Below are 550,453 nucleotides of genomic sequence, written 5' to 3'. Positions count from 1 at the left end.
TTCAAATAAGCAACCAGGGACACTGAGAAATTATTTGCTGTGTCCACCCAAGTAAATTGAAAGGCTGGCTGTTCATTTTAATAATGTTTACAGTTCCTTTTATAATGATCATAAAATGGGCTGAAATTACAGAGCTGAGGGATGGCATCCTCTGATTATCCACAGAACATAATCTGCATAGAGCACTTCAGGGCGAGCTTTTCTGCAGCCCAAGAAAGCAAACTTTTGCTGAGCTCTTGAGGGGACCACCCTCATACAAGGGTAGCTCTTTGCAGAATCTGAAAGGAACAAGGAAGTCAGCATTGCCACTGATATTGTAATAATCAATGCCCTTGTCATTATTTAGCCACTGTCATGCTCTGTAAAGACTATTTTGGGCATGAATGAGGAACCTGTGTCCCTTCAAAAGGAGTTGGCCTATCATTACTATTGGCCATGTTGGCTGGGGCTAATGGGATTTAAAGTCCAACCACACCCAGGGGGCGTAAGACCATAAGAGTAGCCTCCTGCATCAGGCCAATGACCCATCTAGTCTAGCATGCTGGTTTGAGAGTGGCCAACCGGATGCCTATGAGAAACCAGGGAGCACAACAGGGAGCACTCTCCCCTCCTGTGGTTTCCAGCAACTGGTAACTGTTAGGTGGATTTGTAGCTGGTTGACTAACCAAACCCAAAGAGTGCTCACTAATGGTTCCTTATCATCCTGGAGAAAAGTGACAAGTGGGGTGCCATGGGGTTCTGTCCTGGGCCCACTGTTCTTTAGCATCTACCAACTGCAGTTACATTTTATGCCCAGATAGAAAACTGTGTTCTTTGGACCAGCTTGTGCTCCTCTTAAATAAAAGTCAAAGGCTCATGTCCACTGCCCTTGTAAGCATCTACCTTGGACTCAGGGCTGCCTTTTTTCCACCATCACTCAGCTGGTCCTCTTATACCCCCAGACTCACATGGATGTGATACGTAAGCCATGAAGCACAGGTGCACACAGACTCAGCTTGAATTCAGGATACACAAAAGCTTGAAAGAGCAAAGCACTATCCTTCAGTCTGCTGTCCCAGGTACGGTACATAAAATTCCTAATGGTATGGGGATTGCTGATTAAGAGAACAAATTTGAGTATATAGGAATCAAAGCAGTTATGTATTTTAAAGACTGCATATTATAATTAACTGGCATTGATTAGATACCGATTCTGTCTTGGGGGAAGGGAATAACAAGATCCACTGTTTTATGTGGTTTCAAGCATATATTTGAAAGTAAAGTTGTTAAAATGTAAACGTTCTCATCCTTCCTGTTACTTTAAAATGGCATCCTTTCATCTTCAGTCAACTCACACTTGATATCTACCATTATATCTGAGATAAGAAGCAGACATACATGCACTTAAATATAATTGTGGAGTAGCTGGAAAGCAGCATTACCTGAGCTAGCCTGAGACACAGCAGGCCCTCCAATTTTCTAAGGAATTGCATTGCTGAGACAATAGTGGTAATGTGTTCCATGTGTGAGGAAATCAGATGGAATTTCTGGTAACACATCCAGGTCTTCTGTGGAGCCAACCAGTCAGAATGCCAGGCAACACTGGAATTCTTTTTGAAGTGGGATAACCTCAAGCGCAGCTGAGGATGAAAATATTGACACCTCAGAAGAAACTGGAAAGCATTTATTGTATGATATAAAAGGTGGGGAAAGAGAACTAATACGATTTCAGTTCAGTTCTTGCAAAAACCGAACTGTTTGTTTGATGTTTACATTGAATCAATCTTACGGAGAATGCCTGCTGTTTTTCCACAGCGGCATCTAGAAGTAATTGAGAATCAGTCATTGAAACCTTTAACCTTTGGTCTTAGGGTACATAGAGGGACTGACACATTTTTATGTGAATTTAGATAGACACTTCACTATATTCCTGTGGTTCAGTACATATACTATTCATTATGAGTTTTTAAATTAATTATTATACTGGTATAACGAAATTATTATTACACACACACACACACACATTTTAATAGTTCCAGTACCCTGGTGGTTGTACCAGGCCTCTGGCTGATTAACATTCTGTATGGTCTTATAAATTTGTTTGTGGGAGTGAGTGGGGGGAGTATTATTGGTTTGTTCTTGTTCTTGTTTTTATTATGTATTTTGTATTCTCATTTTGTATTTTTATGTTGTGAACTGCCCTGTGATCTTCAGACAAAGGGAAGTATACTACTACTACTACTACTACTACTACTACTACTACTACTAATAATAATGATAATACATGGCAGCCTTGCATTTAACTCTCAGATCAGAGCATCCTCTCATGGGTATTTCTGTTGCTATTATTTTTTCCAATACTCTGTTGAATGGTGCTTCTACTTCCTTCCCAAGTATTTATCTGTTGTTAGCTTCAACTGTTATCCAGTCATTAAATCCCCATGACTATGCCTGTTAAATGAACAACAACAGGAAACCTACTATAACTCATTAAGAGATTCCACTCTTGACACACCTGCTCATACAGCTAATTAAAGGCATGGCTGCAGTGTAGCTCTCTTACTTTCAATGGGTGCAGTGTTGAATCCCTTTGTTACATGCACCTTGCCTTGCCATCCCATCCTTTCACTGCTACTTTAATTATGCATGCATTTAAGATCTCCTCAAATGCTCATGTTGTTCTGGGTCACCTAAGCTTTCCTAAGAGATATGTGGCCATGGTTTTGTTTCTATAGCATTGCCAGCCTGGACTCTGGATGGCCACACATTTCCTTTAAATTAATCAATGAAGCCGGGGACAAAAGTTGCTTCAACTTCTACTTTGTCTGTTAATTTAAACATATAGCATGAATCTCCAACTAGCAATCTAGCAGCCTTATGTATGACTCCTACTGGCAACACTGTATTCTTAAACTTCTTGTAGTAACTATAGGTATAGGCAAAAAACATTTTTTCTGTTCCACTGGGGCTTGAGGCTCACTTTTTTGAGGAAACCACAGACAACTGTGCTTCGTGTCATATCACTGCAGGCAAAGGAAAGTTCAAAGCTGCTTGCAAAGGAAGGATTGGGATTGCGCTCCAAGTGTGTGCCCAGTTCTTTCCGTGAAGCTAAAAGTCTTCATTTTTTTTAAAAAAGGGGGGGGGTAACTTTTTCTGCTACCCTGTACAGTGACAGAAGTAGCTGTCACAATAATAATAATAATAATAATAATAATAATAATAATAATAATAATAAAACAACGCCAGCTATAAATACTCTCGTAATTCTCTGCAGCCTCAGATTGAATTCTAGCCGGGGCTGCAAAACGAAGAAACAATTTGCTGCAGTTGTGGCTTGAATGGAAGCAAGCTTGAACCTTCAATTACCTGATGTAATAGGACATAAGATGATTGATGCCCCTCCTGTCAAAGTGGCCCATGGAGAGTTGGCAGCTTCTGGAGATTATTAAACTGACTTCCAGGGCAATTGATCTCACAAGATAAGTGTACAAAGTAATCTCATTCAATACAAAACCATCAAATTACAATTCACACCCCCTTTAAAAATGAGCAAAGATATGAGAATTAATAAAAGGTAGATTGAAACAAAAATGTGTGTCTCATAGCAGCTGTTCAACCTCCCTGTTTTCACCAGCAGAGCAACTCTGGAGTGTTCTGACATCTGAGGTGTTCCAACAGCATAGTAGGGCTTCTTCTGCCAAATCCTATAACCCAAGGATAGCCAGTGTGTTGCCCTCCAGGTGTTGTTGGACTACAACACCCATTAGCCACAGCCAGCATAGCCAATGGTCAGGGATGATGGGAACTGTAGTCCAGCAACAGCTAGAAGGTACCACGTTGGCTACCCCTGCAATAACTTCTCAGTATTCGATTGGATCCTTAATGTCACAGTATATATGTGACCTCTGTTTACTTCAATAAGCTTTCTGTCAAGTTTACATTTTTCATCTTTTGTTGATTTTGCTGCCATCATAGGAAATATTTTTCTATGTCTCTGCAGAGCCAAGTACTTGAGGCGCAACACTCTGTTTAACTTTAACCTAATAAAAACTTGACTGGTTTTGTATTAGCATTCCAACCTTGTATTGGAATGTGGTCAATTTGTTTTCCATTTGGTTCACCCCTCCCTCATCTAATAACGTTATAGTAAAATGCTTTTCTACCTGAATGAAGAAAAATGCTCCATAGAAGAATCTGTTTCCTCATTTGTTTAAAGCCCAGTCCTTTATTTTTGGAGTGCATGTTAAATTTTGCATCCTAAGCACTGCAGCACTTTTAACATGCAAAAAAAATAATAAAAATAAAAAATAAAAAAAGGAAAAGGAAAAGGGACAAAATGGATAAAAGATTACTTGTTGTACAACATTCACGCAGTTCAGAGGGTTAGGGCACTTCTGGGTGGGGATGATTATCACCTGTGCTGAATCACTGTGACTGACACAATGTTCAATAAGGGCTTTCATGTCAGGGGTTTGTGACAAATGTGTTGTGTCTTTGTGACTAGGGTTGGCAATCTGTCTGCCTGTTAGGATCTGGCTTCAGGTAGCCTCAAAGTGAGACCCTGGTGATGGGAGGGCAGCGAGGGAGTGTGAAGGGCTCAGGGGCAGTGATGTCTCCTCTTTCTGTTCCATCAGGCTTTCTGAACTGTGAGGGTGCACAGGTGGGATGGGTGCTGCCGCCAAGGTACATGAAGTAGTCAATAAGGAGTGAAGGGAAAGGAATGATGATGGAGGGACATTACAATGACTCCTGCTGAGGTGCTTCCTAGTAAGATTGATCTATCAGGGAACATTGGGTGTGGATTGCAGGCGGGGGATGGGAACTGTTTGCCTTATGTCAGGCTATTGGTCCACTCAGATGCTCCTGCAGATTGGCTCAGGTGTGCCTGGGCACCTCCATTCCTAGGGTAGAGCTGTCCTAGGTATTTGGACCAGGGACCTCCAACATGTAAAACGTAATCTCTTCCACCAGCCTATCCCTCCTCTTGTAGGTGGTGTGCTCCTGGCATCTACTGTTGGTTATGAGGGTGACACACACAAGTGGTCCCCTAATATGTCTAATTCCTGTGGCTTGGTGAACAGGGCACTGCAGTGTTTGCACTATGGGTTCAAGTCCTGGGATAGCTCTCTTTTTGGCCACTTGACATGACTGTTGCCCCACCAGGCATTCCAAGTGTGAATGTTGCCTCCTTCCCATCACTGGGGCTTGAACACCCATCTCCTGCTTCCCAGCTCTGTGCCCCATGCAGTGATCACTGGAGGTTGCTGCTGTTGGTCAAGGTGTGTCCTGGCCACTCTCTTTGAGGAAAGGATCTTTTTCTTCCTGAATAGGTCTTGGACGCTTATCACAGGAGAGTTGTGTGTGTGTTCTCGACTGCCTGCCTGCTGCAGGAGTTGTATAGTTCAGTGTTTCCCAACCTTGTGCCTCCAGCTGTTTTTGGCCTACAATTCCCATCATCCCTTGCCACTGGTCTTGCTAGTCAGGGATGATGGGAGTTGTAGTTCAAAAACAGCTGGAGGCACAAGGTTGGGAAACACTGGAGTTGCTGCTTTGTGAGGCCACTCCTTTCCCTTTGTGTATTGTGTCCCACAACTCTGGTTGAGGACAACACAAGAGGATTTGAACCAGTGTTGATATGGATAGGTTGTAGGGACAGGAATAGAATCTGCCTTATACTGATAAAGACTTGCTGACCCATCTTGCACAGCAGTTGTCTACACTGATCGGCAGCCACTCTCTGGGGTTTCAGGCAGGAGCCAGCCCTACCTGGAGGTGCTGAAAAGTTAACCTGGAACCTTCTGCATGCATAAAAAAATAAAAAAAATAAAAAATCTGCTCTACTACTGAGCGTTGGCCCTTAGGATTTCTCTGTCCATTTTCCTTACACAGTTCTAAAATACGGAATAATGAATTGCTCTGCGACAGCACAGCAGGGTTTTCATTTGTCTCAGTTTGGCTTGCTTTAGCTTTTCACTGTCCAAAAACTTCATTTGCATTCTGGACCGTGGGCCAAGTTTATACTTGATGCTGCCTGATTTCACTAGGGATGCTCTTGGCTAGAGTTACTGCAGAAATGTAATGTGAACCATAAAACTGCATAAAAGCATCAGAAGAGCAAATATCCAACTGAAACCACAAAATATCTATCTATATTTCTTCTCCCTCCACCTCTAAAATCACTAACAGCCTGATCCCTATGCTCAGTTACACAGGGACAGAGGGGAACTGACTTCTACTGAGTCAGACCATTGATCTATTCAGATCCAGTACTGTCTATATACATCAGGGTGGGAAATTTTATTTGCCTGGAGACCCAGTCCTTCATGGCTAACCTGGGTTCTGGGGTTGAATGCCGGCTGTGAGTGGGACCACCCCATTCTCTCTCTCTCTCCTTCTCTCTCCCTCTGATATATATGTGCGTGAATGTATATATACATGCAGGGGTGGCCTGTCCCATTTCGCCACCTGAGGCAAAACTAGGAGGTGCCGTTCTCACTGCCCCTTTTGCTGCTGCCCCTCTGTTGAAGCACCACTTACTAGGGTTGCATGACAGAACTCTAGCAAGATCTCACCAGAAGTTGATGCTGCCTCTCTGGCAGTAGCAGAGGGGGCAGCCAGGGCACTCACAGGGGCACCACCCTGCAGCATTCTGCTGCCTGAGGACACCTTATGGGTGAGCCGGCCCTATATACACAGGTATCTGCTTCTCTCACACACATAGCCTGATTCACACCCCCACCCAAATTAATTTATATCCAGCCCTTCTTCACAAAGAAGCCTGAGGATGGCATATCCACCCACCCATTCATATACATCAACGCCTCCATTCTCACACTTTAATGCACCAATTTATGCATACAGTATACATGAATACAACCATCTTTCAATTCTCCCTCCCTTTCACACAATCCTGCAGTTAGGCTTGAATTCACCATTTCAGCTATTTTGAAACCTAGCTGATGGAGGTGGGGGGGAGGGAGCTGATCTTCATGGAGATTGCAGCTGAAAAGAGGATTCACTTTTCTCTTCCCAGCTGCATCTTCTATGAAAATTACACCCATGCAGAAAGCAGACTTAAAAACAACCTTCCATTGCCTTCAGTGGGAGGCTTCATTCAAGCCTAATGGTCGCACAGAGGTAATTTTGTGGAGTGGGTGGATTGCAGCACATGGGTATGGGATGGTGAATTTTTGCTTCCCCAGCTGACCCCTGTAAAATGCTCTCTGCACAGAGAAATTAGGGTTGGAAACAGCTTTCCACTGGTGTCCGGAACTGCTGGCCACTGTCCTATGTGGTCAGTTGCATAACTGCAGGCTCTTAAAGAAGATCTGACCTGGTTTCACCTACCTCAGCTGGCCATTGGCTCCTTCTTGATGAGAAGGTCTATAAAGGTCTTCCTTTTCCAAGTCTTCCTTGAGCAACAAGATCTACCTCAGCAATAGTGTACCTTGCATTGTGTGTGTGTGTGTGTGTGTGTGTGTGAGAGAGAGAGAGAGAGAGAGAGAGAGAGAGAGAGAGAGGCTCGTTGATTCTAACTCTTGGTTGTCTTAGATTCTGATGGTTCTTCAGCTCCCCTGATCGCTTTTAAAGTCCCGCCCTGACAATTGGCTCCAATGGATGGCAGTGCATGTGTATGTGGGGTGGAACTTGCAATGCACTGGGAGTCTTAAACCTTCGTTCACAGCATGTGACATACACACACCCTCGAATGCTCCCCACACACAGGGCAATTGGGTTTGAAAACAGCCTTCCACTAGAGCTAATGGGAAGGTGGTTTCAAGACTTACTTAGCTGCCTGGTGAGACTGAGGGCTGAATGGGGAGGCCTCATAGGAGAGGCAGATTTAGGACAGTGTGACCGTTTCGGTCTCACTGGGTATGGAGCCTCAGGAGTGTTGCTGGGGACACCACAACTATTATTTAGAAAGAAGCATGAAAGGTGAGAGGGCACCCAATTTTGGTGTCACACAGGGCACCACTGAAATTTGAGAATCCAAGGTCCGAAATTGCTTATAGGCTGCATTTGGGCTGTGGTCTGATGTTTCCCCACCTCTAGTTTACGCAGAGTGGCTCTCCAGGATTTCGGACAAGGATATTTCCCAGCCTAATCTGGAGATGTCTGGGATTGGATTTTCAGGCTTTTTGCATGCAAAGCATCTGATCTACTATTGAACTACATACAGATCCTCCCCCTAGTTAAGCAAGTAAAAGCAAGTTGAAAATCAAGAGTCCAGTTTTCATTCATTTTGAATATATAATTCCTACAAGGTAAATAAACAGCAAAACAAATTCTGATTAATAAAATACTTCTTAAAACAAAAGCAAATATTGGCAGATAGCAGTGCAAGTACAATCAACAATGGAAACAGGAAAAAAATAGCCTAACAATTAATTAAAAGCATTGGTGAATAAAACAGTCTTAATTTGGAGACTATTCACATCTTTTTGCATTGATTAGAAAGGTTTTTTTTTAAATAAAAAAATTAGTAAGTTCTCACAATGGCCAGCCTTTGTGTTGCCCACAAGGAGAGCATAAATTCCCATTCAGGACTTAGCCCTCCTTTAAATATAAAGCTCTTCTCTAAATGACGCTAACCACACTCGTGTTCTCATTTTCAGTGTGCATTGTAAAATGTTGTGCACTGCAGAGTTATCTGCAATTTATACAATAAGAATGCCAGTGATTCTTTACATAAGTGGGACAGGAGCCAGAAACTGGTATTCAGAAACATAACTTAATATGGTGTCTTAACAGCCTTATCCTCCATGAATTTGTTTAATCCTCTTTTAAATTCATCATCCAAGTTGGTGGTGGCCAGTAGCAAACTCCATAGTTTAGTGCAAAAAAGTACTTCTGTCTTGTCCTGAATCTCCCAACATTCAGGTTCAGTGGACGACCCACAAGAACAATCTAACTTCCCTCGCCAGGTTCTTGTGAGGATAAAAGTGGCGATCATGTTCACCACCCCAGACTCCTTGCAGAGAGAGTTAAAATATAACAGGAACATTCTTTTATAAGGATTCTGCCTGCAGGCTTCCCATAGGCATTTGGTTGGCTCTTGTGAGAACAGGATATTGGACTAGATGGGCTACTGGCCTGATCCAACAGGCTTTAAAAAATGTTCTTAGGATAAGTGAAGCTCATGATTTTGGGAAAATGCAGTAAAAGCCTGGTTTTGTTCTACCAGCTTTCTGTAGGCTTTACTTCAACTGAAAGCATAAACAGGTTAATAGAACCTGGCAATACAGTCCCAGCTAAATTCCTAAGCATTTTCTGTGTTGGATACTGCTGCTGTTATGCTCCAAGCTCAGTAGATCACAGAATGGTTTAGGTTTCCTAATATGAAATGCCATCTTGGTGGGAAATTTAGCAGATGACAAGGAAAGCATAAGAAACATTTTAACTAAGTGGCATCAAATTTTTAATGCCAATCAGCTCTTCCAGGCAATCAAGAAATATAGCCAGATGGGCATTTTCCATTAAAGCAAGACCAGAAAAGAGGAAGAGAGGAAAGGTGCTCCCCACAAAATTCACATGGGGGCAGGGAGGGAAGAAAAGTGAATAATCAAGATTAAATAAATGCACAAACAATGTGGTTTTGGGAAAGACAGGTTTGGTTTTGGATTATAATATGATGGGCCTTGCCAAGTGCTCCAGTTGATTTCAAGAGAAGTGCAAACAGGTTTCATATGTTCTGTAATATCAGCAGAGGAATGGCCTGTTCCTGCACTGTCTTTTTGAAAAAGAGTAATATTTTTTTTTAAAAAAAATATGGAATCCGTATGCTACAAGAGGCCATTGTTTGCTTGCACATCTAATGTAAGACAGCCGTTGAAATGTTGCATTAAACACACACACACACACACACACACACCCCTTCAAGAACACCCCAGTACATTTATTTTCATTTTGCAAAACAAGAAAATCAAAAGATGCACCATTAGATAACCTCAAATAAAGAACACAGTTTCATTTTGCTGTCAGAGGTGCAGAAAAGCTAGTATTGATTTACTTGCACAGAACTGTAATAATCAAACCAAGACTTTGCTTAAAATGCTTTTAATATGTACGATGATGGAGGTTACATTAAAGCAGAAAAGTATTTGCGAAAGGAAGTGTTTTTAAAGGAAAAAGTTCACTCTGTGGGATTCAGACCAGAAGCAGTTACTGGGGTGGAGTGGGGAGAGGTTCTGTAATTACTACTTGGACTGATAAACGATGCTTCCAGATGGGTGTTTATTGTGGGGTGGGGGTTTCGATGCAATTGCTTTTGCAGGTTCTACAGAATGTCATTGACATAAAAACGACAGGTCATATTTCTCCTCTGTTTAATCTGCATTTACCCTTTCCAAGAAACATCAAGTTTAAAAGGCTGTTGCCAAGAACCCATTTGTGGTAACTGAAAAAAATCAATTTACAAATATTAAGCTCCCATTAAGAAGCAGCATTAAGGAACTTACTCTTCCTCCAGTATCGGAGGAAAGGAACCTTTGGATCCAATGTATCAAATTTGTTTTTCCTTCTACATAAATCAACTGGAATTGTTACATGGCTGAAGCCAAACAATCCTTGAGATCTGTATCTAAAAAGGTACTTGACTTGCCAAGCATAATATACTGCTTTGTCTGTGGTTGCACAAACTAAAGATGGCTATTATAAGCTCTGCTGTGTTTGTAGTTAGATTCTCACCATTTAAGGGTATAATTGTGGGGGAGTGGGGGCAAGATTTACCAGATTGAGCAGATGTGTGGCTGAAATGACTGATTCATAGTTTAGCTAGTGTTAAGTCCTCAACCCCAGCTCTACTGAAGATACACTGAAGATTCATGATGACCTTAACAGATTGAAGAACTGACCGAAACTAACAAACTGAATTTCAATAGGGACAAATTGCAAGGTTCTGCACTTAGGCAGGAATAACTAGCTGCAAAAATATAAGATGGGGCTTGCAAGTAGTACATGTGAAAATGATCTAGGGGTCTTAGCAGACCACAAGTTTATCATGAGTCAACAGTGTGATGCAGCAGCAAAAAGAACTAATGCTATTCTAGGCTATAGCAACAGAAGTATTGTGTCCTAATCAGGGGGAGTAATAATACCACTCTAGTCTGCTTTGGTTAGAACACACCTGGAGTACTGTGTCCAGGTCTCGGCACCACAAATTTAAGGTGTGCAGAGGAGGGCAACCAAGGTGATCAGGGATCTGGAAGCCAAGCCTTATGAAGAATGGTTGAGGGAGCTGAGTATGTTTAGCCTGGAAAAGAGGAGACTGAGATAGCCATCTTCAAATAGCTAAAGGACTATTTAGGAGGATGGAGAAAGCTTGTTTTCTACTGTTCTGGAGCGTAGGACCCAAACCAGCGCCTTCAAGTTACAAGAAAGGAGATGCCAACTAAACATCAGGAAGAACTTTCTGACAGTAAGAGGTGTTCAACAGTGGAGCAGGCTCCCTTGAGAGGCTCCCTTGAGACTCCAAGGTGGAGTCTCCGTCCTTGGAGGTTTTTAAGCAGAGGTTGGATGGCCATCTGTCATGAATGATCGAGTTGAGGAGGTTGGAATAGATGATCCTTGCATCCAACGCTGGATCGGAAACCCATTCAGCTTGGTCACATTACCTGGCAACCTAGCATGGAGCACTATTTTAAATACTTGTTTTCTCTCTGCCAGGCTGAGGCACATCAGCTGCTGAATGGGGTTTGGATCTGGTACAACTTTAAATCATCTTAACTTACACCAGTGTGCTTGACACCAGTTTCTTGTGCATAGCATTGCTCCCTATGTTACCAAGATATTAATTCAAATATCCTTTGACCAGTACAGTGGTACCTCTGGTTGCAAACGGGATCTGTTCCGGAGGCCCGTTTGCAACCTGAGAAGAACGCGACCCACGTCTGTGCATCTGCACGTGCTACGATTCACTGCTTCTGCTTCTGCGCATGCACGTGACGTCATTTTGCGCGTCTGTGCATGCGCAAGCGGCGAAACCCAGAAGTAACCCTTTCCGGTACTTCCGGGTTGCTGCGGGATGCAACCTGAAAACGCTCAACCTGAAGCAAACCTAACATGAGGTATGGCTGTACTTTCCCTATTTTGACCCTCCCTCTGTTGGGTTTTTTTGTTTTTTGTTTTGGCGATCTATGCTTTTTAAAAGCTTGGCTCAAAAAAAAATTTTTTTTTTTTAAAGAAAAAAACAGGAACTGGATGGGCCTCCAACTTGGATCTGGAGCATGTTTCCAGATTAGGGTCCACAGCCTTTTATCCAAAACAAAATTGTCCAGATTAAGTGCTTTTAAAAAAAAGCATGAATAACCTGCCTAACATGTAGTTTGGCCCCGAGACTCTGGCAACCAGCTAGAGCCAAGACTCTTTGATCTTTGGAAGCCCTCTTGGTATAGCTTGCTGTTGCCATTTTCAGTGTCATAAAGTACATTGCTCATTTACATGATTGGCTGATTCTGCATTTGTTTGTTTGTTTGTTTGTTTGTTTGTTTGTTTGTTTGTTTGTTTGTGTAGTGCTGGAACTATGCTGTACAGTGGTACCTCGGGTTAAGAACTTAATTCGTTCCGGAGGTCTGTTCTTAACCTGAAACTGTTCTTAACCTGAAGCACCACTTTAGCTAATGGGGCCTCTTGCTGCCGCTGCACGATTTCTGTTCTCATCCTGAAGCAAAGTTCTTAACCCGAGGTACTATTTCTGGGTTATCGGAGTCTGTAACCTGAAGTGTATGTAACCTGAAGCGTATGTAACCCGAGGTACCACTGTATTCCCATCCACTGCTGCCCACTTTTACCACTGGGTATGTTCGTAATCCCTACCTCTGCAAAGGCAGATTGCCTTTGATGAATGAGTTTAAACGAGTTTTGCCCTATACAGAATCCTTCCTACGTGTGGACAGAAGGACAGCTTTTTAGTTAGCTATATTTACTTAGCTATATATATAAACTAAACTCCTTGTTGCTCTGGATGGTGATGAAAGATGTAATATTAGAGAATAGATGTCGGGGTGTGTGTGGAATTCAAGCAGCTGGGGAGTAATCTTCAAACAGCAAGGTATGACAGAAGGCAGAGAGAGACAAAGGATTTCCCTCAAAAGTAAACAGAAAAGGCTTTCTATAGGGATGGACTGGTGAGGTTTCCACCTTTTCTCTTGCTACATTTTCCAGGTTGATTGCCTATATGGTACTTAGTAGATACTGAAAGCAGATATTGAGCCTGGGAGTCCTCCCTCAGAGACCTTCCCTCTCTGCTCATTTTCTTTTAGATGTGCGCTGAAAGCTTTTCCCCACAGCTTATCTCCAGTGATCTTTTCCTTTTTTTTATCAGCCATGCCTTCTCTTCCTCCCTCCCCCTGCCCAAATCGCTCTCCCTAGCCAGGATTCTCCCTCTTCTGCGCCTCAGTCTGGTTAAAACTGCCTTGAAGTAATGCAGACCCCAGAGTATTTGCACTTGAAGAAAATGGACAAGATATAGGGAAACTACAACTCAGTGAAATCAACCAAACTAAATCTGCTAAACAGCATCAACTCATCTCATTCAAATCTCATTTTAAATAAGGACACTTCTCTTAACGACCAGAAGAATGGGGTTGGGTTGCACAATCATTTCGTGTTTTAAGAATATGCTGAGAAAACGTCCCAAGATAATAAATATTTTTATGAAGTAAATTGCACTTGTAAATGTCCAAAGTAATAAAAATAAGGAATAGCACCATTCAAAGTTGATTGTAATGGAATGGAATTTTTTTAATGTGCTGCCTGGGATTAAATAAATTTAAGCAGTGGTCTATTTGGAGTAATGAAGGGTACAATACTATATCTGAGATCTACTAGTTGTGGGGATACAGATTTCAGAAGAGGCATTGCTATGCCAACAGATATGCTTGCCACACACACACACACACACACACACACACACGAACATGCTGGTGGGATACCTTAGATGTGCTGGATAATAATACTGTACTTTTTTAAAAAAACACACGACCTGCTAGTACTCTTTTCCAAAGCTGGATTGCGAGGGGTCAAGCTTCTCCAGGCACACACGTAGGATGGATTCTGCTGCCAGGGTTGTGGGGAAGGGGCACTGAGTCTGGCTGGAATGCAACATGGCAGGGCTGTCAATAATGGGGGTGGGGCGGAGTTGGTCTGCCATATGGATTGCCAAGAAGACAGGGTGGGCCATGAGGGCTGGCTGGCTGATGCAGATTGGTGCAAATAATTTTTCAAGGGGTGTGTGCTTGTTCTAGCTCAAGCACAGGCAAACTCAGCCCTCCAGATGTTTTGGGACTACAACTCCCATCATCCCTAGCTAACAGGACCAGCGGTCAGGGATGATGGGAATTGTAGTCTCAAATCATCTGGAGGGGCGAGTTTGCCTGTGCTTGTTCTAGCTGCTCTGTTCAACTGCACACCTGCTGACTGGCTCAGTGACTGCCTTTCTTGACGTTGCCCAGCCTTTTGATTCAGAGCTGAGCAGCTTTCTGCTTGTTAAGCTCAAACACAGTGGTTGATCTGGCCTACCATCCCTGACAACCTCAGGGGCATTTTGTAACACACAAACATGCTCCAAATTATGTACCACTTCTAAAGCAACATCACTTCCTGTATTAATCCCTAATCTAAACTAATATTACCTGCCTGCTTGGGTGTAGTGTTGACTTGTGTGCCCATCTATCGGATGTCCAGTATAAAACCCAATGGAAAATACTTTATATTGGAGCCAACCTTTATCACATGAATAATATGCACAATTCCTTTGCAAGAGGAATTATGTTTGAAGGGGAAGAAATAGAACCGGATGCTCTTCTTGGATAGGACAAAGGAAGTTCTCTGTTACAAGCCTCTGTTTTGAACCTCAGACCATTTTATCTTAGTGTGTTTGCATTGGTAAAATTTCTTTTCCCACACTGTCCTGTAACAGCATGTGCTGTTAGAATAGGGACAGTCCAAAGATGCAAAGAGCTGCAGAAATCACTTGCCACTAGTACCCCCCCCCTTAAAAGGCTTAGACGCAAGTAGATTATTTGGATAATGGCTGCAGCCTACCCTCCACTTGCAAGGAAAGGATGTTACAAAAAGCAGCAGCCCTACTCCTTGGAATTGATGTCGTCCAGCCCCCTGAGCTACATTTTGAAGTCTTGTAAAAACAGGAGGAATGCTGTTTGCTCTTGGGACTTGGTCTGCATTGACCATACCTGTTCTGCGTCTCTGATGTGGGGGGAAAGACTGACAGTTTGAAATAATACACTGGCTTAGGGCTCCAGGTCAGGAACAGCAGCTTTTCTGGATGGGATTTTGGGATTCCAGCCATAATGAACTGCAAGAGGTTATGTATTTACAACCTTGGAGAAGGTGGGTCAGCACTGCCAAACAGCAGACTAACCAGTGTGTTTATTTTCTACTGCTTCCATTCTTGTGCTTATACTTTTTTCTTCCTTAAATAACATTTTGATTTAAAGCAGCGTTTTCTTGTTTTACAGTGGTACCTCAGGTTAAGAACTTAATTCGTTCTGGAGGTCCATTCTTAACCTGAAACTGTTCTTAACCTGAGGTACCACTTTAGCTAAAGGGGCCTACCGCTGCCGTCGCACGATTTCTGTTCTCATCCTGAAGCAAAGTTCTTAACCTGAGGTACTATTTCTGGGTTAGTGGAGTCTGTAACCTGAAGTGCCTGTAACCTGAAGTCTCTGTAACCCGAGGTACCACTCTACTTGGGATTTTTTTTTTAATCCTCCCCCCTCCCGTTTTCCTAATCATTAGAGATGATAAACTGAAAAAAAATACCTGGGTGTAAATAGAAGTGGGCCAATCACTTTGGTTCCACTCCCCCCACCCCACCCCACATCCAAGGCATTTTATTTTAGAATCAATGGAGACCACCCAAATATTAATTCTAAAAATTGCTCATTACTAAATGCCCCACTATTTTGAATCTCACTTACCTTTCCAGAACAGGCTAGCCAGGAAGGTACGCCTCTGAGACAAAGCTTTGCCCAAGGTTATTCAGAAACCTCCATGGCTAAGCAAGTGTTAACGCAACACAGGATCAAAGGAAATACTGTAGGAATGCAAATGTGGGGACTCTCCCTTAGGTACAAAAGGAAAGCTTAGGAGCAATGGGGTTAGGACTAGAGTGATGCAATCAGGAACCAGAGAGGCTGCAGAGGAGGGATGTTGATACTGTGGAATAATCTGGCATGTTTTGGGGGTGCTGCTGCTGTGAGCCCCTCCACTGAAAGCTCCAGGTTGTTTACCAGTGTAAATAAACCATATATCATAAAGTCACACAGCCCCTGTTGTTCTCCATTCCCAAAGGAAACACAAACCCTGCATAGCACGCCTGCAACCCTTGGAATCCTGTGCAGCCGCTTGGCGGAGACTGGGAAGGCGTGTAACATTATTATTAAAAAGCTGCTTTTAACGTGCCTATAACGTGATGACTCACAAACACCCACAACAGCATTTTCAGCTTCAGAGAACTCAAAAGTCACTGTAAGATCCCCTTTGTATTAGCTCCAGTGCTATATTTTTAGGTTTTTAAATTTAGAACGCTCCACTGCAGAGCTCTCATTCCCAGCCCACAGTTTCACCTTATAGTGGTCCTTCATAGTTATAATTTTGTTTGCCCGGTTTTCTTTACTGTGGTTGCAATGCTAGCTAGGCAGACTTCTTCGGCAATAAAAGTCCCATTGAAAGCAATGGGCTTTCACTCCTAAAGCAAAGCACACACACACTTCGCACTGGTGCAGATCATCTTGTTTACATGGAAAAAGCATCAGATCAATTAGTTTTAAATGAGACATGTGGGGTTGCTTTGGCTGATTACACACTGCAGCTGCTGGTGCTTCACACCCAATTTTTCTTTTCAGTCACCCAAGCTGAAGTTCCTCCCTTTCCCAAACACTTTTTCGTTTTCATTTATCACCAACTGTGATGAAATCAAAACAGCTGTTCTGACAGATACTCTTCCTCAGTCAAACTCCCATCGTACTGTTTCATTTCGGTTCCCACCCTTTTCATGGTCCCCAGGGAAATCCTGTGTTGCTCTTAAAGCAAATGGCTCGGGCGGCAACCCAGCAAAGGACTTGGGTTTGACCTCACAACAGAGAGATCACTTCTCCCTGAGTGCAGCTGCACATTTCACTGTTTAGCAGCGTTATCCCCTTAAGAAAAAACACATTCAGGAGTCTGGATGCCTTTGCTACAAGTAGCTCCATTTCTTGACTGGGCTCTAAGCAGCAAAGCAAGCATTGACCTTGAGAAACCTGGGAGCAGGAACGCAGCCAAGGAACGCCTTGCAAAGCCCAATTTCTTGACCTCCCTGGACAGCTTACAATTGACTGCACTGAGTGGCCCTCTTGCTCCCCCTTGTGGTCAATTTAAAACACCTCCTACCACTCCCTGCAGGATCAAGCCAATGGCCCATTTATTCTGGCTCCCTGTTTTCACAGTGGCCAAGCAGATGCTTGTGGGATGCTCAAAAGTAGGCCATGGGCTCCTCTTCCGGACCAGGCCCTCCTTTTAATATAAAGCAACAAGCAACCCATTAATTTTTACATTTTGGGCAAAGAAATAACAGCATACTACGGTATCACAGGCACCAACACCTCTGTGGTGTTGCTGGGGAATACAAGAAGAGATGTACTCAGCTGGTCCCTGTGGGAACAGTTGAGTTAGACTTTGGGCCTGATCCAGCAGGGCTCTTAAAAAAGCTTTTAAAAAAATTGATTCGTGGGGGGGAAATGTGCAAATATAACAAAAAGAAAACAAAAAATGTAAATCATAAAGCACAACAGAGCTCTTCTTATGTACCTCATATCTCTGCATTATGTAAGTTCTGTACTCTCAATCTCAGGTTTCTTTTAGCTTCAGCGGAGCCAGACTTTTACGTACACTCTGTTCCCCTGCTCTGCCTCTTGCTAGGCATTGCCTAACTAATCATCACCCCCTTTGGAATGCATTTCTGATCCAAGCACTCATGACAATGTGTCGGATATATTTAGGTTTCCTTCCTTGGGACTCTTGGTGGCCCCTAATGCCTTAATCACTGTGCTACTGTTGTTTACACTTCTACCAGACAAACTGCTACTGGGAGGAACACATGTTGGTGTTTGCATTATCTACTTTGCATAAATTTTGCAAACTTCTTTGTCAATAGGAAGCGGGGAAGAAAGCATAATGCTTTGTGCAGCTTACCTGGTAACTGGCAGGTGCTCAGATCTTCCTGGAATCTGTCCAGTCTTTTTACTTAAAACCCAGCCATACTACTGTACTTGCCTTTTCCATTTTGAAGATGGAAAGTTCCAGTGGTCGACTGCATATGTGTGTGGTAGGGTTATGTTATACAGGTACAAGCAGATGGAAGTTTGACAATTAACTGCAACAACCTTTTTTAAGAAAATTGATTAATGAACCAAGGAAAATGATTGGTTGCAGAGAAAAACTTCACATGCAACTAACAATTGGTTTAATAATACTGATTAATTGAGGTTTGGGGGGCTTAGTCTGGGATATTAGCAATCTCTTACAACTAAGTTTAATATATGAAATATCTCCAATAAATATTTTTCCTTTACCAGCATTGTATATTGTAAGCATGGATCTTGTACTACTCTTTTAGTACACTCTGCATGTGCTCATATTTATTATGTAATTCTAAATATCGGTCAATTTTTATGTGATATAATACCAGATATAATACCAAATATACTTTGAAAAAGTTAAATTACAGATGTTGACCTGGATACTCTGATAAGATAACTTAAGAACATTACCAGAAGGAAAGAATCCCTTCCTTCCCTGCTCTGATGCTGAACAGTTCTTTGGAAATAACTAGCATTATATTTAAATTTTTAAAGTAAAAATGTTAAAAATGAGCATCTGTAGCCATGTGCAAGTCCAGTTAACAGTCCCCTGGTTATAAAATGTTTCTGAAGATAAGAAGAAAGGATACTGCTATGATCTGTGCTCAGCCAGGTGGGTCCCTGGCATACACAGATTGATCCTTGTGCTTTTGTGCCTCTTTGGTGCTGCCCCCATCACCTGCAGGTCCCTGGGCTTTAGCCTTGTAGTCCAGCCCCAGCAGCAGTACTGTCCCCCAGCAGCCCTATTCCCTTTCCCACGTTGTTCTGGGCCCCCCAACCCTACAGAGAAGCTTTGTAGAAGGGTGCAGGTGGTTGCAGAAAGGAGGGGTGGGAAACTCTTCTGTGAACTTCCTTAAGTCAATAGTGGACGGCAGGATGGAGTGTTCACCTAACTTCCCAACATGGAAGTCACTGCCAGTAACCAAGAGCGGGAGAGGTAAGGCAGTAGGGAGGTTGGTGCAGTGCGGGCGCAGCAGCAAAGACAATCTGATGCTCCTGTCGCTGCACCCACACCATGGTTACCAACAGCAACCTCCGCATTGGAAAGCCAAGGAAGCAATTCTGTCTCACCCCACTCAACCAACCACTGTGGACTTACCGTATTTTTCACTCTATAGGATGCACCTGACCATAGGACGCACCTTGCTTTAGAGGGGGAGAACAAGAAAAGAAAATTCTCCCCTCTCTGTGCAGCGCCCCTTCAGCGCTTCAGTGCCCCTCTAAAACAAGGTGCGTTCAGTGCGTTCAAAATGCGTTCAGTCGCCTTCAGTGAAGGAAACCCGAAGCCTCCGGAGCGCAGCAGGAGTTCCTGCCGCACTCTGGAGGCTTCAGGCAGCAACCTTGGAGGCATGGAGAGAGAGAGGGGTCGGTGCGCACCGACCCCTCTCGCTCTCCAGGCTTCAGTGAAGGCAACCCGAAGCCTTTGGAGCGCGGCGGGAGTTCCCACTGCGCTCCAGAGGCTTCAGGTTCCCTTTGACCTGCTCTTTGGGGCTGGCGGGGGGAAGCCCAGCTTTCCCCCACCAGCCCCAAAGAGCAGGTCGGGCTGGCGGGGGAAGCCCGGGTAGTCTCCCCCAGCCCCAGGGACCACACATTCGCTCCATAAGACGCACAGACATTTTCCCTTAGATTTTAAGAGGAAAAAAGTGCGTCTTATGGAGCTAAAAATACGGTAAGTTGCCTTAGTATTCCAGCCTGTTCTCTTAAAACAAGCACTTTAAAAGTTGAGAGAAACATACCACATATGGCTGGTGTATATATCATAAGCTACAATTAATATTGAATCACAGAGCTTTGCTTTTTTTTTTTGGTATTGCTTTGCACTAAAAAAACTCACAACCCTAAGTTCTTTCAATGCAAAACTTTAATGCTTTCCTGGTGCATTAAATCTTAAAGGGTGCCCATAGGAAACCCAGTAAAAGCATGAATGTTTAATTCTGATCAGATTAAATTGTGAGTGGAAACTGTATCTGCAGACCTGCTTCGTCGGTTCAATTTGACTCCAAGATATACAGTGCATATTAAGTCACACCGGGTGTAATGGAAACCCTTTCTGCTTATTCTGTGAGGAAGTTCCTCTTCTATTCTTCAACCTTTGCAATGTTTATGGCTAGCCTTCCCCAACCTGGTCCCCTCCAGATGCTGCTGGACTCCAAGTCCCATCAGCCACAGTCAGCATAGCTAATGCATAGGGATGCTGGGAGTTGTAGTTCAAAAAAATGGATAAAAGGATCAGCAGGAATAGCAAAGCAAGGATAGCACAAGAACCTTGGTACCATTGTCCCAGTTGATACCATAGTTTAGGAGGCACATGCCTCACACCCATGCACTTGTTTTTTTTTGCAACCATTACTAAAGAAAGGGACGTGGGTGGCGCTGTGTGTTAAACCACAGAGCCTAGGACTTGCTGATCAGAAGGTCTGCGGTTCGAATCCCCACGATGGGGTGAGCTCCAGTTGTTCGGTCCCTGCTCCTGCCAACCTAGCAGTTCAAAAGCAGGTCAAAGTGCAAGTAGATAAATAGGTACCGCTCCAGCGGGAAGGTAAATGGTGTTTCCATGCGCTGCTCTGGTTCGCCAGAAGCGGCTTAGTCATGCTGGCCACATGACCCAGAAGCTGTACACCGGCTCCCTCGGCCAGTAAAGTGAGATGAGCGCCGCAACCCTAGAGTCGGTCACGACTGGACCTAATTGTCAGGGGTCCCTTTATCTTTACTTTACTAAAGAAAAATATTGCCTGAATGCAAACTTACAGCCCAATTCCATACCTGTTTACTTGAAAATTAAGGCCCCCAGCATTCAGTAGTGCTTTAACACAATTCAGCATACTTGGGATTGCAGACTCAATTTCTAAGATGTGCAACAATCCTGTATGGAGGTTATATTATTAGGAACCTCCTCTTGGTGGACAAAATGGATGGTAAAACTAACTCAACAGTATGGATGGAGAACAAATCATCATCGTTGTCATCCCAGTTCAGTTCATATCTAAAAGCAAACCTACCTAATTTGAACTTCCCAAAACAGTTCACTTTCTGAAGCGTAGTCATCCTTCAAAACGAATTTTGCAGTACAACTCTGTTAGGAGATTTTCAGTTAAACACTGATAACTTTCCATGAAGATTTCTCTTTCTTTTCTTCTTTTTAACTGACATGGAAACATGAAGAGCTGAACTTTTGGTTGTTTTGAACTGAAGACTGGAATAAATGAAAAACTGAGAGCATCCAAAATTTGGCAGATTTGCCCATTCATACTCATGACACACTTTTTGAATTATGTCTTCAACCTGTCCCTCACGCCAAGATAATTACTATACTACAATTTTGCTCTTGGTGTACAAGAAGTAATTGCGTGGTGCGCTCTATACTGGCCCATCCCTCAATCTAGGCACACAATCAGGAACTACCGTATTTTTCCGTCTATGAGATGCCCCCATGTATAAGACACCCCCTATTTGGGGGGACTCTGATTTAAGAAAATGGGGGGAGATCTATCCGTCTATAGGATGCCCCAAATTTTGGACATTATTTTTTAGGGAAAAAACCTAGTCTTATACACGGAAAAATATGGTACTTCCTACCCAAGGCATAATTTTTTTGCAGAATAGGACCCAGACTAATCTTCCTTAATACATAGCAATCCAGAAGCAGCTGGATAGTGTTTCAGAGTTAAAAACGCCTGCAAACCAGGAAGTATTTATGGGCAATGCAGAGGAAACTAAGCAAGCAGCAACATGGATGTATAAACCTCCCATTTTGCTTTGCAAAACAGAGGGGAACCAATCCTCTCCAGAGTGCTATGTAATACAAGGCTGAAGATTTTGCTTACTTTCTGGTACTGCTGCACATGGAGACCAAGGCGAGCAAGTCGTTATTGATGTCCTTAGTAAGAAATTCAATTATTCCCGGGAAATACCATTCTTTTTTTATTGTGCTTTCTAGTGTGGAATGCAATCCCCTTTCCTTGCCTTTTGCAAGTCACTACTGTGACAAATGTCATGTCAGGAGAATGACCACAACTGAGACTGGTGTGCTGACAACTCAGGAGCAACGCAGCACAACATGGCAAATACCTAATTTACCACAGCAGGAGCTTGCAGATACATACCAGTGAATAAAAACTATGATGCACTACAGTGGTACCTCGGGTTAAGAACTTAATTCGTTCTGGAGGTCCGTTCTTAACCTGAAACTGTTCTTAACCTGAAGTACCACTTTAGCTAATGGTGCTGCTGCGCCGCCGCCACACAATTTGTGTTCTCATCCTGAAGCAAAGTTCTTAACCCGAGGTACTATTTCTGGGTTAGCAGAGTCTGTAACCTGAAGCGTATGTAACCTGAGGTAGCACTCTATTTGGTTAGCTCTCATCTGTCTTAGTGTGGGTCCCAACGATAACAAGTGTTTAATCTTTCCAGACTTAAACAAATGGCTGTCACTTACAAAGATGGTGGTTTCTCTGACATACTAGTGCTTTTCTATAGAATAGTAATTAGATTAACAGCAAATTTACTGCTATTAATCTCACCCACATGATATATGGCAAGGTGGAGACCCTGTGCCCCACCCACCCCGATATTGTTGGACTGTAGTTTCATCATCCTTGACCATTAGCAATGTGGCTGGGGCTGATGGGAGATAGAGTCCAGCAACATATGGAGAGTCGCAGGTTCCCCATCCCGGAAGTATGCACCAGACCTTGTGTGTCTCAACATTCCCAAAAGTATGCTTAATTGGGACTGGGGACAGGCTGTTTTCAGTGGCCATACTGAGGCTCTGGAACAGCCTCCTGAGAGAGGCTCATTTTGCTCTCCTTAATGTGGACAGCTAAAATCTCTTATACCGTAAATGATTTATATATCCCACCTACACGTATATCCCAATTTTCTTTCAAGAATCTTAAGATGTGCATAGTCTTTCCTACTTTACATTCACAACAACCCTGCAATGTAGGTTAGGCTGAGAGAGAGCAACTGGCCAAGGTTACCTGGTGAGCTTCATGGCTGAGTGGCGATTTCTCTCACACCTGAGTCCAATACTGGCTCTCCTGCCCTGATCTATTTTAAACTTGCAATTCTGTATTGGTTTTTACTCCATGAGGATGCCAATTGTCTTAACAGCTGCCTCGTACTTGGTTGTGTTCTTCTGCTTTTAATAATTCTGTTTTACTGTATTTGCTTCAGCTTGTTGTTGGCCTCCTTGCTCTTCTTAAAAGAAAGGTGGAATATGTGCGCTTTAATGAAGGAATAGATTTAGACACACAAGGCCAAACCTACTTATTCTTACACTTGCTTTCATCTCCTGCACACATCCGAGGTGGAGAGCCACTAAAAGTGAACAATGATTAATTGTGTCACTTAAGATGGCGATCGGTGTTTTTTGTTTTAATGCAACATCAACTTTACCGTGTGTCAAGAGAGGAAGTGAATTAGTGTTGCATTAACAAAACAGGTCACCACCTCAAGTGACATAATTACACTGCCATCTGTACTCAATAGGGCTCACTCCCAAAGCAGTGGGTAAAGGATAATAACTTTGGTGCATGTCTCAATTTTTTAAAAAGAGCTTTGTACATAGCAGCCAGAAGAATGATGCCACATTCAGCACACCTTCGCCTCTCCTTCCTGTAGAGTTTATATCTAGAGACAATCATGTTCAACAGGTTCACAGTCAGTTTTCTGCAATTCTATAATTCTAGCAATAGCTATCTCTTCTCTGATGCCAAGCACTCCAGCTTGCCTGTCTTGGCTTGCAGGTTTGTAGAATTAGCATATCTAGAAAGATACTACCTGTATCTTTTGTGACTGGAACAGACACGTACCCAGTATATGTGAGGGCAATTGAAGCCACCTGTTACTACAGCACTTCCCTTTTAGGATAGGATGCCTCCTTGATTTCATTCTCCAGTTCAAGACCAGCCTGAACATTTTGATCAGAGGGACGATAGCACACCCCAAAGCCAAAAGGAGGAGCTGGAAAGACAGGTGCAAACATAAAACGGAATATATGGCAGGCTCCCTTCCAACTAGGTGAGAACTCACCTGCTGATTACATGCGCTTTGCAAGTAGGAACACCAATGGAGATTGCAAGGAGATGTGGAGAAGCTCCTGACACAGACTTCTGGCAAGCCTGTGGCACTGATATACAGCCTAGGAGGGCATCTTCTGACTCCAGTGTTTAGTCAATTGGGCACAATGACTGTCAATAATAGGTACAAATCAAAACAAGCTCCTTATCACTCCTTAAAAAGGAGGTTGGATCCTTCCTAAGAAACAACTGGCAACAAAACAATGAAACTGGCAACAAAACAATGAAAAGAGACATCTCTGCACAACAAGACAAATGATACTGTACGGAATTTTGCAAAATGTTATGCTTTACCAGTGACCTTCTGGTGTAAACTAAGCCTCTTGGGTTTGTCGATTGGAAGGTTGATGGTTCGAATCCGTGCGATAGTGGTGAGCTCCCGTTGCTCTGTCCCAGCTTCTGCCAACCTAGCAGTTCGAAAGCATGCCCGTGCAAGTAGATAAATAGGTATTGCTGTGGCGGGAAGGTACACGGCTTTTCTGTGCGCTCTGGCTTCTGCCGTGGTGTTCCACTGTGCCAGAAGCGGTTTAGTCACGTTGCCCACATGACCCAGAAAGCTGTCTGTGGACAAACACCAGCTCCCTTGGCCTGAAGCGAGATGAGTGCTGCACCCCATAGTCGGCTTTGACTGGACTTAACTGTCCAGGGGTCCTTTACCTTACCTTTTTACCTAAAGCAACCAAGCCCTGATGACATGATCGTCGGGATTTTGCTATCTTCCTGAGCCACGGTAGCTAAAGAGAACGTTTCTGAATATAGTCATGTCGTAAGGACTTATTATTAAGAATATGGTGCCCAGTGTTGTGCTGACACTGAAGAAATGATAGGGCCCTAACTTTGTCTTGTAATATAACCACCGTAGGACCAGCTAGGCTGATTCTACTGAAATGAAACCACTGACAAAGCGCTCAAGGCTCATCTGTACCACAATGTAGCCTTCTTGAAACTTAACACGTTTCAAAATGGTTCAATTCAATGATGTATGGTTTTCCTTTTTATTTGTTCATATTGGCTAGATCCAGAGAGAGCCATGCTTAAAGTGAGCACAATGAAATCAAAGGGATTTAAATCAGCTAAGACTGATTTGTCCCACTCATTTCAATGGGTCTGCAATGAGCATGAGTAACACCCATTACATCTTCCAGATTGCATCACAGTCTGAGTCTAAGTGACAGTAAAAATGCAAGTGAGAACACTTATGTACACATTGCATGGAATCGCTACAGCTGCGAAGGCCATCATTTACATGTAACATGGGAGACAATGGGAACTGTGGTCCAGCAGATCTAATGTTCATAAGCAAACTTCACAAGTTGATCTAAAAGCTGATTTCAGAAACAGTTTTATTTGGATTTCTTTACTTCCCCCCTTTCTGCCAAAAAATGTACAGTACCTTGATTTGACAATATAATTAGCAACCAAGACTTTTAAGAACAAATCATTTAAAAAGCAAACAAGCAAACACAGAAGATTAAAATAGACACTTGCACTTTGCTATCTTCGTTTTCACAGGCATCATCTTAACAAAGCCTTGTGGCAAGAACAAGTGCTCAACACACCAGCAGGTACAAGGATATCCCTAACAAATTCCATTCAATAAACTCTTAAATACAGCAGCAAACTCAGAAATATGAACTCATAGTGGGATGTACAATATAGGCCCTTTAACCATGGAGTTCCTTCACTGGTAGCCCAGGGGAAATTGTTGCCCATTGGATCAGACAAGAACCCCCCAGAAATGAACAGACATTGACACGGTACACATATCTTCTCCTCCTTCCTGTAATAGAAAAGGGATGGAAGGAGAAGGGAGGAGAGCTGCAAGGTTGATAAAGAGAGGCTGGAAAGTGACTGGAGAAGGATCCCCCCCCCCATTGCAGCCATCAACCAGGGAGACTATAAGTAGTTTCCACGGCACCTGATTTAAGGCTCCTGAAGGTGGCTGAATGAAGGTCTCTTATTTCAGCTTCCCAGCCTCAAAAACACAGTGCAACTTTATTTGGCCCAGTTCTGGGGACACGCCTCCCCTCCTCTTTTTTGCCACCCTGCAAGGAGGCAGAGGGAAAGAATGCATGCAAGGAAAAGGTGCATAGCCCCAAATCCATGGCAGGCCACCAAGGAAGCAGTTGTTCAATGGCTGCTCTTGTTCCCCCTGAACACGCTACTTGGAAGTGGTATTAGACAGCATAACAGCAAGCTGCACATCCTCCGTCCCTGCTTATGTGAACAGAGGGCCCACCACATCTCTCCTGGGTGTGCGCATGTCTGTGAGCTGTACCTGTATTAGCAGCACATCAACCTCTTTTTAAGCGAGATACACATAGTCCCCCACTGTGCCTGATATTCCGAACTATGTTGCACCAGGTCTCCACAAATTCGACAATGAATAGCTCAAGCCTACCCCAGGGCAGGGCAATAGGCACCCTGTTCAAATATGCTGTTTCTACTTTAACATTTCCACTGAAGGGAGAGTTTCTACTTCCAGGGAGATGCTGACATATGAGTGCTTCCAAACATGTGAGCTATATTTACCTGGGCTCACCTCTTTTACCCCCCCCCCCGAAATTGGGTTCATCGGGTGACAACAGAAGAAAACAGCTATTTTTGCAGTTTGCATCCTGGCTATGGAATGGTCTCCCCAGAAAGACTTGCCTAGTGCCCACTTTGTGGTCCTTTTGGGACAAGACCCTTTTATTTTCCTAGTCCTTCGACTCTTACATTTTAAAATCTAAAATTTATTTCTTGGTGAGGATGTGTTATACTGATTTTGTTCTCCTGGTTTATATTTTATTGTTTGCATTTTACTGTTATTAAAAGCCATCCAGAAAACTCTGTTACTGGGCAGCATATAAATATTGTGAACGAACGAATGAGTAAGTAAACACATTCAGCTACACTTCTGAATTGACTCTAAAAACCAAAATCCCATTCTGCAGCAAGTGTGATTGCAGTTTATGCCTCTATTAGCAATCTTTCCAGGGAGATACACATACCACAACTTCTGAAAATAAAATTGGCCTTAAAGAATACATAGGTGCTGGAGTTATCTCTCTTACTCTGTGCAAGTTATGTTGGGCAGCTCCCAAAAGAAGGACAGAGAAGGAAAAATTCTCAGTAGGCTGTTATCAACAAGCAACACATGGGAGAGAAAGAGATCTGCATTATAATAAGATCAAGTACTTACAGGCACACCCCAGCTCTTTAAAAACCAAAGGCAGCAAAAATAAATTAAATAATACCCAAGTACAAAATAATATAAATATCCAGTGGAAGCCACTGAGAATTAACTGGCTTTAATCCAAACCCTTCTCTTTAAACTGGCTGAAGCACAGACTGCCCTTCAAATTTATCCAGATCTGATTACCACCACTCATCGAGTAAGTCCCTAGATATATTTTGTCTGTCTCACCTACTCAGATGTACCATTCAGAAAAGTAGTTTCAAAAAGAGGACCACGAGGGTTGGGAAAGGGATAGAGTCTTTGAAGCTACAATTTTGTGGGGAGTCAGCCCCACTGGACTGTGAATAATTTTCTCTGAAGTAACATTATTACATCTGGGGAACACTGCAGTCATTTCAGTGTGTAACTGTACCTTATGTTTCACTCTGAAAGGTGAAACAACACTGTACCAGCGTTGTACCAAAACAAATACAACAATATAAAACCAACAAGAATTTCCCCTATTTATTTTCACTGGCAGGACAGACAGTGACTTGTTTCTAAGCATGTACTAAAGTTAAATTCCGGGCAAAGCAATAAATATTTTCAAAAGAAACATGTTTGCCTTACCCCTCTCTTGCAATTCTGTATTCTGTTGTAAAGACACTTTGCTGTTCACACCATACCTGGGTAAGGCATTTTGGTAAAGACAATGAGAATTTGCAGTGCAATCCTAACCCTGTCTACTCAGAACTATGTCCCATTGAATTCAATAAGGTTTACTCCCAAGATCATTACTGCATTTTTGAAACAGAAACTGAACCACAAGTGGAAGGGTTTGCAATTGTTTGTTTGTTTGTTTGTTTGTTTGTTTAAATCTTACAGGCATAAATGCTTCTTCTACAGATGAGAAAATGAACCACCAGAAGTAAACAACACTCTTAGTGTCAAACACTCCATTAGTTCTTTCTGCATTGCTTTCAAAGTGTTTCGAAGACACTTACTCATAAACATTTCTGATGAGGTAGTTAAGCAAATAATCCCCATTTTATAGGTGGAGTAACTGAGGATGACTGAATACATGTCTGGCATAATCCTGTTGACTAAATGGTTCATTCCTATGCACAATCAATGGAACTTAATTTGGGTAGGGGGATCTTAATTCCCCAGTGAGGACAACAAAACTGCATTTCAAAAATGTGAGCAATCTAGACAAAGCTAAGCACTACAACATACTGTTTATTTCTCTGAGTGTTAATCAAGCATGTGCTTGAAATCGGCGGCACTTTAAAAAGTGCCAAAGCTTTGCTGGATTGCACCACAAAGCCACGACCACGGTGCCCCAACATGGCATCAGCACCTGGAAGATACCCAAGACTCAAATAAGCCCTGTTTCCCCCTCCCCACATTCATACGCACATTATGCAGCGATGTAAGTTGCAATGAATGGAGCTGGATGAGTAGCAATATAGAAAACGCCATAGACCTCTTATTGTCTGTAATAACTTTCAGTCTGCTACCTGAAATATAGGCAAGGACGGGGACTTACAAGGCTCTACACCAAGAATGAGGAACCTGTGGCCTTCCTGACCTTGTTGGACGACAACTCCCATCATCTCTGACCATTAGCCATGCTGGCAGAAGCGGATGGGTGTTGCATCCTAACAACACCTGAAGGGCTCCAGGCTCTTTGTTCTGCTTTCTGCCCATGGTTGAACCAGATTGTGTCCCAAGTGTTTATGGCGAAGTTCTTAATTACATTTTCTTCTTAGGAAAAACTTGTGAATGACTATACTGACTGCTGGCAACCAAACTGGAATTAGAATCTTTAACTTTAATTCTCAGCTCTGTGCTCCAACAACTTAAGCAGGAAACTGTAATGTGCATAATTGGGCAATTACTGTGTGCATGATGCCTTGCTTGTAAGGCAGGGGTGTGCAGCCTGTGATCCTCCAGATATTGTTGGACTACAATTCCCATCGACCCTGACCACTAGCCACATTGGCTGGGGCTGATGGGAGTTGGAGTCACCCAACAACATCCTGCTGTAAGGCATGTGGACAACAACCAAATGATTTTAGCTAGTTTCAAAGTACAACATCCCCGTACAATTTTGCGAGGAGGAATACAGAAGATGGCTTCTACTGATTCAAACACAGAAAATAGTCAAGTTACAGTTCTGTTGGAATGGCTAACTAGGTGGGAGTCTGAACATGAGAAAATAAGCTCAAAAGAAGCTCAGAATGAGTAAGGCAGAATGGTAACGTTTTTGTCTGCCTGCTCCGTTTCTACATATTAAACATGGAGAATTGTGGATTCACAACCTTTTCTGTGGCCTCTCAACTTGAAAATGTTAGCCTCAGAAAGGGATGAATATTTTGATGCCAGTCCTAAGGATACCATTTTTGAAAAAGTGCAGCTGATGAAATGGACCGTGGTCCTTGAAAATTTATGCCGTAATAAATTTGTTAGTCTTTAAGGTGCCACAATAATCCTTGATGTTCTCACTCAGAAGCAAATCCCATTGATTTCAAGGAATCTAATTCTGAATAAATGTGTTGTGAACCGCCCTGAGACCCACGGGTATACGGCGGTATACAAATTTAATGAATAATAATGATGGTGAACAAATGCTTTGAAGTGCACTTTTAGCTGCACTCTTAGGTAGGTACAACTGACATACAAATGAATGTACTCCAGGCCCCACTTTCAGACATTCTATAATATCTAGTATGGTCAACTTGGGACAAAAAAAATAAACAAACTGAGAACCAGAACATGTTCTGCAGCAACTGGAAACATTATGTTCTCTGTAGAAATCACTATTTTTGGTGGCATATATATCACATAAACTCTCAAACAAAATGTTTTGCCAAAGCCAGCAGGTTTCCCTTGGTATGCACAGCACCTGCCCTTTGTAAGTGTGTATAAAGATGCTTTCAGGATAACATCCACTGGTGCATTATTTTACGAAACACAGTTGTAAGCCTTGTATGGCTCGAGGGCCACATTCTGTTCTGGGAAACCTTCCAGGGGCCTCATGCCAGCCCAGAGGCAAAAGTGGGCAGGGCAGCAACTGTAAGCTTGAAGTTTATGCGGTACGCTAGTTTCCGCACTCATACACCTTTCTATCTTCCATCCAGACAAAAAAGGGGTCATAATCAGAGTTCAAGATCACATTCCAGCAAAACCACCTGAGGCTGGTGTGAAGCAGGGCTAGTAAGGGGTGTGGCCTGGGAAGAGGAGGCGTGTCAGGGGAGGGTGTGTCGCCTGGGGGCGGAGCCCTGAGGGCTAAATAGGCTTGTAGGGCTGGTTCCTGGATCTGAGAATTCCTACCCCTGGTCTGTTAGGGAATCTTCCATAAAGGGGGTCCATTGCTCAAATACCAATTGTCAGGGGCTCAGGAGCAGAGGCACAGGAAAGGGAGGAAATAGAGAGCGAGGGGGAGGAATCCGAAGGAAATGTTAGTGATGACAGCGGTCCGAGGTCTCTGAGTCTTTCCAGCGAATCGGAAGATTCACAGAAAGGGGCTCCCATGGTGAGAGCAAGGGGGGTGCCTAGGGGGACACCCCAGGAAGAAGGGGCCAGAGGGGACTCAGAGAGCAGCAGTTGGAAATCAGGACCAGCTTCCCCACCAGAGCGCAGTAGGGGGGAGGAGTCCCAGGTATCGGGATCAGGAGGCTCACCGCCAGCGGGAGGAGAGGAGTCAGGATTGGCCACGCCTCCATCGGAGAGCGAGGAAACGGTCAAGAGGAAGGTTGGAGGCTGGGCGCGCGCGCCAAGTTCAAATGTACAGGAGGGCGGCGCAGTTGGCAGCCCGGATAGGGAGCCAGGTCCCAAAGCCCGCCGAAAGGAGGGGGAGGAGTCAGGGGGGTCAGCGTCAGCGTCAGAAGAGTCCAGAAAGGAGGAGACCCCGGGGGGCAGAAGGACCCAGAGGAGAAAGGAGAGACGGAAGAGGTGGAGTAAGGTTAGAGTCTTAAGCTGGTGTACAGGGGGTGGAGACTCAGATGGAGCTTCGCCGGTCTAAGGACTCAGACGTAGCGCTGATGTCAAACCAACAATGAACCGCAATAAAGACTTTTGTTTATAAAGAGCAACTGGCGTTGGTCTTTTGTGAGCTGGGACCTGAGGCAGCCGCTGACACCAATGAACAATGGCCATCCCATTCCCCTACAATGTTTTAGAGAAAGGCTTTGAATCCAGACACATTACAGAAAGGAAGAAATATTCAATGCTTTGTACAAATCTCTTCCCTAAACAGCCCTCAGTGGCAGAGTTGGTGTCTGGACATAGAATATGTCTACGGATATAATGAATGGCGTCATGCCCTCATACCTATCTGGAGTTGCCTCTTGCTCACAAATAACGTAGCATAGCTTTTGCCACTGACTTAAAACCAAAAAGAAAATGATGGACCTTCATATTATAGAAGCTTTCTCTCCATATTTACGGACGATAAATCAACAATTAGCAAACTATGCCGCCTTTGCTATAGGTGTGCCATTCAACGGGGCTAAAACATTCAAATACTTGCACCCTAGGTATCCTGCATAGAAATGTGGCAATCGATATCTGAAGCACAGATAGCCTTAGCAATGATTTTCAATTAAAAAATGGTGATCTAACGTGATCTATTTTATTGGCTGTCTTATTATTTCTTGTTATGACATAAATTGGGTTTACACCGCCCTGAAATTCAAATGGGGTGAAGGGCAGTATATAAAGATTTCTAAACAAATATTTGCCCTCTGATAGATCCAGTAAAACACATGTAAGCAACCACAAGTAACAACTGACTCCTTAGGTGGACTTGGGAGTTAGCATGCTTCATATCCATGGATCATGAAACTACTCCCGACTAGGAGAAAGGCTGTTAGGTCTCTAGGTGGAAAGAGTAGTAAAGTAAGTAGCTGTAAGAACAGCTAACACCATATCAGCACCATAAGCTTTTATCTGTAATTGAGATATATATAGAAGCCATCACATGGTCTAAATATCAAATGTATTTTTACCATTCGCCACGGCCTTTCTGACATTGCTTTGCAGGATGCCCCTGACGATGTAACTACTAAGCACAAAAAGCAAAACAAAAAACCCACCCGCCACTCATTATACTGTATAAACCTCTTTTCAGATTTAAATTGGACTCTGAGGTTTCTCATAGCAGTGAGAGTGTTAACTCCTTGACTTTTCCATTTTCCAGTGCATTTCTTAATTGCCGAACTCGATGCTCTAATGGCCTCTCCTGGAGAAATGCTTCGGATAAATTATTTATTTTGAAGGCTGGGTGAGTCATTTTGGGGGCAAATCATTAAAACAATTATGTTGTTCTGGATGAATTTCACCCAAACAACAACATTTATTTTTAGCAAGCCCATGTCAGATTCACTGTGCCGTATACGCGGAATATGTGCAGAATACGGTAAAAGGTTAAAACCTGCAGCTGCTCCTCATTTGGAGAAGAGAAGCGTATGAAACTATACAAAGTCACAGGCTGGGCAGATTTGGCTAAAGAGAAACAAAATGTTGATATACTGCATATTGTGAAATAAACATCTATTTCCCCAGCCAGGACCTTTTTTCTTTTTACATAATGTTTAGCCATAACTGAGACTAATGAAGGTTAAGGCCACAAAATGTGTATCAAACTGTGGTTTCACATTCTAGATTGTGGCCGATACTTAATTTATAATTGTACTGATACCTGTTATCTTACTGGGCTTGGTGTTTTAAATTGGTTTTAACACCTGTCATTTGACTCATGGCCTGCTATTTGTTGTTTTAATGTGATGACTCTAATTTTCAATAGTTGGTGGTACTCTCTGTTAGCTGCTCTAGAAACTTCATTAAGAGTTGAACAGTGGGATATATATATTTATGCACATTTAATTTTTTATATAAAAAAAATCCTAATGTATTAAAATGTAACAGTTAGCCATGGTTAAGGAAAACATAACCATGGTTAAGCATTAATCCGGTGCTGATAATCATTCAGTCACCAGGCGAAAATGTTTCTTTATAAATAGGCCTTTGGCTGATTAAACATTCTATGGCCTTTTAAATGTGTTTATGGGAGAAAGGTTATTGCTTTGATTTCTGTGTTCTTGTTTTATTATGTATTTGTGTTCTCATTTTGTATTTTTATTTTGTGAACCACCCTGTGATCTTCAGATGAAGGGCAGTATACAATTTAATAAACAAATATAAATTATAATAAATACATCTCAGCTCAGTTATCCACAATATGAATGGTCCTTTCCCCTCCCCTCACACAGCCCCTCTGCTCCTAGCTTTTCATGACACACAACTAAACCAGGAGCCCTGTAATTATTCATAGTTTCCCATTTTGCCCAAACCTGAAAACAATGATTATTCACTGCAGAACAAGTCAGGATATTAAACCAACTTCAAATTATGGTTTAATATCCTGGAAGCTGGCAACCATAGCTTCCCAGTTTGGATTAAATGGGAAACTATGGTTGGCTGAAGGGTTCCTGGCTTGTTTGCTTGCTCTGCTGCAGGCGTAGGCAAAAAACGTGTTCATCTTGGCTTATTAAGCAGAACCCAACCATTCTACCTGCACGGGAGGGCCTCAGTGTTCTGGTCTTATCTGTGATTTGATGACCTAAGAGAAGAGTACCTATGTTTCAAATCAAACCAGGAACAATCCACTAACAAATGATACCATTTATTTCCAATGGAGAAAACCAATGGTTTGCCACCTAAACTTCATAGTATAATATCCTTGCATTATATAGTACCATACCACTATGTCATGACAATTATTGTCACGATTTGCTCGGATTATGTTATCTCCCCCTCTGGAAAAAATACTGCCTTGCTTACAGCCTTAAAATGATATGAGTACTGACAGAATGTCTGCTCAAGAATAAAAGCAACTGTTCATCACAGAACAACTTTTGAACCTGAACTGCTCTAGAATTTCTTCATTAAGGGGGTGGGGGTGCTCTTTATCCACACATCTAACAGGAAACTGAAAAAACAGAGTCACCTAAAAAAACACACCTTCGGATTATCCTGAAATTAGGTGACTCTTAATGCCCATCTATGACTGCACAATGTTGAATTAGGAAATAGCAGAGGAACAGAGAAAGAGTATGGAACAGAGAAAGAGGAACAGAGAATGACAATTTTACTTCACCTAAGTTCCTTACATTTCACCTAAGTTCCTTACATTTTAAAGTATCCCATTTAGGCCAATCCACAATACATGTTTCTGCTATCGAAATTCAAGGCCACCGCTACATGATAAGGTTACTTATCAGTGCCTACTAACCAAAATGGCTATGTTGTCAATATGGGAGTCTGAATATGAGTTGGTGGAAATTACAAGAGGGGAGAGAGTGTTGTTGTGCGTCCCATAGGGATCTAGTTGACCATTGAGAGAACGGGATAGTGGACTAGATGGGCCTTTGGCCTGATCCAGCAGGGCTTTTTTTACATTCTTATGTAGGATTATGGATCAACAGAGGGGTAGCTGTGCTAGTTCATTATAGTAAAAAATAAAAATCATTTAGTATTGTGGCATCAAAAAGACTAACAGGTATATTGTAGCATAAGGTTTTGTGAACTGGAACCCACCATCACACACACAAAGAGGTATCTTCAGTTGGTAGATTTTCTACAGTCATACCCGGAGGTATAGAGGGTGCAAAATAGTACAGTGGTGCCCCGCAAGACGAATGCCTCGCAAGACGAAAAACCCGCAAGACGAAAGGGTTTTCCGTCGCGGAGGTGCTTCGCAAGACGAAGTTCCCTATGGGCTTGCTTCGCAAGACGAAAACGTCTTGCGGGTCTCGCCATTTCCCCCCCGCTTTCCCCCCCTTTTTCAAAGCCGCTAAGCTGTTAATAGCCTTTTAACAGCTTAGCCGCTAAGCCTGCTAAGCGGCTAATAGCGCTAAATCGCTAATAGTGCTAATCCGCTTAGCCGCCAATGGGGTTGCTTCGCAAGACGAAAAAACCGCTAGAAGAAAAGAATCGCGGAACGGATTCTTTTCGTCTTGCGAGGCACCACTGTAAACAGTGGAGCCCAAAGGCCATGAAATTCAACAGTTAGTGATGTTTCCATGGAAAGCTCAGGTGTGTGCAAAATAAGCACGGTGACCACTCCCAACTGCAGTAATGCTCTGTGCTTTGCTATGCTAATTCAAAGCCCCGAGTGGAAGAGAAAGATTTGTTTCCAATTTGACTCTTAAAATAATTGATTCAAACTGCTTATATGTACATTCAAATTTGGCATTTCCGTGCTGGAACCTCCCTTAGAAAACTCCCTTTGGTTTTGGAGTGCAGTGATTTTCCTGTAAGCAGCAGTGCGTTCTGGGAGAGTGAAATGTTCTGCTGTTTTCTTTTTAATGTTCTGATGTACACAGACTTTGGGCAAAGACTGACCTGTTTGTGTTAGGCAAGACAGCAAAAAGGGTGTTTGTTTGTAAGCAAGGAGAGGCCTCTACCCAAAAGCCTGCAAGATGATGGATGACCACGTCGGACAATGATATTCCTTTTCATAGGTCCTGTGGCTGGCTTGATCTCTAAGAGTTCCCTTACCAGCAACAGGACAACTAGTGAGACACACACCTGAGGAACCAGGCTCTGCAACAAACCTAGACTATATCAATTTAAGGTAACAACATTACACAATCTAACATTACCCAACAACAAGGTAACAACATTACACAAGGCCACTCTGTCAGGGACTCATTCACCTGCTCCTCTCCAAACTGGATATATGCAGTGACCTGCAAGCAATGTCTTTTTGCTGTCTACCTGGGACAAACTGGTACAGACACAAATCTGACACAAAAAAATGGGGAAGCTCACAAACCAGGGAGAGAACATTCCAGGCAATTAGGACCTTCCTCTTTAGACAAGTGTTTTGTTATTTGTTCGGCTTAGTTGTTTAATTGTTCCTCGCTTTTATGATTGTAGTTGTGCTGTTAATGTTTTAAAACTGTATCCGTTCTTTGAGAATCACAATGATCAAAAGCATAAATAAACAAATAAATAAATCACCCAGGACACCGCTGTTGATGAAGAGACAGCCGATGAACAGAACAACTTCAATAGGAGCCCCTGGTGTAAAACTGCCAAACTATAATTGCTTGTAGGAGTCTGGTTTTATTCATTTAGGGCTTGACTGTACCCAAGGTTCTCTCCCACACTATGGGTATTCAAATTAGCACAGGAAAGCTAAGATTATAATCAATTACTGGCATTGTGAGTGGTCACTGTGCTGAGTTTGCACAGAAATGGCACAGCATGTCTTGCCCACAATTCAGGTTGTTCTTTGCTGTGCTGCTTATGATCCCATCACTGCCCCCAGTTTGTGTGTGTGTGTGTGTGTGTGTGTGTGTGTGTGTGTGTGTGTGTGTTATTCCAACTGAGGAAACACTTCATGCACCTGATGAAATGGGTTCTAGTCCATAAAAGCTTATTATTGTAGGTTTCTAAATGCTGGTTTTTCTTCTTGGAATAGGAATCATGGACCAGTGCTTTGTTTACTTCCACAACTCTCCTGAAACAGTACAGTTGCGGATTTTCTCTCTGTGCCTCTGAGCTTTTATTTTCATAAGTTTTACCGATGATTTGTTTACACAATCAAAATTCAGAAGTAGTCAGTCCCTCCCCCCGAGTTATAGTCCTGAGATAACAGTTGCTTTCAACGTGAACATAAAATTTTCAGCATCTTTCATGAACACTTCCTTGTCATCTATCCTGGGACATCCACATATTTTTCTATGAAACTGTAAACTTGACCAAGAGGTGTAACAACCCTGCCACTATCATATAGCACAGGAGGTGATAAAAGAAGTTGCCATTGGATTGTTGTAAAGCTCTCTTTCAGCTCAAATCTGCCATACCCCCCCTGGGTATGTATGTATGTATGTATGTATGTAAGCAAATCAGAAAGTTTGTTCTGTGGCTGTTATGCCAGGATAACTAATAGTGCAATCATACTCTGACACATTAATAAACTCACTGGTGATTTGGTCCTGTATTTAGTGCTACTTTTTCTAGGATGTTCTGAAACTATGTTAGTTCTAAAGTGAACAACTCCTTCAGCTATACTTTCAGCTTACGTGCCATTTATATAAATGTGCACCCTTCACAACTGTCAAGACATGCATATTTTGTAAATGGGCACCAGAACCAGAGTACAGTCGTACCTTGGAAGTCAAATGGAATCCGTTCCGGAAGTCTGTTCGACTTCCAAAACATTCGAAAACCGAAGTGCGGCTTCTGATTGGCTGCAGGAAGCTCTTGCAGCCAATCGGAAGCCAGGGAAGCCCCGTCGGATTTTCGGCTTCCAAAAGAACGTTTGAAAACCGGAACAGTCACTTCCGAGTTTCGATCGTTCGGGAGCCAAAACATTCGACTCACAAGGCATTCTGTATAAAGGTACGACTGTATAAAGCATTTGCAAGAGGCGGGTTTTATGTGTAGAGGTTGGGCTGGCTATGTTCCCTGCTCACCTTTTGTTTCTCACAGTTTAACCAACAGCTTCTGATCAAATTATAACCCAGTTCCACTATAGTTCACAGTTACTTAAAGGTATTTCTATACAGAAGTTTTAAGTACTGCATTTGCCTTGGGGCCAAGGCAAGTTAATGCAAAAAGAAACAGAACTCAATCTGCTTGTGTTGAAAACCAAGTTCCAGTGCATATGACTTCAAAATACTTTAACAGAAAATGCACACACACATCCTTGAGTGAATCATGTGCATTATCTGATTTTAAATCTCAACAGTTTGTCAGTGCAGGCCTAGCATATATTGCTAATTGAAATAACATCTCATAGACAGTCTGAAATCAATAGATAGCATTCATATGGTCCATGCATATTGTTCCCCTGAAACCTTGATCCTAGGCACATTAGTTGAAAGTAAGACGGTGCGGCTTGCTTTCAAAAAATTTACTGAGGATCAAATTGTAGGAGAGTTCAGGAAAGGGTCCTAAATGGCTTTTCTTTGTATCCTAAGCAGCAATAAATAAGAGTAAGTTGTATACAGTGATGCGGCTCGAGCGCCTTTTTCTAAAATCTAAATTTGTTTCCAGAGAAACAGAAGTGTTCATTTTCCCCTAAGGAGTTCAGTGCTTGATTTGGACGAATTCAGTGCTCTTCTTAGCACCTTTCTCTGAAAGGTACCAGGGCTTAGTTCTTAGAGAGTCAACCTCCTTGAGTTTTTTCTGCGGCAAGCAGGCAAAATAAAATAATTTTTTTTAAAAATACCCTCTGGGCGATTTAAAACGAGACCTGCAACAGAAACCGTAAGGGGAGGCTACCTCAATCCTGTTTGCAGGCTTCCGGGACGTTGAGAAACCTCTTGATGACCAGGCCCAGGCACAGTATCAAGAGCAGCATGTAGCCCACCGTGCCCGCGAAGGTGGGCGAGGCGGGCGCGTGCCCTTGCAGGAACTGCTGCAGGCCCTCCTCGACGTAGAAGAGCTGGTCGTAGATGCTGAGGAAGGTGAAGATGTGGAAGAGCTGGTGGCTGTGGCCGATGATGTCGAAGAGGCCCGGCTGGATGCGCTCGGGGATCTTGCTGACGTTGAAGAAGGCGGCCACCAGCAGCCAGAAGTAGCGGCGGTAGAAGTGGACGAAGAGCGTGGGGTTGTGGCCCTGCAGGTCGAAGAGGAGGCTCTCCAGCATGATGGGGCAGGCCATGCTGAGCGGCATGACGAAGACGAAGGTGCGGATGGCGAAGGGGTAGGCGCAAAACTCGGAGCGGCTCTTGCAGCAGGCCACGGTGCAGGCCACGGCCAGCGCGAAGGCCACGGGCAGCACCAGCGCGCTGTAGGCGGCCAGCGGCGCGCTGCAGTCCACGTGCCAGCCCAGGCGCTGCTGCAGGTAGCGGCTGAGCGCGCGGGGCTCCAGCAGGCTGAGGCCCGGCAGCAGGTAGTAGTAGTAGGCCACGGTGCTGGCGAAGCCGTAGTAGCTGATGGAGGCGTAGTCCAAGTAGAAGAAGGCGGCGCGCAGGCGCAGCGAGAGGCAGCTGAACACATGGGCCGTGCAGCTCATGGCGAAGGTGAGCAGCACGCCCGACGCGTAGCACCAGAGCGGCAGCAGCGCCGGGTGGTGGAAGGGCACGTCGCCGGCGCCGCGCAGCAGCAGCAGGCGGCAGAACTTGGCGGCGAAGAGCAGCAGCGGCACGAAGTGCGTCCAGAAGTTGAGCGTCTCGTTGGTGGGCTGCAGCACCGACGCCAGGCACTCCTGCGCCGTGCAGTGCAGGCGCCGGTAGCCCGACAGGATGAAGCACTCCACGAAGTCGTCGGGGACCTCGTCCCAGCGCAGCAGCGGGCCGGGGCCGCCTTCCCGACGAGACGGCGGACGGCCCGAGGAGCGGGCAGGCTTGGGCGACGGCGCGGCTCCAGGGGGCGCCTGGCCCTCGTCGGATCCGCCGACCGCGGGCATCCTGGCGCCCTCCTCCCTCGACGGCTCCCCGGCGTGGGGCTGGAGGAGAGGCCGGCCGCCGGCTGCTGCGTGCCGCTTAGAGAAACAGCAGCCCGAGCCGGGATTGTGATGTAAGCTCACCAAGGCAAAGCCGCTTTCCTTGCTGCTGCTGCTGCTGCTGCTACTGGAGGAGTTGCGGTGGATTTGTGCTTCGCCCGAGCAGCGCCGGCGGCCACCGCCTCCTCCTCCTCCTCTTCCCGCATCATTCATTGCAGCAAGGGCAGGAGGCAGGCAGCAGTAGCAGCAGCCTCGCTCGCCCCCAGCCAGCGCGCAGCAGCAGCTCCTGCAGGGAGAAACGGCAGGCGCATCGCCGCGGTAATTCAAGCCCGGCCAGGCACGCCTGGGTCAATTTCTATAGCTCAGCCAGACTCCCCACCCGCTTGCGCCGCGGCTTCGGTTTCTTAAATCATCTGCGGGGAAAGTTTCCCCTTTCCCAACTGCGCCCTCGGTGCCGCGCGCCGGTTGAATGATTGATGCCCCCGACGCGAGGCATAGACTGCAGTGCCTTTCAGCTCTCCGGGAGCACCGATTAATTGCTAAAGCCGGGGATGCCCCGCCCCCGCCCCCGCCGCCGCGTGAGCCCTCCCTCCCTCCTTCCCTCCCCCCCCCCCCACTTGCCTGCCTGCCTTCCCATCTGTCACTTTCTCTGAATACTAGGCGAAACCCTGGCCAAGAAAAGGGATCCCTTCTGCTCTCTCCGCGGTGCTGTCCTCCTCTCACTGGCAATTCGATCTCCTTAGGCTTACCTTGGAGGTCTCTCGATGTCAGCTCCTGTGCTTGAACGTTGACGGGGGAGAAGGCAAGAGGCTGATGTTATAGAGGCGTGCACAAAAGCCATAGATTTAGGCGCAGTGAAAATTGATTTAAAGCAACATGTCGCGATGTGTTCATTAACAGACACAAAGATCTGTAGCCTCATTTGTGGGCAGCCCATTCAATACAGCAGGACTTGGTTCTTCTTTTCCTGTAACTGGGCTGTAACTTCTGACAACAGTAAACAAAAAGGACCCAAGGGGACAACACACACTTCAGTACTAGAGCATAGAGATTTTTTTTAAACAAACAAGTTAGTGTGAGCCCTTAAAGATACATCAACTAAACAATTTACTTAAAAAACCCCCCAAAAATATTGCTTGTTCTATGATAATTAACCCATATAATGGCATTGTGTTGTACATTTTAATGCAAATTAATATGTACAGCACAATATCATTCTGTGGATTATTAAACTGACTGGTATATGCTTGACCTTTGTGAGATAAAGGGCCTGCTTTTTCCATGCCAGATGGTGTGGAATGATGGTGTGGCCATGATTTTTAGAGCACTTCCAGACTGCCATTACTTTGGGGTGGGATCCAGACCCATCCTGGAAAATTCAGGCTGCACAATTAAAGCTGATTTTGAGCCCTTTTGCAACAAAGCCTCTTTCCCAAAAGATAAGACTTTTTGTGACAAGTGAGTATGCACTGGAAAGTGTGGGATAATGCCTGATGCAACATTGTCTAATCTCACAAATTATGATGAATGCTCATTAAATCACTCATGTAAGCTTCTCTTGCCCTTGATAAACAGATACACCAAAAAGCTGAATGAAACAGGCTTGTTATCTGTGACTGGCAGTATGGAGCAATTCTTTTGGTTTATCTAGAGTTTCTCTTCCCTCCCTGCCTAAAAGCCTCCTTCAAAACATATTACTGTATTTAAAAATCAGTTGAACAGGGTTTTCGATAGTCATTGCGTATTACAGAAATGTAGGTATTCTTATTGTACTGGGGCATGATGGCTGACCATAACTGACGATCCATTTCAAAAGATGAAATGAAGCAGCCACTTTAAATTTCCCACCAGTTTTAGGTGACCAATAAATAATAAAACAGGGAGATGTAATGTATATGCAACAAATTAATAATTGAAAAGAAAAGACAAAGGAGTGTTATACTGTAAACAATGGGACTTTCCATGTGATTAGATGTGCCCATCAGTGTATCCTGGCTGGCCAGAAGCCTATTAAGTTGCCACTGTGCTTAAGTCCCATGAGTGCAACAATGCCAGCCCCCACCCATGGTTCTCAGCACCTTATATTCAAAGGCATTCTCTGCCTCCAATACCTGGAGGCAGTAGCCACCTTGTCTAGAAGCTTTATCCCCCACGAGTGTCTAATCCCCTTTTAGAGCCATCTGGTGGCACTGAATTCCACAGCTTAATTATTTGCTCTTTGAAGAAGTTACTTTTGTCATGGCTCCTGAATCCAGCAGTAATCCACACATATAACTGGAGGCTGCAGAGGCACCAGCTGAGGAGTCGGATGAAGTTCAGGGTTCTAAGCTGGCTGCCAGATACCAAGAGACCATTGTAACTGAGGCTGTTGGACAGGGGCCTCCAGAAGAACCTCTGGACCACTAGGGACTTTCGTGGGCATCTTCCCCTGAAGAATCAGATGCCTCCCACTACACTTCACCAGTCTAGCAGCACAGGGAGTGCTATGGAATGGAGAAGGAGTAGCAGTCCTGAGGCCAGAGGATTTGCCCTTTAAAGTTCTGAAGTTCTCCGCAAGCGGGTGGAGCCCAGAGGAAGTCGACAGAGGGCTCCTCCACACTTCCATGGAGAAAGCATGGGTCCGAGCAACTTTTGGAGCAAACGTCAATCTGTGGAAAACCCAGTGGTAAAGATCAGGTTTCCCTGGGGGGAAGCGGTGCAAGTGGAAGTCTGGATGAGCCCAGAAGCTTAAAGGATATCAGTCTGCTCCCAACTTTTGCCAGGGCAAGTCATTCACTTGGAGCTATCCGTGGTCCTGTAACTTGTGAACAGCCTGGCCTCCATGAGATCAGGCATCAGATTAGAACATGACAATTTGGTTCTTTGTTCTGACACACTCTTCCCTCTTTCCCTCCTTTTCCTGTTTGGCTCCAGGCCAACCAGTCAGTGTGACGCAATGCTTAGCATAATGGATGATGAACAGGGAGGCAAACCGGCAGTCAGCCACGAAACTTGCTGGGTGAACTCAATTGCTTATGATCTTTTGGTCTAATGTATCTCGCGAGTTGTTTTCAGGATGTGGGGTGGCATCTATTTCCTTGGAGGAAGGGTGGAATAAAAATGCAGTTACTCAGATCAAGTCAGAATAAGAGGCAATGAACATTTGGAGAAAGAAAAGAGAACAAGTGCAGTTAAACAAGCCATATTTAGCTTTCATACTAGAACAACAGATCCTACACACAAGAAGATACTGCACACCCAACAAATTTATAATAAAATACATATGGCAAAGGAAAATAGTATTTAATAAATATACAGAGTCATTCTGTATTCCAGCAGGGAAGTGGAAAAATATTAGGGAAAAAACTCTTTTCAGTATGTAGCAAGAGAAGTTTAGGATCTTTGACCATACCAATTATATTGCTTTATCTGCAGGCTTAGTATCTATGAAGAATGATGTTTCTCTTTAACTTCATATAATTTGACATTGAGGAATAATGCTTTTCTTAAGAGCCAGCTAGTGCTGGAGTCTATTTTGTGTCCTCTTTCGCCATCTATGAGAATTTGAAATGGCATCAGTGGTTATTCTGGCAGCTTTAAGGAACCTTTCTTTCATTTGGCTCCAACTTGTATGCAGTATTTGTAAACAAAGACAACACAAGTTTTCAGTGCTCTTCTTAATTACAGGAAACCACTGCTCAGGGAAGTGGGGAGCATTTAATGATACTGTTTAGGGTGCTGCAATAAAAACAACTTGCAAAAGCATAGGCAGCTCCCATAATTCCCCTCCCATTTCCTCCCCTCTTAACAACCATGGGAAGCGGTGTAAACTAAGAGATAGTAACTGGCCCAAAGTCACTCAGCCCTATGGCTAGTGTAAATTTGAACATGGACCTCTCAAGTTCATGTCTTGATACTTGAACAACTCTACCCCAATGGCTCTCATATGGTCAGACTTCCCTCTGAAACCAAATGACTGGTTAAATAAAGTAAAGGATGTTGCCTGTATCGTCAAATTAACTAATATGATTTGTGTGAGAGAAGGCAGACAGGATGACAGTCGTACCTTGGTTCTCGAACAGAATTCATTCCGGAAGTCTGTTCGACTTCCAAAAACATTCGAAAACCAAGGCGCAGCTTCTGATTGGCTGCAGGAGCTTCCTGCACTCAATTGGAAGCCGCAGAAGCTGAGTCGGACGTTCGGGTTACAAAGAACGTTAGCCAACCAGAACACTCACTTCTGGGTTTGTGGTGTTCGGGATCCAAAACGTACAAGTACCAAGGCGTTCGACAACCAAGGTACAACTGTATGATCCTTTTGTCAAGAAATATATATATGTTTAATTATATACTGGGTTACAAGGTACAGTACAATAAAACACAACCCCACACTCCTTGTTAGGAGTGGTCTAATGCTGTATATTCAGTTGAATTTATTTAAGTGTAAAAGAATCAAAGTAGTTCTGGTAATGTTAAAAAGTCCCGGATTTTTCTTTTGTATCGTTCAGCGTTAATGAGAGTGGTGTTTATTTTCTCCTTTTTATTATTTTTTTTCTGATTTATTTTATTTTATTGTAAAATGCTTTTGTATTAACATTGTAAAACCTTTGAGATATCAAGCAAAACATAAAAGGTCAAAAAAGGAGAAAGGAAATAGCTGTGCATCTGGATTTGGAAGTTACTTGCAGGGTGAATCTGATCAAACCTCTCCCTCTCCCCTTGTTATGAAAGATTGTGCTTCTTGTGGTAAGGTAAAAAAAATTTGCTTCTTTTGGTACTCTACACTGAAAATCTCATTTAAATAGGAAGCATAAATTATGCAAAAGAAAATGTGCAGGCATTTGTTTTTCCTAGTTGATTTAGGAAAGCTTCACATGGTATCTTGAGCAATAAATTTCACTTGGTTGGCAAATGGTTGCAAAACCTATGTATGCAATTGTTTGGCAACTGTTGGTGGGAGAGAACACATTGAATAATCTGTGTTTGTGGGAGTACTCTTTGTGTATAGGATTACTTATAGCACGATCCTCTGCATGTCTTCCTGGAAACAAATTCTTCTGGGATGTATAGGACTTAAGCAGAGGTACATGTGTTTAGGGTTGCAGCCTAAGGCAGCATTCAAGCTGGAGTAGTTTTATTACTTTTGCCAAGCTGCCATTGTAGACAAATCCATTGTTGGCCTAGTAGCCAAACTTTGTCGAGAATCCAGCTCGACATCAGTAGGAAGATCAGTAAGAAATCAGTCTCACACCAAGATGACTTGAAGAAAAAGCTTTGGCTTCAGCCGTGCAATGTTTATTGTGTGCAGTAAAAAGAAAATCATCCTCCCTCCTCCAGCACTGCGCTTGTTCTGCCTGGTACTCAAAAGTAACAAATCAAAGGAATGTAACCTTGCTTTTGCCCACAGACAAAGAGAGTGTTATGCTACGTGAGCCAATCATTAGTCTAGCATGAGGTGTTCACGTGCTCATCATGCTCTTAGCAATATCTCGTGCTGTAAAATCACTCTGCAATAATAAGAACTCTGCTCATGCTCTTATGTACAAGCAATCATTTTCCCACATGCCCTCTTTTCTTGTTTATATTATAAGAGGAAATCTTAATCAGAATCATATATGTCATTACCTAAGCGTTTATATTTTGCAACATAAATTCCCCTTGTAACCCCTGTGGTGGGCCTTGGGTGGTACCACCACGCAGTACATTGGGAAATCAAAGAAAGCAAGCATTGAATACATAATAAAACCAACAATACATGCAATTACAATCAATAATAAATTTCTTAACCATAATCCATTAGGTAACCAAGAAAATAACCAGTCCCATGGATCAAAACCTTCAGGTGGATTCAAAGGATTATGGGCTATCATTTGTTCCATATAATCAATAATAGCAGAAATATTGGTTGATTGATCAGTTATATACATACAACAATGAGAATGAATTAAGGCATAAATTCCACCTTTAGAGGCAAGGATTACATTTAAAGCATAAAAAGTTTATAAAGCAACTTCTCTCATTTCTGACTTTTTTTTGTTTTTTTGTTTTGTTTTTTTTGTTAATTATTTTTAAAACAAAGATGATAGAATTAAAAACAAAGCTTCGGTCCAATTTGCCACAGAATAACCATAAATCAGATTGAAGCAAATATGTAGATTTACTGCTCTTTCTCATCCAGTTGAACCAAACATAAAAATCTCTACACGCAGCCTGTTGGTCATAAGTCATGTAAGTTGGGACATTATTAACTGAAACTTTTGGCCTACCACTCATAGTGGTAACATTAAGAAAACAAGAAGATCCATTAACATACTCATATGTCCAATTACAATATGGATAATGACCTAAAAATTTATTGCTACTACGATTGAAACGAAAACAATGAGGCGCTATTTCAACAAGCGATAAAGACACAGGAGGTGAACTTGTACGATTGTCCTTCATATTATTGCTAATCTTGTATGAAGCATTTACAGGAATACCATGTAATAAAATGCCAGAACTTTTCGATTGAGGAGGAATATGCGTACACACCCAACAATCAGAAAGATTAAGCAGGGAAGCAAAATGATTTATGTCTCTAACATAAGTGTTATTATTCCAAATCTGATGATATGGTTCAGGCCTCCGGGCCTTCTGTAAAAGAGCAGCACGACGAAAGCGGCGCTTTATAATGTCCACAGAAGAACTCCACCCGTGTGACATAGAATTGTTGGGCCAATCAGGACGATGCCATACTGGTTGCTTGGGGGGGCAATAAGGATGAGAATGGTAAATTATTCCAATGGCCACTTCCGAGCAACCTGTGTGATATTTCGTGGCTCGATTATTGGCATGTAAAAACCACAATCCAGAAGAAGTCACACAACCATTTCTGCAGATACAGGAGCCCATTTGCTGTAAATAAGTCTGATGTATTGCTCCTTGTACTGCTGAGTCAAAAGTCCAAGCCCAATGAAGCGTGATGACACAGATGGGATGGTCGCTATTAGGAGGCAGCAAAACTGTAATGATGTTTGGTGGTTGAAGTGGCTTCCCAGGGAAAAGGGGGGCCAATGCAGTAGGGATGAAGATGGCCTTTCAGCGTGCCAGGAAACACTGGAACAGCTGTGGAAGAGCCTCTTCCATTGCAGAGGTGATTGTGATCTTGTCTGCTGGATCCTTATGTCCTTTAAGGGCAGAAAATAGTGGAGACAAAGTGGAGGTGGGCAGGTCCAAATAACTCTATCCAATTCAGCTGTCCAAGAATTTGTTGTAAATCCACCAGTTTAAGATGATGAGGAAACTGTAGTTGAGGCGTAACTGGAATGGCAGCAGATGCTGTCAGCTTGTGTCCCAGGTACATAATGGGTAAAGTCCGCTGGATTTTTTCCTTAGCCACTGTCAATCCAACAGGTTTTATCCTTTGCAGGATTTTGGGACATGGCGGAGGACAGAGCCGTGGCTAGCAAGCGAGCTTTATGCATCTCAGTGCCCACTGACTGGCAGGCTTTAAGCATGTCTGCAATGGCTATATTTGATGTTGCCATCAAAGGGCGCAGCACTTGCTTACAGTCCTCATGTGCATGATAAAACGCAAGCTGGCAAACAATCGCTTCTTGTGCTGCCAGGTCCTGAACTTGCCACTTGAAGGTATTGTACAAGCGATCAACAAATTGTCCATAGGGCTTTGCAGGGCCCTGTCTGATGCTGCCCCATCGGCCATTGCGCTCATTCCTGTCATCAGGGACAGAGGCCAGAGCCTCTTGGGCTGAGGCTGTGGTGGCTGCCCAGTACATAGGATCAAGGGCCAACTGTTGGGCAATGGTAAGAAAATTGCCTCCTCCCGTCAGCCCATCAAGAACATCAGTTTGGGTCAGCATGACGGGGGCTGGGGGTGCAGGAGCAATCACAGGAAAGAGATTTGGAGTATCAGAATCAAAAGGCAGCAACGGAGCAGTGGTACAAAGAGTCTCTTCTTGGAGAGGAATGGTAGAAGCGGTGCCAGGTGCCTTGGGCGGAGGAGGTGGAAGAGCGGGGGGTGCTGAATGCGAAGATTCTTGGAGAGGAGTAGTAACGGGAGGCGCAGGAAGCGAAGAATGCAGAGGAGGGACGACAGGAGCCGAAGGAGAAAAAATGTCTGCCTGTTTAGGAGGCTGATAAGACGGTGCTTCTGAAAACAGCATGAGGACTGGGAGGGGGGGCAAAGGAGCTGAAGCAGCGGCCAGGAGGAGATTTGTAGGAGTTAGGCTTGAGATAGCCTTATAAACCTTACAGCAGGCATGCAAAACTTTGACATCAATCTGAGGGTGGTTTTGGAAAAATTGTCCTATTTTTCCCCAGTCTTTTAAACTATAATTCCCATGCTGAGGAAACCAGGGACAGTGAGTATCCAAGGCTTCTATAAGCGACTTGATGTCAGCATCTGAGACGAGAAGGCTGTTGCTGGCCAAAAGAAATTTAAGGTCTTCAAAAAACTTTTTCTGTGGTGGAGAGAGAGACTGCCCCATAATGGCAAAAGAAAGGGGGGGGAGCAACTCACCGGGATCCACTAGGTGGATGAACGACGTCTGGAACCCTTGCAGGGCGAGGCGAGAGCTGAACGTTGCAAAACAGCGTGGTGTCCGAGATAAATCACACGGGGCACCAAATGTCGAGAATCCAGCTCGACATCAGTAGGAAGATCAGTAAGAAATCAGTCTCACACCAAGATGACTTGAAGAAAAAGCTTTGGCTTCAGCCGTGCAATGTTTATTGTGTGCAGTAAAAAGAAAATCATCCTCCCTCCTCCAGCACTGCGCTTGTTCTGCCTGGTACTCAAAAGTAACAAATCAAAGGAATGTAACCTTGCTTTTGCCCACAGACAAAGAGAGTGTTATGCTACGTGAGCCAATCATTAGTCTAGCATGAGGTGTTCACGTGCTCATCATGCTCTTAGCAATATCTCGTGCTGTAAAATCACTCTGCAATAATAAGAACTCTGCTCATGCTCTTATGTACAAGCAATCATTTTCCCACAAAACTTCTTCTGTGCTACAAGACAAGAGTCACGACTGGGAGAGGTATTCTGCTTAGGCATTGTGCAGATCATTATTCACCATTGCTAGTTTGGCGTGAGGAGAATGTTGGTCACAATGATAATTAAGAAATAAGAGGCCTTTGCACAACAGGCCAAACCCTGTACATTAAGTGAACCACAAGAGGTTCTTTGAGATTTTATCTCTTCTAATACCTCAATCCAGCCTACGCATATTAGGCAAGCCAGGTCAAACCACGTGTATATGCAACACATTCACCTGCTTCAGGTGAAGAAGAAGAAGAAGAGTTTGGATTTGATATCCCGCCTTTCACTCCCTTTAAGGAGTCTCAAAGCGGCTAACATTCTCCTTTCCCTTCCTCCCCCACAACAAACACTCTGTGAGGTGAGTGAGGCTGAGAGACTTCAAAGAAGTGTGACTGGCCCAAGGTCACCCAGCAGCTGCAAGTGGAGGAGCGGAGACGCGAACCCGGTTCCCCAGATTAGGAGACTACCACTCTTAACCACTACACCACACTGGCGTGAATCCTCTCCAGGGCTAACCTGCAGTTCCCTTTGCCCCACAATTTATTCTGTATGGTCCATGACATGGGTCCAAGATGTTTTTCTTTTGTGCCACCGCTTTCCCTGGGAAAATCTGCTATTTAACGCTGAATCAGAGCAAACATCAATTCGCAGGAAACCCAATGGACATTTGCTCCAATTCAGCAGTAAACAGCGGGTTTCCCCAGGGAAAGCAGCAGGGAAATCCATGCCTAGAAGGACCAAACAGAAGTGTGGGTGAAGCCTTGTTTGGGGTTACCACTTATCTATCACTATAGAAGAGGAAACACATCTCTGGAAAATATGATGTGTTTGCATTAAAGCTGCATGTACCACTGATGGTAGAGATGCACACTTAGAAATACAGAGCACTCCAAACTGTAGGAATGCTCTATGCCAGTGTAACTTACCCTTATTCCAAACTCTGTTCAGGAGCAGCGCTACTGCTGCCTGAGCTGACTAGGACCTAGCAGAGGGAAAACAAGCCTTTTAAACAGTTTGATTTATGCCACCCTTTTTTGTCAGTATACCTTCTGCTGGATTGCTAGATCCGGTGCGAGATTTACAAGCTAAAAAGGCTATAGCTTAGGGCCACACTCTCTTGGGGCCCCCCCAAAAAATGTAAAGGAAAAAACACACCTGGATGTACATTTCCAAAATATAAGATAAAAAACAAATAAAATAAAACCTGCATACAGCAACAGTGTTTTGTATTGTGTAGGCTCCTATGATGTACGTAATGGGCCCCACCTGCTAGCCTGCTCCCATATCCATATCTATCTATCTATCTATCTATCTATCTATCTATCTATCTATCTATCTAATATTCAACACAAAAAACTGTGACAATTTGTTGTTGACAAAGGACAGCTGGACATATAAAGGGCCCCATTACCTTCAATAGCTTAGGGCCTCATCACACCTAAATCTGGCCCTGGCTAGATCACATGAGCAAGCTAAAGGGAATTTGGAATAAGGGTCAGTCTCCCCTTGCCCTGCTTCTGCCCTATGTTGCCTTGCCTGTTTTTCAGGATTTGCTCCAGCTGAGCCAGAATGGAAGACTTACACAGGTACATCCAGCTCAGCTGGAAAACTGCCTATCCAAATTCCATTAATCCAGGCGGAACTTGGGCTCTGGATGCTCCCATAATTACTTTAAATATAAATACCATTCATCTCACAATACTGGGGAAACCTGTAAGCAGGTGGCCTTTGTGCTTGCTCAGTTGGGAACATAGGAATCTGCCTTTGTGCTGTATCAAACCATTGGTCCTCCTAGCTCAGTACTGTTTACATTGACTTACACCAGCTGTCCAGGGTTCCAGATGGGAGTCTTTTCCAGCCATATTTGGAGATGCCAGCGGTCTTCTGTATGCAAAGCAGGTGCTCTGCTACTGAGCTACAGTCTTCCCCCATTTGCTGTCCAGGTATTGATGGGCAACATCAAGGTCTCTGTTCTCCCATTTTTATCTTTAAGCCAGATTTGAATACTGGACAAACCTTCAAATAGAGGACAGCTCTCTGTAAGGAAAGACACATGGCCACCCTACTCTCTGGGGTTGTCAGCATTCACTTGTGGACAGCTGCATTTCTGGGCATTCATTGTAACATGGATCTAGAAAAGCTACGTTGCTTTCCATACTGTGATGGTTCTAGCAACTGTGAAGACATAAATGCATTCTAATGAAATTCTAATGAAATGCATTCTAAGAGCCAGTGTGGTGTAGTGGTTAAAAGCAGTAGATTCGTAATCTGGGGAACTGGGTTCGCGTCTCTGCTCCTCCACATGCAGCTGCTGGGTGACCTTGGGCTAGTCACACTTCTCTGAAGTCTCTCAGCCCCACTCACCTCACAGAGTGTTTGTTGTGGGGGAGGAAGGGAAAGGAGAATGTTAGCCGCTTTGAGACTCCTTCGGGTAGTTATAAAGCGGGATATCAAATCCAAACTCTTCTTCTTCTTCTAAAAGCTTCTGACCTACCTCTGATCTTGCCTATGTGTACATTTTGGGGCAATAATAGCCTGTTAATGTCTGAACAGCTAGAAGAAACACATTGCAGAAATGCTTGTGGATGTGTGATGTCACCGCCATATGCAAGAAGGTGGAAGGAATTGTGATCACGCAAGTAAGCAAGTTCATGTCGACTGTGGAAAAGTTCTTAGACAACCACACCAAGCAAGAACGGAATCCTAAACAGTGGACAGGGATGACATTTCAATAGGGGAGGGTCATATCCACCAGCCACATGATGTGCAGGACACAGAAATGGACAGTTTCCAAAATATGGTCTAAAGCAGGCATCCCCAAACTCGGCCCTCCAGATGTTTTGGGACTACAACACCCAATATCCCTAGCTAACAGGACCAGTGGTCAGGGATGATGGGAAATGTAGTCCCAAAACATCTGGAAGGCCGAGTTTGGGGGTGCCTGGTCTAAAGTACATGGTGTCCTGGTTGAATTGCATCCCTGACTGGGCCCTACCCTTCCGGAAGCTAAATTAAAGTACTCATTTAAAAAAAACAAACCTGCAAAGAGTGTAATTTTCCTACCTCTAATCACCACTATGTATCAAGCAAAATAAGTGGGGGTGTCCTGTAGCCTTTGACCTAATTTCACATGGGGCGGGGCAGAGAGAGAAATGGTGGGTAGTAGGTGGAAAACATAAGAGATATCAAATCAAATCAACCCCCTCCACCCCTTCCCCCCTCCTAATGTCTCAACAAATGAAACTAATTTGTAAAAATGTTACATGGAAAAAATACAAGAGACATTACATAAACTTCTGTAAAACAAGAAAATCTTTAATAAAAAAACCAAAACAACAAAACAGTAAAACCTTGTTTTCTGGATTAAGGAAGAGCTCGGCTTTGTGAGGCGTAGAATGCAGAACAGAATCTCCTTTTTACACAGAAAGTCAATAAAACTTCTTACCAAAAAGGACAATAATATCCTGCTTTTCTTAGTTCATTCCGGAAGAGGCCACATTGACAAACTTGGGGCCACTTCTAAATGGTGATGCTGTAATAAACAAAAATGATTCTCGTGTAAAAAAACAACAACAAAAACTGGAGTGGGGAATGGTCTGCAAGCAAACAATTCAGACCTTTGGAAGGGTGATGTGCCCCTCACCCAGCAGTCCAATGGACAAGAAGAAGTGGGTGGCAGGAAGGCAGAGAAGCAGAAATGTATGGCAGAGTGTGAGTGGGGAAAGTGGGTGGCTCACCCACTGTCAGCTCTGGCCCTGCCCACTACCAACATGTGGCCCCTGACAGATGATCTTGTGAGAATGCAGACTTCAGATAAAAAGGTTAATCACCCCTGATTTAGAAAATGAGGTACTGCTCAGAATGGGGGAGTGCAGTTTTTGATTTTTCACTACAGGTGCAGAAGTGTTTTCCCATCAATGATTAAGGCTGCAGTTCAAAGCACGTTGACTAGACAGTCCCACTGAACGTTGTGGGATTTCCTTCTGAATAAACACACTTAGGATTGTGCTGCATGAGTAGCTTCTCTTAGGATTTTGGCATTTTCCATCAACTATTTTTGACATATGCATGCTGGTCTAGTGCATGGTCAGCATGTTACATGCTGCTAGAGCTAGTTAAATATTGAATAGTAGTAGTAAAATAAATGATTCATAGTGTAAGGCATCACATATTTAGAAGTCTGAACAGTTACATCTTTCGACCTTGTAACCTTGAGCTTGTGGTGGACCAGCTGAAAAAAAGAATGTCCACCCCAAAAATGTTTATTCAGGTATAACATGACGGTGAGGTTTTGTGGGGGTTTTTTTTGTATACTATGCAGTTTTTTAATAATAATAATAAAATGATGCTGTTACACATCACTTATTACTTGCTAAATAATCTTTTCTGCCTTTTATAAGACTTGGGATAATTACAGGCAAGTTCATTTTCCAAATGAAAGTGGCCCATTTCCAAGAGTTCTATGACAGTTTTATTTCTGATGAAATACCACTAATAATTCTCTTTAAAAAGATAAATTAATTTATGCATACCTGATACATAAATGTGGATAAACAGGCATATTTGTGTGACACACCCATAGCGAAATTTTCAAAACTTAGTTGCCCTCAACTTGTATGTAATTAAACAGCCTAATTAAAAGCCAATCCCATATGTGGATTAAGTACATTTATTCCCGATGTCTTGCAACTGCAATATTATCTCTGGTCTCTATCTAGGGTGTAGAAACCTTCATATTATTTAGTGGAGGAAAGGCCACATCTCAACATGCATTGGCTATCTACTTCTTTTCTCCTAGCCTTCTAAAGCATTGTGGGTGTTATGTACTGAGTTGAATAGGATCCAAACTGCAGCAGTCTGATTGGTCCTAGAACAATAGGATCCAAAAGGCAGCAGTCTGATTGGTCCTAGAACAATAGGATTCAGAATGCAGCAGTCTGATTGGTTGGCAGGAACCACCCAATCATGCTCCAGATAGAAGTGAATCCACAACCTGATTGGCTTACAGTAGAATTCCGGAATTAGCCAATCATGTGCAGCCCATTGTGTAAATAATGTATATAAAGCAGATACTTTGAGGGGACATTCATTCATTCCTCCTCACCACTATGAGCTGAATAAAGAGCATGAAATCACTTTGCGACTCTGAGTATATTTCAGTGGGATTTTCACGTTTCCTGGGTCCAAGTATCCTCCAGACCAGGCTTCCTCAACCTTGGCCCTCCAGATATTTTGAGACTACAATTCCCATCAACCCTGACCACTCGCCATTCTAGCTAAGGATCATGGGAATTGTAGGCCAAAAACATCTGGAGGGCCAAGGTTGAGGAAGCCTGCTCCAGACAGTTCCAAAAGCAGTCACAAGGTGGCCACCTGTAATGGGCCACCAGAACTAACCTCCAAAGAATGTGTCACCTGTGGCTTGTTCCTCTGAGGCTGGATCTGCCATCATCTTGGCACCCCCATGCCACTTCCACAGCAGCCTATTGGTGAATAGGGGACACTGCTGGTCTCCTCTCACCCGTAGGGAAGAAATGGTGGGGGCTGCCTTTGTTAGGATTTTTATCTACCTGAGCTGCTCCGGCGAGTGGTACTATGATTGTATACATCATGTGTGTGTCTGAGACAGCGTGAGAAAGGAAGTCTGTATTATCTCTTCCTTTGAGTACTATTGGAAGTTAGTTTCACTTCTGTGTGTGTCGCAGGTTTCTGTACTGGTGTTCAGAGAGCACAGACGTACTGATGGAGTCTCTGTATATGACTGTAAATAAAGTAGTTTTAGAACTACGATTGAGTCTTTCTTCTGCTATGATATGCTAGAAGACTGGCGTGCTCTTTTCAGGAGAGGAGGGTCGCCTATTACCGGTCTCTCTGGACTGAGGGAGATTTATAGCCAGAGAGGACCACCGGAGAGACGTCTCGAAGACTTGGGAAGTTGGCAGCCAATCCCAGGGCGTTTTTCCAACAGCCTTCAGGGGTCTCCTGAGCTCTGTACCCACTGGGCATGATTCAGAGTAGACCCATTTCTCCCTGTGAAGGCCTTAGATTACCAGTTCAGCTGCTGGGTAAGGTTGACTCGATTTCCTTCTTTGTTCCCGATGTCAATCTTTACTCTCCCTTGTTGATCATTATTCCCCCCTTTCAAATTTTTCTTCACACCCCTTTCTTTCCTGAAGAAGGCCCATGTTGTAATTTGCCTCAAGTGCCAAAATGTCATGGGCCAGCTCTGTTTCTTTCCATTCTGTTGTAGCCGGCTATTCAGCACAGCCCACTGAGTGGCTGAGATTCCCTCTCTGGGAGAGAGACTGGGGCTGGGAGCAGGGGGCAGGAAAACACCAAAAATAATAACTATACCAATCAACCGCAGGGAATTAGGGTTGCAAAGAGAGTTGTGAAGGGACATAGCAAAGGGAAAGTTATGAAGCACAGGAGGAAAGACATAACTGGATTTAGAGAAATCTGTGGAGTGGTGAAGGATAGACAAAATGTGGGGGTTATTGAGATAGGGTGAGTGTGATGGGTAGGGCAACAGGAAATGAGCAAAACAACAGATGGAGGTACAGAGTTTGATGCTGTTGCCTGGCAACCAGCAACTGCCAGTAAGGGAAGACTGTTTCCATCATGGGATGAGCCAGGTCCAGCTACTTGGCCTCACAGGATTTTTTGTGAGAACTGTTGCCTGGTTTGACACTAGGGAAGGGACAAGGAAATGAATAGGAAATGCTGCCTTTACTGTGAATTTTCCGTTCTTCTGCCAGATTTCTACTAGATCTGAGTGTGACTTTATTGTGAGAATCTTTTGCAAGCTGCTACGAAAACCTTGTGGGGCTATAAAGTGGTGTGGAACTATTTTTTATATAAATATATAAATCTGCATCATAACCTGCCCTATGGGGTGCAGAAGGAAGATGGAGCACTATAAAGCAGAGAAAGAAAAGGAGAGAATGGACAGAGTGCATTTTGGGGTGCTGAGGAAAGTGGAATTGGATTTTAAAAAATAACCATACCGTTAAGACGTTAGCAATTTCCCCACTTGCTGGCCCTCATAGTGTCTTGAGAGGTTCATCCCTGGTTTTCAGAATAAGCTTAATGTATTGAAATCACCAAAGCAGAGACATCACCTTGCCAGCAAAGGTCCGTATAGTTAAAGCTATGGTTTTTCCCATAGTGATGTATGGAAGTGAGAGCTGGACCATATAGAAGGCTGATTGCCAAAGAATTGATGCTTTTGAATTATGGTGCTGGAGGAGACTCATGAGAGTCCCATGGACTGCAAGAAGAGCAAACCAATCCATTCTTAAGGAAATCAGCCCTGAGTGCTCACTGGAAGGACAGATCGTGAAGCTGAGGCTCCAATACTTTGGCCACCTCATGAGAAGAGAAGACTCCCTGGAAAAGACCCTGATATTCGGAAAGATGGAGGGCACAAGGAGAAGGGGACGACAGAGGACGAGATGGCTGGACAGTGTTCTCGAAGCTATGAACATGAGTTTGACATGAGTTGAGGCAGTGGAAGACAGGTGTGCCTGGCGTGCTCTGGTCCATGGGGTCACGAAGAGTTGGACACGACTAAAAGACTAAACAACAACAACAACATTGAAATCACCATTCACTGGAGTGACAGCTATACATTATGTTTACCATTGAAAACAGTTTGTGGGGTTTCTTTCAGTTGTGCAAGACAACAAAGATAAGCATGAGCCTGCTGCTAAATGCCATCCTTTCAAGTGTCAAGATCAAAGAAAGGTGTGCCATATTTTCACTATTTATTTATTTATTTCATTTATATGCAACTTGATTAACAAAAGCTCTAATTGATCCTAAAATGTATCAATTAAAACAGTTACAAAATTAAGAGCATTTTAAAATTTAGTCTCTTTCACCCCACTGTCAACACTGAGGTACCGTCATAAGCATCTCTGAAAGATCTCCCGTGCAAAAGACCTGGCATACTGAATGATATCATTCAGTGGCTGCTAATGTGTACTGGAAAACAGCTGTGCCACATTGTGTTATAAATAGCACAAATTCAGGGATATACTTCCATATGGAATCAATTGTTAGAGGGATGACCTTTCAGATTCCAGCTAAATCTCTGCCATGCTTTCCCTTTTCACAGAATTCCCTGATACCACCCTGCTTGTAATTTGGCAAAGATTATTCATTATGAAAGCGCACAGAAGCTGAAATCATGTGTGCGCGCGCACACACACACACACACCAGTTGGTTTTAGTTAATGAGGTGGATAATTAAAAAGGATTAATGAAGTGGAGTAAAATGAATGGGTTATGACCGAAGATAACAGCGGAAAGCACTACAGACTCTGAACCATTCCTGCTTTCACACGGACACTGTCATTTTCTCATTCTTCTCCCCAAACCAAACATCTTACCTTAAATGCTTCCTATTCACCTCACTAGCAGAACTCCAGGCTCCCCACTCCTGTTGTTTGGCCTTTTACTTCTCTGCATGCATCCACTATGGACCAGATTAGTTCATGGTGCTTTGCTTCTAAAGTATGGCCTCTGTCTGGGCCCCCTTTGGCTCAGAACCAGATCAAAAATAAAGAAGCAAGGCCGAGGATGAGACTGTGTGTCAGTTCTGCTGTGAAAGATGGAGGGGCCGCCTAGACGTTAGCAGGAATCCAGTGGGAAGCAAGTGCCCTATTCCCTGGCAGGTCAGCTGTGTTATTGCTGAAGACAAAAATGCTGCAATAATCACATTTTAAAAGAATGGATTAACACAGATTACTCTCTGTCCCAATAAAAGAGGACTGGATTAACCATAGACCCAACAGTCAGTGTGGCATTACTGTTAGACTAGGTTGGACATGGGAGTTCAGTTCCCCAATTAACCATGAAGCTCACTGAGTAACCTTGGACCAGTCACTGTCCCCCAGCCTAACCTACCTCACAGGGATGTTGTGAGGAACAAATGGGGAGGGGAAGAATCATGTACACAATCTTGAGCTTGGAGGAAAGGCGGAATAGAAATTGAATGAAAATGCATCAGTAGTGGAACCAAGGACAGGTTTTAAAAGTCTAGGGCTGGTTTTTCCACACTATTAAGTTCCTTAAGGGTGTTGAGAGTTGTTAAGAGACACCCCTCCATTCCCCTCACAGAGCTCCAATTCCCAGAGTGGATTAACAACCAGACCTTCTTTCCCAGGGAACTCTGGGAACTGGAGCTCTGTGAAGGGAAGAAAGCGGAATCTCCTTACCAATGTAAATGGTCAAATTATCCTTGTCCAGAAAGGGCACAGTTGATGCACCTGCTGAACCTGGTGATAAATGCTCTTTAAAGGTGCCCGGGCCTCCATGGACAACGACTGCTCCGAGAGCACCCCTAAACTGCATACAAGTTCTTTCACAGGGAGTGCAACCTCATCTAGAACAGGCAGACCCCCAATTCATGGACTTGGGAACCACTTGCCCACAGTGATCCTGTCTTAGTAAAGGTAAAAGGTAAAGGACCCCTGGACAGTGAAGTCCAGTCAAAGACGACTATGGAGTGCAGCGCTCATCTTGCTTTTGAGGCCAAGGGAGCTGGCGTTTGTCCACAGACATCTTTCCGGGTCGTGTGGCCAGTATGACTAAACTGCTTCTGGCGCAACGGGACACTGTGATGAGTGCCAGAGCACACGGGAATGCCGTTTACCTTCCTACCAGAGCGGTACCTATTTGTCTACTTGCACTGGTATGCTTTCAAACTGTTTTAGTAAGATTGAGCTTCAGTCTGTTGACCATTATTCACTCCACTGCATCCAGGCATTGGTTCAGTTTATCCTCTCCTGACTCCTATTTAATAGAAAAGTAGAGCCGAGTATCATTAGCATGCTAAGGACACTGTGCCCTGAACCTCCTCATGAATTGTTCCCAAGGGCTTCTTAAATAGGACTGGGGACAAAATAGTGCTTTGCGGCACCCCACAGCTGTGCTGCCAAGATGTAAACACACGTAGTTCTCCAATGCTTCTCCCTGCTACCATCATACTGTACATGTAGAAGCGGAACCACCATAAAACCATGCCTCCAACTCCCAACCCATAGAGGTGGTCCAAGAGGATATTCTGCTCAATGGTATCTAAAGCTGCTGAAGGAACCAGTAGCAGGCTTGCACTCCCCTGGCTGCTCCATCAAAGGTTCTCTGTCAAGGCGATCAGGGCCAATTCCATTCCAAAACCCAGGCCTGAATCATAGGAGCCAAATCCTACAGCTCCCCCGTAAAATATTTGAGGGGTCACCCCCACAAAGTTAATAGGCATTGCCATTCAAAAGGTGTGTGTGCGCACCATGTCGTGTAATTGATTATTGAGAGTGGCGCTAACCTGCTCCTACTCCCCCCCCCAATATTTTATTCTAGTTGGCACCCCTAGCCTGAAACCAGAGTGAAACAAGTAATCTGTTTCCTCCAAATGTGTCTGCAGCCAAACTGATATTACTCAAAGCATCTTACCCCAAAAGGGGGTATTAAAGACTGGGTGGTAGTTGTGAAACCCCTCTGGGTGCAGGAAGGGTATTTTCAGGAGCAGACGTACCACCTTCTGCTTTAAGGCAGTCAGAACAACACCCCCCACCCCCCCTACCCCAACTATACTGTTTGTCAGTGCTGATCACCGTCGGGATGAGGAACTGCCTTCCTCCCACTAAAAAAAGGTCAGCCTGTGATTCATTTTAGGCAGACAAAAGCATATGATAAACAAACAAATCAGTGTAAGAGTGAGCCAGTGTTTCAGAGTACAGTGGTACCTCGGGTTAAGAACTTAATTCGTTCTGGAGGTCCGTTCTTAACCTGAAGCTGTTCTTAACCTGAGGTACCACTTTAGCTAATGGGGCCTCCCGCTGCTGCCATGCAGTCATGCGATTTCTGTTCTCATCCTGAAGCAAAGTTCTTAACCCGAGGTACTATTTCTGGGTTATGTCTGTAATCTGAAGCGTCTGTAACCTGAAGTGTCTGTAACCCGATGTACCACTGTATATGCTGCCTTGAGGTGTATATGACACATTGTTAGCGTCTATGAATAGATTTCAGTATTGTTCATCTTTTCCTTTAGAAAAATGTGTTGACTGCACCCCCTAGTGGTGAGGGACCCAACAGAACAGTCTTTAAAGACTTTTTAAAAGTGTTCATGCAAAAATGTGGCGTGGGTGAGCACAATCTTTTACTAGACCATGCCACTGAAAATGTGGCAGCTGACTTATCTTTATATGATGTACATACATCTATATACACAGTTGTTTCAAAAGCTCAAGACTTTTAGGGTTCTGGAGATTTCTTCCATTCCTTTGATACGACAGCTGCATCACCACTATGAACCAAATATGATGTAGGCTTTTTTCTTCTTCCATATATTGCCTATTTGTTGTTGTTGGGTTTTTATGTTTTTTGCAGGTTTCAGCACTTGAATGTATTTTTATCCCACCTTTCCAGGCTGGAAAGCCCTCCCAATGCAGCTCACAGAAATAAGGTAACACTCAATACAAATAAAAATAAAGCTGACATAAAAAATATGAAAACGAAAACAGCAGCATAGAACAACTTAAACTCAGGTCAGCAATACACAGAAAACATAATACACAATCATAAGCGGTGGTGGCTTAAAAATCCATCCCCACATTAATAAAAAATGAATGAGAACAAAAAGCTTTTTAAAGTCCATTCTGAAATGGCTAAAGTGGTGGTCAAATGTACTTTGGTGGAGGAAGAAAGTTCTACAAAGATGGGGCCACCAGTGAAAATGCTCTTTGCACCTTTTTCATTTGGGCCCACTGAACTGATTGGCCTTAATGTAAGTAGTACGATCTGCGTGATTGCTCTTAAGAGTATGCCAGATGGAGGAGCCGTATGGGCAAGTTCATGTAAGTGTGCTGGTACAGACTAGGTATTATATACTCTTACCACTTTACTCCTCAAGCAGCTGAGCAGCTGTGCTTTATGGTAGGTGAAGTTTTTGAACAGCCTTTAAAGGCCTGTAGAGCACATTACAGTAGCATGTCTTCCAACATTTCTCCGATGAAAATAGGGACATACCATTCCATAATGATAATTTTACTATTTATACCCCACCCATCTTACTGGGTTGTCTCAGCCACTCAGAGCAGCTTCCAACATGTGTCAAAAGGTAAAGGGAGCCAGCGTTTGTCCACAAACAGTTTCTCCGGGTCATGTGGCCAGAATGACTAAGCCGCTTCTTGCGCAATGGAACACCAAAACGAGAGCAGCGCACAGAAACACTGTTTACCTTCCCGTCTGAGTGGTACCTATTTATCTACTTGCACTTACTGGCGTGCTTTCGAACTGCTAGGTTGGCAGGAGCTGGGACTGAGCAACGGGAGCTCACCCCGTCGCGGGGATTCAAACCACTGACCTTCCGATTGGCAAGCCCAAGAGGTTCAGTGGTTTAGACCACAGTGCCACCCGCTTCCCCCAACATATGTAAAAACATAATAAAACATTAAACATTTTAAAAAACCCTTGCCTATACAGTAGTACCTCAGGTTACATACACTTCAGGTTACAGACTCCACTAACCCAGAAATAGTACCTCGGGTTAAGAACTTTGCTTCAGGATGAGAACAGAAATTGTGCTCCGGCGGCGCAGCAGCAGGCCCCATTAGCTAAAGTGGTGCTTCAGGTTAAGAACAGTTTCAGGTTAAGAATGGACCTCCGGAACAAATTAAGTACGTAACCAGAGGTACCACTGTACACTACATGATTGCCTTCAGACGGCTTGAGGGTTGGATAATTCCATACCCTCCAACATTTCTCCAATGAAAATAAGGACGTCCTAAAGAAAAGCAGGACATTCCAGGATCAAATCAGAAAATGGGGCAGCTTCTCTAAATCAGGGACATCCCTGGAAAATAGGGACACTTGGTGGATCTGCAGTAGTCTATTGATTGTAACTTGTTTGTTTTCTCTTTCTGAATCTAGGATGACTCTTTGGGTCCCATCCAACCCTACAATTCTATGACTAATACATGATTGTACCAAGTCTTCATACACAACCCTGGACAATGCACAACTTCCTGAGCCTTTTGATTACGTAGCTGACATCCCAAGTGGCTTGCAATAATTAATGTATGGAATTTTCTGCCACAAGATGTGGTGTTTGTTAGCTTCATGTTTCCCCCCCTTAATATTTCTGGGTTGCTTTTCCAGGTTGTTGTTGTTTAGTCATTTAGTCGTGTCCAACTCTTCGTGACCCCATGGACCACAGCACGCCAGGCACCCCTGTCCTCCACCGCCTCCTGCAGCTTGACCAAACTCATGCTGGTAGCCTTGAGAACACTGTCCAACCATCTCGTCCTCTGTCGTCCCTTCTCCTTGTGCCCTCCATCTTTCCCAACATCAGGGTCTTTTCCAGGGAGTCTTCTCTTCTCATGAGGTGGCCAAAGTCTTGGAGCCTCAGCTTCAGGATCTGCTTTTCCAGGTAGTGCCCATTTAAAGTGGCTAACAACAATGTAGTACATGAAGCACACAAGTAAGAGATAAAACCACCTAGTCTTCTCAAAGATAAAAAAGACCAACAAAACAAAAAGGAAATAGCCACAGTCCACCCAACTTCATTACGCAGGCAGGATAGCGTAGGTGAAGCCAGCTTCAGTCCAAAACATTTAGAGCTTTAAACATTAAAAACAGCACTTTAAATTGCGCCTATAAATGCACTGAAGCTTCCCCCCAACAGGACTCTGGACCACCTCAAGTTTTCAAACCATCTTCAAGTACATCTGCAGTGTGTATTGCAGTAGTCGAATCTTTCCAAACAGCGCTGCAATTCGCATACCAGCCGAAAGCTGGAAAAACGCACTCCTGGCTACCAAAGCCACGTGGTATTTCCCAGCCAGGGATGAGTTCAGGAGGCCCTCCAAACGGCACACGTGGTCTTTCAAGGCGAGTGCCGTCCCATCTAGGACAAGCTGCAAGCCTCCTTCTACAGCTGGGCATCTTGGAACCTGCAGGACCTCCAGTTTTCTCAGATTTAATCTGTTTGCCCTCATCCCAGAACTGTCTCCAAGGCGCCAGTTTAGGATTTCAACAGCTCTTCTCTGACTCACATTATCCCTGAAATAAAATCTGTCCGAAAGCTCTGTCCCGTAACGCTATTTATTATTATACATATTACGAGTGGAGCTACTCAGCGCTATAGGAAATGCATATAATTTACTTATAGCCAGGATTCTATATACTGTATGTATGTATGTATGTGTGTGTGTATATATATATATACATATATATATATATATATATATATATATATATATATATATATATATATATATAGAAAGAGAGAGATAAAATGAATATATTCCTGCATAATGAATACACACACACACACGTGTGTGTGTATATATGAATATGTGTGTATATATGTGTATAATGAATATATATACTCATTATGCATTACTTAATTAGCCTCAGTTGAGCTCATGGGTCGGCGGGCTTTGGGCGACTTGCTTGAGTGTCCGGATCAGCGTTTGCTGCACATGCCAAGCTGACAATACGTCAATAGGATTTAAGAAATCTGCATCGCATTCGAAGCAAGCCCTTTCACCGCGCATGCGCGCTAACGCCCCCCCCCGCCTTATGCCCTGCGGGCGAGGCGGAGCTAGGCTTCCTCCTTTGCCCAACCTTTTTTTTTTTGCCTTCCGAAATCTCGCGCTCGGCTATCGGCTCGCCTTGCCTTGCCCTTTCTCCTCGCCGCCGCCGTTCCTTCCGCCTAGAATCCCTCTCTCTTCCAATCCGTGGAGTCGGCGCTCGATTTCCCGCCGCTGAGGCTCGAGCTGGGGAACAGAATCAAGATGGCGGACAAGACGCCAGGCGGTTCGCAGAAGGCCAGTGCGAAGGTGAGGCCGCTCTTGGGGCCGAGTCGGCGGCTCCGCCTGGTCCGAGGGGGCAGGCGGGCAAGTGCCGGTGGGGGGACGCGGACGGTTGGCGCGGGGAGCCGGCCTGGAGACGCGCGTGCCGCCGCTGCGGGACGTGGTGCGCAGGCGGGCGAGGAAGCGAGCTCGGTTGGCTTCGCGGCCTAGTCTCTCTCCCGCCTCCCAGCTCAGCCGGTGGCGGTGCGAGGGCGACGGATAGGGGGGAATTATAGCGGGGAGGAAGCGGAGCGGCCGCGTCGCCTCCGTTTCCTTACACATTTTTTTAAAAAAGACTCTCCCTTACTCTCCGGGAAAGAGCTGCTTCTCTATTTTCGTTCTCCCGCTCCTCCGATGCACCGTCTCTTCGGGGTTTCTTCGGAAAAGGCTGCAAAAACGTGGGGTGTAGATGGGTCACGATTCCATTCTGCATTGATTATTATTGGGAGTTTATCTCGGTGTGGACTTTTAACCTCCCCTCCCCATTTTTAAGCCCTCGTGTGCTTGGAGAGAGAGGTCTGGTGTGTGTGATCCATGCTTGTGAGCAATCCCCTCCGCCTCCGAGCCGCATAAACATTCAGTTTAATGCATCCTGGCGATCATTTTACTTAGGTAATATTGGCACATATTTGCGACGCGGGGCCATTTAAGATAGCTAACAGTGTAGCAGTTTACAGTATTTTGAATGTATTGTCCTGCATTGTCACGAAGGAGATGCAATACTTACAAATGACAGAAATGATTAAACTGTAGATCATTGCTATCAAGGCTGCACAATTCTCATGACTGGCTTTTCATTGAATTTACACACCACAAAATACGTTATGATGTACAAGGCCTTTTGTTACATGGGGGGGAAATATGGATATAGACTTGAGTGAAATGGCCCTTCCTTATTTAACACGTTAAAGCTGTTCTAGAGCAGTTTCTTCCTCCTTACATGAGTTATGTTTCAGAATTTTGTTGACTGATTTTGTTCCCAAAAAGTTTCTTGTTTTCAGGTATAGATTGAAAATACTTCCCTTGGTTTTGTGCTGCCACCTTAACTGGGTTTCTGGAATTAAATTATGTTTATTACAAAGGAGGGTACAGAGGTTATAGCTTATGCATCTTTTAACTTGGGACCAATTAATCATTTTATTTGTATACTGCCTTTCCAAAGTTAAAACCATGCTCAAGGCAGTCTGCAACATATATATTAAAAAATCACATAATTACAAACATAACAAAACTAAAAGTAGTCATAAACAATAAATTAAACATCAAAAGTACACAACCACATTGAATAATGTGTCTTCAGCTGGTTGTTTCCTTAGTCTTTTTATACATGAATTGTTTGACATATATTCTTATTCATATATTCATGTAGGTATTTTTGTTTTGCTAGTATTTTTGAGGATTATGTGTGCATTATTGGAGATCAAGAACCATCTAAATAATGGTAGCCAGTAGACTTCTCTAGATGTTGAACTCCCATCAGCCTCAGCCAGCTTGGCCAGTAGTGGGGTTGACAGAAATTGTAGTCCAACAATGTATTAACTTGAGGCGATCACATTGGCTATCCTTGTTCTAAATCAAGTAATAAAATAATCAGCAGTACTGGGAAACTCTGGTGTTGTGGCTTTACCTTTTTTTAAAAAAAATATATAGAGCACCTACTGGTATATTTTTTCTAGATGCTGTACAAATATTTAAGAAACATATTGTCCATACCTACACTCTTACAGTTTAACACACATGATACAAAAAAAGAAAAGGAACAGAAAGCAAAGCAAATTCAGGCACTAGTTTTTTAATGTTTAATGAGCAGGTGGAATGGCCTTCTGAGAGGAGTGTTGCCAGCTCTGCTCCAAGCTCTTATTACATTTGCAGGTTAAAAGTTTAATATACAAAAAAAGGACTTGGTTCATTAGGTGCTGCTGGGCTACAGTTCTAATCAACCTTGACTGTTGGTCATAATGACTCGGGCAGAGGGAAACTGTACTTCCAACATCTGAAGGGCACCAAGTTGGCTACCCCCACGCTACAATTTGGTAGTGGTGGTGAGAATCACCAGTGACTTCATAAAACAATCATTTATGAAGCAGGGATTATTATGTCTAAACTGACCAAATGTTGCACAGCATCCACCTTCTTTCAAGTGATTTTAGTTGATGTACTTTCTATGGGAAAGCAAGTTTTCCTAACATATTGGGACAATTTGAAGAACTATAGAGCAGTGGTGATTTAAGCAGACTGCACAGTGCGGAATTGCGTAAAGTTAAGCTTATTCGCCCCAATTCAATAACTGTGAAGCTGAAACCCAAGTTTTTTTGGTTAACACTCTTTTCTCCCCACCCTGTAACCTACCCTGCCACATCATCTGGCAAACTGCCTTTGAAACTGAACAGTTTCAAAAGTACTGTGTGGCTCAGCTCTTTCAACAGGGGAGAGGATAATGAATCACTTACCTAGCGCAAGCCCGTTGTGTGTGTTTGAGCAGCTTTTGGAATCTCAGCCATTGCCTGGAATACGGTCTTCAACTGGATTATTTCTGTAGAAAACACTGGCAAGCGCCCCCCCCCCCCCTCATTCTATCTATCCAAATATTACTTGTACAGTAAAGGAAATGCAATATTCTTGCCTTTATTTTAAGAGGGAAAGGCTTCCACTTGCATTGTATGCAGATGCGTTGAGAGATCTGTTCTTAAGTCCCACAAACAACAAAATTTAGGCTGTAGTAAAATCAGTGAAATTTAACCTGTTAAAATCAATGAGAAATTGTTACTGATTGCCATTTTAGTTGTATGGGAACGGAACAATAGTAATAATGATGCATGGTCTCTGAAACCTGCTTCTTTTCTAGATACTAATAAAATCCATTTTCTACCAGTGCTTGGCTTTCAATAAAGTTGGATAGTTTTTTGTATTAGAAAATAAATTACCAGGTTGTGATTCAGTTTCAGTTATAACTTTATTTCCAGTGTTCACATATTTATTGAAGAAGGAAGTTAGACTGAGGTTCACAAATGGTTTTCTTCATAACATGGCAGAATAGACTTGTTTAGAGAATTTGAGGCAAGGATCCAATGAACCATAAAACTCATTCTGTCTCAAATAGCAGGTACCTTAATAAACAGTATAGAGCTCAGTTGATCAAAACAAATAGACTAAAATTGAACCTAGGCAGGTGTTTGGATCATAACTTTATTGCTTTGTTTTGTTGCTTTTTGACCTTTGTGAATTAATTTCGTTTTTGAATACTAATTTGAGAGAAACCACATAATTTCATTGCATAATTTAATCAACTCCTTTCAAATCAGTATTCAAAAGCTAAATCAATCACGAAGGTCAAAAACAAACAAACAAAGCAATAAAGTTACCGATTAAATTCTGCAATGAAATTATGTGGTTTCTTTCCAGGGTCTGAATAGCAGATTGGATTTTGGTCAATAAAAATAGGAAGAATATAAAATTTTACTAAAATGTTGTGTCCTTTATAGCAAGTGGATTACTTATGAGGTAGATAAAGGAATTTCTGGATCAGCAGCTGGAAATAAGATAAAACAAAAAAAATTCCTTCCAGTAGCACCTTAAAGACCAACTAAGTTAGTTCTTGGTATGAGCTTTCGTGTGCATGCACACTTCTTCAGATACACTTCAGATGCATGCACACGAAAGCTCATACCAAGAACTAACTTAGTTGGTCTTTAAGGTGCTACTGGAAGGAATTTTTTTTGTTTTGACTATGGCAGACCAACCTATCTGTAACTGGAAATAAGATAGTCACATTGGACTACCTGGAGTAGACAACTTCAGGATCATTGCTGAAAAGCCTTACAAAGTGAAGGAAAGTGTGATATCAAAGATCCTCTTAGATCGTGACCGCTTTGTGCAGTTAAAAATAAGCCAGGTTATTTTGAAGAATATTACCCCTCCTTTTAAAAGTATATTGACCTTTACTTATTTTGAGTTGAGTTTTGAGTTGATGGTGAAGGTAGTTAGTTCAAAAGAAAATTGATCATTTATGGGTGTAAAATGTGTTGACAACCAATTAAAAGCCTCCAGAATGTAATTCTTGTATATCCTTCATTTTTAGGCCAGGGTGCCGGACACAACACGTGTAACTGGATCTCCAGAGAATCATGTAAGTCTCAAGGTGGATGAGCAAAAATCTTAACAAAACTGTTCCTGTTGTCCTCACCAATTGATATGTATGAGCTGTTGTCTCTTTAAAAATGATTATTGTTACTTTGGTTCATTCCTTTCCCAAAGTGGGCTTTTTGCCAGTTGTACTACATGTTGGATATAGTACAATGGCCTGCAGTTTCTTTAATATCATTGTATACTGTTGGTGTGAGTGAGTTTTAATGTGGCTGAGCATTTCAAGAAGTGTTCTGTAAAACGTATTTTAAAGACCATGCTCATTGATATAGATCCTGCTTTGAGATATGGATCTTCTCAAAATCACAAAGTACTTTGTTGTTGTTGTTAATTAAATTTGTATGCCACCCTACATCCAATCTCTTAATATAAACTTAAATTCACCTAATCTTTGAACCCTTTCCCCATCCCTTCTATAACCTATGATTTTTCTACTGTTCTGCCTCCCAGATCACCATGTCTTGTTCCCTTGTCTCTTCCCTCTTCTAAAACTTTATTTGGCCTGTCAACCCCCAGCCCTTCCCTACCCAAACATATTCTTCTGTTTATTCTCTCTATATCTTCCTGATATCTGTCTTGTGCCTTTGACTAACAGGTTTCTCTACCTGTAAGAATCCTAGTTTTCAGCATCTCAAAGTTGCCTAGCTTGGTTGCTGATTTCCAGTGGTGCAAATAACTTTCCAGTCTTTTCATATCCACCCCATCCCAGGAAAATGTGGAGTTTTGGGGCAGTGTCACAGGCACAAGCTCTCTGTCTTCCTGGTGCCAGAGGTGTGTGTCCCCTAAGTCCAGGTTCCCCACCTATAAGATCCTTCCAACTGTGAGGAGGACTTCTTACTCTGCCAAAGACCTTGGAGAAGAGAAATGTTTTTACCTGTGCCTAAAGATACATAACAAAGGTGTCAAGTGAGCCTCCCTGGGGAGTGCATTCCACAAGTGGGGAGCCTCCACAGCACTTTGAATTGTCAGTGAATGCAGTCAGGCCAGGATTGACATTATATGCTCAAAACTCTCTTTCCCCGTTGAGCAACCTGGCTGCTGAAGTTTCTGAACTGTCTTCAGAGGCAGCCCCACATATAATGTGTTGCAGTAATCTAACCCACAGGCTACCAGAGCACAGATGGCAGAAGTTAGGCTATCCCTATCCAGATGGGGACTACATTTCCTGTGTCTCTCCCGACAGATGTCATCGTACAGGGCAAACAAAACCGTTTCCGTGCCAAAACAGAACCTAAACCCTGATTGAAATGGATCTAGAAATTCAGTTTCCTCCCAGAGCACTTCAGGTGTTACTGGATAAATGAATGCATCTAAAATCCCAGACTTATGATCGAATTAATATTTTTTTCCCTCTTGCAGCCACTTTTAGAAAGCAAACTTAAAGCATTTAGTATTGGCAAGATGAGTGCTGCCAAGAGAACTTTAAGCAAGAAAGAACAGGAAGAATTGAAAAAGAAGGTAATAATTCGGAACTATTTTATCATTTAATCAGATGGATATGTTCTACTTATTGCTGCTACCCACAGATTGTTGCTGATAAAACCAGAAGCTTTTATTTGGATAATACTGACTTAGTTTAGTGTTGTTTTTCCTGTTGTACTCTTAAAATTGTATCTTGTTAACATTTGCTGCCAAATCTAAATTGTGCACGCAGCTGTTTCTCTAAACCAATGGACAGATTTCAGACAGAAAAGTTTAGCCCAGTAAGATGCAAGTTCTAACCAAGAGTAGGTTGGGCTACAGGCTCACACTTTGCATTTTGCATGCAAATTTCTTCTCAACGCAGTTTGGCTATTGTGTGTGGTGTTTATTGTTTTTAATCCTGGTTATAATGAACCTAGGTGGTCCCTTTTTTCTAACTCAGTCTTAAAGAAAGTTCAAGAGAAGCAAATTAACTAATTGGGGCTGAACGCCCCAGTATGTCTGCCATCAGGGACAGGCACAGCAGTAGGCTATACCATGTCCTGGTTTTGTAGTCTCAGTTCTTTGTAGCCGTTATGTTTCTAATTAGTCCCAGATTCTATCTTGAGATTGGAGTCTTCCCTTTGAAAATGAAGATTGTATCCTTCATACTCATAGTTTTATTTGTAGTCGGTGATGTAGGTTTTAGAGAAAGTTTTCCAGTGTCATCACCAATTTGGATCTGACATGTTTCACTTAGTAACAAGGTGTCCCTTTTTAGTTATGTTTACTATTGTGTCCTGGATGAATCAAAAGTGTTTCCAGTGGCCAAAGGGAGTAGAAGAAAAAATATTTAAATAGTGGAGAAAAAAAGTAAGCTCATTTAATGACAATTATTTTTACTGGAATACTTTTAAGACAAAGCATCTCAATAGTGCAGACTTCTTACATTTAAATGGAAAAAATGAAAGCATTGTTAAATGACAATTCCTAACAATTGCAACCTGAAAAAAGTTAATTGCAACTTTGAAGCTATCCAATCTGGCCAGTATTATATTATCTCTATTTTGCTATAGATTTTCCCATTTCTCAAAGTCTGCTTATGAATGCTGAGTATGGGCATGGTATGGGATATGTTGTTGGAGGTTGCAAATGGAGGAAGGACTTAATGGAAATCCCCTTCCTTAAATTAAAGGAAGAGCAGTTTAGGATCCAAGCCAGTAATGCTAACTTAAATCTATGAGTTTCCTCTTCATGTGGGGATAAAGTATAGTGGCAAGAGAATTTGCATCCTACACCTTTGTTGGTAGTTCAGGTTAGCATGGGTACAAAAATGAATATAAACAATATGAAAATCTCTCAGAATTAGTAACTGGCATAACATTTTGGTGGGTGTAGGAGGATGAGAAGGCAGCTGCAGAAATTTATGAAGAATTCCTTGCTGCCTTTGAAGGAAGTGATGGTAATAAAGTGAAGACATTTGTCAGAGGAGGTATTGTTAATGCATCTAAAGGTAAGATATGCCACTATACTACATAGAATTATTTATCAGGAATATTTTGATTACTTTTTTTTTTATCCTACTTAAAATGTTTGGGTTTCAGATTAAGAAATATTTCTGACATGTTTCCTTCTAATGATGAAATACCATGAAGCACAATAGTTATGCCCCGCCCAAAAGCATGCATCTCATTTTGAGAGCCCAGTGGGGTTTTAGACTTGAGATTTTTGAACAGCAACACCCTGCTTCCCATGTAATCTGGCAGAGGAAGAAAAAAAAAACACCTTTGGAAAGGTGTGCATTTCTCAGTTTGTGATATTGCGGGTTGGGAAACTCTGTTTAAAAGAGGAGAAAGTTAAAAGGCACATTGCTAGTGTGTTCAAATAGAATCTTTCAGTAACTATTAGCCTGTCTTTCAGAAGAACACGAAACTGATGAGAAACGAGGAAAAATCTACAAACCTTCATCAAGATTTGCAGATCAAAAAACCCAGAGCCAGAGCCAGTCATCATCTTCTAATGAGAGGCCTCCATCCCTTCTAATAATAGAAACCAAAAAGCCAGTAAGTTTAGATTTTGCAGGTTTTTTGTTTCCCTATATCTTGTTTTGAAAATACTTTATTTATTTGTTTGTTTGTTATTTATGCTTTTCAAGTGAATCTTATAAAGTGATGTAGATGAAAATTATGGAATAAAGCAGAAAAGACAAACAGGAAATTCCTGTAGTGCCAAACCATGTTTCGGTGTTATTTACGAAAAGTGAAAAAATCAATATTATTATTATTATTTATTGCATTTATTTGTTGTTTACCATATGAAATATCTCAAAGTGACTTACAGTTGTGAAAGCATAAACAGTGCAGAATTTAAAATAACATCAATTCTGGTGGTATTTGATTTAAGAAACATTTCTAGAAGAGTGTGCTGTTTTCTAATTATATTAGTTTCAGTAAATAAATTAGTAAGAGGGAAAAGGTTGTAAAATCCTAGCTAAAGACTAGTGAGTCTTCTCCCCATTTTGTCCAAACAAAAGGAAAGGCATCTTGTTTGTCATGAGCCAGCACAGGATAGGGCTGTTATTAGAAGCTCAGGGATTATACCATGGCTTTCTGCAGGTCTTGGGATGGGGTGCAAGTGATTTGTGGCTCTCTTCTTCAACTGAAATACCCCTAGACATAATGCTGTTGTAGGCGTTGCAGCTTCTCAGTGTTGAATTGCAGGCCATTTTAGTGTTGACATGTGATATTGATGAAGCGTGAATAGGTTTTGAGCTTGAATCCTGACAGGATGGAGGTTACATAGGTGTTTTCCTGTGTCCTTGAAACTGAGCAATTCTGTAGCCTGGATGGGGTTGCATCCCCTTGAAGGAGCAGGTTTGCGGTCCAGAGGTACTTCTGGATACAGCTTTGTCACTGGGGGTCCAGGTAGCCTCAGCCCTTTTAGCCATTTATCAGCTATGACTGGTAAGACAGCTACAGTGGTGCCTCGCAAGACGAAAAGAATCCGTTCCGCGATTCTCTTTGTCTAGCGGTTTTTTTCGTCTTGCGAAGCAACCCCATTAGCGGCTAAGCGGATTAGCGCTATTAGCGGCTTAGCGGCTAAGCTGTTAAAAGGTTATTAACGGCTTAGCGGCTTTGAAAAAGGGGGAAAACGGGGGGAAAGTGGCGAGACTCGCAAGACGTTTTCGCCTTGCGAAGCAAGCCCATAGGGAAATTCGTCTTGCGAAGCGCCTCCGCAACGGAAAACCCTTTCGTCTTGCGGGTTTTTCGTCTTGCGAGGCATTCGTCTTGCGGGGCACCACTGTATAACTGTTCTGGACTGGAGAAGCTTAGCCACAGTAGTTGATGCATTGGTTACTTCAAGACTGGAATACTGCACTTCGCTATATGTGGGGCTACCCTTGTGCTCCCATATGGAAGCTGCAGTTAGTGCAGAATGCTGTGTATGGTTGCTGACAGAAGTGAGACCCTTCCAGCATATAACACCTCTGCTCCCAGACCTCCACTGGTTTAATCTGGTTTTTAGCTTATTGTTGATTATAATTATTTGTTGAATGTTTTAAACAATTGCTTTTAACTGGTTTTTTTTTTTACTGATAATGTTTTATTCTTTCTGTAAACTGCTTTGAGATGTTGATAAAATGGTCATTGTGTGTTCCTGAATATTATTCAACTTGTGTTATTAGCCTTTGAAGAAGGGGGAGAAAGAAAAGAAAAAGAGCAATTTGGAGCTTTTTAAAGAAGAATTAAAACAGTAAGTATTTGCCTTCATGTTGTTTCAGATAATCAGATTTTCAGAATTTGATTTCTGTTAAAACGTAAATATAGGACAGATTGGTGATGAATAAATAGCCTAAGTCCTGTTAGTATATTGCATGAATTTTAGATGGTGTCTTCTAATATTAGCAAAAATATTAATGCCCAGGAATTTTTGTAGTCCTATAATCCCTTCTGTAAAGATTTGGAAGATTGCACAAAATATAGAATCAATAGAATATATATGAATTAGGGAAGATAAAAAAACATCTGAGTGTTCTGAAAAATACTGGCTCCTCTTATTTTAGCCAAGTAATAAATATGGATCTACATAATTGTTCTGTTTTCTGGTGTTTATATGTGTTTTTCTTACAAATGTAGACTATTTTCATTTGCTTTAATAAAATATGAACAAAATGCCAGTGGAGGTGTTCTTTACCTGCTATGCCATGCATGGAATGCAGAATAGCTAATATAACGGGCCTACGGTTAAGTTACATTTTTGAGTTTTAAAATACATTTTTTGTGTTAAAAACTAGCATAACTACAGTACAATAGACTGTCAGAACTGCTGTCATTCACTTGCTCTGAAATGTTGAAGTATACAGTATTGTAAACTACAACATGAAAATGAAAGTTACATTTTGAAAGTAAAGACTATAATGGCTGGGCCCATGGGAGTTGTAGTCCAGAGCTCTGGAGGGCACCTGGTTGAAGAAGGCTGCTCTACATCAATGAGACGAAAGTATCACCTGTGTAATTTTGAATTGTGCATGCAGTTTTTATTGGGTTGGATCCAGACTCTTGAATTTAGTCCCTATTGAAATCAGAGTTATAACTAATCTCATTGATTGCGGTGGGATTTAAATAAACTTAGTCTTGATCCAGCCCATTGTAGATTTGGAGAAATGAGGAAAGTTGCTCTTGTTTGAAGTGGAATTTCCTTGGGGCTAAACATGATGACTTGACACAAGGATAATTGAACAGTCATCCTGTGGGACATTTATTTTAAAGTATTTAAAAATGCTTCAGGCTGTTCTCTGTGTTGGATTTTTTAAAATAAAAAACCCATTTAACTATAGCCATTAGGATTCCAACCAGTTACCACTTTCATAAAATATCTTCTGTAGAATTCAAGAAGAGCGTGATGAAAGACATAAAACCAAAGGTAGATTAAGTCGTTTTGAGCCGCCTCAATCGGATTCAGATGGCCAACGCCGTTCCAGTAAGTAGTTATTACAATTTTATTGTAGTTATTTAAGTCTACAAAAGCTGTGGAATTAATAGGCATATTTTGCTTCCCTTAGTGGATACGCCTTCAAGAAGAAACAGATCTTCGGGTGGTAATAAAGTTTCATAACTATTGAATTAAAATATTTTGTTAATGTAAAACTTACACTTTAGATTACATCTTGTTTTCTTTTTCTTTTTAGTATTGGATGACTATGCTCCAGGTTCACATGATGTAGGAGATCCAAGTACGACAAATTTGTACCTGGGAAACATTAATCCCCAGGTAATGATTGCAGTAATTGATGTTTGGACCAATCCTTCCTCTGTTAACTTTATATATATTCCCACGTCTGCAGTATACAAATATTATTGTACATATTTCGGATAGCACTTAGGTGTATTAAAACCATTTTTGCTGAACAATCATGAAATGTCAATTCTCATTTTACAGCTAGGGAATTGATAGAATCTCTTTGCATGAAATTATCAGTAGCTGAGTAGAGATTTGAATTTCGGCCTCTGAGTTCCAGCTTTATCTGCTGTACTTGGCGACCATTTATTTGTTTACAGTGGTACCTCGGGTTACAGATGCTTCAGGTTACAGACTCTACTAACCCAGAAATAGTACCTCGGGTTAAGAACAGAACAGAAATCGCATGGCAGCAGCTGGAGGCCCCATTAGCTAAAGTGGTACCTCAGGTTAATAATAATAATAATAATAATAATAATAATAATAATAATAATAATAATAAATTATTATTTATACCCCGCCCACCATCTGGCTGGGCCTCCCCAGCCACTCTGGGCGGCTTCCATAGAAACCAAAAATACAGTAAAATATCACACGTTAAAAACTTCCCTGAAGATGTCTTCTGAATGTCAGGTAGTTGTTTATCACCTTGACATCTGATGGGAGGGCGTTCCACAGGGCGGGCGCCACTACCGAGAAGGCCCTCTGCCTGGTTCCCTGTAGCTTTGCTTCTCGCAATGAGGGAACCCCCAGAAGGCCCTCGGCGCTGGACCTCAGCGTCCGGGCAGAACGATGGGGGTGGAGACGCTACTTCAGGTATACTGGGCCGAGGCCGTTTAGGGCTTTAAAGGTCAGCACCAACAGTTTCAGGTTAAGAACGGACCTCCAGAATGAATTAAGTTCTTAACCTGAGGTTACCACTGTACTTTTTGCAGAAAGCTGTTCCAAAAGTGGCCTATATTCTCCTGTTTAAATATAGTGGAAAGTATGGTTCAAGCTCTAACAACATGAGTGAAGATGCTTCACTATAACTTTGTTGTGCACCCTCCTGCTTAAAAAAAGATTGATGGAATGAGATACCAACATTCTCATGCCAGGCATAAAAGCCACAGAAAAGAAAAAAATCTCTGCTTGCCCACTTGCACTTCCCATTATCTTTTTTGTTAGTCTTTCTGCTTTATGTCTAACCTTTCCCCCATTGATTTACTGTATTCTCCCCTTCACCTTCCTGCTGTGTCTGGGGAGGAGTGGCCAATTGTTTCTCCTCACACAGCCTAGGCTTTTGGACCAGCATATATTTGGCAGGTTTTTCACCATTCCCATACCTTGGAATTAATTGCAGGATAAGTGGCCACATGCTATGTCAGTGAGCAAGGAACTAAATCTGTATTGCAAGTTAAAGATACAGCAGATTAGTATGTTTTAGAACTAGTTCCAAACCATGATTTGGTGCTATGACAGTGAGCCTTCAATCTGTGTCTGCCTTATTCATGGCCTTCTCTTAACACTTTTACAATGCCTGGTTCCTTAGCTGCTTTCTTCTTGTGTTCAGTTGAAAGGAAACCGTTGAATCACATTCTGGTTTCTTCCTATTTGCTATAGATGAATGAAGAGATGCTGTGTCAAGAATTTGGACGCTTTGGGCCTCTGGCAAGTGTCAAAATTATGTGGCCAAGAACTGATGAAGAAAGAGCGAGAGAGAGGAATTGTGGATTTGTTGCTTTCATGAATAGGAGGGATGCTGAACGTGCGCTAAAGAACTTAAACGGTAAAGAGAGGGTTTCAAAAAAACCTTTGAAATATGACATTTGAGGAAAAGCATTAGGAGAAGCAATGTAATTTTTAGTGGAAATTAATGGAGGGTAGAGGTATATTTTCTCTTTCAGTTGTGCTCCATTTATTTTTTCCATTGTGGGGTGCTCTAAATTTTAGAAAAACCCTTCTGAGCCAACTCAAGCGGAACTAAGACAAAAAAGAGGCATCTTTGCTTACATTAATCATTCCCTCGTGGGGCACAAATTAATAAAAGGTGAAGACTAGGAGGTAGAATTGGAATTTCTTTAAAGATTCCAGAGTGAAAGAATCCAGGAAAGGGGGAGAAACCCCCCCCCCCACGTTTGTACACCCTATGCAAGTATTTGGCACTTCACAAAAACATCTTTTGTTCCTATCAAAAAGGACTTGCAATCTAAAAGGCTGCCTGAGTTGTCTTCCAGTGTAGAAGATTGCGTAGGCAGTTAGTAAAAGTTGAAGGTGCATGAGTGAGTATTTCGCTACTTGAACTAGAACTCCTTTATATATAATAAAGTTTTACTATGCTTGCTGGTCTTCAGGGTCAGCAATGCTTAGTTGCTATAGGCGCAGTATGTCCAGCCAGATTCTTACTCTTCTCCTTCTTAAGGATTGGAAGCATACATTTCTCCTAAATAAAACTGAGAGTGCAGGACTTAGCAGAGAGGGGAGAATTCACATTCTGGCAGCAGCAGGCAGCATTATTCTTTGATACATGACACAATAAGTGAGCTTTTATGTGGACACCACTTGTTATCATTGAAATACTGCTATTTCTTTCAACTTGCATATTTCTAAACCAATGCAATCTTTCATTTGGCAGGCAAGATGATCATGTCTTTTGAAATGAAACTAGGCTGGGGCAAAGCTGTTCCTATTCCTCCACATCCTATATATATTCCCCCCTCCATGATGGAGCATACTCTCCCGCCACCTCCTTCAGGCCTGCCATTTAATGCTCAGCCCAGAGAGAGGTTGAAGAACCCAAATGCTCCAATGTTGCCGCCGCCAAAAAACAAGGAGGATTTTGAGAAGGTAAAAAGTTAACCAGGGCCATACCTCATCTTTATAAATGCTAAATCTATGGTAGTCTTTAATATTGTCTTTATAGAATTGCACTGTCCAGGTCTTAGCTAAAACTGAGTTGTTCCCTGCCTTAGCTTAAGAAGCCTCATTTCAGAGGCATTGCCTTGGTATATTTATGCCACAGAATTGGGCCTTGTTTTTCATTGCACTTTTAAATCTGGCCATCTTGGGGTTTTTCCCCCCTCCACGCTCCCTGGTTTTTCCCCCTCCTATGTCCCCCTTTTTGTTAGCTGCCAGATTTGCATGATCTAAATTATTTCATTTTAAAAGGCTAAATTTTAAATCTAGGCAGATAAATTAACACTAAAACGAGCTCACAATTAGTTTTTTTTTTTTAAATGAAGAAAATTATTTCAGACATTGATTCAGTAGCTGAAGAGGGCAGGATATTTAAAAGGATATTAGTCTTTAGAACATGGTAAGTATATCTTAAAACCAAGTGTAAGGTCACAATGATATAATAAGTTGTAAAGTTCTTTAGAGTTGGAAGGGTTGGGAACTAGAGGCCAGTGCAAATGTAACACTCTTGTTTGAATTGAGAGCTGGCTGCTAGGTTGTGTGCCCCATCACTTTCTGAAGTGTAAATTGGCCATTATTGGCCTTAACCATGGCTAACAGTTGTGTTGGCAGTGTTGCTGGCTGTGAGCAAGGCTACCCAGGGATCGCTCCCCCAAGCAGGATCTGAAATCAAAGGTCCAAGCTTGGATTCTCATCCTGGTTAAGTGAGAGTCCTGATTAGCCTTAACTGTAGTCAGTATTGCTGCAGATGTAATGATTAACTGTGGTCAAAGCCAATGGTGCAGATTGGAAAAGTCAGTCTTCAGAAAGGAGGGGATGGGAAGGAGCACATAGTCTCACAGCCTGATTACTTAACCATGCTTAAGTAAATCATAAGCTATAGTTTGTGCAGGACCCAAGTAGCAAATGGAAGGGAAAGAAGATTTCTTTTTTTCTTTTTACATTGGTCTTTCATCTAGCAAGCCCCTTCATATGCATGCAGTGGACTTGCCAGGGCACAGTAAGGTTTTGATTTTTCCACTTCCTTTAAAGCTTTCCCCCTATTCTGTACTAAGAAACGGTTTCCTAAATGCAAGAGGCCTTTGGAAATGGCTACTGATGCAGTAGAGGGGAATCGCTGTTAGGAAAAAGAAAAGCCCTGCTGTGTGCATGGATCCTGCCTGCTCCTCTAGATTGCTGCCATTGCCAGTATAGTACCTATTCAGTGCATTGATGTGCATTCTCTCAGGAATGTTCTAGTGCTTTGAAATTCGTGAACCTTCAGTGGTTCGCTGCACACAGCCATTTGCTCTTTATGTAAATCCATAGTGTATAACTTCGCAGCAGTGATTGCCTGCAAAACTTGTGATAGATGTGTAGTATTTTCAATGCATATGTATTTTTTTGCTTGTTACTTGTTAACAATACTCACATATTCTATGTTTATTATCTGATGTGACTTCATATACAGACTCTGTCGCAAGCCATAGTCAAAGTGGTTATCCCAACAGAAAGGTACATTTTTTTCTTTATTATTACTGATCTAAATATAGCAAATATCCCCTTTTGGAATTTTACAGAAAAAGTGTCATGTTGAGGAAAGTTTTAGGCTTGGCTGAGCAATGGTTATACCACCCAGGTTGGCAGTGAGAATGTTGGGGTCTATATTAAAATTGAGGTTTCATTTATTTTAACTAGTATTTCAGTTCAGAATAATAATTTAAACGGATTAAATATGGGATTATTTTTGCAGGTGAATGAATGAAGACTGCTGTATTTCAGTAAAATTCTGAGTGGTATATATTTGCCGAATGACTGATGGCTTAATGGGGTATAGCAGTATAGTCTCTCTTATCCAGATAGTCTGAGAGTATCCCATGAGCATTTACTCAGCTAACCTGTGACCCTTTAGATGTTGCTGGATTATGAACACCCCATCGGCCCCAGCCACCATGGCAGGGGTAAGGAATTATAGCAGTTGTCCAACAACATCTGCAGAGCTGCAAGTTGGGCACTTACATTATGCTACTTACATTATGCTACTTACATTATCAGAAGGTTTAATGGAGGATATAAAATTGGGATCATTAGAAGAATTTGGTTACTAAAGTTAGGATAACTATATGTTCTTTTCTGTAATGTTTCCTTAAAGGCTGTTTTGTTGCACTTGGCCCAATTACGTTTTGCTTCCCCGAGTTAAGAGTGTATAAATATGGAAGATAGCTACATAGCCCAGAGATTTGACACCAAGGGTGCAACTCATGATTAGTGCAGTGTAAGTGCTAGGCATACCCTTGCTCAGCCAAGCATAAAATTATTCTCAAACATTGTAACACAAACACTTGCTTTAAAAAAAGAAAAGAAAAAGGAACACCAAAGAATTCAAATTCTCTTTGACATTGGCCTTGGTGAGCAACACCAGCTGAACTGTCTGCGGCAGCGGGGGACCAGGAAAACATCATGGGATGGATTGGGAAAGTATACAGTTTTTGACCAGACACTGGTACGATCGGCTCCAATTAATGTGGTTTTATTATAACTGAAAAGACTTTTTTGTTGGCCAACTTAATGTTTGAAATTTTTAAACTTATCATCCTTTCATGCTACACTGTTTTTTGTCATGAACATTCTCAGTACCTTTGTAGCAAGGCTGTAAGTTTTTGAGAGAGCAGTGAAGACATCTTTTCCATACATAAAACACACAGTATTAACGTAGAGGAGTTGCAGCTTCTGGTGTTGAGGAGTACTAGTGCAATGGGGGATAGTTGAGATGGGCCAATAGAACGTGGTTGCAAACATTTAGATAGATTTTTGTTGGCTAGCCTTTAAATTAATATCTTTTAGAAAAAGCAGTGCTCCTATTTTGCTCACTGCAGCATTTCAGTCTGTGCCATAGAAACTGTTCCTATGTACATCTATAACTGTATTTGAAAGTATTAATATGAAGCATTTTGAGCCTCCTACTAGAAATTCTATCGACATAATTTTGGTGAAACAGTTAATGAACATGCTTTGATCTACTCAGACTGCAACATTTCTAGTAAATTAGTTTTATCTGTGATGCTGTTCAGCGACCAAAATACTGTTCAAATGCTTTGAACAGTAAGAAGTGGTAAGATTGTAGCTCATCTTTAACAACTTTGCCATCCTGTCCTGTTGTTGCTCCTGAGTGTGATGCAAAGTTTTCAGAGATTGGATGCTGCAGACCTCTTATTCCTTGATAAAGGGTTTGGTTTAATTTTTAAAAAACTTCATTTGGAGCATATGCAGAATCAACATTATGGTGGGGGGGGACACACGTAATACTTTCAAATGTAATAAAGGAATGCAAAGAAGGGCAGGTTTGTGCTAGAGGAGAAGTGGCTTACCATCAGGGCTTACTGTGAAGCCTAGGCACCTCAGTTAATAGCTTTTTATAACTTGTGTGCCACTACTGAATATGCCCAATTATTGTAAGTAATGTGATCCCAAAGGCTCTTAAAGATCAAGACAAAAATGACTTCCTGGTATTGGTATTTTCAAATACAGTTTGTCCATACTCAGATTTTTTCCCCACTTGAGACTTCCAGAAAACTGCAGTGAGTAAAATGATTACTAAGTTATTTGGAATGTGTGTTGAGCAGCGGTTCTTGGATGATCCTAGAAAGTTTTTAGGATAAGACTTCTAGACTGCTTCTAGTAGTTAACAGCATGTTTTAATTGTAGTAAGAATAGTCCTAATATTCATGAAGGCAGGAACAGATTTCCCTTTTTAAGTTGTCAAACAGATGTGCATTACCTGTGAGTGATTAAGATTGGACAAAGTCCTAACGTGCAATGATATGCACATTGAAGATCTATGAAAAGCATTAAGCAGAGTATGACACTTAGAAATAATTGTAGTTTTAAAATACTGAGACATGCATCTCGTTCAGTAGTCACAAACACCTTTTGAATGTGGCAGGAAGCCAATACTGCTTTGATTTAATGCAAATAGCATCTGTAGTAGGATGAAATTGGGGCTGCTGGGGGGGAAATGTACTGCTTTTATTCTAATACCTATTACATATTGTGATATCTGTCTTGGTATACAACTGAGCAACCCAGGGAAGCCCTTTTCATGTGCAAATGAGCATGCATGCACCATGGGTTTTTCATTGATTTGATTGATTTCTTTTTAAACTCTGGAAAGCTTAAACTGCAGTTTATAGTGCAGCACAAACTACTGCTGTTCAGAAAAATACTTCTTTTTTTAAAAAAAACAATACCCTGCCCCATTGTGTATGGATCTCTTTGCTCTTCTCTGGATTGTGGTCAAAGGCTTGTATCTGAAGATAAATTAATTTAATGGAGTTTGATGGAAGAAAAGTTTTCAACTTTCTTCTACTGCAGCCACCTGTACCCCATGAAAAGCCTCTCTGGAGGGTTGGGGTGGGGGAACTCCTCAGCAATTTTGGATGTGGCCAAAGTTGGCCAGCTCAGTTTGGGCTGATTTCCCCCACCTCCTGTTTTGGCTAACTTCCCACCCCATCCCTCATTTTGGAGGAAGGCCCCTGGCTCTCCAGTCAAGCATTTGTGGAAGCTCAGGTGGTTACAGGCAGACGAAGGCTCAAGAAACTTTCTTTCCTTGACCTGTCTTAACTTAAGATGTAAGCAAATTGGATATATTCCAAAATTAAAAACTTTTCTTACCATATTGTAGTAGTTGATTTTTACATTTTTTTTATGAGTTGACTTAAATCCTTGAGTGCAGTTTGAAATGCCTAATGATTGAAAATCTTTAAATTATTGTTCATGGTAGAGAAGCGTTTAGAACTTGTGGCTCAATAATTATTATTACTAAGCGGTATGTTGTCACTGTTGACAGCTTCCTTTTCATGGCATAAATACTCGCCTGAAGAAAAGTGTTCTTCCTAGTGTCCTTGAAAGTAAAATGAAAATTGTATCCTGGTGGCTTCTCATCCAAGGAACCTGATTAAGATCAGGTTCTTAGGCACACAACTTTCAGCAGTACTGAAGCATAAGCTGCCATACCGTTTCCTTCCGCCTCTGTTGTATTTTGATGGTTAGCATTTGTGTGTGTATGCACAACATTTTAAATTTTAATTGAGCTTAAGCAAAAGTTTTTATCAAACAAAAAGTTTAATTTTGAGCAGAGTATACTCCTGCAGCACAATTCTATGCATGTCTAATCAGAAGGAGGCCCCAGTGAGTTCCAGTGGTCCTACTCCCTGATAAGTGTGCATAGAATTGCATTATTATATTTAGAAACACAGTTTTTATTGCATTAGTTCCGATTCAGGCAAAAGTGAACAACAAACTGGAAAATAATATTGCATTTCTCTTTCTAATATAATTCAATGAGCCACAGGACCTACTACTACTTTATACTAGTTTTATTTTTGCCCATCATGGTGTTCAGAACACTGCTCCAAATTCTTAATTTGTATAAATCTTCTTAACTGTGCAGCAAAAATAATCTTCTCCATTTATTAATACCTTAGGTGGAGTGTAGTTTGTTTAGTGTTAGGTCTGAATCAATTTTTCTTTAACTGTGTTGTTGTTGTAGGAATTTGCTTGCGCTGATACATCGAATGATAGAGTTTGTGGTGCGTGAAGGACCTATGTTTGAAGCCATGATTATGAACAGAGAAATCAACAATCCAATGTTCAGGTGCTTATTTTTCTATTTCTGTTCAGTGCTATCTTTGTCGCATGTACCGTCATTGTTGCTTCGGTACTGCTGTGTGCAGTTATTCATGGGCATTTATGCAAACCCGACTACTTTGTAGGCATAGTTCTCACAAGCAGAAAATGAGGTTTCAAGTATTTGTTTGTAGTGCACCTTTTCAGACACAATTGACTATATTTATTTAAAAAAATAAATGACAGCAGATAGGAAACTGACCTAACCTTTTCCTTGACATGTCAGTCTTGTGTCGTCATCCCCCCCCTCCTCCTCCTCCTTCTTCTTCTTATCATCATCATCATCATCATTGAATTTGTATACTGCCCCCATACCTGTAGAATCTCAGGGCAGTTCACAACATAAAATTCCAATTTAAGAATCACAAAATACATATATAAAAATCTCTCCCCCATTCTCTTATGATTGAATAGTGTTTCATGTGAATATTCACCTGCAGCTTAAAGTGGTACAGTGCAAATACTGGTATGCTACCAGATCTGCTGCTTGTAAGATCTAGGTCTTGATGATCTGAATGTTGCATCGATCAAAGAATGGTAGGGGTGTGGTATAGTGGTAGAAACTAGATTTTTTCTGGTGTTGAAATGCTGCTTTTCCTTTTGTTAGTGATCTCGATAGGGATATGCTCTGATTTCACAGCCTCTGCTTTTTATTTAGGTTTTTATTTGAGAACCAGACTCCAGCCCATGTATACTACAGGTGGAAGCTTTATTCAATTCTACAGGTAAAAATACTTTTAACTGCAACTTCTAATATTACCTGTGATCGGCATACTGGTTGCTTTGACCATGGTTGTGTGTGTGTGTGTTTTAGGGTGAATCACCAACCAAATGGAGGACTGAAGACTTCCGTATGTTTAAAAATGGGTCATTTTGGAGGCCACCTCCTTTAAATCCGTATCTCCATGGGATGTCAGAAGAACAAGAACCTGAAGCATTCGTAGAGGAACCTAGCAAGAAGGGTGCACTTAAGGAGGAGTAAGCATCTTTAAAGAACCTAATATGTCATCTTTTCACATAGACAAGTGATAGCTCATCTGCACTATTCCAATGTGTAGAGATAGGAGCCTACACAGAAATTCCAGTATGTGGAAGAGCTGGCCAACTTTTTTGAAAGCATCCTAACACAAAGTTTCTTAGAAGTAACTAATTTCTAAACATCCATGTTTCCCCTCCTGTTGAGTATGGGTGAAAATGATAAACTACTACTAAAATTCTCTCGTCTCAGTAAAAAAATGTATTGCAGATTGTTCTCAGTTACTTTGACTCTGAAATAGAATGTTCAATAAGGCTCATTTATAAATATACAGAAAAGGTGTTGCTAAGTTTTCTAAAAATTTGAAACTGGAATTTTAGACAGAGGGACAAGTTAGAGGAAATCCTGCGTGGGTTAACACCGCGTAAGAATGATATTGGAGATGCAATGGTTTTCTGTCTTAATAATGCTGAAGCTGCTGAAGAAATTGTAGACTGCATTGCTGAGTCACTATCCATCTTGAAGACTCCACTTCCTAAAAAGGTATGGTTGATTTCTCAACAGTTTTTATGTTTTATGTGTAAATTTGTGCATTGTTCATTGGCTGCAAAGCAATCAGTATCTATGTGTATAGTAGTAATCAACTATGAAAGATGCTTTTTGCTTAATTAAAATTGTCTTCTACCCTAGTTGTAAAGCTTTGTAATAGCCACATGTTCCTTTTGTGTTTTTCCTCTTTGATTAAAAATAAATTGCACAGGTATTTGCCTTTTGTCAGATTGTGCCAACTGTTCATGAATCCCCCCCTCCCCCCCCAAGTTGGACATTGAGTATTTTGGTGCTGAACTTTGAATAGTTTGGTCTTTTGTAGCAGCAGTTTATATCGTGCCCTTTTGAACAGGCTTTATTTATTTATTTTTTAGAAATTGGTATGCTATTCTCTTAAAATGACAATTTCAACTGGATTTTCAAAGTTATTTGTGGAACAGTAATATTGGTAACACTTCTATTATTATTTTTTTGCAGATTGCAAGATTATATTTGGTGTCGGATGTGTTGTACAATTCTTCCGCAAAGGTTGCCAATGCTTCATATTACAGAAAATTGTAAGTATCAACATTTTAAACTTTTAAGAAAAGTCAAAAACCTTTGTAGATTTTGAATTTTGCATGTGCTACCTTGTAGTACTGTCTGGCACCTTGACAAATCTATAGGAGTACCAATCCTTTAAAAAATGTTTACACTTGATCAATTTGGAGCCAACTTAAAATTGTGTAACTTTCCTCTGTAGCATGCACTCATTGTTAAACTAGGATAATTTCTCTCTGTATGTGTGAATACAGTCATACCTCATGTTACGGATGTTTCAGGTTACGTGTTTTCGGGTTACGGACTGTGGGAAACCCGGAAGTACCGGAACGGGTTACTTCTGGGTTTCGCCGCATGCACAGGAGCGCTAAATCACGCTTTACACATGCACAGAAGTGCTGAATCATGCCTGCGCAGATGCGGCGCTTCAGGATGTGAACGCTGTGGGTTTCAGATGTGCCTCCGTCTCGGATTACGTCTGCAATCTGAGCTTCCACTGTATATACATGTGCTAGGTGTCTTGAAAGGCTGGGTTGGCCTATAGCAATAATTTTTTACAAATTGTAGTAACTTTTCTAAAGGTTTTATTCGTGAAGCTAATTTTAGACCTATCCTAAATGGGTGTGTTTAGGGCCTCTTCTGTATAATTAGAAATTTGGACACACATTTTTGTAGCTTAGATGCAAGTTGAATGACTTTCGCTGTGGCTTACTCAGTAATGCAAACTGTAATATATGAAAATGTTGTTTCAGTTTTGAGACAAAACTTTGCCAGATATACTCTGATCTGAATGCTACATACCGAACAATACAAGGCCATTTACAGTCTGAAAACTTTAAGGTATGTGTATGATTATTTATTGAATTTGTTTACTTCCATGCAGTGAGCAGTTTCAGGGTGAAAACAGCCGTCTGTTGCAACTTAAAAGACTAACCAATTTATTATCATGCAAGCTTTTGTGGATCATAGACCACTTCAGCAGATGAATGAAATGTAGCTGTGAATTGGCAAGCATATATATCCATGATGGGGGCAGGGCAACAGAGAGAAGAGATGGGAAATGTAGAGAACTGATTCAGAGGGAAATGAGGAACGAAACCACCACTAGCAGACAGTGATATTTACGTATCTAAAAGCAGATTAGCTGCAGTGACCAATTTAACAAAGCCATAACACACACGTCTTGCTATTGGTAAGCTAGTTAATTCAAGTAGTGTGGAACAATAATATCAATTCTTGCCACAGGTGATACAATTTATCAAGTGTTTCAATTCAGTGGTATCCCATGGAACTTTCTCTTAGAAGTTTATTTTTTTATTTCTGATATTTATATACCACCTAACAACAAAAGTCCTCTGGGTGATTTACAAGTAAAAATTAAAAGCATAAAATATGATAGGAAACTAACATCTTGACACACAGTAAAACCAGCCACAGAGAATGACATCAGTACAACAAATAGAAAGTAAAAATAAATAAATACTTATGACTGAAAATGTCACCTGGCACCTTAAAAGACAGACCTCTCTGAGGGTGTCAACACTGGAAAGGCCCTCTCTAGTAGCCAACCTCATTTGTTCCTTTATTGACATAAAAAAATGAAATAATAAATATATAATGTAAATAATATAAAACAGTGAACAAAATAGTGTTGTAAAAATATAAGTATTAAATAAAAGCTGTTCTGCTTGGTGCCAAAAAATAATTAGTGCAAGCCTCTCTGGGCAGAAAATTGCATTAGGAACCTGCCCTTCAATAAATATACAACCTTTCATGTCAGAAAAAAATGACTTTGTTTTTCACCAAAGCAAAGTTTGTGTATAGTTTGCTGTGAAAATAAAATCCCAATTAAATATAAATAGTGCAGTCTACACTCTATTGCAGTCTGCACCAAATATATTGGTTTTTATTGGCTGTAGCCAAGTCATACTTGGAGTAGACCCATTGATATCAGTGGACTCAAGTTCGTCCTTAACAAGGATTTCCATGGGTCTGCATTGAGTATGACTTTGCTGGATGACCCCCAAGTTTACGAAACACATCAAAACCGATATGAACATTCTGTGACGGGTGCAGTGCTAATTAGATAGGTGGCGTTGTGCTTTGTGTAATGTTCTTAAAGTACTTCTCAATACAAATGACTAGCATTGTTTACTACTTTTAGCAACGGGTAATGACATGCTTCAGAGCATGGGAAGACTGGGCGATTTATCCAGAACCATTTTTGATCAAACTGCAGAATATTTTCTTGGGGCTTGTAAATATTATTGAAGAAAAGGAAGTGGAGGTAAGTGTGAGATAAGACCATTATTGGTACTATTCGTTTGGAAGCAAACAAGAGAATCTGAAGCCTTACAGGTAAGGAAATCATAGCAGAGGTTTGTAGCTGGACTCTAGGGCATGAAGGCTTCTCTTGGTTCCCAAATGAATCTTTCCTTTCATTTGAAGTTGCATAAACACAGTTTTCCCCTAATGTGAATGTTAACATTGTCCATACCTTTGCCTTTGAACTAGCTCATTTACCAGTTACGTATTGGAAATTACTTGGAACCTGAAGCACGTGCATTGCCTCTTTATCAGTATTCAGGTGTGTGTTTGTGAGTGAGAGAGAATTTTAAAATACCTGAATGCTTGAGACCAGCCTCCATCTCTTCCATATTATGTGGTTAGAGTTGGAATTAACGGATTAAAATACATGTTGTCTATTAGGGCATTTGTCTCAAGAAGCTGGAATGTGTCTAAAAAGTTGTTAGAGCCAAGAATTTCTAACCTGTGGCTAATTCCTCACAGGTGCAAGGAGAAGCAATTTTGAGAAACGTATAGTTGTTGAGAGTTGGTTGGTTTTGTAATTAGAGCAGAAGATACAAACAACTTAGGGCCTGGTTCACACGGAGGGTTGTTCTTGTCTTACGGCTCATGGTTTGTTTGGAGAGAAGCAAATGAGCCTAAGTTTGACAAGAAGTCACAGTACAGTTTGTCTCCTCCCCTGCACAGTAGCAGTGGGGAAGGAGCAAAATGCCCATAGTTTCATCAGCATGTGTAAAGCATAGTTTATTTTAAGTACTATTTCATGTGAAGTGCAGGCCAGGCCAGGCCAAAATTGTTGGGTTATCCAAACCATAAACATGTACTACTCATGCCAGATGTCTTTTGTGAAGTAATTCAACAAAGTAAGCAGGGGAGATTACATATTTTGTACGGAGACTTACTGCAGTGTTAACAATAAATGAACTACAGAAATATGGGAACTCAGCTATCTATTAACTGGTTTCTAAAGGAAAACATGGAAACTTGGAAAGTGTTTGCATGTGCTGAACTCCTTTATATTATTAAACACAAACATTGGTGTCCCCTTCCCCCCTCCCCCCACCCAAGAAATTGTGCATCTACTACATTTATGGACCCTGAGAAAAATGTATTATATCTGTAACCAGGGTCTTACTTCTGGCATCTTCATGTATTTTGTGAATGGTAAACTGCTTTGCATACTGGACAGAGGTGTTTAATGCGTCAAGTAAATCCAGAAACTTCCTATGTGTTCGGTTGTACAACAAACTGTGATGCTAGCATGCTAGTGGTGCTAGTAGCATCCAGATGTGGAAAACAGTATGCTGCAGGTTGAAAGACTGGGGGAATCAGACATATTGTGCAGATGCCCATGTCACATTGTATACCGGGTGCACACACTGGGCCACTTCAGCCCACAAGGAAAAGTGCTGGATTTGTGAATTGCCCCGTAATAGGAGGTGAACATAATAGCTCTGCACATTTTTGTGAACTAAATGCATAAAATGTATCTGAAATGAAGCTGTAACAACTTGAGGAAAACACTATGCATATAAAACTTACATTTGGTTTACAGGAAGTACCCGATGATCTCGATGGAGCTCCCATTGAGGAAGAGCTTGATGGTGCTCCTCTGGAAGATGTGGATGGAATTCCTATTGATGTTGCTCCAATTGATGATCTTGATGGAGTCCCTATTAAGACGCTTGATGATGACCTTGATGGTGTTCCCTGTAAGGAATACTAGATTTAGTGTACTTAGAAGCCTGCACTTTCTCACTGCAAAACGCACATTTAATTGAGGCCCCGTTTTTTCTGGTACTTTGGTGTTTAAAATGCAGTGTTGCTGAGATTTGAGAACAGGTGTTTTTATTAGAAATTTGGCTTCCATAGAATAATAGTAGAAAAATGGAAGATGTGAGGTGTGTTGGTTATTACTATTCTGTCCATATTCAATCATATATAAGCAAGATCTGTATTTTCATTACCTTGTTAGGCCATAAATCAACTTGGGGCAGAAACCCTTTTATTACAGGTTTATCTTGAATGCCTCCTAAAATTGATAGCTCCAGTGCAAAATGATAACACAGCAGAAAGACTACAGCGACTCCTTTGCACAGGCTAGCTCAAATGTTCCTAGATCCCACAGAGCTTTAGATCAGGCCTCTCCTAATTTGTGCATAATTTCTGGAATTTAGAGGGGCTTGAGTGCATGTCTCCCAGAATTATGATCTCTGTCTATGTCTTGGTCTTCTCCATGACATACAAGTCTCCATATGCAGTAGGCTTTTATGTGAAGTGAATCCTCTGCCTTTACTTTAAAATGGCATGGGCCTTAGAAGATTGCGTTATGGGCCCTTCCTGAATATTCAGGTCTGCCATTCTAAAAGCACAAGGTCATATCTATCCCATTGGTGGGATGCTTCTGAGTAAACATGCAGAGACTTGCTCTGCACGTAATCTTTTACTTGCAGCAGCGTATGCTGAAGCCTGCACCTTTTAAAATGGCTTATCTTTTTCAAGTGCCCTATATAAGAGAGAGCATACTAAGCAGGACTACTTTGGAACGTTGGTCATTGCTATAATCTTTTATTCAACAGTGGATGCTTCTGAAGAGTCTAAAAAAAATGAGCCAATTTTCAAAGTTGCCCCTTCAAAGTGGGAAGCAGTAGATGAAGCTGCACTTGAAGCTCAAGGTTAGTGTCGTATCTAGCTTCTGCCACTTTCGTTACGTACATTTCAGTTAAATGGGTTTTAGTTCAGCATTTCATGCTAAATATTAATGAAGCAATACTTTAAATTCACTAGCAGACATCACAAGTGCTGCTCTTATTCTGGAACAGTGCCATTAAATAAAAAAGTTAGAAATTAACTGCTAAGCAGCATAGCTACAAATACCTTTAAAAAAAATAAGATTTATATAATTTTATGTAACACTGGCCAATGTTTTTGCATTTCCCCCCCTTACTAGCGGTAACAACATCTAAATGGGAGCTTTTTGACCAGCATGAGGAATCTGAAGAAGAAGAAAATCAGAAGTAAGAATTAAGGTGTTCTGTATGTCTCTCCCCCTTTTGCCGTTGCCACTCTGATCCTAAACATATTACACAATAACAAGGATCATTTCAAACATGCTATGGGGTGTGTGAAATGTCTATGCTTCTGGAGTCCCATATTAGGGAAGAGATCAGCCTCCCATGGATAAATACAAAAGTTGTAACCTCATCCATTAATGCACATGTTTCCTTTAATTACTGGACTCTGGTAGCATGTTAGACCAAAGAACTGTCTATTCCTGCTTCCACGCCCAGTGAAATCTGTTCAATGTCCCATGTGAGTTAGGCTCTGTAGAGTTATTTTAGAAAGTAATGGTAAAATCTTTTCTCCATTAGTATCTCAGATATAAATGATGTGGGCACCAAAACAGCCTAGAGAAAAGGCAAGAGTGGATTCCTTGATATGTGGGAGATCCTTCAGGTTTTATGGGAAAACATTAAAAAAAGATATGTGGCTTCTATCCCAAACTGAATCTGACTGATTCAGGTCAATCTGAGATTTGCCTGAAGTGGGTTGAGGCAGCCCCGGGTTGGGTTCAACAAAGGGGAGGACAAAAGGAATGGGTTTTAAACCCTAATTAAATGTGTGGTTGGGTTGGGGCAGAAGTAGATGCAAGCAAAGACTCTTGCCTGTCGTCCTCCCTCCCATGGCTGCTGGCTGCATGTTTACTTAAGGTTTTAAAACCTACATATTACATAGGGCTATGCGAGGCCCCTATTTGGATTTGGGGTCAGATTGGGCCCAAATGATGCCCCAAACGGGCTCAGAGGGAGGTGAAGCGGCACTATCTCAGTAGTTGGATGCATGGAGCCAAATTGGGGCACATGGTCTTCTTGTTGAATCCAGACACATCCTGGCTCAAGGAGATGTGCTGCACTGGCTTTCCATAGATCTGGGCATCCTCATCAATGAAGCACTCCATGCATTGTTGGATCAGTCACTGTTGATTCATTGCTGGGTCAGTAACGGGGAAATCAGATGCACATTTGCACTGCTTTGGTTTCACGCTGAGATGTGTATCCCCTCCCATAGTTACTTTGAAACCAATCCAGCAATGATATACTGCAGCCACACTTCATTGTGCTCTATTATACCTGTGTTATATTTCCTGTTCCTGGTCAAGCAAGTGACATTTATATGGAAGGCTGCTTCTGCTTGTGAAAGCGTGAATGAAGGGTTGAGAGGAAGCGTAAACAGATATAACCCATCCTCCCTGTTTTCCCTGTGCTGTTCTTCTCCTCAATAATTTTCCTTTGCAGTCCACGCCTAGTATTTTAAATAAAAAGGATATTGTATAATAATAGTAAGAGGATGTTACAGAACAAAAATAGAAGCAAAGTATGCTGGCACATGTATCTGTGCTTGACTTTATGTAATGACAAAATGCTCTATTGGAAAATTATAAACATAGCAGATTTCCCCCAGAGAGAATTAATTCCTATACTTCTGTTTTTTAAAAAGCCAAGAGGAAGAAAGTGAAGATGAAGAGGACACCCAGAGTTCTAAATCAGAGGAGCATCACATGTACTCCAATCCAATCAGAGAAGAAATGTCAGATTCAAAATCTTCAAGCAAGTACTCAGAAATGAGTGAGGAAAAGCGTGCCAAACTCAGAGAAATTGAGGTGTGTGAGAAAAACATCGATAAAATTTATTTTTATACTCTGATATAATGGATCAAGCATAAAAATAATCAGTTTCCCTATTTTCAAAATTTTCTCTTGGATTTCAGGAGTGCTAATCAAATTTTGTCATATTTAAGAATTACTTGTATTATTATGTATATGTGAGGCTGGCACTGGGTCTTAATAGTTTTATTATTGAGAGATGTAACATAAGGGAAACATAGGTACAAGCTGGAGGACCCGCCTGGGCAAATTTTTGGGGAATGTGAGAGGAGAAGAGGAAAAGGTTAAATTGCACAAGCCAAAAAACTATTACACAGTCCGGTGGACATAATTATTCAATCATAGCAAGTGTTGGGAAATAGATAGGGGAGGGCAGAAGAGGCAACAATTGAGCCATACACACGAGAAGCCTTGAACATTTTGAACTTTGAAGCCCATGATGTACTGTGCAAGTATATTTCTAAGCTACTTATTTTGCATAATTATTGAAGTTAATGCCTATGCCCTTTATTCAATCTTGATTTAAGGATGATATTTTATCTCTTCTCAATTGTTAGAAGAGAGTGGTGCTTTTATTTTTGAATTTCTAAAGCACTTACTGCATTCCTAGAATGTAGGAAGAACTGTTGGGTAAAAGTGTATTCTAGTCATAACTACTTGGAAAGTCTAGGGTGCCCTCTGCTGGTACGAAGAGTATAACTGTATTGCAAAATGAGATTGGTCCTTTAGGATTAATGGATTCTTATTCATGGATGCTTATTTTAAGGATCCCTTTTCTAAATATGATCTCAAATATTTATTAGGAGTAGTAATGCCCAATGAAAGTCATTACATTGGGATATAATAATCTCTAAATTTATTGTATGATCTCCATTAAGGTTTTAAGCTGCATTCATACTTGAGAGTGAGGAACTCTGCATTAATTTTCATTTCATTTTTTGAGCAGTTGTGCTGAGATGTAATGCTTAACCATTGTTAAGCGTTATGTGAATGAGCCACTTTCTTTTTTTCTCCTCCTGTGTGGTTGCTTTCAATTAATCACAGTTCAGGTTTACCTGAGGTTTAGGGTTCAGGCATAATCTTAAATGAGACCCACTACCTGCCGGTGTAGACAGTACTAAGTTAGATGACCAGTGGACTGACTTGATATAAGGTCACTTCCTGTGTTCCTAATTTGGCTTGTTTCAGTGGTAAAAGCTAACAACAGTTTGTCCCAGGATAAGGCTAAATTGCAATTGGTTAAATGAAAGCAAGAATTTCAGATCTTGTCATGACTGTGGTGGAGAATTCCCAAACCCAAGGCTTATTCATGTAATGCCAAGTCATAATTTTCCTTTTATTGAACCTGATGAAGAGACTTCAGCCTCACTGATAATCTGAGGCATGGGGTGGGATTTTATTTATTTATTTATTAAACAGAATTTGTATACAGCTTAATGATAAATAAAACTTCTAAGTGATGTACAGTACAAGGAATGTAAAATATACATTAAAACGGTAAATAAAAGTCAAAGCTTTAAAGGATCAAAACATAAAGTCAATTTAAATTTCATTATAAACTAAAGGTACATATTAAAATACATGCCAGCTTTACATGTATTTTAATATTGTAATTCCACCAATTAATTGTTTTGAGAACTCGCCACTGAGGAGAAATTTATGTGAATGTACCCTAGGGCCAAAACGAAGTAAATAAAAAGCCTAATCCAAATGTGTATGTTGTAACTTTGTCAGACTTGCAGGTAACTCTAGTACTGTGTTTGCATGTGTGTTTTCACAGCTGAAGGTAATGAAGTTTCAAGATGAGTTGGAATCTGGAAAAAGACCCAAGAAGCCAGGCCAGAGTTTTTCAGAACAGGTCGAACACTACCGTGACAAACTGCTCCAAAGGGTAAGTAGTGCTACTGTTCTGGATTTTCAAATTTAGTTTAGATACGGATTTCTATTAATGTTACTGGAACCTGTTTTGACTATAATGCTAAGTAATTGTTTAGCATGATATGCACAAGCAGCAGCACGTCTCAGGCTCAAATCCACTTGCAGTCTGGATCCAACCCATTAAATGGTACTGGCCTCATGTTACATTTGGCAATGTGAAATAAAAATAGTTTTGGAGCAGTTAATAGTTTGCCTGTTTAGTATTTTAGACTTATCCAGATAGATTATTTGATCTGTATAAGTGCATGCTATCTAAAGTCATTTCTGTGGGCGATAGGTGCTTTGTGGAAGGGCTGCATTTAAAATTGAATATGAGCATACAGAAACTGACACAAGGCTTTATTACCTTTTTAAGCATATTAAAGTGATAGACTTGTGTAAACTAGACAAAATAATAAATAGCTTGGTATTTACTGTCCTGCAATAACTTCATGATATTTGTTGTTACTGTATCTATTTTTAAAGCGATTTAGCATCAAAACCTCAATTTTAAGGTTACTACGCTTAATGATCACATTGCCACATATAACGGGCACATTTAGCTCGATATATTTTTTTAGAGGTTAAGTGCCAAAGGTTTTGTAGCTTTGAGCTAAAGATGTTTGAGAATCTGAAAGAATGCGATTAAGAAGACAAAGATGTTTCCGAACTTGTTGTAAAAGTGGCTACTTGATTTTGTTCTTGTAAATATTTGACTGTACGGCAACGACTGTTGGTTAGTAGTAGAGCATGTACAGAAGATCCCAGGTTTGTTCTCTTATATATCTAGGTAGCGCTGGGAATGGCATTTCTCTGAAACACAGGTGAATCATTGCCAGTCAGGGTAGACAGACAGCATTCAGCTAAATGGATCAGTGATCTAATGTGGAGTCATAGGAAGCTGCTTTAGACTGTTTCTTGTTCCCTCAATGTCAAGCTTTGGCTCTGCTTTGTAGGGCATAAAATGAATTAACATATACATCTTGCTGTATGATAAATTCTGAATTCTCTGAAGTGCCCAATTACTTTTAATCTAGGAGAAAGAAAAGGAGCTGGAGAGGGAAAGGGAAAGAGACAAGAAGGACAAAGAGAAATCTGAATCCAGATCAAAAGAGAAGAAAGAGAAAGAAGAATGTACACCAACAAGAAAAGACAGGTATATAATTTAAGAAGACTAGATAGAATGCAGCCTGTGCAATGAGTTTTCTCCTTCTTCTTCCCCTGCATGCCCCCAAAATTTGCTCCAGGGGCTCCTCCAAAATTCAGAGCCAATTTTGAGGGGGTGGGCTGCAGGGGAAAGGAAGGGAAGTTACATTCCGCAAGCAGAGGTCTCTTGCACCAGCAGAGCAGAAACTTCGGGGGCCACTCTGTTTTTGAATTGCTTTTCTGGTCACCTAAATTTGAGTGTCTGAATTGGAAAATAATACTTTCAGTGGGATGTGAGTTCTCACGTTTGTTTGTGTGTGTGTATGAAGACAGTATTGCTTCTGCAACCTTGCCATTGTTTACCCTGCAATTTCACAATCAAGGATCTTGGCATTTAGAAGAAAATTATCATCCAGTCAACTGATAACAGTGATGATAAATGTGTACAGCCACTTTAAAAGGAACATTTAAAGCAACTGTTGCTTTTTTAAATGTTAAGCATGTCAGGATAAAACGGCAAACAAGGGTGCACACAAGTTACAATATCTGAAGAACAAGACTATAGCTTAAAGCATTGGTGGGGAATCAATAGGCTGTGGGCCTATTTTGGCCCGGCAGGTGGCCTAATTTAACCTGCAAGGTTGTTTCCCCACAAGCCATGCACACCCAACCTGTATGATGTCAGGTGTAGGGCAGCTAAAGGCGTGGCTGCAAAGGAATAATCAGGAAGGCTTTAAATGCTGTTTGGCACAGACTTCAGACCCTGCTGGATCAGCTACACCTTCGAGTTGCCAATCAGGAACACTAGAGTAAAGCTTATCCCTGCCAAAAGCAAATCTTGAATACAATGCCATTCAGTACTGGGAACTGGAGTGTATTCAATCCCAGCAGGGCTTGAAGTCACTGCTGATTAATTCAAATATTAATCATTACTGATAAGCATCTGAAAAAATTTTTACCATAGGTTTTCGGACAATCAGTTGCAGTTGTGTTTTTTTAAGGCGGTATAATTAAGTCCCAAGTTTTATTTAACCATGCAGTTTTGATGGGCAGCCTGATTGCCGCTGTAACTCCTATTGCTCTGGAAATGTGCATAAAGAGATTTTGAATATTTATGCATTTAATGTTCTGAAAGCAATGTCAAACTGCTTTAATATATTTGGTGAGGTGATGGGCATCTTTGTATAGGTGCTCATAATTTCTCTCTCTTTTTTTTTTTGAAAAAGGAAAAGGCGACACAGCACATCACCCAGTCCGTCCCGCAGCTGTGGGAGCAGGCGAGCAAAATCACCGTCGCCAAAATCGGAACGCTCGGAGCGATCTGAAAGATCCCACAAAGAAAGCTCACGCTCCAGGTCATCTCACAAGGATTCTCCCAGAGATGCCAGTAAAAAAGCTAAAAGGTAACGCTGTTCATTTCTGGAAATCCATTTTTGGTCAGTGTGACTCAGCAGCTAAGCCATCATTTGGCTTGGCCTGTTGTCTGAACCTGGAATCATCCTTTGAATCAATAAATAGGAACAGTTATCTTTGTGTAATATTGTGGCGTTACAAAATTCTTGGGTGACACATATGCAGTAAAAAGGTACAGGTAGTATTTTCTTGTCCACTTTTATACGTACATGTTACAGGATAGAATTAATCAGTTTGGGGAAGAGTGCATCAGATCCAGCATGGTTCTGAACTACTCTTAAGAATGGGGTTGATCCTGGCAGGCAGAAGCCAAATAAACAATTTATTGACATTAATACAATTTATTTTTAGGTCGCCGTCTGGCTCAAGGACACCCAAAAGATCAAGGAGGTCGCGATCCAGGTCACCTAAAAAGTCAGGAAAAAAATCCAGATCTCAATCCCGCTCTCCACACAGATCCCACAAGAAGTCAAAGAAGAGCAAACACTGACAAACTCTTAATTTTTATGATGCTGTCACTTACTGGAAATGCGGTTTTGTTTTTGTGCCTGAAGAGTCTGTTTAAAAAAAAAACCAACACAAAACAAAAAAAAGCATTCCTAATATTTTTTTTTTGTGAATGCACGTGTATACTCATGAGTAACTGCATCGGTAGACCTGTCATTGTTTTATATTGTACAAAATACCTTCATTGTGGCTACTTCCCAGAATGAGATTTTGTGTTTAGAAACTTCATCTGAAATGTGTGTAACTGATCTGCTGGCAGTAGTGATATTTTGTTTTAGAATGTTGTGAGTTAGGAAAAACCCCCACCCACATACAATTGTTTTACCCCCCCTTTTTTTGTAGCTTTGACAACTTGAATTAGATTTCAAATAAAATCTGAAAAGAAAATGTAAAAAAATAATAATGGTGTTTTCTTGCCCCTCTGAAACAAGAGTTCTCTCCCCCAACCCCAGCCATAGTTTCCCATCATACAGAGCTGCCAATGCAAGCTTCTAGCAGGAATCTTTCATACGATGGTCAGGTTATAGAACTCTTCCGGGTATGTTGGGATCTATAGCATGAATATTGTCACTTGGCAATACGTTTTACTTAATGCAGGAACATTTATGCAGTACAGATGTTCTTAAATGTTACGAGCTCTTGCTTGAATTTCCAAGCATAGCCTGCAGGCACTTTGAGAACACTTATTCTCTCTCATCTTACAGCCTAGCAGCCAGAATGAGTCTGTTGATAGTTCTTTCCAGGGACATCAGGTCTGCTTCTTCCATACCTACTAAGCAATGTGATTGTTTACTGGAGAGTGATTATCACTGTTGCAGCTACTTTATCTGTCTGGTGCTATAGATGCTTGAGCAGCAAAATACATAGGAAGGAAGGAAAGCAGGGCTTGTGGGTATTAGGAACCTCAAATGCAAACTTGGGCCTATGGTCTCTTCTGTTTGCTTGTAAACTCTTCCCTTTCGACATCATAAATCTCTCGAGTCATTCATAGTAGCAGGATCACATACTGTAATTGATTAGATTAGATTTAAACCAATGCACTAGGGCAGTTTTAGTACACATTTCTGGAAATGTGACTCTGGCAGACTTCCACTATTCAGTTTCTTCATGTATGCTCTTTTTCTCCCCTTTTACTCAGATGTGAAATTTGCTGTTTCCGTCTGAAACACACATATTTCATAGGAATGGTTTCAAGGCACATAGTTCTTCACTGAACATGAAATCCTTTCAGCTGGTATCTTCGGTGAAATGGTATTGAAGCCACAGTATTAAGTATTTTAATTACTTTCCATGAATAGTGAAAAGAGAACAAATTATATTTCTCCCTTACAACAAATACTGTCAGAATGATCAGAACTCTAAAATGCACATCATGAAGTGTCTTTATAAAGTGGATTTTATTCCAGAAGATGACCTTGTAAATGCATTTTTGTACTGAATTCCTCCTTTGGCTGTGAAAATTGTTGAAAGAGTAGCAGAAATTAGATTTTTTAAACTTGTATCTTTTTCTAATATACTTGTATTCCTTCCCCCTACTCCTTCCCCAGTTTTGGATGCCCTTTTGTTTTAAACCTGTTTTCCCCCCTCTTTTGGCATTGATATAACATAGCACCTCCTCTGGGTCACTTAACTTTTTTTCCATGAAAGAAAAGTCACAAAGGTTCACTGTTTGTTTCCTGGAGGAGTGGGCAGATTGTAATAAAAATGCAAAGTTTAAAGGGATCTGGACTCCGGTGAAGTGTTTTTTTAAAAAAAATCCATAATTATGTTTATAGGCAGCTACGTGCTCTTTTATGCTATATATGGGGTTTTTAAGTGTTTGAGAGACAAAATTTGTATTTGTTAGAGGAATATGATGCAAAAATACCTAAAATACACATTTGGAGGGTAGGATCCAGATTTCCTGTCTGCTTACCTGTATTGCTTGCACATTCTCATACAGGTGCTACTGATTTTTTCCATTCTTGCTACATCTTTTTATTCAAATATATAATTTTTTAAATTGTGTTTACATCCTGCCTTTTTTCCAAGGTGTATCCAAGCGGTTTACAATTCAAAATGATGAAAATAAAAAGGTATGAAACAGCCAAACCCTCTGAAGCTAATAGAGGTCTCCTTAGCAGTGGTAAATTTTGAAGTGCCGGATCTGATTATAACAGCCCCCATACCCATGCCAGCTGCATTGTTCTCTAAAGAGAAGCAAGGACATGGGTAGTCAAAGAATGGAGTTGGCAAAGGATGTTGCGCTGGCTGGTCTTTCGGAAGACTTGGGCTCATGTCCCTGATTACCCATGAAGTTCACCACATTATGTTGGGTCAGTTACCATCTGAGTTTACCCAAATAAAAGGGTTCATTAGATGCCTGATTAGACTTGCTTATGCTCCACCACATCACCGCTCTTCAGGAGCAGATGGATGGTATGAGATCACTGACCTGGGATTCTATTCAGCCTTCCGCTCAGTCTTTGTGGACCTCCGAGTAGTGCCAGCTAAAGTCTTGTTACACGCCACTTTCGTTCGAAAACGCAGAGACGATGAAAGCTTAGGAACAGTGTGGTGTGAGGCGACAGAAGGAAGCTGGGGAAACAGAGATACATGGCTTTTAGGCACGAGAAGAACAGAAACCTTGTGGAAAGTGATGGTGCAGAACCTCTCCATCTAGACTCAGGTTGTAGATATGTGTAAATAAACCATATATCATGAGGACACCACAGTCTGCTGTTTCCAAAAGAAAGCAGACCCTGGGCAAAGCACATCTTGCAACCCCTGGAATCTCACACTGCTAGGGAGATTGGGGTGGTGTGCGGTATTTTAGCAGAAGCTACTTCATTTCTGTTTCAAAGGTCTATTTTTGGCATGCTGCATTACAAATAGGAGTATGTGGAAGTACAGCTCAGACTCAACTTTTTACAAAAATAAGCCAACCACAACGTTCTGAGAGGTTAGCAAAGGTTAAAATGTGTGCAGCTGAACGGAAATTCAACAAGAGTGCTGTTATGCATGCATCTTTAGATACAGTTTTAATGTGTAAAATACTGAAAGCATAAAGTGCTGAAGAAGCTTCCAATACAAACACTGTCAGTGTTGGAAAAGGAAAAAGTCCTGGCTTCCTTTGTCTCCTCAGCCTGGTCCTCGGACCCTTGTCGGCCTAAAAAGAGTCCACGAGAAGAGCGTCCTTGCAGAGTATTTTCTGCTTTTATTCTTAAAAGTCTTTATCTGCAAAACGAACGACCAACTGTACACACATCAACACTACCAGCTTTCTCCAACCAACCCACCACCACACCAACATTGACCACTGTATATAGGTAAAGGGACCCCTGACCATTAGGTCCAGTCGTGGCTGACTGGGGTTGCGGCGCTCATCTTGCTTTATTGGCCGAGGGAGCCGGCATACAGCTTCCGGGTCATGTGGCCAGCATCACTAAGCCGCTTCTGGCGAACCAGAGCAGCGCACGGAAACGCCGTTTACCTTCCCGCCGGAGCGGTACCTACTTATCTACTTGCACTTTGTGCTTTCGAACTGCTAGGTTGGCAGGAGCAGGGACCGAGCAACGGGAGCTCACCCCGTCGCGGGGATTCGAACCGCCGACCTTTTGATCGGCAAGTCCTAGGCTCTGTGGTTTAACCCACAGCGCCACCCGCGTCCCACACTATCAGCTTTCTCCAACCAACCCACCACCACACCAACATTGACCACTCTATATATACAGGTACAATTAGGTGAAAGGTGGCATGAGTCATTGTAGGTCGCCGACTCATGCTGACTTAGTTCTTTTAGCATTAAAGAAACCGGCCAATTTTTAGCCGTGACAAACATGACCACCACCTGAATATGAGTGGGCAATTGAGTAGTGTCTTTATTGTTAATAGCTAAGCAAATTGCAAGGCGAAACTGATGGGCCTTATAACCAGGTGGTGGGCAAATCAGTTGGTTTTTATACTGACTCTTTACCTGCAAGCGTTGTTTGTCTTGGATTTGCCTCTTCTCTCCAACTTCTGATTTCTGCGAAGCTTATTAGTAATGATAGGCTTTCAAACAGTCGTCTACCCTTGGACAACAATTATGGTTTTGTAAAGAATGAAAAGAGTCTCCTTTGATAATGCTCGTCTTCTACATACACGAAGCTTGTCTTTTTTGTTAATGTGATAAAAGGGGGGGGGATTTGACATCTTTTTCATGCCTAGGATATGCATTTACTGTGGGGGAAGAGTGGTGTCTAAATTTAGGAGAAAACATCTGGAAACCTATTGCAAGGAGGGTGTTTGTATTTAAAAGCTTGGGGTGGTGAGAGAGAGGTGAGGGGAAAGGAACTTGGAAACATGGTAGCAGAGTGATTGGTTCTCACAATGTGCCAAATGATTCATAGTTTGGTATGCTGCTTCCACTGTGCTCTACCCAATTACAGTCATAGCTCGGGTCGAATGTGCTTTGGGATGAGCACGTTCAAGTTGCACTCTGCGACAACCCAGAAGTAACGGAGCGCGTTACTTCCGGGTTTCGCCGCTTGCGCATGCGCAGACGCTCAAAATGACGTCATGCGCAGAAGCGGCAAAAAGCAACTTGTGCGTGCGCAGATGTGCCATCGCTGGTTATGTTAATGATAATAATAATAATAATAATAATAATAATAATAATAATAATAATAATAATTTTATTTATATCCCGCCCTCCCCAGCCGAAGCCGGGCTCAGGGCGGCTAACAACAATCAAATAATCAAACAGTCAAATAATCAAACATTCTAAGAATATTTCATTATAAAAATTAATTAAAATCAAATTGATGGCAACCGATTAAGCAAAATTCTGTGGAGGTTGCCAGAGGAGGGAGTCAGGCTGCGCCCTGACCAAAGGCCTGGTGGAACAACTCTGTCTTGTAGGCCCTGCGGAAAGATGTCAGGTCCCACAGGGCCCTAGTCTCTTGTGACAGAGCGTTCCACCAGATTGGAGCCGCAGCTGAGAAGGCTCTGGCTCTAGTTGAGGCCAGCCTCACCTCTCTGAGGCCTGGGACCTTGAGGATGTTATTATTTGCAGACCGTAGGTTTCTCTGTGGGGCATACCAGGAGAGGCGGTCCCGTAGGTACGAGGGTCCGAGGCCGTATAGGGCTTTAAAGGTTTGCTTCTAGATGCGAACTGGGCTCCGGAACAGATCCCGTTCGCATCTAGAGGTACCACTGTACCGTACTTTATACCCCGTGTATAAGACGACACCTATTTTTTGGGGGAGGGGGGGATTGCCAAAAATCGCTCAACCACCTGACTGACTCTGCCAATTGCACGCGTCACGAAGCCTACATTCGTCTGCCCGCTCGCCGCCATCAGCCACCAATCACCTCCCAATTGCCACAGCAGCAGCCAATTGTCAGCAGTCCTTGCTGCACCTACCAATCACCCACCCAATCCAAGATGGCAATCTCCTGCTCGCGGCGGCAACCCATCGTCTTATACACGGTAAACTACGGTACTTCCTGGTTTAAAACCCCACACATACATTAAGTAAAATATAAACATCAACAACCGACTACACCCCAATCACCACGGCCCCCTCCACCTCTTTCCCGCTTTTCTTCCTAATGTAACACTATTGTCTCAACAAATGAAAGTGATCTGTAGAAAATGTACGGTAACTTGGAAAAATAGACATTGCACATACTTTTGTAAACCAAGAAATTTGTAATAAAAAATACGTTAAAAAAAACCAAAAACCTATGTTTTGATATTTTCCCAACACACCAGGATTGCACACCAAGCTCAACTCTTGATTTGCAGGACATAGATCACAGTTTTGGATATGTAATGAGATGGATCCAGAGACGCGGACAGAAGAGGATGGTAGAAGTGGACTTTTGTGCCTTTGATCCCCTTCGGGGGGGGGGGTTTGGTGGTGCGAGTCAATTTCAAAAGTAGGTGGATGTTCCTGGATACTTACCCTGGTTACCAAAAGGCATATGCACCTTTTGGCCTATTATACAATTTTCTGTGGCTTACCTACCTCATTCTTTTCAAAGTTCAAAGGACAGCATGGGGCACAATTTTGTTTTGCAGCCTTCCGCTAAAAGTGCAATACCGTGAAATATTGCACAAATTGATACGTTAACCATTAACTGTTGAACACAACTCCTTAAATTATCTAACAATCTGAGAAACACATTGGCTTTCCTTACTACATATATACCATTTAGCTAGGAAATGTAATTAGTTACCTCTCTGAGTGGAAGCAGGAGACCAGCTTTCAGGAGAAATTCCGTTGGTATTTGGTGTGGTAGAACCCCTCACCTGTGAAGGGAAACACATGTGTCTCTCAATGGGCAGTCAATACATTTCACGGAGAACCAATCAATGAGCAGTTTCCTAGCATATGCCTCTGGGTTGTTTGGGGGACAAACGCCCATGAGAAATATCTGGCTGCATTGTAAAGTGAGAAACAGTGTTAAATATGTAATAAGCAGATTAAGGGATGGAGTTTTTTGGGATGGGAAACATGCATGTGTCTGCACCCAGGGCTAGGCATTTTTTTTTTTAATTACTCATGCATCTCAGATGACAGCTCATTGCCAATATTAGTTATGCAAGCATGCCACTTCTACTTTAATTTCTTTTGTTGCTAGGGGGAAAATATATTTTTCTTTAACTCCATTGGGTCTTCCATAAGGATGCACTCATTATTCCAGAGGCCTTGATGCTCCCTGCACTTCCATATGCTGCTTTCTATTTAGGCTATATTGAACTGACCTAGTTTTATTTTATTTTTTTAAGACAACCCCTCTAGGGTTATACGGATATTGTATTGTCCCAATTATTATATATATATATATTTAATTAATAGCTAGTGTTTCTCCCCTGTAGCTTTCTCTTCTAAACATCAGTACCGCAGAATCTGGGTTGTTTGAAAATTATGTTTTATAAAGCCTATTCAGGTTACATTTCCCCTCCAACCAGTTTCACTGTTACAGCCTTCAGATGTGAAAGGACCAGGTTGAAAAATGTTTATTTTTGTCATTTTCAAAATATATACTGAAATACAATCTGGCTAGCCAACTGTTAAGTTGTGGGTGAACATATCAGACGACACAGCGATTCTTCAAACAGCTCTTGTTTATTCACAGGCCAGAACAGAACTGAACTGAAGGGTTCAGTCAGCCTGCTTATATAGAGCTCCAGTACAACGTAACTGTAACAATTTTCTAAAACTATCCAATCACTGAACATCACTTTCGATCCCTTATTTGCATAAGTATCTACAGTATCCCCCTGCTGGCCCAGGGTGAGAACTTCAGTACATAACACTAACAATGCTTTCAAGCAGGAGTGGGGAACTAACGGCCCTCCAGAGATGTTGGTGAGCTACAGCTGCAGCCATAGGCCAGGCTTTCTGGGGCTGATGGGAGTTGTAGTTTTGCAACATCGGGAGTGCCATCGGTTCTCCACGGTTGCTGTAAAGTTTGAGCTGTAAAAGTTAATTGAATGAGTATTCAGATTTATTCCCTTAAAAATTATTGCTCGTTTAAATGATCCATCTTATCTACTGAAGACTGATCAGAATTTTTAAAAAGTTCTTAGACCTGTAATCTATTTTCACTTTTAAACATTGTCCATTGTCAAGTCCATTGTGTCTGAGTAAGAATATAGTGGTACCTCAGGTTAAGTACTTAATTCGTTCCGGAGGTCAGTACTTCACCTGAAACTGTTCTTAACCTGAAGCACCACTTTAGCTAATGGGGCCTGCCACTGCGCCGCCACCGCGCGATTTCTGTTCTCATCCTGAAGCAAAGTTCTTAACCTGAAGCACTATTTCTGGGTTAGCGGAGTCTGTAACCTGAAGCGTATGTAACCTGAAGCACATGTAACCTGAGGTACCACTGTAATTGTTATTAGATGTTTGTGGTGAGAAACTTGTGTTTAATTTCAACTGGGGGTATTTCCACCGCCTTCAAAAGTTCGGGTAGCCTGGGAGACACCATTCTTTGTGGCAGCCTTTCATTTATAGAACCTGAGTCCCCATGGAGGTGCATCTGACAGCATCACTTTATAGTTTTCATTGGTACCAGAGCACAATATCCCAGTTTCAGTCCCAGACAACTGGAAAACACAGGTGATGCTTTAAACTATGTTAATGCCATTAGTTTTGCAGCTCATCAATAGTTGAAAAGGGCTCAGAAGCAAAACAACAGCAACAAAAATCCCATCATGTTTTTGGTTCAACAAGGACATTATCTTTCATCAAACATGAAGGTATTTTTTATTTATGATAGAGTAAATGGCCTTACGTAGACATCTGAAAGCAACCTTGTACAAAACAACAACAACAGATGTAGCCTAAGCTAGTTGATTTATGGGAGAAGCCCTAAATGTCTAACAGGTACATCTGTCATAATTCAGCATATCTGACACTGATCACCATGGAAAACACCCTACCTATGCAGATCTGCTGTGCTTGGAACCAAGAAATAAGATAACTCCAGGGACCAAACTGAGCCTTTTCTGTTGAGGTGGCCCAAAACTTTGAAGGAAAACTTTCCTAGTGGGAGCTATTAAGGCATGAATGTTCCATTTAAAAACAGGCTTAGACTAGTTTATTTGCTATAACTGGATGTAATGAGGAAGATGGCTATTTTTTTAAAAAACTGCCTCTTTCATTCAATTCCCCACAGGGATGGAGGAAGATGGCAAATGTGTATGTTAATTAATATACATTGCAATATACAGAGAGGCAAGTTAAACAGAACCCCACAACACTCCAACATAGGCACTTGCCACAAGGAACATACAATCTGAATTGAGATTCTGGGAGGAAGTTAAAAGGAAGCAAGGAAGAGGCCTCAGAAACCAAGGACAAATGCAAGTAAGTGTAGTTATGCACACTTATATTAAAATTAATTAGGGGAAGTTAATTAGGGTGGAGGGATGTGACAAAAGTTTTACTGGATTAATAAACCAAATAGAATACAGCTGGAAGGGGTAAGAAGTTTTCAATCACTTATGTTTAAAATATTTTTATATCCATTCTATACTGAAGTTTGTAATATTGAGCAGTATTATCTGACAGCTTGGAAGCATTCATACACAAACGCCAGGGACAGGGAGGGAGAAATCATGCTGTTGAAAAACGTTAAAGATATTGAATTGCCTTGAAGAATATTACACGGTTATGTAACCCTAGAAAGAATTGCTATTTCAGTGCAACTCTGAAAAATGGGCTTACTCATCCTCGTGTCCTGAGGACATTCATAAAACTCAAAGCATTTCTCAGGATGCAAAACACTGTCAAAGCAAAAGGCAAGTATTGCCCAATTGTGCTGCCTTGCCCAAATACAACAGATAATGACTTGATATTGATTTGGCTTCCTGATTATTCCATATTCACCATTGTGAAGCCTTCACTTTGATACCTGCCATTTTGCATTGTAGCATTTCACATTTTATTTACTTAACAGTAATAACTTGATATTGTTCATATCCCACCCTTCAATTAAAAACTCCTAGTGTGGCTGACGTAGAACAAGAAGACACAACAGAATAGAGTGCATTACTGCCAAACCAGCAATGTACAATAAAAATCTGTCAGACCTGATTTAACACCCCTGACCAACATCCATCAAAACTACTGCAGTAATTTGCTCAGTAATAAGGCCTGGCCAACTAAAAGGATTCTTTGCTTGCTGATTGTATGTGTCTCTGCGCGTGTGTTTATCACCTGCCAACTCATAAAACATGGCAGCGTATAACAATATAGACAAGTATGGCAAAGCACCGAACAACATAAAAGCAATACAAAATAGCCCTGTTGTCATAAAAAGTTCAAGAGATGCCTGAAAGTCAGTACTATCGAATCTCTGGTGGAACTGTATTCCACAGCACGGACTTGGCAACAAGCAATGGTCGACTTCTAGCTGAAGCCAATTGGACCTCTGTAACAAAGGAGAAAACAACAAACCACAGTTCTCTCATGGATATAAGGGATATAAGGACTCAGGTGATCTTCAAAGTATCATGCAGTCATGTTGTTCAGAGCTTTGTATAATAACACATGAGCCTTGAACCTGTTCCAGGAGACATCTGCCAGCACATATGTCTTAGCAAAGGTGTCACATACTGTCAACCGTCTGCTCCCATCAGCAGTGTAGCTGTTGCCTTCTACGCTAGTTGGAGTTTCCAGACTATGCCCGAGGGCAGCTCCACATCTAATAGGAAAGAACTCAGATTTAGTGCCAAGGGAACCACTCCATGTTTAATGTTTCACATTGCGAGAAGCAAAGCTACAGGGAACCAGGCAGAGGGCCTTCTCGGTAGTGGTGCTCGCCCTGTGGAACGCCATCCCATCAGATGTCAAAGAGATAAACAACTACCTGACATTTAGAAGACATCTGAAGGCAGCCCTGTTCAGGGAAGTTTTTAATGTGTGACATTTTAACGTATTTTTAATCTTTGTTGGAAGCCGCCCAGAGTGGCTGGGGAAACCCAGCCAGATGGGCGGGGTACAAATAAAAAAATATTATTATTATTATTATTATTATTATTAGGGCCATCACAATTGAGAGAACCTTTGTCCAATCACCCCCCGCCTAACTTCAGGAAGTGAGGTTTGCAGCAGAATGTGATTGGCCTCTGAGGATAATTAAACTATGGAGCTCGCTCCCACGGGAGGCAGTGATGACCACCAAGCTAGGTAAAGGGACCCCTGACCGTTAGGTCCAGTCGTGGCCGACTCTGGGGTTGCGGCGCTCATCTCGCTTTATTGGCTGAGGGAGCGGCGTACAGCTTCCAGGTCATGTGGCCAGCATGACTAAGCCGCTTCTGGCAAACCAGAGCAGTACACGGAAATGCCGTTGACCTTCCCGCCGGAGCGGTACCTATTTATCTACTTGCACTCTGACCTGCTGTCAAACTGCTAGGTTGGCAGGAGCAGGGACCGAGGAACAGGAGCTCACCCCGTCATGGGGATTCGAACCGCCGACCTTCTGATCAGCAAGCCGTAGGCTCTGTGGTTTAACCCACTGAGCCACCCACGTCCCTGACCAACAAGCTAGATGGCTTTAAAAGAGGATTGATCAAATTCACAGAGGAGAGGGCTATTGATGGCTACTAGCTATGATGCCTATGCTCTGCCTCTACAGTTGGAGGTAGTAATACTTCTGAATACTAGTTGCTGGAATCCACAAATCCTGCTTGTGGGTTTCCCACAGGCATCTGGTTGGCCACTGTGAGAGTAGGATGCTGGACTAGATGGGCCACTGGCCTGGTCCAGCCGGCTCTTCTTATGTTCTTATTTAAGAATATTGTAAAGATCAGATAACTCCGGCAGAAGAAGATTCCTCTTCAGGTACCCAGGCCCTGTATGTTCATTATAGGTCATCACCATCATGGCAACATAGTCTTGCTATCTGAGAGTCATTTCAGAAGTCTACCGAAGGGAGAACAGCAGAGAGATTGCTACATTAACACAATGTCTTAATATATACAGTGGTACCTTGGGTTACAGACGCTTCAGGTTACAGACTCCGCTAACCCAGAAATAGTACCTTGGGTTAAGAACTTTGCTTCAGGATGAGAACAGAAATTGTGCTCCGGCGGCCTGGCTCCAGCGGGAGGCCCCATTAGCTAAAGTGGTGCTTCAGGTTAAAAACAGTTTCAGGTTAAAAACAGACCTCCAGAACGAATTAAGTTCTTAACCCGAGGTACCACTGTATATCAATGACTCAAAGAAACAGTGAACAAGCTACAGTGGTACCTCAGGTTGCATACACTTCAGGTTACAGACTCTGCTAACCCAGAAATATTGCCTCGGGTTAAGAACTTTGCTTCAGGATGAGAACAGAAACCGTGCAGCAGCAGCAGCAGCAGCAGCAGCAGGCCCCATTAGCTAAAGTGGTGCTCCAGGTTAAGAACAGTTTCAGGTTAAGAACAGACCTCCAGAATGAATCAAGTTCTTAACTAGAGGTACCACTGTATTGGGATGTGGGTGGTGCTGTGGTCTAAACCACTGAGCCTCTTGGGCTTGCTGATCGGAAGGTCAGCAGTTCCGATGTGCTATTGCTATAGCTATAGCAGTGAGCTATAGCAGATAGGCAGTACTAAAAAGAATATTTATGCATTTCTCCTCACACACACACCCTTTTCTGAACAATCTTTTTCTGACAGTAAGAGCTGTTCGACAGTGGAATTTGCTGCCAAGGAGTGTGGTGGAGTCTCCTTCTTTGGAGGTCTTTAAGCAGAGGCTTGACAACCATATGTCAGGAGTGCTCTGATGGTGTTTCCTGCTTGGCAGGGGGTTGGACTCAATGGCCCTTGTGGTCTATTCCAACTCTATGATTCTAGTCTTTAAGAAATGTATAACTCTTCCATTGTAAGAAAATCGTCCGGCACGTATTCATTAGAGTACATAACTCATTCATTCTCTCCACTTTCAGTATGCACGATCCATACAGTTAGCACTCAAGTATTGTGTAAGTGCCTCTGTGTGGGGAACACTGGTTGAGTGAATGGAATGCAGATGCCAGGCTAGCTGCCTGGATTGGCTGGTGTCTTAATGGAACCCCAAATTTAAACAGCGTAGTGAAACTAACACTATTGATGACATTTGCTAACGCAAAGAGATTGCACGTCTACCGATTTCAACAATTTGTACACCACTTAAAACCGTAGCCTAAGCAGGTGTGCAGTAAGGTTCCCAAAAATAAAATCCGTTCAGATTAACCATAAAACATCCTTAAAATGCCCACCGAAATAAAAAGCTCTTTACTGAATGCCAGAAATCCTGCATGTTCCAAATGAAAGGTACCTCTGATATTTAAAATCCCGATTTTGATTTGACATGACAGCAGGCTCCCACATGTAGTAAAGAACCATTGCTTAAAACCTTGTTTATCCTCCAATTTTGAACCTAACTGGGCTGGAAGGAACATGTCAGGATTCCTAGAGACAGCCAGACGTGCTCAGAATCTCAGTTTGTTTCGTGTGTCTTTATTATGTCTTAGTCACTCTAGATAGACCACTTCTGAACTCATTAAGGGGGAAAAAAGGTGCCAGGCTCTTTGAGCGTTCCAGGACACCTCTGATGGGAAATCAATTGATACGTCTTAGTATCAGGAGTCATTGTTTTTATCTCTTGAACTTTTTTCTGTTCTTCCCACCACCCAGCTTCTCATACTAAACATATGGGGGGAGGGGGACATCTGCCACTGGGCTGCTTTTTAGATAAATCTGGCATTTCCCTCTTTCTTCTTCCAGGTGATTTAACTGTGTTTTGGAATTAAACTATCTGCAGAAAATGCTCCAAAGCACATGCCTATGTGGTTATAAAATTATTAAGTGCTTTGAAAAGGATTACGGTTGCAAAGAGGTTGGAAGTAAATAAATAACATGTTACTAAAATGTAGCTAATGTGAAGTGACAAGAAATTGACAATTGTTTCTCCACACCGATAAGACGAGAATAGACTTGAAAAGTACTTATTCAGTTACTTATTTGAAATATGTTTTCCCCATAGATATTACTTTTCCACATGCAGTGAGACTTTTGTACAATAAGAGAAATGAACTTAATTCCTTGGCTGAAATAATTCATTTTTATTCAATGGAACTTAATGGTTAGGGAGGAGGAGGAGAAGAAGAAGAAGAAGAAGAAGAAGAAGAAGAAGAAGAAGAGGAGGAGGAGGAGGAGGAGGAGGAGGAGGAGGAGGAGGAGGAGTTTGGATTTGATATCCCGCTTTATCACTACCCTAAGGAGTCTCAAAGCGGCTCACAATCTCCTTTCCCTTCCTCCCCCACAACAAACACTCTGTAAGGTGAGTGAGGCTGAAGAGACTTCAGAGAAGTGTGCATGGCCCAAGGTCACCCAGCAGCTGCATGTGGAGGAGCGGGGACGCGAACCCAGTTCACCAGATTACAAGACTACTGCTCTTAACCACTACACCACACTGGCTCTCAAGAATCCTAAAGAGAATCCTAAAGAAAGATCCACTGTGCTGAGTGAGGTTAGGAACCAGTAGTTCTGAACTGATAGAGCTGGAAGGTTCCCACCTCAGCTGGGCTATGCTGGCTTAATTCCCTCATCCTAGCTCAGCCAGAGATATGCTGGTGTATCTCCTGCACCTTGTCTCAGCCAGGATCCAGCAGCCTGAGCCAGACTTGGTGGATCTTACTTCAGTGCAAGTCCTGGGAAAAGGGATGTTTCAGAGGCATGGTGGCCATAGGACAGAGGGAGGGAGATTTGGGCTGGATCCTAAGCCTGTTCAGCATAGTCACAAAACCTGGGAACAAATTAGCTGGCCAAAGGATGGTGTCACTCAAGCTTTATTTAAAGGCTTGTTTTCCCTCTGCCAGGCTTAGGTTTGCTCAGCCAGCAGCATCCCTGCTCTTGAACCAAGTTTGGATCTGGCATACTTCACAATGGCTTAATTTATGCCGGCTTGGTTTATGCCAGCTCTTTGTATTTAGGATTGACCTCTTTGTGGATTAATGAGGTGTCTTTGGGTGAAGCAAAGCAGATACGGGATGTTTACTGTCATTTTATTATATTCCTTACCCACTCGTCATTCAGCGGTCCCAGGATGGGTTGCAACAACTGGAAACTGCAATATGAAAAGCAGTTAAAGCATATTACAGTCAAGAGGACACAGTGGCGCCTAAAATATATTTGTTGTTGTTGTTTAGTCGTTTAGTCGTGTCCGACTCTTCGTGACCCCATGGACCAGAGCATGCCAGTCACCTCTGTCCTCCACTACTTCCCGCAGTTTGGTCAAACTCATGCTGGTAGCTTCAAGAACACTGTCCAACCATCTCGTCTTCTGTTGTCCCCTTCTCCTTGTGCCCTCCATCTTTCCCAACATCAGGGTCTTTTCCAGGGAGTCTTCTCTTCTCATGAGGTGGCCAGAGTATTGGAGCCTCAGCTTTAGGATCTGTCCTTCCAGTGAGCACTCATTCCTTCAGAATGGATAAGTTTTATCTTCTTGCAGTCCATGGAACTCTCAAGAGTCTCCTCCAGCACCATAATTCAAAAGCATCAATTCTTCGGCGATCAGCCTTCTTTATGGTCCAGCTTTCACTTCCATACTTCACTACTGGGAAAACCATAGCTTTAACTATACGGGCCTTTATTGGCAAGGTGATGTCTCTGCTTTTTAAGATGCTGTCTAGGTTTGTCATTGCTTTTCTCCCAAGAAGCAGGCGTCTTTTAATTTCGTGGCTGCTGTCACCATCTTCCCCTTCAATTTGCCAGGAGGTGATGGGACCAGTGGCCATGATCTTCGTTTTTTTGATGTTGAGCTCCAGACCATATTTTGCGCTCTCCTCTTTCACTGTGTAAGGGTACTTACCAAGAAATACATCCACGAATAAATAAAATAAATAAAGTATTGAAATCAATATGATTTACATGCTTAATTCTGACCGCCTTACCACCAGAGACCTTAATCAAAAGGACGTAATAAAATAATGTACTATTTTTTCCCTCCATAATTTGCAAGTTTTATTCTGTTAGCAGAGCCCCCCCCCCCCGCCCTTGGGATGCCCTCGAACTGTGTTAACTAAGAAAATGGCCATATATCTACGACTGCCAAAACCTATTAGTGTCTGTCCTGCTGACGTCTGAGGCTATCTATGGCATGTATCAAATCAGGGGGAAACAATGACTTGTTTATTGCTTAAATGAACTATATTGCTTGGTGCTAGCTGACATTTATAATTGATGTCTCTCTTTTGCCAAGGCAAGATTATCAAGCATTTTTGGATATCAAGTTGCCTACAGCAATAGAAGGAAGGCCTGAATCTTAGATCCTGCACAAACAGGATATGCAGTGGGGTGAGGAGGAGAAAAGGCTTGTTATGTTATATTAAAAAATATCAATAATGCTGGGCTTGTTAAACAGCTCCAAGGAACTAGGGCTGCAATTCCACGCTCACTTACCTGGGAGTAAGTTCCATTGCACTCAGTGGGAATTACAGTGCAATCTTATACCTGCTAACTTAAAAATGAAACTAAGGCCGTTGTCCTATGTACACTTACCTAGGAGCTAGCCACACCAATATAGTAAGATCAAAAGTACATATACATAGGATCAGTGCTTTTTTTATGAGGGAACACAGGGGTACGCATACCCCTAAACATTTTGTGAATCTAAGTTTGGCCTCATTGAGGGGCAGTATTTCAATATGAGTAGGAAAATTAGAGCAGCCCTAAACATTTGTTATTTTTTTTTAAGAAAAAAAGCACTGCATAGGATCAAGGCTCATGGCTGCAATTCAGTGCACAGTTTAGATAAAGTTTGAGAAGGCATTATTAGCTATGATTCCTGCATTGCAGAGGGTTGGACTAGAGACTCTTTAGGCCCCTACCAGTTCTATGTTTCTATGTCATGGAACGCTCAGTTTTCTATTACAAAAAGCAGCTGGGCAGGTGCAGCAACATTGGTGGGTTATGCTGAATGATGGCTTTGATCCAAATATTTTCCTGAAACTGCTATTACCTATAAAGGTGAAAGGGACGCGGTGGCGCTGTGAGTTAAACCACAGAGCCTAGGACTTGCTGATCAGAAGGTCTGCGGTTCCAATCCCCGCGACGGGGTGAGCTCCCGTTGTTTCAGTCCCTGCTCCTGCTCACCTAGCAGTTCTAAAGCACGTCAAAGTGCAAGTAGATAAATAGGTACCGCTCCGGCGGGAAGGTAAACGGCGTTTCCGTGCGCTGCTCTGGTTCGCCAGAAGCGGCTTAGTCATGCTGGCCACATGACCCAGAAGCTGTACGCCGGCTCCCTCGGCCAATAAAGCGAGATGAGCGCCACAACCCCAGAGTCAGTCACAACTGGACCTAATGGTCAGGGGTCCTTTATAAAGGTGAAACTGTTGTATTTAAGAGCCTGTAAGTTTCCCTTCTGGTGGCAGCAGCCTTGGGAGAATATGCCATTTCATTCAGAGCCATGCTGCAGAGGCCACGGGACTTCCCCTCTCCACATACTGTGTCCTGCATCCAAATAACCCACCCACATGCACACCCAACCGCCCAAAACATTTTGCTGCCTGAGGAGGAGCAGCAAATCCCTCCAACACACACCAAATCAAGGTGCATAGTATCACCGAACATGCACAGATTTGGCTTTAAAGGAACGTTGTACAGTGGTACCTCTGGTTGCGAACAGGATCCATTCCGGAGGCCCGTACACAACCTGAAAAGAATGCAATCCACGTCTGCGCGGGTCGCGATTCACCACTTCTGCGCATGTGCGTGACATCATTTTCTGCGTCTGCGCATGTGCGAGTGGCGAAACTCGGAAATAACCCATTCCGGTACTTCCGGGTCGCCATGGGACGCAACCTGAAAACGCTCAACCTGAAGCAAACGTAACATGAGGTATGACTGTATTTCAAATAAGCAGATAGAGAATACAGTATGCAATCCTTACATCACTAGGCCTCCTGCCAGGGCTGGCCTAAGACATTTGGTTCCTGAGGTGATCCACAAAATGGTGGCCTCCCCATTCCTGCCAGGGAAAAGGCGTGAGTTGAGATCTCCATCACGTACAATGTTTTGGGGTGTGTGTGTGTCCTGCCACCCAAGGAGGATCTTCTCACTTTGCTGGCCCTGCCTCCTCTTCCAATGGAGCCAAAGATACAGGTTCTCCAAAACCAAAGAACCGAGATGAAGCCAGAGTTTAGTATTTTCTGTAAGGTGTAATTTGGTCTGTAATATGTTAGGTATATCTTCCTTTATTGTGTGTATGAGAGAGTGCACTGCATTTAGCCACCAAGAGCTACTTGCGCAGGCTGATTCTTTCTGCTTTGGATAGGCTCCGGAGGAAAACAGTCAGGATAAACTGCGGCCTGAGGCAGCTGCCACACTTTGCCTCACCTAATGGTAGGGCCGGACCTGACCAATAAGGATGTGCATGTGTGTTCCATTTCAAGTAGCATGCTTTCAGGATTTTTTGTAGACAAGTTGTTTCCAGTTCTGCTCCTGTCCCACCATGTCAATAACTATTTAATAGTTCCACGAAAAGGGTTTAAGTGGCACTGCTGTGTGGAGTTTGATAGCGGCATCTATTTCTAGCATGGTAGTAGCAACTACTTTCCAAATGAATGGCAACATAAATCCATAGGTTTGCAACCAAACCCCCACACTAAACGGTTGTTTGCTGGTACAGTAGTTCATAGACCAGGCTTTTTTTTTTTTTTTTTTAAAGCTATCAAATTAATAATAAAGCCTGAATAGGTTAAGCATACGGAATTAGAAGTCACAAGTAAACCCTTTAAATCATTTTGTCAAAGGTTTATGGCTCAATTATTTTAATTTGCATGGGGTTGAAACTATGCCTGTATGCTGTCAACATGCTGCAAATTATTTCCCTGGAATGTGGATTCAGATTCTTTGCTGACCGGCAGCAGCTGAAGCCTGCCTTAGTTGTGAAGATGTGAGGGCTTGCAAGCCAAGCTGGTACTTTGCTATGTTTCTTTACAGAAGCTTTACTAACAGATGTTGCCATTCATAACTGTTCAATGTTCTTTTCTTCCAGTATGGATTTCCCCAATGATGGAGAGCTCTTTGTGCCCGAGATGACAGACAAAAGATTCTCCATTTTATTAGACGGAACTGCTAAGGTTGCTAAATCTCAGTGGGTGGTAACCACAGATTCTCAAGGCATATTTTCCATTGCATTGCTCTGGACGGGCATCACATCTTTCCCCATTTTGTTCTTGCTCTTTGAAGAGTTATTTATTGTTGGTGCTGGCCTAGCATCTGGAAGCATTGAATGTCTTTTTCAAGGAAGCATCACTATATCACAAGTTCAACAGCTTGCATTGGCTTACATATCTAATTTGCTATCTAAATATGCCAATAAACCCTCCATAGTTTGCAAAGCGATATAAGAACAGACTAGAGATGTTTGGACTTGCAGATAGCTTACCATCTCCATTAGCCAAAATAGGGATTGCAAAGAGAGGTCAGGAATTGATAGTAAATACAAAGAGTATCCAACGGACTAAGCCATTAGTAGCAAGAGTAGAACCATTGAAATTAATGGACTTAGGTCAGTCATGTTCATTGTTTTTCAACAGGTCTGCTCTGAGTAGGTCTGTGTATACACCATACAATTAAAACATATTTCCTAGAACAGGCTTCCACAAACTCGGCCCACCAAATGTTTTGAGACTACAATATCCATCATCGCTGACCATTGGTCCTGCTAGCTAAGGGTCATGGGAGTTGCAGGCCAAAAACATCTGGAGGGCCGAATTTGAGGAAGTCTGACCCAGAAACTGTATTTTGTTAAGGGTGCTGGGAACTGCAGCTCTGAGAGGGGAAAACTACATTTCCCAGGATTCTTCAGTGGAAGTCACGTGCTTTCATTATACGGTATGTATGCAGCCTTTGAGCAACATTGGATACAACCCATATAAACTAACTATCTCTATCCATCAGTCCCAGTGATGTGCAAACAAACTCTAGGTTGTTTTCATTTCACCTCTTGGTGAGATCTTTTGAATACAGTGGTAGCTCGGGTTAAGAACTTAATTCGTTCTGGAGGTCTGTTCTTAACCTGAAGCACCACTTTAGCTAATGGGGCCTCCCACTGCTGCCACACTGCTGCTGCGTAATTTCTGTTCTCATCCTGAAGCAAAGTTCTCAACCCAAGGTACTATTTCTGGGTTAGCGGAGTCTGTAACCTGAAGCGTTTGTAACCTGAAGCATCTGTAACCCAAGGTACCACTGTACTTAAAAAAAAAAAGTATTGTATACAAACATGCACTACAGTTCTTCAAGCTTTAGTCCCTTCTCTAAACTCAAATCTTCATGGGAAAGCTAATATATCTTGTCTCTAGTTGATGCCCATGTAACAGGGCTAGTTCCAGGTTTTGGGGGGGACTTCAGCATAGTGCACTTTGGAGCATCCCCCTTCTATGTCTGCAGTCTCCTTTATGAGCTGTGGTGGCTCACCTGCAGGCAGGCAAACTGCTCCAATGAACACTGGGTGACTTGGAACCTCCATTTTGATTTCCCACAATGCCCTGGAGTGATGCCAATTCCTATTTCTCAGGGCATTGTGGGAAAATTAAATGGTAGTTCTCTAAACTACCCAACAGTACTTGGAGTGCAAGGAAAAGGGGACACCATCAGCAATGGGGCTCCAGGAGCAGCCTAAGCTTGTTGGGTGCTGACAGCAGCCCTGCATATAAACATGCTTGCTCATGGACACAAGAAAGAGTGTTCAATGAAGGTTTACTCAGAATAGATCCATTTAAATTAATGAACATGACTAAGTTAGGGTCATTAATTTCAATGGGTCTCCTCTGGGTAAAACTTATAAACGTAGAGCTGGAGGGGACCACAAGGGTCATCTAGTCCAACCCACAGGACTGCAGAAATCTTTTGTCCAACGTAGGGCTCAAACCCACGACCCTGAGATTAAGAGTCTCATGTTCTACCTACCCAGCAGGCACTCGGTAGAATATCACCCTTCCATCCCCTTCCCACCAAATATTGATGAACATGTTTGAATTGCAGTGATTCTATAATAAGTGATTCTATAATAAGTACAATCAGGTGAACACTTTCTGTGGGGCAGGCAGTCGCTGAGAGTAAACGAATACAACATGCAGCAGATAGGAAAGAGCCTTCAGACCTGTGTAATGGGGGTGGGGGAGATTCTCCGTGATTCTCGGTGTGCAAGCCTAGTGTTATTACAAGTGTGTCTCCGTCTTCATCTATGAAACACTGAAGGATGTGTGAATAGTGGCTATGGCACAGGGAAGTGACTAGGCCTTCAGCAGAACAAACAAGTTTAGAGTAACTCAGGGAAGGCTTTTCTGAAGAAGCAGGTTCAACAAAAGGCCTTGATTTTATTTTATTTTTTGTTCTACTGAGCATGGCCTTTAAATTCAAACAACACAACTCAGTCCTACTGTGACCGCAGCTGCTGAACTGCCACATCTTCATAGAGACTGAAAATAGATGCTGTTCCCTCTGGTGTCAAATTGGTAGTGCAGCTGTGAATCTGGTTCAGTGAAGGATAAACTATTCTCCTCTCGTCTGCATCCCCCGATATCTCAGTATGGGATATTTTAAAACTGACTAGTCTATGAAGGATGTTTATTAGAGATCATGAACTTTGCCTACTAGCAACAATCTTGCATAGGCACATGTGCAAAAGCATAAGGCAAAGTTGTTGAGATATTTTTGCAGAATTTTTTTTTTTTAAATGAAGTTTCTGAACTATTTTTAAGGAAATTCACCAGTTTCTGCCCGGACACTTTTTCCAATGGCTGAATACCAGCTATGTCAGGGATATTCCGGAAGTATGGCAACCATAGCATAAGGTAACTGTCCAAGACATCCAAATGTTTTGTTTCTAAAAGCAAAGCTGTTGGATTTGTGCTTTTTGCAAGCTGTTTGTGTCTCTTCTTTATTGCTAAAGTGCAAGTTCTTCCTTAACTAAAACCATCAATGAATACCATTCATAAATTAAGGCCCCTCCCCCGTGTTCTGAACCCCTGGCCTACCTGGCTGCAAATCAGTATGTTGAGTCCCCAGTCCAGGGTCAGTCCACAAGTCCAAAGTGAACCACAGTCTCACAACATCCAAGCAGAGGTCCCTCAACATGGGCAGCTGAGCAGACACAGCACCTCAGCTCTGCTACCCTTTGGAACTTTGCATGCTGATTGCAGCATCTGGGCTTGATGAGGCATATGACCCTCACCTGTTCCAAGCCTACTCCAGCCTAGGAATCTCACGCTTCCTCCCAAAGCTAGCCAGCCCCACCTGGCCAGCTAGGGAGCTGGGCTGTGGGCCCTTGCCTGCCTCAGTTTCCTGGAGCACCCCTCCCACTGCTCCCTAAGTCTCAGAGCCTGCCATGTTCATGATGGGTCCTGCTCATCTGGTTCCTGTGCACTGGCCTCCATCTCCTTGCCATCCCCCATCATCCTATGAGTACTTCCTACACCCATCTTTTATTCCCTTTCTCCAGCTTGCCCTGGTATGTCCCAGTCCCAGCTAAAGCCCTCGCTGGGATCCTCATCTCCCCATTGTCCTGCTAGTTCACGCCATTTAGCAAGGCCATAGCTGTGTGAAGTTCATCAATCTTTTCCAAAGAGACTTGAGTAAGTACCTATCATCTGAAGAAGAGGGGAGCGGGATCTGCCATATTTTGTTTTCCTCAGCTTCTCATTTTTGATATTTTAAGCTCAGACCTCCACATTAGTTTGTGATATCATTATCATTACCGTTATTTAAAAGAGTCACTGTGGCATCTGAATATAGACTGCATTTTTAATCAAGGCTTATATTGGCTTATATCTTGATCAGGTTCCTAAATTAAATGGGCTTAAATTCACAAATGTTTCATGCCAGGCAGAAGACCAGCTGCTTAGAGAACCTTGGCAATGTTTATCCTCCTGGACAAGGGGCCCCCCTGATTTATAGCAGAAAACAATTCTCAAAGTCGTAAAAAGGGAATTACAGGCTAAGAGCAAGGTTACAGACCCTACATAATTAAGAGTTGGTAAATAGTAAAATAAAACCATTAAACTTGAGCCATATCTTCCTAAGGTTAAAGGCCAAGAGCAAATGGAAAAGAAAGCAACAGGCTGGAGAAGGGGGGAGTGTAAACAGGGGAAGAGGCTTTTTTTCCTATTTTATTTTGAGGCTGTAAACTGTTCCTTCCTTTTACTTTGAGGAGGTTTATCCTTCTAAAAAGCTATCTATGATAATGTATGAAATATGCTGGCTTAAATGTAATTATGCAAAGGATCTAGAAAGAAAGAAATGTTAAATTCTTATTTCATAGAATCATATTGCTGTGAGACCAGAGGGGCAAAATGAGCCCAGCCCCCTGCTAGACAGGAGACGCCAATCGAGCACTCCTGACAAATGGTTGTCAGGCCTTTGTTTAAAGACCTCCAAAAAGGAGATCTTTCATTGATGATGCATGAGAATATGAACCCAAGATCCTTGACATATGTTTAAGATAAAAATTTAAGATTAACCATTTGTTTTAGAAGGCAATAGGGCAAGGAGGGCAAGAGGTGAGCTGGTAATTAAGATTCCTTGTTGAGACACATGTAAGATATATTACTACTTATTTGTCATTTATAGATGTAACAATATATAGCTCTTTGTGTTCCATATAAGGACAGGAGGATATGGGTGTATCTTTTAGGATTGGATATAGCAGGCAGCCAATAGGAATTTCAACCAGGCTGATTGGACAGAGGCAGCCAAAGGAGGAGCAAGGGAGCTGGGCTGAGGGAATATAAGTGCTGGCCATAATGGCAGGAGGCCAGGCCAGAGCTTGGTAACCATATACCACTGTGCCTCTCATTTATTTGTCTGACAAATAAATTATTATTTTAATTTCTCTGTTGCTGCGTTGAATATTTCATTCCAGCTAAGCGTTAACCACAAGCAGGGTGCTACATCACATGAAAATTAACCAGAATTTAGTGTGCATTTTCTCTAATACAGACTTTTTGGTATGCAATTGCACTTAATATATACATTTTTGCACTGCACATGTTCTCAAATATTTATATTTCCCCTGATGCATTTTTATATGTTATTGTCACTAAATGTGCATTTTTGTGCACACTTTACCTTGACATATGCATTTTGTGTGCACTTTAATTTGGTATATGTATTTGCAACTGGCTGCACTGCAAATAGGGACGCGGGTGGCGCTGTGGGTTAAAGCCTCAGCACCTAGGACTTGCTGATCGAAAGGTTGGCGGTTCAAATCCCCGCGGCGGGGTGCGCTCCCGTCACTCGGTCCCAGCGCCTGCCAACCTAGCAGTTCGAAAGCACCCCCAGGTGCAAGTAGATAAATAGGGACCGCTTACTAGCGGGAAGGTAAACGGCGTTCCGTGTGCTGCGCTGGCTCACCAGATGCAGCTTGTCACGCTGGCCACGTGACCCGGAAGTGTCTACGGACAGCGCTGGCCCCCGGCCTCTTGAGTGAGATGAGCACACAACCCTAGAGTCTGTCAAGACTGGCCCATACGGGCAGGGGTACCTTTACCTTTACCTTTTGCACTGCAAATGGAGAGAACTGTAAATTTTGAAGGATGGCTGTGTTGTGGCTTTCAGATTGTTTTGGAAAGTGTGATTTAAGGGAGGGACATTTGCCTTCACATGTGAACTGAATTAAATTTCTCCTTCATCCTCAATTCTAGGTCCTAAATTGAGTTTGGAGTGCATTTTCTTTGACTGGTGTGGAAAAACCCTTGTGAAAGGGTAGTTTACAATATAAAAATAAAAACAGAAAAAATATAAACTATAATAACAAACAAAAACAATACCCCCCAATTGTTTAAAAAGGCCATAGATAGTTTCATGAGCCAAAGGACTGGAAGAAGAGGGATGTTTTTGCCTAAAAGTAACAAAGGCTGTGTTGCTGAAATTTCTGGAAGAATTCTGTAGGCAAAATTCTTATGGAACGCTGTTTCATTAGAATTGCTTATTTGGCGGAATATGGATCCCCTATGACAAATAAAGAGAAGCCATTAGAATGCAGCCCAGATTTTATGGCCCCATTAATTTCAGCAAAGAAATCAAGGGTCATAGGTGCATTCTCTGTTATGCCAATGGATTTAGGGTTCCACCACAAATGACAGAGATTCTACCCATTCTGCATACTATTGCTTGCCTCTTATAAAGGATTTCTTTTCTCACTATACAGTGATATGGCAAACCATGAAGCTATTATTTATTATTATTTGCTTGAGTGTTTATGCCCCATTTTCTAGTGTAACCATGCCACTCAAGTTAGCTTGCAATGTATAAAAAATACAAAACAAAACAATTTCAAAAGAGATAGGGTTAGCAATTTTTTTAATCCTCAAGACAGTATCTGCTTCATAAAAACAGGTGCCTGCTTGAAGCTTCTAATTGCTTTTCTCTTTTATTAGAAAACCATTTATTTCCCCTAACAGCACCATCAAGGTTATGATGATCTAAAAGGTAAAGGTAAAGGTACCCCTGCCCGTACGGGCCAGTCTTGACAGACTCTAGGGTTGTGCGCCCATCTCACTCAAGAGGCCGGGGGCCAGCGCTGTCCGCAGACACTTCCGGGTCACGTGGCCAGCATGACAAGCTGCATCTGGCGAGCCAGCGCAGCACACGGAACGCCGTTTACCTTCCCGCTAGTAAGCGGTCCCTATTTATCTACTTGGACCCGAGGGTGCTTTCGAACTGCTAGGTTGGCAGGCGCTGGGACCGAGCGACGGGAGCGCACCCCGCCGTGGGGATTCGAACCGCCAACCTTTCGATCGGCAAGTCCTAGGCGCTGAGGCTTTAACCCACAGCGCCACCCGCGTCCCTTATGATGATCTAGGACAGCCTTATTTTGATGATCTAGGACAGCCTTATTTTGGACTACAAATCCCATAAGACCCAGGCCCCCCATCAACATTGCCAAGGTCGTGGAAAGCTTACTGAAATATACTCAGAGTCGAGAGGGGATTTCATGCTCTTTATTCAGCTCATAGTAGTAAGGAGGAATGAAAGTTCCCCTAAAGTATCTGCTTTATATACATTATTTACACAATGGGCTGAACGTGATTGGCTAATTCTGGAATTCTCCTGTAGGCCAATCAGGTTGTGGATTCACTTCCATCTGGAGCTGGATTGGGTGGCTCCTGCAGACCAATCATACTGCTGCATTGTTTTAGGACCAATCAGACTGCTGCATTCTGAATCCTATTGTTCTAGGATCAATCAGACTGCTGCATTTTGGATCCTATTCAACTCAGCACATAACATTTACCTAAGTATTATTCTTCACATGAGAAGGCAAATGGTTTCTTTGTTTCCACTGCTTAACGAATGTGTTAATCAGTGCCGTGCATCTCAAGAGGATTGAAAATGATCAGTTGAGAAGTACTGCTGGCTTTTTAAAATATAGATTAGAAGGAAAGATAACCAATTTCTGAACATTCCTTGGTTAATTAGAGTTATTTTCCAGCAACTTGGTGCTGCTACGAAAATCCCATTCTGAAGGAACCTGTTCTTTAGCTGTTCAAGCTCTAAATAAGCTGTGTGTGAAGGGTGCCCATCACAGAAAAATCAATATTTTTCGAAATCCTGACCCATGAGTCACCATGCTTCAGCCATCTATAATGGCAAAGATATTATTACAATAGAAGTCTAAGACATGAACTCCACACGTTGTCAGGAAACAAATATATGGAACAGTAGATTGCAGTGGTACCTAAAATAGCTCATCGTATCACAATACCTACGTCCCACAAAGGATACACAGAACTACACAGTTCCATTACAGATTAAAAAGTAGACCTGCCTGCTCACCTTGCAGCAGTTATTAGTTTGAAAATTCCCACATTCGCTGCTCTAATTTTTAGGCTAGGGGCTGTGTGTGAAGCACCTACAATAATTGGTCACCAATTTACTGACAGTTTTAAGCAACCTCTGGGTATATAGACTTAATTCAGTCGTACAGCAGAGTCCTAAAAACATGTGAAAGTGTGATCATGCGAATCAGTTCATTGATTTTATTTTATTTCAGGCATTTATAGCTCATTCTTTAGCCGAAAATCACTCTCAGAGTGGCTTACAAAAATCAGGAATAAGGCAGACCCTGGTCTGAGGTAACAATCTAAAAAGACACATGAGGGAAAAGTAATGAGAGGGAGAAGGGGAAAGCAATTTTAGGTGATTTATGATAATAATAATAAAAATAATAATTTTATCATTTATACCCCGCCCATCTAGCTGGGTTTCCCCAGCCACTCTGGGCAGCTTACAGCACATATAAAAAATTGTAAAACGTCAGACATTAAAAATTTCCCTATACAATGCATTTTCTGTCTCAAAAGAGATGCTCAAGACAGTTTATATGGAACAGTGAAAGTGAGGTGATCCCACCTGGGATATAGAGCTGAGCAACCTACTGGCCCCACTGGCCCCTAATGGGACTCACAAAGTCCTTTAGTTGCTTACGAGCATAGGAAGCTGATGTCGAGCATGTCAGGCTATCAGCCCATCTAGCTCCATATTGTCTACCCTGACTGGCAGCAGCACTCCAGGGTTTCAGACAGAGGACATTCCCAGCCCAACCTGGAGATGCTGAGGTAAAAGGTAAACGTAATGTCTAGTCAAAGGCGACTGTGGGGTGTGACGCTCAGGGGCGTCTTGCCCATAGAGGTAAGTGGCGAGGGGCACCAGGGAGCCATGTTCTGGAGGGCTCCAGGGAAGAGGTGGAGTTTGGGCGTGGTGCCTCCTGGCATCAGCTCGCCACCCTTGCCCGCCTTGCTGAAGCAGCACCGCGCCCGGAGCCTCCGCCTCTTCCCTGCCAGAGGAGCTGCCCTCCAGCCACTGCTCGCCTCCTCCAGCCCCGCAAAGCTGCCAGCAGCGCCGTAAGAAGTTGGCAACTCTGGGAAATGGGGGGGCGGGCGCTGGAGGGATCTTTGCACCACAGCTCCAGATATGCTTAAGTCGGCTCTGGTGACGCTCATCTTGCTTTTCAGGTTGAGGGAGCCGGCGTTTGTCCACAGACAGCTTTCTGGGTCATATGGCCAGCATGACTTCTGGCACAATGGGACACCATGACGGAAACCAGAGCACACAGAAACACCGTTAACCTTCCTGCCACAGCGATACCTATTTATCTACTTGCACTGGCGTGCTTTTGAAATGCTAGGTTGGCAGGAGCTGGGACAGAGCAACGGGAGCTCGCCCCGTCGCGGGGATTCGAACCGCCGACTCTCTGATCAGCAAGCCCAAGAGGATCAGTGGTTTAGACCACAGCACCAACCGCTCCCTTAGATGCTGGGAATTGACCCTGGGATCTTCTGTGGGCCAAGCAGATTCATTATCAGTGTGCTACTGCCCTTCCTACTTCATCGTCTTTTCTATAAAATGCAAGTGTAGATGGGAAGCTGACTCATGTGAAAAGGACTTGGGTCCTCTGGGGCCTGCCTTTTATAACTTCTTTCTGTGTAAGAAAAGTGCAGTTAATGTGTGGAGTGGCCCTTCACCTCTAGCAGTGGTGAGAGATGAAGGACAATGTAGCACAAATGTATTGGAGGAAGAATGAGACCCACAGTAGATAGTGAGGGATGTTCCTGTGATTTTAAAACCCCCACAAAATTCACGGACTACTTCCAATTAATGTGAATGTTTTGAAGAAACGTTATCTGCCCATAAATATTCAATAAGCAGAAAAATAGGTTGCGTTTGTTAGATAAATTATTAACTATTCCTTTTTTTTTTTTTGCCTTAGTATATGCTAAGATCTGGGAAGAGGATCAGAAGTGTTTAGCCCAGAACGTGGTCCTTCAGTAAGTGAAAGCAGAATGGCCACAGAAGGTTCTGCTCTTTTTATTGGGCTTTGCTGGAAAGCCGCATGGAAAATTCTCCCTGGAGCTTTTGAAGGCCTGAGCCTGTTCAAAACAAATGTGTAAAAGTTATCTGGCAAACTGTGTCTGCTAGTATAAACCAGCTGTGGACACATCTGTAGCTAAAGAAAAGAGGCTTCTCTGAGGGGTGTTTTACAAAGTCTTGGCCTGAGCAGCGCAGCAAGTGTTGCCACACAAAGAAGTGAAGACAAGTGTGATAAACAGAACTTAGATCCTATTTTTTTTCCTGAGCAGGTGGCCTACTAGTATAGTCTAGCAACACTGCCAAGTCCATTGTGTCTGAGTAAGAATACAGTGGTACCTCGGGTTAAGAACTTAATTCGTTCTGGAGGTCTGTTCTTAACCTGAAGCTAATGGGACCTCACACTGCTGGTGCACAATTTCTGTTCTCATCCTGAAGCAAAGTTCTTAACCCGAGGTACTATTTCTGGGTTAGCGAAGTCTGTAACCTGAAGCGTCTGTAACCCGAGGTACCACTGTAATAGAATCAGAGATTTGTAAAAGATAAAAGGTAAAGGACCCCTGGATGGTTAAATCCAGTTAAAGGCGACTATGGGGTTGCGGTGCTCATCTTGCTATCAGGCCGAGGGAGCTGGTGTTTGTCTGCAGACAGTTTTCCAGCTCATATGGCCAGCATGACTAAACCACTTCTGGTGCAACGGAACACCGTGATGGAAGCCAGAGCACATGGAAATGCTGTTTACCTTCCTGCCACAGTGGTACCTTTTTATCTACTTGCACTGGCATCCTTTTGCAATGCTAGGTTGGCAGGAGCTGGGGCACAGCAACGGGAGCTCACCCCGTCGCAGGGATTCGAACTGCCGACCTTCTGATCAGCAAGCCCAAGAGGCTCAGTGGTTTAGACCGCAGTGCCATCCACATGCCCATCATAGATTTGTAGAGTTGGAAGGGAACCCAAGGGGGCGCCTTCCTGCCTCCTTCCCAAAGCCTATTATCATCATCATCAACAACAACAACAACAACAACAACAACAACAACAACAACAACAACAACATCATTTAATTAAATTTATTTACCTCCCTTCATCATAAGATCTCAGGGATGTTCACAGAATAAAATACAAGATAAAAACACCCAGTAAGTGCTTGCTTTGTGAAGGTGTGAGGGATCCGACAGAGGCCTGATGTACTCCTGCCTCCTTCCCAAAGCTTTCTCAGCCTTGGGAAGGAAGCATGAGGGCTCTTGGACCCTGCCAGAGCACCGCACTCCTTCCCAAAGCCTGGTGTCCCCCTTACCAGACTTTTGGAAGGCACCACAAGGGCTGGGAGGGGGCAACTTTTTTGCATAGGGTGCTATATGACCCAGGTCCACCCCTGTCCCTGGCCATTGACTACGCTGGCCTAGACTGATGGGAGCATCTGCAGGGCAGCACATTGGCTACTCCTAGTATACAATGTGGAACAGTCACACCTAATGGATACATATCAAATGCGTGTTATGTTCGATGAATTTTATATTATGCTACTTTATATTATGCTCTCTGGTTTCATTTCTATTGAGTTTGTTTACGTACAGGAATGTTGTTTATGCATTTGTTCTGCTATTATGTTAATCACTTGACATACTTTTATTGTATTGTTTATATATGCTTTTTTAAATCTATGATAAACTGCTTTGAGATTTTCGGATAGTAAGTGGTCTATAATTGTAAATAATAAATTAACAACTATTAAATGATAATAACTCCCCTCTCAAGGTTAACAGTAAAAATGAATTGCTAACCCAACCCTAATTTTTCATGCTGGCTCTTGCTGCACTCCAAGGGGACACAGTGGCTTGGTTTAAATAGAAGCTACCAATCTTAGGGGCAGGGTCTTCATATGAAGGGAGATAGTTCAGAGCTGATTCCTAAATTTCTCCTCCAAGGAGCTACTGGTGGCGGTAAATGTAACATGGTGGATACCAAAGCAAGGCATAAATAGAATAAATTCATATTAAGAAACAAAAAAGAGAAAAGAAAGTTATAATGGACACATGGGAAATATAAGCTCCATGTTATTTAATTGAAATAGGAATGAAAAGGATGTTATTGATTAGTTCCTCCAACTTTCACGGGAGTTTGTTACATAATGATTTCTGTGACAAGGCACCCCCTAAGGCTGCAATCTTAAAATGCACACTAGAAGGTAAGTCCCTGCTGAAAACAGTGCTACTCCAGAGCAACATGCCTAGGTTTGCACTCTAGTGCAAAATCCTAGTGACATCTACTCAGAAGTAATTGCGTTCAGGGAAGGTTACTCCCAGGTAAACCTTAGGCTGCACTTTTGAACTCTCTTACTTCTGGGAAGTAAGCCCCAATGGGCTTATTTCATGAATGGGATTGTGTTCTGTCTATTTCCCTTTTTTTCATGGAGTTAAAAATGTTACAGTTAAAGGCAGTGGCTTGACAATGGACTGGTGTTTCTTTAAAACTGTCTGAATAAGGCACCAAATTCTTATTTTCTTACCAAGCAGGAACAATTTGGACACCAGAGGGGGCAGATGGCGAAAACAAGTGAATAATATAGTCTGCAATACAAATCTGAATTTTCCATTTAACCTTGCTGTTATGATCCACATATCCTTCTGCAGAATAGATAATACGATACAACACTGAAGACAAAACATATCCCAATATTCTAACAGAGAAGTCGCGTGTTAACAAAAGAAGACAGTTAAAATGCAAATACTGATACATCTACGAAAGCTAGATCAATCATATTTTGCAGCTTACTGTTAATTCAGTAGAAGGCAGAACTTCACATGAGCAAAAATGCATTTATGCAAGGAAAATGAGCCTGCTTCAGAAAGCTAATGAGGTTGCTGAGTCTGAGCCAGAACTGCATACAAAGCTAAGCAGGACGAAAGCCAAGGGATAAAGATTTGACACAGGACTTTGAAAGGGACCAGGGAAGACTCGCAGTAAGAGTGAAAAAGTGGGACTCTCTTAATAAAGGCAACTCTGTTACTGCAATTGCTGAAGTTTAGGATTAGGATATTACACTTCGGCGTACATATCTCAATCTGTGATTAACTGAACACAATGATTAACACACTGTAAGCTTCCTTAGTCTGGCTGTAGAAAGGGTGAGGCATCTGAAAATATCCCCTATGCAGGGAACAGCTGTTGGTCCATCTCTGGGGTCCCCAGTGTTGGCGTCTGCGGGTGTCATGGTGCTCTTGAGTACGGTACTTCCTTGGCTGCCCATGAAGCCTGTGAGTCCCCCTCTCCCACCCATTCACTGACCCCCTTCATCATGAAGTGGTGGTGGGGGCGTTATCCCAGAAACAGATAGAGGTGATAGAGAGGGAGACGTTTGGACTACTGGACCTTGCAATGCTGATCTGAGCCACGGTAAGCACATAAGGCTGAAACAGGAAGTGGGATGAGCATCGCTTTCCCTACTTCCTCTTTCAGCTCTGTGTGGTTTTCTCTTTCTCTTTTATTGCTTTTCTTTTGAAAATTGGATTTACAAACACTGAAGACCAAACTCTATGAGAAGAGAAATTCACAGGAAAACAAACCCACAGAAACAACTAGCTTTGTTCCCATCCTCCTCCCGTCTGATTGGGCTGCAAGTAAGGAGGCAGGTGGAGCCTGGCTGAGAGCACACTGAAGTTGGTGGGACAGTGTTCCCCTTGGCCTAATGGACTAGCCTCCATTGGATGGCAAAAAGCACAGATAAAAACTTATTTGGGCAAGAGATTCCTGCATTGCAGGGGGTTGGCCTAAATGATCCTTGTGGTCCCTTCCAACTCTACAGTTCTGTGATTTGATGGCAGGCTCGTTATGCAGGGGACGCGGGTGATGCTGTGGGTTAACCCACAGAGCCTAGGACTTGCTAATCAGAAGGTTGGTGGTTCGAATCCCTGCGACGGGGTGAGCTCCCATTGCTTGGTCCCTGCTCCTGCTAGCCTAGCAGTTTGAAAGCACATCAAAGTACAAGTAGATAAATAGGTACCGCTCTGGCGGGAAGGTAAACGGCGTTTCCGTGCGCTGCTCTGATTCATCAGAAGCGGATTAGTCATGCTGGCCACATGACCCAGAAGCTGTATGCCGGCTCCCTCGGCCAATAAAGCGAAATGAGCGCCGCAACCCCAGAGTCAGTCAAGACTGGACCTAATGGTCAGGGGTCCCTTTACCGTTACTTGTTATGTAGAGCTCCCCTTGCCCCCAGCATTGTGTTGTCTCCAGGAAGACTCCTGGATAAGAAATGCAGCACTGAACAGATAGACTCGCTTGACAAGACCAAATGTAACCAGAGGTAACTTTTCCCAACAGGAGGAAGTGGGGGTACCACTGGTTTGAGGATAATGCAACTAAAAGAGATATTAAATCAGAAGATTGGTGCCTGAAGTGAAGTGTAACCCTAGTTTAAATGCTATTTCTTTACAGAATAACATTTTAGTTCAGGATAATCCAGAAACAACCGGAATGCAAATGGTATGTTTGAAATATGTGTAAATGTGGCACCCGGATCTCTATGTTTACTGAGAATAAATATTTACTTCCTTAAACAATGAAGGTGAATGCATCAAAACCACAATGCATGCCATGTGAGACACAAAGGAAGCAATTTAAAATCTGTGTAAGCAAATGAGGAATAGTGAAAGCCTCTTTATACTCAGATTAAATAAGGAGTTGTAGGATAGCCTTGTAGTGATGAAGAGGAAAATTGCAAGCTGGAGGGCAGGTGAAATGTTGAGGGCCTTTGCAACTGGCAGAATATGTGAGTCTGAGTTACATTCTAAAATCCAATACCATAACTATATTATTCCTGGATGTGCTCATCAAAATCTAGGTTTTTATATGGTATAATGAATCCATACTGTTTTCCAGCAAGCATAGCCTGAATTAATAGTATAATCTTGCATACTTGTGTCAAGTGGTTTTCCTTTTTCAATATGGTAAAATTTATATTTGTATCCAGGCAGCACTGAAGTTCGAAGAGACAAAACAATGTAGTTTGGACCACAAAGGGTTCTCTTTCATTGGATTTGTGTGTATTTTGAAGATGCAACCCCCCCCCCCCAAGATGCAATTTTAGAGTGGGTGTATGCATGTAAAAAATGACGTTCTACATGAATAAGGGTTGGATCCAGACTTAAGCCAGACCCACTGAAATCAGTGGGACTTTAAGTTAGCCCAACCCTATTCACCCTCATCCCTTTATCACATACATACTACACAGACCTGATTGCATTGCATTCAGGGTTGGACACAGCTGCTGCATGAAAAACTTAAGAGATGCAATATTACAGCGTGGGAACATCTTCCCTTTGTTTCTTGTTTACTTCACTTAATGACTAAAATACTGCTTTTAGAATGTCTGCACTGACTTTTCAGTCTCATCTTTCAAAATGTCCACAACCACTGCCATCTCTGGAGCTAAGTATTTAGTTTCGTTGCGGCCAACTCAGTGCATCTTATGGAATGTCCTATAATCCACAATGCCTCAAAAGAGAGCCAGTGTGGTGTAGTGGTTAAGAGCAGTAGTCTCGTAATCTGGTGAACCAGGTTCGCGTCTCCGCTCCTCCACATGCAGAAGTCTCTCAGCCCCACTCACCTCACAGAGTGTTTGTTGTGGGGGAGGAAGGGAAATGAGAATGTTAGCCGCTTTGAGACTCCTTCGGGTAGTGATAAAGTGGGATATCAAATCCAAACTCTTCTTCAAATAACCTGTCAGCCTGTAAGGTGCCTCAAGATTCTTATCTGGGGGCAACAGGCAAAAAGCGCAATCTTAGGATAGATTTCTGGCCCATTTTAAATAGGAGAAGGGCTGAAGCCCAGGGATAGAGCATCTGCCCTGGATGCAGAAGGTCCCAGGTTCATTCCTGACATCTGCAGGTACAGCTGGATAAATCCCCTGCCTGAAACCCTGGAGAGCCACTGCCAGTCCGTGTAGACATTATGGGGCTAGATGGACTGATGATCTGGCTTGGCAGATGGCAGTTTCCTATACTCCTAAGCAGCAAAAGCATCTCAAGGATCATCTCACTCTCTGCAGTTTCTTACATGAACATACCACATCTTTCAGGCTGCAATTCTATGCACTCTTTCCAGAGATGAAATCCCACTCAACACAGTGGGACTTACTTCTGTGCAAGCACGCCCAGGAATGTGCCGATAGCAATCTTTTGCAGGTGTGCACGAAATTGTTCTGCGTTTTCAGCTTGCCTGTCTGCCTGACTCTACCGTATCCTGCATGAGTTTAACACGGTTGTTTAGAAACAGCAACGATTTTGTTGCTGGGGCTGTTTTTCACGAAATGTATATCCCGCTCGGCTGTAAGGAAACCCCAAAGCTGTTTATATAAAAAGAATGCAACAATGAAATTACCGCCCCTCCCCCAAATAAAAAGATTAAAAGCAACTATTTAAAGCATTCGAAAACAATTAAAACCAACGGTAAATTAAAAACCTGATTTAAACGCGTGTCAACATTCCACACGTCTACTGCTGTTCATGCCGGTATCTTGCGGGAGCAGCAGCAGCAATAGGAACAGAGGCGCAGGACGAAACTTTTCTAAAAAGAAAAGCGGAATCTGCTGAATGGATTCCTTACAGAACGGGACTGTCTGACGGGACTGTGCGAGCACGCTGGCCTCCGTTTCTTTGGAAAGAAGCAGCAGCGGAAGATTCCTTTCGGGACTAGCAGAGAAGCTCGGCTGGCTGCACTTTGGGAAAACTTTCCCCAGCGCCCATCTCCCAACGGAGGGGATTGTGTGGCGGGGCGGACTGGAGTGGGAGCACGCGCACGCGGGCGGGAGGGGGAGCCCTGTGGCGATGCGGGCAGCCAGCTGAGCAGAGCTGCCCTTCCTTGCCAGCCGGCCAGCCAGCCAGCCAGGCAGGCTCCGCGGCAGAGCCTTAAACACCCAGCAGCATCCCTGACCCGGGGAAGGGAGGGAGGGGTAGGGGAGTCAGCGGCAAGAGTGGCAGGCGCGGCATCCAATGAGGAGGCCCGGAGAGGGCCGCGGGGGCCGGGCGCGGGCGGCTGCGTTGGAGGCTGCAGCTCCTCGGCCATTCAGCAGAGGGGGAAGCGAGCCGGGCGGGCGTCGCTGCTGAAGCGCCGCTGCTATTGCCGCCTCCGCCGCTGCTGGTGCCTCTGGGCTCCGATTGCGTCGCGCTCTCTGCCTGGCGGGCAAAGAAGTGCTTCGCTCCCAAAGTCTCCATGGGCTGGCGATGGAGCGGCGCCGCCTGAGCATTGCAGAGACTTCGCCGCCGCCGGCTGCTGCTGCTGCTGCTGTAGGGAGGCCGGTTCTTCTTCCTCCTCCTTCTCCTCTTCTTCCTCCCCTCCGACTGGATCGAGTGCCTGGCGGGCGCTTGGGAGCGATGGGCAGCCGCGGCGGGAGCACGCAAGTCGGAGGGATCTTCTCCAGCGAGCCGTTCGCATCGCCCTAGCGGATCCCCGCATCCGGCCTCGTCTCTTTCCTCTTCCTCCGGCCAGAGCCTCCTGGACCAGCCCGCATCGGCGCAAGGCAGGCAGGCGGGTGGGGGACCCAGGCTGAGCCGGGCGCGCAGAAGGAGGGAGCCTCGGCTGCTTCGCTTGCGCCCGCCACCCACTCCTAGGAAAACGACCCGAAAAAACCAGACGCAATGCACTTTCCCGGAGATCGGCGGCTCGACGGGGGCCTCTGCAACTTTCCCCGCTCCCCTGGCTCTGCCTCCGCTCCCCGCCTGGCGCTTGGGCTGCAGAGCGGAAACTCCTCGGGCTGGCGGAGGAACTGACTGAGCACCATCCCTTTGCTGGGATGATGCGTTAACTTGGTGCAGAGCAGTCCCCTCCTCCTCCTCCTCTTCTGCCTCCTCTCTGCCCGCTTGTCTGGGCATCTGCTGGCGCTGGGGGTCTGCTCCCAAGTCCTGCGAAGAAAAGAGCTTGGGAAGGTAGCTAGGGAACAGCGGCTTCTGCTTCCACAAAGCCCTGGGGGGAGCTGCCCCATGCCCAGCAGGGTGCAGTGGGCACCCAGGAGAACAGCGGCGACCAGGGGCTGCCCCCAAGGACAGCCAGCTTCCCTGAGGGACGGGGACATGCCCTCTCTGCCTGGGAGAAAGCCCCTGGGCGTCCGGACCCACCTTGGCCCAAGCGCCTGCCTGTGATGTGCAACAGTTGGCAGGGCTGGTTCCCCCGCCCTGGCTCCAAATCGCCGCCGGCATGAAGGTGTTCCGCAGGAAGGCGCTGGTGCTGTGCTTGGGCTATGTGCTCCTCCTGCTCTTGACGATGCTCAACTTGCTGGACTATAAGTGGCACAAGGGGCCTCAGCAGTGCAGCGAGCCCTCGCCCGCCCGCCGCACCCCTTACCCTCAGCAGCTGCCTTATTACACCTACCAGTCCCGGTCGGACACTCGGGCCCTCTACGGGCCCCCCGTGCCCCTCGCCCGCAAGCGGCAGCTGGTCTACATCTTCACCACGTGGCGGTCGGGGTCCTCCTTCTTTGGGGAGCTCTTCAACCAGAACCCGGAGGTCTTCTTCCTCTACGAGCCGGTGTGGCACGTGTGGCAGAAGCTGTACCCCGGCGACGCCGTCTCCCTGCAAGGCGCGGCGCGGGACATGCTGAGTTCCCTGTACCGCTGCGACCTCTCCGTCTTCCAGCTCTACAGCACGGCCGGGGTGGGGAAGAACCTCACCACGCTGGGCATTTTCGGGGCGGCCACCAACAAAGTGATCTGCTCCTCGCCGCTTTGCCCAGCCTACCGCAAGGAAGTGGTGGGCATGGTGGATGACAAGCTGTGCAAGAAGTGCCCTCCGCAGCAGCTGCACCTCCTCCAGGATGAGTGCCTCAAGTATCACACTCTGGTCATCAAGGGCGTGAGGGTCTTCGATATCGGAGTGCTGGCGCCGCTCATGCAAGACCCTTCCTTGGCTCTCAAAGTCATCCACTTGGTCCGGGACCCCCGCGCAGTGGCCAGCTCCAGGATCAAGTCCCGCCACGGGCTGATCCGTGAGAGCCTGCAGGTGGTGAGGAGCAGGGACCCCCGGATCCATCGCATGCCCTTCCTGGATGCTGGCCACAAGCTGAACAGCAAGAAGGAAGGGGGAGGTGGCTCCGACTACCACGCCTTAGGGGCCATGGAGGTGATCTGCGGGAGCATGGCCAAGACCTTGCAAACTGCGTTGCGCCCGCCTGACTGGCTGAAGGGTAACTACATGGCTGTCCGCTATGAGGACCTGGTAGTGGACCCCATCAAGACTTTGCGGCAGGTGTACGGGTTTGTCAACCTGGCGGTGAGCCCGGAGATGGAGAAGTTTGCTCTCAACATGACCAGTGGGCCTGGATACTCTTCCAAGCCCTTTGTGGTTTCTGCCAGGAATGCTAGCCAGGCAGTGAATGCCTGGAGGACAGCGCTAAGCTTTCTGCAGATCAAGCAAGTTGAGGAGTATTGCCACCAGCCCATGGCCATTCTAGGCTATGAGAGAGTCAACGGCCCAGAAGAAGTCAAGGACCTCAGCAAAACCTTGCTCAGGAAGCCAAGGTTGTGAATGGGCTGCACGCCTTCTGCAGAAAAGGGGTTGGATTGGAGAGCGGGTTACAACTTTGCTGAGAATTATGTTTACCTGAGAGACAGAGAGCAAGCAAAACGTGGCTCTTTCATGAGGACATATCATTGAAGAAGACCACCACAATCCTCCAGGGACTATTGAGGATAACATACATCCATGTTTCTCCATTGCTGGGCTGTCAATAATTTAAAACACACACACACAAACACACCAGTGAGTATTTGTGAGGCCTCTTTTCTCTCCCAAAGTGTGCAAGGCACGTGATTCAGTATGTACCAGAACCTTTACATACATACCTCTTGTTGTGATGGTGATCATGAAGGACTTGCACAATTGCTGAAGCATTGTTTTGGGGTTTTTTTGTGGGGGGAGGGTTGGGGCGGCAAGGAGGAAGGTAAGGTGGGGGAATACTCCGTAAAACAGAATTCAGAGGACTGGACTTTTGTATAAATGTTTAAATGTGATATTAATAAAGAAATCAATAAAAGATGCTGATTTTACAATGACTTAACTGTTTGGGAGGTTGCACATATCGATTTCTGCTCATTTTGAATCTACAGGGCATTGCTACAGAAATGTTGCTTGCATTTTGTTGAGATAGCAGTTGGAAAAGCGTGGATTGCGTGTGGCTGTGTGTTTTACAATGCAACCATCCCTACGAAGGTTGGGGATGTTAAAAAGTACCCCTAACAGACTCTGTGCATGGTGGAGGTTTTAATGGCAGATAGACATATTTGCAGGAACTTTTTAGTAAATACTCCCAGGTTGAGGAAAAAAAGTAGAACTGAAGTAGTTTTAAACTTCCATAGCGATAACATTACAGCCTTTTGCCAATCTGGCAGTATTTGTATTTGCCTTGAAGTTTGGAGGTTGCTGTATGTACATAGTTTACAATGATACCTATTTCAGTTGCGAAATGAAAACAGCTTTTTATAGATATTTCTGCCATGGCATCATTAGACAAGTGTCAAAAGGAAGCAGTGACACAAGAGGCCATTTCTCTGTAGAAAGCTCAAATCACGTTGCAATGTTCTTCTCTTGCATGCACTGATAAGGTGTATTCTGTGAAGCGAAACGTATTGTTCTTACTATGAAGTGATGGGTAAATCCCAGAGTCATTACCATAGCAAGGTTTTGGAGAGACACCCATCCACTGTGATATTTGCAGCCTCTTATAATCATATCTGATAAAAGTAAGAGACTTTCAGCCTTACTAATTTGCCGGAGGAGCCTGGTTTTTTGCAAAAATCCTAAACAATGTCCTTTGATGTGCGGACTGTAGCTACCGTACTTTGTTTCAGTCTTGTTCATTGTTCTCCAAGTGCTTTCTTAAATGAAAATAATTTCTTACAAGGTCTGAGGCTTAAATGAAATCAAATTGTCTCCCTTCTATACTGTGTCAATTAATGAAAATGGAGCTTCCCAGGGACATTGCCTACTTAGATATTGTGCCGTGAGACAACAGAGATAATTTCTCCAGGGAATATAATGATGAGATCTAGGAAAGCTATTTCTAGGAGTAAGGTACTGAAGAGCGATTGTCTGTGAAAGCTGTGATAAAGTTTCTTATCCTAACAATGAATTTTAGGTTAAAGAAACAGATGATAGACAGACTGCTGAGCTAATATTTTCATAATAGTACAATTGCAGCTTGGGAAAAGAAGCAAATGCTATCTTAAGTCTGCAGCCCTATTCTTACTTGGGAGTAAGCTCCGTTCAGCCCAGTGGGACTTGATTTTCTTAATATTCAAGTTTGGGATTGGGCTGCAAATTAGCCAGTTTCATACAGTGAAGAAAGCAGCAAATGCTGCTGATTATTTTCTAATGATAGTCCTTCATAAGAACTGAAAGAATTACTATTGGCTCACCAACAGCGTGAGAAGAAATGCTATTGTGGCAGCTCTGCTTGTAAAACGGAGTTTTAAAAATAGTCCTAATGGAAAGCTTCTAGAGTTTGAACACATCTCTGGGGAAACTGAGTGGTGACTTCAAGAGTTAATTATCAACAACATGTATCTTAATTGAATTATCCTAACAGCAGAACTAAGTGCCTGTTACCACATCAGTATTCCAGGTATTAACAGGATCCCAGGCATTTTGTATGAGGCTGTTTGCCTCACTTCATTTCAATTCCACCTCCAGAGGTACCATTTGATTTCAGGCAATTAAGCCTGCAGTCCCATCTGCACTTATACTTGGGAGCAGGTCTCCCCAAATTTAATGGAATGTACAACTTAACTTCTGAGAGTAGACATGCCTAAGATTGTGCTGCTAAATAGTTTTTCCCCACCCTGGTCACCTACTGTTCCATTAAGTGCTTCTCTTCTTCCATTGTATACATCCAGTTCTACCTTTGCCAACCTGGTGCCTTCCTGATGCTATGGACCACTGCTCCCATCCGCTGTGGGAGTTGAAGTTCAAAACATCTGGAGGGCACCAGGTTGGCGAACACTGTGCTGATTCACGGCTGATGGATGCACTCTGTATCCATAAGCACTGAGATTAAGGAGGTGAGCTCCCTCTACTGGGATTGTGGTGCCTTTCTGCGCTCACTGCCATAAGGAGAGGATGCCGGCTACTCTTCTGAGGGCATTCCCTTGAAGAAAGAAGTCCTGCTGAGTCAAGTGCTAAGGGACTTGGAATATTGGTTTCTGGCTTCCTTCTGCCAGCGGTTCTGCCTCCCTAAGACCAAATCTCATTCACCTTTCTTCGCCAGGAACAGGTGCTGCATTGTTGGGAGAAATGAGTTTATTCTCGAGAGCACGATAAAAAGCATTCACACAGCATATTATGTCTGAAATGCCATTTCAACCTACCATTCAGAAATGTACTTCTGATCCTCAAATAGTTTCCTCCCCGCATCCTGTTCAAATGTGCTCCACCAGAGAGATTTTAGAAGTGATGCATTTGCTGTAGAAAGCTAAGATCATCTCTGGGGGAAAGGGGGGGGGCGGACAGGAAACAACAGCACCAGGTAGGACAGGTTTAACCAGGTGGCATTGGATTTTGAGTTTTATCACTGAAGTGTATTAGAAAAGGATATAGATAACATGGATAAGTGAAAGCATTTTGTGTATTTATTTATAACATACCTATCTTTCAGGCTCTTGTCAAGGCAGGTAGTAACTTTGCTTCCTTATTGCATGCAGCCTGGTGTAATTCCTGTTTGGCTGATGGGAATCTGGTGTGGAGAGATAGTAACTTGCCCAAGGCTTATTGGGACATAACTGTTATGAGTTGGTGGTGGGGTAGGCTGTATGTCTGAGACCCTTCTAATTCCTGGGTCCAGCATGGATTCAATTTCTGGAATAGCCAGGCTAGCTTCCTGGTGAAGTGATGGCCTTCAAAGTATGGACTATTATGGTAACAAAGGAAGTGGCTCTTTGCCCGACAGAAAATGAGTGGCCCGGTCCCTCAACTCACTGGTCAAGACAAAGGCCAGAGTGGAGAGTTGAGTTACGTGAGCTAAAAGCTGGAAGCAAAGGCAGCAGGCTGGGAAGACCAAGAGTCAGAGCCATGCCTGATATCTGCTGGAATTCAAGGCTGTGGCCATGGGAGAATCAAGACCTTATTGGGAAGCTAATGCTGTGAACCCCTCCATTGTAGGCTCAGGTGTCTATGTGTGTAAAGAAACCATATATCCTAAAGATACCACAGATTCCACTGTCCCTCATTCCAAGGAAACATGGACCCTGGGTAAGCGTCTGGAACCCCTGGAATCCCGCACCACTCAGGGATTGGGGTGTAACAATATGAGGGTGTCTTATACTCAGCCTACCCATTGGTTCTTGCTCAGTCATGTCTAGTGTGACTTCCAGCAGCTCCTTAATGTCTCAAGAAATAGACTTTCCCCATGCTTAAAGGGTAAAGGTAAAGGGACCCCTGACCATTAGATCCAGTCGTGACCGACTCTGGGGTTGTGGCGCTCATCTCGCTTTACTGGCCGAGGGAGCCAGCGTACAGCTTCCGGGTCATGTGGCCAGCATGACTAAGCCGCTTCTGGCGAACCAGAGCCGTGCACGGAAACGCCGTTTACCTTCCCGCCAGAGTGGTACCTATTTATCTACTTGCACTTTGACGTGCTTTTGAACTGCTAGGTTGGCAGGAGCAGGGACCGAGCAATGGGAGCTCACCCCGTCATGGGGATTTGAACCGCTGACCTTCTGGTCGGCAAGTCCTAGGCTCTGTGGTTTAACCCACAGCGCCACCCGCGTCCCTTTTCCCCCATGCTTACTGCTGGGGAAATCAGTAACTAGAGACCACAATCTCTTCTGCGTGCAAAGGATGGGCTCTGTGATAGATCTAGAAGTGCTCCTTCCTTGTCAACTAATGGACCTTTCCCATCCAGTAAGGAAAGCTTCCCAGTAATCTGTGGTTGCATGATGGTTATAGGTCCATTTCCACACTTTTATCCCCTGGGTGCTGTGTGCGCGCATGCATATATATATATGCATGCCCTGCTATCTGTCTGCTTTCCTCCAACTAACTAGACTAGAGAATAGTGTACATCATTTACTGTGTGCACCTGTGATAATGTTGCAATTATTTCAGGTGCTCCTGAAAGTGAGAGATAAATGCTATTGGCATAAGCCAGATGATGTATTATTTAGATCAAATTATCCTATATCTCTCTATATGACATTGTGGCATGCATGCACAACTATGCACAGATAGTAAACGGTAATAATGCCTCCGTTACTGCAGTGTGAGCATCTCCATAAGTGAAAAGCATAGCAGCATTTGCTTTTATTGTCTTTTTTTTTTTAAAAAAAACATGATACAAACTCATAAAGAGATGCTTTCTTTTACAAGGGATAGTCAGTGAAACTCTCATTAGGGCTTATCAGCAAACCAAAGCTGGTGACTGCCTCTTTCTTCTGCAGCAAGCATGATTTAAACAGCTGTCCTAATGACTGAAAAAGGAGGTATAAATTTAAATCAGGTGGGGAACCTGTGGCGCTCCAGATGTTGCTGGACTGCAACTCCCATTGTCTCTGAACATTGGCCATCTTGGCTGGGGCTGATGGGAGCTGGAATCCAATAACACCTGGAAGGCACAAGTTGCCCACCCCTGATTCAGATTGACCCATGTTGTAACCAGACGTCCCCAGACTTTCAGTATATCCACTGGACTCAGTCAGTCATGATTTCAGTGGGTCAGCTCTAAGCATCCAGATGCTGAACTCCAGCTCCCATCAGCTCCCATCAGCACCACCCTGCCCTTCCAACAGGGCTGATGGAGTTGTAGTCCAATAACATCTGGGAGGTTGCAGTCTTACATAATTTGCTTTCTCCCTGTTAGTTGGTATGAAGGCTGGGGGTTATCAAATGTGATTGGATATACGGTACTGCTCACATCTAATATTATTGACTACAAGAGGCCAGTAACTTCCACATTTTTATTAAGTGGGCTTACCATGACTGTTGCCTTTGTTCCAGCCCCCAAGACATGACTTCAGCCGTACAAGTATCCTTGTGTAGTATTGTCTTCCATATCTTGATTTATTTCCCAGCATATGATTTGTGAATTACTACTATGCTATGACACACAAGACATAACTGCTAGGCTGGATGGCTGGGGAGAAGCTCTTTTGTTCCAGACCTTGCTTTATTTTTTCCTGTATGTTCTATAATGTGAGAGATCTTTACCATGTGCTTAAACCTTTGTTGTTGCAAAATGCACATTTGCAAATTGAGGAGTAGCTCTGTAAACTTTTTGCAACGAAAAACAACAGAGCCTTGTGTGATGTTAAAGACAAACAATCTTAGGATGGAATAAAGTTTCATGGACTACAGTCCAGTTCATCGGATATAGGTGTATATATATCCATAGCTGGAGTGGGGCATTGTAAACAGTGAGATCAGGAAAACAATGAAATGCAGAAAACTATAAATGACATTAGAAAAAAATAGCCTTTCACGCACAAAAAACACAATTGTGTTGATAACACACACATCATGGCATTGGGAAGCCAATTAATACACGTAGCATGACAAAAACAAACAAACAAACAAACAAACAAACAAACAAACAAACCACCATCGTGCCAATACAATCCACAAGTGATAGAATTAAACATCTTGCAGTTCAGCGTTTTCACATTGTAATAGTCCATGAAAGCTTGTGCTAAATCTGTTAGATGTCATTAGGCACTTTATTGTTTTTAATGATTCGTTCAGGCTGTTGCTATTTGGTTGCATAATGTGGGAATGTGTGGGTGTCCTGATAATGAGTGCAAAGGAAATGGCTGCTTGGATCATAGGAAAAGTACAGGCCAGAAATCTTTCTATCCCTGGAGCTTAGGAGAAAGATCCCTCCAAGCGAACAATGGGCTTCTTTAATCTCTGCTTTGATCATCAAGGAAAAGGAAGGCTCTGGTTTGCCTGCAGCAATCTTCGAACTCAACAGTTCCATACTGAAGGGCTCTTATTTTCACTTCCTTGTAAGGAAAGGGGTGTATAGCTAGCCTAAAGCTATGCACTCCCCTCCCCCCCTTTTCTGAGCAGTGTGTGAAAATTCCCACACTGAAGTTACTGAATTTCTTTCCAAGTATTGGAACAGTAGAAGAAAGGCAGCTTTGAAGAATAAAGAACTTTGTTAGATAAATAAATGATAAATGAATTAAAGGCACACTGAATCTGGGATACTGCTTTTTGTTAAAGGAGAACAATAGCCCTACCCTTCTTGTGGTGAACGAATCTAGTTCCATTTGTGCATTGTGACACATTACCTAAGAAAGGTTGCACTTGGGGGAAATAGTTCATAGGCATTGTTGGCATCTGTCTGTCTCAATAGACAATGCAGTGCACATCTGGGGGTGAAGTCAAAGCATTAGCAGCACCAAAGTGACCTCCCTGGGGTGTAAGCTTGGGCAGGGTGTATGGAGGTCCTGGGCTGCCCAGATGACAATGCCCGACTCTTGGCCTTGCTGATGTGGTCCAAAGGAAAGGAGAGCAATACATTTGGCACCAGCTTGGCTGCAGGAGTTGCCAGAAGGTGTACAATGTGCCATCCAACTGTCTTAGGGACTCCACTCCAGATTTGTGTAGGGTTAGCCTTTTCTTCTCCCACAGATATCCTGCAAGGCAGTGGAGGTTTAGGACCAGAGTTTTCTTTCTCCTAGATGGGCTACCTTCCGAAGTTGGCGACCCCCATCTGCCACTCACTTCCTTCTACAGCACGTGCAGAAACCGCCTTCTTGACCATTGGACCCATAGTTGGTCTTGACTGAATCTGCTAGAGCCTATCTTTGTATGCAAGGGAAGTCACCAAGGTTTTGACACCCATTGACTACCCTCACCTGGTTTAGCCAGCCTGTCAAAGCAGTTCCCCAGGGTGTGGATGCTGTCGCATGCTGAAAGCTTCTAGGGGCCACAGGTGAGAGCTGAGCACAGAGTGGGGACCAAAGGTGAATGAAGTACCCAAGAAGGAGCATGGCGTGTCCCCCACAGAGGTACTACCCCATACAGCCCTCAGGGGTGGGTTACAACAATTAAAAACAACAACACATTATTACAATCAATTGGGTGAGTCTAGAAATCATAGAATCATAGAACTGTACAGTTCGAAGGGACTTCAAGGGCCACCTAGCTTAACCCCCTGCAATGCTGGAATCTCAGTGAAACCATCCATGCCAGATGGCCATCCAACCTCTGCTTAAAAACCTCAAATGAAATAAAAAAAACTTCAATAATGACTATGCTGTCAAGGGATACCCACCCAACAGGAGTTAAACACCAGATGTGCACACAGTGGCTTTCTTATACTTGGCTTGTATACGAGGTCTGGTTACTTTTTGCTTGATAAGTTCACTAATTACTGTATTTTTCGCTCTACAAAACGCACTTTTCCCTCCTAAAAAGTAAGGGGAAATGTGTGTGCGTCTGATGGAGCGAATGCAGGCGGGAGGCTCTGCTCAGCGCTCCCTTTAAAGAGCCGTGGGGAGTGTGTGTGCGGCTCTTGGGGGCTTTTCCCCGAGGAGGGAGAAGGGCTGCCCTTCTTCCTCCTTGTGGGAAAGCCCCCAAGAGCCACACACACACTCCATGCACTCTTTAAAGGGACCGCAGCTCTTGGGGGAGCCTTAGCCGTGAGCGGCCTCTCCCGGGCAGGGGATGAAGGCTCCCCTTGCCCAGGAGAGGCTGCGCGTGGCTATCCCATAAGCCAGGACAGCCAGCGGGATCTTCCAAAAACTAGGTGCGTCTTATGGTCTGGTGTGTCTTATAGAGCGAGAAATACAGTACTCCACACAGAAAGAGTTCAGGTGCCTAAGTGTGATGTGAAACTTAGTTTTAGAGTCTGTTCCTGTCATCACCGTTTTTAAACTTGTTTAAATAAAGTTTATACTGTACTTGTTTTTTAAAAAGGAAGAAAAATGGACCCTGGGGAATCGGCCACATAGAAGATGCCACATCTGATCTGGTGCCCTCATCTGGGTGATGCAAACACCACTCCCTGACCACAATTCCCATGTGTGAAATGGCTGAGGAAGTCATCATTTCCCCCCATACAGCTGCACCCCTCGAGCCATTTGGGTGGCTCCTTGTGGAAAAAATTACAAATATCTGAACCAACCCTATAAGCATGTGTTTATAGTGGGCGGTATTTTGTTATAGTTTCTGTCCACAAAATTATATTATATGTATATAATGAAAATTATAGCAGAACTTGTAAAAGGACTGGATGTTTGATGACTGCAGTGCTCAGAAAGGGAGGAATAGGTTCTGTTGACAGAGTATTTTAAGTAGTCCTAGCAAGCTCAGCAATGTAACAAGACAGTTTATCATAATTAAGAAGCAAGAACTCCTAGATGTACATTTTTTAAGGCTGGGAAAAATAAAAGAGACAGGGATACTACAGAGACAGAATTCAGTAACTACCCATAGAACATCTGCTGTAAAATAAAAATATAGATTCTGCCTTAAAAACAAGGTGATTTAGATGTCTTTCTTTCTTTCTTTCTTTCTTTCTTTCTTTCTTTCTTTCTTTCTTTCTTTTGGAGCAGATTCTGTAGATCAATCCTCGGATGAATGGCAAAATATAAATTTACTAAAGAAACAAAATTAATTATTGTTTTCCCTAGCACAATGAGCCATGTCACTAACCCAGAAATCTACCAAGTGGAAAACAATACTGTGCATTGTCTCCAGCTAATTGTTTAAGTAGGGCAAATATTTTTTCTCCCTCTCTCATAATACTAGAATGCCGGGTCATCCAATGAAGCGGAACGTTGGAAGATTCAGCAGAGACAATAGAAAAGTACTTCACATGGTATACTGTGGAATTTTCTCCCACGCGATGTACTGATGCCCACCCACCACCCTGGGTGGCTTGAAGAGACGATAAGACTATTGTAGACATGATGGCTATGTTCTTATCACCTTGTTGGAAGCAGAATGCCTCTGACTGCTGGCTGCTGGGAATCATATTTGGGTGAGTGCTGTTGCATTAAGGTCCAGCTTGCAGATTTTCCAAAGTCGGCCTCTGTGAGAAGAAGATTCTGGACTAGATGGGCTCTTGGCTTGATCCCGCAAAAGCTCTTCTTACATTCTTAATGTATTTTGTGCCTGAATTCCTGTCCCTTGATAAAATAATAATAATAATAATAATAATAATAATAATAATAATAATAATAATAAATTTATTTATACCCAGCCCATCTGGCTGGGTTTCCCTAGCCACTCTGGGCGGCTTCCAGCAAAATATTTAAATACAATAATTCATCAAATATTAAAAGCTTCCCTAAACAGGGCTGCCTTCAGATGTCCTCTAAAAGTCAGATAGTTGTTTATTTCCTTGACATCTGACGGCAGAACGTTCCACAGGGTGGGTGCCACTACCGAGAAGGCCCTCTGCCTGGTTCTCTGCAACTTCAATTCTTGCAGTGAGGGAACTGCCAGAAGGCCCTCGAAGCTGGACCTCAGGATCCAGGCAGAATGATGGGGGTGGAGACGCTCCTTCAGGTATACTTTGAACAACCATGTTAGGGAAAGCTTCATCTGCTGATTTCCTAGTCACCCAGCTATTAAGACATTCGAGCCTCAAAATGAACCTCCTCTTCTCCAGGTGCTGTAAAGGAGTAATCTATATGATGCAAAAGTGTGTCACGTGTGAAGCTTCACTAACTAGATCTGTATTGCAGAACTCATCGCCTCTGTATATTAAGCAGGCACTCTCTGTGTTTAGTTTTAGATGCCAGCTTAAAATGTTTATATTTCAGATGCTTACTGAACCCTCTCTCCCAGTTCCGTGTTCTTCTGCCCTTTGTCTTTTTAGGTTTTTTTTTACTTTTGTTTTCACACACACCACTTTGAGACGACTTGTTTCCTTGTTTGAGCAGTAGAGAGATAGGTGTAAATATACAAATAAAGCAAGCAGGGCCCCCTCCCCACAGCAAATTAAAGTTCCTTCCAGCCCTCATGGGATGAATCTTGTTTTTTAAAACCTGATGTCAAATGATGTTGCTAGCATTTTAGTTAATTTATGAATGCTTCTTTTTTAAATGTACTGTTTTTATTACAGAGTAAACAGCAGTTTGCTGTAATAAATATGTGTCCTGGCAACATAACAGTTTCTCACCCGAAGAGTAGATTCTGTGGATTAAATTCTTAGTCATGTTTCCTTTTATTTACAAATTGCATATACCCAGGCTTAAATTCTAGATTCCCACACCCACTTCTGCAGCCCAAACATGGGAAGACAACAAATGTTTGCTGTGCCATCCCTGAGAACCTTAGGAAAGTTCTTGGCACACTATGCCCATCAAATTAGGCGGATATCTAATTGTTTCAGCTTTAACAATGGCACTAGATTCACTCTCAAATATCCCAGTGAATCAGATGCTGCCATCACTGAGTTTAAGAACAGCAGGACTCTGAAGTATCATGGGGCAAGATCTAGTTGGCGGGCTGACTTACAATTCTGCCAGCTTCCAATCTCTGTCCCTCCAACTCCAAAAGTTAGAAAGTTAGCACACTTTCTAAGCGACTTAGCGGAGAATGAAAGCATTAATATGGGGTGAGATAAGCTTAGCCAGAATTCCGCCCACCCCCCAGCAAAAATCAGAACATGCTTAATTAACCAAACAGGCTTATTAACAAAATACACCAAACATACTTCTCAGTTATAATTTCTAATACTGGCCGTGCCTGATCTACTATGGGGGGTAAGTTACTGCTTACATGGTACCATAAGCACCATAGCAGAGGACAATACAGGGGTACCTCGGGTTACATATGCTTCAGGTTACATACACTTCAGGTTACAGACTCTGCCAACCCAGAAATATTACCTCGGGTTAAGAACTTTGCTTCAGGATGAGAACAGAAATCATGCTCTGGCGGCGCGGCAGCAGTGGGAGGCCCCATTAGCTAAAGTGGTGCTTCAGGGTAAGAACAGTTTCAGGTTAAGAACAGACCTCCAGAATGAATTAAATTCTTAACCCGAGGTACCACTGTATACGGAAACAGAAATGACTCTCTCTCTCTACCTTCCTGTCAGAAAATGTGGCATAGAATCCTGGGAACAAAGTTTGCTAATTCCAAACTGAAGACCATTAGCAAGAGGCTAATAATAATACATACATACCGGTATATACAGGAGCATGCAGAGGATTGCCTGAAAAATGAACCAAACAAGCCTGCTTTAGGATATAGAGCAGGAATGTGAAACAGAGCCTGTGTACACATGGCATTTTATTCTAGAGTCAATGGAGATTACTTGTTTTTTCTATGCTTTCACATAATCCAGATTTATTGCATATTTTTTTGCCCCCAAAAGGTGCTTCTCAAGGTCATTGCAGATTGACTCTGCATTATCCTGCAGTGTCGCCATTTGAAAACAGATGAAATCAGTTGTGGGTGGTCCCAGAAAGGGGGAGAGTATCCACACCCGTCTAATGACATCGTGGGTGAGCATGCGCCAACATTGCAATCACCACATCCTCCTTCATTTGCTTGGGCATGTCCAGGGAGGTAAAGGCATGGATCAAGGGCATATCAAACACATTGTCATATACATACCATAGCAGGAGGGCAGGAACTAGAATCAAACAAGATTGAAAACAGCTTGTGGAGTATGAGCATGAATGAGTATGACTGAGGAAAAACTACAGTTTTGTCTTACAAACAGGTTAGTGTGTATGCAGCCCAAGCTCATCCAAGACCCCCCATAGATAGGATGACTAGGATTGAAATAAAGATCAGATATAGAATTACCGATCATATGAAATTTCATTATTTTTACCTGTTGCATGTGGCATCTTTGCAAAAATTTGCTCACAACACCTCCCCTCCGGGAAGAGGAGAGGCTTTGTCATTAACCTTTCATAGTGATGTAGTCCACTGAATGGGACTGCATTGGTGCAGGTGAATAAAAATTGCCTGGCAGAGATGCCCACTTGCAATCCTATTCCCATTTACCAGGGACTAAGTCTCACTGGAACATTATCATCATGGCTATCGGTTCTACTGCCTGCTTCTATTCTTAATTATGAATTGGCAGTGAAGGGGCTTTTCCTCTGCAGCAGCAAGCAGGAGGGATCCAGCAGTGGCTAATTTTGAGGGAATAGTCCAAGATCACATGATGAAATTACACTTTGAAAGCAAAGAAGGCTCTTTCCCATAATGCTGGCATCCCATAATGCTGGCAGAATGGGAAAACCTTTGGAATACAGCTATGAATTTTACGGCTTGTTACAATATTAAAGAGAAAATGCTAAAGATGGAGTATAGATGGTATCTTACGCCGTCAAGACTTCCCAGGATGTATAAAAATATCACGAGTAACTGTTGGAGGTGTGGGGAAAGTCATGGAGACATGTACCACATGTGGTGGATGTGTAGGGAAATAAGAGAATTATGGGGCCTCGTCTATGATGAGCTGAAAAAAATCCTTGGAACAACATTTTTTTTAAAAAGCCATAAGCGTTTTGGTTAAGCATCGTTGGTAAAGATATCCTGAAAAACTTAAGAGAAATATTTCTATATGCTACGGCAGTGGCCGGAATACTAGTAGCAAAGAACTGGAAAGGGGAAAATGTTCTGACTATAATGGATTGGCAGAATAAGTTGCAAGAATATGTGGAAATGGTGCAATTGACCGACAGCGTAAGGGGCAGTTCAAGACAAGAATTTGCACAAAAATGGGATAAATGCAAGAGATATGTACAAAAATATACCAATGGTTTTTCGTCTATGGCAGCATTTGAATGACCTTGGATTAAGAAATATAGGAGAAATAAGATCAATGGTACAAATTGTTGTAAGAATGTATTAGAGAATATGTAAAGAATAGATTAATAATGGTAGCTACATTCACTATTAGAATAAAAGCATACAACGGGAATTGACAGGAAGTCCAAAGGTTTTATGATTTTTTTCGTTAATAATTTTTATTAATAAGTTTTGTTAATAACTGCATAAAAAGTAGCATAAACACAGCTGAAGCTTAAGGTTTATAACTATGTAAGAAAAGACAAGTATATTTGTGTGTGTGTGTGTGTGTGTGTGTGTATATGATTGAAATCTCAATTTACTCTACGAGATGTACTATATATATGTAATGTATTGTAAGACTATTAATAAAGCTTGTTACATTGCAAGAAAGCAAGAAAGCAAAGAAGGCTCTCACTAGCTGGTATAAACTAGTGAGCGGAATAAGGGCCACTTCACAAAATGGAACAGAATGTTTAATTACACCGATTCTACAATCTTAAGCATAGCCACTGGGGAACTAGGGCCATTGCAATAATTCAGGTGAGTTTTGTTGCAGTATAGCACTAAAACTGTGATGTCCCCAAGTACACAGTAGAAAAGTATCAATACATTAAATCAATTAAGGAGTATATGGGGTGTTAGGGGAGGGGTAGTTCCTACCTTGCACTCAGTTCTCACCTGCGGCTCCTAGACGCTGTCAGCACGCAACAGCAGCCATTCACTGTGAAATTGTTTCACCTGGTTGACTAAACCAGGTGAGGGTAGCTGATGGGCCTCAAACCCTTGGTGAGATAAGGACTTTGCCTATATGTGAAGACAGGCTTTAGTGGATTTAGTTGACAACACCAATAGTGTGTCAATAGTCAAGAATGCGGTTTCTGCATGTGCTGTAGAGTGAAGTGAGTGGCAGATGGGGTTTGTCAACCTAGGAAGGTAGCCAATCTAGGAGAAGGAAAACTCTGATCCTAAGCTTCTGCTGCCTTGTGGTAAAGAGGAGACTGAGATAGCCATCTTCAAGTATCTAATACGATATGATAGCCATCTTCAAATATCTCAAGATATGTCACATGGAGGATGGAGAAAGCTTGTTTTCTCCTGCTCTGGAGGCTAGGATCCAAACCAATGGATTCAAGTTCCAAGAAAGGAGATTCTCACTAAGCATCAAGAAAAACTTTCTGACAGTAAGAGCTGTTCGATAGTGGAGCAGACCCCCACCATAGGTAGTGGATTCTCCTTCGGGGAGGGGGGGAGGGGAGGTTAAAGCAGAGGTTGGATGACCACCTGTCATGTATGATCTAGTTGAGATTCTTGCATTGCACTGGCTTGGATTAGATGACCCCTGGGATCTCTTCCAGCTCTACAATTCCATGATTCTATGACATTTGGGGCATTAGGCACACTGATTCATTGTGCTTACAGGAACAATGGACAGTTCCTTTCTACCCTAAGAGTTGATGGTGATGTGATAGAAGCATTGTGGTGAACTCACTCACCCCAGAGATGGCAGTGAAACAAAAGAAATGAGTGAACCCTACAGAAAAAGGATGCCTCTTATACCATGTTGATCTTATACCATGCTGATCGTATGGTCGGTGGTTCGAATCCCCGCAACGGGGTGAGCTCCTGTTGTTCGGTCCCAGCTCCTGCCCACCTAGCAGTTCGAAAGCACTCGTAAGTGCAAGTAGATAAATAGGTACCACTTTATAGCGGGAAGGTAAATGGCGTTTCCGTGTGCTGTGCTGGTGCTGGCTCACCAGCTGCAGCTTCGTCACACTGGCCACGTGACCCGGAAGTGTCTTGGGACGGCGCCGGCTCACAGCCTATAGAGCGAGATGAGCACGCAACCCTAGAGTCGGACACGACTGGCTCGTATGGGCAGGGTTACCTTTACCTTTACCTTTTTTATACCATGTTCATCTCTCTTAAAAGCTTGTGTTGGTTTCCAGCTTGGTATTTGCAAGTCATGTGGGAACTGATGGTTCCGGCTCGACCAATGGACAGAGTGGGGCTGCCTAGCAATATCAGCTCAGGTGGCAGAGTCGTCTGATTGAATGACTTTTGCACACTAATTGGTATTACTTCCCTTTAGTTCTGGTGGCCCGCATTTCTGTTGAGGTGTAATCTAGCCATAGAAGGAAGTGTCTCCTGAAAGGCCCTGAGGGAGCTGTATGTGAACCATTCCTCAGCAACGGCAGTTTCACATTCAGCATAGATCAGTTTGCCCCATGTTGCACACATCTGGTGTGATGGAACTCCAATAAGAGAGACGGAAGTTGTTACAGAAATGCAAAGAAACATACAGTTAAGATTTCCCTTTTAGAGGAAAGTAATCAGTGATCAGAAATTATGTTCTAATTTAAACTATAGGAGAAAGCATTTCACAGTCCTTACTGTATCAGGATCCTCACAGCACTGGAGTTTCGGGTGGAACATTAATTTTCACACAAGACTTTTCACACTCTGAGTTGTTCTTGAATCAGCATATTCTCATTCATGTTATAGCTCTCAGCAACACTTACGTCACTGATGAATGTTCTGTGCATCAGTTGATGAATAATCTCTGTGATGAAGAGAGGAAAATGTGTGGGATAAAAGGTCTGTGATCTGTTTGAGACAATAGCTTAGTTTCTGCCAAAGAGGCAACCCATTGTCCTGTGTGATTAATATGCGAAAATAGAGATCCTCACTCAGTATGGATGTTAATATTAATGCCTGCCCTATTTGTGTGCCCCTTGTGCAACACATCCACCCCCACACCAGCCTTCATGCATAACAAAACTGAAAGACAATATTCCACACTGGAACAATTCACACTTCTCCTTCGATTTCATGTTTGCTCTAAAGGTCTCCGAAAGGCATCCAGGAAGAAGCTATAACCCAATTCTTGATGCTGTATTTCAAGCACAATCTTCTGCGAGAATCACCACTAATCATGTGCGATGTTAAGTTGTGGGGGAAGATATCAGACGACACAGTGATTCTCCAAACAGCTCTTGTTTATTCACAGGCCAGGACAGAACTGAACTGAAGGGTTCAATTCAGCCTGCTTATATAGAGCTCCAGTACAATGTAACTGTAACAATTTTCTAAAACTATCCAATCACTGAATGTCACTTTCGACCCCTTATTTGCACAACTATCTACAGTATCCCCCTGCTGGCCCAGGGTGAGAACTTCAGTACATAACATGCGAGATTAGAAGAAAGGTTAGGTTGTTGTTTTGTGTGTTTGTGTGTGGGGCTAACTGGATGGCTGGAATAAAGGTCCCCTCCTCAGCCGACCACTTTAACAGTCATGACTTTCCCCTGTAAGAACCCTGTGAACTAAGGGTGCTGGGGACTGTAGCTCTGTGAAAAGCAAACTACAATTCCCAGTGGGGAATCTGTGCACTGGGAGAAGGCATGACTGTTAAAGAGTGCTTAAATACAAATACAGTGTATGGCACCCAAGGCTGGCTGCTGTGTCAGCAAATGACTTTTGAGCCAAGTGAAACATCACCTCTTCTCTCCAAAGACCATTGATTATTTAATCTCTATACCATTAAAAATATCTCTAAGCAGTGTACAAAGGCAGCGACAATAGACAACTGAAGCAAAGTATTACAAAAATACACAGTTACATAGAAAAATGTTACATTAACACAAAGTTATTAGTACATAATAAATATAAATTGATATCAGTTCATTTTCCTTCTGACACGTCCTCCCTCTCAGACTCCAGGTTCTCACTCAGGGTCCAAACAAACTCTCAGCTCATCCACAAACATCTTTCAATGAGAAGAGTTTCTGCAAGCAGCAGACCTCACCCTAGTCTCTCACCCTAGACTTGCTTTTTATGGGCAGGCCCAGGGTGGATGGCACTTCCTCAGGCTTCCCACAGCTGTGCCCCATTCAGCTGTACTCTCCACACCCAGTTCCAGGTGCAGCAGGTTTGTTGAGTTTCCCAGGGGGTCCAAAGGATGGGTAAAGGGTCCCCCTCCACTCACAGCTCTTCTTCACCTTCTGCCCTCACCTCCTCCAGCAGCTAGTCACCTCGTCTCCCTGTGGGGGACAACAGTTTAAGGTTCCCCCCTCTCTTTGCATGGACCTCAGTAATCTGAAACTGAAGGATTACCTGCCCATGATTCTCCAAGCAGCTCTAGGTGAATTGTGAGAGAGACTGATAGTATTCATTCTGTAAACTTGTGTGTCAGTGACAAAGAATCTGCCGACATCTGGCTCCTGAATATGGGTGCCTGGGGACTCTTGAGTCACTGGAGTTGTGTCCCTGAGGCACTTAACTCTGCAATCTCCATGGTGATAAAGCTCACGACAGTGACTAGTTTTCCTCCAGTGGTGGGAAAGTTAGCATACCTTTCTAACAAAAAGGTGTTGAATGCATACAAGAGCAACCAAGCTTCCCAACACAAAATCTGAATTTAGGCTCTGTTTTAGGCCCTGTTGTGTGGGACTGCCATTTTCTAGTTTTCCCTTTCTACCTGTCTCGTATTTCTCCTCGTATTTCACTTGTTTGAGGGCAGGACCCACCTGGATGGGTGCTCATTCTTAGAGATTCATAGACCTAGAAAAACACAGAGATCTAGAGAACCATATGGCTTTAATTGTCAGAAGCAATAGCGAGATAGAATGTTTTGTTGGGACCCCAGTTAATATGACTTTGTGGGGGGGGGGAGCAGGGAGTTATTGACATCACACTTTAACTCGGGAAGGGAGAAAGTAACCCCAAATCACCCACGTAGAGCCTATGCATACTGCAAGTACTGTATATACACTGATATTCATTCCTGAAGTTAACAGAATTTAAGTGACCAGCTCTGTAATTCAGCCATCTTGGATAATATTTGTTACACCTTCTGAGATGCAGGTTTGGCAACAAATGCAGCAATTCATTTGCCTGTTCAAATACAGAGGATAGTGGTTAGGAACATAGGAAGCAGCCTTATAACAAGTCAGATCACTGGTATCTACCTGTAGCACCCTGCTTGTGGTTAACGCTTAGCTGGAATGAAATATTCAACGCAGCAATAGAGAAATTAAAATAATAATTTATTGTCAGACAAATAAATGATAGGCACAGTGGTATATGGTTACCAAAGCTCTGCCCCCTCCAGCCCTGATGGCCAGCACTTATATTTCCTCAGCCCAGCCCCCTTGCTCATCCTTTGGCTGCCTCTGTCCAATCAGCCTGGTTGAAATTCCTATTGGCTGTTTGCTAGAACCAATCATAAAAGATACACCCATTTCCTATTACCTTTTATGGGAGACAAAGAGCTATATTTCCTTCTATCCATAAATGGCAGACAAGTAGCCGTATATCTTACATTTGCCTCGACAAGGCACCTTAATTACCAGATCCCCTTTTGCCCCTGTTGCCCCTGCATTCCAAAACAAATGGCTAAAACAAATGGCTCATGGTATTAAATTCTATCTAAACAATAAATCTTACTATTTACCAACTCTTAATTAGTGTTTTTGCAGCTTGATTGTATTCTGTAATATGTAGGGTCAGTGTAACATTTGCTCCCAGCCTGTAATTTCCTTTTACAACTTTGAGAAACTTGTCTCCTGCTACTGCTATAAATCAGGGGGGCCCTTGTTCAGGAGAGCAGGAAGATAAACAACTGCCAAAGTACTTAGCCAGCTGGTTTCTGCCTGGCATGAAACATACAAACATTTGCAAATATATCTTTAAGCTCATTTAAAAATACAGGCCTTGATCAGATGCCGCATACCCATTTCAGTACTGCTTGCACTGACTATCAGCAGCTCTCCAGGGCTTCACATGGGGGTGGGGGAGTGGGCATTCCCAATCCTACCTGGAGATGCCAGGGATTGAATCTGGAACCTTGTGTATGCAAAGCAGATGCTCTATGACTGAGCCATGGCCCACCTGCATAGAAAGCAATTGAAAGTCTAACCCAGTGGTTGGAATATTCTTCCAAAAAAGCCAGATATAATGCAGTTTTGCACTTGGCTGAAGCAGTGTTTAAAATTATATTTCTTCCATTGTGAAAACCAGCGCTTGTCTACCAGTCATTTCCTTGGCTGGCTATAGAGTTGCTCGTTCATCCATTTAAATTAACGTGTCATGAAGTTGGGTACATTTCAGTATCCTGGTGATGTGTAAAGGCTGTGCCTGAACCTGCAGCTGGATGATCAGCCACATGGAGCTTTAAAAGTCTTGTTTACTTAGCTGCATCTTCACCATGATTTCAGCCAAGTGGCATAAAAGGTGTCAGAAAGTCAATAGAGGGAATTCAGTAGCTGTTCTCGAAGTGTTTGTGCTGGGCTCAGGGCCTGATTTATCAAGTTCGCTGTCTATTGTTTGATTTCAAAGAAATGTGACAAAGTGCAATGCATTGTCTTCTGTATGTTTCTTCAGTGGCACATCTTATTTGGGTTGAATTTACAAGAGCAAAGGGAAAATATAGGGCTGCATCATGTGTAAGGTGGTTGGGGCCCCTGATGCAATTCCAAAAAGAGTCCCTGCCCCATAAGAAGCATATGAAATAAAATATCACAAAGTAAGTCTTGCGGTATCTTAAAGACTTAAAACAACGATGATGGCATAAACGTTTAAGGTCCACAAAATACACAAGGAGCCTGTGGGGTTTCACAACTGTCAGCAAAGCACATGCCTGCACAATACATTTTGCCAGCCTTGATAAACAAAATAAAAATACTCCAAGCATGTTTTGTTTCACATTGTAAACACCTTTAACTTATCATTATTCTTTTTCTCACTTTCTGACTTGGGCCAGTCACCACCAGTCTAACCAACCACACATGGCTGTTGGGAAGATATAGGAGGCGTAATATGGCTGCAAATTGGGATTTACTGACCTACATTTTTAAAAAGAAAGGAAAGCTCAGGGTCTGGGCCCCTTTGCAGGCAGGGCACTGGTGCAATTGCTACAACTGCACCATTCCTAATTTGGTCTTGTTCATACATGATAGAAGCTATATCCCTTCTGAGGTATTTGAAAAGCAGCACATTCAATGAATGGGCTGGTGGAACACCTTGACCTACAAGTAGAATCATAGGATTTTAGCGTTTAATGGACTTTGGGGGTTCTGTAGCCCAACTTCAATGCAGGATCTACAGTGCAAAATGCAACTACAATGTGCCCGACAGCAAATGTGGCATTGTCCAAGCTCTGATTAAATACCTTCAATGAAAGAGGCTCCATCACTTTCCAAGGGAGCCTGTTCTGCTGTCAAGCCAGCTTTTACCACTAGGAAATTTCTCATAGTTTAGCCATCTTGCCTTCTGGAAAAACAGCAAACAACCCTGTTCCATCCTCTACTGGAAGATGGTTATTTGAACACATTCATTGAACACCTTCACAGCACTTTTGTGTATACAAAGAAGATTCCTATTACATACATGAATTGGGGTATAGTTTAGGGTTTTTTTGTTGGGAGGTTCTCATGCTGTTATTATTGCCCTAATTGTTTAAAATGTTTTTAGCTACATTTTAACTGGCGTATTTTTAAATTTGCGGGTTTTGTTGTTTTTCAAATTAAGGGATGTATGTTGTACCTGGGAAGAGAGGTGCCAGGGAGTGCAGGGGCAACTCCAATTGCAATGGCTCTGGGTAAGGGAAGGTTTGGTGTGGGAGGTTGGGTAGACTGGGTAAAGGGGACATGGCACAGACAATTAGTGACTGTGCTGTGTACCAGCCCCTCATCCAACCTGGGGAATTGCAGTTGTCCTCTCAACACGTCCATGGGTCTGCGGCTATTGTTGCTGGATGCCAGGCCAGCTCTGAGTAAGACCTTCCTCACCCATGATCTGAGGAAGCCAATGTGGTCTATATCACTGAGACCTGGGTGAGTGAGCAGGGCAGAGTTGGTCTCACCCAGCTGTGCCCACCTAGATACAGTGGTACCCCGCAAGACGAACGCCTCGCAAGATGGAAAACCCGCTAGACGAAAGGGTTTTCGATTTTGGAGGCGCTTCGCAAAACGAATTTCCCTATGGGCTTACTTCGCAAGACGACAGCCCATAGGGAAATCTCCGGGACAGCGGGGAAGCGCATCTTCCCCACTGTCCTCGGACCTCCTCCCGCCGCCAGGCTTCGGAAGGCTGCTCCGAAGCCTGGCAGGGGGGCGGAGAGGTTTTTAAAAAACCCCGGGACAGCGGGGGACTTCTCCGCTGTCCGGGGCGATTTTAAAACGCTGCCGTCCCGAGGGAGCAAACTCTTTTGCCCCTCGCCCGCCTTCAGAAGAGGTCCTGGACCTCTTCTGAAGGCGGGCGGGGGGCGAAAGACTTTGCTCCCGCCTGCCTGCCTTCCCGGGAGAGCGGAGAACGCAGCGCTTCTCCGCTCTCCCGACGGCTTTTGAAGGCAGGCGCGGGGGGGGGGGGGCAAAGACTTTCGCCCCCCGCCCGCCTTCAGAAGAGGTCCAGGACCTCTTCTGAAGGCGGGCGAGGGGCGAAAGACTTTGCTCCCCCGGGACGGCAGCGTTTTAAAATCGCCCCGGACAGCGGAGGACTTCTCCGCTGTCCGGGGCGATTTAAAAGCCCCTGGGAAGGCAGACAGGGGGGGACAAAGACTTTTGCCCCCCGCCAGCCTTCAGAAGAGGTCCCGGACCTCTTCTGAAGGCTGGTGGGGGGCAAAAATCTTTGTCCCCCCTGCCTGCCTGCCTGCCTTTAAAAGCCCTCCCGGGAGAGCGGAGAAGCGCGCTGCGTTTCTCCGCTCTCCCGGGAAGGCAGGCGGGGAGGAGGGGGAGCAAAGATTTTCGCCCCCCGCCAGCCTTCGGAAGAGGTCCAGGACCTCTTCTGAAGGCTGGCGTGGGGCAAAAGTCTTTGTCCCCCCTGCCTGCCTTCCCAGGGGCTTTTAAATCGCCCCGGACAGCGGAGAAGTCCTCCGCTGTCCGGGGCAATTTTAAAATGCTGCCGTGGGGGGGGGGAGCAAAGACTTTCGCCCCCCCCCAGCCTTCAGAAGAGGTCGGGGGACAGATTGTCCCCGGACCTGGTCTGAAGTCGGTTTCCCTAGGAACGCATTAATTGATTTTCAATGCATTCCTATGGGAAACCGTGCATCGCAAGACGAAAAACTCGCAAGAAGAAAAAACTTGCGGAACGAATTAATTTCGTCTTGCGAGGCACCACTGTACTTGGTGCAGCATCAGGGCAGGTTTGAGGGTCAGGGAGTAGGAGTTGCTGCAGTCTATAGAAATTCTATCGAAAAGCAGAGACATCACCTTGCCAGCAAAGGTCCGTATAGTTAAAGCTATGGTTTTCCCAGTAGTGATGTATGGAAGTGAGAGCTGGACAATAAAGAAGGCTGATCGCCGAAGAATTGATGCTTTTGAATTATGGTGCTGGAGGAGACTCTTGAGGAGGAGGAGACTCTTGCAGTCCCATGGACTGCAAGAAGATCAAACCGATCCATTCTGAAGGAAATCAGCCCTGAGTGCTCACGGGAAGGACAGATCCTGAAGCTGAGACTCCAATACTCTGGCCACCTCATGAGAAGAGAAGACTCCCTGGAAAAGACCCTGATGTTGGGAAAGATGGAGGGCACAAGGAGAAGGGGACGACAGAGGACGAGATGGTTGGACAGTGTTCTCGAAGCTACCAGCATGAGTTTGACCAAACTGCAGGAGGCAGTGGAAGACAGGAGTGCCTGACGTGCTCTGGTCCATGGGGTTACAAAGAGTCGGACACAACTGAACGACTAAACAACAACAATAGAAATTCTCTCATTTCCAGGCTTTCTGCCCAGTTGGGGGAAAATCTAGGCTATGTGTTCCTGGCATTGGGCAGTCGGGACAGATTAGGGATTCAGATGGTTTCCTGCCCACCGCAATGCTCTGGCACAAGAAACTCATCCCCCCTTGTCCTGGGTTCTGTCACTTGGTGCATTAAAAGAAAGGTTCCATTCTGTATGCACTGTCCCGTCCTTTGGCTGCCTTAGCCCTGAGCAGTCACAACTCCATAGCTTTCGCTCTTCAGCTTCATCTTGTAAAAGCTTGAACAGAAGCCTTAATATGCAGATTGATTTAGCACTGCTGCAGGATGATTGAAAAGTGGATATCTATTATAACTGTGAATCATTATTCGGGTCTGATTTGTGTATTATAGTCTTAAATGTGATTCAGGCAATGCTGCCTTAGATGCTGCTATATGAAGTGATAATGGGAAGGGCATTAGCTATAATGGGTCATGAGCCGACTCATTAGACAATACAACTGATTTTTACTGAGTGCATCAGTTTCAATAGCAAGTTTAGTTCTTTTGATGTGGAGCAGAACTGTTCAGTGGGTTATCTGTCAAAATCAAGATTCGGGTTACTTTAGGCGTCTGTCGAGTTGCTATTTTTTCACCTTTAAAGAGAAAGGTGATTTTCTAAGAATTTTCCATACATAAAATGAATTTTCTTCATGAAGCCCTTATAAAACCCATCATAAAGCTGGAGGCTTGATTTAACCAGTTTGGAAAGCCGCAATTCTCATTTCAAGCTTGTCAAAGATTCCAGCCAATTACTTTACTTCAAAGAAGAAATAAAGTGCATGTTTATAGCACACCTGTCTCCACCTTAGCTTTAGGAATGAAACACTCTGGTGCCGATGGTTTCTCTAAATCACTTATCGCCTTCTTCTTTACAACTTAATACGCACCTCGCTCTAGTCCAGCCACTTGCTGTATTCTCAGTCTTTGACTTGATTCACACTCACATTGATTTGTATGTGCAGTAACCCACAAGGCTGGCCATATATAGCCTCCAGAGAGGGACGGTCCAAGGTCCAATACCTGGTATCTGTCTGAAACCCTGGAGAGCTGCTTCCAGCCAGTGTAGACAATACTGAGCTTGATGGATGAATGGCCCGATTTCCTATAGGCGACTTTCTATAGTTTTGGTGCTGACCTTTACAGCCCTGAACGGCCTCGCTCCTGTATACCTGAAGGAGCGTCTCCACCCCCATCGTTCAGCCCGGACACAGATCCAGCGCCGAGGGCCTTCTGGCGGTTCCCTCATTGCGAGAAGTGAGGTTACAGGGAACCAGACAGAGGGCCTTCTTGGTAGTGGCGCCCACCCTGTGGAACACCCTCCCTTCAGATGTGAAGTAAATAAGTAGCTATCCTATTTTTAAAAGACACCCGAAGGCAGCCCTGTTCAGGGAAGTTTTTAATATTTAACGCTGTATTGTTTTTAATACTTGATTGGGAGCCGCTCAGAGTGGCTGGGGAAACTCAGCCAGATGGGCGGGGTATAAATAATAAATAATACATTATTATTATTATTATTATTATTATTATTATTATTATTATTATTATTAACTTTCTATTTGTTAAACTGTTTCTTTGAACTACTCCTTATCTGTTTCAGGAGGATATTTTCACTGTCCCTAAAGAGAGGATGAGTTGGCTTGGTGGACAGATCGTATATGAAAGGTGTGGAACATGATTTTGTTACATGCTTGCACTAAGAATGGCGATCCGTGATGTGTATTTGTCAGGCCCATGTTCAAGTTTCTACTGCAACTGCTTTGGGTTTAACAATACTGGACTGGTGAAGGAAGATGCTAGTTGATACCATGGGGCCCTAACAATCCAATACAAACAAATTCTATCATTTTATCCATGAAAAAATGTGTTGGCCGGCAGCTTCTCCTAATCAGTATGCAGGGGCACCCTTTTTAAGCTGGAATCTCTATGCAACACTCTGTCCACCTCTTGAAATCTCCCATGAGTACAATGCTCAATTATAAACATTTGAAAGATGGCTATACGGTACAAATGAAAGGGTGGATGTAACAGATCACACGAGTAATTTGTGTTTCACTTGCTTTCTTGGTTTTCCCCTAACTGCAGATAACATAAATTAAACCATGTCATTATCCTAGCTAAGATGCAGTAAATCAAAAGCACTGTATACACTTCAAAATAGACTAAGTCAAATTTCCTAGAATGGAGTTTGTGTTATTAGTTCCCATGTATTGCTTGCACAAAGCATTTTATGAAAGCACCTAACATGGGGATCAATAGACTCCAATTATGATTGTTATATATGTGTATCTTGTTTTCTTTTGTTCTTAAAGTATTGAACTTCTAAGTCCCAGTAATTGAAGGCTGGAAGATAAACCCATACGCTTATTTCTACTTTCCTCCAGCGATTCACCTAGTAATCTTGGATCCTTTGGTGAATTCTTTGGGGGTAAGTCATTTGTGTCTAGTTATAGTTTTTGCTATATACAACACCAAAGCTAAAATGAAAAGCAAAATGAAGCTAACAATTCCAGTTCTGAACAGTGCAATGCAAATATCAGGGGAAAAATATATCTCACAAATTAACCTTTGAAGATGAAAGCAGGGGCATGAAAGGGTCTGAAGAATGGGACACCAAATGGTGGCTACATGCGTGGGAGGAAGAGGACAAGGGTATGTGTGGCAGTTACAATGTGTAGGAGGAACAACATACAGGAGGTTACCATGCGTGGTTTGTATGCAAGGGGGGCGGGTTTGCACAAAAGGAGGGGCAGGCATGGAAATATGGGTGAAAGTGAAAACAGGGGTGCAAAACTGAGCTGCAGAACAGAAGAGTGTAGTGGCTTCAGAAATGGGATGCGGAAAAAAGCTCTCTAGAGTTAAGGTTGGGGGAATGGCAGTCAGTTGGTGAATGGGGTGAGCAGGAGTATAGCCTGTTGTCTTTATATATGAAAGGTTCAAAAATGGCCAGAAATAGATGCACAGTCATACCTTGGTTTTGAAACAGCTTAGTTCCCGAACGTTTTGGCTCCCAAACGCCGCAAACCTGGAAGTGACTGTTCAGGTTTGCGAACTATTTTTGGAAGCCAAATGTGTGATGGGGCTTCCGCAGCTTCTGACTGGGTGCAAGAGCTTCCTGCAGCCAATCAGAAACTGCGCTTTAGTTTCCAAACGTTTTGGAAGTTGAACGGACTTCCAGAACGGATTCTGTCCGACTTCCAAGGTACGACTGTACCTGTAAATTATATTTGTCTGCATTGCATCCCTGAGTGACTTGATGCAATCCAGGAGCATAACCATAGCAAATTAGATATTTTCCAATTTCAGAGAAACTAAACATATACACATTCCAATGAAAGATGTAAGTTAAATAAAACCGAGTGAATGGCCCTGGTGCAAGAGCGAGAACAGAATTTAACTTTCATGTTAGTTATTAAGGACACTCCGCTATGTTTGAGTGTATGGTTGAATGTTTCCTGTTCTGTCAATTCATTGTTACTGAGCAAAGCAGCTTCTGCTATTGTAACTAGATGTTATTAAACGTTGCTTGATTGTCTCTGCAGTCTTGCAAACTGATTACAGAGAGAGCTCTTCGCCCTGAAATGCCACACAGTGTTATCAATTGCTCTGATTTCCATGGGACTGTTTCCACAAGCAAATGTTTCAGGAGTTATTCTTGCGTTTGAAACAAAACTGTTGACTACGGGGGATAGTTTATTGTGCATTAGGAATGGGGCTTTCTAAAAGCCTGTTATCCCCCCCCCCTGCTGGTGATTCGGCCAGTTCAGTTCCCACCCAGATCTGTGCCAAATCTGTGCTCCCTCTGACGTCAGTGAGTTCAGGATCATAGACCTTCTAATAATGAAAGCAAAGGGGTGGGGTGGGGGAAACAGAGCATAAAGGGATGTGTTCAGGAATGGGGTTTAAACTAATAAATAAATACAGATCATGATGCCCATGACTCTTCAATCAGATAAAATCAGGTGCCTACTTTGAGGAATCTCCATTGAGCACAATGGGGAATAAGGGTCTTTGTGCACATTATTTGCTGGAGAGACAGAAAGAAAAGTACTTAAATTCCAGATGGTGGTTATGCAAATAATCCCTTAATGGGCAAGCAGGACTAGCTCCCTTTGCCCATATTTATTTTCTGAGATTAAGCTTCTGCTTGTGCAAACGGTGTCCACAGGCTGGTACACAACCATGGACATCTGTGCTTTTCCAAATCATTAACAGTAGATTAGTCATTTTGGCTATTAAAACCTGCAGCGCAAAGATCTTGGCTCACGTCTGCTTCTATCCACTTGCCCCCATTAATAACGTTTCTGTCTTATAACCACTCCAGTCGCAACAATGTTCTCTCGAGTCTAGAGCTGCCTGGAAGGTTAGTTTGTTTTACTGAAACTTCATCCCTCCAAGGACGCAAATGGGCCGCGATACAGCAGAAAAACAAGCCAGGACCAGTGTTAGCTTGGAAATGGTGAGGGATCATGTTGCGTCACAGCCCAGGCCTGCAAAATTTCGATATCGAGTTTATGTGGACAAGTTCTGGCAGAGGATTCTGATGGAGAAAAGCCTGCCTAGGCTTGATTGTAGAGGAACAGCATAGAGTCACAATCTGTCTTTCTGGGTAATCACTGAATGATGAATACAAGAGAGGCAGTGAATCAATATTTCTTACAGGGATAAATTCGGGGCATAGAAGCCTAACGAGGTTTTTTTAAAAGAATATATCGCACTAAAGAGACAGAACTTGTACTTGTACCCATTGCTGCAAATGATGGGATTGAAGCCTGCTGTAGAATGAGTAAAATACTCCCATTAGTAGAAAAGACTGTGTCTATTTGTTTCATGTGGATGCAGAATTAGGTGTTCAGTGAAAAATTAAGCATCTAGAGAACTAGACCTTAAGATTGTGAAGCTAGGCTTGTGTGGACACTTCAAAAATAGCCTTGTTCACAGATAACACCGAACGGTTGTTGCTGTCAAAATAGCTGTCATTGAAAGCTAAATAATGCCATCCAGCCATGGCTTGCTGTAAAGAGACCATGTAGCATATGTACAAGTGTTTGAGTGAAAGAGAGCTTGCTGATTTGTACAGCTCAGATATAGGGTACGCAGGCTGTAGACTCATTGAATGTCCTATGCACTTGTTGAATGCAATGTGTGAACATCCCTAAATGCTAAGAAGTGCCACTCTCAGTTTGGGTGTCACTCTTTGTCCTGTTATAAGTGCCAAAAGTGTTGCACCAACCCAGTAACTGCTCGAGACATTTTGCTTCATTATACACTCCCTGAGGTGGCCACCTCACTCTGTCTCAAACCAACCAAGATGACTGCACCAAAGGACAAAGGAAATTCTGGGCCTGTGTGTAAGAACTCCTGCTTAAAGCATTTCTTTTCCCAGCTCTCTTTGTCTTGGAGAGCTAGGACTCAGCTATACAGCTGCAAATAAAACGTTCTAAGTGTGTTTTAGGTGCAATATACAATGTGACACTAGATGACGATGGTGAGCCTTATGGAAAAGTCAATGTATTTTTTTAAAATGCTGAAAAAAAGCATTTTCTTTCTTTCTTTTTTTTTTTAAAGAATGGCAAACTGCCACATGCAGCGCCTTACTTGGATGTGTCTGGAGTCTTGGAAGCTTGACTACCCTACGTTCTCCTACAAATGGACCTTGAGCTTGTTTGGAGGTTCTAGCAGGGGAGCGCAGCTATCGTATACCCTTGACCGAAGAACGGTACACTCCTTCTATCTGGGATGGTCGTCCTCTTCCACCGAGCGCGCAGCTTCGGGAGGGACGCACATGGAGCGGTGAGGGAGGAAGGGGACACCCACCTAGCCAGCCAGATCAGCCGAATCAACCCTGGCGATCAATGGGGTGACAGATGTCGCAGCCAGATCGTCCTCACATCCAAAAAGCATTTTCAGAACGTTTTTTTATACGTATGTAAGTTCCACCCTAGTTTTGCTCCTGCTCTCCTACTCTTTTTTAATCTACCCTCATTGTTGCTCCACTTTCTGTTCAGGTGCCTGCCAGAGCCAGTAAGCCTTGAAAAGCACATAGAGATGAAAAAGGAAGTGGGAAATGATGTCCCTTTCCCAACTTCCTCCTTCAACTCTACCTGTATATGTTTTTCAAAAAGGGCCAATTTATCTACTGCGAGATCTCATGGCAAAGGGTGAAATAAATTGGTTGGGGGCTCAGAAACCTCATGGGCACCAGAGGAAATCCTCAAGGGCACCATTTCCCCCCTGGGTTCAGCATTTGCAGTCACAGAGTTAGATCAGCTGATATATGCACAAGCAAAGTTAGTGCTGGCTCCAGATTTTGCCATTCCTACCCCCCACCCAAAGGAAATGTGAGCAACTTACCCACAGAACTTTCATTGGCTCTCAAAGCTCTGGAATACACGAGAGACCCATGGCAAGAGTAAACAGCATCAGGGAAAGGATTCATAGGGTTGTGGGTAATCCCCAGATCCTAACCTTGGCTTTAGGACCACATCAAAACAATAGGAGTCCACAGTCAATTGCGCCCTGCTCAGTGCCCTGTTAAAGATTGATACCTATTAAGACAAGGCAAGAGAAACAAGTATGGAGGAATTAAAGCAAGTGGCTGCATGGGAACCTTTCCGCTTCTGTTAATATTCACGAAGAGTAAAATGCTCTTGACAAAAACACAAATTGGGTAATTAAATGAAGAGGCACAGAAATGACAGGGTGGGGAGGCAAGGGAGAGGAAGTACTCTTGTGCTTGGGTTTGCACATCATCCACCTACTTCATGAATGCTGTCTAGGGCCAAAAATTTACAAGAAGCAAATTGGAATCACAAAAGACACCTATCATTGCCTGCTATTTCCCACCTGATAGCACAATGTATTGCCTCCATTCATAGCAAAGTCTACCATCAGATCAAACTGTTGAATGCGGCTGTTGAAGAGGACTTTCACCCCCTCCTCCAAAACATGCCCTTAGGTCTTACCTTAGTCAATTCCATATACCCAAGAAAAAAAATAAATGTATCTTAATCTGATGCCTAAAAGCAGATAGAACGGTGGAGAACCAAATCTTATATCTAGTTTCATATCCAGGGTGCCATGGTGGTGTGCCACCACACTATGAACTACAGTTGTCAATGGAACTATGAGCAGGGTTGCAGATCTTAAAGGAATGGATTGGCTGGTAATAGGGGAGTACTCCAGTAGTGATGTATGGAAGTGAGAGCTGGACCATAAAGAAGGCTGATTGCCGAAGAATTGATGCTTTTGAATTATGGTGCTGGAGGAGACTCTTGAGGAGGAGGAGACTCTTGCAGTCCCATGGACTGCAAGAAGATCAAACCGATCCATTCTGAAGGAAATCAGCCCTGAATGCTCATGGGAAGGACAGATCCTGAAGCTGAGACTCCAATACTCTGGCCACCTCATGAGAAGAGAAGACTCTCTGGAAAATATGCTGATGTTGGGAAAGATGGAGGGCACAAGGAGAAGGGGACGACAGAGGACGAGATGGTTGGACAGTGTTCTCGAAGCTACCAGCATGAGTTTGACCAAACTATGGGGAGACAGGAGTGCCTGGCGTGCTCTGGTCCATTGGGTCACGAAGAGTCGGACATGATTAAATGACTAAACGACAACAACATATATGCACCTGACGCGGGTGGTGCTGTGGTCTAAACCACTGAGCCTTGGGCTTGCCGATTGGAAGGTTGGTGGTTCGAATCCCTGCGATGGTGTGAGCTTCCGTTGCTCGGTCCCTGCTCCAGCCAACCTAGCAGTTTGAAAGTACATCAAAATGCAAGTAGATAAATAGGTACCGCTCCGGTGGGAAGGTAAACAGCATTTCCGTGCGCGGCTCTGGTTTCACCAGAAGCGGCTTAGTCATGCTGGCCACATGACCCAGAAAAACTGTCTGTGAACAAATGCCGGCTCCCTCGGCCTGTAAAGCGAAATGAGCGCCGCAACCCCAGAGTCGTTTGCGACTGGACTTAACTGTCAAGGTCCTTTACCGTTACCTTTTATATATGCACCTAATGCTGTAGGCACAAGTCTGCCGTGTATGACAGACTAACTTAAAACTGGAAAGTGGCATAAAGTGAGTCTGGAAGAAACCAATATGCAGACGCTGCTGTACAAGAGAATCTTAAATTGCATATCTGAGAAACCTGCTGAGCTTGCCAAATTCTCTGAGCACTGACCTTATTGAGAATTAGTTGTTTTGGGCTTTGGCTTCATCAGATCTGAAATGGAATATTGAAGTTAGTTTGCAAAGCTCTGCTTGCTTCGGGGAGCGGGAGGGGAGGAATTCCGTTTTGTTTTCAAAAGCACCAGTGTTTACTGTCCTGATGCTAAATTTTGGTCTCTGTTTTGATGTCACCCTTCCCTGCTTTCTCTTTAGCTATATTGCTCTGCCACATATTCCCATCATCAGTTTTTCCTACCAGTAGCCAATGTGTTCTTTCTCTGCCAAATTCATTCCATGTTATTAATGGACTAAAGGCAGGTTTCCACTTTGAAATTGAATTCCATCTCTTGAATATGGGTGTGGGGAACAGATGAAACCAGAGGCATATCAAGAAGCACCAAACTTTGGGGAAGAGGCAAATAAGCAGAGTCAGCTCCCAATTTATAGGGCCCTTGGGCACGTCACCCTCCATAGGAACCCACACCCCCCAAATCTCAAGATCTCAAGCCTCTGTGAGAATGAAAACTAGCTCCTGGCCCTGGCCCTCCTCTCCTTCCCAGTGTACCTGCTAGCTAGTTGCAATCTTTTGTTTAATGGTGTGTCTCATTGAAACGCCAGTCATACACAAATAGACAAATAAACTGGCAAGAGTTGGTTTATTTGTATTGAGCCAGTTAATTGAATTACTGGGCTCCAATCCGTGACTAAGCAAATTGTTACCAAAGAAAACTGTCTCAAAGTGGTTCTTGCAAATGAAGCCCTGGTGTACTTGCAGTCCCACAAAATGCTTAATCTGCAATTGTATCCTGATTGGTTGGTTGCTATTTTGCTTTGTTCTATTTTGTTTTCTATTTTCTTTTGTTTGTGTATCCATTCAGGTCGCTCTGTGCGCCACAGCACCATGAACTACAGTTGTCAATGGAACTATGAGCTGGGTTTCCATTGCCCCCTTCTGCCACATGACGTCACATGCGCATGCTGGCCCCCCAAAAGTTGGGCAGAACCCAGCGCGTGTGCACAGTCATCTCTAAATAAAGGGTCCCCACCTCATCCATTGTATTGCCATGTCCCTTTTAAGCTCTAGGCTTTCTATGTTGAGGGAAGATAACTCTTTTTACATATACAGTGGTACCACGGGCTAAGTACTTAATTCGTTCCGGAGGTCCGTTCTTAACCTGAAACTGTTCTTAACCTGAAGCACCACTTTAGCTAATGGGGCCTCCCGCTGCTGCTGCGCCACCGGAGCACAATTTCTGTTCTCATCCTGAAGCAAAGTTCTTATCCCGAGGTACTATTTCTGGATTAGCGGAATCTGTAACCTGAAGCGTATGTAACCTGAAGCGTATGTAACCTGAAGTGTATGTAACCTGAAGTGTATGTAACCCGAGGTAGCACTGTACAGTCATACCTCATGTTACGTTTGCTTCATGATACGTTTTTTCAGGTTGCGTCCCAGGTGCCATCATGGAGGGTGTGTGTGACAAATTATCAAGGAACAATTACTGCCCCACTAGGGCAGTTCATTAAAAACTTTTTTTTTTTAAATGCCTGCTCCAAAGGTCTTATCTTACTTATCTTACCAGGGATTATATAGCTAAATATGAAAGTTCATGCATATCAGTTAATATCTTGACCCTCCTCCACAAAAATAGTTGTTTATTTGGCCATTTTCCTATGTCGTGAAGGATGAAATTTCAACAAAGCATGTGTCTTTGCTAGACATTTTTCGGGCACCTGCTAAAAGCATTCTTCTTTAGGCAAGCATACCTAGATTCTTAGGAAGTTGAAGTAATTTTAATCTTAATATTTTAGCTATTGTATGTTTTAAAGTAGGATTGTTAATTTTTTTTTATTTTACTGCTGTGGTGGTTTTTTGTTTTGGTAAAACCATTTTTGCAGGCAAAAAATAAAAAATAAAAAAATAAAAAATCAATGTGGTGGGGGGTGACAAGGAATTTCCCACACCGGGTACCACCTGACCTTCCTACGCCTCTGTCCACAATGGGGTGATTCATTATTTTTTTTGCCCGTGGGCTTAGAAAGAAAGCTGTCACAATTGTGCAAGAACTGTATCTCAGCAGAGACATTTTGGACCACGATTATTCTAGACTTTCATTTGAAGGGGGAAAAGCAGAATTCTTCCTTCCACCCATCTGCTGAAGATAATAGGTTGGCAGCCAGGGCTTGATCTGAGGGGAAGGGCTGTGGTAGGAAATAAGAAAAGAAACCCCAGACCCTCAGATATGCTTTGAAAACACGGCTATAACAGGAGAGATCCACTGTACTCAGTGCAATCCTGAACATGTCTATTCAGAAGTGAGCCCTATTGAGTTCAAGTAGGCTTTCTCTCTAGCAAAGCCCACATGGCCCTGACTTTTTTTCCCCAGTGCCAGGTTAAGGGATAGGATTCATTTGTACTGTCTTGTAGTAGTTTTTGTTTAATTCCCCGCCCCCCCAACAAACAGGCAGTGGCACCCTCTGGGTAAAGGGACCTGCATGAGATCACAGAGTCCAAAAGATGTGCTTTTGGGGGGGGGGCATGCTCTCATGGTGCCTAGAATGACATGTTTTGGGGTGTTGTGTGACACCGTGACCCAAAAAATGTGCCTTTCCACCCCCCCTGGAGCAAGATTGTGCTCAAAATCATGCGAGTTCACAGCATGCAAAATGGCCGCTGTGCTCTTGCGGGGGGAAACAGGATGTCCTGGTTTTTCTGGGACACTTGCTGGGTACAGTCTGGTTGAGGGCAGGCTGAGGTTGGTGGGGAGCTGCCTCATTCACCCTAATTGACCTGCCTTGATTGGCTTGTTCAGAACTTCTCCGTAGGTTGTATACCTGGGGTTTTCTGGACTCTTTCCACTGCCCAGGTGGCAGTACATCTGTTGCAATTCCCATACGACCAGCCCTATGCAGAATTCAAGATCAATGCAAGTCAGAGCTTGCCAATGAATCCTTGAACAATATACACCCCTCCCCTGCCTGTTTTGTTGTCTTTTTGTTCTGGCAACAAACAACACGTTAGAAATGCAAATGCAATGTAGGGGATATATGCTAGACCAGACATGAATGTACTTGAATGGAAGTTTGCACATTAGGTGGGTAAAAAACAAAAACAAAACCCCAGTGTGAGCAATATAATTACAAATTGTTGTGCTGTCGTGTTTTCAGTCTTTGGAGCATTCTTTTCCTTTTCCTTTTGTAACACTTTCATGGGTTTGGGGTTTTTCTTTGTTCTTTTTCCATTCTTCCTCCTTGGTGTGTAATTAAGTGCTTCCTCTAAAACACACGGTAAATTAGGATTTGGATGGAGCCATTCTGTTATAAAAGCAGGAATAAATCTCAATTTCTACAAACACAGTTAATTTATGTTATACCATCTTTGGAAGATACACAGCCTGAAGGAAGGCTCTGAATTCTTCACGACACATTTCTCAAACTACAACCTAAAGGGTTCAGACAGCAGCAATTGTAGCGACTAAATGAGTAGCAACAACGACAACAAAGAACTTCAAATAATAAACTCACACATGGTAGGGCTGATAATACAGTTTGCTCCAGTGAATCATAGGTTCTGCAGTGGAATGGCAATAAAGCTAATCTGGATGTATGCTGCAGCAATATGTGCAGCCAGCAGGGGGGTAGGAAGGAAGCCTTGCGGTAGAACCCAATTGTATTACTTCTACCTTTTGGGTGCCGTAATAAACATTCTATATGTAAATGATTCCAAGCCAATGTCCAAAAACATGACTAGTTCCTTCCGCTATATTTATTGCACAAAGAAAGTGCAAAACTTTTACAGTTTACATCTCTAAGCACTCTCCACTTTTAAACCATTGTTTTTTCCTGTCTCACATGCCTTTCTATCCCCGCCCCCAATTTTAAAAAAGTAGTGGCAATATAAATAGGCATTTTCAAAACTTCATTTTTGACTTTTTTTGTAGTTCTGTGTCTTGAACTTGCATTGTGGGCTTCTGTGGAACAGTCATCTGCCAATCTGAATTTTAACAGGTTCAAACCAAACTATGCATCAGGTCCTTCCTAATTACAAGTAAAGATCCTGCAGGGTTTTATTTGTTTTGTTGCACACCCAGAGGTTTTCCTGAGGGGAAGACCCTAAAAAGGAGCGTGGACAAAATCAAGATTGTGGGCTGGAAAGGTAGAGATAGTGGATTAAGGCCTTGCTCATATCTGACAAGGACTAGGGAAGACTTCTCCTGTGTTTATCTCCACAATGTGAGGTAAAATCCTATTCATTGACTTAAGTTTGTAAAGTAAAGGGAAAGATGAAAAGGGATTAATGGGGAATATGTAAACAACATTCTTTAACACAATATAAAAGGAATGGAAATCAATGGAAACTGAGCATGGGTGGAAGGAAGTCACAATGGTATAAAAATGGAAAATAGATAGATGTATCTAGATAAATATGTATAGTATATATTACAAGAATGATTAAAGATGTAAATTAATGTAATATTGCAAAATAAAAAGAAAAAATCCTATTTGCATTAGGATGTATATGCAAAATGCCCATTGGTTGTAAGACGCTAGGGTTGTTAGCTTGCAGGTTTGAATGTTAAATGATGATTGAACCCAGAGAGACATTATATTGAAAACTATCATGACCTGAATGTGTTGCACATCCAGGTATTCAACCACCATATTGAACCACACAGTCTGTATCTGTATTTCAGACGACAAAATATGCAAACACATTTAAATTGGAGATCCAAGGACTCGGCAGAATAGATTTTTTTATTTTATTAAGGGATTTGCTATTTATGTACAGTACCACAGAATTATTTGCCTAGCAATTGATTAAAACTCAGTGGTATAGCTAATTGTGGTAAAGCTGCCACTCTGTTGTGAAGAGGTCTGATGTTGAGACCATCATCTGTTGCTCTCTAATAATAATTTGTCCCTCAGACTCTCTTTTGTTCTCTTTCCTGCTGTGATATCTCTATTCCCTCTGTACCCAGCTCTCCTGTTTCTCTCCAGCTGTTGCATGCAAAAAAGAACAGAGATCAAATACAGGAGCTCTGTTTTCCCTTCACAGATATCCCACTAGCTGTTCCCTGGCCTTTTTCCTGCACAACCTGAAGGAATGCAACGACCGGAGTAAATGCCACCTTGTATTAGCAACCTTTGATCCCTGACTAACATCTGTTCCAGAAGGATTTATCCTGAGGTTTTAAAATTATTTATGTAATATAAAATTTTTTGAAAGTTAAAATTACCAAGCTTTACCTTGCACAGAAAAGGACCAAATGGACTTATAAGTCAATATACAGTGGTACCTCGGGTTACAGATGCTTCAGGTTACAGACGCTTCAGGTTACAGACTCTGCTAACCCAGAAATAGTACCTTGGGTTAAGAACTTTTCTTTAGGATGAGAACAGAAATCACACGGCAGCGGTGCAGTGGCAGTGGGAAGCCCCATTAGCTAAAGTGGTACCTCAGGTTAAGAACAGTTTCAAGTTAAGAACGGACCTCCAGAACGAATTAAGTTCTTAACCCGAGGTACCACTGTATATGAAATTGAAACAGGCCAAAAGTGTATGGATCTGTCCATTCCTAATTTGGACTTGAAGACCAGTGAAGGCCACAGTGAGGTTATTTTAAGACTGACAACATGTGATCCACCAGGGAACTTTTCTTCAGCCTGGCCAGGTCAGTAATCAGATGACTGGATTTGAACAAGTCTTATGTAGAGTGTATTATAGCAATCTTGACTGGATGCAACTAAAGGATGAGTGGCCATGATTAGGTACCGTAGTTTACACCCAGGAAACGGTGCAACTAAATGGTTGAAAAACACTCTTGGCTACCACCATCAATGCGACAACCAAAGGGAAAGACTTCTCATTCACAGGAATGGGATGAAACTCAAAAGACATTTCTTCTTGAAGGGCTTCTCATCGATGGTCACATTAACTTTGTGACATGGGATACTTTTCCCAGTACATTCCCGAGCACAATTCAAAGTGTTGGTGCTGACCTTTAAAGCCCTAAATGGCCTCAGCCCAGTATACCTGAAGGAGCATCTCCACCCCCATCATTCAGCCTGGACACTGAGATCCAGCTCCGAGGGCCTTCTGGTGTTTCCCTCGAAGCAACAGGGAACCAGGCAGAGAGCCTTCTTGGTAGTGGCACCCACCCTGTGGCATGCTCTCCCATCAGATGCCAAGGAGATAAGTATCTATATAACCTTCAGAAGACATCTGAAGGCAGCCCTGTAAAGGGAAGCTTTTTAATGTGTAATGTTTGATTATGTTTTATGTATGTTGGCTGCTGTCCAGAGTGGCTGGGCCAACCCAGTCGGATGGGCAGAGTACAAATAATAGAAAGGTGATGATAATGGGTAATGCTGCTGCTACTACAATGTTTTCCCAGAAAGTGGGGCAATATTGGCATGAGAATGAACCATAGTGCTATCAGAATGGAAGAAGAGCCCTGGTGGATCAGATCAAAGTCCTATCTAGTCCAGCAGCCTGTTTTCACAGTGGCCAACCGGCAGTGACCCACAGGCTGGACATGAGTGCAACCGCCTTATTCCCACAATTTCTCCCCAGAAACTAGTATGCAGACCAGTGTTGGTTCTACCCACAAGACCCAGAGCTTGCAAAACTACTTGAGCAGCAAGAGAACGATCCATGTTGCAGTGGTTCCCAGGCTGCAAAGGTGTATCTTCCAAGTTTCCCTATTTACCAGGAATAGTTTCGATTTACAGAACATAGGAAGTTGCCTTACACAAGGTTGTGGGGAACCTGTGTCCCTCCAGCTGTTGCTGAACCACACCAGCTCCAGCAAGAATGGCCAGTGGCCAGGGATGATGGGACTTGTAGCTGAGCAACATCTGGAGGCCCAAAGGTTTCCCACATCTGCTTTATACCAGTTGATACATCTAGCTTAGTGACCCTACACTAACTGTAAGTAGCTCTCCAAGGTTTCAGGGAGAAGTCTTTACCAACCCTACCTGGAGATGCTGAAGGGAAAATTCACATTAATAAAGTAAAAATAATTAAGGAAACACAATTAAACCCTTTTTATTGAGAACTACCCTCTTTGCTTGAATTGGGAATAAATAAAGCAATGATGGGAAAAGAATATGGGTTTTGTTACAGCATGAACTACCAGTGTAGAATGTCTAGCTTTGCAAGGGAAAGTATAAGCAAAGTGGGATTGAGTTATTGCTGGGAGATGCTTTCCTAAGTAAAGGAATGCTAGGTAAGGTATGATAAATGGGAAACTGTCCATGCGTTGATCATGCAGGCAGCATGCTGAAGACTGGCCAGTTCTAATATATATATGTCCAAAAGGAGGCTAATGTATGTAATCTGCCATAAAATGTTATTATGCTATGCAATGCTGCGGCTGGCTTTTTTGAATTCTTCTTTCCTTTTGAGAAAACTATAACTGCAGTCTCAGTTGTGGTAGTTCCTGTGTGGTGTAGTGTTATTTACAACAGGGCTCCCACCTTTTGTGATCACAAAAATAAAGTCTTTCTTGACTTGTCCTTCTCTCTCTGTGGTGACTGACTTTCCAGCCATGGACACTTGAGAAGGGAAAACCACTTTCCCTTCAATGCCTCAGATTGAACTTTGGACCTTTTGCAATGAAACCATGTGTGCTGCCACTGAGCTAAGGCCCTTCCCTGCCCCTAATAAACCACTTTTATTAACTTTTGAGGATGCTTTGCTATCAAATGTTATAACTGTGAACTGCTAGAGTTGTTGTTCTTCAGGGCTCAGCCCCCTTCCCAAGGCCTACAAAAGTTAAATCTCAAGACTTGGAGATCTTGATACATTTCAACACTTATGCAAGTGCATATAAAAACCCACCCATGGGCACTAAGGTACCAAGTAGTCTATAGTCTGATGAGGCTTATTTTGTTGATAGAACAGATGGTAGGACCATTTTTGTTCTTCTAGCACAGGGGGAAGGAACCTGGTGGTGGTCACCATGTCAATGGTGCAAATCCTACCATTCCTGACCATTAACCACACAGACTGGGACTGATTGGAGTCCAAGAACTTCTAGAAGTTCACAATTTCCCCACCCCAGTCCTGGAATATCTTTAACCAAAAGAGCAAATGCCTTCGTGATCTTAAAACTAATGTAAAAGAGGGAATTGACTACAGCAGAAGAGCAAGTGGAGTGGACTTTCAACAGTGTGAATTGGGGATTTGCAGAGCTTGAGCAGTGCTCCTTGGTACGAGAATTGGGGTGTTATAAGCATGCCTTTGTTAGCACCTGTGAAATGTTGGAGATCTGCAGAGGTAATGTGAAAAAGGAACTTTTATCCCTTCCTAGATCTGTGCAGAGGGAATGGTCATATGCAGCACAATCCTATGCATATCTACTCAGAGGTAAGCCCCACCGGTTTCAGTGGGGCTTACTCCCTTGCAAATAGGTTCAGGATAGTAACAGTAATAGCAATTTGACTTTAGTAAAATGTAGTTTTATATCACCAGTATTGAACCTACAGCAAGAAACGAATCCTGCAGCTGAATCACTGCTCATAATGTAAAAACCTTCTATAAAAAACACTCATGAAAATGACTTTATGAAACAGACTTTGATGTCTATTTGAACATTACCGATAAAGTTCTGCTTTTATATTTGAGTCATCTTGTCCATTTGTGCATGCTGTCCCCCCATTAAGCATGAGCCAAAGTGCATATTTTCGCAGAGTATGCCAAGTGAGGTGCATAGGATAAGCCAAATCTGTGCCATGTTCAGAATCTCTTCCCACCTGGGGTATTTATGGTGGTTGCCCTATCAGTCAGCCCTTGGGTTTCCAGATGCTGCTTTTGAATGCCTGGTTGGCTTCTAATAAAAATTTCTCATCCACAATTTAATCAAGAATGAGGTGGATGACTTGGCATGTATAACTAAGAACTGAGTAGGCAAGAATGTGTCCACCTGCATACTCCATTCAGCAGTAGCTGAGGTCCATCTCCTTCTCTAGGCTCCCTGTTTATTTGAGTGCTAATCTTGCATTGTGCCAGTGGGACAGACTGGAATGTGGTTGGTGTCCCAGTGTCCAGCAGTCCCCCTATGTGAGGTGACAGCGATGGTCTCAGATGTGGTGTTGAAGACCCACAGACTACTGCTGCAGACAAGGTGCCTCAGGACTTCATGGCCACCATGACAACCATGGGGCTGCTTCAATGTGCTATCAGCCCAACACGTGAACACCTGCAGCAGGGCTGGATTTGGTTTTTGTGGCTGGGCAGAGAGAAGGTGATCTGAAGGTGGTGGGTTTCACTGTTTCTTCTGTCATATTCACCACCTGGTGAGCTTTTGATTAACAGCCCCGCCCCCTGTTAAGACGGCGACTCCTGAAGGCTAAAAGTATCTAGGTGGCTTCCAGGTGGATTTGCATTGTGCTGGTTTCCAGCAGATATGATTGGCTCTTCTATTAAAGATCTGGTTGATGTGTAGAATGCAAAGATGGCCTTGGCAAATGGAAATAATCGCTCTTGAACACTTTCTTCCACTTAGCACAGTTTCTCCTTCACTTGTGTTCTCTCTGAGAGCCAATGTGGTGTAGTGGTTAAGAGCGGTAGTCTTGTAATCTGGGGAACCGGGTTCGCGTCTCCGCTCCTCCACATGCAGCTGCTGGGTGACCTTGGGCCAGTCACACTTCTCTGAAGTCTCTCAGCCCCACTCACCTCACAGAGTGTTTGTTGTGGGGGAGGAAGGGAAAGGAGATTGTGAGCCGCTTTGAGACTCCTGAAGGGGAGTGAAAGGCGGGATATCAAATCCAAACTCCTCTTCTTCTTCTTCTCTCTCTCTCTGCCACTCACTCACTCACTCACTCACTCACTCACTCACTCACACACAGCTCTACCTGCTTGGGGAGGGAAGAACCTCCTATGAATTGTGATCACAAAGAAAAATGTAAGCAAAAGTGGAGGAATACCAGAAGCTTTTGGGTGAGTGGGAAGAGACAAGAAGGAGACAAAAAGAAGGGAGAAAGCAAAATGAAGAAATAATGGAGGAGTGTGTGGGGGAAGACAGATATGAGAGACAGGAGGAAACTAAAGAGGTAAACAGGCAGAAAAGAAGAGAAAATGGGAAAGAGTCATAGCATAAGGTTTACATTGGGTACCTAAATGATCAAAAACAAAACTGAGCAACTGTTTCCTGCAATGTTCCGAATGATAGCCAGGGATTCCAGTGACTCAGTATAGCACTGCAAGAAAGGGCAGTGTGTGAGAATACTGGGTACAATCCAGAGCCCAGTTAAACACATGTCAAGTCCTGCTGATTTCAGAAGTACCCGGCAATATGTTGGATTGTGTACTGATTCAGATTTCAAAAGTTAAATTCAAAAATGTCTTGAAATAAGTCTATGATCTAAGATGGGGGATAAAAACCATTCAGTAAGATCATACTATTAAGTTTTTGATTTTTAATTTAATCGGTTCAAAATAAAAGACCTTTGGGTGTAAGATGGTATCTGAGGCATTTTGTGTTCTCTCCCCCTCCCGCTCCTTTACCAAATAGCTTCTTATTTTGCTTTCAAACTCTTTCATGCTTTTACAGCAGAAATGATAATGATGTGTGCTGCAGTTAATGTAGTTCTTCTGAAGCTGTCAGAAGAAAGCTACACTGTGAAGAATGCCTGGGGCAGATGGGTTATGACACACTTTGGAAGTGAGCTTAACAGCAACACCAAAAGGAGAAAAAGAAAAGGCAGGGGGGAAAAACGACCCTGATTAGGTTCAAATTAAACACATCCACATTCTGCCATCTCCCTGTTTGTCAAAATGAATTAGATTCTTGGCTATTTAACCTGTACACAGCGAGTAACGTCTTTAAAGGTCTGATTCATTATGCGCTAGAACACACACACCCTTGGCACCAATGTAATTGGCTGACTCTATTTTATAAACAGCGACAGGCATGTAAAAATATTAATTCTCATAGCTTGTTCTGGGCAAGCCTGTTTACAAGCTGTCTTATTAAAAACTTTTTTCAAGAAATAAAAAACTCCCGCAGTTCTTTGACTTTCCATCTCGCTGAAGTTTTCTAAAGTTGTAAATAAGGCCTCTCAGTGTTTCCTTATTGGCATTGGAAGAGGGACAGGGCAGATATTTTGATCGTCCTTGTGGTTTCTGACAAGTATAATAAAATCACAGAACTGTAGAGCTGGAAGGGAACCAAAGGGTCATCTACTCTGCCCCCTTGCAGTACACAAGATAACGTCATGGGTAGGGAACTTGAGGCCTGAGAATTGAAAGTGGCCCTCCAGATCTCTCTGTCTGGCCCTCAGAACTCTCCTTAGCCCATGCTCCCACCTCAGTGGGCCTGCTCCATGCTCTCCTAGAATGCTGTTGTCTAGGTGAAATGAGTCCTTGATTCATGATAATGCCTCTTGTTTGTCTGTATAGGGGATGGCGAGAAGGGTACATTGCGTTTGCGGACATTTGCATTATTGGAAGGTAGCTCACTGTACCATAGTAAGAGCCACATTGATCTTCTTACTTTTGCCTCAGGCCCCAACTACCCCAGACACACAGCCCCCTGAAGGCTACCTGAGAAACTGCAGTCCTTTGGCTGAAAAAGGTTCCCCACACCTGCATTACATGGTACAGTGGGAGAAATCACACTGTCAAAAAGAGTGGTGTAAATCAACCACTATTTAAAAGGCTTGTTTTGTCAGGCTTGGGCCAGCTCAGCTGGCAATAGCTGCACTCCTGAACAGAGTTTGGAACAGAAGTAACTTCAATAATTTAAGCCAACTTTCTACAGTTAGGATTGCTCAGTAAGCAATGTACATTATATTTATTAGTCCCCACAATCACACCTACTAGACTGGCTTTTCATCTCTCCATTTTCTTCCGCTTTCATACCACTGTCTTCAAGAGAATCGCAGGGAAACTCCACAAGAAGCCAAATGACAGTGAAACAAATGATGCAGCGAGAACAAAGGAAACAAAATGTTACCAAGGCTTATATCTGAATTGGACAGTGAGTGTCTTCTTCTTCTTCTTCTTCTTCTTCTTCTTCTTCTTCTTCTTCTTCTTCTTCTTCTTCTTCTTCTAATTTACCGTATATACCACCCTATACCTGGAGGTCTCAGGGCTGTTCACAGAAAAGATCAGGGTGGTTTACAGAAAAGAATTAGAAAGGGAAGGCTGTTCTCTAAACATGTTGCGAAACAAATGAAAGATCTGTTCCTAATGGGTGTTGTCCAGACTTGTGGAAGAGGCTGTTGCTAGGAGCTGAGGAGTGCAGAACACTCACACAGAAGAAATAAGCGACAAGATCCTTCTTATTAGCTTGCTGAGTGAGCGAGTTAACTATTAGTTGTTTAGTTCAAGAACACTTTATTGGCACTTCCAAGACTCTTCACTTGTGGACAGGTACTACCAACTTGAGTGAGGCTTCCACTCCAAACTTCTTGCACCTACCAGCTGTGCCTGCTTTATTTGCAACATACCCGTCTGTTTTTGGCATTGCTTGCAGGTTCCTGCTGTATCCAGTGCTAAAGCCTGTCCTCCAGATGTATCCATGTGCCTGTCAGTCTTTTTGAGCAGATACAAACATTAACAGGTATGTTGTGATATTACAAAAATGCTGTAAAGCATACATACCCTATGAATATGACATAAAAATCTCCATTATGCAGTCCTCAAAGCTCTCTTTTACAGTACAAAGTGCATGGCAGGATTTTTTAAAAATCCAAACATTAATTATTATTATTTTTTTAAAAATGTCAGTTTTGCAATTTAATTGACAGTGATTTAATATTGATTAGAGATCTGTAAGCTATATTACATATGCATAATGAAATGATGGCAGTCTTAGAATGGATTACTCCATCGTGCATGTGCGTGTTTTTAATGCTGTTGCCAGGATCCCAAGACGATTAAACTAATTCTAGGAGCCCAAAGGTTCTCAGATGTCGACAATCTCTCAGAATGGAAAGATGGTTTGTCTTTGGAAACTATTCTTGATGTCCTTAACCTCTCAGAAAACTATCCTCCCATCAGAAAATGACATCAGTCCCCTGAAAATGTCGCACTTCCACTCTCAGACTCCAAGCTGAAAGTCAAAGGTGCTTAAAGGAAACAGAGGTGCTTTAAGGGTGGAGGCCTCATTCATTGCAGGAATGGAGCTAACTGTCTAAGCTAAGGGAAGCCAATGTAGTGTAGTGGTTAGAATGTTGGACATTGATCTGGGAGATGTGGACTCGAATTTCCACTCAGCCATAAAGCTCCCTGGGTGACCTTGAGCCAGTTACTGTCTCTCAGCCTAACCTACTTCACAGGGTTGTTGTGAGGACAAAACGGGAAGTGGAGAACCTTGTGCTTCTTGGAGGAAAAGATGGTTTATAAATGTAATAAATATGGCTACTACAACATTCACCACTACTGGTAATAGTCAAGAGTTTGGTGTTTGTTGGAGTAACATTCAAGTTAAGCTTGCCTGATTGGCAGTCCCACTAGGTCAGGGGTCTGCAACCTTTAAGACAAAAAGAGCCACTTGGACCTGTTTCCGAAGGAAAAAAACAACTGGGAGCCACAAAACTCGTCATTATAAAAATAACTTTTTTGTCACTTTATTATTATTTCTTTGTTTGACCCCTCAGAATTACTCCTCCTCATGGAAATAAACGTTAAATTAACAAGTTACCTTTTTTTGTGTGTGTGTTCTTCACTCCCCTTCAAAACAGTGACCAGCGTACATGCCCCCTTTCAATGCAGTGACCAGCGTACATGCCCGTTACAATGTAGTGGGCGGGCGGGCGGGAAGGTGACATCGGGACGGTGCGTGACTAACGCACGCACCGCCCCCATGCGACGTCACAGCCAGTACAGCGCCTGCCACAGTGGGGAGTATCGGGGTGCACAATGCGCCTCCTCCCCTCGTTAGTATCTGCCCCGGAGCCACAGCAAAGGTGTAAAAGAGCCACATGCGGCTCCGGAGCCGCGGGTTGCAGACCCCTGCACTAGGTGCTCTCCATAGTACAGTGGTACCTTGGGTTACAGGCGCTTCAGGTTACAGACTCCGCTAACCCAGAAATAGTACCTCGGGTTAAGAACTTTGCTTCAGGATGAAAACAGAAATCACGCGGTGGTGGTGCGGCAGCAGCAGGAGCCCCATTAGCTAAAGTGGTACCTCAGGTTAAGAACAATTTCAGCTTAAGAACAGACCTCCAGAATGAATTAAGTTCGTAACCAGAGGTACCCCTGTACTTCAGCCTATCTTATTTCTGCTTATCTGAGACTTGACCTGTCCTTTGCCTGGCTATATATCTGGAACCTTCCGCTTGCAGCTAACCTGAGACCTGACCTTTTGCTACATCAGACCATGCATATTGGATCGGCTTCTGTTCATTGACCTGTTTTTCTGCAATCTGACCTGGCCTGTTCTCACAAGACCGTGAATGTGGACTTGATTGGGAATGTCCTTCCCTAGAACTAGGGTTCAGCTCTGCTACTTGTGCTAGACCCCTATTGCCAGGAGACACTGCTGTCTGAAACAGAACTCCTTGTGGACACGAGGTAAGTCCAAGAGGTCTCCAACACCCACATGACACTTGTGGGTGGCACGGAGGTGCTTCTTAGACTCCAATGTTAAAACATGGCACGGTTTTTCTGCACTTATCTCTGAATTGACCTCAAGCCCCTGTGGCAAAGCAGTAGGTGTACTGACTACAAACTGTGTCATTGCTTATGAATTAAGATATGCGTATCATGGGAATTAAATTAGGATGGTGGGATGCAAAGGAAGTCAGGGCTCCTGAACCTTTAAGAGTTGTGCAGAAGAGGAAAGTCTTTTACAACTGGCCAGCCTAATGAAATCAACGAAGAGCAGCATGGGATGGTGGTGAGAGATTAATAAAGCCAATTAATAAAACTCTAAGGACTTGGACTTCCAAGAGTGGCAGCTGCTAACCTAGATTAATATTGTTTTGCAATATTGAATAATACAGAGATGGTTCAGCCTTCTTCTTGCCAAGGTAACTAGAACACAGGACAAGTAGCTGTTATTTGGGCTAATAGGTTTCACAAAAATAAATTGCAGGCCTTCAGGGTGTAATCTGAAGTCTAAGATGATGACGAGCACTGGAAAAAAAGAGAACTCTTCAGGGTCAGAGCTGACAATTTAGTCTTATCTGGATGTAACTTATCATTCAGGCATGTGCATCAGAAAAGCAGTGATAAGAGGAATGCGAGATATTACACTGGCTGACTGATTCAGCCAAGGGTTGTTGGGATTCTGTTGACAGTTGGGGATATTAATACATATCCATCACCCTACAGAAGCAAAGCAAGACTGCCATTACCAGCATTTGCACATCAACATATAAACTGGATAGAAGTACTGATTTGAACTGTGGTTCTCCTGCCAATTTCACAGACATAGCATGACAAAGGACACATTGAAAGATAGATTACCAGAGAAAGTATTGTCACGTCGTTAGGACCCCAGAGACTGCTGAGCTTTGACAGACCACCTACCTAGTAATGGGATCTAGATGGGCAGCAGGTGACATTCTACCTATTCCTGGGTATGGGATTTCCAGGGGGTTAAATGGAAAGCTAAGTGAGTCTTGTAAGCAATCCTGAATGTCACTAGATGAGGAGGAAGATATATGCTGATTGCTTCCTTGCAAGTTTACAGGGCCCCATTCTTACTATTATTTTGCCCAAATGTTGGAGGTGAATTGTGGGGTGGTAAGGTCCCATATGAACTCGAAATTATTTCAAATGAATCATTCTGGGATCCCCTATGGCTAACCCCCCCAGGACACAATAGCTCTTTTAGTAGGGGGAGCTGCACACAAATAGGTCACTTTTTCCTGGCATAAAGCCCATTTTTTAAAATGCTGGTAGACTGCTGTGCCTCTATTTGCAGGAGCAACAAGGAAAGCACAATTTTCTTAAGAGCTCCGGGGTATTATGGACTAGTCTTCTAAGTACAACCTGTGCCCTCTCTCGAGGCAAGTTGCTAAAAACGAAAAGAAAAAAGAAGACACTTTTGGGGGAGAAACCTTTAAGTCAAGCTTGGTAGACATATTGGTAGAGGATGTGACTGTTGGCAGCTTTTAATTAGTTTTCTACCTGGTCCCACAAAAATAGGCATTAATAAAATTGCAGTAACCAATATTAATAATACTAAGTGTCAGGCTTGGATGAAATGGTAACGCTTTTTCTCAGCTCCATCTCTTTAGGCTGCTGGCAGTGGTGGAAAGGGGCAGCAGGGGTTCCATGTTTGATCTCCCAGAATACAAAGCACTCCCCCACTTCCCTGCATGTAGAAAACCAGCCCATCAAGGCAAATTTTAGATTGCACTTTCCTCTATGACCAACAAACAGTTCTGTATATACAGGGGGTTTAAGGTAGGGAACATTCCGATATATGACATCCAATCTGAAGCCTGTACAGTCCAAGAAAAGTTTTATCATTTGATTCTGTTGAATATAAAACTGGCCCCTTAGCAAGTTGACTAATTGAATACTGAGGCTCTTAGAACTGAGGCTATGCCTTCCACATTTTTTGGATGGGACTTATGCAAAAACTTGTTTGGAATGATGTCTTTACTTTTGTGGTGCAGGAGCAAATGTAGCCTCATTCCTAGATTCCTCTATTTATTCTGAACCAAGCTGTTGGCATCAATTTTGGACAAGAGATTCATATTCCTGCTCGATCGTGAACCTACCTAGCTGATCTGATTGTGTCTTAGAGTAAGGTTACCAGATTTTTTGAAAGACTCCAGGGACAGTTATTTTTAAAAAGTTGTGGTTTTTTTTAAAAAAAGAAGTAATATCTTATTTTCTGTGGTCTCCGTCGCGCCACCTTCCTCTAGTCCCTGGCCTGCTCTCTTGGAGCGCTAGCCACCGTGGAGTAGGGTTGGGTCGGGTCTGGGCTCAGCCATGTGTCCTTGCCCTTCCCGGTGCTCTCCTACCTCTCATCCTTAGCAGCAGCAGCGGCGCGGCAAGGTCAGCGCTCTCCTCTTTTTTCTCCTTCCTTTTTCTCTCTCTTCCTTCTCCTTCCCCTCTCCTCCTTCTCCCTGCATCAGTTCCGAGGTTTTCCTGGCCCTGGAGTGCCACTGGGCAGTCGGCTGAGTGGCTGGGCGCTCTCGCTCCCAGCTCACTTTGGGTTGCGGGTGTGTGTGTCAGCAGTTCCCCCAGTTGATGTGACTGGCATCCCTGGTTCCCCCTTGGCAGTGGCGGTGGCAGCGGCAGTCTCAGCAGGCTACAGCCAGCCTGGTAGCGCAGTTGGCTCTGGCTGGCTTCAGGAGCTGCTGCTGCCGTGGCACCCACCATTTTGCCTCGCCAGAAGTCCCCATATGATGTGTCTTGTGCCATTGAACCAATCACGCAACATTCATTCCCTACTAATAAATCTACAACACTTATAAATCTGGGGACATTAAATGAAATCCGGGGACATTCCGGGAACAGATTTTGTCTGGGGACAGACTTGTAAATCTGGGGACTGTCCCTGGGAAATGGGGATGTCTGGTAACCATATCTTAGAGTGTCTGGGTAAGTACCTCTAGGAATCTTACACACAGGACCTATATTTTAGGACAAGTCTCACTGATGGAGGAAGGTAGGTGGAAGGTGACTGACATGTGCTTAGCTTTGCTTGGATCATGCACACCCTATTGTAGATTCCCTAGAGTCAGCTAACAAAGCCTGTCATTGGAAGCCACGTGCAAAGACTTCTGAGCAATGGAGCTTTCCCCACTCTCCATGCATGGAGACAAAGCATGGAGCCCCTTCAAAATTGGCTCAGGGTGGTAGTAGAAAAAACCCCAGAACAGTACATGGGGGGACCAAAGGTGAGATTGTTGCATCTGGCAAGTTGATATTGTTGAGCAGATGGAACATTTGTAACAGGGTGATGTTGAATTCCACCCCTTGTAGACTGTGCATTGGTAGTAATGCAAGCAAATTCCTGTATTCTGCTCTGTGACATTTCCTGCAAAATCAGTAAAATATTTCAGGTTTTTTCTTCTTCTGGAGTGATTCTTTTTTGTCATGTTACATGTTTTGCCATGTAGGGCACCTCGTCATTCCACTTGCAAGTGAAATTAATTTCATTCTGACAAGCATTTGCTGTCTAGGCAGAACTATTTGTCTTATGTGATGTTACATGTTGAGGACTTTGCAAAGAGACTCTCATCTGCAGGTATATTAAAGAATCCCAGTTTCAGTGATGTAACCTCTTATTACCATTTGCCTACCCATGCATTATCAAATTCTTCTCAAACACAAATTCAGGTCCAAACCAGAGCACACAAACAGGCCAAACCTACACACAAGCAGCACATTTCCAAGGCCCCCTCCTGTTTGGAATATGCAATAATTTGCTTTGCAAAGCAATATTGTTTGTAATTTAAAATTGACTCAACCTTCAATTGAACTTTCATTGTTGCAGAATTAGGGGTTCCTTTGGTACAAAGCTGGAACAAGCCTATGAAAAAAGGGCTCATGTGAAATATGAGGGGCAGGTTTTGATTGCTAGTTTTTCATGGATACAGATGCAAAATCTTTATTGCTTGTGAATCTGTATCATTGACTATATTGCAATGGCAACTTGCATATTTCCTGCATCTTGACTTCTTCAGCCTAAGCAAGTTGTATGGTGCCTGTGTTGGTAATTCTACGTTGGGAAATGCCAATCGGTGTAGCTGTCTTTTTGTTTTGTTTTTTTTGTCTTCTTACCACTGTAAAGATTTATTTAAATAGTTGCCAGTAGAGCGTCCAGATGCAAAAGTAGGACAGGACACCTGCACCTTTGTTTGGAAGAGATTTCAGCAGGTATAGTTTGCATGACAAGCTATTAAAGGTGTATGAGCCCAATCCTTTTTTGCTTCTGGCCACCATAGGTATCAGCCTTGTGATTTTATAAAATAAACTGCATCAAGACTGCGGTAGGTTGTAGATTTTCCTTAGGTGGAAAAGGCCCTAGCAAAAGCTGGATGATACATTAACATTCACCCAAATTTCTCTGTGACCTAAGAGGAGTTAAGGGGGAAGAGGTCAGCAAGTCTGCCTTTATTCCACAGCATGCAATGGCTTGACTTTGTCCTTTCCTTCCACACCTTTATTTGAAGTTGCTCTGTGAACACACAAGCATGCCAGAAGTCAAAGTTAGACCCCCCTTCTAATGAGAGCCAGCGAAGACAAGGTGCATTTGTGCATCTCCTGCTGAAAAGCGTGCCTTTGAGGATTGTGCTTTCCTAATCTCGGATCTGATTTCAAATTGGCTGACCTGCCAAAAGGCCCTTTAAACCCTTGGATCTTGCTTCGAAGCTGCCATCGCCACCACTGCTGTCGAAGGGAAGAAAAGATAAATAAGAAACTCATCTAGATCTAACCGTGTCATTTTTGCAGCAGCCGCTGTATAGCTGGCTGTGTTATGACTGATGTGCCGCGGGCATCCAGTTGTGCAGAAAGGAGACACTTCCCTCTTCAAATACATGCACACCTGCTTTGTGCTTTGCCTGTCTTTGGTGAGGCATTGTTTGAACTGAAGCACACACTACATTCTTAAGGAAACATATGCATTTTGAAAGCTTCAGTAGCTCTGTCTGCCAGCTGTACAACTGGCTACCACACACATCACTTCCTGGAGCACAGCAACGACTGCCCCTCTATAAATATTAGTGTAAGAATTATGATGTATGGGACTTCAATGTCCTGACCTTGGGCCATACCTTCTGGAACTGATGGGAAGTAGAGTGCAATAACACCTGAAAGGCATCGAGTTGTGAAAGGTTGGAACAACTGAATCCAGGCATTCTGAAATTGTATCCATGGAGAATGATGTGTTGATTGGGAAGGTTTGAAGGGAGCTTGTAAGTGCATTTGGCTTACAGTTTTCCCCGTGGTTGAGAACTCTGTGCAATCGGAAGGAGGGATGTATTAACATTTAGCTTTACACACCTAAGACCCCTCTTCAGACGTTCCTGTTCAACGTGGGAAGGCCAGTGGAGGCGGCAGCAGCATGTGACCCTGCAACACCTCCATAGCAGAATGTCTGAGTAGGGCTAGGAATTAAAGGCTGGGAAACAAAACTGTGTGCCGAAGTCTCAACAAGGACCCTGTTGGTTTCTTGCTCCCAGGAATGGGGAAGAATTTTGATTCATTTTGCATTTTTTTTGAAACAATACAAAACCGAAACACAGGTGCCTTTTAAAAGTCACACTTTTTTGAATTTCACAGTGCGGTTCTCTGGCCAAGAAATGTACACCAATGGGCATCTGTTGGAATAAAGTGTGCACATATATGCCTGTATCAGTGAACATAAAACACAGAAATGCATTATTTTTATGTTTATGATTGGAAGTTGTTATAAACTTTTTAAAATATGGTGTTTTAATGCATTAACCCACCTTGGGTCCGGAGGGTGAAGGGTGGTCAATAAATAAATTAAAATGTGCGTGCTAACATGTGTGTATTAGGAGAAATTTGCATGAAAATATTGATGAACTTTTATGAGGACTTTTTTTTACAATTGCAAACTGGTGTGGAGAGCTGAATTTAAAGACTGGGAAAAGCAAGAAATCGAGAGATCTGAAATTGCCAAATTCACCTATGGTGGTTCCGTGTTGGCTAAGAGTCCAGGAGGGGTTAGAGTCCATTCTGGATTAGCTTGGGAGAATGAGGACAAGATGCTCTAGTATCCCTTCACCCTCCCCTGCTGATAAAGTTACACACGAAGTAGATCCATGGATCTGAATTAATAAGAGCTGCTTCCAGGGTTGACGGCGAGCACTGGAGCCCAAAGTGTATAGTCCGCTTGGCAAGCGTACACTGAGAGTGTAAATGATTTTTTAAGACATTCTGGATGGCTGCAGCTGACAGACCAGACAAACTGCTTCGGGACATGACATCCGTCTGCCGCACAATTGCCTGGGGAGGGGAAACAGAGTTGCTACAGCACTGAAGGAGAGTTGCAGACTGGGAAATCCTAAAATCAAATTGGAAGTCAGCCTGGGGATGCTCTTATAAAGAGCCAATATTGCCCAAAGGCATCCAGAGTCCCTATAGAACAAATTACAGCAAGAAGCAGAAGAAGATTCATCATTGTTGCTTGGGAGGCCAAAGAATGGATCATGTCTTGGGGCTGATCCTACGATTAATTCATGCACTGGTGGCAGTTATCGTATTGTTGCATGCCACCCCAATCTCTGAGCAAGGTGAGGTTCCAACCACTTACCTTATTCGGTTTCCTTAGAATGAGGGACTGTGGTGACTTTAGGATATATATTTATTTACAACCTTGCAGCATTAACACTCCCAGAAGTTCTTTCTTCTCCCATAGCCACAGCCTAGCATACCAGCAGAAATCAAGCACATCTCTCCCTCACTGGCTTCAGCCTGCTGCCTCTTTCTAGCTTCTTAGTTCCCACACACAACTCTACTCTTTTGTCCTTTTAACTACCAGCCAGGTGAGGGAAAGGGCTTTTGTTCTCTGGCACAGAGCCGCTTCCTTTGTTACCTTAATGACCCATACTTAAAGGTAAAGGTACCCCTGCCCGTACGGGCCAGTCTTGACAGACTCTAGGGTTGTGTGCCCATCTCACTCAAGAGGCCGGGGGCCAGCGCTGTCCGGAGACACTTCCGGGTCACGTGGCCAGCATGACATCGCTGCTCTGGCGAGCCAGAGCCGCACATGGAAACGCTGTTTACCTTCCCGCTAGTAAGCGGTCCCTATTTATCTACTTGCACCCGGGAGTGCTTTCGAACTGCTAGGTTGGCAGGTGCTGGGACCAAACAACGGGAGCGCACCCTGCCGTGGGGATTTGAACCGCCGACCTTTCGATCGGCAAGCCCTAGGCGCTGAGGCTTTTACCCACAGCGCCACCCGCGTCCCAATGACCCATACTTAGGGGGCCATTACCTCAGAAATTGGTCTGCCTTGTCCAACAATTGAATTCTTGCAGGATCCAGGAATTAAGTGCTGCCCACCAACAAAAGACCCCACCTTGCAACAATATTATAGCCTGAAGACGTCATCACACTGTGTGGAAGCTGGATCATTTTCACCTCGCGTGCAGCCACTGACGGGAAGAAAGCATTCAGAGAAGGAGCTAGGAGGATTATAGAACCTGTAGAAAGCAAGGCAAGGCATTTGAGGCAATAACCAGGGTGTGTTCAGCAAGAAGGAAACAACAGGAGTGGGACTGAAGCACAGAAATGCTTTTTCCAATCAGACCTGGACAAAAAGTGAAATTCTCTTGGTCTTTTCCAAGCGTCTACATTTTCTCAGGTGGCAGCAGCACCTGTGTGTACAACTCCCATATTATTCTGGACAAACTGCAAGCCCACCATCATGCAGAATGTGGCAGCTAGACTGGTGACTGGAAGCGGCCGCCGAGACCATATAACACCGGTCTTGAAAGACCTACATTGGCTCCCAGTACGTTTCCGAGCACAATTCAAAGTGTTGGTGCTGACCTTTAAAGCCCTAAACGGCCTCGGTCCAGTATACCTGAAGGAGCGTCTCCACCTCCATCGTTCTACCCGGACACTGAGGTCCAGCACCGAGCGCCTTCTGGCGGTTCCCTCGCTGCGAGAAGCCAAGTTACAGGGAACCAGGCAGAGGGCCTTCTCGGTAGTGGCGCCCGCCCTGTGGAACACCCTCCCACCATATGTCAAAGAGAAAAATAACTACCAAACTTTTAGAAGACATCTAAAGGCAGCCCTGTTTAGGGAAGCTTTTAATGTTTAATAGGTTATTGTATTTTAGTGTTTTGTTAGAAGCCGCCCAGAGTGGCTGGGGGGACCCAGCCAGATGGGCGTGGTATAAATAATAATAATAATAATAATAATAATAATAATAATAATAATAATAATTATTATTATTATTATTATTATTATTATTATTATTATTATTATTATCATGTTGCAGGAGAGGGAGTTGTGTGAATAAACTGAGATCTTTTGATTCAACCATGCATTTTATGTTTTATTATTTTAATTACTATTTTTATTTTTATTTTAAAAAAGAACCCATCCAAATGACTGCATTGGTTAAAATGTTTCACAGGTCCCGTGTAGATAACATTCCTGATTTCCTAACCATGTGAATGCTACACCCCATCTTTGCAATTAGAGTCTGAAGCAGGTTTGCAGAGTCTGGTTAAAGCTAACCAGGGTTGGTGCAGACTTAAAGCTCCACAGTCATTAGCTCTACAAAGGGAAGGAAGGGGGTGCCTGTGTGGAGAGGAGCAGCAAGAGGAGGAATCCACAGTGTGCCTCTAATCTCCTGAACATGATTTAAAACATTACAACTTCATTGGGTGTAAACACTACTGGCCCTGAGCCTCCTGATGTAGGAAAGGCTAAAATTCCAGCTAGATAAAATCCCAAGCTTTTAATGGGTGGATGCCAAACTTGTTATTCATCATGAACAATGACTCCAAACATACGACAGGATTAGCTGCTGGTCCCCCACTACACTGTCTTCATTTTCTAAGCAAATATCTAAGAGAAAAGTGAAGAACGCATCTTTTGTCTCCTGCCGGGCAATGCGAAAAACATCCTCGACTGATCTGTTACTGAAATACATTCCACAGTCACGAGAGCTGTATTAAGGAAAGATGTTGGATCCAGAGACATGGGCTGTTATCAGCCGAAGAGGAAGTTGAGTCTAAATCACCTTGCATAAGAAGGGATAAGGTAGCCAGCACAGCAAGGCACGATAAAAAATTCTGGGCTGAGTTCGCCTTTGTTGTGTAATCTACAATATGTGCTGGGGATTTACATCAGGAAGAAACGGAGCCCTACTCCGAGTTTCACAAAGGGACTTTATTGTAGCCAGGGAGCTCAATTGACAAGGTAGAGGATCTCTGGGGACAGTCTAGAGCAGTAAAAGCTGCTGCTGGCTCCCTCTAAGGCTATGATACTCTCACTTTTGGAACGGCTCTGGTGTTTATAGTCCTGAAAGGTGAAAAGATGTCTGTTCTAGTGTGAGCAAATGGTGGTGGTGGGAATGATAAACGGTATCTTAGTCAGCTATAGGAACCATGATTAAAACGGGAATAAGTGAATTGCTTGGCATTTTTAAAACTCACTGCTCCAAACTGCCCACCTGCACAAGTCAAACTAGTCAACCAGCTTGTTTTTCTTTCCTCTACTTTACAGAATAAAGTAATATGAATCTGCAGGAAGTCATCTGTCTCGCCAGACTGTTGCGCCATTCACAACTAGCTCCTTCACACATGGGGTCACGGCGCAAGGAACTGGCTTTCGTGTCTCCGTGAATGTGTGTGAAGGTACATTCCCCCTACCAACTGAATTAATAGCACTTGTGAGTATGATGGTACCAGCAGTGTTTATGGGCCTTAATTATTTTTTTGGTAAAAATGGCGGAACTTTTAAGCTCATTGGCTTGCATCTCTTGGCTTCCTTCTTCCACTGCCATCTCAGTGTCTTCTTCCATGTTGCCTCATGGACTTTTCTAAAGCTGTTTCCCACATATGCATTCCCCATTAGGGAGCCAGAATAATGGGCAAGTGCTGGAATGATCAGATACAATAAGACCACAGGAAGCCAACTCCTGGAAAATTGGCAAAAACAGGGAGAGGTTTGCTGTAAACCTGTCAAGTGTCTCAGCTGCTTTGGCACATTTATACTCTTAGCCACCATGCTGGAAACCACCAGATGCCAATGGTGGCTTTATCACATTATATGGTCATTAGGATCCATACTGAACACAACCCCCTCTGTCCTGAATGGCCAGCTTAAAAGCATTATAATAGAACAAGAGCCCATTATCAGTTCCACTGTGGTACTTGCACTGACTGTGAATTATTGGAACTGCATATGAAGGAAACTGTTCATGACATGTAATGTGCAACCTTTGGTTGGTAAGTCCCTGCAAATGGCTGGAAAATGCTGCTGAAGTCTTCAATTCGCATAGACTTTCGCTTCTGTCAATGGTCAACACACAATTGCTTCTAGTGTCTTGCAGAGAGCATACAAACATGAAGGATGTGCCATGCATACACTGGAGGCAAAGTGGAATAGAGGGCAGTGCCAAATAAGCAAAAGAAGAGGCATAGCTTCAATATGGTACTGAAAGATAAATCTCAATGAAATAAGAATCATCGTAGGAACATAGGAAAATGCCTTATATACCAATTCAGACTGTTGTGTTCATGTAGCTCAGAATGAAGCAAGATTTCACGCAGGAGTCCTTCCCAGTCGTACCTGGAGATGTTGGAAACATCTCTGGTTGTTTGACCAGAGATGATGGTAGAACAAAAGAAAAAAGAGTGTATACATTATAGTGACTGTTTAAAATTTTTCCATGTGGTCATTCACATATCATCCTCAGATTCCAACCTAGGTGAATTTTGTGAATGCCAGAAAATATAATGAAATGGCCAATTTTTTGGATGTACACTAGTGAAGGCCAACAGGTGGATATAGGTGACCATCAACATTTACTGATATGTCCTGGAGATTTTGGATAACCACAGAATTTTATCACGGACTGCCAGTATTCAAATGCTGAAGCCAACATTCACAGCATAGTCATTGTAATTGATATATGTCATACGTCATGATGGCACTGTCAATCTGCTCTCAGAAAAAACCCAGTCATCCCCAGCTAGAGAGTTCTCTCAGGGAAATGTGCTTCAGCTTGTTATTGTGAAACTCCCAGAGCCCAACATTTACCATGCCATTTGTTTTTCTTCCAAACAAGGAAGTCTAAAAGCAACATTTCTTATATGGCATTTGTAATTGGGTTCAGCTGAGGACAGACATCTTTAGCCTGCATTTGGATTCCTCTGCACAGTAGGCTGAGCTGGGTGAGCCGGAACTCTCTGCAGGGTTGAAGCAAACCTGTAATCCAAACTCCGCCAGGTTCCTATATACTCTTTTCCTCCCACCACAACTTCAGAGGGTGGTCAGCTCATTGATATCACTCCCTCCATATGAACTAGCAAGGCTCTCCTCAGAACCTTACTCCTTTTAAATGGAAATAAAACACATGCTGGCTATCATCAGAGATTTATTCATCTCCTCTGGAGATTTTTATTCATAATGTCTACTTAGTGAAATCTGTATACATCCCTCCAGAAAGAATAATTGTAGCAATACATTTAGGTATTGGCCCATAGGTATATCCCAGTGAACTCTCCAGGTTGCTGTAAAAACCCATGGTGACAGCATAGATTTAAGCTGCTAATTCAGAATAAGGCAGCCATTCCAGGGAGGGTGAACCATTGACAATATTTATTGTTGTTGTTGTTGTTGTTGTTGTTGTTATTATTATTATTATTATTATTATTATTATTATTATTATTATGCTCTTCAGGGCAGTTCACTACATAAAAATACTAAATCAGAAAACAAAATACATAATATAATGAAAACAAAAACAAACCAATAATCCCCCTTACCTATTTTAAAATCCATAGATTGTCCAATCAGCCAAAGGCATGGATATAGAAAAATGTTTTCATGTAGTTGTTGTTGTTGTTTAGTCGTTTAGTCGTGTCCGACTCTTCGTAACCCCATGGACCAGAGCACGCCAGGCACTTCTGTCTTCCACTGCCTCCCGCAGTTTGTTCAAACTCATGCTGGTAGCTTCGAGAACACTATCCAACCATCTCGGCCTCTGTCGTCCCCTTCTCCTTGTGCCCTCCATCTTTCCCAACATCAGGGTCTTTTCCAGGGAGTCTTCTCTTCTAATGAGGTGGCCAAAGTATTGTAGCCTCAGCTTCACGATCTGTCCTTCCAGTGAGCACTCAGGGCTGATTTCCTTCAGAATGGATCGGTTTGATCTTCTTGCAGTCCATGGGACTCTCAAGAGTCTCCTCCAGCACCATAATTCAAAAGCATCAATATAACAAACAAACATCCAGGACAAAGCTTCTTTTGTCCCCCCAGTGAAGAAGGGGGTTCAGCTTGGGGGTGTTTGTGACTCCCCAGTGGTGTAGCGTGGGGGGTGCAGGGGGGCCCGGCCGCACCGGGCGCAACATCTGGGGGGGGGCACAACATCACGGGTTAGGGGGCGCAAATTACTTGCCTTGCGCCGGGTGCTGACAGCCCACGCTACGCCACTGCGACTCCCAAAGCACCAGATGGACATGTGCCTATATTTATGGCCTACAATAGGGGTGTGGAGCCTGTGGCTTCCACATGTTGCTGGATTCCACTCCTGTCAGCCTGAGTCAGCATGGCCAATGGGCAGAACTGATGCGATTTGTACCCCAACACCACCTTGACCTAGATAGAGGTTATCTTTAGAATTGGTCTCCTAAATTGTGTAGGTTTCAATAAAGATGGTTTGGAACATAATGGGATGATGATATGGTGCCACCTCCACAATTTATGCTGCTTTTTTTAAATATAGCCTCAAGCTCTCATGGTTTCTGGACGCACTCCTGCATGTCATGGATACCCATACTTATTAGCTCCTTGGTCTCAGACTGTCCAGATTTTGCTGATTTGTTCAATCACTCTGAAAGAGATCACATTTTCACTGTACAACCATGCCTGAGGTAGCAGCTACTACAAGCAGGCTGGGTATGGGTCAACAAAGTGCAACTGGTTTCAGGGTTATTAAATCAGAAAAGAGAATGTCCAACCAACATCCTTACCAATTTGTTGCATTTTCACCTTTTTGCCTATTGCGGCATGCAAAAAAATCACCAGCATGGAGCTTTAAGAGAGAGGGAATAGGGCTGTGCATCAAACCCAATGACCAAGTTTTCTGAAATAAGACCTCTTAAACTCTCTTGATTTCCTACTACATAAAATACATATTACTGCCCACTGCACTGTGTACAGGGAGCATATGCATGCTCCTGAAAGCATGCAGCCTTCTTCAGAGTCTCTTTAGTTACATTCTCTTTCCACCTCCCGTTCTTCCTTTGAAGAAGTGAAACTAACTAATAGCAAAACCATGTAATCTGCCAAACCTTTCCACCAGGGTACAAGATTCGGTCTAGCAAGCATTACATTTCCAATTCCCAATTTGCGATGGAAAGCAAAGCCTAACAGACACCCTTCACTTTCATCCCCACACCGGCTCTCCAGCATGAATAATGTGGTTTTCTAGTTTTTGTAACTGTTTGTGCAATAGATTCCCTTCCTGTTTAGACAAGAGTCTGAAAGCACGGATGTCAAAGCCTCATTTCTAAATCAAGAGGAATTGGTGCCGAAGCCTCTTAGAGAGAAGTCATGCCTCTGGTCACAGAGGATGTCCTGCTAATCCACGATCAGGCTGCTGCTGGTAGTAACTACTGGTGAGAGAAGGGGCTCCACCAACACGTTCCGAGTTACTCGCTTCTCTGCTGTTATTTCTTGTGTTCCGGAACTGACATTGAAAATGGAGCTCCTTAAATGAACAAAGAAAAGGGAGCAAGGATTGGCACACAGCTTCTTGCCTCTGCTGCCCCCAGGCATAGTTTGTGCTTTTCCTGTGACAGTTGTCCTTTCATTTTGTTTGAGTTTTTTTCTTTTGTTCTTTGTGATGGCCTGGGAACCAGCTGAGCCAGGGCTGGGGCATGAGCCTGAAGGGTCCTCACCTGTGCTGGATCCTCAGGTGCAGGCATCAGCTGAGTCTGCTCTGGCTCCTGAGGTGATGGAGGGCCCATTGCCTGCAGGTGCTCCACTCTCAGCCCCGTCAGAGGAAGCTGTGGTTGCCTCTGGGTCTCATAACCCTCCAGCCTCTCCTGAGCTGCAGAGGCTCAGGGCAGAGAGGCGGAGGGAACTAAGTTCCTGCAGGAGGAGTGCTCGCCTCCAGGCCAGGAGAGACGAGTCACCAGAGGATCGGGGCCGCCCTATGCCTCGGGGCAGATAAAAGCTGGGCAGCCCCAGCCCCAAGCTGCGGGAGCAACAATGTTGGTTGCTAGTTCCTGCCTGAACCCTGTCCTGCTTACCTGCCTGAGCTCCTGCCCTGCCCTGGCTCGCCGTTCGCATGCCTGTCCCTGACTTTACCCGACTCCCTACCCTGCACCCAGCTTCATCTACTACGGACGGCTTCCATGTTGCACCTTTGACCATGGACTGGACTTGGACCTCACCTCTCGAGTAACCCATGGGACCAGCACATTCTTTTAGTTCAAGGCAGGGTACGTGATCCTGTGTGTTTATCCTCAAGAACCCTGTTGGTAGCTTCAGTTGAGAGCCTAAGGTCACCGTGTACATAAACACAATCTTGCTGCTGGATAGGACAAAGGTCTATCCAGTACAGCAGGGCTGGGCAACCTGTAGCCCTTGACCTCTGCTCACATGCCTTACATTTAAAGCACATTCAATGCATATGACTTCAACCCCAAGGATCCTGGGAATGGTGCATGCTCTACACAAAACCATTGACTGGCTGGCATGCCACAGTCTCACTGGCACTGGAGCAGAAGTCAACCACCAACCACTGGCACTGGAGCAGAAGTCTTGGCTTCCTGGTCTGACACACACAGGCCTGAGGGGAGAGAGAGAGAGAGAGACCTCTTGCACCTTCCCTCTTTTGGAGAACCAGAAGGAAGAGCAGGAGTCAGAAGAATGCTTGGCTCCACACCCAGAAGCTCTCAGCTGGAAAAGTCTCCAACTGACATGGCACTGCTGGGAATGGGGATGAGGATGGTCAGCGTGTGAGAAGGAAGAGCTGCCGTTATCTCCAGACCCTTCTGGAGAAACGACCCTGCGAAACTGCCCTCTTGGAGCTCTTAGCCAATGAGTGAAGGGACGGCTATGATTGGCATTTGGAGTGGGAAGGGGAGAAGTGCAAACACTCAAGAGAATAAACATGGCAGGACATGCTTGTTGTCTGCAGAAGGGACGTCCTGGTTAGTTACCCAGCTTGCAGACCAAATGTCGCTGCTGCAGTAGGGAAAGAGCAACTATGACATAGTGAATTGAGCAGAATGGAAGCTGAGAGGCGGGTGTGTCTGTGTGTATGTATGCCAAATTTTGGCCTTGTACAGGGCACTGCTGAAATTAGAAAGACCAAAGTCTGCTCCTGCACAGCTTTCCTGTTGTAGGCTGTGGAATGGCTGGTGCCTGCCTTAGCCAATCTTCACACTCCACAGCCAACTATAGGTCCCAGCTGCACACCCACCTTTCACACCCGGTGTCTGCATCAAAGGCAGTCAAGCACACAATGGTGCTTGGTGCTGGGACTAGCAGGAGCGAAGGGGGTCAGAGCCAACCACAGGCAGAGTTCACTAATTCCAGTTTTGTCCTCCTGCTCCTCCCTTCTGAGTCCCACAAGGGCAAGACTGAGACTAAGGAGGAGGAAGCAGACAGCCATGTCTGTCCTCTGGTCTGGTTGCAAAGTAGGAAGGGAGGCAGGCATGGCTGGCTGAGAGCTGGCCGGGGTTGTTGAGGAGATGCCTCAGTTGCCCGAATGGATCCGCCTGCACTGCAAATACAAAAGATGAGAAAAAGAAGACATGAAAGGAAAACCAGGAGAAAAGCAAGGCTATAAATTAACACGTCCCTTCGCTTTGTGCAATTTCTTGCAAAACTACACAAGCACTCAAAAAACCTGCCAGTGTATGGAACATGAAATGTTTCTTTAGTACCCAAAATTTCAAACCTTTTTCCGTGCTCAAGCTGACATTTTGAGAGACCTCAAGAGTCAGAAAGAGAAATAGAGGTTATCTGCTAAACACAGAGGTCAACATCTTCTGCTGCAGCAGCTTTGCTTACTCTTATTAAAGGTGGTTTTATAATAGCTTCCCCCCCACCCACCAGTACCTATTTGACAGGAACCTTTGAGACACCTCATGATAGACTCACAATAAAGCTAATTAAAATCTTTTACAAGATAAGAGCTCTGGGTTAAATCACCAGTTTGCAGAGAATGTGCTAACAATAGACTCTCAGAAATATGTTTCTTATACCAGGGTCCATGTGGGTGGAAAGAGCAGGAACTAGGAGTGCAGGATGTGTCTTTGTTCTCTTCTCAACCATCAGTCAGGAAAGCCTTACATCCACTTACCCAAATTCACTTTATACCAGGAACCTTCACTAGAAACTTTCTAACTTTTGAATGGAAAAAAAAAGTATTGGGAAAACTATATAGGACATTAGCAGGTTCCTATTTCTACTGGTCATGTTGTGCAGATGCCTGATGATCGTCTTCCAAAGCAACTACTCTATTCCGAACAGCTTCTTCTCCAGAGCGATCTCGGCCCTGAATGGGAAGCCTGGACTTTGAAAGTCATCTAATCTTCCTTGCTGTACTATACTGTATTGTTTTAATTAGTGTTTTTATGGAGCAGTCAAGTAATTTCGTTGTCCCCGAGAGGGGGTAATGACAATAAAGATATTATTATTATTATTATTATTATTATTATTATTATTATTATTATTATTATTAAAAATGGAAAGCGTAATGCTGGTGGTCAACAAAAGAGGTTTAAAGACCGTCTCAAGGCAAATCTAAAAAAAATGTAGTATAAACACAGACAACTGGGAAACACTGGCCTGCGAGCGCCCCAGTTGGAGAACAGCCTTTACCAAAGGTGTCATGGGCTTTGAAGACACTCAAACTCAAAACGCAAGGGAGAAACGTGCTAAGAGGAAGGCATGCTTGGCAAATCCACACCATGATCAACTCCCGCCCGGAAACCAATGTCCCCACTGTGGAAGGACGTGTGGGTCCAGAACTGGCCTCCATAGTCACTTACGGACTCATTGTTAATACCCTGTTTATGGAAGACAATCTTACTCAGCTATGAGTGATCGCCAAAGAAAAAGAAGATTTCTACTGAGACTGGCATTAAGAATTTGATGTTGTTGGGCGTTTGCTGATGCCCACAGACCTGCATGGATCCCATTGCTGACTTCCAGAGTCTCCTGGCCCTGCTCCTCTTCTTTGCTGTCACTACCTGCTCACCTGCCTTGTCCAAGCATGGAAGCAGTGACAAGAGAAAAGAGAGATGGAGCCACAATATCTAAGTGCCTTGCACTGTCCTGCTGGCCATTGGCATGGAATGAATGCTGCTTCTTTTGGGGAACTGTAAGAAGAATGGAAGGGAATGAGAATTTAGGCGGCAGTCTTCTGAATACTTACTTGGGGGAATAATGAATACTTCTGAATACTTATTTGGGGGAGTAAGGTAAAAGTAAAGAGCCCCTGGATTGTTAAGTCCAGTCAGAGGCAACTTTGGGGTTGCGGTGCTCATCTTGCTTTCAGGCCAAGGGATCTGGCATTTGTCCACAGACAGCTTTCTGGGTCATGTGGCCAGTATGACTAAACCACAAAAGAACCTTCCCACCGCAGTGGTACCTATTTATCTACTTGCACTGGTATGCTTTTGATATGCTAGGTTTGCAGGAGCTGGGACAGAGCAACGGGAGCTCACCCCATCACAGGGATTCAAGCTGCCGACCTTCTGATCGGCAAGCCCAAGAGACTCAGTGGTTTAGACCACAGCGCCACCCACATCACTTTTAACTCAGTGGTGTTTACAACCAAGTACAGACATATGGAGTCAGGCTTCAAAGGTAATCCACTGCCTCTCTTACCCTGACAATGTTGCTGGTGCTGGGACCCTGAATTAAATGAGCACCTTTTTGTAAGGTTCGTTGGTTGTGACAAGTGGCAGGCACTCATGTGGTTTGGGCCCATTTGAGTCACCCTGGATGATTTAACTAGTGTTTTCAGCCTGAAATCCTACCAAATAAAACGGGGATGACAATATTTATATAGCACACCCAGGGCATTTTCACATAAGCATAATGAAAGTATATTAAAACCCATGTTCAATCCGTCTTAGGAGCGGAAAGAGGAGTGGAAGTGATAAAGCACCCTAATGGGAATCAACAATGGAGCCTCTCTATATAAGGGAGCAGGGATGCTTTCAGGCAAAAGACGATGAAAGAAGAACAAATAAAAATATCTGGAGGGAGCCAGCTTGTCACTGACAGGCTCATTACAACAAAAGCACACATTGCAGACTTACACGGGAATCTCCAGACACATCTTAGTTGGAACTGCTTTCTGACTTCCTTTAGGATCATTCTCTCCTTTGGCATCCAAATTAATTCTCTCCCCTCCATCATCTTTCTTTATTCTCCTACTTGCTTCTCCCCCCTGCTCGCCTTGTGTGTTGAGTTCTAGTCTGCTCTGTATTCTGGGACATGGGGATAGTTTAGTATGTGCTCCAGTCAAATATAAGAAATCTCATTATTTCTTATATAGGAGAGCATTATTATCATCTTTAACTCACTGGTGTATTGCTTGTCTAAGGCATGTGTAATGCCTAGCAATAATACCTCCTCATGTGGACAGAATACATTATTTTAATACGTTTTTAGAGATGACACTGTCTCTCTTTTTTAAAGCTCTAATTGAAGGAAGTAACAGTAGTGTTTTATTTATACCCATCAGCTTTCCCTGTTGGGTACGTAGAGCTAAGCTGTTAAAAGTAAAAGCATTTTAGAACAATTGCCAAGACAGACCAACATACCCAGGGCAAAACCAGAGATCTATTTACTGATCTCCTAGATGCTAACAGCCCCCTACTGATTTGAATGATAGCAGAAGAGTAGAGTAAGTTTTTTTTTTACCCCTTCTTCATGCTATTTCCACAAGAAAACATGGGAGGGGATCTCTTTCTAAAGAAGATGGTAAAACCTGTAAGCCAAATTCACATGGATTCATCTAACATTGACTTTCCTTCAGGAAAAGAGAACAAAACTTGGTAACTGAACCATTCAAGAGTGGAATGAAGCAAAGCAAACTTCCAGATTCTGCTATAATGTTGTCTTTTTCTGGTAAAATTGTTGACAGGCAGTTTACAGTTGACTAGCCGGGATTCACGTCTGCCAGGATTACATTGCTGATGATAGGATTGCCTGGGTTACGTTACGTTATTTATTTATTAAAACACTCTGAAGTGGTTCATTGCAAGAAGTTCAAGAGAGCTGTTTTCCATCCACTCACAGGAAATGAGGAGGGGGCGGCGAGCAGCGGGGTGGAGAGACTCTCATGCAGAAAGCTGCCTTATAATAGACTATTAAAATATAAAATAAAATCCATGCACAAACAATGCAATTGAGAAATAAACATAAAAAATAAAAACAGAACAGAAATACAACGTTGCAGAGCATATATATCTCATATGGGAATCTCCCAACTTCATGACACATGTTTGTAACGTGTTTTACAAGGGTGTCCATTGATCCTTGTAACACAGTATTATCTGCATGCTGATGGGCAGTGACTTTCCAGGGTTTCAGACTAGGGAGCGTTTGTAGCTCAGCTCTACCTGAAAGTGCAGAGGATTGAACCTAGCACCTTTTGTATACAAAGCATGTGTCCTGTTACAGAATTATGATGGTGCTGATGGATTTTAGTTCTTAAATCCTAAATAAAGCATCCTAAATAATTTGTGGTTGTTTAGTCATTTAGTCGTGTCCGACTCTTCGTGTCCAGAGCACGCCAGTCACTCCTGTCTTCCACTGCCTCCCGCAGCTTGGTCAAACTCATGTTCGTAGCTTCAAGAACACTGTCCTAAATAATTAAATATTGCTTATTACTTGCCTTTTCCTTGTCTCTGCTGCTTAGCTATGCTGCTTCCCAGACTACTGCCAACGTTTTGGCCAGTTGGCTGATTGCAAGTCTTTAACTGTACTGCTTTTGTTCTCTCCAGAGTGATCCTGTGGATAAATTTATTTTTGTAGGATTTCTAATAATCATCTTTGCCTTCTTTGACACACAGGACAAAGCAGCCATCAATCTGGCCTTCTCTTCTACTGATTCATTTTATTCAGCGTGAACCGTATCCAACAATTTTCTCTGTTGCACCTGGTTTCTGAAATTTCCATTATATTTATATACTGTTAAGTCCCAGGCAAGTCTAATTTGCCCATCATTTCTATTCTATTGCTCTTCAAATGACTCGTTCATGTGTACTTTTTTTTTAACCTTTCAAACAATCAAAGAGTTTTGATTGGCTCTGTACTTTCGGTATGCTTGTTGCCTATTTCTGTGCTAACCACGCTTTGTGGATATAGAACATTTAAAACGGGTGGGGAAATTTGTTTCTCTGTAGATGTTCTTGGGATCCTTCTCCCATCATCTCTCACCATTGGCCATGTTGGCTGGGGATAATGGGAGCTGAACAACTTCTGGAGGGCCTTCTCTCGATTCAGAACTTATTCTATAAGGATGAATTGTTCTGATTGAGATGGTCACCTGTGTCTTGGGCAGGAGGTTGGACTAGATACAGGACCCTTCCAGCTCTCCAGTTCTGTGATTCTATTTGTCAGCTTTCCTCTAGAAATAAGTTTAAAAGCTGCTCTACAGTTTGTCTTCTTCAAACTGTCTGTTTCTGATGGGCAAGGCCAGCTGCCATCAACGTATACGTCTCCCTCCCTGCAATCCTTCCCTGTTTAGGATGCAATATTGTGGTAGTGCCCAGCCCCCCACCCCTGTTTTCTTGAAGTTCTGTATTTTGATTTCTTCTTCATATGGTCGAATGCTTTTGTATCCATGTACATCTGAAAAAGCAAGCAATTGTTTAAAGAAAAGTCAAAATGTTTCTCTTAGGGTTCCAAGTTAAGCTGTCTCCTCCTCGACCACAGAAAGTCTTTACTTTTTGTGAGGGAACACAGATGAGTGGAAGAGCACAAAGAATAATAGAATTGTAAAGTTGGACAGACCACGAAAGTCATCTAGTCCAACCCGCTGCAATGCAGAAATATTTTACCCAATCTGGGACTTGAACCCATGACCCTGAAATTAAGAGTCTCATGCTTTACCAACTGAGCTATCCCAGAAGACCAACATGGCCACCAGCCATGCTGGTTATGCTCTGCCTCCACTGTTGGAGACAGTATTCTTCTGAATACCAGTTGCTGGAAAACCAGGAAGGGAGAGTGCCCTCGTGAAGGCTTATCACAGGCATCTGATTGGTCACTGTGAGAACAGTTTGCTGGAGTAGATGGGTCTTTGGCCTGATCCAGCAGGGCTCGTCTTATGTTCTTATGCCTTCCACCGAGGTCTCAGAAGGCTCACTTCTTGTTAATTCCAGTTGGCAAGCCCTTGACAATCAGAGCAGACAGCACAAGGCTCAAAAGGACAAACTGCCTGATTTGTTTTTAAGACGTCTCCCCTTGTTTCTCTTTACTCAGATTGTTCCTGTGGGCTTCTAAACCCTTCCTCTGGATACCTCTTCCTCAGCCCTGCACCGAGAGCATTAAAAAATCCAGAGTTTGCTTTTACAGCATAACCCCCTCACAAGGGATGCGGGATCCCTTGAGGTCTGATGTCAGTCAGAGGAAACAAAGGTAAAGGTAAAGGGACCCCTGACCGTTAGGTCCAGTCACAGACTCCTCTGGGGTTGTGGCGCTCATCTCACTTTATTGGCCGAGGGAGCCGGCGTACAGCTTCCGGGTCATATAGCCAGCATGACTAAGCAGCTTCTGGCGAACCAGAGCAGCACACGGAAACACCATTTACCTTCCCGCTGGAGCGGTACCTATTTATCTACTTGCAGTTTGATGTGCTTTTGAACTGCTAGGTTGGCAGGAGCAGGGACCGAGCAACAGGAGCTCACCCCGTTGCAGGGATTCAAACCACCGACCTTCTGATCAGCAAGTCCTAGGCTCTGTGGTTTAACCCACAGCGCCACCCGCGTCCCTCAGAGGAAACAAAGGCGACATCAAATCAGGTGAAAAGAAAAGCAAGGCAAGCTGATAAGCTTGGTCTTTATTATGTTCTGTTGCAACAGGGTGTCCCTCTAACCAAAAGGAAAGGAGTGAGCTGGCCTGGACACAAGAATGTAACAACTTTTAAAACCTCAGAAAGTATCTGCCCAAAGACCACTCCAAAGCATACCATAAACATCACCAAAATGTCAGCAAAGGAGGTTGCCCAGCAAAACTGGTGTACATGACTGCAATCATGATGCTTTGTGTGAATTGCTCGTTTGGACCTGCCATTCATTTCCAGACATTTTTTGACCATGCATTTAGGAATTACAGTATAATTAACCTTTCTCCTGCTTCGCTAAGACCCGTTCTTCTTGCTCTTGCTCATGTCATCCCTCTTTGATGAGTGGAAAACCTCTGTTTGACAGGTCTCCTCTATTGTTGAACAGTCCCACTTCAATATTTCAGTTTACACACAGCCCGCAGAAGAGCTCCTGTGTTTTCTGCCTACATGATGTGGGGGTGGCTGTGGGGTCATACACTCGGTTTTCTGTAGTGGTTGACATAAATTTAATTCATATAAAAGAGGGCTTTCGATTCATAAAATATGGACCGAGAGCCATATATTGATTGTTTTCAGGAGATAAAAAGGTAAAGGGACCCCTGACCATTAGGTCCAGTCGTGACCGACTCTGGGGCTGCGGCACTCATCTTGCTTTATTGGCCGAGGGAGCCAGCATACAGCTTCCGGGTCATGTGGCCAGCCTGACTAAGCTGCTTCTGGCGAACCAGAGCAGCACACACAGAAACGCCGTTGACCTTCCCACCGGAGTGGTACCTATTAATCTACTCGCACTTTTTGACATGCTTTCGAACTGCTAGGTTGCCAGGAGCAGGGATCGAGCAGGGATCGCACCCTGTTGCGGGGATTCGAACCACCGACCTTCTGATCAGCAAGTCCTAGGCTCTGTGATTTAACCCACAGCGCCACCTTCAATTTAGAGCACCTGCCGCTAGGGCTCCCTCTATTGGCCAGTCTGTTTGTCAGCTAGGTTTTGATGGCTAGCAATAGCGATGGTGGTGAGTCAATTTAAAGGGCCGCTTTGGAAGTAACAGTGCATGTTTTGTGAATTTGTGTATGGATTTATATTTCTGTGTTTGTGCACTTATGTCTATGCATTTATCTCTAGTACACTTATGTTCATGCACTCCATTTACAGAACCCCTAATTCTTATACCTCTCTTTTAAATCAGAACCAGTGAAGGCGGTGAAGGTCCTGCGTGAGTGTCTGGAGGCGGTTGGAGGATGGATGGCAGCTAACAGATTGAGGTTGAATCCTGACAAGACAGAAGTACTGTTTTTGGGGGACAGGAGGCGGGCAGGTGTGGAGGATTCCCTGGTCCTGAATGGGGTAACTGTGCCCCTGAAGGACCAGGTGCGCAGCCTGGGAGTCATTTTGGACTCACAGCTGTCCATGGAGGCACAGGTCAAATCTGTGTCCAGGGCAGCTGTTTACCAGCTCCATCTGGTACGTAGGCTGAGACCCTATCTGCCTGCGGACTGTCTCGCCAGAGTGGTGCATGCTCTGGTTATCTCCCGCTTGGATTACTGCAATGCACTCTACGTGGGGCTACCTTTGAAGGTGACTCGGAAACTACAACTAATCCAGAATGCGGCACCTAGACTGGTGACTGGGGGCGGCCGCCGAGACCATATAACACCGGTCTTGAAAGACCTACATTGGCTCCCAGTACGTTTCCGAGCACAATTCAAAGTGTTGGTGCTGACCTTTAAAGCCCTAAACGGCGTCGGTCCAGTATACCTGAAGGAGCGTCTCCACCCCCATCATTCTGCCCGGACGCTGAGGTCCAGCGCCGAGGGCCTTCTGGCAGTTCCCTCATTGCGAGAAGCAAAGCTACAGGGAACCAGGCAGAGGGCCTTTTCGGTAGTGGCGCCCGCCCTGTGGAACGCCCTTCCAGCAGATGTCAAAGCGATAAACAACTACCTGACATTCAGAAGACATCTTAAAGCAGCCCTGTTCAGGGAAGTTTTTAACGTGTGATTTTATTGTATTTTTGGTTTTTATGGAAGCCGCCCAGAGTGGCTGGGGAGGCCCAGCCAGATGGGCGGGGTATAAATAATAAATTATTATTATTATTATTATTATTATTATTATTATTATTATTATTATGACAGGAGTCAACTATTTTGTCTGTCTTTGGTACCCACAAGTGCCATGACAATGTCCCATACAATGTCAGTGTGTTGTCATTCCACAGAGCTGCAGTACATGTGTGATAAATTGCAACTTCGTGGACAGATCTGATAGTGTGGGTCTTTCTCACACGCTTTCTCATTCTGCTCTCTCCAAAAGAGTGCTTCTCAGGTGCAAAAGACTAATGAGACTGTCCCTGCTCATGTCACTGCAAGAATTTACACACATGCGCATCACAGGTGTGTGTGACAGAGCCACAGGGAAGTGAGCAAGCATGTATGAAATGGTGGGGCATCTGCAGTTTTGCTCAGACAAATTAGGTTAAGGCTAACAAATCACATATTTCACATCAGGCAATAGGTCAATTTAATCAAGCAAATATAATGAATGCCTGAGCAAAGACTTCAATTTAGTCAAAGGGAAGTTCGATGTATGCACAACTAATTGCAGTTTTTGCAGCCCAATTACTGTCAATAAATTTGTGCCTATAGTTAAGCTGGTAGTTGTACATTACACTGGACTAAAGCCCAAATGCCAAGTTTTCACAGGGCCATGTGAGAATTTAATCTTACCCACTTCTATATATAGAACACAGTTATCAGATATTGGCCCTGAATGTTATCTTAGACTCAGAGCCACTCAGGCCATAGCCAAAAAAGAAAGAAATAAAAAGTGTGGGGTGGGGGAGACAGGATGGAAAATTGATTTGTGCTTCTTGTTCCTTGCACTTCATGTTCTTGTCCAGAATTGATCTCGCTTATCTCCCCCGTGGGGAGATATGCAAGATTGATTTCAGATGAGATGGAGAATCTTGGGCAACAGGAAGCACAGATCCCATTCTGTCCACTTAAATTGTATTGAAGTCACAAAAGCTTGCAAATTTGCAGCTGAATACAGTGGTACCTCTGGTTGTGAACACTCCTGGTTATGCACGCTGCAGGTTACAAGCTCCACTAACCTGGAAGTAAGTGCTCCTGGTTGTGAACTTTGCCCCAGGATGTGAGCAGAAATTGCATGCCAGAGGTGTATGCGCAGCGGGAGATGCCATTAGTGAAAGCGCGCCTCAGGTTATGAACAGTTTCCGGTTATGAATGGACCTCTGGAACGGAGTCCGTTCATAACCAGAGGTACCACTGTGCAATCCTCTATCGACTGGGCTCTGAATTCTCTCTCTTCCCCTCCACCACCATAGAATATATTTATCATGGTACTGTTTGCACAACTTTTACAAAAGGATGCAACCACTTTCCATCCTCTGGTGTGATATAACCATGAACCTGTCTACTGAACTAAGGCTTCTCACTGTAGCAGTTTTCAGGAAGGTGTTTATGTAACAACTGTATATGCCTTCTACTAGATGAAAAGATATCTAAGCTGTTTATAATAGTCTAACTCGTCTATCCATTTCTTATGAGGCCTCCTGGGTCAGAATTCTTCATTCTCACATTGGATTACAGGACATCCCAGTTGCATCCTTCACCACGGCATTGAGAAGGGAGTCCTTTCATGTTCTTCTTGTGACCTCAGTTCCACATGCATCTTGCTCTGTATACATAACTCTCTTCATTCCTAGTTACAGGTAGGTAGCCATGTTGGTCTGCCGTAGTCAAAACAAAATAAGAAAATTCCTTCCAGTAGCACCTTAGAGACCAACTAAGTTTGTTATTGGTATGAGCTTTCGTGTGTATCTGAAGGAGTGTGCATGCACACGAATGCTCATACCAATAACAAACTTACTTGGTCTCTAGGGTACTACTGGAATGAATTTTTTTAAATTTTGTTTCTCTACATTCTGTTTCCCCTCTATTTCTGCTCAGCCAGCTAAGTATGTCATACCCAGGAGCTATAAACTGATGACTTCTTTTCATCAGGGTCAAAAATCAGTAGAGCCAATATATATTTTCCCTTGTGAGATCCTTTGAAGCAACTTGATTCATGTTTTCGAATAAATTCAATAAAAACACATTTTAGTTTGTGATCAGCTGTAGAGTGCATAGAATCCCTGTTTTAAATTAAGGCTTAAAGCAGCTGCTGTAGTATAACATTCAATCGACAATTAATTAGACTTGGAAAAGCAAGATTAAAGCTTGATTATATTTAAGTTTGTGCTGCTCTTATCATCTGTGAGTGAACCAAAACCCATTCCACTTTACAATCATTCACAGTCTCAACGAGACGGTGTGACATTTATTCTTACAGATTACAGATGTTGTTGAAAGATATGAGTCATTGTTCCATAAAATTTCCCTTAAGGCTTGACTTGTAGGGTAGCAACCTTTTCATGACTGTGCAATAAGCAACTTGAAGCTGCATTCCTGAGTTGGGAATAAAATGCAATACAGTACAGTACAGAACAGAGTTAGTCATCTTTACGTGCCTTGATTTCAGAGAAGCAGTCCCAGTCCTGGGCTGTGGCCAAAGCGTGTGACCACTATTATGAAAGTTCTGCATGGAATGCTTTTTCAGCGTAGTCATTCATCTTTCTTGAAATCCACTCTACATTTCATTTATGATTAAGCATTTCCTTAGAGAATCCCATTCTGGGCTAGGGTACATAGTTCAAGTTCAGGACAGTGCAAGAGATTAGAGAAACTCCTCTATGAGTAAAAACTACAAGTTTTAGAGTTTCTTAAGGAGAGTAAGGCAGGGTCATGATAGAGGTGAAGAAGAAGAAGAAGAAGAAGAAGAAGAAGAAGAAGAAGAAGAAGAAGAAGAAGAAGAAGAAGAAGAAAATTATTCATGATGTCGATAAGTTTTTTTCTGATTCCTCCCTCTCTCATAATATTTGAACTTAGGGCCATTCAGTGAAGCTGAATGCTGGAAGATTCAGGAGAGGAGAAAGGAAGCACCGCTTCAAGCAGACAACAGTAGCGAAGGCCACCAACATGGATGGTTCTAAAAGAGGATTAGGCAGATTTATAGAGGACAAGGCTATCAAAGGCTACTGGCCATAATGGCTTTGCTATATCTCCACTGTATGCCTCTGAATACCAGTTGCTAGGAATCGCACATGGGGAGAGTTCTGCTTGCAGGCATCTCATAAGCATCTGGTTTGCCATGATGAGACCAGGATGCTGGCTAGGTGGGTCTTTGACTTGATCCAGCAGGGCTCATCTTATGATTACTTGTTCAGTGTTAACATGAGCAATCCTATCACAATCTGAGCCCTACTTTCCATAGGATTGCTTCTTGAACTTCCAGTTGTGTGATAGATTTCCATGAAGATGGACCCTTTGATACAAGCATGTATTACATACTGGGCATGTATTTGCAATACCTTCCAAATGCCTCTTCCCAGGTAGGTAAGTGCTGAAGAGTCATGTGCTAACACTGAATCAAACGACAAAACAATCACAGTTTATCCTGGAACTTGATGGCATGAGATTGTTACCATGACTCACCGATTATTTGAGGTATATGATAAAATATGCCAATCTCACCAGCGCTATTTCATTGAAAACATGTCACATCAAAGTACAGTGGTGCCTCGCAAGACGAAATTAATTCGTTCCGCAAGTCTCTTCGTCTTGTGGTTTTTTCGTCTTGCGATGCACGGTTTCCCATAGGAATGCATTGAAAATCAATTAATGCGTTCCTAGGGAAACCGCCTTCAGACCAGGTCCGGGGACAGACTGTCCCCGGACCTCTTCTGAAGGCTGGGGGGGGGGACAAGGGCTTTTCTTCCCACCCCCAGCATTTTAAAAAACCCTGGGACAGCGGAGGACTTCTCCGCTGTCCGGGCGATCTTAAAATGCTGGCGGGCGGCATTTTAAAATCGCCCCGGGACAGCGGAGGACTTCTCCGCTGTCCGGGGCGATTTAAAAGCCCCTGGGAAGGCAGGCAGGGGGGACAAAGACTTTCGCCCCCCGCCCGCCTTCAGAAGGTGTTCCCGCCCCCCCCGCCCGGCTTCGCAGCAGCGCTACGAAGCCCGGCGGCTGGGGCAGGTATTCCCGCCCCCCCCACCCCGCTTCGGAGCAGCGTTCCAAAGCGGGGTGGCTGGGGCAGGTGTTCCCGCCCCCCACCCGGCTTCGCAGCAGCGCTACGAAGCCCGGCGGCTGGGGCAGGTGTTCCCGCCCCCCCACCCCGCTTCGGAGCAGCGTTCCGAAGCGGGGTGGCTGGGGCAGGTGTTCCCGCCCCCCGCCCGGCTTCGCAGCAGCGCTACGAAGCCCGGTGGCTGGGGCAAGTGTTCCCACCCCCCCACCCCGCTTCGGAGCAGCGTTCCGAAGCGGGGTGGCTGGGGCAGGTGTTCCCGCCCCCCGCCCGGCTTCGCAGCAGCGCTACGAAGCCCGGTAGCTGGGGCAGGTGTTCCCGCCCCCCCACCCCGCTTCGGAGCAGCGTTCCGAAGCGGGGTGGCTGGGGCAGGTGTTCCCGCCCCCCGCCCAGCTTCGCAGCAGCGCTACGAAGCCCGGCGGCTGGGGCAGGTGTTCCCGCCCCCCCACCCGGCTTCGGAGCAGCGTTCCGAAGCGGGGTGGCTGGGGCAGGTGTTCCCGCCCCCCGCCCAGCTTCGCAGCAGCGCTACGAAGCCCGGCGGCTGGGGCAGGTGTTCCCGCCCCCCCACCCGGCTTCGGAGCAGCGTTCCGAAGCGGGGTGGCTGGGGCAGGTGTTCCCGCCCCCCGCCCGGCTTCGCAGCAGCGCTACAAAGCCCGGCGGCTGGGGCAGGTGTTCCCGCCCCCCCACCCCGCTTCGGAGCACCGGGAGAAGCGATCTCCCCGCAGCCCCTTGCTTCAAAAGAGAAGACCCGCTGTCCCCGGGGCAAGCTTCGTTTTGCGAAGCAAGCCCATAGGGAAATTCGTCTTGCGAGGCAACTCGAAAACGAAAAAACCTTTCGTTTTGCGAGTTTTTCGTCTCGCGAGGCGTTCGTCTTGCGGGGTACCACTGTATACATAAGTCGGGAAAACTGCATTGCAAAGAGGTAAATTTCCCTGCTTCTACTTATCTCACCAAGCAAGTGTTTGTAGGAAAAAATCTACAAAATGAGGAATTACCTTGGGAATAATATCACCTGGCATTATATATTGGCATCAGGCAAAGATGCTTTTGTTTTCCTGGGCATTTGAGCTGCATCAGTGATAGGATAATGTATTACATTGTTTTCCACTGTATTGTTCTTTTTTACTTGGTTTTCAATTATTTTCAGACTTTTAAAATATCAGGAAATGACATATAAATCTCAAACTGGTAGTATCACTTGCCTGTATTGTAATAGTGAATTAACTTCCTTCTCACCCCTGCCTCTCCTACAGAATTGCACTTAGGTACACACGACTGGTATAGGTAAAGAAATAATTGCCAAAGATGCTGCTGTTTTGTTTTTTTGTAGGGGAGAGATAAACACAAAAAGAGGACCTATGATTGCAGCAAAACTACATATCCATAAGGCCACAAAGGAGCTGAACACTTGTAGGCACTAGATGCTATTCTAATACAGGAAGAAGCAGGCAAAGAGATAGAGAAATTTGTAAACAACAGCAGACCATAGAGAAGTTAGAAAATTACATTGCAGTTTAACAGCTCTACCTTCTGGAGGACCTCCTTCTCAAGCTATGTTCCTGCTATGTGTTGCTCTAAAGCTACTGTAGTCCAGCAACCACCCAATTAATGAGCATCATAATGGGTAGGTAACTCAGAACATAGGGGTTGAATCTTAGCAGCAGAGCACATGGAGCTGACCTTGGGTGCAGGCGATATTGAGTAAAATTGACCTATGGTCTGATTTGGTATAAGGCCATGCCATAGGGCTGTCAGCTAGGTTAGGAAAAGTTGCCCACTATGGACCTCTTAAAGGCATCAGAATCCCATCCATGAAGACATCTAGTCACCTTTTCTACCTTATTTCTTTAACATATTGCTTCACAGTCCATATTGTATTGTGCCATGTAGCAAGCAGGTCATTTGAACAGTTTGTCAAGAGCATGAACTTGCTCTTTGCGGCACTACCACAACCTTCCTGATACGTGGGTTGTACACTCGTGATGGATGATTCAGATGACCTTTTCTCTGTGTAGTGTGCAGAGCTATCGTGTGTCTAGGACAGCCTTATTCCTCATTGCAACATCTAAGGCTGCAGAGGATGTGAAAAAGAGTTTGCACACCTTATTTTTAAAGTCTTATATAGCACGGGCTTGCAGTCTTTCTCTCCCTTTCTTTCCACATTCCTGAAGTCAACATAGAACACCAGGGAAGAAAAGACAGCACATGGGCTTTGTATTATGAATCTACTGCACAGGGGCAGGAACAAATTGACTGGGGGAAGGAAGTGTAATTGCTGTCTATACCAGTGATCATTCTCAATCAAAACAATAACAAGGCCCTAGTTAGTGACTTGTGCAGGCCTCAGCAGCTCATATATCAATGCCCAGTTTTTGTGCGCAACGTTGTTAACCCATTGCTGGCAAACTGCCATTGATTGAAATATATGTAAAGCTTGCAACAGTAATGGTAACTCCTCCTGCCTGAAATATGGAAGAACTGTCCACCTGACATCATAGGATAGTATACAGGCAAGTGAGCAACAACATCAAAATGGTTGTGATCTTTGGAGCATGTACTGTAGTTAACTAAATCCTCATCCTTCTCTCTATTGAATTAATTAGAAGAATAACATTCAAAGGCCTTTGTGTGCATGTGAGATAGGAATGGGAACGATGAAGCATGATCAGAGACTATGAGTGCATATGTAATGTCCCAGTAGCAGACAGACGGTGCCCTCAATTCCATTATTAAAAGTTGCCACTGTCAGAAAAATTAAATGTAGTTGTATAATATATAGGGATGGTAATAAATTCTCATTCCTCCAGGCTCCAGGGATAGATTCAGCAAGGCTTTGCTTCTTCTCCATTTATGCCCTTAATACATTTTCAAGCTCTGCATAATAAACATGGCTTCCATGCCTGCTGTGCTCCTTTTGATGAAAATGTGATATACATTTTCGCTGGACCTCAGGCTGAGGACACCAACTGGGATTGACCTGGAGCCGATTCAGGCTGGAGTTCATATCCTCCTAAGCCCAAGTCTCCTTCGTAAATGTTTTCTTTGGTTGGTGGGTCCATTTTGTTCTGTGCTGGCACTAGAGAAAGGTCTGAAGCAGCACAAGTCACAGACAGTTCATCGTTACTGACAATGAAGTCTGTATCATCATCCTTCAGTTGCTCCTAGGTGTTTTTTAAGAAAGGGAAAAAAATAAAAAAATTATGCTTTTCACTGACAGAATAAAGTCTTACAAGGTGGCTTTGCAGCTCCATTGAAATCTGACATACTTGATTTGAATTGAATGCTGTACTAGTTTCCTTTATATTTACTCATATTAAATGGCAATGCATTGGCAGAAAATGGAGTTTGTTTATTAATGGTTGGGTCCAATTGTTGTGCCTCCAGTGATGGAAGGATGATCTGGTGGAACTTACCATGAGTGGAACATGGATTGAAGCAATATTAGGCTCCCCCTCAGCCTTCAGACATCCATGTTACCTTCTACATTCTCCCCAACCCTCTGGAGAAACATTCTATTAGCTTTTGGAGGGCTTACTCTAGAGCAGTGTTTCCCAACCTTGTGCCTCCAGCTGTTTTTGGCCTACAATTCCCATCATCCCTTGCCACTGGTCTTGCTAGTCAGGGATGATGGGAGTTGTAGGCCAAAAAAATCTGGAGGCACAAGGTTGGGAAACACTGCTCTAGAGCACAGCTTTCCATATTTTTCATGTTGGTGACACACTTTTTAGACATGCATCATTTCGTGACACAGTAATTCAGTTTTACTAGCAAAACAGAGGGTAAACTAACCCCTTTCCAGACCCAGGAGGAGCATGGGGATCATTCACATGACACACCTACACAATGCAGCCAACACACTAATGTGTCGCAACACACAGTTTGGAAAGCTCTGCTGTAGAAGCCTACCCAAAATAATGAAACATGGACATGCAATTTTGCTACTTACTCCATATGCTTTAGGGCTAGTCAGCAATCTGGCCACAGGATTACACCATTCTGGTAAAGTTGTAGTAAGTGGTGGGCCGGAATGGGTGAGAATTGGCTTCAAATATCTGTGAAAGATGTTAAGGACAAGTTCCCTTCTTATGCTTATGTGAAACTATGAAGCACTACAATCACTGCAACCAGTGTTATAATAAACAAAAACAGGCAGTTGTCATCATCAACAAAAACAAACAAACATGGATAACGGGGAGTTTTGCTTCACTTTCACATGTAATGCAATTTCACATTTCTCACCTTCATTGCTCTCGTACACAGGGTTAATATTCAGCATGCCATGCAAGAAACTGTCTTTTTCAATAAACAAAATTCCACTGCTAATCTTTATAAGTATAGCTGTTAAAATATGAATGATGAAAATACATTATCTGAGAACAGATGATGCCTTAAAGATACTCATTACTGATAATCATCCCTATTACAGAGAACTATTGCATTCCAAATACTCCACTGCAAAGGAAGAGAGCTGCACCAGAGGTCTCAGTGTTACTTCACAGTGCTCCATTTGGAATGTCTCTATGGCATGACCTTGGCCACATTCACACCATACATTTAAAGCATGGCTTATGGCTTCTCCCAAAGAAATCTGGGAGCTCTAGTTTGTTAAAGGAGCTGAAAGTTGTTATTGCTCTTACAGAGCTACAATTTCCAGAGTGGTTTAACAGTCAATACCACTTCACAGGGAATACTGAGATACTTATTACATAGATATAATATATTATATGAGATGCGAGTGGCACTGTGGTGTAAACCACTGAGCCTCTTGGGTGTGCTGATTGGAAGTTTGGTGGTTCAAATCCCCACGACAGAGTAAGCTTCCATTGCTCTATCCCAGCTCCTGCCAACCTAGCAGTTTGAAAGCACACCAGTGCAAGGAGATAAATAGCCACCGCTGTGGTGGGAAGGTAAACACAGTTTCCCGTGCGCTCTGGCTTCCGTCACGGTGTTCCGTTGTGCCAGAAGCGGTTCATGCTGGCCACATGACCCGGAAAGCTGTCTGTGGACAAATGCCGGCTCCCTCGGCCTGAAAGTGAGATGAGCGCCGCAACCCCATAGTCGCCTTTGACTGGACTTAACCATCCAGGGGTCCTTTACCTTTACCCTTTTTTACCTATATGTTATATATTATTACATTTAGATTCTACCTTTCCTCCAATGAGCTCACAGTGGCATACATGGCTTCCCCTGTCCCCATTTTATCCTCACAAGCAACCTTGTGAAAGGCTGGGACTGGCCCAAAGCCACCAAGTGAGCTTCCTGAGGATTTGAACTCTTATCTCCCAGGCCCTAGTCCAACACTCTAACCACTACACTGGGTCTTTAGCTATGGTTGTCTGCTGAACTGCAGTTGTCAAGGGCACCTGCAATATGCAAACTTCCTCTCGATGCTGCAGTTGCTGAGTGGTGAATATGCACACGTTTCAGCTTTAGCTTGTTTATCTAAACCTAACATGCCACCATCAACATGCCTGGAATACCAAGCGATGCTGGGAACTTGTCAAGCCCAGAACTCTTAAGAAGAAATGTGATTGGAAAACCGGAGGGGATCTAGTCAGGGGATGTGTACAGCAAGCTATCTGGGTGTATCGTTTTCATCTAACATCTGCGATGCCCTGAAAAGGTGCCCCGACAGACAATTGCAGGCGAAAACTATTCAAGATGCAGCTGCATGGAGCACTTTGCATAAAAGAAGCAAATGGCTAGTAATTGTCATGTATACTTGGCTTCCTTCGAAGTGCCCACTCAGCATTTTCCAAATAAAACCTTCACACCCCTTCCCTTGTCACAAGCCAAACATATTTCATGAAATGTTAACTAACTTTACAGCAGGGAAGTGAGTGTGAAGCCGTTTCCTGTAATGTGCCCTTTCTCAGAATTCAACACATTCGTTTTACACTTCACACTTCGGTGCTCCTTTATATGAAATTATGTAAATACGCCAGAAACAGGCTTATGCTATTGTTTTGCACCTGTCGTTCCAATCTTTTCATCCAAAAGTGATTTATTGGGATGAAAGAAATCTGCTCATCTTGAGCAATTATATCATCGTCATATCTGTCGAGAATGATCCCTGCCAAGATTATTTGTAACTGATGTATCCTTTGACACTTTCCCAGGGTGCTATTTCCCTGTATCAGGAGAAGCTAGTCACCCGCTATTTATTTGTGGCATTTAAGAACCCTTCTCTCTCTCTCTTGATCACATTCTTTTGCAAAGAAAAAAAGGATAGGAAAATAAAAAAAGGCATTGAAGCTAAATAATGGTCTTGTAGTAATAACATCCAATGGTTTTGTAGTAAGAACAACAACACTCTCATGTTGAACAACAATGAAGGATCTTTCGTCTCACTTAAAAGGTTCAACTTTTTACCACTGGCCATGATCCAAAGGGTCATGTGCACAGAGGAGGCTGATCTATGAGGGCAAATGGGGCACTGCCCCACCAATCTCAGTTGCCCTCAAGTTAACTACCATTTGCCTGAATTCTTACTTACAAACAGTAGGGGGTGCTTTGCCTGTCATTGGCTCTGACTCCACCTGCTGACTCTCCCTGTCTTCTGCCCACCCAGTCCCAATAGGCACCAGTCACCAGTGCATGTGCATGCTGGGATTTTTCAGGTCCCCCTGCCCTACATAAATTTTTTCCTGAAGGTCAAGAGGACCATTGTCGACAGCAGCTTTGGATGGAATATTAAGGGCTGCAGCTTGAAGGGGAAATTGCCAACGGCTCCATAATGTCTGGAAGAACCTTCAATACGCACAAACATCTCTTTCGCCACTGTTTTGCATTAAGGGCATGATTCAGCCAAAGCTAAGCAAAGGCCCCTTGCTGAACATTATTCTGCTGGAATCAGAGGGAACATAATAGTGCTTAACTGTAGGTGAATCATGCCTTACATTCTGGAAACATTCATTTATTCTAATTTCATGGTATGAGAAACACAATGTCCTTGAAGCACAAGGGGGAAAAACAATGTTCCCTTTAAAACTCTGTATTACAAAACTCTTTTAATAAACAAATGGCCCCAAGAGGTTTGTCATAGGTTGAATGGGACCCAACAACATAACCTTCTGTTTGTACAGGATGCCCAAGTCAGAGTTAATTTGCAGACCTTTGTGGGTGGGCAGTTTTACCCGGAGAGAGGTGCTTTCTGTTGTGTGCTAGCTCTTTATCACTTAAGGCCATGTAAACCAGTTGCCAGAAGGTGTGGAGTTAATCTTAAAATGCTGTAATTTAGGGCAGCCTTCCTCAACCTGGTGACCTGCAGACGTTTAAGGACTACAGTTCCCATTAGCCCGGGCTTCCAAAGCGATGTTAGGAATTGTAGTACAAAACATCTGGAGCACACCAGGATGTGGAAGGATGGTTTTAGAGTGCAGGTTTGCAATGCGTGCTTCCATATTTGGGTTGATAGAACTCAAGAGGCTGTCTGATAACAAGTCCATCTAGCTCCACGATTGTCTACACTAACTTGTAGCAGTTTTCCAGCATCACCTGCAGAGATCTTTCCCATCACATGTTGCCTGGTCCTTTAACAGAAGATGCTAGGGATTAAAGCTGGGATCTTCTGATGCAAAGCACGTACTCTACCACTGAGCGGTAGTCTGCCCCCTGATATGATATGTGCATATAATGGGAACAGGTTAGTTACCTAAAGCACTGCTGCAGTTTTTTCAAAACAGTGCTGGGGGAAATATTATTTGTCTTGTTGCACCCCAAGGAGACAAAGCCTTTCAGCATCACGTATTTTGCTTTTGTGCAGAAACTCTGTCTTCTGTAAGTCTACTCTTACTCCTGATGAGCTTTGGCTTCCAGTGGAGCCAATTCTCTGGTGCTAGCTGGGTACTTCTGATTTTGTAATAACCTATCAACCTCTTTGTTGTGTCATTAACTCGTTATTGTTTTGCCTGCTTTGGAGCTCCACTCCTGATGGGCTATTTTTATTGTTTTAATAAACGAAACCATTATGTTGCCTCTTGATTATCGAAACGATTGGTTTATTCCTCTCACAAAAAAATGTTGTTGGCATCTATCTGTATCGGGAGACAATGGGAGAGTGTGCCTTCAGGGGTGGAGTTAAACTGTTGGAGAGTTATAGTGCTTGCTGTGGCTGTAAAGACTGATATGGAAGAGACACATTTTGTTGCCCCAGGGACAGACGAAGGTGTCAGGAGTTCAGCCTACACTCGAGTAGGACCCTGGCAAAGACACATGCCCGACTGGCATGTTCTCTCCCTCCTGGTCTTTCGTTCGGGAGCTTCTAAAGCTTTCTTCAGCCTGAACATCACAGCGACCAATGCCTACAGACACCGGCACACTTAAGGATCCGCAGAGTTTGCGCATCTTGCGTGACAGACCTCAGCAACTCAGCATTTTGGCTAATCTACCTTTATTTACATATAAACACACATGGAGCACTGCTACATGGCTCTCTCTCTCTCTCTAGCATCAGACAGCAAAGAGAAGAAGAACGAAGGACCATAGTCCCACTTCATGGAACACAATAACACAAACATCCTGTCTCTGTCACTTCCCACTCTGTGGAGTCAAAACATATACTGTCATGTGATAGACAAAAATCCTATGACTGCAATCATGGAGCCGGAATTCTAACAGAAGGTGTCCGGTTGTGCTCATGCAGGGGTACCATGGCATTTCTTCTTTTTGCACTTCTACCACACAAATGGGGGAATTCTAATCTGCGTGCAGTAGCATTCCTTACTTCTAAAGCATGTCAGATCTGAGTTTGCCACAGCATCTCTCTTCCCTCTCAAGAAATGTTCTGGTGAGATGTCTGCCAACATTTCCAGTTCCACGGTTGTACAGAGTAACAACTGAGGAAGGTAGGAGCTGTCCAAAGGCAACCATCCAAATGGCAAGCAGGGAAAAGTTGTCTACGTAACTATTGTAGCACTGCTCTATACTTGACAGAGCTATGGAGGCTGCTTGCATTTCCCCCTCCTTCAGGTGCAGCACTCTGGCTGATATTCAGTTCTATTTACATGGAACAACTAAGAACAGAAGAATGGAACAGCTGGGATTCAGGGGCATATTGCCTCTGATACTGGAGGTGACATAGCCAGCATGACTAGTAGCCAATGATAGCCTTATGCTCCATGAATTTGTCTAATTCCCTTTTCAAGCTGTCCAAATGGGTGACCATCACTATATCTTGGGGTAGGGAATTCCATAATTTACCTATTCATTGGTGAAGTACCTCTTTCTGTCTGCCTTTAATCTCCCCGCTTTCATTTATATTGGATGAACTCTAGTTCTATCAGCTATTTCCTCTATCATGTCCTCACTTACTCACGTTTTTCTTTTATTTCTAAACTACCCCTTGCCCATTGAAACGCTTTCCCATAGAGGATTTGCTCCAGCCCCTTGATCATTTTGGTTGTCCTTTTTGCATTGTGGCAACCACAACTTATGTGTGGCATTCTGTGGGCTGCCAACAACTAAGTCCTATTCAGAGCAGACCCATTAAAATTAGTAGGCTTAAGTTAGTCATATTTCTCCATTTCAGTGGGTCTACTTTGAGTAGTACTAACATTAGCTACTACCCCAAGGGTAGATTTGTGTAAAGGCATAATGATATTGGGAGTTTTATTTTCAACCCCTTTCCTAATGATCCTTAACATGGAATTCATCTTTTTCACATCTGCTATCCACGTGGGTGGCGCTGTGGGTTAAACCACAGAGCCTAGGACTTGTCGATCAGAAGGTCAGTGGTTCGAATCCCCGCAACGGGGTGAGCTCCCATTGCTCAGTCCCTGCTCCTGCCAACCTAGCAGTTCAAAAGCACATCAAAATGCAAGTAGATAAATAGGTACCGCTCCGGCGGGAAGGTAAACGGTGTTTCCGTGCGCTGCTCTGGTTCTCCAGAAGTGGCTTAGTCATGCTGGCCACATGACCCGGAAGCTGCATGCCGGCTCCCTTGGCCAATAAAGCGAGATGAGTGCCGCAACCCCAGAGTCGGCCACGACTGGTCCTAATGGTCAGGGGTCCCTTTACCCTTTACCTTTATCCACTGGGTTGACTACTTCATTGAGCTATCTGCTACCAGTTGGCATCTATCTGTCTCAGGAGACAATGGTGGAGTGCAACTTTGGGGATGAAGTCAAATGGTCAGAATACATGGAGAGATGTATTTTGTTGCAGTTCGGGCAAATGAAGTTGTCTGGTTGCGTTGCTGCAGATGCACCATGGTGTTTCTTCTCTTTGTGCTCCTCCCTGTGCAAGACATTCCCACATGTTGGGGTTGATGCTGCCAGCATTCATGTCATTTTTGCAGATATCTCTGTAATGCAGAGGACTACGTGGTCTGCCAATGGGCCTGGTGCCTGAAGCCAGCTCCCCACAGAGCTATCTGCTATGACCCCTGCAGTTCCATGCTCACCCCAACCCTGTATCGTAGGCTGGTAACTCTGGAGTACCTGCCCTAATCCTCTATTTTTGCTGCCACCACCTGTGTAAAACAGACTGAGGAATCATAACTACATCACATTTCTCTCCCCTGCTCCACCATATGGATTTTGAGGTTTATTATTATGGGAAAATCCATCCACATTAAAATAATGGAATTGATTATGCAATCACAAGATCCACTATTCTAAGTTTCCTGCGGCTTAACATTGAAACACTGCAAGTTTCGTAACAACGGCATCCGCAAGGGGCCATAAACACATATCGGGTGCAGGCAAATGGGCCATACCAAAACCAACATTTAGGATTTTAAGTAAACAATAAGCAAACTGACTACGTTTCTGACTAAACATGCAGGGAGTTATCTCCTCCCAGCATTAAAAAGGAACATGGCAGTGCAGTGTTTTGAAAAAGCCCTTGTGTTTCAGGACACAAATTTCAAACTGGTTACCTAGGAGGAGAGAGCTTCCTGAATGGATCCACAAACCATTATTCAAAGAGCATTCTAGAAGGAAACAAAATAGCACGGAGCAAAAGAACGGCAAAGCAATAAATCAGGATATAATTGCAGATTTAGCATTCAATGGGAATACAAGAACACAGTTGCACTTGGGGCTTCATTTACAAGAACCAAGGCAGTTTTCTTTGGTAAAACTTGATTAGTCACTGGGTTGGAGCACAGTAGCTCAGTTAAGTGACTCAATATATATATAAACAAACCAACCCTTGCTGGTCTATTTGTGTATGATTGGCCATTCAATGAATCATACCATTTAATGAGCAATTATAGTTCACGGTCCCTCGCTAGCAGGTACACTGGCAAGGATGGAAAGAGCTGAACCAAGATTTAATTTCCAGGCCCACAGTCCTGGATCCATGGGGGGAAAGTTCTGATTGCAGTCCCATCTGATCTCTAGATTCCTGATGAACTGGGTGGGAATATCTGGAGCTTGCTTTAGCATGGCTTTTGCACACAGGGCCTGTCATATGTGTTTGGATCTCAAGAGTCCTTCTCAACTCTAGCCTGATTTTCTTCAGATGTGGTAGTCTCAAGGCTGGGAGAGGAGACCGACCCCATCTCCCTCTTCTTCCTAGGTGGATCAGCATCACTGGGGGTAGCAGGGAGAATTCAAGCTCATTACCTGATTCCTGGCCTTGGGTCTCAGCCCCACCCGCTCTGGTCAAATTGTCTCATTCATTACCCAGGATTACAGGAATTGGGTTCTGTCAGTGTACAGCCATGGTCTCAATCCACCCCTTTTCAATTATAGGCAAGTCTCACTTTGGCTTTGGGGACCAAAGGGGGAAATCATTCCAAAAATCCTGGTTCATTGTACTGAATTAAGGTCACCAACACCCTGCTGCTCCACCAAGTAGGGAAAGTTTCTCCATTCACTTGGAGCTGCAGATGGTGGTGGGGATGGAATTTCTTTCTGGTCTCCTTCCCTTACCTTAAATGGAGGGTTAAGATTATCTTTTAAGACGCTGCCTTCTCTCTTCCATGGCTTTCCCTCAGCAGTTCTGACAGACAGGGGGAGGCCTTTCATTAAATACCACAGGAATGATTGTGACAGCTGAGATAATCAAAAACAACAACCCTATTCAATCAATATAAATTATGGCAAATGAAGGAAATAATTGCAAGTGTTACCCTTTAAATTATGCAAGTGTTATCTGTTAAATTATGCAAATGTTATCCTTTGAGTTATGTCATCAGGACTACTGAAGGATTTTCTAGAATCTAGGAGTATATTTTTATATCGACTCCTTCTTCCCCTTTGGAGATACATTTCCACACAAACTAGTGATGCCTTAAAAAAAAAAAAGATAATAGTGACTGTTGCCCTATGACATCAAGAGAATTGTTTAACAGTAATACAGTGGTCCCTTTGTTACATACGCTTCAGGTTACATACGCTTCAAGTTACAGACTCCCCTAACCCAGAAATAGTGCTTCAGGTTAAGAACTTTGCTTCAGGATGAGAACAGAAATCATGTTCCGGTGGCGCGGCGGTAGCGGGAGGCCCCATTAGCTAAAGTGGTGCTTCAGGTTAAGAACAGTTTCAGGTTAAGAACGGGCTTCCGGAACGAATTAAGTACTTAACCCGAGGTACCATTGTATTAAGAATCAGGGCTTTTTTTGAGGGGGAACTCAGTTCTGGCACCTCTCAGGTGGGTGCCATTGCCATTCTAAGAGAGTGAGGGAGGTGCTCATGGTGAGTTCCAGCACCTCTTTTTCTAGAAAAACAGCACTGATAATAATAAAAATAATATTTATTCATTCCTTCCTCCCAAAGGAGCACAGGGTAGAAAACAACAAAATAATGCAAACATTTTAAGAACATTAATCCTTAGCACTGTAGTCCTTTCATGCATAGTTTGCCTTGTGTGAATCTGAAAAAGCACTGTATCTCCCACCAGGCTTTTGCCTCTGATGATGCATGGACAATGATAAACTAGGAGGAAATGCAGCACTCTGATCCCCTCCCCTGGCAGCTGGCTCAAAGAGAAAAACCTGAGGATGGGAGCCTTTGCCTTTGGCTCCTTCTTCAGTCTCCACATGCAGAGGTCTCGAGGTCCTCATGAAAGATCCACCTGTACTCCCACCTGCAACTGTTTTCTAAGGTACCTGTGATCGGAGCCTTTTTAATTTATTTTAAAAAAGCATATTTTTCTGTGTTACCTGAGACGTTATAGATTTTAGTCAGGTGTCACTTTCAAAGAGTTTGATGCCATTTCGAATGCCATTTGTGACTCACAAATCACAGTGGTGCCAATGATGGATTGAAAAACAACAGCCGCAGAGTGATGGCTAGGAAAGCTCTGCTTCTGTTTCTGATCTGACTTCTTTCCTTTTTGCTCTTTTGTGCACTACACGGAACAAATGTATTAATATGATGGCATTGCTTCCAAAAGCCAGACATTTATTGAGAAGGGAGCACAATTAAGTACAGCCTAAACAGAAGGAAGAGAACCCGGGAGAAAAAAAGAACTTGGCCTTGCATTCATAGCTAATAGACCAATTAAGTGCTTCCAGACACACTTCAGAATACAGAAAACTACCTGGCCTTCATTTGAATTCATCCAGTTGCTGAGCAGAGCAGATTTATTTATACACCGTAATTTGTACGCACCAGGCCAAACGTGGCCTGTCACTCATGCATTCTGGCCCACTTGATGCTTATGCTTTGAGGCAAGTCTCAAAAGCAAATATTGGGCTTTAACAAGGGATTTCTAAAAGAAGACAGGCAAGCTGGAGCACTTTGTTTCACAGGAGAGCATAGATACAGTGGGAATAAAGGAAATCTGGTGGAAAGGAGAGAACCCGTGGAATCAGAATTCTCTGAATACAAACCCTATAGGAAAGACAAGGAAAGGAATACTGAAGGGTTATGTTGCTCTGTACAGGAAACAGTGTCCTACAAGCTAGAAATCTTAGGAGGGGTAGACCCTCTACAGTAAGGTAGGTAAGGTCAAGGACCCCTGGACAGCTAAGTCCAGTCAAAGGCGACCATGGGGTTGCGGCGCTTATCTCTCTTTCAGGCCAAGGGAGCCGGCATTTGTCCACAGACAGCTTTCCGGGTCATGTGGCCAGCATGACTAAATCGCTTCTGGAGCAACAGAACACTGTGACGGAAGTCAGAGCACACTGAAACACCATTTACCTTCCCGCCGCAGCGGTACCTATTTATCTACTCACACTGGCGTGCTTCGAACTGCTAGGTTGGCAGAAGCTGGGACAGAGCAATGGGAGTTCACCACGTTGTGGGGATTCAAACTGCTGACCTTCTGATCTGCAAGCCCAAGAGGCCCAGTGGTTTAGACCACAGTGCCACCCGCTCCCCTTCTACTCTCTACAGTAGTTAGCAGAATTTAAGATGGAGGCAAGAGCCTGTGTGGGAGAAGAACTTGAGGTCATTTGCCCCTCCCTTCTCTTGTAACTAAGGATAGGTAAATATGTCATTGTAGGAACTTACCCACTGCATTAAGCCATATACTGATATTTTCATCTGATTTTTAAAGTGTTTTCTGCTGATTCCTAGAGGAATGAGATTTTGCCATATAGATAGATGCTTAACAGCTGAGTGTACCAACAAGATCCTGTCCTTCTCTGAATGCTGACCTACCCCTAAAATAACTTACTTCTGTGGAGGACTGCTTGCAGACATATTTTATAAGTAATTTAGGACCATATCTTCAGAGAAACACACCTAAATTTATTGTCCTTCATTAGTTTGGGTTCTCTCCAGTTCTCATTTTCCAATCTTAAACCCAGTTCTCCACATAAGTTCATGATTTTTTTACTTAAAACATCCTCATGAAAATTAATAAGCGTTTTAGTGCAAATTTCTTCTAATGTACACATTTTTATGCAAGTTTGCTAATTTCTTTCCAAAACATTCCGCCCTGATAGAATGCTTCTTGGTATGACGTATGCATTTACATGTACACTTTACCCTAGTATATGCATTCTTGTACACATTACTTGACAGCATGAATTTTGAAGAATGGTCATGTTTTGTTTGTGTATTGTTTCAAAAAGTGAGTTCATCTTTAAATGGAAGTGCAATTGAATTTCTCCCCCTATCCCCAATTAGGAATGAGTTTGGAAGCGGGTGTGAGCTATGAGGGATTGGAGGCTAGCTAGCTGCTCCCTGCTCTCCCTTCTGAAAGAGTTACAATAGCATTTAATTACTGATGTCACAGTAAATGGTTCACATCTGGAGAACACGCTGGACCTAGCAACCCCATGCATGTGTATTATATACGGCTATCTTTTTATTTACGCACTTCTGGCTAAGATTTATATTTACACATATTTCAGCCTCGACCTCAACCAGGCTACAAATGTCATTTTCCATTTTATTTCCTTCTTTCCTTCTCTGTCCAGTTGACACAAGTTAATGCCTGGGTGACTACACCTGCTCATACTGACCTATCTCCCTGGCTATGTCTTTATTTGCTTGATTTAGTCCAGGAACAGTTTTGAAAGGCACATCACCCATATAACCCTTTGCCCCATTACCAGCGATTCCTGCCTCTTTTGTGCAGGAATCTGCATATTTTCTCTGACTCTGACAATGATCTGCTGAGGAAGGAAACTGAGGCACTGCAGTCTCCAAAGGGGGGGAACAAACCTTAGTGTGTGCCCCAGGATCTTCCAATATAGCTTCCATATCTGTAAAGCAATAAGAATGACCATTCAAGGGTGAACATGGGAAATGCCATTGTTTTAAGGCATGGGGTAGATATTTATCCATCTATCCCAGTACAGTGGTACATCGGGTTACAAATGCTTCGGTTACAAATGCTTCAGGTTACAAACTCCGCTAACCTGGAAGTAGTTACCTCGGGTTGCGAACTTTGCTCCAGGATGAGAACGGAAATCGCATGGCGGCGGCAGCGGGAGGCCCCATTAGCGAAAGCACACCTCAGGTTAAGAATGGTTTCGGGTTAAGAACGGACCTCCAGAACGAATTAAATTCGTAACCCGAGGTACCACTGTACTCTGAAAAGCAGGCAGGTCTGGTCCTACCATTAGGCAGATATAGGTGACTGTCTTAGATGCTGGAGAGGTGTACAGAATGGCAGCAAAGTGTTGGAGGACAGAGGAGTGTGGGCCGTTAAGCCGTCCCTGCTGTTCCTTAAGCTAGCCTGCTGCCCTCAGGTATGATAGAGGACACTGATGATATCTTTTAAAATTGGGAATGCTAGGGATTGAATCTTTGATGCTCTGCATTCAAAGCTTGTGTTCTACCACTGAGCTATATCACTAATCCCTAAACATGCAAGGTGGGTCGGAATCATTCTTTTCATATTGGTGGTTGAGAGATGGTGATTCATGAAAGACCTCCTATTGCGTTTGTAGCTGAGTTGACATTTGAAACAATGACTTTCTGGCTTATATCTAACATGCTTTCCCTCAGCACAGCTTTATCTATCTTCCTTTTGCACAGATTCCTAGTAAGCATAATTTACTGAGTTGATGTGCCCAGACTTTACCACACAAGAAGATAACTTATCTTCCCCACAAAGCTGATTTTGATCTTCTTTCAATTATAGCACCAGCAGCACAAAGCATTTCCTATCCAAAGCTCAGGTCATTTTCCATGCTGCAACTGACAAACTCAAACCACTGAGGGCAGACTTTGGGCTCTCAAATTTCAGCGGTGCCCTGTGCGACAGAAAATTTGGCACCCCCTCCCCACCTCTTGCACACTGCTCTACAGCAATGTTGTGGTGCTCCCTGTGGCCCAGTACCCAGTGCATCTGAACCGGTTGTGCTATCCTAAAACCACCTCTGCTGAGGGCTTCACACCATACATGATGACTGTGGATGCTGCAGAGGTGTCAATGTTACACTGTGCAATAAACATGTAATGAAAAAACACTGAGAAGTCATGCTGTAAGAAATACCAGTGCATCATTGATGTAGCCAAGGATAATAATTGCCATACAAAATATGAAGTGGACCTTAATCCCAGATCAATCCATTCAGATGATGACAAGATGCACACAAGATGCATCAATAGGAGTATAGCATCTAGATCAAGGGAAGTAATAGTGCCACTGTATTCTGCTCTGGTCAGACCTCACCTGGAGTACTGTGTCCAGTTCTGGGCACCACAGTTCAAGAAGGACACTGACAAAGTGGAACGTGTCCAGAGGAGGGCAACCAAAATGGTCAAAGGCCTGGAAACGATGCCTTATGAGGAACGGCTAAGGGAGCTGGGCATGTTTAGCCTGGAGAAGAGGAGGTTAAGGGGTGATATGATAGCCATGTTCAAATATATAAAAGGATGTCACATAGAGGAGGGAGAAAGGTTGTTTTCTGCTGCTCCAGAGAAGCGGACACGGAGCAATGGATCCAAACTACAAGAAAGAAGATTCCACCTAAACATTAGGAAGAACTTCCTGACAGTAAGAGCCGTTCGACAGTGGAATTTGCTGCCAGGGAGTGTGGTGGAGTCTCCTTCTTTGGAGGTCTTTAAGCAGAGGCTTGACAACCATATGTCAGGAGTGCTCTGATGGTGTTTCCTGCTTGGCAGGGGGTTGGACTCGATGGCCCTTGTGGTCTATTCCAACTCTATGATTCTATGATTCTATGACTTCTTTAAAACCATCAAAGAATCTTGACAGGAACAAGTGTGACCTGATTCTATCTCCCTGTCACTAAGTAAATATCTAGATAGTAAATTAAGCAATGCATTGTGATGCAATTATCTTTTACGTTTTTGTTTCTCATGAATCAAATGTGTATGTGGCTGTTTATGTGTGGGTGTCAGGGAAATGGAGTGATGCCAGCAGTATTCCATTTGCAGGAGCAGGCTCGTCTTTCTCGTTACTGAAAAGGAAGTATCAGGCAAGAAGAAAGCAATGAGTTGTATTACTGTACTAAATTAAATCTTACATTTGTCATGATTATTTGCTGCTGTTTCATTGCTGAGCTTCCATGAGCTTTGAGCCTCTCCTTTTTTAAAGGGTGACACAAATAGTACTTTGATTACCAAATCTCATAATTGCTTTCCTGTTGAATGTCTCGGCAGCATTTCTCTGGATTCAAATAATAGCCATGGTCCAGTCCTAGTCCCTCCATCACCTCACAGATGAAAATAGAGACCAGTTTCCTTCCACAAGTAAGGGGTGGAGCATGACAGTTCAGTGGGCGGAGCCAGGGCAATTCAGATGACATAGGCCAATGAAGTACAAAGTAAGTAGGATGTTAAAAATAAGAATATGTGAAAGAAAGCACTTCTAAAGCAAGTGAAAAGCACAGGTTTAGATCCAGAGAACCACTAATAGGAGTTAATCTGGTGTAACTGGGACATTTTCTTTCTAGGTAGAGCTCCTAGATTTCCAGTAAGTTATTTTAAGAGTCAGGGAGGGGTGCCAACTTGAATAAAATAGGGGGGGGCATGTAAGCCCCACAATCAATCACAAGATACACACATCATTTGAATGGCAATGCCCAACAACTTTAGGGGGACCTGGCCCTCTTAAATATTTTATTGGTGGGGGGACCTTCGCCCCTAGGATATGGCTCCTATGGAGTCGGGGGACCTTCATGAATGTCATGAGAGGAAGCACAGGGAACCGTTGGTGGGGTTTGTGTGATATGGAATCAGTGGGAACTAAAGATTCGTGCAATGGGTTCTCTGGATAAATCTGTTTTTTATATTTTTTATATTTTTTATATTGTTTATATTGTGTGTGTGTGTGGGGGGGGGGCTGAGAGTGGGGCTGAGAGTGGGGCTGAGAGACTTCAGAGAAGTTGACTAGCTCAAGGTCATCCAGCAGCTGCATGTGGAGGAGCGGGGAATCGAACCCGGTTCACCAGATTATGAGTCCACCACTCTTAACCACTACACCAGGAGGCATTTCAGGCCCTCAAACCACTGGGTCACCCACTCCTGCTATAGTGCAACACCTAACAGCAGAAGAAAACCATCTGCTCCCCTAGAGACCACATCTTTGTTTAGCTGATCTTCCAACCACCGTCTCTGGGAATGTTGGCAAAGCATTCTGGTCTTGTGGGAGAAAAACATATAAGCAAAAGGAAGCATGTGGGTGAAACTCAAAAACAGGAGAAGACCTTTAGAAAAAAACCACAGCGCATATGGCAGAAAACATTGCCCCCCCCCCAATGTGGCTTTGAAAATATAATATGATTAAAACCTTGCATGGAACAGAGAAAAGGGAAGCAAACAAATCTACTCTCCACTTCAGATCACCAAGGCACCGGGGAGTATTGATCAGCTAGAGACTTATTGTATGCTAGCTGCAGCTCGGAACCATTCTCAGCATGGAGTCTGTTAAAACAACTTGTTTATTATCTTTATGGTTCCCATATCCCCACTCTGCTCAACGATATAATGTTTAGATTGCAGCATCTGGAAGCATGAGACAAATTATTCTTAGGCATCCCGTTGTGGGTCTGCTAGTAATACAGGTCTAGGGTTTTTTCCCCCTTTCTGTTTGCACCTTCAAGACCATCGTTATTTCCATGCTTTCAGCCAACACAATATTTCACAAGGAGATCAAAAATATAGGCTCAGCATAAACACCTTCTCCCCCAAATGCATACATTATCAATGGGAGAAAAAAGTGGTTAGAATAGTAAGCTCAAATATTGTAAAATGCTGCATCCTTTTTTCTTGTGCTGTGGTTATTCAAGTTCTGGTTCTTGTCCTACTCAGGCTGTATTTCCTTCTTCTTCTTACTCACTGGTTTGCACCGTGGCAGCTAAAATGTCAGCTTATGTTTAACAAGGGACATTATAAAATCACCCTGCTCTGGCCCACTTAATAAAAGGAAAAAATCAGGCACATATCCATGTCAATGATGCGCCCCTTGGCCATTCAGATGTTCTTGGCATGCTGTATATGACTCACTTGCTGGTCTAACTTATCTCTTTGTGCCTTTATATCAATGTGGCAGAGGCAAAGGATCTACAAGCAGGGGCCAACAACTGTCCTGACAAGTCACCAGGGTTTCAGTTGGAACATCTCCCTTGCATGGTTGAAGAGTTCCCAGGGACTAGGATGACTCTGCCCATTCAGGCTGGCAACTGGCTTTCCTGAACAGGAAAGGGTATTAAGATTTCAGGCTGAGGCTCTGCATGGATGATACTAGTCTCTGGGATGTTTCAGAATATCACAATCACAATGCATAGTATTTGTCCGTTTCCCTGTATCAGTGGCTTCAGGTTAATGCATCTTCAAAATGTTGAAGCAGGGAAAGAACTATGGTGGTTCAGTTATGGGGCAAGAGTGTTTGGATGGGTTCGCCATGATTAATATCAACTGCAATGGGATTAAATCCAATTCTTTCCCTCAATAACGAGAGCCGTCACAAATAAAAGGGCTAGATAAGCATTTGTTAAAGAAAAAACAAAACCATTAAAGTTATGTTTCCCTTTTTTGGGTAGCTTATTTTGTTTTGTGTGTTGTTATTTTTTTTATTATGGCTAGGAGCTACAAAAATTGAGCCTCTCTGGATCTCCAGGAGGGCCTGCTGTGCTCTAGAGAATACATTGTCAACGAATTGTAATAACTCCAGTTCATTTTTATCTACTTTGATTTGATTGTTGCTTATATTTTCCCATTTCCAGGACTGCCCCCCCCCTTTGGCCATTCAGGATAGTGACAGCAAGAGACCTTCAAAATGAATTCTTCTGGTTATTAATGCACTGATTTTCTTCTTGCTGAATTCTATCTGATACTGGAAACTGGCTGCAATGAATTTTAGCATGTTACTGTCAATCATAGCAGCTTATCTAACTTTTACTTGGGTTGAAATTGGAATTTCCTAAATAATGTGACACACAGCCTTAGGTTGTTCTCAGCACAGTGATTCCTGGCAGAGTGTCTTCTGTTCCAGGAACATGACAGATAGTGTGTTTTTACACAGTCACTACCTTTCAGCTAGGGCTGTATATGTGTGAAAGCTGGCTTGTGCATCTTTCTTGGTAGCAAAAAGACAAAACAACTGTGCAAATAAACAATATGCATACACTTCCCACCAGCCGAAAGCCCACCCCCATCCTTACAGCTGACCTCCTCTTTGAGGGGCAAGAGCATGGGGCTGTTCTTGCATACCCGTCAACTACCCCAGAAAAAAACGTTACATCCCATTTTTTCTTGAGAGAGGACAGCAGCCAAAATGGCTGTCGTGATCTTGCGCGATTTCAGGCTGCATGTCTTTTGGGCATGGCACCAAAAATATGCAAGTTGGGGTGCTGCACAAGATCGCTCCCCTGAAAAAGCACTTTTTCAGTGCTGTGAACTTTCATGTGCATTTTGGGGGGCTGTGCCTGAAAAAGCACTTTTTTGGGGGGCCGCAATCTCACACTGGTCATGTGACTTGTACAGCAGTGCAGACCCGGAAGATGGCATTCTGGATTCGGGCTGTGTCATGTTGGAAGGTACAGTCGTACCTTGGTTTTCGAACAGAATGTGTTCTAGAAGTTCATTCAACTTCTGAAAAGTTCAGAAACCAAGGTGCAGCTTCCGATTTCCTTCTGATTGCGCAGGCGTGCCAGAAACAACAGCTTCCAAAAACTCTCTGGAACACTCACTTCTGGGTTTCAATCATTCGGGAGCCAAAACATACAAGTACCAAGGCAATCAACAACCAAGGTATAACTGTATAGTCTTATTTCTCCCCGTGACCCTCTCCCAGGAACAGACAAACCAGAGCAACCACTAATCTGAAGTACCACCTCCTTATATTGGGTGTTAAGACAGACAGAAGCAGCCCTCTTTTTACTGCCCTCAGAAGTTTGGGTGTGTGTGGCAGCTGAGAGATTGGAACATCTTCACAGCAGCAGTGGCAGAGCAAGCCGATTGGGCACCTGGGGTGGCGCACATGCCCTGAGCCCAGGGTGGGGCCACCCACCCACATGGCGGGGATAGCTGGGGCAGGATGCTCCATGGGGCCTCTGAGGAGTCTGCCTGCCTCCTCCCACTCAGGCACCCTACAACTGAGGGGGAGGCGGCAGGCGGACCATTTGGGCAGCGCGGAGCCTGCGGGCGCTCAAGCCACCGTGTCACTCCCAGGAGAGACGTGTGGCTTGGGCGTACTGCAGGTCCCATGGTGAGTGCCGCCCAGCATTTTGTCACCCCCCCCCCAGTGGTGATACCTGGGTTGCACTGCCCCCCACCACACACCCCTTCATCCGCCCCTGCATAGCAGTATGGCAGCTGGTGGGCACTCCATATTATGCATGCCATAAGTACTAAGACCAGACGTTCCTTGAAGCCAAATGGAAGTAAGAGTGAGTTTACACTAGCATTTCATTAACCTATATAAATAATCCTACTGCCACCGGGCCTTAGTTGACTGATGGCAATTTGGTGCTAACTTATGTCTGAAGGATCTGGCAGAAGTTTAGTATTTTGTTCCCTATGATCCTTGAAGAGAGCAGACAGTTCAGGAGTAGAAGTATATCTAATCCTTTGGAGAGAAATAAGACTTTTCAGTCTTACTGAAAAATGGCAGAACCATCCATTTTTCCTTGCTGCCAGGGACTAGTCAACACTTTTCTTCCCAGAGCCAAACTAGACATGATGCTGTGTGAATACATCAGCACACACTTTATTTGCTTTCCCTGTCTTAATTTAATAATGAATAATGAGTGATGAAAATAATTTAAAATAGCGTTGGACAACTGATGGGAAAGCTTTTTGGAAGTCCGCCTTGAGAACTGCAGTTATTACACACCCAGTAATCCATGCTCAGAGGCATGAGTGCTGCTACTGCCTGTTGACTGCAGTTCTGACTGTATTTATAAGGAACTAGGTTCAGAGTTAAGCAGTACTTAAGTTGAGTAGTTCTAAGTAGGCCTACGGACATACATTTTGGCTGCATAAGTGGCCAGATTAGATGTGTGCAATGCATTCAGCATGTTTCTTTTTAAAATATCTAGCAACTATTTAAAAATTTGATAAAAGAATCAAAACTTTATTATTTATTTTCCAGAACTATACAAGGAACCTTTGCATTGCTTCATAGCACAACCCAAAATCCAGTACAGAGAACCTTGGCATATTTACTCTGAAGGAAGCCTCACAATGTTGACTGCATAGGATTGCAGCCAAATGCCATTCTAGGTTAAAACATAAGCCAAACCTCTTGGGAGCACAGGATGCTCTCTGGGGTTTTTTTTATATGTCTGTTTCTCAGGGTAGGATTCATTATGTGTTTTGTTTTTGTTTCTGTGGAAGAAAGAGGATATTCTCTACTCCATTTGAACTGATAAAATACCACTGAGATTCTGCAAAGCCCACATCCTATCCAGGATTTCAAGGCAAAAGTGGAACACGATAAACTAGCAACAATGGCTTTAAAAAGAAATAAGAGAGTGTGCAGAGGGGAAGAAAAATACAGAAATCTCGCTGAGCGGAATTGTTTTGCCTTTGGGTGAATTACAAATTCAGAGTCTTCCATGACTGCATTTTTAAAGGGGAAGATCTGCATCAGAAAATGAGACAATATGTCTAAGGAAAAAAATCACACAAACCCTCCTTATGCTCCACTCTGTTGATGCTTTATAGAATAACAGCAAAAAGACAAATCCCTACCTCACGGAGCTTATTGCAGAGGGAGCAGAGTAGAGGAAGGAGAGGTCAGTGGAGATGCAGGTAACTGGGGGAAAGTGTTATTTCAGCTGAATTACATGTACCCAGGCTTAGCTTTAGCAAGGGATGGGGATTAAGGAGATATGCCAAAGAATTCATGGGAAAAAACGGGGGTTGGGAACAAACCTGAAATGGGGAGAGGCAACATTACATCAATGTCCTAGAAGGGAGTTCCAAGGAAAATGGGCAGCAAGATAGAAAGAGCTTTGATATGCTGAACTCGGAAGTGATTCATACAATAAGGGGAAGCAGGCCCTTTGCCTTTGAAATTCCTACAAGTTTCATTTGGTCTCACGACAGCTCACCTTATTTGATAAGGCCTTGCCATAGCATCCAAAATGCTCACTTCTGACTGACAAAGTACAAGAAGAAAGAGCAGCATATTTGGAAATCCTCACACTGGCTCTGTAGCCTCCCACATCTCTGCAAGTGTCTTCGTACTATAAAGAACACTCTCTCTTTGGACCTGAGGCAATTCCACCCCTACTGCGACTTTCTCTTTTGCTTGCTCAAAACTTGCACTTATCCTTTGTTATTAACCTTTATGGTTCCTGACTGGGGGTGGTGAGGGAATATTTATATTAAGCAATTAAAAACAGAATTATGCACACTTATTGCCAGGGCCCTGACAAATCATACCCTTGTACTGACAGTCACAGATTAGGAACTTCCACGCCTAGCTTGCTTTCATGTACCAAACAGCAATGTGGGTTCAACAGATCATGGCAGGTGTTCCCACTTCACTGAGAGGAAACTTTCCTGCACACGGTACAAACTGGGGGCTGGCCTGTGTAGGGGGAAAATGAGGTACACATATAATGCCAATCCTTTCTAAAATCAGACCTATGAAAACACATTTGGAGTTCACAATGTAATGGACTGGCTGGCTGGATGCAGAGCAGTGATGGGAAGCAGCAGCTGGGGAACCACCAAGGGAAGAAGGCTCAGAGCCAGGGGATTGGTGGGGGGATGACGATGAGTGGCCAGAGGGAGAAGGAGGAGTAGACTGGGAGGAGGAGGTGTCAGAAGCTGAAGAGGTAACAGGGTTTAGTGAGCAGGAAGAGTCTGTGGCAGAGAGCAGTCCAGAACCAGAGGCAGGAGAGGAGGCTGGAGAGGAATGGGGCCAAGAGACCAGAGTTGAGGCAGGTTGGTGAGGCAGACTGTTTCCCACTCCTGCTGTGACCTGCTCCTCTCCTCCCTGGTCTCTCAGAACCTGAAGATTTCTATTCCTCTCACTGTGCAGATATTGTGTAGGATTGGTTCATCACATGTCTGTGTTATGCATTCCAGCACCGACTGTTGGAATCACGGGAGCAGATGTTTACTGTACTCTGTTTCCGTTTGTTTTTGCTTTCACTTCTTACTTCTCTCTGAGGAAGACCAGAGAGAGGAGACATGTTTTCTTTTGTTATGCCTTATGCTTAATAAAGTAGCTTTAGTGCTCACAACCCCAGCCTAGCTCTGTCTGCGTTTATCTCTGCTGGACTCTGAATATGTGCTCAGTGTCTCCAAGACATGAGTCATTATAAATTGTCATGGAAGGTGATTCGGAACTCCCTAGAGCTGCACCCTGCACACTGATGGGAGAGACAGACTGGAATCATTCCTGTCGTATGCCTGGGGGTCGTCCTAGCCCCCGGCTGACCTGACATAATGGTTATGGAAAGCACTGGGAGAGGAGTACACTTAGAGAGCTGTGGAAAGGCAGAGACCTTCAATTCCCACAACTGCCTCATAGCTGCAAGTTCAACCAGGAAGAGTAGGCCTGGCCTCCTGAGCTGTCTGGATTCTTTGAATGAAGAGTTAACTTCACTGATGCCATGTGAGTTCTTGCTGAGCTGCTTTTGGCATCCAGTCCTGACACAACGTGAATCCAGGCAGAAGTTTTCAGTGCCCATTTTTATGGGTATGGGTGACTATGCCTAATATTTTGAGACCACAGGAAAAACAACAATCCATAAGGTCCTCCATCACGGCCTTAGTGCTGCTACTTATAGGCTTAGACTGTAAGTAATTGGTTATGAAGACCATCAGACAGAATGAAAGAGTGACCTTGAATGGACATTATACAAGAAAATCAAGGCAGCAGTGATAAATTTAGTTTAGCTCTTGGTTGCATGTCTCTAGAGAATGCTACATATACAGTAACCAAAACAGGAACTCATGTAAGGTATCTATGCAAATCAAGCAGCAAATATTAAAACAATGGATGCCCTCAAACAAAAGAGAGAAGAGACAGAGGAAAAGGCCTCCAAGTAAATGACTGGGATGATTAAAAAATTTGTAATACACAGAATTGGAAATTATTTACTTGAGGATCTTCAAACAAGTGCACGCACCCTTACTCATGCTAGTATGAATATAATGCATACTTGCATTTGCACATTATGAAATATTCATTAACAAATCTCATTGGCATGGGATGGTGAGACTTTCTTTCTTTGCCTGAAAGTGGTTATGCTTATATAGCCCAACTTGTATATGCCTGGCATGTCTTTTTGCAATCCATGTCACAGATTTGGGTTTTCAGAAGAACGCCTTGACCTTGTAACAATAATTTGCTGCCTAACCTGAACAGCAGGTATGTTGAATCCTTGGTGAATGTGTTTATTTTCTAATAATCACTAAGCTGGTGATTGCTACTGTACTCCAATCACTATGCCAATAGATAAATCCCCTAAGAGATAACCCCCTCCTAAGCTACAATATGAAGTGAGTGAGCACAATTGCTGATACATTCCCTGAAAGTTAAAAAATACTTAAGAGTTTTCTGGTTGCAAAACCAGTAAACAATGATACAAATCAGATGTACAAAGTCATCCGTATCAAAAGAATATTACCACTCCAGAACCAACCACTCCACCTACTATTGTGATTAGTACATAATCCCACAGTATGTCTCTATTTTATCAGTAGAAAAGGGTAGAGGAAAAGGAAAAGAGCAGAACATGGAATTAACACAGAGTCTGCACTGGAGGCTCTCATTGAAACAAGCGGAGTTTGCTAATTCCCTATTCCCCCTTGCCAACAAAGGTCCGTATAGTAAAAGCTATGGTTTTCCCAGTAGTAATGTATGGAAGTGAGAGCTGGACCATAAAGAAGGCTGATCGCCAAAGAATTGATGCTTTTGAATTATGGTGCTGGAGGAGACTCTTGAGAGTCCCATGGACTGCAAGAAGATCAAACCTATCCATTCTGAAGGAAATCAGCCCTGAGTGCTCACTGGAAGGACAGATCCTGAAGCTGAGGCTCCAATACTTTGGCCACCTCATGGGAAGAGAAGACTCCCTGGAAAAGACCCTGATGTTGGGAAAGATGGAGGACACAAGGAGAAGGGGACGACAGAGGACGAGATGGTTGGACAGTGTTCTCGAAGCTACCAGCATGAGTTTGACCAAACTGCGGGAGGCAGTGGAAGACAGAAGTGCCTGGCATGCTCTGGTCCATGGGGTCACGAAGAGTTGGACATGACTAAACGACTAAACAACAACATTCCCCCTGTAGCCCCACCCCCACTTCCCATGCTGCTCCAGAAGTTCCCACAGTATAGGGGCACAGAAGTCTGTAATGGAAAGGAGTAATTGGTAACAAAACGCCTCTCCCATTTCTGCAGTGGGAGGATCTCACAAGTAGAGTTTCCCAAGCCTGTATTTCTGTGTTGTCACGGTACAATTTGCATCTTTCACATTTTATCCCTTTCCTCTTCCACAGATGGACAGGAAACCATCCCTGGTTTTTAACATGCAGGCTTTAAAATATAAAGCTAAACACGACCCGCTTGCAATTCAACAGTCGTAACAGCTGCCATCCCATTCATTCATCCCCATTTATGTCTAAACGTTTCAAAATGACTTTTTAATAGCAATAATACCTGATATTTATGTGACTCCTGAGGCTGCAATCTAATTTTGAGATATTAGCTCTATTCTTTCCTTTTTTATGTTGGCTGAACCCAGGGACTGAACTATATAGTCTTGTATTGCTTTCTATATTTGTTTTTTGTGATAACAGAATGCATGTTGCTTTGGTGGGTTAGGTGAAAATGCATTCTAGCTCTCAGGAAATCCAGGATTGATAACATCTTTTGAAGTCAGGCAGAGCAACATCAGGCAGTGAGCTGTTTCTTCTCTGAGATCCATTGCTGTGCCGAAATGACCTCAGACACTTTAGCAGCCTTATATTCCAACAGAGTGCTTTCATTATGTTAAATTGCTTAGTGCTGTTTTGATGTCAACTGATGTTCATTGTGGCCTAGATAGATTGGTGAAATTGTATTTTCCCTCCAGTCCAGGTTGAAAATCAGTAACTACAGAATGTTTGCCTCTTCACTATTACATCTTGTCAGGAGCATGTAAAAGTGCAATAAAGATTCCAAAAAGCTTTCGGGGGGACATTTTTTAAAATTCTTTTGCCTATTAAGAAATGCACAAGAATAAATGCATAGGTGGTCTTTGTATGGTGACTGAGCAGTGTGGGTGCACCCTGAAATACTACTTGGGGGTAGGGGGTAGAGGGACTCTAATGGACTCCAATGGCAGTGGGCCCCAGAAGCTGGGTTATTTGGAGGAAGGAGCAATGGAAACATAGATGCCTTCAGATGTCTTCTAAAAGTCAGAGAGTTGCTTATTTCCTTGGCATCTGATGGGAGGATGTTTCTGTTGGATAAAAGCAGCAATGCAAAAGCCAGCAGCAGGTGGCTGGAAAGCAAAACAGGATGTTGTTGTCTGCAGATGTACTGTTGGAGAAAAGGGGCAGTCTTTTCTCTGTACTGAGCACCGGATGTTAGCTCAGAGTGTCATCTGACCTGTGCTGAAAGTGCAGGGGCGGAGTTGTGACTCTTCTGATGGAGTCTGAAGGGTGCAGTCACGTTTCTATGTACTGCTGAATGACAGGAATAAAAAGTCATGTGAATAGACTCCTGTCTGTCTCATTTCCCCTCCCTGGGGGGGAAAGCAAGAAGAGAGAAGCAGAGGGTGTGTTCTCTTCACGTCTAATGAGGAGAATCGCCGGTTTACGACCTAGTCTGCCGGGAGACGCAGATGGAAGGTAAACAAGTATCTCACTCAGTTCGCCTCGGGGGAGGCCAGGTACCTCTGACTGTGAGCTGAGATACTGACATATGGCAGCATTCGGTGGTTGCGATTCATCGAACATCTGCATGAGAGGCTGGTGAATTGTCCTCCTCTGCTCCAAGGGAGAAGATAAGCGTCTGAGAGCAGCCGGAGGCTGACCTGACGGCTGGACCCAGAGGAAAGTGTTTTTCAAAGCAACGGAGCTCAAGGTATGCTGCATTTCGGGCTAAAAGTGTGAACGCAGATTGATTTATTCTCTGGTTCACGGGAGCTGCGTTTGAAAAAAGCAACAGCTCCGGGATGAGAGGCCTGCAGCTAAGAGGCTAAGCCTGCATTCCACGAATTCTTGTGGTTGAGATAAGCCTTCCTGCATGCACAGTTGTTAAGCGATGCCCGTCAGAGACGTGGAAATTTACTGGCTGCGCAGATGGCTCTGAGAGAGCATGGGAAGTGAAAGTTTGTTTTGTCTATGTTTCCGATGCTGTGCAAGGTCTGAGAAACAGCTTGCAGTTTGCCTGGAAAGGCGTAAACAACCCAGCAAAAGGCTATTGGAGTTTTAGCAAGGCTGGAAAGAGAGAGGGGCTTGGCTTCAAGATGGATGCCAAGAAGGGGGGACTGCCTTCCCCACCTCCCTTAACTAATGACAATTATTCATCTTGGTCTGTAAAGATGACAGCCCTGCTGCAGAATCAGAGGCTTTTTGATGTAATTGAAAACCCCATCCCTGCAGCACCAACCAGAGGTTGGAAATCACAGAACGTGAGGGCCAGGACTGCTATAATTCTGTGTGTCTCAGATGATCAATTGGTGCACATTCAGCATTTAGAAAATGCGAAAGAGGTTTGGAATACGCTACGTACGACGCATCAGAGAGATGCTGGTTCTTCAGCGTTGCTGTATTTTGAGAAGTTAACCAATCTGAGATTAGCGCCTGATGGAGATGTTCAAGCGCACCTGACAGAAATGAAGTTTCTGCGTCAGCAGATGGTGGAACGCAATTTCCGTCTACAGGAGGAAGTGTTTTGCTTCATGATGATAAACAGCCTGAATCGGACTTACAAGGTTGTTGCCAGTCAGCTTGGTTCCCTACCAGCGGCAGACCTGACTTCGGAGAGAGTGTGTGCGGTGGTTCTGAATGAACACGACAGACTTGCTGCACTGGAAGTGAAGGACAGGGGGAGGGAAGAACAGAGTTTAAATCTCCCCACTGCTGATGCTACTGCAGAGCATGCTATAGCATTGAGCACTGTCCGATGTTACAATTGTGGACAGACTGGGCATCTACAGCGGAACTGTAGGAAGCCGCGACAGTCAAAAGGAGCAAAGAGCAGCTCAGCGAAGCCTGAGGCATCAGGCAAAAGCCGTACCATGTGCCAGGTGAAACCTGCAAAGGCTATGATGGCGAAAGGAACCACGCCAGATGTTGGGAATGCATTCATAATTGACACTGGCGCCACAAAACACATGTGCCCGCACCGAGAACTGTTTTCGACGTTTAAGAAGCAAAGCTTCGCTGTGAAACAGGCCAACGGTCAAGAGTTGGAAGCGACCGGGTTTGGGACTGTGTATCTTGAGAGTCTGAACTTGACTATAAGTAATGTTTACCTGGTTCCAGAACTGAGATTTAATCTGCTGAGTGTGTCGCAGATTGCAAAGAAAGGACTGAAACTGTCCTATGATGCTAAAAGCTGCAAGATCTACAAAGATGGAGAACTGTATCTTACTGCCAGAGAGAAAGATGGACTGTATTTGTTGACTTTTGATCAAAGTGATTACATGAAATGTAATTCTTCTGATTCTAACGAAGTTTCTCTTGCAGGTGTGACCAACAAGAACACCAGGAAGGTGAACAAGAAGGTCGACAGAGCATTTCAGCGGGTGTATGCTGATGTGATTGGTCCTCTAGAACCATCTAGAGGCGGTGCAAAATATTACCTTGTGTGTGTGGATTGTTTCACAAATTATTCTTGGGTTTTTATGATGAAAAAACCACAAGAGACCTTAGAGAGGTTTCAGGAGTTTTGTGACAAGGTTAAAAATATGCATGATGCTAACATTGATTGTCTCTTCACAGATGACAAACAAGTTTTTCTGTTACAGAAGTTTCAGAAGTTCCTGGATGGAAAAGGAATAGACCACAAAGTTGCTGTTTCGGCAGAAGCGTGGAACAAGGGGGTCTGTGTGAGGGTGAACAAAGAATTGCAAAAGGGGATGCATGCGCAATTGCTGAGTTCACATTTGCCACATGAATATTGGGCCGAATCGCTAGCGTCCTATCTTCACGTGTGGTTGAGAAAAGTCTCAACAGAGTTGGGATGTTCTCCTTTTAAGAAGCTGTTGGTACTGGTTCTCAACAAAGTCCAGAGGTTGAACCAGTGAGCACAGATGATCAGCACCTCAAACGCAGGTCTGAGAGAGTTACAAAAGGTGTACCACCAAAGAGGTACTCAAAAGTGTTTGCTAACTTAGCTGTTGCATGTGTTGCTATTGTTAACAACTCAAAGCAGGTTGAAGCAGTGTCTAAGTCAGAGACGAAGACACAACAGAGAGTAGCAAGCCAAGGTAATGCAGAAGCACTCATTCCTTGGAAGCCAGACAACCAGAGAGGTACACTGGTGGAACCAGTGGTGGGGAGTTCCAAGGGTGGAACTGAAACAACAGGGGACTGTTATATGTATAACAACTGTTTGTTTTATTCTCTGGATCATGTTTTGCCTATTGATGCTTTTGGGGGAGATTGTTGGATAAAAGCAGCAATGCAAAAGCCAGCAGCAGGTGGCTGGAAAGCAAAACAGGATGTTGTTGTCTGCAGATGTACTGTTGGAGAAAAGGGGCAGTCTTTTCTCTGTACTGAGCACCGGATGTTAGCTCAGAGTGCCATCTGACCTGTGCTGAAAGTGCAGGGGCGGAGTTGTGACTCTTCTGATGGAGTCTGAAGGGTGCAGTCACGTTTCTATGTACTGCTGAATGACAGGAATAAAAAGTCATGTGAATAGACTCCTGTCTGTCTCATTTCCCCTCCCTGGGGGGGAAAGCAAGAAGAGAGAAGCAGAGGGTGTGTTCTCTTCACGTCTAATGAGGAGAATAGCCGGTTTACGACCTAGTCTGCCGGGAGACGCAGACGGAAGGAAAACAAGTATCTCACTCAGTTCGCCTCGGGGGAGGCCAGGTACCTCTGACTGTGAGCTGAGATACTGACAGTTTCACAGGGCAGGTGCCATTACCTAGAAGGCCCTCTGCCTGGTTCCCTGTGACCTCACTTCTTGCAGTGAGGGAACCGCCAGAGGGCCTTCGGAGCTGGACCTCAGTGTCTGGGCTGAATGATGGGGCTGGAGATGCCCCTTCAGGTCTACTGAGCCGAGGCCATTTAGGGCTTTAAAGGTCAGCACCAACACTTTGAATTGTGCTCAGAAATTTACTGGGAGTCAATGTAGGTCTTTCGGGACTGGTGTTATATGGTCTCGGCGGCCACTCCCAGTCACCAGTTTAGCTGCCGCATTCTGGATTAGTTGTAGTTTCCGAGTCACCTTCAAAGATAGCCCCACGCAGAGTGCATTGCTGTATCCAAGCAGGAGATAACCAGAGCATGTCCCACTCTGGCGAGGCAGTCCGCGGGCAGGTAGGGTCTCAGCTGGCGTACCAGATGGAGCTGGTAGACAGCTGCCCTGGACACAGAATTGACCTGCACCTCAATGGATAGTTGTGAGTCAAAAATGACTCCCAGGCTGCGCACCTGGTCCTTCAGGGGCATAGTTAGCCCATTCAGGACCAGGGAGTCCTCCACACCTGCCCAGCCCCTATCCTCCCAAAATAGTACTTCTGTCTTGTCAGCATTCAACCTCAATCCATTAGCCACCATCCATCCTCCAACCGCCCCCAGACACTCACACTGGACATTCACCACCTTCACTGGTTCTGATTTAAAAGAGAGGTCGAGCTGGGTATGTTCTGCCTACTGATGAACACCCAGCTCAACCCTCCTGCTGATCTCTCCCATAACATCATATGGATGTTAAAAAGCATGGGGGAGAGGACAGAACCCTGAGGCACCCCACAAGTGAGAGCCCAGGGGTCTGAACACTCACCCCCCCCCCACTTTCTGGACACGGCCCAGGAGGAAGGAGCGGAACCACTGTATAACAGTGCCCCCAGCTCCCAGCTCCTCTAGATGGTCCAGAAGGGTGTCATGGTCGATGGTATCAAAGGCCGCTGAGAGATCCAGCAGAACTAGGAAACAGCTCTCACCTTTGTTCCTAGCCTGCAAGAGATCATCAACCAGTGCGACCAAGGCAGTTTCAGTCCCATGATGAGGCCTGAATCCCGATTGGAAGGGATCCAAATGGTCCGCATCCTCCAGGCATGCCTGGAGTTGTTCAGCGACCACCTGCCCAATATTTTATTCAAGTTGGCACCCCAATCTGCTATCTGATACTTAAGGCTACTTGAACCTGGGACCTTCTGCTGGCAAAGCATGACCTCTGCTACTGAGCTATGGTCATCTCTTCAAAGCTTTGCAAGCGTTTGATGCTGGACACCTGGGGATGCAGATGGCACCCATATTTATCTCCCTGGGTTTGCTTGCTCTTTGCTTCTGTGAACAGAGGACTGGATTGCGGCAATTACTTGTTAACAAAGCAGGAAACTTTAAAATTGAAGAGTATTTTGGAATCTCACTTATGGGATCAAGTGAGCTTTAAGCACACATCAAACTCTGCCATCGAAACCAATGGCATTTGGTAGATGGTGCATTGAAACCAATTTCTTTACAGAACTAGTGAAGTGCCTGGTGTTATAATGGCCAGGAGAGAGATTACTTATTTAATGGAAGGAGCCACACATGGCACTACTGTATGTCATTCAAGCCACTCAGAGGTTCCAGCCCCCCTCTGTGCTGTATTGCGTAAAGAATAATGTTGATGAATGCAACTACTAGTTGTGTTGCTGTGATGAGAACCCAGCTACTAGCACAGTCTGTTGCTTTGCTTTGTGGGTCTCTTGCTTTGTCACCAGACGGAATGCCAACATTATAATTATTTCACAATGTGTAATTTTGCAGTGTCTCCTTCTAGCAAAGGCAAATGCAGTGAGCTACAAGACACTCATAACGAGGATCGCTATAATGATGACAATGTGACGATGCTTCCTGTCAATGCTGTGGGTGACTTTTGCACTGTTACAACACACATACACACAAAACTCATACGAAAACCAAGCACAAACCTTGGATAAGTTTGGATTGTTTCCAACAGGAACAAAATATTTCAAGGTGGTTTACAATCTTACTTGGCTATGAGTGATTGCCAAAGAATTATAATAATATCTATCTATCTATCTATCTATCTATCTATCTATCTATCTATCTATCTATCATCTATCATCTATCATCTCTCTCTCTCTCTCTCTCTCTCTCTCTATCTATCTATCTATCTATCATCATCATCTATCTATCATCTATCTATCTATCTATCATCTATCTATCTATCTATCATCTATCTATCATCTATCTATCTATCTATCTATCTATCTATCTATCTATCTATCATCTATCTATCTATCTATCTATCATCTATCTATATCTATCTATCATCTATCTATCATCTATCTATCATCTATCTATCTATTATCTATCTATCTATCTATCTATCTATCTATCTATCTATCTATCTATCATCTATCTATCATCTATCTATCTATCTATCTCTCTATCATCTATCATCTATCTATCATCATCTATCTATCATCTGTAGAGAGAGCTGCGGGGGGGAGAGTCTGGGGGCAAGCTACACATTACATGCAAATATGTATAAGGTAAAGGTACCCCTGCCCATACGGGCCAGTCTTGACAGACTCTAGGGTTGTCCGCCCATCTCACTCTATAGGCCGGGGGCCAGCGCTGTCCGCAGACACTTCCGGGTCACGTGGCCAGCGTGACAAGCTGCATCTGGCGAGCCAGCGCAGCACACGGAACGCCGTTTACCTTTCCGCTAGTAAGCGGTCCCTATTTATCTACTTGCACCCGGGGGTGCTTCCGAACTGCTAGGTTGGCAGGCGCTGGGACCGAGCAACGGGAGCGCACCCCGCCGCGGGGATTCGAACCGCCGACCTTTCGATCGGCAAGTCCTAGGCGCTGAGGCTTTAACCCACAGCGCCACCCGCGTCCCTGCACAAATATGTATACAACTCCAATATTTAAAAAAGAACAATAGAAGAAGTGTTGGGAGGCTAAAAATTCTGCTTGGGAAAAGAATGTCCTATGATGAAAGAGTTAAGCACATCCATCCTGATTCCTGTCCCTACATGCTCACTGTTAATAACTTAAGAAAACATTTCTGGATTAGACTAAAAGCCCATGGGGTCATCCTGTTCCCCACAGTGGCCAACCAGATCTAGACAGTTTTACAAGTAATAATAATAATAATAATAATAATAATAATATTGGCACCCAATGTGGCACAATTGGTTGCACTGGCCTAATTCTGCCTTTGGGACTGGGGAAGGGAAAAGGAGGGTCTTGCTAAGGTGTCGTTATTAAATGGCTGCTAGACTAAGTGATGTCAGTAATTTTGTCTTTGGGGGTAATTTTTATTATTATTATACACTTGCCTAGTGAGAAAGATAAATGAATTTTAATAACCACACGAATAAATGAAATAAATTATTCAGAGGGGAACTAACATACAAATATTCAGAAGCAATTACCTTTGAAAAAATGTCATCTCGAACCTTAATTACTTCTATCATAATAATATTGAGATCAGTGCCTGAGAAGCAGCTTGAAGGCGACAAAATGTAATGTGAACCTCCAGATCATGCTGACTAGCTAGTACAGAGTGACTAGGAAGAAGAAATCCCATAAGCTGTGTCTGTGGCTCATCTCTGTACCCCATTCATCACTGTGAGACTCCCAACCAAACTTCAAAAGGAAAGTGAGTATTTATGGGCCGTTGGAGCTTTCAATCACGTTGAATAAAATATAGATCATATTTTATCAGTTGGAGAAAAGGGAATATTTGTATCGTTAGCAGGGACATTTCCGGAAACATCAACAGGCGCTCTTCTGTGCATTGAGAAGACAAGCGCCACAGGATTCACGCAGGTTTATCAATTTGTCATCTCTAATGACTGAAACACACAGCCTGACACCACAAGCAATAAACAGCCATGTTAGTTGCAAATGTAAGTGAGGAATATGACAAGACCTCATAGACGTGGCATAGATGGGTGGAACAGCGTCTCATGAAAAGTTCAGTAAAATGCAAGTATAAAATACTGGAGAGTCTATTGGCATGAAATACAAATTTCGGGGGCGGGGGAAAACCAGTATCATCTTCTGCTTTTCCTGATCCTTATCACCATGTGTAATGAATGTACAGATACTTCAGTTTCAAACAAATTAACAACAGGAAATATTATTAATGGCACAGGGGTACTTCATTTTTGGTTGAGGGATTTATTTACTCTGGATTACCACAGCCCAGAAAGTAAATATATATTTTAACTGGATGGATTCCTGGAGATGGTGAAAAGCACAAATTGCATATTTTAATTCAGGCTTTGTTCTCTCAATAGATAAGAGCTTTCTCTCACACATTATTATTATTATTTTTAAAAATACATCTGGTCCCTTTTTTTTTTTTACTTTCCATGTTAGTTAAAGGCGGTGCCATCTTAAGAAAATACAATATCCTTTGGTGGAGAAGACTGAGGGGTAGTTTTTTTTTTTAAATGGTGACAGCCTGCAGATTTAATTTTGAGTTTCTCATATGAATTTTATCGATAATCCTCTCCAGTGCTGCAGAAATTAAAGATAGAAAAACTACTTGCCTAGGCTAACACTGAGCTCAGGATTACATTTGAATAAAAAGCATTTTGTAAGTAAAAGGGGGGGGGGGAGAAAGAAATTCAAATGACTTAATTTGGAGCCTTATCTTACTGCATACAATTTAACAAGCCCATATGAAAGGAGACGACCGAGGGAGAAACATTTTCATCCCAATATTATTACAAGAGATTTATAACTCTCCGATGGAATGGTTGCAAAATTGAGTGCATATTACTACTGCAGTATATATTACTCCAACAGTCTGATCCAATAAATTGGCTTAAGTTGTAGTGCTGTGCTGCCCTGAGGCCTTTTCAAAGTATGTGGTAGGATATACAGTGGAAGACCAGCCAACCAGATAAAAAATGTTCAGCTGCAGCTGAAGCATGAGTCCTGCTAGTTATCCACTTTCTACATCAAAATATGGAGTGTTCCTTTCCCCCACTGCCTTCTTTTTTCCTCCTATACTATTTTCTCATCACACAATAGTCCTTTGCACTTCTTTGCTGACTTCCTTTGTGTGTTTCTACCAATGATCCTCTGCTTTTGCCCCCCACCATTTTTGCTCCACCTTGCTCTCTGCTTAGCGATACGTAAAAGAGTCTGGTACACCATTTATTCATGGCCAACATTCTGTTAAAAATAGGAAGAACAGTTGATAGTCAAACAGTAGCACAACTGCAGCAGGGTAGGGCCCCAGAGGATTTAGATCTGCCCAGATATGAGTGAAAAGGCTAGGGATGTCACAGAATTTCAGCAGAAACAGAAAGAGGAGTGAAACGACTGATGCTCACTTATTTGTCCTATGTCTGCAACAGAAGTGGTGGCTGTTGCTTTCAATCTGCAAACAATATGTAATTGATGACTTCCCTACATGTTCATTGTGTGTATTTTGCATTGAAATGAATGGGGTGGAATAATGTAATGACAATGTAACAGATGTAATTCATTATATAAATTACACTAGTTACCTAATTTCAGCAGAGCAGGCAAATAACATAGGTTTTTTTTAAATGGAAAATGAACTGCAGTGGAATGGAAACAGCGCTGCGTGCAATGAATACAGCGCAGAATGGAAAACGGTACCTCCTTACATCCCCAGGAAAGGCCAGGGATCTGCACAGAAATAGCTGGATCCAAAGGGAGCTTACAATGCTTTAGCTGGGATATCCCTAAGAACACCAGCTTGACTTGTGCCAAGATGGCCCAGCACAATGGGAGACTCCAAGACACTCTGGTGCAGGGCTTGAATCAGGAGCCCTGTTGAGACACCAGATCCCTATGCCATTATGTTTGCTAACTAGAGAGGAAACGATAAACCATTCCAGCTTGGAGGAGACCACAAGAAGCCATGATCCTCTTTGTTTGGGAATTCAGGTGATGCCGGAGGGCCAATTTGGTATCATTAAGGGATATATATATTTGCTGGGTAAAGCTACCTACTGAGCAGACCTCCTCCTTCTACACCTTTAGGTCTCCTGCCAGCCTTCTACTTTGTCCTACTTCCAGCCCATCTGGCCTCTCATTTTGCCATCAGCTGACCTGTCTCTGCAGTACGTACTTACTCTTGGCCTGAGCTCTTGAGCGGGTCCTTCAGGAATGGGAAATGGGGCTTCTTACAGGTGACTCCACAGAGAAGCAATGAGGATCTGTGCAGTGATCCCAGTGGTAAGGCATGCTGTATGAGCTCTGCCAGTGAAAAGGCTGACTCCATTCACGTAGGGCACAGGTGCCAGGCAATTTTATGTGCACCTCTTTGGCAGTCTTGTAGCTCTTTTGAGACTTCTGAGCAAGAGCCGTGCCTCATAATTTAAGAAACAGTTTATAGTAAGCACCTGCCTGGCCCAAGTGGTGTGATCCACCAATGCATTTGCAATTCAGCAGAAGTATCTGGTGCAGCAAGGCATGTAGGCAAAATGCCTACGTCTACAGAGAAATCTTTATCAATTTATTAGCTTTAATCACGCTTGGAAGATACTGCCTCAGCAGTGGTTATCAGCTATCTGACTTGCTATGAGGATGGTTGCTTGGGTGCCTTTCAGACCGTCTAGCTGATTTCCCACCCTCCCCCCAGCGCATTTTCCTTTAAAACATTTATTCTGCAAACACAACACAAATATGTCATTTGTGTTAACATCTGGAGGTTTTGCAATTGTTTGAAAATTTTCTCTGATGGCATAATAGTTAAATCGATGTCAACCCCCGGTCACATCAAATGCGGAAAAGACAAGGCTACTTACATTTAATTCAAATGGAATTTACTTTTCAGTGAACATTCGAGCTGCAAGGCTCTTATTTCAAAGAATGCTCTTAAAAGTGAATGGGAGGCTATTTTGGCATTTACAATGGGCCAGAATTCTTTTTGTTTGTGTAGCTCTTCTATGAGGCTGAATCCGACTCTGCCACTTTTACTAAAGTCATCCCTGCGTTACTGTGGAAAGCAATTTTGCTTCTGAATAATTTACCAAACACAAATATTGGACTAATTATAATAATAAAATGGCACAGCACGACTGAAATATGGACCAACATAACATGATCGTACATTAGACCCGCGTGTGCTTTGACAGGATTTCTTTCCTTCTTTCTTTTACTTCAATCAATCTGTGTGGACCTATCAATTTTAACGAGTGTGCTTTTCTTAAGGGTATATTGAAACTCATCAGGGCCCCTCTTAAAGCATCATCATTAACTTTCCTTGTCTTCCTCCAGACACTCCCTGGTGTGATATGTGATCAATCTCCTTAATATCTGCCTCATCCATTCGCACAGCACTATTGTGTTCTGTCCTTCCTTCTAGAATTTTCACAGGCAGGGTGTCTTGGAGACGCGGGAGCTGGATGTAAGGATACTGACCAGATTACTCTAACCCAGGCATGTCCAAGGTCAATTTCGGGGGCCTAATCAGGCCCGCTGGTCGGTTTAACCGAGCCCCTGTGGCAGTTCAATCCTAAAAAAGCTCAACAACTTTGGGGTAAAAGGTCAACAACTTTGGTTGGCCCTTTGGTGGCCCCCCCCCCCCGCCCTTCACTTCATCAAATCTGGTCCTCTTTGAAAAAAGTTTGGACACCACTGCTCTAACCAAACTAAATCATAGTGTTATTAAATAGAGAAGGGTGACGGTGGTGGGAAGAATACTTTGTGATATGGTTCAGAATGGTGACCAGAACACCAGAGCATTTCCATTGTTTCCAATGCAATGGAGACAAATCACTTATCATATGTCACAGAAAGAGAGGCAGCAGTAGCGATGAGATCTTTCCCCCCCACACCTCTTCTGCTCCATAGCAGTAGCAGCCTGAAACCAATATTTTGCATAGATGGTCAATGCACAATATATTATTCACAGAATGTCAATGACAACAAATCTCCTCTGGCCATTGCTTGCCCTTTCTAACATGGTCAGAAATAGCAGCATACAGCCTGCCAACCTATTCACTGTATTTTCCTTTCTGATGGACATGCACAATGCTGTAATTAATAGCCTCTTTTTTTGCATGTGATACATATATATATATATATATATATATATATATATATATATATATGTGTGTGTGTGTATACACACACATAATTTTATTTGTATGCTGCCTTTTCACAGTTCAAACCATGCTGAAGATATAAACCACAACAAAATCTAAACTAAAGACAAACAAACAAACAAACAAAAAAAACCCAACAGCAACAACAGCCCACAATAAAACCCATCAAGCAATACTCCAGCCCAATAGCAGCCTCAGCTTTTGTAGCTGGAGTCAGTCCAGGTCCCACCAGTGGAACTGTCACATCAAATTAAGTATAATATTTTCAGAGGTATACAAATTGGTGCAACTTGGAACCATTACACCAGAGTGGGTGGCAATATCTTCCGGGCCATCCAAATCAGTACACTTTGGAATAGTTTGGTCTACCATCTTGATTCAAAAGGCATGTCTGACTGTGTTTAAACACACATGGAAACCCACTCCTTCATCTCAGGATCCCTCAAGCTAAGTTGGGTGATATTTTCAAGGGTGTCCAGTTGCTTAGAGAAAAGACCAACCAACCTCTTAACACAATATAATAGTCTAAGATTTTTAATTAAATAGGCCCAATATACAGACATTTGTCCAGCATAATATTTTATGCATTTAAAGCTTTTAGATGCCTGCAGTACATGAAAAGCACTTTATGAGCCCTTGCATTATTGCATATTTCATTATAATGTAATTCTATATTAGGTATTCCATTTATGCACAGCCCAAAAATAGTTCATACTCTCTAGCAAATGCAAATTTCTATGGAGAAGCCACAAGGAATTTTTAAAGCTTAACTGTTTGTGACACAGAGACACTATTCTGCATCACTGATGAAGAAGCTGCTACTGTAAAAGAGAAATGCTACAAAACATGCTTCTGAGCTGGATAACAAGTGAACTAAAAGAGACCAATGGAACTGCAGGATGTTACTCAAAAACCCTTAACATGAATGTATTGCAAGAAAGGCTGGAGTGTCCCTGCTTCTCTCAATCAGGTTTGTCTCCAGTTAAACTCACTTTGTTCCTTGCTTGTTATATGTCTTGCTCTGTGTGTGCCTCTGCAAGGGGTGACTGCCTGGTGGTGTGGAGGCAGGGCTTCATCTCCCAGCAGTGCTCCCATGAGATATTATGGATGGCAGTTGCTGAGGCCTTCAAAAGGTCTTTGCCATGAGGGTCCAGGGCCATTTTGCCCTACAAGTTACCCACCCTCGGTGTTAGAGCCTCGCTGGGCTACTTGGGTTGCTGGTTGACAGGGTGGAAAGGATTCCTGCCCTCCCTACCTCAACTGGCCCTTGGGGTTCCATTTTCTCTCAGTGACATTTTTTTTTAATGTTAGGTGATCTCAAAATGTTGTCACAGCCTCAGGCAGAAATGGCCTTGGGCAGGACCAGCATAGCATATGCCCCCTATAAGGGAAAGATTGGATCAAAACATGCTCTAGACTGGGGTATAGCGCCTGCCTGCCTGCCTGCCTGCCTGCCTGGCATCTCTCCCCCTGAATGCCCAGTGGGATTCCAAATCCTTGGCTTGCACCATGCCAGGATTCAACACACTGGCTGACACCCATGGAGCAGGAATTCTAAAACAGGGTTGGATTGTTGCCTGATTTCTCCTAACACTTGTGTCCAGTCTGAGTTACTTCCACCATATTTACAATCCACAAATATGTGCCTGCCTGAGTATTAAACTGATCTAAATTTCTCCTGTAAACTCCAAGTTTACAGAACTATCACTGTTCTGGAATAAAGCACCCTATTCAAACGAAAGATGGATCCTGAAAACCACATCCTTTACTTTCTGACATATTCAGCCAATTTGGGAAAAACCTTTGGTGACCATTTGCACAGGTGATTATCTAGCCACTCACAGTTGCTGGGAACTTTGGAAACAGGGAACTCTTGTGATTCATCCAACAGCTACTGAATCCCAAATGAACCCATGTTTCATATAATTCAACTCCCTGCCAAGAGACAGCATTCAATAACCTGACATGCGCTAAGCTAGTCTTATGCAAAGAGAGTCCACAATCTTCCTTGGTAGCTGGTTCAATGCACTGCACTTCTAGCTTCGAAGTCAGTCCAATTCTTACTCTAAATCACGTGTGTCCCCCCCCCCATACTAAGCCATAAAATCCTTCCAATAAACCATTATATTTATGCCTATTCTAGTAGGTAGTTTGAAGACACCAACAAACTCCAGGCTTTCTCTTTTACCTTCTGCCTGAACTCTCCTGTAGCTTATAAAAACACCAAGTTCATCCCGTTTCCCTGATACGACCTGCTTTCTGGAGTTATGAGTGCCCATTCAGAATTCCCTCACAGCCTTTCTAAATCTTCTGGGAAATAAAGTGCTTAGAAAAACTGAACATGGTACAGTCTATTACTCACCAAGTCTTTGGTTTGCTCTTCCCTTGATATAATGCAAAAAAATTACACTGAACTGGCTTGGAAGGGCAAGCAATGGCTGGAGCAAAGGCTAAACCAAAATGCTTTCTTGTGTGGTCCTGTTGACTAGCAAGATTAATAAAGGGTAGCAAAAGAGGTTGCTTTCCAATTCTTTCATTAAGGGCAATGAACACAGAAATGGAATCATAGCCACTGTGGAATGTAGGACTTGAAGCAATGGCTTCAAGTTACATGAAAGGAGATTCCGACTAAACATGAGGAAAAATTTTCTGACAGTAAGAGCTGTTCAGCAGTGGAACAGACTCCCATGAGAGGTGGTGGACTCTCCTTCCTTGGAGGTTTTTAAGCAGAGGTTGGATAGCCATCTGTCATGGATGCTTTAGCTGAGATTCCTGCATTGAAGGGGGTTGGACTAGACGACCCTTCTAACTCTAAGATCCTATGGCTCTATGATTTACACAGAAACTAAGCAACAAACAAAAGATTTATCTATTTGCAATTCTCTGCACTGAGCTGAACAGAGCTGAACTGAACTTTCTCAAAAGACATTTTCTTCTGAGAAATGTTTCTGAGATTTTTCTTTTTTCACAACACAGACCTTAAACAAGAAGTCCGCTTATCAGAATTCTCTCCATTATTCTGCAGTTGCCATCATTTCCTTCGCCTCACAATTGCCTGCAACAATATTAGGTCTGTGGGGGGCATAGTTGTTGTTGTTGTTTAGTCGTGTCTGACTCTTTGTGACCCAATGGACCAGAGCATGCCAGGCACTCCTGTCTTCCATTGCCTCCTGCAATTTGGTCAAACTCATGTTAATAGCTTCGAGAACACTGTCCAACCATCTCGTCCTCTGTCATCCCCTTCTCCTTGTTCCCTCAATCTTTCCCAACATCAGGGCCTTTTCTAGGGAGTCTTCTCTTCTCATGAGGTGGCCAAAGTATTGGAGCCTCAGCTTCAGGATCTGTCCTTCCAATGAGCACTCCGGGCTGATTTCCTTCAGAATGCATAGGTTTGATCTTCTTGCAGTCCATGGGACTCTCAAGAATCTCCTCCAGCACCATAATTCAAAAGCATCAATTCTTTGGCGATCAGCCTTCTTTATGGTCCAGCTCTCACTTCCATACATCACTACTGGGAAAACCATAATTTTAACTACACGGACCTTTGTCAGCAAGGTGATGTCTCTGCTTATTAAGATACTGTCTAGGTTTGTCATCGCTTTTCTCCCAAGAAGCAGGCGTCTTTTAATTTCGTGACTGCTGTCACTGTCTGCAGTGATCATGGAGCCCAAGGGGGGCATAGTAGGAAGATGCAAAATGGTGGCTGCATTGCCAAAGGAGTTGTTGCTACCAACACTTACAGCAGCAGCAAAAAACAAAAACCCTTAGGGAAAGGAGGGGGGGGGGGGAGAACTGTGCTACTGCCACTGCAAAGGAGAACCTGGCAGCTCAGAAGTGTGAAGGTAGCACCAACAGGGGGGCTACGCCTGATTGGCTGAGACATAAAGCCATGGCTGATGGCTCAGGAGAGAGACTACATGGGAAAGCAGACACACGACAGCAAAACTAGGGGCAGGTGAAAAAGAATTGAAGTGAGGAGAGGAGCCCTGAGCTTGCACACATGACACGAGTTTGCCCCGAGTGAGAGATTCACCAGTTTTCTCTGAGAAATAATACAAAGTGGTGCTTTGAAGACATTTGTGAACCTCAGTGTAAGAAAAAACAGTGGTTGCAAGAAAAACCGCTCACGGCCATTTCTTTCTGGAAATTTTTGAGAGGCCATTTGTGCATAAAATACTGTCCATCCACTGTCTATTTGTGTTAGAATACTGAAGAGCAGAGGAAAAAAAAATCCAGCAATCTAATTATCCAAAAGGGTAATATTATATTTTTTGAAAGATCAGCTTGCACCTTGACAACACTTAGAAAAATAATTTAGGGAACACTTTTGTCATTCCCAGCACGTGTTCATTTCCCCCCCATATTTGCATGAAAGACCAAAAGGCTCCGAGTAGCTCTCTGTTCTGCTGCATAAATAATACATACTTTAAACTCATTTATACAGATTAGTTTTCCTCTTTCAGGAAGGTACAACACTAAGTGCTGCCCACACACTGTATAGGCCAGAACAGCTTCTCTAATACTTTATTTAATTAAGAGCTGCCATGGAAATTGGAAAGAGGCGAAACAAGTTAAATGACAGCGGCACCCTCAGGATGGGGTAGCGTCGTCTACGAAGCTATCATAAATTTGATAAAATTCACAATGTGGTGCCTGTTTATACATTTATTATTTGACAGGCAAGGCTGCAGTGGCCATAACAATGGATGACTTTGCATTTAACTCATCAAAGCTATGATGACCTCACTGCCCTTGCTACATTTGAACATATTTCCTATAAATGTCAGATTCACATGGGTATCTATTTCAGCATCCAGATGGCTTACATCGGCTAGTATTTAAAATTTAAGATGGCTATACTGATGTCTTTTGCATCCTTAACATGAGCTGATTGGGTTTTTTTGTTGGGTTTTGTTACCCATTTACTTTTCTTTCTTCGTTTTTTCATTTTCTTGTTCCTTTCTTTAAGTTGCTACAGTATTTTTTAAAAATAAACACAAAACAAAGAGTTCACTTTATTTGGCGGTAGTGGGGAAGCAGATTAGGTTCTGAAAGAGGAGGAAATCAACATTAATTGTGCAACCTTGATTTGCAGGTATGTGATTGAATCACACCTGAAAATAGTGACTGTTTGGAAATGGCCTAAGTGTCAGACTGAGAGGCAAATCATTGTTGTCCTTTGACATTCTCAGTTATTCTTTCACATGTGGTTCCTTTCACATGTGGCTTCTAGGGGAATTCTGCTGTAATTTACACAAATAATGAGGTCCTTATTAGGAAGTGTTAGCAATTTCCTGCCGAGGTAGGCTTTTAATTAGCAGCGTTGTATGGAAATTGTTTCTTTTCTACCAATAGGAGTGGCACTAGAAGAGCAAAGTGTTCTGAGCATCATGAGAAAATGACGTAAAAAGGAAACAGTTTAAGATAAGCAGGTAAAGGAAGAAGCTATTTAAAATACTTCAGACACAACAAAAGGCAAAGTTTTGCATATTCAGTGTTGTAAGTGCAATAATAAGATACCTGAAAGAAAATTCTGAAGCATGGTTTATTAAGCTGGTGTTCTGAGCTTTCAATACTGTTATATCATATTTAACTCTCTTGGGTGCTGTTAAGTATTGTCAGCCAACAAACCATAATTTCATGCTTGAGTGGACTAATTCAAGTCTACGCTTCTTGCTTCTTTGTAAATACAACAGCATTATACCACTATAGTCGATGGAGAAACAAAACAAAGCAAGCAAGCTTTTGATGTAAAAAAATTCTTCTTTTGGAAAGCAATAAACTATGTTGTTAAATGGATGCCTTAATTGGACTTAGACCTTCTTCCAAGACCTTAAGTGTATTTATTTTCATTTGTACTCAGAGCCATTTCTTATGCACTGCATAATTATTATAATTTATAAGACATTATTCATCCATCACCTAGAGCTTGTGGGAGTTTTGTACACTACTTCTTTTTAATTTCTGTGCTAGCCATTATTTTCTCTCCCATTTAGTTTGAAGCTGTTCAGTTAGTTTGGTTTATTTGTATTGTTTTCTACAAATGTATATATATATATTTTCATATTTATTTACTGATATGTTTTATTTTCAATATTATAATTTATAAATATTATAAATAATGATATTATCATATATATATATATATATATATATATATATATATATATATATATATGCAGGTTTTGGTGTCCTCGGGTGTCTTCCCGTGTAAAAGTTGGGGTGTCTAGGCGACGTTTCGACGAGGTCTCACTCGTCATCTTCAGGCTGGTGCTTTCGGCTTCTTGTTACTGGAACAGAGAGTTCTGTTCCAGTAACAAGAAGCCGAAAGCACCAGCCTGAAGATGACGAGTGAGACCTCGTCGAAACGTCGCCTAGACACCCCAACTTTTACACGGGAAGACACCCGAGGACACCAAAACCTGCATTCCTATACCCGTGAAAATCTACGAAAGCATATATATATATATATATATAAAATTTATTTCAGGCACAATTTTTTAGAAAAGTGGCAAAGAAGTAACAACTGATGATTCAATCATTTGTTCCTCAGAATATAGATTATTTTTTTCCAAGATATGTGGATACTTTTGGCATCTTTTTGGGGGCTATTCACAGTGTGGAAGCAGAAACTGCCTTTGGAAATTGGAGAAAAGAAGGAGATATTTAGGATAAACTGATGGGATTGCAGAGGTTTGGTGCGTACCTTAACAGGGTTACAAGATAGCTGAGTGGATATGTCTTTGCTTGCTCTGTATAGCTTTAATTAAGATTTAAACAAAAGAGCTAAATAACACATTTAAAGAAGCCCACAGCTAGTAGGAAACACATTAAAAAAGACTCAATCAATCAATCAATCAATCGTAACAAAAGCAGCAATCCTAATAATAATAATAATAATAATAATAATAATAATAATAATAATAATAATTTATTATTTATACCCCGCCCATCTGGCTGGGTTTCCCCAGCCACTCCTGCATAGATTAAGTTGTGCATATTATTTAAATCAATGGAATTACAAGCAAAGATCACCAGTGCCAAAGCAATGATTCTTCAACATCAACTTTGTTGAACTGGTCATGTTGTTCAGATGCCAGATTATCGTCTTCCAAAGCAACTACTCTATTCCAAACTTAAAAATGGAAAGCATAATGTTGGTGGTCAACAAAAGAGATTTAAAGACTCTCTCAAGGCAAATCTTAAAAAATGTAGTATTAACACCAACAATTGATGGGATGCGGGTGGCGCTGTGGGTAAAACCTCAGTGCCTAGGACTTGCCGATCGCATGGTCGGCGGTTCGAATCCCCGCGGCGGGGTGCGCTCCTGTCGTTCAGTCCCAGCGCCTGCCAACCTAGCAGTTCGAAAGCACCCCCGGGTGCAAGTAGATAAATAGGGACCACTTACCAGCGGGAATGTAAACAGCGTTCCGTGTGCTGCGCTGGCTCGCCAGATACAGCTTGTCACGCTAGCCACGTGACCCGGAAGTGTCTGCGGACAGCGCTGGCTCCCGGCCTATAGAGTGAGATGAGCGCACAACCCTAGAGTCTGGCAAGACTGGCCCGTACGGGCAGGGGTACCTTTACCTTTTAACACCAACAATTGGGAAACGCTGGCCTGTGAGCGCTCCAGTTGGAGAACAGCCTTTACCAAAGGTGTCATGGGCTTTGAAGACGCTCAGACTCAGGACAAAATGGAGAAATGTGCTAAGAGGAAGGCATGTTTGGCAAACCCTCACCGTGATCAACTCCTGCAAGGAAACCTATGTCCCCACTGTGGAATGACGTGTGGATTCAGAATTGGCCTCCACAGTCTCTTATGGACTCACTGCTAAAACCCTGTTTAGGAAGACAATCTTACTTGGCTACAAGTGATCACCAAATAATAAGAAGAAAGACTATTTGAAGACTACTTAATGATGCAGTATAATTTATACAAAATATAATTATTAGGGAAAAATATTATTATTTAAACAATTTATATACCACTTAACTATAATTGTCTCTAACTGTTGTACATAAAATATAATGCAGGTAAAAGGTAAAAAATATATATGGTAAGAACTATAAAATCAGACTACTATTAAAATGCCTGCTGGAATAAAAGAAAGTCTTCCAGTAGGTGCTGGAAGTTCAGCAAGGAGGGCATTTGTCTGACCTCAACTGCAAGGGAGTTCAGTAAATTAAGGCCCACAATACTGAACACATGGCTCATGGTGGTTACAAGCCATGGGGAGATGTTAACAGTGACTCCTTTGAAGACCTCCATAACTGGGCAGGGATACTGTATGGATTAGCTGATGCTTGTCCGAAGTTGTTAAGGCCCATGTAAATTAATACAAAAACCTTGAACCTGGTCTGGTAGCTCATGAACAGCCAGTCCAAGTTTTTGAAGACCAGAGATACAGTCTAGTGATAATCTGCCTCCATCAACTGTCTGCCCCCATCAGGTACAGCATTTTGCACCAGTTGCAGCCTCTGAGGCCCAAGAGTAGCTCCACATAAAGCACATTGCAGTAATCGAGCCTTGAGGTTACCAATGCCTGACTCATCATGGCCAGACTATCCCTTCCTGAGAAGGGCTGTAGTTGATGTACCAGCTGTAGCTGCTAAAAGGCACTCCTGCATTGCTGGGGAAACCCAGCCAGATGGGCGGGGTATAAATAAATTCTTCTTCTTCTTCTTCTTCTTCTTCTTCTTCTTCTTCTTCTTCTTCTTCGAATCATAGAGTTGGAATAGACCACAAGGGCCATCGAGTCCAACCCCCTGCCAAGCAGGAAACACCATCAGAGCACTCCTGACATATGGTTGTCAAGCCTCTGCTTAAAGACCTCCAAAGAAGGAGACTCCACCACACTCCTTGGCAGCAAATTCCACTGTCGAACAGCTCTTACTGTCAGGAAGTTCTTCCTAATGTTTAGGTGGAATCTTCTTTCTTGTAGTTTGGATCCATTGCTCCGTGTCTGCTTCTCTGGAGCAGCAGAAAACAACCTTTCTCCCTCCTCTATGTGACATCCTTTTATATATTTGAACATGGCTATCATATCACCCCTTAACCTCCTCTTCTCCAGGCTAAACATGCCCAGCTCCCTTAGCCGTTCCTCATAAGGCATCGTTTCCAGGCCTTTGACCATTTTGGTTGCCCTCCTCTGGACACGTTCCAGTTTGTCAGTGTCCTTCTTGAACTGTGGTGCCCAGAACTGGACACAGTACTCCAGGTGAGGTCTGACCAGAGCAGAATACAGTGGCACTATTACTTCCCTTGATCTAGATGCTATACTCCTATTGATGCAGCCCAGAATTGCATTGGCTTTTTTAGCTGCCGCGTCACACTGTTGGCTCATGTCAAGTTTGTGGTCAACCAAGACTCCTAGATCCTTTTCACATGTACTGCTCTCAAGCCAGGTGTCACCCTGTCAGGTCTTCTTCTTCTTCTTCTTCTTCTTCTTCTTCTTCTTCTTCTTCTTCTTCTTCTTCCAGTGCTGTAATATTATTCTGCTCAAGAAAATAGAAGCTTGTGACTGTATTTTTGGTAAATCTTGATGTAACTTCTGCAGGGCCAGAAAAATAAATCGTGTGAAAGTGTATTCATCGTAACATAGTTCATATTGTCAGGAAGTAATAATGGAGGCTCAGTTGTCCTTTCCCACCTGTGCTGAACATTCATTGCCTATTCTTTGCTTGGAGTGTAGAATTTATTTAGAATCCTATAAAGTTTTTTCCATGTGAACCTTTACTTATTACTTCAAAGGCTGAAGCACGCCTAGTGCTATGAAATCTTTAAAGGAGAAAGATCATGAAATGTCACTGTGGTGCCTCTGTGATGAGCAAAGCAAAAGCCTTCCCTCAGACAACATTCGCTTTAGGAAGAGCTTAATTTTGATGCTATTTCATATAGTCTTAAAAGGGAAGACATTAGAGGAAGAAGAATCCTATTAGATTACGCCAGACTTGATCAGTTCAAGTAATTGTCTGCTGCTGTATAAAATCTACATTTAAATGCATAAATCCTTGTTTCCCTTGGAAGATTTTAACACAATTTATCCCACTAGCCTAGCTGAAAGATTTCCTTGCAATTAAATTTGAATGTTGACTTTTAAAATTACTTTTCCTCCTCCTTAGGTATTTCACCCTGTAGCGTTCCAGTGATTTCTCTCTTCCTATTGTCATCCCCACATTTCTATAGATCAGGGTGGGGAGCCTTTTTCAGCTCAAGGCTTGTATTTCCTCGAGTAGTAGTTAGAGCCGGAGTTAAATAGATGTGGCTTTTAATTTGGAACAGTGGGCTATATTCCAGAAATAAAAGCCAGAGGTTTTCTCTCTCCCCCCCCCTCTCTCGATCTTTTATTCAGGCAATTAATTGGCATTTTTCCAGTTCAAGGGTACATTCCAGCCAGTCTAAACACTTGGTATGCAGGAATACCAGTGAGCAGGCCCTGCTACACCCCCCCCCCCAGCGGGGAACTGATCCATGTCCCAGACTTTCTGAGGAGCCCAAGGACTCACTGGCAACCCTCCCCTCCAGGACTCTAGCCAGATGTCTGGGGGCAGAAAAGTACTGTTGCTGTGCTATCAGAGCCCAGCAATTAAAAAGGAATGTGAATTCAGTGGGGTAATGCTACCGGCTGATTGGATGCAGTTAGGATGGATGGGTACAGGTTGTTTCCTCTTTGCTGAGTGTCAGGAGTGCATGCAGGAGCCAGGCCCTGTGACCGGTAGGGCTTCATAGGACTGGGGCTTTCCTAAGTTTGTTCTGAAGAGGCAAGGCACGGCTGCGCAGGTGAGGCCAATTGGTAACTCACAGCACCTGGTGGCAAGAGCCGGGAAGAAATATAAGGTCGGCATTTCCCTTTGGCTCTTTGCCACAGCAACACACTTCCTGCCTTGCTGCGTTTGGCTTCTTGACCCCTTGCTTCCTGATCCTCAGACCCTTGGCATCTTGACTCCTTGTTTCCTGATCCTCGGACCCTTCCTGAATCCTGGCTTCTGGACTCCCATTCCTGCTCCCACCCTGCCGTCTTGCCCCTGGTCCCAATGTCCTCCCCTCCAGGTCTTTGACTGCCTGTAAACCGGACCTTGACACTGAGGCAATGAAGGGGATGCTTGAGATTTCAGCTGAGTAAGGCCAGTGGGAACTGCTGTTCTCTTTCATCTCTCCACACCATGGCAACCTTCCTCATCTCCCTTTCCTTTCAAGACCCCAGCCTGTCTCACAGCTGGGTTGACATCTCCATCAAACTATCTTCTACTACTCCAACGTCTTGTTCCTGGAGCCCAAGAGCATATACGTGAAATTAAGATTTATTTATTTTTGCCCCAACATGCATCACTTTACACTTGTTTACACTGAATTTCATTTGCCACTTTACTACCCATTCACTTAGTTTGAAGTGGTTCCTGGGGAGCTCTTTTTGTTGCAATGACCATGAACAATTTAGTACCATCAGCAAACATGGTCACCTCATGGCTCACGCCTAACTATTGATGGTTTATGAGTTAAAAAGCACAGGTCCCAATACCAATCGTTGGGGCATTCAACTTTCTACCCCTCTCCATTCATTTATTCCTGCTCTTTGCTTCCTGCAACTTAACCAATTTCTGTTCCACAAAAGGACCTCTCCTCTTATTCCTCAACTCCTAAGATTACTCAGGAATCTTTGATGAGGTATTTTGCTGAAAGCTTTTTGAAAGTCCAAATGCACTATGTCAACCAGATGATTTCTATCTATATGCTTGTTGAGACTCTCAAAGAAATCTAGGTTCATGAGACAGGACTTGCCCTTGCAGAAGCCATGCTGGCTTGGCTTCACTGAGGCTTGTTCTTCTATATACTTGGTTATTTCAACTTTAACAATACTTTCCACCAGTTTTCTGGGGAAAGACGTTCAGCTAATGCACACTGGATTTAAATGGGTTTTCCAGAATATATTTTACAGAGCAGCAACTGGTAGCCCTGAATAAAAAGTGCTCTCTTAAATAGTGCCATTTCCCTCCCTTTCCAACCCAAAATTGAAGCATCTGTGGCAATGGGAGTCGAAAGCAGGCTATTCTGAAGGCTGGAGCATGTGCCGTTGCATGGCCCTGTTTCTTTGTCATCATGGCCTTGCAGCAAATTGAGCAAAATTATGCTTAGACAGCTTCTTGATGTCCTTGATGTCTCATAATTCTGCCCATTTCATTTCTTTCTCCAGTCTTACAAACGTGCGCTTCATGTGGCTTAGTCACATTTCAATTGCCTTTGTTCAACATTTGTGTTATTGCTGTTACATTGGTCTGTACCTGCATGCATGTCCTGTTCCCCATGAGGCTATTTTTCCATTCAAGGCAGAATAATATTACTATCAGTTGCAAAGTCTGTAAAGTGGTTTTAAAGTGGATCTTACTTCAAAGCTGCTGAGACTGAAATTAGAGGAGCCATCATTTCCCACTCCTGAATTGTTGATAAACCATCTTCTGTCTCTTTCAAAGTAGTTGTCCATAGGATGAAAGTGACAGCCTGTGATAAAGGGCAGATTCAGCTCAAGATCATAAGAAGAAATTCCCTTTGATTGTCAGCTCTTCCTCCACTGCAATGCAAGAGCTTTGCTTTCGGTGAGCAAAGGATTTTTTCTCTCTCCTGCAAGCTACAGTGCAAGACATACCTTCTGCAGACAGTGCTTATGCTCCCCCCCCCCCCATTCAAAGACCAAGAAGTCATGCCACCTACCTCTTCTCTATTGGATGTGGTTTCTGCTACAACATGACCCTTCCCTTCCTTGCACCATCCTCTGTACTCTTCTCATAAAGCCCTGTCCTCTCCTTTCACATTTCTATCTCAATGACAGCATCTTCATAAGACAGCTACTGGGCTCTACCAGTCTTCCACTGGAGTTCTGCATGGTAAACAGCACATCAAATGTGACAGGGAGATGCCTATCCCTCAAACACAGTCAGGAAGATGTTCTTGGGAGCTGTATTTGTCTGTGGCTATGCTTAGTGATGCCTGTTGTCTTTGTCCATGGAGTTTTCTTGGCAGGGATACTGGAGTGGCTTGCCGGTTCCTCCTCCAGGTCAAAACTCTCCACTATGACCTGTCCATCTTGGGTGCCCTGCTCGGCATAGTTCATAGCTTCTCTGAGTTATTCAAGCCCCTTCACCACGGCAAGGCAGTGATCCATGAAGGGGACCATAAAGAAGGCTGATCGCCGAAGAATTGATGCTTTTGAATTATGGTGCTGGAGGAGACTCTTGAGAGTCCCATGGACTGCAAGAAGATCAAACCTCTCCATTCTTAAGGAAATCAGCCCTGGGTGCTCACTGGAAGGACAGATTCTGAAGCTGAGGCTGCAATACTTTGGCCACCTCATGAGAAGAGAAGACTCCCTGGAAAAGACCCTGATGTTGGGAAAGATGGAGGGCACAAGGAGAAGGGAATGACAGAGGATGAGATGGTTGGATAGTGTTTGCGAAGCTACCAGCATGAGTTTGACCAAACTGCGGGAGGCAGTGGAAGACAGGAGTGCCTTGCGTGCTCTGGTCCATGGGGTCATGAAGAGTCGGACACGACTAAATGACTAAACAACAACAACATGCTTAGTGTGAAAGAGAGGGAAGCTTTATGCTGCCAAGGAAGGAATAACCACCCAAAGTCATAATCAATCTGGCCTGTAGGTGGGTAGATGAACACTTTCCAAACCTAAATATGGAGATCCATCAGACCCTGAGCATGAGCAATCTTACTGACTACATTGTTTGACCAACTCAATATGCTCTTAGTGATGCATGATCAATACATTACTAGATGCTTTTGAATTCTGTAGCTGATCTTGCAAAGGGAAGGACAAACAGATTGCAGAACCATCTCACTGAGATAATTGGTCTGTCTCTAAGGAATTAGAACATCTTTCAGAGAGAACGATTCAGCATGTGAAAATGCTTAGATTTGTCAGACCTAGCTAGAGCAGCTTGAACTGTTCATTTCTTCAGAGGTTTGAGCATATAGCTGCTGGCAGGAATAATATGTAAAAATGCTACTTTAAAATGAAAATACATTTGTACAATAATTGCAGGGCAGCGGTTGCGGTAAGTGAGAATACCAGAGAAAGATTACTGTTTATGACAGAAGGGAGAAATAACTTCTTAAAATGTAGAATTACTTTCATTTCAAAAGTCATTTCCAAATTCTTTTCAAACATAAATGACTTTTGTTTGAAGCACGGAACACCACAAATCAACTGGTCGACAAAAGGGCCTGTCAAAAATGCATTACCCAGGTTTGCAGCTTAATCCAGGCATGTGATTTCCTTCTGGCCATTTTAAGCATGGCTTGGAAGAAGAAGCCAGAACCTCCTCAGGAACAATCAATTAAGCATTTATATTAGAGATTCAACTACCCTTTCTCCAACTCTCATCCATTCCTCATCCATTCCTCTTCCAAATTTTTACTTCATTTGCCTAAGGTATGAACTTGCTCACTGCTCTTAACTTTTCCTATACATCTAACACTTTTTCTCTTCTCCCTGTTTCCTGTTTCTCAGGCACACTCTGCTGCCTTGTCTCCTTCCCTCACAAAATGTAGTATTTTATTTAATTATAAGAATATTGATTAACCACCAGCTCGTAAGATAATAATGCTATGTACGATAAAATCCTTCAAACACCATTAAATGAGAAAATCATACGGTACAGAACAAATGACCATCACTGAATTAAATCAATTCTTTAGAAATACTCAGGGTGGGAGGGAGGAAACATTTTCAGCAGCTGATGAAATATCAGAATTGCAGGTGCCAGTCTGATTTAACTAGTACTAGTTCAGTTGGGCTGTAAGTCAGGATGGAGAATGAGCAGATTGGGAAACACTTTGTAACTGTTATGTACTGAGTTGAATAGGATCCAAAATGCAGCAGTCTGATTGGTCCTAGAACAATAGGATCCAAAATGCAGCAGTCTGATTGGTCCTAGAACAATGCAGCAATATGACTGGTCCGCAGGAGCCACCCAATCCAGCTCCAGGTGGAAGTGAATCCACAACCTGATTGGCCTACAGGAGAATCCTGGAATTAGCCAATCATGTGCAGCCCATTGTGTAAATAATGTATATAAAGCAGATATTGTGGGGGAACTTCCATTCCTCCTCACCACTATGAGCTGAATAAAGAGCATGAAATCCACTCTTGACTCGGAGTATATTTCAGTAACCCTTTCCCTTTAATATCTCAAAAGCCATCTCACTAAGCTGTCTTTTCACCTGCGGGGGGAAAGAAGATGCTGGGATACTGTGTATTTTCTGCTGAGAGTGGAAAGTACAGTGTTCTGTACGTTTTTCCTCACCAAACAAAAATGAAACTTAGAGTGATTTGGAGTTGGAAGAGAGAGCCTTAAGCTGCCTCCATGGCCAACCTTCCTTCACATTGACTCAGGCAATTTTTAAAAAAGTGGATAGAAGTAAATAATTCCACCCAACGTATAGTTTGAGCCTCACTTTCTAACCCTCATTTCCCCCTCTTTTCCTGCATCTATTGGTGCACAGTATATTGCTTATAACCTTTAAGATATCCATAGTCACAGACTTTTCTTTCTGAAGAAGAAATGGCATCAGCATGTTTCTAAAGCCTGCTCTGATGCCACTTGGCATTAATTTTTAAACACCTTTTCCTTTTATACTGCAGTGCAAATTGAATTTTTAGCTGCGCCCGGAAGAAAAAAAATGGTAGAACACTATATCTGAAATCTTATTTACTCACAGTTTTCATATGAGTATCTTTCCATATCATGACTTCAATAACGGATTTTCAAAGGGAAAAGTAATTATCTACTGTGGGAAGCAATAAAAGTTAGAGCTGCCTGTAAAAAAAAATAAAAAAAATCCGTTGAGGATATATTGGATTTGAAGGGAGTAGACAACATGGAGCCTTCCAGATGTTGTTGGACTCCAGTTCCCATCAGCCATAGTCAAGATGACCACTGGTCAGGAATGATGGGTCTTCAATCCCTATTCCACTGATGGAAGGCCATGGGATACCAAATGGATACAACCTGTTATTCAGGTCCCGTCCCCACCCCAGAAAGTCACCTTGTGGACTTGTATATATAAAAATTTTAAAAGCAGGATAGTAAGTGTCACAAGTAAATAAACAACTATTTTATTTCCAAGAGTTTCAGAATTATTGTTGGCACCTGTCTGTCATGAGAGACAATGGAGTCATAATTTGTCATACACACCGAATATGCCTTTATTGAGGTAAGGTGTACTGAGAATTGTTCAATCTTAGTCTCTAGAAATGTTTTAAAACAGTGTTTCTCTATCTCTGGACTTACCTTAAACTCCCTGCCACTATTTCCCCCCAGTAGCAACAATATGATTCAATTTCACGCTGTACTTAAAAATTAAAGGAAATTCCAGTTGCCTTGCTAAACTTATCTAAATTATTTTCACCTTTAATGAAATTATTTCCCATAAATTATTAGTGATAGCATGATAAAAGGATACTTGTGGTCAAAACCATACCATATTCTGAAGAGCCAAGCGCTTTCTGCTTTGGTTGTGTTTCTTTCCAGGTTATTTGCAGCCTGCAATAATATATTTTTGAAAAAAGTTTTTTAAAAAAAAACACCTGCAGATGTTTTATAAGCAGCAGCTAAGCTAAATTAAAAATGTAAGCCATTTTAAACACATTTCAGTTCACCATTTATATCTTAGACTAAGCAGATTAACTATTAAGAAGGGCTCAGAAACAGATTTTTTTAAATAAAAAAAACAGCAACTAAAATTGCTTACCATTAAGAGACCAGCTACCACTTAGGTTGCAATCCTGACCTCCCTTACCTGGGAGTAAGACCCATTGAATTCAATAGGACTTACTTCTGAGCAGACATTGTTAGGATCGTACTGTTAGTTACAAAGTATACTTATATCCCACCTCCATGGAATTGAATGATTCATATATGGAGTTTCCAAGGAGGTCTTCCATTCAGGTACTGAGCAGACCCAGATGTGCTTAACTTCACCAGCCACCTTGGGAAGGGGCATGGCTCAGTGGTAGAGCATCTGCTTTGCATGCAGAAGGTCCCAGGTTCAATCCCTTGAGTCTCAAGGTAGGGCTAGGAGAAAACTCTGTCTGAAACCCCAGAGAGCAGCTGCCAGCCAGTGTATATCAGGGAATAACCAGATGTTATTGAGCTAGATGGACCAGTGTATAAGGCATCTTCCAGTGTGCAGCTCCCATCAATTTCATTGGGATCTACCTGCAGGAGAACTGTCTGGAGGCTTGTGGCCAAAGTTTGGGTATTACGAATCAATAGTGGACTAATAGTGAAATCCTATCTCTTGAGTCACACCTGCTCAGAATGCAAGTGTTGGGCTGCCATATTTCAAAAAGTGAAAAAAGTTAGCTTTTAAAAAGGAAATATACACTTACGACTGGGACGTGGGTGGTGCTGTGGGTTAAACCCACAGAACCTAGGACTTGCCGATCAGAAGGTCGGCGGTTCGAATCCCCGTGATGGGGTGAGCTCCCGTTGCTCGGTCCCTGCTCCTGCCCACCTAGCATTTTAAAAGCATGCCAAAGTGCAAGTAGATAAATAGGTACCGCTCTGGCGGGAAGGTAAATAGCGTTTCCATGCGCTGCTCTGGTTTGCCAGAAGTGGCTTAGCCATGCTAGCCACATGACCCAGAAGCTGTATACCAGCTCCCTCGGCCAATAAAGCGAGATGAGCACCACAACCCCAGAGTCGGTCATGACTGGACCTAATGGTCAGGGGTTCCTTTACCATTTTTACACTTATGACATGGGGGTTGCCATACGTCCGAATCCCAGCTATGTATGGGGAATTACAGACATATGGGAATCCCAGCTGGCACAAGGGGAGCACTTTCCACAGAGCATGTTCCCTAGCCATCAAGGAGAGGATGATAAAAGCACAGAGGAATACCACACCAACCATCATGGGAACTAACCATCGTGACTAGTATCTATTGATGTTTTATTGACCTTCTTGCACTTTGTTAGCTGTATGTTTCAATGAGCAGTCTATAATCATTTAAATAATTAAATAGTCGTTATTGATAGCCTTATCTTCTATGAATTTGGCTGTTCCCAAAGCCTAGGGGTTGCCATACGCCTGGAATTTCCCAGATATATCCAGCATACTGCATTTGGAAGCAGAGTCCGGGTGGAAATCGTTGAAATGTCTTGGAAAATCTGGATGTATAGCAACCTGTGTTGGCAGTGTTGTTTTTGGTGATTTTTCTTAAAAATATCTCAAAGCTCAACAACTTTGCTCAAATATGGCAATCCTACCAACGCCAGCATATTTAGACTACTGGATTGACCTATAAACTAAATTTAACTTCTTTTTTGTTTACCCGTCTTCTCCTACCGTGATGTAGGATTTTAATCTTTGGGTATGGATCTGTTTTTGAGCAAATTGGATCAAGCACCATATTTTTCTTTGCTGCATCAGTACTCACATAGAATAACTCAGCATTTATTTTTATTAATGGTTCATTTTTTAAAAAAAAAAGCTGCTGAGGGACACTGTATTCTGTGATCAATAAAAACAGCATTTCTTTTCCATTGCTGTGGTGGGAATACTTTCTATTTTGCTCCTGCCAAGCTTAGATGTCATTTGGTTTTATTTCATTTTATTTTTGTTTATAGCTTACAAAAAGGTCATTGCTACGGGGATCATAATCTTCCAATAATTATGACATGTTTCCTTCCTCCTGTCCACCTTCTCATGCCGTGTGAGAAAACCAACACTGGAATTAGTTTCTAAGATTTTATTCATTGATTTCAAATGCACTCTGTTGTTTTACAAGATGACTGGGGAGCATTGTCCTATAGTGCACCCCGTGGAAATGTCTCTGTAGCTTTGAATGATATACTACACATACAGCTCAATTGGTTAGAGCGTGCTACTACTGATAAACGCCAAGGTTGCAGGTTTGATCCCTGTATGGAACAGCTGCATAGTCCTGACTAGATGATCCTCAAGGTTCCATCCAACTCTACAACTCTACAATTCTATGATTCTATATATAATCCCGAACAAAGTGGCTAGTTGTTGCTGGAGATGTCTCCTGTTCTGCACTGCATCTCCTGGCCCCCCTTCCTGTACATAGGAATCGACTAGAATATGTATGTATTAATGAATAAAGCATTTGTTTATTCATTTAGTGTCTGTCTGATGCCACGTGAAGTTCTCTGTATAGTAGTTCTTTGAGTTTTCCAAGAAATATTGGTCAGCTGTGATTCAAGACCATCTCAAATGGGACACTTTCCTGGAGGTGTGAGTATATCATACAGTGTCCCCAAACTTATTTTGGGATGCACACGCCAAATTCCTTATTATTTTGGCTATTATATTATATTCTTGTATTATATTGACTATTCTTGAAACACCCCAGACCGTATAGGGTTGTATTCAACGATACTGCTCCACACATGTCACTGACTTTTGCTTGTGCAACCAAATGTCCTCCTCCTCTCCCATGTAGTTCCCTGAGCATCTGCAAAATCTGCTCCAAAGAGTGGGGATGGGGGGACGGCAACAACAACGAAGAGTTTTAATAGAATAAAGGAGTTTAAAATACCAAATAATCTTCATTAAGTTAGCCAGCTCTCCCCTGGGACTTGACAAGAGGCCCAGAGTGTTCTTCCAAAACACCTGAACAAAATATGTACTATAAAAAGTCTCTCCAAGGAGATGCACTTAAGAGCCAAATGAATGACTCTTACAAAATATACTTGTTTATCGTAAGGAAGAAATTTTTTTCCTAACAGCAACAACACCAGAGTTCTATAAGAGAGCATGTAGCCCTTCCTAATGTCCACGGAAACTATATTTATATGAACCTGTTTGGCAATGAAATCCTCACCAGACGCCCTTCTCCATGCGCCCTATCTTTGGGTGGTAGCAGGCAGTGAGATGGTGCCATCAGGGTGAGATTGTTCACCTGCCTTCTAAACACTGAGCATTGCTGCCAGTTTTGGTGGAGGGGGGTAGCTTGAGGTGCAGTGCAGGTACAGCAGCAGAAGCATCAGATTGACTCTACACCTATACCTGCACCATGCCTTGCTCCCCATTCTCCTCTCTCTCAAGAACAAGCAGCAGTGCTTGGTGTTCAGAAGGCAGGTGAGCAGCACTGAGCCATCTGCACAGCCTCACTGATCACTACTGTCTTTGGGGATAAGGCAGGTGACTATCAGACAGGGTGGACAGTATTCAATATACACATTGTATCAGCACAAGGATTTCCACTTGCACAACAGAACTTTCCCCTCCATTCCCTACATAAACCCTGCACTTTCCCCATCTCCACAGGAGCCCCTGGGGGCATGGGGAGAGAAGAGGGAAGGGATGTGCAGCCAAAAGTCCTTGCACTGAAGGAATGAGCTAGTTGAATGCTGCCCAGATTCACTGGATCTCCCATATACAGTAGCCTCTAGCTTATAGTAGTGGGCTCCACCCTCTACCTTGGTGCTGACCCCTGACACTAGGCCTAGGTGGTGCCACAATCATGGCACTTGTTAGACATATTTACCTGGTACCATCATCATTGTTTTTAGAAAGCAGGCTGAATTTGTTAGTTAAGATTTAAATGGTGATTAGGATTTATTTATTTTTGGCTGTGATTTCTTGCTGTTTGTATTTTTATTATCACTGCTTTAAGATTTCATGAATACTGTTGCTATTTGCAACCTTTTCTAGTTGTATCTGCAAGCTTGAGGTCTTTTATGGCGGGCAGGCAGGAAATAATTCTTCCTTTTTTTAATTAACTAAATAAATGAGGAAACTTAATGATAACCTTTCCCCCGCTGGTGTACATCAAGGCTAGCTTTGTATTCTAAACATGCTTGAAACACAGCGAAGTGGCTGCATTCAATTATTCCTGAACATTATTGATGGTCTCACAATATTGCATTATGAAAGACTATTAGTGGATGAGTGGAAATAAATGAGCTACGAGTCCGTCGCAGGGCAAGTGATAAATGCACTGGGAAGTGACAGATCTGACGTGGCACAAAAAGTTGTGAATGCTTCAATAAGGATAACGTAATGTAAACTGCAGTGGTTAACTGGTTGGTGCAGGAAGGTTGCGTGCATTGCTGCCATTTACTAAGAGGAGGGGTGAGACAAGGGGAAGCGTGGCATGCTGTGGGAGCAGTGGCAGGAGCATCAAATTGACTCCATTGCCATGGCTGCAACATGCAAAGCTCCCAGTACCTCTGCTCTCAGTAAGAGGCTGCGACGTTCAATGTTGGGAAGCCAGGTGCACAACCCTGCCCTGCCAGCATTGTCCCGCCAACCACTGCTGAGTTTAACCATGCCAATGTGAGTCCAGGGGACTGTTTGACTGCTGTCTACAAGACAGAAGTCCCCACTTCAAGAGAAGGCTCTTGTCACCTCCCTTCTCTCAAAACTGAAAGCGACAAAGCAATAGTTTGGAAATGCCCACAACCTTATAAGGGCACTTATATAATCTGTGGAGTGAGGAACCTGTGACCTTTCAGATGTTGTGGGATTCTGACTCCTATCAACTTCTGTCAGCATGGCCAATGGTTGGAGATGAGGAGAGCTGTAGTCCAGCAACATCTGGAAGGCCATCGGTTCCCCACCCCTGCATGATGCTATGGTACCCATGCAAGTAGCACAATGGGCTGATACAGGGGGGGGAAGTCTGTGCATCTTACATATGCCTATCTAGCCCTTCCTCTTAATGTAATGCAAGTTATCCATGTTGCCTTGCACAGGTGAAGGGGGCCAGATGAAGAAAAGGAAAAGGGGCAAACATGGTTCTGTTGAGCTCTGTGGATAGCTTCCACATGTGGGTACTGCCCATATCATAGGCTTGGATTATGTCAACAAATTTAATGTGGCCTGGGCATTCATAGGTCTACTTCGTCAGAAGCATGAAGTGGACAGTTGAGTTGGAATGGTGAAGATGCAAGAAACTGCTATGCAAACTGAGATTTGCAGAAATGATTGAACACGTGCTAAAAACTAGGGATTGACTCTACATGCTCAACCTTGCCAGGAACGGCTCAGTTCTCAGAATAGAGTCCACAGACTCCAGAAGAGACAGATGGTATTAAAATATATTCAGACAGTTATGTTAAAATGGCAAGTGCACATTTATAATATCCTGACCTAGACTTGGTCCCCAAAGTTCAGAATCTGAATAATATATAATTCCCTGATTTATTCCTGGGGATTAAACTATTTTCTGAAGTGCTTTTATTATGAAAAATGCATCAGATTACAAATGACATTAATTATACCAAAAAATAAAGTCTGCTATTCTTCAACATATATTCATGTTCATTGGAAACTCCTCATCAAACTATATTTCATTTTACAGTCTGGGAGTCAATAGGATGCAAGAAGTTCACGTCGGAATATTGTGATTTGGGGGGCAAAAGTGGTCATTTCCCTTGGGGTTCCTGGAAGTTACAGCAGAGATTTTTTTGATATTTTTTTAAGTCCGTGAAGCACATGTGTTTGAACACAGATCTCTTTCAAATGTTTCTATTTTAGATTGCAACTTGCCTGAGTAGCAGTTTCTGTCTTCAGATCCTCATCTGGATCGACACCCACCCTGTTAAAAAAAAAAAAAAGCAAGCAAGCAAATGGTGAATGCAGGAAAACATACTAATTGTGAAGCAACTGCTTCTCTGTAAGAGAGCAGATAATATGAAAACAACCTAAAACTAGCAAAATGTTGAGATAAAAAATTTTCAGGAGATGTGTCCTCCCAGTCACCTATAATTACATTGCAGATTACATTGCTATTGAAATGGATGTCAGTCAACAAGAGTGCAAAACAAGGGCCCAGGCATACCTAGGCTTTGGTGTTTTCTTGCTCTCATGGTCATAATACCAGGCTGCTTTATAGAGTAAGTAAATGATTCCTTTGGCGCATCAATGTTTTGAAGCATTCAGTCCCCTTTACTTAGACATGCACTAAGACGTTTTGGTGCCTGAGGCAGACGATCCAAAGGGTGTCTCCCATGTTGGTAAAACATGTGATAATGAAATTAAAAATTAATAAATGATGATACACTAAATGATGTTTGTACAAAAAAATCTCGTACTCGAGCTGGATAGCTTCATCTTGTTTAATAGAAGGACCAGCAAGGTCTTTACTAAATAATTTGTTACCCTCATGGCCACTGCTTGGATAAGGTGTTTGTGTGCTGGAATAAACCCTGAATGCACTAATGGACCATTTGACCCTGTAAGGCTTTTGGGTGAGGCAGCCTTGGGTACTGAGCATACCCAGTCAGACATGGTGGAACAAGGATTTATTTTTTACTTTTGCCTAGATCCTTGTTAGGCAAACTCTCCAGAAACATACCTCCTGACGGCATCATTATGCCACAGTACTAGTGAACATCTCCTAGTAAGGTGTAGAACTGGCCCAGCAGATGAAGTCTGTTTCACCTTTTGAAGAACCAAGACTTCAATTCATTTGAGAGGTCCAACCTGCTTAACTATTGGGGTTGGTGGGGTGGAGTTCATATGATGTCTCATCTTTCAAGGAATGCATGAGGGGAATCATGGGGCCATACTTGCTAGCCCCATACACTGGTATGTTTACAGAGCCACTTTGCGTGTGGCTGGTGGATTGTGTGGGTGGCATGCAAAGTTTGGGCAGGGCCTGTTTCTGCTGCATGTGACTACTCTTCCTGCCAATGAATGACAGCTGTTTGCATAAACACCCTTATATTATGCCACGAAGAAATCTGAGTAACAGTAACACCAAAGTTCTTAAGAGAGCTAAATACCCAGAGCAGAACAACATATAGTTAATGTTCTATATGCTTAACTGGACTATTACAAAGCCTTTTACTATGCATACCGAATAAGTACACAAGTATATACAGCAGAACATGGTGCATGGACATTTTCTTTGGTCAAATGCCATGGATAATTTGGGAGAGGAAGGCATGATGTTACTGCTAAGCAAGAAGGGTATCTCAAAGAGTAGGCCAAATGCAGAAGGCTTGGCATAGCATAGACCAGACAACTAGGGTGTGACCTCCCCCTCCTTTCTCTCTATATATCACATGAGCATCAAATAATATGCCTGAATCAATCACTGGTTTATGGGGCTGGAAAAAGACACAGGTTCTCCATTCTTGTTCTGAGTCCTTATTCCAGTGTTGGCCTCAGTGGATTTCTTTGCTTCTCTTTTGTGGGTTGAAGTGACAGCTATGATTCGCAATATCAGAAGAAAGAAAGATGTGGTGAAAGTAGGAACAGATTGTGCAGCACAGATATCTGTGACTGGATGCCCCCTAATTTCTGACAAGCTGCCCTTTTTGAGCTGGTCTAGTGAGCTAATGTACAGTGCACTGATGCAGGGGAAATGTATTCTTCGACCAAATGTTTCATTAAGACCACTTTGCAGTTTGCTTAGCGTTTTATCTCTCTATGCATTAACTCCCTGTCAATTATAACAAATCACAACTGCATTTTAAAAATTCCATTTCTACTTTTTGTAGGAATCATTTGATCCATTAAAAAGATTATTTCTTTAATGTTTAGACAATTTATAACCCACTTTTCAATTTATTTAGTTTCTTAGGGTGAAAACAAACAAACTTAAACTAAAATTGAATACAGTTATTATAAAATACAATTATTATGAAATAACTATGACCAATTGAATAAATCAATCAAAAGGAACTAGTAGATAGGATGAAACATACTGTGTAAAATCAATTTGACGGACACTTATATTAAAAAAACCACCACAGTCTACAAATAAAGGTCTCAAAAGCTCACTTAAGAAAGACATGCTTCCAGATATGGCAGATCTCAGCTGGTAAAGTGTTCCACGGGTACAGGCAGGGCTAACAATGAAGAACTTCCTCTAATATGAGAGAAGGATGTTACCTGCAGTGCTATCAGAGCTCATTGAAAGGGAAGGTACTTAATTGAGACGGGGTTCTGTCTCTTCAGTATATCTCAGACCAAGGCTGCATAGCAAGAGTGTGGAACCTGTGTCTCTCCTGAGTTGCTGAACTACACCATCTCTTCATGTTGGCTGGGACTGTTGGGAGCAATGTATGAATGGCCACAGGTTTCCCATCCCTGCTGCATAGAGCTCTGAAGTTAAGAAGTAACATCTCGAGTTCACCCCAGACAGAGGCGCTGACTTGGGCCCCAGACTCTGGGTGCCCAGCGGCGCATGAGATGTGATGTAACATCATGATGTCACATCATTTTGTGCTGCTTGGCCTCTGCTGCTCAGCTCTCTTGCACTGCAGTGGGGCCAGGGTCTCTACCTCCATCATGGGGTCTCTGTTGGGGCCCGCTGCGGCCACAGATGTACCCCAGAAGCATGGCTGCAGCGGGCCTCAATAGAGGCCCCATGGCGGAGGCGGAGGCCCCAGCCCAGTAGGCGCCACAACGCCAGACAGTCAGAGGTAAGGCAATGGGCAGCAGCGGCAGAGGCCAGGCACCCACAGCGAAACTTTTGTGGGTGCCCACCTGTGACCCCAGAACTCAGCAGTGGTTTGCAACATGGGTGTTATACATTCCCAGAGAAAACAAGAAACAGTTTGTATCACAGCCATAACACTTCAAGACGTGCGCTCAGAATGTTCACTTTATAACTCAATTTTCCGTTTCAAAGTTTAGTTATAACTCAAAATCCACATGCTGATTGAGCAAGAAGCATAACGATAGAATTTCCTTAGGTATTATAATCCATTCTTTCAGTTACTAAGGAAGTTCCAGAAATAGTTATCCTATTGATTGTTTTAGATGCCATATCATCTTAGATCTTTTGAAGTGCATAATGAATGTGGACAGTTTATCCATGGAGAAGTGTCTACTGTTTCACTTGCAGTTATTTCAGTGCGGCTTAGAGATGGAAAACATTTGGCCCTTATACTCCATGTATACCCTACGGCGGTGCTTTTGTGTAATGAATCTTCAAAAACAGCACATTTCTATCCATCACACTTGCCAAGAGAAGCTTTAAGAGGTAATCATTGTGTGTCCTAAGGGCTCAGAAGCCAAAAAGCACATCTAAAGAAGCCTACATTTGTAATGTTTTGAAGGGCTGAATCAAGGTTTTGAAGGCAGTAACAGCAAAGGAATGATAGGGTAGTCACAAGATCATGTGCCTCTGATGAGAGTCAGTTCATCTGCCTGACCATTTGGCTTTGGCAGAGATGGTGGAGAGCCTGGCTATTTTTGATTTGCCTATCATAAGCACAGCCAGCACAGGAAGCTTTTCTAAAGGGGCTTCAGTAATGGCATTCTGTGTCACAAACTCTGACTCCATTTCACTTATTGTCAAGAGCCAATAGGGAAAATGAGCTGATAGGCATGCATATAATGGTTGTACAAAGTGGCTGATTACATTTGCAGTCCCAAACACAGCATGCTCCCTGTAGACGGATGACTGATGTATTGAGAGGATAACAAATTGACACAGCAACTTTATGGGATTAAAAACTGGCCATAACTTTATTGATTACAGATGTAGGTAGGCTTTGGCTCAGTTACTGGGCATGTATCCAGAATTAGTCTCCTGACTGAAAGTGGAAATTTTGACCAGGGTTGTGCCTGGGTTAAGGACCATCTCAAGATGCAGGTCAACTAAGCTGCCCCATGTCCCAGCTGTGATTGGAAGTTCTATGGCCCACCTGCCCTCCGCTTGGCTTCAGGACAGAAACTTCCACCCATATCCTTTTACCTTGTGACATTGCACCTGAATGGGATCGGGGCAATGCACCAAATCACCCCACACCCGGAATTAGATTAAAGATTCCACCCAATGCTGAAAGTTGTGATGATTGCTATGAGGAAGGGAAAATCATCAAACAGGGCCAAATTGTTTGGAGACAAATTCCTTCCTGGCCCTGAATACAATGACCATTTTCAGCCGCAGCAAGGTCTAAGCAACATCAACCAAGAGAACAGTATATAGGATGAGCAGGAAGGTTGCTGTTTTGCTGACTGGGCTGGCCAGCACATTGGGCTTAAACCCCCCCCCCCCATGGGAGAGCGGAGTGAAGACTTGTTCACTTTGGTCTGCTGCTCTTGCCCCACCCCCAACAAAGGCCATGAATGACTGATTTGAATTGAGTTTTGGCATGCAATCCCGCAAACTCCAGCGGCTGGCTGAGGAGGATTGCAATGGCCAGCCACAAGTGTAAAACAATAACCTCCATGCCACAAGGAGCCACGCCAAGCCGCAACCACCACCCACCCAGAGTACTGGGTGAGAGGCCATTATCACAGAGAGCTCAGGCATAATTACAAGCTATAAGAAACACAGGACTTCCCCAGAAAATGGCAACCTTGGATCGAGTTTCTCACTGCCCTCCATAAATGCATTTATTTATAACATTTTTGAGAGTACACAGCAGTACAACACAAAATATTTTAAAGCCATGCAACAGGTAAAATAGTAAAAGGAAAGAGTGAAAAGTATATCCCTCCCTCCCTCCTTCTATGCCCATATTACATTTTACCTCATGTTTTGATGACATAGTGCTATAGATTTTGCCACGTACTGTAATTGACTACTGCTGACATTTGAGGGGAAGCACCCAGTGTAATGAAGCAAGTTGTACAATGCTCTATGAAAGGGGATATGCAACATGGACGTACCATTTTCAGGGGCAGGTCTGTGTTATTTTTGAGGTGTAGCTCCATTGTTACCAAAATACTTCACATTTAGTATGGGTTATGGGAAGTATGGGTACCCCGTTAAATCTATGCTGTTAAATCTATACAGTGGTACCTCAGGTTACATACGCTTCAGGTTACAGACTCCGCTAACCCAGAAATAGTACCTCGGGTTAAGAACTTTGCTTCAGGATGAGAACAGAAATCTAGCTCCGGCGGCACGGCCGCAGCAGGAGGCCCCGTTAGCTAAAGTGGTGCTTCAGCTTAAGAACAGTTTCAGGTTAAGAACGGACCTCTGGAACGAATTAAGTACTTAACCCGAGGTACCACTGTACATGGGCAAGGATGTCATTTTTGTCAAGCCTTTCTCTCTGTTCTACTAGCTTTTTATAAGAATAAATATTGGGGAAACTCTGAATTAACCCCCATGCGGACTCCCCCACCCCACCCTGAGGATGACCCTTATGTCCAAACCTTAGTTCCTTTTAAAAAGAACTCCTTAGATAAGATGTCTCTCACTACCCTGTGATATGCTAATCCTGGAGGCAGCCAGCCAAACAACCTCATGAGTCTAAGAATTCATTGTTCCACTTATCTTCATCCCTTTGATCTGCAGGGTTCACTACAAAGAAGGTTCACCACAAAGCTTGAGCATGGAGCCAAGTGAAGTGAACTTGAGTTTCAGACATGAATGGATGAAGCTTTTCAAGACATGAAAATAAGCAATATCTCCTGCTAATGCCTGTCGAGCTTCTGTGAAACTCACAGGACCAGGGGCTGGTGAAAAGGTTACTGACACTAGCCTTGGAATATAGCATAGTGATAGAACATTTGCTTTGGACGTAGAAAGTCCTATGTTTAATCCCTGGCATCTCCAGGAAGAGCTGGTAAAGACCTTTCTCTGAAATCCTGGAGAACAGCTGTCAGTTGTCACAGACGATACTAAGATAGATGAAACAGTGGTCTGACTTTGTATAAAAGAAGATCCTAATGTTTCTAGCCTAATATGAGAAGTAAAACCTAGCACAACAAATTCCTACTTTAATCCAATTGACCAGACATTTCTAACGGGTTGAGAGTAGAAGGAAGAGAAGTAGGTACTTCTCAAAGAGTATTTGCGACTCTAATACAGCCCTTAACCCCTATCAGAACTGAGCACTTTTATCCCTTACTACAAAAGGCCAAAAATTGATAAAAGAATTGATTATGCCTACTCTTCCAAAAGAGTGCATTCGATTCAAATTCACGTTAGTAATTGCGAGAACACTTCAGATAATTATTCTGAATTAAAAAGCGTGATTTTACATAAAATTATCAGAAAACTGACGTAAGGATGCTTTGGCAAAGTGGGAAGTGGTACTTCTTCACCATACCTCACTCATCTGGATTGCATGTGCATTGCCTGAAAGAGGACTCAGAAGTAAATGGTGCACCTTAAGTGATCTTAAGAATGAACCCTGACCTATGGAGCAGCAATTCTAATCCTCTCTATTTATTGCGAGAATAGAACTAGGGAATAATATTTATTCAAATGTGAACGCCTCTTTTATGAGCTACATTTTTATGGGTATACAGCTCGGGGCTGGGGTCACCCATGCATTTGCACACTTGCAAAGGGTATAATGTGCCTAGATTACGTTATGTATTCTATTATGTGCCAGTATGTTTCCAAGCACAATTCAAAGTGTTGGTGCTGACCTTTAAAGCCCTAGACAGCCTCGGTCCAGTATACCTGAAGGAGCGTCTCCACCTCTATCCTTCTGCCTGGACACTGAGGTCCAGCTCCAAGGGCCTTCTGGCATTTCCCTCACTGTGAGAAGCCAAGTTACAGGGAACCAGGCAGAGGGCCTTCTCGGTAGTGGCACCTGCCCTGTGGAATGCCCTCCCACCAGATGTCAAAGAGAAAAACAACTACCAGACCTTTAGAAGACATCTGAAGGCAGCCCTTTTTAGGGAAGCTTTTAATATTTAATAGGTTATTGTATTTTAATATTCTGTTGGAAGCAGCCCAGAGTGGCTGGGGAAACCCAGCCAGATGGGTGGGGTATAAATAATAATAATAACAACAATAACAATAATAATTATAGATGCCATCCATCATTAGGATAAATCCACACATTGCAATGGTCCATTTATATGCATGTTTAAAGCAATTTACTTTTTGTTAGTTGTGTGCTAATCCCTGGAGCAGGAACTCACATCACACCATGGTAGCATTTTCTATGAACAAGAATCCTCTTCAGGCATTGCTCACATGAAAGGGGCAAGCATGCTGAACACAGGGCCACACGTTTAGTCATGTTTTGCTCCCACTATCACCATGAGGCAGAACGTCTGAAGTGAAGAGCCAGGATTACCCAGGGGAGCCTCCACACACAGAGGAGGCTTCTTGCTCCAGAGGTTATGCCCTAACTTATATAGTGGGAGAAGCACCGCATCTTGGACAGGGTTCAATGAACAGCTTGCTGCCCCTTTCACCATACTTGTTCCCTTAATGCAAGTAGCACCTGAAGTGAACTAAGGAGGTCACACTTGTGTGAGCTGTTAAATGCACAAGTAAGCGGACAATTTTTCCTTATGACACTTTAGGAGAAACTTGAAAATGAATATTGTAGAAACTACTTTCATGAACTATTTTGGCTCAGACTTAGTAGTGGCCCCCGCCCTGTGGAACGCCCTCCCACCAGATGTCAAAGAGAAGTACAACTACCAGACTTTTAGAAGACATCTGAAGGCAGCCCTGTTTAGGGAAGCTTTTAATGTTTGATACATTACTGTATTTTAATATTTTGTTGGAAGCCGCCCAGAGTGGCTGGGCAAACCCAGCCAGATGGGCGGGGTATAAATAATAAATTATTATTATAATATTATTATTATTATATAGTCAGGAAAGCATTGTTTCATGAGTGGGGTTTCTCATGCTTCTCTGAAAACAGTGGAGTTCTCCTCATACTTCTTTTGAGACACTTGCCATCCATCAGCCAACCCAATTTACAGGATTGTTGTGAGAATAAAATGGGGGCAGAGGGCATGGAATAATTGCGGGTTAAGTATCTTGTACCTCATTTTGGTAAGGGGCTAACTAAAATTTTGGACAGAAACACCAGTGAACTTGCTTATCTCCAAATAAAGTTATTGTTACTAGATAATCTGATGGGGGCACTTCTTGTGGTTCCTCACATCCCTGAGATTTAGTCAACTTTTACTAGGGACTGAGCCTATAGTGTAGTAGATCCTGCCCAGTGGAACTCCTTGCCAATGGAATTTCAGCAGGAATCATTCCCGCTTTCTTTTAGATGTCTCCTAAAAACTGTGTTATTCAGACTGGCCTCTGCAAACTGGATTTCTTTTTTTACCAAGCAGTATTTATTGATGTTTTTACCGATGTTTTTATTGATGCTTTCATTTATCTTATTGTAATTTTGTATGCTGTGTATATCACCTGATAGTATGGCCTGTAAAGAGAGTTCAATAAATAAATAAATGTTTTGGAAGTGGTTGTTTAAACTGACTGCTGAAATCTCAATTGGCTGCACTGTTACTTCTGAAATCATACCAAATGCATTTGAACCTAAAGAGAGAAAATGGGTTATTTCGTTAAAAGCAGTAGGTATGTTCTGTTTTATTTGTGATATGAAAAATTAAGCCAGACAGAAAAGTGACGGGGAGGCTTAGCAAGCAAGGAAGGACCAGTGAGAAATCTGAACACTTGAAACCAGTGGAAACAGTTGAAATACTCACTCAAATTACTGTTCAGGCAGAACGCAGCTCTACCTTCTTTTCTCACTTCAACTCATTGCAAAATCCAATACACTGGAGGTTAACATAGTTATGGGGAAACCGGAGAGAGAAAAAGTGGCATCTCTACTTTTCTACTGAACCACATCTTTCAACATTAATCAGTGAAGTGAAGCCTCTAGAAAAGCTTTCATATTGAACTTTCTGACAAATATCTTGGGATGAAGCAAAGAGAGAAAGAGAAGGAGGGAGGGAGGGAGATGCTTAAGAGATATAACCCCCCAGAGAAAGAGGCATATTCTTCCTATAAGACATTTATATGATTTAGGTATGGACCACCAGGAGTAGAATGTAGCTGCTGTTCAGAAAATGAGCAGGGCACACTATGGCAAAATCTGCTGGGACGGGCAGTTTAGGATGCAGTTTAAGATGCATCCTAGCAGCCGACCCCCAGCAGCAGAAAAGGAGCAGTAGCCAGGTCAGCTGCAAAGCAGGTGAACATTTTGTCACTGTCTTCCCGCTTTGCTTTGCTAGTGGTTGTCTCCCCCCCCCCCCCGCAACCGAATGGAGAGGAGTGGTGCTATAGGACACTAGACCCAATCATCACTAATTTGTAACAGCTGGCCTTGACACCAGACTCCTGGGTGGGGAGGTTAAAGGGGGGAAATTGTTGGTTTGATTTGACTGGTTTTAACACAAGCCCTCAGGAAAATTCAGCAGCATTTTAGTGCCAATTTCTCCCAATATATGTATCTTTGTATACAGTTTGGCTGAATATACACCTTTTTGCAAAACAGTTTGCCCTAATATAATCCATTTTCACGAATATGTGTATTTTTATGCACACTTTACTATAATGTATGCATTTTTGTATACATTACTTTTCTGGAGAATGGCAATGCAAAATTCAGAAAAGTGTAAATTTGGAAGGATGTTTATATTTTGGTCTGCATATGGTTTTGAAAAGTGCAAATTATTGTCTTTAAATGTGAACTGAATTGAATTTCTCTCTCATCTCTAGTTTTTAGTAATGTTCTAGTATTATTCAACAAAAATCTTCATGGTCATTTTAAGGAAACGTGAAGCATTCTTAAGAAGATCAAAACCTATTCTTGTGAAATTAAATCCACACACAGCCCCTGAAAACAGCTTGCATTAATGCACACTATGCTTGGTTTCCATGATTTATAACTTAATTTACAAAGGTGGTGATTATATAACATTTTTTGGAATATTTTTGCATGAGTAAATTTATATCTTGTGGCTATCCATAACCAATGTACTGAAGTCAGTACAGAATTATTAACTGTATAATACTGGAAACATTGTTCACTATCTCAAATAAATCATTAGAATTGAAATTGTTTTTAAAAATCCTTCAGGATAAATAACATTCAGCTGGGACATTATTCTTGGTCCCTTGTTGGCAGTAAATGTGATCTGCATTCTTGGCAAACCGTAGTCTGCATTCCTATTTTCTTTCTATACTGTTAACTCCAATCATCAGCTTGTGTGCTGCTGATAATCACGCCTGTGTTCTGATGTATTATATTATGTGAACACAAATACTAAGATGAACCAAGTCCTACAAACTGATCTCTTATCCTGCTCCCCGCTATGCATACAATCACCTCGCAGAAAGCCATTTTCACTGAACGTTTGAAATATGTTCAGGAAACATGGGGGGATTTTCTTGCTAAAAGGAATCAAGTGATACCATGAGGAAACAAATCCTTCCTGCCTTGCTGAGAGAGATACAAGTCATGCGACTCCATTGTAACAACACTTTCTCTCTCTTGTGCTTAATTTAGGAGAATTGTAGTGATGAAAATGAAGGGCTCCCAGATTACTCACTCCTCCCTGCAGTGATGAGATCCTCCATTCCAGCACTCAAGATGTCATCCTCATTATAGTATGGATTGGGAAAAACAAATCGAGAGCAGGAAACACAAACACAGACACACGTTTGTAGGGGAAGGGGCATACCTCAGTGGTAGAGCATTTGCCCAGGTAAATTCCCCAGCATCTCAGGTAGGGTTGGGAGAGAGCTGCTTGAAATTCTGGAGACCCACCCTCAGTCAGTGTAAGGTAGCTTCCTGTGTTCCTGTGGCTTCAGTGTGGGAAACTGAGGTTCAAATCCCCACTAAGCCATTTGGCATATACAGTGGTACCTTGGTTCTCAAACGCCTTGGTTTTCAAATGCCTTGGTTCTCAAACACCAAAAACCCAGACGTAAGTGTTCCGGTTTTCGAACGTTTTTCGGAAGCTGAACGTCTGATGCGGCTATCAGCTATTGCTTCCAGGGCACCTGCACCAATTAGAAACTGTTTTTGAACATTTCGGAAGTCAAACGGACTTCCAGAACGGATTAAGTTTGGTGCTTTTGTTTTTGCTATTTATTTTGTGTTTTGCTTTTTGAGGCTTTCTCGGTTAATTTGTTTTTGTGACTGTGTGGAACCCAGTTCAGCTACCGATTGATTGCCTGATTGATTGTGTGACTGTGGAAATGGATAAAAAAACCCCATCCAAACAATGACTATCATCAATGCAGGTAAGAAAAAAAATTATTTTAACTTTCATCATCTACAATACTGTCTTATTTATTTTATAGTACAGTACATTGATTATTGCTTTAATTTTATGGCTCAATGGTCTCGTTAGATGGTAAAATTCATGTTAAATTGCTGTTTTAGGGGTTGTTTTTTAAGTCTGGAATGGATTAATCCATTTTGCATTACTTTCTATGGGAAAGCACACTTTGTTTTTGGGATGCTTTGGTTTTGGAGCGGACTTCCAGAACAGATTAAGTTTGAGAACCAAGGTACCACTGTAGAGAGAAGCCCATGTTGAGCACTGAGTGCAGTTAATAGGGAGGTGCACCCAACCATTAGTCCCCAATGAATGCCAGGTTTTTGTCTGATGCCATTTGGAGTACCTAAGAAACCAGTTAATTTCATTCAAAAGTACTATGTGACACACTTGTCAGCATTCTTCTTTTACATTTCTATGTAGACATATGGGTATTTTACAGAATTTTTCTAAGGCAGGGGTGGCCAACTCTCAAGAGACTGCGATCTACTTTCAGAATTAAAAACTGGCAGTGATCTACCCCTGTTGTTGGTTTTTTTTGGGGGGGGGGTTTCAGCTCAAAGTTGTTGAGTGCTTTTTTAGGGAGGAAAAAAGCCCCATTTTTTTAGTCACTCACAAATGGATCGCTATGGATCAAAACAGCAGCACAGAGAAAGCTCCGTCTTCCCTTCCAGAGATCATACAACAATGGAAGGCGTTGCAGGAGTCAGTTTTAGCAACACTAAGTTTTAGCCAGAGATCGACCGCGATCTACCAAAAGCTCACAGGGATCTACCAGTAGATTGCGATCGACCTGTTGGACATCCCTGATCTAAGGTATGTAGCTGTGAGTAAGTCACTGGCCTTGGGTCTGCCTTGGGTTCCCATGTTGCCTCTTCCCTTCTCCTTCCTTTCCACACAGGAGGAGGTGATTGGAAGCTTCCATTTTTTGTTTTGAACAAACCACAGTTTACTGTTATGCCTGAACTCCAGCAACTGTGCACAAATGATAGAATAGGAGGGAAGGTGAATGTTGGTGAGCTTGGTGCTTGCCATGGCATGTTCTCATAAAGCTGCATCACTGAACCAGACCGTTCTCTCTCAACCTAAGGTACTGTGCGATAAAAGTGTAACAAATAAATATTCACCCACCCAGTCACTGCAAGCTGATTTAAACTCGTCTGACAAAAATGCCCCCCAGTGTCCCAGGAATAAACCTGCAGGTCCTTAATGTGAAAACAAAGCTGAAAAAAAATATATATCCTGAAATATCCTGTGACAAATCAAGGGCAAATAACAAATCAAACAAAAATAAAACCCAACTTGTTAGCAATATTTATAGGAAAGCATTCAGATATATTGCAGAATGCCAAATGGTAATATTTCCATTTCTGTGCCTTGGCATTTGTTTCCTTAAGCCACCTTTTACGTGTGCACTATGTTTACAATGTCACACAGCAATAAAACAATCATGAAGCAAATGGGGGAAGGAAATACTGTGTGTGCAGTTCTTATACGGTGACAAAGTAGCAAATAAAGGCTGCCTGCTTTTACATTTGCTTTTAGACTATTATTTTAATAGACTGCAATTCTGCTGTAAAGGGAGAGGGAAATGGCATCTTATTTCATGGTTGTTGTCTGCTCTTTGTTTTCTCCAATGGACTTGTTTATGTGACAGACCTCCTGCACCCATTGCTGTTGATATACTGTAGGATAGGAGATGCAGCTTCCAGCCCGGTCCTACCAACTGCTAACTGGTCCATCCATCTTGAGGTACAACTCATCCCCTCATATTTGCACTGGGACCATATCCCATCCAAAGCAATTGGATGGCAGCAGAAAATGGCCCTGCCCTGCTGTTCTTTGCTTACTTTTCTGTATTTGGGCATTTCTGGCACAAAAAGTTGATGTGGAATCCTATGGAGCAATATAATTCTGCACTGAATATATTTTATTAAGGGGCCTTTAAAGCGACTGGAGGTGGGAGGAGGCAGGTTTTGTTTTTTACTTTACTTGGTGCTCCTTGACATTAACCGCTTGCTATATTTTTGTATTTTATTGGAAGGTTGAACAGGGGAATTATGCATCTGGAAGGGGATGGGAATGGGGTGGAGGAGGAAATGAGAGTGGGATTGCCATCTTCTCAGGTAAGTGTCAATAGGATTGCAGTCTCAGTCAGCTTAGCCCCAATGAGGTGCCCCACAGGCCCCACTTCTGGACCAAAATTTGAAAAAATAAAAATCAGCAACAATCCTTATCTGTTTCTAAGTGAAACATACACATTCTATGTTAGGCAGAGAACAGAAGTAAAGAAAAACATGGATATTTTTTATATCAGCACACTTGTGGATCAGAAGGTCAGCAGTTCGAATCCCCATGACGGGGTGAATTCCTGTTGTTCGGTCTGAGCTCCTGCCAACCTAGCAGTTCGAAAGCACAACAGTGCAAGTAGGTAAATGGGTACCGCTGCAGCGGGAAGGTAAACAGCGTTTCTGTGTGCTGCTCTGGTTTCGCCAGAAGCGGCTTAGTCATGCTGGCCACATGACCTGGAAGCTGTCTGCGGACAAACACCGCCTCCCTCGGCCAGTAAAGCAAGATGAGCGCTACAACCTCAGAGTCATTCGCAACTGGACTTAACTGTCAGGGGTCCTTTACCTTTTTTAAAAGACACCAAATATGGTAACATTTACTTAATGGAAGCCTGACAAATTGTGAATTTCCCTCCAGTAGAATTATTCCAGTATTGAGCACTATTAACTTTCTTTTCTCCTTGCCTCATTGTTTCTTCTCTCTTATTAGCGTCACTTGATAGTGCCTGCTTCCTTCTCTTTCAGACACCCTGGGCATTTCCCTACCTGAGGAAGTTTGTGATATGCTGATTCACTAATTTGCTCTAACATGGTGCTTTGAAAATGCTGTCCAAGGCTTCCAAGACCATATACAATTCAGTTGTAGCTGGCAAAGTAACCGGACATCTTTCCTATTGCCCAAATGGGATTGCCATTCAGACTGCAAGTGCTAATGACCTGCTTAGGGAGGCAAATGACCAGTAATGGTGTCAGCTGCTTCCCTCCCATATCTGCACCAGGGCGTTTGAAAAGCCTGTGAAATGACTAGCCCTAAACAACAACAAAAAGAAGTGGCTTTGCTGCAGTCTTCACAACAACAGCTAAGTGACATAACACAAACGAGCACAAACTAGGTATCCCAACACTTTGCAATTCCTGAGCCCCCACTCCCTTGCACCTCTTGCTGCTGCAAGGGAGCCAAATAGCTCCAAAATGAAATTAATAAGAAACCCTCCATCTGAAGCATGATTAAAAATGCATTTTCTGCTAATGCAAAGAGACAGAAACACCATCACACTACAAGAAGAATTTTTGCATGCAATAGGGGTGAAAAAACACACACCCTGCCTAATTGTTCTAATCACTACTTTTACAGAGAGGAATGCAGGGTGTTTTTTTTCCCTTAAAGGGGGGGGGGTGAAAGGAAAAAAAAATGGAATGAGACTGTTTTGTTGGCATCCTTCTTTGACTGCTAATGAGCTTCACTAGCCAAGAAAAATGAGAAGTGACTTTACAAAAGAGAAGCACGAGAACAAGAAAACTGTGCCCAGATGTATTTTGACAATTTCCTACAGATGAGGCTAGTTAATTCTTGGCTTAGGAATAACAGATCCCTCCAGTGAATTATGTCTATGGTTCTTAGAGCTGTATGATGTTTCCTCTCTGAATCACTTTAGGTGCCTGTTCCTTTATTTTCCTTGACTATAACCAGCAAGACTTTGGAAGGAAGCCCAGGCTGTTGTAGATGTATTATGTTACTGTTGATGTGATTAACCGAAAGAAAACACATTAAGCACTTTTGAGGTGTTAGCCTAAATAACAAGATGACCAATTTCAACTTTTCTGGGCAGCTAGCCTAGAAAGACAATATCAGGAAATGTAATCTGACGACTTTAAAAAAAATGGTGGTTTTTGCAACCACACCAACTATGAAGATGCATCATATATGTATGCATAACAATAACACCACTGAATTTCTGCCACACTGAAAGTGAATTCTGATGGTAGGAAACTATTAGGGTGCTATTGCTTCATTTTGTAGTAGGACTGGTAACCAGCAGATTTTAAACACTGCTTGAGCAAAAGATTGGAATCAGCTTCATAGCCTTAAATTCTTGGTTGTGATGCTGCTGAAACTCAAAAGTAGTCAGTTGGATCCGGTAGGTTTATAATCAAATGTATAATAAACCCTGGTGTGGATTCAGAAGGCTTTAATATTTTTGTAATTCAGACCAAGAGGTTTGCGAGCTAAGAATTTCTGCACCTGAGTGATCTGCATGACTAAGCAGCCAAACTCTGCTGTCAGATGTTGGCTGCTATCATGGTCACAGTGTAACCTTTACCTTCTGAAATAAATGGAAAGCTCCATTTGCAATACATGAGAGGGGGTGATTTTACTTTAACCCTTTAGCTATCCTTTGCCAAAGGAACTAATCAGTTTCATTTGAAACCATACATGCAACTATCAATAACATTGAAGGAAGCAGCCATGCAGATTTGTACAACCCCTTCTTCCAAGTCTCACTTATTCTTGGGCATCCATTCCTGATCTCGATAGTCCAGTCATGGTCACCATTTCTGTTCAGCATCATTTTGGTAAGCAAAAATTTAGATGTGGCTACTGGGTAGCACTGGAAGAGTTATTGGGAAATTTTATGTGTTCAACCATTTGCTGCCACCCACAGTAACTCCAAGTTGCAAGACTACTGGAAATAATGCACACATGGAAACAGCCAATCAGGGAAGATACGCTGTGATGCATGACATTGTAACACATGGGGTTGGAAAACAATGGCATATTACACACACCACATTCATAATAACTACTTTGGTGCTGTGCAGACACACAAATTTGGTATTGTGCATGCACAATGATGTGGAGATATTTCAAATATGCAAAAAAGGGAGAAGTCTCTTCAAAGTTTGTACCATTGGATTCGTAACTCAGCGAGCAAATTACAAGCTCTGATGGGGTTACTTCGTCCATTTGGCAGTTCTTAGTTCACTCAGATTTCTCGAGTGCTTTCCTATGTGAGGCAACTGGAGTTTAAAAAAGCAGTGAACGCAGTGGTGGAGCTTCATGCTCTGGCACCGGGGGTGGAGAGCAGGCAGGGGCTGGTGCGTGTCCCGGGGGTGTGGCGCCCACTGTGGGTGGGGGGGGGCAGCTGCGATGGCACCCTGGGGGTTGTGCTGCCGGGGTTGGTGCACTCCCCCCGCACTCCTCTTCCTCTGCCAGTGAGTGAACGAATTACGTGTAAGTATATTAATATTAAAATGCTATGTTAAAGCGACGCGGGTGGTGCTGTGGTCTAAACCACTGAGCCTCTTGGGCTTCCAGATCAGAAGGTCAGCGGTTTGAATCCCCGTGGGCTCCCGTTGCTCTGACCCATCTCCTGCCAACCTAGCAGTTCAAAAGCACACCTGTGCACGTAGATAAATAGGTGGGAAGCTAAATGGCATTTCCATGCGCTCTGGCTTCTGTCACAGTGTCCTGTTGTGCCAGAAGCGGTTTCGTCATGCTGGCCGCATGACCCAAAAAGCTATCTGCAGACAAACACTGGCTCCCTCGGCCTGAAGCAAAATGAGCACTGCACCCCGCAGTCACCTCTGGCTGGACTTAACCAACCGGAGGTCCTTTACCTTTTACCTGCTATATAAAATGATGGAACTATTGCATTGATCCTGTTACATGGATTCTTTAAGATGAACTACCAGTTGCTGACTGGATCTTTAGAAATGCACAGAGAAGGGGTACTGTCCTGGACCTGTTGATGGTCAATGTCTTTATAAATGACTTGGATGAAGGAACTGAGGGGATGCTCTTCTAGGGCTTCTAGGGCTGAGACAGAATGGAAGTGTGAAGCTGCTTAAAGGAGGCAAGAAGTCTTGATATGTGTTTCTCTCTGCAAATACCCCATCTCTTTCTTTGGCCACATTAATGGGCAGGGCAGCAATGAGAAAAGCAACACGGCTGGTTAGTGGAATGAATGTCTTTTTAAACTTGCTTCCCCTCCCTATGAGTGTCTAAAAGAGAGACAACACAAGAATGGGGGAAATGAAACCTCTGCAATGGATTAACAGAGGACTCTATAATTGCATTTGCCCAGCCCCTCAGGTTACAATGCAGGTGCTGCCTCTGAATTTAGATACACTTAATAAAACGGTTATGGGCCACCCGGGGGAAAATGTGGAGCATCATTACCGAAAAACACTTGTTAAGTTAATCGTTATAGAGACTGTGCAACTCTCCTACCTTTGGTGTATTGCTTGCTCATAGCCAAGTGACTCAGAAGTTGAGTGATTTAACTTGTGGCTAGGGTTGCCATATTCCCAAAAGTAAGGTTTTGAACCTTTGGGAGATTTTTAAAGCATTTTTTTTTATCACCCTGCTTGCCGTACTTACGGGTTTCCTCATACATTTCACCCATTCAGCAAAAATCCACCCAGATGCCACTTTGCAGCCCAGTTCCCAGATGTGTCAGGGAAAACCCAGACGTATGTCAGCCCTACTTGTGGCCATACAATTTTCAGAAGGAATTTTGTCTTGTACCAATGCAAAACCTTGGTGTAGTGCATTAGCAGAAACATAGCATCTAGGACTGCTTCTTCTCTGTTATGGTGAGACTCAACGGGATAGTTTATAAGGAAGCCTAACTGAAGCTAGTTCACTGAATGTATGTATATACTTATTCAGACTATAAGTATGATAAAACAGCCATGGTAACTTGGCCCCAAAGCACTTCCCAGAGTCTTCATCTCCCCGTGAGGCCATGAGCAGAAGCAGAGCAGAGCAGGTGCTGTGCACCTGGGGGCGGGGCCATGGGGGCGAGGTAAGCTTCCCAGGGGGGCAGGGCGAGCATCCCAGGGGCGAGCCGCCCATGGGGGCGCAGTAAGCCGCCCATGGTGGGCTACTTCCTGGGCGGCGGGGGGAGGGAGCCACGCCGCTTTGCCAGCAGCCTTCCTCCCTTCCCTCTTCCTTTCAACAGCTCAGGGGAGGCTCCCCTCCATGAAGCAGCCCGGGAGCGGGGGACAACAGTGCACCACCTGCCCGCAACTCCCAAGCCTCCCCCGAGCTGTCAAAACGAAGGGGGAGGGCCGCTGGCAAGGCAGTGCAGCTCCGCCCCTTCCCCCGATGCCTTGGGGTAGGCTTGGGAGTCGTTGGTGGGCGGTGCGCTGAATGTCACCCCCCCTCAGTGATGACACCCAGGACGGACCGCCCCCACTGCTCCCTTTCCTCCGCCCCTGGCCATGAGGTCAGCCATATTTTTAATGTGCCATGCCTCTGGGCTGGAAGGCAGCCCTGTATTGGGAAGGTTTTAATGCCTGATGTTTCTTTATGTTCTTTATATTCTGTTGGAAGCTGCCCAGAGTAACTGGGGCAACCCAGTAAGATGGGCAGGGTATAAGTCATAATAATAATATTTTCATGTTCTTTTGCTCCCAGGGGCAATTTGTGGTCTCATTTTCAATGTGCGTGGCAGTAGCCATGCTTTCTAGCCATTTGCAGTGGCAGTCATCTGGTAATATATTTTAAAGGCAGTTTACAACAGAGAACATATTATAAAATATGTTGCAATGCAGAATTTGAAGGGGACTAGGCCAGTATTTTAGCCCAGGAGCTGCTGGTCAGGTGAGTTTGCTTCAGAATGTGGACTTTATGAATTCCTCCAGCTTCCAAGGGCCATCAATGTCTGGAGGCTGAAATGGACAGCAATAGCAGAATCATGCCCAGTGCATTAAGGACATTCACCTGGAAGACCATGTAGAAATGATATATGCTGTTCCTTTAGGTCAGAGCTGTGATACCTTTTCTTTAAAATATTTGACTAATCCTTTAAATTTCATCTTGTGCTCCAAACCACCACCAACCTTATAAAGGAACGGATGTATATTAGAAGCAGAGAACAGAATAAATCAAAGTTTACTAACAGTTGAAGTGTTCATTTTCAGGGAGAAGATTGTTGTAATTCTCAGATAACAACACAATGAGAAATACCACATGCTAGAGATGCTAAACATCCCCAAAGTTGTCAACAGATTGCCCAGGAGAATAATCTTTCCTGGCCACCATCTGTTACAACCTTAATCCACAACAACTAAGACATCACCATATATCCAGTGCTCTCATATAATGTGCCATCACAGTTTTTGATCATGATTAATGCTTCAGGCGATAGAGCAATCCCTGCCTTTAAAACCATAAAGTAGAAAAAATAATACTTTCAATGATTTACAGACCGGCCTGTGGACAAGAAAGCACCCCAGTTTTGTTTGTCATTGATGGAGCCTAAATTCTTATGTGCTCTGCACTTGGTTTACTCAGATATATTTCCAATCATTTGTCCGTGCAGATTTTATGCTGCCTTTACCCATTCTTGGAAGTTTTTATGAGCAGCCTCAAGGAAGGTTAGTCAACCATGTGTTAAATGCTCCTTATTATTTGTAATACTAAAGTTACAGTTGATAACACACCTTCATTTCAATCTATTAAGACTTTATTGTTTTACTGGGACATTTGGTTCAAATCCTTAAAGTGATTTCTTTGTAGAACAATCATATATCAGCATAAAGCTTAGGCTACAGAATTGTTCCTCTTTGGAAGAACTGGCGTGCTTCTGGATGATTTTTCCATTGGGCTTTCATTCTGATTTTGTTTTCAGAAAGCATTCATCCTGATTTGTTTGTTTGAAGGTTATAGAATTGTCATTCAACTGTAGCCCCACATTTCCTTGTGCATTTCCCCATCCTTATCACAAAAGTGCATTTTTTGTGAAGATGATGGACTTTGCAGAACTGGCCAGACTGACCTGCAGGGTTCGAGAATAAGACGATCAAAAATTTCAGAGGGATTGGAGTAAATTTATTGTATATTTGTAAAAATTTGAAGACACTAACAGGATTGAAATAAATCCTATAATGTGGACAACAGAAGTTAAAGAGCTAAATTGCGAGATAGGACTTGAAAGTGGAAAATCTGCTGAAGGGAAGGAGGGAAGTCGCACGCTCGGCAGAGCAGAAAGTTTTTGTGTTTGCTATTGTATTGTCGAAAATATTGTTTAAGGAGGAAAATAATAAATTTTTTTTTTTTTAAAAAAGTTGAGGTTTCTTTTTTTTTTTTTAAAGGAAACCACTGAAATTGTTGAGCTTTGCTTTAGGAAGCCACAAAAATTGTTAAGCTTTTTAACTGAAAACCCAAAAGTTGTTGAGCTTTTTAAATACAAAGACAAATTTTTTCAATTGACCTGCCTAAGACCCAGGACAAAACACCACCTTTTGGAAATTCCACTCCGCCCCCGGACATCAATTCTGCTTTTGATGGAAAAATCTGGACATATAGTAGCCCTAAAATAGGTCAGGGGAATGTGCTGGTGTTACTTTGTGTCCACAAAATGCCATCAGCTGTGCTACAGTTAAGAATTAATTTCACCTCCCATGTGGACTGATCTTCTCATTAAAATAGAAACTCAGTTGTAAAGTGTCCAGGGGTGAAACTAGAATTTATACAGTATAAAGGAGCTAGCGGGCACAGCCCCTTCCAATGCCATGCAGGCATATGCAGGACTCCTGTGAAGTCAAGGTACAGATAATGTAAACTACAGGGGGCATCATATTTACATTTAAAAAGTCCAGTATTTGTCAAAGTCAGACAACTTTGGTTGCACCTTTAAGATCCCATTTGTATCAATGACATTAATGGGGCCATCTCTTTGGAGGATGGAAAAAGAGAGCATGCCACAACTGGCATTCTGCCTTTAAGTGCATAGAAATCAATTACTTCCTTGCTGAGACAAGAGGTAATTTTCTCATTTAAACCTCACAGATGTACTGACTAGCAAATTATTGTCGGGCTGTTACTTCTATGATAATTAACAATAAAAAGTCTATGTTATAGCATAATTAGCTGTTTACTAAATGTTCTTACTCAACCTGCATCACAGAGGCACTGTTTTTAAGAGGCAAACTATTAAGGAGCTGTCTTAATTAACCTTTTTATATTCAGCCAATTATAGGATAGTTTTATAGTCTTGGTAGTGTAACTTTTGGGGCATTCAATGGGGCATTCATTGTGCTAGCGCTGCACAATCTCTAAGATTTTTAATGGGAGTTTCTCAAGCCATGCAGATGTTCCTGCAAAACCTCGATCCCCCTTTTGCTATTTAAAAGGTGCCCTACAATGAAAAGCTATTGCGTTCAATAGAACTTACTCCAGGTAAGTATGTGTAGGATCTATGAAGCTATCAATGGCTACTAGTCACCACGGCTATACGTTTTCAGGGGCACTATGCTTCTGAATATCAAGTACTGGTGAAGGCAAGCAAGAATGCTACTATGCTAATGTTCTGCTTACGGGCTTCCTGTAGGCACCTGCTTGTCTCCTGTGGGAACAGAATACTGAAATAGATGGTATGACCTTGATCATCCCCACTTCCTTCCTCAACACAATGTTAATAACGTGTCTGAAAGGTCTTCTTAAAAGAATGATCCACTTCTCAGCCTACTGATTTTTCAACTCTTCTTATGAAACTGTGCCTCTTTGATTTTAGACAGCAACTAGGAACCCTCAGAACTCATAAAACTTCCAACACCACTCACTCCTTTGCTTTAGGCCTTCCTCATGAACATCCACTGGGGAACATTTCAAATACTTCAATTTTGGAGTGAGGTTTTTTGGAGGGGGGGGGCATCATAGAGAGCGGAAATAAATCACCCACTTGCCCCAAATTGGGAAGAAGTAGGAGAATTTCAATCAAATCTTCAGGCATGGAGTTAGGAAGGTTGGCATTTATTTTAATAATTAACACTATGAGGTGGCTGCAGGACGTTCTTCCTTTTATTTTATTTTTAAGATTCTTGCATTGGCATCCAGTGTCTTCACAGCCAACTCATGTGGTGATTCCCATAATGCCCATGGGATTATGTTATGTCATGATGACATTGTCTCATGGACATTCTAGGGAGTGAACTGGAAGGGGAGGCTTCCTGCAAAGAAGCTGTAGGATGGGCCATAGCTCAGGTGACCCAGTCACTTCCGGGTTTGCGACGTTCAGTAGCCAAAACGTTCAGGAACTAAGCTGTTTGACTTCCAAGGTACAACTGTACTTCAGTGCTTCTTTCTCTAGGTAACTACTACTCCAACTTTTTCTTCTCTATTTACTTATTTCATAAAATGTATATACTGCTTGATTTAAAAAAACAACCCTGAAAGCAGTTTACAAAAAGAATAAAACAATAGCATAAAAAGCATTCAAAAATGTAAACTAGCAATAAACTAAAAACACATCAGGATTCTAGATACCTGGAGTAAAGGTAAAGGGACCCCTGACCACTAGGTCCAGTCGTGGCCGACTTTGGGGTTGGGTCATCTCACTTTATTGGCCGAGGGAGCCGGCGTACAGCTTCCGGGTCATGTGGCCAGCATGACTAAGCCGCTTCTGGCAAACCAGAGCAGTGCACGGAAACGCCATTTACCTTCCCACTGGAGTGGTACATATTTATCTACTTGCACTTTAAGCTTTCGAACTGCTAGGTTGGCAGGAGCTGGGACCAAGCAATGGGAGCTCACTCTGTCACAGGGATTCTAACCGCCGACCTTCTGATTGGCAAGTCCTAGGCTCTGTGGTTTAACCCACAGTGCCACCCGCGTCCCTAGATACTTGGATAGGCTTGTCTAAATGTTTTTAGCAAGTGTCAAAAAAACCCCCAAAACACCACAGTGAAGCCTGCCTGATATCAATATGCAGGGAGTTACAATGTGCAAGGCCTGCCACACTAAAAGACTGATTTCTTACAGATGCAGAATGGGTATTATGTATGAAGATGATGAAGAAGAAGAGTTTGGATTTGATATCCCGCTTTATCACTACCCGAAGGAGTCTCAAAGCGGCTAACATTCTCCTTTCCCTTCCTCCCCCACAACAAACACTCTGTGAGGTGAGTGGGGCTGAGAGACTTCAGAGAAGTGTGACTAGCCCAAGGTCACCCAGCAGCTGCATGTGGAGGAGCGGAGACATGAACCCAGTTCCCCAGATTACGAGTCCACTGCTCTTAACTACTACACCACACTGGTATGAACTACTGTAGCCAAGCTTTCCTGGTCCAGGTTATGGTTGTAGCTGCTGTACCAATTTCAGTTGGTATAAGGCCATTTAAGTGGTCTGCAATGAGACAGCTAGTTCCAGAATCACCCCCAAAATGTGAACCTGCTCCTTCAGAGGAAGTGTATGGTAATGGTGGTTGATTGGATCTTATGATGAGTACTAGGAAGCCAGAAAGTGCATAGAACTGGGCATTAGATGAGCACGGATGACCTTCAAACAGGGAAGAAGATGAACACTACAAAGCTGGTCAGATGAAGGGCTTGGCAAGAAGCTAGGAATGTGATTGTGTGCAAGATCACAGGCTCAAGAACAAAGAAAAAACTGCTGAAATATGTATGGGCCTTGTTTGTGCATATGAAGGGGAGGGAAACACACCCCTGTGATTAGTGAAAGAGATGGAAAACTGCAGCAGGAGGACACTTCCTGCGCATGCACCAGTTTCGAAATTAATTAGAGACATTCTGTATGAACCAGCAGAGCGGAACAATGAGCACAGTCAATCTGTGGAAGACTTACAAAACAGAATGTGGGAATCCATCTACCCCACTTACTTTTAACATATCTCAGATGTAGTTTTAAATCAGCATAGGGGAAAATGGATGTAGCTTTATAATTCACAGGTGCAGGCTGCTCACTTGGCCAATCCCGAAGCTGTTCTACAAATAATGAACATGTTAACCATTGTGGATACATTACATTTAATTACAGGCTTTGGTGGATTTCTGCAGCATCAACTGGGGATTTGAGAGACTTTCCCGCAGAAGTCAGTTTTATCTTTCTAGAAAGTATGCCGGAGCTAAAGAGACCTCAATGAACAAAAGTGTTATGGTTGAAATTGGATTCTCAAAGGGAAACTTTATTATAGGGATTCATGGAATAGGCTATATTATTTTTGTTGGAGGACAAGGAGGGGGCAAGCGCCTGCAAAAGAAAATGGGCACCGTGCACGAAATTGTTCTCAGCACAAACGGAACTGAAATTAATGGGAACTGTAGTGTAGCTCTCGTTCACTTAAAAGAGGGTGCACAGGAGACATCGAGAGCCAGTGTGGTGTAGTGGTTAAGAGCGGTAGACTCGTAATCTGGTGAACCGGGTTCGCGTCTCCGCTCCTCCACATGCAGCTGCTGGGTGACCTTGGGCTAGTCACACTTCTTTGAAGTCTCTCATCCCCACTCACCTCACAGAGTGTTTGTTGTGGGGGAGGAAGGGAAAGGAGAATGTTGGCCACTTTGAGACTCCTTAGGGTAGTGATAAAGTGGGATATCAAATCCAAACTCTCCTTCTTCTTCCTGAAGAATTGTGCTCAACAAAGGCCCCATCTGCACTAAACATTTAAAGCAGTATGATACCACTTTAACAGTCATGGCTTCTGCCGAAGAATCATGGGAACTGTAGTAAATGATAGGTGCTGAGAATTGTTCTTTACACACACCTATAATTCCCAAAGCAGTTTAACAACCAATCCTTTTTTCTGGGGAACTCTGGGAATCGTAGTTCTGTGAAGGGAACAGGGGTCTTTTAACAACCCTCAGCAACCTTAAGAAATAACAGTTCCAAGGATTCTTTGAGTGGGGGACATGGTTGTTAGAGTGCTTTAAATGTAGAATAGCATTTGTGGCCCAAAGTAGCCTGGATTTTGTCGGAGGAAGTATGGTTTGATGCTTGCAAAGCATTCTGGCAAAAGGAAAATTAATCAACATAATACCATGAATTGTACCACAGCTAATAACTTTGTAAGGATCTCAATGTAGTCTCTTTAAATAAACACTGCCTATAATCAAATTTATGTGGCTGAGTGTTGCTGGGTGAAAATTATAGCTGTGTACAGATAGGATAGCATTTCCTCTTTTTCAATAGCAAATCGATGCATGCGTTGTTCTTAGGAAATTATTTTCATCTCCCTAGGGAAATATGACATAAGCTGAATACTGGTAAGAAAGAATGAGAGAGGGGGACAGGAGGTGTGTGTGTGTGTGTGTGGCGGAACTAATTTAGGACAAAATCTTCCCTCATTTAATTAAATTTCCCTTTCCAAAAATGACCTTCCTTCATCCTGACAAATGTTAAAATGAAATTCTGCTAATAACAAGAGAAACAATTATGTGCATTTTGAACAGTTTTGTAACTAATGCCTCGTGGAATCAATTTTAGGTCATCCTATACAAAGTTGGTTGATGCATTGTTTTGCATTTCAAAGGAGGAAGGCAGGAGAAAGATCAGAACAACTGCAATACTGGTGTGGAACGGGAAGCTGACCGTTGACACCACTGTCTTGGACCCAGACCATCCAGACTAAGCTGTAGGCAGACAGGAGCTGGAAAGCAGAAGCCAGGAATCATGCCAAGAGTTGGTTTGAGCCAGGAGTCAGAAGAAGCCAGAGCATACTGTCATTGGCCAGACAAAGTCACATCCTAAACAGCAGGGGTCAACAGTGTGATGCTGCAGGAAAAGAAAGCTAATGCTAGACTGTATCCACAAAAGTATAGTGTCATGGTCAAGGGAGATAATAGTACTGCTCTATTCTACCTTGGTCAGACCCCACCTGGAGTACTGTGTTCAGTTTTGGGGACCACAGTATAAGAAGAATATTGACAAGCTAGAACGTTCAGAGGAATGTGAACGAGATGACCAAGGGTCTGGAAACCAAGCCTTATGAGGAACGGTTGAAGGTGTTGGCTATGTTTAGCCTGGGGAAGAGGAGGCTGAGAGGAGATATGACACCCATTTTCAAATAGCTAAAGAGCTGTCACAGGGAGGATGAAGCAAGTTTGTTTACTCCTGCTCTGGAGGATAGGACTTGAACCAATGGATTCAATTTACAAGAAAGCAAATTCCAACTAAGCATTAGGAAGAACATTAGGAAGAGCTGTTACAGTAGAACAGACTCCCTTGGGAAGGTGCTGGACTCTCCTTCCTTGGAGGTTTTTAAGCAGAGATTGGATGTCCACCTCTCATGGATGCTTTAGTTGAGATTCCTGCATTGCAGGGGGTTGGACTAGATGACACTACAATTCTATGATTCTAAGGGTGAAATTTAACTATTCAACAAAGTAGACCCTCTGGTGATTCCGGACAAAAGCCAATGTAACTTTCCCCCAGCAAACACTTTCCCTAGAGTTTTCCTGCCAAATAAAGTAAGCTTTTATGCAAAAATGCAACATTTGGTTCCAACCCTTTCATGTCATCACACTCAGTTTTCTTTTTGAACAAGTAGGACCTACTTTTTTTGAACAAGTTGTACTGTTTTAGTGTTGTTAGCCGCCCTGAGCCCGGCTTCGGCTGGGGAGGGCGGGATATAAGTAAAATTTATTATTATTATTATTATTATTATTATTATTATTATTATTATTATTACAATAAATTGTTGCAGTCTGGAGTGTTCCTGTTCAGTGTTCCACCTAGCCATGCTTTCTTTTGGGACACCCACTCCATCCACCCTTCTAGTTTTCCATGTTTCCCCAATAGACATTCAGCATTCTGTAGTCACGGAGTATCCTCAGTCATCATTGGGTTATTTGTGCTACAGTGGTACCTCGGGTTACAGACACTCCAGATTACAGATGCTTCAGGTTACAGACTCCGCTAACCCAGAAATAGTACCTCGGGTTAAGAACTTTGCTTCAGGATGAGAACAGAAATCATGCGGGGGCAGCGGGAGGCCCCGTTAGCTAAAGTGGTACCTCAGGTTAAGAACAGTTTCAGGTTAAGAACAGACCTCCAGAACGAATTAAGTTCTTAACCTGAGGTACCACTGTACTGCTGTAAACCTTGTAGTCGCCCCTCACAGTATTAGCATATGGGCTACATAGCACTCATAATGCATCTCCTGAATTCAGTATTAGTATATATTAGATGTCCCAATCTTGTAGATGTTTTGGAACCACCCTGACTACTGCCCACCCTGCCTGGGGTTGATCAACTATCATCTTATAACTTTTGGAGAGCCACAAGTTCCCCATCTTTGATTAAGAAACAAGATACTCATGTCTCCCTGAATGTAACCAGAGCAACGAGCCTCATTCTGCTTCCATTAAATAGCATCACTACTATTTGTCACATAACCTGTGGTTCTTAATCCTTTTCAGGAGTTAAGATTTCCAAATTGTTCTAAAGCAAATCAATAAATTGCCTGCTCCTGATGTGGGCCTGTAAGGAGGGCAAGCAGAAAGGCTGCTCACAAATGGGTAACTGTCCTTTCCTTGGGTCTGACAAAATATAAGCCTTTAACATGTGCCAGCAATTCACTCTAACCAACCAATGAAAAATTAATCATTTGGAGTGGTTGGAGAGTTGTAGTAATGTAAGCAACACCATCTGCATCAAGAAGAACATCTGTTAATTGCTTGATTTGCAGCACATTTCTGTGTTGTTCTCAGGTGTGATGGGCCACAATCTTCAGGAGTTCTGAGGCCTAGTTATGTGCTCACTACTAGGTTATCCCTTGACTCTTCATGTCACAGCCATCATGTTTCCCAAGAAAAGTGGATTTCTTTCAGAAGTTTCAGTGCTGCTAATCATCCCAAGGACTGCTGAGTAACTGGAAATGTTCCAGTTACTACCAAACAATTTTACTGATAACTTGATAACCACAACAGTGAGCCTTTTTAAACAATTGCAATTTTTTCGTCCCATATGTCAGCTCTTATTATTTATTGTTGTTGTCATCCATCTGTCTCGAGAGACAATGGAGTGTGCCTCTGGGGGTATTCGCTGCCTTGCAGGACATCTTTGGGAGAGGAAAAGACTAAGGAATAAACCGTACACAAATAAGGAGTGGAGTCCCTAAAATGGTTGGATCGTGTCTTGTAGACCACCTTCTGGCAGCTCCTGCAGCCAAGCTGGTGCCAAATGTTTTGCTCTGATTTCCTTTGGACCACCTCAGTGAGGCAGAGGGCAGCACAGGACCTTCACACACAATGTCCAGGCTTGCGCCCCAGATAGGTCACTTCAGTGCTGCTAACACAGCAAAAACAATGTGGGAGGCAGCAGTTATGTGGGAGGCTCTGTGATCCTATAGTGGCTAAACCAGATGAGGATAGTCGATGGGTCTCAAACCCATGAAAAAATACAGTATTATTTTTTTGGACAGGAGTGAGGCAAGAACACTTTTAAAACAAAGATTTTAGACAAAGATTTATGGATTGGATGGACTGCCAAAGATGAACAGTCAAAACCAGATGGCTATCTTCACTTTGAGGCTTTGAGTTTGAGGAGCACAGATAAAGTCCACAGGTAACAAAAAAGACCAGTTCTTTCCACATGCAAAGAACAAGAATTAAGGATGCAGTCTATTGATTTTAAAAATTCACAGTAGGAAGTAATTTAAGGCTGCAACCCCAACTCCACTTATATTGGAATAAGACCCAAATGAATTTAGTGGTACTTACTTCTGAATAGACATGGTTAGGAATGTAGCCTTAGTGATCATAGACAGCCTCTAGCAACATGCAACGTACTCAAATTCAACAAACACTTTCGAAAAATGAAAAGCAATGAAGTACCTCCTGGGACAATGGCGATAATATATCAATGAATATGTGAATTATGTACATTGCAAAGCAATTTATGAATCCATTTACATATAAAGTGCACATGTTTTTTTAAAAAAATGTTTGTGGTAGAGAGCTAAGCAGAAAAGCATTCATCGCAAGACTCCATGCTGTGATGGGAGGGGGTGTAAAATGGGTAGATATAAAGGATAATGTCTTGATAATCCCATTTTCAGTGGATTCTTCCAACAGCCCCAGGCCCTGCCCACCAATAGCAGGCAGCCCCTGGAAGGTTGCACATAAGGTAGTGTGGTCCCTGGGCTGGAAAAAAATTCACCCCATTCCTGCTGCAAAGCAACTAATAGATTTAAAAACAATACCAAAATAAATTAATCCAAGGCAGAGACCTACATATTTATTATTTAATTTAATACTTGAGATTCCAAGACCTACCACAAGCAAGGCTCTAACCATTGCCCTGTGGGTCATTTTGTTTCAAGACCAGAACAACAACAACAAAGACCTGTTTGGGGCATATCAGGATGTGAGCAAAACATCCTTGGTCAGCAGCTATTAAGAAAGTGACAGTTTTGAAAACAGATCATCATGGGATATTTGAACAAGACCATGAGTAAACATGATGTCAGTAGAATATTAACAGGAGATGTCCCCACAGCTTTCCTACATGGCAAAAACGCTTCCCTCGACCCTCGCAATCTCAGCTTGCAACGAGCATGAAACATTGATTGGCTTCAAAGCTTGAATTATGGCTGCTATTAACTTTTGCAGTTTGGTTACTGCTTACATCAAGTAACCTCTATTAGCAGGGACATGGTGAATTTAAAGCGTGCTACAGAACTTTACATATAAATTTAAAAAACTGTCTTAAGTCTACCTAAAGTTCAGGATGATGCGCTGGCTGGATTATGCAAACATGGACTTTCTGAAAAGACCACAATGACTTCTGGTTGTTTGTAACTGGTTGTTCAAAGTCTTTCCAAAACAAACCTTAAATAACCACCAGTTAATTAGAAGAGGGGAACAGTGCACAGTGCATGATGGACAGAGCTCACCCCAATGGGAGACAGAAGCAGAGCTAGGCAGAGTTGGGTGAAGTAGCTACTCTGCCTTATCCAGATACTTTTCAGCACAGTGGATTGGGGGTTTGGATTGCTCTGTTATGGCATAACTAATTTAGCACCATGAATTGCAAGGTGGGGCATTGAGATGGCCACTAGGGTTACCAGATGTCCCCATTTCCCAGGGACAGTCCCCGGATTTGTGAATAAGTCACCGGACAAATTCCATCCCCGGAATGTCCCCGGATTTCACCTAATGTCCCCGGGAAACGCAGTCTCAGCAGCCCGGAGCAGTTGGCTCTGGCTGGCTTCAGGAGCTGCTCGGAAGACCCCATATGATGGTGGTGCAGGGGCTCTAAGATGCAGCTTCTGGGCTGCCTCCACCCTCCCTGACTCCAGCAACTAAACCGTGAAGGGAGGCTTCATGCTGCCTATCGGAGCAGCCTCCCAACTCCTACTTGCGTGCAAGCAGGAGCGGGGCAGGGATCTCTCAGTTAGGCAGTGTGAAGCCTCGCTTCCCAGCTGAGGAATCCCCGCCCCCTCCTGCTTGCATGCAAGTAATAATAATAATAATAATAATAATAATAATAATAATAATAATTTATTATTTATACCCCGCCCATCTGGCTGGGCCTCCCCAGCCACTCTGGGCGGCTTCCATAGAAACCAAAAATACAGTAAAATATCACACGTTAAAAACTTCCCTGAACAGGGCTGCCTTAAGATGTCTTCTGAATGTCAGGTAGTTGTTTATCGAATGGGACTGGGGAATGGGATTGGGGCTGCTCCAATGGGAAGGGAGGCATCGCGCTGCCCAAGCCTCTCCACCGCTTCCCCACCACCACCACTGAAGAACCAACAACTCAGGGGCTGCCCAGGCTCATGGAGAAAGGAGATAGAAGCCTCGGAGGAAGGGGAAACATGGCGGTTGAGGTCAAGGCGGTGGCCGCCCCTCTGCCACCGCCATCGCTGCGGCATCAACGTCCCAAACATGTAGTATTTATTTATTTATATTATTTTATTTTAAGTTTTTTATTTATACAAGAAGAAAAAAGAAAAAAAACCACAAATGCCAAATTACACACAAATTACAAAAATAACCATATTTATTTATTTATTTATTTAAAGTGTCCCCAGATTCATTGGAAAAAAATCTGGTAACCTTACACTAGCTCACCTATTTATTTATTTAATTTTTTAAAGCCAAATTAAAATCCATCAACAGCCAATAGCCTTTTGTGCTGCATAACAACAAGAACAACAACAATTTTATTTATACCCCACCCATCTTAATATAAGGGCATGCTATACAGTGGTACCCCGCAAGACGAATGCCTCGCAAGACGGAAAACCCGCAAGACGAAAGGGTTTTCTGTTTTGGAGGCGCTTCGCAAGACGAATTTCCCTATGGGCTTGCTTCGCAAGACGAAAGCCCATAGGGAAATCTCCGGGGACCTGTTTTAAATTGCTGGCGGTCGGGAGCAAAGACTTTCGCCCACAGCCGGCCTTCAGAAGAGGTCCTGGACCTCTTCTGAAGGCTGGCGGGGGGCAAAAGTCTTTGCTCCCCCCCGCCTGCCTTCCCGGGAGAGCGGAGACTTCTCCGCTGCCCCGGGCGATCTTAAAATGCTGGCGGGCGGGAGCGAACGCTTCGCTCCCGACCCCCAGCATTTTAAAATCTTTGGGCGAGTGTCTGCAAGCCTCGCGCGCCCGGCAGGAGGTCCCGCCGGGTGCGCGAGGCTTGGGGCGGCAGCCTGTCACCCGAAGCACGGGGAGCCCTTCGGAGGGCTTCCCCTGCTTCGGGCGAGTGTCTGCAAGCCTCGCGCGCCCGGCAGGAGGTCCCGCCGGGTGCGCGAGGCTTGGGGCGGCAGCCTGTCACCCGAAGCACGGGGAGCCCTTCGGAGAGCTCCCCTTGCTTTGGGCGAGTGCCTGCAAGCCTCGCGCGCCCGGCAGGAGGTCCCGCCGGGTGCGCGAGGCTTGGGGCGGCAGCCTGTCATCCGAAGCACGGGGAGCCCTCCGGAGGGCTTCCCCTGCTTCGGGCGAGTGTCTGCAAGCCTCGCGCACCCGGCAGGAGGTCCCGCCGGGTGGCAGCCTGTCACCCGAAGCACGGGGAGCCCTCCGGAGGGCTTCCCCTGCTTCGGGCGAGTGTCTGCAAGCCTCGCGCACCCGGCAGGAGGTCCCGCCGGGTGCGCGAGGCTTGGGGCGGCAGCCTGTCACCCGAAGCACGGGGAGCCCTTCGGAGAGCTCCCCTTGCTTTGGGCGAGTGCCTGCAAGCCTCGCGCGCCCGGCAGGAGGTCCCCCCGGGTGCGCGAGGCTTGGGGCGGCAGCCTGTCACCCGAAGCACGGGGAGCCCTCCGGAGGGCTTCCCCTGCTTCGGGCGAGTGTCTGCAAGCCTCGCGCGCCCGGCAGGAGGTCCCGCCGGGTGCGCGAGGCTTGGGGCGGCAGCCTGTCACCCGAAGCACGGGGAGCCCTTCGGAGGGCTTCCCCTGCTTCGGGCGAGTGTCTGCAAGCCTCGCGCACACGGCAGGAGGTCCCACCGGGTGCGCGAGGCTTGGGGCGGCAGCCTGTCGCCCGAAGCACGGGGAGCCCTTCGGAGAGCTCCCCTTGCTTTGGGCGAGAAGTCTCTGCTGCCCCGGGCGATCTTAAAATGTTGGCGGGCGGGAGCGAAGCGTTCGCTCCCGCCCCCCAGCATTTTAAAATCTCCCCGGGACAGCAGAGACTTCGCTCCCGCCCGCCAGCATTTTAAAATCGCCCCGGGACAGCAGGGGCTTTTAAAATGCTGGCGGTCGGCAGCAAAGCCCTCCTGTCCCCGGAGCTTGCGGGGCGGGAGGTGGGAAGAAGGGCTTTTTTTCCCACCGCCAGCCTTCAGAACAGCCTTCTGAAGGCTGGCAGTGGGAAGAAAAGCCCTTGTCCCCCCCCAGCCTTCAGAAGAGGTCGGGGAACAGACTGTCCCCGGACCTGGTCTGAAGGAGGTTTCCCTAGGAACGCATTAATTGATTTTCAATGCATTCCTATGGGAAACCGTGCATCGCAAGACGAAAAACTCGCAAGAAGAAAAAACTTGCGGAACGAATTAATTTCGTCTTGCGAGGCACCACTGTACTTCCTATAATGAGACGTGGGGGTAAAGATGGGCATTCCTGCCACATTTCTGAATTTCCCAGTAATGTCGGAGTTGCATGGCAGAATGCTTGACATTTGCTTTAATGCAACAAGGTATTTCAATGTTTTTCTAAAGGCTACCACTATTGGGAGCAGGAGAGGTGCTGGTGTGGATCGTCACTAAATCATCAGGATGAAAAAATATATATCAAGGAGGTGACAGGGCTGCTGAATCAAGAAAGGAACAATGAACATCTGATAATGTTCATTGCTAATCAGCCTGGTCAGAATGGCAACAAATGTATTCAAGTCTGAAGAAAAGAGGGTTTGGAAAACAAAGGTCATTTTGTGGCAATTTATTATATTAAAGGGTGCATTTTTTCTTTTTTAAAAAATAGACGTGAGGCACTTTTAAAGAAAATCTACTTGAAAATGTACACAGATGGAAGTGTTTACTGAAGACTTAAGTGCTCTGTGTCTGATGCCTGGTGCAGCAAGGTTTTTTGTGCTGCTGCTAGAATCAATGTGATATATAGTGTTGCAGAGTGACTCTTTGGCTGAGTCCAGTGGAACTGTGGCAAATCTGATAAGGATGACGGATACTTGAGCTGTATATCCAAATTGCAATGAACTTGGCTGACATTGAAGATAAGAAAAAAGCAATCAAAGTACCAGAGAAGCCCAACTCTCACACATGGTACACAGGTGCTGGCATTTTATGTTTATTCAGTACATTTGTATGCCAATCCAGATTTTGTCTGCATGCTTTTTATCTAAGCCTCTTTATTATGGCTTCAATTTAGCTATTTTCAGCTGGTGCTTTGCAGCAGAAGTCTGCATGGAGGTTTGTTAGGCACTGCTCTGTAAACAAGCAAAGCAAAGCATAAACTATATATAGAATCAATGATAAGGAATTGTCGAATTACAAGGCAATAATGTCGCCAACATCTTACTCAGTGACATTATAAAAAACATATCAATGACCTTCTAAACAGACCATAAAATAACTTGATTCATCTGGAGCTCACAGCCAATATTTAACAATGGTATAAATTATCTTTGAAGCAATATTTTTTAAAATGCATTGCAGTTGCCATTTGGTCAAGCAAACAATCTTCTTTTCACTTGCTTTCTCTTTTTGTCTCTCTTACACACCATTTTCTCCCTAAGGTGCCCTTTACCAATAGAGAGTCGTTAAAATTTCACACATCCAAGTATATAGACCAGGGCTGTGTTCAGGCACAGTGAATTTTGTTGCATTACCAACCAAACTTTTGAAACTGAACTGGTTATCAGGTACCACGGTAAAATGGACAACACAAAGTCCTCTAAAACTGCAACTCTACACTCAATTTCTTATAATTTGAATGCAATGAAACTTACTTCTGCATAGCAAATGTGTTTAAGAAAGCATGTAGGAACCAGCGATTGTCATTCATGTCTACAGGGTCCTTCCAGATGGGTGTTTTATGGTGGTTGTATTCTGCAACATGTTCTCAACACAATAAGAATGCATTAGCAGTGTATTTATTCTGATTTATTAATGCTCTGTGAGGCTTCCCTAAAGCTACCACATTATTGCTGTCCATACGGGCTACAATACAACAAAAGTAGGACAAACGTCCCCCATTTTGGGCATGAAAAGTTATGGGATTTTAGCAAGATGCAGTGATTGGAAATGAATCAAATGAAGCAGAATGACCATCCCCAAGCCCTTGCAGGCACAAATAATATTGAAAGCAGGATCATGTAGGGTTTGCTTTAGATGTAAACCAAATCATGTTCTCCCTCAAGCAACGAGGAGGAGACTGGAAGCTTGTAGCATCTCATTTGCTCCACCCCTCCCCACCTTAACCCGTTTGATCCGATAGTTGATTAAGCTAATCCTGCACAGCAAGGGAGTTTGGTGGCTTCCTCACAAAATGGATAGCTATTTATTCTCAATAAGGTGGCTGTGAGCAGAAGCTCAAGGTGTGTATTCACATAGGTGCCAGGCAGTTGTTGGGATGGGAAAGGATGTATTTATACCTTCAAATATATAGCAGGGGGGAAATGGGTGCATAAATTCTGATGCTAATACACAGGAACCAACACCACGTTCCTCTTTAGAACTGGCACCAGAACTTTTAATGTGAGTGTCTAGGATTTGATATATTATTCAGACCTCTCTTCCCTTCTCCCAACAAATTGTCTCGTCCCATCCTATTTGGTACTATTTAAGTGTTCAGACAGTAAAAGGGGGTTGTGCGCCATTATGCCAGAACACTAGACAGAGCCAAGCCAATGTGCTGGCTCAGCAGGCTTACCAATCTGTCTGTAAATCAGAGAGGAAAACAACTCAAAAACTCCTTTGCGGTCTCATAAGGTAGAAGGGAGACATTTTTGTCTTGGAGCGGTTCCATTTCTCAAAATTAGTCCAAGGGAAAAAGGAGAACTGGGAAAAGCGCCAATGAGCAATTGTTCCTTAAGCCGCCTGCCTTTGTCATGTCCAACACTGTGTCAATTGTACAGGCTCCTCTGGGTTCTTGCCCTAACCACAAACTATATATCCAGCTTGTTCCAGAAACAAATTAAAGAAGAAAATTTGGATTCAAGTGGATTAGTAGACTATTTGTGGGTACATGTCTGAGATGATAAAGTTCTCAGGCGGTGACTTTTATACCTCACTTTCATCTGTGGATTGCGGTTCAAGGACCGGATCCCCGCATAGTGGAATGAAAACACAAGGACACGTGATATAAGGTTAATGGGCAAGAAAAGGCCACAACTTTATTGATTACAGCAAGTGAAAAGGTATTGGCTTAGGCATTGGATTATGTCAGCTGACTCCACCCCCTCAGAGGGGGGTGAGTCTAAAACAAGGGGGGGGGGTTATTCACCAGTAGGTGGAGCCTGTTGATGCTAATCCAACAATAAGCTCTCCCCTGATGTCACCGAGGGTCGTGCCATGGCCTCCCGCCACGCAGGCATCGGACAGAATACATGACCGCCGGATTCCTTTAACAGAATACCCAAAAATTGAAGGCGATGGCCACACTTAGCCCTTTGACACACTACAACACATTATTCCAATGCCTAGCCTACCCACCAATATTACGAAAGTTGTGACGATTGCTACGAGGTAGGCAAAAAACCCAAAAAGCCTAATGCCAAATGGAAAAATTCCTACCAGGCCCCCCGGACAACTAGGGTGACCAACCTAAGGTCCATAGCAAGGCCAAAAGAAAACTGAGACCCTGAGCTCTAAGGGAGTGGAGGGTGGGTGACTCGCGACGGGACGACGAAGACTGAGGCCGGGAGGCTGGCGCCATAGTGATTTAAGCTGCTATACACGCCCCCTTACAGGCATCTGGTTGGGTGCCTGCCCGTGGGCGTGGGCGCCAGCCAGGTGAGTGGGAGGCAGGGGGCTAACGCCCCCTGCTCGAGGCGGAGTCCAGCTCCTGTCCGCAACCACTCCCCTCTCTTTGCAGTAGGAGAGTCTTTGCTGATATAAATGAATTATTCAGTGTATGCATAGATATGATGCACTAATGAAAGCCATCCTAACAGGACTATTATGAATGCAAAGCATATGGCAGAATAGTAGATGTTATCTTTAAGGGGTGGAGGCTCTTTGCACCTGCATTATTATTATTATTATTGTTGTTGTTGTTGTTGTTATTATTATTATTATTATTTTGCTTTATTCATAAAATGTCTCAAAGCAGCTTACAAACACAATAGAAATACTAAATTGATTGCAATAATCACAAAAAAACCCTAAAAAATACAAACACATATGTGCACAAATAAATGGCAGGTCTAGCAGATCCTGTCAGATATGTACATTTCAAAAAAAAATTTTTTAGAGGAGATTCATTGTGGGAGAAGCATTCTGTCTAAACCAAGCTATGCATAATTATTGCAGTGGAAGAAAACCTTAAGCCTTCAAAGCTAGGATTTTCTTTGCCCTCGACATGTCTTAAAGGAGGTCAGCCACAATTTCCGTTTCTCCCTCTTCCTCGTAAGCACTGGGCTGCAGGCAGCTGACAGCTGCAGTGTGAACTCCAGCTAACCTGGGACCAGAGCTAAATGGAATGCTGGGGCAGATCAAGAGGAGAGTCAGTCCAAAGTCATGGACAGTTACAGGCTGGGTATGAGCCAAGGCATCCGTACAAAGGGATGGACAATGAGGACAGAACAGGGCCAGCCCACCCATGAGGCAAGTCGAAGCAGCTGCCTCGGGAGGCACCACCCCCACATGTGCCTCATCTCCCCTGTTGCTAGCGGACAATTAACACCGGCATCAGTGCCAATTTTCATTTAGATCTCACCGAAATCTACCATCGGTGCTGCCACTTTCTCCTGCTACCCCACAATTTAGTCAAGAGATGCTTTGGTGATGGCAGCACAGCCATGGCAGCAGAGCGGGACAACACTTCTCATTTCGCTTCAAGCAGTGAAATGGGATGCACCATCCATGTGACAGAGGCATGCTGCTGGAAATGTAAGTGGATAGGATGACTGGAAGACTGGGGCAAGGATTAGGCATGTGGTCAGGCTACCTGTAACACTAGGGACAAGGCTAGAAATCCATATCAAGGTCCAGGCCTGTCCTGGAAGTATTTAAAGCCAGTCCAGACCAGATGTGGGACCTGGGAGAATATCATTTTGTATTCCGCCTCCTCCATCACTTCAAAGCCCAGAAAATTCTCACTCTAGCAAATGGGGACACTCAAGAACAATGAACAGTATCAGTATCAAACTTTGTTTCGATCACAGACCAGCATAAGATAAAAAAATACAGATAAAATGAACACATAAGACTTAAAACAGGTAAGGGATAAGAACTAGTAATTAAAAGGTGATTATATCATACATAATGTAAAAAGAGAGAAACAAGGACAAGAACAATGAACACTTCAAGAAACCATCACCCAAACTGAATTTGTTACAGAATTAACAGATGATATTTCTGGGAGTTTGTTAGTCTAGAGAAAATATAAGTAACCCTTTAACCTTATGGTCTTGCTGGGTACAGTGGTTGCTACTATGTCAGGAGTAATGCCAATGCAATGTAAGCCCTTTAAGGATTAATGCATCTGTGTTATTCAACATGGGAGAGGAGGTGAACCCAGAAAACCTACCTCCTAGCTTGCCATGTGAAGAGCAGGACTGTCAGTACTGACAGAGCCTTTGCATGGACAGTTGCACGTATGAAACTTCCATGTGATTGGGAACCTGACATCATCAGGGCTTAAGGTCATGCGGAAGTCTTCACATGCACACCTGTATGTGCAAGGGCTCCATCACTATAGATGGTTGCGCTGATAACACAAAGGCTACAGGGCAGTACTTATCAGTTTATCAGCGCATGAAAGCCTACAGTGGACTATGTTGTAATGCACTCAGCAATGAAGCAAAATGCACAAGAAGAGCTGCAGAAATAAGAGTGAATGGAGCAATGCCAACAGTCATTCCTGCAGCATCTCTAGCCACACTGCTGCCATGCACAACTCATCACTGTACACAAAAGCCATTGCAGAAGCATCATGAAAGAATAGATGGCAAGAACAACACAGTTTTTGCCCTGGCTAACAAAAACATCCAAGGCAGCTGCCACTGTTTTGTTGCAATAAGCACTGATGTGAGAGCTGTCCTAAACATTCCCTCTAATGAATTACTACTGGGTATGATTCTGCTGGCCTGGATCCTATGTGGGTTAGTTGAAGAACTATCGCCACCAGGCTTTAGGCAATTACAGCAGAGCCAAGCTCAAGCACCTGCAGGGTTGAGATTCTGCGCTACCAGAGAGACGGCCTGATGATTCAAGGTATCATTCAGAAGGGGGCTGTCTATAGACATTTCTCTAGCTAAGATCAAAGCTAAGTGTCAATCCAAAGAGAAGGAGGCGGAGAGACAAGTTAGCAAGCAGGCTGGAGGCAGAGTACCAGTAGATTGCAAGCCATATAGACAAGCACTAAATAAAAAATGTCTAGGCAAGAAACAACCCCACGATCCTATAAATAGCAGTGCATTTATACAAGACTGTATACAATGCAACAACGGAACAATCCACTAGAACATTCCACTTTCCATTTGTCTGGAAAATCTCTGCCCCAAGCTTTGACTGTAACCATAATATTTTTTGACTAATATTTAGTCTCTATGGAGCAACTTTCCTAAATAAAGTGCATCCTAGGTATTATCTCGATAGTTCACACACTAGCAGACCAATATGGTTAAAGTTGGAGGATAAAGGTTAAGGGATAGTGGCTTCCAGCTCATAGCCCATGTTTTCACTACTTCGGATGGGACCGTCAAGGTGGGTTGCTCGAAGGAATTTGATACACTGCAGTATCTCAGTCCAGGCAATCTTTTATTTAATAAACCTAGATTTCTTTTGACTAAATAACAAAGGCAAATAATTTATAATCGGGAAAGTCATTCTGAAATGACATGTTTAAATGGTTTACAACGTACTGCAAATATAAATAACACAATGTCGGCAGCACTGAAAATCCCTTCAAAACTGACAGCATCCATTAAAATCCAGTGCCCAGCCACATTTTAGATTTACGGTTAATAAATTAACAAATTAATCACGATGATTTGTCAGTTAATGTTTCCTGCTCTATGAAAAAAATGAGAGGAATATGCAATAAACTATCCGTGATAACCGATTGCATCCAACACCCTGTACACAAAATGGAGAGAACAACATTGTTTCTTTGGCCTTTGCCTAAGGTCAGGGCCAGCCCTATCATTAGGTAGAATGAGGTGGGCACCTCAGGCAGATGATTTTGGGTATACTGAAAGGGCAGCATATTGTCAGTTATTTAATTTATCACTGTTGTATTTTTGCTGCCAGGAAAGGGAAAGGTACTTTGGAGATCTTATTCCCCAAGTGCCAAAATAACTTCATCAGGCTTGGGTTCTATGTGTATAAGGGATGCTGGTGGCACTGTAGTCAAAACCACTGGGCCTCTTGGGCTTGCCAATCAGAAGGTTGACAGTTCAAATCTGTGTGACGGGGTGAGCTCCTGATGCTCTGTCCCAGCTTCTGCCAACCTAGCAGTCTGAAAGCATACCAGTTTGAGCAGATAAATAGGTACCGCTGCGGCGGCAAGGTAAACGACATTTCTGTGCACTCTGGCTTCCGTCACCGTGTTCCGTTGCGCCAGAAGCGGTTTAGATATGCTGGCCACATAACCCAGAAAGCTGTCTGTGGACAAACGCCAGCTCCCCTGCCTGAAGCAAGATGAGTGACGCACCTGATAGTCGCTTATGACTGGACTTAACAGTCCAGGGGTAATTTACCTTTTTACCTTTACCACTACACATGTTGACATCTAGAGTGGGGATGTTATTTGTTGGTCTGCTTCAGACAACAAAATATATTGGACTAGCTCTGTATAAGGTAGTACAGCTGACCAGACCAGTGGCTTTTGGAAACAGCAAGGATCAGCTTTTGGAGACAGTGGGGATCAGCACAGATCTAACAAGTTATTTAGTCAAGAGCAAAATCTGGAACAACAACTACATATAGCTGAATAGCAGCTGCTGTTTGAGCAGCAATATCTACAAGAATATTTCTAAGTGAAAGATTCTAACCTCCCAGCATAACTCCCCTAAGAAATCACTCCAGGAAAGCAAACCACATGGGAAAACAGATGCTAAAAATCTGAATTGTGCTTGGGACCATTACGGGATGTCAAGAACCTGCTTCACCTCATCCACCAATGTCTACATCCTGGTTTTTAAGCTCCCTGCACCCTTCATAGCCGTCTCCTGCATATCAGTTATGAAGCACAACGGCAAATAATGTGAATACAAAGATGCAACAAATGTAGTGACTGAGCAAAGCCACAGATGACATTGCACCATAACATTATGAATTGATAATACTGACCTGATTTGGAGCCATGCAAGCATCGGTGTGGTGCCTCCTCCAAACACCCAGACTGTGAAGAACACAATTAGTAAGGTGGTTGTCAACATCATTTGCTTAGGCTGAGAGTCGGTGTCCCGGATAGCCAGTGCAAATGCAATTGCACCACGTAAACCTTCAGAAGACAGGGGGTGGGGGTGCACGGCAGGTGGGAGAGAAAGAAAACAATTTATTTCATTGTATTCATAAAATTTATACACCACCTGATTGTACAAAAAAGCCCAACAACCTCAAAGCAGTTTACAAAAAGAATAAAACAACCAGTGAAGAAACCGCTGAAAACAACTATTTGAAACATTCAAAATTCAACCCCCTTCCCTTCCAGGCCTGCTGTATGATAAGCTGAAAACCGTATTAAAATATGTGTCAACATTCTGCATGTCTGGATAGGCTTGCCTAAACAAAAATGTGTGTAGCAAGTGCTGAAAAGCAAGGAGGGCATCAGCATTATGCCAATAAGGAATTCCAAAGTGGATGCTACAACAATAAAAGATCAATTTCTTACAAATGTGGGATATTATGTGGTACCCGTACCAGTGCTTAACCCTGGACTAGGGATGAATGAGGAATTTGCTTTAGTCTGCAATTAAAGAGAACCTTCCTAATTTGCATTTCCTGAAATAATGTGTCAAGGGTAAAGAACCTTTGGCTCTCCAGATGTTGTCGGACTACAACTCCCATCATGCCTGATGGTTCACAATGCTGTCTGAGGCAGATGGGAGTTGGGAGTCCAACAACATCTGGAAGGTCACTGATTCCTTGCAATATGTGAACTGAAACACAGCATCCTTTGAAAATTGCACTTTGAATTTTGCAGTGTGGTCCTTCAGCCAAGACACACCTATATACCTTATGGGAATTCCCCAGAGATGGGTGACCAAACATGTGTGAAGCAAAGTATCTTGAAAAGTGGCCTTGAAAGCCCACTTGAACAAAAGCCTGTCACATCTCTTCTAAAAACATGCTCAAAAATCTGCATGATGTTTTATTATCTGTTTATTCAGCTGCCTTGTAGAGTGCCTTTTTGTCAAAGAAAGAGGCTCCTCTGAAATGCGAATGCCATGTGGATTTATTATTGGAATGCTCAGAGCACAATATTCTGGGAACAAAAGCACAGCTCTTGAACGTGGAAAGGCAAGGGCCTGGTTTCACGCTTCCATTTTAGAAATCTATGATTGTGGCTCTTTGGGGAGGAAAAGGAAACAGTGCCAAAAACCATTTTCTTTTTAGATGTTTGTGTTTCTGCATAGGGAGAATCACATTTCATTTATGCGCTGCTGTTTAACTCGTACGCAATAAACTTTACAACATTTTAGGGGCGGAGGGAATCTATTCCGCTTCAGCAGAAACATGCATAAAAACAAATATCACAATGTCAGGAAGTCATGTTTTTGGCATTTTTCTCATGGCAGGTAGAATCTTATTTATCTCCCAAACAATAATTCCTTTGGACTGCCCTCCCCCTTCAGTTGAATTCACTTCCAAGGGACAGTGCTGAAGTTTCAGGGCTGGTGTCTGGGCTTGGCAATATCAGGCATCTATTAAGTTTGAAAGCACCTCAAAGTGCAAGTAGATAAATAGGTACCACTCTGGCGGGAAGGTAAACGGTGTTTCTGTGTGCTGCTCTGGTTTGCCAGAAGCAGCTTGGTCATGCTGTCCACATGACCCGTAAAAACTGTCTGCGGACAAACACCGGCTCCCTTGGCCAGATGAGCGCCGCAACCCCAGAGTTGTCCACGACTGGACCTAATGGTCACTTTACACTTTACACTTTACCTTTACTAAGGTCCACAACCCACTGTCAACCCCTTGGAATTTCCTGGTCTTGCTGCTCCTCCTTGCGCTTGCTGCCCTCCCCAAGCATGGAAGCAGTGTCAAGAGTGAATATCTTTGGTTTGCCTTGTGCTTTCCCTCTGGGTCAGGGGGTGAGGAACCTCAGGCCTAGGCCTCTTTATTTGGTCCTTGGGACTCTACCCAAACCACAGCTCCTCAGGGAGGCCACACCCTCCTTGAGTGTTTTTCCCAGCTGGAATTTGCCCTTGAACTGTGATAATGACTCTTGTCTGGAAGGAGGACGGAAATATGTGTGGTGTGTGCAGAAACCTTCAACTTTTGCTGGACTATATAACCCACCATACAAAGTCAAGAGTCATCCTTGTTAAACAGGAACTGTTCAATGAGGAAACATTCACCATTGCAATGCAATGAGTAATTTTCCAGAAGGATTTAAAACGTTTGGTTTTTAAACTATAAGGTGGAGCTGCTTTTGCAGTGTTATAACTAAGGCAAAGTTATGCACCTACTGAGACCAAATAAAACAGCAGAAAGATAATAATGGGGGAGAGCCAGATCCATGCATCAAAAGTTCCCCATAGGGTGGTAATAAGTATGTTAAGCATGAGCCAAATGGTATGCCACATTTACAAAAGCACCCCCTCCCTAGGCCTGGGTACATTCAAAAGAATAACAGTGTTTTGCACATGTAAAAGGCTTTTTAGCATGCCTACATTATTGTTTTCTGCGGGGGATACACCGTAAATTGTGAAGCCCACGTAATGAGCAAGTTCTTTAAATTAAATAGGTAATTCAAGCAAGATGCGAGGAACATTTTACAGATATTTAGGAATTTTATTTAAGCCTCCCATCACTCCAGTGAAGAGGAGAAGTATGTTAGATTTGTTTCTCCAACCAATAAAATGCAGCTGCACCTAGAAAATCATAAGGTTGCCTCTGAATTGTGCTGAATAATACTGAGAGTGCCCATCTGGGGCAGGCAACGAAACTGCTTTATCCAAATGAATTTCCAAGAGCTCTTAGGGTGCAATAATAATTTAAATTAAAATCTTTCCATAAAAAGGGATTTACAATCCTGTTTTTATAAACATGACACGTAATTTGCACTCACGTGCACTCATTCTGGGGCTTTAAATCACCAAGAAAATTTCAGAGAAACATTGCTTTAGATTCTGTTTGTGCCTTGTGCTCCCAACTATGCCAGCTTGCTGAATAATTGCAAAGTACTTTGCATATTAAGACGCAAGGATTTGTCTATTTCTGTATAGGTAGGTTGTAATGAAGTCATGAAGCTCACTGAGTGACCTTGGGCCATTCACCATCTCTCAGCCTATCTCTCTGGATAATTCCCACTTTTCTTTTTGGTTTGGCTCAAAACCTTGCAGTGACAACCGACATGAAGTGGTGGAATGGGAACATGCCTCTCCCAGTTATTTCATTTATTTATCACGGGAATTTTTTTGCCTTACAAAATAAAGCAAGCATCAATTAAATATTATAGCCACAAAGGCTGTAGTGCTATAAAACAAGTAGCATAAATCAGAAAATTGAGCTAAACCAATTTAATGTTTGCAAAAAATCTGGGAAAAGAAGAAGTTCCTTTTCTGGCACTGGAATGACACAACATAGGAGCAACAAAAGTCTATTTAGGGATAGCAGTCCAAAGAAACATGAAAGTCATGTGCAACATCAGTGCTCCAGGTAGGGTGGCCATGTATTCTACTTTACAGTCCTCTGTTTGAAGAAGTGTCTGATCCAAGTTCAGTCTAAAAATCAAGAACCGCAATAACAGAAGTATAGTGTCCAGATCAAGGGAAGTAATAGTACCACTCTATTCTGTTAATGTCAGACCACACCTGGAATACTGTGTGCAATTCTGAATGCCACAATTTAAGAAGGATGTTGACAAGCTGGAAGGTGTGCAGAGGAGGGAACCCAAGATGATCAAGGGTCTGGAGACTTATGAGAAACGGTTGAGGGAGCCAGGTATGTTTAGCCTGGAAAAGATGAGACTGAGAGGAGATATGATAGCCATCTTCAAATATCTTAAGGGCTGTCACATCAAAGAGGGAGCATGATTTCTTTCTTCTGCTCTGGAGGATAGGACTCGAACCAATGGCTTCAAGTTACAAGAAAGGAGATTCCAACCAAACACTCAGAAAAGCTTTCTGACAGTAAGAGCTGTTCGGCAGTAGAACAGACTCCCGTGAGAGGTGGTGGACTCTCCTTTCTTGGAGGTTTTTAAACAGAGGTTGTATGGCCAACTCTCATGGATGCTTTAGTTGAGATTCCTGCATTGCAGAGGCTTGGACTAGATGACCCTTTGGTCCCTTCCAACTCCATGATTCTAAGAAAGGAGAGCAGCCATCAGCCTTGAAGCTAAAGTTGCCTATCAACACTCAGCACCTGCAATAAAGACTGAGCAGGCACACTGTTTACCTGGTTACAGTCTTCCCCATCAGGGTGAGATGTATTGTATTGCAACTTAAATTACAGCAATCATTTCTCAATTTGCGCCTATACATACAAATTATCACAATTAATCTTTAAAATATATAATAAAATGCTATTTTTAAGGAAATGAAATGAAATTAGCTTATGCATTTTTTAGTGCAAATCCATGTCCTTTGTCCTCTTTTTGGGCAATGCCCACCATAGCCATTAAAGAAAATGGTGGTGATTCATCCAGCAATGATATATATTAAGGTAATGAATTCGGTGCTCACATTATGTATTAGGTTATCGTGTTGTGGAGAAGAGAGATATGCATGCCCATATCTGCACCACTTGAAGCCTCCACCGGCTCAGGTGATGTCTTAAACTGGCCACTGTCCCACCAAAGGAAGCATGGTGCTTGCCTCAATCAACTTCCAAGATGAAGGAGTCTTCTTCAAATAGGACAGGGGAGAGGCTACCATTTAGCAGTATGTTTATGCTGTGTTAGTTTCATTTCGCCAGCTAAGCTGCTGCTTTCAAGTCCACTTCATAAACTTTCATAATGGGCAGGCTGCACCTTGGTAATTAAAATGATTAAAATCATTATTGTATATCATCAGAGGACAGGGGCAAGGCTTTCTGAAGTGATGATAAATCTTTCCAGTCAGTGTGGATCACAGAGCAGCTCCCTTGTCTTTGTCTAGTAAACCATCCCTCCCACCCCTTTTCCTTGGAAGAAAATTGCATCCTTCCATGCTCATTTCTCTTCTCAGCAAGCGGCAGAAGCCATTGACTCACCTGAGAACATCATCATATGTTGGAAATTCCTGGGAATCTTTTGTTTTCGGCCCAAGTTGAGAATGAAAGAAATTGGGTATATATTACAGGCTCTTGCTATGAAAATTGCCACCTACATCATGGGGAGTGAGAAGTTAAGGAAAATAAGGTGGAAAATGACAAAACTAGATGAAGATGTGCCCAGTGCATGATCTAAAACAAACAGAAGAATCATCACTTTATGAGACTGTAGTGCAGGAACAGAATGAATATTTTCATAGCTAACTCAGAACTGCTTCTTTTCCCAGGGTTTTTCCTGTCTTCCCTTGAACATCTCTTTCACCCCCCTCCCCATTTCAACTACTCTAAATTCATGTTCCATCTTTGTCAAAGACAACAGCAATCTCTCTAAGAAACCCTTCGCTTGCTATAAATTGTTCAGGCGCCAACAGTATTATTTCCTCAAACAGTAATTCAGGAAGGATAAATGTACTTTGAGACATGATTACTGTCTCATTTCCTCACAATTCATATTGTATCTGTCTAGGATTCTCCACGCCGGCGTCTGCCCCCCACCTTCCAATTATTTTTGTAGGGTTCAGAAAATTGTGTTGGTTTTCTCATTATCCCTCTGTGCATCTAATGCCAAAGTTGCTTTAATAGCAATTTTAGATGAAATAAGGACATTTTACAGAAAAGAATAGAAAAAGCAAAATTACATCTCTTAACTGTACACAGATACACTGCTGGAAGGAGATTTCTTCTAAGATCTCACCCTATGTATCAGGGGTCTTCTTCACCACACTGAAAACTTTAGCTGTACAATAGACACAAGCGGAAGAGAGCAACCCTGTGGCAAACTTTAGAAGCAGTATCTTGGTGGAGATTTGAGAAGCATATAGATGGTGAACCTGTAGTCTTCCAGATAATGTTGGACTCCTGTCATCCCCAGATAGCATAACTATTGGTCTGGAAAGATGGGAGCTAGTTCAGCAATACCTTCATCTCTGATTTAGGTCAAAATACAGTAGCTCTACCTGTTCATTGTACATTCAGTGAATTGGTCCATGTGGACACTGTGACAAATGTATGTGTGTGTATTAAGAAGTTTGTGTTGGTTGCTTATAAATGTTGTTTCCAAAAAATGTGTTTTAGCAAATGTTAGTGCTCTTCATCAGTGGCTGCTAGTCATGTTGGCTGGATGCTACCTCCATGGCCAGAGTCAATATGCTCTGAATGCCAGCTATAGGACGGTCACAATGGGAGAGTGCTAGTGAGCTCATCTCCTGCTTGTTGGCTTCTCAAGAGGCATCTGACTGGTGACCGTGGGGTAACAGTATGCTGGGCTAGATATGGCTTTTCTCTGATACAGCAAAACTCTTTCCCATATGCTCTTATAATCTCAGTACAGGTGGGCAAGTATTCCTGAAAAACAGCACTAGACTGCTTTTTCATTTTATGCAGAACATCAGTAAGGGACAAAAGACTTGGCCATGTGTACTCTTGGTGCAACCTAAAACATCCTATGCTTGGGAACAATATACAGGGGCTCTGTGGTACCAGCGCAGGGGGATGAGATTCATTGACGGACATCTTCATGCAGAAAGGGTTCCCTGAAGCCCTGAAGTTTGAAAACCATCTGCAGGATGAAACATCAAACACATTACACAGGGGATAGTGTAACAATATATGTTTTGAGGCTGTGATTCAGTTGCTCATAAAGAATGGAATAAAATTATTACTAATTCAGGTTCTGGATACAATTAAAAATATGGAACAGATTTTCTGGAGAGAGATTGATTTTGGCCACCCCAAGTATTCTTGGACATAGAAAATAGTTACAATCTTTTTTCTTTTCTTTTTTTGCATACAGAGAAAGATATCTGGATTCTGGTTTATATAAACAATTATGGGATTAACTGCACACCATACATTGCGTTTTCCATACCATATATTTGCTGGTTTCTAAAAAAAGGATACAAATGCTCCAAATATAAACAGTGCATTGAAGATGTGATTTTGGAAGGTGAACAATGCTAATCCCATATAACAGAAGATAACATTCTCAGCCAAAAAGTTCATGAACTCGAACAACTGAAATGAGAAAGGGGGAAAAAACCACCCTATTATCATCTGGGTTTGCTGTTTGGGAATGGATTTTCATGAAATGATCCACAAAACATCTAGTACATAGATTTTTAAAAACATTTAATCTCAATACTGAAGGTTGCAAGCAATGGTCTCAGTGAATGGGGAACAAAACAAAACAAAACAGTAGTAGACATAGACATAGCCAGGGGTAGTTGTTTTGAGCTTATAATTTAGGAGTTAGGGAAAACTATGCTCCCTGTGCACCACCTTTATCTGTTCTATAGGAATCAATTCCTAAGGGCCAAAGGGTCTTTGGCACCCCTCAATAAAATATTTGAGAGGCCAGGCCCCCCTCAAGCTGATGGGCATTGCCATTCAAATGATGTGTGTTGCACGGTGTTGTGTGATTGATTATGTGGGCTGGGGCTTACCCAAGGCTGTCTTACCCATAGGCGCTAGGGGTGTGGGTCACCTGGGTTCCAGGCTTTCAAGGGCACCAGGCCGAGAGTCTGGGGCCCAAGAGTTGAGTCCGGGGAAGAGCCCGCCTGTCTGTCGGAGCACTGCGGTGGGCTCTTCTGTTGCGGGCAACTCTGCACCATGAGTTCGGGGGTGACCGAGCCAGCGAGATGCTGAGGCGGCCGGCCGGCTCTGCCCTCCTGCGCTCCTGAGACTGGGCAATCGGGGGCGCTGGGCGGATCTTTGCACCCCAGGGCCACATATGCTTAAGACAGCCCTGGGCTTACCTGCCCCTTCCAATATTTTGTCCAAGTTGGCACCCCTGGTTCCAGGGTTTTCTGAAGCAGATATGTGGGGCACACAGGGGGAATGTGGGAAGAGGAGCAGGCGGTGAAGTTCCGTAGCACAGCTAAAACTCTTGTACAAGCGGAACTGTTTAGCTGGTTTCTGACAAGCTTGCCAGACTTGCATTTTAGGGGCAACAAGTGGTGCAGAGGGTCAATTTCTCTAAACAAAAATCAGGAACCTGTGCTACAGCCAGCCTATTCTAATTTCTGCTTAATTTAAGAATGTGAATTTAACATTATTTTTTAAGTTTAGCAACAATTTTACTGCAACAAGATATATACTTTCTTCCCTGTGGGAAGGAAGAAAACACAAATCAAGCAATGGCTTTTTCAAGGAAACTCAATAGTCAATTAGCTTAATAGATTATAGTAAGGGGAATCTTTCAGAGGCTGCATAGTCTGATGCAATATCTTCAAATATCAGCAGAAATAAGCTAGAGAAAACTTTAAAAATAAAATAAAATGCATGGCATTGGTCCTTTCCCCGAATTTGCTCTTCTGGACTCATCTTTGTAAAAATCCCAGTTAAAGGGGCTTTTGTAGCTGAATGATCTTGTCCCTCCGATGCTTCCTCATTTTGCAAACTCTGTCGATGAGCATTCATAAATCACAGCATTAAAAGGGTTGCTATGGAGACATTTCGCTTTACATTTTCAATGGGGCTTATGTGCTTTTTTAAATCAGTGAAGGATGACAAAGGAAAAGGCAACAGATGTGAGAAATATTATTTCAGACCAAGACTGGAGGAAATGAATGGCATAAATGCCACACTTAGGCGCAAGAAAATCTTAACTGTGGTTGCAGACACATCAAAGATGCAAAGCTGAGCCGTTGAATAAATATGCTCACCCCAAACAGGAAGGACAAGTTGAACAAGGAATTTGCTTGCTGTAGTATTAAAAATGTTGGACAGTACAAACTGTGAGTGAAGCCTAAGCTCAGATAACTAGTGGGCACCAGAGACGGGGCTTTTTTAGTGCTGGCTCCATGCTGATGGAACTCCCATCCTAGAAAGGTGCATATGGCTGCTATGCCAATAATTTTTAAACAGGCACTGAATATTTAAAAAAGAATGATGGATCACGCCGAAATGGTGAATATAACTGGGAAAATCAGAAACCAGGAAGGAAGAAACTCTAACAAGGAATAGGAAATGTTTTAGAAATTACCTAAGAGAACACTGTAAACAACTGAAAACTTTGGCAGGATTTCAGTAATGCTTGCAATGTACAGTGGTACCTCGGGTTAAGTACTTAATTTGTTCTGGAGGTCCGTATTTAACCTGAAACTGTTCTTAACCTGAAGCACCACTTTAGCTAATGGGGCCTCCTGTTGCTGCTGCGCCCCCGGAGCACAATTTCTGTTCTCATCCTGAAGCAAAGTGCTTAACCTGAAGCACTATTTCTGGGTTAGCAGAGCCTGTAACCTGAAGCGTATGTAACCCGAGGTACCACTGTACAAAAAACTAGGTTAAAAATAGATTATTTTAAGAAAAATAGAGAAAATATATGATGCAGTTGAAAAAGATTGAAAATAGAAACTATGGAAAGGTGGAGGGAGGTCTAAGGATTCAGGGAATCCTAAATGTTGATGATTATGTCTAATGTTTGAATTTAAATGTGTGGTGTAAAACTGAATAAAAAAGATTAGAAAAATAAAATAAAAAGGAAAGCGTCTCTGTTGAAGTAATGGTGATATGAATATGTACTTAAATTCATTCATTTATTTTATCTCCTTCAATCAGTCACAAGTGTTGAAACTTTGGCCCTCATCACATCCACTGATGACCATGTGGGAGCCATTTCTTCATGGTCTGATTTCATACGGCTGTGGCATTTGAGTGAATATGATCATCATGCTGGCAGGGCTTATCTTAAGTTGATTTCCCACCCAACTCTCAACTCTTCCCCTCAGAAAGTGGGCAAGATCCATGCCACTGACTTTTATGGTTTCCTGGGGACTGTAGCTTGTTAAGGTCACTGAGAGTTATCAGGAGATCCCTTGCAGAGTTACAATTCCCAGCACCCTTAACAAACTGCAGTTCCCAGGATTCTATGGAGGAGGGGGGGAGTTTGGATTAATACAGGAGTCATCTAAATGTATGGTATGGATGTTACCATGTGCTGCAGCTGAGCGGCATTGTATATGGCTCCATAGGAAAGCAGCTCCTTATATGACAGAGGGTTTGTGAGAATGGCTCTTTAGATTAATATGAAGAAGAAGAAGTAGAAGAGTTTGGATTTGATATCCCGCCTTTCACTCCCCTTCAGGAGTCTCAAAGCAGCTAACATTCTCCTTTCCCTTCCTCCCCCCTGTACTCCAAGAAACAGGCACAAACTGTCAAAGTTGCCTTGCGACTCTTTAAAATGAAAGTCCTCCCTCTTCTGCTAGTGGGCATTGCCTTGGGCTCACGTAGGGACTTTGAAAAATTGGAATCTATCCAAACCCAATTCCTCAGGGCCATACTCAGGATCCCCCCCTCCGTGGCAGGCGCGATCATGAGATTGGAAACCGGTTGTCAAGCCTTTAGGTATGTGGCCCTGAAAGCGAAGTTATGGCTATGGCTCAAGCTCTGTTTCAGACCGGTGGGTTTGGCCCCCTTGATTCTGAGGGATAACTTTAAATCCCCATGGGAAGGGGAGATAGTGGAGGAAGTGCAGAAGTGCGGGTTGTCCTCCCTTTATATAGAGTCCATGACATATAGCCACGCAAAGGCGGTGGTCGCTCAAAGATTAAGGGATATTGCCAGACAGGAGGACATAGCCTGTGTGAAACTTGGGTTGTTTCTGGGGGAGCAGTTGTATCGGGCTGCTCCAGCTCGCTACCTGGCGGATATCCACTACGTGGAATACCGCAGACTATTTACTGCGGCTAGGCTGAATGTTCTTGACTCGGCGGTTCTGAAGGGAAGATATGGAGGAGTCCCATATGACCAGAGATTATGCCACTGTGCATTGGGTGAGGTAGAATCCACAGAGCACATTTTACTGAGCTGTCCCTTCTACAACGATTTAAGACAGTATCTTATAACTCCATACTTACCCCAGCTCAGTTCCCAACAAAGAGGAAAGCAGACAGCATATCTGCTAAATAAGTCTTCTGGGAAAACAACTTTGTCAGTGGCTAAATTCCTTTTCCTGGCATTCAAGTGTCGGAAACGTATAACTGAATGCTTTGATGTGGGTTATCTGTGAGAGGTCTAGTACTGTGGCCCTACCTTATTTATGTACCCCTATGATGTTATAGTTTATAATTATTGTGTAATGTTTTATTTCTGACTATCGGTCGAATAAAGGAAATTGATTGAATTCCTCCCCCACAACAAACACTCTGTGAGGTGAGTGGGGCTGAGAGACTTCAGAGAAGTGTGACTGGCCCAAGGTCACCCAGCAGCTGCATGTGGAGGAGCGGAGACGCGAACCCGGTTCCCCAGATTAGGAGACTACCGCTCTTAACCACTACACCACACTGGCTCTCAATGCTCCTGTATGATGTCAAACAAGAAACATGGAAGCAGAAAAGAATGAATACTATAAGAGATTTAGGATGCACACCTACACTCATTGGTTGGAAATCTGTGCAAGGACATATACAAAAGCCACAGTACTTACACACACATCGCAAATCTATGCCTAATATCAATAATTCTCCTCTCATTATATTCCCCAAAGAGAAGCAATAGGACAAAATGATGAACCCTTTCCCCAAATCTCTGCCATCCCTGCCCCATATTTCCTTTCCTCACCTGTGCTGTGCATGATTTGTATACAGCAGACATTCTGTGGAGTATCTGTGGTGGAACACACACACCTCAGCATGGAAATGTGAATATTTCTGTTGGATATGTGAAGGTCATTAAAAGTCACAACCCACTGTAGTCACTGTTTTCCAATTTGGTGCAAAACTGATGGCATTTGAACATCGTGGTTTAATGAGCGCACAATGATCAAAAGTGTATCACGAAGTCAAGGATTATTGATAAATCTATAACAAAGGAAGTTCTTTTGGCGGACTTTTAAATTAAATTGTAAGGGAACACAGAGCACATCAGTACTGCTGGCATTTGAAACACTTTTATTACATGATTAATGTGTAATATGTTAATCACTTTACTCGTTTTCTCTATTTCAATTAGAGATTTAAGAAAAATTGCACACATGCGCACACACAAAGCAGGTTTTGCTTTTGAAGTCGCAGCCTGAAATCTTTGATGCTTTGGGTACAAAAAGAAAAAGTCAGGAATAATGAATGCTGACCACGCAGTGGTGTTATGTTCTTCATTCTTAGGTTAAGCGGCTTAGAATGGGAGGAATCATGCATATAAGAAGATAAGTCCCTGGTTTATTTTTACTTCATATGGGGTGACAATTTTAAAGCCTGAGCTTATTTAGGGATTGCAGCCTGCCACACAGGATCATGGCACGTTATAGGATTCTGGAATGGCCTCTGGAGGAAGATAACCTTGCAAGGAAAAGCAGCAGCAACAAAAATAGGGTGATCTAGTGAATTACCCTTTGCTGTTTTAAATATATATTTTTATTATCAGTTGGCTTCCACTAGCGCAATAATTTCTACTTGTGCAATGGAACTTCTCCTCCCTCTCCTTCTTGGCTGAGCTGTAGTTCAGCATATCCTGCGACTTTGAGCAAGTGTCCGGCTGGTTCTTTGTGGCCTGTTTGCTTGTTGCAAGCAGGTGGCACAAAGACTCCAGCAAGGCCCAAGGGTGTAGCTGTGTATTCCCTTGCAGATATTCCCAAAGTGAGTTGACCACAGTGAGCCTCCATGCGACCAAGTGGTGGAGGCCACACACAAAAAAGAAAAAAACCCCTGTGCTGCCATCTTTTCATGAACCTGAATCAGCCGTGAGTCAGATGCAAAACTGATGCCGGTCATGTGGCTATGTGGAATGTACTTAGCTGAGACCTGGGAGCAAAGAAAAATAGCTCTCAGCGGAAAGGAAGGCATAATTTGAAGCCAATTTTGTTGTTGTGTTGTTGCGCCATGCGGCTGACAAAGAAACTTGGAGTGCTTTAATATGTAAGTGGTCTCCCTGTGCTCACTGGGAAGAAGTAATGTCTTTGATGCAAACCAATTGTCCCCCAAGCCACAAAACACTAATATATTTACCTTTTTATTTTTGCATTGTTGGAACAGGCTGCTGCTCATGTTTTAAACGCAAAGAGGAAAATCAATCTCCTTCTCAGCACCTCCCCCACAATGGCACCCTCTTGTGACTTGCCTTCATAGCACTAACCTCTGGCAATCAATTCCATTTCTAAGGAGACGGAATACCATTCATTCATCTTCAATTTGCTGAGAGGAAAGCCTCTGTTCTGCCATATTAATTCTTGAAGCAAGACCAGAAACTATTTTTGTTGCTTGCGAGCTTTTTTTGTATGTCTGGTCAGATATCCATTTAGACCGACCTGAAATATTAGAGCTTAATATTCGAGACCATGACCCTGGAATGCAGGAAATTGATCTGTTTTCATTAGAATTTTGTGGCCCCACGACTTTGGAATTCACTGCCAGTTGACATGTGTAAAGCTACTACCGTTCATTTCTTTGGAAAGGCCTTGAAACCCAGGTACTTTCATTGGCTTATTCATGACTGATTATCTGTGCTGCTGTTGAACTTCTTTGGGTTGATGGTCTTGGGGGGGGATGTGTTTTATCTTTGGGCTGGGAATATATATTTATTTTGGGTGGTTTTATTAATGTTTGCAGGTTTAAGGGAGGTTTGGTATTCTGTTCCGTTGTTCATGGTTGGAAATTGTATTCATATCTCTTGTAAACTATTCTGAAAAAGTTTTACTCATATAGATGGAGTAATTCATTCATATATATTCATATACGTAACGGGGGGTGGGGGTGGGAATCCCACCTCTTTCTTTTAACTTTTCTTTCTAGAGGCACGGGAGTTTAAAAACCGACTGGACTGCCACTTCTCACAAAGCCATTGGATGAGATGCTGTGATGTCATAGAATGTTCAGAAGCATTACTCCCAACCATTATTATTTAGTCGAAGGCCATCAATTGTACAAAAATAAATAAATCACCCAGAACATGATAAAAACAAAACAGCACATCCAGCTTTTCACATGACAACAATACTAATAAACAGCAGCACATTACAAAATGAGTGAAAGGCTACCATTTATAACTGAACTCAATCATTACTTTAACCCAAAGATAGTAGTATAAATACTACTAGTAGTATTTCTAAGCTATTTCTAACCTATTGCTTTCCAGTGTTTTGAGGGAAGAACTGACCATGTGTTTTGTAACCAGAAGACAGTTGGTTTAATCCCTGACACCTTGGGCTAGAAGGATTTAGGTAGCATGGCTGGCAAGGCCAGTGGTGCTGCTCAGGGTGTGGTTGTGGGGTTCACCACATCTTTTTTCCGTTAAAAAAATGCTTTTTGGAGAGTATGTGCAAAGCTCCAGGCTGTGTACACACCATACATTCAATGCTCCTATTAAGCTTATTGAAAGCACATGGCTTCCCCCACAGAATCCTGGGAACTGTTGCTTACATCGCTCAGAGCTACCATAGCCAGCACCCTTAGCAAATGATAATTCCCAGGATTCTTTGGGATAAGTCATGTTCTTTAAATGTATGGTGTGTACGCTGCCCTAGCCATCTTTATTTCCTCAGAGCAGCAGCGCCCACAACTGTATGCTGACAACCTCGATAAAAAGGTGAGAAATAGACAGCCCTGTGTCCCCTTTCCTGTTGCCTGATAAGAAAGGGTGAGGAGAAAGTGTATCCCCCTTCTTGTTCTTTTGTTTTCAGGAAAACAAGAAAGAAAAAGGACATTGTTCATTCCATTGATTCCTACCAGGCTGTGGAAAGGGGACAAACAGGTTATTTTGTCTTTCATTTCCCTCAAAAAACAGAAGCCTGGGAAGCAAGGTGATAGAAGCAATCAGGACAGTGCAACAGTTGTGGAGAGAAGACAGTGTAAGGACCCCTCAGAGAGCACCTTGCTTAAGTCCCCCCTCAAATCTGGTAGCTCCACCAAACAAGACTTCTGCTCTTGCCAGTCTGAGTAGCCTGTGTTACAATGATCTGACTCAGTATGTAGCAATTTCAAAGCTTGAAATTAACTAGGAATTAACTCTCACTGTCGCAGCACAACCTAGCACAGATACATCACCAGAAGCTTCAGTCTGGTGTTGGCTAATAGAGATAAATGTTATTATTAACTTTTGAGTGATTTTTTTTTATTAAAAACAGAAAATAGAAGCAATCAGATAAGGGGAACAGCTGATATACTATTTCTTACGCAACCTACCCAATAAAGGAGGAGGACCTTTTAAAAATAAAAATAATAAAAATAAAATAAATGCAGAATAATTCAGTAAGAAAAAAGGAAGAGAAGGCTTGTGGTGTTTGCCCATTTCTTGTTATTATGTTCGGACAGGGGGATGGAAATGGTTAATGTCGATTGACCAATGAGAAAGCTCAGAGGCGGAGCCTATCCAGTTTTGAGGCTCAGCCCAGAGGTTTTATCATCAGGAGATAGAGGAATCAGAGTCAGACAGAGCCAGTAAGATGAACTGTTATGACAGCTAGAGTGAGAGACAGGGATAGAACTGAGAGAGAAGAGTGTGACAGTGTGAGATAGTGCCACATCTAGTTAAGGGTGCGCATTTGAGAAACTGTTCTGAATATATTTAAAACTTGTTTGTTCTTCAATAAACTTTAGTCTTCGTTGTTGACTTTACAACCTGACTGAGACTCAGTATTTCACCAGAAGAAACCTGGTTGTTGGCAGCGGAAGAATAAAGCAGTGGTGCACAGGTCAATAGTCTGTGAAACAACCGGGGGCTCTGTACAAATGCCACAAGGCTGAATATGGAAAAAGAAGAAAGGGAAGAGGAAAGGAAACAGAGAGCAGTAAAGTGGAAGTGCAGGAAAAGAGGAAAGTAGGTGACAAAAGGAATCAATGCTCAAAAAGGTAGAGGAAATATTGTCATTTACATGTGCAGACGTCAGGGATGTCTCGCTGATTATGATAAGACAGCATTTTAAACAATGCCTGTAAATGTGAAAGAAAACTCACATGTGAAATGTTTAGCCATCATGATGTGGACCTTGATTTGGAGAATCCAATCTTGTTTTGGGTGGCATGGATAGGATGGGGAGTGAGAGGAACAACTGAACTACAGTGCCCCTTGTTGAGAAAGTTGCAGGGGATGGGACTTACTCATCTCTTGCCATTCAAAGTGACTCACCAGCAAAATGACTTGTCAATAAAGAGAACAGAAACATGTGCATGTGACATGTAAGTCTGTCAGTGCATCATGATAGTGAAGCACCAGGATGCATTGCATGATCTGTTTTTGTTTATTTTATTGTTACTTTATTAATTAGGTTTATATACCACCCTTCATCATAAAATCTCAGGGTGGTTCACAGGGCGGAGTCATCACCTTGTATTTTTTACATGTTCCACTTATAAGTGATCTTGTATATGATCATCTCAGCAGGGAGGCTATTGGTGGGGTGGAGAGGAATACAGGAAGCTTGAATTTATTGAATCATTCCTGTGCAGTTTTGGAAGAAAAGAAGAATATCATGAGAACATAAGAAGAGCCCTGATATATCTGTTTGTCTTGATATACCTGTTTGTCTTGTCTGTTTGTCACGGGGGGGGGGAGGGGGGCAGAATGGCAAAATTATACTCATCTGAGGATGAAAAACAAAAGTATGCTTAAGAAAGCTAATTGATTCGTTCAGAAACAAATATTCCGCTTCAGACTTTCTATGTTTCTGGGCCTCATCAGTAACTTGCTTCGAATCTTGCCTTGTGACCATTAATAAATTTAGAAGCGTGATATTATAACATGCTTCTCATTTTAAAAGTAGATGCTGTATAGCATTTGGAAAGGAAAAAATGAAGGAGAATCACTTAAAACAATTCATTTAAGAATCACACTGCGACAAGAGTCTCAATTCTAGACAAAACTGCTTCCAATTTGCAAGATCCTCTCAAGCGGCACTTAACAAGATTTCCCTTCACACTGTTACCTTTTAATGATATTTCTTTATGAAATGAGAAAGGTCTTTGGTGTTATGTGTGCTCAGGGGAACATGCCTCAAAAAATGTCAACACACAAAATAACAAACAATGCAAATCCCTCTTTAAGAGTTCACCTAAGCTATTATACATACCCGGTTCTGCTCACAAACAATTATGAGCAAATGTTGGCAGTAACAGGATATGGTATCTGGCAGCACCATCTCCAGACACTGCAAATGATGCAGGATTGCGTGTAGGAGTTCTAAGCATCTGCCATTGAAAATAATGGAAGTTGTGCAGCAGGAGTGATTAATTGATTGCATCCATCATTGATAAAAGACTCATAATTAAAACATGGCTAAATGATTTGCTAAACCATTTCTTTACACTTGGTGGTCACAAAATATTGCACTCTCTCCTATGATATGAAAAAAAGATACCGCAGCTTGGAAATTAATGGTACTATCCTGTTGCTCATTGATATTCTGATGCTGGAAGGTGATTGTGTTTTATATGAAGAATCATTCAAGTGCAAAGCATATCACTTTACAAACATTTTCAAATGAGATATGCTTCTGAAAACACAGCCCAGGACTAGTTGCCAGCCCCCTCCTACCTTGCCAGTTATAGAAAGGTTGTTTCACAAAACATTTTGAGGGGAGGGCAATGTGCTTTGCAATGGAACACGCTTTCCTGACATTTCCGCTGTCAAAGGAAGTTTAGCGGTGGGTGGTGGGAGGAACCGATGACACAAATTCAAAAGTAAAATGAGATGGCTTGTTTTTACATGTTATTTTTGAAATTTAGCAAGGTTTCATCATAGCCTCTTCTCACTTCCTGCATAATGAGCCCATATGGCAATCTTTTATTGAAAATAAGATGCTGCTGCCATACGCACAGTGTGGAGCTGCCCTTGGAGAAAGTCTGGAAACTTCCAAGTGGTTCTAAACTTACTTCCTCTAGAGATCTGCCTTTTTGTGATAAGAAGCGTAGTATGGAAACACACTGGGAAGTATTGGCTAACATCTGTTTGGCGCAATGTTGTCTAACCTCCCCACAAACAAATCAGGACGAATGTTCATTAAATCATGGATGTTGTTTAACCTCACGTCACTGCAAACAAGTCAGGTTGAATGACCAGGAAGCAGGTAAATTGGAAGCACCCCAGGTGAGGACACAAAGCACAGTCGGTGAGGACAAAAGTGGGCGGCTTTTCAGTTGTGTTGCCCAAACTATGGAATAGTCTCCTCAAAGAGATGTTTGACCTCCCTTTCCCCCCACTTTTAAGCAGCCTTTTAAGACTATTATATTCCAGCAGGCATTCTCTGTGTCAGAGCTAATGATGTTCACTCAGTCTGCAGTGGCAGATATGATGCTTATGATGCTGTTTTGCTTCCTCTGATGTTTCTTTATTTTGTTTTCCTGATGGGTTGTTTTTAATTTTGTTGCAATTTATATGTTTATTTGCAAGCTGCATTGAGTTTAATTTTTATCTCAGAAAAGCATGGTATAAATGCCAAAATAAGTTGGCGAAAATAAAATGAAATAAACAGTGCTGGTCCTTCTTGAATTTCCCTCCTTCTGCTTTGTTGCTGCTACTGCCTCCACTAACAAACTGAGCATTTATTTTGATAGCCTGGACTCAGTGGGGTAAAGTAGCCATTAGAAGACTTCACCATACATTACACTACCTGTTGACTATGTCATCACAAAAGCATCAACAATACTGTTTTGTAGTGACAGTTTGAAGCAATACTGTGTTATGGAGGAATGCTCCTAGGCCTATGCTCATTCAATCTGGACTGGGTGGGGAGTCATAATGGATTGAATATGAGATCACAAATTACTTTTGGAATCAGCCTTCAGGATCCACTGATCCTAGGGGTAGTTTAAAGGCATTGCAATAGTGAAAGTTTTATTTTTGAACCCCTTGCTAATAACATGTGATTCACCTTTTTCACAGCTGCTGCATGTTAGGTTTTCATGTATCTGATCAGGTAAACTACTGTACTTAGGAAACATATTCCATCACAACCTACATACCAGGGAAATCTTCTACGTAAGCCAGCCTAAAATGAACCTAGGCAAGAGTTTCCCCAGTGGACTGTATCAAAATGTGTGGAAGGCCAAAGGAAGGATAATTTTGCCGACTTCTCCTTGTGACCTGGAAGTCTCCCCCCTCCTTATTACATCTCGCTAATTCAAATTTCCCTCAGATCCTTCATGCTAGATGAAAGAAAATCCAATAAAACCAGGTCAGTCATATCTGTATTCATTCAGATTACATTTGTAATGATAAGAGCCCAATTAAACAGCAGAGTGCTATTCAGTCACATTAGCTACAGCAGCATGAACAGTACTTGGCACACTACTGCAGCAATTGCATTATCAAAGGGAACCACAGACAGAGGAAATAAGTTGTTTTATGGACTTATTACCTATTAAATTGGACAATTGGAGGGGATTGGCTTGTCATTTCCTTCCTGACAGCATCTGCATTCACATTTTCCAACTGCCTTCTGAACTTAAAATACTGTACATGGTGGAACAATTCCTATGCTGATTCCCTCCTCTCTTCCTGTGTCATGTTCAAGATCATGCGTCATGTAAAAGGTTATCTCACCTCTGATCTTTGAGCTCGGCAGGTGAGCACCTCCTGTAGATTCCATCTTGTCAGTTCATTCCAGAGAATATAGGAATCTATATCCGGATTCCTATCCTTGGGCATTCTCTTGAATTACATAATAGACAAGTGATGTCTGCTGGTGAGCATTCCTCTTCCAACAAGGATTTTATGTGGAGATCTTTATCCAATTCTGAATCTGTACAAGAACTATGGTGGTGAGAGGATCAAGAAAGCCCATAGGGCAGGAATTTTACCCATTACCAAAAAAGAGGAAATGTTTCACCAAAAAGAAGGACGAAAGAGGACACCGAATTGCATAAAACATATAGGTCATAGATGCATATTTAGAAATAATTTCCCTAATTTAAATAGAAATGCATCTCATCATAGTGGGGAAGACTGATCTGGTAAGCTTTGCGTTTGTTCAGTCTGTTGTACAAATGTTAACTGTTGATATGTTCCTTCAGGACCCCTGAGGTCTCCCTTCTTAAGCTTCTTCGCCTTCAAACTTGACTTATTTACTTATTTTATTTAACAAGATTGATTTACCGTTTAACTGGGACAAACTTTCAAACAGAGGAGAGTTCTCTGTAAAGTAGAATGAACATTCAACCTAAACGTACAAAAGGCTCTGTGCTCCCACGTATGATGAACAGTTCACTGAAATTCAGATAGGTAGCCGTGTTGGTCTGATGCAGTCAAAATAAAAAATAAAAAAATAAAAAATTGTCCAGCAGCACCTTATGGACCAACTAAGTTTGTTCTGGTATAAGCTTTCATATGCATGCACACTTCTTCAGATATACCTTCGTGTATCTGAAGAAGTGTGCATGCACATAATAGCTTATACCAGAAGAAACTTAGTTGGTCTATAAGGTGCTGCTGGACAATTTTTTATTATTTTTATTTTTATGCTCACTGAAATAATGCATTTTTTGCACTGAAATAATACATTATGTGATCTATTATTTCAGGAAGCAATGCAGATTTTAGTAGTTGACTAGTCTCAAAATCTGCCCCCATTTTGCTTTGGGAGGAATTTAGCAGCAATCTGAATGAACATAATTCACCACCATAATTCATTGTGCACTAAATACATAGATCCTGTATATTCAAGCCTGCACAAAACATTCTGCTGCCTGAGGCTGACAAGATACGACCCTGCCCCTATTGCATGTAGAGATGCTGACAGGACTGGCAGTTGAATCTTACTTCAGCTCTGGGAACAGGATAGTATCCTCGACCACACCTGAGGCAGCTGGCTAGATTAGGGCACCCTGAACAGGCCATGAGTCAACAGAGCAGAATGGTTGGCAGGGTGCAGTCAAGCAAAACAGCAGCTGCACCCCAGAATCTGCCACCTGAGCCAGTCATCTCAGTCTGCCTAATGGTAGGGCTAGCCCTGTCTGTATAAAAGCAACGTGTAGATGTGTTTGGTACATGAAGGCAAGCACTGAGGCAGATAGTACATGTGTCCTAATTTAAAAGTTCACCAGGTCATTTCCATGTGATGAAAAAAGCTGGGGGGAGGGAGCAGTGATAATGAAAGCATTTTGGCTTAAATACGATAAAAATCCCATTTAGCTGATCCCAGCCAACTGCAGGCACCTGCCATCCTGCTGAAATGTGCGAACCATCCCCTTAACAATTTGAGAACACTATTAATATTTAAAGACATTTTTGAATGTTTAAACAGATTGTCAAGTCTTTTATGAAACAGTTTGGAAAGGGTTTTGCATCTGACATTCTGTTTCCTCAGACTACTCTCATCCAAGACGACGTTTCTTTTTAGCAAAAAAGAAAAGAGGAGAGAGAAAAAGGAAGTACAGAAAAAGAAGCAAGCTCAAGTGCTGATGAGCGGAGAGAAAAAGCATTTCTGAGCAGAGTTCACCAGTAATGCTCGAATCACATCGATTTCCGGATTCCTATGCTGAGCAAAACTGAGTGCCATTTTTCTTTTAAGTGAAGATCTAAGGTCTCACTCTTACAGGGCCACAACACTATTATGATTCGTTTAAAGAAGAGACAGGGATGAAGATCAATCCTGAAAAAATGTGCCTTGTGGCAGGAGAAATGTCTGACAGGAAGTATTCAAGCTGGGCTGGCTCTCTCTTGTTACATATCCCCACTAAATCATCTAAAAAACTGTGAACATGACACGGAACTGAGGTCACACCCACACCATACATCTAAAACACTCTTACACCACTTCAGCTGCCCCAGAGGATCCTAGGAACTGCAGTGTACTAAAGGTGCTGGGAATTGTAGCTCTGTAAGGTCAGCACCCATAACAAACTACAGTTCCCAGAATCATCCATGACTGTTCAAGTAGTATTAGAACCTTTTTGTGATAGTATTCACTGCTACAGAGTACCATAGCCTCTTTTCTTGCTGCCCATGGCAGCCATTTTGTGCTGGTACCCGCAAGATATGAGTACTGACAGCTCATTTTTCTACCAACGAAAGTACTGGGAGCAACAGTGATTTAAATGTATGGCATGGGTATGACCTGAAGGCACTGACGTAAATAATGGAAGATAGGAAGTTTTCCCTCTTATCCTTTAAGAATTTCTTAGTCACTTTTTCAAAAACATGGGAAACCTGATCAGCAGGATAAATAGTAACCTAATGACCATCCACAGTGAGTGATTTCTTTTAGATGTATCAGGCGTGCCAAGTTGGGCCCAACATTGGGGCGGGGCTGTCGCATGTGCATGATGTCACAGACGCAATCCCCCCCCCCCGTCAGGCCATGCACGGGCATCCCTTTGAGGATTACCAGAGCATCTTCCTGGAAGGCACTCTGGTGATTGCAGTGGGGGGCACAGATGGCAAAAATCGCCCTCTGAGCCTTCCACCCCCTGCTGGCACACTGGCGCTCAACTAGGAGTGGCGGCCCCCTCACTTTTTTTGGGGGGGGGGTCAGCCCACTGCTTCAAAATATTGAGGGGGCTGAAGCACCTTCTGCCCCCAATAGCCAGTGGCCCTGAGACGTATACATTCTGAGTTAAAGACCTGCCTTTTTAATTTCAACAGAAGCAGTGGGTCACTGTGTGCATTTATTTGCACAAGAATTTTGCTGCCTCTCCTGAAATGAATGAGGCAGCCCTTATATGCAACATTGTTGTGTGTAACATTGTATGTGTGAGGGAATTTGCAGTGGGAATGACTGCAAGATTCACTGGGTAATTCATACGCAATACTGAAAGACTGCTGTGGGTTCATCTAGTGGAAAATCAAGGAGCTGATTTTAGTTAACTCTCTCTTTTCTTTTTTTGTAAAGAAAAGGTGCAGGTTTTTCATATTTTTGGTACAGCATCCTGCTAATCCACAGAGTTTTCTTAAAATCTTCTGCCCCATCTGTTCAGGGAACAAATCTGGCACACACCCAAACTTCTGCTTCTTTCAATCAAATGCCCAAAATAATTGTTGAGCAAATGAAGTTATGTGACTACAAATCTCCTTGCAATTGCAGCTCATTTGCAAAGTTTATGGTGATTTCAAACACCATACACAGTGAAAACACACGAGGGTCACTTAAGTCCAGTCTCTGTGACTGCATAGATTACTCAGCAGGGCCCCTTGTATTTGGAAGAGAGAGCTAAGGCTTAAAACCACCTGGCTGTACGTCAGGTTTTTCTCTGTGCTGAAAAGTAAGGGCTAACAAGGCTACATGCCAGCTGCTGTGTTTATGTTTCTCGTAAATCAGGCCAGAGGTGTTGAAGAGAATCACAGCCTAGCATTAAAAGGCTATCAGCTGCTTGAACTGAGAAGATCACCTCTGCTTCCTTTTAGCCACGACTCAACCTGAGCTGCTTGCTTCTTTTGAGGCTATTTTCAGTTGCCTGCATAGAACCTTTTAAAAAACAAAAACAAAAATGCACTCATTGCTCTATGCCAGAGATAGAAAGTTCTCTGACTTTACTGGATCACCTAGTTGACTTTACTAAAGTAAAGTAGTACAGCTATTTTGACTGCACAAATCTAATGCTGTGTGATTTTGGGGATCTTTTGTATGCAGTTTTGCCCTAATATACACATTGTTGAAAACAACTTTTTCTAATACAGTGTATTTTGCATGTTACTTTCACTAATAAATGTATTTTCATGCACATTTTGTCCTATGCAATTTTTATTTATTTTTTACAAATTACTTGGCTGGAGAACTACACTGAAAAATTCAGAGGCGGGTGAATTTCAAAGGATGGCTGTGTTCCTGTTCATATATTGTTTCAGAATGTGCAAATTAGGTAGTTCCACCTTTAAAAGTGAACTGAATTGAATTTCTCTCCCATCCCTATATCCTGATACTTTTAACTGGAGAGGAATACCTTAATGTTGTAGCCACTGCATCGCTCTGGACCTCACAGCTTTCTTTTCATCTTACTATCTATGAGTATTCTCACATGTGAGGTTAAAAGCAGAATATTGGTTAAAGCACCATTTAACAGGAATATACAACCTTCAATGCATGTTTGCATTACAAATGCCTTCCTTTCACTTTCTTTCCTATATTATTATTCACAATAATAATAGTGTTTACACAAACAGGCTAAGAGAGGCTAACAGGCAGTTTAAACATTATTCAGTGAAACATTTTAAAGGATTCTATGTGGGTTTTAATGGCTGTGGCTGAGTGACAAGGGAAGGGCTGGCATATCACATTAGCGAGTTGGAAGAATATGTTGGTTTTCAATGTGACACAGGTTGCTCTGAATCTGCAAATTAGGAAGACACTAAAACTAAGCAATTACTACATCTATGTGTCTGAAGCAGCTAAATATAAAAGCAACTTGGAGTACCTGTGCTGTGCATTAGGGTGTATTTGCACTAATGAAAATTGCAGGCAGTTCATAGTGATACACCAGAGATTAGTGCAAGATGCAGCATTCAATTGGGAAGAGTGTATGTACACATATGTGCATCAGTTTATTGCCCACGGGCACAAAATTCAGACTCTGACCACTGTTGTGATCAATGTGCTGAGGATGGAATGCTGTGTCATCCTTCACCATACTATTTGAGCAGGAATTCATGTAAAGTACTTTGTTGAACAGATAATTCCAGTGGGCAAAGCTGAGGGAGATTAATGCCCCCAGTTTCATCTAACCAGGTCTCTGTAATACAAGCTAGGTCAGCATGCTTAAACACATTCAAGTCCTGGATAGCTGTTGTTTTGCCATTCACTGACCTGGCATTGACCAACAGATTTCCAACCCAGAGGGACTCTTGTCAAGACTATCCAGGGAGAACAGTATGGGAGTAACCAGCAGCCTGTTGTGGTGCCCCCTTTGAAGATAACAGAACTAGCTCCTGAATATCTCCCTCCGTCCTGCAAATTCCACACCCCTGGTTAACAAGTTGGTTGTATGTTCAGTTCTTGTTCCATTGCGAGTCTATTTATTTATTTATTGAGCGTATACTAATATATTTGGATCCAGAATGGAATATACCTATTTTAAACAAGCAAGCAAGCAAGCAAGCAAACAAAATAAATAAATGCTCACATAAAACAGGTGTGGGGAATTTTTGGCACACCAGCTACTGCAGCACTATGAGTCCCATCAGCTCCAGCAAACACTGCCAATGGCCAGGATTGATGGAAATTATAGTTTACCAGCATCTAGAGGTCCAGAGGTTCCCCACACCTGGTCTGTAACATTGCTCCATTACTGATTAATGTATCAATTTGAGCCTGGTTGGCTGAGACCATTAGTAATACCTAAAGATCTGAACAACAACTGTTCATTTCTGGGAAAACATGCAATTTGCTCGGTGGCAGAAGTAGTTCTGGTAACCATCAGCCCTAGACTGTTTTCTTCTAGACTGGAAATGTTTTCCACTTTGCTGAAAGTCAAAAGGCGGTAGGACTGTAAGTACCAATAAATCCTGACATCTAGGTGATCTTCCCATTCTGGAAGTGTGGATTAATTATCTCTAAAGGGCTTACTGTATCTAACACTGCAGCAGAGGGTAGTGGACCATGTCCAGAAAGGTGTTATTAAAAAGAATGAGGTCTTTTGTCACACTGAAACACAACCACTTGGCTGCCCAGATAAATGTCATGCAGCTCTACAGAATGCCAGATTTTAAAGGATGATTCTTCAAGATGTGTTTAGAAATGCTCATTGCTTCATAGGTAGCACCCCAGCCACAAACACTAGCTATCAGGATTCCAAAACACAGAAGATACCTGGTCGGGATTCTTCATGTTAACCATCACATAGTTTTGGCCTAAGTAGGGAACATTAACTTTGTGGTGGGACGCGGGTGGTGCTGTGGGTTAAACCACAGAGCCTAGGACTTGCCAATCAGAAGGTCGGCAGTTCGAATCCCCATGACGGGGTGAGCTCCCATTGTTTGGTCCCTGCTCCTGCCATCCTAGCAGTTCGAAAGCACATCAAAGTGCAAGTAGATAAATAGGTACCGCTCCAGAGGGAAGGTAAACGGCGTTTCCGTGCGCTGCTCTGGTTCACCAGAAGCGGCTTAGTCATGCTGGCCACATGACCCGGAAGCTGTACGCTGGCTCCCTTGGCCAATAAAGCGAGATGAGCGCCGCAACCCCAGAGTCGGTCATGACTGGACCTAATGGTCAGGGGTCCCTTTACCTTCACCTAGGGAACATTAAGGAGTTCAGTAGCACTGACAGAAGAGTGTCATTTCACCAACTGGCCAGAGTGATAATCTTTGCCTTGTATAAAACCTTTAATTCAGGCTTCTCCATTAGTTGTAACAACAAGGCTATCTACTCATTGCCTTTACCTTGCTTCTCTGTGCTTTTGCATTCACCCAGTGTTTGCTTAACCTAGAGATGTTTAAGAGGCAATACAATAGGCATTTTCAAATATATGAAGGGCTGTCACATAGATGATGAACCAAATTTATTCTCAGTAGCTTCAGATTAGGGATGGCGGGGGTGGGAGGGAATTGATTCAGTTCTCATTGAAAGGCGAGTCTATGAAACAATATGTGATCTGAAACCCAGCTATCCTTTGAAATTCATATTTATCTAATATGTGTAACACAGTTCTCCAGCCAGTGTTCACCGATATGCAGGTATCCAGGGAAATTAATATATCAGTGAAAATAACATTATAAAATGCCTTAGAGAAACTGTTTGCAAAAATGTGTGCATATGTCAAAACCACACACAAAAATGTGTTTTATTTGGAGAAATCCACACTAAAATGCTGATAAATCTTCATGAGGATTTTTTGTTGTTTAAATAGACATAAATTACTGCACAAATGTGGAGAACTGAATTTAGGATTGAGAAAAAAGGAGAAACACAGAGAGCAGAAACTGACAGATCCTTCCACACCCACTCCAAAGAGCGGAATCCAAATCAGTGGGCTTAAATTCAAAAAAAATGATTCAGACTAACCACTCCTGAAGGCATGAACTATATGACAATTTAATAAACTGTCTTGGAAGGCAGAATACTGTTTCCTTCATTTAGAGGTTTTTAATCAGTGACTGTCGGTGGGTTCCTGCACTTCCCAGGGCTTGAACTAGCTGACATCTGAGGTCCCTTTCAGTGCCATAATCCTATGATCCTCATAGGACTTGAGTCAGACATTAATTATAACAATTTCAGAACATTGACCTGAATGTCTGTGTTGTTCCCACCGTGTTCTCTCGCTTTTGTGAATCCCATATAGCAACACAGGTCAAACTGACCCTTTCTGAAGCTCTACACTCTACAGTGAATGGAGGACTGTCAACATCCACATATACAAAGCTGTGCTTGCTGTGACCCAGCAGGGCTGATTCTAATAGAGTATCACTCCATTATTACCTTTTTGCACTGTGCCTGCCTGGCAAGGATTGGGGCCCAGTTCAGTGCTCTCTTTGAAATGATCACAACATATTCTGGCAGCAATTATCTTCCTGATGTTTCTGAAGGAAAGGGCAGACTGACCCAGCATTGGGATGATAATGTGCATGGGAATATTACAAGAGAGCAGAAATGTATCAAGATTCATTTTCATTCACCAAGCATTTTTCAGAAGAATGGTTTTTATCACAAACTCTTTCTGATAAGATGCTGTCGTGCTTGGGACTAACCCTCCAAAAGCTGCAATTCTATATGAGTGCTATTTTGATGAACATTTCAAAGCCTCAGAGAGATTGTCGCATCCAGGCTAATGTTCTCTGCAGACAAAAATATTAAAAACTTCCCTGGTATCTCCTGGCTGTTTCAATTACATTTTGTGCGTTAAAATGAATAATGTGATCATAAGCTTCTTGATTCATGTGTTTTATGGAATTTTCTTTAAAGCCACAGACCCTCCCAATCTATTGCTTTGAGACTGCTATGACTGAAAAGCAGTATACAAATTTTGTAAAAGAAATGACAAACCAGCCAACCAAAAGTGGCCATGGAAAGAAGACAAAAGTCCCTATCAGAGAAGAATGGCAGATTAAGTTGATGGATTATGCCAAAATGGCAAAAATGACCAGAAGAATCAGAAACCAGGAAGAATTTTAACAAGGAATGGGGGAAATTTGTAATTTATCTTAAAAACCATGGTAAACAGCTAAAATCATTAGTAGGATTGGAATAACACTTGTAGTTTAATGCTGAATTTTGGATATAATGGAGATTTAAAAGGCTTGGGTTATTATAAAAGATGCAGGAGGAAATGATTAACAAAAGGACCCGCAAGGGGAAGAGGGAAGTTCAGGAGATTCTTCAGAATCTTGTTTTTATGCTGTTTGTTGGATAATTGACTGTAAAACTTTAAACTGAAAAACTAAATAATTTTATATTAAAAAGTGGCCCTGGACTAGGTAAGGAATCAAATATATTTATTGTAATGTTCTCTTCTGGTCTGGTCTTATTAGATATGAAATAAGTAGCTATTCTATCTATCTATCTATCATCTATCTATCTATCTATCATCTATCATGTATTGGTTTTGCTGCATCTTAATGATTATCCAACTTCCCCCCTGTAGTAGCAGGTAGGGAGGCACAATCAGGTCTGTGTTTCTGACCTGGCTTTCCAATGCCATTTGCTGCTGCCACTTACCAAGAGCAAGAGGGGCAAGGCAGCAGGGAGTGTGGTTCAGGCACAGCAGCAGAGCCAGGTGGATACTCCTTCTCCTGCACCGAGCTCCCAGCTGCCTTGCCTCCTGCCCCCTTTCAGGAACTGCTAGGGTTGTATGGCATTGAGAACCCAGCCCCTGCCACCCTGCCAGCTGCTATTGCTTTCCCTCCCTCTAAGAGCAAATGTGAGCTTCTGAATGGGAACCAAATTGCCTTTACAAAACCATATTTATATGCATTGTTTATATGCCATTGTGTTTTCTTTTGATGTGATTATAGTGATTGCTATAATTGCTTAAAAAGCATCTTAAAAAGCAGAGACATCACCTTGCCAACAACGGTCTGTATAGTTAAAGCTATGGTTTTCCCAGTAGTGATGTATGGAAGTGAGAGCTGGACCATAAAGAAGGCTGATCGCTGAAGAATTGATGCTTTTGAATTATGGTGCTGGAGGAGACTCTTGAGAGTCCCATGGAAGATCAAACCTCTCCATTCTTAAGGAAATCAGCCCTGAGTGCTCACTGGAAGGACAGATGGTGAAGCTGAGGCTCCAAAACTTTGGCCACCTCATGAGAAGAGAAGACTCCCTGGAAAAGACCCTGATGTTGGGAAAGATGGAGGGCACAAGGAGAAGGGGATGAGAGGGCGAGATGGTCGGACAGTATTCTCGAAGCTACTAACATGAGTCTGACCAAACTGCGGGAGGCAGTGGAAGACAGGAGTGCCTGGCGTGCTCTGGTCCATGGGGTCACGAAGAGTCAGACATGACTGAACGACTAAACAACAACAACAATAGTCATTGCAATATTTGCTATTTTTTAATGCTATTATTATTATTATTATTATTATTATTATTATTATTATTATTATTATTACCTGCATTGAGCTCAAGGCTGTTGCTAGAAAAGCAGAATGCAAGCATTAAATCAAAACCAAGTCCTCGCCAAATTTGATTCACATGTTGTGCTCTGTACTAGAGGATTTTTATGCTCAAATGCTTCCATGCCTATCCAGAGTTTAGCTGGTGGATTTTGGGGGCCTATAGAAGGACTATCTGGGGCTCTGGACGAGGACCTGAAAGGTAGAGAGAGATGTGACTGTGTCTGGCTAGGCCAAACAGGACCCCAAGTTCTGTAATGTCAGAATGGCATTCCCTCCAAACACCAGCCCAGAGGTGAACAGCAGCAGTTTGGCTTGGCAGTGCTATTTGCCAGGGCAAAGGGAACATGTTCTACTGCAACTATGAGAAAATACAAATACTGATACAAATATTGCATGTACTCAGTTAGGTAACATCCTATACCCACACTAGTATGCCATACTAGTAGATTTAAAAGCTTCTCTCTGCAGGCTGATAACAGACTTTACCTGAGGGGCATTCTGGTATTTACATAAGACTGCCAAAATATTGCACTTGTACATTAATTTAACTGTATTTTTTTTATTCTATATAGATTCCAACAGGGTTTGCTGTTGAAACCAGTACAAACACAATGCTAATCAGGAAGGAACAGATCTCCTCACACCACCACTGTCACCTTGTTACATCCTGTTTCTTTTCTACCGGTTTGCTCTGCTGAACTTCCTGCTCTGCCTTTTAATATAGCATGGGTAATTTCTAAATTAATTCTGGAACTGGTGCCTTTATGGTTTGCTACAACTTTCAGTTCCATCAGTCCATTTACACCCACACCCACCTCCACCCGCCAGGTCCATGTTTCCAGTCAGCATGCAGAAGGTCCTAGGTTTAATCCATGGTATCTCAAGGTGGGCTGGGAGAGACTTCTTTCCAAAAACCTAGAGAGCTGCTGCTGGTCAGTATAGGGAATGCTGAGTGAGCTAGATGGAACAGTGCTCTGACTCAGTGTAAGGAGCTGCCTAGGTTTCTATTCACAAAAGCACCTGTGCCCTTTCATGAAACACAGTTTAAAAAAACGATGCAGTGATGTGCCTCTGTTTCTCTGTCATGGAGCTGGATCCAGAAATACTCATCTGGCAACAAAGCAGATCAACTGGCAAAAGTAGGACCCCCCCCCCGCAAGAACAATAGGATTATGGGGAATTTCAGCTTGGTTCTCCCCTTTCCGGTAGAATCCCTCACCTACTGAGGAAGTTTCAAAAAGGTTTGTGATATGCCATGGGTGTCTGTGTCATTTGTTCAAAGTAGGGGGATCAGTTGGGCCATGAACAAGTCATTGAGCAAACCTGGACCCCAGCCTTACTCGATAGAAAGTACCACAGAATATTACCACAGAATACATCACCATCTAGGCTGACATTTGATGATTGTGGCCTCTAAGGTAACAACAGACCTTTTAAAAGTTTTACTTAGCAGAAGACTTGTTAAGGCTCTCCTGGCAGAGATGGTGCCAGTATTCTTCTCCCTTAATGAAGACGCAAACCTTATTCTTTGCATTAATGAGATCCCTTCCTGGTATACTGTCAGTATTGTTATATACTCATTATTCTAGCAGAAGGAACAAAATAAGCAAGGGAACAGAAAGGGGCAGGGGGTGGGATTTGATGCTTTACCTGTTTGGTTCTCATTTTGGAGTCTGCTGACAGATTGTTGTATGTATAATGGGCCTGCGTGACTCCACAAAAAAGGACTGCCACGATTCCTGAAATACAAAGAAAAAACCACAGTCAGCTGCTTCTATTTTCTCCTAGAGTGAGTTCAAAGGGATTGGGAGGCAGATTAGCCCGCCTACAAACTAATTAAACAGCGCTAAACACTTTTTTAAAGCCTGAAGGAAAATGTTACCATTATATCCTTCAAATAAACTAAAATTTAGCCTTGATCATAATAACTAAAGGTCAGGATTCTTTCCAATCTCCCTGTAATTCCATCTGTCTGGTGAATACTGTATCTACAAGGGTCTGTTCTATGCACATCTGATTGTTCAAAATTACTGCACAACCATCCAGTTTAAAATCAGACAAAATAGTGCAGTGACAAGTCACAGCCAGTTCTGCTATTAGGTAGAATGAGGCAGCTGCTCCAGACAGCAGAAACTGGGAAGGAACGGGGAGCGAGATATTGGAGGATAGAGTTGTGTTTACCATGTTGCCTTTCCTGTGCCACCTAACGTTGCCTGCTAGCCCTGAGTATAGTTCAACAGGGCTTACTCTCAAGTAAGTGTGCCTAGGATTAAGGCCTAAAAGATTTATTCTCACATCGGCAACAATATAAATCATCTGGTAAAATTAGGGATTTTTCAAAATATCATTAACCATGTGATTCTTAATCAAAATGGAGAGAAAAGTTTCCTGGACACCATTTCTATACCAGCCTGGAGGTGCCTTTTCAGATTTCAGTACTGGTGTGGGGTTCAGAATCTTCAGTGCAGGGACAATATTCAAAGACCTTCTCTTTGATATATTCATGATTAAATGACAAAAAAGCCATGCATTTTTGATCACATGCTTATTTATTTATAGAACATTTATCATCCGCCCTTCACCTGAAGGTCCCAGGGTGGAGAATACATTCATATTTAAACAAAACAGCAATAATACACTAAAAATATTTTTTAGTAATTCATCATAAAGCCACAAAACATTAAAACCACCAAGCAGTAGCAGCAGCATAAATATGCCCATAGAACCAGTGGCGTAGCGTGGGGGGTGCAGGGGGGGGGCAGCCGCACCGGGCGCAACATCTGGGGTTAGGGCAAATCCACAGGTTAGGGGGCGCAAATCCACGGGTTAGGGGGCACAAATTACTTGCCTTGCCCCGGGTGCTGACAACCCACGCTACGCCACTGCATAGAACTTAGCTTGCTCTTCAGATAATGAGGTTTCCCTTATTTTTCCTGAGACCTTCATGGGATTTACTCCCCTACTGATATTCTTTAAAAGATGCATCACCACACTTTGAATCCTAAATGTATATTACATGTAAGAGTATTTGCACTAGATAATACCCTAAAATACACAACCCCAATGCTTTGTTAAGTTGCCTCTATATTCCCCCACCTTTTTGAAGACTGCATTATATTCTGCCTTCTTTTTCTCACTAGATTAGTTGTTATCATGCTAACAACTCAGGGCAGCATTCATGACTGGCATATTCCATAAGATCTTCTGATGTCACAGTTGCGGATGGAATGGGGTTTGGGACACCTTCAACCTCTTTCTGCATTCGAGAAGAGGGTATTCTCTGGGAAGAAGGATTGATTGTAAACCACTCTAGGAACTGTAGCTCTATAAGGGGAACAGGGGTCTCCTAAAAACTCTCAACATCCTTAACAAACTACTGTTCCCAGGATTGTGTTTAAAGTGGTATAATTCTGCTTTAAATATATAAAGGTAAGGTAAAGGGACCCCTGACCATTAGGTGACTGACTCTGGGGTTGCGGCGCTCATCTCGCTGTACTGGCCAAGGGAGCCGGCGTACAGCTTCTGGGTCATGTGGCCAGCATGACTAAGCTGCTTCTGTCAAACCAGAGCAGTGCACAGAAACGCAGTTTACCTTCCCGCCAGAGTGGTACCTATTTATCTACTTGCACTTTGACGTGCTTTCAAACTGCTAGGTTGGCAGGAGCACGGACCGAGCAACATGAGCTCACCCTGCCGCGGGGATTCGAACCACCGACCTTCTGATAGGCAAGTCCTAGGCTCTGTGGTTTAGCCCACAGCGCCACCCGCATCCCTTTAAATATATAGTTGCATATTATATGGCCAATGTGTGTAAGCCATGCGTATTACCCATAAATATGTATGAAACACAATGCGCGCCTCTACTTTTCTGTGTCCCCACCTAAATGGCCCTCCATTGTTATCATTATATTGCTGGGATTAGGCATGAATGGAATCACAGAATAATAGAAGGGACCTTGAGGGTCATGTATCCCAACCCCTTGCACTTTAGGAATCCTGCCCACATCCACCCCTGTCTAGTCCTGTTGTGTTGGATGAGATGGTTAGTAAGGCTTGAGGATGTGGACAAGGTGCTTGGATTGGTCAGGGCAACCACTTGCGCTCTGGATTGTTGCCCCCTTTGTTGATAAAAACTAGCAAAGAGGGGACAGTTAGATGGGCCGGGGGAGTGATTAATGCTTCCTAGTGAGAGGGGTGGTCCCTGTATGCTTGAAGGAAGCAGTGGTAAAACCACTCCTCAAGAAACTCTTCCTGGATTTGGAAAATCTAAGTGACTACCAGCCAGTTGCTAATCTCCCCTTCTGGGGCAACAAAGCAGTCAACTCCTAGGAGCTGAGGTTCCTTCGTGCCCCCAATAAAATATATGAGGGGGCCAAACAACCCCCTAAATTGATGGGCATTGCTATTCAAATGGTGTGTGCAATATTTTATTCACCCTTCATTCGTAGATCTCAGGTTAGTTCACAGCATTAAAATGCAAGATAAAAAAAGAGAGCGCATGCTTTGGAAGACCAAAATCACATGACAGCAGCCCCTCATTACTGTATGTGAGTTATAAAGTGTGCATTATTCTTTATGGGGAGATATATTAGTGGAAATATTCAATTTCCTTCTGACATCATCCAGCTTCATCTTTCAAACTGCTATCCCCTGAAAAGCATTTGTCATGAAAAAAAATTCACTGGTTCTCTTCTCATTAAATGTTAGTGGGGCCTTCTGCTTCTGGGCCTGAAAGCAACAAATTCCTTCATTGGGAACCAATTTTCTACTAACCTGGATGTTCATTTTCAAGGAAACTTTAAAAAGTTCCAACATTAGAGAAATATTGGTTACTTTGATTGCTGGAGCTTGAGAAATTCCCTCTCAGCTGCAGCTGTGAGAAGAATGGGTACTTGCAATTAAATAATAGCCAACTTTCCACCCTTTCCGCTGCTATTTGATCATCATAATTGACTGAGTCAGCAGCATCCACCATTGATTAAAATGAGCAACAGTGCACAAGTAAAAATCTAAGGTAAAATGAACAATGGAATTTCTCCCTCACTAAAGTATGACTAAATCAAATAAAATATAGATTGGGGGGAAGTGATAACAAAAAAGATGCTTCTGCCAAATCTATTTGCAGGTATGAAAACCCCAACTGTGCCAAGTTCTTTGATAATGAGCAAGAAATAAATCTAAAAAGACGCTAAATTGGGTTCTTCAAATTATGTATTTGAAGGGTTTCTTATTGTATAAAACAAAGTTTGCTTCCTCTGAAGTTAGGGAGGAAAGGATCAGGGAAAATAACATTCCAAATAGAAAGAGCTGCAGTTCATCTTAGTATATAACGTTGATCACATTAACGCTGTGATCATTCACTTCATGTCTCTGAGTGATGAGGAGTTCCAGGGCACAGAGCTCAATCATATTTGTTTTCTTTCGGAAGGAGGTCGTTGGAGGCATATTGGCATTCTGTAATATTTATGTTTATTTACAAATATACAAGTGGAGTATATGGTGAACAGCTTAAACACCCCAAGAGACAACCAAAACCCATGGCTCTAGCATCCGGTCACCAGGGAGACTGTCAGGACTCCAAAATGCTGTTAGCTCACAGAATCCCAGATCCAAGTTTGCTGAGTCTCTATGCCTCTCTCAAAAAGCGATTTCTATTGTTATTGTTACACACATCAACATCCCCTTGCTGGATGTCCTCTGGGAACTAGGCTAGCCTAGGGATTGGGAATCAGGTGTCCTGATGATGTCATTGGTCTTCAAGTCACCTTAGCAGCAACCAGCATGGTCAATGGTCAGGGATGATGGGAGCTGTATTTGGAAGGCCACAGTTGCCCCATCTTTGTTTTGGCCATTGAGAAGTCCAGCTACTGATAACAATTAACCAATCTTCCTAAGCAAGGTGATACTTAGCAACTTTGCCAAGGAGGGCTATTGATGTAAATAGGAAAAAGAAAACTATTAAGTGTCAAATAACTGCAGGTTATTATTTTTTATATAGGTAAGCTCTGTTGATAATAGTTATCAGAACTATCCCTTTATGTAAAAGGAAATACATTTCCCCCCAGAGTTTTTGGTTGTTCTTATAGGAAAGAGTCCTCTTGAAATAAACCTGAATTATTACTTCTGGGCAGTTTGTATCAAATCAAAACCAGGGTGACAATATCTCCAAGGACTATTTTAATTGGAATGTCCCACACAACTGGATGTCAGAGTGTCGCTTTGAGGCTTTTGTCAATTGTGCTGTACAAACTGTAAAGCTTGACAGTACTCTAAGGCTTTCACCGGAGAGTCCTAGTTTGCGTCTGGCTGACAGGAAGCATCAGAAAAGTGGCTGAGTTAAACATTTAGGGCATTCATCCAGGGACCTGACACTTTGCAATGACATCTCAGCAGAGAGATAGCACCCTGTTCTAAATACAGCTCAGCTGCTTCTTTAAAAAAAGTCGTGTTTTCTAGGGTTATTGTCATTCTGAAAGGACTGTTGCAATTTAACAGACCTTGTATTCACACACTATGATATCTATAAAAGAGTTTGATATTTGTTCCAGACTTTCCATAGGGTGCTGAGTTTAAACACTATTATCTGTATTTCCTCTCCCAGGAACAACCCGTGAGTTCAGAGGAAAAGAAATATAGGAACTATGGCTGAACTGAAAGATCTTATGATATGTTTATTGTGTCTTGAAATAAAGGATGGTGAGGGAGGGTTTCACACACATGTGCCTTTTTTGCTGTTGTTTTCAAAATCCTTGTGGTGATTAACCTCCTTACCAGAATATTTTCCCCCTATTTTTAAACACAAAATATGTCGGCGTGAGGATAGAAAGCATTGTCCCCAGTCTATGTTGACTTCAGACATTTTCACATAGCCAAATCTCATTGTCTACAATTCTTGTGGTGAAGCTAAATGGCGATGCTTTTTGTCCTTGCTTTCACACAATTGCTGCCACCGCTAAGTGGGAGGAATACTTCACCTGCTGTTTATGGGTTCCCTTAAAATTTCTGAAAGGGGCTGCTCCATCCTGAGTATGGGGGAAATTAACCAATGTGGTGGCCTTTTGGCTTTGCAATAACAGAAATCAAAATAAGAAACTTTTTCAGAACAATCCTAAACTTGTCCCACAGTTCTGATGCAGAATTTTCTATAGTAATAAACAGGAGCCCATGGGTATTGCTACTGCCCCTTTAATAATAATACAGTCAAACCTCGGCTTCCAAACGGCTCTGTTTTCAAACAATTCGGCTCCCGAACACCAAAAACCCAGAAGTAAATGCTCCGGTTTTCAGACGTTTTTAGGAAGCCAAACATCCGAAGCTCTTGCAGCCAATTGGAAGCCGTGTTTTGGTTGTTGAACGTTTCAAAAGCCGAACGGGCTTCCAGAACAGATTATTTTCAACAACTGAGGTTTGACTGTATATGCTTAAGGAGAAGAAAACTTGTATCCAATATGTGGAGCAGTGTGCATAGCAACTGTTGCTGGCAATTTACAGGTCATAATGCCATGAAGCATTAATTGCTGAATTAAGACCTGTTACCATAGAGTGTTGTGTTCTGAAATAACCCTTCTGATTCATGCTGTGAATTGAGTCCCTTTACTCATATGATAGGGACGCGGGTGGCACTGTGGGTAAAACCTCAGTGCCTAGGACTTGCCGATTGTATGGTCGGCGGTTCGAATCCCCGCGGCGGGGTGAGCTCCCGTCATTCGGTCCCAGCTCCTGCCCACCTAGCAGTTCGAAAGCACTCTTAAGTGCAAGTAGATAAATAGGTACCACTTTATAGCGGGAAGGTAAACGGCGTTTTCGTGTGCTGCGCTGGTGCTGGCTCACCAGAGCAGCTTCGTCATGCTGGCCACGTGACCTGGAAGTGTCTCCGGACAGCGCTGGCCCCTGGCCTCTTAAGTGAGATGGGCACACAACCCTAGAGTCGGACACGACTGGCCCGTACGGGCAGGGGTACCTTTACCTTTACCTTACTCATATGATTATAGCTTCATTTAATCGAGGACCAATGGGGCAGTGCTGCTGCCTATGCACCTGAGATTGCATGGGCTAAAGACAAGAGAGAGAAAGAGAGAGACTGAGATTTCTCATAGAGATCCTTCACCACAGATGGAGCCTACATGTGTATATCTCTACATGCATTGGCTTCCCTGTCTTAGATGTTCACATCTAATATAAGGATGCTGAGGGCAGAAACAGGACAGGAAAAGCAACGTACGGCCCCATTACCTCTGTCTAAATTCTGTAGCCCCATGTATTAATACACAAAGGAAACTGTGCTTCTCATCACATTGGTGGACTGTCAAAGTGTATCACATTGATTTTAGAGGCTCAAACATATCAAAATGCAACTGCTGGCAAGAGACCTAAAGTGGGATGCATCTCATGCCATGCTTTTAAAGAGCTTGAATAGGGGAGTTGCCATTACAACTGCTGATACATCACCGGTGATACTTAGATGCACTGGTTGGGTAGACTCACCTTTACAAGGCCCAATTTATATGCTAATCAGGTGACCTGGTAGCTTCCAAGATGTCAAATGGCACAGTTCCCAATTTACAAGGCAAGCCTCAAGCAACACCCAACTGGTTTGCATAACTTTTTCAAGTTAGCCACAAAAATAATAATATGAGAAATAAGATATGTGACAACCAATGATTTCATTGCTTGATCCACAGCCAGTGTAAAGTTAAATTCCATTTATAGATGGCTGGAACATATTGTACAACCAACCATAAAATAATTGACACATGCCATCTTTTCACACTCCAAGTGACATACGTAGTCACTCCCTTCACTCAGCTTGGAAAGTGTTTCATCCTGTTCTTTTAACATAACAAGTATCTGAAATCATAGCAGTAAATTTTTTTGGGGGGTGTCACTGTGCACAGATGGGTTTTACACGTACATAGTAGCTGTAGTAAACTATTTTTAGAGGCCAAGATGTGAGTGGAAGGCACAATCTAGATCCAATTAGATGTCTTTTTAAAAAAAACAAAACAAAAACAAAACCCAAGAACATTGTAAGGAAATGAAACATCCTTTCATTTGCTTACAAAGAGAAAAATTGCTGAAGTCATTTGAAAGGAAATTGTTGCTTATCCACAAGCAAATTAGAAGTAAAATAAAAACTGGTCTTTCTAATCCTTTCACTGGACATACAAACACATTCATTTGCACAATCATTTAAAACAAAATTTACACAGCAAAATGTTGTGCACAAGGGAATGCTCACACTTCACTAATGGTAAGAGAGTACCATTTTTATTTATTTTTTATACCACCAGCCTTATCTTGCCTCTGATTGTTTTGCTGGCCGACCAGTTAAGCCAGGCGAAATCCCACCTAAATTAGAAACTGCTTATTTGAAGTGGTGGCCAAGTATATTTCTCAGGAGATCTTTAACCATCACTCATTCCATTGCAGCACAATCTTACCTGACTTTTTATTTTATTTTTTACATTTTATAACCAGCACTAGACCAAGGTATAATATTTCAGACTTAAGACCAATTTTCTTCAAGAAATGATAAGAGTACAGTTCTGATCATCTAATTTGGCAGCAGCATGTCTGAAGTTCTTTGCATATCTAACATGAGTCATCCTTTGGTTTCTTTTCCAGTGGGTACCCCATTAGAGGGGTCTAGTGGGAAGACTCTGTCCATGGGGGCAGATGGGCCATAGAGCTTCCAGCAGCGCCCTTGGAGGGCCCCCTAGGTAGATCCACATCTTGAGGCAGTCCCATAATCCCGGGCATGACCCTGCTCAAGTGTCAGCCCTCCATCTGGAAGCTGAGAAGGGATATATAGCCAGTGCCTGAGCTGAAGCCTACCTACAATTCTAATCAGTGTGTCCCCCCCCCCCCCGCCCAAAGTGCTGATACATTACAAGATGGGGTGAGAGTGCAGGCAGGGGGAGGGAGGTGACCTGATGCTAAGATAGGGTGCCAGCAAACGACTTTCATTTTCAATTGTGCAACTCCCCACCCCAATAATAATAAAGAAGAAGAAGCCTCAGGTGCCAGAACAACTTGATCGGTGTTTGCTTTCACACTATGTACCTTTACGAAGAGGGTGGAGGCAGAAAAACATCTTGGGCCAGCCTGGGTCTGACTTCTCAATGATTTTAGAAACAATGAATTGGTACAGGGACATGTAAGAGATGGGATATATAGTTGGGAAGGCCATCTGTGTTTGTTGATCAACATGTGAATCTCTACTATTGCTAAAGGCTTCCTAAATAGGTTGTCAAAAAATAAATAAAACAAGGAACTCCCACCCATTTATGTACATCAAAACTGTAGAGCAGGGGGAATCCATTATTACCTTTGCTTTGTGCTTAAGGATGAATGTTTCCACCACCCACACATTTTTACAATGGATATAGAAACAGCGAGCTGTGTGGGAAGCTTTCTGCAACCTCATTCTCAGAAGTAAATGTTGTGCTTTTCTTACATCACAACTGAAAGATCTGTTCCAGGCACGGGAGCTCTGATGCACACATGGAGAGCTCTCTTTTGAAACAGCTTCCCTATTCATTTTAACAGAGAGATCCAACCTGTCAAGAGACAAAAAAGGCTCCTACCATATGCATCCCTGTCCATTTTGATTTCCAGATCAGAGTGCCTAGGGATGGGCAGATTTGCCAATTTCAGTTTCTCAGTTTTCCAAGCTCAAGTTCAATTCTCCATGTTTCCACATCAGTTTACATTAAAAAAGCTTCATCAGCATTTTAATGCAAATTGCTCCATATATATATATATATATATATATATATATATATATATATATATATATGCCATTTAACATAACATACACATTTTTTGCCAAGCAAGTTCCCCTAACATAGTGCGTTTTTTTCATGTTATTTCTGTGGAATTTGGAACTTAACAGGTTAAGTTTTACCCATGATGCCACAGCATTCTGACATCAGCTTCTAGAAGCTGGGAGGAGTTACGTTCAGTTTTCTCTCTGTGTGTCTGAGAGAGAGGCATGTTTGCAATGGCCGCCAGCAGCGATGGCTGAACTGTTTCAATAAAGAGCTGTAAATAGACAAACCGGACTGCGTGTGTTTGTCAAAGGACGTGATAGTTTTCCCGCTGTGTCCAACTCTGCTAAGCCGTGAACTGGAGGGAGGAACAATGGCGCAGCTTTTGAAGAAGTGTGCCGGACCCGTTGTAAACTGCTGATTGACGTTCGTAAAGTAATCAGAGGTCACGGCTCATCGATCAAGCTCTGCAGATCGAATTTCGTCACAGGTTATGGGTACTAATTGCCGCTTGTAAAGCTATTACGGAAGCTTTGAAGTTGCGGTTTAGAGAAACGGAAGCTGGCCGGAGGTCGGAGGCTGCTTTCAGTGAGTCTCGCCTGTTGTTGCCTGCGTCTAAGAGGCAAAGAAGCTGCTGAGAGAGCTGCTGGGACACAGAGCTAAAAGCAAGAAGCAGCTTGAAGCTGAAAAGCAGCTGAAAAAACGTTTCTCCACGGAAGGGAGAGCCAGAGGAGCTTGTGATCTGTAAGTACAGCTTGGGGCCCCTTGGGAGAATGGGAGAAGATGGCAGAGAGCCAGGATATACCAGTGGAAAAGCTCACTCTAAAGAGTTGGGCAACCTGGAGGCAAAGAATAAAGGGGTGGTTCCTGGTCCATGGGCTTTGGGCAGCAAGCCAGAGGGAGCCACTACCACCAACCCCCAGCGCTAAAGCGGCTGGAGACGTTGCAGGCTGTGAGGCTGCGTTGCCGGAAGATAGCCAGCAGAAAATGCAAAGAGAGCTGGAGATGCTCAAAGCATGCGTTGATGCATCACTGAGACCCCACTTGGAGGGTGTGAAATCAGCGTGGGCGGCCTGGAATGTGCTGAAAGGTGTGTGCGAAGCTTCAGCGGGAGGCCAGAGCCCTGCAGACGCTGGACTAGAAGCCCCTATTCCCCAATCAGCCTCAAGGAGCGCTGGTGCGCAGATCGGGGGGGCAAAGGGTTCCAAAGGCAAGTTTAAGAAACTTTCCACTTGTGCTGAAACGAAGAGCAGCTTCAAGGGGGGCGAGGCTGGTGGGAGGCGCCGTTCCAGAAGGAGGAAGGCCAGGCCAGCTGGGAGCCCCGGGCAGTGTTTTTCCACTGAAGTACGTTGTTGCTACATTTGCAAGTCAGCTGACCACGTACGTCGAGATTGCCCCCACCGGAGCAGAGAGGCAAGACAGGAAGGCTTCAAGGTCAACCAGCTGAACTCTCATGGGAACCAGTCGGGTTTCCATGGCAACAGGCCTGGGAAGACAGGCAGGCGTGGAACTGAGTCTGGTGGACGTGACAGACACCAGGAGGATTCTTATCAACTCGCAGCTAGTCTGGCTTTGTCTGGGGACAGCTCAACCAGCTGTGGGACAGGCTCAGAGCTTTGTTTTGTTATTGACTCTGCAGCAAATTGCAATTTGATTCCAGATACCCCTGCTGTCGAGATGTGGAATTGCAAGGCAATTCCGGCTGGAAAAACTGTACTTTTTGCAAATGGACAGAAAAAGGATGTCACTAATTCTGTAAATGTGCATGTGTTTGCTTTACAGGAAAAGTTGGACTTTTGGACCGTTCCTGGGATGCACCACTGTCTTTTATCTGTGCCTTGTTTGTTGAAAAAGGGGTTTAAGGTTTGTTTCGAAGATACTGTCTGCACAATCTCCAAAGGAGGGAGGATGTTTGCCAAGGTTAAAAAGGGGCAAAATGATCTCTTTGTTCTTAAAACACCTCTGGAGGGTGAGGGGAAGGTTGGGAAAGCACAGGCTTTACGTGCAAAAATCAACAACCACGAGCAATGTGCTCATGCGTGGCATACAAAAACAGCTCATGGTTCTCTAGAAGAACTGCAGGTGCTGCCTGAGGTTTCCAAAGGTTGTAAAATTACAGAATGTGGATATGCTGTAAGTTGTGAAACCTGCAGGCTGGCAAAGGTAAAAGGATGCAGTTATCCAAAGGTGAAGAGGGTAACCGCAAAACCTTTTGAACTGGTCCACATAGATTTGTGGGGTCCTGTAAGGGAAGCAAGTCTGGGAGGTGCAAGGTTTCTCCTGACGGTGCAGGATAATTTTACACAGAACACTTGGACCCATGGTCTCAAATCCAAAGATGATGCAGCACAGCTGATCAAAAGATGGATTGAGGAGGTGGAACAAAGATTTTCCACCAGAGTGCAAGCGGTGACCAGTGATAGAAGAGCTCAATTTACAGGGTCTGCTTTGCAGAAATTCTTTCACAAGAAAGGGATACGTCACACAGTGACTTCACCCAATCAGAGAGGGGTGGCAGAGCTGAGAAGTGAGGCTCTGGTTCAGGCTGCACAGGTGATGCTGGCAGATGCTGGGTTACCTCCAAGGTTTTGGCTGGAGGCAATCAAGTATGTGGGCTTCACCTGGAATCGTACCTACAATTCACTGGTAGGGGACACACCTTTTGGGTTGTTGCATGGCAGGAAACCCCAGGTTCATTTTTTGCGAATGTTTGGTGCAAGTGCGTCTGTGCCGGTACCTACTGCTTTGCAGGGGCCAGATGGATCCAAGTTCCAGAAAATGATCTTCTGCGGGTATGAGCCAGCAGCACGTGCATGGAGGTTTGCATATCCATCAGGTGATCAGAGTAAGGTGCTGATCAGTAAACACGCTGAGTTCTTTGAGCAGGATAAAAGGTCAAAAACTGCTGTCCAGCGTGATCTGCTCTCAGAATGTCTGTATGATTCTGAGGAGGAAAGGGAAGCAGAGGCTGATCCCAGTGATGAGGACCAGGTCCAGGATCAGAGTTCAGAATCCGATGATGACGATCAGGTCACTGAACAAAGTCAGGAGCAGGATGAGGTTTCGGTAGCTTCTCCACAAGATGTTAAGAGAGCACCCAAAAGCGAGCCTAGTTCTCCTGTGAGTGTAATGGAGAGGATTCGAAAACGCTTTAAGTCAGAGGGGGAATCCCGTGATGCTGAGGACACACCTTCTGGTGGCGGTGAGTCAGAAGTAACATCTGAGTTTGTGCCTAGGAGGTCCAGTCGCACAACAAAGGGTGTTCCACCTGAAAGATATCAGGCCACAAGTGCGTGGATAAGTTTCGCACAGTGTGATTCTGAGAGTGTTGAAGGGGTTCAACAGGTGCCTGGGAAAAATGCTGGAAAGAGGCACAAGGCAAAGGGAAAGGTGTTGAACTCAAAAGGGTCTTGTCAGAATGCGCGGCAAAGGGGTGTGTGGAATTTGGAACTTAACAGGTTAAGTTTTACCCATGATGCCACAGCATTCTGACATCAGCTTCTAGAAGCTGGGAGGAGTTACGTTCAGTTTTCTCTCTGTGTGTCTGAGAGAGAGGCATGTTTGCAATGGCCGCCAGCAGCGATGGCTGAACTGTTTCAATAAAGAGCTGTAAATAGACAAACCGGACTGCGTGTGTTTGTCAAAGGACGTGATAGTTTTCCCGCTGTGTCCAACTCTGCTAAGCCGTGAACTGGAGGGAGGAACAATGGCGCAGCTTTTGAAGAAGTGTGCCGGACCCGTTGTAAACTGCTGATTGACGTTCGTAAAGTAATCAGAGGTCACGGCTCATCGATCAAGCTCTGCAGATCGAATTTCGTCACAATTTCCCCTAATTTCTGCAATTCTTTGCACACTTTACCCTTGCATGCATTACTTGCCTGGAGAACTGCTTTGCAAAATTTGGTAAAATGCTAATTTCGAAGGATGGCTGTGTTTCAGTTTGCATATTGTTTGGGGAGAACAATTTTCATAGGTTTGCCTTAAATGTGAACTGAAGTGAATTTCTCCCCCATCTGTAATTGGATCCCCTGGGACTTCTTCCTATTCAGCCATATGAAGCACTTACCTGTAAGACCAGCAGCTTCAGCAGACAAGAAAGCACTCCAAGACAAAAGGAAAAACAGGCCAGTTTCTAACATAGGAAAGTCACACAGCTTGGTGAATTTTGTCAAGTGCGAGAGGAAACAACGTTAAGGAAAATGTTAGGAATCAACACCGCTTGCAGCATTTTGCAGATTTCAAAATTGATCTTGTCACACTGTTTGATACAGGTGCTGGAAAAAAGGCAATCCTCAGAGATCACACATAATGGACTCACAGGCAATTTTGCAGAAGCGAAATAGCGTCTAAGGGAAGTGATTCCAACCACACCTCTCAGATATAAGAAATATAAAAGTAAGGATACCTGGTCCATCAAATAGCTCATCGCCAGGCCAATTCACATGACTTTTAGATGAGGGTATATGAAATCAATGGTGCAACAGGAAGGGGGTACATCATGAGCTCTTGCAATGTGGCTTGTTGATGGTACCAGGATGAGATGGGATGGGCACATTGTGCAGCGGCTCCTTCACTACTAAGGTGGCAGCAGAAGGGAAGCCACTTACTGTCTTGTTCTACCAAGTGGGAATAATATTTTGATGAATTCTGCTTCACCAAATTTCTGATGTATGGCAAAAGTATTTACCTCACTTGGCAGGTGAATACTCCTCAGTGAATACATGCACACTGTGGGTAAGCTATGTACCACTTGGTAGATCTCTCTCAGACTTTGTGGGGTGAGCCAGGGATGTGGAGGGATGTGGGCCAGCCAGGTACACTTTTCCCAGGCCTCAGTGGAAAAAGCTGGCTGGGGTGGGGGCAGCGCTGCCAGGGACTGGCTGCTTTTTTCTTTGAGTTTATAACTTTATTCTAACAAGACTGCCACCCTGGGCCTCAGAGAAGCTCAGCACTGACCTGGGGTGAGGGGACAGAGTTGCAAACAACTTGGATTTTGGGTCAATTTCCATTCCTGATACTTTTATGCTCCTGACAGTCTATGGCATACATTACATTAAAAAATAAGAAACAAACTGTGCTTTGAATGAGTTTTCATCATGAAATTGAAAGAATGGTGTTCCTCACTTTGCTTATAACCATTCATATTCTGAAGCAGTTTAATAAACCACTCCGATCATGTGGTCAAATTTAGCTTTAATTTTTCCACATTAGTTCAGTTCAGATGGTGTCTAATTTTATTTCCACTCCTCGTGGCAATGTTTTCAGGTCACAGAAATGCAGCTGTGACAAAGTCAAATGGCAAACAAGATGATCAAGTCAAAATTAGCTCAAGGATTATATTATTCCAGGCTAAGGGGAAGGTCACCACTGGCTCAGTGGAGTTTATTTAGCATTGATTTAAGAAAGAGAAAATTGGCATATTAAGATCTGTTCCAATAAAGCAAAAGGAGGAAGATTAGATTCAAACATTCAGCCTGAATAGCTGTTTCATTCCTTTGGGTTAAAACATGATTTGTGCAGAGTGGTGGGGGTGGGGATCTGTCTAGTACCTCTCCCCCTGCTGGGATTCTAATGCAATAGCCACACAATACAATTAGAGCACTATGATACCATTTGGAACAGCCATTGCTTCAGATTCTTGGAGCTTGTTTGTTAAGGGTGCTGAGCATGAAGAGGCCCCTATTCTCCTCACAGAACTACAATTCCCTAAGTTCCCTGTGAAGAAGGATTGATAATTAAACTCATTCTGGAAATGGAAGCACTGTGAGGGACATAGGGGTTTCTTAACAATTCTAAGCACTCTCAACATACTATAGCTCCCAGAATTATTTGGGGGAAGCCATAACTGCTCTTTTGCCCACTCCACCCAGCCGCCCCAAGCTTACACTCTCCAACTGATTGACTGTTGCAGGGCTGGGGAACTGCTGCCCCTCCAGCTGCTGTTGGACTACAACACCCATAATCCTTAACCTTTGGTCGTAGTGGTTTGAGCTGATGGGAGCTGACGTCTAATAACACCTTCAGGGCTGGAGGTTAGCCATCCATGCCCTAGTGCCCCCAGATGTAAAGAATGGAGTGGAAGACCAGAACCCTCCCTGGCTGCAAAGAAACATGAGGGTTTTTTTTCCTGTGTGCGTTTACTATTTCTGTATATAAACTTCCAAAGTGGAAAGTGGCTTTCTGTTAAGAGAGGCAGGGTCAAGTATCTCTAGGGAGAAACATAAATGTGTTTGCATGACAGAGAAACCCAGTGGGAGGAAAATACTCTGAGATATTCAGTTTCATTTGTCAACCAGATGTAATTGTTGATTTTGCCAAATGCCCAGAAAAATATAGGAAACTCCCTAAGTTTTAATGTTCTAATAGTCCGGCAATGCTTATTAGAGACATTTAGATTTTACCCTGATCTCATCCAAAAGTGCCATCATAATTAATCATAGTTTCTGTCGTAATTCTGTCCTGTCTTCAGGGCCATGTTGAATATGCACATCAAAACACACACACACACACACACACACACACACACACACACACACACCACTGGGGTATATCCAGGCTTAGTCAAGCTTAGAGGAAGCCCACTGAAACTTAGCCATGTCTAACTTGAATCTCGTTGATTTCAGTCAGTCTACACGTGGGTGGCGCTGTGGGTTAAACCACAGAGCCTAGGACTTGCCGATCAGAAGGTCGGCGGTTCGAATCCCCGCGACGGGGTGAGCTCCCGTTGCTCAGTCCCAGCTCCTGCCAACCTAGCAGTTCGAAAGCACGTCAAAGTGCAAGTAGATAAATAGGTACCACTCTGGCAGGAAGGTAAACGGCATTTCCGTGCGCTGCTCTGGTTTGCCAGAAGTGGCTTAGTCATGCTGGCCTCATGACCCGGAAGCTATACGCCGGCTCCCTCGGCCAATAAAGCAAGATGAGCGCCGCAACCCCAGAGTCGGCCAAACTGGACCTAATGGTCAGGGGTCCCTTTACCTTTACACTTAGTGTGACTGACAGCACAATCCTAAGCAATCCTAAGCATGCCTGCTAAGAAGTAAGCCCTGCTGAATTCAGTGGAACTTGCTCCCAGGTTAGTGGGGCTTAGGACTGCAGCCTACACTTGGATTTAGCCCATCAGCACCAATCCTGTTTGAAGGTGTTGGGTACATGCACTGGGCGATATGACTGGCAAAGGAAGGGAATGAAAATTATAAAACTGTTTTCTCCTCCCTTCTCCTACTACCTGAGGCCTTAGGAAACACAGGAAGGGCAGAGTGCTCCTGTACTCAGGTTCTGCTTGCATGTTTCCTACAGACACCCAGTTGGCCACTGCAATAACAGGATGTTGGACCAAATGGGCCCTTAGCCTGATCCAGAAGGCCCTTCTTAGGCCCTTATATATATTTAAAGCACACGACTTCTCACAAAGTTTATCTCTCCGAGAGCTACAATTGCCAGCCACCTTGCCAAATTCCATTTCCCAGTATTCCTTGTGGGAAGTCATGTGCTTTAAGGGTGGTATTCAACTAAGCTGTGCTCAGAACAGTGTCACAATAAAATAAGTGGACCCAACTTGGTCTTGGTCATTAATTTCAATGAGCCTACCCTGAGTAGGATTTAGTTGAATGGCTTGTATGTATGTATGGCTTGCATGCAGCTGTAGTCACACATTTGCATAGTTGGCAACAGATGTGGCACAAATGTAACTGCATTTCAGCCGCAGGAATCATTGTCAATTCAAAATAGTGTACAGAAAGAGATGAAGTTCAGAGTATTACTGAAATCTTGATCAAATAGAAAATAATTGTATTCTCTTTTGTAGCAACTGCTCTTCCAAACATGTTAAATTTTGGACATTTGATAACAACCAGCAAAGGATATCAAAGCAGCAACAATGGCATAGGCAGATCCCATAGCAAACGATCCAGCAAAAATCCCTAGAAAATTCCCCACCGACTGGAAGAAGGCGGCAGCGTCAAAGGCATTGGGATTCTCCTTGGGACTGTAAATTGATATTGAACTGAAGGAAGACAAAAAGGAGAGAGGAATAATGAATTCTATTTTTTTTTTTTTATAATAATATTTATTCAAATTTTCAAACATTAACAACATCAAACAAACATTCAACAGAAAAAAACAACAAACAACAACAACAACAACAATTCATATAACAAACATCAAAAACAAGAAAAGACCAAAAAGAAAAAGAAAAAGAAAGTAAAATATAAAGATAACACTAAAAAGATACTTTTTCTTACATTGTAACTTTCAATACCTTATTTTCTTTGCTTCCACCCACCTTCCCTTCTTGTATTCTTATTTTTAAAAGCTAATTCAGCAAATCATCAATTGCTTATATTCAACTTTCCTCCTTCCCATTACATTCTACTCATCTTAGTCGCAAGAACCCCTTCATTACATTTTCAAAGCCCTTAACACTCATTGATTTTGCAATGTCTTTGTAGATAAATCTTAAACTTCTTCCAGTCCTCTTCCACCTGCTCTTCTCCTTGATCTCGGATTCTGCCGGTCATCTCTGCCAGTTCCATATAGTCTATTACTTGCATCTGCCATTCTTCCAAGGTGGGTAGGTCTTGCGTCTTCCAATGCTTTGCAATGAGTATTCTTGCTGCTGCTGTAGCATACATAAAAAAGGTTCTATCCTTCTTTGGCACCAATTGGCCGACAATGCCCAGGAGAAAGGCCTCTGGTTTCTTCAAGAAGGTATATTTAAATACCTTTTTCAGTTCATTATAGATCATTTCCCAGAATACCTTGATCCTTGGGCACGTCCACCAAAGGTGAAAGAATGTACCTTCAGTCTCTTTACATTTCCAACACTTATTGTCGGGCAGATGATAAATCTTGGCAAGCTTGACTGGTGTCATGTACCACCTATACATCATTTTCATAATATTTTCTCTTAAGGCATTACATGCCGTAAATTTCATGCCGGTGGTCCACAACCGTTCCCAGTCAGCAAACATAATATTATGACCAATGTCTTGTGCCCATTTTATCATAGCCGACTTAACCGTCTCATCCTCAGTGTTCCATTTCAACAGCAGATCATACATTTTCGACAATGTCTTAGCATTGGGTTCTAACAGTTCAGTTTCTAACTTTGATTTTTCCACCTGGAAACCATTTTTCCTGTCCAAATTATAGGCCTCTCTTATCTGCAAGTAATGTAACCAGTCCTGTACCTTGTTCTTGAGTTTCTCATAACTCTGCAATTTCAATCTATCTCCTTCTTGTTCCAAAATTTCCGAATATCTAGGCCATTTAGATTGCATATTAAGCTTTTTCAGAGCTTTAGCCTCCATTGGCGACAGCCACCTAGGGGTCTTATTTTCCAACCAATCTTTATATCTTGTCCAGACATTAAATAATGCTTTCCTGACAATATGGTTTCTAAAACCTTTGTGAGCTTTGACCTTATCATACCATAGATACGCATGCCACCCAAAAACATTATTAAAACCTTCTAGGTCCAGAATGTCTGTATTCTCTAGAAGTAGCCATTCCTTCAGCCAGCAGAAAGCTGCTGCTTCATAATATAACTTAAAGTCCGGCAGGGCAAACCCCCCTCTGTTCTTAGTATCGGTAAGGATTTTATATTTTATTCTGGGCTTTTTGCCCTGCCAGACAAATCTAGATATTTCCTTTTGCCACTTCTTGAAGCAGTCCATCTTATCAATAATTTGTAAAGTCTGGAACAAAAACAACATTCTTGGCAATACATTCATTTTGATAACTGCAATTCTACCCAGTAAGGAAAGCTTCAGATTTGTCCAAATTTCAAGATCTTTTTTCACTTCTGACCAGCACTTCTCGTAATTGTCTTTAAATAGGTTAACATTGTTAGCAGTCATATTCACCCCTAAGTATTTCACTTTTTTCACCAATAACAAACCCGTTTCTCCCTGAAACCCCTCCTTCTCCATCACTGTCAGATTCTTTTCCAAGACCATAGTTTTTGATTTATTCAGTTTAAAACCTGCCACCTGACCAAATTCTTGTATTATTTCCAAAGCTCTTTTAGTACTAGGGATCGGCTCCTGCAATGTCAAAACTAGGTCATCTGCATATGCCTTCAATTTGTAATGTTTAGCTCCGACCTGAATACCCTTAATTTGTTGGTCCCTTCTAATCATGTTCAGCAACACCTCCAGGACCGAAATAAAAAGCAGAGGGGAAATTGGGCAGCCTTGTCGTGTCCCTTTCTCTATCTTAACTTCTTCTGTAACTGCATTGTTCACTATTAATTTCGCCTTTTGTTCCGAATAAATCGCCCCTATACCATTTCCAAACCTTTCTCCCACCCCCATCCCTTGCAGATTTTTCCTCATAAAAGTCCAGGAAATATTGTCAAAGGCTTTCTCCGCATCAATAAAAATCAAAACAGCTTTTGTATTAATGTTAACTTGTAACTTCTCCAGAATATCAATCAAGTTCCTCGTGTTATTTGACATATATCTGCCTGGGAGAAAGCCAGCTTGGTCTTTATGTATCAATTCAACTAAGACCTTCTTCAATCTATTAGCCAAAATGTCAGCAAAAATTTTGTAATCCACATTAAGTAGGGATATGGGGCGGAAGTTCTTGAGTTGTGACTTTTCAGCCTCATTTTTTGGTATAAGCGTGATATAGGCTTCTTTCCACGATTCCGGCGCTCTTTTCCCCTCCATTATTTCGTTACAAACCTCCGTTAACGGTTGGATTAAAAAGTCTTTCAAAACTTTATAGTATTTGGAGGATAGTCCATCTGGGCCTGGAGATTTGCCTAGTTGCAATTTCTTTATGGCACCTTCTACTTCCTGTTCAGAAATTTTCCCATTCAGTAATGATTTGTTTTCCTGTGATATTTTTTGTAATCCATTTGTTTCTAAAAATTTCTCAATTTTGTCCTCGTTCTGTGGCCCTTGTGCATACAAGTGTCTGAAATATCTCTGGAAACAGTCTCTAATTTCCTTTGGGTTTTGTATGTTCCTTCCGTTTACTTCAAGATTAATCACTGTGTTTAGTTTTTGTCTTTTCTTCAACTGCCAGGCTAGCAGTTTCCCACACTTGTTAGCCGATTCAAAGGTTTTTTGTCTCATCTGTTTAATCTTCCATTCTATATCCTGATTAACCAATTTCAGATATTCCGCCTGGTATGATTTAATTTCTCGCAAAAGTTCCTGAGACTTGGGTTTTAACCTTAGTCTCTTCTCTCCATCTTTGATCTTCTCCAGGATCTTCCCTTTCCTATCCTCTTGAAGTCGCCTCTTTATAGCATTTTGCTGAATCAAAAAACCTCTCATCACAGCTTTGCTCGCGTCCCAGATTCCTCTTTTCTCCACTGTAGTCTTCAAATTTATTTCAAAATAATCTTTTATAGTTTTTTGGGCCTTTTTAACAATTTCTGAATCTCTAAACAAGGTGTCATTCATTCTCCATCTGAAGGAGCCAATCTCTGTTAACTTCAATTCTAGTTTCACCGGGTTATGGTCGGAGCACGTTTTTGGGCAGATTTCCACCTTTCGAATCTTAGGTGCCATCCCTCTTGTGATCCAGAGTTGGTCAATCCGTGTCCAAGTCTTATTGGCTTCAGAGAAAAAAGTTCCCTCTCTACCTAGAGGGTTTTTAGTTCTCCAAGTATCAATTAAGTCCATATTGTCTGTCATTTCAAAGAAGGTCTTCGGTAGCCTTCCATCATTTGTAATTATCTGTCTTTCAGATTTGTCCATATTTGTCGACACAACACCATTCATGTCTCCCATCAAAATGATATTTTGATCCATGTAATCCAACAAAATCTCATGCAGTTTTTTGTAGAATTCTGATTTCCCCTCATTAGGCGCGTAGACTCCAATAATTAATATTTTCTCTCCTTGAGATTGTATTTCAATTGCCATAAATCGTCCATGTTCGTCTTTAAATAAAAATTTCGGTGAAAGTTTCTCCTTCGCATATATCACGACTCCTCTTTTTTTAACTTTGTCTGATGAGATGAATTCTTGGCCAAGTCGTTTATTTATCAGTAGTTTCCTGTGGAGTCTTGTTATATGTGTTTCCTGTAAACAAATTAAGTCCAATTGTTCCTTTTTTAAAATATGAAAGATTCTGTTCCTTTTGCTCGGGGAATTCAAACCCCTAACATTCCAGGTTAGCATCTGCAGAGCCATGTTGCTGTTACAATCGAGTTCCTCCAACCGCCCCCAGAAGTTGTTCTTGATCTGATGGCTGTGTCTCTGGTTGGTCTAACCCCAGTGGGTGTCCTCCCAGGCCAGGTGGACCCAGTCCCAATGTTTCCAGTTGTTTTGTTCTGGCCTCACTCCTCAATTCTTCACCAAAGTCTCTCAGGAAACTTGCTTTATCCTCCTTTGATCTTATCTTTATTTTCTTACCTTTGAATGTAAATGAGAGGCCTTGCGGGAATTCCCACCGGAATAAGATGTTGATTTTCCTTAATATGGCTACCAAATCCGAATAGTTAGCTCTGAGATCAAGTAAGTATTTTGGGATGTCTTTAAAAATTTCAATTCTCTCAGTCTCTATCACGAGTGCCTTCTGGTAATGAAGATTCAGGATTTTATCTCTCTCTTCCTTTGATCTTAGCGTAATCAAACAGTCTCTTGCTTTGTTCTTCCTTTTTACCCTTCCCAACCTGAAAGCACTCACAATCTTAAATTCTTCCTTTTGTGGGTCCAGGTCCCAGAACTCTTCAAATTCCGATGTCAGAAATTCAATTAATTCCCCTTCTTCTGATTCTGGGACCGCCCTTATTCTCAGATTAGTCTGTTTCTCTTTAAGTTCGATCAGAGAGAATTGGGCCTTGTAGTCATCCAATCTCCTGTTTATTGGTGGTATCTTCTCCTCTACCACCAAAACTCTCTCTTTCGCTTCCTCTGCTACCCTTTTAGTCTCCTTGGATTCCTGCAGCAGCTTGTCAATTGCCTGGGTGTTGGTGTTTACTTTCTGTCCCACGTCACTCACTATCTGCCCCAAGTCATTAATGGATGAAGTATTTAGATCAATCTTAGTTGATAGGTTTTGTATGGCTGAGAGAATCTTATCCAGAGATGCAGCATCTGTGCCTGATCCTTTTGGTTCTTCTTTGTCTATAGTATGTGATATAGCCAGACCTGTTACAGATGCTCTTCTATGTAGCTGTTGTTGCTGTGCCTGCAATTGCAGCTGCTGTTGCCTAGTTTTAGCTCTTGTCGCTTTCTCTTCAGCTTTCTGCAGCCCCTTATCTTGTTTCTCTTGATCCATTACTTAGTCTGTGAGAGTCAAGGTCATACACTCAGCTCATACAGTTCCCAGGCTTAGTTCTCCAAAAACACAGGAATAACAGCTGCAGTGGAAAATCCCCAGTTTGACACAAAGTTCCTCTAGGGGAGCAAGGGAGCAAAATGTTTCAAAGATGGTGATTGTTAAAAAGTAAACTTCCCAAGTACTACGCCATTAGAAACAGTTACTCAGATTATCTTTAAAAAGTTGCCAATCTCCTGCAGAGATCCACCAAAGTCCACAGTAGAGGTTACAGGTTACAATGTCCATATAAATGATACAGTTCTGAAAGACCTTTAAATCTTAGGGCAGTCCGGTTTCAAGGATTAAGTGGTGGTTTTCTACTCCCCCCTTCCCGATTTCTGGGGTGGGGGGGGGATGGTCCGTCGGGCTATGAACTTTAACACTTTAAAAATCAATCAAAGTCTCTGGTTCAAAGCTCCGTTATCTTTTGCTTTCAAGCTTTCTACAATAGCGGCAAAGTGGGCTTCCTGTTTAAACTTTGCCGGTTTCAGTCCAGATGTCAAAATTTCAACCGAGATCAAAGTCCGAATCTGTCAATTTTAAGGATCATGAACCTCAGTTCCTTTCCTTTGATCTTTTCCAATTTCCCCAGTTCTTACTCACGGATAAACGTTCAGTGCCGAATTTCACAGGAAAAAGGTCAGCGCTCTCCGGTAATTGCTGTGCAGCTTCGCTCCGCAGAAGTAGCGATCGACTCACAACACAGCGCACACCCCCGCTCCGCTCCGAAGCTCTTTTCAGGGCTTCTTTGACAGTTCGGGGGGGCGCAAAACGTGTCCGCTGAGTCCCACGGCCCCAGGCTTCTCCCACCTGCGGGTTTTTTAAGGGTCCTCCGCTTTCGCTGCAGCGGGGGACCCGATTTCTACGGAGCTCTCCCTCCCGATCAGAGGGAATCCGCCATTACCGTTGGCGCCGCCTCCGGAAGCTCCAGGAATAATGAATTCTATCACATGGCACAGAGACTGAAATCAAGAGCTTAAGAATGTACTTTAGCACGGACTGGCAATTGCTCCTCAGGGTTCCTAGAAGATTCCTAGAAGAAAGTCACAGGGAAGATGAAATAAGGGTTTATTTTTTAAGGCAATATTGTGTGCGGCTGTCATTTCCTGCCAGTCAGTAAACATTTTCTTGTGCTACAAGTGTCATAAAGAGTATTATTTCCAAGCCAACTAGACATTAAAACATGGTAGGCATGTAAGGGATCTTCAGGGAAGATAGATAACTTTGAATTACTTATTGGCCATATGTCTTCAGAACAGTGATGCATTCACAAATATTCCTGATAAAAGGGCCACTTTTATTGCTTACCAACAAATGGCCCATACAAATCATGGGACGTACAAAATCTTCGGCAGTGATCTTGTCATAAACCATTATAGTCGTTCCATTCACTAGCTTTACCCTTCATAAACAGAATTGTGAGAGTGTCAACAACCTTGCAATATGAAGCCCTGGGGAGGAACAGGCCAAACAGTCTCTTGCAGAAAAGAAAACTGTTTCCTCTGCCAGAGGTCCTCTCTTTATAGCCAAGTCTTTGGCTGTTGACACCATTATACTCTTATGGGAAATTAATGCTGTGCCACAATGGGAAGATCATCTACTTAGAGCATTTTCGACGGCATCAAACTTCCTGCTCACTAGCAGAGACCCGATACCCAGAATGTGAATAATACTGCCAAGCTGGCACACTCTTCTGTTTTTTTGTTGTTTTTTTTGTTAGGCCATTAAATTTAAGAGATACACACACTAGCCTCAAGCATCCCAAATACTAATTAAGAAACATTTCAGATTTCTATGGCCCTTTCAGCTCTTGATGTCTTTTCTGCAGGCTGTCAAAGAGCATTTGGCACAGGATTCTTAATAGCAGTTTGTATTGCTGGAAAATGCTTGGTATTTTATGCATTAAAATTTTACATTTATTTTAAACTGATGTGAATATTTTATGATTATGAATATTAAAGAACTTGTCAGCCCAGCAAACGCATGTACTCTAGCGAGCAACTAGCCAAATGAGATGCAGCGATGGCTTTGTAAAAGCACACTGGGCTAGGTGTCATTTGTGATTTGAAGATGATGAAGGAGTAATGTAAACAATTTCCATTGCCATTTGGTCATGGCTCACTCCTCTGTGGTCAGCTATCATGATGCATTGATATAGTTCACGACCCATGTGGAGCATCAGAGTGGGAGCCAACCACAGGAAAGCTATAAGCATGCTGCTGCAAAGCTAACATGTAAAATGGATCTAACATTCATTTATCTGAAATATTTTTAACCCACACTTCATCATAACAGGGTGCAATTAAAAACACGCACACACATTAAAATCAGGAACTGCAATAAACCAAAGCATGACTACAAATAAGAGGAGCAGATAAAACTGCAGCAGAATCAATAGCAGCAATAATGGTCAAAATCCCAGCCAAGATAGTTAAGCCCCATAAAAATCTGCAGGAGTAGGAGAGGTTTCAACTGGCGCCGAAAATTCATCAGAGTCAGTGCCAGCATCGTATATCAACATATCATAATATTTTAGTGATTTCTTATTTGTTTTACTTATATTCTGCTCTGCCCCATGGGCTTACAGCGTCTTACAGCAGCTTTTCTAAATCCCAATACAACACTCCTGAATGCTGCATTCAAATGAAATTTTAAAGATTTGCGCTGCAGGCATTGGCACTGTCTTTGGATTGACCTAAGTAGCGCACAGTACTTAGGGACAGCGACAAACATCACTGCCCCATAAGGAGGCCCCTGAAAAATGCTCCCACAAGCCAGCAGTGGCTGAAATATCTGAAATCCTTTTACTGCACGGATGGTGCCAACAGCATGGAAAGCCTCCAAACTGGTTTGAGCCGCTGCCAGGAACGTGTGACGCTGGCAGGAAATCTCTCCGTACACACGGTAAGCAGATTTCAAATGTTATAGCCCTTGTATGAAGTGCTACCACGACATAAAAACGTTTTCCGGCAGCCTCCATAAAATGGGCATTCTATTTGACTCGGTGCATCAGGATACTTTCATGCATACAACTGTTTGCAAATTACCCAGGGTAGAGATTAGTCTGTAAAAATCCAATGTGTACATAAGCCATACAGAGAAACAGAAGCAATTCCTGGAGAGAGAAAAAACCTTATTCAGTCGTCATTCCTCCCAACTCAGTTCTAATCAAGACGGGAGAGAGGAGAGTTGGGGTGATCTCACCAGTCCCTCCCACTGCATTCCTGATTGTTGATTCCCTGCAGTCCTCTGTGTGTTCAGGTCCCCACATGAATAGAATGCAGTGGAGGTCCCCAGATGATTAGAACCAGGAACATGCAGTGTTGTAAAGCATGCAGGGAGCCAACAGGAGTAGAGCATGCTAGAGAAATTCAGCTTGAATGCATGGATGGCTTAAGGGTTGACCCACTGAGAATACAAGGGCAGGGAATAGGCCAATGATCGAAGAACTTCCTGACAGTAAGAGCTGTTCGACAGTGGAATTTGCTGCCAAGGAGTGTGGTGGAGTCTCCTTCTTTGGAGGTCTTTAAGCAGAGGCTTGACAACCATATGTCAGGAGTGCTCTGATGGTGTTTCCTGCTTGGCAGGGGGTTGGACTCAATGGCCCTTGTGGTCTATTCCAACTCTATGATTCTATGATCACACCTCCACTCACGCACCCACCCTTGGATGACTGGAATCACAGGATGTTGAACAACCAAACAGATACAGAATGTGTTCTAAAGCCACTTCACAATCATTCTGCAGCTGGGTAGAAGCTGCACCATGGCTTTTGCCCATGCTACCACATGGCAGGAGCTTTCATTGCAGCTTGTTCTCATTAGTGTCTTTCTTCAGGAGTACTACAGTGCTAGCAGTACTGCTTGGGCAGTGTGTATGGAGGTCCTAGGCTGCCCAGACGACAAGACCCCACTCTCAGCTTTGCTGATGTGATCCAAAGGAAAGGAGACCAATATGTTTGGCACCGGCTTGGCTGCAGGAGCTGCTGGAAGGAGGCGTACAAGGGACTCAACTCCATATTTGTGTAGGGTTTACTCATTAGCCTTTTCTTCTCCTGAAGATATTCCACAAGGTGGTGGAAGTTTAGGATCAGAGTTTCCCTTCTCCTAGTTGGGCTACTATCTCAGGTTGATGAGGCTTATCTGCCCCTCACTTCCCTCTAGAAAACACACAGAAACCACCTTCTTGACCATTGGACCCACTATTAGTTTTGTCCACTCAATCCTCTGGAGCCTGTTTTCATATGCAGGAGAAGGTCCTAACTCACCAAGGGTTTGAGACCCAGTGGCTACCCTCACCTGGTTTAGCCAACCAATTGAAGCTTTTCCCAGTGTGTGGCCACTATCCCATGTTGACAGCTTCTAGGAGCCACAGATGAAAACTGAGTGCACGTGGTAGAGGTCCTAATTTGTGGTATAGGGGGTCAAAATTCAAAAATGACCCCCACCCCATGCCCTGGAAACTGCCCATCACTAAACAGGATCAACAACATTTGCCACCACTTCTAGTTTCCATGGCTGTTCAGTGAGATGGTTCCTACATCCCCAACATCTACTGAAAGAAATAATTTTACCAGCATCTGTGGCTGAAGACTGTGGGAGGAAAACAAAATAACAAACTGCCAAAGTAGGCAGCACATTGTGAAATAATCTATTATGTGTTTTTCCCCCAGACCTGGCAGAGCACTTTCTGTTTCTATGTAATTGTTTTTAAACTGTGTAATTTTCTTTGATGTTGCTACAAAGCAAGAAACCCTGAAGTGAATGGAACTGGGGAAAAAAGTCACAACTCATTCACTGTAGCTTCATCTGAAGTACCTTTGCATCTTTAAGTACCTAAGTACCACAAAAACAGCTGTAGTGGCTCTCACAAAATGCCACCATAATACAGATTTGAGTTCTGAAAATAACTATGTTGTTGGGGTGCTGTTGTTGTTCTGTGTGGAGGGGGTCATTCACAGCCAATGTGAGCAAGCAGGTGCCAGGTGATAGGGTGGCTGGCATGCCCAACTAAAGAGTTTTTAAAAAATTCATTTTAGGAGAAGGTCTGCAGCTGAGTGGTAGAGCACTCATTTTGTACGCAAAAGATCTCAAGTCCAGTCCTTGGCATTTCTACAGAAACGAATGAGGTGGAATAATGTAATGCCGATGTAATTTGTGTAATTTCACCACAACAAGATGAATAACATAATTCTGGGTGAAAGTCGGATTGTGGTAGAACCGAAACAGTGCTGCTTGCACTGAATATAGGGCAGAATGGAAAACGATGCCTTCTTACAGCCCTACTTCAGACTTGCAGGACTGACACTGTTTTTTTTTAATTTTTATAAAAAAAAATTCATCAGAGCCTAGAGAGGGCTGAATGCCTCAGAATTAAGGAACATGTTACCTCTGAACACATGGTCAGGAATTTCCTCCTAGGACATAAACCGAGCTCACAGTCCTGTAACATAAAAGTTCACTCCAAGTTCCCCTCAAGCTTTCTTCATCTCAACAGCATAGTTCTGAAGGAAAAATCTTCCTTTGGGAAGAAGGGTGGAATATAAATTGAATGAATTTATAAATAAAGCCTTTAGAGCTTGATACATGTGGAAATCCTGCTTGGCCCAGGATTCCCTATGTTGGAATAATCAACAGTCCTTAATTAACACCCACTGGACTGTGGGGGGGGGGGGAGCTACTAAATGGTTAGTGTATCTGTGAAAGGGTAGCTGGGTAGCCATTGTGAATTGTGAGTTTACTTTCTCTTTCATCTTGCCTCTTTGCTTCTGCTGCAACCAGTAATGAATGAATGATTGTTGCTATTTTTTTACTGCCTTGTCTGTGAATTTGCAGACCTTTAGAGAAAATATTGAACAACTTGTAATACCTCTGTACATTTACATTTCATGAAAGATATCAATTCAAGGAGTGCAAGGTAATATAATATGAGTCTGGGGTTTACTAACTCTTTCCCCCCAATGGGAATCCTGTTTTCCCCACAACATTTAGCAGGTGAAGTTTCCTGGTGTGGAGATGTAGCAAAAAGCTTCAGTTTCTACATTTTGTGCCTATATAGGCAGTTGCTACCGTTTCCTTTGTCAAGGGGATTTTTTTTTTTTTTTTTTGCCAACTGCACACCAGCCCCAACAAATTATTATCATTTTCTTAAACATAAAACAACCCACAAGGAGAAAAATAAAAGCCTAAACTGCCCTTACAATTTTCAAAAGGAGCGACATTGCTGCTTGTGAACTGAAACAAACCCACTTTATCAGTTGATGCTAATTAAACAAGAAGACATGACAAGAGGGGCCTATCAGGCAGATTATGGCACCTTGAGTGCATTGTGAAGCATAGTGCCGAAAGCTGTGTGTCAGCAGCCACCCGAGAACGGCAATAAGCCTCCCTGAAATTCACTGCCTCAAATCCCTTGTACCATAATGAAATGGAAACGATAAAGATAAGGCTAAAAGGATCTACCACGGCATTTGCTGCGCTTGGGGATGCTGCATAAGCCTTGCTCATTATCAGCTGCAGTACGACTGGAGAAAGGCACATTTGTGTTACTAATTCATAAAACTAAGTGAAAGAGTCGACCACAAATTCTGCCGTGTCCGTAATTCCAGGATTACTGCATTCAAAGAGGCTCTGTGGAGCTCAGAAACGTAGAGTTACTAGAATATTACGAGTTGCACATGGGCTGATTTGTTCAAGTTTAAATGAGGCCTGAATCTGGGCTGGACCTGAGCAGATCATTGAAACATATATGTTATAAATATGGAAGCAGAAAGACCCCGCCCCCCTTGCCTTTCATACAGTATGGAGTCATGATGCTCTGGGCAGGTACAAATAAGTATTTGGAATAATGAAACCGTGAGCACTTTAAGGGGAAGAGTTTGTTTCTTAGTGGCAAGTATCTGTTTTGTCTGCAGAAGGTCCCTGGTCTCCAAGTAAGACTGGGAAAGACCCTTGCCTGAACTCCTGGAGAACTGCTGCCAGTTCATGTATACCCTCCAACATTCCTCAGATGAAGATAGGAACATGAGAGCCAGTGTGGTGCAGCGGTTAAGAGCAGTAGACTTGTAATCTGGTGAACCGGGTTCGTGTCCCCGCTCCTCCACATGCAGCTGCTGGGTGACCTTGGGCTAGTCACACTTCTCTGAAGTCTCTCAGCCCCACTCACCTCACAGAGTGTTTGTTGTGGGGAGGAAGGGAAAGGAGATTGTTAGCTGCTTTGAGACTCCTTAAAGGGGAGTGAAAGGCGGGATATCAAATCCAAACTCTTCTTCATCGTCCAAACATTTCTCATTCTCCCGTAACTGACCATCCTCAGCCCCCCATTCCCCGCATCCAAGGAACATTTCCTATCAGAAGAAGGGCAGGTGCCACCAACGGGACACAGCACACATGCCATCCACTGTCCTGAGAAAACCCCTTAATCCCAATTTTATCTTATTCTTTGGTAGATTTCCAAAAAGAGAAACACAAACCAATAAATATATCTTCAGAGGTTTCCAAAACAGTGCAGTTTGGAATGGTTTGGTCTGCCATCTTTATTTAAAATGGCTCACCTTCCACAGAACACATTCCTCTTTGTTTATATCCTTCTTAAACTGTAGAACCAAGAACTTGGCATAGTACTCCAGGTGAGGTCTGTACCACTACATGTTGTGAGCTGGCTGCAATACTTCTCTTGATACAGCTTAGAATTTCCTTGACTGGTTTAGCCTCCTCAATCCTCGTATCCGGCTTGCTGCTTACTGAGCACTCTAGATCCTTTTCTTACATTCTGCTGTCAAGCCAGATGTCACCCATCCTGATTCTGCTTACCAAACTGCAGAACATGATTGGCATTTCCCCCTTTCTGCTAAATGACATCACCTAGCAGCAACGCAACAAGACTGTTTTGAACAATGACGGGCTGGCTGGCATCGAAGAGGATCAATGCTCAACATGAGAAAGTGAAGCCTTACCATGGCAGGTCTACGATGCTGTTCAGTGTTAACCCTCTGGGACAGAAGCAGCAAATGCTTTCCTTCAGCTCATGATGCTCTGCATGGCATGCTTTATTGCTCGGCTATTTGCAAAGTGAAGAACACTGTTTTATAGCATGGCAATTGGAACACCTAGGTGGGAAATCTTTCCTTGGCAGAGTACTGTACTAAAAGCAGGAACATAACTCCTCTGAACACAATATCCAACCTATCCTTAACCTTATTCACTGACACTGAAACACAATATACTCATTTCTCCTTGGAAAACAGCCCATTTCTATAGGTGGCAGCTGACTAACAGTTTTGATATATTTATTTTATGCCTTTCACCCTTTCTTTTCCTAAGCAAAGGAGGGTAGGGTGCTTTTTTGGGGGGGGGAGTAGAAAGGCTAGCATAAGACAGCACACTAAGACACTTGACTGCATATTCTGGCATTGCAGGGGGTTGGACTAGATCAGGCAACCCCAAACTCAGTCCTCCAGCTGTTTTGGAACTGCAACTCCCATCATCCCTAGCTAACAGGACCAGTGGTCAGGGATGATGGGAGTTGTAGTCCCAAAACAGCTGGGGATGCCTGGACTAGATGACCCTTGAGGTCCCTTCCAACTCTACACTTCTGTGATTCCAAAATTTTTAGAAAATTTTAACCAGAAATAAAACTTAAAAACACACACCTATTTAATCTGACATTCTGCCACACAGTAGGTACAAAGCTTCTATTTGGCACAATACCTCTGATCTCTCATGAACATCATTCTCTTAAGAATATACATTTTTGGAACTGAAAGGTCGAGGAGTTCAGTAGCTCCCATCACTTGTCCATCACTTGCCTTGCAACCACTGGCGCCCTACCTGGTGTACTTGCCACCATCAGAGCTGCTGGGTGGTAGATTTTACAAGGCGCAAGGCTGTTGATGCCAGGCATTGCATGTTTGGGAATCTTACATGGTGGCCCTCCACTGTGGAACAGAGCAAAGCATTGGCTCAGCTCCCATAATAAGTAGCACCACAGGTAAAACACTTTGGGAGAAGGAGGCAAGAACATAAGAAAAGCCCAGGTGGATCAGGCCAAAGGCCCATCTAGTCTAGCATCCTGTTCACACAGTGGCCCACCAGATGTCTATGAGAGGCCTGCGAGCAGGATCAGAGTGCCACAGTGCCCTAAAGTGAGTAATTGGCAGTAAGCAGCAGTGCCATGTGGGGCTCTGGTGGCTGTGGCTGGAGCACTCTGATAGTGGTAGGGTGGGGGTAGCAACTAGCAGCAACAGTTGATGGGATGGGCTGAGGCCCAGCAGCAACATCATGCTGAGGGCCAGCCAGTGATGACACAGCCCAATACAATCGCTCAAAAAGCCACAGTTGCCACTGAATGCCCAAAGCAATTCAATACATGGTGGTTGGCAGTCCCATGACTTGAGTTTACGCATAGCAGTTAAGCAAAGTTTGAGTCCCAAAGCCACAATTTCTAGAGGCCCTTCCTGAGATGCTGGGTTTACAGGTATGATTCACTCCAGGTAGTTAAGTTCTGACAGGTTTGGAAATATGTAAACCACCAGTGTTCATTGATCATGTGAAGAGATAAAACCCTCTTCACGTGCTTTGTAGATGTTTACCCAGGATATTTTCATGTTGTCAGTTTAAATTTATGTATGCAGCATTTGAATAGGAGAGCAATCAAGATTGATTTCTGTTCTGTATCACATGGCCTACATTTTGTAAGTGGACAAGGGAAATGCACTGAAACTTGAACAGAAGGAGGAATGAAGCTTTTTAAAGAGAGATTCTGTACCCACAAACCCGTGTTTACAGAGATAGATTGTTACTGCATCACAACACCAGGATGAGTAATGAACACTCTACTGGCCCAGGTAAGGTATGTAACTTGGAGCAATTGCCAACCACTCTTACTCTCTGAATCTTTTGCTCTGGTGCACTGTATGGCCTTAATTCAGCCTTTGCCAACCTGGCACATGGGCTGACTGGGGATGATAGGAATTGTGGTTTATATTACCTGGAGGGCACCAAGTTAGCAAAGGCTGCCTTAATATCTCAAGTCAAGTAGTGACAAGATCTTAGTTGGGGTTTTTTATGGCAGCATTTTGACACCCCCTGCCTATTGTGGGATGGGCACTTATACATCACCAAAATAATGAAATATATTGGTATAAAATTTGCATACGCTGATCTATGTTTATAGACACACGTTTGGAAATAATTGCCACAATTTAAATAGATATTAAAAGAAAAACTCACCATAGTGGATAGATGGATAGTGGGGGGGACCTGTTAGGTGTCCTGTGGGCAGGGTTGGATTTAGGTTTGATGAGGCCCTAAGCTACTGAAGGGAATGGGGCCCTTTATATGTCCAGCTGTCCTTTGTCAACAACAAATTGTTGCTGTTTTTGTTTGTTGAATATATGCTATATGGTAATTTATGGACCTAATAGGTACCTGTTGTCTTTGTCCATGGAGTTTTCTTGGCAGGGATACTGGAGTGGCTTGCCGGTTCCTGCTCCATGTGGATCACGTTTGGTCAAAACTCTCCACTATGACCTGTCTATCTTGGGTGGCCCTGCACGGCATAGCTCATAGCTTCTCTGAGTTATTCAAGCCCCTTCACCACATCAAACCTATCCATTTTTAAGGAAATCAGCCCTGAGTGCTCACTGGAAGGACAGATCGTGAAGCTGAGGCTCCAATACTTTGGCCACCTCATGAGAAGAGAAGACTCCCTGGAAAAGACCCTGATGTTGGGAAAGATTGAGGGCACAAGGAGAAGGGGACGACAGAGGACGAGATGGTTGGACAGTGTTCTCGAAGCTACGAACATGAGTTTGACCAAACTGCGGGAGGCAGTGGAAGACAGGAGTGCCTGGCGTGCTCTGGACCATGGGGTCACAAAGAGTTGGACACGACTAAACAAGTAAACAACAACAACAACAACAACAACAGGTATCTAAAGCCATTTGCACATAACAGATAGGAGCCTACACAACACAAAACACTGTTGCTGTATGTAGGTTTTATTTTATTTGCTTTTTATCTTATATTTTGGAAATGTACATCCAGTGTTTTTTCCCCCTTTAATTTTGGGGGGTCGCCCAAGAGAGTGGGGCCTGAAGCTATAGCTTGTTAGCATATACATAAATCCAGCACTGCCTGTAGGGTTGCTTTGTCTGCTGGCCAGATGTACTAACTGTTGGTAGGCAACCATTCTGATGGTTCTTAAACCAGACTGGGAACAGCAGCCCTTCAACAGAGGATGCCTTCACACAGAGGTCTGTGAAGTGGGACACATGGCCACCCTAGCCTGGTGGGAGGTAATTTAAGCAAGAACAGGGCTACCTATGGATCTTGCAGCTCAGGTCTCAGTACACAGGAATAGGCCATCACATGCACTTCACAATATAAGAGGTGAAATGGAGCTATGTTCCTGCACACTCTTCTAATCTAAAATTGAAAATCTATCATGAAACAGGAGAAAAGGAAAATATTTCTGTGAATTCAATCCAATTCAAGCTGCTCTGTTCCATCATGTACGAAATACATTCTTCATGCAAATTTCCCCAAATAGTCTACAGCAGAGCAACTTATCTCCCCCCCCCCCCAATTCTTTAGCATTCAGTAGAAAACTGTCCATAGCACAAAGTAATTTACCAAACCTGGAATGAATACCAAAGTTTATAGCAGAAAGCATGTTCAGAATTTAGTGAGTGAAGAATGAAGCATTTAAGTCTAAACTTTCTTTTGAGGGCTTTGTAGCCTTAAGAGAAGTAGGGGAGAAATCCTTTTCCACCCGCAAGAAATGCTATATGCCAGACATAGCTTTCCCTGAGAATCCTGCCTGCAGGAAAAGTTGGAGCTTCTGGATATTAATAAAATGAAGACGATATTTGTCCTTGGGGGGTGAAGCATATATATTAACAGATTACGTTCTTCACTTTCCAAAAGTTTTTTAAAAAAAGAAATAAAAAGATTAACACTCCAGTGTTAAAAACGAAATCAAAGACTAGAGAGCACCTTTTCCTACTAGAGATTCTTGAGCCATTTGAATCTCTGAAACAGAATTTTATCTGTCTGTCAGATTGTGTCTGTATGTTCATAAGCAAGTACAATATAAATTACATCAGCAAAATAAAGTCTGCATGAATAATGGACAAACTAAAAGCCACTTCAAAGCAGGGCTGCAGCAATATTGCCTAGAGAATGATGCTTGTTATCCCAATACCTACTTGGTATGAAATCAATTTTAAGAAATAAATACATTTGATACCAAACTCTTCCAATTTGGCTGTGACATGCTGGGAGTTCTGTACTGTGGTTTTTTGGGGTTTTGTTTTTGTTTTGGAAAAGATGGGAGAACGTGGCAGAAGGAGGAGTACAGAGGGCAAAAAACCCAGTGGATGCGAGGGATTAACATCGCCTCCATTCACTGCTTCTCTTCTTAAAATGGCAGCTTCACTCCACCCCTGTTTTGTACATTTGACAAGAATCACAGAAGGGGGTGCTCATATATTTTTTTAAAAAAAATTACGGAAAGAGTTTCCATAAGTAACAAAAGTACATTCAGTGTCTCTGTTTTTAAATCATAGAATTCTTCATGCAAATCAATTACTGTAAGTTTGAGACATTTTTTGTTGTAGGCAATGTGAGGTTGAAGGGAAAAGGGAGGGGAGGGGGGAGAGAGGAGAAAGGGGAGGGGAAGGGCGGGAGAGAGACATTGAACTTTCATTCTTTGCATAGTATATGGGTGGAGTTTTTTTGCCAGTGTCACGTGGATAGGTGTCTATTTTGTTGCTAAGCATGTAATTGTGCCATGAAGAAAAGAAAAAAATGACAAGTGTTATTTTTTAAAAAATAAAGCAACACATATTTCCTTAACTCTCGTACACACAAACACATACTTAAAAGTAAAAAACAACAACTGACAACTAGTCTTTGGGCACACTCATTCTGGAGTGCAGTTTTACCTACTGTGTAAAACTATTAACCCACCCTAGATTCAGTCGCCTACATTTAATTTTTTTAACTGTTTGTCCACTTTGAAAACAACACAGGAGTATTGCATTCAAAATAACCAGCATTGTCTGTACAATATATTATTCTGATAGCCTCGTTGCCTTCACAAATGTTAGTTCCACTTCTACTGTTCTATAATAAATGGTTGCAGCTGTTGCCATGGCAATTCATTTTTTAAGTGTCAAAGTGAAGACATGAAAAGCAGCTGCTATCGCAAGAGCACCACATAAATCCAGATGTGGATTGTCTTCTCATTTCTAGCAGTGATGACACAACAAATCCCTGATTTGGCCTCTGTATAATGCGACTGGATATTCTGATCCAAACTTCAAATCAAAAATCAAAGCAGTGAGGAAAGTTTTCAAGCTCCTTTTATTTTCTTTTTATTTATCAAATAAAATACCCCCTCCCCGCACACATTTTGAAAGGCCATAGATTGTTTAATTAGCCAAAGGCTTGGGTGAAGAGGAATGTTTATGACTGGTACCTAAAGATATGTTACAGGCAGAGCAATGAAAACTATAGGAAGCCTGTGTAATTTACTCTGGGGTAATTATGTGGGTACAACTTACCCCTATTCCAAATTCCATTCAGGAGCAGAACTACTGCCAGCCTTTGGAATAGAGTTTGACTCACACCAGATTTCTTGTCAGTGTATGTTTCACTGGGTTGCTAGATCAGGTGACTAAACTGAAAGGGGTTTGCAATTGATTTATGTCTGCCCCTGCTCTCTTCTACCCCCAGGACATCCCTATTTGGTGACTTCTCCCAGCCTTGGCTCAGATGGCTTCAGCTGAGCCCTGTCTGAGCTGGCATGGAGGACTTATGCCAAGACTTATGCCAATGTATCTCTGGCTGAGCCAAGATGAAGGATTAGAGCTGGCATAGCCCAGGTTCAGCCAGAGATGTGCCTCTTCCAAACTCCATCCATCCTGACAGAGCTTGGGTTTGAACTGTTCCTTAAAGAACTGATGCCAGGGATATAGGATGTTGGGGCACAAACTTGCAAGAATTAGAACACTGTACTTGGGGTAACCAGGTTTCAGTTTTGTCTGTGACTTGTGAAACCATGGGTTTTCTTCAATTTTGTAAAACTCACAAACTTCTATTCCATCTACTGTTGATTTTTAAGCATTCTAGGCACGAAAACAGTATTTTGACTTTAATTCACCCTAGATTATTAGGAGTCGAAGGTCTTGCTATGTGTCATTTGGAAAGTAAATCTCCTAGGCTTGCAATGAAAGTTTTCAATTTAACCTTTGGTCTTTAAGCCATGCAGCGCTAATGATCACCATGCAGATAACACACAGGCAGGCTTCTGACTATTTTTTAGGCTTATGATTTCAATGAAGTACAAAGGCAGATCCCTAATCTGATGTTTATTTCCTTTCAATGTGTTTTCTTCAATACCTGCTTTTAAATGGAAAACCAGAAAAACATTCCTAGGAAGCTCATTCCTTAGCTTTGTACTTGAAAGGAATGAAAACATTGTTATCTCTTCATTCTGGATTCTGATCAGTTCAGGAACACACAAATGACATACCTGTAAACCTAAAGTATCCAGACCAAAAACTGCAAAACAACATGAATCCATGCACAGAAGTTCTATGACCTTCATCAACATCATCAGCATCATTGTTATCATAATAATGCAGTAACAATCACTTGACATTACTCGGGAAGAATAGAAATAATATACACTATCTTACTAAGCCTTTCCATTACAGTGGTACCTCAAGTTAAGTACTTAATTCGTTCTGGAGGTCCGTACTTAACCTGAAACTGTTCTTAACCTGAAGCACCACTTTAGCTAATGGGGCCTCCTGCTGCTGCCACGCCCCTGGAGCACAATTTCTGTTCTCATCCTGAAGCAAAGTTCTTAATCTGAAGCACTATTTCTGGGTTAGCGGAGTCTGCAACCTGAAGCGTATGTAACCTGAAGCGTATGTAACCCAAGGTACCACTGTAGTCCTCTTCCTGTACGCCACTATCTTCCCCTCTAAACCAGTTGCTGGTTTCTCCTAAACCCTCCAGAGTAGACTTGGTGGGTGAGCAGGTGGGCATGCAGAGAAAGGGAAAGGAAGTGCCACAGTATAGTCGAAATTTTTGCACTACTTGTTGCATGCCACCCACTGCAACAAAGGAGATCTAGACTGTATAACCAGTTGGTGAAGCTGAAAATATTTTATTTATGACACCTTCAACTATCCACAATCTTTCCCACTGTGCCCAGCAAGAGCTCATACTGAACATTTCCCTGGCCCCTCTTTCTTTTCGACTGTGCTAGTGGGTGATCTGTAGAACAATGTGAAAGATAAACTCCTTCACAGGACTTGCTTGCTGATGAGCTGCTTAAACTGAGATTCAGAATGAAAATGTCATATGTGTGACAATGACACTATTTTGTGTGTGTGTGTGTGGGGGGGGGGGAGATCAGAGCAACAAGAGGGGTTGCCTCCGACAGCAGAATTCTGGATAGATTCAGAGGATGGAGGTGAAGTGGGCCCCACTTACGAGTTTGAAGTCGAAGATCATGGATGAAACAAGCTTTGAACACTTGAACATCCCGCCTCTTGCTATTAGAGATGCGCCTCATCTAATCAACTCAAGATGACAATATAATACGTGTTTCTCCTTGTTTTGATATAAAGCTCCCCCCACATCCTGACTCCAAGTAAAATGTCACGGGGGCATACTTTTCAGAATATTGAAAAGAAAGAATGTTTGTGGAATTCAAGCACTCCTAAGTTCACAGACAAGTGTAGCATCATTTATGCTAATTTTGAACACTGCACTTCAGAGAGGATTGCCATTGGTGGGAGAAGAATGAATCGTAACAGAAAGCTTGCTCTGTACCTGTGCTAGTGTATTCATTCAAGAAGACTGGCAAACCTTTATGAGTATTTACTTCCAGAAGCAGGTCTTTGGTAAAGAGCTCACTGGAGAGGACTAATTAAACATGACTGAAGAACACTTCAAGGTCCTGTGGACCTGTGTGAACAATGCTAAACAGAATTAAACTCCACACACAATTATCTTGCTCTTGGAAAAGCTGCCATATTCACTGGAGAAAGGTTATTTGGAAAAGCAAAACAAAATCTGGAAAGACTTAAAAACAGGAGAGGAAAATGAGAGGGGGTGGAGATCTTCTCCCCAAACAATCTGAGATAAAGCAGTGTGTACTTTAGTTCTGAAGTGTTCCCAGTAGAAATCTCTGAAATGAGGCATCTTTGATGTCAACACGGTCACTTGTGCTAAATAATTGACTTTTGGAAGTGATTTGCAAGCCTCGCAAAGCAGTGCTCCTAATTTTGAGCTAGCAAATTCATATTTTTCAGTGTTATCAATCTATTTGTGGATAAGTGGATGGAAATACCTGTGCACTGGTATGATTTGATAGGACATGACAACTGCAGGCATTCCCAGATGATTTGAGCTAAGTTACAGTTTCATACATCCCTGAGGGCAAACTCTATGACAGAACTCTCTGAAATCCATTCGGGTTTAACAGGCAAGCGAACCAGCAACACAGGGCTATGCATTTACATGTTATTTAGATATATAATCTGATGTATTCAGAAGGTTCGATATCCTAAGCAATTGTGTAATGACAGATTAGGAGTGAATATAAGGTATCCGGTAACAATCTAATTAAAATGGCTGAAGCATAACAAATGAAACAACCATAAACCTAATACAATATTGTCCCTCAAAGCTTCTGAGAAAAATAAAACCGGCAAATGAAATACACCGGTTTAGTTTGCATATCACAAAAATGTATGCTATTGCTTATATTTGATAATGGCAATGAGGGAGTGGTTTCCAAATCAACGAATTGAGATGCTTAGCTGTTCTGGATAGGGCTGCACTCCTTCTGAAGGACCAGGTACATAGTCTGGGGAGAAATGGTAGATTGATCATTGTCATGAGAGTTCCAAGTGACAATTATGGCATGGAGTGCTAATTACCAATTTTGGTTGTGTAATGGATTTAGGGATTGCTCGTGCGTAATTTGCCGCCACTCCTGGCTAGGTTACCTGGTTAACCCTTTCTGACTGAACAGCCTCCAGCATCGTGACTGCCTCAGTCGCTAGCAGAATCCGTCAGTGGGCGTTTCTTAAACCTTTTTCAGCATAAAAGCTGTTTGACTCCAAGTCTCCTCCTACTCTCTCTGCGCGGAAGTCTTCTGCGCAGAGAGGGTGTGGGTAGCGGAGGACCCATGCTCTCCTCGCTGGTCTCTGGCGAGGAGTCCTGGAGCCCCCTTGCCGATTCTCCCATCTGCCCCCCTTTATCCCTGGTGTTATGCTCATTTCCTTCCCCAGCTGATGAGCTGCCTCTCTCCCTGCTTGGCCCTTCTCCAGCATCGCTTGGGAGCCTTGCCTCCGCCTCTGGCTCCGATGTCAGTTCCCTGACAGTTTGGAATGACAGATGCACCAATTCCTGAACTGGCATAGACTGAGGTCCATGAATTGGTAGCCTCACATCTGTATTACTGTAACACACTATTTGTGCTGCTGACCTCTCCCAGCAGCTACAGTCACAGCAGTGAATGGCGCATCTGGCCATGCACATATTATACTGGTACTTAGGAATCTGCATTAGTTACCTATGTATCTGTCCAATAATGTCAATTGCATTCTTCAATATTTCTTATAGACATAAGAGAAACAGGTGTTCTCTTCCCATCCCTTCCCATTCCCCATTTGGATTGTGTTGGGCAGGCATTATATGTTCCCCAAAGCAGGTGGTAAAGGAACACACTAAGAAGTCATTAGTAATTGCTACCAGTGTCTGTAAACAGGGATGGGAACACAGTTGGCCCATGAAGCTTCAGTTGTGCAGGCCTAACCTAGAGACTAACTCATATGCAAGGCTAGGGCATGGATAATGTGAGATGCTGGGCTTGCTTATTCTTTCTTATGAAACATACCTTATATGTTTGATTCACAGACTCATGCAAATGGAAGGGACCCCAGAGATTATATTATCATGTACATTTTCCTGAGACAGGTCTTCCTTCCATCTAAAACATTTGTGGGAGGCTACTTCTTACCCTCTTCCGCATTTCCAAAATCCACATCTTCCCTAGGTAGTTGATTCCACTGTGGATTTTTTATATTTAGAAAGAATGGATATAGTTAATTGTTCTGAGATCTTTTGAAATATTTATAGCATATCAATATGTCACCCCTCTCTTCTCTTCATCCTGTCTAAGTGTATTTAGGATCAACACACTGTAGAAGAATAGCAACTGACTTTACTGAGAGCAAGCATAATGAGCTCCTCAGTCTTTCTTGCAATGGCTTTCTCTGTACCTATTTGAAGGTCTCCTTTGAATCCTTGTCAGTTTGTTGTCATTTGGCTTGAAATGCAAGAATGAACAGGAGTACCGCAAAACAGAAAGAAAGTTGAGTAGTTCCTGAGACTTTGAGTGCGTCTAGGTATCATGTTTATCGAGCATTCATCCTGATTCATTTGAGGGAAAGTGAGATGACATTGGCTATTTAATGAGCAGTCATCCCAATTCATTTGATGAGAGGCTGGGCACATCAAAGCAAGTGTTATCCTTCACTTTCCAATGATTTTGCCTGTCACTTTCCACATCACACAAAGGTCAATAGTTGGGGAAGGTGAGTTTCTTGTGCAAGATCTCTCAATCTGCTTTAACTGCAAGGCCTGAATTTGCCAGAAGGTGAATAACTGCCATGTCAAAACAGCAACAGTCTGGAAGCACCCTTGGGTGTGACGTTCCTGTTAATAAAACTGGAGAGGTGTGAAAATTCACAGATTAAAAAAAGCAATACAGTGGTACCTCAGGTTAAGTACTTAATTTGTTCCGGAGGTCCGTACTTAACCTGAAACTGTTCTTAACCTGAAGCACCACTTTAGCTAATGGGGCCTCCTGCTGCCGCCGCGCTGCCGGAGCACAATTTCTGTTCTCATCCTGAAGCAAAGTTCTTAACCTGAAGCACTATTTCTGGGTTAGCGGAGTCTGTAACCTGAAGCGTATGTAACCTGAGGTACCACTGTATTGGGATAGTGCAACCTCTTAGTGATGCTATTACAGATGCTTCCTATCCGTCTACTACTGATGGAAAGGAAAGTAGTGTCTTCCTTACAGCTTAACACATGCCCTACTGTAACAGAGCTTCATCAATGTGCTTTTCCTGTTAATAGTATTGTTCTAGACATCTGTGTGCAGTATGGACAATTCCCTATTATTATTAGTGGCAGGGTGTGTGTGTATGTTGCTAAATACGTAAAAGACTCTGGACACAAGTCCATGACACAAATTTGCATATGCTAATATATGTGTACAGGTGACACTGCACTTTGTACTATAGCCAGTCAAACTGTATGCAAAGTAAAAAAAAAAAAAGTTTTCAAAAAAGAGGGAAGGGGCAGAAGATCTGTGGCCTAGCACAAAAGACGTGGGCTTTGGTAACCTGTGGGTCATCTTCTAGTAATGTCCCTGGTTAGTGGATATATTAAGTGCAGGAGCAAACTTTGAAATTGCTGTGAAGAGGTAAAACCATTTCACATTTTTATAAGCAAAGAAAACAAGAAAAGGCAAGGTTTTATGTCTCTTGTTGTTAATCTCAGTGGGTGGTGTTGATGAGTTAGACCCAAACTAGATGTGACATATAGTTGTTTGTATCTTTCTGGACACACTTTGGCAAAACTAAAATCAGCTCTGGGAGGTTCTGAGGGGAAGCAAAGGAACACTGTATTGGTGAGCTGATGAGAAAGGCTTGCCCCTACACCTAGCATTCCTTCGGTTAAATGTACAGTCTCCTAAAACGCTCTCTGTATCCTAAAGCTTTCTCTCTCTGTCTCTCTGTTAGGAAAAAGACACACCTGGCTGCATATCAGGTATAGATAGAATCTTAGATTCTGTGACCTCATTCTCAAGTTAATGATAAGTAGAACCTGGATTAGTGCAAACAAGTGGGCTCCTGAAGGGCAGGTTGATTATGAAATCCAGATATAACATTTCAAAGATAAATGTTACTCCTGTGCTGATTAAAATAAAAAGAGTAGTCACTTTGGATAAATCTTGTGATATTCCATCCAAAGCCAGCTCAGCTCTCATGATTGCAAGGTGAATGGATGTACTTCAACTAGTAGTAAAAAAAACATAGAAAGTACAATCCAGGGTCACTAAAAATGTATTATTTTCATATGACAATATGCAGTACTGTCCCACATGCTAAACGTTTGGAAGGAGCGAAAGTATCTCCAGCAAAGCAATACATCAGAAATACCAACGTTGTTGCAAAAATCTTGCAATTCTGTTGAAGAAAGGAATGCTACACAATACCAAGGTTTCAAGGGCAGCCATAAACCCTGGATCTTTGGCAGTGCTGAACTGAAATTCAGTATGTCACACAAACAGCAGCTGGATAATATCATGTATTCAAGAACATGACCAAGACTTTTGCAGCAGCCTCTACATATTATTTTCCTTACCAGTTTACACACTCCAGATATTTTCTCTTCCTGACATTTTGCCCATGCCTAACATTTCAGATTATCTTGCCTAACAAAAACAGAGCCAGTGGCATTCCTAAAACATTAAATTTTGATTAATGAAGAACTTAGCTTGTAGAGAACATTTTTAAGCTAAGTAAATGTAGGTTAATTGCTACTGAATTCATTCTAGCCAGCCTTTTGATCATGTAGTTCATACAGTGAATGGTTAAGGCTGGCTAAACTAGCTATAAGCCCCATTGGATTTACTTATGAGTAGGATTGTGTTGTAACAGAGGAATTTTTTTAAATGCACTGCTTAGACTTCCCCAGCTTTCAAAGTGTCAGAAATTTAGCCTCATATAATCACCATGTTTGGTGCTAGGGGTTCAGACCATAGAGTAAGTTGTTTTGCCAGACTTGAGTAGGTTGCACCCCTCTCCTTGAGTGAGGGAGGATCAGAAAATTTTCTTTGTCAACTCTTTTCCACCATGTGAATCTGAACAGACCAGATGGCTCCAAGCTCAGGCTGTGTGTTTAGAAACATTTTTAACCAAGCTATGTAACTAGGTTTTCTGCCTGAGTTTTTCTTGCTGCTGTATGGAAAAAACACATGAATCTGACCTTTGATGCGTTTGTAAGTAAACCTACACTTTAATTTGCTGCATGTTTTGTAATTTTAAATATTTGCTTGGGCTCTCTGACTGGGAGAGTGCTTGTCCCACACCTGAATCTAGGGATCAAGAGAAATTCTTGACTAAACCTAATCATAAACCGATGCAAAAAGTATTTGAACAGTAGAGATTCCAACTGCATTTGGTGATTATGAAAACATTCCAGGTTAATTATTTCACAATTTAATATATGGAACAATAGTAGAGTATGAGAACATGCCTAATACAAAACAAGGCAACTGTTGAGTGAAAGCCTTTGTTTCACTTGTTTTAATGACATTTTGGGGAAATGAGCTGGGGAGTTTGTCTTATATATAACTGTTTATTTGTAGCTATAACGAAAACACAAAAATTCGACTATTTCTTTTTTTAAAAAAAAACCCTATGAGACTACCTGGCATATTGGATTTCTTTTTTCCCTTTTCTTTTTTTAGTACAGGCGTGTACTGCAAATCAAAGAAGGAATCTTCTTCACTATCAGAATTTTCAGGGTGAAAATATAAGAGCAAATACCTGATACCATGTAAGGTATGAGAATAATGAATTAGATGGACTGGTATAAGTCTGAGCCATTTATATTATCTTAAGCAACAGGCTTGTCAAACACAGCAGTGTCTTCTTGATAAGTCAGGAAAACAAATAGTCATAATTGTTATCGGATGTCAAGTGTATTTTAAAAATAATAATGGCATACTGTCATTTCTATGAGCTAGAGATAACAGAAATATTTCCTCAGCCTTTACAAAAGTGATTTCTTCTTATCTAATGGGAATTTTACTCCCCAAAGTCTTGCAAATCAGTTATCTTATATAAACTGTCACTTGTCTAGTCTGTGCAGAAATGTCCTCTTTAGGTTTGCAGAGACCACATGATTACATTATATTTAGTTGGGATCCAAATAATTAGTTCTCCATATATGGAAGGCAACTTTGGACTTGTGTTGCTCAGATAGAAACTCGGATAAACTCTCCTAAGCCACATGGCTTTAATGTGAGTTGAGAAACCCAACTTGGCCATGTAAAAGATAACCAGCCCTTTGTTTGCTGCACTTAGATTTAACGTACGTGAGGCTGAAATAGAAAAAAGTTTCTATTTTTCCGAGTGGTTTAATTCTAAGTATGACATAACATAACTGTGCTGGTCCCGTGGGCTAACCAAGAGGCGAGGTCCGAGTCCAGTCTGAGGTCAAAGGTGCAGTATGGAGGCAGTCTGTAAAAGCTGAAGCTGGATGCAGGGCAGGTAGTTGGGTGAGGTCAGGAGTTCTGGCAGGTAAGCAGGACAGGGTTCCAGCAGGAACTGACAACCAATGAAGTTGCTTCCGCAACTTGGGACTGGGGCTGACTGGCTTTTATCTGCCCCGAGGCACAGGGCGGGCCCAATCCTCAGGCGACTCGCCTCTCCTGGCCTGGAGGCGAGCACTCCTCCTGCGGGAACTTAGTTCCCTCCGCCTCTCTGCCCTGAGCCTCTGCAGCTCAGGAGAGGCTGGAGGGTTACCGGACCCAGAGGCAACCTCAGCTTCCTCTGACGGGGCTGAGAGTGGAGCACCTGCAGACAATGGGTCCTCCATCACCTCAGGAGCCAGAGCAGACTCAGCTGGTGCCTGCATCTGAGGATCCAGCACAGGTGAGGACCCTTCAGGCTCATGCCCCAGCCCCGGCTCAGCTGGTTCCGGAGGCGGGGAATCCTGTGCAGGCTGGGATTCCTCAGGTTCAGCATCCGAATCCGAATCCCAGGCCATCACAATAACTCTGTCACAAGTGCCCCTGTCCTTATTCCATGTCTGTGGGAAGCGGGGGGTTATTGTTTTGCTTTTTAAAAATTATTTACTTGTTTTTATTCTGTATTTTATTCTGTAAACCGTCCTGAGACCTTATGATGAAGGGAGGTATTTAATCTAATAAATAATAGACATAAATAATAATTGGCTGTTGCTTGTAGAGGCAATGCTTTGATTATCAACCTGATTTTTTATGGTTCTCCACAAGGCCCCAGGGCAGGTTTCAGCAATTCGACAATACAACATTAATAACAATTTGAGATAAATTACAGTCACAAGAATAGGGTGGGTCTGAAAAAATGTAGTTCTCATGTGTCAAAGGCTAGGGCAAAGAGGTATGAATCCAGCATATGATTGACACTACAAAAAGGAAGGTGCCAGACATACTTCTGGGGGCAGGGAATCCCACAACTTAGGGGTCACCAAAGGGAGTTCCCTCTCCTGGGCCTCCAGCTCCCAAACCTTCAAGGAACAGCTCTGCTGGTCTTAACACTTGAGAGGGCCTATAGGGAAGGCAGTGGTCTTTCCTATTTTGGGGCGCTGCAGTAATTTATGGTTTTAAACACTAATGTGAGGACCTTGAATTGGGCCTGGGGAAAAACTGGCAACCAGCACAGCTGTTTTAAAATAAAGTTATGAGAGTTCTAAATGGAAGCCCAGAGAGCAATCTAGCTGCTGAATTTTGTTAAGGCTTTTAAGAACAGTTTATTAAGACTTTCTGTGTCAAGGAAAAACATTTTCTAGCTGTTGCATAGTGTACCAGTTTAAGTCTCCAAGTTGCCTTCAAGGGCCTCCCCAAGCCATTGCAATAATTGGTTCTGAAAATGACCAGAGTATGGAATACTGTTGCCAAGTAAACTATGACCAAAAAAGGCAGTGGTTGGTGAAGCACTCATAGCTGGAAACTGATACTCCAATCCTCCAATGACAATGTTTGTTGTTGTTGTTGTTGTTGTTGTTGTTGTTGTTATTATCAGTGCTTCTTGAGGCGGTATGCGCTGGTACACCATCCTGCCATCTCTTCCCCTGCATTACAGATTCACACGGCCGTCTTACAATTGCCAAAACGCCTTCCAGGAAGGTACCTGATGATCATAAAAAAGGTTGGACCAGAGCAGAGGTGCTTTGGTGCAACCCTTTTATGATTCTCAGGCAAGCTCCTGGAAGATGCTTTGCCAAACTGCTTCTGGGAGACTGTGCCTACTGCCATGGGAAATGGCGGAGGTGGTAGACAAAGGTGCAAGGGGGGAGTGAGTGGATGGATGGGCAGGAAAGCGGCAGTGGTTGGATGGTGGTGGGGTGCATGTGAGCAGGTAAAGGTGGGGGGACGGACGGGAGGGCATGGTGAGTACAGGCACCATCATAAAGCACTGACGATTATAGCCATTATGGATTGTAGCCACCAATAGCCTTTTCCTGCATAAATTTGACCAGTTCTAGTTACAGGTAGATTGCTGTGTTGGTCTGCCGTAGTCGAAACAAAATAAAATAAATGACAGTTCTCTTTCTCAAGCTCTGGGAGGAAGACCTTTCATTGCCTACAGACAGCCACCCAATCTTAAACAACTCCTCACCCGCAATAATACAACAACCAGACTTAACATGGACACTGGTACCAGAGCCTGCGATAAACCCAGATGCCAACTTTGCTGCCACATACACCCGGACAACACCATTACTGGCCCCAACAACATCAATCATACCATCACAGGACTATTTAATTACTCATCTTCTAATGTTGTGTATGCCATCAAATGCCAACAGTGCCCTTCAGCTCTCTATATTGGACAAACAGGCCAAACCCTATGCCAAAGGATAAATGGACATAAATCTGATATCAGGAATCACAAGACAGAGAAACCAGTAGGAGAACATTTCAAACTCCCAGGACATTCTATATAAGATCTCAAAGTAGTTGTCTTATTACACAAGAATTTCAGAAATAGACTGGAAAGAGAAGTTGCTGAATTGCAACTTATTACCAAACTTAAAACCATGGAGAGACCTGGTCTGAATAGAGACATTGGATTATTATCTCATTATACATGGTAAAGCTATTTTTAGCCATCTCACCCCTTTCTTTTTCCTGTAAGACCAATTGCGGTCATTAACAGTCATCAACAGGTTTACCACACCTATCAGCCAATCACCCATTCCCACCACCCTTCTGAGTAATACCCCTCCCCACCCTCTCACCATATATAAGGGTCTGGTGACTTCTGCTTCAGTGTATCTGAAGAAGTGTGCATGCACACGAAAGCTCATAACAATAACTAACTTAGTTGGCCTCTAAGGTGCTACTGGAGGGATTTATTTTTATTTATTTATTTTGTTTTGTTTTGACCAGTTCTGCTTTAAGGCCATCCAGACTGGCAGCCATCACTGCCTCCTGTAGGAATGAGTTGCATAGTTTAACCGTATGCCATGGGTTTATCTGTCCTGAATCTTCCAATATCCAGCTTTATTGAATGCCCAAGAATTCTAGTATTATGAGAGAAGCTTTAAGGCCTCCTAGCTCCAGTGCTTTTTTTCCTGGGGGTATGCAGGGGTACACATACCCCTAAACATCTTGTGAATCTAAGTTTGGCCCCATTGAGGGCAGTATTTCAATATGAGTAGGAAAATGAGAGCACCCCTAATTTTTTTTTTAGAAAAAAGCACTGCCTAGCCCCACCCCTAACCAACATGTGATTTTTGTGCAACAGCTGTATGCATGTAGCCTAGGATCTCTGTGCAAAGACTGGTCCAAGGGTGGAGGGCAGGGGTGGAGCGGGCAGCTGTAATCCCAATTCCACTCCCAACCCCATTGCATTGATTTTTTCTTTAACAAGAATGAAATTAAACTGTAGAAACCATACTGAAATTGCAACAGTTGTTTTCATAATAGACCAATAGTTGTGTCCTCACTTGGAGATCTGCATGGGAGGGCAATCCTCACCAATTGTGAGGTGAATTCAGCACCCAGTATCATGGGCTGTCCCTTAAATCTGCTAGATGACATCGGAAGGGATCGTTGCCTTAGGAGAGTGAGAAAAATTCTCAGGGATGACTCTTACCCCGGCCATCACCTCTTTAATCTTCTACCCTTGGGCAGGAGATATAGAAGTACAATCAGTTGTACCAACAGGCTAAAAAATAGCTTCTATCCGTGGGCTGTTAGGCTGTTGAACAAAAAATAACATAGCGAAATTGACTTGTGAGGTGGTGTGTTGTTTGATAAGAGATTGAGTGTTGGTGGGGGGAAGGCTTGCTTAATTTCATTGTACACAGGTTGTACAATGACAATAAAGGTATCATCATCATCATCATCATCATCATCATCATTATGCCTGCTCCTGCAGGATCACTGTGGGGCTTCAGAGCCCTCTGTCAATGAAGGATCTCTGGTGACATATTTTTTCCAAGTCAAAACAGACTTCCCATTGAAGGGCACTGGATTCAGCTGGCTAGCCTGTGTGCAGAGATCTTTCCTTATATCTTGTGATTACAGAACTTGATTATAATTTCTCTTGATCATTCTTTGCTCCAGGAGGTGAGAGTAGGAAATCTGAGGGTCCATTCAATATCCATATCAGTCAGCGGTAGCTCAGGGCTCCATTCTGCTATCCAGCCCCTCTCAGAACTCAGTCACATTTGTGCCCTCTATCTCCGTCAAGACCTTTCACATGCAGGCTCAATCCGCACACATTTATTTCTCAAATCCCTTTCCCATCTATCGGTTAAAATAGATAGTATAAAACCTGCATCTACTACTGCTGCTGCTTCATTTATTTTGGAAGATACTTCATCTAAATATTTTCTAAGTGAGGGCAGAGGATATAGCTACCCATTCCATTCCCATTTCTTTCTTTAAAGATGGGAAATCTCCCTGTCTCTATGGGTTTGGTCCCATAATCCTCAGCATGCCTTCTTATTCTTCCAGGCCCATATCATCATTGTGTATCAACATTCATTTTTAGCCTTCTGTTGTTGTTGTTGTGGTGGTGGTGGGGTGTGTGTGTGTGTGTGTGTGTACACACACACACACACACACACACACACACACACACACACACTTGCTTCACATTGCAGCAAGGCTGGTATTAGGGTGGATTTTTTTAAGGGTTGGAATTAAGCCATCATGTTAGGTTCCTGTGCACAATCTGTGCTGAATTAAATCTTTCAATCATGGTTCCCCTGTGAGCATATGAAGTCTGTTTTGAACATTACAATGATGTAAACGAACAGCAATGCAAGGCACTTGAGGCATTGGTGTGATGCCTGAAGCTGTTCTTAGTGGCCATTTTGGTGTCTGTTTTCATGATTTGGTTGCACGTGAGAGGAAATGAGCTGGGCGATTTTTTTCTGGTTTTTATTTTGAGTCACAGGCTGTTTGAGACATAATAAGAAGAGTACTAGCATATTCCTTTTGACGCTAGCTTAGGAGCAGTGTCCTCTTTCTCAAGCAAGAGGAAATGCTGCTTCTTAGATGGTATCTCTGCTGCAGTGAGGTTCCAGGTTTTTTAACTCACTGGACTCTTTATTTGTGGAACCTCAGACTGCACCATCTAAAAACAAAGAAAATGACCTCTTCCCACCCCCAGCTACTGCTTTAGTCATATGCAAATTTATGCAGATTAAATAAATTAAAACATGATTTTCATCATTCCTTAATTCCTTAATTAGGAAATTCCTTAATTAGGAAATTCTTTATTATGAGGTTTATAGCCAGTGGTATTCCTACTCAGAGTAGATGCATTGAAATTGATGGAAATGATTAACTTGGGTACATTGATGTTAATGGGTCTACTCTGAATACAACTTAGTTGAACGCTGCACAACTTTATGGTTTCATGTTGGGTTTTGCTGTCTAAATGTACTGATTGTGACAACTTGGTGCACCAGGGTAGCTGTTTATACATTGTAAAATCTGTGTCTTGTGTTGATAGGGACTATTGCCCCATGCCTAATGCTGCTGTCTTCCTTTTCCCCCCTGAACAGGCAGTGACCATTTTGTGTGTGTCCAATTAATGTGCAACCGGCTCCTTTTGGACCCGGAAGAGGGCAGAACAGGGACGGAACAGGGGGCAGGGAGGAACGGGGGGTGGGGCAGACTTTTGCACACTCTGCTAAGGCGTGTGTGGGGGTGGCAGGAACAGAACCCCCATGCCAAATGGTCACTGCCTGTATTTATTGTTAATGTGATGCCAAGTCTTCCTGTGACTGTTGTGAAAGTGTTTGTGTGTGCGTGTATATTTTCATTGTTACCCTCTATTTCCTCACCTTCATATCATCTTTCAAAATGTTCATACAGTTGCCTGAAACGTATTTGGGATGAAATTAAAGTCCCAGTGAAATCAACAGAAGCTTTATAAAGTATCATAGGTATTGTTCATAACTCTTGCCCCAGAAAATAACTCACATTTTGCAGTAAGGAGAGAAGGGAGAGGGGCTTTGGCTAGTAAACTGCTTTGTCCTAAGGTGAACCTCTATTGAGCTAATATTGTTTAGAGAGGAACAGGTAATAAACATAGTGAAATGCTGTTTGTACTTATGAACCAGCAATGTATTTGCTATACCTGATCCCACCTATTTACAAAATTGACAAATTCCTTTTGAACTGCACACCTTCCAGTTACAGTCCAAATCATTGTGGCTGGTGGTCCCTAGACCCACCACTGCAACAAGAGCAAACTACCAAATAAACAACTGTTCATCAATAATATCAACATTGTAACATTTGAAATTTATTCCAAACCAGACACAATCAATCACAAAAACCAACACAATGCCAATCAATATTTTTATCTAAATACAGTGCGTAAGATGGATTCAGATCTCCTAATATCTGCTCAGAGTTCGACAAGTAATACCATTCACAGGATTGTTAATGACATGCTTGTTTTATAATCTATCGGTAGCCATATGCCTTTTGGACAGAAACTGTATAACTGGGATATATTTAAACCCAGAGAACAAAAACATTTTTTAAAGGAAATATACTATAATAATTGGTATTAATTGGTATTAGAATGCTAGGTATCTATGAATCTGTGTAAATGCTTTTAACATGCCCACAGTGTTCAATTACTTTGTTGTTTATAAAAGAGATTTCTGCCACATCCTGCCTTACTTTGTTGTTTTTAATAGACATACAACAGAAACAAGTTGAGATATTATCAATCTTCTTTCTTCCTTTTGCCAATTAGTACCTAACTGACAAATACTTCTATAGCAACCAATATTACTCCTACATAAATATTAAAAATTCACAGATTCTTCTAAATAGGGAAAAAATTGTATTGGGTTGTATCCACATTCATGAGAGTATAAGTTCATCCTCACAACTGTTGAATTCCCTAAACCATCTCCTGAAGGTTAGGGGATCTTAAGAAAAGACCTGGAACAGGGTGTGAGGGTTAGCAACTTACAACTCGCCATTTGGATATGAAAAGACCTAACACCAAAAATATTTAAAGCCGAAATTCAACCAAAAACAATATCTGACCATAATGCAGCATTTGTTTGCCTGAAGGGGTAAAAGAAAAAATCAATAAGATGGAGACTAAATGAAACACTATTAAACGATGAAAAAACAGTAGATAAAGCATTAAGGGAATTTTTTGAAACAAAGGAACAGACTCCAAAATTGTCTGGGATGCCAGCAAAGCAGTCCCAAGAGGATTTTTTTTAATAAAAGAAAACTCAATTCATAGAAACCAAAAAGAAAAAAGCAGCAAAAAATTGTGGAAGAAATCAGAAAAAAATGAAAAAGAATTATATAAAAAGCTGGATAATGCAGAACTTAAAAGAAATATTAAACTACTCCAATCTCAGTATTCTATGATAATAAATGAAGAAACTGAACAGCTCGCAAAATTACTATTTAAAGGGGCATAATAGTGCTTTAAACATATGGAGTTAATGTGGCCTTGGACTGCACACATAGTGTAGCTTTAAAACATATTCTAAGTATATTCTTTCCCTCAAAGAATTCTGGGCATTGTTGTTTATCCCTCACAGAGTTCCTTTTCTCAGCAACTCAGTGCCCAGAATTCCTTGATGGGCCAAATGGTTATATGTGATCCTGCTTTTCAATACTGTTTTACACCTGCAAACATTTGGGACTTCATTTCCAATCAGTGCGTGTCCGATAACTCCCTAACTTTTTATTCATCGTTGTCCTGCTTTTGTTGCGCTACAGTGCAATAGATGACCATAGTGAAATAACACTGGGGCAGCATCTCAGAACAACTACTGAAATGGTCTGCCACCATTAACACACTATTAGCATGTCAATGTCATGCAGCTGAATACCCTCTGGAAAAAGCACCTGTATGGAGGGGCCTATAATGATGGCCTCCATCTGTAAGTTAATAATCAACATTTTCACTTTACAAAAGATCCAAGCATTTGCACTTACTGTGTGAGAACTATAGCCACAGCATCATTTAGGACACTTTCACCAAAGAGGAGGGTGTAGAGATCTGTATCAACATGAAGCTCATGGAAAATAGCCAGGACCGTAACTAGAAGGAATAACAAAAAGAACTTGTCATGTTCAGAGATCTGCCATATCCAATGTCTCTTATCTGGGCAAATCTTGGGTTAGGTTTTAGTCTTAGGCTGCAAATCCAACCCCACTTACCTGTAAGTATGTCCTACTGAATAGGACTTACTTGGTTAGGATTTTGCTGTTTCTCAATCTGCAGTACGTTTCTGAGCACAATTCAAAGTGTTGGGGTTGACCTTTAAAGCCCTAAACGGCCTTGGCCCAGTATACCTAAAGGAGCATCTCCACCCCCATCGTTCTGCCCAGACACTGAGGTTCTGGCAGTTCCCTCACTGAGAGAAGCAAAGCTACAGGGAACCAGGCAGAGGGTCCTCTCGGTAGTGGTGCACGCCCTGTGGAACACCCTCCCATCAGATGTAAAAGAGATAAACAACTATCTGACTTTTAGAAGATATCTGAAGGCAGCCTTGTTCAGGGAAGTGACATTTTAATATATTTTTAATCTTTGTTGGAAGCTGCCCAGAGTGGCTGGGGAAACCCAGCCAGATGGGCAGGGTACAAATACAGTGGTACCTCGGGTTAAGAACTTAATTCTTTCTGGAGGTCCGTTCTTAGCCTGAAACTGTTCTTAACCAGAGGTACCACTTTAGCTAATGGGGCCTCCCGCTGCTGCCATGCTGCCGCTGCACGATTTCTGTTCCCATCCTGAAGCAAAGTTCTTAACCCGAGGTACTATTTCTGGGTTAGCAGAGTCTGTAACCTGAAGTGTCTGTAACCCGAGGTACCACTGTAATAAATTTATTATTATTATTATTATTATTATTATTATTATTATTATTATACTTCTGATGTTACATTATTGACCTGCTATATAGTTTTTGCAGTCACCCAAAGATGGGTATCTGCATCTAGATTGTTTCAGGCACCAGAGGGACATAGATTTTCCCATCAGGAATCCATTGGAAAAATTACTAATGATTTGTAGTATTGGAAAAAATAGACAGTATCTCATTGCATTTGTTTCACTACTGCTGTGGTACATTACTGTGCAATTGACTATATCCTAATAGTCACTAGAATGAGCAACTTCGGAAGCAGCAGGTCTTCGACCGAGCTAGGGTGTTAAGTCACCAACCCCAGCTCAGCCAAACATATGCTGTAATAAATTGCTCACCCCAAAGCCAAAGCTGTTGTAAGAACCCGCCCCCTCCCTTCCTGGGGCATCAGTTGTTTGGAATTCTTTGCTATGCAGACACCTTTATCTTGTGCATATGCTTTTTGGAGTAGAAGGCTGGTCCTTTTTAGAGAGGGATGCTCCTTTGAGACCCCATCGGTACTATATTTAAAACTGTACTGTACCACCTTAAATAGAGAATCCTGTCGGTTGTTAATGGTGCTGAGAGTTGTTAGGAAGACCCCTATTCCGCTCACAAAGTGGTTTACCTATCAACCCCCTTCCAGAAAACTCTGGGAACTGTAGCTTTGTCGGGAGGACTAGGTCTGTCCTAACGACTCTCATCATCCTTAACAAACTAGAGTTCCCAGGATTCTTTGGGGGAAGTGCAGGTTTACATTGCAGTAATGGAACTGGAAAGTGGGGGTGCAAAAGCTGAATATGTGCCCGTTTTCTTCAATCCCCCAGGAGAAGGAGTGTGCTTCAAATGCAGTGGCACAAATCTGTAGTGGAATCAATGGGAATTACAACAGAGTTGAGCAATAAACCTGTAATTTAAAAAATACACAGCACCAAAGCAGCTGGCATATTCTCTTTGAGCCTCTTGTTTCCTTCCCACTTTTCATTGGCCAAGAGGAGAGAAGCTTCCCCACTAAACCAACCATGTTGAAAAACCCTTATGCTAAAAATAACTGTTCCAGTTGTAATTATAGATTCCTGGCACTGCTAATCAGCCATCCTACTCAAGGCTTAGTTCAAGAAAAAAACAAACCCATCAATAAAGCATTTTAATTACCAAGCTATTTCCTCCCTCCCTACAACTTATAAAATATTTTCCAGCTGTTTTGCGTGGCTTGGGGGGGCAGGGCAACCCACACCAGCCATACAGCTGTAACCATAGAAACCCCAAACAGAAAAGAGCATTCTGATTATCAGCCTAAATGAAGGTAAGCGAGTTCACGTAGCTTTGAAACAGTTCTGCTTCAGCAAACCTTTATTGAGGCAAATGTTTTCCAAAGCCTTAAATGTCAAAGTGGAGGGGGGAGGGAGGTACAAGTATGCAAAGTAATTTCCGATTAGAATGTCAATACCTCCAGAACGCTGATATTAAGAGCTGAATTAGTTCGGCCTTTTCAAGGTTGTGTCTCTTTAGGATGTAGGTGGGAGAAGAGAGTTGGAATGTTTCCCACGTCCAAGGAAAGTCCCCTGCACATAGCAAAATTAGTATGTAAGGGTAGGGAGAAAGGCTAGCTGGAGTCTTTCTCTCTGAAACAAAGCTTCAGAAAGTTTTAACGTGGTGGAAGATTCCCTTTTGCAGGCCATTACCCATATTTTGAAACAGTGCAGAGCAGGGGTTGAATTGGACTAATTTGTTCTTAGAGCAGACCCACAGCAATCAATGGGTTTAAGTTAGCCCATTGAAGATGCTGTGTGGTATTTCTGAATCTGTACTGAAAATTTAAAGAAAAGTCACTTGTCCTTCTCCCTTCCCCATTCTTAATGCATGTAAGGAGAGCTTTGCTGGTGATTGAGCTCCTAGTGATTGCTCAGGAGATGGTACAAGTCTCTCAGAACTTCTGCTTTTCCCAATTCTCTTTTCTATATAACAGTCTCTAAGGCAGGCATGGAGAAACTGTGTACATTCTGATGCTGCTACAGTCCAGCTCTCATAAACCTCAATCAGTGTGGCCAATGGTCAGAGATTATGGAAGTTGCAGACAGGCCAAAGGCTCCCCATCACTGCTCTAAGCCAGGGGTGAGGAAGCTGTAGCCTGCGAGCTTCACATTGGGCCTGCAAGACTATTTCAGGCAAGCCACACCTATGTGTCCTACACCTGATGACATCAGCATTTCAACAGGTATGGGCAGGGTTTGGCGGAAAGTAGGGGTAGCAGATCTAAACCACAGAGCCTAGGGCTTGCCGATCAGAAGGTTGGTGGTTTGAATCCCTGCAATGGAGTGAGCTCCCGTTACTCGGTCCCTGCTCCTGCCAACCTAGCAGTTTGAAAGCAAGTCAAAGTGCAAGTAGATAAATAGGTTCCGCTCCAGAGGGAAGGTAAACGGTGTTTCCGTGCACTGCTCTGGTTCACCAGAAGCAGCTTAGTCATGCTGGCCACATGACCCGGAAGCTGTACGCCGGCTCCCTCGGCCAGTAAAGTGAGTTGAGCACCGCAACCCCAGAGTCGTTCGCGACTGGACCTAACAGTCAGGGGTCCCTTTACCTTTACCTAGGGGTAGCAGGCACCAAGTGTCTTTTCAAATCCCAGGGCAAGGTGGTGCTTTGAGAGGGACTTCTGAAGATGTCACCCAAAGCTGACATCTTTTTGTCCTGTGCTTTGAATTTGGCTTTGAAAGGGTTTTTTGGAGAACCCTGGGGGCAAAAAGCAAGGCCACTTGATGCCATCATGGCCCACCACACTGAAAGAGCCTTGATACAATTAATATGCATGATTGAATTAATATTGATAAAACACTGCAAAAAAGCAAGGTCCCCATATGCACTGGTAATGTAGAAGGTGAAGGGAATGAAATTCAAAGAAGGAACTGAAACCTGTGGCAGATCAGAGGATGCTGCAGCTCATGAATTAATGTGAGATGCATGCCCGATTATTCAATGTTTGAAGAAGTGGAATGCATAGAATGGTGATCCTACATAACAATTAAGGAAACAGAATGGGTGAACTCTGACCTCTTTTAATGGAGCTCTTAGCTGACCTGTTTGGTCAACTTGTGGGATCCACATGAATGGGACTGATACCACAGATCACAGAAGTTATGCTGTAGTCCTTTTGGGATGCATCTTCTTCCCCATGATATTTAACATCTATATGAAGCTGTTGGGAGCCACCATTAGGGGAGTTAGGCCAATAAGTCTTCAGTACACTGAAGACACAGCTCTGTCCCCGTCTTGCCTTTCCATCAGAATCAGGTGAAGTTGGTTATTTGCCTAAACTCTTAAGGGTTTTCTTTGTGAGCACAGGGAGGAGGAGAAAACCATCTTAAACAGCTCTATATATGGCATTTGGCAGAACTGATCTGATCAATCAATCAATCAATCAATCAATCTGCGATTGCATCAAACTGCCTCTTGTATGTAGTACAGACTTATGTGTGAGCTGCTCGTGCATTATTGGGTTTTGTTTTTTTAATGCCCAAGTAATTATATGCTTTAAAAATAGATGTATATTATACTTACAAAAGAGCGAAGCCCCGTGCTGCAGCATAATTTTGTACTAATACATATGCATTTTATGCATAATATATATACTATATAATTATATAGAAATAATTTTTATATATGTCTCTATATATCTCTATGTATACAGTTATGTGCATTTTTGTATATGCTGATTACTTTTGGAAAACCCAGAGTGCATCTATGCATGCATGCATGAGATAATAGTTCATATTTTTGTTCATATTTTTAGCAGAACCAGAGGAAGTTCTGTGCAGAGCAGGGATTAGGAAAAAAAAAGCTGTGCAAATAAGCTCAACACTGAGATTTTCACAAAATCTGATCCACACTTGGAAGGATGAGGTTGAAACACTTCTCTTATAGCCATGTTCGAGACACATATTGGTGCCATTTGTTATGTAGTGGAGTTTCTCTATTAAGTGTGTAAACAAAGGAGCTGTTAGGAAAAAAAGGTTTATTGCTCAGCAATGAATATTCTATGCTGAATGTCCTACTCCATAGCAAGATTTTAAAAAATAGAAAATAAAAATATCTCCAGTATTTGGAAATTCTAGGAGGGAGACATGAACCTAGAATAAATAAATTGCTCACTGTTTTCTTATATATGTTGGAAGCTGCCCAGAATGGCTGGGGAAACCCAGCCAGATAGGCAGGGTATAACAACAACAACAACAACAACAACAACAACAACAACAACGAGAGACATTTCAAAAATATGCAGAGGCAGTATTGTGAATGCACATTTCACTATGGAAACCAAACTGGTTACAAATAAATAGCACTCAACCAAAATTACAGTTATTTTGTCAGTGTAACCACGTGGGTGGCACTGTGGGTTAAAGCCTCAGCGCCTAGGACTTGCCGATCGAAAGGTCAGCGGTTCGAATCCCCGCGGTGGGGTGCGCTCCTGTTACTCGGTCCCAGCGCCTGCCAACCTAGCAGTTCGAAAGCACCCCCGGGTGCAAGTAGATAAATAGGGACCTCTTACTAGCGGGAAGGTAAACGGCGTTCCGTGTGCTGCGCTGGCTCGCCAGATGCAGCTTGTCACGCTGGCCACGTGACCCGGAAGTGTCTGCGGACAGCGCTGGCTCCCGGCCTCTTGAGTGAGATGGGCGCACAACCCTAGAGTCTGTCAAGACTGGGCCGTACGGGCAGGGGTACCTTTACCTTTACCTTTAACCACAGAAAATGTAACTTACCTGGATGTAAGTCTCAATTCAAAGGGGCTTACTTCTGAGTAGACATGTATAGGATTGTACTGTGAAGCACTTAAAATTGCACCTATATCAGCAATAATTATCCAGCTCCACTCAAACATTTCCAGCTGATTTATTAAGTTCCTTGGTAATAAGTAAGAAAAGATGGGCCTTCTAGTCCCATTTGTTTACTTTTAAAAACAAATGTGGCTATTGATTTGAACCCTAAAATAGCTTTCTTATTCCTTATCATTACATTAAAACAAGCACATATGTGACAATGGGGAAAATCTTGGAAAACATAATTTTTATTCACTTCGGATCATTCTGAAGAATTAGTAGAATTTTCTTATTCAATTGAACAGGAAACCATAGTGGAATAGTATCAGACAACAACATTCCTAATGTGAGATTGACAGTGCAATCTTACACGTGCTTTCTCAGAAGTAAGCCTCATTGAGTTCAATAAGCATAAATTGAATTGCAACCCAAAATTGAATTCTAAGCACTCATAACTTGAGAAGAATCCTACAGATATCAATGGGACTCATTTCAGACTTGTTATGTATAAAGCCAGGCTGGAAAGATCAGGGCCTGTTAATATGATTTGATGCAGACATATGGCGAAGTGGTGATGTAATTTGTTTTGCAGCGTGACCAAGGACCAATTTTTCAATGAGTGCTGATTTTTTAATCACATCACCCCTGAGACTTTTCATAATTGGCTAGAGTAGTGTGGAAAATCATAGTAAAAAGGATGGTTGCTTTTTCATCATAGTTAGCAAGAGATTATCAAGTAGCTGTGTTCTACCCCCCCAAAAATGTATATCGCATTTATTTATAAAAATTGTTATATACTGTTTGCTATAAAAAAGTATATTGAAGTGGTTTACACCAATAAGACATAAAACATTACTCTGAACACCTTACAACAACAAACCTGTATAATAAAACAATATAAAAACCATTAGTTGTATGCCTCCCATAATGTATTATTTTGTATTTTCATTAACACATCGGTCTCTTACTGGTCGTTCCACATATTTGTATTATTATATTATATTAGATTACATTACATTATGAAATCTTTCACTGCACTTGAGTCTTGCCATTACTGAATCATTCATGTTTTTTCTTGGTCCTTGACTGGGTTATTTTGCCTTTGTTATAGAGGGAATTGTAGCCCAACAAAAGGTTTTCCATCTCGGATACAAGGTTTCTGTGGCTGAAAGCTGAATGTTCCTAGCAAATTTTACATAAGAGATGACAGCACAACAGCCTTGTTCCCCCATGATGTATCTTAGACCTCTGGCATTAACAAGTGGCATGGAAAAGAACCACACTGCTGTCTTAGCTGTACAGTCCGTTTTGTACTTGTCTGAAAATATGCATTTTGAGAGGAAGATGTGCATTTAAAATTAAAAGTGCATATGAAATATTTTGAAAACTTTTTTTTTTTAAAGTGCATCAATGCAGAAAACAAAATAGAACTAATGGGGAAAGCTCTACAAAAAGATACAGACTAAACATACAGATGTGTTTGTCTCTATCAGCCATGCCTCCCATGTACCAAAAGGAAATGTCAAACGTGTCATTGAATCCATTGGGATTTGAGTGCCGTTTTAAAGACTCTCTTCCTGTTCCAGCACTCATAATCTCTTCATAGGACTGTAGAGCAGGCTGCAGTCTTAGGAACAGAAAATGATGTGCAATAATATTACAGGACCACGTCATTCAGATCCCTGAGTGAATGTCAGAGTAGAGCTGCAACCACATCTTGCCTAAAGCAAAATATGGAATAAGTTGGGCGTCTTCAGCTTTGATGGGACATCTTTGGGAATATTTACTTTGGGAAATATACTATTTCTTGGGGGCTTTGTATGCTAACCTGAGAAACCACAAGCAGATCAGTGTTCGTAGCTGTGGGGTGGGGTGAATGGTTTTGAATTTGGAAGAGGGAAACCTCTATTCAAATCCTGGAGCAAATATGAGACCCACTTTTAAGTGAAATGTTCATGTGTTTTATCAATCTATGAATGGGGGTCTGCTGACCAACCCCACCCTTCGTGTCACGCACTCTAAGTAGCCTCAGCATTGGTCTACTCAGGGTGTTGGGGTGGGACTAGGCAACGCAACCCGATTCATAGATTGATATAACATTAAATCCAAAAGATTTAAAACAACGGGTACAAAAATATATAAAATTCTTATCCACTAACCTATCAATAAGGACAGGCTCTATACACGTAACTAAAAGTTGAATACCACCATAAGCGATAGCTTAATTACCAAATAAAAAAGGGTAAAGGACCCCTGATAGTTAAGTCCAGTTGCAGAAGACTCTGGGGTTGTGGCGCTCATCTCGCTTTACAGATTGAGAGAGCCAGTGTTTGTCTGCAGACAGTTTTTCTGGGTCATGTGGCCAGCATGACTAAGCCGCTTCTGGCACAATGGAACACTGAAACCAGGGCAGTGCACGGAAACACTGTTTACCTTCCCGCTGGAGCGGTACCTATTTATCTACTTGCACTTTGATGTGCTTTCGAACTGCTAGGTTGGCAGGAGCCGGGACCGAGCAACGGGAGCTCACCCTGTCGTGGGGATTCGAACTGCCGACCTTCTGATTGGCAAGCCCAAGAGGCTCAGTGGTATAGACCACAGTGCCACCCGTGTCCCAAATACCAAATTACCAAATACCCCCCAAAGGACACCTCAAAATTGATAATGATGGTGCCAATCATGTTGCCCTGGGGAGAGCATTCAACAGATAGGTGGCCACCACTATAAAGGCCCACTCTCATGTGGCCACCTTTAGCACCTCCCTCAGGTGGGGCATCTGGAGAAGACCCTCTGGTGAAGACTGCAGGGTTTGGGCCAGTTCATATGGGGAGAGGGAGTGAGAAGTTTATCTGAAATGTGCTTTCCCCCATGCCAAATCTGTGTGAGGATAAAATGGGAGAAACTATTGTACATTCTGCCACTCCAAATTCTCTGGATTAATGTATATGAGTTTAAAACATTAATATTTTTTATTAAGCAGGCAAAAAATATATACAAAATAATGTATATTTACCTGGATCTGTAGCAGACATTAAAGAACCAAATAATAAACAGTCAGTGAAGTGAAAGTCTCCTTTCTTCAGCTGGCTAAGTTGGACCATGGCCTGTACAAAGCCATACATTATCAACCTGCAGGATTGGACGATAAAAAAATAAATAAAGACTATTCAGGACCATTACAGAACCCTATTTTCTTTTCACAACTTTTGAAGTGGTTTCTTGTTTAAACTACTAGGATGTACATTGCCCAATGTTTTTTTTTTATTGTGTGTGATTATAGCAGTGCAGAGGGTAAATTGCTGCAGTCTATAAATCTAGTTCTGTTTTAGGCCTGAAATATTATATCAAGATTTTCTAGACATTTGAGGAATGGCCCCCACCCCAAAACCCTACCTTTACACTGAATATTAGCAATTTATTCACTTTGTGACAGATGATGACAATATATTTAGCCATTCATTTTACAGAAGTAATCTGAAGAAGAGAATATCAAAATCAGCCTGTCAGCTATTGTAGAACCTTCGCACAAACTAGCGTGAGAGGAGATGTTGTGCTGAATAGTTCTGACAATTCTAAAAGGATCGCTTTTGCAGCTTTCATTGTTTCATTGCTACTTATTTATTAAATAAATGTTACAAGTACAGGCTATATTAAAATGTTCAGGCTTGTAGCTGAAAACAAGATGGATATTAATACTTGTGAGAACAATCAATCAAAAAGTCAGGTTTGGAAACATGGGGCATCAATCTTGCTAACTTTTTGTATGTGAGAGAGGACAAGTCATTGGACTGTGTATTTAACTGTAAAAGAAAAACCCTAAATTAGGTTATTTGATTGGCATGGCAGTTAAACATTTAGCACATATTGAGAACCTGACAAGTGTTACTCTTTTTGCAAACTGGAAAGTTGATGTCAATTGCCCCAGTATCTACATGTCTCATTCTGCCTGGCTATGCAGTCAAATATGCATAAAACTAAGACCTATCTGGGTGTCAGCACATATCATGGCTGAGGTCCTTTGCAAATGATGTAAGCATCCTTTAATTATTTTTTTAAAGGTTTTGGCTCTGAGGAAACACATGTAGGATAACACAACTAGAGCTGCTACTATCTATATTACCTCAGTGCCTCTCAGCCCCAATGACGTACCATATGTCAGGACTAGGGATGGGCAAACCTGCCATTTCCCCCTTTCTAATTTTTCCATTCCTAAATTTAATTCTCCACATTTCCACATCAGCCTAGGTTTTTTTATTATTATTTAAAGTCCTCATGACAATTCACCAGCATTTGAATACAAATGCCTCCTACAATGCACATATTTGCATGAAATTTTGCCTAATATGCACATTTGAAAAGCATTCACCCTCCATATAATGTGATTTTATGTTGGGGTTTTTTTTAAAAAAAAAATATATGCTTTTGCATGCACACTTTATCCCAGGAAATGCATTTTTACCATTATCTACACATTACTTGACCGGAAAACTGCACTGCAAAATTCAGAGAAGTGTGAATTTCAAAGGATGACAGCGTGTTTCAGTTCTTTCATTGTTTTGTGAAGCGCAATTTTGGTAGAGTCACCTTTAATTGTGAAGTGAAATAAGTTTCTCCCCCAGTCCTAGTCAGGATCCAGAAATATTTTGAGGAAAAGATGATGACGGTGCCAATGCAGCTGCTTAACCTGGCGCTTCTCTTGTCAGCTGGCAATATGCCACCACCCATTTTCACAGCTGCCCACTGTGATCACCCATCCCCACTGCAGGCTGCCCACTGATCTGCCCCTTAGCAACCTTACTTTGAGAGGGGACCAGGGTTGTGCTGCCTCCCCTCCCGCCATCTTGTTGCTCAGGGCCTCCTCAGACCTGTCACCGGCCCTGAGCTGTGGAGAAGTTTTTGACTTTATCTTTGACTTTATCTTCATAGCTAAAGTATGCTGACAGCAATCAGCACAAGGTGCAGAGGGGCTGAAAGTGCTTTTTGGGAAGCAAATCCGCACAGAGAGAAAATGGAAACGTATCTACTTGCCTATGTTTGAAAGCAGACAGAAGCCTATGAAAAGTTTACACGCACATGCAAGAGAAACCGAAGTTAGGAGCGGAATCCTTGCAGCTGGCGGCCATAATTGTACCTAATGGAAGCTGCTGTCCTTTTGAAGCCACACAAAAAAATTAATTAGAAGGCTCTGTTTAAATGAAGCTCTGTTCTACGTACAACAAACCACACTGCATGTTCCCTATCCAGACACCTAAATCTATTTATCGATTGTATGTCAAGGCGAGGTATTCTCCTTTGTTAAATAGTGACTTCTTGCTGTAATCTTTTGGAACACATTAATGAGTGCAGATTGTATCGAAGTAAAGTTTTAAGCCCACAGTTCTTTCTGTGTCACATATTGCTATGGTAATGACTGAAATTTTAATGTACATCTCACTCACCCAATCTGTTTTCTAACCCACTATCGAATTCTCCTGTCCTAATATGTCATCAGGGATCTTACTATGCCTAGACATGATTATGTTGTAGCCTAAGGCGTCTTTGATGGCTGCTATAGACTGAAAAGATGTAATCAAACATAATGAAGAGTTAACTGGGCTTCTATTTGTTTGTTTGTTTGTAGCCACATTACAAAGCAAATGTAATGCAGTGAAAATGAGGGACTATAGGGATGGTTTGTTCAATTCATTCTGTATATTAAGGCACAAAAGCTTTATTGTATCAGATTCATGGCCCATCCAGCCTTGGTTTAAGTACCCCAGAATCTGCTATAACTGCTCAGCCTTGGAATGCTTGAAGTAATAATTTGGAGCAAATGCTTTTGCAAATTTGATGAGTACCTGTAATATCTGCCGCTGCAAATTTTATAAATCTTGCAAACAAGAGGCTGAAGTGCATGCCAGACCTTAGTCTAGCTGGCCACAGATTTTGGGTTTGACATGGATTGAGGGACATGTTAGGCAGAGGCAGGGAATGTGGTCATGACCAGGCTGTCGGACATGTATTGAATCAAGCACATGGGATCTGAGGGCCAAAAGCAGGAAACATAATGATGGACAGCCAATACCAGATTGGCTAGATGAGCTGCAGCACAATGGGGGCCAGGTGAGAGCAGTTTTGTGTTATTACCTTGTCAGGGAACTGCCATCGGCTCAGGGGCAAGAGGGGGAAAGCTGGATGGATTAGAGAGAGCCCCCAAAGATCGTGGAAGGCAGCACCTCCTCAGCGGAGGAGAGTAACCACGCCTCCAGTGGAGAGGAGCTTCAGGGCTCGGAGGAGGTGAGGCGGTGCCAGGACACCTTGCCTGAGCAAAGCAGGGAGGAGAGAGGTCCTCTGTTACCCATGCCCTCCTTGCGCAGTAGGCTTCCGCGCAGAGAGGGGAAGCATAGACTGGGCATCAAGAAACTACTCTGCTGGGGAAGGTTTAAGGACCGCCCACTCACGGATTCTGCCAATGAATGAGCGAGCCATGGAATAGAGGTGCTCTGCATGGTGAAGGGTTTTTGGCACCAATAACGAGGCTTTACAGCTGACCAGAGAGGCATTTGCCTGATTGCTCTCAAGTAACCCCCTGATATCCTTACATTACCGAAACAAGTTACTTAGCTGCCAGCCCAGAAGGAAAGGTTTTGTACAGCTTGGCACCTTTTCCATTGTACTGAAAGGTCAGCTGATTGGCCTCAGCTGCAGAGTCAGCTAACACTATTTAGGACAGCACTGCAACCTGATCTGTCTGTTGGATCAAGGGCTCAGAGAGCCAGTGGCACAGCAGTCAAGTTTCTGAACACTGGGTACTGGGTGCCCCAGTTCAAGAGCCCCCCTGCTGCCTTACATTGTGCAGTGAATACATTTTCATTTGAACTGGGAAACTCTTACTTGTATCCCAGAACAATGTCTGTAGCTCCAGCCATTGGTGGAATGTTTCCCTAAACATCTTGCTATCTTTATCATGCTTTTCATGAAGGCCAATGGCTCAGTCCCTGGAATATCCAGTATATAATAATCAGATGATGCTCTTAGAAGGCCACTATGATGGAGGCAGTGAGAGATTTTACTTTCTTGGGCTCCATGATCACTGCAGATGGTGACAGCAGTCACAAAATTAAAAGAAGCCTGCTTCTTGGGAGAAAAGCAATGACAAACCTACACAGCATCTTAAAAGGCAGAGACATCACCTTGCCAGCAAAGGTCCGTATAGCTAAAGCTATGGTTTTCCCAGTAGTGATGTATAGAAGTGAGAGCTGGACCATAAAGAAGGCTGATCGCTGAAGAATGGATGCTTTTGAATTATGGTGCTGGAGGAGACTCTTGAGAGTCCCATGGACTGCAAGAAGATCAAATGTATCCATTCTTAAGGGAATCAGCCCTGAGTGCTCACTGGAAGGACAGATCCTGAAGCTGAGGCTCCAATATGTTGGCCACCTCATCAGAAGACTCCCTGGAAAAGACCCTGATGTTGGGAAAGATGGAGGGCAGAAGGAGAAGGGGACAACAGAGGACGAGATTGTTGGACAGTGTTCTCGAAGCTACTACATGAGTTTGACCAAACTGTGGGAGGCAATGGAAGACAGGAGTGCCTGGCATGCTCTGGTCTATGGGGTCACGAAGAGTCGGACATGACCTAATGACTAAACAACAGCATGACTATAGTAGATCACTGGATTAGAGGGATGAAAAGTTCAGTTGGGTAAGCTTCCCATGATCGTTAATATCCACAAGCAATTCTTCTAAATGCAGGGCACCCTGGTTTCCGTACTCTGGCACGCCCACACCACCCATCAGCCCTCTTCAGGTGTTCACTGAAAAATGAGTAAAGGCGGCTTCAGGAATGCAACACCTAATCAGTGATGGCTCTTCCCATTCCTGTGTTGAAAACCTTTTGCACTGTGAACCAGCTTTCTTTGGAATCAGCCATTTACTGATTGGCTCAGAAGGATCACCAACATACATGATGTCACCCAGGGGGTGGAGCTAGTGCCATGTTTGTGAATTCTGTGATGAACAAGAGGGATAAGGTTTCTCTCAAAAGAGAGTGCCAAATTTGCATTTGAGATCTAAACATAATATTGTAATATTCCATTACATTTCTAACATAAATGTGTACGTGTGTGTTGGATTAAATATATGAATATTATACTACATCACAAATACATATTTATTTCATTGTAGAACATGGTGTTCCAGAGCTCCGCTTCTATCGATCATTATTACTGTGTATACCTAAAACCTGAATCTTCACCATGAAGAATATTCACTTGATCTCTGAATAATGACTAAATCGCATAATTACTGTGACAAATGAGGCATGAAATAGTATCAAAAGTAGGCAGTCCAAAAGCTAGTGTCAGTGAATCTTTCAACTTGCTGCAAACTATTTGAATTTTAAATCAAAGCTACCTTAGTTATTAACAAAACATCAAAAAAAATCTCACCATGACTGATGACATAGATTGACTGAATGAACTTTAAAAACAAATTCTCAGAGGCCAAAGAATAACCTTCTGAAATTAATCAGAAATTGTGATTATAGTTTGACCTGTGACTATGACTCATATAATTAATAATATAATTGCAAATGCTTCCATGGTAGAAAAACAAATAGTAAGTGAAGCCGCGAGAGAAAGTGATTGAAAGCCAGTTTCAACATAAAGATGTGCATAATTTTTTTTAAAAAAATTGTCCAGTAGCACCTTAGAGACCAACTAAGTTTGTTCTGGGTATAAGCTTTCATGTGCATGCACATTGAAACAGCAGTCAGCAGACCCTTATATATAGTGGGAGGGTGGAAGAAGTGTGCATGCACACGAAAGCTTATACCCAGAACAAACTTAGTTGGTCTCTAAGGTGCTACTGGACAATTTATTATTATTTTTATTTATTTTGACTGTGTCAGACCAACATGGCTACCTACTTGAATAAAGATGTGCTGTTTATTCCCAGGTGACCGTGGCTGTAAAAATGGTTTGTCAACACCTATGGTTTAGGTCACAATTTAGAGATGGAGAGATCTGTCAGTTTAAATTCCTCATTTTTATGATTTTAAATTTAGTTCACCCAATTTTCATATCAGTTTGTGATTAAAAAAAACAACCTCACAAAAATTCATTTTCATGCACATTTCTCCTAATAGGACAGTTTTGCAAGTTCTTTTCCCTAATATAATGCAGTTTTGTCAACTTTCATTTGAGTTGGAGAACTACATAGCAAAATTCAGAGAAGTGCTAATTTTTTCGGACAGTTGTGTTTTACTTCACACATTGTTTTGGAAAGTGTGAATTAGGTAATTAATGTGAAGCAAATGCATTTCTTATAAATCCTTAGAACATATATGTTGCTCTGTGGAATGTGTAGCCCCCATTCTGCAAGTTTAACTCTTCCTTCCTGCACTGCAATCATGACAAAAATCACCCCCTGCACTGCAATTACACTTAGGGGGGAAAGCGGCATCTCTCCCCCCCCCCCCCACATGCTGTCATCCTGATAAAAATTGGCCAGCAACTTTAATTAAATAAATAAAAAACAAATATGTGGTTTCATGCAATGTAATTAGCATCACATATCATTAGACCTACATAACAGGGTTAGGAAGAGTTCAGTAATGTGATTCTGTTCTCGGTCTGTGTGTATACAATATAAGATGTGTACTGTGCCTATAAGTGCATGACAGAAAATTATAATGTACCCTTCTCCATGAAATGTTAGCCGTCTATGTGTAGGGTCTTTTTTGTGGACGACTGTTCAGACAGGCTACCCACCCGCCTCACAAACTCAGGCTGAAGTGATGTTTCCCATCTCCCTGACGTGGCTGGATCCCAGAACAGTTTGATGACATGAACTAATATTTGTGTCGACCAGTGTTACTTCATATTTACACTTTGGAGCCTGACACTGCAATTCTTATTTGGATGCAGTCCTATTCAGTAGAGCTTGCTTTCAAGTAAGTGTGCATATGATTGCAGCCTTAAATATTTAATATCCTATCTTTAAAACTCGAGAACTTGGCAGTAAACTATTTTCAATCTAAATGTACTTAAAATGGTGTTCTTTGCTCTTTTGTGACAAGATATGGCCTTCACTACAGCCCCTCACGTTGTCTCAAAATGAGATTATACTACCATTAAGAGATAATTAAGATCAGTTTGTGACTTTCAGAGTAATAGAAATGAGATTAGGGAATAACCCACTGTAAAATCTGGCATGAATTTAACCATAAAAAAGCATGTTTGACATGACTTTAACATTTTTATTGGATTAACTGAACTACACAGTGACAACGGCATGAGCGCAAATGGACTGGAGGTGCTTATGGTCCAAAGAAAATGCTGTGAAATAATGTCTTTTACTGGCCTTAGTAGGTCATGGTTAGATAATTTATGGTGGACAATTCCTGTGGTTTTTTAAAAATAAATAAATGGCAGGTTTAAAACTAATTTATTACCAATAAAAAATGATTTCACAATTAGAAAAAATGTATAATTCATACTCCCTCCCCCTCCTCAGGCTTTGCCTAATGATAAGTAATTTTATCCACTAAGTAATGCCAGTTGGCTCCAAGCATTTTAGTGCAATTAGCAAAACTAAATAATGGTATCTGGATTATAGTAATATAATATAGTTCCAGTCTAGAGGTAGAGACCCTCAAGTGCTGTGCTGCTTATGATTAGTAGTCCAGACAAGGTTGCATATGCGTTAGAGCATGTTAGATATGCCATCCAGGTGTTCGGTGCCCACTGGATAACAGGTGAAGGTGCTCTCTTGAACACAATCAGCTAACCTTCCGGACATACTTCCTAGGTGATGTGGAATCTTCATCAGTCTGAAGGGGGCTTACATACCTTCAGGGGTACACACATTGGTGATGTACACTGATTGTGCGTCAGCCAAGGTGAGTCTAGAAAAGACTCTTGCCTGAAATCTTGGAGATCTGTTACCATTCAGTGTTGACAGTGTCGGGCTAGATCATGGGTAGGCAACCTAAGGCCCATGGGCCAGATTCGGCCCAATTGCCTTCTAAATCCGGCCCACGGACGGTCCGAGAATCAGCGTGTTTTTACATGAGTAGTATGTGTCCTTTTGGGACGCAGGTGGCACTGTGGGTTAAACCACTTAGCCTAGGACTTGCCAATCAGAAGGTCGGCGGTTCAAATCCCCATGACGGGGTGAGCTCCCGTTGCTCTGTCCCAGCTCCTGCCAACCTAGCAGTTCAAAAGCACGTCAAAGTGCAAGTAGATAAATAGGTACCACTCTGGCGGGAAGGTAAATGGCATTTCCGTGCACTTCTCTGGTTTGCCAGAAGCGGCTTAGTCATGCTGGCCACATGACCCGGAAGCTGTACGCCGGCTCCCTCGGCCAATAAAGCGAGATGAGCGCCGCAACCCCAGAGTCGGTCATGACTGGACCTAATGGTCAGGGGTTCCTTTACCTTATGTGTCCTTTTATTTAAAATGCATCTCTGGGTTATTTGTGGGGCATAGGAATTCGTTCGGGTTTTTTTGTTTTCAAAATATAGTCTGGCCCACCGCATGGTCTGAGGGATGGTGGACTGGCCCCCTGCTGGCCCCCCTGCTGAAAAAGTTTGCTGACCCCTGGGCTAGATGGAATAGTGGTCTGCCTCTGTATGGGCAGCTTCCTATGTTCCTAAACTCTGCTGCTCCCATATAAGTCAGAGAAGGGAGAGAATGAAGTGGCCATGGAATAGGAATTACAGGGCAAGCAATGGAGAAAAGAGGGGCGTCTCCAAACCATTGTCCCTGCCTCACGAAGCACTCCTCCCATAAGGAGTTTCAGTTGCACATTTTCCTGTCTAAACGGACACAGCCATTGAACTCTTTTTAAAAAATGTTTTCATTGAAGATTTTCTTGGATTACAGAAGTACATGTTGGGTGGTGATGATTTTGCAATGATCAAAAAGGTGGAAGAAGCACAGTGAAAACATAGGGAGGGGATGATTTGACTATGACAGAGTATGCAAGCCCTGTAAAAAGTGAGTGAGCAAATCATGGTTATTCCAGAATAAAACACTAGTAGGAAAACTGCTCAACATGTGTCAGGGAATAGCTGCCACCTCCCTTGACATGCATCCACACCTCTGCAGGGATGCCCACCTCATGTAGTGGGAAAAAAAAAATTGGTTAGGGACATTTACCTTCTTCCTCATGAAACCTGATAATGGTTCCCAAAGGACAAGTCAGTTTGGTAGTTAAGACAAACTGTTGTAAAGAACTCTCTAACCAGCTTTTAAATAAGGACATCAGCAAAGCAAATTAAGGATACTGTAAAGTTTAATTACACCCTGCTTGTTAAGTCTCTGATATATTCTACTATCAAAGCAATAGTCTAGAAGTGCAGTCACAATAACCAAGTGTTCACAGTTCTGTGATTAGGGGCCTCTGAGGAAGGTCCACTTTTGCAATGGGCCACCCCTTTTCAAGAAGAGTTTTTCTCTTCCCATTCTTCACAGCTGGTTACCCTCTCCTCCTTATTCCCCTGGCCCACCACAAAACAGTCCCATCTCTCGGTTTCCACTTTCTCTTAAAACTATCCACGTTTCCTGTTCTTTTATCTTTCTTATCTCCTGTCTGCTCCTCACAGCATTCCATTTTGTTTTGATTCCAAGCCCTTCTTCTGCTACATCAGTGGCTTCATCTCCCAAAGGTGAGTATGCTAAACTTCAGCCAAAGGTGTTACTAGAACTGTGAATAAGGCCACTATCCCAGGTGGATGCATTATGTGTGAATGTGTGTAACCAGGTACAATTGTAGGAGAGAAACCAAGAGAAACACACATGACTGACCCTGTTGAACTTGGGACTCAGCAAAGAAAAAGCGCTTTATATGCGTTGTATATGCATTATAACACTGTGACACCAGATGGCGCTGTGGAGTTCCTTTTTTGCCAACCCGATTTCTCATACAAAGTTTACAATGCATTTAACTGAGATGCTTCTTTGATGTGTCTAGATCCAGCCTTAGTTCAGCCACTGGTGCACCCACATTGTCACTATGTGGGACTGTTCTTCAAATAAAGAGTTGTGCACTGGCTCTGACTCAATCCCAGATCCTGAACTCAGAACTCAATCAGGAAGATTCAGGTGAATCCATGATTTGGCCAGAGAGGACTGAGGCAGCCCTGGACCTCCCTGGGATGAATTGGCTCCCCCTGGAATGATAAAGTAGGGGAAGGGAAGGAGGGAAGGGAGATATGCAGGGCACTGCTGCAGGCACAATAATTGAATGCCTAGTGTTCAAGAATTCCAGTTTTGCAAGTTAAAAAAGGAACTACAGTGGTACCTCGGGTTAAGTACTTAATTTGTTCCGGAGGTCCGTTCTTAACCTGAAACTGTTCTTATCCTGAAGCACCACTTTAGCTAATGGGGCCTCCTGCTGCTGCCGCGCTGCCAGAGCACAATTTTTGTTCTCATCCTGAAGCAAAGTGCTTAAGCTGAAGCACTATTTCTGGGTTAGCAGAGTCTGTAACCTGAAGCATATGTAACCCGAGGTACCACTGTACGTGTCTGTCTGAGCTATAGCATACCTGGCGATTGTAATGAATTTTTGTGACAGCTAATGATGTCTGTCATGGGCAGTGCCTTCATTCAGTATCATCGACCCTCTCTGCCATATCTCTCCTCTGAACTGGGCTCACAACTGGGCCAAATGCCCTGGGGGCAGAGGGAAGTGGTGTAAAACAGACAATTCTTCAACCATGCCCCCCAAATTTCACCCCTGATGCACAGAATCGGGGATGATGTTTCTACAAATGCCAGACAAATGAAAATGTTGAGGATCCATTCCAGATCACCCACAAAGTCAGATTTTTGGTGTTGGAAGAAAACGTGGGGTTTTGAGTACATTACTCCAAAATACTACCTGAATAATGATGGCGTTGTGGAAGCATGCAAAAACAATACCTGAAAAGCAGCAACTATACCACTATAAATGGTAAGTGCAGAATGGACCTGTTAAAGTGTGGTGTGCCTCAGACCACATCTCAGAGTTCCAAATTCCTAGGGAGTGAAATGTGGCTTAATTGAAAGATTAGCATGAGGAACTAAAATAAGTGGGGGCAGGGTAGGGGGAAAAGAACTCTTCTCTGCAAAATGTCATTAAATCATGTCTGGCAGTGTGAGTATTAATCAAGAATGAGTCAGCAGGCAACAAGCATTAAGGATGCAGTTACTTAACCTGTGGTAAATAAAAACAAAAAAAATTCCTTCCAGTAGCACCTTAAAGACCAACTAAGTTAGTTCTTGGTATGAGCTTTCATGTGCATGCACACTTCTTCAGATACACGGTTGATGGACTTCCATTTCATGCGGCTCAATGTGGTGCCTTCCATAGTTCCAGTTACAGATAGGTAGCCATGTTGGTCTGCCATAGTCAAAACAAAAAAAATTCCTTCCAGTAGCACCTTAAAGACCAACTAAGTTAGTTCTTGGTATGTATCTGAAGAAGTGTGCATGCACACGAAAGCTCATACCAAGAACTAACTTAGTTGGTCTTTAAGGTGCTACTGGAAGGAATTTTTTTTGTTTTGACTATGGCAGACCAACACGGCTACCTATCTGTAACTGTGGTAAATAAGTTATCTCCCTCTTCCTTGGACATTCTTAATATACCTGCTGCTGTTAAGGGGGGGGGGGAAGGGTTCTAAAGACATACTGAAGGTAACAACTATGCTAGTATTGGCCTAGTATTTGATTAGCCATGTCTTGCTTAGGAGATTTGCAGATTGATTAAAAAAAATAAAATCCACACAGCACCAATATTATGCTATTACTAAAGCAGCCTCCCCATAACTGGCGCCTCCCAGATTTTGGGGCTACAGTTCCCAAAATCCCCAGCCATCATGGCCAATGGTCAGGGAGACTAAAAACATGTGAAGGGCAACAGATTGTGGAAGGCTGCACTGAGGGGGCTGAATTGTACCTTGGTATTTGTTTTCTTCCCAAGCTTACTTACATAAATGAATAATAAAGACAATACTATTTGGCAGGCTATACAGATAGTTTAATCACACAGAATTGTCCCTTTCCCTTTTTTGGCTTTCTATCCAGATTGAGACCAAATTTAATTTTGCATGTATGTGCAAGGCAATTTCTATCCATGGCTAGTTACAATAATTAGGATGCCATGCTAATAATTCTGGGTTTTGCATTTTGGGAGGGCAGGTTTTTAAAACATCGTATACACTTGGAAGATTTCCAGATACACTTCTGAAGCAGAACTGAAGCCATGAAAAATGGGATGTACAAAGCACTTTGGGCTGAAAGGGAGGGACCACCGTCTTCTTGATTTACTAAGATTTCAGATATACATTTCTGCATAGACAATTGTCAAGATGCTTCCTCACTCAGCCAATGCTCATCTGCCATGGTCTCTCCTCTCCTCTCCGGTACCAACAAAGGAAACCTTGTGTCCTTCATTCTCCTCTCCCTAATCCACTGGGTGCTCCTGCTGCCACTATTGTTCTGGACAGATAGTATCAAATGCTGCTGCTCATGAGTATTTCCAAACCAAAGATAATTTTCATATCATCTGCCAAATATTAGCAAGTGCTTCCCAGTGCTTCCCTCTAAGGTGATTAATAAAGACAACCTAGCAAGTGTGTGTGTGTGTGTGTGTGTGTGTGTGTGTGTGTGTTTGTAGTAGCCACTGATGTCAAAAGCTTGCCAGGGATTACTTCAGTTCATACATTGGCCCAAATTTCAGATTTAAACTACAGTAAATGTTAGAGTCACATTCCATCTCATATGCTGATAAGTCCATCCTTTGCACACAGCCTATTTACCAGAAAAAGTGGAGAAATCACACATGGGTACACATCAACTTGGTCATATGAGTAACCTTGATTGTACATAAACTTTGGTCACATAGTAATAAATAAAATAAGAAGAAGAAGATGAAGAAGTTGTTTATACTCCACCCATCTGACTGGGTTGCCCCAGTCACTCTGGGCGGTTTCCAGCATATATAAAACATAATAAAGCATTAAACCTTAAAAAGCTTCCCTATACAGGGCTGTCTTCAAATGTTTCCTGCATGTTATATAATTACTCATCTCCTTAACATCTGATGGGAGGGCATTCCACAAGGTGGGTGCCACTACCAAGAAGACCCTTTGCCTGGTTCCCTGTGGCTTCAAATCTTGAAGTGTGGGAACCACCAGAAGGCCCTTGGTGCTGGATCTCAGTGTCTGGGCTGAACATCTATCTGTTGTGTGTGTTCATGTGCCCAGTAATTGTTCCTTCATCTCACCATCTGTAGTAGCTATATCCCCGACTGCTGCGTGAACTGGACCTGAATGCTACGTAAGCAGGTTTCTCTGTTAAGTGCATATTCTTTAAATATCTTCCTTTCTCCCTAGACACTTCAAATTAGGTGCAGTTTGTCTTTAATATTTTTACCACAGGCTGCTGTCATGTGTCATTCCCTTTATGTAAATGTCATCTTTCCAGCGCTGCACATTCTGATTAAGACAGCCATAGCCACATGGGAGACTTTCCTTCAGAACTGTCCTAAATACACAGTGCTATAGAACTAAATGCAAAATGTTTGAGCACAGCCTCAGTGTTTAATGCAGAGCTTTTGCCTGGTTGCATGTGCATCTATCCATAGTTTGAAGAATTTTTAAAGTCTACAATATGTCTTGTTTAGACAGTAATTAGAATCCACAGTTCTATGCTCTGATGGCTTAAGAGTCTTTAAAATCTTCACCAGTCCTGTACCTTTTTAGTCAAAATGATTAAGTGGAAAATTGACACAAATGTTTCCTGGGCGAGGCAAATGAATGATAATTAGATCAGAGGAAGTAGAGGCACAACTGAGAGACACCGGTAGTGTTTTACACCAAGAATGCACTCTGTAAAATATGCAAAAGGGTTTTTTTTATTTGTGAGAAAACATATAGATATTTTATTTGATGAAAGCTACAGTTTAGGACAAGTATATAAACATTTTTGGGTCAAAATACAGTATGTTGTTTGCTCCAAGTTAATCAAGAAGCCGTAGATAGGCATTAATTATTTGACTATATCTTTGTATATGTGTTAGCATGTTAAACATGAAGGCTGTTTCGTGTGCATGGTATCTTAGGCTGTAAATGCACCTTATACTTAAGACACACACAATAAATCCTACAAAATGTAGTTTACGCCCCCACAGATCTACAATTCCTAGCACCCTTCACAAGCTTTAGCTCACAAGAGTCTTTTGGGCTCAAATGTGCTTTAAGTTCATGGTTTGTATGCATCTTTACTGACCCTGGAAGGAGAATTCTGAAATTCCTTAGTACTCCTTCCTGGATCACTCAGAATGGATTTGAGTTGACTGAAGTGAAAAGTAATTGCGGAGGAGAAATAGGAAGTAGCTATGTGGCTGGAAGGTTTACTGTAATTCAAAGTTGGAAAGAAGCCCGGTCACCTCAGGAATAGGAGGAGACGTATGGTGAATAGAAAACAAAGTAACTGTGATGGACAAGTGGCAGCAGGGACTGTGAGGGAACACAAATGGAAGAAAAACAATGTCCTTAGCTGCACAGTATAGAGATTCTGGTAGGTGGTTACCCCACTGTTGTGGTAAGGAACACTGGGATAACATGTATCCTATATTGTATATATTTTTTACTAAGGTTAATAGCCAGATTCAACTTGTATCTGTTTTTGTAGCTTTAGGAACAGACCAATCTGTTTCAGAGTTGCTCTATTTGTTTTCAGTTTAATTCATTTCGTTGGTACAAAATTAGGTCTGTTAAAAACAAACTCCCTCCCTTCATTATAATGAGAAGGTATAAGCAATTAAGTTCCTTCCCCTGCCCAGAAATGAATGAAATATTGGGGTGTAGGAGCTGCTCCAGAGTAAATTAAGCCTGCCAGATTGTAGGCAGATACAATTTGAGTTCTTTGGGCAGGGCCCCTTTAAAGTTTGATTGTTTGGAGAAGAAGAAAAAACATAAAAGCTTTCCCCCTCGAGTTGGATGCAGTTTTCAGGCATGGAGACTCCTTCTGACCATGGCAAATTTCAAAATGAAAGCTGCAGTGGTTCTCTCATAAGAAATTTATAAGTGGGAGCAGTAGGAGTCATATGGGGCAGGGGGTAAAAGAATATGGATCCCCACAAAAGTCTGAGTTGGGGAATATGTCACTGTCAGCAACTACCCTATTTTAGCTGTTTTTCAAAGCTGTTTTTATTACATCATTTTGTACATCACCTTGGGATTAATACTAATCATACCCGAAGGGTCATTGGTGATCAACAAAATGAATTGGACTCCTTGGCAGGTTTTGAATAAACATACACAAATTTATTGATTATTAACGTAGTAGACAGAAAATATAAGGATTTATACAATTTTACAGTATGCAGGGAACAATATGAGTTGAGAAATCAGAGAGGGGAGCTGAGGGAAGTCTTGAGGGGAGGGAGGGAGGGTTTGATGGGGAAGTGGGGGGGGAGGGAAAAAATAATGAATATGAGATGTTTTGATGTTTTGTTATATATATTTTTTTAAAAAAGAAGGGTCATTGGTGATGGGTACCAATGACTCATAGGAAGAGGAACAGAGAGGGAATGTTCCATTATGTGTGCAGAGGTCAATCTGCTTGTGCAGTCAGTGGCGGAAGAAGCCTCTTGGGCACCTGGGGCAGGGCATCCATGGGTGGGGCAGGGCGGGGCAAGGCTCCCATAGGCACAGGGTGCGCCACCCATAGGGGCGGCACGGGGCGCACGGCACCTTTAGGGAGGGATGGGACACGCAGTGCCCTTAGGGATGGGGTGCACCAAGGGGCCTTAGCAGCCCTACAGCTGGGGGGGAGCTAGCTGGTGGACAGTGTAGAGCCTGCGGGCACCAAGACGCATGGCTCGTGTGCGCTGCAGGCTCCGCAGTGAGTGCCGCTGGTCATTTTGTCACCCCATCAGGGTGGCACCCGGGGCGGCCCAAACCCCCGCACCCCCTTCCTACACCCCTGTGTGCAGTAACATAGCTGGATTCAAGCAGCTGCTTCCTAAGATCTCTTTGTCTGCAGATGCTAGGGGGATTTTCTACATTGACACCATGCACACTGAACTTCGGGGCCCTATAGTATCTGAGACAGGGCATTTTCTAGAGCAGTGCCCCGGTTGTGGAACTTTCTCCCTTCAGATTGACCCTGCCTTTGAGTAGTTATTGATTGGCTATAAAAAATACTATTTTCTCTCATCTGGCATTTGATGGGTTTTTAATTCTGCTGCTTTTCATTTAATAATGGCTTTGTTCCATTTTAATTGATGTTTTTACTTCTATTATTTTGTAATGTGTATCATCTTGTGAAGCCCTGTGGGCTGATAGGCCATTCATAAATTCCTTTAATAAAACGATGGTGCTGATGATTGTGATAATAAGTAAAATATCCAATCTGAGAGCAGGTCTTGCAAGTCAGAGATGGATTCAACAAGGAGCGCAGAAAAGGTGTATATGGGTTTTGTTTTCTGACAAAGAATTCAGTTCCTGCTGCAGCTAAAGGACTTTTGAATAGGAAACAGATCTAGTCTCAGTATTAGCTGCAATTATTGCTTTGCAATGCCTCCATGGTGGATTAAAAATAAGTCAAAAAGGACTGACATTTCCTACAGGTGTTTCCACATATTCTTATTGTGGAGACTGGACAAAGCACTCTTAAATACTCTGCAGAGATTCAGTTCCTAAGAATAATTTGAGCTACATGACAGCACGACACTTTTCTTTCATGCTATACCTCTAAAGTGTTCTTTTATCCCTTTAATGCAAAAGAGCTGAAAAGGAGGCATTTTGTAACAGAAGAAAAAGTAAGATAAACCAAACTGAAGGCCTGGAGAGCAATTCTTTTCGTCTTCCAACCTTCTTCTGTACTTTAGCAAAACAGCCAGTTATTTATTTAGAGATAAAGAAAGAGATTAGAACTGGGGAAAACCCATAGCACAAAAAGTCACTTAGCTCTTCATAAGTTCTCTGTAGTATTTGCATCAATAAGTATCACTGATTGACACATATGTCAAATGCTATCCACAACTGTGGGTTGATTGAGGGAGGCAGCTCTTCTCACAGACTGCATCCACATGTAACAATAAGTCGGGGTTTCTGACTTACAGTATTTTGCCATGACCAATCAGCATGTTTCTGCATGGTGCCCAGTCACTCATGCTTCACTCTTTCCCTGGCATGAGTAAGATAAACAAACCAGAAAGCTTTGGTCTTCTATTTTGTATGAACCCGGGATCATGCTTTGTTGTTCCCAAACAAGCCATGATCCATAAGACAACAAACCACAGCTTGAGGTTGGCTTGTGGATAGAGATGTCGGAGAATTCTGACAAGAATGGAAACAGGAATGGAAATTGCCAATGTTCACTTATTTGTCCCATGTCTGGAATGGAAATCAATCCAGCCAATGGGGATTAGCTGTTGTTTTTGCTTTCATTTTGCAAATGATACATAATTGACTGTGCTACCCCCCCAAATTTGCATTCTGTTTCCTTTGCATTGAAATCAGTGGAGCTGAATTACATAATGACAATGTAATTAATTATGTAAATGATATAAGGTATGTTTCGCCACAGCAAACAGCAAGATGAATAATGCAGTTTTCGTTGGGAGACAAACTGCAGTGGAACAGAAACAGTTCCTGCATACAATAAATGCAGGGCAGAATGGAAAACAATGTCTTCTTATATCTCTTGCTGTGGAGCGACAAAGCATCACCATTGATATGGATGTAACAGGAAGCCAAGACGTCTTCATTTGTTTATCCTGCTTGTGTCAGGGAAGAACAAAGCAGGAGTGATCAGGAAGCATGCACAACACATCACTCGTTCATGGTAAACCACAATAAGTCATAACTCTGCCTTGTTGTTACATGTAAAGATGGCCAATGAAGCTGTTGGAAAAACTGAAAGGGTAACGGGTGGGGTGGGGGACATCAGTGTGGTGCAGGTTCACCACTTGGAACACCAGTTTGGTTCTGGCAGCATACATGCATCATGGCAGGGATTCGGGTGGCGCTGTGGGTTAAACCACAGAGCCTAGGGCTTGCCGATCAGAAGGTTAGCAGTTGGAATCCCCGCGACAGGGTGAGCTCCTGTTGCTCAGTCCCTGCTCCTGCCAACCTAGTAGTTTGAAAGCACATTAAAGTGCAAGAAAATAAATAGGTACCACTCTGGCGAGAAGGTAAACGGCATTTCCGTTCACTGCTCTGGTTCGCCAGAAGCGGCTTAGTCATGCTGGCCACATAATCCAGAAGCTGTACGCCGGCTCCCTTGGCCAATAAAGTGAGATGAGTGCCGCAACGCCAGAGTCGGCCACGACTGGACCTAATGGTCAGGGGTCCCTTTACCTTTACCTTTATGCATCATGGCAACCTCCACACCAACTCACCTCTCCACGTAAGCAGCAGCTACACAGCTAATGGGGAACCAGCACTGTGAGTCGCTTCTGGCAGTTCCCTGATTGCAGGAAGTGAGGTTACAGGGAACCAGGCAGAAGGCCTTCTCAGTAGTGGCACCTGCCCTGTGGAATGCTCTCCCGTCAGATGTCAGGCAACTACCTGACTTTTAGAAGACATCTGAAGGCAGCCCTGTATAGGGAAGTTTTTAATGTTAGATGTTTTACTGTGGCTTTATAATGTGTCACCCAGAGTGGCAGGCGTAATCCAGTCAGATTGAAGACATGCAAATAATAAATTATTATTATATTGTTGTTATTATAACTCCACAAAACACTAAAGCACCACCAGCAATTTTTTTAAAAGCATCACACAAACACACATCAACAGGACCCCAAAAACGCAGTCCAGCCATTTTAAATAACATTCAGCAGCAAAAGGACCTACATTTTAAGGCAGCATGCTATGGAAAGGTTTAGAGGGCTTTATTTAGTTAGAGGAGCACAGTGCAGGCAATGTTCAAAAACTGGGTATTTCGCTACCTTGTGCTGTATCTGGCTGGTGCAAGAAGTGACAGCAGTGTTAGCCAATTATTCTTAGACTCTATATTTTGTAAAGACCCTGACCCTCCCTGGAGAATAGGCTGCCAGAACTAGATAAATCTGTCCACCAATTAAGGTTGTTGTCTCTTGTGCTTTTAATGGCTATTGGATGCTCTATTTTTTTATTGTAGTTCTTCCGTTTTATTAATGCTGTAAGATGTCACAGCAGAAGGAAGGGTATCTAACAAATCAAACGATAAGGAAGACCAGAGTGCCTCTTTCAGTACCCATGGGGTATGCAGCAACAGACAGCAATACTGTGGGGGCTACTAAAAGAGCAAAATAAATGTTTCCAAGTGACTGAAAGAGTTTACCAATAGATAGCAACAATCTATTGAAGTGTTCACCCCAATCAAGCGCAATGGATTTAAGCTTGAAACTGACAATTACAGGACGCCAGCATGGGCGCAAGAGGAATTCTGTTCCCCCATATCCCACACAAGGACCCTTCGACAGTCTGACAAAGCAACGCTACAATGAAGAACTCTTTGGCACAATGCAGGCATAGGCAAACTCGGCCCTCCAGATGTTTTGGAACTACAATTCCCATCATCCCTGACCTGTTAGCTAGGGATCACGGGAGCTGTAGTCCCAAAACATCTGGAGGGCCAAGTTTGCCTATGCTTGGCACAGTGGGTCAGTGCATCTGGCTGTTAACCCGAAGGTTGTGGTTCAAGCCCACCCAGGGACAGCTGTGGGCAGGATTCCTGCATTGCATGGGGTTGGAGTAGATGATCCTTGGGGTCACTTCCAACTCTACAGTTCTGTGATTCTGTAAGACATTATATAGATAGATAGATAGATAGATAGATGATAGATAGATAGATACACACACACACACACACACACACACACACACACACACACACACATTAAATACTGCAGTTTTCAAATCACTTTGAGTAATTTATCCAATAAAACATAGAATATATATTTTATTGGATAAATTACTCAAAGTTTGATAAAATCAAACTAAACTGGGACTTCCTAATTTCCTGCAGTGTTGTGAGACGTTAGTAAGGCAGGGAGTCTTGCCTAGACAATACAGTCCTTCCCTTTAGGGTGTAAGGTAAAGGGACCCCTGACCATTAGGCCCAGTCGCAGACAACTCTGGGGTTGTGGCACTCATCTCACTTTACTGGCCGAGGGAGCCAGCGTACAGCTTCTGGGTCATGTGGCCAGCATGACTAAGCCGCTTCTGGCGAACCAGAGCAGCGCACGGAAACACCATTTACCTTCCTGCCAGAGTGGTACCTATTTATCTACTTGCACTTTGACATGCTTTCAAACTGCTAGGTTGGCAGGAGCAGGGACCGAACAATGGGAGCTCACCCCATCGCAGGGATTCGAACTGCCGACCTTCTGATTGGCAAGTCCTAGGCTCTGTGGTTTAACCCACAGCGCCACCCGCGTCCCTCTTAAGATGGGTGTAATTTGCCTGAAAAAATTGGTAAAAGCCCATTGGAGTTCTACATTGCTGTATGCAGCACATGTCAGAAAGAGTACTGCTTTTCCACCCTGCCTAGACAGATAAACGAGCCTCTGCCTAGAAAAACAGTGTTCTTTATAGAGAACCGTCTGTTCAAGAGGCGCACACTACAGTATTGTGTGTTTGACTCATAATTAAAGGAACTTTTTTGATGAGTTCATCATGACACAGCATTTGCTGAAAAGTTCTATCCTGGAAAAATAATTCAGAGCTGTCCAAATTTCTCACATAATTGGGAGAAGGGGTGGTGGAAGGGTGGAAGGGAGAGCAAAAAACAATCTAAGCAATTTTCTCCCCACTTTTTACCTCCTTGGTAGGCTGCAGTCCTTGTTTATCATTCTGAATAATTGGAAGATATTTTGTTGGGTTTTTTGGGGAGGTACACCGAATCTTTTCTACCATGCTGTCTTGGTATTTAATTAAGACGTTTTAATGCCTTGTTTTGATATATGCATTTTATTGATATGTATTTTTTAGCCACGTGCGGAACGTATTACCATAAAAGATGGAAGAGAAATATATATTAAAACCAGTGCTTTGTTTCCTAAAAAAAGTTTAAGCGTACTCTCACTTTCCTACTCATATTGAAATACTGCCCCAAACTTAGATTCACAACATGTATAGGGGTATGTGTACCCCTGCATCCCTCCTGGAAAAAAGGACTGATTAAAACCAAGAAATAATGGTCAAAGTTCATTAATCCTGGTCCATACTCTACAATACTGTATGCCCTGTGACAACTAAAGCTGATTGATTAGTGCAAGCTGCCAAAGAGGGGTGTACAGATGTTAGTCCTAGCAGAGGGCTCATCATGCAGGCAGGGAAGGTTTAACCCTTCCCTCTCTAATTACAATTCTCACAAACATTGTCCCTCAGAGGGATAGGGGACAAATTTGATCCAGTTTGCATCATAGCCGATTCTATCAAATTCACCCTTTCCAAAACAATGCGAGAACTGGTCTTCATGATGCAGTTCTCCAAACAAACAAAGCACATGAACATACATATTTTGGGATAGTGTGTGTGAAACTGCTTTCAAAAATATATACAATAGCCACCAGGATGTGTACATAAAGCCATTGGGAGTGGTCACCAGGAGTTTTAGGGCAAGGTGCCATCAGTATGGTGATGACACTAAGCTCTGTGCTCCATGAGATCTGAATCAGGAGAAACTGTGTGGGCTCTGAACTAGTGCCTTGATGCAGTGATTGGAATGGAGGAGGGGGAAAAGCTGAGCTTGAAACCACATAGCTAACTATGGGGATAGGGGCCCTAGCAGAAGGGGAGAGGGGCCTTTTTATCCCTTCCCCTCCGCTGTGGTCTTGATCCAGATTGAGGGCTGTGGCATTTGCCCGTTCGTTTAGAGCCCGTCTGTACAGGGAAAAAAGAAAGGGTTAAAAATGTAAACCAATAGGAAAGCTGGAGGTGGAGCCTACATGTGTATAAAAGGGCTTAGCCTGAGGGGTGTTGGTGGGTAGTTGGTTGGTTTTAGTGGGTTGGCTGGTTGGAGAAGCAGTTGGCAGGCAGTTGGAAATAGAGAGACAGTTACGGCAGTGGGTTCTTGAGTGAGGGGAGGTAGAAGAGATAGAGAGAGGAAAATAAGACTAAGAAAGTAAAGAGTAACAACAGTTGGAATGCCAGAAAAGTTTGTTTGTGTCTGAAATAAAATACACTCTACTTTATTAATTGAGAACCTGACTGAGGCTGAAGTGATTTTATTGGGGAGGACCTGGTTGGTGGCAGCGGATTAGTGGTGTACAGGTCAATAGTCCATGAGACGACTGGGGGCTCTGTACGAACACCACAAGGGCCCTGCATCTGCAATTCGCAACTGGGGAATTCCATTTGTTTCAATGGAAATTTTTCTTCTCCAGAGCAAATTGCAAAAAAAGAGGACACAGATTTGTCTGGAAGGTTTGTATGTGTGTGTAAATATATAGATTCACTGAAATGGAAGTATAATAAATCTCCCCATATTGGGGAAGCCATGATCAAGTGACCAGGCCACCTCAAGGCCTTCTTATTGTTCTCCACCTTTAAACCACACTTGGACAGACAATGTAGCATGTAGCTTGGCCCTCACAGAATGATCAGCTGCCTCAGGGGAGAAAAATTCCCTGTTCCAACTCTGTTTGTTGTATTCTGATCTATGCTCTTTAGTGCATTGTTGAAAACAAATCCCCCCAAAAGAAAGAAACTTGGTCTTTTTAGAAGATTTTCCATTGAGAGGGAATTAGAAGAAGGGGACAGATTCTAGACCTGGCTTGATGGATGAGAAGCCTTCAGGATTTGAATTGGATTTTACAGATTCATTCTATGGCAAACAGCAGGATGGACTGCACTGCACAGAGAATTATCCTCCTGCTGCAGCTGTTCCTTCCGAAGAGAACAAATACGACGAGACACCCCCTCCTGTCCAAATCACGTTAAAGCAGCTCTTAAATTTTTAGCAATGTAAGAAATTATGTTTCTGACACACAAAGCTAATTGGTGCTAGATAGCTGTGAGTCTCCTGTCTGCCAGGACGTTTGCACTGTGACAGACAGATTACATCTGCCGCTCCTTAATTGTAGCCAGGAAAGGGAGCAAATGTAGACTCCCGAGCTGTGTGACGAAGGTGTGCTTCAAAGTAATTCACACATTTGAGAATAAATTATAAGCAAGCCCCCCTCCCCAGCGGTCCTGTGATCTCAAGGGGTTTTGCTGGGGTTTTTTGTCGAACTTGGCAGCTGTTGGGGGTGTGGATGTATTGCAAAAAAATATACATGACAGCAAAATATCAGATGCTCGAGTTTCAATTATTGAAGCTGAAGAGAACTTCATAGATTGGTCTAGTGCTTGTCTCACTTTTTGAAAGATGGAAATTTATGCCTGGGAACTGCAATATTCAGTGAGGCTCACTTTCCTCGCCTATATAGGCAGCTGGAATGAAGCAGGAGTAGGATTTGGGATGAAGGACAGTGAACTCAGTTCTTTTTTGACTCAGAATGTGCTGTGACATACCTCTTTTTTCCTTTCCCTTTTTTGCTCCAGTAAATTGTTTGGTGCCATCAACACTAGATATTGCCATTTCTGCTTATATAATCGTAAAATTGTCATCTCCATCACAGTCTTGTGATTAGATAACCTGATTTCCATGTGAGCAAGTCTAAGGATTATCGGGAATTGTTGTGCTAAAACTAGCTACCCAATATGGATTTTCAAGCTTGGAGAGTTTGGAAAGTTGTCGCACTGAATTCTAATGCTAGAGACTACTCAAACTGCCAGCCACAAGTTAGTTCTGTTAAGAACCTATTTTGTCTTCATTATAAGGAGGATAAACCCTGCAGTCTCAGAAACCATTCTCAAAATGACTCCATCCAAAGGGTAGCCAAAGGGTCTCTTATCCTATTCAGAGCTTTGATTCTTTCTGCCCTCTCTCCTCTCTCCAAATGTGATTATGAAAGTCTGCCTCAGAATCTTAGGCTGCAACTCTCACCCCACTTAACTGGGAGCAAACCCCATTGAATTCCATTTACTTCTTATTGGGCATGGTTAGGATTTCAGTTTTAGTTAATGGGAAATATCACTGACTAAGATCTCTTTTAAAAAATTGGTTTGGGAATCAGCATCCATGGAATGCATTCCTAATTCCCCACTCCCACACCCTGGTTTTCACCTTACACCACACATCTTACTCATGAGTGTAATTAAGAACAGAGCAGATTATATTTCCAAAAGGGAAGAATTTGTAAGACTGGAATTTAGTGCTTCTGAAAAGTAGAGAAACATCTCCACAAACCCCATTTATATGCATGGATCTTCATATTAATGCTTCAGGAAATTTTGCCACAAGCCTCCTAAGCACACCTCAGAGAGAATGCATAGATGAAAGAAACATCAGAGCATTCAAGATTTTGCCTTTACATTGCATGTTAGTGTTCAGCATTTTCTCTCTCCTCCTCTTTTCTTCCCTGAAGCACACTACACACCATGAGGAGCATCTCCCGCCTTCAAAGTAGCTGGATCTGCCTCCAGGCACCCTTAGTACCTAACCCACTTTGCTATGTTTGAAAGATCATCTGCCTTTCCAGAAAAATTAAGATCAACGATAAAAGAAAGAAATGATGAAGTACCCTTGTGACATGTGTTCCCAATAGATTAATGGGAGTAACATAGAACATTTTGAAATTCTGGTGTTTGTTTGTGTGTGACCCAGAATCTCTTTAAGGAACAGGGCTCATCTTTGGCTCCACATAATGAGGCTATGAAATCCCAACAAAATTATCTATCTATCTATCTATCTAGCCTGTTCAATTGTCAATGTAAGAGCAATATGTATTAGTTCAAACAAATAGCTTCAAGTAGGTTATGTGGAGAACCTTACGGATGCTGCAACATGTACAACCCCAATATCTATCAGCTATATATATCATCTATCTATTATCTATTGAAACTTCTGTCTTTGGGCATCAAGCCAGCTGCATTGCTATTATGGCATCCAGAAAAAAACTATGCTATGTTGAGGCTTTCCAGGTCAGGTAATTGGCAAGTTGGGACTTATGATGTCACAGGTCCCTATTATTGCAGGCAATGTATTTACAGGCAAATCTTCTCCATCACAAAATATGTCACCTTAGGGTGGGAAGAACTGGTCCTGTGACTCTACCCATGGGAAATAGAAATCCCTTGATGGTCAGGCATGGGCCTCGCAACCCAATTCCCTTCCATTTCCCCACCTAGATTAAATAAGTGGTTGTGTGATGGCTCCATCTGAACAGAAGACAAACTAATCTTCTCTACTTGACAAGGATGAAGCTTTTAAAGCCCCTTGCAAAGCAGTTAACTAAATAAAATGTTCTCAGAGGTTTTAGTGATGTGTTTGTTCTTCACAAAAGAGACTCGCAAGCAGTAACTGGAAAATGTGCCCAACCTGCCATTCCATCTACCTTATTGATTTGGTTTACTCCAAACGAAGCTAATGAAAGAACGATTTGATTTCTTCACAAGTGTGGTTATATACAGTAGCCATGTGTCCAAGAATGAACCATAGCTTTGGGCTATATGGATGGAACTCACCCTTTCTTCTGGTGTTCCAGTATAAATATTAGTAGACACCACACACATACGGTCACAACAGAGAGGAAAATAACTCTCACTTGTTCTGCACTCTGTGAAATGAAACCTAAAATGCATCATATCTACAATTATCTGGCTTACTTAAGAGCCCTGATGGAATTGAAAAAAGATATATATACAAATAAAGCTGTACTCGATAGATGAAAGGATATATGATGTTTGACATGACTGAGAATCATAGAGCCAAAGACAGAGAACTTTAAAGCATTAAAATCAAGATGTGGAAAATGTGGAAGCAATGAGGAGAGGCAGGATTGAGATTTGGAGATATGCTTCAAGGTCCAGACTATGGAAAGCCCCGAAAAATTAATAATTATAATTTGGATGATAATTTGGTCTTTTTTATTTTAGTTTCTTATTTTAGTTGGCTTATGATTTGATCTGTTAATTGGATTTTTTTAATTGGAAAATTAATTAAAATAATTTAACAACAACAACAAAAAGAGCCCTGATGGAAGATGCTCCATGCCAGACTACCAGTAAACAGAGGTACCTGGCCTGACATAATTGGCATCCATTACAGTAAGGGACGTCCACACAAGTTGGGAATCTCTTTTGCACCTCACACTTCTGCACTCACCACTCATGGCAATAAAGTTTCAAGTCCAGCTAGATATTCTTTCCTAACCTTTGAAGGCCTCAGGGAGATCGGACACAACAGGAGGACTACTCTAGCCATCCCTCTGAAGGCCTGTGCAACTTTCTGAAGCAGTAGCTCTTCTTTCCACAGGTGAGGACACTCCAGCCAGTTTAATCACAGTGCTCTGTCCATGGTCCTGACTCTTCCTGCCTTGGCTAACTAAGCCAGACCTTCCTTTACCTGCTTTGATCTGACCTTATTGAGTAGGCACATTACCAGATGCAACTCCACTTTACTTGATCTTACTGGGTATGATTCAGCTTCACTTGTCATTATGCCCAACCAGTCTGTTCCAGTCTGCTAACCCAGTGAGCCTGGAGTCAGATCCAAACAGGACAATTTCAAGCCAACCTTTCTCAAGTAAAATTGAAGGGCAACAGAAGGATGTCAGGCTTGCCTTACAAAAGCAGGCCATAAGCTGGCAACAGAACTGATTATGCCCATAGAACATCTCCCAAGTCCAGCATGGAGGGATTCATTTATTAGCATTTAATGATTGCAAAAGGGGCTCCCTGAAGGAACAAAGTCTGAAATACCATTGGCAGCCAGGAAAAATAAAAAAGTGGTTTGCAGGCAGGCAGCATCAGACTGTAACCAACCAATACTTAAGTACTGGTGGAGAGCTAAGGAGATCCTTCTTAGCTCCCTTCCTTTCTCTCAGCTACTTTGCCTTCTTAAAGGGACAAGCAGTCAATCCCCAATTTCTAGAGCCATCCCCCCCCTCCAGCCACACACACTAAGATTTGAGCCAATAGACGCTCAGAAGGCATCTAATCACTTTCCTGCTTATATCTGGCTTTTCAAACTTAGGAACTTCTGGGATCAGAATTCCATTTTCTCAAAAGCAGAATTTTGGGTAATCCTCCTTTCAGCCAGCAATACACCCACTCATCCACCCCCTCACCTACTTTGCAAAAGCATAGTATTTTTACTTTTGAAATACTGCCTGCCTTTGACACGAGTGCCATCTAGTGGATTTGTCCAAGCAGTGTCATCATTTCCTTTAGTGATGAAAATGTCCATTATAACAATATATACCGTATATATAGCATTGTGATCATGGCAGTAAAACGTACAGCACCCTTAGAACCAAGAGTGTCCAGGGGCCCTGGTGTCAACACTGGTCAGGCACAAGGTCAATCTGGTGTGAGGCAGGAGATGGAAACAGGGTGCCATGGGTAAGAATGGGGTGGGAAACCAAGTGCAAAGAATAAATCACAACTGAAGGACAAAACAAGAGGCAGGATCAAGAAGCAGGGCGTGTGCCAGGACTGAAGAGCAAGTCAAAACTGAAAGAGAAATAGGAAACAGGAGGAAGGAGGAAGGAGCTCACCTGAAGAGGCAGCGGACAGGATTCAGAAGAAAGCAAGACCTAACTGAATCACTTCTAGTTCTTCCTGCTCTGGAGGTTCAAATAATCAGACTCAGTAGGTGGCACTGTAGCCTATCCCAAAGATACTCAGCTATCCATGCAGATGGAATAAAAGAATTGTAGAACTGCAGAGTTGGAAGAGACCACGAGCGTCATCTCTTTTGCCCAATGTGGGGGATCAAAACCATGACCCCGAGATTAAGAGGCTCATGCTCTGCCAACTGGGCTAACCCAGCCTGCTGCAACTTACACTGCAGTGGGTCACCATATAGGCCAGCTGCGTATGGGCCTAAAGGTCCCCCAAAGCATAGGTGTGCGTGTCCAATACCTCAGAATTGCTCGGCATTTATAAGAAAACAAGATGAGCTTTGCTGGATCAGGCGAAGGCCTATCCAGCCCAGCATAGTGTCCTCATAGTGACCAACCAGATGCCTATGGGAAGTCTGCAAACATATTGCCTCTGATAGTGGAAGTAGAACATAGCCATTGTGGCTAGTAAGCCACTGATATAGCCTTATCTTCCTTGAATTTGCTTAATTTTCATTTAAAGACCCATTTTGTGGGAGCAAATTCGGTATGAATATGTGAAAAAGTTGTCTGTCCTGAATCTTCCAACTTTCAGCTTTATTAGATTCCCTGAGTTAGTATTATAAGAGATGGAGAGAGAAAAAATCTCTGTATTCACTTTCTCCACACCACATTGAATTTAATATACCTCTATCATGTCCTTCCTTCCTTGCCTTCCTTCTAAACCAAAAAGTCCAAACCAAAAATGTTGTAACCTTTACACAGAGAGAAGTTGCTTGCTGTATACTTGTTGACACTCTGCCAGAGATCTCAAAGGTTAGTGAAACAGCACTTAGCCTTGCAGAAGCCATGGTGGCTCTGCTTCAGTAAGACTCATTCTTCTATAGGCTTGGAAATTTGGGGGATTTTCCTCTTTTGAAATCAAATCTCTCTCTCTCTCTCTCTCTCTCTCTCTCTCTCTCTCTCTCTGTGTGTGTGTGTGTGTGTGTATGTGTGTATAACAGTATGCTCACTGATGCTGCTGTGAGAGAAGAGGAACGGTGCAGGAAAATACTAAAGTTGGAGGCATTCTCTTCCTGATTTGACAACTTGGAGACAAACCCAAGAATTGTGAAGCTCCAAGAATGCAATGGAGAACACGTGTCCCTCCAGATATTGCTGGACTCCATCTCCTATCAGCCCTGGGAAGCATGGTCAATGGTCAGGGATTATGGGAGTTTTAGTGCAGCACCTGGAAGGTAACAGAATCCTCTGCTCCAAGACATCATCATCATTATTCCCCCATTATTCTTCAAGTGCTGCTAATATAATAAAACAAATATAGGACAATAAAATTATGAAGCAAGCAGTAAGAACTGGTTGTTTTATTTTGTTGTGTTTTTTAGCATTTTTGCTGTATCTGTAAGCTACTTGGATGGAAGAGGCAGGCTATATATACAGTGGTACCTCGGGTTAAGAACTTAAGTCGTTCTGGAGGTCCATTCTTAACCTGAAACATTCTTAATCTGAGGTACCACTTTAGCTAATGGGGCCTCCGTGCCACCAGAGCAGCTGTTCTCATCCTGGAGCAAAGTTCTTAACCCGAGGTATTATTCCTAGGTTAGCGGAGTCTGTAACCTGAAGCGTCTGTAACCTCAAGTGTTTGTAACCCGAGGTACCACTGTACATGTATATAAATGCATTTTAAATAAATAGCTCAAAAACAGCAGCAGAATTGCACACTGAAAATTTGCTGAAATAAAAAGTTCTCAAAATAGCATAAAACAGGTATGTGGAACCTCCAGATACGGTTGGATTACAACTCCCATCATCTCTGATTATTTTCCATCATGGTTCCCCACTCCTAGTCTAAAAGATATTAGTGAAGGAGCCAGTGAGTCTCAACCTGGAGGGTTTTCCAGAGCAAAACAAAACAAAACAAAACAAAACAAAACAAAACAAAACAAAACAAAAACAAAAAACACCTAATGCTTTGCAATGAAGGCACAGCAGACTGAAACTTCAATCAGATATCAAAGGAGAGGATTCTAACCTGATAATCTGGCAATAAATCCCACTCTGACAGCAAACATGCACACAACAGGGAATCACAGCCAGCTCATATGCCAGCTCACGTTGCAATTGGAATTTTCAATCTGTATTTTAACCTATTTTGTATTGATTTTAGGTATTGATTTTACTATGCACTGCTTAGTTAAGCCAGTTTAAGGTGGTGGCAAATAAATATATTGGCAGCTGTCCAGATGGTGCTGAACTGTAATTACCACCCATCCCTCCCTGGCCACTGGCCACATGCTGGTGGGGCCAGATGGGAGTTATAATCCAGAGGTAAGCCTGTTCCCCCACCAAATACACTCTAACGCATGCATTTGCATGACGCCTGGGCTTTTATCACATTTTTCATTTTTCAATCTAGGCTACAAAAACACCTTAGGTGCATAGAAGCCAACTCCTAGGAGCTGTGGGGGCCTCGGCGCCCCAATAAAATATTTGAGGGGGCCAGGAGGGGTCCCAAAGTTGATGGGCATTGCCATTCAAATGGTGCGTGCGTGCTGCGTCATGTGATCGATTATGCAGGGTGGGGCTTACCTGGCCTCCCCAATATTTTATCCAAGTTGGCATCCCTGCTTAGAGGTGCACACGGCAAAAAATGTAACGCATGAAGAGACAGATGGCTGAGTGTAAGCATGGCTCTAATATCACCACTTGCAATGCTTGCATAACTCCACCACTGTCAGCACAGTCCATTCTAAGCCCTTGTCTCCTGGTACAAGTCCCTGGACTGGTTTATTCGCCAAAAAAGACAGAAGTCAAACCAGATGGTGCCTAATGATTTTGTTGGACAGGATTCCAAGGTATCTCTTTGCCCTTTCCCATGCTTCTAAGGACCTCTCTAGTCCTACTCTCTAAACCTATTCTTTATATAAATGATAGGTTTCTCTTTAAGAATCTTAGCCTGCTCTTTTGCACATGGCTTTGGAAGAAGACCAACTGTGTTTTCCGCTGCTCACGTCAACTTTGCTCCCAACAGAGCCAGCTAGATGTAAGTTGAAACACTTTCAAAAATCTACCCAGCAAAATTACATTAGCAGATGCACATGTCTGCACTGAAATAATTATTTTGGCTCTGCGTGGGTGGTGAAAGCCTGGAAAAGATTACTGTAAACCGTTACTTTAAATGACCACTCTTTTTCCTAGTAAAAAGGCTTTACATTATAGTTTTCCTTTGCAGAAGGGCTCAAAAGAAACTGCTAGATGGGGATAGCACCAAGTTTGAGATCCAAATCTCGTCTTTGAAGATAAAAGTCCATCAACAACTATGCTTTTATACAGCGTCACCCCCTCACTGCTTTGATAATTGCTTTCTAGCTCTTCAGATTCCATGTCTTGGTTTCTGTTTAGCGTTGACAAGTGCCATGACAGGTTTTTGCACTAGTGTGAAAAGCCCTTAACAACCTAGGCCCAGGTTATCTGAAGGACCTGTTTACACTTTAAATCCCAAGTCAATAACTGAAATCATCTGCAGTAGCACTATTAGCGATCTCTCTGTGGCGCAGAAGAATGACTCATGCCAATGAGAAGTCACACCTACAGTGCTGTGGGCCCAGTGCTGTAGAAGTCCCTCCCAAAAGAAGTCAGAAAGGCACAGGTGCTGCTCTGGTTAAAACTATTTCATTTCAGGAGAGCTTTGCGTCATGAATGCTCCTCTGACATTTTAAATCTTAGCATTTCAACTGACATTTTAAATTTAAACGAGAGCCAGTGTGGTGTAGAGGTTAGGATGTCAGGCCAGGACCTGGGAGACCAGGGTTCGAATCCCCCACTCAGCCAGGAAGCTCACTGGGTGACGCTGAGCCAGTTGCTCTCAGCCTAACCTACCTTACAGGTTTGTTGTAGGGATTATTAAATGAGGAGGGGGAGAACCATGTAAGGCACCATGAGCTCCGTTGGGAGAAAAGATGGCTATAAATGCAATGAATAAATAAATAATTTAAATACCTACATAGATGAAATGAAATGAATAAAATCTTCCTGATGTTTTTGTTTAAATTTCTGAGGTTTTAACTTCTTCAGGATTACGCAGTTGTGCAAGAAATACAATTCCTGCTGTGTTTGAAGAAGTAGTGAATATGAGGCACCCGTGGTTTCCTTTAACATCAATTCTATACCCACTTACTTGAGAGTAAGCTCCCTGAAAGTTGATAGGACTTACTTTTGAGAAGAAATGTCTAGGGCTGTGTTGTAAGTCAACATGTTCTCGTGGCATTCCAAGCAGGGCCGGAGGAAGGGGGGGTGCGGTGGGGGCAGGCCGCCCTGGGTGTCACCACTGAGGGGGGTGACAAAATGGCGGGTGGCACTCACTGTGGGGCCTGCAGTGCGCTAGAGCCACATGTCTTTCCTGGGAGTGACGCGGTGACTTGGGCACCTGGAGGCTCCGTGCTGCTCCTGTCGCCTCCCCCTCAGTTGTAGGGTGGCTGAGTGGGAGGAGGCAGGCACATTCCTTGGAGGCTCCATGGTGCGTCCTGTCTCAGCTCGCCCCGCCCCTGGGTGCAGGGCACACGCGCCGCCCCGGGCGCCCGATGGGTTTGCTCCGCTGCTGATTCCAAGGTCTTTTTCTTTCTTTCTTTCTTTTTGTAAATGTACGATAGTTGGCATATGAAATGTATGTATCCAGAAAGGAGTAAGGATTCCCATACCAACACTATATTGAGTCAAGGCGGCTCTGGCTCTGCACTGAACCCCATAGGAAATGCAGAGGTGTGGTGAAGAAACTGCTTGAGCTTAAGATCTAACTTTGTGGATTATTATCATGCATAGTGTCATAAGTGAGCAGGGCGCCAGGCAGGTCCCTACCCAGAGGAGTTTATAATCTAAAATATGACAGAGGAAGGCGATGGAAGGGTAAACAGGGAAGCAATCTGTGAAAGCTTCAGCTGCACATGCTTAGACTCAGAAGGAGGTAGACTTATAGGAGGACATGGCCATAAGGGCTCTTATGCCAAAGGCTTCATGCAATGGGTAAAGTTTTAAGGCAGATAAAGGTAAAGGGACCCCTGACCATTAGGTCCAGTCGTGGCCGACTCTGGGGTTGCGGCGCTCATCTCGCTTTATTGGCCGAGGGAGCTGGCGTACAGCTTCCGGGTCATGTGGCCAGCATGACTAAGCCACTTCTGGCGAACCAGAGGAGCGCACGGAAACGCCGTTTACCTTCCCACTGGAGTGGTACCTATTTATCTACTTGCACTTTGACGTGCTTTCAAACTGCTAGGTTGGCAGGAGCAGGGACCGAGCAACGGGAGCTCACCCCGTCGTGGGGATTCGAACCACCGACCTTCTGATCGGCAAGTCCTAGGCTCTGTGGTTTAACCCACAGCACCACCCATGTCCATTAAGGCAGATATACCCTGCTATATTGCTATGGCACAATCCGAAAGGCTTGTCCCAAACCAATATAAACCTGCAGTGCAACAAATTACAGTTCAGGTTTTTTGCAGATTGCCATTTGCTCTGCTTCAGCTGGAAAAAAGTGGGTTTTCATGGGGAATGCTCCAGAGAAAAGAAAAGAAAAGAGATAGAGAGGGAGCTTTCGAACACAGAACTTTAAAATGCAGACCATGCATGGAAAGCACAAAAGAAAGGTTTGTGTGGATATGCCCTTATTTAGCCAGCATTCAGCATGCAAGTTGAGTTTTTGCTGGATCAGGATTATCATCATCATCATCATCATTATTATTATTGGCGAAGATCACAGTGCAGAAGTTCTAAACATACAAAAGAAGCATACAAAGAATCTCAGTGAGCAGTTCAAGCCCCCCCCCCCGCCAATCCTTTCATACACAGCAACGGAGTGTTGTTTCCCAAGCTGTACCGCATGCAAAATGCTTGTGGATACAGGCCTTGCAAAATGCTTACTGCTGAAGCCCAATATCCGTGGATTTCGCAATTTTATGAGGTTGGGCCAAAATGAGATTGGAAGACAACTCCCCAACCCCACAAGTCCATGTATGCTACATGCGTGCAGCTGTCTAGCAGTTATAAAACAACTGATCTACTTTGGAAAGTCAAATGCTGACTGCCTAGCTGTGCATACTAAGCAGTGCAAGCACGAAAGCGTGCTGAAATCATTGAGCATGGGCTGAATCTTAAATGAAGAATGAAAGCAGGAAACCTGCTGGAATGAGGTGTAAACTTGTTTCTCCCTGCTCTTATCCCACCCTCCCCAAAAAGCAGAAATATAAAAAATATGCTGAAGAATGAACAAACCTTCTGGGAATCCACACTGGAAAATTCCTTCCGAGAAAATCTCATTAAGCTGGCAGCAAATTTTTAGAGCTATGTTAGAAGCAATGTTCCTTTATTGACTCTGACAGAGCCATAACTATGTCAGTGCCTTGTCTCTTTGATAGCAGAACATCACAGTATATTTGCGCTGCTATGGAGGCCCAAGTACCCATATCTGTGTTTGGCTCTCTCTCTCTCTCTTGTTAATGTAAAGAAGCCCAATTGGAATGACAACTGAAATTTGCAACAGAACGTTACAGGGTGCAATACGCCTGCTCCGCTGAGCTCTCTTCTAGCACACTCCAAGCTAAATCTTATAGCACTGCCCCTACACCTAACAGCTACCATATATACTAAAGTAAAAGCCAACGTTTTCAGCACATTTTTTTATGCTGAAAAAGCCCCCCTCGGCTTATACTCAAGTGAGGTGGTGGTGGCGGGATGAGCGGCCTGAAAGGAGTCCTTTCTCGCCACTGGTCCTGCCGCCGCCGCCCACCTCTCGCATGGGCAAGCACAGGAGCCACGGTTGGGAGAGGTGATGTGCTGCACTGCACCTCTCCCAATCATGGCTCCTATGCCTGCTCTTGTGAGCAGCAGAGGCGGCAGCGAAGGGACAAGCGGCCCGAAAGGAGCCCTTTCGGGCTGCTCCTTCCTCCTCCTCTGCCTTTGCTGCTATCAGTGGCAGCAGCGGAGGAACGAGCAGCCCGAAATCAGCCCTTTCAGGCTGCTTGTTCTTCCTCCACCACTGCTGCCACCACCAGGTTTGTGGTGTGGTGAACCGGCTTATACTCAAGTCAACAAGTTTTCCCAGTTTTTTTGTTCTAAAACTAGGTGCCATGGCTTATATCCGGGTCAGCTTATACTCAAGTATATACGGTAATTCTTTTGCAAAGTGCCATGTATATAACCTGCACTACAGAAACCAGAAACCAAGTATTATGAGGAATGGTATGTTTAGACAGGAGAACAGAAGACATGCTTGTGGTCTTCAAATATCTGAGGAGCAGTCATGCAGAAGTCGGAGTCATAGGGTGCATTCTGACATGGGGTTTCTTGCGTTCGTTTTCCTGGTTATAATGCATTACATGCATTACCTGTTCCATTATGGAACTGTGGCTTTTGTATCGAAACACCGTCATGTCATGAGCAGACCTCAACAGACATATTGCCAGTCTTTATGTGCATGCACACTTCATGCATGAAAACAGTTGGAGTGGACGTATGCCTGAATACCATACTTTTTTCTCTGCTGGATAACCCTTCCTTGGCTGGTTAAATCTTCTCTCACTTGCAGTTCCCATTATTGTCGGGCCTCATGCTGCTATTAAGCTTTTTCCTAAATGGAACAGCAGCACCTGGGGTGTGGTGGGAAGCCTAGTTGCTAGAGAGTAAAGGCTACTAGACTTATAAAAAAGCCATCTTAGTTTTGTTTCTAAGAAGTAATCCCTCTCCATCCTTTCCTTACTGAGATATCGACCCAGTAATATTATTGGTTTCTGGAGTTATATCTTCTATTTTTTAAAAAAAATATATATGTGTGATCCTTAAAATCAGTTGCTCAAATTTCTATAGCGAACATTCATCCAAAGTCAAGAAGTGTTCAGAATAAGGCAAAATTGAATGACACCTAATTTTTAGTCAATTTGATGTTACAGTAGAACACTTCACAAAGCACTCTGCTTCAGCTTTGTGGCATTTTTACCAATGTCAAGTAAACTGCTAGACTAGAGAATATGAATATATGAATTCAAACCATATTTCAGTTGGAGTGCACAACCGTGTTCCTGCATTTGCTGCATGGGGGAAATGAAGCAAAACCAAAAATTTAAAACCCTAAATCCACATCAATATTCATAATGTCTTTCTATGCCTTGTTAGTCTTGGGCAGAAATTTGGGGAAGGGAAAACTGAGTTGAGGTGTGTGGATAGACAAAGATCCTATTCTCAGAATTTTCCATGATAGCTGGTAATCATTTCCGCCTCTCATAACACTTGTTGGAACTTAAACTGATTTTGAATAAAGCAGTGGCCACAAGCTTTGGGGGTCCAGCCGCACATTTGGAATTTTGAGAAAATGTTGAGGGTACCATTCACAAAATGGCTGCCAGCAGGGGTGTGGCCTGACACAAGACAGCTACGGCCTCCAAAAGAGCAGAAAAAGCAGAGAGACAGGAACATAAAATTGTTCAAATGTGGAAAGATCTAGTCATTGTTTTTCTTAACAAAGCTTAAAAAACTTTTCTCTTTCCCATACACTGTTAATTGTTGGTTGTTATGTTGTCAGCTCCCTCCTGTATATTAGAAGAGAGCTGGGATGGGGGAGGAAAGAGTAGCAAAAACAGCAGTAGTGCTACTCAAGACTTTGATACTAATGCTACCTCAACCTCGGGGGCAACAGGCAAAGCCTAGACTTTAAACCTAAATTTCAGGTATGCAGTTGAGTCGCTCCTGAAAACAGCAACAATTTGGAGACACTTCCTACCCTGTTAGGACTGGAATGATAATGCAAACAGAAAAAGTTTTAAGCTAGATTTTCTTCCCCTAAATTGCCTTTGTGAAAGACATTCTAATGAGCTTCAAACTTTAAAATGCAACCTGATTGGACACTGCTTTAATAATGCCAGTGTGACATTTGAAAGCAATCCACTACACATCTATTTGTTGGGTTCAACAGGACTTTGAACCAAAGTCAAAGCCAAACTAGGCATTTCATTAATTATGCAGTGAGGAATAGGTTTTTGTTTCTTTAATGGGAACTCTCAGCTTGCATTGGGACTGGGGTGAATGACTGTCCATTTCAGTTTCTAATTTTTCAAATCTTAAATTCAGCTCCCCACATCAAATTGTTATTATTATTTCTAATTCCCATAAAAAACCACTAGCGTTTAAATGCATTCCCCCCTAATATACACCTTTTTGCAAAGCTACTTTCCCTAATACAATAAAGCTTTGTGTATTAGCTTCACTAATATATGTATATTTATGCAGACTTTACCCTGCTCCAGTGGCGTAGTGTGGGGGGTGCAGGGGGGCCGGCAGCACCGGGCGCAACATCTGGGGTTAGGACAAATCCACAGGTTAGGGGGCGCAAATTCACGGGTTAGGGGGCGCAAATCCACGGGTTAGGGGGAGCAAATTACTTGCCTTGCCCCGGGTGCTGACAACCCACGCTACGCCACTGCCCTGCTCTGTGCATTTTTCTACATGTTACTTGGCTGAAGAACTGCATTGCAAAATTCAGAGAAGTGCAAATTTCAAGGGCTGTGTTTCAGTTCATATATGTTACTTTTCCATCCCTAAGCGGGACCACAGCAGTCTGGGAGGCGAGGTTTAAGCTTTCCCTACCTAGCTGTGATCCCTTTGAAAATAACCTCCCACTTCATAATATACCTTGGTGGGGGGGAAAGCTCCCAGTGATACCGATAGGAACTTTCCACTCTAAGCCTAATTGTGGTGATGATAATGCCCATTTCAAATCACCCATGCCTCTAATTAAAGGAAGGAAACCCCCTGGCTTCCTGACAATGCATTTAGTGTAATAATAAAGTGCAGTTTGACCCTTATTTCCCAGTAAATGTGGACAGAATTGCAACCTTAGATGTGAAAGTTCAGCCATACCATACAATGATGTGAAAAGGGCACATATATTTTGATTCTGCAAATACACCTTTGCTTAAGGAATGATATAACAGGGAGAGATGACTGAAGCTTAAAATTTAATTGGTTGTGTAATTTCAACGTGCTCTTTGGAAGTTTAGAACTCTGATTCCTTGTAAATTTGGGAACTCTTATAAAATCTAAAGTGCTGCCATAAATCCTGCGCCATAGGGAGAGGCTTCAGTGCCCCATTAAAGAGTTTTATGGTTCAAGAGCTCTCATAACCTACTGTGGCCTTCCTCAAAGTGCAATATGAAAAAAGGACAATGACCACAAACAGTTCCAAGGAGATAGTACTGAGTTCATAACTCTAATATGAAGTTTTACAGGATGTTGCTCCGGTCTCATCATATTTGAAATGCTGTCAAATCATGTGGGGGCAGGGTTTCAAAATGTACGGGAGGACAAATTCTGAAGCTTGTTTTTGAACCTTGATTCATTGTCCAGTACCAGAGTTGAGGAAGGCCTTCCTGGAGGTTCAAGTGGTAAATTGATTTACCACTATGATTAGTGATGTTGTTGAAACCTTCACCTCTTCAGAAATACACCCTTGGGATTCCACAACTGACACCAGCTACCAATTAGCTACCAGGCTAAGTTCAAGGTGCTGGTTTAGGTGTATAAATCCTCACATAGCTTTGGACCAAGATACCCAAAAGATCGCCTCAGCCCTTGTATATCCAACTGATCACCCCACTCTCTCCTCTCTCTGGTTTACAGCAGATACCAACTTGTTAGGAGGTCCATTCCATGCTATGTGTGAATCAGGCCTTACCGTTTCAGCACCTAACATTTGGATATGGAATGTTGGACTAGAAAGTAAAATCTAGGCTTTTCTTATGTTCTCAGAACGTATATTTGTGGTTCGAGGGCCCGACCCCCGCGAAGTGAAATGAAGACACAAGGACACGTGATATAAGGTTAATGGGCTAGAAAAGGCCACAACTTTATTGATTACAGCAATGAAAAGGTATTGGCTTAGGCATTGGATCGAAACAAGTGGGTTTATTCACCAGGGGTTCATCACCTGTTGATGCTAATCCAACTATAGGCTCACCCCTGCTGTCACCGAGGGTCGTGCCATGGCCTCCCGCCAAGCAGGCATCGGACAGAATACACGACCGCCAGATTCCTTTAACGGAATACCCCTAAAAATTGAAGGCATAGGCGATGGCCACACCTAGCACTTCGACACACCACAACACATTATTCCAATGCCTAACCTACCCACCAATACCACAAAAGTTGTGACGATTGCTACGAGGTAGGCGAAAAAACCAAAAAGCCTATTGCCAAATGGGAAAACTCCTACCAGGCCCCCCGGGCAACCAGGGCGACCAACCTAAGGTCCATAGCAAGGCCAATGACCTAAGCCCTAACTAAAAGGGAGTGGAGGGTGGGTGACTCGTGACGGGACGACGAGGAATGAGGCCAGGGAAAGGCTGGCGCTGCAGCAAAAGGCTGCTGAACACGCCCCCACCGCGGCACCTGGTTGGGTGGCCACCGGGGGGGGGGGGGGCGTGAGCGCCAGCCAGGTGAGCTGGAGGCAGGGGGCAACACCCCCTGCTGGGCGGTGCTCGGGCTCCCGCCCACAACCACTCCCCTCTCTTTCAGGGAGGAGAGTCTATTTGAGAGAGCCACAATTTATGCAGTGTTCTAACTGCAATACCCATGAAGCAGTGTGCTTGTGAGTGAAATGTGTATGTTTAAAAGGGAAACTGAAGAAATGATCATAGGGAACACTGAACTTTGAAATGAAAACTATAGATATTCATGTAGTTTTCCACTACAATTCCTGCCCTCCCTTCCCAACAAGTGGGCGGGGGTGCAAGGCCCCTCTGCTGCCGCCACTCACTGCGGGGCGCTTTGCCGGGCCCAAGAGGGTGGCATGCGCCCCGGCAGTAGGCCACATGGTGGCCTTTTTTGTTTGGCGGCAGCAGCCCTGGGGAGGGGGCGCAAGGCCCCTCCACTGCCGCCACTCACTGTGGGATGCTTCACCAGGCCCGAGAGGACAGTGTGCACCCCGGCGGTAGGCCTTGTGGCAGCCTTCTTTGTCTAGCAGCAGAACACTGAACTTTGAAATGAAAACTATAGATATTCATGTAGTTTTCTACTACAATTAGTTTTGCACTTAGGATCAAGAATTGATACCGCAGTACAGAATTCCTCAGTATTCAGCACATATTTGCATAGGAATTCGACATCAGCAACACACATGTGTCTTGTCAGAAAGCAAACATCAATTCCAAGACTTTTTTTTTAAAGGAGAAATATAGCTCACTTACCCTATAACAATGCAAGAGATGGCAGTCCCCACAAAGGCATATGCTAAGATGGATCCTAAGTTGCGGAAAAAATGTCTCTGTGTGTGAAAAAAAGGATTAAAAAGTAAAATTCTTGCTGTTTAACTAAGAAATATATACTGCTTAACCAACAGATCCAGAAATCTAACACCAAAAATTCTATTCTCAAGCTTCCTTTTATATTTTAGCTCTAAATCATTTGTACATGTTAACAGCATGAATTCTTACATTTGTAAAGCCTCAGGCAAGTGAGATCAGAACCCTTTTCTTCTACAATTACGCTAAGTCCTGGACACTGAACTAGTTCCACAACATTTTAAAAGTGTGTTGGCATTTGAGTTGCATTACAATTTATCATGTTCCAGTAAATATCTTAAATTTCACTCCTTCGTTGTACAGTACAGCCGTACCTTGGAAGTCAAACAGAATCTGTTCCAGAAGTATGTTCAACTTCCAAAACGTTTGACTTCCAAGGTGCAACTTTCGATTGGCTACAGGAGTGTCCTCGAAGACTGGAACAATCATTCGAAGACTGGAACAATCACTCCCGGTTTTCGATCGTTCGGGAGCCGAAACATTCAAGTTTACAAGTGTTCGGCTTCCGAAGGTTCCACTGCAATGTGTTATTTGCAATTTAAGCCTGTCTGTAAACTAGTAAAAGAGTCCTGACTATGTCCTAAAGCCTACCATCTAGGCATGCTGGGATACAAAGCCTGAGTGGTCTTATTGGGAAAGACAATGCCCTGAAAAGTAACTAGAGTTGCCACGTTGTGGTTTTAAAAATATCTAGTCAGTTGGCTTAGCCAGAATTGGGTCAGAAGGCAGAGTCAGGGCCTAATGAATATTTGATGGTTCAAGGGTGGAGCTTGGCTCCTTTCCTACATCACAGGTCTGGAAATGGAGCTTTAGGGGGCTAAAAGAAGGTTCACAGAAAAAGTTGACATCCCATACTCAAGATGCCTACTTTATTTTACACAAGGAAATTAATAATAATAATAATAATAATAATAATAATAATAATAATAATAATTTCTGAACAGGCAGTCAAAATACAGGGATTATACATTATTAAATTTAATTGGATCAAATTATAGGAATCAAAACATGGGAATCAAAATGAAGGCTTGAAACTGGGGACATTTTCCTCACTCCTTTCTTTGATTTCTCTGTGGTGTAGTGTCAATCTGAAGCACTTCCTAATTTTTACAAATCTTATGGGTTGGTCATTTAGATCAACAACAGCATCAGACATCCTACTGAAGTTCAAATAAATAAATAAATAAATAAATAAATAAATAAATAAATAAATAAATAAATACATACATACATACATACATAAATACCACTTACTTTCTTTAAACTGTAGCCTGCGTGGAATATAATGGGAGGTAATAAAACATTGAAGAAGATTGAAGGATCAAAGGTCATCTGCCAGAAAGGACAAAGGAACATAAAACATCTCTTACGGATTATGTATTTTAAGGAAAGCAAAGAATATCACAGCACTTTAAAGACCAACTCATTTGTTATTGCATAAAGTTGTGTGGAGAGGAGGGCACTATTGGCCAATTATAAAAGACATCCCATTGGGAGATAAGCAGGTGAATGAACCTTTGTTTTATGCGGTCAAATTACACTCATCAAAAATCAGGACAAACATTCAAATAATAAATATTGGCTTCCAACTAAAACATACTCAAGAGTTGATCCGGTGATCCCAGTGGACTTGAGTTAGTCATAAATAACATATTGATTTCAACGATGAGCTGAATATAACCCAAGGGCTATAATGGAGAAATAACTGGGTAAAACCCAGAAGCAGCTGTGGGAATGCTATGACCAATCATGCTTTGAATCAACTACTAGATGAATGTCAAGTGGTAGCGGTAATAATAATTTATTTATACCCTGCCCATCTGGCTGGGTTTCCCCAGCCGCTGTGGGCGGCTTCCAACAAAATATTAAAATACAATAGTCTATTAAACATTAAAAGCTTCCCTAAAAAGAGCTGCCTTCAGATGTCTTCTAAAAGTCTGGTAGCTGTTTTTCTCTTTGACATCTGGTGGGAGGGCGTTCCACAAGGTGGGTGCCACTACCAAGAAGGCCCTCTGCCTGGTTCCCTGTAACTTGGCTTCTCGCAGTGAGGGAACCGCCAGAAGGCCCTCGGCACTGGACCTCAGTAGCGGTAGGGAGAGCAAACCTGATCTAGAGATATATCCTGATACAAACATCTCTCTTCAGATTCTATTCGGTGGCAAATCCTGCTGCCCCACTCATGTGCAGTGGACTTTAGCGTTACAGAATCTGTTTGCATGCAACCTTTAAATGAGAGATTGTGGGAGAGGTTCAGTTTGGCATGCAATGGCCAACAGCTTGCTGCCATGTGTTGCCTGTGTCAGCACCTGAGAATGCTGTTGGTCAATAGTGGGCCTCCTGTGGGCCTCTCAGAATAGCAGCAGAAAAAAAGGAACAAACTAACAACAACAACAACAACATAATTCTGCATAGATTTGAAACCCTCTCCAGTTCATTCTGGCTAGAGATCTGCAAATTTGAAAGCTTATTCAACAGCACAAAGTAGTCTTCCTTGAGCATGAGTGGCGGGCTATTATTTTCAAGCCATTTTATTTGAAGAATGAACCGGGTAAATTATCTTAAAAATGAATATTTCTTTCTTTTAATTAAAAAAGTAAAAAAAGAGAGAATGCATTACAAGTAGAAAACCCCCCCAAAACCTCATCCATCTTGATATGTTTTTTTACATATGCTTTTGTAGAAAATATGCTACACTGTGAGAGATACACTATAATATGCTATTTTATTTTATTTTAAAAATTTAACATTTTAAAGCTGTATAAAGGATGTGTGTGTGTGCGCGCGTGCGTGTGTGCGTGCGTGCGTGTGTGTGTAATAATTAATTTCCTTAGAGGGATGTATATTTATAATTTTACTAATCAGTTAGGGAATTTCTATGAACAGATCAGGTTCAATATAGCCACCTGAAAATAAAGTGTAAGGCTGGATATGAACCAGAAATTGTGTAATCCAGTGGTTTATTATTGATTCTGTTCTGTTTCTTAAAGCTGAATTCAGGGATTGTCTTGTTTGTTATTATGCTTATGTAAGCCTCTGTGGGAGTCCTTTTGGCTGATGAGTTGTGTACAAATGCTTTAAATGAACAAATAAAATATTCCCAACAGGACAGAGAGCACAGGAAGTAGCACCATGGCAATGGAACAAATATCCTGGTGACAGTCTCACTGCCCCTGAGGAACTTCAGCTTATTAGTCTTCTGCCAGGTAACAATGAAGCAATAAATCTTGCAGTTTGTTATCATGCCTTGACATCTAGAAAGCCTTCTCAGACACTGTCCTCCACCCCACGACGTCATCTCTATAATCATGTAGCTGTGCATTCCCTCTTCCAGTGTCATGACAGCAAGGCTGAGCATGTGTTTTAACTTCTGTAAGCCACTACATGCGGGTTTTTTAAACAGAAAAGCAGGATGGAAATAGTTCTCTTCCTCCACATGTGCTCCACACCCTCCCCCAAATCTGTTTCAGAGAGCTGGAGAACTCCTCTAACACATTTTTAGGTGGTGTATGGGGGAAAGTTCATGTTGGATACAGCACTTGGTTGACAGTGTTCCACAGAGAGGAGGTGGATGGGAGATGGTATGTTGAGATCCTGGCACAAGATAATAGGAACGCAACCAGGTGAATTCTTGTGATGGGGAAACCCAGTTATCATAATTAGACAGCAACTTGACAGCAGATAACCAAGCTATTGCATGGTTATCAGGATTACCCAGATAGTTCTCGTTGCCTAATCTTTGTTTCACATACACACAATCTCCTATACAGTGGTACCTCGGGTTACATACGCTTCAGGTTACATACGCTTCAGGTTACAGACTCCGCTAACCCAGAAATAGTGCTTCAGGTTAAGAACTTTGCTTCAGGATAAGAACAGAAATCGTGCAGCGACAGCAGTTGGCCCCATTAGCTAAAGTAGTGCTTCAGGTTAAGAACAGTTTCAGGTTAAGAACGGCCCTCCGGAACGAATTAAGTACTTAACCCGAGGTACCACTGTAAATGGAAAGAAACTAGGCAATGTTACTCTGGGGCTTTAGAAAAGTTCACCCCTCTGTTCCTGCAGTGGTTCCCATAGACTTTATTAGGCCAAATTACCCATCACAGACACCCACAAAGCGTCATCATGCCTCCATTTGGGTGTCACAAAAATCTAGAGTTTTTGGGCTATGTTACGGTGTGTTTGGCTCTAATTGATGCACACTGTGAGACAAATTGTAAATGCAATGTCAGAATGAGCAGAGACACAACTCACTGAACTCTGCAATATTTTGCCAGCAGTGTTCATTCTTATGCATAGCTTTAGTAGGCACTATAAAGTAGAAACCTGCTTAAAACGGTAACCTGCTGGATAGCAAATGCTATTTTTGTAAGACATTGAATTTCCCTGTATCTTCAGCACAATATACTGGATTAATATCTTTAAAAGTGAGAGCATGTCATTAGCAAAATGGTTTGCAGCTCCTTTGTGCCGATAAAGTGCCTTTCCTTTATGGGGTTACGATCCTGGATGAATTATTTAGCTCTGTAACAATACAGCCTGACTGCAAAATGACTTCCTCTCTCCCTCCCTCTCTCTTTGTCCAACTGATAGCCCAACTTGATAAACAGGAAATGAGAGCTCAGCATTTTATTTTATTTTTACCATTCTGCTTACTCTGAATTATTAAACTAATGCGAACTGGCTAGCCAATAACAGCAAGTGCTAAATTTCGCTGCGCTGACAACTTTATGGGGAGAAAGTTGGAACAAGAACTTTTATCCCTTAGTCTTCTATACTGACAGTCACAAATGCCACATTAACTAATAGGTTTTTTGCACCTTTCTCCTCTACATCTTGGGGAGGTGGATTAATTGCATAGTTGTTATTCAAAATGATTCAGTCACATTGCATATTCAGATCCATAAACACTGCATAGTGAAGACTAATTTCAGAAAAGACAAATGTGGGAAATTTTGAACTGCACAAACCAACCACAGCAATTATATGATAGTCTGATTTTTGCAATTTGTCTCTCCTGCCACTAAATTGTTAAGGATGATAAAGGGAAGTTGGAACATTAAAAAAAAGCCCGTTGTATCAAACCAAAGCCATCTCTCTTTCCAGTATCCAGATTCCACAGTGACTAAACTGACATGTTTGAGAAGCCACATAGCAGGACATGAAGGCAATACCAGTCTTTGGCTTACATTCTCCAGCAACTGATATGCATCTGATACTGGAGGAAATTTAAAAACATTGATTAGTAGCTATTGATAAACTTGTCCTTCATGGACCATAAACAGCTTTTAAAGCTAAGCTGGTGGCCATCACCAAATATTACGGAAGCAAATTTCATAGTATAACGCTTCTTCTTCGCGATCACTCGTAGCTGAGTAAGATTGTCTTCCATGAACACAATCTTAACAGTGAGTCCCTGAGTGACTGTGGAGGCCAATTCTGGATCCACATGTCCTTCCACTGTGGGAACAAATGTTTCCGGGTGGGAGTTGATCATGGTGAGGGTTTGCCAAATGAGCCTTCCTCTTAGCACGTTTCTCCCTTTTGTCCTGAGTTCGAGCGTCTTCAAAATCCTTGGCACCTTTGGTAAAGGCTGTTCTCCAGTTGGAGCACTTGCAGATCAGTGTTTCCCAATTGTTGGTGTTTATACACCAAAGGATGTTCACAAATTTATCTGGGCAGCCAATTTTCAGAAGGACAGTCCACAGAGCATTATGATTTACAATGTCGAAGGCCTTAGTCAGGTCAATAAACACTATATAAAGGGGTTGGTTTTGCTCTCTGCATTTTTCATGAAGCTGTCAATGGTGAAAATCATGTCCACTGTGTCCCCCTAGAAAACCATTTTGGGATTGAGGAAGGGTAGCCTCAAATATTGTTAGGAGGTAGTTTGCTAAGATCCTTGCAAGAATTTTGTCAGCCGCAGCTCATAAGGAGATGCCTCAATAGTTTCCGCAATCCATTCTATCACCTTTTTAAAAGACACTGATAATTTTGGCATCCCTAAAGTCTGCTGGGATCGCCTCTCCCTCTCAGATTTTTTCAATGAGCTTGTGAAGTTGTTGTGTAAGTTTAATTCCACCCACTTTGAAGACTTTGGCATGTATACCATCAGGTCCGCTGGCTTTGTTGTTTTTCATTTGGTTAATAGCTGTACACAACTCTCCCAGATGTGGAGATACTGCAAGCTCATCTCTGATTTGTTTTTGCAGAATTTATGAGAGGACCTCAGTGGCTACAGGGGAGTTGTGGTTAAGCAGATGCTGGTAGTGTTCTTTCCAGCACAGTGCAATAGCTTCTTTATCTTTCAGAAGTGTGGTACCTTACCTTACTACCTTGGGTGACCCTACTGGGAATACGAGACTCCCGATGGCTTTGCTCACAAGGGTCATAGGAATGTGCAAACCCACCCACCATGACAAGGTGATGATCCAGCGAGTAAGACAGTATAACTATGTACTGTGTAAATAAGTACTTCCTTTGTCAGTTCTGAATCTCCCACCACTCACTTTCATTGGAAGACCCCCAAGTTCTAATATTACAGAGAGGGAGAAAAATTATTAAGGCATAATAGTAAGTGGACTAGAATCAAGCGATCTCATAGTTGACAATCTTCCCAACCATGTCCTTTTATACTCAAGAAAACACATCGTGCATCTAATGACATAGACTCTAGTCCATGAAAACATACAACATAATAAATATGATAGTCTTTAAGGTGCCACATGACTCAGTGTAGTCAAAGGAAATAATTGTCATACACCGTGTTTAGTACTGTAGAGGGTTAGAATGTTTCACTTATGTTGTTCTGTTCTGGATGTAACCAGTGCTTTTTTTCTAAAAAAACTGTTTAGGGGTACTCTCATTTTCCTACTCATATTGAAATACTGCCCCTCAATGAGGCCAAACTTAGATTCACAAAATGTTTGGGGGGTATGCGTCCCCCTGCATCCCCCCAGGAAAAAAAAGCACTGGATGTAACACAAAACCACAGTGCAGTAGCTTGTTCCCCTCTCTTCTGGTCCATCCACAAAGAGAAAAGGAATATCTACTTATTTCAAAATCTACCTATATTTTTGTTATTTCATCCAAACTGTGAGTAGATCTAACTGTAATTTATCCTTGGCTTGGGAACTTGTGGACTTCCAGATGTTGGTGAACTACAATTCCTACCATCCTTGAAGATTCATCAACCTAACTGGGGCTGATGGGAAGTCCATCATCTGGAGAGCCACAAGTTGGCCACTCATAGTTTATCCAAGCAACCCAGGTTGGCCTTTTTTGCAGGGAAGTTACATTCTGGATTTCTCTTTAAGGAAACTTTCAGTGGCAACTGTAGTGTAAATGTCTTGCTTGATTGGGAACAAGTTGCAGGCATTTGATCAATCTCACATGTGAACTACAATAGATTGAGGAATAGATCAAAAGTATGATGATATTCCTGCATGGAAAATTTATCCATGTACAAAAGCAACCTGTGAGACATAGATGTATGCAAACACATGATTATTATTTTTTATGTGCATGGAATAGAAAGCTGTGATGGGTACACTACATACATACACAGCAAAAAGACATACGTTCTCTCATTCATGCAATGCCTATCTTCATTGAAATTCCACCTTTTTTATTTTTGCAAAGGAATGTATTTCTGTGTAGAATTTTGTCATGTTTGAAAGCCTTCAAATTGTGAAAGCAACAAGGCTGAGATAGATCCTTTTGAGAAGAAAGAAGCTCATTATTTTTGAGTAGAAAGATTGTTTTATTTGTTATTCACCTATTTTCTGATTGCACTTGAACGGGAAATTAAGATTAGAAACAAGTTATTTACGCCACATTTAAGTCACTGTGGATTCTTTCCTCATCAACTCAAGGATCAATCAGAAATGATAATGTAACCTCATTTACTAAATAGAAGACAATCACATTACCTTCTGTAGCATCATGTTGCCTTGGTGTGCATTGACATTATGCCGGCTGATTTCTCTTTTGTACTGATATTCATACACTTGATTTGTTACATTGACAAGCAGAGTGGGCAAGCCTGCCTTGAGCTTCTCGCAATCATAGACGGTTCCACTTTCAAAATCAGATGGTGCTGTAGCATACCGTAAAATTAATCCCATGGTGAGACCTAACGATAAAGAGAAGAAGAAAGATGGAGAACCTTCAGCTTAAGTATCTAAATCTGAGTTACTTGTTAAGTGGGGGAAAGTAAACAAGCATTTTTATTGTGGCCAAATGATCTGATTAGAAACATCATATTTAATTTAGACGAGGAGCAGACAGCTTGAAGCCCTAGGGTGTGTCCTCTACCAAAATCCAAAAACCCCTTACAAGTGATCAGATTGGACCTCTGGCAAGAGTGATCTCTCCCTTCCCCTTCATCCCATTGTGTGTGGGGGGAGAGAGGGGGGTGGGGGGGAGAGAGGGAAGGAGGGAGAGGAAGAGAGAGAGGAAGAGAGGAGTGGCCCTGCCCACTTTTGGTTCTGATGCCTCCCACTATTGACAGGTGAGGAGAAATGTGTCCACTACAGGTAGAAGAAGAAGAAGAGTTTGGATTTGATATCCCGCCTTTCACTCCCTTTAAGGAGTCTCAAAGCGGCTAACATTCTCCTTTCCCTTCCTCCCCACAACAAACACTCTGTGAGGTGAGTTGGGCTGAGAGACTTCAAAGAAGTGTGACTGGCCCAAGGTCACCCAGCAGCTGCATGTGGAGGAGCAGAGACGCGAACCCGGTTCCCCAGATTACGAGACTACCGCTCTTAACCACTACACCACACTGGCTCTTGAACTTTTCCAGGTGAAAAGGTGAACTTTTCCAGCAACAGGAGAAGCAATAGAGGGCACACTTTCCTGTTCACATTCTTCAGATAGGGATGTGTGTGTGTGTGATTCAAGTCAGTTCACATTTGAAGGCAATTTGAAATGTAATTTGCATGTTTCCAAACACCACCAAACACTTCTCCAAATTTTCCAGTGCATTTCTCCAGCCAAGTGACGTGCACAAAAAGGCATATGCTAGAGGAAGTGTGCAAAGGGATGCATAATAGGGAAATGCATTCTATTAGAGAAAAGTGATTTGCATAATTATGTAGAGAAATTTTCTGGTGAATATTCACAGGAACTTTAAACAAAACTGACGTGGAAATGTGGAGAACTGAGTTTAAGATTGGAAAAATGAGAAACTCAGAGAAACCAGATTTTATATACTTGTACGGGGTCCTCGCTGTGAGATCACATTCACCTGGTGCTATACCAGCTGCACTGACTCCCGGTGGGGTACAGGATCAGGTTTAAGGTGCTGGTTTTAACCTTTAAAGCCCTATACGGCTTAGGACCCTCGTACCTACGGGACCGCCTCTCCTGGTATGTCCCACAGAGGAACTTACGGTCTTCAAACAAAAACATCCTGAAGGTCCCAGGCCACAGAGAGATTAGGCTGGCCTCAACTAGAGCCAGGGCTTTTTCGGCCACGGCTCCAATCTGGTGGAACGCTCTGTCATAAGAGATTGGGACTGGACATCTTTCCGCAGGGCCTGCAAGACAGAGCTGTTCCACCAGGCCTTTGGTCAGGGCACAGCCTGACTCCCTCCTTTGGCAATCTTCACAGAACTTTAGTCTAATGGTTGCCATCAATTTGAGTTGAATTAATTTTATAATGAAATGATTTTAGAATGTTGTACTATTTTATTGTTGTTAGCCGCCCTGAGCCCGGCTTTGGCTGGGGAGGGCGGGATATAAATAAAATTTATTACTATTATTATTATTACTCACCCATCGCTATCTGCAACACTACCTTTACTCTTATATAGGTATGGCATTGTAAGGTTTGAGACAAGCAAAGCCAGACCAGAGCCAATAGCTCTAAGAGAAAGGTAGCTTTTATTAGGACAGACTCTTGGTTCATCTAGACCAGGATAGCTTGGTCTGATCAGCAGCAGCTTAACAGAATCTGTAACAGGGCACTTTCTTTCCTCCTCTCCCTCTGAATCTCTGCTCTCCAAGAGATCTTTGGAGGGATATAATACACCTATTAAAGACTGAACAGAAGCACTCCTCATTGGGGCTTTGGAATTACTGCTGCATCTGAATGAAGGCTGCAATTTTCCCAGGTTGTACTTTATTTCTGCATTTACAAGCCCGTCAGTTGTCAAGTGAAAAAGAACCATGCATACATAAATGCTTCTAAAGTGCTCATAGTACTGTGTGGATATGCAGTCTTACCTAAAAATGAAACCAAACATTTACAGGAAATCATATGCAAGCCTTACTGCTATCACACTGCTGCCTTTTCTTTGGGGGTTAAGGCAGTTCCCTCATCACAGCTGCAACACTTTTTGGCTACTCTCTCCACTGTTCTCTGTGGCCACATCTCCCCAATCCCATGTCAGGAAGAGATTGTAGCATAACCAGAATTTCTGGCAAGAATTGCGAATCGATGTAGTTGGGACCTGAAACTCTAATAATGATGATTTAATAAAAGAATGGAATGGGGAAAGATTGGCAAAGACACAGAGAACATATGCTTGCTCGGCCATTTCATGATGTAGTGAGTATCCTCTATGTGGGGTGTGATGGATTTGGGGTTCTGTGCTGTGACACTAGACACCACCCCTCTCTGCTCTACTAGCAGATTTCAGTAGGGCCCAACATGATGGATGGATCAGTTTGCTTCCAATCCATGTGCCTTTCATGTGTTCATTCATATCTATTTCATCCTGCTTTTGTATCAATCTATGGAATTTTGAAAAAGAAATCCATGTGGAAATTTATATTGCATCTGATTCCTTATCTTATCACAAAATATTGCTTAAATTCACATTTTATCTCTGTGCACGTATTTCCAAGTGTAGTATACCTTAACGCAGGGGTCGGCAAGGTTTACCTCACCTAGGCCGGTTCACTCCCATGGAGACTGCGTCTGCACAGACACGATTTTCAGTGCCGCGAAAGCAAGTCCCTGCTCCATGCTGTGCTGGTTTAGAGTAGCACGTGGGGACTCGCCAAGAAAGTGGCTGGGTTTGGGGGGCAGCTCAGGGGCTGTTTAAATGACCCCCTGTGGGCCGCTTGTGGCCCATGAGTTGCAGGTTGCCGACCCCTGCCTTAACGTTTTGATTTTGCCTTCTTCAGTTATAGCTGAAAGCTATGGTTGGCTAGAGGGGACGCGGGTGGCGCTGTGGGTTAAACCACAGAGGCTAGGACTTGCCGATCAGAAGGTTGGCGGTTCGAATTCCTGCGACGGGGTGAGCTCCCTTTGCTCGATCCCTGCTCCTGCCAACCTAGCAGTTCGAAAGCACGTCAAAGTGCAAGTAGATAAATAGGTACCGCTCTGGCGGGAAGGTAAATGCCGTTTCCGTGTGCTGCTCTGGTTCACCAGAAGCAGCTTAGTCATGCTGGCCACATGACCCGGAAGCTGTACGCCGGCTCCCTCGGCCAATAAAGCAAAATGAGCACCACAACCCCAGAGTCGGCCACGGCTGGACCTAATGGTCAGGGGTCCCCTTTACCTTTACCTATGGTTGGCCTGAACTTGCTTCTGCTTTCTGGAGGCTTACATTGCCATCAGATCCAGTTATAATCCTGTTTGGACTTCCTGCTTCATCATATACCTCATAAAGGGCGTTTGTACATACATTGAAAGACAGTTAATTCAGTGAAAGACAAAGCTACCTTCTGTGTAAAAAGAATTGAAAATGACACGGCTTTTTGGGGGCTACCTCCTGGCTTTTGAACTCTTTGCAGAACCATTATTGGGAGCTTTTCATGTCTCTCTTCCTTCCTCCACCACAGAAAACACAGGAAACTTGCATCTGGACAGTTCACATCACAAGAGTCATTATTCGGTCTGTTAAAAACATTTCAGATGAATCAGCAACAAAGTGTTTGTTAACACTCCCACCCTCTTCTCAGGTTTTGCAATAGGACAAGTCTACTGAAAATCTCTGTGTGATGTGAACTCATGAAAAACGATGAGAATCTGTTTTCAGTTGTTAAAGAAGCTGTGTTCTTAGCATCATGAAAGTAAAATAAAAAGCTGGGAAACAGGAGACCTTAAAATGCAATGTTGAAGTAAACTAGCCTTTAAAAACCTACTTACATAAATGTCTGATAAAGGCTTGGTTGCCTCAATCATTGCAGAAGATTGGGGAAATCACTATAACAGAGCCAGTTTAACTGGCAGCTTAAAAGTAGCATAATTACTTTTGTGTTCCAGCAGGGAATCATATCATAAATGGCCTCTGCTGTGGAGCAGATAATATTCACTAACAGTAGGCTTCACATTTTAGTGAGCTTGCAAATTATATAAAGCAGGTGGCCTACACATCCCTTAAGGGAATCTATTAGAGCCTGTACAAGTTTTCTCACTTGCGTTATATTTACTGCCATCTACCATGTCTGGAAGAGCAGTTTTTGGGTGGGCACTTATATGCATCCCTGTTAATTTAGAAATGAATACCATAATTTTAATAGAAATACAATCCATCTCACCATTGTGAAGACTGTGTCCAGGTGAGCTGTGGAACACCAGGCATCACCAACATGGCACTTTCCCGAAGTCATGGAATACAACTGCCATCCAAACAAGACCATGGAGGATGAAAGTTGTAAGGCACCATGTTGGCTACTTCTGCAAGATACTGCCATATTATGCAATCATATCCATTGTAGTTCCTTCCTGGGAGCACACAGTGCTCTGCAGTTGTGGTGAGAGTGGGACACACCTATTCCAATTGGATCTTAAATGCTTTTGATCATTTACTAGCACTGAAAGTGGTCTGCAGCAGAGACAATAGATGAGAGATGAGTAAGCCTAGCAGATGTTCTTAATCAATATTGCCAGGTCACTAATGGAGCTCTTGACCTTTTGCAGCACTCCGAGGAACAAACAGAGATACAATTAATGTCTGAGGATTCAAAAATTAACAAAAGCCTCCAATGAGAGTCTATTAGAGCCCATTGCAGCAGCACTGTTTCCCCACTCTGCATATTATAGGATCAATTAAAGCAAGTTCAAAGAACATCACAGCCTGACACCTCCTCCCCCACCCACCCCCAAAATTGTTTGAGGTTAGCAATGCCATCAGCTTTGGTTGAAAATTTCCTAGTCCCCATACAGCAAAACAAGGAGATCCCCCAAAATGGAGTAGGACTGGCAAACCGCATTTTGAAACAAGTGTTGTAATACACATTACCATCTAAAGAGGGCACCACTGATCAGGGTGGCTAAACTTCAGGCTCTTAAGCCGCAATACTTAAGCATGCTTACATGGAAGGGCTTTTCAAGTCAAAGACACCGTGGGCCAATCTTAAGAAAATTCATGTTGCACAATCCTACCGAGTCTGTATACTGACTGCAGACTGCAAGTGGAAGATCACGTGTTTGAATGCTCTCTACCAAAAGAAAAGAAGAACTGAGAAGCCCTTTCTGCATGTTGAAATCTGATCTCTTTAGGAAGTGCAATCTATGATGTAAGCGCCACCAAGGACAAGATTCTGTATCCCTCTAGTTTCTCCTGAATGAAAAACTGGGACAAAGCAGAACTTCCCCCATGGCTTTAAGAAGACCTTATGAGAGGAGCGCTCCCTTCAATATGCAAGGCACATGCTATATCCTGGCCAACATTTCCTGCAGTGCCCTCCTGTAAAGAGATCACACTTTAAAACAAATAGTCAGCAAAATTAAAAGAATGTTCTTTGTGATGAGACTGCTTGGTTAATGTATAATCTATTTGCAAGAGTTGCTGAAGCACCCCAAATATCTTGTTTGTAAACTGAAATTTTGCATTTTCTATTAAGCCATGGTTCTACAACTAAATGCAGAAATATCCTCAAGCAATTCTTGCCCACTGAAGGCACAAAGTGCTGGATGTGCCTTCATCTTTTTTGCATTGTCGTAGAATGGGAGCTGAAAGAAAAAATCCCAGGCCAGCAATAAGCAGTACTGGCAAAGCTGTACTGTGAAGATGATCCATTCTCTTGTGAACGTCGGATCAGATCAAAGGCCTATCTAGTCCAGCATGCTGTTTTCCCCAATAGTGAACCAGATGCCTATGGAAAGCTGAGAAGCTGGAGATAAGGGCAATAATCATCTCCCACTAGCGATCTCCAGCAACTAGTGTCCAGAAGTATGCTGCCTCTGACCTTGGAGGTAATATATAAATACCATGAATAGTCTTATCCTCTGTGCATTTGTTACATGTGCTACACACGCCCACCCCTTCAGTGCTTTTTTTATTTTTTTAAAAATAAAGTGCCAGTACTTATTTTTTAAATAAAAGTGCTGTGGATGCCAGCACAAAATGGCTGCCATAGACACGATCAGTCACTGTAAATCACACTGATAGCAAATTCAGTTCCTTGAAGGCCAATCAGCATGTAGCCAAAACAATGTAAGTGCCCAGGGGGAAATTTCAGGGTCTTGGGGGAGCCCTAAGGTTTGCAGAAGTGCAAAAAATCAAAATATCTTTAGAAGGGAGGGGGGAACTGGGGGTGGGGGAGAACCACAAATCAGCCCAGTGTGGACTGAGCACGGCATGCTCAATGTTGCAGGTGGAGAACTGTAAAACCAGAAGAGCAGGGACATGGATTGGGTTCTTCTGGTACAGGATTATCCTGAGCAGAAACACTCCCCACATTGCAACGTTTTGTTGCAGGTTCCACTGAAATCTCCCTCAATGAAATTGAGAAGAATAAACAGAGACACCAAAATCTCATGAAAACTGGAACAATGCTGGAGTTGGAGTTGAGGTGCCCTGGCATCTGACATTACCTTTGTAGTTCAGGATGAAGGTGCAGTACAAAGTTGACAATTGCCATGTGCAACATGAAAGCATTCTTACATTGTATTACCACTGGGATGAAAGCATGGGAAGATAGCACCAGAGTGACTTGACTACCTCTTTTTTATTATTACAGTGAAACCTTGGTTTACGAACTTAATCCGTTCCGGAAGTCCATTCTTAAACCAAAGCGTTCTTAAACCAAGGCGTGCTTTCCCATAGCAGCGGGGGACTCAATTTACAAATGGAACACACTCAACAGGAAGCAAAACATGTTCTTATTCCAAGGCAAAGTTCACAAACCAAAACACCTACTTCCGGGTTTGCAGCATTCTTAATCCAAGTTGTTCATAAACTAAGCTGCTCTTAAACCAAGGTACCACTGTATAGTCAGAAGCCTGAATGTAAAAGCAGATTTCAGATTAGGAGAAGCAGAAACAGTTTTTGCCAGGCTGTTCACATGCTGTATTCATTCATAATGCTGTATTGATACTTGTCTTATTCTGGGAAGAAAGGGTGTCTGCTCTTTTTTTGGAGGCGGCGGCGGCGGATTTTAAAATAATTCATGCTGCACCTTGGGTAAGTTTGTAGCTTTTACATCAATTCTAAATGTTGGAGGACAGGAATAAAGGTAAAAGGCAAAGGATCCCTGGACAGTTAAGTCCAGTCATAGGGGTGTGGCGCTCATCTCACTTTTCAGGCTGAGAGAGCTGTCGTTTTTTCACAGACAGCTTTCCAGGACATGTGGGCAGCAGGACTAAACCACTTCTGGCGCAACGGGACACCGTGATGAGTGCCGGAGCATGGTACCTATTTATCTACTTGCACTGATATGCTTTCGAACTGCCAGGTTGTTAAAAGCTAGGACAGAGCAACGGAAGTTCGCCCAGTTGTACAGATTCGAACTCCTGACCTTCCGATTAGCAAGCTCAAGAGGCTCAGTGGTTTAGACCACAGTGTTACCCACATCCCACAGTTAAGTATGTAGATTTCAGCCTTTCAACAAAAAGAGAACTGCTCAGTGAAAAAACTTCTCATCAGCCACTGAGTTAGAAGAGGAAATGTTTGGATATATACCCAAAAGAAGAGTGCTTAGAAAACCCTTTTCAAAGACTTAGGACTGAATGGGATGGGTGGGGTATAAATAATAAATAATTATTATTTGAAAAAGACTGAACAGTTGAAATGGATGTATAACCGTTTGTTCCTTGATATTATTGTCCATTGGCCTATTTTTAACACAATGAAGATGTTGACCCAGTGTGTGGTAGCTGTGAAAAAGGCAAATTTCATGCTAGGGAACATTAGGAAAAGAACTGAAAATAGAACTGCTGATATCATACTGCCGTTATACAAATTGACCACAGTTGGAGTACTTTGCGCAATCCTGGTAAGCTCGCCTCAAAAATGATATTGTGGAATTGGAAAAGGTTCAGACAGGGGCAACCAGAATGATCAAGAGAATGGAATAACTCCTCTGTAAAGAAAGCTTGCAGCATTTGGAAGTCCTTAAGTTTAGAGAAAAGGCAAGTTGGAAGTGACATGATAGAATACATGAATGGCATGCAGAGATGGGATGGAGAAAGGTTCTCCCTGCTCTGTCATCACACTGTAACTCCTGGTTGCACCGCTCCCAAGCCCTTTCTCAGTAAATAACTTCAAATGGACACATAATTTTAGTTTAAGTTTTGGGGCAAAATTTAGGCCACAACTTTATTGATTACAAAACAAATTGAGTGTTATTGGCCTAGGCATTGGTCAGGAACTATAACTGACTCCTGTCTCTCTGGCTGGCAATCTGAAAGGGTAAACACCAAACGAGGGAGCAACCTTGGTGAAGATCGACTGAAGCTCACTCCTGGGTTCCTGTGGTCCTGCCACGGCCCTAGCCCCTCAAGTGGAGTTTGGATGAGTTCCAGGACCCCCAGATTCCTTTACTGGAATACCCTATTTCTGGAGGGGCAGGTGATGGCCACACCTCCCCTCCCGCACATTTCTATAAACCAATTCCTAACTGCCAAACCTTACAAAGTTGTGACGATTGCTAAGGGGGTAGGCGAAAACCAAGTGGCTACAGCCAATCTGCCAAATGGAAAAATTCCTACCCAGCCCCTGCTCCAAAGCAGGCGACCCAAACCAAAGCAAGGCCAAAGCAGCAGCACCTAAAATAGGGAGGGAGGGAGGGTGTTCAGCAGCGCGAAGCAAGTGCCCCACACCTGTCGTGCTGCTGCATTTATAGGCCCCCAGGATCACGCCACTCACCCCAATTGGCCCAAACAGCCAAGCGCGATCCCGGAGCCCAAAGACAAGGCTTGGACCACACCTAGCAACAACACACCCCATGTGGGTGGCTTAAGGGTCCCAAGCGCAACCAGGACCCTTGATTTAGGAGGATCCCATACATCTAACAAAGCTGAAAGTTGTAAGATTCTGGACAGATCAAACACGAATTTCTTCACACAGTCCATAATTAAACTATGGAACTATGGTAGGCAGTGATGCCTACCAATTTGGATTGCTTTAAAAGAGGATTGGATATATTCATGGTGGGTAAAGCTATCAGGAGGTACTAGCCATTATGGGTAGTATATTCCCATCAAGGAGATTCACTGTTCTTTCACATGTGTTACTGACACTGAGAAAACACCTGCAGCCCAGACCCAGCTGAGCTGGATTAAACCCTGAGATAACACAGGGCCTCTGCAACACTTTACCCTGGTATTTTCTGAGCTTTATGGCAGAGGGCCTAATCTATTCCAAGCTATCCAGAAGGTCTGACTTAGAATACTTGAGAAAGAAATTCTGCGAATGGTGATGGGGGAGAGGTTTTGCCTTGCAGTCTATACCCTATTATTATTATTATTATTATTATTATTATTATTATTATTATTATTATTTATTATTATTTATTATTATTATGAATACCCACACATTCCTAGCAGCTGATCACAGTGAAGAATGTGCTTGCAGATTTGCATTTCTGAACAGCAGATATTTTAACTCTACTATCCTGGTTCCAAAGAGAAAGATAAGTTACTGCCCAACTACTACATGGGAGTGAATGATCCGCAGATGCATTTCTTTGTCTTGACTTTGACCGAGTGCAAGCATTCCACTTTGAAGCAAAGAACTGAACTCCTTTTTCATGCTCGCTTTAGTGGTTGATGAGTTACAGACGTGAACTTTGAAAGGCTGCATCCTTTCCTTCCTGTTTCAAACTTCTGCATGCACTTAAACCACACACACATTGTTATACACGATGAGAAGCTGCGTATGAGTCTGTTATGCACATATCCAGTTTGCAATCAATGACATTTATTTGTGTCCATGTGGTTGAGGCAGCAGCTTCATCTTACGTTCTTATATTACATAGTGAGATGCTAGAGTGCAGCAGAATATGATTTGATAGACACAGAATTAGGAAGCTGTGAACTAAGCTTAGAAGTGCCTACGGGGAGATTCACATAAGCATATCTTTAATAGGATTGATGCAACTATTACATGTTGCCTGAAATTTCCAGCTATCATGGGTAGCCTTTTTTCAACAACTACAAGAAGCACTAATCAATGGAACTTCACAGGTGATCATCACATTGTACCCTGTTTGTGTGTACAGTCTTACTTCGTGTTGCGTTCCGCTCTTGTTACGGACTTTCAGCTTACGAACACGGCAAACCCAGAAGTGTTTACTTTGTGATGTTAACATATGAGAGTGCTGGAGGTGAAATAGTTAAACAGGTTACCCAATCAGAACCCAGGGGTGGAGTCAAAGGGACTATAAAACCAGCTCTGTGAGGGGCAAAAGGGGGACTTCGTTGGGAGTTGGGTGGTTGGAGTGGGAGTGAATTGGGATAGAGTCTGTGGGTAGGTTGAGTTAGTGCAGCAAAATAAACTGAGTCAGGAACATTTAGGAGCTAGGAAGACAAGTAAATCTGAGAGGTGGTTTAGTGAGTGTGAGCAGGTAGCGGAAGTTATAGGTCTGGATAGGCAGCCCATGATTGTAATTGACAGACCGTTTATGAAACCATGTGCTTGTTAAACTGCAATAAATAAACAGAAGTTTATGTTCCAATTTAACCCTGACTGGACTCAGTAATTTACCAGGTAGGGCATGGGTGGTGGCAGCGAGAAATAAAGTGGTGGCACAGGGATCAATAGATAGTGAAACATCCGGCGACCCTGTGTGATCGCCACAACTTCCGGGTTCACCGCCCGCGCATGCACAAAAGCAATATGTGTGCTTCACGCATGCGCAGAAGCAATCTGTGCACTTCACGCACGCGCAGAAGCGCTCAATTGCACCACACACATGTGCAGAAGAGGCGCTCTAGTTGCAGAAATGGATTAAGTCTGCAACTAGAGGTACCACTGTATACTGGATCCAGAAGATGCTCCAGCATTGTTGCAAGGTGAACAGCTTGTTTTGCTCCAGAGATGAGACTCAGCTCGACATTCAGTACTGCTACAGCAACTGCCAATGGCTCTGAAGCATGCATATTCTCTTTAAGATATCATATGACTCAGCACTGTTGTGCCAATGGCTTCTGAGATGCAAAAGGAAGCGAGAAAGTTGGTGGTTTCTTGTGTGGCACTCAAAAGGGATTTCAGTCCAGCTTATTCACCAGCACCAGTGTAAGGATATACCGGTAAGAAGAAGCACACGGGTGTTAGAGGTTTCAATGTTCAAGTGAGGCAGAGCAGTATCAGGGCTTTATCCCATTGCTTGCCTAAGTTAGGATAATGCTTTAGCTGCAGTTGCCACCGCACAAATAGTACTGACGACGGACAGCATAGGTTTGGGCTATAAGTACCATTTTTGTGTCATGCAAAATTCAGATTCAGGCACCCGATTCATCCAAGCATGGTGCTATGATTTCGAAGTGTATTCTGTGTTTGCATTTACAGCCTTTGGGGGATCCATTGCAGCAGAAATCCATAGTGCAGCCAAAGTGCAAAGGGACTGAGATGATAAATTCTCTCTTGTGTAAAAAGAAAAATAGGGCAGCGTTAATGGCTGCTCACAATGGGGAAATTACCCAATAGGGTTCATGAATATTTCAGAGAGGCTGCAAAACATGGATGCAACCCATAGCCACTCTAAATAGGTCATAGTTTAAAAAGGGAAAAAAGAAGAAAATGAACAAACATCCCCAAGTAATGCTTCATGAGAGTGCAAATTCAACAATCCCATCAGTTAACCAATAGCCTTTTTGTTCAAAAATCACAAACATAAAAGTGCCAAACATGAAATGTATGGTGCATTTTATTAATGGTACAGTGGTACAGTGGTACCTCGGTTTAAGAACAGTCCAGTTTAAGAATGATTTGGTTTATGAACTCCCCAAAACCGGAAATAGTGTTCCAGTTTGAGAACTTTACCTCGGCCTCAGAACGGAATCAGAATGGTGGAAGGGCACCTGCGGTGGGAGGCCTCATTAGGGAAAGCATGCCTCTGTTTAAGAACAGTTTTGGTTTAAGAACGGACTTCCGGAATGGATTATGTTCGTAAACAGAGGTACCACTGTACTTTGTTAAAAGAGAATCAGAATAAAAGGAAGAGAATAAGATGTATCAATAGCAGCTTTTGAATTGTAAACACACAGGCATTTGACATCAGACTTTGATGCAAGCCACTTACTCCAGAACAGTTCTGAACTTTTCACAGAGGTTATGCCAGGATGCATTATGTTGTGGACTTTAGCCTTGGGTAATGATCTTGCCGTGCTCCCCTACCACCCATTTATAGAAAGCAGAGTACAGGCTGGCTGCTGCAAGACTCCTCTTTCTTTCCTGACACACCACCACTGTGTATCCGGTACACTGCAGTGCTATCAGACCATGTACTTCCTGCGAACATATGCCGGGAGTCTAGATAAAATGTAGGCTTTTGAAAGGTGACTTGCAGAACTCTGCTGTATGCACAGCAGACCAATAATCAGGTGTACATCAGGTGAGAAAGGGGTACAGTGAGAAAGAAGAGATTATGCCCAAATCCTATGGCAGCCACCATGTGCACTCCTCTCTCAGTTTATGGAAGCATGGCAGTTTATGCAGCATGACAGGCAAAACATAAAATAAAGCATCATGCTTCTCTCATATTATCCTACCAGTTAGCTCTAAATTTCATTGTTCAGTAAATTCAACAACGTTACCAAAAGCCATCGCTCAGTCTCTACCATTCACCAATCTGAAACAGCTGCAAGTACATATATACCCAGCTTTCAACAATTTCCCTTTCTATCCCCTGAACTTATTTTGCAACTTCAGTCAGGAAATGAACTATGTAGGTCAAACCTGCCACAGGAGCGGAAAGCATTTTTATTTTATTTTATTAAGGATCAAAATGAATTTGTTTCCTTGACAATTTTATAGGGATGGTAACTACAACATGGGGGTTCTTGAATGGACTTTTCACACACACATAGGCTGCATTCAGATGTGGGGTTTTTATTGTATCAGTTTTACTGGCTCTGATGCTATTGCTTCTGTCCTGTTTCCCAACATTCCTTTTACATTACACTACCTGTTGCATTACAGAACTGTGGCTTCTTTATTGATACATTGCCATGTCGTGCTAAATTTTAAGTGGTGGGGAAACCCAGCCAGATGGGCGGGGTATAAATAATAAATTATTATTATTATTATTATTATCACCCCAAATGTCATCACATGAAATTACAATGCAAAACACCCACAATTTTCCAAGTTAACCAAGTTCCTAATGGGGTTTTCTTCTTCTAGAAACAACACAGAAATAAGTGCTAAACTTCCACTGGATTTCCAGAAGCGGCTTTCGCATCATGTGACAGATCACGTAAAACGTGGAAGTGATCAGGCAAGGAAAAGTCAGGGAAACTGAATAATGTGATGTCTGAAGGTAATCATAGTCACTAATTATCCTTTTGACTCCATGTTAACACATAGCTTTGTTATAAAAGTGTCAGGTATATTGATACATTTCAGTCCCTTTTCCTTTGCCCAGACTGTATTTTTACTCAGTTCTGTAGGCTTGCTTGTTGATGTTTTTTTTACTTAATGCTGATAGTACTTAAAGCTGAATGGATGATGATTCCTTCAGTGTTATCTCTGGATTCACAGGAACAAAGTGAAGGGTTACTGCATTAACTGAGTCAGTGTTTTTAAAGGCAGGCAAACTTTTAATGCATCCTGGCAGGGCTCTGAATTCCTAATGCATGAACGCTGATGCTGTTATTAAAACTGCAGAGTTCCTATAGAGTGCAATTATTATGTTTGCTCTGTAAACTATGGGATTCTTGTCTGTTTCAGTAGGGTTAGAGCAAGGCCAACAGTGTGTGAGCAAGATGTTGCTATTTGCAAAAGATTGTGTCCCCAACTGGCGAAAGTAAAACTGAACATAACACCACACACAAAAAGTCCCCTTCCTATCACAGGGTGATATATAGCACATTCATTACCTAGCATGTGGTTTCCTAACTGTGGAGCTCACAGAAGGTCCTTCTTACACATATGGCTCGCATATGAAACTCAAGAAAACCCACATAAAGAAGAATGTAAACTACAAGATTCAAGATGGGGTAAAAACTCCTGAGGACAGCTTTTAGAATGTCTCATTTTTCACAACCTATTAAAATGAAAAAGGGAAAAAGAGCCCTGCGAAAACAACAACCGAGAGCTAAGCTTGCTGAAACTACATCCAACAGAGGGGCTGGACCCAGGAGGATTCTCCCAGGTTCTCTAATAAAGACTCAACTGTGCTCCCATCTGGCATATTGGTAGTGAGATTTCACCCAAGTCTATTCAGCATAGTCCTATGAAAAATGATCTCTTTAAACTGGCCCGGCACTCGCAGGAAACAAACAAATGTTTTGGAGATGTGATATGCTCAATGAAGCCCGTTTTGCTGACAATGTGCTCATGACATTTACTTCCTTGACAAGTGATCCTCAAGCTATTCCATATGAGAGAGAGAGAAAGGAAAAGAGAGAAAGGAGGGTGGGTTGCATTTGTTATTTTATGGCACAGTTCAATGGGCTTGTGACTTTAAAATTAATGCATCTCCTCATTTAGGGTTTTCAAAGCACTTTGAGCTCAAGGGTCTAATTACGCACATTATGCAACAAGTTTAAAAAACGGCAAGGCACAACTTTTGACTCACCATAAACCATGGCGCCTCCCGTTTCATGCAAAAAGCGGAATCGGTGGTTTTTAAACAGCCAGATGGTGAGTATCGTAAGGATGAGCAAGAAGTTAAAGACCAGCAGCTCCAAAGCACCCTGGTGATAAATGTGGTCCTCATCTTTCACTGACCCTAATTTCCTTGGCTTCTCCATTTCATCGCTATTTGTTTTCAATACTCTACAATCACCCTGCAGAATTAGCTGAAAAATGCCATACTAAAGAAAACTTGAGACGTTAAATCCTGAATGGCTGCTTTGGTAAAAGAAAACCTAGACAGCACTGAAATTCACAACAAACACATCTGCTTTATTTGCAGCCTCTCAGCAAACTGCCACAGCACCTGAATTCAGCTGGATTCTGGTTACAACTTCCTGTTTCCCTCTTAAAGCTGTCCTGTCTCATTTTTTATCTTGAGGTTGCATCACTGTAGTGTCTTTTACTGGGGTGTGTCTTGATGGCTTTCTCTTCTGCAAATGATTTTTTGTTGTTAAAAAAAAAGAGGGAGAAAGGATTCACACATTAAGAAGGTAACAAAGTTTAAACAAGTGCCATCATTAATTGTAAGGGTGTGCTTTTAAGCAAAAAGAGTTGCCACTCTATGTTTTAATGATCTATTATCTTTGCTTATTTTGTTTTGTTCATGAAGCAATTCAGAATAGAAGGTTCATAAAAAAAATTCGCTATAAAATCAATTTCAAATCAAATACAGATACAGATACAGAGTAGAATAAGAATCTCCATTTTAAAAACTTGTTGAAAAAGGAAGGTTGCTAAAAAGGAACTAAAAAGACAACAGAGATGTCACTTGCGTGTCAAAGCCCCAAGCCACCCCCATGAGAATAAAGACACAAGGACACAGAATTTTAGGTTAATGTTAAAGGGCAAAATTTAGGCCACAACTTTATTGGTTACAGAATGTGAGCAGTATTGGCTTAGGCATTGGCTTCAACAGACTATATAGCACTTTGTGCATGCGCAGAAGCACCAAATTGCAACCTGCGCATGCACAGATGTGCAGTCATGGGTTGCAAATGCTGCGGGTTGCAAACGTGCATCCCGCACGGATCACGTTCGCAACCCAAGCATCCACTGTACTCCTGAGCAGGTGATGGCTGCACCTCCCCCCCCCCCCACATTGCTATTCCAATGCCTAACTGCCACATGAGCCCAACGCTCTCCGCCAATACCCTCACACCTGCAACCAACCTCTTATGCCTTTGATGAACAGGTCAAGTTGGTAATGATACACTGGGCAAAGGATTTGGGACATAATATTCATTTGGCAGATTGGGAAAGGTTATGGAAATCAGATCTGAAATTCACGGCATGTTGTACATTGTACATTGAAAGAAAATTATATGAAAATGATGTGCCAGTGGTATTTGACTCCCAAGTTAGCAAAAATATATAGGACAAGTTCAAATATCTGCTGAAAATGTAAAGAAAAAGAAGGTACCTTCTATCATATGTGGTGGACTTGTAAGGTAATAAAAGCTTTCTGGGAGATCATAGAATCATAGAGTTGGAAGAGACCACAAGGGCCATCGAGTCCAACCCCCTGCCAAGCAGGAAACACCATCAGAGCACTCCTGACATATGGTTGTCAAGCCTCTGCTTAAAGACCTCCAAAGACGGAGACTCCACCACACTCCTTGGCAGCAAATTCCACGGTCGAACAGCTCTTACTGTCAGGAAGTTCTTCCTAATGTTTAGGTGGAATCTTCTTTCTTGTAGTTTGGATCCATTGCTCCGTGTCTGCTTCTCTGGAGCAGCCGAAAACAACCTTTCTCCCTCCTCTATGTGACATCCCTTTATATATTTGAACATGGCTATCATATTACCCCTTAACCTCCTCTTCTCCAGGCTAAACATGCCCAGCTCCCTTAGCCGTTCCTCATAAGGCATCGTTTCCAGGCCTTTGACCATTTTGGTTGCCCTCCTCTGGACACGTTCCAGTTTGTCAGTGTCCTTCTTGAACTGTGGTGCCCAGAACTGGACACAGTACTCCAGGTGAGGTCTGACCAGAGCAGAATACAGTGGCACTATTACTTCCCTTGATCTAGATGCTATACTCCTATTGATGCAGCCCAGAATTGCATTGGCTTTTTTAGCTGCCGCGTCACACTGTTGGCTCATGTCAAGTTTGTGGTCAACCAAGACTCCTAGATCCTTTTCACATGTACTGCTCTCAAGCCAGGTGTCCTCCATCTTGTATTTGTGCCTCTCATTTTTTTTGCCCAAGTGCAATACTTTACATTTCTCCCTGTTAAAGTTCATCTTGTTTGTTTTGGCCCAGTTCTCTAATCTGTCAAGGTCGTTTTGAAGTGTGATCCTGTCCTCTGGGGTGTTAGCCACCCCTCCCAGTTTGGTGTCATCTGCAAATTTGATCAGGATGCCCTTGAGTCCATCATCCAAGTCGTTGATAAAGATGTTGAATAAGACCGGGCCCAAGACAGAACCCTGTGGCACCCCACTAGTCACTCTTCTCCAGGATGAAGAGGAACCATTGATAAGCACCCTTTGGGTTCGGTCAGTCAGCCAGTTACAAATCCACTGAGTGGTAGCATAGTCAAGACCGCATTTTACCAGCTTCTTTACAAGAATATCATGGGGCACCTTGTCAAATGCCTTGCTGGAGCGTAGGCTACATCCACTGCGTTCCCTTCATCTACCAGGCTTGTAATTCTGTCAAAAAACGAGATCAGGTTAGTCTGACATGACTTATTTTTCAGAAATCCATGCTGACTATTGGTGATCACAGCATTCCTTTCTAGGTGCTCACAGACTGTTTGCTTAATGATCTGCTCCAGAATCTTCCCTGGTATTGATGTCTCACTGACTGGGCGATAATTATTTGGGTCCTCTCTTTTCCCCTTTTTGAAAATAGGGACAACATTTGCCCTCCTCCAGTCTACCGGGACTTCGCCTGTTCTCCAGGAATTCTCAAAGATGACTGCCAGTGGTTCTGAGATCACATCTGCCAGTTCTTTTAATACTCTTGGATGCAGTTCATCTGGCCCTGGAGACTTGTATACATCTAGACTAGCCAAGTATTCTTGTACTATCTCCTTAGTTATTCTGGGCTGTGTTTCCTCTGCTGAATCATTTGCTCCAAATTCTTCAGGTCGGGCATTGTTTTCTTTATCGGAGAAGACTGAGGCAAAGAAGGCATTGAGGAGTTCAGCCCTTTCTGTGTCCCCTGTTTGCATTTCACCATCTTCTCCTCTGAGTGACCCCACTATTTCTTTGTTCTTCCTTTTGCTACGAACATACCCATAAAAGCCTTTTTTGTTGCTTTTAACCTCTCTAGCAAGCCTGAGTTCATTCTGTGCTTTAGCTTTTCTGACTTTGTGTCTACACATGCTGGCTATTTGTTTGAATTCCTCTTTGGTGGTTTCCCCCCTTCTCCATTTTTTGTACACATCCTTTTTTAATCTTAACTCAGTTAAAAGTTCTTTAGATAGCCACCCTGGCTTCTTTAGGCACCTTCCATGTTTCCGTCTCATTGGTATTGCCTGAAGTTGTGCTTTTACTATCTCCCTCTTAACAAACTCCCAGCCATCATGAACTCCCTTTCCTTTTAGTATTACTGTCCATGGGATCTCACCCAGCACTTCCCTAAGTTTTATGAAGTCGGCTGTCTTAAAGTCAAGAAATTGAGTCCTAGTATGCTTGGCTGCTCCTTTCCGCTGTATAGTAAACTTCAGAAGAGCATGATCACACGCGCCTAATGATCCTTCCACTTCTACCCCACTAACCAGGTCCTCAACATTGGTTAGGACCAGATCTAAAATGGCTGTTCCTCTTGTTGCTTCTCCCACTTTCTGGACAATGAAGTTGTCTGCAAGGCCAGTGAGGAATCTGTTTGACCTTATGCTCTTGGCTGAGTTTGACATCCAACAAATATCCGGGTAATTGAAGTCCCCCATTACTACTATCTCCCTTCCTTTTGCATGCTTGGCCATCTGTTCCAGGAAGGCATCATCTATGTCCTCCGTTTGGCTTGGGGATCTATAGTAAACTCCCACAATGAGGTCTCTGTTATTCTTCTCTCCCTTAATTTTGACCCAAATTCTCTCACTTTGGCTTTGAGGTTCTAAATCTCGGATCTCTTCACAGGTATACACATCCCTGACATATAACGCCACTCCTCCTCCTTTCTTGTCTGGTCTGTTTCTCTGAAATAGATTGTATCCCTCCATTATTACATTCCAATTGTGGGACTTATCCCACCAGGTTTCAGTGATGCCTATTATGTCATATTTAGTTTGCTGTACCAAGAGCTCAAGTTCATCTTGTTTATTTCCCATGCTTTGCGCATTAGTGTACAGACATTGAAGTCCATTAATCATTCCCCCGTGTCTCTTATTTAAGGATTTTTTCCTCCCACCACTAGGTCTGCATGCTGTTTGCTCCATTCGGTCTATGACATTTGGATGATCATCTTCATCAATTGATAGACTCCTACCTTCAGGTGCACTGTCTCCCTCCCCCACATTAGTCAGTTTAAAACCCTCCTAATGAGGTTTCTGAGATTTTTGGCAAAAACATTCCTCCCAACCGCTGTGAGGTGCAGCCCATCGCTTGCCAGAAGTCCATCTTCAAGAAACTGCAGTCCGTGATCTAAGAATCCAAACCGTTCCTGTTTACACCATTTGCGAAGCCAGCTGTTCACTTCCAATATTTTTCCCTCTCTCCCTGGGCCACGTCGTTCAACTGGGAGGACGGATGAGATGACAATTTGTGCATTTAATTGCTTCAATTTCCTGCCCAGAGCCTCGTAGTCTCTTTTGATCTTCTGGAGGCTATTGCTTGCAGTGTCATTGGTTCCCACATGAACCAAGAGGAAGGGGTATTTGTCAGTGGGTTTTATGATTCCTTGCAGTCGTTCAGTTACATCTTGGATCTTAGCCCTGGGGAGACAGCACACCTCCCGAGACATCTTGTCAGGCCCACAGATCACTGCTTCTGTTCCCCTCAGTAGGGAATCCCCTATCACCACTACACACCTCCTCTTAAGTTTGGTTGGGGTTCTTCCGTGAGCTGTCTGTTCCAAGGTCGCCTGCACATTCCCTGAGGACTGACTTTGCTGCTCGTCTTCATATACCTGATCAACTGTAATGAGGGAGAGATCCTCAAATGGAGTCCGTTCTTCGTCTTCCATGCTAGGTGAGAGGACTTCAAAGCGATTGTGTATTTCTAAACAATTAGAGCGAACCCTGGGCCTCCTACTTCTTTGAGTCACATTTCTCCATATATCTGGCACCTGTGTTGGTGAACTAGCCTCCTTCTCAGGGGTGTCCCCTGTCTCCTCCTTGGTGGAGACGGTGTTCTCTGTTGCTTCCAAGAAGAGCTCCAGCCCTCTAATTCTTTGGAGCGTAGCTACACGTTCCTCCAGTTGATGGACTGGATATATAATGAAATAAAAAATGCTTAAAATAACTTTTGTTAAGAAACCAGAAGGCTTGTTATTACTAATTACAGGTACCGACATACTAAAGGAGCAGAAAAGACTCTTTATATATGGAACAACAACCACCTGGATGTCATTAGCTCAGAGTTGGAAAGAAGACGGCGTCCCTACCAGAGAAGAATGGCAAACCAAGCTGACAGAATATGCTGAGATGGGAAAGCTGACCGGAAAACTCAGAAACCAAGAGGATAAATACTTTATAAAAGAATGGGAAAAATTTATAAGTTACTTAGGAGATCACTGTAAGCAGATGGAAACAAGAGCAGGATTTTGACTTACTTGTAGTGTAAAAAATATTATGGACAATATGGTTTGATATAAAAATTGGAGTACGGATGAATATGCAGTTGTAGATGCTTAGATGGAGGGGATGGGGGGAAGTCTCGAGATTTGGAGGATCTCCTTATACAGATATGTTCTTACTAGTTTGTGCTTATATATACTTTGTTTTTGTAATTCAATAAAAATGATTTAAAAAGAAAAGAAAGAGCAATGAAATGCTCTTAATGTCCTTGAGTTTTTGAGAGCCAGTGTGGTTCAGTGGTTAGAGTGTCAGGCCAAGAAGTGGGAGGCCAGAGTTCAAATCCCTACACAGCCATGAAACTCACTGGGTGACCTCGGGCCAGTCATTCACTCTCAGCTCCACCTACCTCACAGGGTTGTTGTGTGGCTAAAATGGGGGGGGGGGGCAAACTATGTATGCCACCTTGAGCTCCTTGGAAGATAGGAGGTGATATAAATGCAATAAATCAATCCAGGAACATCCCTAGACTCCTTAGCTGCTACATTACAATGAGTACAACTCCACCCAAAGCAGGAAATTAAAGAAATATCTGAACATCTTACCAATAGCAGCTTCTCAGGATTCAGACTAAGTTTGTTGACTTTCATTCAGCCTTCCCCCAAGTTCAGGCATTGGTCCATGACATTTCCCAATCCAGATGTTAACAAGAAATAGTGTACTGATGACACCACACCCCAATCCTCCTGACCACTCACAAAAGGTTCAAGTAGATGTTGAATAGCCTTGGGGACAAGGTGGTATCTTGTGACACCCCACAGCACAAAGGTCAAGGAGCTGAGGAAAAATCACCCAATGCTGTTTTCTGATCCCACCATGGAGATAGGATCAGAATCACTATAAAACAGTGCCCCCAATATCCATCTCACTGAGTCAGTTTGCATATTTGCAGCTAGGATTCTATATGTGCAGAAATGGAAGAAGTAGTTCCAACAAAAGAAGAATGAAGAAGTAAGATAATGGACTATGCAGAACTGGCAAAATTAACAGCAAAATTAAGAGAATCCAATGATTATGGAAGAATGGATGCCTTTTCCAGACTGATTATGAATTTCACCTGAAATACCTTTTCTTATGTGGATCTGGGCATATTCCATAACAGTCCGTAAACTGTGTAAAATTCCATTTTTAAAAGTTTTCCAAGGTGGGGGGAGAATGTAAGAAAAGGGGTGGGGATTAAACTTCATCCTGGAATAAGTATGTTTGCTGACTGCCCCCCCCCCCGTGCTTTTAGAAGACAAAAGGAACAATATATGAATGGACTCTTTCTTAGTGTGTTATCTATAGCTATTTGTTCAAAATCAGGGGGGAATGATACAATTATCTTAGTGTAATGAAAACTCTCTCACTGTAATGAAAACGAAGACATTTGGAAGTGTTAGCACATTGAATAATCAGAATACAAGGCAAGCCTTGTTTGCTAATTATTTATTGTACTGCTGGCATTTTCTTTATGTCTTAGTTTTCCCTTTATGTGTGAGCTTTTGTAACTGGAAATCACATGAAGACTTGAAGTCATGTAGTAGATAATGATTTTTCTTCAGGCTTCTTATCGTATTGTACTTTACAAAGATGACTCAATTTGATGCTGATCCAGATACAGGCAATATCCACTAGTGTTAATTATATATATATATATATATATATATATATATATATATATATATATATATATATATATGAAGAGACCCATTTTACTGAGCCCAAGAGGATGCTAACAACAATATTTTGTACTTGAGAGGATGTAATTCTTCCTAAGAAAAATGTAACTATTTTATGCATATGCAGATGCTTCAGCTGCCCATCTACAATAAATATCCTAAAAGGGAGGCTGTAAACTTCCATGCAGCCTGATGAAATAACGATCCATGTACTCTCCAAGTCAGGAGATAGTATCCTTTCAAAACAAGACTCGAGTCCTGGAGCAAGGACAGGCAGCTCAGCTGTACAGATGGCACACACACAATTATTTGCACAAAGCAAGTGATCAAATGGAGAAAATGAAAGCTGGGAGGCTACATAGTTCTTGTATTTATCTCCTATACTGACAAGTAGAGAAAACAGGGAGAATAAAGTGAACTCCATGGGTAACAATGCAGACATTTTTTCAGTTTGTGCCTGGGGAATGTTCCTGAAGATCTTTATAGCCCATTTTATAGTCATTTTCTTATGACTATTTGTTTTAAACACAGTTGCTGGGATTTAACTTTGGAATCTGTAGCCCCAAAGAGACTTTAGGATGGTGTTTCTCAAGCAGCACCCCTCCAAACTAATTTCCCTCCTTCCCCTTATTCACTACACAACAAAGTATATACAATGAAATGCAGAAATATAAATGTAGGAATATTGAGCAGCTTTGAGAATAAAGGTTATCATTTAACAGAGAGAGAGAGAGAGAGAGAGAGAGAGAGAGAGAGAGAGAGAGAGAATGTAATTCTTCCTTCAGATAGTAAGTTCTGTTATCACTGCAATGAATGTAAGACTTGCTTGCACAGATTTTTCAGGCACCTTTCGGATAACGCCAGTAATGTGTGACCTAGCTATGCCTATACCAGTGTTATTTTGTGACTTTTAGTTTGCTTGTTTCCATTTAATGCTCCAAAATCTGCTATATGAACAGAATAATAGAACAAGGGTCAGAAGAAAAGGCCGTATAGTCCTAGGTCCTGCTTCTGCCGTCAGCAGACATCTAGAAAGGTTACTAGTGGGGCATCTGGTATTCAAAGGTATACTGCCTCTTAGCATGGAGGTGGCATATCATTATTATGAAATAAACCACACATACATCTGTCCTCCCTGATGGTCTAAATCAAGTGGTGGGGAACCTGTAGACTGATGGCCAGATAAGGCCTAATGTGAGGTCAGGTGTGGGGCAGTTAAAGACGCGGCTGCAAAGTCTTCTCTCAATTGTTCCTTGGAAAGCAAGTCTTGTTGTACGTGGCAGTCAGGTGATCCATGCAGGTCAGCTGAAGAGGAAGTTATTGCCCCCTCTTTGCTCATCAAAGCCAATGATAGCCTTACTCTTCATGAATCTGTCTCATTCTTCATTAAAGCCATCGAAGCTGGTGGCCATCAGTACAACTTGTTGGAGTGAATTCCACAGTGGAACTATTTACTCTGTGAAGTAGTACTTCCTTTCATCTGTCCCAGTTCTTCCAATCTTCAGCTTCAGCGGATGGTCCCAGGTTTTAGTATTATGAGAGAGGGGATGAATATGTCTTCCTCTTATTTTTCCATACAATGCAAAATTGTCTGCACCTCTATCATGTCCCTCCTTCCTCTTAGTCATCTTTTCTCTAAATGATAGAACCACAAATATTGCAAGCCGTCCTCATAACAGAGTTCCTCCAACCCCTTTCACATTTTGCTTCTCCTTTTCTGAGCCTTTCCCCAGATCTGCAATGTCCGCTTTGAGATGAGGCAGCCAGAACTGTACCGCAGTATTCCCAAGTGTGGGTACACCATAGATTTGCATCACGACATTGCCAGTTTTGCTTTCATTCCATTTCCTAAGGACCACTAAAACAGAATTTGCCTTTTCTATAGCTGCGGCACCCTTGGTCAATATGTTCATTGATCTAAATTGGTGGAATCTTTGAAGGGAATCAGGGAGAAAAATGTTTTCAGGGCTGGAGCAGGCCCCAAATTGATGTTTAGTCACCCCTGATGTAGACAATACTTGTCTCAGTAGATGGCTTCTTCCTATATTCCACTCCTCTTACTCTCCCAAGCCACCACTAGGGTGTCTTTAGCAGATAGCCAGTGTGTTAAAATGCTTTGGCTGTAGGCAGTGCTTCCCCCAATATATATATATTGGGGTACTCTCATTTTGAGTCAAGAAAACCTCCATAGTTCAAATTGGGAGAAATAAATACAGTAAATGGCAAAAGTACAAAGATTCACAAAATGTTTGGGGTATGCGTACCCCTGCGTACCCCCCAGAAAAAAGCACTGGGTATAGGTAACATTGAACTCAGTGGGATTTCTTAGTTGCAAATGGCAAGATTGTGCTGTTAGAAGCCAAGTCTTTCCCTCACTCTAGATACGTACATACATACACACACACACACACACACACACACACACACACACACATATATATATTTGAGGCTGCATAAGAAAAGCTGAAATACATCCTTAAAGTCCAAGGTTTCTATTGCGATGTGATTAAAAATAAAAATCCAGAAAGGCAGTCTAAGGAGAGATGTTCCACTAGGGGGCTCTGTTTGCACACACAATAGCAATCCAAGAACGGTTAGCTCTCCTGCTTTCCAAGCCCTGCCCATTCCTCCCCTCCTGTGTTTCAGAGAAAATAGTCATATTTTTAAGTAAGCATGGGAACAATGGATGCATGTCTTGAGGTGCGTGTGGGGGTGGGGGGGGGGCAGAATCGCTAGCAGGCATAAAGCAATTATGGTTATTTTCTTGACAACAGATACATCAATAACTATTTGACTGAAATCTTTTCGGCTTTTGTAGAGTATAATCGGTGCTGTTCTGACTTGCATTTCAGCAACATACATACTAATCCATTAATTGTATTCAGTTGGAGTTATGATGGTTTATGTTCCTTGCCACAGAACATTTTTCACCCTACACCTTTGGAGGGGTAGCGATCACCAGTTTTTAAAATGCAGTAATTGTTGATTGATTTACTGCTTCCTGATCTGTAGGTGTGCTTCCATCGCTGTTCAATGATAGGATGATTCAGCCTTCCCCAACCACGTGCCCTTAAGATAATTTGGACTACAACTCCCTCCATCCCTAACCAGTGACCAGAGGTCAAATGTGTTTCCAGCAAGCTGCGCCACATATAGCTCTGCCACTACATTCTGTACCCGCTGCAGCCTTGGAGCAAAACTGCATCTCCATTCAGTAGAGACAGTGGTTTTTTTTCTAGAGAAAAACCAGCTGTGGAGCATATGCCTGCGCTGCCCGGGGGGGGGGGTGCTCCTGAGGGGGGTGGGGCATGGAGAGTGCCCTCCCAGGTGTGGGATAGCCGCTCGGGTGCATGGAGCAACACGCACATCCTGCAGCCGGGGGAAGAGCGAGCCGCCCACAGGGGCAGAGCGAGCTGCCATTGGCGGACATTTGGCGCACCGCCCACCTGTGACTCCCAAGCCTCCCCCGACCTGTCAAAACGAAGAGGGAAGGGGGGAATGACGCTGGCAAGGCGGCACAGCTCTCCCCTTCCCCTGAGAGCTCAGGGTAGGCTTGGGAGTCACGGGTGGGCGGTGTGCCAAATGTCACCCCCTTAGCGAAGGCACCCAGGGCGGTCCGCCCCACCACACACCCCTTCCTCCACCCCTGGCCGGAATGCGCCTCCATCAGAAAACCCACTCTGAGTCCAAAGAGGATCTCTTTGGGCTGGGGTGTGTGTGTCACCTTGCCAGCCAGAGGCGTGTTGAAGCAGCTCCTGTGAGCAAGAGCTAGGGGCTTGCTCAGCTGAGATGTTGGGAGTCTGAAAAGCCTCAACAAAGTCCCGCTGCACCTCTGGCTCACAAGGAGTCCCTTTCCGGAGCCTGTTGAGGTCTCCTCGTGACCTGGAGGTGCAGTGGAGGTTTGCTGAGACTGGTCAGGTCTCTCCCCACACTTCCAAGGCCAGCTGAGAGGTGCCAGAATGCTTTTCCAGAGTGTTCCAGCTGGAGAGAAAAAAAAAGGCCTGAGTAGAGAAAAGGGTTAAGCAGCAACCCATGCCAATTTCTCCACACAAAACCTCCTCAGGGTCCTTTTGTATTTTCAAAAATGTTGTAGAAAACATACACAGGACTACATGTCATATCTAGTTTGGATCTCTCTCTCTCTCTCTCTCTCTCTCTCTCTCTCTGGGTAAATGAGGTAGGAGCTGAAAAGCAAGTTATACATGGGAAAAGTTGCATTGCAATTATGAATAATTCACAGTTCTTTTTGTTGCTGCCAATGTTCACAGAACTGTCAGGAAACACGCTGTAAACATATTGTGATGATGCCGAGCTCTGTGTCTAAGAAGCTGGCCATTTGTGAAAGTTTACTCACGCTATTTCCCTTTGCTTTCAGCTCATTTCGCTCCCTGTAATTCCAAAGTCACTGTCTGCCCTTTGCACTTCTTCACTGTCTTTCTCTTTTCAACCATTGTTTGTGCACATGCCAGACATTCACTTTTCATTGCTTTAACCCAGTGCTTTATCTACGTGACCTTTTCAGACCAATCTTCTTCTTCTCCCCTCAAACCTCTTTTCATCTGAGGGGCAGTTGTTGTTTTTTTGAATTCTTTCCTTTTTCTTCCTGGATGCTCCTGTTGCTATAGAGACACCCAGCAATTACATATACAGTGACTTTTGTTAGCGTGCGCTGGTTGCCATAGCAATGCCTGTTGGCCATGGGTTCAATGAAACCTTGCTTTGGAAGAAAGCCAGCATAGCTTTTTCTAGACACAGAACCATCCAGCTAGGCTTCATTTCCAGGTCGGCAGTGGACAAGGCAGCAAGGAAAAGTAGTTAGATGGCCTTGAAGTCAATACAAGGTTTGCCATTAGCTTCAGTGTAGTCACAGTTTGGCCCTGATTTCCTGCTTCAGGTTTAATCACTGTGTGAAGCACACAGTGGCAAATGCAGAAATCAAGTTTCTCAGTCAGCTGTTGTTTCACAGTAATTATATTTTGTGAATTTATCGTCAGAAATAAATTGTGACCATAGTATTCTATAGGAATGTTTGGTTCATTGTGCTCATCAAGAGATTTATTTAGGGTCTTCAGAAAGAAAGTTCTCCATACTGAAACATCATCTTTTAAGACTGTAGGATCAACTGTACAGTGGTACCTCAGGTTACATACGCTTCAGGTTACAGACTCTGCTAACCCAGAAATAGTGCTTCAGGTTAAGAACTTTGCTTCAGGATAAGAACAGAAATCGTGCTCCGGTTGCACGGCGGCAGCAGGAGGCCCCATTAGCTAAAGTGGTGCTTCAGATTAAGAACAGTTTCAGGTTAAGAACAGACCTCTGGAATAAATTAAGTACTTAACCCGAGGTACCACTGTATAAATAATCCAAATGGGGACCAACAGATCCCCTCAGATCTGATTTTTCTGTGTTGGGCAAATGAGGCTCCACATGTTCCTCTTTTTTCAGTCATAACATCCAGTGCTATCTCACTACTTGCCACTAACAGCAGTAGGCAGAATATGATGGAATAGATCGGTGGTGTTTTTTTCTGTCTCTACCCTCAATCCTTCCCTTCCTTGCCGCCTTCTACCTTTTGTCCTTCTTGGCATTCAAACAGGTATTTTCTATCTGCGTATGTACATCTTTTTTAAAAAAGTTAAATCCCAAAATGTCCAAGAGCAAATGTTATCAGCCTTATTCAAACCTTTATTATGTTTCACAATGAGCAAAATGTGTTCATTCCCCTGGGCTCGTGGAAAATGTGCGCATAATGTGTCCATGAAGAAGGAATTGTGTGTATTACCCAGTCAATATGCATAATCTCCATCAGGTCTTGAGGAATGTGCATATCTGAACTGATTTAGTACATTCTCTTGTCCTTACACATTATCTCCAACACTGCATTTTTCAGTAAAGGAAATACTTATGTTTCCTTCATTACCTATAGATGAAACTAAACTGTCCGACCAGTCTACCTTGTTTGGAAAATTATTAGAATTTTGGCATTTCATCATTCAAGAAAAAAGCAGCTGCTAATATACAATAACTGTCACAAATGTCTCCCATTACCCTGGAAATTTTGAATCTAAACCATGGAAGTAGTGCTTTAATACATAAAACAACTTTACTGCTGTTCAGATTTCATTCTGCTCCAGCTCTGATTTTTCTCTGTAAACCCTTGGTTAGCTGTCTGAGGAACTGTGAAAATCAGATATATCTGTGCAGCTTAACACTGTTACATTCTCAGCAAAGTTAATTAGCAGGCAAGAGGCAAAGTAATATTAATAAATGGCCTGTCTTCAGGCCCAACGAGTGTGACTCTTCATTCATACATCCCATGAGCGCTGCAACAAAAGACTGTTTGCAAAATCCAAATACCAAACATGCAATGAAGAGGAAAGAAATGCACTCTATTCTCCAAAGAGGTTCTTGGACTTCACATATATATATTTTAAAATATAAGTCAGCAGTTAATTCAAACAGAATGTGTATACAATAGGAGATTCACAGACTGTTCTTGTTGGTCCCTGAAAGGCAAGGAGGCACTGGCACTCATATCGAGTGAAGTGCCAAGTCACTTTTTCTCTCCTACTCCAGACTGAATAGACTCCAGCTGCTTAGGAAACTGTCCTATTTGCTTTCATTCGAGAACTGTGGGTGATTCATGTCTCTCACACTTCCAAACTTCAGAGTACATCAGGGCCAAACTGCAAGGCATTCCTGATCAGATAGATCTCCTGACTTTTTGTTTTAATTTTAAAACCGGAGGGGAGGGCTCTGGGATTTTACTAGAGTAGCAGCACTGGCTCACACCACCCATAGTATTTCTCCAATTTAAGTCATCCACATACGTAAAAACTGTTACTAGTTTTACAAATATAAAAAGGTACATCTAAGTCCTTTTAAAGCTGGGTCTCCACATGCAGCTGGGTGAGGTCAGAAACAGATGATAAGAGTCCTGAGATAACAAGAGGACCATTTTAGACTGCAGATGGCCCAGCTTGCTCCCTGCTGCTTTGATTTTCTACTTCCATTCAAAAAATGGTATCTTCCTAGCATGCCCTCCAACATTTCTTCAATGAAAATAGGGACATCCTAGAAGATGATGATGATGATTTTGTTATTTGTACTCCACTGATCTGACTGGGTTGCCTCAGCCACTCTGGGTGGTTTCCGACATATATAAAAACACAATAAAACATTTAAAAACAACTTTACTATACAGGGCTGCCTTCAGATGTCTTATAGAGATTGTATATCTACTTATCTCACATAACTCCATACTCTTCTGCATAGCATTAAAACTTGTTCACATCACTGTGCCTGCCAGTAACTGATTGCCATCATGGTGCTGGGATAATTTGATGCCACCCACAAAAAACTTGGGACACTGACATTGAGACAGGTAAAGATCAGCACTTTTTATTTTCATTTTCCTCCCTCTCAAAGCAGGGGCACTTAAAAGTCCATGCCAGCACTATAATACATTCAAGGAAACAATTCAAGGCAGTTATTCCATCACACAATTTGCTGTGCCTTTTTTATATAATAATATTAGTTTTCAATTACAGTCCAATAATAGCTTCATTATAACATTATAATACAATTATGAACATCAATCATTCAAATACCGAATTATATAATTTAGATAAAGTGGCACCCCAAGTGCTAGATTTGATGGTTTGATGATTTCCTTTATTTCTGCATTCCAAAATCTTAATAGTTTCAATTACATTCTGGTCATAATATTAATCCCTTATACAACAACTGCAATATTATTAATTTCTATTCGATTTAACACATTACATGATTTATAAAACTGCAAGTGAGGAACTCAAACTATATCCTTGTTCTTCCTGTGTGTGGCAATTATTCTGTTTCTTCCTGTTCTTGTAAGATGTTATGTCTTTCTTTCCCCCAATTGTTGCTGTTATCTGTCGTGCCTTGGGCAGAGCTGATATCCCATTGTTGTTCCAGAAATCTCTCCATTGCTCCATCCCGTGCTTCATTGTTTTGCACCGAGAACTTTAACAGCAGCTACAAAAGTTGATCTGTCCCAATAAATAAACTATTGTCACAATTTGTCCTCTCAGCCTAGGAAAAAGAGTGGTTTGTCGAACTGCAGATGACTCAATAATGAACCTTATCAGTTCCTTGGCAGTTCACAGACTCCTTTCATCCTTCCTTCCGACTGAAGATATATGAGCAATTATACTTCCAATTAAATTAAATTCCAAGTCCTCTTAGCATTATTCAGTTCACTTCGTAAACAATAAAGCTCTAAGTTTCCATCGTAAACCTTTTGCAAAATAGAGCTTCCCTCCCTCCCCCCTTTTTTTACACGCAGTTCTGTTTGATGTTATATTCCATATTTATAATCAAATTTCTTCCATCCTTGCTTGTACAAATATAATTTAAACTAACATTCAGAGGAGGGTTGCCGAATCATAAATGTAGAGAAGAAAAGTTTAAATAATGAAACCATAGGCTCCAATCCCCCATCTTTAACACCGAATGAAGTCTTATCTCAAGTTCAAACCTTAAAGTCCTTGCAGTTGGCTTCTTCTGCAGTTTGTGATCTCATCTCTTCTAGCAAGCACCTATACTTTAGTTCAATTAAGCTCTAATTAACAGGAGAACCTCTGCTTCTTAATGGTGTCATTGGAGGGTTTTTGACAGGTGAAGTGCTTTTGCACTCAGTGCCTCCCTGCCCCCCACATTCCATGCCGGAGCGAGAGCCAGGTACAGTGGTACCTCTGGATGCGAACGGGATCTGTTCCAGAGCCCCGTTCGCATCCTGAAGTGAACGCAACCCGCGTCTGCACATGCACAGGTTGCAATTCGCCACTTCCGCGCATGCACGTTACATCATTTTGAGCATCTGTGCATGCGCGAATGGCGAAACCCAGAAGTAACGTGCTCCGTTACTTCTGGGTCGCCGCGAAGCACAGCCCGAAAATACTCATCCTGAAGCTACTTCAACCCAAGGTATGACTGTACTGAGATGAACTACAAGTGAAGCCCATCCCCTCCCCATCACAGGGAGAATTTCCAAGGATGATTTATCCTCAATCATCCTTGTTTTTTCCTTCATGAACAATCTCCCGCTGTCATGGGGATTGCCTCCATTCAGACAGAGCAGAACTGGAAGCTCACAATTTGCTGTGTCACAAAGAAAATGGAAAACAGAACCTTGCCTCCACAAGATAATATCCCTGAATGATAGTTTGAGGCTGTAGAATATCTGCATGTGTCTATACTGACACTAATACCTTAAGCCCAGGTAGGTGCTGCCATCGCTAACTATGTTAGTAAAAAATGAGAAGGCCTGCAATTATATTGTCTCAAAGTCTGCAAAAGGAAAGCACAGAATTGACATTTCTAAGCTTATGTCTATGGCAGATGGCATTCGTGTGTGTGTGTGTGTGTGTGTGTGTGTGTGAAGAACCCTTATTTGAATTCTTATGTTCTTGTGCATTATAACCAGCAGATTGTCAGCCAGAATAAAGTACAAAAGTATGTGACTTTACTGACCTTATTTCTGCAGAAATTGATTCAAACCAAGAAGGATGAAACTATTGATGTTTTGACCTGGTTAAAACCATTTTCTTTGCTGCATTTTCTTCTCTGTCTACCACAAGATCTATCAATGACTGGCTGGAAGAGGGGAGGGTGGGGGAAACAACTATTGAACTTTCTCTGAAATGTGGTTGATTGCTACACCTAATAAACATACCATGTTAATCCTGCCAATAAAGTTCAACACACGGTTGCTTCTCGTATATCTTGCCAAAGTTATAGGAAAAGCTGTTCTGAAATTCATACTAAGCCTGCATTTAATTTAATTTTTAAATTACGTGTTAAGAGCAATGCTGTTTTCATCACTGGTCGTTGGGGTGGGAAGCAAGAGGGGTATTTGCTTCAGGAATCACCCTTGAAAATATATAAATTCTTTTATTGATTCCATAGGGAACTTATCCTCCTAAAAGCATTCACACTAGAGAAAAATCAATAGGGTGAAGATGTCCATTAGGACTGTATTAATGACCTAGCATTGTGCAAATTACAGTCTTGTGACACCTTACTCAAATGCAATGGGCTTACTAGTCATAGTGAGAGCCATGGGAGGCTTAAAGGGTACATCAATCAGAAAGTTTAGAACTTGTCTCTCCAACAAGACAACACAGCCACAAAAAATTGCCTGACTCCACTCAGATAAAACTAAGGCGGGTGCCAGCTAGTGACTAAACTATATAATGATATTGTTGTGAGTTTTGTGAATTTGGGGAGGCTGGGGGGCAAGCTGAATGCCTGAGCCCCCTTCTAATTCCTGGCTCCAGCACAGTTTCAATTGCTGGAATAGCCATGTCAGCCTGGGTTATGGGCCATTAAGGGAAACAAAGGAGAGGCTCTATGCCAAAGGACAAATGGGTGGGCCTCCCTTCTCCAACTGTATGTTGTTGTTTAGTCGTTTAGTCGTGTCCAACTCTTCATGGCCCCATGAACCAGAGCATGCCAGGCACTCCTCTCTTCCACTGCCTCCCGCAGTTTGGTCAAACTCATGCTGGTAGCTTCCAGAACACTATCCAACCACCTCGTCCTCTGTCATCCCCTTCTCCTTGTGCCCTCCATCTTCCCCAGGATCTTTTCCAGGGAGTCTTCTCTTCTCATGAGGTGGCCAAAGTACAGGAGCCTCAGCTTCAGGATCTGTCCTTCCAGTGAGCACTCAGGGCTGATTTCCTTAAGAATGGATAGGTTTGATCTTCTTGCAGTCCATGGGACTCTCAAGAGTCTCCTCCAGCACCATAGCTGTATGTTAGTTAGAAAGATAAAAGGCCAGAGTGGAGAATGGATTTTTGTGAACTGAAGGTAAAAACTGTGGGTTGGAAAGGCAGAGGGAGAGAGATATGATTGATTTTGGCTGGAATCCAAGGCTGTGGCTATAGGAGAAGCAAGACCATCTTGGTGTGTTTATGCTGTGAACTTCTCCATTATAGACTCAGGTTGCATTTATGCGAAATAAACTATATATCATAAAGACCACATGCTCTGCTGTGCCTTGTTCAAAAAGAAAACATGAACCCTAGGTCTTCCCCTTCCTAGGTGTTCTGCCAGTTCGTGACAGTGCACCAGGGAGAATGAAGGTGACCTGAAGAGATCTTTAGGAACTGGAACTTGCTGGACAAAGGAATAAGGTGTTACTGTACCAGGTTAGGTTAAAAGTATACCGGTAATTGTGTTTTGTTGTCTGTTTTTGACAGTGTATGCTAACTTGTCGGTTATTTCTCTATAGGGAAGCTGTATTTTTCCTTTTTGTTGTACATCTGGGGACAGGTGTCTGGTTTCTGGGTGAGGGTTTCTACACCATACATTTAAAGCTGTATCTTATCACTTCAAACTATCTTGGCTCCCCCCCCAAAGAATCCAGGGAGAGTCCTGCTCAGAGTCACTACACAATGTGAGGATGCCACCTCAAAGGGGCAGGGCCTTTGCTGCTAAGGCCCCAGGGCTCTTAAATGAATTTCCTCTGAGAGGTTATTTAAGAGATAACCAGAGATTCATTTGAGCACATCCCTCCTAGGCTGCAAAGTGTATTATTTAGAAAAGTGTTCAGTTAGGATTGGGGTTTTATTGATGGCAACTATTTGTTATGGATTAAACACTGCTGCTTTTGCTATTTCTTGAGGTGGAGGGAAAGAATTATGGAGAACATGTCTATGTGGGTTTAACAGTGCAAGTTCTCACTGCTCCATCACAACAGTGTTAGATTACAATTCATAGGGTCATAGCAGATGAATTAAGATGAAGACAAGAGGCTTTGGAAGTTTGGTTTGATATAACAGAAGCATCTGTTTAATAGTAAACTAATTAATTAATTTTGCTTCTCAGGTTTTGTAGGTTTTTAAATTGGGGTGGCTAAGGGACGAACCTATATTAGATTGTGAGTGCTGACACAAAATTCAAAAATTGCTTTAAGACTTTTTCTTGCAGGCTTAAATTAGCTTTCAGACAAATTAATGGGCTTAGCTCTGAAACTTTTAAACTTCTCTCTATCTTTCCTAATGAGTATACTGATTATCTTTCCAGATCTCAGTTTTTCCTTGCTAATAGTATTCCCACCAGTCGATGTAATATTTATAATAATTAAGCCCCTTATTTCTTCTAATATATTTTCCTCCATTATTCATTTTTTGCCTCACTTACACTAATCTATAAGTATCCTTATTAAAAGCTGAGGCAGCTCTCCTAATATTCTTGCTTTCCCCCCATGGCTATTTCCATGAATATCAATAAAAATACTGGCCACTGATTTTTGTGAAGTCAGAGCTGGACCAACAGCTTTCTGATACAAGATCTTTCTCCCCAGTCATGTTCAGGTCATTTAAAGGTGCAATCCTATGATACCTGGGAAGGTATCCTGGGGCTGTAGGATATTACAGATCTCCCTTGCCATGAGAAGAGGAGGAGAGAGAGATTCACTCTTTGCGGTCCACAAATGCAGCTTTGGTTCCCCCTGTGAATTTCCTGCAGCTTCGCAATCAGTTCAGTTTCTGGATCAACCATCATCTGGGCTATCTCCCCTGTAGAATCTATGGCTTGTCAAACGAGGCTGAACTCCAGCTCCCATCAACACCAGTCAGCATTGGTCAATGGTCAGGAATGATGCAAGTTCATCTTTATCTTCATTCATAATAAGAGCTCTGCTGACTCAGACCAATGAGTTATCTAGTCCAGCATCCTGCTCTCACAGTGGCCAAGTGGATGTCTGTGGGAAAACCTCAAGCAGGACCCATCCACAAGAGCACTCTGCCCACTCCTCCAGAGGTTTCCAGCAACTGGTATTCACAGAAACATTACTGCCTCCGACTAGCGTAGCCATCTGACTAGTAGTCATCAATAGCCTTAACTTCCCCAGCAGCCTAGGTCAGTACACAGACTATGTGAGACCTTATGAGAGAGGGAAATGTCCAACACAAGGTATGACTGGGTACCTATGGGAAGGCCGTTGACACATCACATGTCAATAATGTCTGCCCCTAAGCTCTGCCCCAGCACTGTTGATGGGAGAAAGTGGAGGCATAATAAAGGGAGATGGTTCAAGCCAAAAGTCTAGTCCAACATCCAGGTCTCAGTGCTCAACATGCTGCCTATGATTAGGACCTGAGAGCAACAGAACATTCCTCTCTCTGCCTTAATACTACAAGCCCAACCTATGTCTTTGATTTCCTTGCAGGTCCCTATTTGCATAGCTTTAATCTGCAGCTTATTGTTTATTTTTCTAACTTGAAATATGCACATGTCACAATGTTTAGCGGTTTTTGAATAACTAAATTTTAATTAGGTTTGCATTTCTAGATAGGGTGGTTTTTTTATTGTTATCAGCTGTTTTGACTGAGGTTCCCTAGCAAGTTTGAATACAAAGAGTCATTTTAATTTCTGTTCCTCTGCTCTTTGAATGCCACTTTTCAAGTACCCAAACTAGTTCTGCTTTAAGATCGCTTCAGAAAGTGAAGCCCATTAAGAAAAGAGCTGAAGGGCTGCGTGTCTAAAGGGAGAGGGAGAGAACTGAGGTATTAAAATGATAAGTGTGCTTTGTGTTAGAATTTTTTATTTAAATCTTCCGAGACAAGTTCTGCACTTCATTATGCTGATGAAAAGGGAATTCTCAGTCAACAACTCCATCTTCATTTCTTCCAGTGTTGTTTCGTTTTCTTGAGACTAGGGACGGAAGTTTAAGTTCCTTTGGTTTCCCCCCCCCCCTCAACAACAAGGTGGGGAAATGTGTTTTAATTGTCTTTTCTCCTAAGTGGCTGAATCCTGCAAGCTCGGGGATAGAGTCAGTGGCAGGATAGCTGATTCCCACAAATGAATGCATAGAAGGAAGAGGCCTGCCATGGATGCAGTTATCTGTCCTGCTCTTCACCCTCTCTGTTAATGTAGACAGATGCATGTTGCAGGGTCAGGGTGAGTTAGCATGCTTCCACTGAGAAACAGGAAGCAGATAACAGAAAACTCCCCTTCATGGAATGCCAGGGTAGGGAGGAAGACAGAGGAAGGAACCTGCTTTTGGCTGTTTTATTTTTTAGAAATTAAGATGAGTGAACATTGGGAAGAAAGCACTTAGCCACTGAAGAATAAAAAGTTTAAGAAACTGAGCAAGGAAGTGGAAGAGAACATAAGAAGAGCCTGCTGGGTGAGCCCAATGGCCCATCTTGACCAGTACCCTGTTCTCAATGTAGCTAAGCAGACACCAGTGCAAGCAGGACTTGAGCACAAAAGCCTTCTCCTCTCCTGTCGTTTCCAGCTACTCTTTATTCAGAAGCATTACTGTCTTCAGAGAAGTTGTGCTGCTTCTTGTTATCAATGGTGCCAGAGGAAGGACTCAGTCTGGCTGTTTGTGAATAGCCAATGTCAGCCATTGGTTGAAAATGTCCAGCAGTATGAGATGCAAATGTGCTAGCAGCAGTGACTCAGCCTGACGGAGGTCAGGTGAGCAGTCAGCCCCATTATATGCCATAGATATACTACGCAGCCAGGGAAATGGTGCAATCCCCGCCCCCTACAATATACCGTATTTTTTGCACCATAACACTCACTTTTTTCCTCCCAGAAAGTAAGGGGAAATGTCTGTGCGTGTTATGGAGGGAATGCCTACGGGTGGCGGGGGGGGGGGGGGATCTGCTGCAGTCGTGAGCACAGGATCCATGGTTCCCCTTCCTTCCCTCCTCCGTGGCTCGCTTTGAAACAGCAAAGCGGGAGAAGAGCCGCTGAGTGGGGAGGAGAGAGGGACAGAGAGCCTGCTTGCTTTAAAGGAGCAAAGTGGGAGAGGAGAGGAGCCTTCTCCCCTTATACCCCTCTTCTTCATTATTAGCAGCATCCTTCTCCACCCACCCCATGCGTGTTCCTTCTCCCCTTAAACCCCTCTTCTGCATTTTTAGCAGCATCCTTCTCCACCCACCCCATGCGTGTTCCTTCTCCCCTTAAACCCCTCTTCTGCATTATTAGCAGCATCCTTCTCCACACACCCCACGCATGCTCCTTGTCCCTTGAGTGCTTTTTCTTCCCTCCCCACTTAAAACGTGGTTACAAAGCACGGATGCACATGGATCCTCAGGATTTTTGCCTTGGGCTACTCCAAACTCACTGTCAGATCACATGTCTGTGGCCACATCATGAACCACAAAAATCATACATCCACTGTTTCATTTAGAATATTTTTTTTCTTGTTTTCCTCCTCTAAAAACTACGTGCGTGTTATGGTCGGGTGCGTGTTATAGAGTGAAAAATACGTTATATATTGGTTTGCTTGGAATGTATGATAGTGTAGTGTCTGGGAGCTTCTGGGAGATCAGGGTTTGAATCCCCACTCAGCTGTGAAGCTCATTGGGTGATCTTGGGCCAGTCACTCACTCTCAACCTAGCCTACCTCACAGGGTTGTTGTGGGGATTAAATGAGACAGGGAGAAAGTATGCATGCCACTTTGAGCTCTTTGGAGAAAAGATGGGATAAAGATGGAATAAATAAATATCTCCCAAACAGAAGACCACTCCTATAGGAAGATGTGTGGATCCTGTGAAATAAACGAGCAACAAATGCACATTTAGCGCACAAGCATTAGTTGCATGGGAAAGCTCTCAGCATTTGAAAGCCAGCAAAGTCTATTAAGACAGATCTTTTATTCCCTTAATATATTCAATCTGGTGGAATGAGATTTTGGGCCTGCCAATAAACCACCATGAAGGAAGTGTATGAATCCTGCATGTGCAAAATTGCCCTTTGTTTGCGTAAGAGTTTTGTGACAGCAATTCAACACTTTGAACAAGAATACTGAATTCATTCAAACAGAAGTGCTGCTCTAATAGCCATTTGCCACCTGCTTCAGTATCTAGGGACACTATACAATGGCTGCCATTAAACTCGATAGTATTCCTTATAAAAAATTCAATGTTCTTTCCATTTTCCAGACTTGGTTCCTCAGGGCTTACTATCACTTTTACAGATTCCTGCTTAAATGTAATATAATTGTGGGATTAAAGGTAAAGGACCCCTGGACGGTTAAATCCAGTCAAAGGTGACCATGGGGTTGCAGTGCTCATCTCACTTTCAGGCTGATGGAGCCGGCGTTTGTCCACAGACAGCTTTTTGGGTCATGGGGTCAGCATGACTAAACCACTTCCGGCACAATGGAACACTGTGACAGAAACCAGAGCACACGGAAACACCATTTACCTTTCTGCCACAGCAGTACCTATTTATCTACTTGCACTGGCGTGCTTTCGAACTGCTAGGTTGGCAGAAGCTGGGACAGAGCAATGGGAGCTCACTCCATCACACAGATTTGAACTTCCGTTTTGATCAGCAAGCCCAAGAGGCTCAGTGGTTTAGACCACAGCGCCACCTGCGTCAGTGGAACTGTTTACCGATACGTGGCCAAGTGTGTGAAGCAAATATTGTAGGACTTGGTCAGGATGACCCAATGATCCCATTGTGCTGGGCAGCCATTATTTCAGGACTAGTGCTGTCTTAATGTGTTCACAGTCTTATATTCAACCAGCAGCAGAAGCAACAGCACAGAAATATATCCAATGGCTGCAGAGGAGATGTAGAAAGGAAAAGTAGGGGTATTGCCTTTGCTGAGAGACCAGCTGCCTAGTGACAGCCAGGTCCATCAGGCTATCTGAACTGTTTCTTGCCAGGAACTGTTTCTTGCCATTATTGCCAGGACCTTCAGCAGCTCCTGCATTTCACAGGAGACTCTATAAACAAAAAAGTAAGCAGGCTGCCTTTCCCTCAACTTTTGCCCCTGGTCCAAGCCACACAGGCAGCAACTCCAGAGGCTCCAGGAAGGCCAGGAGAGGCAGTTCAACTCGCTGCTTTCACCCCAATGCCTGCACACATACGCACCATCAAGCCTTCAAGTGGATAATCTGTCACTTTGGGATCTGAACAGTAAATCTCTTTGCTTTGCGAAACAAAGCTTCCCTGCTTCAGAAAAAGATACAGAGGGGGGAAAGTCGAGATAGTGGACTCCCTGTCCTCAGATTGGTTGGGCAAGTTGCTCTACTCCTTTCCTCACACCCCACTTTTACCAAGGGTGCTCAGGACAGTCAAGGAGCAGGGCTCACAGATCATCTTAATAACCCCAAGATGACCCAGGCGCCCCTGGTTTGTGGACCTGGGGTCACTATCAGCCATGGATCCTTGGGACCTCTTGTCCTGAATAGACCTCCTGCACAAGATTCCCATTCTGCTCCAAAATCCAGATTTTTTTAAAACTAGCTGCCTGAGACTGAATTGAGCATCATGAGTAGCCAGGGCTACTCAGAAGGAGTGGTTCAGACTATCTTGGCCTCCAGGAAGCAGTTTACCACTGGGACCTAAGATCAGACTTGGCTTTCCTGCCTTGCAAGTTGCCATTGCAGTCAGAGAACACAGGGGCAACAGAGCTGCTGGAATGTTTCCAGGAGGGACGTGGGATGGATTTGAGACTCCACATCCTCCAGAGGAAGGTGTTGGCTCTATCCAACATTATGGGACAGGCAAAGGACACACTCCTGGTCACACCCCAATATCAAAATATTTTTAGAGCAGTGGTGACAGCTAGTCATCCTCCAGCTCACAGAGTGCCTACCTGGGATCTGAATCTAGTTCAAAGAGCCCTCACCAAACCTCCATTTGAACATATCAAGTCAGTCCTATCGAGATGCTTAAAGACTGCATTTCATGGTTGCTATAACCTCAGCTAGGAGAGTGTCAGAGCCAGGAGCTCCCTATGTAGAGAAGCAGATATATGTCTCTCACCAAGACAGTACTCTAACCCTTCACCATTGGGCACAGGAGCTGATTCTGCCCACCTTCTACCTTACACATCTATGCCCCTAGAGCATGGCACACACTAGATGCACTTAGGGCAGCCAGGACCTACACTGACATAATCAGGACCCACAGGGAGCATAACACTCTCTTTGTATCTCAGATCCTCTTGCCTGGGGAAAAGCTCTCCAAGGCCTCTCTATCCCACTGGCTAAGAGAATGCATTGTACCAGCTTACACCTCAGCCAATCTTCAGCCCCCAGAGGGCCCTGTCGCATACTCAGTGAAGGAGGCTGCAACCTCATCAGCCTTTCAGGAGAGGATACCCTTAGAGATCTGTAGGGCAGCCACTTGGTCTTCGGTCCACACATTCACATGACAAGATTAACACATCTGTAGGTCTACAAATTCCCCATCTGCACTTTAAGACAATGTAAGTCATGTGGCTAATTTTGCAAATTCTGAACATCCAAACAAACCTGCATCTCTCATCCTTATTCTTTGCAATGAAGTAGCTTTTGAAGTGTTTTATTCCTCCTCCACTTCTTCAAACCAGGCACATTAAAAAAAATTTTTTTTTGGGGGGGGTGCAGTAATTTTTAATCAGCAACAATGAAGAAATAGTAACTGCTATTGTGGCTCATGGTAACCATAGTAATATATTCCCATAGCTACTTAATTGTTCATTTATAACAGCAGTTTTAAGTGAATGCAGACGTTGTTGTGGCACTCTCCACCCCCCGTCTTTGTTTTAAAAGAAAGTGAGGAATCTTTGCTGTAGAACAGATGTTCATCTGGAGGGCTAGACTATGGGCCTCTCAGTCACATTGAAGAGCTGTTATTTCCCTGTACACCCCCGCAGATGTTGAAGGAACTTTTGTGAAACTTGCATGTAAAATAAATTCAGCTTGCAGTTCAAGGATGAATAAAAAGATGGCCACATGATTTGTTATGCTCGTCCAAGTAAATTAATCTGGAAATTATTTTCATATTTGGATAATGTATCAATGGATGTTTAGTAATCCCATGACTGCTTGTCTGTCACTTACCTTTTCTGCCTGCTACATTTACTGCTGCTTTCTGGGTAGATCTGTAGAACTTAAATGAAATATTCAAAAAATAAAAGTTGTGCGTGCCCCCCCCCATATTAAAGGTCAGACTTCTGTTGTGCCAAATGACCTGCATAATTTTAATTAAGCTATATAGTATGTATACCATGCTTTCTGCCAACAAATTTGCAGCAGCATTAGGGGAGCAATCCTAAGTATACCTAATAAGCTGGAGACCCTAGACCAGCCTTTCTCAACCTGTGGGTCCCCAGATGTTGTTGAACTACAACTCCCATCACCCCTAGCTAGCAAGGCCAGAGCTCAGGGATGATGGGAGTTGTAGTCCAACAACATCTGGGGACCCACAGGTTAAGAACCGCTGCCCTAGACCTTCATGGGATTATTTACAGTGGTACCTCGCAAGACGAAATTAATTCGTTCCGCGAGTTTTGTCGTCTTGTGATTTTTTTCGCCTTGCGAAGCATGGTGTCGGGAAAGTTTTGGAAAAGCTTCAAAAACCTCAAAAAGCTTTAAAAACCTCAAAAAAGGCTACCACACTGTGTTCTATGAGTTGCTCCTCGAAGTCAAGTCACAACTGTATTAACGGTGTTAAGAAAAAGGAAACAAACTTGCAAGACGTTTCCGTCTTGCGAAGCAAGCCCATAGGGAAAATCGTCTTGCGAAGCAGCTCAAAAAACAAAAAACCCTTTCGTCTAGCGAGTTTTTTGTCTTGCGAGGCATTCGTCTTGCGAGGTACGACTGTACGTGTGAATCCTCAAACAAGGTTACTGTTTCTATCTGATTTGAGCAGGATGTCTTGAATAACATCTCATCTACTTATCAAGATCCTCCCATTGTGACCCTATAGAGCTCTAGAAAGCATGCATATCACCGGTATTTCTTTGTTTGTTTGTTTGTCCTTACCTTTAATTCCCCCACCCTCCAATCCCTCATTGCCATGCTCATGTCCATGCTTGGATCAAGGGAAGAAAAAGAGGCCGTGGGTAACTATGAACGTTGGAAGACACAGGGCAGATAAAAGGAAGTATTTCTCCATATAACACAATGTTTCTTTATTTGATAGATGTTACAAAATTTCCACTAGAAACTACTATAAGAGACCTCTTCCCATATGTAAGTCTCTATGCCTTCACTGCAAATGGATTTTTAAAAGGATGCGGCACAAAACCTGAAGAAAGAAGCACAGACTTTCAAGCGCAAAAAATAATGATGATCATCCACAATCTAAGCCTGAAGGTCCAAGAGAAAAAGAACAAATTGGAAACATCAAACACATTTCTGTAGATTTTGAAATCCTTGTCTATCCAGCAAAGCTATGCACCTTTCATGATAATGCTTCAAAGCACCTTAGATGCTGACTTGGCAAAATGGCATTCAAGAGAAATCAAGTCTGTACAAATGGTTTCATAGTCAAACAATAATTTGGGGCAGAATTCTGTAGTAAGGATCTGCTATCCAAGGGGATTATTGGATTCCGTAGAAACCCTACTATGTTTTTGGCTGTGATACATGGCTGCCATGATAGATATGACAGCCTTATCTCCACTGAGCCCTATCTGACAGTCAAACCCTATTGGACAGTTTCATTTGCTTGAAAAAGAAAACTTTAGGACCAGATGCTTTGCCTGACTTTTTATTGAACGACTGCTGTGCCTCTCTGTGTTACAAGTCCCTTTGGGATGGGGCCCAATATGGTTCCCATATTCCGAATGGCTATGTTCCACAGAGACCTTCCATTGCATCAGAAGATCACTTTTGCCTTTGGCATCTTCATGCACTGGTGTATGTCCCAGGGACATTTGCCCCAAAGGAAATGCAGACCTTCGGCTGAAAAATGTTTCCCACCCCTGGTTTAGGAGAATTAGGTCACTTCCTGTCTTTCACTGGTTCTCAGCCAAATATTGCTCTAAAAAGCAACCTTGTTGCTTCATCCAATATCCAGTAGATGGTTGTAGTGTACCACAGAAACCCCCTTTTAATCAGAGAATTGCAGAGGCGTTGTATGTCTCAGGATAGCTTTGGACTGTATGCCTTATACATATTGTAGGTAAAAGGTAAAGGTAAAGGACCCCTGGACGGTTAAGTCAAAGGCGACTATGGGGTTGTGGCGCTATCTTGCTTTCAGGCCGAGGGAGCTGGCGTTGTCCACAGACAGCTTTCTGGGTCATGCAGCCAGAATGAGTAAACTGCTTCTGGCGCAACGGGACACCGTGACGGAAACCAGAGCGCACAGAAATGCCATTTAACTTGCTGCCTCAGCGGTACCCATTTATCTACTTGCACTGGCGTGCTTTCGAACTGCTAGGTTGGCAGAAGCTGGGAGAGAGAAACGGGAGCTTACTCCATCACATGGATTTGAACTTCCAATGTTTTGGTTGACAAGCCCAAGAGGCTCAGGGATTTAGATCACAGCACCACCCAGCTCCCCATACAGACTCATGTCTAGTAACTGACCTCTCAAAATCTGCATTTTATTGTCTATATAGACTTTTAACACAGAACCCCACAAAATCAGAAAGAAGACACAGCTACTGTAGCCTTAACAACTTCTTAACACTGATGCAAGAGCCATCCTGATCTCCTGGCATTCGTAAACACAGAATGGTGCCAGCTTTCCTCAAACACCCTACTAGCAAACTATCAATGGCTTGTCCTCAGAATGATTGCATAAATATAGCTCGTACCAGGCACTGCCAGGATAGTCACAATGCTGAGCACATTAATGATGAAATGTCTCAGCACATAGTTTGTTTTAAGCAAACTTTACTAAGCTGCAAGACAGTAGATGCCAATATACTTTCTTGACGCAAGAACCATGTTCCGCTGTAACCAAATTCCTGCCTGGTAAGCACTTCCAAAAATAGCTAAGGATGTTTTTACAGTATTCTTCCACCTCTGTAAAAATTACACACCCCTAAACTAAAATGCATTCTTAACATCATAAAGGTAAAGGTACCCCTGCCCGTAAGGGCCAGTCTTGCCAGACTCTAGGGTTGTGCGCCCATCTCACTTAAGAGGCCGAGGGCCAGCACTGTCCGGAGACACTTCCGGGTCACGTGGCCAGCGTGACAAAGCTGCATCTGGCGAGCCAGCGCAGCACACGGAACGCCGTTTACCTTCCCGCCAGTAAGCGGTCCCTATTTATCTACTTGCACCCGAGGGTGCTTTCGAACTGCTAGGTTGGCAGGCGCTGGGACCGAGCAACGGGAGCGCACCCCGCTGCGGGGATTCGAACCGCCGACCTTTCGATTGGCAAGCCCTAGACACTGAGGCTTTTACCCACAGCGCCACCCGTGTCCTTAACATCATACTACCCCTAATTAAGGGACGCGGGTGGCGCTGTGGGTTAAACCACAGAGCCTAGGACTTGCTGATCAGTAGGTTGGCGGTTCGAATCCCCGTGATGGGGTGAGCTCCTGTTGCTGGGTCCCTGCTCCTGCCAACCTAGCAGTTCGAAAGCACGTCAAAGTGCAAGTAGATAAATAGGTACCGCTCCGGCGGGAAGGTAAATGGCGTTTCCCTGTGCTGCTCTGGTTCGCCAGAAGCGGCTTAGTCATGCTGGCCACATGACCCAGAAGCTGTACACCGGCTCCCTCGGCCAATAAGGCAAGATGAGCGCCGCAACCCCAGAGTCGGTCACGACTGGACCTAATGGTCAGGGGTCCCTTTACCTTTCCCCTAATTATGTCAGTTCCACTGAAATACTTCCAAGTTTTGAGGATGAGGATGCAGTATATTTGAAACAGTGGTTTCCATACATGCTGCTTTCATATATATCCTTCAGCCTCCTCTCTATTGCCAACCTATTTGTCTCCTTCAAATCTGAACCCCAAGGACCTCGTTATTCTCATATAAAATGGCTCTTGTTTGTCAAGGAACAAGCAAAGGATGGGACAAATTCTAAATGAGCATTATTTTGTCGCGTCCCCTCCCTCCCGCTTTTCCATGACGAACACCCCCACAACTCCTGCTCCCAGAAATATATCGTGGTGTTTCCCCCCCTTTTTTTGAAATCCCGCTTTCGGTGTAGTTCAAATCCCTGCTCTGGAGACTTTCGTCGGAGCCTGCAAGGAGCGGACGCTGAGGGGCAGAGGCGAGCTGCGTTTCAGCTGCCGCGGCTTTCTGCTCGACTATGGCCGCGCTTTGTGTCTCGCTACCGGGGTTTGGGTTTTAACTGACGAAAGCGAGCCGCCGAGGCTTCACTTCTCACTCATGTTCCATTGGTCGTGCTCGCTGACCTGACAAAAGCGATCGTGGAAAGCAGCGCCACACACTAAGAGAGATTTATTTTATATATATATATATATACATGGCCCCTTTCTGGCATTCTCACAAAAACTGTTTTCATAAGTGAAGATTCCCCAGGAAGCCCCCTTCCCTCCGCCCCTCTCGCTCCCCTCACTACAATAAAGACAACATGGCGGACCAGCGGCGTCTCCCGGGTTAAAACCCCCCCTCTCCCTCACAAATCAGTAACAGGCACTCCGGCCGGCGGCGGGAGCTTATATAGCCTTTCTCGGAGGGAGGCGGGGGAGGGGCGAGTAGGAGGGGTGGGGGTGGGGAACGGAGATAGAACCAATCCATTTTTCATTCCGTGTTGTTCGCGCGCTCGCGCTTCCCAGGCCCCGCCCTCTTTCTCCCTTCTCCACCATCCCCCTCAAAAAATAAAAAAAAATGCCTCCCGGCTCGCTTGGCTCCGCCTCACTCCCAACAATACTTTCTTGTCACCGAACCGGCCTGGCCGGCTGTGCGCCCGCGGCGGCCCTCTCCCTCTCCCCAGGTGCGTTTTGTGGTAAATAGGACCGCGAGAGCGCACCACCGCCACCTTCCCAATCACGCGCCTCTCTTGGCAGGCGCGCGCCGCGAACAACAGTGTTGGCGGCGGCGGCGGCGGCGCTTATTGTTGTAGCTCCTCCCCCCTGGAGGGGGGCGGGGCGGCCCTGTCCGGCAGGCTCGCGGCGGCTGCGGCGCCGCCCCTTTACCTCCCTCCCCTCGGTAACTTGGCTCCCTTTTATCGGGCGAGCCTCGCGCCGGAGAGTTTATTGGTGCCGGAGCCGCAGCGCGAGGAGCAACGGAGCGCGCGGGGGGCGGGGGAGGCGGCGGCGGCCGCCGCGAGGGGGGTTTGCCCCGCCGGCTGGTGGGGCCGGCCGGCCAGTGGGTCGGTCGCCGGCGGCGCTGACGGACGATGCTCCGTCTGGTGTCGCTGAAGTTGGGGCGCCTCTACCGCTACGTGAAGCTGGCGGTGCTGGGCGTGCTGGCGGCGGCGCTGGCCCTCAACTCGCCTTCGCTGCTGGCCTCGCTGCAGCGCAACGAGCTGGCCGAGCGGCGCTTCCTGCAGCTGAACAAGTGCCCGGCCTGCTGGGGCACCAGCTGGTGCCGCAAGTTCCTCAACGGGCAGCTGCGCCTGGAGAGCTGGGGCCGCCTGCGCCTGCTCGACTTCCTCAACGTCAAGAACGTCTACTTCGCGCGCTACGGGGAGCCCCGCGAGGGCAGCCGCCGCGTCGTCCTCAAGCGCCTGGGCTCCGCGCGCGAGCTGGCCGACATCGACGCCAAGATCTGCCGGCGCGCCACCGGCAGGGGACGCTGCGACTTGCTCCAGGCCCTGCACGCCACCGAGTTCGCCAGCATCAACGGCGACGTGCGCCTCCTCACCCCCGACGTCGTGGAGGGCTGGTCGGACCTGGTGCACTGCCCCTCGCAGCGCCTCCTCGACCGCCTCGTCCGCCGCTACGCCGAGACCAAGGACTCGGGCAGCTTCCTGCTCCGCAACCTCAAGGACTCGGAGCGGATGCAGCTCCTCATCACGCTCGCCTTCAACCCGGAGCCCCTCGTGCTGCAGGTAAGAAGGCGACGCCTCCCCTCCCCATCCTCGCTAGACCGCGTGGCCCCGCCGTATAAGCGGGATCGCACGGAGCGCTGTGCACTAGATCGCCGGCACTGTGCCTGCTTAGGGTTCGCGTGCGAACCTCCTTTTTCTGGATCAGGCCACGGTCGATCTAGTCCAGCATTGGGTCAATCCCACGATCTCTAGAGATGGAGACCACTTCCTCCCTGTGCGCTGCTCCTAAAAATGTGTGTGTGAATCCTTTCTGAAGCACTTGCGCAGAAAGAGATGTTTTAACAAAGTCCTATAAGTACATTTAGGAGACCGACACGTGTATTGTGTCCCAAGCTTCAGCAGACTCGTTAAGATGCCACAGGGGTCTTTGTTGGTTTTAAAGCTGCGGATACTGTCTCCCAGTGAACACTCTTTCTTCATTGTATGATTTTAGAGCATTAGCTGACATGCAGGAAGGCTTGTAAGTGTGAAGGACTTACAATAGAATTTGTACGTTTATTTATTTAAAAAAATTGCTTTCAGATGTTGCTGTTTTCAAATTTCCTCCGTGTAGCCTAAGCAAATAGATACAAAATAGATTTGCATTCCTGTACAATCAGCCATACAAAATCAGCTGAAGTTGGACAGTTGAGCTCTGTTGTGGATTGGGCTGTGTAGTGTGTAGCTCCTTAAGCCCTTTTCCAGGACTGCCAGTAGCCATGAGAACAGAGGAAAGCAAACACCCATGCACTAACAGCTGGGGTCCTCAGTTGTCTGCAAAAACTAGTCAGGACTTTCCCTGAAAACATATACAACCAAAGTAAAGCCCAAAGCTGCAGTGGAATAAGTTTTAACGTTTCAGAATAAGTGTCACTGAAATCATTGGGACTTAACTCAAAAACTAATCATGCATATGAGATGAGTTCAGTGTTGTCTTTTAAAATTAATTTTAGGAACTGAGCATACACAACAGCTGCTTATTGCCTTCTTCGGGTGCTGTTAGAGGAATAGTAAAATTGTTACCTCTTTCCCCATTGTAGGTTAACCTATATTTAAAAATTCAACAATAAAAGTAGGGGTGCCTTTATTCATAAAGTACATATGGTGCTACATTTTACATTATTCTGTTCTTTTGCTGATTTATTTAGTAACTTTTGTATCAATCTCTGTTTTTACTTTGTCTCATTGTGATAGTGGCAAGCGAGTATCTCTATCTTGTTTCTTTAATTTTTAAAAAGGTCTTCCACCTTTTGGTGAATTTTCTTTCATTTAGTCATTGAAATTGCTGTTTGTCAGAATGAAGACTTGTTGGCACTGTAATGAAAGTCAACAACACTCACTGTTTTCAGTAATTTTAACCTAGCATTAATGTTTGTTAGACCATTAAACGTAAAAATCTGTTGATCATTTTTGACCAGTTTGATTATTTCAGATTTGCTCTAGATATCTATCAGAACAATGTTATGAGGACAGTGCCATATTAAAACTTGGACTGGCTTGGTTAAGAAAAAGTATGTTTTTATTTAATAGTCAACAGTAAAAGAAACTTGGACCTGGCATTGTAGCCTAACAATCTGGGACATATTAATATATTTATGCCATCTCTACACCAGCTCACATGTTAATGGTATAATTTTTTCATGAAGGCATATTTCAGCTGAACAGGTTATCTTAAGCCCAAATATTGGTATGATGTTTCATTATAAATACAGGTGCCTTCCTCAAGAATCTTCTAAGTGCCTTCCATGAGCAATGTAATGTTTGCATAAAATAAGTAACCTTGAATTACAACTGCTCTTATCTTTGCTAAAAAAAAACAAAAAACAAATATTTCCCAGCCCTGTTGGCAAATATCAATAAATATGCTAAAGGAACAGTTGAGTTGCGTCCACAAACAGTTGAGTTGCGTCCACAAACTAGAATGGTTGTCAAAGAAGTATCAAATAGACTATTGGAACAGCTGGTGCTCTCTTGAACTGTTTAGTGACTTGGTATGTACCAGCTGGTTATGTCTTTAAAGTTTCTTAAAGGATGGCTATTAACTTGAAATCTAGACAGTTTCCCCCCAAAGATAACTGACATGAAGGTTTTGACTATTATGGCTTCAGTTGCAGCTTTCTATGAAAAGTGGGTTGTCTATGCTTTTTCTCTGTTAGAATTTCACATGGCTTCTGTTCATGGATAATAAATTGATAAAGCATGTTTGTAGGTGAAGAGAATGTTTAATATAAATACAGTTTAAAGAAGAGTGGCATGTCCTTCACTAAACAGAATGGTATAAAAATGTGCTGCACCACTTAGAATATATTTTGCTGAGAAACTAATAAAACACTGCATATAAAACAGAACAACATAGATCATGCTACAGTTGGTGTGAATATAATTATTGGTTACAAAGTGCTTGATGTACAAAGTGCTCTACAATTTGTAAACAGCTCTGTAAGATACCTAGACTAAGATATAATCACTTCCTGAGTCTGAACTTTATTTGGTGGAAATTCACTGTGAGTCTTCCCTTTTGAAAATGTAATTCTCTTTCTGTAGCACAACTCTGGTTTGTAAGGAGGTTAAACGTGAGTTAGAAGATGTACACATATTGGATATTAGGCAACCAGCCCATAATTGATTTAGTAATGTCATATGTCAGTGACTAAATTATATAATTTAGTGAAATCTCTCAGTTAGCTCAAGCTCTCCAAAGTCCATGAGTAAAAGTTTCATTTAATCATTGCTTGCTACTTTAAAAGGCGGCTTGCTACTTTAAAAGGCGTATGAGACCCATGTTGGGCAAAATATTCCTGCATTGCAGGGGGGTTGACTAGTTGACTCTCATGGTTCCTTTCAACTCAACAATTCCGTGATTCTCAAATTTCAACTAATGTGCATTGGTCACTAGGTGCCAATTATAATACTAGCAGTACAATCCTATGCATGTATAAGTCTCATTGACTTCAGTGGAATTGTTTCAGGTAAACATGTAGGTTTGCAGCCCAATATACATAAGTAGTAGTTCTTCCATTAGCCCTTTTCGTGGGTGGATTTTAAGAACAAGTTTTCTATTCTGTCACCAATTATGTGCAATATCAGTTACGACATTCATTTAATTAATATCCAAATTATGACTCAGCAGTTGTTGTAGCTCATAGTTCTCTTCCAACCACCACTGCAAAAAAGTCTAGTCGCTTTCAAATATTTCCAGGGTTCACTTCTGATCTGCTGAAATCCTGCTAAAATTCATAGTGTAGTTCATTTAAAGACCCATTGCTTGTCAGATAAACATACTTTTAATAGGTGTGTAAGTTGGCACTGTTTGCATTACAAGAGCTAGCTAATGTCAAAGACTTTCTGTTCGACAGATACTTAGTAGTATGTATTGTTTAAATAATGTAACTGGCACTGATAAAAAGCTAAGGTAAAAATCTTGATAACCCTGGATTAATATAAGAGAATGGTGATGATTAAGGAGCAAGGTGAATGTGATTCACATGTTAGATATTGTGATCAGACTAAATGATGCATGACTGGGTGCTAAATAGAAGGCTGATCTTTGATTTTATAATGGGAAATGTGTCTCGAATAATCCACTAAACTGTAGTGATTCTTGGATTATAAGACTTTTTATCAGAGATTGGAAGCTTAGTTTGAAGCCTATTTGGAGTATGGATTACTTGTAAAGTGGCAGTACTTATGAAATGCACATTGCCACAACAGACAGCCTTTATTTTAGCTAGTTTTGAGATTATTTAAGCTTGACCTACATTTGAAGAGATTGTCAAGGCCAGAGGAAAAGCTTTATTACAGAAACATCTTTCAACAGCGTGTCTCATCTGTATCCCTAAGTGTTGAGATAGAAGCTCAGTGCTCTACTTAATTTTACTAATCTGTGTACCTAAATACATTTCATATTTATATTATTCAACAGTATGTACTTCTGTGGGTGAAAACAGCCTGCTACGGGGGTGGACACGACAGTTTAAGTGAGGAATTTGCTGGGTATTCCAATCTAAATGATCAATGACTCACAAGCATCTGCAACAAGGATCTGTAATAAATATTCTGTGACCTATTATAGCTAGGAATCCAAAACTGACATAAAAACACAGTTCTGCTACTATATAGGATTGTAAGTATTTGCTTAAAATTGTACAGGTTTTCTATGAAAAAAGTTTGTCCTTCAATTTGCTGTATTTTTTCCTTGTTCTCTGCAGTCATTCTTCATAAGATCGTGTCCTGTCACAGTGGAAAAGTAATTATGATTTCTTGCTTGAGAACCGTGAATTTGGTTGTCTAGCAAGACAATGTAGGTGTTTCGACTGAGATTTAAATTCCCCAAATAAATTTAAATAGCATTACTGCTACAAGTGCCTTGGAGTACATTTTTAATTTTAAGTTCCTTTCCTTTGACCAAGTGTATTGGCTTGTTATTTTTATTATTTATAATACTCTTGTTCCTGATTTTTCATATTATAAATATGAGGTGTTTCTAGATATCACTAGATATGGGCTTGCAGTTTTTACACCTGATTCTGCAAGCGTAGCTGTCTCTTTCATAATAGTGAGTAATAAATAACTATGATGCTGATTTCATCAGATACCAGTGCTGCTGTAGAACTTAATTTCAAGATTGTAACACTGCAAAGTGTGTTCTACAAGGATGCTTGTTTTAAGGTCAGGTCAACTTTAGTATTGAGCAAGTGTACAACTAGTCAAGCAGGGTAGGTTGATTTGAATCAGCAGTTTTAGAGCTTTATGCCTGTGGGCCTAATTAGGACCTGCCAGGTCTTTGAATTTGGCCACAAAGGTCATTTTGGGCAAGCCACACCCACCCATCAATCATACAGTGTCAGGCATAGATATCTGTTATCTCTAAAGGAAACATTAAATGCTAGGTTTGGAAATAAGGGAAGACCAGCACTGAGATTGGAGATAAACTTTTGCCTGCTCCCATTACAGTTGTGCCTTGGTTCTCAAACTTCTTGTGAGTCGAACGTTTTTGCTCCCGAATGCCGCAAACTCGGAAGTGAATGTTCTGGTTTGTGAATGTTTTTTGGAAGCCAAATGTCTGATGCGGCTTCCACATCTTCTGATTGAGTGCAGGAAGCTCCTGCAGCCAATCGGAAGCCGCGCCTTGGTTTTTGAACATTTTCGGAAGTCGAATAGACTTCCGGAATGGATTCTGTTCGAGAACCAAGGTAAGACTGTACTTTAACTGTGAATCACGCGATGTCAAATGATTGACAGCTAGGCAGCCGTGCTCAGCTGTCAATATGATTCTATGGCTACATCCATTTCTGCATCCCTGATTTAAATTAACAAATTAATCAAACAACTAATATAACTTTTTTTAAAAATAATCTTTGTAATATAGGTATATCCTAAACAGAAGCATATGCTAACAAATTGATATAAATGCAATCATATATTTTATTTACTACCTAGGAAGTAAGCTAAAACTTTTGCTCGCTCAATCTGAGCACTGAAGAAAGAAGCCAGAGAAGAGTGAAGCCCAATCTCCTGAGCAGCATACAACAGCACCCTGCTTGTCCAGGCAGTTGGCATCACACTGGAGTTATGAGGTCATGCAGATGATTTGCTGGATGATCCTTGTGAAATGCAGTACGCTGCCTCTTAGACTTAGAGCTTGAATTTGGTTACTACTCCCTGCTGCTAGGATGCCCATAATAATGCATTACTTGTGCCATATTTACGGAAGTTGATGTCAACAGGCTGATCTGAACATGGCATTAATTTCTTTGGATATAAAAACAATCTTATCAGTCTAGTAAAAAAATGTAGGCTAGTAACTTTTGTAAGCTAATTTAAAAGGTTGCCTATACCATGTGACACCCTTCCTCTCTGTTTTCAGAATGCCTAGTTGCAGCAGAATTGTGTGATTATGCAAACCATGGAATTACCTGCTGCAATTGCTTCTTGCCTTCTTCCCCATCTGTACGTCCCAGCTATATGCTTGCTTGTTTAGTTGGCAAACCCATTTTTTAAACCTTACTTGCCTTCAGGAATCCTTCAAACGCAACAGATAAAAGCTAAATGTCATCAGAACTGTTATTAATGTGAGCCGTGAGCTATGAGCTCTATGCAGATGCAGACTTCTTCCAAGAGAGTTTTCCATTTAAGGTGGATTGTAGTTTTCCTCTGCTCAACACATGTTAAAGCCCCATGCTTGTTAGTTGTTCTTGCCACCTGGCTGAACTGAGCAAAAAAGATTAGGCCTCTGTGGCCATGCAAAGAATGACAATGCTCATTTCGCTGTATTACAAAAGTATGTGGCTATATAAACTCGGCACTGATTCAAAACCCAGGAAATTCCTGGGTGGTTCACCCAGAGCTCCCAGAGCCAAACTGCCAAGCTGTTCTTTGGCATCTCAATTTGTTCCTGGGATTTGTTGCACTTACAATTAAGGAGATGTCCCTAGTGCTGAGTATGCATGATATTTAGCTTACTGCTGCTATTTAATACAATAAACAGAAGAACAATGTGAAACGTACATGTGCTTGCTTGTGCTACTGATGAGTAATTTTAAATATGGTTGTTTCTGAGTTAACAGAGCAGCTGTAGTGTGCATCTAGTTGTTTGGATCTTTCGTCAAATATATATATAGCAGGTAATGCAATGACAATATGCTTGTATTAATATTAGTGTGCTATGGTAATGCCTGAATATGGTACATTGTCTGTGAATAATACCAGTATTTGGCAAGTGGCAATCAACTGTGATCAGCATTGACTTAGCAAATTGGAAGTCTGCAATGGCTTGCTAAGTAGTACAGCGAATCTACCACACTTCTACATCTGGTCAAGTAAAGTAGATGTTAGACCTGCCAGGTGGCTGAATGCACATAATGGTATGCTAACACCTGGTATGCTTTATATTCACTTTCTGTTCTAGAACAATTGTACAGCACTTTTGTACAGAACACAGGTAGCTTTGTGGGAATAATTTGGAATAATTTGGAATTATAATTTGAAAGCAGCAATAATTTGGAATTATAATTTGAAAGCAGTAAAGGGAGCAGGAAGCATGCCATCCAGGCATGCTGGATGCCTATTGATCACACCTGAATAATAGAGGTACTTGGTTTCTTTGCTAGACCTCTGGGACATACAAAAAATGAGACACAGCACCAAGCATCTGGGGACTTTTTGCAAACATCTGAAGAACAGAGCTCTTGATGTGAGAGGGCAATGGTGGGGGAGCCCTTTAATAGGTTAAAGGTAAAGGGACCCCTGACCATTAGGTCCAGTCGTGGCTGACTCTGGGGTTGCGGCGCTCATCTTGCTTCATTGGCCGAGGGACCTGGCGTACAGCTTCCGGGTCATGTGGCCAGCATGACTAAGCCGCTTCTGGCGAACCAGAGCAGTGCATGGAAACGCCGTTTACCTTCCCACTGGAGCGGTTTATCTACTTGCACTTTGACATGCTTTCAAACTGCTAGGTTGGCAGGAGCAGGAACTGAGCAATGGGAGCTCACCCCGTCGCAGGGATTCGAACCGCCGACCTTCTGATTGGCAAGTCCTAGGCTCTGTGGTTTAACCCACAGCGCCACCCAGGGTTAACTAACTTACATCCCTCCAGATGTTGCAGAACTTCAACTCCATCATCCCTGATCACCAACTGTTCTCATGGAGTTTTGTTTTCAAGTAAACTAGTACAGAACCTCTGGGACACAGTGGGGAAAAAACCTATAGAGATTGGAGAGCAAGTGTGGGTGTTTGGTATGTTCATCTAATTGCTTTACTAATATGGCATTTTCATGCAGGTCTCCTAGACAAATTGAAGGACCAAAAGAAGATGCATCATATGCAAAGTGAAAACAAATACATAGTGACAACATCAGTGTGTGCCAGCAGCTCACCAAATCCCAGGCCTGTTTGAAACAAATGTGTTATTTTGCTGGATTGGTGCAGAATTTATAGATATGCAAGATTACACTCTGCCTGTTCTTTAGCACTGGGTGAAAACCAGACCACTGTGTGTTCTCCAACCCACCCCACCCCAGTGTTTGGGGAATCAATGAATAATTCCTTACAGGCAGTGAACACCACTGCCATCTCAGATAGCTAAATGCTTCTAAACCTCACATATTTTTAAGCTGCAAACGTATTTGTGGTTAATATTAATGAAATGCATTTCCCTTTGCAGAGTTTTCCTTCTGATGAGGGCTGGCCATTTGCAAAGTATTTAGGAGCATGTGGAAGAATGGTGGCTGTAAACTATGTGGGAGAAGAACTCTGGAGCTACTTCAGTGCTTCATGGGAAAAACGAGTGGACCTGGCATGGCAGTTAATGGAAATAGCTGAGCAGCTGACAAATAATGACTTTGAATTTGCACTCTACCTCCTTGATGTCAGCTTTGACAACTTCGCAGTAGGCCCTAGAGATGGGAAGGTCATCATTGTGGATGCTGAAAATGTTTTGGTGGCAGATAAAAGGTTAATCAAGCAAAGTAAGTTGGTTTCTTTTTCACCCCCAAGACTGTTGGTTCTTGTTTTGCATATGAATAGTTTAAGATGTCGGTTTTTAAAAATGCTTTATAATTTATCAGTTCAGCTAATGCAGCAGTTAATTATTTAATAACAATTGTAGCAGCTCATATTTGAACATGTTGAAACAAACAAATCCGTTACTACATGGGCGCACTGAACAAACCTGAGCTTGAGTTTTGTTTCATTCTGTACAGGACAAAAAGCTTCTGACAAGTTTATTTAATACATTTTTAATCCCTGTAGCTGGTGGTCACTTTCACAATAAACAGCCAATATTTCATGTGCAAGCTTTATTTCATGTTAGTGGTAAATAGTACACTATTTCTGTAAATTGCCTTCAGACAGACTATTAGGGTATAAAAGAACTTGGGGTAGATTTTCATATTCAGGCTTTAGAATCAGGAAATTCTTTGCTTTCTGGGCTTCTTACTGTTTGTTCTTTTTATGCATTTCACAGATAAACCTGAAAACTGGGATGTTTGGTATGAAAGCAAGTTTGATGACTGTGATAAGGAAGCTTGTCTTTCTTTCTCAAAGGAGATTTTGTGCACTCGTGTCACTGTGGACCACAACTACTATGCTATTTGCCAGAACCTTTTATCAAGACATGCCACCTGGCGTGGCACTTCTGGAGGTCTCCTTCACGATCCTCCAGCTGAAATTGCCAAAGATGGTCGACTTGAGGCCTTGCTGGATGAGTGTGCCAACCCAAAGAAGCGATATGGTCGATTCCTAGCTGCAAAAGAATTACGCGAATACCTTGGACGACTAAGTAATAATGTGAGGTAGTTCATAGTGGCCAGAAACTTTGATCCTGGGGAAAAGGCACATGGAAAAAAAATAAGTTATGGACATCAAAGAAAAACTTGTTACTGGTATATGGGGAATGCTCTGTATAAACAGGCAAGGTTACATATCCCACTGCAACCTGAGCTACTTTTGACTGGGTCAGATGACAAGATTGACAGCTTAAGTGACTCTCATCCATAGGACTTAAATCTGAGATAGTTCCACAATTTTGTGAAACTGATGACATAACTTGGAAAGTCAAGTTATATTTGCCTGTTTTAAAGGCTTTTATTTCTGATGTCATTGTCTCTCTCTCTCTCTCTCTTTCTCTCTGCCCCTCCCATGCATACAACTTACTAAACTGGTATTTGCATACATACTGATAAGCCCTAGGTCTCTCTCATAGTTCTAAAACTAGTAGGTCTTTGTTTGAATACTGTGCACTATTTGAGTACAGGATTCCTCTGCTTATTCTAATGCTGAGTTCTTTCCACTGTTTCTTACTGTTTGTATGCCTTATTAAGGATATGCTTATAAAAGCAGTCTTAAATATTGCGTGGACATAACCATTACATTTGAATTCTTTGTAATTCTACTGCGGGTAATGTTTCACAAGATTAACTGTAAAATTCCATCTTTATTCCATTAGGTGAAAATAATTATTCAGCAGGGAATCATGATCTGAGAACTAATGAAGATAGTTGGAAGTTTGGAGTAAAGCAGTACAACTAGTTAAAATGAAGACAAAATACCATTTTGCTAGTATAGTAAATCATAAGCCAAAGAAAATGGTTGTGCGTCTCTAGTCACCTAAATCTGTACTGTAGTGACACTAATCCATTGACTTAGATTTCAGTGGGTTTGTAGATCATTCTTTAGGAGAAACTTTGCTACTAGTTAAGAGCTTAGGAAACTCCACATGTGAATGAGAAAATGCCTAGCAGGCTAGCATTTGTTCTGCATTATTCACAGTTCTGCTGAATTTGCAATGTGATGATGTTTACGGAACTTTCAACCGTAGGGTTGGCTATTTAATAGTACTCATGTTTACTGTAGAGGCCTTGCATTGCATTAAGTCTTTCAGTTCAGTCTTGTAATGGTTACCGTACACCTGAAATTGCTCCCACAGATTGGAACCTGAATGAGAAATTGGATCACTGCTAAAATTAATTCCCATCCCCCTGCCTCTTTTAAAGCTTGTTTTCCTTTTCTTTGCACATGGTAGCAATTGCAGAGGTTCTCATGATTGGAGTGATGAAATTCAAAAGCTTCTGGTTATAGGAAGTGACTGACTAGCTACAGTTTTTGTTTTATATTTGCTAAGCAGATTTATATACCGCTTTAACAAAAGATTACAGAAGCGGTGTACAATACAAAATTCAATATACAATACAAAATTCAATATACACTAAAAACTACAAAAAACAAAGGGGGGTACACTTAAGAAAAAGCATGTGGACAAAAAGGTCTTAAGCAAGTGTCTAAAATTGACAGACAGTTCCATAGTGGAAGTGCTTCAACACTGAAATCTCTGCTTCTGGTGTTCTTAGAGCAGACCTCAGGAGCAAGAAGCACCATTGAGAGTGCTTTTCTTTATGACTGCATTGACTGGGGTGGAATAAGAGGGGTTTCCACATTCTGAGAACTATCAGTTTGGTGTTGAGAAATTCATCTGGACAGATGGAGCAAAGCAGTAGAAAAGGGATGACAAAACCATTCTGTTTCAAAACTGTGAAAGCATGCTGATTACCCCAGAAAGTTTGAAATGATTTTTTCAAATGTCATTTTTATTTGGTGCGCGTAGTCCTAACATACAGCTGCTCATTTTCATATTGTGTTTCTATAATGTAAATTTATTCCAGTTTGTTCTTGGGCTGTTCCCTGCTGGAATAATTCTTCTTGCTGTGGGATCCCCTTTCACCTTTGATATTATGGCACAACCCCATAGCACATTAGGCATGTTCGAGTCCTACAGAAATGATTTCAATTTAATTGTGTTTTTATCCCATTTAATTCAGAAAGCATAATTTTGGCTGGTTTTTTTCCTGGATTCTTTTGCCTGTAGTCACATAGCATTTATGTTGGCTTTATTTTGATTCAATTTGCGAGGAAAACCTAAATGTGAGACTAAACACTAGCCTGCCATGAAAAGCCTTTTAATCTCAATATTAATTTAATACCCACAATTTCTGATGAATGAGATGGATGATTGCTGTAGGCTTTAAACAACACACACACAAAAAACAAACCACTGCCAGCTATTGAGGCAGTTCGACTGCCAAATGTTCCTTGTGAGGTTGGGGTTGGAGTCCATGGTTCCCCCTTGGAAAATGTGCTCTTGAAGCAGGATTCCAGTGACAAAAGGAGTCCACAATTCTCAGTCTACAGGGAAAACACCTATGTGGAAAGCAATAAGTTTCCTTCAATTTGCACCTATCAAGTATTTATTGTACAAGGACAATTTATATTTTTAGTCATTACCCACGAATAATGGTGAAATATTTTTTGAATGAGATGTTTGGGGTTTGTATGTGCATAAAAATTGTCTTTTGTACTGTAAGTTACTGTTTAATTTGATTATCAAAACTGTCTCCTGTGCCTTTATACTAAGGTTGTTTTTACAACTTCTCTTGACTATTAATAAAAAAGTACTTTAAGAAAATTTTCTTGACCATGTTTAAACGAACACACTTTTTTGATACCACAGCTTTGTCTGCAGCTATTGGCCCCTGATGGGTAAATGAAGCCCCTATATTCTGAGGCAGTATGTCACTGATTACTACTAGTTTTAGGGAAGGCATAAGGGCTGTTGCCTGTTTGCTCCTTTGGGGGGTTGAAGAACACATGAGCTGAGTTGCTGGATAGGGCCCATCTAATCCAGCAGGTTGTTCAGTGGCCAACAAAATGCCTATGAGAAGGTTGCAAGCTTCCATTGGCATAAGACTCTGGCCACTTTAGGACATGGGATAGTTGAATGGGCTGCTCTTTTTATTATTTGTAGGTTGAATATTAATCTTATTAATTTGAATAACTTTAGTTAGGATGGGGCAACACTGGGGGGGGGGGGCAGGGACCTCAGTATTATGGTGGTACTGCATCTATTGATCATAGATAGGACTAATTCTGTTTCACAAAATATTTCTCTATGGCTGCTTCTATTTGTATGGATTCAGTATAACTGAGAATTGCAAGGAACTGGAGGATTGCCTAAGCAGAAGATGGCTATTTTGACAATTTCTCAAAAATCCTTATTCCTTGAGAGATAATTCACACCTGTTCATAATATACACATAATATATATAATGCAAAAGAATGTCCAAAATACTTGTTTGCCTTTTGTCGATGTTCTATTAGTGTTTCAGTTAGGACAAATTTGTCTTGATCCATTGAAGTGGGGTCAGTGTTTTACTGAGTTAGAAAATATATATCTTTTGGATGTAGTCAAGATGGCCAGATACATCCTGCCAATTGAGTGTGTGATTTTGAGCTCAGTTTTGAAATTGCCCTAGTATTTGTGGCTTCAGAAAGTGGAAAAAAAGTTAAGCCAAACTCTTTACAATTTTCTATATTTGGTTTTAGGTGGAAAGCATGCAAGAAGTTTTGATATGCTACTCTAGACCACATGTTGAAGTGTCCCAGAAGTCATAAGCTAACTAATTTGCCAAATGCTTATTAGCTAATGGTCTGTCTGATGGTCTTGAAACTAGCTATTGCTTTTTCTAGCTATTTCTCACTTCATTTTTTGGCAAAAGGTTTGCTACCCCCTGCAGCTGCTCAGTCTCATAGAACAATGCTGATTGAAATCAATTATAGGAGTTTGACTCCTCTGCATGCTATATTCAGGATGAATGGCAGTTGTAGAATAGTCACCTTAAAGAGAAACATGTTCTTAACATCAAGGCAGACTCTGATCATTGCTTTACATGACCTAACCTTTTACTTATGTCTCATTCTCTACACACCCACAAAAATGCATCAAAGCCAAAACCATAATTAGATGTGGGTTGAGAACTGGCATTGTGCAAGGAACATTTTAGCATAGTACTGTACAAGTATTTTGAAAACAAAAGTTGTTGGGAAAACCAGAGAGTTCTCTAACAATGCCTGCCTTTTTTTGCACCAGCACTGAAGTCTACGAAGTACCGTAATGAGCTAGAGGCCAACTGGCAGACGTACTTTGGATTCTTTATTCTGGAAGGACTATGGAAATAATATTCTATCTTCTTGGGCTCACAGTTTGCCTTTAAGCCAAGCCCTTAGAATATGGGGTCCACTTCTTAATCTCCCCCCCCTCCCTCAAATTTGTCTATTTTTTAAGGATAGAAAATGGTGGACATGCTTTGGTGTGACTACTCATTATTTTAGGACACAGCCCAGCTATGGGTCATATATTTTGGCCTGACATGTTAATAGCATGTTTAGACCTCATTCTTAAAAAACAAACAAACCCAAAAACAAAAAAACACCCATGCCTGCATCAAACCAGGCACTGTGGGTTAAAATATTTTATCTGTACCATGTCCCTGCTGAAAATTGCTCCTAAAGCTGCTACTTGCTACAAGAAGCATATTTTGAAGGAGGGTTAATTTGGTAAGGAATATTATTTAGAATAAAAGGGTTAAATCTCCCATCTGGATCAGGGCAACTTTCATTCTTGAGTTTTAAAATCTTGCCAACTTAAATTAGAAAATTGGGGTTTGGAACGTCTGGATTTCTCTGGACATTACCAGGATTTCAAAGGCAGAATTGATGTCTGGGGGGAATTTCCAAAATGTGGCGCTTTGTCCTGGATGTTAAGCAAGTCAATAGAAAAATCACATCATTATTTTTTTTGGCATCTTTGTAAAATAAAAGCTCAACAACCTTGGGGTTTGTACAATAAAGGCCCAACAACTTTCGAGTTTTCCTTAAAAAAAGCTCAACAGTTTTTTTGGGGTTTCCTGCCTCTTACTTTTGGAAATATGGCAATGCTACATAAAGTCAGATAAGGGTTTGGGGTTTTTTAAAGTGACAAGCTTGTAATTGGAGTACTTCCAATTGTTTTGAAATTTCAGAGGGATAAACCTGTTTCAATGCCAGTAGTACATGTGAAAAAGGTCTAGGGGTCTTAGCAGACAACAATGTTAAATGCCAAGAGAAGGAAGGAAACTAATAGGAAAGAACTCTTATAGGATTTAAAAATGGGACAAGCCAGGTGTCCCACATCTTATATGTGTACAGCTAGTCATTCCTGCCTAAGTGTAGAACTCAACATTTTGTTTCAGCCCAGTTCCCCAATCTGCTAAGGTCATCTTGAATCCCGATTCTGCTTTCTGCGGCATTAGCTATTTGATCGATATGCTGTTCCATTATAGTAAAATCAAACTTCAATTGCTGGAGGAAATTGCTCCTTTTTAAATGCTGCCATTTAGATAATAACAGTTCTTTTCGCTCCTCATCTCAACACATTACATAGCAACAAACCTGGGCTTGCCACTGTGTGCACATTCAACAAGCAACCACAGCCCAAGACCAGCTGCCGACCAAGCCTATCTGTATAATATGTGTGTTTTTGAATACTCATTTTGTCAGTTATGTTCACGCCTTACATTTTTAGTTTTGCACCGAAGAATGTAATGTTTGACACCAAAGGACCAGATTTCATATTACATTAATAGTGTGTTGAAACATGCTGAAGACCAGCTTCCAAAACTAGAAACAGGAAAAATGCACATAAAATTACCAAGAGTTCCACATCTAAAAATGAAATATTATAATAAAATCAGCTGGAATTATGCCCTAAAGACTTGTTGAAAAAGCCAAAGCTTTGTGACTGCTGATTGATGTTTTCATGCTATGCTTCTTTCGCTGCAGTTGCAATGTGGAACAGAGATGTTGCATCCAGCCTAAATCATTTACATTGAATCTGGACTTTCCAGACTGAGACAGGAAAATTTATCTGTAGCAATCTTCCATGCCACAAGTGCAGTGGAAAATGTACCTTTCCCTGTTGTAAAAAAGAAAGACTAGAGTCTCAGTAGCCCAAATTCTCCGTCATGTTCTGTGCGAAATCCCAAGAAACAACAGAATGGTAAGGAAGGGGCTTGGAGGGAAGTTGGAGTCCACATACAGACAGTGAGGCACTTTTGTTACTCTGCACATTTTTAGGTCTTGCCCTGCTTACTGCTGGAGTGCAGCTCCTGACAGATTCCCACAGAGGTAATTTAAACCTTGGGCTAAAAAAGGTTCCCCAACCCCATACCCTCCAACATTTCTCTGATGAAAACAAGGAAGGCCCATTCCATAATGATAATTTTACTATTTATACCCCACACATCTTACTGGGTTGCCCCAGCCACTCTGGGCAGCTTCCAACATATACAAAAACATAATAAAGCATTAAACATTAAACATTAAAAAGCTTCCCTATACAGGATTGCATGCAGATAGCTCAGGGGTTGGATAACTCCATACCCACTAACACAGGCACATCCAACAGGTAGACATTTCTCCAATGAAAATAGAGACATCCTAAGGAAATGTGGATCACTGCAGATGGTGACAGCAGTCACGAAATTAAAAGATGCCTGCTTCTTGGGAGAAAAGCAATGACAAACCTAGACAGCATCTTAAAAAGCAGAGACATCACCTTGCCAACAAAGGTCCGTACAGTTAAAGCTATGGTTTTCCCAGTAGTGATGTATGGAAGTGAGAGCTGGACCATAAAGAAGGCTGATCACCAAAGAATTGATGCTTTTGAATTATGGTGCTGGAGGAGATTCTTGAGAGTCCCGTGGACTGCAAGAAGATCAAACCTATCCATTCTGAAGGAAATCAGCCCTGAGTGCTCACTGGAAGGACAGATCCTGAAGCTGAGGCTCCAATACTTTGACCACCTCATGAGAAGAGAAGACTCCCTGGAAAAGACCCTGATGTTGGGAAAGATGGAGGGCACAAGGAGAAGGGGACGACAGAGGACGAGATGGTTGGACAGAGTTGTTGAAGCTACCAGCATGAGTTTGACCAAACTGCAGAAGGCAGTGGAAGACAGGAGTGCCTGGCGTGCTCTGGTCCATGGGGTCACGAAGAGTCGGACATGACTAAACAACAACAAAGGAAATGTGGGACATTGTGGGTTCAAATCAGAAAGTGGGATGGCTTCTCTAAATCAGGGACATCCCTGGAAAATAGAGACACTTGGGAGGGTCTGCAAACCTAACATAAGCTTGTCATCTTTTAAAAATGTGTTATTGTGGTTACCCATGCTCAAAGGGTGTAGCAGAAAAAGAGAAGATAGCAGTGTAGGCCCGGCCACATGACAAAGTGTGGAAACAGACTAAATAAATGTAGGAAACAACAGGTTATTTTTCTGGAGCTCATAATACAGTATTAAGTAGCTTAAGGACTGGTAGCACAGTAAATATTTACACTCTGACAATGTCTTATGGTGAGACAGATGCCTTATTCCTCTCACACACATGCTGCCACATTACTGCAGAATTCCAAGTGTAAAACAACATCTAAGAACTAAATTATCCATTAATTTTGGAGTGATACCCTGAGGCAGGGGTGGGGATGAAGGTTTTTAGCTCATCATGGAAAGTTCTTTTTTAACTGAGATTTCACAAATGAGTTAAAGCCTCTCAGTGACAGTTCAGTTCACTGATGACTAATGCATCTGTTCTGCCATTCGTCTGGGAAATTTATTTTGTCAAAAGCAGGGACTATTATAGCATATGTGCATTTAAAATGCTGGTTCTTTTGCATAAGTGAAATTATTCCCCTGTCTTTTGCACCTAGGGATAACAAAAAATAGAGCATTTCTTTTTCTCAATGGGGGAAAAAAGCACCTATTGTGACAAATGTCCCTGCATTAAAAGCTTAATCGCAGGGTTCTGAAAACTTGTGTGAAAGTGATATTTTATGTATTGTCATGTAGAGTTACTAAGAATAGGTGATTAGATGTTATAGTGATTTCCAGTTTTTTCTTTAAGGGAAAACATTGTATAAATGCTGCATTATCTCTTTTTCAAAAACTCTCCTCTCTACTCAGAAATGTGAGTCAGAGCATCCTTAAAAACATTAAGCTAACATGTACATGGATTAATGCACTGGTACATATTAGCCTTTACAGAAAATTCAAATGAATGTTCAAGACAAGCCCTGGTGAAGCACATTAAACATTCAAATCTCAAACTGTGTTTTGACACACCAAATAATACTGTGGTTCAGGGATGAGGGACCCTATAGCCCTCCAGTTGTGGTTGAATTCAAACTCCTGTCAGTCCAAGCCGGCATGGCTGATAGTCATGGCTGATGGTAGTTGTAGCGTCACAATGTCTGGAGAGTCACAGATCTCCAGCCCTGCTCTAGTTTCTTTGCTGAATCATGGCGCTTCTTGTGTACCTTGTCATAATTATAGTCTCCACCTCAAGTTACGTCACTCATCGGTTACCTCAAGTGACTTTACCATTTCTTTTGGATCCTCTTGAAATGCTTGCTTCCATTGATTTCCTCCAAGGATTTGAGGCAGAATAAACATCAAACATGGGACGTGGGTGGCGCTGTGGGTTAAAGCCTCAGTGCCTAGGACTTGCCGATCGAAAGGTCGGCGGTTCGAATCCCCGCGGCGGGGTGCGCTCCCGTCGTTCGGTCCCAGCGCCTGCCAACCTAGCAGTTCGAAAGCACCCCCGGGTGCAAGTAGATAAATAGGGACCACTTACTAGTGGGAAGGTAAACGGCGTTCCGTGTGCTGCGCTGGCTCACCAGATGCAGCTTGTCACGCTGGCCACGTGACCCGGAAGTGTCTTCGGACAGCGCTGGCCCCCGGCCTCTTAAGTGAGATGGGCACACAACCCCAGAGTCTGTCAAGACTGGCCCGTACGGGCAGGGGTACCTTTACCTTTACCTTTAAACATCAAACATACTGTAAAACAAAGAATATTGAGAAACATGCTTTTGAAATCTTTCCATTAAACAGAATTGCTTACGCAGAGCTTCCAAGGAAAACACAAGGCCACACAGACTAATATTTCAGAATCAGATCTGTTGTCATGTTTGGGGGGCTCAGTTTGTTTCCTCACCCCCTGTTCCTTTGTGTCTTCCACTTGCCGCAGCCTGGTTAACTTTAAGATGTAGGACTCTTCCTTCCTGCCACTGCCAGGGTTATAAGCAACCTTGGCCAGCCTGAGGGAAATAGCTCAGTGGTAGAATAATTGCTTGCATGCCAAAGGTCCCAAACTAGCCCAGTGGTTGATGAACTTCCCGCCTTTGTGGAACACTTTCTCTTATGTGCCAAAGAATCCCTGGAAGACCCCTGGAATTGCACAAATGGTATTGGGGCATGCTGTAATTTTATTGATGTGTTTTGTGCTTGTGTATTGATCTTACTAAAGGATTTTATTATTGAGTTTTAGTATGTCAGCCACTTTGAGCCCTGGAATATAAAACCCATACACACTGGACTATAACACCCATCCACACCCACACCCATCCACACACCTAGGGGGAGTGCCTATTTTACACAGGTCACTAACCAACCCTGCAGAAGGAGCTGGGCAGATCTGTCATTGAGTTTCTCTGTTTTCCATTTCTTTCCATTTCATTCAATCTTACATTCATCTCTCTTCCTCTCCACATCAGTTTGTGAATTTATTTCTCTAAAGCCCTTGAAAATTGTATGCATTTTCATGAGTGTTTCAACTAATAAACAGATTTTTGCAAGCTAGTGTCCCTAATATAATGCATTTTGTACATTTTTTTCACCAGTATATGCATTCTTGTGCACATGTACCCCCAAATAAATGTTTTATTATACACATATTTTTGACTGGAGAACTATTGTTTTATTGTGTGATTTTTTGTTTTTGTTTGGTGAAATCCATAAAAGAGCAAGTTTCAAAGGATATCTATTTTGATTAGTGCATTAGTTTGGAAACTATTAAAATCTGAACTAAAAATATTTCTGCACATCCAGAGAGCGGGCTACGGAACACACTCGACACTTCTCTGTGGCTGCTCATCTTTGGATTAGTAGTTGTAGATTAGTACCTTTCAATGAAACTTATATTGTATTTATTATGATTACAGTGGTACCTCTAGTTACGAACTAAATTCATTCCGGAGGTTCTGAACAGTTCTGAAACTGTTCTTAACTAGAGGTGTGCTTTCGCTAATGGGGCCTCTTGCTGCCGCTGCACCACCGGCACACAATTTCCGTTCCCATCCTGGGGCAAAGTTCTCAGCTCGAAGTAACTCTTCCAGGTTACTGGAGTTTGTAACCTGAAGCATTTGTAACCTAAGGCGTTTGTAACTCGAGGTACCACTGTATTACATTTATATCTCTGTTTCCTTCCATGATGCAACTCAAAGTAGCATGCATAGGATTCTCAGCTGGTCTCCCATCTGAGAACTGATCAAGTGCAGGCCTGCTTAGCTGCAGCAAGGGTTTTCCATTATGTGCCTTTAAGACCATTCATTGATAACCCCCCAATAAGCTTCCATAGATCCCGGGACACATTTAGAAAGTCACTCATGTATGTAGCTTGCCTGCAGTTGCTCTGCTGCAGCACATCTCCTTCTGATACACTTTCATGTGATGTTGACAAACAAATAAAGCAGATATAACTCAACTAGAACTTTAAAATTGACTAGAACAAACAAGCAATGGCCAATGGCGCATGCCTTTCAAACTGGATGGAATTGGTCTGTGGCAGCTTTCCCCAACCTGCTGCCCTCCAGAAATTATTGGATTCCCTTCAGACCCAGCCAGCAAAGCCAATGCTCATGAATGATGGGAGCTGTAGTCCAACAGCATATGGAATGTATCAGATTGAGGCTGGCTGATTTGGTTAGCAGGCTGCTGCCGACAGCAACCTATGAGATGCTTTGTTCCAATATTGCCAATGTGGTTTTAAAATGGCTTCAGGGCCAGTTTCCTTAGCAGGTAAAGTCAGGAGGCTAGAAGCATCATGGAAAAGATGTCAAAATAATAATGTCACAAGTTATGCGCACAAAACACAGCTTAGATAATGCAATCCAATCAAGAGTCTAAACTTAATTATACCATCCAAAGATTTGCAAAATATCAAATGATCTGCGTGAAAGAAACTAAGGATATCCTGTTAAGGCAGATACGTGCCTCAGTGCCCCATCCTGTCAGGACTATACTATGCTATAGGAAACGGCAAGGCTGCCCAGAAATGATGCCTTCCTTATCCAATCAATTATGGGATTTGCTTCAATGATTTTGACCAGTAAGTTACATAAACTGGGCTCCAGTGCCCATTTGTTTGTTCCATTTGCAAGAAGTTTTACAAAAGCAGGGATAGTAAAACATTTCCAGCAGTTGCACTGACAGTGGCCTACAGTGGCATATGGTCAAGTTTGAAAATGCATATTTTGCACAGCTTTATAGATTTATTTATTTTTTGACCAGACAAATATTTCAAATACCCAGATTGTTCGAGCTTCCAGCTATCAAAACCAAAATGCTATATTTATATGTGGAGCTTCACGGGGTAGCACGTAATGAATTACACAGATCAATTTGCGAGACTGAAATATTCTCTAAACTTCAGACAGATGGGTTACAAAAATACTTATTACCATTATCGTCATCATTATTAACTTCATTAGATCCACATTGGATGGCCAAGCTGCCAACCCCCTCTCCTTCCCAGCTTCACTCACTTAGGGCACTACTATCTCTTGGAAGGCTTCTGTATGGGGTAGAGAGGGTAAGACAGTGCTATCAGTAGTAGTTGGGCAGCTAGCGACAAGTAGGCCTGTGGGAAAATATTCTGCTTGTAGGTTTTCCATAAGAATCTGGCTGGTCATGTTAGATACGGGATGTTGGCATCAACGATCTAGCAGGGTTGCCCTTGGGGATATTTTTTTTCAGTCTTGCAAGTTGTGAGTCACTTGAGCATCTTCTAAGATCTGAAGCCACAAATACCAATGCATAGCAACTAGTGTTGTTTTTGAAAGCCATCCCTCTTAATGCCTTATATTCTGCCAATTTAAACATTTCTGCTATGAAATTTTCTACCCCGTGTTTCTGGAAGTCTGCCAGTTCCAAGGCCAGGCAAGAGAGCAGAAGTTTGTCCAGAAGTTTGTCACTCCATCTCCTACTGAGTTTAAATCCCAATCAAAGGCCTCGCTGTTTACTATTGCACTGGGTTGATAGTTGATATTCTCTGTGAGATCGGGATCCTTTCCCAGCAAATATGAGCTTTGATTCACTTTCTTGAATGGCATTACAAATTACACAGTTGATAGCAAGGTGACTTTTTACATTTATTCTTTTAGTCTAGTTAAGATCATTTATCTTTCTATCCTATTCTTTCTTTATTTCTAACACTGGAATCTTTATTCGGTTCAGGGAATAAATTAATCATCTCAGGCTTTAATTGATTGATTCATGGTCAGTTTTAGAGCTAAAATGTTAAAATGTGAAACTGCAAGTTGAGGGTGCCCTTGTTTGTTTTGAGGCTGTTTTGGTTCTAGGGTGCTAATGTAACAGGGGATGAAAGAGTAATATGGTATACAGTGGTACCTCAGGTTAAGTACTTAATTCGTTCCGGAGGTTTGTTCTTAACCTGAAACTGTTCTTAACCTGAAGCACCACTTTAGCTAATGGGGCCTCCTGCTGCTGCTGCGCTGCCGGAGCCCGATTTCTGTTCTCATCCTGAAACAAAGTTCTTAACCTGAAGCGTGTGTAACCTGAAGTGTATGTAACTTGAGGTACAACTGTATTGGTGGGTTTGTTTGTTTGTTTCCTTCTTAGCAAAATAAAATTAAAAATGTATTTTCATTTGTTGTTAGCCAATAAGTAAACAGGTGTTACCCCTACCCCAGTATGGGATAATTCTGTTATCCCAAGGGACACTGATGCAGTTCTGCCCCTGTACCACAGGTTTTTTGGAACACTGTGGACTCTTTCCATTGGCTTGTATAGGAGAAGACATAGATCAACATGGAAAACAGTTTTGATCCATCACCCAAATCACTGTAATTGGAGTGCCCTAAAAAACCCACAATTCACTCGGATTAAAAGCTAGACGTGTCAATCAAAGTGAATGATCTCCCCACCCCCTTCTTTCAAGCTCTGGGCATTTCCCCAGTCAGTTTCATTTCTCGGGGAGGGGGAATAAACAATAGCCATGCATTTTATTTTATTATTGGACAGCTAGGGTCACAGAGGAAACTGGAAGTATTGGGAGTCCCTGATCTACCTTGAGATGCCTTATTAATGGGGAGATCTGACTTGAGAATATGAGAACCTCGAATTAACCCTGATTTGCCATGTAATTCTGAGTTACAAACAGGACCAATGTGCACCCTTATTGCCCTTTATATTATCAAACAGGTAATTCACCCCACTTCTTGCCTGCCAGTGTTAGGCCCCTTCTCACACTCTCTCCAAGGATCATCCTTGGGCAGGGGGTTATCCAATATCCTCAGAACAAAGGACTTTGTGAGCTTCACATCCAAACAGTAGCTCTCTAGGAATACTATGAGCTCAGTGTCTTTCTCCAAGGGAAACCAGATTTGACACCACATCTTCACTGTCCCTCAAGGTGAGAGCAAGTCCCCAGAGATTAATGGGCCAGTAAGATAGTCTCAAAAGGGGAAGGGTGATTTGGGAAGATGGCCCATTTTTTTCCTTTTTTCTGTGCTTTGCATGAAGCATTTTTAGAAGGGGTTTATTGAAATGCAATTGTCAAACAATGGAAACAACAGCTGATATATTGACAAAGTCCTTGTCAAAAGAAAGTTTTGAAAAGTTATGTGCTAAATTAAATTTGATTAATTCAAATTAGGCACAGTAAGAAGGGGATTGTTAGAAAAACACTGGGGCCTAATTGGAATAGTAGAATGTCTGGCATCTGGTGGGCGGAGCTTTTGTGTTGTGCTCTGGAATTGGCCCCTCCCTTCGGGTGTTCAGTTCAGTTCAGTTAGAAAAACCAGTTATCATTCTTGCCTCATTCTTATCTCATGATGCTGTTTTAGTTTCTCTCAGATAGTATGTTATTGTGTTACAATTTTCTTTATTATTAAAGCTTTGTTTGACATATACATGAGCCGCTTACTTTGCTAAATGAAAAGAAACTCTGCTGAAGAATGGTGAAATATCCTAAACTGGGTGAGTTATATTCCTAATTTTACAGGAGGATTCTTTTTTTTAAAAAATCAGCCCCCACCCTCCACAACACTTTTACTTTTATACAAAGCTTTATAATTATTGTAATTGGTAGATATTTGCTTATTGAATGGTGCCTTGAGCTCCAGTTATGAGGAAGAGTTGGTTAAAATGTTTATTAATTGTTGATATTATAGGGAATTGCACAAATGCATTATTATTATTATTGTTTTCATTTCTATACTGTTTTATATTTTTAAGAAAAAAATCTCAAAGCATTTTACAACCTACATTAAAACATCAAATAAAACAGTCCAGAACAAAACATTACTGAAGAAAATCAAATATAAAGATATATCCAAAGCAACATAATTAACAAGAAACAAAAATATTATCCTAAAGATTTCAAAAAACAAAGAAATACATTTCAAAGGTCAGCTACAGAATGCACATTTAACACAGCATGTTAACAAAAAAAAAACCCCTTAAACATTTCAAAAGAAAATATGACTCAAGGAGGTCAAGTATAAAATGCACAACAGTATAATTAGTCTTTTTAACTATCTTTTTAAAGAATTGTTTTAATTTATTTTGACTATGACAGACCAACACGGCTACCTACTTGAATCTAGCATAATTAGCAAGAGAATAAAATATTATCATAAGCATAGAACATACCTGCTGCTGCTGCTGCTGTTGTTGCTGATCCTGCCAGTGGTGGTTCATTGCAGGTGGTGGCTGTGGAAGCTCAGGCCCAGTGACCTGACTCTGCACTAAGAGACAGCCAAGATGGCATCTAGCCTCATCAGCAGCCTCAGCTTTTGTAGCTTAATCACCCCTTCCTTGTGTGCACCCTGCACTGCCCCCAAATCTGTTCCAGATTTAGGGGATGCTTCGGAGAAGAGGAGTGGAAGAACAACCTGTTGTGTGATGAGAGATAGGTTTAACACTACATTGAATACAACCCTATATTAATTAAGTAGCAGTATTATATTAGTGTAATAATAAATCCTGTGACGTAGGTTAAGTTTGCACAGAATGACTGGTCCATCCAAACTCACAATGTGACCTGAACAGGGCTCATTGCAACATGGATATTCCAACTCTTCTCAGTGCAACATTTTACTCCCCGTAGCACACCAGCTATTTTTTGTGCTTTTGTTTCCCTTGAGCAATAAATCTGAGCACATCTACTGTGTTTTGTGTTGCTACAAAATCAGAGCAAACTCTTTTCTGCTAAAAACGATTTGTCTGGAATAAGTTTAAAAACTAAATGGAAGGTTTGGGCAAAGAAGGAGGTAGCTACCAAACGAGATTTATCATTTGCAGTCATGAGTAATATGCAAGTCTCTTTAGCAATTCTTCTGAGTGGAAAGGATTATATAGTGTTTGTGCTCCAGACTTGAATGTAGTGCTTCAGTTCTCCCATAATTTCTGATGCTGGAAACCAAAATAATGTTCCTCACCCCCCCCTTTATCCTTAGCATACGGCGTGATCTTGCAAAGACTATTTCATGGTCTGCTAGATCCTAATGGAGGTTGCAGGTAATGAGATAACATTTATTTATAAAGAAAAATGCATTTACTACCACTACCTAAAACATGCCAGGAGCTGTAAGCAAGCATTGCTTTTATTTTGTTAGTATGTATAATGTTTTTGGAGATGGTATATCTGATTACAAAGGGCTAGAGACAAACTACAGCGATACAAACTGGTATAAAAGGCACTAAACCAGTGGCAAAGCTAGGGAGGGAAGATTGCCAGGTTGTGAGAAAGATGTCTTGCACCAGCTGAGACACTAGGCTATGTTCACCCAGTTTCTCACATGCACAAGTCAGCAGTGGGAACCAGTGCCAGAGCTACAAATTTTGCCATATGGGGCAAAAGTCTGCATTGCCGCCCCCTTCCCTGGTTGTGAAAGCATCCCTCACTAGTTTATAACTGTTTCACATGCATCCCCAGAAACTCCCCTATTCCTCCGCAGACAGTGCTGAGTCTAGGAACACTCTTTCACATGTCATAATTTTTTAATTTAACGTGTTCCTCAAATACTTATCCCATTGCTAGAACACTTAACAATAGGTATAGGTGGTAGAGTCTTTGTGTGGTGTTCTTAGAAAGCTCTGGAAGTGACCTTGAGATCAGACTATGTCCGTAATATTTCTAACTAAGAATCTGCAATGATTCTTGCCTAGAGCCACATAGTGAATTGCTTCTGCAATGTGGGTTATGGTTTAATTCAAACACTAAATCTCTAGTGGGGCTTTCAAGCAGAGCAACCAATATCACTCTCGGCAATCTATTGTCAGCATTAGGAAAGTGTTGTCCTTGTAACAAGAAGCATATGCTATTGTAGAGGCCCAGTGAATGTAGGGCAGAAGTCCTGTGCATCTCGTGTTGTGTTCTCTAATGCTGAGGCATCCATTTTCGCCTGACCTCTGTCAGAAACAAAGTCTGGTATACCAGCAAAGGTATCAAGTGGAATGTGCTCCTATTGTAATGCGATGTTTGAAGGAACAGGGAGTTGGCTGGTCTGAATGATTGCTCAAGGATTACATGACCCTCACCATGCGACTCTGATTGCTGAAGAGGTCAGAGCAAATGGACAAGTTTTACCTGGTTGATTCTTGACTGTTTTGGAAATTAGCTGAGTGATGGCTGTCCTCAGCAATGGCTGTGGTCTATTTTGGAAGGGGACTACCTTTCTCTCTTCCCACTTTCCCATGTGCTGATTTGGTCTGTGTAGGGTGTAAACAAAGCACTGAGCTAGGCAAAGTTGCAGCTGGAGTCAGACAGAGCTGAGCCTGATGCTCTGGAAGCACCTTTAGAGCGATGTTTCCCTCTGTACATGCGATGGAGAAACAGTATCTGTATGACAGTTAATGTGGCAACCCTCCACATTATGTTCAATTTGTATATTTGTAAAAATATACATAACTATTACCAAAGGCCACAAACCTACCTCAAAGCAAACTGAATGACTGCTGTGCCATTGAAATGTCTCAGTGCTCTAAAGTGGTCAGAGCATGCATAGCACTCTTTTTCTCTGATCGTTGGGTGGTTCAAAATGATTGAACCCCTGCCCACAGCCACTCCAACATTTGACCAATCTAGCATGTTCCACAAGTTTAAGTGCAACACTTCCAGAGGCAAAACTTAAATACATATGCAGTATAATAATCTGAGACAGTAATGTTTTGAAATCCCTGTTTCTGGAAACCACAGGAGGGGAGGGTGCTCTTATACTCAGGTCCTCTTGCTTGAGGTTTGCCCACAGGCATCTGGTTGGCCCCAGATGGGCCATTGACAGGATCCAGCAGGGCTCTTCTTAAGTTCTTGTAACCCACAATTTCTCTACCTGAGGGCTCAGAATTTTTGGAACTAGATTTACAGAGGATGTGAGGTCAATATAAACAGCCCCTTGGTTACATCAGATGCTATAAATCATGTAACTCAACCACAAAGCTTGTAAGTTAGGAGCAAGATGTGGTAGGCAAGCATGCCAATGGTAAGGGACAATGGGTTTGTAGTCCAGCAACATCTGGAGGGACAGAGTTTCCCTAGTCCTAGACTTCATAGAGGTTATGGTGGCAGAGAGAGAGAGAAATGAATAATACTGTTGGGCAAGGAATAAAATGGACCTACTGCTCAGAATAGGGGACACGGGTGGCGCTGTGGTCTAAACCACAGAGCCTAGGACTTCCCGATCAGAAGGTTGGCGGTTCGAATCCCTGCGATGGGGTGAGCTCCCGTTGCTCGGTCCCTGCTCCTGCCAACCTAGCAGTTCAAAAGCACATCAAGTAGATAAATAGGTACTGCTCTGGTGGGAAGGTAAACAGTGTTTCCGTGCACTGCTCTGGTTCGCCAGAAGTGGTTTAGTCATGCTGGCCACATGACCCAGAAGCTGTACGCCGGCTTCCTTGGCCAATTAAGCGAGATGAGCACCGCAACCCCAGAGTCAGGCACAACTGGACCTAACAGTCAGGGGTCCCTTTACCTTTACCTTACTGCTCAGAATGCATGATACTGTATATGTTTCAGTCCAATGAGGGCTGCTAATTATATATATTAGCAGCCATTTAAGCTACACCCCTAAAAACAGTTCATTAAACTGGACAGAATCCTAAAGACGCATGTCAGTATGGCATGTTTAAGAATTTTAAGCAATGGAAATGTCTATTTTCTTTAACAATGCTATAGTCTGTAAGCCTTTCCCTTTGATTTATAGGTGTGTGTCCTGGTGCTTGGCATTTTGCTTGAACTACAGCATAAAAATCTATTCTACCCAACCATAAATCAAAACAGCTTTCGGGGAATGCAAACTGCAACATGTAAAAGGCTTCCCTGAGCTACTACTCTAGACCATGCAAGGAAAAGAATATCCTTAATCTATCCTCTATTTCTTTGCTTGACTACCCATCCAGCAATTCGGTTGTTTACAGTCTATTTAAATGCTTTACATGATCATTTTCACTGTGGACCTCTGTAATGTTTGGTTTTTGTAAAATTTTATGTCACACAATGATAATGTGTATAACTTGTGAGCATGTGCCCTCATCTTAATCTAAACAACAAGAAACATCTGGAGACGGGCCATAGCTCAGTGGTAGAGCATCTGCCTTGCAAGCAGAGGGTTCCAGATTCAACCCCTGGCATCTCCAGGTAGGATTAGGAGAGACTACTGCCTGGAAGCCCAGTGTAGATGGTATTGAGATAGATAGACCAATAGTCTGATTTACTATATGGCAGCTTCCTATACATTTTGGTGAAGACTCCTTGGGGGGAAAGGAACCAACAGCCTGTGCTTATTACGTGGTTTGAGTATCCAGGATAGGCTTAGTAGTAAGGGAGAGAGTCCATCAGGCAAGGCCTCTTTCCACCTGCTTTGCCCCACCCACTGGCCCTAGGAGTCCTCATAAGGAAGCTGTGCCTGGAGGAAGTACTGTGAGGGGAGAGACTTTGTCAGGCAAGGCCTCCTTCCACCTGCCTTGCTCCACCCTCTAGTCTCTGCTTCTCAATTTGTATTGTATTATTTTATGTACTGTGGCTTGCCATTGTTTTGTTGATTATAGTTTAGAAATTTATTGTACCTGTTGAGTGGATTTCTGTTTAACTTTTATATGTTGATATTATGTTATACTACTCTAATTGTTGAATGTTACTTTTTGATGTAGGTTGCTCATTTTAAAGTTTTGTTTTATTATCACATTTTTGTATTGCATTAGATTGTTATAAGATGTACATGTTTTGTTTCTTCAGCTTGTAAACCGCTGAATTGTAAGATAGAAAGATGGTATACAAATAAAAAAAATGATGATGATGAAATGATGAAAGAAGCTACTGAGGACAAGGGAAACTTTTATTTAGCGAACTTGTGTAAGCCAACTTATCTTAGGATCCAAACTAGAATAATTATTCCCAAAGCTTGATGGCAGCAAAGCTACTGAAGCCCAGTGCTAGATTGAAAAGCATACAGACATTCAATTCCACATGGATGATGAATTTCAGACGCCTCTGCTGCATTCTTCCATAGAGTTCCACTGACAGCTAAACTTCATTTTGTTGACTGCGGATTGCTAGCGTTGGGAACTGGCAGTCTTGAGGAAGAAGGAGCCAGAAACTTGAGGAAGGGAGTGACAGGGACTTACAAGGACTAAGCTACTCAGGGAGTGACATCTGTGCATACAGTATATGGTAAACACCAGAGGCCTTCTGGGGAGATGGAATTCCTTGAAGGAATCATGTCATATTTACTGCAAAATAAAGTCAGCCAGACTTGTCTGTCAAATTGCATTTATCTTAGCTTTCATTGGTTTTTGCTGGAGTCTTAGGCATCTTTTCCTTTCCTTTCTTGACATCACTGCATGTCTGTTGTTAAATGAGAAATTTCTCATAGAAATATGGCTGCCTAGCATTATTATTTTTAAATTCGGTCTACAAATTGGAGCATTAGTGGAAGCCTCTTAATCAGTCCACTTCACACATCTGATGAAACTGGTTGCAGCTTATGCGTTGACCAAACATAATAACAGTTATTTCCTAAACTGCCTCTTCTCTCTTTTTTTACAGCACAGTCAAGGCTCCTCATGTGTAGCCCTGCCAAGATTCTGAAGCCAACAGACCCCCAAAGCCATATTCCATTCTTTTTCCTGTCACCCACAATAATATCAGTACATTTTCAACAACCGAGAGGTTTCTGTCCATCTTCTCAGCTTAGCCTGGCATTAAAAAATAAATAAATCACTAGAGTCCTACCTTTTTCTCCAAAGGAGAAGAAACAGCTGAAGAACCCCCCCAAGCAACTATCTCACCAGCTACAGAAGAAAGGCAGATAGGCCCTTTTATCTTGCTGTTTGGTCCCTCAGAAACCACTTCTCAAGGCCCCAAGAGATAAACCGCTTGCAGAGCTGTTTGGTCACAGCCCTCTTTCTGCCACCACGTGACTGCTTGCTCTGTTGTGTCTGCATAGATCGTACTCTTCCAGCAGAGTGTGTCTGTTGTGTGTTTGTGTGAGAGAGATGGGGCAGAGAGAGAAATGATCTGTTTTTATTTCTTGTCTTGCGTGTAGGACAGAGGCCATGGGAAGAAGAGAATTCTATTTTTCTCAACTGGGGATGGCAGTGAGGTGAGGGCAGAGAATTCTGGAGGCATGTGTTGAAATTGCAGGCTGTCCTATAGAATTGCAGTTTTATATGTTACCTTTTTTGCTATGTAGCATTTGAACATATATGGCCTCCTTGATCCCTGCCATTGTGAAATTAAATACTTTGGGCACAAAGGACACCCTCTTCTGCGAATTTCTCCTGCATTTGCCTCAGTGAAATTGAGTTTGCACAGCAGTCATTCCCAAAGGGTGTGCCCTTAATGAAATATTTTCAAATGCTTTAAATGTGCTCTATTAAATATGTTGTGAATCTTCCTATTTCTCCTCTCAGACAGTATCAAGATACAGAGCACATCTTGATACTGTGAATAATTTACATGATGATGTATAGAGTAGGATTAAAACTTCTTCCTTTTGTTCACAAGTTCCAGTCCTTAATTCAACAGGAGAGAAAAAATATGCATTTGCCTTTATGTGCATGAACAATCCCATTCCCCTCCACCACAAGGTACACTATTTTGCTTAAACCTTATTGAATGTAAAAAATCAAAAATGCATTTTAAAAAGTTATTGTAGGGCAGAGATTAGCCTAATACAGGGTTTATGTTTACCGCCTATTAATTATAAGTGCTTTCTTGCTTTTCTTAATCAATACCTCAAGGACAATGCCTTCATTCCATTTAAAACTAATAAAAGCATCACAAAAATAAACCCAGGAGTCCCAGCTAATGCATGCCTTTGACTTTGGCTCTGCACTAAGGGAAACTGAAATTCTAAGCAGGGTCCTTTGAAAGTCCTTATCGAGTTAATTAATCTCAACTTTCATATTATGCAGGCTTTTATTAGAAAACCACAGTCACATGTGCTTCCTTCCTGCAGGTTGATGATTATGCAAGCACAGGCAAGGATGTGTTATTTACTCTCTTTGGGATTCAGTACACCTTTCGCTTACTCTCTTCTCACCTTTAGAACTGGCAAGAGGACACTCAAACCCATCAAAGCCCCACTAGCCATCTCTTCAACATAACCTTGGCTTGTGATTAATTATGCACCAAGCCTGTTAATGAATTAAGCCTCAGGACGTCCTACATAGATCCATCTCCTCTTTCATGGGCTTGTTCCCCTTGCACAGCTTAAGCATAAATCATCAGATTTGCTAGATGCTCCCTGAGCACTTTGGGAAAAGCAATCAAATGTAGCCCACTCCAAACTCAATCACAGGAGATGAGGTTCTGTGATTGGAGGGCAATCAGTTGGCACAGCACAGATGAACTCAGCATCGCACAGAATCAAGTCTGCCTTGAAGCTTCAGCTATAACCCCAAGGTATTTTTTATAGATATTCTCAAGCTTTACAGGTGGCAGGTGGAGGAAATGGCTCCCTCACCCAAAGAAATATAGCATTAAGAAGGATAAGAGTGAACTAAGTCAGCATATGATTAATATATTGTAAACCACCCTGTGATCTTCGGATGAAGAGTAGTGTAGAAATTATTATTATTAATAATAGTCCAGAATTGTTTGTACACACAAAAGCTGGACATATAGTTGTGTTCAGTGCTATTTTTTCTAGAAAAACTCACCATGAACACCTCTCTTGTTCTCTTATAACAGGATTGGCAGCCAGCTGAGAGGTGCAGGAACTGAGTTCCAGCAAGTTCCAGCTGAAAAAAGCCCTTCACCCCCTGTGAGCTTCCTAAGAGCTTCTACTGTAAGAAGCAGGATGTGGCACTGGATTATTATTATTATTCTAATGTGATCAAGTAGGCTTGGGATGGGGAGCCTGCTGTCCTCTAGATGTTGTTTAACATCAACATGGCCAATGGTCAGGGGTGGTGGGATTTGGATCCCCCAACATCTGGAGACTCCTAGACATCACGTCCCTGCAAGAGGCCTCTTCTTTTATGCACTGTTGTCTAAATAGAAAATGTGTCCCCTGCTCAGCCCCACCCTGGGTTTCAGATTCAGCGTTAGGCTTAGAATTGGATCCCTGCAGTGTTGAGCAAGTCAAAAGTTAGGAACGTTCTGTAATTTGTATCTTCCATGCGCCCTAACCACAAGATCACCCGTTTAATTGGATGGTATTTGGAGACGTCACTTTCAAGAGGTGGTAGTGCTGAAGCTGTATGAAGTGAATGCCTACGGTTCAAGACACAGAGGTGTGCAAGGCTTTGGTTGATCCTAACCAGTGGCAAAGCATGTGGGGCGCACAGGGGCAGTTGTCCCGGGTGCAAAATTTCAACATGCAGTGCTGCCTCAATGCAGCCACGGACTTCCATCGCTGGGCTCTGTTGAAAATGGCTTCTCCTTGCTATGCCACTGAGCCTAACTTTTCTCAAAACGAGCACTCACTATATTTTGGGTGCCTTTTGCGGGATTGCTTGCGGTGCTACAGTTCCCAGGGAACTTGCTAGTAGAAGGGGGCTGGCCTGCTTCTCAGTGTATTATTCAGAGGTTCACGCCCAGCCTCAGCTGTAAGTTTCGTTTCCTGGGAAGTGGGGCCAGACCCATTATAAATAGGGGGAGGAACTGGTATTAGCCAGGTAGTTGGCTCTGGAGATTCACCCTCCCTGCCTTCCCTTTGTTAATGTTTCTTGTTTACAGGTTAACTTTTTCTTCCTGTTTAGTGGGCACTGCTACAGTTGTTGACTGGTTGCTGTTGAAGGACCGGGAAGAAATTTTCCTGCATTGGCAGGTTTTGTCTTCCCCATAGCAGTTCATCACAACTTTGGTGGTGAAATCCTTTAGTCTCTTCTTCCCTATAATGGGGTGTGTGTGTGAAGTGGTGACTCACCCCCCTGCGGCGGCGATTCCAGGGTCCCCTCTTAAAGGGGTTACATAAATTGGGTATCACTGGCCATACACTGAAAGGTTGTCAGTAAACTACCCTGCCTGTGGGGATATGGGCTCGCCTGCCTGCCTACATTTATGTCGCACAGAGCACCCCCAAATCCCATTTACCTTGATGTGCCCCATTTCCCCAGCTAGGGGGCTGGGAGGGATACACGCCCAAGGCCTAAGCCAAGGTCTTCCTACATTCGGAAGTTTAATAAAGTTGTGGCCTAATTTTAATTCCATAACGTTTTCAGAGTCTTTATTTCCTTTCTCACGTTCCCTGGGGCTGTCGTGCCTGGGCACGCAACAAATTGTGTGTTTTATTCTGCTTTGTGAAAGAGAAATTTATATTGGGCCTGATAAGTTATGCTTCGAGAACAAGGTATACAAAATGTTAAACGAAGGCTGGAGCTGATTGCCAAACTGTGCTGGCAATAAAAGTTTTAGCATCAGAACACAGCCAGCAATTTGATTGCTGATGTATGAAACAGAATAAATTACAGTTTAGTCTTCCACAGCTATATTGACTCTGGAACACTGCAAGCAATAAAAGCATGTTTGTAAACTAAGGGGCAGATTAGAAGTTACACACAAATGTGTAATGAAGCCCTAGCAGGTGTTGTTGTGATTATTATTTTTTTAAAGGAAAGCAGCCCCAGGAGGCTGCAGTTTTGTTTTCTTGTGAGCAGTGGAGGGCTGGTGGTTGTGGGAGAAAAAGGCTGCTTCATCCTTTTCTTACTGGCCATTTTCCTATCCTTGATCTGCTTTCCTGCGTGTGTAGCTCTGAAGCTGCTTTTTATTAACAATGGAAAATAGTAGAGACACCCACATGTAGACATTTTGAATAGATATGGCCTCAGCACACTGCATCCAACTGATCAATACTAGTAGCAATCTGTGCTTCCACTTGGATGATAAATAAAATGATATTTGGTTTGATCTTTTTTGGCATTCCATTCTAGTGCACTTTTAGAATCATAGAATCATAGAGCTGGAATAGACCACAAGGGGCATCGAGTCCAACCCCCTGCCAAGCAGGAAACACCATCAGAGCACTCCTGACATATGGTTGTCAAGCCTCTGCTTAAAGACCTCCAAAGACGGAGACTCCACCACACTCCCTGGCAGCAAATTCCACTGTCGAACAGCTCTTACTGTCAGGAAGTTCTTCCAAATGTTTAGGTGGAATCTTCTTTCTTGTAGTTTGGATCCATTGCTCCGTGTCCGCTTCTCTGGAGCAGCAGAAAACAACCTTTCTCCCTCCTCTATATGACATCCTTTTATATATTTGAACATGGCTATCGTATCACCTCTTAACCTCCTCTTCTCCAGGCTAAACATGCCCAGCTCCCTTAGCTGTTCCTCATAAGGCATCGTTTCCAGGCCTTTGACCATTTTGGTTGCCCTCCTCTGGACACGTTTAAGTTTGTCAGTGTCCTTCTTGAACTGTGGTGCCCAGAACTGGACACAGTACTCCAGGTGAGGTCTGACCAGAGCAGAATACAGTGGCACTATTACTTCCCTTGATCTAGATGCTATACTCCTATTGATGCAGCCCAGAATTGCATTGGCTTTTTAACTGCATTGGCTTTTTAATTAATTGCATTAATATTTAAGTACTATTCTGAACCCATTTTTTAAAAAATCTATTTGAAATATTTTTTCCCCCTCCCTTCTGATCTCTACATGTAGGACATCTTCACTTACAGAAATCAATTATAACCAGATTTACACCTCATTGACTTTGAAGCATCTCTGTATCGGTCTATTGAATTGGCACTCCGTCAAGAACATTCAGTTATCCATCAGCAAATATGTAAGTTTCCCAAACTAACTTACTCCTGCATGCTGACAAATAGATTTGTAACAGGTTTCCCCCAGTAAATATTCTGGCCAATACTAATGGCTTGAAGTTATCATTTGTAATTGATTTAAAGGACAATAAAATATAGAAATGAAAATATATTCATGAAAATAATGCACTTTATGTGACATTACTTGCATTGTAAAATTGCGCTGCTCCAGCAGACCTGTGAGACAATTCTGTAATAAAACACTGGAAAGAGTTACTTAATGTGAAACATAAAGCGGATGAAAAGAGGAGAAAGCCACATATAGATGTCTTAGTGTGAATAAAAGTGTGCCATTTTGAAAGCATTTTAGTATAAATTAGTACAAGCCTGCTTTCATACAAAAGAGGAGACTTCCAGCTCAGGACCAGTATGTAATTTACAAGAACTGGCTAATAAATAGGCATTTTAAGCCATTTATTCTGTCTCATGTTGCTTAGTTCCACAAAAGTCAATGTGGCTATTCTCTATTAAAGACAGGAATATTGGCTGAAGTGATGTGATGATTGTACAGATCAATCTGTATACATGCAGGAGGCCTGTAACAGAGAAATATTTTATGCCTCTGCTGAAAGCCCATGAATACCCAATGTGATTTTCGGCCTTACAATTTAGAAAATAATGCTTAAAGCTGCATTAAAATGACATGCTCAGAGTGAATTTGGATGGCATTTTTGCCAAATGGACAGGGGAGTTGGTAACATTACATCAGAATTGAGTCTTGCACAGTGTTACCTTCAAATGGTCTGAAGGAGGAGGAGAGAGAGAAGAAGAGTTTGGATTTGATATCCCGCTTTATCACTACCTGAAGGAGTCTCAAAGCGGCTAACATTCTCCTTTCCCTTCCTCCCCCACAACAAACACTCTGTGAGGTGAGTGGGGCTGAGAGACTTCAGAGAAGTGTGACTGGCCCAAGGTCACCCAGCAGCTGCATGTGGAGGAGCGGAGACACGAACCCGGTTCCCCAGATTACGATTCTACCGTTCTTAACCATTACACCACACTGGCTCTTGTCCAGGACACCACTATGTGGAGCCCTCCTACAGCCAGGGTCTGACATCTGGGTGGGTATCTTTAGTGATTCAGGCTACAAACCTATACAGTATTCTAAACGTAGAAGACCTGTGGCCCTGTAGAGAGAGATGTTCAAGATCAGGATGTAGGGCTGCTTCACACATGCAAGAACATCACTTGGTTTCTCAGTGCAAGCAGGACCTGAACAGAAGAGTGGGCTTCCCTTCTGTGGTTTCCAGCAACTGGTATCCAGAAGCATCAGCATTACCCTGTCCCCACAACAAACTTATTTATTCCATTTATTTATTATTGTATTTTAGTGCTTTGAAAAATAGCTGCTCCCCTAATCGCGGTGTGGGTGTCTCTTCAACATTATTATTAAGTGGGTGAACAGTAGTACATCAATTCACTCTCCCATCCATTATCTGTGGGATGGAGAGCAGGCTATTAAAACTCAAATACAACTTGGGGAACTATTATGCAAAGATTAAAATGCAATTTGGGAAAGCATCTGAATCAGTCTTAAAAGGATGCTCTGTGGCTCGCTCTCTGCATCTTCCAACTTTCGAATCAGCACTCATTAACCACAAACCAGACACAATGGGTGGGTGCTATATATGACTGTAACAAATGGAGATAAGTATAAAATGGTAATTGGGAATGCAAATGGTTAAAGGCTATGCCCTGTGAGATACTCTGCTATTTTCAATGGGCACAGCTTTGTAGAAATGCTTGCTGGCAGCCCATTAGATTTTGCTGCTTGGAGAGAAGGACAGGATTGTGACCCTACCAACCCACCCCTTTTCCACATACAGAAAAGGAAGTTTTTTAGTTCAACTCACATGAAAGGATAGCATTCTCACAACAACTGACACCAATAGGGCAAGCTTAGGGGTTGGAGGGTGGGTCATATGGCTCTGCCCTCCAACACCTTGCCACTGTTCCCCATCACCAGAATCTGCTGCCGACAATGGTTACCTCTGTAAAGGTAGGGCTGGCACAAATGCTCTGTACTGTTGAGGAAGGAGAGAATAACACAGGAGGAATTGACTATTCATAGTCACCAGGGCTCTGATCCAATAAGCATCAAGTCGATGGAAAGTTTCTCATAACACATTAACTAACACACCTTCTCGACTGTGAGCATTCGAAGCAATAAATGTGCTGAGTTTGCTCTGCTGTGATTCACAGGGTAATGGGGGGGGGGAATGTTTGTTTAGCCAACGGTTCAGTAAATTTGTCCCTCTTTCAGCACTCACTTAGAAGGCAGGTTCTATTTTCCCTTCCCGTGTTTATCCTTAACCGTGGCACACTGAAAATGCAATATTTGCACAGCATTAATGGACAGAGCTACTTCTTATGCAGCTTTGAGGTCAGGTGGTGTGGAAATCTCATACGCTGTATTGCTTTCACTGCCTTAAAGTTTATTAACACTGGGAACATTTTTGCACTTCCTAACCCACACCCCATAGTGCCACCCAAGGTCAAGAAGATCTTATAAGATGGGTCGGGGAACCTTTTCCAACTGGCGCACAAGATTCTCACCTCCCGCAACCCCTACAGGCCATTTTGATATGTGGGTGTGAGCAACTTCCTACCAAACAACTGGCCTCACCATGGCATCAGGTGATGCATTTTTCTTTCCTCACACAACTTGATCAGCAGTACCTGCATTCTGAAGGAAATCAGCCCTGAGTGCTCACTGGAAGGACAGATCATGAAGCTGAGGCTCCAATACTCTGGCCACCTCATGAGAAGAGAAGACTCCCTGGAAAAGACCCTGATGTTGGGAAAGATTGAGGGCACAAGGAGAAGGGGGTGACAGAGGACGAGATGGTTGGACAGTGTTCTCGAAGCTACCAGCATGAGTTTGACCAAACTGCTGGAGGCAATGGAAGACAGGAGTGCCTGGCATGCTCTGGTCCATGGGGTCACGAAGAGTCGGATACAACTAAATGACTAAACAACAACAACCTGCATCTTTACCTGCCCCACATCTGATATATTTTATGATGACAGGTGTGGGGCAGGTAGCCTTGACTTGACAAAAGCAGCCTCATGGTCTAAATTAAGACCCCACAAAATTAAGAAAAACATGTCTTAGGCATAACTTAGCATTTGTCAGACTAGTTTGTGGATCAAGTGTTCATCTGGATGTATTATTGTATTAAAGCATTTAAATGCATTGTTTTATTTTGTGTCATTCCAACATAATTTATCCATTGCAGTATTAAAGTTTGTTCATTCATCTCTTTACAATATTTTAGCAGTGGTACATTTCAGTTTTTATCCTTGCCCAACTCATTGATCTTGTCTAGTTTTGGAGGTTAGAACCAATATCTCTTGTTTTGGTGCTAAATTAAGATCCATGCTTGGCTCATTTAGGCCTGTGGGTTGGAGGTGCCTGTTCTAGGAACAAACAGTGAGCAAACTGGGTCAAAGGATCACGTCATACACTGCAACTCAAGCAGATTGTTGTATTTATCTTCCAAGTGTTACATTGGGGTGTTAGAAACTGGGCAAGAGGTTGATTGGGGGATTTCTGTCCTCTCTGTGGATTAAGACCAGAGAAAAAGCTTTAAGCATAAAAGGTATTTCATCATATAGAAACAGAAAGGCTCCCACAGGCACAGCATAGACATTGCATGCCAATGGTTCCAGGTTCTATCTCCTTCCAGATATGACTGAAAGCGTTTTTAATGTTTGAAATCCCCCCACCCCTAGTGTTCTGCTGGGAGCTGCCCAGAGTGGGGTGGGGTATAAATTACAGATGGGTGGGGTATAAATATTATTATTATTATTATTATTATTATTATTATTATTATTATTATTATTATTTATTATTATTATTATTATTATTATTATTATTATTATTATTATTATTATTATTATTATTAAAAAGACCCCTGTCTGAAACCTGGAGAGCTGCTGCCTTTGTAAGTGTACACCAACTTTTGTCAACCTGGTGCTCTCCAGATGTTTGGACCAACAACTCATATCAACCCCAGCCACGTGTTTTCATCCACAACATCTGGAGAGCACCATGATGTCCTGGCCCACCTGAGTCCTGCTACTGAGCAAGCAGGGGCTAGGAGTCTCCAAGAAACTCTTGCCTGAGAGCAGAATCCACATATGAAGTCAAGACAGTCCAGAAGTCAGGGAATCCAGAAGATCACAGAGCCAGGGAGATCAGGGAATCCAGACGGCAAGCAGCAAGGTAGGGCTGGAAACTACAGGCCTTGCTTCCAGCATCTGACTGCTTCTGAGAACTGTTTAAGATGGCCACAGCCAGCTGGTTCTCATTAGTGTCTTCTCCTCTGTGAAGGTTGATCAGCTGCTGGTGGAGTCACTCTGCCTTATCCCCCTTCAGGCTGCTGCTCAGCAGGCAAAGCTCACTCCTGGCCCATGACACATGCTGGTGAATGCTGGCACAGACAGTACTGGGGTACAGTGATACCTCGGGTTACATACACTTCACGTTACATACGCTTCAGGTTACACACTCCGCTAACCCAGAAATAGTGCTTCAGGTTAAGAACAGAAATCGTGCTCCAGCGGTGTGGCAGCAGCAGGAGGCCCCATTAGCTAAAGTGGTGCTTCAGGTTAAGAACGGTTTCAGGTTAAGAACGGACCTCCGGAATGAATTAAGTACTTAACCCGAGGTACCACTGTACATGAATCAGTGGTCCGACTCCCTGTTTCTGTTTTATTGTCTAATTTAAATTTGATTTCTTTCTTTTACATGTGTGTTCAAATGCATCATAATTACTGGGGTTGAGTGGGGAAGGAATACAACTAAGTAGTAGTGTAGACTTTGTTCTAATTACTGTGCTGGGTTCATCCCCACTCACCCTAGCCATACTTCAAAGTGGGACCTGGCCTCTGTGAAGGCAGTTTTCCCATCTCCAGTTTCTGCCTATGGTGAGTGGGTGTTAAGAATTGTACCTGTCAATGGTCTTGACTCAGGTGGTGAGTTCTGAGTCAAGGGGTGGGAAACTTGCCACGGGAATGTGCAAAAGTAGCTTCTAAAGCAGTAGCTAATCCTGGTTGCCTTTTAATAATGTCAATTTTAGTTGGGATCCTTTTGCCTGTTACCTAGCTTAGACCAGGAATGATGATGGCTGAGTAAGAGATGCTGATTTTCCAAATTCAAGAGGTGATAGCTGTGCTAGTTTGTTGCAGCAGCAACAACACAGAGTGGCACCTAAAAAACTTAACAGATTTATTGCAGCAGCAGCCAGTTCTTCCTGTCCACTAAAGCTTATTTCACAATAAATCTGTTAGTCTTTAAGCTGCCACAAGACTCATTGACCCACTTCATATGTCATGGTGAACTGGAGTGAATGGTTTACTGTAAATGTGCCTAAGAGGGCTTTTTTCACTCCTGCTTGCTTGTGCACAGAGAAAACAAACCGCAGCCCTCATATTTGTGTTACATCTGAACCACGGGTCATGGTTTGTTTTGCTCCCGGCAAACCATAATATGTAGCCAAGGTTTGTTCTTGGCTTACTGATTGTGACTTGTGATACAAACCACAATCCCTGATTCAGGCATAACACAAAGCTAGAGATTGCAGTTAGTTTCTTCCCTGCAGTTAGTTTCTTCCTCTCAGGCACTCGCACTGTAAACCATTAACCATGATATACCTATACATCCTATGCTGGGGTTTTTTTATTGATAGGCCTAGAACCAAAATTGAAACACAACTTAGAATCATAGAATCATAGAGTTGGAATAGACCACAAGGGCCATCGAGTCCAACCCCCTGCCAAGCAGGAAACACCATCAGAGCACTCCTGACATATGGTTGACAAGCCTCTGCTTAAAGACCTCCAAAGAAGGAGACTCCACCACACTCTTTGGCAGCAAATTCCACTGTCGAACGGCTCTTACTGTCAGGAAGTTCTTCCTAATGTTTAGGTGGAATCTTCTTTCTTGTAGTTCGGATCCATTGCTCTGTGTCCGCTTCTCTGGAGCAGCAGAAAACAACCTTTCTCCCTCCTCTATATGACATCCTTTTATATATTTGAACATGGCTATCATATCACCCCTTAACCTCCTCTTCTCCAGGCTAAACATGTCCAGCTCCCTTAGCCATTCCTCATAAGGCATCGTTTCCAGGCCTTTGACCATTTTGGTTGCCCTCCTCTGGACACGTTCCAGTTTGTTAGTGTCCTTCTTGAACAGTGGTGCCCAGAACTGGACACAGTACTCCAGGTGAGGTCTGACCAGAGCAGATGACATGGATCTCTTTGTAGATGTCAATAGGCTATTGGGGGGTAAAGATACAAACTATTTGGGGGTTTCATCCCCCCAAATATGGCATATTGTTCAGCTTTAAAACAATAGAACAATAGTGGAATGTTGGTTTGGAAGTTTCAGGGTTGCTCCTTTCCTGTAACCATGTTTTTAGTCTATGCTTCTCTCATCCTGGGATGTTCTACCAGAAGCACCTATGGGGATTTTGACACATCTCTGTCATTACTTTTAATGAAGGAGCATGTCTAGATTCCCTGGATGGCTCTGAAAAGCCTAATTACATAACTACACAAGCTTGGATGTAGTATCCATTTGCAAGCCTGGGTAATTATTGCACCCAAAAGGAAAGTCGAGGAAGAAAAGGAAGAAACTTAGAAACACTGGGCTGCATCTTCCGAAAATGAACGGAATCTCCACTCTCAGGAAAGTTCCAGCTTGACATATGAATCCTATGTTTTCCTCCACTATCTTTGCCTTGTATTATTATTTTTAATACCATTTCCCCCCAAAGGAGCTCAAAGTGACAATACATGGTTCTTATCACCTCCACCGTGTTACAGTGGTCCCTTGATTCTCAAATGCCTTGGTACTCAAACAACTTGGAACCCAAGCACTGCAAACCTGGAAGTAAGTTTGCAAACTTTTTCCGGAAGCCGAACTTGCTCCTTTTTGAATGTTATGCTGAGGTCTATCTGGTTTTGCTATTTATTTTGCATTTTGGTGGCTCTTTCTGTTTTATTTTTCTGACTGTGTGGAACCCAGTTCAGCTACTGATTGATTGTGTGACTACAGTACTTTGTTTATAGCTTTCATTTTATGGATCAATGGTCTTGTTATATAGTAAAATTCATGTTAAATTGCTGTTCTAGGGGTTGTTTTTAAAAGTTTAGAATGGATTAATCCATTTTGCATTACTTTCTATGTCAAAGCGCGCCTTGGTTTTGGAACGCTTTGGTTTTGGAACGGACGTCCGGAATGGATTAAATTTGAGAACCAAGGTACGACTGTATTCTCACAATGGAACTGTGAGACAAGTTAGGCTATGGTATCATGACTGGTCCAAGAATACTTGGTGGGCTTCATGGCTGATTGGGGATTTGGACCTGGGTCTCCCAAACTAGAAATGGTGCAGTCAACCATTCTCACATTACTTCCTGTTTAGTTTTTAACTCTTATGATGTCCTGATTTCACCTAGTGTACATGAGATGCTACTAGAGCTATAGAAAAATGCAGTAGTGTCCATAGATAAAACCCAGATTAGTATCTGTGGATCCCCCCCTTGTGTTTTATATTTGTGTGTGCTTTCCAGGAGAATCTTACTATACTTGGACGGAAGTGTGTGCACTAGGTGTTCCTTGGCTGCTGTCACCATCTTGATTGTAGTGTGCTGTACAAAATAAGCACCTTCAAGGGAACAGCAGCATGAAAAATGCTCATCCTGCAGGAATGCCATAAGAACCCAAGAAGAGCTTTCTGGATTAGGACACTATCCAGTCTGGTCCAGCATCCCATCTTCACAGTGACCAACAAAATACCTATTGGAATAACCTTAACTTTGCCTGGAAGATGACATATTCCTTATTATGACATAGGTTCAAAGGACATTCTGCATGATTGCTGCTGAATGAATGAATGAAGGGATCAGTTCTGTAGTGCTGATTGCTTTTGTTCTGACCTTGATAATGTCCTGTGAAAACACTCAGTCTTGTTTTAATGTGCATTTTTAATTAGCATTATTTGCTTTTGGACTGTAATAAGAGTTGGGTAAAGTGCCTTTTTTATTAAAGAAAAAAAACGGCTTTGTTTTTTTAATGGCAAACTTAGAATCTGCAGCTGGTGCAAAAGCTGAAATGCGCTTGTTTGCATCTTGTAATGCGGCTTTTAGCACACTTTCCCCATATTGTTAAGAAGGTTAATTGGAGGGTTCTTTGGATTTCCCCTCCCCTTGTTGTGCTTCATTGATTCCGTATCAAATGTGCTCACTTTACAAGGATTTTCCTTTTGTAAAATCCTGTGTAGATTATGTAATTATATAGAATCCTAGAATGTGGTCTGAAGGTGCAGGGTGCCATCTTGCTGACACTAAGAAGGTCTGAGTCTCATCAGTATTTGGCTAGGTGACTTCTTGGGAAGCCCATAGATGCCAAAAAGATGCCATCTGGATGTGTTTACGTGATATATTTTCCTGGTCTGTTAAGAGGTATAACCCACCCCCTAAAACAAATGGTATTTTTGAATGCACTGCTTTTGTGGTTTCATCTTAAAGTACATATAGGCATTCCTTGAGCCCCTTGATAAGTCTTCCTACCCCTGCTTGTATGTCTTCGCCCCGCAAACCTAGAGTAGTGCCTGTGGTTGCTGTAGCATAGCATTCCCACCATTTCCAAAGTTCAGGCTGAGAGTACCATTGCTTATGAGACAAACACAGCATCTCCCCCACAAGAGGTACCAAGTGAAGGTTTCCCCAAGGTTTGCAGAAGTACCAAAAGTATTTAGGAAAAATGAGGATTGAATATGCTCAGTGAACATGGAATACTGACTGACTATTAGGGTAAAACCAGGAGGAGGAATAGAAGGGAGAGGCTGAAATCCTGGACACTGACAAGCCACACTGCCTCCTTCAACCTGTTGCAGGGGCCCATCGTATATACAGAACAGCAATGAGAAAAGGGGTTTTGAATAATCATATTGTTAGAAGGCACTAAGGACAGGTGCATCTATTCATTTCAGCTTCTCCCAACTTCTATTCCCCCCCTCTTCAATTCAGCACTCCATATTTCCACATCAGTTTCCAAATTTTAAATAATAAAATTCACCAGTGTTTTAGTGTAGATTTCTCTTAATAGTAAATTTTTAATGCATTTTTGTCAAATATATACACATTTCCCCAAAGCATATAATGCCTTTTTATGCCTCATTTTCAGTACTGTATGCATTGATATGCACACTTCACCATGGTATATGCATTTTTCTACACATTATTTGGCTTGAGAACTCCATTGCATAATTTGGAAACAATACAGATATCTAAGGATGGCTCCGTGTTGGTTCTTGTTTTGTTTCAGAAACTGCAAATTAGGGCAGTCTGCCTTTAATTGTGAACTGAATCAAATTCCTCCTCCATCCCCTAGAATTGGCATAGGGTTTTTCCTGTGTTTTTCTTGAATTTCAACAGTATATTTCAACAGCTTAATGCTGCAGTCTCTAAGCAGAGTGCAATAAAGGTCCAGAACCGGAAGGCCTTTTCCCATCAGACTTAGGCTTTATAATGGCTTTGGCAGTGCTAACCACAGCTTGTACCATATACAGCAGCTACTGTGTTGGTCCATAAAAGGAGACTCTTTAGAGTAAAATGATATTTGGAGGAAATGCAGAACCCTCTATTGGCTGCCTAAGGCACCAGCTTGAAATCTTTTAATGCAGCCATCATTGTGCTCCTCAAAATAGCGCAGCTGGAAAGTGTCCTCTTTAACAAACTGAAGCCTCCTTCTGGGTTGAATGCATTTGTTTAAGTACATGTTTGCCTACAGCTGACAGGATGCTGTTCATTATCTACACATTTTGCTCTATAACCTTGGCTATTTCTTTTGACAACTTTCAGCAAAATCACTCTTAAGGACAATATTATATTCAGACATCTACTGGGGAATATATGGAATGTAAATAGCAAAGAGATACTCCCTCAAGGTTGGAACAAGATCTTCTTTTTATATTGTGTCACAAATTGAAGGCACCTTTCTGCATCAAAAACAACGTCATTTTACCACTTGACGCAAACTGAGAATTCTTCTTGTTTGGATGTGGTCTCCAAAACCAAGGCTCACTGTTCTGCGTAGCTTTTTCATTCTACACATGCCAAACAATTTCAAATCCTATGTTTTGTTTTCAAAATCTGAAATAAAACATAATAGCCACTAAATAAGTCTACAGTCCTATGCCCTCTTACCTGAGAGTAAGCCTCAATGGTCCAGTAGGACCTACTCTGGAGTAAGCATGTAACTGTAATGCTATACATGTCTACTCAAGACCAAGCCTCTTAGATTCAATACGACTCACTCCTGTCCAGGTAAGTGTGTACAGGGGAGAATGCTCAAATCCTGCTTGTGAGCTTCCCAGGTGAACACCTGGTTGAACAATGTGAAAGCAGGATGCTAGACTAGATGGGCCTTTGCTAAGGTCAAGTCGGGCTCTTTTACTGTTGGTAGATTTTACTGTGAAAAGCTGGACCATAAAGAAGGCTGATTGCTGAAGAATTGATGCTTTTGAATTATGGTGCTGGAGGAGACTCTTGAGAGTCCCATGGACTGCAAGAAAAATCAAACCTCTCCATTCTTAAGGAAATCAGCCCTCAGTGCTCACTGGAAGGACAGATCCTGAAGCTGAGGCTCCAATACTTTGGCCACCTCATGAGAAGAGAAGACTCCCTGGAAAAGACCCTGATGTTGGGCAAGATGGAGGGCACAAGGAGAAGGGGACGACAGAGGACGAGATGGTTGGATAGTGTTCTCGAAGCTACCAGCATGAGTTTGGCCAAACTCCGGGAGGCAGTGGAAGACAGAAGTGCCTGGCGTTCTCTGGTGCATGGGGTCACGAAGAGTCGGACACGACTAAACGACTAAACAGATTTTACTGTCAGTATATTTCTCTTCACACTCCAACTTCAAGAACAAATTTCTGTGTAGCCATATAGATGAGTTAGGTTTTGACATAGTCAAATATGGAACACAGTTGTGCTTGCTTCTCAACAATTGACAAGTGGGGCCTGCAACAAAATAGGAAGTGCTGCTGTTCAATATCCCACCCATTTCCCTCCTATCTCCTTCCACTTTCATTTTCCCCATCCTGTCCCAGCAGTCAGCATTCTATGGCCATTGAGCATGTTGGCCCCATTGGCCTGTTTTGGGTGGCTTTCTCCCACACCTCTAGAATTCCACCCTTGTTAAAAAGGTACTTTTGCAAACCTGGGGGTTTCTCCAAGCCTACTGTTTCCCCTTCTTTGTGCATGCTTGGTGAGGTTTTGACCACATAAGCACTTGCAGTCCGAACAACAGAGTTAGAAAGAATGATAAATGGGCAATCTTATGATCAAGAAGACTAAAGCCAAACTATGTGTTACAGTGGAAACCCATAACTCACAATTCCATGTTTTCCTTGAATTGCTGATGTGTGGGGCTCACATTCCAAAAGTGTAAAGGACCTAACAGAAGCAGAAGACATCAAGAAGAGGTGGCAAGAATACACAGAGGAACTATACCAGAAAAAAATGGATGGCTCGTACACCCCAGGTAGTGTGGTTGCTGACCTTGAGCCAGACATCCTGGAGAGTGAAGTCAAATGGGCCTTAGAAAGCACTGCTAATAACAAGGCTAGTGGAAGTGATGATATTCCAGCTGAACTATTTAAAATTTTAAACGATGATGCTGTGAAGGTGCTACACTCAATATGCCAGCAAGTTTGGAAAACTCAGCAGTGGCCAGAGAATTGGAGAAGATCAGTCTACATCCCAATCCCAAAGAAGGGCAGTGCCAAAGAATGCTCCAACTACCGCACAATTGCACTCATTTCACACGCTAGCAAGGTTATGCTTAAAATTCTTCAAGGCAGGCTTAAGCAGTATGTGGACTGAGAACTCCCAGAAGAGCAAGCTGGATTTCGAAGGGGCAGAGGAACCAGAGACCAAATTGCAAACATGTGCTGGATTATGGAGAAAGCTAGAGAGTTCCAGAAAGACATTTACTTCTGCTTCATTGACTATGCAAAAGCCTTTGACTGTGTCGACCACAGCAAACTATGGCAAGTTCTTGAAGAAATGGGAGTGCCTGATCACCTCATCTGTCTCCTGAGAAATCTCTATGTGGGACAAGAAGCTACAGTTAGAACTGGATATGGAACAACTGATTGGTTCAAAATTGGGAAAGGAGTATGACAAGGCTGTATATTGTCTCCCTGCTTATTCAACTTATATGCAGAATTCATCATGCGAAAGGCTGGGCTGGATGAATCCCAAGCTGGAATTAAGATTGCCGGAAGAAATATCAACAACCTCAGATATGCAGATGACACAACCTTGATGGCAGAAAGTGAGGAGGAATTAAAGAACCTTTTAATGAGGGTGAAAGAGGAGAGTGCAAAATATGGTCTGAAGCTCAACATCAAAAAAACGAAGCTCATGGCCACTGGTCCCATCACCTCCTGGCAAATAGAAGGGGAAGAAATGGAGGTAGTGAGAGATTTTGCTTTCTTGGGCTCCATGATTACTGCAGATGGTGACAGCAGTCATGAAATTAAAAGACGCCTGCTCCTTGGGAGAAAGGCGATGGCAAACTTAGACAGTATCTTAAAAAGCAGAGACATCACCTTACCAACAAAGTCTGTATAGTTAAAGCTATGGTTTTCCCAGTAGTGATGTATGGAAGTGAGAGCTGGACCATAAAGAAGGCTGATCGCCGAAGAATTGATGCTTTTGAATTATGGTGCTGGAGGAGACTCTTGAGAGTCCCATGGACTGCAAGAAGATCAAACGTATCCATTCTTCAGGAAATCAGCCCTGAGTGCTCACTGGAAGGACAGATCCAATACTTTGGCCACCTCGTGAGAAGAGAAGACTCCCTGGAAAAGACCCTGATGTTGGGCAAGATTGAGGGCACAAGGAGAAGGGGACAACAGAGGATGAGATGGTTGGACGGTGTTCTCGAAGCTACAAACATGAGTCTGACCAAACTCCGGGAGGCAGTGGAAGACAGGAGTGCCTGGCGTGCTCTGGTCCATGGGGTCACGAAGAGTCGGACACGACTAAATGACTAAACAAGGGGCTCACATTATGGAATGCTCTTCCCAGGAGAGCCTGCCTGCCACCAACCTTGTCATGTTTGAGTGCCTGGCAAAGATGTTTTTTGTTTTCATGGTAATTAAATATGTTTTTAGCATGCATATCAGTTTTTACATTATTGTATTTTTTTTACTCAGTTGTAAATCCCTTCAGGATATTTTTTGGGTGAGGTTTAGCAATAGGTTAGGTTTATTAAATTTATCTCACTATTGCAGGAGAATATTGCCACGTAGGAGGGAACTTCTTAATCCTTCACCATCCAAAGATTTTCTTTTGCAAATCCCCTTTCCCCCATGTTTTTTCTTAAAGTCCAGTCCCCAAAGGCACTTCAAAACTAGAAATGAACTTGGTTGAAAGAAAATGGCACCCGGAGATCAATTTCAGGGGAGAATTGATGTGTCCAGGAGGAGTTAACCCTCCCTTTCTCCCATGGAGAGTTCCTTGCAAATATCCCTTGCATTTGCTATTATCATGGCAAAAATGATGTTAGGGTACTACCCATTTGCTGAACTTACATCTCATTTGATCTTAACATTCCCATTATTACAGACTCTCCCAAGTGTCCATATTTTTCAGGGATGACCCTTATTTAGAGAAGCCGCCCTGCTTTCTGATTTGACCCCAGAATGTCCCACTTTTCCTTAGGATGTCCCTATTTTCATTGGGAAAATGTTGGAGGGTATGGAATTACCCGACTCCTGAGCCATCTGAAAGCAATCCTGTATAGGGCAGGGTTTTTTTTTAAATGTTTAATGTTTTATTGTATTATTATATATGTTGGAAGCTGTCCAGAGTCGGTGGGGCAACCGAGTAATATGTGTGGGGTATAAATAGTAAAAGTATCATCATGGAATGAGACGTCCCTATTTACATCGGAGAAATGTTGGAGGGTATGTTATTATTTGAATTGCTTGTTTCTTTTGGCACATCCCTCCTTTGCTTTGAGCCCCACCCACCTTGCTATTATACAGAAGGAGAGTCAATGTATTCTAACTACCACCTCTAAACAGCTACAGTTTGCAACATTGTCTTTTTTGGGTAGGAAATGGATGGCTCCATTGTTTGTTTTTGGTTTGAATGTGCTTCTGATGTTCTGATCTGCCAGTTTGGCTTCATCTAGCTGATTGGAGACCGTTTCTACACTGTGGGTTTTAAATGCAGCTTTTAACCATGACAAATAATGCATTGTGCTGTGTGTGCTATAACTCTGATGAAGATCTCTCACAAAAAACGAGGATGTCTATGCTCGGATAGAGAATGAGAATATGGGACTTTAGGTTCCATTTGGGATAGTGTGTGTGTGTAGTGGTCCAGATCCAAATCTTGCCTTGTGGTTTAGCCCAAAGGACCTGATGCCAGTTTCTATTTTCCCCACCCATAAGCATGGTGATTTAACAGCAGCAATGAAAAACTCTTATATGTGTTAGTTTCTGTTTGCCACTGAACAGCTGCTTAGAGTCACAAGGCTCTGTTTACATTCCACACATTCCATACTGTTGGAAGTCTCACGGGAGATCCTTTGTTGTGCAGTTGCTCTCTGCTTTCATAGAGAGAGGCTGTGTTTTTCTTTGCTGTCTGCATAGCTTAGAAATAAAGCATAGCATGTAGCCATAAATCTCATCACTTGCGCATGCTGTTTTGGATTCTCTGCTGAATGGAATGTGCCTGGGGCCTCATCAAAGGCTCAGGTCGTTAATTATTGTCGGGAGGGCGATTCCGGAAGATGAGCTTTATCAGCTCGGTCGTAGTGGAGATCCCGACAATATGAACATGCTAAAGTAACACCATGGATGCGGGTGGTGCTGTGGTCTAAACCACTGAGCCTCTTGGGCTCGCCTATCAGAAAGTCTGCGGTTTGAATCCCCGCGATGGGGTGAGCTCCCGTTGCTCAGTCCCAGCTCCTGCCAACCTAGCAGTTTGAAAGCACGTCCAAGTGCAAGTAGATAAATAGGTACCTTTCTGGCGGGAAGGTAAATGGCATTTCCATGTCCTGCTCTGGTTTCGATGTTCCATTGTGCCAGAAGCAGCTTAGTAATGCTGGCCACATGACCCAGAAAAATTGTCTGTGGACAAACGTCAGCTTCCTCATCCTGAAAGCGAGATGAGCACCGCAACCCCAGAGTTGTCTGCGACTGGACTTAACTGTCAGGGGTCCTTTACCTTTACCTTTACCTTTAAAGTAACACCAAGTGAGACTAATGGTCTGTCTAGCACAGGATTGCCTACTGTGAAATGGACAGTGGTTCTTCAGTGTCCCAGGT

The 550,453-nt window shown here is 42.9% G+C and overlaps 6 protein-coding genes, 1 long non-coding RNA gene and 1 pseudogene across 12 annotated transcripts; 4 read left to right on the top strand and 4 right to left on the bottom strand.

Moving 5' to 3' along the window:
* Positions 1-34,253: 34,253 nt before the first annotated feature.
* On the bottom strand, positions 34,254-40,597 carry PAQR9 (progestin and adipoQ receptor family member 9). Its single transcript, XM_028731211.2, has one exon. The coding sequence runs from the start codon at positions 40,258-40,260 to the stop codon at positions 38,884-38,886; it is 1,377 nt and encodes a 458-aa protein (XP_028587044.2). The 5' UTR covers positions 40,261-40,597; the 3' UTR covers positions 34,254-38,883.
* Positions 40,598-45,282: 4,685 nt separating this feature from the next.
* Positions 45,283-46,920, bottom strand: LOC144327964 (uncharacterized). The gene has a single exon (XM_077929893.1). The coding sequence runs from the start codon at positions 46,918-46,920 to the stop codon at positions 45,991-45,993; it is 930 nt and encodes a 309-aa protein (XP_077786019.1). The 3' UTR covers positions 45,283-45,990.
* Positions 46,921-63,775: 16,855 nt separating this feature from the next.
* Positions 63,776-99,008, top strand: U2SURP (U2 snRNP associated SURP domain containing). Of its 6 annotated transcripts, none has more exons than XM_028731214.2 (27): positions 63,776-63,915; positions 68,006-68,053; positions 69,430-69,528; positions 70,870-70,984; positions 71,392-71,534; positions 73,157-73,224; positions 74,357-74,451; positions 74,534-74,566; positions 74,660-74,742; positions 76,312-76,477; positions 77,324-77,535; positions 79,055-79,098; positions 83,132-83,236; positions 83,927-83,993; positions 84,083-84,246; positions 84,625-84,787; positions 85,271-85,350; positions 86,086-86,173; positions 87,498-87,620; positions 89,196-89,352; positions 90,220-90,315; positions 90,591-90,657; positions 92,138-92,300; positions 94,084-94,194; positions 95,258-95,376; positions 96,593-96,769; positions 97,131-99,008. In XM_028731214.2, the coding sequence occupies exons 1-27, from the start codon at positions 63,871-63,873 to the stop codon at positions 97,267-97,269; spliced, it is 2,970 nt and encodes a 989-aa protein (XP_028587047.1). In that variant the 5' UTR covers positions 63,776-63,870; the 3' UTR covers positions 97,270-99,008. The 6 variants fall into 6 exon arrangements, with proteins under 6 accessions (XP_028587047.1, XP_028587045.1, XP_028587049.1 ...); XM_028731212.2 differs by having other exon boundaries at positions 74,534-74,569; XM_028731215.2 differs by having other exon boundaries at positions 63,777-63,915; positions 71,395-71,534.
* LOC144327963 (uncharacterized) lies at positions 98,870-100,888 on the bottom strand. Its single transcript, XR_013393145.1, has 2 exons — positions 100,361-100,888; positions 98,870-99,863 (listed from the first exon to the last, which is right to left on the bottom strand). It is a non-coding gene; the product is annotated as an uncharacterized LOC144327963 (long non-coding RNA).
* Positions 100,889-132,653: 31,765 nt separating this feature from the next.
* CHST2 (carbohydrate sulfotransferase 2) lies at positions 132,654-135,644 on the top strand. Its single transcript, XM_028731218.2, has one exon. The coding sequence runs from the start codon at positions 133,792-133,794 to the stop codon at positions 135,115-135,117; it is 1,326 nt and encodes a 441-aa protein (XP_028587051.2). The 5' UTR covers positions 132,654-133,791; the 3' UTR covers positions 135,118-135,644.
* A 74,520-nt stretch (positions 135,645-210,164) lies between these two features.
* Positions 210,165-468,614, bottom strand: SLC9A9 (solute carrier family 9 member A9). The gene is made up of 16 exons (XM_028731220.2): positions 468,244-468,614; positions 453,255-453,457; positions 446,581-446,658; positions 445,213-445,289; positions 405,366-405,481; positions 396,637-396,742; positions 360,898-361,036; positions 357,101-357,206; positions 343,916-344,004; positions 319,763-319,876; positions 317,804-317,915; positions 312,737-312,890; positions 271,604-271,652; positions 265,542-265,621; positions 213,014-213,119; positions 210,165-212,228 (listed from the first exon to the last, which is right to left on the bottom strand). The coding sequence occupies exons 1-16, from the start codon at positions 468,416-468,418 to the stop codon at positions 212,016-212,018; spliced, it is 1,917 nt and encodes a 638-aa protein (XP_028587053.2). The 5' UTR covers positions 468,419-468,614; the 3' UTR covers positions 210,165-212,015.
* On the top strand, positions 387,155-391,409 carry LOC144327989 (uncharacterized; annotated as a pseudogene).
* Positions 468,615-499,489: 30,875 nt separating the features above from the next.
* Positions 499,490-510,396, top strand: DIPK2A (divergent protein kinase domain 2A). The gene is made up of 3 exons (XM_028731222.2): positions 499,490-500,404; positions 508,545-508,848; positions 509,346-510,396. Exons 1-3 carry the CDS (start codon positions 499,751-499,753, stop codon positions 509,675-509,677), a joined length of 1,290 nt encoding a protein of 429 aa, XP_028587055.1. The 5' UTR covers positions 499,490-499,750; the 3' UTR covers positions 509,678-510,396.
* Positions 510,397-550,453: the final 40,057 nt, after the last annotated feature.

The sequence above is a fragment of the Podarcis muralis genome, chromosome 6 (assembly GCF_964188315.1).
Source record: "Podarcis muralis chromosome 6, rPodMur119.hap1.1, whole genome shotgun sequence".
In the NCBI taxonomy this organism is placed as follows: domain Eukaryota; kingdom Metazoa; phylum Chordata; class Lepidosauria; order Squamata; family Lacertidae; genus Podarcis; species Podarcis muralis.
Note: the sequence above shows the minus strand (reverse complement) of the source record. Positions and strands in the feature narration are given on the sequence as shown.

Bases quoted from the DNA above. Each gene is read 5' to 3' on its own strand.
- PAQR9 (XM_028731211.2), bottom strand. From the start codon at position 40,260: ATGAATGATGCGGGAAGAGGAGGAGGAGGAGGCGGTGGCCGCCGGCGC.
- LOC144327964 (XM_077929893.1), bottom strand. From the start codon at position 46,920: ATGGGCTCCTGTATCTGCAGAAATGGTTGTGTGACTTCTTCTGGATTG.
- U2SURP (XM_028731212.2), top strand. From the start codon at position 63,871: ATGGCGGACAAGACGCCAGGCGGTTCGCAGAAGGCCAGTGCGAAG. The intron at 85,351-86,085 runs GTAAGTATCAAC...ATGTTGTTTCAG, and splicing joins GCTTCATATTACAGAAAATT to TTTTGAGACAAAACTTTGCC. The intron at 90,316-90,590 runs GTTAGTGTCGTA...CCCCCTTACTAG, and splicing joins AGCTGCACTTGAAGCTCAAG to CGGTAACAACATCTAAATGG.
- CHST2 (XM_028731218.2), top strand. From the start codon at position 133,792: ATGAAGGTGTTCCGCAGGAAGGCGCTGGTGCTGTGCTTGGGCTATGTG.
- SLC9A9 (XM_028731220.2), bottom strand. From the start codon at position 468,418: ATGGAGAAGCCAAGGAAATTAGGGTCAGTGAAAGATGAGGACCACATT. The intron at 361,037-396,636 runs GTAAGTGCAAAT...GTCTTCCTTCAG, and splicing joins GTGGCTATAGTTCTCACACA to TTCAATATCAATTTACAGTC. The intron at 265,622-271,603 runs GCAAGTTGCAAT...ATATTATTGCAG, and splicing joins AGACAGAAACTGCTACTCAG to GCTGCAAATAACCTGGAAAG.
- DIPK2A (XM_028731222.2), top strand. From the start codon at position 499,751: ATGCTCCGTCTGGTGTCGCTGAAGTTGGGGCGCCTCTACCGCTACGTG. The intron at 500,405-508,544 runs GTAAGAAGGCGA...TTCCCTTTGCAG, and splicing joins CGGAGCCCCTCGTGCTGCAG to AGTTTTCCTTCTGATGAGGG. The intron at 508,849-509,345 runs GTAAGTTGGTTT...TGCATTTCACAG, and splicing joins TAAAAGGTTAATCAAGCAAA to ATAAACCTGAAAACTGGGAT.